We start from the raw sequence: 547,405 nt of genomic DNA, 5'->3' as shown, positions 1-547,405 counted from the left end.
ACAGTCCAATATTATCATTTCCTTTCATGGGAATATTAACTCCCTGTGAGCGTTACTTAACTTTTAAAATGCTTCCCCCTCTGTTCTCTTGTAAAGAAAGACAGGATATATTTCTTCAGAAAAGCATATCAGACTGTTTGAAAATAGAGATATAACTATTTTATCATTTACCTTACAACACTGACAACATTAATTTTATATCAGGTTCCTTTTTTTAGGGAAACCAACTGTTAATGAGTAACAAATAATTCTGAATTAAAATTAGAAATTAGGCAAGAAACATCCAGGTAGTCTTGCTAATAGTTTTCCTGTCTGAATTTGTGCTCATCAATGGCTTAACTGAGTTTTACTTGATAAACACATTATTTTGTTAAGCTTGTCTAATGTTATTAAACTTATATGCAGCTGTGAGCTTAAGACTTTTTTTTTGTTTGATTCTTAAAGTAATATGCTATTAGAGAGAACTAGCAAACAGATATGTGTTCTCTTTTGTATGAAGGCCTGTTTGATAGTAAATCTATTTTTAAGTAACTAATTTTACAAAGCTGGCAGTTTTGCAGCTCATAGAATTCTCCTGTAACTAAAACTTGGAAAAATCCCCAAAAGATTTGGTAGTTTTCCTATTGTAACTGTGAAAGAAAATATGTTGACAATGCAGCTGATACATAGTTATAAATGTAAGACTGTTAGTGCAGTTAAACTTGCTCAGGGAGTTTTTTAATGTCACAACTCAGGTTAGGCCTGGGTTATTGGGATGTGTGCACTGTTCAGGCCATACTCAGCAAATGACAAGAGTTTTATCTGTTCACTGGCAATTCCTGGGAAAATGACCAAACTTCTACGTGTCTCCCTGCAGAGATTCCTAATTTCAGCAAAGCAATAAAGCATAGGCTTAAATCCTATAGGATTGCAGTTTTCATTGAATTTTAACTAATGCTGTGGTGCCTTGACATGTCAGAGCCAAAATAAAGTTAAAGTTAGTTTGTGTAAAACAATGAGTGAAAATAAGGAAAATATAATCCCTGCTCAGTTTCATCTAAAGTACAGTGAAACAAACCTGTGTGAAGAATAGAACAGTATGAGTATTCTGATTATTTTAAAATATAGGGAGACGATTATTGCTAGGATATTTTGATTGATTACCCCAAATGTAGATTAAAACAACAGTTAGATAATAAATGTAAATACCAAAAGAAGTGTCTCCAGGAAGGGTGTGTTTACTAAGTAGTTGCAGTCAAAATGACTGAATGGAATACACTTAAGGATGTTTTGGTCTGGGTCACTGACAGCCTTCAATCCAAGTTTAGATTAAAAGAAGTGCTGCGGACATGGCAATAGACAGTGGAGCCACCTGCTCTCTGTAGATTATTCTGTGTGTGCACCTTTGTATCCATCAATTTACAGATGTGTGTGAGTGCTGAAACTGCAGGCATTTGCTGTGTGCGAACACACACTGAACTCACAATTCATGCGTATATTAATAGTTTAATCTTCTTATAATGTTAGTGAATGGAAAATATTATTGATTGTAGCTGAAATTTGCTATAATTTCACAAGAAAATATACCTAAATCTAGTAATAACCTCATGAGAAGGGTGCTCTATCTTCCTATGCTACATGAACACTGGTGCTTTGCTGAACGCAGCTCAGAATTCTTGAAGCCTTGTAGTAAAATGGAAAAAGTGGCCTAAAATCAACTGGGAACTGTGCAGCTCATAAGGAAATGGAGAGGATTTGGAAAACTGAAGAAAGAAAGTACAAGTCTTTGCTGCCACATGGGATACCAAAACATTGAAAGGTCTTTAGTATTAACTACAGTGCGGGGAACATCTGACTTAAACAAAGGGGGTTTTTGAAGCAGTAGGCAGAATTCCAACAACCTCTGTGTTTACCAAGAATGTCTTTAAATGTTCATGTTTTTCTTGCTGTCACCTACACCTGTGATGATACTTAGCACTTATTTTTGCAATTTGTAAATGAATCCCTGCTTTTTCCTTGTCCTCAGTGGGAACAAAATTTAATTAAAATTAATGTTTTATTAGTTGAGAGCGTCTACTCTTTAATTCTAAAAAGGTTTCAAAAATCTCTTATTTGGAATGAACTAGAAGGAAATTAATTATCTGTAAAACAATTCACAGTTCTGTATATCAAGAACATATCATTTCATGATTATGCTTAATAGATTTCAAAGGTACAAGTTTTATGCATACTATTTATACAGTTAACTGTCTGATTAGTGTAAATGAATTTCAATGTATAAACCACTGCCTTACGAAAGTCTTTAAGAGCAGTTTGACTGGACATTCACTTTTATGACCTGGACCTCAGGTTTTGCACCAGCACTGATGTGCAGCAGGTGAAGAAATGTTCCTAATCCAAGTTCCTTCCATAGAGGAATTTTTCAAGGCATTTACTTTTGCCATACTCCAAAAGAAGTTATGAAAAAGCTTGTCTGAGGCTAAATTCCTCTCCAGAACTCCCAAGTCACAGACTCAACACTAGTGGTTTCCAGGAAAGTGGTGCTGCTACATTCCAGGCTTCCAGGTGTGTGAAAAAAGCACCAGCCAGGTCTTCAAAAAGCACTTGTGGTACAGCCACCAGTGCTGTGCTCTGGAAGATGGACAATCCCTCTCTGATTCAGAACTTCCCAACTACCACCAAAATCTTGGTGAGGATTTCCTCCCTCTCAGCATCTCACAGCCAGCTCTTCCCCAGGGAAAGCCTTTCCTCTGTCACTGTGGGCCAAGGTGCATATGTTTTCAATATGTACCTCTCTAGAAACACAAACTAAAAACACAAATATATGTTTCTTTCTAAATGTGCCAGGAGGAAATGAAGATGAGGGAGCCAGGCTCTTCTCCAGAGTGCCCACTGAGAGCAGCAGAGGCAACAGGCACAAACTGTAAGACAGAGTAAAACAGAGAGAGAGAAAAGCCCCTTTTATTTTGGTGGACATTGGGTGCAGGAGCCCGAGGGTCCCAGAGCTTCAGCCAGGGACAGGAGATCAGTACCTGCAACAGCAGAGCCAGAGGGCACTGATAAACCTCCAGAGGCAGGAATAGGCATGCCTTGGTTCCCCTTGCTCTGGGAAACATGCTTGACAGGGAATCTTTTACAGCCCAGAAGAGAGAGTTAGTGCTGACATTGGTGACAGGCTGTCTCCAGCACCTCATCCCTTTGGGAAGTAATGTCCTTAGGAATCCATGCTTGTGCAGAGATGCACAGTGCCCCAGAGCCAAGGCACAGGACTCAATGGAGCCCCTGGGGAGCTGCCACGGACTTCTTCCCAAACCCAGTGCAACACCATCCAGGGATGCTGTTGTCCTGGCTGTCCCTTGCCAGCAAGCTGAACAGACTCAGAGTAGGGCTGAGAGCTGGGAAAAATGGGCAGCAGAGCCTGGCACTCAACTGGGTCCCTTCCTCTTCTGGACCTTTATGCCTAATTTCAGTCTCCTCTTTTTCCTTGCTGGATGCCATTCCCTCTCTGCCCAGGGTTCACTTCTCCTCCTTTTTCTTGGCTTTTTGCTTTCTTGTGAGGAACGTACAAAACTTTCTACCCCAGAGCGGGATGAGATAGGGACAGGTAGGATCAACTGCAGTCAGCTCTTGGTTTAACCAAAGCTGCCTCCCTTTACCTTCTTTCCTCTGACAGGCTCCCTAGTTCTCCTGCACATACCAGACAGCCTAACCCGGTCTCTGGGCTGGCTGGAGACAAAGGAATGGGTGCCTAAAGCAGAGGTGTTGGAGTCTGCAGGTGACAAGGGACAGCCTGGAGCAGGAAGAGACTCCGTCCCACTTTTGTCTCTGCTCTGCAGAGGAGATCCCTTGGGCTGGTTTGCATCAGACCTTTCTTCAAGGGCCTGCCTTGGGAACACAGTGTTCACTCACTTGGAGTGTGACCCTTGGCTCATTGGGGACCTGCATGGGTTGGGGAGCCTGCAATCACTCTCCAGCTGAGAAAAGGTTTGTCTGCTTTATTCCACTGGGATTTCCTCTGCTCTTGTGAGACAGAGAGCCCTTCAGTGCCATACCACCTTCTGTGGAAGACTCTGCTTTGGGAAGCTGTCTCTGGAGGGATTTTGCAGGTGTTGAGGCCAGAATGCTGAAAGAAGGCCAGCAGCTGCCTCAGGAGGAGGTTGGCTGCTGGTGGCTTCTGAGCCATGCTGAGCAGGGTTCACCATCAGCACAAGGTTCACCGAGCTGATCCCAGAGCTGGCCTGGGGCAGGAGGCAGCCAGCAGCTGTGCTGCACAGCTGTGCTCTGAGCCAGCTATCAGGGCTCCTGTGATTGAGCAGGGAAGGGAGCCCAGCATTGCTCCCCAGCATTGATTCCAGCCAAGACCACGCTATGGAAGGCTGGCTGTCCACGCTTTTCCCCCCAATACACAAGTGCACCTCAGCAAAGGTGAGCTACCAGAAACATCAGCTTCTGAAGGAGGCAGTCCCTGGGCAGGCAAGCGCAGGTCCCCTCCCAGTGCCTGCTCATCTGGCAGGCTGCAATCCCTGCTCATGCTTGCAGTTCCTCCAGCTGTGCCCACTCCTCTGCGTGGCTGCCATGCACTCCTTGCAGAGCTCTGTCATGAGAAGCTCTGCCAGGAATGCTCTGCAGTGTGGGAACTCAACACATCACTCCTGATGTCCAGAGTTGCCAAGATAACCCTTGAGGGGCTCGGAAATCCTGGAATGTTGCCAGAACTGCTTGGTGGTTGGATTTTGACCCTGCACGGGATGTGCCACCTGTATGAGGACAAGAGGATCACTTGGGGATAAGTGGTGAAGGAATTAATTATTCACAGGGTGAAAATACAAGTTTTGGGATTTTGGTACAGGGGGGTTTTTAGGAGACAAGATGGAGGAATTAGGGCATGTCTTGTCCTTCTTCTCTCTTCTTGTCATCCATCTTTGGTGGTGATGTTGGCACTTTGGGATTGGTTCACATTAAATGTGCACTTGTTAATAAGGTTAAAAGGTATTGGAAGGTAAAGGTAAATATCTTATACGTAGTTTTTAGTATAAAAATAGATGACCGCCCAGTGGGAGGTCAGTGTGCCCATGGCTGTCTTGCTGGTCAGACCTCTGTCAGGCTGGGAGACGACTTTGTAGATAAGAAATAATAAACAATATTGAAGACTGAAAAATCTGAAGAGTGCACTTGTCCTTTGGACTGTGGGTTGTCCCAAGGCCATTCTACACCTAACCAGGCAGAGACGACAGGCCGAGAACGGAGACTGCAGGAAGTCCTTCAAGGGCTCCCAGTGAGCCTTTGGAGACTCCAGGCCAGAAAGGAGCTCTTCCAGTGTCAGGTCAGAAGGGCTCACCTTGAGGTCAGCCAGCAGCAGCACAGCCTGTCTTTGCCAGCACCCAGGATCTCCATCAGCTCACGATGGGCTATTCTGCTGGCAGCTCTGTGGAAGATCCCCTCTCTCACAGGCTCCTCTTGCTTGCAGGATGCCCAGGAGCTGGATGGGCCAGGGCACCGTGCCATTCTCCTCACAGGGGGTGCTAGGGGCTGTCCAAAGAGCGCCCTGCTGCAGCTGGAGCACATCTGGCCTGCGCCCTAGGCTCCATCACAAAGGGCCAGCACAGCCCCTTCCTGCGGTGCTGCTGCTGCTGATCCCTCCTGCTGTGAGGCAGCACTCACCCTTATCCAAAAGGAATGTTACCTGCTGAAGGAGCCTTCAGAGGTCACGGGATAATAATTTTTAATATTTGCAAATAATAGTGAATTAGAATCGGAATCTGTTGATGAGAAATGAAAGACAACAGAAGACAATGAGTGGAGGCTTACACACACCCTTAGCTTGTGATTCATTATATCAACATGAGGCCTTCCATGTCCAGGCTTGAGATGATGTTGCAGCCTAGTTTCTTTTCCTGCTGCTCAGAGGGATGTCTTGACTTTAATAAAACCAGTGGTCATGAAGCAGGCACATGTATGTGTAGAAGGATTCTCTTTTTTTCATTTCCTAGTGAATTGAAAGGAAGGTGGTTTGCATGGGATCTTTTTGTGAGCTCTACTGCTCACAGAACATTTTGAGATGTAGAAGCCTCTAATACAGCTTGAAACTAAAAACCTGGCAGGGTATTTTTTGATGTACAAAATGAGAAACTGTAAATATTGAAGATTAATGTGAATTCCTCATAGCTAATATGAAAAAAAGTTTGCATGAACCTTTGTTCATGCAAATACTTCATGACCCAGTAACTATTGGCCATGGCAGGAGATTTCAGTTCAACTACATTTAAGGAAATCAAGCGAAGGTTTTATAAAGAAAACAGAAGATGTCTAGGACTATTAAAATAGCGATATTTGTATTTTAAAGGAAGGGTTTGCATAACAGTTGTGTAAAGGCAAATCATAGAGCAGTTAGGTTTTTGATAATAAAATTCCTTTACAACTCCAGTTTACTGGGAACCATTGGTGTTTTCAGTATAACTCTTCTTACCTATGTCAAATGAAAACTGAACATGAAAATAATTTACTATAGAGAGACTTTTCAGCTTCTTTAAGTCATAATTCACTGGCAGCAGGTTTTTATTTAATATCATCCCACTCTTCACAGGGCGGGTCCCTTAGATTTTGTTCTCTGCTACCATCTAGAGGAGAAACACTACAGCACAGAGAAAAATAAATTAACTTTTCCAGCAAGTTAGATGAATAATTTAAATGTTTTCTTCTTTAGAAATCCTTTTTTCAGTAATTATAATAGGTGGGTAAAAATAGCTGTTGAGACCAGTCAAGACTTAGAGTTAGCAGAAAGATATTTCAGAGTTTTTAAAGCTGTAGGTATAACACTACAGTTTTATAGCAGGAGAAAAGAAACTGGTATATTCAAACAAGCCCTTTCAACTGTAGTTAAAAGTCTTATGGCAAAGATTCAATTACATTGCAGGAATCATTCAGTACTGGTGCATAGATTCAGACAGCCAAGATCTACAAAGTTTTTTGTCCACTAATGCTATGGGACAGCAGTGCTCAGCAGCATGAATAGCCTGAATAAGATATATTAGAATCATATTAGTGATAGCTGAACACTTTGTCCCTCAGTACATGGTTAAAGAGGTTTAATTGTGTGCATTATTTTTCTAGTTGTGGACAGTCATTACTTTTCCAAATAACATCTGAAGGAAAAAAAGAAATTAGAGATAAGCATAGTTTGAAGCTGATTAGTGTTATTTAGGATTACCAATATATTAATTATGTAATTACAATAAATTCTGAGTTTTGCCTTTTTCATCTTTAATTGGTACTTCATGACCCTGCTTGAGTGAATACCTGTGGAGATCTGGTTAACACCTGCTCAGCTAAAATCTCATGCACCCTATCACTGTTTCTTCTTGTGATTACTGGAACTTTTTTCCTCCAGCGTTGGCAAATCAGACATTGTCCTATCAGAAAGCTGCTGCAAAGTGTATTTTCCAAATTCACTTCTTAGAACACGTCACTCTTATTTTTGCACATTCTGTTTCACTCCTTCTCATGCCATTCTTCCTTTTCTGGGTTCCCATTGTCTATTCATCCACTCTAAGACAAGCGTTAGCCCTTATGTTAGATTTTCAAATGAGCACTCTTGGCTTTTCTTCTAAACTTGCCATTTTACAATTAGGAGTTGACCCCAATAACCATTCAAGATTAAAAAACTATCCTCTTTTTAATTACTTCTTAAAACTTTTCTTTTTCTTATTGTTTCAAGGGGGAGGGGGAAATGCTTTTCTACTGAAAGCTTGTCAACAGAAACTTGTTATGCTGAGATCACAGCATATTCACTGATTAGTGCTGTCTTATTGTTTCCTTGGCCTTCTATGCCAGCTGGTCTATATCCAGCTTTGAGTCCTGCCTCCTACTTAGATCATCAGCCCCTTCAGCCAGAGCTGCCTGCTTTATTCTGAGCTTGTGTAACATCCAGCAAAACAGGGTCTTCCTCCATGAATGCAGCTGCTTGGCACGGTGATAAAAACATAATAAACATACTACTGCCAGGATTATCATTATGCATGTAATATTTTTATGTGTGGGGAAAGTCTGGGTTGAACACTTAGTAAACTCCTACCAGGAAGAACATGACCCAGTTAACAATGAGATCTTTAGGTGCATTTTCATTACTGGCAAAAGCAGGACCCCTGCTGATTGATCTGTAAAACATTGATGATGTTTGTTTTAAAGGCAGCCGCTTACTAGATGCTCCTGGATGGATCAGTCTTTTCTGCTGCCTCAAGCCAGGATAATCAAAGAAAAATTGTGGATACTTTTAAGAAAGAGAAACTGAGATGCTCACATTCAAAGTCTCATGTCAATCACATCTGTGAGCAGATATCTTACAAAGTTATCATGGATGTTGGCACACCTTTTGGTTGTCTCATAAATGAGAGGCTACTTCTATTTAAAAAAGGAAGTGTAGTTAAGGAGAACAATTTAGATTAAGTTGGCCACTGTCTGCTTCCGCAGTCACTCAGAGAGAGCACCATGTCTACAGTATTAAGGGAACAAATTCCAGGTTTCTTAGCAGTGCAATAAAATAAAAAGTAATCATCCATCCTGCTATAAAATTGGGCATCCAAATTACAGTTTAGCTTTATTAGTGATCCAGCTAGACCAATCTCATGGCATAGCATGCATTTCCCACAAGGATAAGATGGTGCATAGAAATATGGGCCTCCAAGTGTCGTGAGAATGGTGCAACAGAAAATTACACAAAGATCCTTCAAATCTAGAGGGGCTGGATATTTATGTATAACAAGACTGCATCTATTGGAAAGATGTTTGAGTATTTATCTCTGCCTCAGTCCTACTATTTAGCCCCTCTTTCAGAAGTCACTCCCTTACTGCTAGCAAGAAGCCTTTTACATAAACTGGCAGAAATGTGATGAGCTTGTCTTTGCTGAATGTTCTTCACTGCATATTTTACAGCTCATCTAAGAAACGGGTTGTTTGGCAGTGGTGCACTCTTCTAGGTTAAGTCAAACATTACTGATTTTCAGTAACCATTGTCTTGTTCAAATGATGACTCTCTTAAGTACTTTGGGGGATTTAAAATGTGTGAAATAAGTAATGGAAATGGTTAATGTATCTGAAAGCTTCACTCCTCACATACTGCTGGTAGAGATTCACTGGCTATAGGGCCATGAAGATGGTCATGAAGTCCAAACAAGCTTGATTTTAACTTGATTAAGCTTTCTTTTTGCCTTCCTTCTGTAGTTTTCTTTACACTAAATCAGCTTTAGACTTCATTTGGAAAATATGTACTATATGTAGATATTAAGCACCAAAAATAGCCATAAGTTGCTTCCCTTACATTTGAAGAGAAGTTTTGGTAATTTTTTCAGTTCTCTTTGCATATGTTCCCTACGTCTGCATTAGTGAGAAACTGTTGAGCTTCACTACAAAAAGTTTGTACTGTGGAAGTGGCCAAGGCATCATGGACATCTGAACTCAGAAATTCATTCTGCACACATGGTAATGAAGCTTGTCTCAGAAAATAGGGTTAAAGACTGGGGAGAGAAACCAACTCATGCAGTAAAATCAGCTTTTTGTAACAGGTAATTCTTGTTCAGACCAGAGCCTAACTTTAGACAGGCAGATTCTCTAACTTTTAAAATTGCTAGGGATAGAAAAAAGTTATAGTCCTATTGAAGTTGTTTTAATGGATAATTGGCCTGAGAGACAGACAGAGAGGTGAAAAATGAATACTTGGTGTAGAGGAAGGACTGATTCTCCTGTCATGAACAGATAAAATAGAAGCTACAACTTTGTGATATTTGTAACCACAATCCAGATTATCTTTAAATCAGAAACCAACTCTGTTATTAACTCTTATTAAATAGGAAATTCCAAAACAAGGATGCCAACCTACAAATTAAAAATGCCTTCCAATTCCTTCCCAGTACCATTTTTTCACAGGGACAGCATCAGGTGTTAACAGAAAGGTGCTGAGGTTGGTGATCTGTGGTGCTGGACAAGAAGACAGCCAGTCCTGGCACCCTTCTCTTTGGCAGGGTGCAGTCCCCTTGGCAGTGATAACTCTCAGAACCTTTTTCTGTGCTTTCCTTCAGCATAATTTCTGAGGAGCAATTAGACCTGCTCCAGAACCTCAGCTGAACAGGTGCCAAATGGGGCTCTGCCATTTCCAGCTGGTTCCATAGGAATACTTTCTTTCCTCTATCCCATTGTTAGGATCCTTGGTCCAGTGCAGGCTTTCTTCATAGGAGGTCATTGCTGCTGTCACTCCACGGGCAAAACAGCTTCTTCTGAAGGGGTGACCCAATTACTGAGGTAACAGATGGGCCAGTGTACAATGCACTTGCCAGCTGACTGCTTGCAAACGTGCTCTTAAACAGATATCATCGTCATTCTCTGTGCAGGAGCTGACAAATGGCATCCTGTGTGACAGGGTATGACACGGATCTGCTGTGGTGCCAGCCTCCTATACAGTTAATGAAAGGTCTCCTTTCCCATGCCATGCATAGGCAAGGCTGACAATGAGGGGGATCATCATTACATAGTTATTGTACTCCTGTAGTTTCCATTGGTGCCTGCAGCTTGCCTGAGTTATCCCTAGAAGGAAGCATTTAGCCTTGTGATCTAACCTGAATTTATCTTCTCCAGCTAGACTGCAGATAATGTCCTATAGATTGCTGCACAGTGCCACTATGGGCAACATTTTTCCAGCTATGTGGGTTTTTCAAATGTCACTACTGATTTTAGGGGATTAGAGAGAGCTTCCTGACCTCTTGAAACCAAGCAATGTAATGATTTTGGTAGAGGATTGCAGCTTACATCTGCCATGTAAACAGAGGGATGCAGCTACTTGTTTGTCTTGAAGAAGACAAAGAATGGTTTCAGCTCCACTGTTCTACTGTGCCTACCAGTGGGAAGCATCTTCTCCACACCCATGCTGTGGGACCAGAGAAAGGAAGAGGCACTGGGACAGTATCTGAAGCACAGCAATGCTCAGGACATCCATCTTGAGCTCCCATGTCTGCAGGCAAAGCCCTCTCCTCAGCCACCTTGGAGGAGCTCCCCCTGTGCTTTGATGGCCTGACTCTCCCCAAAGGCACTCTGACTCCTGAGATGTCCAGGAGAAGACAATGGAGTGCAACAGAGAGCTAACACTGATGAAGGTATATTGACTCTGAGCACTCTCTGATTCCTCTTTCCATTGGGTTTGCCAACTTTTCCATGTATCCCTACACTGTAGGTTTGACTCTAGGGGAGGGAAGAAAAAGCAGAGTTGTTTGTCCTCTTTGCAAACCTTCCTCCTGCAAGATTTTTCTGGTCACAGGAGTGGCAAGACAGGTTGGTTGGTAAAAACATCCCAGAGTTTTACATTAGCCTTCTGGAAGGTTAAAACTAGCCTGTGCTAGTGTTTACAGTATGGTAAATTATGACCTCATGTTGCAACTCCCATTCTAATTTGCCTCTGCCTAATTCAGCTCAGGTTGGGTGTGCAGATAATTAAGTGCTGACTGCTTGCTCGAACTGTTTCTTTGGTTTCTCACACATGATGGTTCCATGAAATAAAAAAAAAATAACACATTACAAAGTCCAAATTTTGTTGTTTCAAGATCCCTGCAGATGTAGCATTCATCTTCACTTTTGGATGCAGCAAAGAGTGCAAAACACACAGGTAATTCTAATATTCCCAAGGGACATAACAGAAAGAAAACAAAATTAAAACCACTAAGTTATTAAAATGTTTTTGTAATGTCAAGATATTATGTCTTGCTAAGAATTATGAAACAAGCTATGGATCCAAAAACCACACAGTTCTGAAAAGTGTGGTCTTTTCAGTAGGTGCTAACTCTCTGTTGTATAACTTCTGCAAATTGCAGTAGTTTTACTAGCAAGGATGTTCCCTGTGGATAAACAAACCATCCTGCGTCTCTGCAACACATGTCTGAGGCTGTCCCATGCATCACTGAATAACTTTCTAGTTTCTGGCATCATCTTTGGGGTTCCTCAGGCTGAGAAGCCTGAGTATAACAAAAACCCAGCTACTGCTTCATAGCTATAAGGAAAGACCAGAAATTATTTCCTAAGTCTGTGACTGTGCTTGAAGATTGTTTTGCTTGCAGCTTATCCAGTGTGAATTTCTGTAACTTAGGAGATAGCCCTAGTTACTAGGGGCTGAGAAGTAAAACTGAACTTCTAGCACTTGAAGTTCATGTTGGAATTCGAGACTGTGAACAGGAAAAGCTAGAAAATATAGTCTGGAAAGTACTTATTACTCCAAGCAAATATTTCAAGGGCCCATTTAACAGCTGAAGTGTAAAGTCTCTTGTAAATAGTCCGTGCTGAATGTTGTATATTATCCATAGTCAGGGGCATAATAGGGGGAACTTCTGGATGGTTAGCAGGCTTCTCAGCACATTATTGACCTGCTGGGCTAATAACACATGGAAACACATTAGCCATCTTTAAAAAGTTGTACTAATTGTTTATTTTGACTCTATAAACTATGTATATATCTTTGGCCTAGGGAAACTTAAGAACCTTGAACTTCGTGGAGGGCTCTGCTCTGTGTTTGGTATATCAGAACATGTGAGGAAAAATTTTTAACCTCTACTCTAGATTTACAACCAGTCACAATCATCAGCTGTTCCTTAGATTAAATCATGAGGGTTTTGCTTTCTAATACATTGCTTTTTAGAATTAGATATACTTTATAAAAGGCAAAAATTTCTCCACAATATTGCCTGCATTTTCAAATACTATTTTCATTGCCTGATAGCTCCATTTTGACATTTTTCCCTTATAGTTTGCAATGAAACTGGCTCAGGACTTTCCCTTACTAAAGCTTTTTTATTCTTAAGAAACCATCCATACCCACAGAAATCTGCACCAAAAAATAGAATACTGAAGCTTGAATGCCATCACTGAGCATCTGATTTGTAGTAGCTATTAAAACATATGCTGAATGAAGGTTGGACTTGATGATCTTGGAGGTCTTTTACAAATTAATGATTCTATGATTTTGTTAATAGTGTTTTTTTAAAAAAAATCTCATATTAATAAAAAAATGGACAGTATTCAAATAAATGTTTAATAAATGGAAAAGGGATGAAGATATAGCAACCCAATGTAGAATGAAAATTAAATAATTTTTTTTAAATGGAAATAAAGATCAATGAATTGCTGTGGCAGAAAGATTTTTTTTTAGGGCCTTGTTAGTCAGACATTTTTATTATATTTGTGGATGCTATTAAATGAAGAAAGAAAAATGGTTTCAAGGCTGTAAAATGGTTTCAAGGCCACTTCCCATTTGATCTGTGGACAGCAAAGCTTTGCCTGGTCACAGTTACTTGAAGGGACAGGCACTCACAGAGTGGTGTGAGTCGTTCTGGGATAACCTGGCCCTTTTCAAACAAGGTGCAGTAAAGGTGCAGTTTCACAGGGAGCAGAGGCTCTGCCTGCAGCCTGGGCAGCGGTGGCTCTGGGAGGAGCTGCAGGAAACTGCAGCTGGACAAAGCCTCCAGTGAGTGCAATGCTGAGGTTTGGAATGGCTTGGAAAATACTGCAGGGAGAAATGGTGGGAAGGAGAGAGAGTGGAGAAGGAAGAGCACCAGAAATCTGCACAACTGCAGACCTTATGGCAGCCCTCAGTACCATGGAGGAGCCTGCAAGAGGGAGGGGGCTTTTTACAAGGGTTAGGGCAGACATGGGACAGAAATTCTTTACTGTGAGGATGGAGAGGCACTGGCACAGGTTGCCCAGATAAGCTGTGAGTGTCCCATCCCTGGAAGTGTTCAAGGCCAGGATGGATGGGGCTCTCAGCAACCTGGGCTAGTAGAAGGTGTCCCTGCCCATGGCAGGGGGGTTGAATTCAAATAAGCTTTAAAATCTCTCCCAACCCAAACTATTCTAGGATTCTGTGAAAACCTCATTAGCCATCATTATTTAAAAGGATATTAAAAATGGGTATTGATATGGAAGAGAGCAGCAGTATTTATTACAGAGCTATAGAAACTGCCTTATGGACAAAGACCTGAAAACCACAATCTGTTATAAAAATCATATTACAGTGATTACAGTATATAAGTATACATATATGTATTACAGTGTAATATATATATATATACAGTATACATATATATATTGCATATGTATTACAGTGATTATAGCGTATAAGTATATTCTGATAAAAGAAGTACCGAAAAGAAAATCAAAATTACAATCAGTGACTGGAAATTGGAGCCACGTACTTCGAAACAGATTGTAAGCCCAAATGATTTAGAGTAATAAGTTGTCCAAAAAATGGGGAATGTTTAATCTATTTTGATACTAAAATATGATTTAAATTTATTTCCAGAAACTGAAGTGTAGTATTCTAATGAAATATGACTTATTGAATGAAATAGTGGGAGATATCAGTCAGAAGTAAGAATCCATAATATCCTCCGAAACAGAATGACTACATCAAGTGGTTTACTAAGAATGGTCCCAGGCCTGCAACAATTCCTGAACTATGTCCAGAAATGATGTGGGATAATGGTTAGTCAGGACCATAATCATGCCAGCAATTATTCTATATAATTTAAAAATAATAATAAAAAAAATCAAGGTCCAGACGCTTTTTAATTTCTTAGTAACACATAAGTCTCTAGACAGACAACCTCACTTAAGACTTTTGCATCTATTCTTAGTTTATTTCTCTCTTTCTTGCAGAAAAGGCACAAATTAGGCCATTTTATTAATTCAGGCCTAAGATGCAACATCACGTGCTTCAGGAGCACACAAAAATTAAGCTCTTCCTCAGCAAAATTGTAAACTGGACAAAACCCAGGGGGAAAATGATGCAACAGAACAGTTTATGAGTACAGAACATTGAATTGACACACCCACTCATCTCATCCTACCTTCTTCAGGCCCATCTCCAGCCAGCTGGGGAAGGGGAAGAAGGAAAAACATTTCTTTTCCCAACACCCTCCAACCCTTGTTTTCTAAATGCACCCTGCCCAGACAGTTAACACTGCACACTTGGTGCCAAAAGATCTCAAGATATGCATCATCTGAATGTAAATGGGTCCTGTTGAAACAAAAGATGAGGAAATATCAACACCCAGAAACAGCTGATTTTTGTGATTTTGGTTCCTTAGCCTGCACCCCATTCCATATCTCCTAACAGCAGGGTTATTTCTGCTCTTCCTCTCATTTACATCCCAATTGAAGCCATTAATGCGTGTGTGTCAGTTTGATGTCACCAGTTAGCTCTGTAGGAAGGGTCACTTCATTTTCACATTGTCTTCAGAGCCTAGGAGTGAGCAGGTGCAGTAACAGTTTTAACTTGTTATAATGTCAATGAGCCCAAGAAGATGCACTCGAAACTGGTTTAGACAAAGAGCCCCAACAGCAGGCAGGAGCAGGCTGTATTGCTCAGCATTCACGTTATTAACATACTCTGCTGTCATTCCTGTGAAATCAGTATTCACAGAATTATTCACTCACCTCATACTTGTACTAGCACAGCCGATTTTGCTTAAGTGACAGTCAGCCTCAATAGGCACCACCAAGGAAACTCAGTCCCTAAAAAAGCTAAGTTAGCACTTAGTTTTTAAGTTTCTAAGTACTTTCTCAATAGCAATCCTAGCTTCCTTAAGTACACAACAATTTAAAATTATATTCAGCTGGCAGTGGGTGGAAAGGGATTCTGAGAAACAGCTGAGAAATCTTGGATATGTATATTTTTCCTTCTTTGTTCTTATTTTGCAAGGAGGTGTTTTGGTCAGTGAGTACAGCTTTATAAATTGGAAGGGAACAGACAGCTGTAAGTGAACTGAGGAAGTGTGTGTGGGTAAAGTTCTGACCAGTGCCTGTGAAAGAAAAACAAAATCTACAATTAGTTATTGGGGACTTAATAACCAGGGGATTGTTCCTTCTGTCTCTAACAACGCTTCCATTTCAAGGTCACATCTGGCTTGACCTAGTCAGGCAATATTTCAGCTCCAGGGAGGAGGCTGACCTGCACAACCACCACATGTCCTGGCAGCCCTCTCTGCTTCCACAGCTCTCTGCTAAATTAATGCCAGCACCTTCTATCACCAGCATGTGAACTTGTGAAGCACCTCTACTCAATGCTTGGCTCATTGTGCAGCAGCATGGCTCCCCTTCAGAGGCTTCTGGCAGTCCTGGGATCAAGGAAGCAATATTAAGACAGCACATTTTGTAAAGTTCCTCAGGCTTTTTGTGTTTCAGTAGTGCTGCCCCATTGGGTGAATCAAGAGTATGTAATTATCCTGTTGTTTTTTGCTGCTCTTTACCTCAAAAATGAGATTTCTTGTATCTCTGAGAGATTATGCATTTATCCATGGTGATTCCTGGAATGCAGAGACATTTAACATTTGATACAACATTGATGAAGTGGTTGACTAGTTCATGAGGATCTCACTAATCTCAGTGCAACAGCCTCCAAAGTTTCCAGGCTCCCAAGGTTTCCCATCTGTCTCACAAGCTTAGAAATGGCATTCTGCAAAATCAGAAGAATGTGAGATCTGAAGAAATCTGTTCCTTTCCCAACTGATTTGCTGCCATCTCTTTCCCAGAAAGACAAGATCTTCCCAGATGAGTCAGACATGAAAGTGAATTAAGGACCAAAACAAGAACTCATTTATACTCAGCACAGCTAACTTAACCTCCTGCATCATACAATTTTCTGAAACTGAAATGATAAATTATGAAAAACAGAGCATAAGCCTCTATTTTCTATTCTGCTAAGTTCAGAGTTTAAATCTGAGACACAAATTATCTTTGTTCTCATTTAAAAGAAAAAGGATACTTTAAAAAAAAACCATAAAAGAATAAAAGAGCTAGAATCAGAGAAACATTTCCCATTTGTAAACATTTATAAATAATAATATGCTTTGCAACTATATGCTTCTTCCAACAGCTACTCTCTCTAGTCTCAGAATATTGATGTCTGGCTAATGAGATTCTCATGGACTTGAATCTCATTGGGTTTTTTTAAAGATGCATAGCAGGATTGATCATTTTGAGAATTGAATCCTAAAATCTTTATGCATGACCAGATTGTGCTGAACCATGGGGACACAAAGGGAGCAGAAAACCTGACAAGAGGTTTTCCTTGTGGGGAAGGAACACGTCCCAAGAGACACTGTTTCCTTCTAGAAGTAAAGAACAATTTGCATTAGTGTCTTATCTCATAACTGTCCATTCTACGAGCTTCATCTTTTTATAAGACTTTGACAGCCACATCATTGCACCTCCACTTATGCTTATGGGGTTCTCCAAAGAAAGGGAGTAAGATTTGTCCACCTCTGTGATATTACTCAAGAGTCTTTCCCAGCTCACCATGATCAATCACAACCTCAACAGCCAACTATAAAATATTTATGATCCTTGTTCTTACAATGGTAACCATGGAGTGCAATGATAGGTGGTTATAAAAAGATCATTTTTATTTTAAAAAGCCAAAGACTGGTGAGTTCAAAGCAAAGTCAAGTGCAATGAATTGGTGGCAGGAAATGGCCTGGTTTGGTGGGAGGAGGTTTGGTGGGAGGAGGTTCTGAGAAAAGCCAACCTAAGTAAATAATAAGAAAAGTAGGCTGACAGGGCCTTGCCAGTGATAGGTGTGTATTAAAACTGAGAGTAAGAGACCCACCAACAGCTGCTCCTGGAGCTGGTTCTTCCAGCTGCATCTGCAGCTGGATCTTCCCTCGAGTTTGAGGGCAGATGGTGTCACCCCTACGTGCATTTTATGCGGAAGAGTCCTGGAGGGTGGGACAATGCAAGCTGCTCTCTATTAGGTCAGCTTTTACTGCCAGGTCTGAGGAAACGATTTTGCAGCTGCACTCAAGCAAACCAAACACAGCCCAGGGCCACAAACCGGAATGCATCTGCTCTGCTAAGATCCCTTGTAGAGAGAGCCGAGGCTGCTGCAGGGCAGAGCTGAGCAGCTCGTCCAGCTGTGGCTCAGGCAGGAGGAAAGCGGTGTGTGGCTGTGCGCAGGGCAGCAGGAGCTGAGCCCTGGGGGACAGTGAGCTCTCCTCGGCTGCAGTTTCCTCTCTGGCCGCCAGACTCCACTCTCCTGCCTGGGATGCGGGCGGCTGGGACACGCAGGATCCACCGAGCTTGGGGGCTCCCAAAGTCCCATCTGGGAAAGCAGGAATGGCAGGCAAGCTAAGGGCACAGGAATGGAAGTTGTGTGAGTCGCCTGTTGTACAGAAATGGATGAGGACATTCCTCACCTTGCTGGCAAGACGGCAAAAATTCAACACGTTGGCCTCATTAACTGAACTCCTGTTAAGCACAGTTGATAAAAAGTCTGGAGTTTCATTAACTCTTTTAGCTGCTGTCATTCAGCCCCCTTTTTTCCAGGCACCTGGACCATTCCTGTCTGCATGTTGTTTCTGTTCTTGTGTTGGCCTGAGAAAAATTCTCTTCAGCTCTACAGTGAAACGGATCAGGAACTGATACAAGAGTAACCCAGCCCAAGTAAAAGTTGGCTCTAACTCAGATCAGTTCCCCAGCCACAAGCAAAAGGGAGGGGTAGCACAGGAACAGGAACAATTGATAAGTGAATGGCAGGACTGCTTCTGCTGTTGGCAGTGACAACTTCTGCCTGCTCAAGTTGTGCCTGTACCCACAGCCCCAGAGCAGAGGCCCTTGGCCTCAGTGCTGAAGCCTGAATTGTTGGAGCAACGTTGGATTGCTCTGCCTGTACCCCCTGCTCATATTTCCCCAAAAGGTACCTAATTTGAACAGCTCTAGACAAAGCAAGAGGCCAGAAGTCAGAAAACAGGAATTCCCAAATGTCTTCATAAGTACCATGGCATGTTGACAGCAGGGAAGACAGAAGAGAGTCCCGTAGGTGTAGTTCTGACCACATGTGGAAACCTGGGGCTCTTGCTAACTTGGTTTCCACTGCAGGCTAAATAGAATGAGTTTCTGAAGCCCTTATGTGCTGAAATAATATTGAAGATTATTTGAAAGTATTAGTATTTGTTGTAAATAATTCTGACGCCTCCAAAGTGTATTTCTTGCAGCTACACCCCTGTGATGATGGAGTCTGAGATTTTGGACAAGCTGCAGGTATTGGAGAAGTGAGGCCATATTCCTGCTAAAGCCATATTGGCAAATCAATTCAAACCAAAGAAAAGTACTAACTGATACTGTACACAGGCATATGAAAGAGGAAGATAATGACAAGAATACCTTTACTTACAGAAACACACTGTGAGGGGAAAAGTGAATTTATTTTAGGAAGAAAATTAATAACACAATAAAGAAATGCCTTTTCACAAGGCCCAGAAAAATCTGTGATCTTAAAGCAAACTTGACAAATATTCTGATGCAAAAAGAGTTCCTGAAGTGTTAGAGAAATTTGAAAGCAAAAGAGAAGGAAGGGCAGGATTTCCTTCTCCAAAAATGGTAATTTCTACTTCTATCAAACCATAGATAATACAAATGTTGAAAAAATCCAGAACAAAACTAAGTTTTATAGCACAGTATGCCGCATGCAACTCTGCACCTTTCTAAGATAAATGGTTGTTGGTTTTCTGGTTAATAAATAATAAATCTAGCCATTTTGCCAAAGCCTGTAAATAAAGAGTTCATTCCAAAAGTCAGCACATTATGAGAAACAGCCTCAGTGCCTGAACATTTTAGGCAACTACTCCAAAAAGTAAATACAGCATGCAATTTATCTGATCTGGACGAATGTGGAAAAGAGACTTAACAAACCTGGATTGAATTAAGGCATTCCACCAGTATAATTCTCCTACAATAAGCCCACTTATAAGTTAAAGAAGGATAAAGGAGACCTTGTGTACACAGAGATGAAAGTCTTCTAGTTACAGAAGAGACAGCGCCCTAGTAAAGTAGTTCTGCTCATGTATCCTCTAATTGGAGGTAATTTCGAGCTGGATTGAGGGAGGGGATATAAATTGGGTATTGTGGTGTCTGTGTTTTAGGCCCTGACTGTGGCAAGAAAACAGTCTCCCAGACAGACACTTGGCCATTGGTACTCTGCCTCATCCTCTGCCTGCAGCCTAGGCTCATGCCCAGGCCAGGCTCCCACCATGCAGCCGTGTGCTTGGCCAACATTCCTGGCCTCCTGGTGAAGCCTATGGGTCTGAAACAAGCACTCAAGCTCTTCCTATCCACTGAGTGGAGAGAAACAGGCACTCAAAGTTAAGAACTGAAGAACTGGCCTTACACACTCAAAAAAAAAACCCAAAAAACCAACAAAATGAGCAGGAAGCTTAGTGAGGATCTTACTCCAGTTCTTCACAGCAAGTTACTGAGCAGAAAGTGCAGTTTTTTCTGATTGTTTGCCCACAACAAAAGGTATCAGAGGCCTGGGTCCAAATTTGTGTTCTGCTTACTTCGGAACATGGGTTTGAGCATGTGTCTCTGCTCTAGGAAAGTGCACGGGCTGTGGGCACCCTCCGAGGGAGTTGTTCCCCTGCCAGCCAGACCACTGTCACAGCAAACCCTCAACAAATGATTCCAAGTAACTGAACCAAAAACCTGGATTGAAGCCTTGGTCTAGTGTGGAAAACTGAAGAAAACTCCAGAAGTTTGAAACAGATGCCTAATCAGAATACCCTGAAACTGTATTTCCCCCAAAAAGTCACTAAAAATCTTGTTCTTTAATAAAAAACATTTAATACAAAATACACAAAAATTAATGAATCATATATTGTCAATATTATATACCTGATCTCAAAAACTTTTGAAAACCCATTGTTCCCATGAAGTTCAGAGCATGAGAGGTTCAGTGCCTGCATGAACAGCTGTCCCACAGACACCTACATACTCTGGAGGCCAAGGAGCTGAGGTGAAGCAATCCCCTCTGGGTGCAGAGTCTCTTTACAAACAATTGCTTAGCCTTGATTATTGCAAGGAGATTGTTTGTTCTGCTGGGAGGCAAACGGTTTTCAGTTAGACAAAGGCTGAAACAACCAAAAGATTGAAGGACTGAGGAGCAGACTTAAGAGGTTAGGTGGCTTGAGAGCAGCTTTACATTAAATTGCTTTGTGTTTTAAGTAACACTTGATCAAGGGGAACAAGGTTTCAATTGATTACTGTGTCAGGACAGGGTGCAGAAGGCCACTGTGGACATTAACTCTTTATGCAGAGTTGGACTGAATTGACAAAAGGGAGTGGAACTGCACAGAGAGGAACAGACCCAATGTCTCTTCTCATTCCCAGTGAAACCCCCTGCCACAGTCCTCAGAGGGCAAGAACTTTGAGATGTGCAGTAATCTCGCAAAGGGAAAGGCAGAAAGTTGCAACAGAAGGACCAGCAGTCTAGCAAGCAGCCAATCCCCTAATCCTGCAACACACAGACACTTAAAGTCACCTTGTGATAACCAGCCTGCATAAGGTCAAGTGTATGTTCTGTCTCTCCATGATAGGGGCACAGCACCCTTCCCTCTCATCAAGCAGATGGTCAGGCTTGACATTCCTCACTAAAACCCTCCCCAAAGCAGAACTGTGCTGACATACAGAATTTATAATGCATGCATGATTTTTGTTTTATTTTCATAAGCAGCATTTGCTGCAAATCAAAACTACATATTTGCCAATGTATGTAGGTAATGAAGTATAGAAAAGGAAGACATTGATAAGTTTATAGATGCAGACAGGATTTTTTAAAACATAAATACATGGCTACCTGCAAAGAATTGAAATTCTTTTGGAACATCAACAGATTGTAACCTTGTCTAGAGTTAAAAAAAAATCATTAACCCTGAAAAGTAAACTCATCTGAACCAGGTACTCATTTCTCACCATACGGTTCTTTTGATATTTAGGTTTAATGGATGCTACACAGGAATAATGAGAAGATGCTACCAAATGATGCTCTGTAACTGTACGTCCTTGCTCCAGTTAGGTGGTCACCTCCTTTCTCTGAAACCACTGAAATAGGAGAGACGTCTCATTAATTAAAAAAAAAAAATTGTGTTCATGTACAAATAATTTTATGGCAAAGTGACATTTCAAGGTTGATGCCTTTGGCAAATTAGGGGAAAATAATCCTTTCATTTTTTCCAGAAACTATTAGGTAAACCCATGCAGTAACTAGATCACATGCTGCTCGTAACAGTCATTTCATTTCTAAATTCTCAGATCACATTCTTAGAAGAATTTACAGACTAAGGAAGTCAATTTAGTTTTAGTTTCATTCCTCTGGTTTTTTGGTTTTGTTTTTTTTTTTTTTTTTTAATATATATATATAATATAAAATATAATAATAATCCCTGTAAATTTTAGAAGTGTAGATGTGATGCATGAAATTGCTCAGATTTTTATTTGTGTTTATTCTCAAAAGGCTTCCTAGAAGAGATGCCTGTATCTTACTCTCTGGGAGGGTAGACATGCCTATACTTAAGGTTATTCAGCCTTTCTTATTCTGGGACACCTTGCTTTCAACCTTCTGTCACCTTCTAAAAGCTAAATAATTTGGTCTGAAATTTCACACAGAAATCACTTGAGAATCAAGGCAAAGGAAAACGAGCTGTCTTTAAAAAATCTGACAGACTTTTCTTTGTAGTAAAGCCTTGAAATCTGGTCAAGAATAAATCTAATACAATTTTTCTGAATTTTTCTTTTTCTGAAAGTAAAACATACAGAACATCTCAGCTCACAATTGTTTAGCAGAGATTCAGAAGATGTTATCCTAGGATGGCAATCATCAGTGGAGGGAGCGAAAAATAGCATCACAATCCAGACAGAAAGAGAACAGACTTTGGCTTTTCCAGTTATCTGACTGCAAGAGTCCCATGGGAGATTGTCCTGGAGAGGAGACCAGAAGATCAGTTGTTTTTCATGGATGACCTCCTCCAGCTTTAAGATGGTCCCACCCTAATGAGCCAGAAATCAAGCAAAGGCAACAAGAGGCTGGTATAGATGAACAAGGAGCTCCTGACAAAACTCAAAGGAAAAATGTAAGAGATGGAAGCAGTGACAAGTGGTCCAACAATAATATGGAGATGTTGATAAGGAATTCATGGAGGGGCTTAGGAAAGTGAAAGCCCTTGTGAAACTGAATCTGGAGAGGAATGTGGAAGGCAAGAAGAAAAGTTCTTCTAAGTACCTCAACAGCAAAAGAAAGATGGAAGAAAATATGGGCCCAGCGCTCAAAGGAGAAAGGAACTTGGTAGCAAAGGACAAGGAGCAATCTGAGGTACAGAATTACTTCCTTGCCTCAGTCTTTACTGGCAAGATTTGCCTTCAGGAATCTCAGTTTTCTGAGATACTAGTTTGAAGGTCTAGAGAAAAGAGGAGGACCAAGTTGTGGAACATCTAAACAAACCCAATATATACAGGTTCATGGGATCTGACAGGATATACCAACTAGTGCAGAGGGAGCTGGCCAATGTCACTGTGAGGCCACTGTTGATAATCTGTGAAAGGTCACCGAGACTGGGAGAGGTTCCCGACAACGAGAAAAAAGTAATTATCAATTCTGTCTTTCATAAGGGCAAGGACGATTGGGGAACTAAGGTCTGTCAGCCTCACCTCAGTCCCTAAAAAGAAGGTAATGGAACTAACTATCCCAGAAACCATTTCCAAACACAGAAAGATGATTTGGAGTAGTCAGTTTGGACTTATGAAGACAAGGATAGGCTTGACCGACATGATAGCCCTTTGCAGTAACACTAGTTCAGTGGATGAGGATGAAGCACTGGATGATATTTATCCATCATTAAGGCTTTTGACAGAGTCTCCAGTAATACCTCATGAAAAAATGGATGAAGCATTGGGTAAGTTAAGGGCAGTGAAGTGGAGTGAAAACTGACTGAACTGTGAGGCCCAGAGGGTTCTCATCCAGAGCACAATGTCCAGCTGGAGGCCAGCCATTAGTGGTGTCTGGTACAGGTAATGCTGGGGTTGACAGTGTTTAACATCTTCTTTAATGACCTGGATTATGGGATGTCACACTTTCAGTGACAGCAGGAAACACACATCCCATCAGTCTCAGTATTCCCTCCAGATGTCCCTTTGCTGTCACACAGGTTGTGTTCCAGATGTGCAGTTTGAGCACAATCTCATCCTTCCCTTCTCAACTCTTCCTTGCATGCTTGTGAAATCAAGCTCCAAAATGCAGGAAATTAATTACTTGAAGGTTAATAATTAGCAAGCTGGGGGGGTTTGTACAATGCCAGTTCTACCCCTCACATGTATGCATAATGACATGGTCTTTTATTATGTGGACATTTTTCCTGCACAGTTCTCATTCAGTATGAAGGATGGGAAAGTTTCATGGAGTAGGTAGCTTTTCAGTATTTACTGCCCTCATAATTATTCCATATGCAGGGCTATCCATTGATTATTACTATCTATTCCTATTACAAACTTTCTTAGAGAGAGTTTTCACTTAGGAATGTTTTGCAGTCTCCATTGTAACATTGTCCAGAATCTTCTTCATGGGAGAAGTCTGATTGGAATCCAGGTCTTCAAGTCGGATTCAACCATTTTAACATCTAGGCAAAGATTTTGTTATTGCTTCCACTACCTGCAACAAGTAAGAATCTCAAAAAAAGCAATTCTCATTACACATTATTTTCAGGACAAATGCAGCCTTTTCCCTAAATGACTGCAAATTGCTTATCATCACACAGATAAAGACCATATTGGCAAGGATAGCAGGACACTACCATAGAACCATACTCACAAGGAAAGATAAATCACAGCTGCACACCAGCCTTAATTATAGCATCTCCTAAGCCTTTGTGTTCTGCCGGGTACTTTCTCTGCAACAGATACCTGGATGATGACATCCCTTTAGGCAGAAATTTGTTTTTTATAGACCAACAGAAGTCCTTGGGCCTGCAATTAGCTTCCTTTATGTAGCTCTCTGTATACTTCTTATGTATGTTATAATTTCCACTTTCTTTAGATTTCTTCCACTAGCTCCAGCAAGTGAAATGCACATTTAACAGGTCCCACTGCAAACTGAAATACCTGCCACAGAACTGTGTTTCAAGAAAAGAACAACACATCTCTTCTCCCGCAGTATTTTCTGCAGATTTCAGTTTTTGGACAGCAAAGTTGCTGTTCAGATGAACCCCATGCTTTTTATTTAAAGATCTTCCACCAGGCACCCACAGTCACAGCACAACTCCACTTGCAGAAGACAGGAACATAGGACCCTCCCATTCAGATGATATGGGCCCTGTGACCTGGCCATCCCATTTGGCTGTTGTACAACTCTGGGACTAGCTTTTAACACGATATGTCTGGTTACAGACATAAATCTGCAGTAAGGATTTATTTTCCATTCTTTTGTAAAAATAGCTGGTTTTTTTTCTGGGTTTATTGCACTTCAGTTAAAGTGTCCTTCTGAGAGTAACACTGTTTTCCTTGCTTCTTGAAAACTTCCAACCTTTCTTATGCATTAAGCCAGACCCTTTCCTTCAAAAAGTAAAGCAACACACAAAGAAGTAAGATAGGATTTAACTGTTAATAGTTTAGCTTTACTTTATTTCAACTACTTGACTTACACCCTTGACAGAGCAATGAGCTCCTAGAAACTTAGATGATGAACCAATACATGAAAGTGAATTCTGAAGTGTACCATGCATTAGCCCATGCACTGTCTGTTTTACTCCCTCAATTTAACTGTGCTTTGTTTCTGCTCCTGGGATCCTGGCTAGTCACATCTACATGGCTCTTTTTATACTCTAATTTTTGCTGTTCTTTCTGTTTAAAGGTTTGCTCTAAGGCTCTCTAATTTTGCCATCCTCATTCTGCTGTGTTTTTTTTTTATTTATTGCTTTCTTTCCTTATGCTGAAATATCAAGGCTCACATTTCTTCTTTCCATCTTGCAGGATCCTTGAAACCAATGTAGTGCTACTATTTTGATACATATAAAAAAAATTAAATCTTTACTTTGAGCACATTGCCTGCCTGCCTGCACTTTTCTTTCTGTCTGGACTTTCTCTTCACCCTTTGCCTGCTGTTCTTGTTTCTCAGCCTCTTCCCTGCTTTGGCCCTTGGATGTGCCTCAGTTCTGCACGAGGCAGCGACTCCAGCCATGGGACACTCTTGCAGGATGGGGAATTAGCTAAAGATGGCAGGGACCATGGCAGAGAGAAACCATAAAAGGTGGTTCAGAAGGAAACTGGAGATGAACTCTGCAGTAGGGAAAGGTTTGTGTCTCTGCCTGCTTCTCCTTGAGGAGCCTCACCCAGCCAGCAAGGTGCTGCTCCACGTGCTGTGGCCTGGGCATGTTAAGCACAACTTTTACCTGCTTCACTTTGTGCATGGGCACAGAGTTGGACATTGCTGGCTGACCCCTTAACAGCAATCCACAGTAGCAGAACTGATAATTTGGGTGAAATTTTAAAGACTGCTAAAGTTCTGCAGAAGAACATGACATTTTCCAGGCAATCCCTGCTCCCACCTGGGCTGGAAGGACCATAATGAAGGCTTTTAGGTCTTGGATGCTGAGCACAAATGCAGACTTGCTAAAAGACGTAGAAAACACTTGCTAAAATAAGTCTTTCTCATCTATTAAAAAGACTTCATGGTGAGCTACTGTAGGATTTCCTTACCACAAAGTTCATTGATCCCCGATTGTCTAGATTAAATTTAATATTTCCTAAAAAGTTCATTACCCGCTCCACAGAGGAAGAGCCATCTTCTGTCACCTTTTGTGTATCAGGTTACCACTATCATCCCCTCTTCCCCTACTTTTGCCTGTGACAAAACAAAAGCCAGAAACAAAGGTTTCTTCTTTTACAAAGAAGGACACATTTTTCTGACCAGGTTTTCTTGCCCATTTTTCTATGGATTCTCTCCATGTGGTATCTTTCCTAAGGTGCAGTGCCCAAAATTGCATCCAGTAGGGTAATCAAGGCTTTTTCAGTGCCAAACAGAGCAGAATTTATTCCTTTGATGGAAAACATGCCCAGAATAGAAGATGCCCTTATTTAATATCAACAGTATTGCACCTTAGTCCTCAAACTCTGATTAACCTGGGGTCAGACCAGGAGAACCTTTAGGCAGGGCTGAGGATTTGATAGAGCAAACTCACTTGGTCATGCCCCTGCTAGCGATGGAAACACGGAAGGTTCCCAAGGAAAAGGATCCTTATCTGCCTGACTCAGCAGCGGCAGCCTGGACACGCTGTCTGCTGGGAGCACTGGTTGAGGGAAAGGTGTGTCTGGAAATAAAACGTGAGAAAATGGGGCATGGCCGGTGGGCGCTGGGCAGGGTGGGGCATTTAATAAATTAAAGGGGCCTGTTGGCAACACAGCTTAAATTCAGGGAGTAGGGCGGTGTTTGGCCGAATGTTGGACCGAATTATCTTGGAGATCTTTTCCATTCCTTAACGATTCTATGATCCTAAGTGGGCATTTAGTAAGTGAAGGGAACTGGGCAGAGCTAGTGAGCATACTTCCACTGTTTCACCTCTTGGAGGTAATACAGACCATGATAGGAGGGGGTATTTTGCTAATCGCTCACTTTTTGGGGGAAAAAATTAAGTTAAGCGCCTCGGGTGAGCTGATTTGAAAATCTGTGGATGGAGGCGCACGGAGAAAGCGGAAAAGCCATTCCCCAGCTACCGGAGGTGACATCCCGCTCCGGGACGCTTTTAAAAGGCTCCCTGGAACATCCCCGCTGGCGCAGGCCGGTGCCTCTCCGAGCAAGCCGGGGGGAGAACTCAGGTGACCCCTCCCGAGGCGCAGAGCCGCCGCGCGGGAACGGGCACCTCCGGGCAGCTCCGCAGCGGGGCAGCGGCAGCGATCGCGCCCACCGGGCGGGCGGGCGAGCCGGAGCCTTCCGAGTGCTGCGGAGCGGCGCTCGCCGCACGCCCCCGCGCCGAGGGGAGCGCGGCGGTGTCGGATCAGGGTCGGTGTCGGTGCCGGATCGGTGTGGGTCTCGGATCGGGGTGGGTTACGGTGCCGGGGCGGGCCCGGGGCGGGGCCCGGGGCGGGCCGGGCGCTCCGTGCGGGAGCAGCTGTCACTGTCAGCGAGCCGGCGAACCGGGATCCCGGCCGCGCGCAGGGGGAATCCCCCATCCTCGCCCCCGCAGCCAATCGCCGCGCCGGATGCAAATCGCGGCCGCGCCCGGGCCAATGGGAAGGCGGAGGGGCGGGGAGGCGGCCCCCCCGTTGGACAGCGCGGAGGTCGGCGGGGGCCAATGAGGCGGTGAGGCGGGCGGGGCGCGCCCCGGGGGCGGGGACATGCAAATTTGATTTGAAAAGAGGGCGGGAAATCCGAGTTTCGCGGGAGGCCCTTGGCGCGTAACCCGTCTCCTTTCCCTTCATTCATTGTCAGCAGCCGCCGCTTCCTGGAGCCATTTTCCAGCCGGCCCCACACAGCGGGAGCGGCCCCGCTCCATCCGCCGCATCTGCCCGCCCCGCCGCCTCCGTCCCCCCCCGGCGCCCCGCATCCTGCAGCCGGGGCCCCCCCGGCACCCGCAGCCCCCAGTATTTTGTGCGGGGCCTCGGCATCGAGGAGGAAAGGAGCTGGGAAGGCCGGGGGGGGAGGAGGGACGGGGGGGAGGAGGAGACGCGGCTGCGGGGACAGACCCGGAGGGAAGGATGAGAAGGGGACTCCAGCCTTCGGCCCCGGCAGCAGCGCCGCCGCCCGCGCCGTCCACGGACTCCAGAGCAGCCCTCGCCGGCTTCCCGGCCCGCTTTGCCGCCGGCACCTTCATCCAGATCCGCAGCACCGGCGCCGTGGCGGGGGCGCCCTGTGTTGTCTCCTCCTCCTCCGCCGCCGCCGCTTCCCAGGCTCCCGGTGCCTTTGCCCCGGTGGCGGATGGGGGCCAGCCCGCTGGCAGCTCGCTGTACTGCACCCCCCACGGACCCGCCGGCAGGACGGCGCTGCTGCAGCCCGCTCTCGCCGCGGGCGGAGGCCGCCCCCCGGTAATTTTGTGTTTTCCCCCCGTCCCCGAGGGGAGGGTGAAGGGGACGGGGGGGGATCCCGCCGCCGGCCGGACCCGGGGGGCGGGCGGGGTGCGGGGGGAGGGCAGGAAAGGCGGATGCAGCGCTTTGTTGCAATAAACTTTCCTGCCTCCTTCCCAACCCCCGCTGCCGGGTCTTATTGAAAAGGAGAGGGGGAAAAAAAAGGAAAAAAAAAAGGGAGGGGGGAAAAATAATAATCCCCCGCCACGTCCCGCCGCACGGGTGCAAAGAGCGAGCAGCCGGCGGCGGGGAAGGGCCCCGGGGCGGGGGGCCGGGCCGGGCCGTGCCCCGCCGGTGTCTCCGCTTCACCCCCGGAGCCGCCGGTGACGTCTGGCACACGTGCGCGGAGGCCGCGGCTGTGACTGGGAGCCGGGGCGGGCGGGGAGGGGGACGCCGCTTCCTCCTCCTCCTCCTCCTCCTCCTCCCTCTGGCCTGGGACAGCCCGACCGCCGGCCGGCTGCCCCCGGCCCCCGCCGCTCTCCGAAATGCCCCTGCAGCAGGTCAGTGACTCGTGGGGCGGCGGCGAGCACCGAGCCTCCTCTCCCCCCGCTTTACAATTTATACCCCCTCCTTAACATTTACGCCCCCCCCCCCTTAAAAAAAAAAAAAAAAAAATCCGCCTCCCCCACTCGTGGGGTTTTCTTTGTCCTCGCCGATTTCGGGTGCGCGCTTGGCCCTCGTGGGCTCCGCCGAGTTGGAGCGCGGGGGCGGGCGCGGGGCATCCCCGCCGCCGGGGGCCGTGGGCGGCGGGAGGGGCTCACCTGCCCCCCCGGGCTCCGGACCCCCGCCCGCCCCGCGGCGTGGGATGGCTCCGCTCCTCCCCACTCCCGCCCCGCTGCGCCCCTGCCGGGGCAAAAGGGGCTTTAGCGCCCCTTCCCCCGCCCCCTTTTCCCTGCCTGTGCTCGGTGGTGGTCCAGGTATGGGATGGTGCTGTAATTGTGAAATACTTCTGGAGGAGCTTTGGGGGCAGCTGGGAGCCCCGTGAGGATGGCGTGAGCTGCCTCGTGTGTGGGTTTCTGCAGGTGTTGGTTGCTGATTTAGTGGTGAAAGTTTCACGGCTCATCAAATTCCATCCCAAGCTTTTTTAAAAATTATTATTATTATTTTTTTACATTTAAAAATAAGCATCTTTGCTGTAAAAGAGAATAGATTTTTTTTTTATGCTCTTGGTCTTCAGCATATCCTAATAGCACTCAGTGTCAAGCAGGCTACTTCAGGCCACTTTGTAAATATTTGGCTGTCCTATGTGAAGGTTGATTCCTAGAAGGTGGTGGTAAGTGAATATAAAGAGGAGCATATGTTACATGATGATTCTGGGAAAAAAATTATACAGGCTTTTTTAGCTTTGTGGGAGGGATGTTGATGTCATAGGAACTCCTAAATTTTCTCATTAATGGGTCCTGTAAGACCTTCATGTATGATTTGAGTGCTTTATTTTTTATTTTTTTTTTATTTTTTTTTTTTTGTATGCTGCTCACCTCTGGGAGGAACTCCTGGCCTTACAAACCTGGGAAGGCTAGTTTCTACCTTAAAGGTTTGGAATTGGGGAAAGTGATTTTGGCCTCTGCCTGCAAAGAAGTCCCCACACAAGTGACGAGTTTGTTGTGTACCCTCTGCCCCCATATTAACTTTGGGGAGAGATGTGGGATGGAGGAGGAAGAGTGTGGTCAGGCCAGCAGTATCTACAGCTGCTGGCTGGCACCCTCGCAGGGCGATAAGCCATGCATGGCACACACCAGGAAAGGGGCTGTGCATCCTGAGAGCTGTGCTCGTGCAAGTGCCCTTCTTGGAGCTGGGCTGGTTTGCTGCAGACCCATCTTTTGGGAAGTCAGGCTGAAGCACCCTAGTGCTCTGCCTGGACTTTCTGTACCTCAAACTGCTTGGCAGGGACACTGTCCGGCCCTTTCTGGTCTGTGGCTCCCAGGCAGCTTTCCTCAAAAGTCATGGAGGATTTTCTGGGATTGGGAAGTGAGGATGTGCTGCCCTTTGTTCCTAGCTGATTATTTTTGACAAACTAGCATTGGGGACTGGTGAAAGGAATGAGAAAACACTGGGTAGCTGAGGCAGTGAGCTTAGGCAAGTAGCACCAATATAAATTTAGCTCTTGATTATTGAGTTGGAAGTAGTGGGTGGAGTCTGAGACCCCCAGCTGAAAACAAGGCTCTGCTATGCAAAAGACTGTAGAGGTAAGTCTAAAACTTGGCCAGCACACCTGCACTGGTTAGGATTATGAAAATACTCTTGCCTTGCAGATGTAACTGCACTGGCAACCCACCCATCACTTCCAAATATAAACTATGGTATGACTGAAAAAGAGTCAGTACAGCAGAATAGTTTAGGCTGTGCAGGGAGGTGTTCAACTACACGAGCAAATGAAAAAGGTTCTTTGGCCCAAATAAGCTGCTTCCCCTTGGGAATTTGGTAGTTCTTTTATCTGTGCTTGTGTATGTGTAACACTACTGGAAAGGCCTTGAGAAGTGGCCTAGTCCATAACAACAGGCCTCTCCAGCCCCACACTGAGGAGAATTTGCACACTGTGCCATGTCCCCAGCAAGCGTCTCCATAGTGTCCAAAGCCAGTTCCTTGCCCTGTGGCAGCTCCTGTGCCTGAGGGTTGGTAACTGAGCCCTGGTGCCCTGGAGAGCCCTGGCTCTGGGAGGCTGTGGCCAAGCCTGCCTGCCCTTTCAACCTGAGGGGCTTGTGCAGGATTCCTGGGGAGTTAATGGAAAGTGTTACCAGGTGGATCTGAACCCCTGCTATGGCTTAAACACCAGCACTAATGAAGAATTTAACCCTTGCAAAACAGCCATCAGCTTGCTCTCTTGGGAGAGCCTGAGCCTCTGGAGACAGGGTCAGTGCTGTGGCAAGGGACCATTGGTCCTGCATCCTCCCGTGCTCTCCTGCTGGGGGCTGGTGCCTTTTCCCTTCTGGAATCTCAGGCTTCCCAGGATGGAAAATTAACCCTGACCTAAATAAATAAAGGTTTTCTGCTGGGCAAGCAGGTTGAACCAGCTAATGGCAGGTCTGGGAAGTGCCAGGGACCATCAAGAGAAAGTAGTGGCCAGGGATATGGCATAGGAGTTGTGACACCACGCTCTTTTAGTGTCGGTGAGTTTGTGAATTGACTTGGATCCTCATGAGAATGCAGGAGAAATTAATGGATGAGATACCTCAAAAGCATTCTCACTGGGGTTGCCTTCTCACTTGGTGTGAGAAAGTCACTACCATTTGCACTACCCTGTACTGAGAAATGGGCTTGCTATAAAAGCAAGCTGCTCAAAATGTTTCTAATTCAAATAGTGGAGAATTTCTTACTGTCTTTGGGCTATAAAGATAAGCCTTTAAGAAGAGGGCCATTTTCTTAGCCATGAGAAAATGCTTAAATGGAGACACCACCCACATGTTAAGTCCTTTTTAAAAGGGGCTAAATCCTCTTAACAACAATATCTTTAGAGAACTCCTGTGGCCTTTAGATGACATGAGCTGTGGAGAGGCTAGTTCGGCATACTTCAGAAGGGGGCAGGAGGATTTACATTTCCAAGCTGAATACTTAGTACCTCTCTCATTTTTCTGGTGGTTTAGAAAGTACCTCTTCCTTCCTCCCTCCTTCTCAGCAAGATGCAGCTGGAAGGGGAGAAAAATGGGGTAACACAGTTGTTCTCCTAGGTGTTATGTAAAGGAGCAAGCCAAATAAGACATAAATAGTGAACAAGGATTTAAGTTATGGAAGAATAACATGTAAGTCACATAAAGAAGCAGGCAGTTAACTTAGTAGCTTTTCTTTATTTTACAGCAATGAAAAATTTTGTGCGTGAAGACACTGGTGTTTTCATATTCAGATCTGTTTTCTTTGCCTGATATGTTGTGTTAGCAAAAATGAATGTTAGTATGAGTCTGGAACCTTTGCTTTTTGACCAGCATTTCAGGGATTTTCTTTGTTCAAATCCCTCTTCTCCAGCAACACAGTGTTTCTGAGCCCCAGGAGGTACCAAATGGTCCTTTGGGTGCAGCTGTCTGAGGCAGGTTCGAAGAAGTACAAATCATGATGGCCCTAACCACGCTGACCAACATCTTGTGAAAAGTGGGCATCCTACTAAAACCCCACAGGAAGAGGCTGTAGCTTGCTGATGGCTTTGCTATCCTCATGCAGAGTCCAGCTGTGCTGGTGTGGCTCCATCTGCACCAGAGCTCCTGAGTATGGTAGCCCCACGATGATGATAAGGGCTTTTGGCAGGGTTCCATGAGCAGCTGAGCTGCTCAAAGGCTTTAGTGTTGCTGGGAGGAGTAGTCTTGCTTGTCCCTCACTGTCTCCTCTAGGTCATCTCCTTTGCTCTGCCTATGGCCAGACAGGGTTCTTCCCCTCCTACTGTGCCTGGGGAGCATCTGGCTGTGCTGACAGGTTGGGTTTTATTCTGTTTTAACAAGGAAGAAGAGCTGGGTCTGAGCACTAGGTCTGGCAGGCATCTTGGGCCCAAGATGGAGTGAATGAGAAGGAAGGAGACAGGAACTTGCCCATGCAGTGGTGCAGAGGTGTTAAATTGTCCCAGCAAGCCTCCATTTTATCATGTTGGTCTTACTGTTCTTTCTGTGAGTGTATTTTTCTTGCACCACCAGTCTGCTTACCAAAAATCTGGGTAGGGGTCACTTTATGTCCTGTTTATTCTTCTGTAGAGGATGCTCTACCTGGTTGAGCCAATACAGGCATTTTGTTTTCCCCCATTTTATTCCAGGTGTGTTGGTGCTGTTCTTTAATTTTTACTGTGTGCTTATCTGTGAGTATGTGCAAGCATTTACAAGAAGAATAATCTTTGAATTCAGGAACAGCTGCATATTTTGCAAGATGAAGGGTTTCCCCACTACTTCTCTGACTATGACTGTGGCAAGTGTTTCAGGAAAGAACACAGGGAAGGAGGCTTGCACAGGAAAGCCCTTCATGCTTCAAGAGAGCACTTTCTTGGTCAGGGGTTACAGTGGGTTTTATAGCTTCCAGTGGCTGGTGGTTTTTGTGATCCCTGTTTGAATCTAGCTGTATTTCTAACCTTAGGTAGCAACAAGTTCTAGCCATGATTTAACTATTTTGTATGAAAGGAACGAACTATTTTCTTTGTTTCTTGCCTTGCTTCTTGGTTTTTTGGGTTTTTTTTCCAGTTTGAACTTGCTGTCTATAGTGTTCTTGGATGATCCTAGATATTGTGGTAGGGAAAAATGATTTTCTGATATGTTTCTCTGCACAGTTTATGATAAATTATCTTACGTCCTCAGATGTCTTCTCCATTCTGAAGAGTGTCAGACAATTAATTTCTCCTGAAATGAAAGCCATTAATGTGAAGCTAAAGGTGTCCTTTTGTAAAGGAGCCACATGGGTGTGAAACCAAGTGTGTCTTCTGTAATTGTGAGTTTTTACTTGTGAAACTGATGTGGACTGGCAGCTTTGAAAGATGTTTGGAACACATGTTAAACTCACTTTGCAGAGACCCTTTCAGACCCAGCTAGTTTCGTGATGTCTTAACCTGGCCCTGGGGAGGGGAGTGGGAGGTATGAGACAGAGGGGATGAGTAGGCATGGCTGCTGTGGGAATAGCTCATTGAGAGATGCAAAAAGGAAAGTGAAGTAGCGCCATTCCTCTTTGAAGCCCAGTCCTGTGCAGGCCAGTAGGCCTGGTGTGGTTGTGGGAGGGAAATTCATCCCATCCCTCCTGTTCAGAGCACCAAGAATGAGACTGGTGAAGTGAAGAGGAGCTTTTCTTGGTAGCTTCAAGTATGGTACCTTTCAGGCCTCACTTCTGAAGGTGTCTGCCTGGCTGATGGCCATGGCTCTGGTGGCAGGGCTGGTCCTGCTGCTGGTGTGTGTGCAGGGGTGGGAACGTGGCTCGGGCTTCAGTCCTGGTTTGTGGGGGAACTGCCTGACAAGGATGAGTTGGAGACTCTGACTTCAGTTCCAATGGGCTTCTTGGTGGTAACAAAGATCCAGCCCAGCCCAGTGTGGAGCTTCAGCAGATGGAAAGCTCTTAGAGTGACTAAATCTCCCGGTTTTAGAGTCTCTGCAATAATCCCATTTACAGCTGGCAGCCCTGACTGTGTATATGTGGAGGTAACTCTCATCCTTACAAATGACTAAGTTGGACTTCAGGCTTTTGTTTTGGCTGACAGGGTTGATCACTTCCTGCATTATTTTTCAAGACCAGGGTTGTGCACAAATCAGTAATTCTGGGGAGCAGAAACCCCCATCATGTTCTGTGGTGGAAGTGGTGTGCAGTGGGAGGGAGGCTGCCCGTGCCTCTGGGATGGGACTGCTGCAGTGCTGGAGGGGCTGCTGGTGAGGTATTTGGATTCTGTTTCAATTTCAGTTCTGTTTGAAGATGGGCTTGGCAAAATTGCCCAATACATCACATCTTTAAAAAGGAACTATTTAACTTCTGTTTTCCTCAAGAAAGTTGGTCCAAAACCACACTTGGAAGTGCTATGCCTGGCATGGGTGTCTCTTGAAGTACTGTGCTGTCTGCTTGGATGCTGCTGCTATTTGCTGGATCTAGTGGCATTCATGGAGTTCTTAATGCCTTGTGAGCTCAACGTAGCCTATGGTAAATATTTGCATCTGCAAGCCCTGTAAAGGGAGAAGGCAGAAGCCTGACTAGGTGTTGATTAAGCCAGAGCTTAATGAAAATGGCCTCTTGTGTGGTTAGAGAGTACTACTTCATGGGTTTTAGCATCCCTTTTATACATACATGAATGCATGGCAAATGTGCTGTTGGCAAGCTGAGCTTGCCTAAGGTTAATGGTGTGTGTCACGAGTCTCCTGTCCCACTTTATGAACGTGGGCAGTTGTTGACCTGACCCGTGACAGTGTGAAAACTAACATGCTAACTCTGGCACTGCTGCACATGCATGCCCTGCAGCTCTCAGCTCTTTGGCCTAGGACTAGCTAGGAAGGCAGAGTGGAGCATTAAGGATCACCTTCTCAGAATCAGCTGGCATCTCTTCTGTGAATGTGCTTAGTTATGTGGGCAAATACGGCTTTTCTTTATTCCTGGCTCTAAAAGTAAAACCAGTATTCCGTTTCATTGCTTTCTTTGAGTAGGAGACTTAATTTGATCACCTTCAGCTACTTTCAAGATTCTTCCAACTTGTATGTGGCTGCATTTAGGCCCAGAAGTATCCACTCTGTAAGGCTGGTACCATATTCAGGTGCCTCACTTGAAGGGTCTAGAACCTGATTTTTCAGATGTGGGGTGTTTCCTGTGATGCACGCTTGCAGTATTGCAGATGTTGAGTCCTTGGAGCTTTAAATGGACAAATCACTGTTAAAGCAGAGGCTGCTATTATTTTGGCCTTCATTTCTTTATTTTTACAATGAAATTTTACAATCCTGTCATATAGACCTTGCGAGCCGCTAAATGTTTTGCAAACATCTGTGAAAACTTTTAGAAAACATGTAAAGAACTATTTTTGGTAAAAATAAGTTGTATTGGGCATCTAGACAAGAGATGTTTGCTTAGCCTTCGTTGCTTCAGCTCCAGCATTCCTGCCCTGAGTTGTGGTATGTCTGCTGGTTATGTATGCATAGATTCTAAAAGTAATTTTCATTAATGAACTTCTTGAAAGACATTCTCGTCTTAACCATGCTATTCTGGTTTGGGTTTTTTTGCTTGTTGTGCAGCTGTTGGTTCAAAGGTTGTTGCATATTGCATAACTAAGTGCTAGAAGAGGGGGGTGGGTGAAGGAGCTCATTGGCAAACTTCCTTCCTTGTTAATTAAGGTGACATTAAAGGTCTCTGGTTTAGGACTCAGTGGTGCACACCATGCACTGCAAGAGTCTAATTTTTATATGTCATGTCAGGCTCATTGGTCCACTCTGCTAGTTCTCTCTGAATATAACTTCGTCTTAATTTTGGTTCTACCCGTTAGTTATAAAATCATACTAAAATTAGAGTGCAGTAACAGATACTTTTTTTTTTTGCAAGCCACTGAATATGCACTGTAGGATTTTATATTTTTTACACATTTTAAAGTACAGATGTAATTTTAGAGTGAAATACTTCTCCATGGGGTGAGTGTACTATGCTGTCTAAAAACTTAGCTTTCAAGTTTGCCTTTAAAATGTTTTTCAGAAACAAACTGACATGTAGACTTGCTTGCTTTCCTCCTTCCTAGACCTTCAAATTAGGAGGTGTCATCTGGCAAATTTTAGGTCTGGAAGTAAAAACCTTATCTCTTGGCCCAGCAATTATATTGCTGCAGTCCACTGAGGTGAACAATAGGCTTCTGCCTCTTCAGGTGCTACGCAAGTGTAAGCAGATAAGTATGTAAAAAGTACAAAATGGTGCACGGAGAAGGTTTCGTCTTGTACCGTAGGTGCAAGGGTGGTTTGTGTGTCCCAGGTTGTCTCCCATGGCTTAGGCTGGGTATTAGGAAGATGGTCTTCACCCAGAGGCAGTTTGGGCACTGGAACAGGCTTCCCAGGGCAGTGGTCACAGCCCCACGCCTGACAGAGTTCAAGAAGCCTTTGGACAATGCATAGTGTGATTATCAGGGCTGTCCTCTGCAGGGCCAAGAGCTGGACTTAGTGATCCTATGGGTCTGTTCCTGCTTGGGTTATTCTATGATTATTAATGGGTAATGGTTTTAAACTAAAAGAGTGTGGATTTAGGCTTGATAGAAGATGGCTTTTACAGCAAGGCTAATGAAACATTGGAACACATTGCTCAGACAGGTGATAGGTACCCATTCCTGGAAACATTCAAGGCTGGGTTAGATGGGGCTCTGAGCAACCTGATCCAGTTAGATGTCAGTGCTCATTGCAGGGGGGTTGGACTAGATGACCTTTAAAGATCTCTTTCACCCCAAGCTATTCCATGATTCTGTAGGAAAATGCATGCTCTAAGGAGCAGATCTGAAGGGTTTGCTGCATTCTCTGAGTGCTTCTGTAATGGAAACTGGGCTTTCTTTCACCTTATGCTTGGGTGTTTTTTAACATCTGCTGTCTCTAAAGTCATTTACCTACCAGGGACACTAGAAATGGAATTATATGGAATTATAATGTCTTGAGTGATGCTAGTAACCTAATAGTGCCTTCAGTACTTGTTTTCTTGTGCTGTTAATTCTGGAATTAAATGGCAATTACCATGTATATATGCTGGTGCTATTTTGCCTTGCCAGCGCTGTGTTTTTAGACAGCGTTGGTCCCACACATTGACAGTCAGTTTTTTGTCCCCATACAGTAAGCTAGTTCACACTTTGTCTAATGTCTTCGCATAGCGGGAATTGATGTTGGTTACAGCTCTCACAGAAGGCTTTTGTGTGGTGATATCTGAAAGCTGTCTTGTAGGAGTTTTTATCAAGGCTTTTGCAATGAGGCCATTATCTCAGCTCGTGGAAAACATGGATATTAGCAGAAATTTTTATAGCAGTGCTTGGTAAGTGTCATGCTGGGACAGAGTGACAATGCTGGAGCAGGACAGAAATAATACCCGAGGTGGCAGCCATGCCGTGGCGGGGCGTTATCTGTCCTTGCAGGCTTGGGGACAGAGTGGGAAGGGAACCCCACACGGGGCAGACGGAGGGTGGTGATCAGGGCTATCGCCAGCACGAATAATCCTGGCCGTCGGCTCAGCAGAATAGTTTCACTTTTCATGGTAAGAATTTTATTGAGTGGCTCTAAGTAACCCAGCTCTCAATTGCTGTATAATGCTTCTGCACCTCTTCTGCACTGTATTTTTTTGGGTGGGTTGGTTTTTTTTTGTTTTTTTTTTGCTTTCAGCTGCGTGGTATCTGTGACCAAAAAGTGTCTCTGGGAAGTTATGTAAAGCTGCAAGTCGGGTGAGAGGAAGCTGAAACTTCACAACCCGGCTGTAGTACCCTTAAGCACAAAATTCTTTCAGCCAGTAAAAAAGACAGCTTACTACTTGAGGTGGGTACAGGGAGGACTTTAAAAATTGTAATAGCATTTTCACTGGCTTCTTTGTCTCAACCGTGGGTATTTCACTGGGTTTATTCTTTCTTTCCCTCAGGAATTATGGGTTAGAAAAAGCTTTTTTTTTTTTTGGTAAAATACACTGTCCTGAAAGCATAAGCAAGTTGCTCATTTTCTTTCTCTGATTCTTAATCATAAGAGCTGCCTTGATGATTTTTCCCACCTCAAATTAGCAGTTTATTTATAACATGCTAATGTTCTGCATGCCCGTTGGTATTGCTGTTCTGTCGTGCTGAGCTGAGAATTGTTCTCTCGAAAACTGACACTGCAAAGATGACATAAAAGAACATGAGAAATTGCCTATGATAGAGAAACATTCAGGTGGCTTTTGGTATGACTTTGATTCACGCTTTCTATAAAATCATTTACATTTCCTTCCTGATTTCTATTGCTAGTCACATTGGTGCTGCTTGGTTTTATTTTTGCTTACCAAAAATAAAGAAAAATGCAGACCGTTGGCTTTTGGCATCCTCGTTACCCTTTCGTTCCTACTGGCAAAACTTCTCTGTGATTGTCTTCCACGCAGTGTCACCAGCTGCCTTCTTGGATTGCAGGCAGGGGAATGAGGAACTTTAGAAGGTGTTTCCCCCTTCCTGTAGGGTCCTTGTAGAAGGACTTTTCCAGATCTAGGAGTTAGCATCATCCTTCCCATTGGTCCTCCACTTCAGCTGCCCTGCAGAAAGACAGGGGAGCATCCAAAGCCCACACCGTGCAATATGGGGTGTCTTGTGCATGGAAAAGCAAAGGGCAAAATAAAAACACATCCCATGAGTTTCTGTACTTGGAGCCATGTGTTTTGTAGGTGTTTACAAGAGAGATGGCAAAGAAATGTGCAAGATCATTTGGCAGCCTCCAGCGTTGTTATGACCTGTTCATCTGTAAAGATGCCCTTCGTGTTGCTGCTGGTCTCGGCGCACTGAAGTCCTTCACTATTCTTGTCTTGGTGGCATCGTGTTTGCTGAATGTGTGGGAAGTGAACGCAACAGTAGTGAACAGGTTGTGTGCAGTTGGCCAGATATTACACTTAGGTACAGCCTTCTGTGGGCAGAATTAAGTTAGTAGTTACAAAGGAATTTCTTTGGTGGTGTTTGTATTTTAGGGGGACAGAAACCCCTTTTGCTGTGAAATGGAATGTGTAGGGAATTCCAGAGACTGGCATATTTAATTTAGAGGTGGAAAAAAAAAAAGAGAAAAGGAGGCAAATCCCTCTTATTCAGAGCCATATGTTCAAGATACTATGCTTAGTGTGATTTATTTGCTTCAGAATTAGGGAAGAGGGTTGCTAGGAAAAGTAAGATGCATTCACTTCCTTCACCTAAAAGAATTTTATTAGGGTGATTACAATCTGCCTCCTTTCTCCCTCTTTCCTAGTCCTGGAGAATAATCAATGTAGCAATAAGTCAGAGCAAGCAAAAATGTGATTGTTCTCCTCTGCAATGCAGAGACTAAGATGGACTCCTTTCTCTAAGGCCAAAATCAGGTCTTTCTCTTTTGAAGTGAATCAAGAGTTACCATTGTGTTTTCAGTAAGAAATGATCAGAATTTCAGTCTTTTTCTTTCCCCTTTAAGATTTGTGCAGTTTGGGGGCTTTTTTGACTACCCTTTCACTCTTTTGATGGCCTCAATGCCAGTTTCAAACCACTTCCTTACTTCCTCCAAGGTGAGGCAGCTGCCCCAGTTGTACTGGACTGGGATTATATCTGTGGTTCATTTCAAGCAGATAAATGTGGCTTTCCCAGCTGTTTAAAAAGCTCAGTTGACTTAGCATGTGGAGAGCAGTTCCCAAACTCTGTTCAACCAGCAGCAGAGAAGGGGGGAATTGCCTTCAAGACCTTGCAGGGAGAAATCTTGAGGCATCTGTGAGGTGCTATAGTATATCTAGCTAAAAATATCAGATACTTGAGCTTGCCTTATTGACTTGTTGGATGGCAACACCTTGTTGAAGTGGAAAAAGCCAACAGATTTGGAACTTTGTGTAATAGTGCAGTGGTGTAAGAGGGGTGGCATAAAGATCCCAGCAAATGTGCTTGCTCACCAGAGCTACCCCAGCTTTCCTGCTGAAAGTGCAAGGGTGCCATGCCTAGAAGATTAGGAATTGCCTGCCTGCCTGTAATGGTCCTGGAAGGTTTGCTTTCCTCCTGAAAAGCTGATGTCAGATTCTTTGTCCAGATTTAGCCCAGATTCTTTCGTTAGTGTTGATCAAATCATATGAAAATGTATTGTTCCTTCTGCTGCAGAGTGATGCCCAACGCCTTCTACAAGTACTTCACCTCTCCCTGAGAGATGATGCTTTTTGTCCTCATTGTCTCTCTGCCTCGTCTTTGAGTGCCTCTCCATGACTGCGTGGGCATGAGCCGCAGCATGGATCAGGTGCAGTGATCTTCCCAGCCAGAACCCTGAATTAGAAGTGTTGTCTCAATGGGAAGGTACATTTTAACTGGCTGCGTGCATCGCCTGTAGCGTGATGAAATTGCATCGGTATTTTCACTAAGCATTTTTATCCAGAAGATCAATTTCAACAAAGTGTTTTCTTAAGCTCACTATTAAGGTCTTTAATCTTAGAAGACAGGCCAGCGAGGTGGTTCAGGTAAAGAAACTTTTAGAATCACAATATAGAATTTTTTCACCTTACTAAGGGAAGGTGGCGGTTTGAGCACGTGCCAGTTTGCCTTTCCAGAGCTGTGATACAGCTGAACCACAGTGGAAATCTGGAACCATAACAACACTGCTTATAGGAAGTTTGACTCCCTGCATTTAACCACAAATGTGGTCAATGTTAGCAGAAGCAATAGCAGAGGGGAAGAAAGGTGGTAGTATTTGATTAGCTTTTTTCTCCTTGTTTTCTGTTGTGAGGGAAGAGCGATAATATTACTAACTGATAGTTCCAGTTTCCTTGTTACACTTTGAGGATACTCTTTTAGGGTAGATATGATAAGAATTGCTTTCAGCATTTTAAATAGTCACATGCTGTTAAGCAGTTGTGCTGCTTGGTAAACTGCTGGGTATTTCTGAAGACAGTAACATGGAGAAGAGGATTAAATGCCATGTCAAGATCCTTCAGGTGGTCACTAGCTTCATGCAGGAATTGAAATGCAAAGCGATTCAGTCATGATGGGTTTCTGCAGGAGGTTATTGAGGGATAGAGGTCTTCCCACTGGTCCTCACCATTGTGCCCTAGACCAAAATGCTGTATTTATTCAGTTCAGCAGCACAAGAATGGTTCTGTCTTGGACACTGAAATATCCTGCTGTTTCTATCTGCACATTCTTGGACATGAAATGTAATCCTCTCATAGGCAGAGTAGACTTAATTGCCTCATGGGATAGGAAGGGAAAGGATGATTTAGGAACCAGGTCTGTGCTACTGTTCTTCCCATGACAGAGGGGATTTCCTGGAACCATTCTGGGAGACCCTTTGGGGAGGTGGTTTCAGAGTCAACTGGCAGCCACGATCCAAATTGGTGCCATGACACAAATAGGGTCACGCTGCCCTCCCTCCCTCCCTGCTTTGGCGCCTGCCCTCGTACCTCTGTGTTTGTCAGGCCGGGGACTGCTCCAGCTGAAAACTAACACTGGCTGGGTGATTAGTTTTCAGCACAGGGAGCTCCCTGGCCCAGCTGGCCGCGGGTTAGGGTGGAGGTGGCCGGCAGAGGTTGCCCCCGGCCGTGCCCTCTCCCCACACACGGGACGCTTGCTTGGAGTGGCAGCAGACCAAGAGCCTCGCTGAGTGTGTGACCTCAGCATCTCCTAGAAGCCGGTGGAGCTGTGCAGAATGAAAGCCTAGCAGATGATTGTGCAAAGAAATAGGCAGCTTTTGTGCCACTGCACTCTGCTTGGGTTACTGAGGGTGTGCAGCTGCCCCAGCCTGCCAGCAGTGCCCAAGGGCTGGAGGGAGCTCACACGCTCTCCCCATCTCCAGCTTTGAAGGGCTTGGTGGCAGTATAGTGGGTTTGTGAGCACATGGAGGAGTAACTATGGCAGAAAACATCCTCAGTTCATGGAGGAAAGCCATATTTGCTTAAACTGGGAATCTGCTCAGTGCTGTTTGCAAAATGCTTCATACAGTTGTCTTCCCATCCCTGACCGAGGCTCCCAGGCTACCTGTAATTTAATTACAGTCTGATGGCTGGCACTGAAGTAGGTGAAGATAAAAATGTAATTTGTGCCTAGAAATTATGTACATAGTGAGCTTGCAGTACTGGAGGCCTTCTCAGCAATTGCTGCTGTCAGGGTACACCTCCAGAGGAAAGACTGGCTGTGCTGCTCTGGCAAGTACAGTCTGACAGGTACAGCTCTAAACAGGGCTTTAATGTGACTGATTGTTAATAGGTGAAAGTAAAGGAGTTGTGGTCTTCCATGAAAGATCACAGAACCCTTGGAGATAGCAACTGGGGTGGCTTTTACAGTCAATAGCCGCTGCAGCCAAGGGTCTTGTGTAGCTTATGAAGGTGGGAAGGCTCATAGGGCTTCTGGTCAGAGGGGTGGTAATGAATACCAGTCACATGCAAAGTTGGCCAAGGAAGGTTGAGTTTCGTGACTGCTCTCATAGCAAAGTCTCCTTTCTGCCCCTCGAATGGCAATGTGGAGCCAGCCTGCATGGCAGCGAGTGCATCCAGGGCCCTGCTTATTCCATGCTATGGCAGAATTCTGCCTTTGTGACCAGAACATACTGCTGAATTTCAGCTTTGGCTTAAAAGAAGGTGTGTCATTGTTATTGTAAGTAAACCTCCACCAAAAACTCAGCTAGTGCAGAACTAACTCTGGAGACAGCCTGTAACTCACAGGGCTGTGAAATAAGAGTTTCACTTTAATCTGTTGTCTGTTTTCAAACATAACTATTTTGTTATTGATTACTTGTGAAAAAGGTCTGATGTGTTTATCTCTCGATCCTTACACATGCTGCCCACTGCCAGTAGCCTCAGTTCTCCCCTCAGCAGCTGCCAGGATTTCCATCTTTCTCCCGATTTCTTTAGCACCATTGTGCATTGAAACGCTTGCAGGATAGCAGTAGGCGAAAGCTGTGCAGCATTCCTGTTTATCTTGGAAGTCAGTGTTTTACACAAGGAGCGCTGTAACTCTGCCATATTTACTTTCTTGCATTTAATTCAATAAAATGTATTTACCTGAAGTGGACACAAAATTTCCAGTTTGCGGTGGAAGGCGTAGGAGCGGGCTGCAGAACTCGCTCCAAGTGGGGACAGAGTGCGTGAGGGCTCCTTGCCAGTGCACAGCATGGGAGGAAATTCGGGAGTAAGACGACTCTTGCTGCTATCATCAGCAGGCGCCTGTTGAAAGGGTAGGAGTTATGGATGTCAAGGCAAGACAACAGGTTTTTGTGTTTTCTTGAATTTTAGACTTCCAAGACAAACTGATGACTGGGAAAGCGGGCTTTGTCCAAGACTGTCTTTGCTTTAGCTTGGATAAGAACTTGCAGTCCCAGATAGTGAGATGTAGTCAAGTTTTCTGGGGTAATCTTAGCTTTGCAGTTTGATTATAGTTTGGAATTAGGATTGGGAAAACAATTAGTGTAGGAAATGAGGGTTTCTATGGGAATCTATCATGCTTAGGGATTTTTAGCAATCTAGCAAGCCTACAGGCTGTGGGAGCTTCCCACGGCTGCCTCAAGTTACTTTTCCTCCTGCTTCTAAGAGAACAAGGCTGTCCTCCTTCCTATCCATATATTGTTGAGAGAGGGCATCGTCCACAGGCTATTTTTATTCTTATTCCTTTCCATAATTATATGTAGCTTTTATAAATCTGTCTGGAAGAAAAGCTCTCGTGTACTTTTGAAGGGCTTATTTGATCTAAATTTAAGGATGTCTCATGTCCAGTTGTGCAACTTGCTATTTTAGTTCACCCTACCTACAGCTTTTACTAAAACAAGAGGAAAAGGATGAAGAGGAGAGACTGAAAAGTGTGCATGAGAGGAGGGAAAGATGACTCATAAGTGGGACTGCATTTGAAAATGAAAAGGATCAAGGTGTAGTGATCATAAGAGAGAAAGTTATGGCTTCTGTGAAGAAGGCACAATTCAACTGTATGGTCATTTATCTTCTGAACAGATTAAGGTATGTTTGGGAAGGAATCCATGGGCCTGAATTGAGTAGATAGATTTCTTCTCTCTTCAAAGTTATTTAAAGAAAGGAATTTTTAGTGCAGCCTTTATAAGGTGATATTTTAGTACTAGATTCCACTGGAAGACTTCCCCAGGCTTCTGGAAAATCCCATTTAGCCTACAGGATAGTTCTATTAGCTGCATGGTTATACAGCAGGACAGGTAGCAGAAAGGGAAAGAGGAGGAAGGCCACAGTACAAGAAGCCAAATGGACTTTCTCACGACTTTAGGCTACAATCAATGGAAATTAAAGCTCATGAATAGATCCACAAATTTCTGCTTTCAATCCAGGTGTTGTCTCTTTGTCCCTCTGCTAACGTTCTGCTCTTCCAGCCTTGTGCTTGTGCCTGTAAAACTTTCAGAATACTTGGGATGGTCAGTAGTCTTGAAATAAATCTCTCTGTAGGGTTTAAATAGTAGTGTGCAGTTATGAGGATGGAGTTCTTCTGTCTACAGCACTGCAAAGAGTGCCTGTGGTGTTTCCAAAAGTGTTTACCAGCAGTATCCCACTGCCAGCTCTTCCTACCTTCACCCTTCTTCTCCTGCCGAAAGCTGGAAGTTAACAAAGCTACAGCAGTCCGGCATGTCAGTGAGGCTGATAGAAAATACATTTAATTTTGTAAAGCATTTTGATTAACAAAAGTAACTCTCAATGTGAAATTGGTTTAAAAAATTGGCTGAGTGGCAGGAAAAGGGTCCTTTTGATTGATTCCAGTGAGTATTTTCCCTAATCCCAATACTACGGAGTGCTTTCATCGTTGTCGTTGTCGCAGAAGTAAACAAAAAAACTGTTACTGATACTAATTGCCAGCAGAATGGGCGATGATAATGGAGCCCTCACAACTTGCTCTGTAGGCACATTCAGACACACTGTGTCTTTAGCACGGCCAAAGGCAAAGTTGTATGCCAGAGCACAGGGAATGCAAGCCATGCCTTATGAAAGGGGGCCTGTATCCTGGAAAGCAGCGCTTCTCAGAAGCCTGTAGTGGGCAAGCAACTGCACACCAGCTTCCAGCGCAAGGCTGAGAGGCAATGGCACTGAGGCTTGCATCCTGGCATGTACAAAAAAATGAACAAGAGTGCGGATACTTTTGCCTCAGTCAACAGTTTTGGTGTGACTGATACCTGAAATGACACAATGTGATTCCGTGCTAGGATTTGTAAAGGAAAGATCTTGAAATCAGAAGATGCTGTTAAACAGGACAGCATGAATTATTTGAGGTCTGAAGAAAATGCCCTTCAGTGCATTTACTTAAGCAATGTTTTCCTTATGAAATTAATATTAAGGAGTGACTTGACTGATAAGGAGATACGGAATTGGGGGGGTAGTTGATACAGGTGATGGCTGCACTGCTGTCCAGAGGGACTTAGACAGGCTTGAGGAAAGGGCTGACAGGAACCTCATGAAGTTCAGCAAAAGGAAGGGCAAAGTTCTGCCTCTGCAGAAGAATAATTCCAGGTACCAGCATGGGCTGGGACAAACCTGCTGTAAAGCAGCTCTGCAGAGTGAGAAGATCCTTTCCCTCTGCTCAGCCCTGGTGAGACACAGCTGACATGCTGGGTCTGGTTCTGGGCTCCCCATTGTGAGGGGACATGGACATACTGCAGCAGGTCCAGTGAGGGGCTATGAATGTGGTTAAAGCCTCAGAGCATCTCATGTAGAAGAAGAGGCTGAGAGAGATGGGACTGTTGAGCCTGGAACACATGATGGGAAAGAGTGAGGAAAATGGAGACGGGCTATACTCGCTGGTGGCCAGTGACAGGATAAAAGGCAATGGGCAAAAGTTGTAATGAAGAAAGTCCATTTAAACAGAAGATGATACAGCAGAGGTGTGCTGGAACAGCTCCCTTAGGCTGTGGAGTTGCATTCACTGGCCATATTAAAAATCCAACTGAATACAGCTCTGAGCATTCTGTTCTAGTTGCATTCTCTTTGAGCAGTGGCAGGTGGACTAGATGATCTCCAGAGGTGCTTTCCCACCTCAGCCAGTCCCTGAGATGATTCTGGTGTTAAAGGACTTCTTAAGTTGTTGAACTTGAGCACACGGATGAATTAATATTGAAAGCTTAAACAATGCAAATTCACATTGGAAATTAGATTTTTTAAGTGAGGGGAAAATAATGAGTTTATGCCTTCCAGTTTTGACACAGTGACTGTTTTGCTGTAATTTCTCTGTAGAGTTATGCTCTGTAATTTCAACTCTGAAAAGCCTTGAGGTTAGCAAATCCTTCTACTTGCTTTTTGGTGGGAGCAACTGTGTTTATGGTACTTCCTGACAGGTGCTTGTTCATTTCATTTTCATAACAAAGATTCTAAAATTGCATTCTTATCCTTGGCTACAATAGCACAGCAGCTAGGGTCTGTGATACGTAGGAGGTGATATTAGAAAGTCAGATTCTTTTCTTTCATCAAAGTGTAGATTAGAGAGAAAAATGCAAATTCACTTCATTTTAAAATTTGAGACTTCAGAGTGCTACTAATTTTTCTGGAGAAGTCATCTCAAGGTGTTTAGTTTAGAAATACACTGTAAAGAAGACAAAGTAGAAGGGACAGATTGTCTCTGGTGTGGGTCAGTTTTTGCATAGGTTAAAGTTCTTTTTTGACTGTATGACTGAAGATGTTCTGCTTCACCAAAGCCAAAAGGGATACTTTTTGAAAATATCCAATGTAATCTTTAGTGTCTTTTCCCCTATAAATTCATTACCTGTTACTCCCAGGAAAATCATCTGTTTTGGTTGTTGTCTTGTAAATTAGGCTGTTGCATCAGTTGTTTTAGATTGTCCTGCACATGACAGAATTTTCCTAAATGTGAAAAAGAAAATTATTTAGTCTACCAACACTCATTCACTTCATTTAAGGCCTGCTGCCATCTTGTCTTCTTTTTATTCCCTCTCTGTCAATGGGAATAAGCAAAGCTTCCTATTTGAAATCAGTTTGTTGTCATTTTGCCAGCACGCTCAGGTTGTTCTGCTCCATGGTGTTGCTGATGGATTGATAAAAGACTGCCAAGGTAGAATGTGCATCACAGTGAAAGCTCAGTGAATTAGTTGTTCTTTGTGACATTACACAGCATTTAAAGCATCAGGAACTTGCCTATCTCTGTGCCATTTCAGCCATGTGAACTGTGGCCAAACTGACCTGTGCAATAAAACTAAATGGAGCTGCTGTCTACCTTGATGTGGGGAGGGAGGAAGTCATCAGTTTCTAGAGTTTAGCAACCCAGGCTAGGAGAAAACCAAGTTCAGTTTGCAGTCAAAGAAATGTGTTGTGAAGAGAAGCCTTGTGATGGCAGTACCAGCTCTGGATCTAGGGTGGAGGAGGCTGTCAGTCATCACTGGGGTCTTTAGGGCCCAGCTATCTGTGATTATCACCCTTGCTCTCTTGTAATCTTTTATCTATTTCTGTGACTTTCTGCTAATCTGGAGCCTCCTTTCTGACTGCTTTTGGGAATAGCTGCTTTTGGATATGTAAACCATGTTTTCCTGTTTCTTAGGCACTTGTTATTTATTTTTGTTACTCTGAGGTTTGGTATGTGGAAGTGGTTATTGTGTTAACTTCATGAAGGTTATGTAAGGATTTTTTTTTATACAATGCTGGTAATTTAATTTTTGAAACGATACTTAATTAAGTTGAGAATGATAAATCGATCTTTTGGGCAAAGTCAGCATTATGGTTACTTGTAGGTGCAGGGATAACTTATCAGGGTTAACCTGTTTGAACAATGTTGAGACTCCTTAAAGTGAACCAAGATTCACAATTTACATAATGTACAGAACTGTCCTGTGCTACAGTGTATCCAATGCTTAGGACCCCACATTATTTCTCATTGTCTGATTCTGTAAATGCAAATCATTGCATGTTGCCTGGATCTTCTGAATGTTTTTTGTCAACTTTCACAGTGACCTTTGGAAACTAGATAATATTTTTATCACCCTAAATGGATTCAAAGTCCATTTATTACTTTTGGAGAATCCTGCTGTATGCTTTTATACTTGGGTGGAACTGGTTTAAGAAAGTACTTCAGAATAAAAAGTTTTGCTGCTTAAGATCTGACTTCTCATTACTAGTTAAATTAATTGAAAAAGTTGATAGATGTAAGAGCCATTGTACCTCTGGCAGTGAATTAAAAATAATGGAGTCAGGATTGGTGTTGACCTTTTTTAACGAAGGATTCATCTGCTTTGGTGATGTGAATACCCAGCACTAATGCTCATGTGCGCCTGAGTTTTCAAAACTTGTTACCTTCTAGTTTGTAGCTCTCTGTAGTTTCTGAAGTGTTTACATACGTATCCTTAGCATCGTTAATTTTTGAAAGAATGTACAAGTTTGTTGGTTCCCAGTGAATCACCTCTCAGTGAGTCAAGTGATGCAGTCCCATGGCACTGCTGTGATGTAACTTGGTACGGGTGTTTTGTGTGGAGCACAGAAAGGTTTGGGGTGCCAGGGTGGGACATCACGAACTGCAGACACGTGTAGACACGAAAACTTGCACTCCAGAGATTTCATTTGTGAAATTCCACAGTTGTCCTCTCTTGTAGGTATCCTGTATCCAAGGAAAACAAAGCTTAAGATGCTGTAGCTTAAGCAGGCAGTTTAGTGAGCGAACTTTGTAAAGCAAGTTCAATCTTGCACCATTACAGAGCACCTACACTGCAGTAGCACTGGTGTGGCTTTGTAAGTGCTCCTCTTTCTCCTCACTTTTCACTTTGTATGTATGCAGTCTTATTATTTAAATCCTCATAGGGAGGTTTATCGCTGTCTTCTGTACATTTTGTAAGTGTGGAATAACACTTTTCCTCATTCCTATGTCAATATATGAGCTTGGAATGCTGCTATTAGTTTTTAGCCTGTTTATCTAATGCTCCATGGCATTTACTGGAATTTCCTACCAGGAAGTTCATCCTATTATATTCTCCAGCTCTCAGTGTCCTTCCTCCCCCAGTCTCAGGGCCTGTTTGTTTAATAGACAATTTGGCAGACAACAGACAGTGTTCGAAAGTTTTTCTTTTCTAAGTAGCTGTGCTAATTTCTACACATAGAGTGGAAGCCACTCAGTGAAACAAATCCAATTGCAATCTTATTTTGAAGTTAATGACATTTAAAATAAAAAATAATCCTTAGATACAAAAGAAGAAATATCTCTAGGATGTATTTTGAGACTGATTTGCTTTGCAATGGTTTTTCTTTGGGATCAGCTGTAAAATGATAGGAAAGATTTCCTTCCCTTGGTCCTGTTCAACTTTAGCTTTGCTATTCGGGAGGCTGAAAGTCTCCTGAAGGGCTGAAACACTGCAAGCAGCTCTGAAGCCACACTGAGATGTTGTGCCCTATCATACACCATGTGAATTGAACTATCACTTCCTTATTTGGCTTACCTTGATCTCAATGGGTAGCATCAAAAGTGGACTCGTGTAGGTGGAACTGTTACATATAAATGCAATACAAAGAAATTAGACCAAGAAGTCTCTTACACGGCTGGACTGCTGTCTCATCCTGTCCCCTTTGTGTTTGTGTCCCATCATGTTCCCCCCTCCACCTGCCCAGCTGCTTGCCATGAGTTTGCAAGTTCAGCACCAGCCTGTTCTGTGACAATCTTGTTTTCTTCAAAGGATGTGCATAGTGAGAAATCACTGATGTGAACCACAACTGAAAATCCCCAAGCTCTGCTCTGGAGGCAGCAGCCTTGCTGAGGTGGCATCTTTGGGGGAATGGGGTGGGCAAAAGGGCTGGGAGCTTTGACACCAGTTTGTAGGATGGCATCAGGGCCTGCTAGTGACAGATCCAGCCTTACCACCAAGGCCCAGGCCATGCCTCCCAGGGAATGGGAGGGAAACAATCCCACTGCATCCAGCCACACCCCCAAAAATCTGTGGCCAGGATTCCACATCCCAGATGCTGGTTAGTCTGGCCGCACTCCTGTGTGTGAGCGTTGGGTGTTTGTCATTGGATTTTTCTGGAACTTTTGTCTCCACAGCTTCCACCTTAACCAGGCCAGGTGCAGCTCAGCCCCTGGCAGCTGTTGGGATCAGGGGCTTGCATGGAGGTGTTTCAGACTGTCCAGAGACACAGGTGCTCCTCACCTTGGGCAGTTCAGCAGTTGAGATGAAAATTGGGTGCAGTTTCCTGAAAACAACTATTCATATTTCAACATGAAGTGGTAACTGGAGCTTTCAACCTTAGTGCAGTGCAAAGCCATTGCTTCCAGTAAGAAGTAATTGTTTCGTATTTGGTGGAAAAATTGCAATAAGAAAGATCTCAGATGATTCATTTCCTATGCAGCATAGGTGTAATTCTCTTGGTTTGAGGCCAGAAACGTGGCTTGTGCTTTGGTTTATGTCTTGCACAACCGTTGTAATGTCCTTCCTCTTTTAGTGCAAAGAAAATATGAAGTACTGCAGCAGAGTAGGAAAACAAGATAAGCTGCACGTTTTGCCACTGGCTACTGTACTGTACTGAGGGCAGGTCTGGTGGGCTGTGGGGCTGATCCCATGGCATTCCAGTAGACCTATGAGCCTAAAATTCAGGGATGTCAAACAGGGCTGGCCACTTACTTTGGTGTCAGAATGATATTAGCATTGGTGACTATGAGATAATGTGACCAGAGGGCAGGCCAGGTCACATGAGATATCAGGATGAAAATCAAAGGTAATTAGTACATTAAGATTATAATCCTGTTTCAGTGATGACTTGCTGTGCAGGTGTAGGAAGAAACCATTTTTCATTGCTACATTTCAGTACTTTCTTGATTTGGTTGGGGCCATTGTGTTTCATTTAAAAGCAGCTGAAGATGTTCAGTTCAGCCAGGCTGGGGATGAGAGCGTGAAGGGCCCCGTTGGGGCGGCACTGATGCGCAGCGCCGCTAGCGCGGGAGCGCTGAGCGTGCCTGGAAGCTGATGGATTCCTTTCTGTGGGTGTTAGAAATGGCTTTGTGGGATGCTCTGCAGCAACAACTGGGAGGCTCTCATGGCACTTGCATTGCTTCTTCCTGCACATTCATCCTGAGAAGGGAGAGCCGCCGCTCGGTTCCTCTGGCCTCTGGCTTGGGTCCCACTTTCAAACAAGAATTTGCCACTGAAAGTTGGCCACCCACATTTTAACTTTTTGGAGCTAAATAAAAGTTGTGTGGTTTCATCTATAAGTGCTTACAGTTCATGGCTTCCTTGGCTCTTGGATACTTCTGAGGGAATAATGAAAATGGGAAATTGATAGAAATTGGATGGTTTAATTAGGCCTTGAAAGAAACTTCACCAGAGTAACATCAGCCTCCAGCCTGTCAAATACCTAATGGGGGAGGGCTGCGTGTGATCAGAGTGTCACTTTATTTGGTGATTGTGATGTGATTCTTATTGAATTATAAACCAAATTAAGACATATGAAAGGGATTTTCTTTTAATAATTATCTACAGTAAAAAAAAATGACTGTAGCTTAATTAATAACTTCAATATAAGATCTAGAGAAGAATTTCCCTCAATCAAAACTATAATAAGCTGGAAAAGGGGATAGCTCAGGTAACAGAAATTGCTATAGTAGAAAGTACTTTTTGGTCCTTTTTTATATACAATTGCTGTTTTATAAGGAGACCATTTCAGGCTTTTTTGTTGGATTAGAATGATCAGGATGATTTCTGTAAACTGTTTTCATTTGCTTTAGAAAGATTTTTTTAAATTTTACTTTAAATACAAGCTGCTTATTCTGATGAATAAGTAGCTATTATATCAGATTCCTGAAATTATTTATTTCTGCTTTATGTTGATTATACAATATATTCAGTTTTCAAGGCACTATTTTTATATATCTTTTTGTGTTCTTTTACTTCAGTCTTATGAATGGCCATGAGTAAAACAGAATTTTGAGGTCATGTTTTCATTAAAAGTGCCATTCCTGGTCTTGTTCCTCTTGTTCCTCTGTATGGGACTGCCTGCTTTCCATAGGGAAAAAATACTTTGGGAAGACTTGAGAGGACTTACAGAACTTTCCTTTTAAGGACATGCTTTGTTGTCTTTTATGTGCAAATAGTTTCATTCCCAGTTATTTCTTTATTTTCTTATTCCTTCCTGAAACCTCTTAAATGTTTTACCCTGTGAGAGTAAACTACTGAAGCTGGGGTTAGTATGGTACAAATTACTGCTATCTGTGTGTAGACCACTGAGGTAAATATTTCTTCATGGAAAATGGAAATCCCTCTCCCTTCCAGGAGTTTGAACTGCAAGTTTATTTCTGCTGAGAAGTGAGGCAGGGGGTCTGAAATGAGTTGTCAGTAGGAGTTTGAAGGCAGGAACTCTGAAGCTTCTCTTGCATCTTTTTGCTGACCTGGGGTGTTTCTTTGCTTGTGAGCTGACCAGCAGAGCTGAGCCCCTTCCCTACTGAGAGCTCCTCTGCTTTCCTCTCTGTGCCTCTCCCTATTTTCCAGTCTTCCCAAATGTTTGCCGTGCCCTCAGCTGGGTGCAGCCCTCTGGCAGACACTCACAGCTCTCCACATACCTGGGTTTGTTCATGTGAGTGTGTTCTGAATGCTCAGCCTGTATCCCTTCATTCATTGGGGACGTTTCCTTAGTGTATGAATATTTCTCTGCATTCACCCCAAGGTGTCTTTTTTCCTTTACTTCCTCTCCTGTATTCCTTCCTCATCAAGCTCTAGTCTAATTTACCCTTTCATGTAATATATTTGCTTTCTTCTCTGCAGCTCCTGACCTCTGGAACAGCTTTCTAGAGTTCATGCCTCCAGAACCTCAGCTTTTAAATTGTATTTTTTAGGGACTGCTTAATTTAGAAAATGTAGAAGAAAGCCTGTGCAAAGTGTGTGGGGATTGGTAGAGAACCAATGCTATGGCTTCCTTGCTGCGGTCAAAATTTATCTGTGCTTGCTGGAAAGGCTTGCATCCCCTCCCCAGTAATATCAGCCTTGTGGTAAAATACAGAAAAGCTGCCATTTTATCTGCCCCTAGCAATTGTAATATCTTCTAGAGACTACGCCAGGCTTAGTCATTGTCCCTTGCTCAACTTGCCCATCTTACTGCTAGCTCTGAGACACCCACAGCTGAGGCCTAAGACACATTTCTCTGCTTGCTGCTTAATTCACTGTCAGCTATCACTTAATGCAAACAATTTATTCCTTACCATGCTTGGTTGTTTCCAGTCTTCCTGTTTTTCCACCCCAGTCGACCATAAAGTAGAGTTTCTTTTCAGCTCCTCATCCCATGGTTTTTTTGGAATAAGTTTTTATCTTCTGTCCCCATCTCAGCAGGCTTTGTCCCAGGTTACTTTTGTTCTCATTCTGAGATCAACTTTTGTCCTTTTGTATTTAAATCAGACTGCTGCTCCTCAAACACACCTTGAATGCTTGATAGGGGAGCAGGGGATGTTGGTAGGTCTCAGCATCTCCGTGAAGATGGGATGTGCAGAGCCTGGGAGGTCCAAGAGCTGTGACGGGAGTTTGAAGTGGAATTTGGTGCTTCACACTTGTAATGAAAATGTACTGACTGCACTTCGCCAAAGGACTTTGAATTTAGAGTTTTGGGGTAGTAGAATATGCCCAGCTCATTCCATTATGTTCTTGCTGAAGCCTAATGGGTGCAGCAATATTTCAGACAAAAGATTTTCAGAAGGTAGCACAGGTAATGTAATTTTTCTTGGGTCTGTCTCTTGCAAACAGTGCAACTAACTTGCATCCAGTAAACAAGCTGAGACACACATCTAGCAGGACCAATTCTAGTGTGCATACTTTGGCAAAGTTATTCTCTGTGATTTTATCACTGGAAAGAATTAAAAAGTGTTTTACTGCTTCGTCCCTCAAACTTACAAATATAATTCTCAGTGTAACTGAGGCTTTGGTTGGATATGATGCAGTCCTCAAAAACTGATGTCTGCCCCACCTGGGCACTTGCTCTGCTATCGTGACAAAACCCTGTGCTGGCTCTTACCTGATGCTTAGCCTTTACTTGTTTGTTACAAGATACACTCTGAAATTTTTTCTTTTTATCTAATTGCTGCCAGTTTCTTTCCCCAAGAACTGAAGTTGATTGCTGTGTGACATGACAGTGAAGCTGCTCAAATGTCAGTCTGATGCTCCAAGGGGCATGGGTGGGTGTCACACTGCTTCTCCTCAGCAGCCCTCAGTGCAGGCTCATCACCCACCCAGCAGAAAAATCATTTCTGTTTTGGAGTAGGACTAAGTTACTGCTAGTGGGGACCTCTTGAACCAGCTTTCTGGGGGGGCTGATGAGGACATATCAATCAGGTGCTGCCTGCACCAGGAGAGCAGGGATGGAGGGAGGATGCAGAAGAGGTGGTGTCAGCAACCTGATAGACTCAAGTAGCCATGAACTCAAACCAGCCCATTAAAGGGATTGGGCTATAATTTCCCATTTGCACCTTTTCCACCCCTTTTGTCAATTAATTAATACTACCCTTGCTCCTTTTCTTCTCTTCTATAAGCATAACCAGCCTCCGAGCTCCTCTTGAAAGTTAATCCATGAGACTGAGTACTGTAAAGTGAATTGCATCAGGTCCTGTGTGCTTGAAAATACTTAGCTTATCCTGGGAGTTTGTAAGCTATTTTCCTCTAGAGACAAGTGTTCTTAGGAAAGACATTCTTGTGGGTTTGCCTCTGATGTGGATTGTGGTAGCTATCTAGTTTTCTTTAAAAAAAAAAAAAAAAAGGATTGAAGCTAAAAGGGCAAACCTACAGGACTCAAGGTGCCACCAGTTTTTAGTGGTCTGCACTGAACAGTGGGTCTGTAGTTGTATCTGTGTCAGGGATTGCTCATAGTGTTGAAAGAGAAACTTGAGTTAAAGCAGTTGATGCCACAATTTTTACATCTGGACCAAGGGGTTGGGTAGGTATCTGGTTTAGCTTAATGGGATGCTTGCTTTCCTGTTACTTTTGTGTCTCTTGTTGGAAAGTATCAGTTTGTGGCTTACCTGTCTCATAGTTCCTTTTATTTTAGGCTCCTTTTGCTGTCTCCCTGAAGAATCTGACTTCCCATTTCTTGCACTCAGGTTTCATGTCACTGAGAAATTTTTGGTCCCTTTGCTTCCTATCTGTCATTTGGGAAGCTTTGTGCTGGTGTCCTTTGGCCAGTTATGTCTTAGCAGGTCCCTCTTACCGTGTCAGATGGTTGTGGATTGATCAAGTAATGCAATAAGGACAAATAATATTAATTTGTATAAATAGTCTAAATAGTGAATATAGTCCTGTAGGAAAAATAAGTGACTCAAATGAAGATTTTTTTTAAGAGGCTCAGTGATTCTGCTGATCACAGATCTTGAGATTTCTGAAGAGAAGCCAGATATCGGAAGGCACTATGAATAATTTTGGAGATGGGAGAGAAACTGTGAGTCACCAAGGATCTCTAGTGCAAACAAAATAGCACTAGGAAATCTTCAGTCTGTAATTCATGAAAGAAGAAATTGAGAGAATACACCACTTCAGTCCTGCATCTTATCAGTTATGAAGTTTGTAAAACAGGAAGGGGAAGCGAGGACTTGCTGAGTGACGTGTAACATCTGGCCAGAAATTAAACATTCCTCAGTGTTTCCTAAAATTAACTGTCAGTAATCAGGATCTTTTAGACTCCACTAAAATATTTTGCTCTATATATCTCTCAGGTTTGCTGTATGCTTTGTAAAGCATCTGTCTTGTAGATAGCTGTCATGTGGTATTTTTTTCACTAGCCCTACAGTGTCTGTAGGTGCACTGAGCCTGACAAGAGTGTGGTGTTTGTGCCAGCCCCAGCAGATGCAGGCAGGCTTTTGCTGCTCTGCAACCAAAGGATGCTGTCTGCATTCTCTCAGATTATTTGAAGTTCACGGGAAAATACTTATATAAGTATTTAACCACAAAAGTAGAGGCAAAATACTGTTGTTTTTGTCTTGCAGACAAGTTGAGACAAAAAGTTTTGATGTATAATCCAAACCTAAGTTTCTCTTCTGATGGAGAGAGCTGCAAATCTCTGGATTTTATGTTTTAAGCATTGCCCCTCCTTCTCACACCTGGTTTTGAGATTCTCTTTTATCTTTAATTGTATCCCTTTGGCCTAGTCTTCCCACGCCCTGAATTGTTCCCATTTTACCCCTCCTTCCTTTGCTGTTACAGTTCTCAGGGTGGAAAAACACTTGCATAAAAAGTGTGAAATGTATTTCTCTCTGTGGAATAGCTGTAATCTTAATTTAATCCAATTACATTGGCTAAACATATTAGCTGGATGCTTTTGTTAACACTTGACCTTTTGGGAATCTGTGTCCTTGGATTACAGAGCTGAGCAGAGCAGAGGTGTTTCATGCTATTGGAAGGTGCCACCAGTGGTCTGCTGGGAGTGTGGTGCCTGTGTTGGTTAGAAGGATGCAGTTCAGATTTGCCCTGTTGCCCCAGTGAATTTTATGCCCCTTCACACAAAATGTGGAGAAGAGTGGCTTGAGTGCTGTGCATGTGCTGTTACACCATGGGCTTGTGTGAGTTTCATGTGCTTTAACTTGCCTTTTAATAAGTCTGAGGTTTGCAAGCAGAGTCCAACAGAAAGATATTATTTAGCTATCCATAAATAAATGCATATAAATGACTTTATTTAGAGCCTTCTGTTGGTCACAGATGCAAAGTAAAGTGCATAAGTCAAATCCACAAAACAGAAATACCTGTCTACAACTCCATAGCAGAATGTATTGTTTTGTCTTGGTTCAGTGAGGAGCAAGACATTATCCAGCCCCGTAGGGTGAATCTTAAAAAACAAACAAATAATGTACTCTGAATTGCTCTACCTAACTGAATAAACAACATTCTTCAGGAACAGTTATTTGTCTAAACTTGATTAGACATAAAAGTTCTTTTTCCTGTGTCTTCCAGGTAATGTGCTTTCTATTGTTAGGATAACGAGTATCCCCAGATTTAATTTCAGTAACCTGAGTGGCAGGGAAGGGTATAGAATTGTTTCCAAAGATAGTATATTGTGTTTCTGTCTAGGAACAGAATTCATATTGGTGGTGGTTTTCACTGCAGTTTGTCTGTGTGCTGCAAAGTTTAATGGTTTCATTCACTATTTTTGTTATTCAAGATGTGTTTCCTTTGAGCTGAATGCAACATTTAGCAGATTTTCAGGCCTTGTCTAATACTACTTTTGCTCCACCTTACTTTAATTTAGGCAGCACATGTGCTAGTTAATGTGAAATAAATGTAGTGGTTGTGCTTTCAATGAGGACAAGTTTTTGAGAGGCAGAGGAGAAGACTTGTCCAATGCTGCTCTTGGTGTCGTGTCATGTAGGAAGTTCATAGTAGTGGAAATTATTGGTCCCCTCAAAGCCATCTTTTCAGACAGTGAAGGGAAAAATATAACTTGCACTAGCACTACTTTTGCAGAAACTTAGATGGATATAACAAGTTTTTCAAAGGAAATGTAGCTTTATGGATTCATACATATGGATGCTTGAGAGGCTGTCTTTGTTTTTCTTAAATGAAATGTTCACAGCTCAAGTGAGGGCTGAAATCTTTCATACCTATTCAAGAAAGTCCAGACTAGAGTGAAATATACTGTGAAACGGTCACTCAGCTTTTCAAATCTAAAACAATTGCTGAATTTTCAAATAAAAACCTCATCGACCTGCTTTTGAGGGATATATTTAAGTCTGCCTTAAGATTCCAGTAAATATTTGGATTCCATTGTGATGCATATGGGCTATGAACCTGTACTGATACCTTGGTGTGAAAAGTTCACCTCTCTCTGCCTTTCCTGTAGTCCCAATAGTGTTTGATAAAATGAAATATACTTCTTAACAATGCATTAATTGTTTTTTTTTTTTTTTTTTTTTTTTTTTTTTAACAGGCAAAACGAAGGCTGGAGCTAGGAGAAAGTGGCCACCAATATCTTGCAGAAGGACTAAAGACTCCAAAGGGGAAAGGAAGAGCTGCAACAAGAAGTCCAGATAGTCCAAAAAGTAAGGGAGCTGGTAACATGCTGTCATCAGTCTGCCTTACCTAGCTTGGGGTGTTTTTATTGCTCTCCTCACTTAGAGGTGCATGCAACAAACTCAGCCCCGCAGCTGGGCAGTGGAGAGCAGGTTTGCAGCATGGAGGGGTTGCTGCAGAGCTGCTAAGAGGCTGCAGAGGCTCCTGGCTGCCACGTGCTGGGCAGCCTGCATTCTCTCTGCCCAGGGCCTCCCCTTCAGCCAAGGCTGTGATGCTGGGGTGCCTGGAGAGGTGGATGCTGAGGAATGAAGGTGGCTGATGGGATGGATTGCACAGTTGTTAGGCAAGGCTCATCAGGCCTGCCTCCTCCTTGGCTGCTGGAGTTACAGCAGCTGCCTGCCAGGGCTTCTTTCCCTGGGCAGGGATTTGCAAAGAATGCGAGCTGTGCCTCAGCAGCACTGCATGAAAAATGCTCTTTGTGGCATCTGAGCTGCCTTCTGTCCCTGCATGGCACTCTGGATACTGCCACTGCCTAGTTGCTCTGAGTACTGATTTTTGCACATCTGCATTGCCTTGGGCAGTGGGCTTCTTGCAACAGAAGCTGGGGGCTGTGGCCCTGCTGTCCTGTATGGGGGTTTCAGCAGGAGAGTTAGGGAGCCAGATGAGGCAAGGAGGGGACTGGGGCAGCAGTTGTAGTGATGTCAGAGCAAGAGATGCCAAAGGGCCTTCCTCACCAGTCTGTTGGTTTCTATTGAGGCAGATAGGAAAAGTAAAAGTAGTTAAAGATAGAAACTTAAAGCATAGGAGTTAAACAACCACAGTTGATTTAATTAAACTAAATTTCATTAAGCTATATGAAGCCTATTTTAAATTGAAGTGGATTCTTGCAGAAATTCAGTACTGTTTGGTGCACAGGATGCTGCTGCAGCATTGATAAACCTGTACAAAGAATTTGGTGTGGGATGAAGAGCACAAGCCATTTTAGGTGGGACTCCTGCCACTTCTTGCCATTATTGCTGTGATCCTCTTACACTTTTCTAAGCCCCAAACAAAACCCAGACAAACCAACCACCCTTGCTCTAAATCCACAAGGTCGTGTAAGTGATGAGAATGAGATTTAGATGAGATGTTGGGAAGAAGTTCTTTCCTCACAGGGTGGTGAGGCACTGGCACAGGTTGCCCAGAGAAGCTGTGGGTGCCTCATCCCTGGCAGTGTTTTAAGGCCAGGCTGGATGGGGCTCTGAGCAATCTGGTCTAGTGGGAGGTGTCCCTATCCATGGCAGGGAGGGTAGAACTAGATGATCTCTAAGTTCTGCTTCCAACCCAAGCCTTTCTATGAATATTCTTCCATTTCCTAGAGCAGACAAGCCCTGGGTCTACCCAAAGACGTACAGCTAGCTGGTTCTCTTTGCAAAGATGCAATGTCTTGATTTTCACTAAAAAGCCATTGTATTCTTCAAAATATTTCAGGGTAATCTAAAGGTTCACTCTTCAGTGGGATTTTCAGTTTTGACTGACTTCTGCAGTTTAATGTATGGCATGACTCTTGAAAACATGAAAAAGACCGCCAAAATCAGCCCAAGTTCCACCCTGCATTATAGTGGAAGCAAATGAAGGGTTTGAGATGTACCAGCCCAGCAGACTTGTAATAATGGCTGGCTCATTTCCCTTGACAGAGAGGCCTTGAACATTTAGAATTAGGCATCATTCTGATCCAAGTATTTAAACTCTTAAAAGCCCATCTGTGAAGTATATAGATGCAGCATTTGTGCATGGAAACCATGAATTGGTCCAAGCCATTTGCTGACTTCTAATTTAGAAGCTGTGGATACTCTGTCCCAGTTTGAGCATTGCTTGGTTATGAAGCAATGATGATTATAAATTGTTATTTTATATCAATCTCCTCTAATTCACTTGAGTTTTCTCAAGCTGTGGAGTCTGACACTGATGGAATCTGTCATTGTGTTCACCCACTGAAGTACACCTAAGTCCTGCTTAATTGCATATGAAGCACTTATCTCACATGAGGGGAAAATCAAACCCTGATGAAAGCTGGCTATCAGACTGATGAAGGAGAGTCACAGGGGATTTTTTGGGTTTGCTGCCAGGATAAATAGATACTAAAAATACTATTATGAATTCACATAGTAAAAGCCTCAGCAGAATATTTCCATATGTATCTATCAGACTGCTGGAAATATTTGCATTTTAAAAAAATGTATATATTTGCTCATGTACCTGTGACTTTTGGAAAAGTACATCTTGAAATGCAAATACATAGTGGTAAGTTGTGTCTTAATGCGAGGTATGAGAGATTTCTCCAGTAAAAATGAAAGAAGTAACTGTAATATATGTAATACATGTAATTTCATTTTTGGTTGCTGCTTTCGGAACCAAAATGAGAAAAAACCTGATTTAACTTTCTTTTTCCTTTTCCTTCCAAGCTCCAAAATCTCCTTCAGAAAAGACTCGGTATGATACATCCCTTGGCCTTCTTACAAAGAAGTTCATTCAGTTGCTGAGCCAGTCTCCTGATGGGGTCCTAGATTTGAACAGAGCAGCAGAGGTCCTCAAGGTGCAAAAAAGGAGGATTTACGATATCACCAATGTACTGGAAGGCATCCATCTCATTAAGAAAAAATCCAAAAACAACATTCAGTGGATGTAAGTATTCATTATCCTTCTCCATCCCTGCTGGCTGATTTCACTATCACAGGGCCGCAGTGTTTTCATTCTCCCACCTTTCATTCTAACACTTTGCTCCAAGCAATTATCCAAAATGCCTTCCAACAGCATAAAGTCCTATTTTTCTGTTAAGAAAAGTTCATAAAAAGCATTTGTCAGGGAAATTAGAAACCAGCACTTTGTTTGAAAACTGGCTTAATTAATTCACTTGTGCCTGTGGAGTAGGTTTTAGGTATGTATCTCTACCTACTGCCTTCTATGGTAAAAAGTAAAAAAATAAAAAGTAAAGCAAGTAAAAAAGTTAGGCTGTGGTTAGAAACAAGATTTTGGAAGTAGCTGGAAATATTCAACACTTTCATCTTGGTGGCATTTCCAGAATGTGTTGTTGTGATAAAAAGATGCTTTTTCTGGAAAGCATCGTTTATGTTGACTCGCTAGGGATGGGTTTAGGGAGAAAGGACGAAGAACTTCATCTGCAGTGTAAAACTCTGTCTCTCCCCTTTACCATGGTGTAGGGTCAGCTTTTACAGAATTCTTCCTTCCTTCTGTATGTTGCAGGGGCTGCAGCCTGTCCGAGGACGGTGGGATGCTGGCGCAGCGCCAGGGCCTCACCAAGGAGGTGACGGAACTGACTCAGGAAGAGAAGAAACTGGATGAGCTAATCCAAAGCTGCACCCTGGACCTCAAGCTGCTAACAGAGGACTCAGAGAATCAGAGATATCCTTTTTCCCAAAACCTCAAAGGTGCTCAGCCTCCTTGCTGTGCCCTGTAATACTAGGAGACTTCCTCTGTGTGATGTCATTGAAAGAAAGCATCAGAATCTTCTAGAAGTTGAAAAGGTTTTAATGTGGTTTGATGTAAAAGCTGCTTAAGCAGCTTGAACCTGCAGTGCTTCTGGAATGTGAAAAGGAAAAACCAGAAAAGGTGATACATGAAGGAGACTGTTAACATTTGTGTTCACCTACGGTAGAACCAAGAACCTTTACTGATTAATGAGTGAGGATATCCGATAGCCCTGTGTTTTTTTCAAGCCTAGAGCAAACCACAGTTTTATGTGTTTAGAAATTATAAAGGCATAAAGAGAGAGTCTGATCAGGTAACAGTCTTGTTTAGTCATTACTTTTTAAAATTTATTTCACTTTAAACTTTAAATATAAATTAAAGGCACAGAGAGGAAAATAAAGTTGGGATTTGGTTTAGTATGAAACTTGCAACAAAGTTTCAGATTCTTCTCGTTGGAGAATCTATAATAAAATATAGATAAAACTTCTATGAGCTCTCAGAATACCTTAGGCTGAATTATTTAATGTAATAATTGCAAAAGGTTCATATGACTTACTTTGGCTGTTAATGCTCTTCATAATTAACCAGTTGTCATTTTCCTTGGATTTCCCAACTATTAGCAACACAAGAAAGCATTTTATCAAATGCTGATGTGAAAACTTATTACTATATATAATAAGTAGTGTTCAAATAGCATCTAATAAAGTGGATTTATTCTCTGTTCTGAAGGACAGGAAGTAACTATGGGAGTACCAGTAAAAAGAACTTGACCTATGTGAGCGTTGACTTTTGACTGGATTTCACAGACATTTTGATGTAACCAAAGATCACCAAGTGGAATGGGGAGTAGGATCAGTACTGTCTTTAGCTAAGAGACATAAGCATGACATATCCATGAAGAGACATAAGCAAGACAAAGCTGAACATGACAGTTCTGAATTTTTGTAGCACTGAATCCTGTGGGGATGAACTCTGCCTTTGCAAACCTTACTTAACGAGTGGCAAAAGCCTTGATAAAGGCCATTTGGGTGAAAGAGGATGGCCTGTCACTTTGCCTCTTGACTTGTTTGATCCAAGATAGATGCAGTGTGTACTGGAGCTTGGGCAGTCTGTCTTGCTATACTGCTCTGTAACAGCACACACTCACACCACCCAAAAGTATATATAATAAGTCAGGCTTTTTATTCCCCTGGCATAAATGTCATGCCAGGTAACAGATGACAAAACTAAAGAGCTGGAGCTGTATGCATGTGATCATGGCCATTTCACAGTTCTTTTCAGAGCCAAAAGCACTTAAACATCTCAGTTACATGGATCAGTATGTGAGGCTTCCCCATGTAGTAACACCCAAAACGCTGACATTTTGACAAATACTTGTTGAACGGCAAAAGATTCATATTTATGCTGTGCTTATGCAGAAATTGACATTCTGCACTCTAGAGGTTTAATGTAGCTGCTTAAACAGGCTTTAAAAATAATTTTGTATTATATAAATTAATGTATAAATATTGAATGTTCCATAAATGTTTGTATATTTATATAAATATTATATAGGTTCTATGTATTATATATTTATGTTTGCAAAGCCCCTCAAATTTAAACTGAAATTAGGATTTTTGTCATCCTGGAGAAGAGAAGACTCCAGGGAGGCCCTATAGCACTTTCTGGTATCTAAAAAGAGCCTATTGGAGATCTGGAAATGGATTTTTTAATAAAGACATTGTTGTGAAATGGCTTTAAACTAAAAGAAGGTGGGTTTGGATGAAATATTAGACAGAAATTCTTTACTGTGAGGTTGGTGGGACATTGGCGCGGATTGCCAAGGGTAGCTGTGGATGCCCCATCCCTGGAATTGCTCCAGGCCTGGCTGGATGGGGGTCTGAGCAACCTGGTTTATTGAAAGGTGTCTCTGCCCATGACAGAGGGATTGGAAACAAATGATCTTTTGAGGTCCTTTCCAGCCCAAACCATTCTATGATTCTATGACGCTGTGTATGCACTTCTATAGCATGCATCTATAAATTTCCTATACACTTTTCCAGTGATTTTCAGCTCTCTGCATGTTGATAGCAAGTGCATAAAAATTTTTGCTTCATGGAGTCTGTGAGTAGTTTCAGGTTGTTGAACTTGAGCTTCTGTAGTTTCCCCCATATAGAGGAGGAGAGGAGCACTCAGCACAGAGAATCCCTTTTGTTCCCTGAGTGGTGGCCCCAGCTGTGACATCAAAGGGAAGTTCTCACAGGGCTACACAATGGCAATCACAGTGCAGAGAACAGAAAACCTTGGGTTAAGAGCTTTGTTGAAAATTGAGAAAATGGAAAAATAATTGAAAGACTTATGCCTTTTCTAATAGTGTGAGTGTGTTGTAACCTGGGATGGAAAATTCCTTAACACTGATTACATTAGCTTACGTGACGTACCAAGATATTAGAAAAATCAGTGGCCTTAAAGACCAAACTGTTATAGTTGTGAAAGCTCCTCCAGAAACAAGACTTGAAGTGCCTGACCCAGTGGAGGTAAGGAGAATCTGGCATTTCCTGCCTGGTTATATATAATTTTTCTGCAGATACAGTGTCTCCTGAGTCTTACTGTGATATGTGCCCAGGTACACAGTCCTAAATTCTTATACATTTTAGGGATGTTTCTGTAGAAAAGGAAGGGGAAACTTTAAACATCAATTCACACAGAACAATTGTTATTTGTTCCTTTTCACTCACTTTCAGATTTCTTCAGAGTAATCCACACTATTTACAGACATTTTCTTTTGCTATGCTTTACATAAAGGGAAACTCTCCCTTGACAATTGAAATTTCCTTAGTTTGTAACAATGTCAAGTCTTTCACAAGAAATTCAGCTTTCTTATCTTAGTTAAAAAGTTAATGGATAACTGAATGCCTTAAGCATCTTGACAACGCATATAACTGGTATCCTAATTTATTGAAACATGTTTTCATGTAGGAATTTATTTTCTCAAGTATTACAGGTATTGTAGAATTTTGTGTTTTACTCCTAGAACACATTCTTGCCTTTCCTTCTATCATCATCATCATCTTTGCTTCATTGGCACTTATTTATTTTAATTCTCACTTAGGAAGACAGACCCAAGTATGTTGGGCAAATGAGAAGAATTGGCAGGAATGGCTTGGTTAGAGATTCAAAAAATGTACCTAATTTCTTCACTCAAGGAGCAAGTAGAGATGGGGCTAACCCCACAAACACTGCAAATGTTTTGTTCATAGCTGTGCATTAATCTTTCATCCCTGCACCAGGCCAAGTGAGCTCAGCCATACCTGCTGCCCTGTGGGCAGGATCAGACTCTGGATTCCCTGTCACTTTTTTTCCTAAGATTATTCTGTACTTGCTTAGACCCATTTTGGTTTCCATCCTTCTTTTTTTCTTTTCTTTGCCTTTGTCCTTACTTTCCTCTTTGAACCTTGTTGCAGGTTCTGGCAGGAAGAATAAATCATTTTGTTGCAATGAGAAAAGGATATCTTTTATCAGTATTCATAAATATATACTGTTATTTTGTTTGCTTTCCTGTTTCTTTCCCCTGGGCATTTTGCTTTGATTTTTAATTCAGTGAAATCAGGCAGGCAGAGAGATGCACACGATCATTAAAATTAGTGCTTAGTCCTCCCTTATCCTCTATGCCCACCTTATTTAATTTTCAGCTTCAGGCAGTAAAGTCCTATTTCTTTCTGTCACATGCTATTACATTCCAGTGTTCATTTTTTTGTATACCTCAGTCACTCAATAGTACCTTCCTTCTTCAGCTCCTGCTCTTTACATCTCCTTTTTCTCCAGTTATCTGCAGCACTGCCCTGAGTACTCCTAACTGTTTTCTCTTCCCTGGCAAACCCCCATTCATTTGCTGTTCTCTGTGTTTGTAAATGCTGTTATGTTACATAACTGTCAGAACCCAAATAATAAGAGGAACATTTTGTCAAAGGGCACAAAAGGAAATATTTTAAACAAGTCTGCAAAGAGGTACCTAATGCCTATATTTATGCTTTTTAGAAAACTATTGATGCAATTCAGCAGCAGCAGGTTTATTTATAACCAGAGTAATTTATGGTTTTCCATCATAACACAAAGAGCAGCTTTGCAGGTTTTCTGTGCCTGGATCATGTTGGTTTATTGCATCAGTGTGTGAAAGTTAAGAAAAGTGTAACTTTTTGCCACAAATTAGCAGTTCCTATTCAGAACCACCATCAAAATCACTGCCTTGCGGGGGAAGAAGAACTTAAATAAATAGTTTGGGTGAAGAAAACAGCATCGGGCTTGGAGTTCTTTTGTTATTTGGAAATACTGCCTGATAAATAGGTGAACTTGCATACAGGTATCTGAGTTCAGTTGAGTAGGTGCTGAAGGCCCTTGGGAAAGTGGGAAAGATGTTTTGGCATCTTTTTAAAGCAGAAACATTTATACAAATACATCCAATATTATTGTTATGAATAATTATAAATCCTGTGACTGGCATCCCACAGTTCCCTTCCATCAGAATGCTCCAGGCTATTGTGGTTATAAGAAAATGTTTGGAGTTTAATCCTTTATGCCTTCCTTCTTATGATATGACACACAAAAATGGTGGGATTTTGACATTTGTACATGACAGTGGAAAAAGTTTTTATGTTCTTGTCTGCAAGATACATCAGCCAAACCTTTCACATCTTGGAAAAAAAAAAAAGCTTGGTGTTCTTTTCAAGTTTTTTTGATTAGTAAAACTGTACTCAAACACTCACAACCCAGTATTTACTCAGAATCATCAATATTCTGTTGTGTTCATTGGTGTGACACAATTCTGATGTTTGTTTTTTTAGCAGAGTGCATTGATACATTTATCTAGTACTCAAGGACCTATTGAAGTTTATCTGTGCCCAGAGGAAAATGATGCCCTCAGTCCAATGAAAACCTATAGTCAGGACCACAATGGAAATATTTCCAAAACCATTTCCAAAGGTAAAATTATTTCTTTGCACTACTAATGGCCTTTTTTCAAGCTCACATTAAAAGTTTCAGTTTGAACTTTGGATTTCCAGCTCTTGTTCTTTGGCTTTATTTTTCTAAGAAGTGGAAAGCTAAGGTATTGATTTTTCACTATGTATTTCTGGTTGATGTAGTCAGAAATAAGTTTTCCTTTGCATCATTTGTTTAAAGTAAGTTTTCTGTTTGCATATCGTATGTAACCAAGGTATATGTAATACTGAAGAAAGAGACAATGTTGTTCCTTTTAACTTTTCAAATAAGACAGTAGGAGTAAAGATCCATCTCAACACAAGAGGCAGAAATCTCTGTGTATGGGTGTATGTGAAGCTACATTGCTTCACTGATTACATCTGGTACCTAGAAAATTCTCGGTTTTGACTATTAACTCCATGAAAAAATGGGTGTCTTCACTGTGTTTGATTTATTTCCCCCTGCAGATGTTTAAATCTTGTAAGATAATTTTTAATAGAAAAGTCAGAGATGATAGCAACATGATCATTTTTGAGAAGCCCATCAAAAACAAGCTAGAAATTATATGGAGGCCATTTTTTTATTGTTGGAATTATGCTTTTTGAAAGGCCCTTTATGCTGTGGTTACTTTGTTTGAGCCTTGTCTGATATTTCTACTGATATTAAATGTGGCAACTTCTATTTTTTTCTCTCCCTCCTGTCACAGAAGTGGCTTCTGCTAACTCAGGACAAGGTGACTGCTCAGTAAATATGGCAACAATCTCTCCATTGGCTTCTCCAGCCAACCTTCTACAGCAGACCGAGGACCAAATTCCCTCAAACTTTGAAGGACCATTTGTGAATTTGCTGCCTCCTCTGCTTCAGGAAGATTATTTGCTGAGCCTTGGGGATGAAGAAGGCATCAGTGACCTCTTTGATGCTTATGATTTAGAGAAACTTCCTTCACTGATGGATGAATTTATATACAGCTGATTGTCTTAAGTGCTGTCCATATCTAAACTATGTTTTTAATGGAATCAAAAAAACCTGCCGTCATTCAGAGTTGTCCTCTACTTACCATAAAAATAGCATTATTAAATAAACTAGGCTCCTGAACAGTGCTGATATTTTAATTGAATCCTCCCTGTAACACCATAAGAAACAAGGGAAGGCTTTTACAGCAGAGCCTTCTCCCTGCCCCCGAGCTCCAGTGCCTTGCGAGTCAGCGGGTGCAAGCAGGTGACCGTGGATGTTTTGTCCTCACACTCCCCCAGTCTCTGCTTCCCGTGACAAGTGGGCTTACGGAGAAGGGCTCCGTGAACTGGTTTAGTCCTAAATCACCATTTTGTAATAGTATTTCAGGTCGTGCCTTCTGCAGAGAATGCATGTCTTTGGAGTGTCACAACGTGGATTGTGCACGCAGTGAACGTAAATATGAAGTAATGCAAAAGAGTGGAATGGGATTCTTGAGCTACTTGTGGGAATGTTTAAATTGCTGTCATAATGCTCATTTTGAGCTATGTATATGTCTCATTATGAGGTCAAATACTTATGTCCTTAAAAGCTTTTAATGAAAAGAAAATACACTGTAAATGTAGTGTATATTGCAGATATTTCAAAGTATAAAGTTCTGCCACTTCTCGTAGTAATCGCAGATTTTTAAAAACGCTTGTGTGTGTGCGTGTGAAAGTAGTTTTTGTTGGTTGTTTTTTTTAAACTAGAACGAAGATGCACAGTTCAATTTTACTGCCCCCAGTGTGCATTAGAACTGGTACAAGGATTTTTGTGGTACTAAGTGGGGCTTCATGTTAAGTGCCTACTAGAGATGCACTGTGGGTTTTTCCCTCTATGGAAAACACTTATGCCAAGCTTTGTTTGTTCAATATATCATATTTATCTCAGTGGGTTAGCTTCCTCTGCTTACAGCTTTTTATAATTCTCTTCGCCAGCAAAATGGAACTAATTTTTTTCCAAAGTACATAACTGTAAGTACCACATCAACTGAATTGCATTTATTTTTTGAAGATCTTTGCTAGTATAGTATAGTACCAATATTTATTTTTTGAACGTCAGAGGAATTCTAAGAAGTCTTAAATAATTTTTTTTTTCTTGAGTGTAAAATATTTTGCCATGTTCTGGGCTAAATTAATGTAATGTTGATTAGATGATGCCCATATAATCTTTTTGTTTGCATTACTGTTGTGCTTATCTGACATACTCAGAAAATTAGTACTATTTGTACTGTAGTAGAATATTATGTATGCAGGTTTTCTGGTACCATTGAGTTGCTGCTATGAAAGCTCACACACGAAAAGGCAAGAAGTCACAGTACTAATAAGGAAACTGTATGACTGTGTGGGTTTTGGAATATAACAAATGTATAAAGGGCAACACATAAAGAACTGTTAAACAGTGTTAAGTGTGTGTTTATATGTACAAATGTTTGCATAGATCATTCAGCAGTTGTATTTAATTTGATATATGTTCTCAACTCACACTTTAGTTATCTAGCAGTTTTGTACAATAGAATTAATTTGTAAACACTGCCAGAATATTTTCTAGCTGGTTTGTAATTTTTTAAGAGTTTTTTTAGATGTGGATCTGTAAATAAAATTGTAGTATTTAAAGTTTTTGTCTTGTGGAAGAGGAAAGTAAAAGTTGTGTGAGCATGAAGATTTGCGAGACAAAGGGGCACTTTTGTGAGGGAAGAGAAAATGAAGACTAACGCAGACCATCTTTTTTTTGTACAAATTAAACACTTGTCCCAATGTGTGTGGGCAAAATACTAATCTAATTTAGCTTTGCATTGTATGCTAGTTTAAAAAAAAAAAACAAACCTCTGTAAAATACTGTAAAAAAAAAGGAAAAACCAACAAAAAAAGCTTTTATGGTGAGTTTTGTAAATAGATTTACTAAAGGGTGACATGTTCTCTAGCTGTGATCTTACCACTTCAAATGGATGTAATTTGAATAAATTTTGTATGGTAATGAATCAATAAAAATGAAATTTTTTAAAGACTTTAGATTTGTATACAACTATTTAAATTTTTCTTAGTCTTGGTGCCTGTCATACTGTTTTTTGAAACCTGTTACTGTTTTCGTTATTAGTGCAAACACTCATTTGAGAGATAGTTTCAATCCCTTTTTTTTTATGATGCCAGCAATTTCAGTGGGTTTTTTTAAGCCAGACTGAAACAAAAATAAAAGACACAGCAGGTGATCCAGAGGTTGGGATTATACAAATTTATTTTTATTTATTCCCTCTCCTCTCATATGAATTATGAACAGACTTCTTGCGCACTTGATAGACATGGTGTTATTGTAAGATTAAATAACATTAAAATACTTGTTGAGAATCTGCTTAACCTGTCCCAATAATTGTCCAGAAGTTTCCTAAAGTGGCTTTGAAAAGAAGTGTTTTCTTGAGTCACTTCCAACAGTCCCTTGCACCAGACCTATATTTATGAACTTGTACTTTTCTAGTATTAGTGCTGCACCTTTTTAGATACATGGCCATCCATCAACTGCAAAAAAAGAAAAAAGAAGATAATAAAATCACAGTAATATGGTTGATTGCTTAAATGTTGTACCTTTGAGCAAGTCACTTGTGTCATGTTGGCTTCCTGCACACCAGGAGAAGGCTATTGCTTTTTCTGTGCACCTGTATATATTCAAACATCTGCACACAGCAGTACTGAAAGGAAGATTACTGAAAGGTCCCCTGTATATTCTTAATAAATAGTAAAGGAGGGCCAGAAGTCTGAGTTCTGTGATCTCCTTTTGAAGCAGAGGTGGCAATAAATATCTGTTGTACCTCCCTGGCCTGTTCTCAGTTTCTCTGTGCTGCAGTTGCCATAAGCACTTTTTTATTTGCATCTAGAATCTGCTTCTGATTACTAGTTTTCATGTTACTTTCCCCTCTCCTTCCTTCTGCTTTCTGTATCTGCTTTGCAAACTTGGGATGTGCTGAGGTGCAGGATAAAAAAATGAGCCAGTTAAAATACTTATTCCTGCTCCTCCAGGCTAGCACGGTGTACCTCAACATTATTCAGTATACAAGTATTAGTTCCAGGGAGGTTTTACTGGGGCCTGTATGTGCTGCATTCCTTGGCTGCCAGCAGATGGAAAAGGTTTTGGAAAAATCTGTCAACATAGCCTGAATGATAGGCAACTATTTATTCCTTTACACACAGGAAAGGAGTTTGGAAAAAAAAAGGGAGGTTCATGCTCATGTACAGTAAGAACTCATCCACCTACTAATGACCAGAAACAGTAACTATATTCCTTTTTACTTATACCTGAAAGAATAAATTGCACCTTGATCTTGATGCTGACATGAACATTTCTGTTGTAGAAAGAATGCAAGGTATGTGAGGTAGCAGGAAAGAGCTATATGTTTAAAAGCAAAAAATTTAATATATGTCTTTTTTTCCCCCCGTGTGAAACACAATTAATGCACAATGCCATTAGTGTTCCTGCAGCCAACAGTTGTCAACACTGAGTGAACCATGAGCCTGAATAGCAAAGTCAGTGAAGTGATATTAACCAAAGCACAAAAAAAGCAGAATTCATCTCCCCATTCTGCTTTTCATGCTGAAGATCTGCCTGGATATTACTCTACAACTAAGAAATTATCAGAAGAATGCTTACTTGGCTTTTATTAAGTCTGGGAGTTTCTTTACCCACTATTTTCTTTCTAAATGTTGACAGGAAGAAAGTGTCATAAATAACAGGAGAAAATGGGCTGTTACCAGTTCTGAGTGGTGCTGAATGTTGCTCGCAAATGGCAAACCAAATTCTCTTAAATTTCAAGAGTAGAGGAAAAAAGGATCTAATTTCTTGTGTCTTTTTTAGGACTTCTCATTTTTTTCTGGATATCTTCCCACCCATTTCCACTCAGAACTGATGTTAGTTATCAGAGAATTAGGTTGCCATATAAAAATTGAGCCCTCACCTCCCTGGCCACTTTCCTTCCCTAAGGACGTTTGTTGAGATGCTCTAAACCCACTAAGGATGTATCTTCTACTAACCAGGACCTGAGGCTGAGATTTGGATTTAATTTTGCCAGCAGTTTTTGTGTTTTTCCAACCACCTGTGACTTCAGTGGGCAACTCAGGTAACTGAGTAACTGAGGCTGATGTCTTTGAGTCTAGCAGTCCTGAAGAGTAGGAAGTGAGGTCTGCAGGCAACTTGGAAAGGATGAAATCTAAAGCTCTTCTTTGGGCACTCAAGGAACTGGAGCATGTATGCTCCAGCATCTCCAGCCTAGAGAAGGCCAGCACTGGAAGTTGTACTCCCAGCCACTGTCACATAAAAAGCAGTTTTTCCAGGCAGGTATGGATAAACTTTCTTCCTGCAGTCAGGACGTAGTGGGGTATTATCTGCTCCCTTCTCTCCCTGCTGTGCTACCTGCTAGGAATGTGCTACAAAGCAACTTAGGTTTGTGAGCTTCCATGGCACTGGGAGAGTGCCTTCCAATTTGTGGCTCTATCCTGGGGCTCACCAGGACCTTGCTGGCACAAGGGCTGCTTGCTGCTGTGAATTCTTGGCAGCAGGACAAGGTAAAGGCTCTGCCAGATCATGCTGGAGCTGATCAGTGTGGCCTATTTCTGTCACTAGGTATGGGACTCATGGGTTATCCCTGCCTGGGAGCTGCTCTTGGAGATCACTGCCTCCCCTTAAGGAGTAGTGCTTGTCAGTGCTGGCCATTTGGAGACTTTTGGTTATGTCTTGCAGGCTGTGCTCTGCTCTCTTAGCCAGCTGTAAGCCAGCACTGGTGTGTGCCCAGCTGGGTTTTTAAGCAGAGCAGGAGCACTTGGCTGCTGGGGACAGCTGTGAGGGAGGGCAGGGCAGGGCTCCCTGAGCAGAGAAGATGAATCCAAGGACTGCATGTGAAACACTCTGAACTGAAAAGAAGGAAAGGAATCGCTACCCTGACGAGGCAGCAGTTCAAATGCTGACTGGGGATACAGACACCATTGCTACTGACCTGGCAGGGACTTCTTACTCCAAAGGAGGTGGTCTGAAATAGATCAGCGTGGCTGCCCATTTTGAAATATTTCCCTCCATTCTCTCCTGGCTAAAAATGCCGCAAAAGTAACAAACTACATATCAGACAGTGTCTCACTTGAGAGCATCTTTGTGCCTAAGCAAAGACCAAATAGGAAGGCAAATATATCTTCAACTGTAACAATGACTCTGTCATGAGACCAGGGTGGTATTAACAGTGCTCAGTCCTGCTCAGGATGATTTGTTTTTAAAGACTGATTTAAGCGAAGTGCTTATTTCGTTCTGTCCCAGTTCTCTTCTTTAAATCTCACCAGTTCCTTTGTCCACACTTTCTTTTCCCCTTTTCTTTTTCTTCTTCCTGTGAGCATTGTCAGATAAGTATTATATAAAGTAAGCACGAGTTTGTAAGAAAAAGGAGAGGGAGATGATATTCTTAATTACAAGTTGCCACATTTTATCTGTGAGTCAACCGACAGACCTATTATGGAGTACACCCAGGGTTTTCATGCATTTCCCTCCAGTTCCATGGAGGCTACAATCTGCTTTTTTAAGAATAAACTGATTCCAAAGGCTCCTTCTAAAGAGAGAAACCTAACGTTTGAAATGCAACTACAGGAAATGGTGACTTTTACATTCCAAAGCTGACTACCTCAAAATAGAATATACTAAAGATACAATATAAAAAATTATTTTAGGTTAACAGTGTATATTAAAGCCAAAGCAATAATAATATGTTCATTCTTGACAACACTTAGATCAGCAGGGACACTGCACGCTTGATCTGCTCAGAGCTTTACCTTCAGCCATCCAACAACCATAAACATCAAACAGAAAAGTTTGGAGAAAAACAGTGCCAGAAACTTCAGCCATCTGATACTAAATATTTTGTCCAATATTTTTTATTGGTAGAAACCTGCCACTAACATTGTATTTTGAGGAAATAAACACTGAAAAATAAAAATAAGAATAAAAAAAAGGGCGTTGTGGCCAGAAAAGGATGGAATAGCTCATCACCCATTTGGATCAGACACATCAGCATCGCAGATAGGTATTGCTGGGATTGCTGTTTTCCGATGAAAACGAAGATGAAATTCCGAGGCTCTGGGAGACCGCGCTCTCAGCGGCGAAGCGGCGGCGCCGCGCTCTCCGCGCTGTTGTGGCCCCCGCCGGCCGCCGTCCTGGCGCCGCTGCGCGCGCGAGGCCTCGGGGCGGGGCGCGATGGCGGAGCCCGGGTGAGGCGCGGGTGAGTGTCGGGCTCGGGCCGGGCCCCGGCCCCCTTGCCCTCCGTCCCTCCCCGCTTCCCCCGTCCTGTCCCGTCCTTCCCTCCCCTGCCTGGCTGTGGCGGCCTGGCCGAGCCGCCCTTCTCCTGCCCGCGCCATGCTCCCGTCCCCTGTGCGGCCCTCCCGGGCTGCGCGTTAAATTCGGGGGGAGGAGACGAACGTCCGGGCGGGAATCTGCGGAGGGGCCGGGATGCAGCTCGGGGATGGTGGGGTACCCTCGGCGGGCTGGGGGAGCCGAGCCCAGCCGGGCTCCGGGAAGTGCGTGGGCCAGGCTGCCCCTCGCCCGTGGGCCGCTCTTGTGTGTGTGTTTATATATATATATATATGTGTGTGTGTGTGTGTGTGTACACATATTTATGTGTATGAGGAGAGACTGCGGGAACCAGGTCTGTTTAGTCTGGAGAACAGAATGCTGAGCGGGGATCTCATGAATGCGTGTAAATATCTCAGAGGCGGACTCTTCAGGTGCCCAGTGACAGGACGAGGAGCAGCGGCCATGAACTAAAAGGCAGGAAGTTTCGCTTTAGCAGGAAGAAGAACTTTACATTGAGGGTGGCCGGGCACTGGAACAGGCTGCCCAGGGAGCTTGTGGCGTCTCCCTCTCTGGACACGTTCAAAACCCGCGTGGGGACATTCCCTTGTAACCTGCTCCAGGTGGCCCGGCCGTGGCAGGGCTGGGTGATCTCTGGAGCTCCCTTCCAACGCCAGCAATTCCATCGTTCTGTGATGTGCACATATATATGGACACACACACATAAAACATATGTATATGCTCTAAACTCGGTCTCTGTGTATTAACGCTGCAGTTTTCTTCTGCTCTGTGTGGGGCCGGGAATAAAATCGCGGGGCTTCACCGGAGACACGTGTTGGTAAATAGCTGAAAGGAGCAGCCCTCTTCCACCTGCGTGGGAGTTCCCCGTTTGAATGTGCGAGGAGGTTGAGCAGGGGTGGCCAAACCAGATTGGCACACTGGAAGTTTTGGTTGTGACAAGATGTTGAAACAACTCTAGGTTTTTATTTGCTCACTAATGTTTTTGATAGAAAAATGTAGAGTTCCGTAGGTGCAGCTGGGCTGTATGAGAAGAACACATTAACTTCTAATTTTGTTATCACTTCTTATTTCAGTCCCTCTGCCGGAATAGCTGCAGGAATTCATCTTTATTTTTATTTTTTCCTTGTGAAGGAGATCTCATGCATGCATATGGAACTAGTGCAGATGTCAAGTAATCTGTTTAAACATAAGTTCCAAAATGTTTTAATTAAAAAAAAATGTGAATGACTTGAACTAAAATTTGCTGTTAATTTTTCTCCCTTCTTTTGTTCAAAATTTTAAACTGATTGAAGAGAAAATCTGGAGGAAGTCTGAGATAACTTAAGTACATCTGACTTAGACAACAAAAAAGACTATAGAAGAAGGATAAAAAGAACAGTGCCACTGCTCAGGAGACAGGGAAAACGTGGGAACTCTTCCACCTTGCCAGCCAGCCAGCCAGTGTGTACCAGCTCCACATGAGGTCAAACTGAGCAAGGAATGTATTTCTGCAAAGGGAGGATGAGTTCTTGTTGGACAATAACATGAATTCATGACTTTCTGTCTGCTAGTTCTGCTTTTTCATGCCATATCTTTTTTCCTTTTCCTCTTCCTTATTCCCCCACCCCTCAGGTTTACTGTCCAAGAGGATTTATACCTTGCTTAAAAAGGTAGGAATTTTAGTTTGGCTGTGTTCTTTGTTCCATGGGTCACTGAAATAAGCTAAGCTGATTTGTTTTTCCAGCTGTGCTCCATTATATTGGGTATTTTTCTGTAAGAGAGGAAAAAATGACAACTCAAAACTTTTTATTCCCTTCCAGACAGTGATTTGAACTTTACTTATTTGTACATATTCTCAGTGGTATAAGTTAGACATAAGAGATGCCACTTTTCTCTCATATTCTTTATTGCTAGACTTTTCACAAATGTTTATTTTCATCTTTTGCTGCACTATTGTATAGATCCTGTTTTTTTTTTTTTTTATCTAGAAGAATGCTAAGTGCCTAAGTAGCTTGGGCAGATGCATCCTCTTTGTGACATCATTCTGTTCCTTTTGAAGTTAAATGCAGATGTGTGATGGTTCAGCTTACATGAAGTTTTATTTTGAAGTATATTTTGCAAGATTGATTGGAAAGTGCACGGGTGTTCAACTTTTTATGTTCTTCAATAATTCATTTGCAACATCTGGAAGTGTTTTTATGCCAGTAGCAAATCTTCAGTTACTGAAGTATAAGTTTAAAGACATTAAAGCCTTGGTTTTTTGTTCTTCATGGTCACTTAGGAAAGCGTTGTATTTTCCCTGTAAACTGTGAAATACCCTTGTATGATTTCCTTAGTAGGCTGTTGGCTTATGTAAAACACCTGAGTTTCCAATGGCACTTCAGACTTTATTCTAACTGGGAGTTACAGCACAGTGTGCTGTGTAATTAATGCACTGGCTTTTTTTATAGACTTTTCTAGCAAATGGCTTTTTTTTGATTCCTGAAAACTGATCTGGATTTTTGCATCTGCTGGGAGATACATATATCTTTAGTTTCTCGTGAAAAATATAATTAGATATTAGCAATCTTTTAATGTATATTTCTATTAGTAGATTAGTAGATTTAATATGTATTTCTATTACAGATTATAGTATATATATATTTTATTAGTTAGGTATAGTTATTTAACATTCTGTACCTGAAAACAGAAATTTTTATTTTACAGTCCCAGTGAATGAGCTAATTCAGATGAAAGCCATGTGGGATCAGGAATTCTAGGAATAGTTTGGTTTGTTTTCAGAAGCACTGTGAAAACATGCTTTGTTAGTGTCCACACACAGATAAGAGAGCCAGAAGGGGCTCTGGAGCAGTCACTTGGGTTCTGTGTTTTTTGTTCTTTTTCTGTGATGTGAGTGGAAGTACATCCATCATATGACAGGAGCTCACTATTTTATCATGATGCTGACATGATGAAAAAGACCTGTATCTTGAATGTGTCGTGTCAGAGGAGGTGAAGGGGGTTTGAGTTAGGAGATGACAAGGAACAGATGATTTATATAATTAAATTATTATTAGATTATCATTATATCATTAAATTATTATAATATTATGTTAAATAAGCTCTGAAGAATGTGTATGGTTTGTGACTTTCTCCCTGCCTGTGTTTGAGGTACTGGGGGAAGAGGGCATTCAGGAAATTTCTCTGGTAGTGAATTGTTTCTGTGTACTCAGTATCCCTCATGTGCGTGATACATCGCACATATCCTTAGGGATGCATCTGACTTTTCCTTATGGGAAATGTGCAGTAGGTACAAGGCCTCGGTTTGGTATTCAGATGCTTTCCTAATGCCAATCTTCTCCCAACACTTCCTGAAGATGCCTGCTGCCTGTGAGTCAGTGCTTGAGGATATTGAAGACATTGTGTCAGCAGAGGATTTGAAGCCGCACGATCGGCAGTTTGTGAGAAGGAATGTTTTTCCCAAAGTGCGGAAACGCAACTCCCAGAAGAATGCTCAGACAGATGATGAGCCCCCCAGTGACAGGTAAAGTCTTACACTGACCCTGAGTTGGTGCTTTTCTTGTGTCTCCTATTGCACTTTTCAGATTTTAAAAATAAGGTGGAAGTTTGTGTTATATCTTAAAGTGAAATCTGTGTACAAGATAAAAATGAGTAAAATAGTCTGCATAGAATGTAGAGAGAATAAATAATAAATCTTAAGCAAATTCCTTTTCCTAGACAGATTTTCTGTGGAAATCAATTATTGCTGAGATGTTGATGAATGGAATTATCAGACTGGAAAAATGGTTCTGTTATGCTTTTATGTGTAAAGGATTTCTGAAAAATTGTCTGTTTAATCTTAATTACCTAAATATAATCTGAGCTTTTCAAAATACAGTTCTGGAGTAGCCTTTTGACTTGTGAAATGAGCAATAGGAACAAAATCCTGAGAGGTGCAAAAAGGTTGGGGTTGGAAGGTTATCTTTTCCAAACCCACTGCTTGAGCACTGCCATAAAAAAGCAGTTGGCAGGACTCTGACCAGGTAGTTTTTGAGTATCTCAAGGAGATGGAGATTCTGCAGTCTCCCCGAGTAACCTGTGCCAGTTCTTGGTCATTCTTAGAGTAAAAAGGTGCTAAGAGGGAACCTCCCATGTTTCAGTTTGTGCCTGTTGCCTCTGGTCCTGTCACTGGGCACCACTGAAAAAAATCCTGGCTGTGCCTTCTTTGCACTCTCCCTTCAGGTATTTATGTACTTTGATGAGATCATCCTGAGCCTTCTCCAGGCAGAGCAGTCCCAGCACTCTGAGCTGTTTCTGTTATGAGCCGTGTTCCAGTCCCTTCATGGTCTTTATGGCCCTTTGCTGGACTGTCTCCAGTATGTCCCTGTCTCTGTTGTGGGTGCATCCTGCCAGGGCCCAGGGACTTGTGTATGCTCAGTGTGCTGAACTGTGTATTCTCTGTCCCAGTCTCCTTTCATGAAGGGTACATCAGCCTTGCTTCAGTCTTTAAACCCGTTTCCTGCATCCTGGGATGTGGAGAGGCTGTACTTGTGTGTACATCCTGCAAGTGACATAGTGAAATTTCTTTTGAACTTGCTGTTTTATTTCAGTGGAAATAGTATGCAGTAAGCACGAAATGGATCTTTGTGTTTTTCCTACTTGTGATTTTCATAAGAACAGAATCAACTTTTTGCTGCAGTGGAATTGATTAGAGTATAGGTCAGCTCAGTTATTGATTTTAGTTTCTACTGCAGATCCAAGATCTATGTTTTTTTTCTTTTTTTTTTTTTTTTTTCAAACATTAGTTTCAAGTTGGTGCATAAAATTTCCCTAGATGATAAAAATGAAAATAAATTGTGTATGAAAATTTAATTTCCTGTGGAGAAATAAAATTCTGGGTTTTCACTGATGTTGAAAAGAGATTTTTATAAGCATAACAACGCATTTTTATCTGCATACCCCTAAAGGTGCATTGGCCCCAGTCTGCCAGGAGTGTAGGGAAACTGAGCTGGTGCTCTGTAGATACTTCACACAAGTAGTTCATGCCCAAAGTGTTCAGGTACTATATATTCGCTAGCAGGCTTCAGTGTTCCAGTGTTTTGTACTCAAGAAAGCACATTGAACATGTGTTGTTTAGACAGCAGGAAGTCTAAATACCCTGTGTTTGCCGTTAATGATCATTAATGTTCCATCAACAAATTTCTATTTTTAGCTAGGGGAAGTGTCTGTTAAAAAAGAAGCGTGGAGGGGGAGGGGGAGGAAAAAAAAAGCTGTAGGCAGGGCACAGTATTGTGTTCCAGGATGTGTGGTGTTCTTGTACTGGCATCTTTAGCTCATTGGCAGTTATCCCAGGAATTTCAATGAGAGCTTCTTACAGAACTTTTTGTTGGTTTTTGGAGCCTTGTATATGCTAGCTGCCCACTGCCTGTCTGCCATGCTGCTTCTGTAGCCCGGAAAGGTTGGGATGGGGGCTTTCTGCTGTTCGTGTGGCTGGTGGCCATCAGGTTAATTTATAGAGCTGGCTTGTGTGGAGGGAACTGTATGCATGTTGTAATATCAAAAGGTTGCAGTTTGTTTGCTGGTGGCCTAATTTCAGTGCTGTCACTTGAAGGTTACTTGTTACATGGTACGATAATTTTGAGAACTTTGGGGAGTTTAAATTTGGGATTTTTTTTGTGTTTGTGTTTTGTTGGGGTTTTTGTTATTGCTTTAACATAACTGCGATGCACTGATTCTGTTGTTACCCTACAGCTCCTGCACCTTCTCCATGCTGAAACTCTTTTCTATCTCTTTTCTTGCTAGTTGTGGTGGATTGACTCTACCACAAGGGAGAGAACTGGAAGAGTGAAAGTGAGAAAACTTGTGGGTTGAGATGAAGACAGATAAAGTGAAAGAAGGAAGGAGCAGGGAAAAACCCCAAGTGATGCAAAAGCAGCCATTCGCCACCTCCCACAAGCAGACTGGTACCCAACCAGTCTCAGAACAGTGGTTATTTTGGAAAGACCAAAGGCACAGCTTTTATTGCTGAACATGATGTCATCTGAAATGAACTATCCTGTGTGTCAGCTATTCTGCCCATGTTCCTCCCAACCTGTTGTCCATCTGCAGCCTGCTTGTGGCGGGATGGAGCACAGTGGGAAACAAGCAAGCACTGTTCAATGACAGCTGAAACCACCGGTGTGTTAACACTGTTCCAGTCACAAACACAGAACACAGCCCTACAGTGGTTTCTGTTACTCTATCCCAGCAAGGCCTAATACCCATTACACTAAAATCACATCATTACTGTTTTTCCTCAGCTGTTTTGGAGTCCTTACTGTTTGCATTGCTTATTTCATGTTTGAAGAATTACAATTCATTCAGTCAGTTCAGTGGGCTTAACAGGGAAGCTTGTTCATCATTTAACTTGCATTTCTTATTTGTTTTTACTTGACAGCATTATTCCTGGTGTTCAGAAAATCTGGATTCGTACATGGGGATGTTCTCACAATAATTCGGATGGTGAATACATGGCTGGACAGCTGGCTGCATATGGATACAAAATTACAGGTAACAGTATGAGTGAGCCCTGGGTGAACATCCATTCTGGGGTGAATGTTCAGAGCTGCCAAGCTGTCATCAAATGTTTTCAGTCTTAATTATGCTTTTAAAAATCCCTTTCTGATCCCTTTCTGATCTGAAGGTGAGGAGGTAAAGTGTTTTCCTGGCATTAAGCAGAATGATTACAGAATAAGTACTTTCAGAATGGTTATATTTTCTTGACAGGGCAGACATCAGATAGATGCAATTCAGTGCCTTTTTTTCACATTTTACTTGCTAAACTGAATTGAAACATTTTCGTAATAGTGGATGGAAAATATGTTAATTCTTGGTTTTTATTTGTAATTGCTGGAACCCAAGGGAAAGAGGGAGAGAGGCAGTGTTTTCACTTGGTGATGTGTGTGTTTGCATTGGAGCAGAGGTGCTCTACTCCAGGTAAATGTTCTTTCAGGAGGGATGATCAGTGTGATAGAGGTGGGGTGATAACAGGATTGTACCTCATAGGTTCCAAAGAGCTGAGAATGCTATTTCTCTTTCCCTTCCAAGTATTTTAAAATATCTCTCCATCATCTTGTTCTGCTTTCCCAAGCCTAAAAATACCTCCAAACTTTTGCTTATGCTGACCACATTTCATCTACTTAATGCAAAATATGCTGACAGAAAAGTTGAAAGTTGGATTAATACCATGTTTCAATATACAAGTATTATCTGAATATTTTTGTATAACTTTTGACTAGTTAAAATAGAAACTTAAATTTTATTAATTAATTCAAGTTCAGGTGTGTCTTGTACCTACACTTGTATAGTGAAAGACTACAAAGTTGTCTGTCCTGACATTTTTCTAAGAACAATACTGATTTCACAGAATGATTTCCTGATTTTCACATGAATCATGATGGTCATGATACCATTAAACAGTTGCATCTAATTTTCCTTTATTGCTGCTGATCTTTCTTATGTAGAAATAAGACACTAAGCTATTAAAGTGCTGAACTACTTTAGGGAACCCAGGTGATTATTTAATTAGCAGTACAACTCTGGAGTAGGTATGCTCTTTCCACAGAGTGGAAGTGGAGTGCTGGTCCAAAACCCCTTATTTGTGGCAGCTGTTTGTATAAGATTGCAAATATGTTCTCTTTATGGCTTTTAAAAATTTAATTCCTCTTTACCTTTGTCATTCTAATGCATATTATTCCAGAAGCTGCTTTTGGCTTGTCAAAATTCAGATGACTGTGCTGTGCTTTTGGAATTTTACTAGGAGAGATGCAGGGAGGATGGGAGTGCAGTGAAGGAACGAACTATGTTAAATTTTTGATACCTTATATTTTTAGAAAATTAACTGTTAATAACTTTGGAATAGAAATAAGTCTACATCTGGAATCTGAAACTGAGAACTAAAAACCTAATAAAAGTTGCAGTTGCTGAGAGAGTAATTTTGGTAGTTTTATGTGAAACTGACCACTACTTTCTAGTGTAATTAAATCTAAGTCTTGATTTAGTTCATGTTCATGTGTGTACATGCATTAAATGGAACAAACAAAAAAGCCTCAATGCTAGGCGATAGGCAGAAATTACACAGTGGAGTTTCTTCTTTTGAAATTAAGTAATTCTTGTCAATCTGTTCTTAAGAAGGCATGTTTGGCTTTTTTTATATTTAGTCATCTGGGAAGTTCAGATAGGATGTTAAATAGGGATTTAATATTTTTGTCCTGTACAGTAAAGCAGCTACTCAGTAACTGTTGCTTAAATGATCCAAATGTCAAACATTTCTTGAAATTAAACTTAATATTGTTTACGGTATGCAAAATTAAGAAGAAAATATTTTGTAAGAGGTATTTTGTAAATCAATCCCTGTGTTGCCAGAATTTGTTAGTTTTACATAAACTGTTATAATCTTGGGGAAAAGATAGAAATACTCACTAAGATGAAAGATTGGCTGTTGTCACAGTGTCTTGGACAGCTATGAATTGAAAGTGTTTGGATTAACCTATTCCCTACATGTTCCTAAGCTTATGAGACAACATTTCCTGAAAAGATGCTGGAATAAAGTTCTGGCTTTAGAAAACAAGATATGAGCTTTTCTTGCAGTTTTTACTCCGTTATAAAGGAGTCAAGCACTGAAGTGTCTTCTGTCTAATTGCAAGATTGGAAAAAAATATAGAGGGAAGAAAAGCAGCATCAGACAGATTCCTGTTGCTGACTGGCAGTTGTAACAATGCAACCTGCCTTACAGGTTGACTTATCTGAAACTGAACATGGATATAATGTCCTCCTTGCTTTTCATGTGTTTCAAAAATGTTCTTTCTGTACAAGCCCCCTTTGTTGCTTCCAGGAGTGTCTATATCCAAAGGTGAAAACTGAGGGCTGTACTTTTCACAGCAAAGATTGCCTCTGTCTGGGGAGAGACCAGAGTGTGAATCAGCAGTATACATATACTGCAATAACAGCAACGATGATTAAAGTCAGGGACTGCATCAGCTTAAAAATAGGCAAAGGGAAACCAGCAGAAGAGCTGAACCTATTTTTGTATCTGCTTTTACAGTGTGAAGGTGGGCAGCATTCTGAACAAATCTTGCATACCATCCTATGGGAACACAAAGCTCTTTTATAAGCCTGAGCCACACAGAAATGTGTGGACCAGTTGCTGTCAATGTAGGGCTGTACCATGGGTAGTTGTTCATATTCTGAAAACAGTGTAGCTGATGGTGGCTTTACTGGTTCTAAAACTGGTTTTGGTTTCTTGGCAGCATGACTTGCTGTATAGTTTAGACATGCCTGCAGACCTGCTGGAGTGCTCCCTGTGAGATACGCCCTGGAGGAAGAAACTCTCATGGTGCAGACTGCCTGTAATGCCTGCTGTGAAAAACAGGAAGTGGGCGAGCTGGGAGCTTTCAAATATTGTGAGCAAGATTTTTGTTTGGAAGGGACTTGTTTGCCATGTAGCTCACTTTCTCTCTGAAAAATGGAACTGCACATGTGTAGTCAGACATAGAATGCTTTGACTTCTCAAGTGGGCAGTTCTGTTCACTTACGTTGACATCTCTGTGTTTCTAGTTCTGTGGAATTAATGGGTTTTGGCCCAGCTTTGAATGCATGTTGGTGGACCAAGACATTAAGTATTCTTGTTATTTCCTACAGGTTGCTTCTGACTCAGGCCTGTTCAGGTCCAAAGCATTCCCTCCTCAGCCATTGTAAGACATGCTGGGGGTAAGAAAAGCATTGCTAGTAACTTAGAAATACCAGAAAAATAAACACTAACTTTTTCCTTGATGGAGACGAAGTAAAAACTGCTATTAAACATTCAGTGAGGCTAAACCAGTCACAGTTTATCTGCACTACATTTTCATGGATTTTAGAAATAAATGCTAGCACAGAACATACTCCTCACCTAGCATGGGATTCAGCAAACAAGAATTGTTTCTGCTAAGTCAGTGGGCTAAGCTTTGATGAAGCACTTAGAAAGTGGGTTATGTTACAGACCTTTAGCTTTACTTGTGCAGTTTTAAATTAATCTGAAATTAGTTCAGGCATCCTATTCACTGTCTCAGAGATTTCTTCTCCAAGTGTGTTGGATGCAAAGTTGCTGGCTGTGTAGAGTTCACTCCATTATTGTGTTTAGTTGGCAGGACTTGGATCAGTGAGACTTGGCAATTCTTACTGTTCATAGTCCAAGTTATATGTCTTACACCTCTGTAACTCCCTATGCAGAGAATTTAAGTATTTCTCTAAAGCAAGTACTGAATAATATTTTGAAATCCTGTTAAAGAAATTATCTGGGGTTTTTTGCCTCTTCTACTTGTTAATTTTCTAAACACGTGTCAGTTTTGCTTACCAGTGGATATAACTGAGGTATCATTAAGACTCTCCATCTGCTTAAACAGCACATTTGAGTAGAAGAAAGAAGGAAGAAGACAAGGAAGAAGGAATGATCTCCTTAAGACCTCATGTTAAAAGAAGACAGGTGTAAAAGGAAAGAGTCTGCTGTTGAAAAGCAGATGAGGTGCTGCAATCTAAAATGGACTTCAGCATTTAATGGCATTGTCTCATGTTCATTGTGTTGCATAAGCCATGCTTGTCTAGACTTTGGCCATCCCCATGCAGATGCAGCAAAGCATGCTGCAGCATGAATTTTATTTTATTCATCCAAGTGCAAAATAAAGAAAATTACTAAGACTGTACAGGTATTGATTCCTGGCTTGTGAATCACTTCAGTATCTGGTCCTTTGTTTCAAGTGTTGTCTTAAAAGTACTTTTGTACTACACAATAAAATTTTAATACTAGATTTTGATTTATTTTATTGTTTTAAAGTAGAGATCTCTTTAATAGGTTACTGTATCATTAAAATAAGCTCTCTGCAGCCTGCATTGTGGTTGATGAAGTATTTTGACTAAGATCTCTGCTGGTTTCCAGTATATGCTTTTAGTTGCTCAGAATCAGCAGTTGGGCTTTCCATTTTTTGCTCTCCACCCTGCTGATAATGCTCATCTGTTCCTTCATAAGTATCATGTAAAATTGTAGTGACTACTGTGTAATTTTTGGGGTGAGCCATCCTCATTGTGAGGTATTTTTAGTATTCTTTATTAAGCTAAAAGACAAATCTTTATTAGCTGCTCATGAAGTGCCTTATTAGTCAGAGAATTCAAGCTTAGTCCTTGTGTTTGGATTTGTACTTTTCAAATGGTTTTGAGTGCCGTTCCAATTTAGAAAGAAAAGATAATTTGCAATCCTTTCTTGAGGGGTAGGATATGCATGATGTGTCCTTAAATAAGCAAAATACCCCCCACACAGGGGACAACAGCTCATTTTCTGTTGATGAGAAGTGTTTCTGTTTTCTCTACAACACTGCAGTCATGAAATTGTCTCTGAAGCAGCTGAGTAATGGAGAGAAGTGAACAGAGATGTAAATTCTGGTGTTTTGTACCCTCACTGAAGAATTTTCCCATTGTCTGTAACTCGTAGAGTCACAGCCCTGTATGATTTTTGCATTGCTTGATAACGTTACAAGCATACCTGTTCTGGCACAGATTTTTCTTTCAGATTCAAGCTGACTCCTTTTTCTGGATGTGAAAGCTTTTGGATGTTGATACTGAGCGAGGCAGTGAAGTAACATTTCTGTACCTGTTGTCTTGAGATAATTGCTTTACAGTTGCAGCGTTACATATTCCTGCTGTTAGAAGATCAGAGTTGCTGTTTGCCATAAGTTTGTTCTGTGTGCTGATTCTTGGTGCTCAGGCTTGAAAGGTGTGCTCTGACATGCAGTTAGTATGGGGATACTTGGCATGTGGGTGTGAAGGTTTTCTTCTTTTTAAAATTTGAAACTTTTATGGTGAGATGGTTAGGAGGATGAGGAGAGAGGGTGAAATGGGACATAGTGGGGAAGAAAACAGGTGAGGCTCATGGGATGTAGCAGGTGGAGTTGCACAACTGTAGGTGATCAAGATTTCACAGTTCTTTAGAAGGACTAGATATTCCCAGAGAATCTAGAGTGTCTTACAAGCCAGTGAGGGGGACCATGAATCTGGATATTGTTGGGATGGTTTCTTGCAGTATGGAGTTCATACAGCATCATGCTGTGACTCATCTGCAGCACTGCATGTTCCCTAAGTCTCTGTAAACTAACGTATAATTGTGGTTTTGGCAACTGTGTATTACTGCTCCAGTGTTCCCTGTAAAACTTCCTAACCCATGTGTGGCTAGACTTCTGTTACTTATCACTTGTGACTTGTAGCACAGTGCAAGATATATGACCTCTTTGCGGTGGGTTTTTCCTACCTCAGCTTCCTCAGGATCAACTTCTTATTCCTGTTGGGCAACTTTCTGTTAAGTGGGGAGTCCAGCTTTGAGGATGTTGTCTCTGTTACAGGATAGAACTCTGAGTTCTCAAACTGGGTAATGTGTCCCCTGTTTATGGGGGAACTAGATAAGAACTAGAGTGTTTTCTTCTCATAGTGGCATCACTGCCATTAGTGCTTAATGTGTCAAGTGCGTACTGTCTTTATCCTCTTTAAAATTGTGTATTCATCTGTGAGTGGCTTTTTTGTTTGTTCTTTTTGTCTTTCAGTGTTTTTATTTCACAATCAGGGCAGGCAACTGAAAGTTGGGAGCACGCTGAAGAACCTCATAAATCCTATGTGCACATTATCTTCAGAGACACTTGTAGAGAGCTCAGATAGGCAAATTTAACCATGCAGGACATGTCTAGGGTTACTTCTAGTGACAGGCATTGGCTTCATGCTCTGGTGGTTGTGCAATGGAGTTTAGTTCTGGCGCAATGCTGAATTTAATGTTATCCAGAAGAATGAATTTGAAAAGGATTGAACCATGAAAGGTAAATTTCAACTCCTGGAAGCATCCATCCTCCTATGTGGAACATGTCCCCGTAATAGGTAGTTAAGCAATTAGCAAATGAAGCATAAATAGCAGTGATGAAGTGAGTTCAGCATACATACCCAGATGATGAGGAGCTTTATAGGGTGTTCTACAGAGACATTAGTTTCACATGTCTCACGGTTCTTCATGCTTAAGGAAAATTTATAGTAGATTTATAAAAGCTAATGGGAGAACAGACCATTTTTTTTATAACCTGAAGAGATGTTTTGACTATGTACCCTCAGAGGTAGGAGCAGGATTTTATTTTGATCAGGAACATTTGTAGGAGCATTTGAAAAAGATGTGCTTGTTACTCTGGAGGACTGGGGAATAGTGGTGGAGGGTTAATGTTCAGTGCAGGCTCTTGCTTCAGTTTGACTACAGTTCATTTGCTGGAAAGGATGAAGTTTAGCTGCCAATGAGGACAGAGTTCTCTGAACTTGCCAGGGTTGCAGCTTTGCATTAAGATGCTTTTAATATATTTTGGGAATGGTTTTTTGTCAGTTGCAATGTGGATGCCTCCGTATGACAATTGCTGTAAGTTACTCTTGGGGGCAAGGCAAGCCTGGCTGAGTTGCTTTCTAGCTTGTTACTTTTAAGAATGTTGAATGTAGCACAACTCAAACTGTTGTGTGTCTCCAAATACAGAACGTTAATCTGTGTTCTGCCTGTTTTAGGCCTGAGGGCATACTGAGAGAAAAGACTGCTGTGTGATTATGGAGGCTGGCTGGGGACAGTAAAAATGCACTAAAACAGATAGTAGACACAAATTGGTTTTGGTGCTTTTCCTCGTTGATATGAGCAAATAAAGAAAGGGGAATAAAAAAGAGAGAGAGAAAGAAAAGGACTTTCAGACTGGGTGTAATTTTTTTTCCTTCTTCATGGCCAGCTTTGGTTATGTTCATGTAAGCCTGGTAGGTAATTCCGTGGCTCTCAGGTGTTAAAACAGGTCCTGTCGCTGAGTGAACAAGTAATGAAATGTAGCATTTTTTATCTCTCGATTCCCATCCCATCCCATCCCTGGAGTGTGTCTGCTGCTGTCTTAGCTCATCTGTATTTTAATTTATGCCTTTTATTTTTTTAATAAGTGATACAGCTCTGTGTCTCCCCAGGCCCGCTTGGCTGTATGAGTGAGTTTGGGCTCTACCTTTCTGGTTTCCTTCTAAAAGAATATTTATACAGTGGTCAGGCACACACACACTGTTGGGATAAGGTAATGTATGAATTAGATGAGGCTTTTTTCAGCTGGAGAAGGTTTGAGAGGTGGGGCTGGGCCGGAGCTTGGCGGGAGCAGCCGAGAGGGGGCAGCAGCGCTCCAGGAGTGCCGCGCTGCGCTGTGCCGGCCGGGAGGGCTCCGGGCCCGGCCTGCCCTGCTGGGATCGGAACGTGGAATGGATGGAGCGCCTGGGAAACACAGCCATGTGCACGGGAATAAACCTGCTCCGGGCCCGGCCTGCCCTGCTGGGATCGGAACATGGAATGGATGGAGCGCCTGGGAAATACAGCCGTGTGCACGGGAATAAACCTGCTCCGGGCCCGGCCTGCCCTGCTGGGATCGGAACATGGAATGGATGGAAGCACCTGGAGCCTTAGGCTCCTGGGAAATACAGCCATGTGCATTGGGATAAACCTGCTTTACGTTACTTGCTGCCCTTCCAATCTTATGCCCATTTAGTTGGCAACTTTGCTGTTGATTGTGAAGGTCTGATTTGTACTTCTGATTTGTCTTGAGAGTTACCACTTTTTAGCTTCAGTTATGTTTTGGGCTGGACTCAGTTTCCCTTCTGGAGAGTCTCTTTTAAGGAGATGAGATTGATAAGGTGTAATTGTTTAAATGCACCTTCTTGAAGACTATTCTGTTTGGAAGCACTTTCTGCTTTATGTTTGCTGGTCTGGGTAGGCTGAGTTACTTTTATCTTTGAAGCATTAGTTGAGAGTTTGCTTATAATGGTCAACATACTATTTTCTTTGAGGAATGATTAAAAATGTTTTAATTTTAATATCCTTATGTACTCTGTCTCAGTGTGTGTATTTCACCAAGACACTAAAAACTGTAAGGACTACTGAACAAACATTACTTGTTGAAATGCATAACTACAGCATAAATAAAACTGTGAGTGTAAAGGCAGATGATTGTCAGGTTGGACATCAGTATTTAATTGTTTGGGTGCCTAACAGCTTGTTAGGGCTAGTATTTGGTAACTGTTGTCACGACTGTGGTGCTATCCTAAGTTTCCAAAGGTAGCTTTTTCAATTGTTCACGCAAATTCTAAACAGTCTACAGGATATGATTTAATGTGTTTTTTGAGGGAAAATGCTACCTGCTGTGAATTAACATCCTAAGTTGTCTCTGGGTAGGACCTAGCTGTGTACTTAGCTTATGTATTTTTTGTCCTTAACTTAAGATTTGTGGAAGTACTTATTTTTTTTTTAGTTCATTAATGTTGACTGCATATAATTTTCTTGAGCTTATCTTCAGAAACCTCTGAGTTGTATAATTTCATTACTTTTGCCATCTAAATATTTTAAATTTAGTTTTGTAAAATCTTTTATTGTGAATGATGTTTGAATTAGAGGAGACAAACAAGTTGTCAAAGGGCAGTCTGTCCCTGGTACCTCTGGGGGCAGTAGAACTGTGCCCCAGGAGGCCCTTAAGTCAGCAGGGTGGGAGCTCTGTGATAGTGAAATGATGTTGTGCTACTGTCTGAAGCAAAGCTGGAGCAGGCTCCCATGTGACCTGTATCCTCCTTATGGTGCTCATGGAATAACCATTCAGTCCTGCTCTTTTCTGGCATTGCTGTACTCCAAAGCCTGATTTGAAACCAAATGAGTTATGCGCAGGCTCATAATGTTTCACAGACACTGAGTAATTATTTGGTCTCAGCAATACTAGATAGGTAGCAAGCCCTCTCACCTTGAGAGAAGTGGTAAGGCTGCTCTGCATCTCAGGATGTGCAAAGAAAAGACTTCATTGCATCATAAAACTGTGTGTTAGAATATTTTATGTTGTCATAACCTATTTCTGCTGTTCATACGCAACTTCAGCCTCGTCCTGTCCAGTTTTTGATTTTTGTGCTATTTTCAAGCACTTGGTGAAAGTGGGATAGCTGTTGTGGCCAAACAGCACCCATGGGGACTTTAAGCTGACTGAGCTGGTGCAGTCTTTCCAACACTCATGCTTAGCCAGGGCATGATGGGCCTACAGAAATGCACATCTATCAATCTTGAATTCACTGCTGTGAATCCTGTAGCTTTTGTGTGCTACCAGTTGGAGTTAGCAGATTAAGTGTTGGGCTGAGGAACAGACTTAAAAGCAGAAGACATTAGCTTTTGTCTCGTCTCAAATCCCTGGCTTTGGAATTTGCTTACAGAAAGAAGTTAAGCAGGAACTTTGTCTTGGATAACTATAAATAGACTTGGAGTTAATTGTGCCAAAACTGAATTGCTGTTGATTGGTACGAGACACTAGTGTATAGAGAAGTGATTTTTTTGGCTTGAGATTTAATAGAAGACAGAAGACTTGAACTGCAGATTTTATTAGACATTTTGGACCTTCAGCTTTTGTTGGCTGGGTTTTAAGGGTAAAAGTGTGCTTGTTGACTTTTGAGATTCTCTTGTTTATTCATGGGTCGCCACTTTTCTGCTTGTCTTTATCATGCTTTGAAAAATTAACTTCCCAATGGAAATGTGACTGTAAAGATGTAGACCATCAGATGATGGTAAATTTGAGCATCCAGTAGTTATTTAACTAGAAGCTTGACTCTCAGAATTGGTAGTGATGGAAAGAGAATATCAAGTGAATATGGTTTGGAAGTGTTACTAAAAAAAAAAATTAACACATTCAGTTGTAAGACAGTCACCTTTATATATTGCTCATGGTTCCAGATATTCTTTGTAACACTAGAGTAGAATAAGAAAAGCACTACCAGAATTTTCTTTACAGGAGAAAAATCTGATTGTTAAAGGTTTTTTTTACCTTGATTTTTCGTAAAACTCCAAACTCCAGGAAAGTAATGAAAGGAAGGAAATTTTCTTCACAAACTCTTGCCACAACACTTGTGTGTTTTTGTTAAAAATGGCTTGTTGGAAAACTTGCATATTCAGAATTGTCTGTGAGTCTGTTCATGATTTTCCAGATAAAAACACAGCAGAGCAAGAAAGAGAGTGTCTTCTTCTGTAGGTGACTGCCAGTTCTTTTACAGGTGCAGCTTTTCAGTGTTGTCAGTGGTTCCTCTCTTTACTGAGGCAGAATTACATTTAAATGGAGGGGGCTGTGAACTTTGCCTCTGCTCTTCGGTGGCTTGAGAAGGAATCACATAGTTTTGATCAACACCTCAGTCTGATGCTGCTCACCTGCTGCAGGCAGCCCAGCTGCCAGGTGCAGGAAGAGGGGTTTAGTTCTGGGGTGTAAACTGATGCAGAGGAGGACTGAGAGAGGAATTTTAAGTGGAACTGTTTTCCCTCACCACCTGCAGGATGTAAGTTTGTGTTCATGGCTGACAGAGCCTCCTCTTAGACCGCTGCATTCTGTTGAAGATCATAGGCCAAAAGGCACCTGGCGTGGTGAGCTCTCCTTCCCAGGGCTGGGCCATTCAGCACCTTTTGTTTTAGCTGGGTGTTGTAAACCTGCACTGATGGAGAATTCATAACCCCTTTTGGATGATTAACTGTCTTTCTGGTTGAAAAGTGTTTCTGGGTGTGTGACCTATACCTTTTAGCACATTAAGCCTTTAGCTGCCTGTATGTTTCTTAGTGGGTATGGAGAACATCTGATTCTTTTCTTCTACATAGCAGCCTTTCAAATATTTGAATGCTGTTATGGATTCTCTCTATAGGCATCGTGTGTTTAGGCTAAGTAGACCTAATTCCTAAAAGCTTCTCTCAGAGGTCATCTTCTCTAGAACTCTGACCTTTCTTGTTCCATTCCTCTGGACATTATTCAGTTTATTTATTTGCATCAATCTTCAAGTACATTAGTGTGTTTATTTAGCATTAGTGTGTTTATTTAGTACAATTTTGATAAATGTGGAAGAGGGAGGTTTTTTGTTGCCTTATTCAAAATACAGTTTATGAAACCTTCCAATTTAGGTCCCAGGACAGCGGAAACCTTGATCAGACTCTGTTAGAGAATAACTCTGTCATAATTGACTTAATGTTTTTTTAATCTAAGATGAGAAATACTGAAATACACTTCCATAGAAAAATACTTACAAGAAATAGTTTTTGAATAAGACTGTTGAAGATGAGGAAGTTGATGTCTTGGTGCTAGCTTGTCCACTATCCTAGTCAGAATGGCTTGCTTCTCTGCTTCAGTTTTTTTACTGTGTCTGAAGTGAATGCTGCTAATTTACAGAGATTCACAGTGGGGTTTTTTTAAGGATTTGCTTTCACAGCTCGTTTAGGGCCACCACTGTTGTTCATAATAACTGTTCTTAGTAATACTAACTCTGAATTGCTAAGCGAAGGATTGTCATCACACTTCTGTTATTTGCTTTTACTTCTGTTATTTGCTTTTACTTTTTCCCCACTGTGGTTTCAAAAATACTCTGTCACCTTTTGGTGGTTTTTTTTGGGCCATTTTAGTGTAAAATCATATTAGTTGCTTGGTTTGATTCATTGCAAATCTTCGTGTTTATGCATATGCATTGAGAGGTTGAGGCAGAAAGGAGGCAGAGCATTACCTGGACTGAGTGGGCAAGAGATGGCTTACAAGAGATGGCTTGTCTTTCATTTAGCACTAAGGCTTCCTTGTGCTGAGTTAAATTATGTGCTTGTGAAACCAGAGCTTTAGACTTGGAATGCTTTGTTTTAGTGTTTTGTGCTGCGATAGATTTCTGCAAGTATTTTGTGCAACTTGATCTGGTAAAGAATCCATCTTGATGCCATTCGTTGGGGCCTGAAAAGATCCTCCCCCCACCCAGTACGTTAGAAACCCTGAATTTATTGGCGTGTGTAACTTGAGATGTTTCAACAGTTTTAGTCATGACAAGCAGAGAAATCTTGGCCACTTAAAATAGGTGAAGGTAACACGTTGGAGAAACATTAGATCAGAGTCTGATGTCAGACTTGCAATAAGAACTATGCAGGACCACATTACAGCAAGAATTCTACTAATGCTTACTTAGCTTTTCCAGATCGTTTGTAGAAAGATTTCTGCAGAAGTAATAAGCTATCAAGGATGTTTTTAACACCTTCTCCCTTTTGTGAGGCCAGAGTTTGGTCAATGGGAAGAGAATTGCAGTGATTCGTGTAGATTCGGTCTGTAAAGCTTCAGCTTTAGGCCTGTTTATAGCAATTGTACGGCTCACTTCCCTGGACTCTTTGAATTTCTTTAAATGAGTGAGGATTTTACAAAGTTTGATTTGTGGAAGTGTCAAGCTGGGTGTCACAGTACCCGCCGTACTGTGAGTCACTGCTAGATGGCGCTGTGTGACCGCGCTGGCGCCGAAGTGGGCGCTGGAACCTCTTCTGGAGAACCGTTCAAATTAACATTTAGGTTAAAAATGCCATTTTGTTGAATTTTACTTTCAATTTAGTCACTTAATTGATCCCACTACAAATGATCTCCTGGCTCAGGGCCTTGCTTTGCATTGCTTGAAAGGACTCAAAAGTTCAGAGGAAACCCTAGCAAGTGAGGTAAAATTTTCACTCGTTTCCCACAGAAATTATTAATAATGCAGGAGCACTGCATACATTAGGCTTGTGTAAATATCCTAGAAGATTATTCGGAAAAAATGAGATCCACTGTCATTTCCAATATGGTCGCAAAGGAAATGAAGCAGTGATTAGTGTAAAAGTCTTTTGAGATTAGAGGGATTTGTATGATTTTTATTAATTGATCATCATCCATGTATGTTCATGCTGGTTTATTAACTCTTTATTTTTTTTTTTAGCTGAGAAAGTTTAAAATCGTTTAAACTTTTTTCTGTCCTAAAATTCGACTTTTGGTTTCCGAGTGTGCTATATAATAGTAAACAAGTAGTTGTTCATTCATGGAAAAGATCATATCCAAATAAAGCTTTTTGGGTGTGGTACTAAGTCACTTGCAACGTGATGCAGCCAGGGTTTTGTGTGTCCAATCAGGATGGGGTGAGGTTTTTTCATAATGCTCAGCGTTAGCAAGAGGTTTTCACTGTGCGGGAGGTACAATGTGCTAAGCAGTCCGTTTCCTTTACTGTCATGCTTAAAAACATTTTACAAATTTTGGCAAGGCAGATTTTCATGGGGCTCAGGTACGTACACCAGGAAAGTTTGCATCCCTTAAAGATGTGGATTCTTCCAGCAAAAGAAGAAAGTTTGCTTCAGCTGCAGCTTGTTATATGTATCATTAAAAAACCCCCAACCAAACTCCAAAGGGTCTGTGAAGTGCAAAAGTGGCATTTTTGTTACCAGACTGCATGTTTTCTGTGTGCATGTATGAATTTTTTTTTTTCCATTTTTAAGTGTATTTTACTTGTTTTTTTTGGGAAGGGGGGGGAACAGATAAGGTTGGTGAATGCTGTAGTTGTTTCTTACATAATGATTACATTGATTTATTTGTTAAAGTATATTCTTCATTTACTTCCTGAGATCTTGCTGATGGCTGTCTTGGATCTCACCTCTACAGGTGTATCAGTGATTATTTGCATTGTGTGTATACAGCGTTTCTAGTTTGACTCACCTTTGTGGCACTAATTGAAATCAGTTGATAAATTTGTACTTGAAGTGCCAGGTGTGCTACCTAGCACATACTAAAAGGCAAATGTGATATTTGGCATAACACTTAAGTTAAAAAAAAAAAAACCCAAGAAAAATATTAGCAGAACAACTTCTCTTATAGGAAGATTCTAAGGAAATATTGAGCAGCAAAAAGTAGTTTGCTTTTCTTTAGCAGCAAAAGCTTTATTAGAACAATTTTTTTCACAGTTTTTGGGGAGAATAGCTCATTTGTATTGAAGAAGTGGACTTAGGAATACTGTACACCACAATGAAATGAAAAGTTGTTTCTAGCCATATATAAGTCAAGACATTGAAGTCATGGTGATCTGGATTGGTTTGCAGTGTGTGGTTGGATGGCAAAAGTTAGATGTTTGTATCTTTAAATCATGGGACACCAAAGATCTGTTGTCTTAGGTGAAAGTTTCCTCAGTTGAGAAACCAATGCATAACTCCAGGAAATACATCCATAGCTGCTGATCCCTGATCATGATGCAGTGCTTCTGAGGTAGTTCAGTCTAAAATGTGTAAGAATTAGTTTAACATGATTCTCTTTCTTATTTTGCAGGTTTTCACAGCTTTTGGTTTGAAGCAGTAAGGCAGCTTCTAGGATGAATTAATAACATGTAGTTGATTCAAGTTGAGATCTTTCCTCCTGTATCTCAGTTAATTTGGTTCTGCAGGAAAATGATTTTATAAGGAAAAGAATGTTTTTGTGTGAACTGATTTATAGGTTCTTACTTCTTTGCGAGAGCCACCTGTTGAAGGACTATTATTTATTTTTCTTTCTAGAGATCAGTGCTCAAATTGTAATTCAAGAAGGTAATTGAAGGAGGTCTGCATTTTTCAAACTTACTGTTAGTGGACACACAAAAAGAAAAATTAATGCAAACTGTAAACATTTTTCTAAATTTTGGTATATATACAAAGGAAAATGATTTGAAAATCCCTCTGGACTAGGGTTGGATTTGTTGTTTTTGTGAGACCTGGGACACAGAAATGCCTGCTAATCAGCCTCTTGCCCTTGCAAACCCTTGTTTTAAGCTTCCATAGCTGTATTTTTTTCATTTTCATTAATACAGTCCAGCTTTTTGTAAAAGCAATTCTACTCCCCGTCACATGTTCTTCAGGTACCAGGAACTAAATAAAAAATAACTTTGATGTGTGGAAAGTGTGGAACCAGTTAATGTCTTGCTAACATCAATGAGTGTGTGACTTGTGAAACAAACTGTGTGGTACTTGATACTGAGTTGTACCCAGTTACTTTAGACACATTCCAGGATTGAAAACACATGTGCCATCTATGTTGCAAACCATATCCTCAAGAAACAGATTCCTAAAATGAAGGATTTAAAGCCTGATGAATGAGGTGGATTTAAGATGTGTTTTAAATGGAACTGTGCTCGTATGACTTTCTGTATGCTAAAACATGAATTTTTAACCTCTACAGAGTCTGCTGATTTTCAGCATCAATTTCTGTGGCATTGTTTCACAAATGTTTTAATAGTTACACCTTGAAAATAGAGTAGTGTCTTCGAAAATGTCAGTCTGGAATAAACAATGAAAAGGCTTCTTTGTCAAAAGCCCCCAAGCAAAAAATTGTTGAAATAGGACTTTCTGTCCTTGTTTAAATGTTCATTTTAGTTGCTGCATTAAAGTGATGATAAACAAAGGACTATCTTAGGAATGCTCAAATATCTATCAAAATAGATGTTCAAAAATTGTTTTTACCATACATCCCATAATTAAGTTTCTAAGTTAGGTCTGCTTAGCTAAGTGAAAATATACTTGCTTTCCTGAAGCACCCCCTGGAGGTAAGGAATTCAAGTGTGTTGTTTTTTTGCCTTTCATTGTATGGGGAGTTCTGGTCCTAACTCAGGCAAGACACTTAGGGGAGATACATAGCTTGAAATGCTATGAATACCCAGTTATTAATACAGTAGGACCAAATGTTTTGTTTTAACCTTGTATTCTCTTAAATTGCATAAATCCTTTCAATGTTTAGTCAACCTTACAGTTCTGCAGAGTTTTTGTGTGTACAGGTAAGCATGTCAAGTGTGTTAATAAGTTACCATGAAAGTAATGTGGTCAGGCTGACAATACAATTTCAAGTTCAGTTCAACTTTCATGTTTTTTATTTCTTGTTAGTTGATATTTTATTATTTGGGTGGGCTCAAGGTTTTGTGTTTTAAGTTCAGAGCTACTACAACATACTTAGTTAGTCATGAATAAGTTGACAAAAACGATCCTTGTTCCAGTTCTGCTTTGGCAAGTGTAATTGCTACGCCTTTCTGATGTGCCTCGTGTGATAATTTTGTTTGTGGATTCATACATCACCATTAAAGCAGAGAAGCAGGTACACAGTTCCTTGACACATCCTGTAAACAGCTGCAGATCTGTCTGTGCATCTGACAGTGCACAGGATCTGCTTATTGGACTGTCTTGCCACCTCCTCTTAAATTGCTATTTCTGTCTGAAAAGAAACAGATTCAGTCCAGTTCTGTATACATACCTTGTGTTTATATACGGAGCAGTATCCTATAAGCTAAAAGAGACAAAACAGAAGGTGGAGGAACCACTTGCTGCAATGACACCAGTCTAACATTCTGTGATGGAGCTCTGAACATGTTTGTCTGGTAAACCAGCGCTGTGTTCTGCTGAATTCTATCTATGATGTCAAAATTCTCACATGATTTCTTTTTGTGTCTGTGAAAAGAATAAGACTATTAAAGTTTTTCCTTAATACGATATGTTAAATATTCTTAGTATATCCTTGTATGCTAGGGGTTACATGATGGTTTTGTTTTGTAAATAAATAGTCGAACTGAAATGTGCTGATTTGTAACCAAAGGTCAATGCAACATTAGTCAGTAACTATTATATATAGACTTTCTTGCTGTTTGGCAATGGATGCTTCTCGCTAGGAACCAAAATTATTTTAAATAGAAGGGTATGATAAGATTCTGTTTACTAGGAGAGAGAAGCAGGTCAAATATACTTTTATATGTTTTTAGCTTTGCACTAGACAGACTAACATTCTAAGTATCTGGGCTGGTTGGGTTAAAAGGAAGTATAATGGATAGTTCAACACATGAGAAAAACAAGATACTATACCCAGGGAAGGAAAATGCTCCTTTATTACTGCTTACTCTGGCAAAGACCATTCCTCTGAGTGCTGAAAACTTCACAGGCATCTAATGATGAACAACTGTTGGAGAAGAAGCTTAAGCTTGTGTCACTGTTGTTTGTAATATTTGAATTTATGGATCTAAAGTGGCACCTGTTATGCAGGTGCCATCCAATATTGTTTGACTGGCACATGCAATTCAAATTTGAATCACTTCCACACAGGAGTGTCATTAAATACAGTAAATTGTGTGGAATACAACATTATTTGAATTTGTCCTTGGCTACAATTTGCATCAGTTTGATCTTATTGCCAGTAAAAAGATGGAGGTGTAAGGATGTATGCTATGGGTGGTTTTCAAGAGAACAGGGATTAGGCCACACTTTAAGTTACACTTCATGGGGCATCAGTATGACTGCAGAGAAACAAGTAGTTTCTGAAAGAAAGAGAGAGTATTTTTGGAATTGTCATCATCTTGATGCTCCCTGTGGAAGGTTTAGTCGGTCTATGGGAATGGTAATTAAAGAGTCTGGTTTTGCTGTCAGTAATAGAATAGTTCCTTATCCTTAGCTGCTTTCAAATCTGAATAAGAGAAAGGACCTATTTGTCTTCTGAGTTAGAAGACTGATATCACTCTTTTCCTGGAAGGTATTTAATGCAATTACCAGTTACACTGGAGGAACAAACTTTGGTTTACATGTTCCATTTCAGGGTTTTTGGGTATCTCCCTACCCAGTTCATTTGCTGTGGTTGCCATAAAATTCTGAATACTTCCATTCAGCCTGGTGGTCATACCATCACCTCATTCAGCAGCAGCAATGAGGTACAAGGAGTGAGTGGTCTGTGGGTGTTGTGTGGAGTTAGTGCTCTCTATTGTTTATATGAAGAAAGGTAACTGAAGAATTTGGTGCACTGTCAAATGTCAGAATATTTCTGGCCTTCAGTATAGCATACGTTGATTACAAACCAAAAACCTCACCCTGAAAGTGTAATGTAAAAATGTTAAGTTAGAAAAAAACAAGCCCCAAACAGATAGATATTTACCCAAAAACTGTGACTAAATAATTGTTTTTACCAGGCTGAGGTTGCCTTGACTTTGTTTACACTGTTCTCAGATGTATCACTTATGAAAGGCAATAATTAAGTGATTGACCAGAGACAAATATCTAATAGGGAATGAGCTTTGTTTATCACTTTTTCATTGCTTTGATATCTAAATGTGAGATTATTTTGAAGAACTGTTTTGGTACCTTTCTTAATATCTTAAATGGGTGCTGAAATCTTTATTGGGCTGCCTTAAAAAATCTACTGGTAGGTTGAAAGAGTAGAAATGGTTAGAAAGGTGGTTTATGTGAGGGGCCATTCCTGTGTTTTGAGGGAAGGTGCTCAAAGTCTTTCAGCTGCACTGATGTTTCTGTATGGAAGCTATTGAGAGTAGATAGGCCATTGTGAACTTTTTAATATAGATTTTAATTAGAGTGCTGTTCCTACCACCTGCTGAAGTAGAGTTGGAATGTCTGCTGACCTGAAATGAATGCACGTGTTCAGTATTAATACTGCATGTCTGGATCCAGACAGCAATCTTTCATTTTGACATGCACATAGTCAAAGTAAATTAATGTTTAAAATCTGAATACTTGAAGTTCAGCCAGAGTGCATTCGTAATTATCTTCAGGCAAGTTTAAATGGAAATGCTTATGCTATTTTTATTCTTTATTTACAGTATGTACAGGTAAAATTTGTGATAATGCTATATAAGTTAATTATGTTAACTTGTTTTTTTCCTCTTTGTGAAAGTATTTATTAACAGATTTTAAAACATTTCAGTTACAGCATTGAGGTTCTGCATGGTTCAGTGTGTGCTATGTGGGTTTTTGTTATGTATCTTGAAAAATTGATCCCATTTGTTTTCTAGTTGTGTATATACATGCAATTAGTCTTAGAAATTGTTATTTTGTTTCAGGAAGGTCTAAATTGTTGCAGATTTTCTGGTCAGACAGCAAAATTCTATCTTAGAAGAAACATTCTCCAGTAAACAGCATTGTGGCCTTTCAGAGATTTGATTGTGGTCACAGCATCCCCTTCCTTAACATGTGTATTCTTAAACCTCCCAGAAGAAGATAAATAGTCTAAATGTTGCTATTCATTCTATCCCTGATCACACTACAGCAAAATTATTTTAACTCATATATTTAAAAGAGAGCTGCAGCTCTGACAACACATTGTCACGCTAATTTTTGTTTGATTGTAAGTAAAGTTCAGGCACTTAAGTACTTCTCAGTCAGCACAAAACTTTACAATGTTGCAAAAGTGAGGTTCATGCCTGTGTCTGCAGGAATGACAATTATTGGCAAGAAAGTTGATCAATGTGCTGGTGCATCAATTGCTTTTTACAGTAACATGACAGCAGGAAATCTTTCCACTAGTTATTTTCATTTGTTAAAAATTAATAAATAACCCTTATGATTACTGGAGGTCACGTTCAAAGATTTGAAGAGTGAAAGCCTTATTGGTACATTATTTATTTTACTTCTGTTGAGACTATAATGAACATAGGTCCAAAGCTGTTACCTGTGAAGTGTTCAGCTCTAAGTAGTTCAGAGAAACAAACAGTGCTTTAAAATCTGAAACCTATAAACAACATAAATTTGTGAAAATCAGTCAAACAAAATAGACTATTCCATCCCCCAAACCACGCCAATTTATTTTGAATTGTTAACAAATATAAAAATGTTTGTGTTAGTGTAGCTGCATCTGCACATGGATTGTGTTTGAATCTGAAAGAGATGTTATCCTATACTGGTTTTTGCTGGTAAATGTCATTTCCATAGATTCACAGGAGAAATGTAAACACTGATAACCTGTAATAAGTGAGCTCTGAATGGGAAGTTTTGCTGCTGGCCAATGAAGAATCTTTCTTCTTCTTTTGAACTCAGGATTGATGACTGCTAGCTGAACAAAGAATGAGCAATCAGATTAATTTTTGCTTCATTAAATAACTTTCTACCTTGAATTCAAGTTTTAGTGTCTAATTACAGAATCTCTTGAGTGTGGAGATTAATTGGTTAAATTTTATGTTCCAGTCTTTTATGTATCCTATTTACAGTGTTTATGGGTTCACCTGATGCCTTGCTTCCAGAAAGATTCATCTGCGGTGAATCTTAAAGCATTCTTTCTTGTTTCCTAGTTGACTGTGAATCTGTTTTTAAGCAAGAAGAGATTCCTCACTTCTTGTCTTACTGGCCTCTAGAAAGAAATAAATACTGTTTTGTGTCCTTGATTTTACAGCAGGAGATGCATATGTGTGATTGCAGGGCCATGTGTTTTTGAGTAATGTTGGTTTCACTGTATTATGCCTTGAAATACTAATTCTTTAGCTGTGTAATTTTTTTGATCTTCAGGTGAAAAGTAACTGCATTTCTAATCTGTTGTTTCTCTTAGTTGCCAGGAATTTTTCTTAAATTCTTATTTTTTTTTCTTTGTTACTTGTTTAATGAAAAAAGCCAACAAAACTCAGCCATGCATCAGGCTGTCAGTACATGTACTTCCATTATCTTGTGTTCCTATATCTGTCTCCACATCTTAACTTATTATACAGTCTTCTTCTATGGGATTCTGTTCTAACAAAATACAAGGTACCAGAATCAAGTACTGAAAACATCAATCAGGGAAAGAGAGCACTGCAGATATCAAGAGTAATAATTTTCAAGGTTTTAACTATGTCATTTCAGTAATTAGGTAATTTAAGTCTTGATCTTAATATGACGTAAACCACCAAAAATTACTTTTTCGAAACCACCTTTTGGCCTACTTCTTTGCTGGTCTCCCAATCCGTGGTGTAAAACAAACATTGGATTTCAACAGAAATTTTTCTTCTGTGTTACCACTTTATGAAGAGAGAAGCATGTAAAGTGTGAAATGTTATAAGGAATGCTTTATGACTCTTAAATTCAATACAGCTGTTGAATTTATGCAGATTGAATTTATGCAGATTTTCCTTCTTGTTCCTCTTAAACATCAGATAGTGATCATTGCAAATATGTAACTAATAATGTCTGCCTACAAAGTAGTGTAATAATAACTCGGGGTTCTCTTCAACAAATGTTACTATGTCTTTTGCTATGGTCTGACAGGCATGACCTACATTTAAGAAAGCCCTCTGGGTCTGTCTGGTTCATTACTGTCTACTTGCAGATGCTTCTTCATAGATGGTTAGTTGAGATGCTCTTGCAGACCTCTAGGTTTTTTTTTTTTGCAATGTTTTGCTGCAGTGGTTTTGCAAATTTATGTTCTCCAGTAGTAAGAGCTTGGCTTGTTTAATAGAATTTATGTGGAGCTTAGTTTTAAGCATCTTTCTGTCTTTCTAATAGCAATATTGAGAGCATTTTCATTTTTATGTCACTGAGCTTCAGGTTGTTCTGAGTTGTTAGATAAAAGTAAATACAGATGAAATGTCTCTATTCTAAATTCTGCTTGAGAGCCTGTTTTCAGTAGACTGTTGGCAATGGTTTTGCACATAATTTCCAGGCATTTCCAAACCAGTGGATTTTAATAGTAAAGGAAACTGCCTCGTATTTTCTCCTTTACTAATAGTTAAGGCTGCTTGTTGAAACTGGCATAACTTTTAAAGTTATGTAGTAATGATTTTTAAATTCGTCAATACTGCTTGTGTTTGAAATGCTAATCCAGCAGACTGTATGGTTTGTACAATTATTAATACTCTTTGTCTGTGTTGCTTAGTACTTAAGAGGTTAAACAGTTCATGGGGGGTGGTGAGGTGAACAAAAGCAGTTTGCATTTTGTCAATTTTCAACTTCAGATATCAGTAAATCATTGCAGCAGCCTTCCTTATCAGTTGTTTGCACAAAAAAATAAGTGGAATGGGGGAGTGGAGAAAACCTGTTAGAGTTGTGTCTGAGGGGACCATCTGCTGTGGTTCCCAGTGTTGGCAGTGTGATAAGGGATAAGCTGTGTAAACAGAGGTACCACAAAAAAAGGCAGGTCCGGTTCAGGGAGGCATATGTATGATTTGGATTTGGGTTGATAAGAGCCTTAGAAAGTCAGGGATCTTAGAGTAAAAGTCTGTTAAGCAGAGGAGTGATGTATTTAATCTAAAACTCCAGATGTAGCTTATTAGCATGAGTTTGCCTTTGGACTAACTTCTGTAGCTTTCTTCTGATTTATTGGTACTTCTACAAACAGAAAATATGGATGAGTTGCATGATTAATCCAAATATTAGTACAAAATGCTGACATTTCTGTGTTTTGGAAATGTTCACTAGTGGTTTGTATTAGTGCTTAATCAGCAGAGATAGATAAAGATTTGAAGAATGACCAGCAGTGTCAATAAATGTTTGATTTTTGGGAAGGAAATAGCCAGGTGGCAGAATAAGCATGCCCATATGAACAGTCAGAGGATAAGGTGGTTGGTGACTGCTCACCTGGCCACAGGTGTCTCTCGTGTATCTCAATTTGATGCCTCTATCTTAGACCTTTGGAAAGATGTGAAATAGAAAGAGGCTCCTCTGGAAGTAGGGAGGGGATTTCCTGAGCCTCTTGTTAGTCACACAGTGGTTGCTCATTACAGCAGGGTGGGGTGCAGGGGGCTGCCAGTCCACCTGCAGTGTGGACAAGGCTGCGTGGATCAAAGAGCCTTAGCTCTGTTTGGACTAAGTCAGGCATCTGTTACTAAGGCCTCTCTGAGTAGCTAGTTCCAGTTTGAATTTCTGTATTGGGGTCACTCATGTGTCTGGTTTTATGGTGACTGAAATACTGGAAAAGGGGGAGTGGTTTTGCTTTAAAAATGAAGTTAAACTTTCCAGCTATCAGTTTCTGTCTACTTACCACAGTGTTTAGGGGAAACATATGCACAATTTGGAATTTTTTTTTGTTAATATGAGGCTTTTGCTACTAAGATTTGTTCACTCATGTGCAAGACCTAGTAGGAATGAACTCTTTGGGAAAACCACAGATAGAATAATGTTCTGAGGAAAGGAGAATATGATGAGCTGCTTACTACTTGTCCAGGAGTGTCTCCCTTTCCATCACACAAACTCTCCTCTCCAGTAGCTACATTGAGAAGGTAATGATTTCTTTCAGTTGGTGATGATGTGTGAAAACTGAAAAGGTGCCAATGCCTTTGCCTTGCTAACTGCTGGAATGGGATCTGCCATTTGGGGAGACTTAGCCTGGGTGGATGTTGGCCAGCAGGTATGTGGTATTACTCCTTTGGGGTGGAGTAGCTGCTGTGAACTATTACCCTCTGAGAGGAGCTGAAGCCTGGAAGTTGAGGTGCAGAGGTTTGAAACAGGCTGGAACCTGGAATCTGTCTCAAACCTTTATAAGAAAGAAGGACATTTTCAAATCTAAGAGAAGTTTGAGCAGGGCTGACCTGCAGGTCCATTTACTTTCTGGTGACTGTATAAGATCAGAAGATATCTCTTGCCTGTTATTGAGGCAGTAACAGTATAAATGTATTCTTTTCCTAACTTTGGAATCTGGCAGCAGGTTTATAATAGCCCTGTTTAAAATACATCAGCTGCTTTCTCTGATGAAGGCTCCCAGACCTTTCTGTGCAGGGCTTGACTGATGTCCCTGCTGCCCATGCCAGTAAATGATGCCTGTCTGTGCTGAGATTTGCCTCTGTGGTGTCCAGTGATGGGACAAGGCAATGTGCATGAACTGAAATACAAGAAATTCCATGTAAACATCAAAAAAGGCTTCTTTTTTTTTTAATAGTGATTTTGATCAAATGCTGTAACATGTTTCTTGAGGTGTAGAGTCTCCATCTATAGAGACATTTAAACTCCAACTGACCAGAGCCCTGAGCAACCTGCTCCAGTTGCTCCTGTGGCTGAGGATGGAGGTTGGACTGGAGGATCTCCACAGGTCCCTTTCCACCTCAGCTGCTCTGTGACTCTACAAAATACTGTAAGCTTCAGAAACTTCTAGATAAGGAGGAAGATGCTGGGGAGGGGAAAAGACTTTTTTTCCTTTTTATATGAAGTCTTCTGAGTTGTGGGTCCTTGGTGTTTATATTTTCAGTCTGTGGGTCTGCACTTGGGTTACTAGGATACCATGAGGTGTCTTTGTCTCTCTTGCAGAGGAGGGAGACTGGCTTTCTTGCACTTATGGGAAGTAAGGGAAGACAGAGAAGAATTTTACATAATTTTCCTTTATCTCATGGAAAGTGTTTTCTAACTCATCTTCAGTTTTTATGAAGTTGAATTCTGTACTAACGTAGGTGCAACTGGCTTTAACACTTTTTAAATGAAACTGCCCAAGTCTCAGTAAGGAGAAATGTGATTCTACTACCATTTCCTTTGATCAAACTATGATCAAAACTTTAGAATTGATGTACTGTTTGGAAGAGTGACTTCATTTTTTTCCCCACTCAGTTCAGGCTCAGTTATTGATTATGTGTGAAATACTATTGAGGGACGAGAAAGAACAAAGTGAGCAGAGAGTACTTCTTAAAAATGAATTTTCAAGGCAGAATGCAGCACTTTGTCTTTATTAAACCAATTGATGTTTCTTTTATACTCTCTTCAGTTTGTGAAGGGTTTCTTCTTTACCTGACAGCCTTTTACCTTCATGTTTCGGAGACCTTCACCTTTTATTGCTAGGGCTTAGTTATACTTTCATTGATTCTTATCTTGGTAGAATATTATACTTCTTAGAAAGAGTTTCATATGTAAGGCTCTCCACAGAGAACTTTGACTGAAATTAATGGTACCCTTGCTAGGTAGTAGAATTTGCTGGTTTTTCTTGGATCTCGCAAGAAGAAGATATTAAGAGCTTCTCTTTGTTGTAGGAAATAGCTCGCTGCTGGTGTATCCCTGTAGAAAGAGTAAAGTTTTATCAGAGGCAGAAAATGTGACCCAGAGAATTTAATTGGGTACCTGTTTATCATCTGAACAAGATAAATTATATGGGTATATTTCTACATGTTGCTTAAAATGCTGATTTAGTGTATTTTCTTTCTTGTCAGCAAACATCTGGTATGCTACAAATAACCTACTCTCCTTAGGATATTAAAAAAAATTCTAAGTGCTTTAAATTATTGAGATTCTGCTTAACTACATGTACATAATTATGAATTAATTGGTGGTTTAATTAATGACACTTTAATAATTCTTTTACAATTAGATTGAGTGATAGAAAGCAACTGCAAGCTGAACTATCTGTGAAGTTATTTTGCACATTGTTGCTGTGTCATCTGCAGGATATGTTTATTAATAATTTCTTTTGCTATAATTTCATCTTGGCTTACTGCAAACTCTATGCATTATGAAACAAAAGATTGTGTTTCATATAACCATGAGAACAATACTTCAGATCTGTCCTTATCTCTGGTTTCCTTCATTAAAAAAATTACCAGAGGGAGAACATTGTGGGTCAGATGCAGGGTTTTATCTTTCTTTATTCTGATCTGCTATGGACTTTTAAGTTCTTGTAGTGGTTTTGAAAGTCTGTCTTACCTGCAACAGCTTGTTTCTTTGTAAACACATCTGTCCTAATTATGTTGTATTCTTTTTCATGTTTTGAAGTGAAATATTGGAAGCTATGTAGCCAAAACCTGCACTCAGGCTCTTGTCTGCTTTTTCTCACTTGAAGAAATAAAGTTAACAGGCATTATTTAATGTGCTGGAGACCTTTAAATGGTTTCAACATTGAGTTCAGCTTTCTGTTTGCTCTTTTCCAGTTTCTGCAGTTGTTCTGAGATTTGCTGCTTCAACTAATAAAACTAATTAGAACTTGAAGAGTGTGGGTTTTGCTTTTACAACAGCGTAATTTATTTTCCATTGAAAGTATTTGCCAAGTGAGGAGTCTGTCAACCTGCTGTATACCTGCAATATTCTGACAATATAAGCTGTCTAAAAGATGAATTGTGTGCGGGGAAAGACTACCACATGTCCTCCCCTGGCTTGTGCACTGGAGAGGTGGACTAATAGAAGGGAATGCAGACTGATGGAGAAATAATATTTTGGATAGCTTTTTTTTTTTCATATTCTTTTCTCTTTCAAGTAATCTTTTATTTGTGCTGACTTTAAAAATCAATGTACGAAAGATATCACAAAAACATAATTCACTGGTTTCTTCAATAAAACTAAAGAAGCCTTTATAGGTGGAAAAAATTTAAAAGAAGTAATCATCATCAAAATGAAAAGTTCTCTTGTGTTGAATTGTGATCAGTTTCAAAATTGGTTTAGGTTGCTCCATTACTGTATGCTGACATAAGTAGTGTATTGAGAGCTTTGGTAGGAAAGGCAAGGTGATCAAATAGTGATGATCAATAGATGATCAAAAGATGATCAAAAAATGAAAACATGCAGTCAGACACCTTCCTTCGCTGCTGTTCCAAATTGTGGCCACCTGATTTCTGCTGCTGGAGGCTGGGAAGCAGGAGGTGGTGGGCAGGCAGATCTCTCTGCTGTGGTAGCACATCTCGGTGTCCTGTGCAAATGGGAAGGGGGTGTGAGCAGCAGGCAGCTCACAGCCACTGCCCAGTGCTGGGGCTGGGCATCAGCTATGGGATGTTGCTCCCAGCTGGTGCTGCACTTAACTGCTCTGCCTCCTTACAGCATCCTCACACTGCATCCTCACACCCATTTGTGTGTCAGATCCGGGGCAGCTAGGAAGGGTTGCTTTTTTTTACACGCTGGTCCTGTATCTTCAGCCTTGTTGGAATACAAAGAAAATACCTTGCAATTGTATTTTTGTTCTAAAATATAGGTCTCTGCTTCTGTGTTCTCTGAGACAGACAGATCAACAGGCACATAAGGTCTTGTGGGCTTCATAAAAACTCATGGAAGCAGTTTTGCTGTTTGTTTTAAGGTGCAAAGCAGCTTTTACCATTTGCTTGTATTTAACTTGGGAATTATGGAAAAGCTGTGGAACATATTGCAGGTAATCTGCAAAACATTTATCTTAGTGCGTGTGTGTATGTGTGTTTTTTGGTGCATCTTAATTAAATAGCAGTATGGATAACACAATTAATCCTTTATCCACAGTCTACCACAGTGGGCAGTTCCCTAAAATAAAATTTAGCAATGTTTGACTGGAAGTTTTATGCATGCAAGAAAAATTCCTTCTGCAGGATCAGAAGGGTGAGTTTGGTAGCTGCTGTTCAGAGCTGAAAATGGGGGGCAGCTCTGTGCTGGGGGTCAGTTTGTTGGTAGACTGTTTAGGGGGGGTGTCTGGGGGGAAGGAAGGCTACCACCACGTAGGAGGAGAGGCAGGAGAGGCAGGCAGGCCCTGTATGTGGGCAGTGCATGTGTCTCAATTACAGAACAGGAAGAAGCAGTGGGAATGGGAGTGGCTGTCATTAGGCAGTTGGGAGAGCAGGACCTGATACCTGGTTTGTGTAGTTCAGAGTGCTCCAGTGCTCAGCCTCACCAGCTCTTGCAGCAGCACAGTTCTGCCAGAGTACAAGAACCTTAAACTGTGAGCTGCATGATGCCAAAAGCTGTAGCTTTGATACTGCTGTTTCAGAATGTACCAATTCTGAAAAAGTGTGGCATAACTGATTTGTTCACATTTTGAATGATACAGGATTTTAACAGCAGTGACAGCATTGTGGTCTGGTTCCTTCATTTCATGCCATATGTCACACTTGTAATTTAATTCTGAAAAGTGCTTGCATAATGATTTAAAAGTGCTTTAAGTACTTGACAGTACATCATCAGTGGGGGAGAAGTCAGTTTGATTCTGTGTGAATTCCCTTCTAGTCCTTTTGACTAGATTATTCAGCACCTTGTTTTAAAGACAGATGACATGCAAGTGTCTTTTGAAAGTCAATTGTATAACTTGAAATTAGAAAGTAGTGCAGAAGTGTTAATGATAGCACCAGACAGAACATTGTGATGCACGACTCAGCATGACAGACAGACTTGTGCCTCCCACGCGCTCACCTTGCCACGGGGCCTTCGCGGTGTCACAGCTCCATGGTTTAATACCCATCAGACATCCAGCCTCACAACCTGTACCCCTGGAGCCTCTGCTGAGCTCCTGAGGGAGGCCAACACATTCCAAGCTGAATGAATTTTTGGGTATTGGCATGGACTCTCCTAAGCTCACCAGCCATGCTGGCAAGGCAGAGATGGTAGTGGGTGTAATTAAATGTGGTCATCTTTTCACTGACTCCCTGAATGCTGAATAAAGGGCAGGAAAACTCCCGATATTTTAGCAAGCTAATGAGTGTTTTTCTTTTAATCACAAAGCTGTAGATTGCAGAGAGCTAAGCTTGCAGGGACCAATGCAACTTTTTTTTTTTTGAAAAACAGGGTATATACACATCTTGCACACTTTTATTTCTAGCTCTTGAAGACATCTGCTTCAGTTTTTCCTTTTGTAGAGTATGAGCTCAGATTTAAAACAAACAAACAAAAACCTACCCAAACCTGCTGTTAGTGGAATCTGTGCTGATAGGTTGGGATTTGAAATCTTCCTAGGACTGGTAGGTTTTTTGAGGGCTGAGTACTGGTTAAGTGAGGAAATGCCAGTTTTAGAGTGGTTACTTGTATATTTATGTAGAATATATGGCAAGTGTCTTTTGAAATGGCACATTTTTTTGTTATTTATGCACCAAACCTTATATTATGCCACAAGATTTGTTTCTTTCCAGTTAATGAGGCAGCTTAGTGGGGTGTCTGTCTTTAGGAGTGCCATGCAAAGAATTAAATGTATTTTTTATAAATGTATAATGAATTAACTTCCTTATTGGAAAAATGTGATTGCTTAAATGACAAAGCAGCATGGGGGCAGTTTGCTGTTTTGGAGAGTTTATTTTTAGCACATGTTGTCTGAAATTTGTTTTTTGAATAGCTAAATAATGAATGGCTCGAAAATCAGATGATGATTGTTGTTATGAAAATTCCATTCTTGTAGTTTCCAGTTCTGAAAGCATTTGCTATTTATTTTGAGTTTTGAACACATTTTCTAACGTTTAATCAAATAAATCTTAATAAATTACTGAAAATCTGCTTGCTAATGGACTAATGGTTTTGGTTTTCATGTGAAGTAAAGGGACAGAGGCTTTCATTGCTAAGTAGGTAATAGTTTCAGAAATTTTGAACAGTAGCTTTGACAGGTGGAATTTTGCTGTGAGATGCTCTCTGTCCAGAGATTGGCACAAAGCAGTTTTATATTTCTATACTATATAATTGAAATTCTAAAATAATATTTTGTGTATCTTTAAAAAACTCACTTTTTATTCTGTTTTAAAGAGAGGCTCTTTGTTTGCTATTAGTCACCAGTTCTTTTGTTATTAGACAGAACTGTTATTTTAAATCTGCAGGATTTCTCCTGAAAGTTCTCCTAAGCGCAACTGAGTTTCACTTGATGTTTTTTCTTTTGGATTGATAAGCCCTGAGGTAACAGAGTAAAATATGTCTTCTCTTCATAGTTAAGGCATCCAAATGCAAAGTATTAACAACAAGAGGCTAGTTGGCCCCCCTGCCTGCCATCTGTGATGGCCAGCTGCTGGATTGCACTGCGTTGTGTTGGAGGAGAGGCACACGCCGGAGTGGCTGCGAGATGAAAAGCTGGCATTGGGAATGCTGCTCCCCAGGAACAGGCAGCCTGCCCTGGGCTACTTCTGGGGGCAGGTATCTCTTAATCCCTCACACTCTTAATGCACAGAACACTTGTGTAATCTCAGTTACAGACGTGGTGTGCAGCACAGAGGGAGGGGGTAGGCTGCCCCCAGAGAGGGCTGTAGGGAAACAGCACTTCCCACTTGTATTCCCTTGGCTCTGTGCTCAGAGCAGGTAAGTGCCTGGCACTCTGCACGTGTTAAGGCTTTCCCGTGTGTGTTGGACCAGCTTGGATTCTCCCTTCTTTGGGTAAGGTGGCCTTCAGGACCGTCCACCTCAGCTGCTGCCTTGCCCAAGCAGCGTGATGGTGTTCTCAGGGGTCCCAGGATGAGGGAAGAGATGAGAATCTTGACTCCATGTTTCAGAAGGCTGATTTATTTTATGATATATATTATGTTAAAAGAAAATGATGTAGTAAAACTATACGAAAAGAAGAAAGGATTTCATCAGAAGGCTAGCAACGAATGAAAAGGAACGATCATAAAATATTGTGACCGCTCATAGCCTCCACACAGGTGGCTGTCATTGGTCATCAAATAAAATCAGTTTCACATACTGGGTAAACAGTTCTTCAGATCACATTCTAAAGCAGAAAAATATGGAGAAGCTGAAGCTTTCCAGCTTCTCAGGAGAAAAGATCCTGGCAAAAGTATTTTTCATAAAATATGTCTGTGGCACAAGCAGAGCCTCTCTGTCCCTGCTAGGGCACTGAAATACTCGTCCACCAAATGCAGCTTCGATGTCATTACTTCCCAGGGTGTGGAGAAAAAAGGAAAGAAGAGAGGGGAAAAATAAATAATCACATGTGATCCATTGGCTTTCTGTGAACATTGAGATTTGCTGCAGAGATTCAGGAAAGAGTAGTAGTATGCAGTACTGTTAATAAATTTATTCTAGATAAATTCTCAGGAGATTGAAGTTCTGGTTTTGGTTTGGTTTTTTGTTTGGGTTTTTTTTTTTTAAACTACTCTTTGTCTCAGTGGATAATTTCTTTAACTTACTTAGACAGAAGTTGCATCTGCAACACGTTAGGGCTTGCTTCGAAGAAACTTACAGAGAGGCATAGAAAGTTGTTGGTGAGACACAGAGGGAAGAGACAGGAGGAGCAAGTTGAAGCTTGAAGATCAAGAGTCTGAAAATGCTTGGTTTTGTGTTGAAAGTGTCTGATTTGAAAGATGGTAAAAAAAAAGAGCAAAACTGTCTTGAAAGTTGGAGGTTATTTTTCCTACTAGTGTCAAAATGAGCAGGATTCCTAAAGCTAACAAGCTAGTTTTTCCTTTTCTTTAAAAGGATAATAGTAAGAAAAAAAATCAGATCTGTCATTTGTATCAGGTATGGTGATTTGTATGTAGTCATTTTAATTTACAGTTTGATTGCACTTTGTTTTTCTCTGTTACAGCAGGTGATTCACTCTTGGTGAGAAATGACCAATTCTTTTGTGTTGCTTTTGTGGTTCTGTGAATGCTTTTTTCCTTGATTTAAAGTGGTGCCTATGATTAAAGTGGTATGAGCAGTGATTTCTGAGTTACTGGACAGACACAGATAATTAAAGGAGCTGTGAAAATGAGGTTTGGTGTAGAGAATGATCAGTGAGAAAATGCTCAAAACTGAGAGTTTCAGCTCATACTAGGTGAGAAACATTGGAAGGGATATGACTTGTTACATTACTGTGTTGTTACTGTTGTGACAGGCAGCTAAGCTAAAACCACAAAAAGCTAAATTTTAAAATACTGTGCTTTTGGATGTGCTGTAAGCTTAGCTCCTGAAATTCATTACTGGAAGTATCTTCAGGGCCAAACACTGAGGAATGAATTCATACCTCATATGTTAGGTGAGGTGTCATTACCTATGGGCCTACAAGCAGCTTCTTTCGTAACTCACTTGCTCTTATGTTTTTGACACCTTCTTGTGAAAGAGCCTGTGTGCCCTTCTGCCAGAGTGTTAGACAAAGAGAGACTGGTCAGCGTGTCAGCAGTGAGGAAATTGCTAAGCAAAAGGCACTTATCCTGTGCTACTGTTATTTTGCACCAGCTAACTGTCCAAAGAGTGTGTGGAAGAAGTTGTAAGGATTATTTGTTATTCAGATAATATTCTTGTAATTTGTGCAACTTTCAGTGCAGAGAACAAAAATGTGCCTATTTTATGAAATCACTGGGTTTTAACAAACACAAAAATATTAAGTAAGTGTGAAAATTCTTAAGAAAATTTATTTTCTTCATGAAGAGTTAGTACTTCTTGCACAGTGTCAGAAGGATTCTTTTCAACTTTTTATAAATGTAGCTGGCATTTTTCTGTCAGGAAGATGTTAAAGCTCTTCATAATATTTAACATTTATAACCTGTACACAAAGCTTTGTTTCATACTGTACTGCTTTTTCTGTCTTCATTCATCACATGAGTGTTGGACTAAACTTCTTGGCTTTTGTATTCCTAAAACATAGAAATTCCTAAAACAGTATGAAATAGAAATGTATATTGCCACTGCCTGATCCCAAAGCCTGCCAGAGAAAGGGATTTACATTTCTCTCTCATGGTATCCTTTGTATCTGTGCCTAAACCTCTTTGAATGAAAATATTACAGAATAAAATTTTAAGCACTGTTCTCCTAAGTGCAGTCTCCATTTGGTATGAAATGATTTCAAAATGACATGTAGTCTCGTGCAGAGAAATGGGATGGTGCTGTCTTGCACAAAACCCCTCATGTTCTGTAGAGTTTCTAAATGTTTTATAGGTAAGTTCTTAACAGTGGGCCAAAAGCTTAAGGAGTAAAATACAGTGATACCACCTGAGCATATTTTTCTCCTAGAACTGTACAGGTGAAGGGATGAGGAAGTGGAGGCTTTTCCATGCATGCTACTGAGGTTTTGAGTCCTTTGATTTCCATCCAAACTACAGATTTACATAAATGACAAAGGAAAAGTTAACCATTAATTAGTTGGTAAAGAAAAATACTTAGTGATTATTCTTAACATGTGAAAATGTGAAGTTTTCGAATCTGCAAAAGTCTGTCTTGAAGTTGCACAACTTCTTAAGTATAGAAAGAAGTGTATTTTGTGGTTAGCAAAGAAGGGTTTTGGTAGAAGTTATAACTTACTTAGAGACTGGAATTCAGAGCAGGCTATTATTTTATGACATGAGTTGAAGTTAAAGTTGTGCTTCTTGACTACAGTAAAATAGAAAGCAAGTAGCATTACATAACTATGCTTAACCTTGAAGCCTTGCTGTCTTACTTTTCAAACCGAGCTGATATTCAAAGCTGCTTCAAAGCAGCAAAGTCATCCTAAAGATAACGTTTAATCTTTGCAAGTGTTGAAGTGGTGACATGTTTTGTGGCTAGCGTTGTTGAAAGACTGGAATGGTTAAGAATTTGCTACTATCCATGTGTTGGCATAAACTTCAGCATGTTACTTTATATTACTTTGTCAGAAGCTACTGTTAATGATTAAAGTTGTTTAAAGAAAAACCGATTTAATTTTTAGCATTTTTTGTTCTGACTCAAATGTTCCATTGTGTCAAATGTTACAATTTGGTTGGAAGAAAAAGGCAGGCTTTTGACAGAGGAGGGAAATATCTGTTCTTCTTCAATGAAGTGTTAATTTAAGTTTTTAATGTGTTTTGGGCCATTTTTTAGCTTCAACAAGCTGCTAGTCTAAATGACAAGAAAACTAAGATTGAAATGAGAGATAGTGAGCTTCATAGTTCCAGTTAAGAATGATGCAGAAAAATTATATTTTTCTCCAAAATAATAATAACTTGAAACATTTTCACCGACATTTAATGAGAATTTTCTAAACATTTAATATTGATTCATATATAAAAGGGGAAAAAAAGTTGTATTAGAAAACCATTAACCATTAAAAGTATAGTTTGTAACAGTGTAAGGATCTTTTCCACTTTTTTTGTGAATTGATATTTAATGAAATTTTAAGTGTTTCACTTCCTGTATTTTTTCAAATGGAAGATAGGTTTTCTGTTGAACTTCAATATTGTTGTGTTTGACATACATTACCACTGATTTTGAAAGTCAAATAATTTGAAACCTAAATAGATTTTTTTTTGTTTTTTAAGTAGAGGAGAAATTAAACTTACAGTGCCATGAGGTAAACAATTTGCTGGTACACACTTGATTGAAATTAATTTGAGTGACTTATCCTGCCAGCCCATCGACAAGGTAGTTCTTGTGCTAGAAAGTCTGCTGGAGTTACCAGGAATTGGCAAAGGGGCAGTGAGAGCTGATTACAGAAACGTGCCTGCAGATTTTCCTGCAGCAAACATTTAAAACACTGTCTTGAACTGTAATGGCTCACTGGCTGGGGAATCTGTCTGTGCTGCCTGATCATGTACAGCTTTCCTGCCAATCATCTACTTCTGTATATAAGTTCTTCTTTGTAAATAGCATTGGGGGTGAGATGGCACCTTCAGTAAATGAGTTATCATGGGAGAGGGTGTGCAGTAAGTTTGAAAAGTTTCAAGTGCAGGTTTGAGATTGCCTTTTGACGTTAAGTTACAACAGATGTTGGATTTACTCCAAATCCTTAATAAGAGATGCGGGTTATAGTTTCCACTTGGCAAGTTACCAGCCTAAAGAAAAAGGCTTCTATTCATGCTGTTATAATGGAAGCTATTCTCTTTACCTTAGTCTTCCACAAATGCAGCTCATTTACTGGATAAAAATATCTCCTCATATTCATAGATTTCAGTCTCCTGGTTATTCAGAGCTAGGCTGGTTTGTTGCTGTTTCAGAGGTCTTGGGCAGTACAGGCAGATTTGTACAATAGTGTGAAAGCCTCCTTTGAGGCTTGACTGATACCTTCTTTAAAGTGAAAGGAGCTGAAGAGAAGTCTGGTAGTGGGCTTAGTGACTCATTTGTCCTTCAAGGAGGAGTACTGGCTTAATCTTGTGGCATCACCTGCTGTACTTGGCCAGCAGGAATGGCTTTTGTGCTGGTGTTTGGCTTCTGGCTGCTCAGTTTATGCAAGGAGGCCAGGTTACTGGAATGCTAAGAAGAGCAAGACATACTGTTCTTTTAAGCAAAAAAAGAATTATGGACCAAAAAAATTTTTAATTCTGTATGTCTGTTTTTCAGAGGGAAGCCCTCTGAGGGCTTGGTTCATCACCTCTTGAAGCTTGCTTGATGCATCACCTCAGTGCGTTGCAGTGTTGATGGAGATGCAGATCTGTGGCTACGATGTGAATAGCAGGCAGAGATGTAGATGTTCTTCAAAATTGTTCTGCTTTATACATCTCATGTCTGTTCCCCAGTCAAAAAAGCATTCAGATACAGCCTTCTAACAATAGCACTTTAGCAAAATTCAGAGAAGACTGGCACAGAAAGCAGGAGAGTTTTGAGCCACTAGTTACAGGACAGATAAATAGCAGCTTTTATCTCAAACCTTACAGTCCAGTGCACTTTTGCAGGGCTGATATTATCCTGAGTACTGAAACTTCACAGTGCTATAGCTGACCCTGGCTTTCATGATCTTTACACCAGTGACTAAAAGAAGGTCATGGTTTTAAGAGCAATGATACACTTGCAGCCCACATTATCACTGTGTCATATTGCCTGCATAGCACATTGTGGCAAAACAGAAGTCACCAATGGCAGGCATGTAATGGAAGAAACCAAATGTGAAGGGGATATGAAATGTGTAAGAAACACTTAATAGAAATGCATGACTTCAGTATTAATCTGTAAAATCTGGTCTAAATGATTCATATGTAAACTGTTTTGATTTTGAAGTTTTCATCACTTCACACATTTTAAGCTTTATTCAGTCTGTTTGGTTTGTTCTATTAGATGTTAAACGTGCATTTGCTGTCTGACTCTTTATTAAGACTGGTAGCCAATTATTCCTCTAAAGTAGAGGATGAAAATGGGAACAGCCAGTCTATGGAAAAAATAGTAAAATCCAAGTCTGTAATTCTAATTCCTTTTTTTCTTTTATTGAAAGCTGGTTAATAGAAGTCTATAATTTTTAAAGTCCACCACTTTCTTAGTCTTATGGTGATTATTTTTGGTTTTGTTAGACTATGTTACTGTGTGTTGAGGTTCATGAAACACTTCTGCTTCAGTATCATTCCAGACTTCTTTTTCAGTATTTGCTGAAGAAGTCTCAGTTAGAAATTTGTAATTGCCTAAAAGATAAACATTTTTTTCACATTTGTTAACATATGGGGACTCTGATGCTACTGCCTGATAAAAAAAAACCCCTATAAATAGCATTAATTTACCTAAAAAATCATGGCATTTGAGAAAATTAGTCATTATGGTATCTCAGTAAATCTGCAGTGCTACCTAAAGTGTCCTAATTTGAGGTTTGCATGGCATTTCAGGAATATTTTTATTCTTGCACTGTTTTGTACTGATTTATTTCTTACTGCACTGTGTACCCAAATTGCATTGTTTAAGAGGAGTTTAGGAGGCTGTGCTACATGTGCTTCATTTGGGCAAAAATTGTGTTCATTGAAAACAATCTATCAAACCTCTCTTAATGCAGCATTAGTATGTCCTCATGGAGGAAGCATCCTTTCTGAATGTTTCAGTTTGACCCAACCTGTGTGCAAACTTGTGTTCATATGCAAACAGTCTGTGTGTTATATAAATATGACCTCCTTTATAGTTTGATGTTTCTCAAAGTGGTTTATTTTGGAATTTGCCTAATCACTTGACTTGGTATTTTGTATTATCAGGAGTGCAGATGTTATAGTTATGAAAAATATTACAATGTGCACAAAACACAGAAAGGTAGTGTGGCAGGCAGTGTTCCCAGGTTAAAATCTTTCATAGGTATTTGCATGCATTTTGAATATTGAATATTCCCAGGTTAAAAACTTTTGCAGGTATTTGCATGGATTTTGCATAGTGAAGCATTCATGTGCTTATTAGCCCCACACTATACTTGCAGTTAAAAAATTTGCATATGATTTGCTTTCTGTTGAGTGAAATAAGCTTTACACAGAATTCAGGGCATTAACTCTTTTTATGCATGACCTGTTGCTGGGTGGAAGGCACTTGAAAAAAAAATCTGCTTAGCATTTTGTAACAAACACAAGATTTAAAAGGGCAACCTGAGTATGAAGTGTTTCTATCAGTAATACCTTTCAGGAGCACATGTGTGTGCTGGGTGGCATGTTTCCAAATTTAAGTGCATTTGTACCTTACCAAGGACTCAAATTTGAAGCTTGTTCTTCATCAAAGATGGAGAAAAATAGATATAGGTGATAGTTTGTGTTGGTGTGTGTGAGTTTTGTTGTAGTTTTCTTTTTTTCTCCCTGGGTTCTTCCATTCATTTGCTGCAGAAGCACTGATTCATTGCCATGTTCATGACTGATAGCGTGAGCTGTCGATTTGTTGTGTTCTTGACAGTAAATTGCCATTTGTGTTCAGAATATTTCCTAGTTAATTTTGGCTTCCTTTTGAAGCATAATCAATATTCATTGTTCTTCCAAATCTACAGGCTTGAATTGATATTAGTCAAATCTTTGAAAACTTACTAAAATCCTACACTTTTTCAAAGACTGGTGGAAAATAATTGCAGTTGAAGCCTGACTGTCAAGTCACTAACAAATTTCACTGTGTGGTGCTCTGTAGTTCCACAACATGTGTGTAAAAATCCTATCTCTGCATGCCAAAATAATCCAGCCACTTGCATGTGACTAGTTCTTTTTGAGCTTGATTTGCTTTCAGTAAATTCTAAATTATGGTAAATTTATTACTTTGGTAATGTACTTGTGTACCTCCTAAACAGTAACTAATTTGCCTACTAGCATATTAATGTTGGACAGTCAACTTTTAAAAACATTATTGTAGTTTCCAGTCCCTGTCCCAGCATCTTCATGGCGTTGGAAAGTGATTGCCCCTGCTTTGGCTGCACATCTGTTGCTGCAGGCAGCAATGCCAGTGTGAGCAGCTGCTGTTGTGCTCCCCTGCCTGCCCAGCTGGGCCAGTGCAGATGTGCTGCACCAACAGAGGCAGTCCTTTGGCCTGGTGATTTTTTTTTTATCCCAGGACAAATATCTGGCTAATCTTTATAGTGCTATCATTCCCGTGAAAGGGTGGTACGAGAAAGAGGGAAGCTGCTACTTGAGGGAAGCGTTGTAAAGCTGTGCCCCAAGTCTGTTCAGTGTGTAAATAAAATGTAAATTGTGTGTGTGGGCCAGAACTGGCCTGTGAGTAGGAGAGAGGACCAAGGAATTTCTGTAAGGAATGAAGTGGTTGGTTTTACACAATGATTTACTGCTGTTGCTGATGGCTGCATGTTTCTTTAGCTTTACACACTGCACTAGGCAGAACAATAAGCTCTGTTTGAAAGCCTGAACTTTGCCTGTGGTTTGCATATTTTGTCTTTGAATACATACTTGGAGTTCATATGACTAAGTTCAAAGAAAGTAACTTTCCTTTTTTCACATGCTCATGCTGATCTTGAAATATTAATTTATTTTCCCTGTTTAAGTGATTAACAGGAAAAAATAACTTTTTCATTACATTGGTTGGTGTCAACACTGTATGAACATCAGAAATTCAAAGTAGATCTGATTATACAGGAGAAAGAATATTATGTAGTCTATTGGTGTACCTTGAAGGGGAAATGTGTTTTGAAACTTATTACAAAACAGATAAATATGCATTTTCTCCAAGAGATGTTCTTTAACTTCTGTATATGAAAGTCATTGTTAGTGATTCCAGAAATAATTTTCATATCTGTAGTAAAAAATGCTGGTTTTACTACTGAGATTTTAGAATCACTCTTGTACAGATTGATAGTCTTTTTTAGTGATCAGGTAGCAGTGTTTCTGGGCACATGAGCACAGTATGTGTAAAAGATGTTATTAAAAAGGGAGTTTAAAAATGTTTCATTATCTTGGTTGTACTAAAAATAATAGCAGCAGTGAATGAGAAAGTTGACCAAAAATCATCAGAGCCTTATTTTGTTCTGTTTCTGCTGATTTTCTCAACTGACTCCTTTTACTAACTGTGACCAGGCTCCTTGGCTTGCCATTCTGTGTGCATGGGAGAAGTGTCACAACCAAAAGTGCTGGATTCCAGGCACTTCATTGAATTATTTGTGTCATTTGTGCCAGTTACATTTGCACAGTATATTTAAATGGAGACATATAGATAGGTGTCATAGTAGGCAAAATTTGTTAACAGTAGGATTAGGGTAAGCACAAAACTCTGGTTTTTATAGGGAGGCTATTCTTTGGGATAGACCTTGGTTTAAATTCCTTCTCCTCAGATGCCTAAGCACTTTGTGTTTAAAGCCTGTGGGCATCACACCTGTAGTCAGGCAATGTTTTGGGAGCTGGTTTGTGCTTCCTTACATGTATTGTCTCCTTGGTGTTTTTGAACTCATTCTCCAGTGGTGCAAAGTGTCCACAGAAGGTCACAAGGATAAAGACCCTGTTCTAGTCTGCCTCATATTCTTTCTTGTCTGAATACTGTTCTACAAATTAAAAATCATTATCTGGCCTTTTAAAAGGTGTTACTGCTTGCCTTTATCCTCTGCACTGTGTAAAATTTTAAATCTTCTGGAAGAGAAGCTGAGCAGGGCTTTTGAATTTATCACCATATAGACCAAACCTGTATTGTGGATTTTAGCTCTATAGCTTATCTCTCCTGGAGAGTGAGAAAGGTAAAAATAATAATCTCCCATTGCCTGCTGAAAGTGGCTTTGTGAGCATTGCAAGCACCTTGGTCCACTTCAGAGTATCTGGTTTTTCGCTGGGGACTCTGGTGCCAGAGGTGGGACAATTTACATTGCATTTTGTTTAGCTTGTGACTAGTTTCTTTTAAAACATTGGGCTGCCTGGGATCTGTTTTACAAGCAACTTGGATATCCAGACTGTAGGAAGAGAGTAACAGTAGCTTTGAAAGCTGTCTCAGTAGAAGTCACCTCTTTCAGTCAGAACACCGTAATGGAGATTATTTTTTCTGTGGTGTTTAGCATCTGCTTCTTGATGCTAAGTAGCAGTTCCACTTTTCATTATAGGTATATGATTGAAACTGCATTTTAATTATTGTTATAGCTTTTAAGGCTTTTTTTTACACTGTAGATATGTAATTAAAAGAATTGTGTAGGTAATGAACCTGATTTCAAAATGTGTAGGTTCTTAAGTGGATCCTCTGCCCTCCCCAGCACTGGTGAGGGCGCACCTGGAGGGCTGTGTCCAGTTTGGGCTGCCCAGCAGAGTGACATGGACATAATGGCGACACTCCAATGAAGGACCATGAAGACAATTAAGGGACTGGGTTGTCTCTCCTATGAGGAGAAGCTGAGAAAGCTGGGATTATTCAACATGGCAAAGAGAAGGTTCAGAGGAATCTCATCAATGTGTATTAAATACCTTAAGGAAGGGTGCAATGGGACTGGAGCCAGACTCTCTTCAGTGATGCCCAGTGACAGGCCAGGAGCCCATGGGCCCACAGTGACACAGCAGGTTCCTTCTGAGCACCAGAAGCCACTTCTTTTACTGTGAAGGTGCACAGGTTGCCCAGGGTGGTGGTGGTGTCTCCATGCCTGCAGATATTTAAAAGCCATTTGGACATGGTCCTGGGCAGTTGGCTGTGGGTGGTCCTTCTGGATCAAAGGATTTGGACCAGATGACCTCCAGAGGTCCTTTTCATACCCAACTTTCTGTTGATTTTTAGCTATGGGAGAAACTCTTGTGCTGTGTCTTCCATGCATTGTTTTCTTTATATAGAAGTCAGATTGGAAGATGTGTTTCTGCTGCATCAAGGTAACAACCTTTACCCAGCAAAAGTATTGTGTGTATTTTTGTACTTTTCCCACAAAAAAAAGACCCCAACAAAAACAAACAGTCAGCAAGGAGGCTCTTAACTACCTACTATGTTTTGATGTATTTTTAGTGTAATAAGTCTATCCTGTTTTGTTTTTTTGTAAGGGTCTAAAGCAGGAATGCACTATGTGTGTATTTTTAGTATGGGAGAGAAAGAAAGAAAACTGATTAATATTTACCTGGTGAAAGGCAACTTGAATTTTAGTATTCAATATATTTTTGCTCCAAATCAATTTTTGTCATTTACTGTAGAGTTGGTGTGCATTTACATGACAGTCAGTATATGTGGCTTAGAATCTTTCCACTTAAACCCAAAAATACATTCATTGTCTTATGTCCATCAGCTCTTGAGTTTGTTGGGGGCAGAATGGGATTGTTTTAGCATTCAAGAATCAATTTACATTGTCAGAAGCAATATCCTGTTGAATTGTAATGTGTTTCACAGCTTGACTTGTGACATAATATTCCACGATGTGTTTTAAACTGATGTAATGTCAGATCTTTGGAAGGCAGGAGACAGATTATCTGGAGCAAATACCAACCTGTTCTTGACATTTGTGAACTGCTTCATTAATTATGAGAACTACATACCCAAAGCTCAGCAACATTCTGGGATCTTATAATACTAATTTCATATGACAGAAAAGCCATAGGAGAATAGGAGTATGGTTTTAAGATTGGGTCTAAGAGAATTTGCTGTTTTCATGTAATAGTAGCTAAACACTGGTTTTAATCTAATAATATTTCGTAAATTTTTAAAGACCACTGTATCTTTCTGGGATGCTGTATGATTTGGTGAGTGCCCCACCAGATTGGACCACATCTTTTGTGAGGAGTCTTGGTGGCTGTTGCTGTTTTTATTTTCATTCCAAGGTGGTTAATTACCTTTGAAAGTGCTAACACAAGATTTGGAACATACACCCCAGAAAAGACTATAAACTGTACAACATTTATGGGTAAGGCTGATTCTGTTTTATTGCATAAGAATTGAAGTAGCAGATGTGCTTTTGCATACACAGACATAAGGTCTGAAATAAAACCAGCTGACTTCAAAGGTAAATAAAGGTTGAGAATGGCTGCTTAGTCACATATCCCTGAAAAAAAGGACAGTGGAATTTATGGTGGGGCCAATGATAAGGGATGATAAAAGGGTTCTCTTTGGGGGAAGAAGAGAGTTTAGCTTATTTCTCATAAATGCAGATTTGAACTTCTCTTGTGGAGGGGCACAAGAGGCTTGCTTTTCCATGGCATGTGTGGTAGCTGATGTGGCTTCCAAAGCTGATGAACTGTCTCACTTGGGTGATTGCAGGGCGTGGCATGGTGGCTGTTTTGGCTTTTGTCAGGTAGGCATTGCTGGTCAGTGCCTCTCTGTTAAAATTCTGCAAATACTGCTGTATGCTGGGTAGCTCAGGGTGCTGATGAAATAGAGTTGTAGGCATTATTGGACAAGTCTTCTAGTCCTTTGGGTTGCTAAGAGTCCTCAGTTCTCAAAGATTGGTCAGAAACCTGCTTTCTTCCTGACGGAAGTAATTCATACTATGTCATTGCTCTATGAAATCTTCCCCCTAGTAAGGTGGTACTTATATATCTGAAAGCTATATGCTTTATATTAGTTTGTGTTAATTCAATTTCCTGAGAAGTCTGGTAGGCAAAAAATCAGTTTCCCATTTGCTTATGGACCTTACTATACCCTGAATGGCATGACCATTTTTGCAAATAAACATTTATTTATCTTTCAGGTTAAATTCACTATACCAGTCTGGTATAATTAAAATTCTACCAGTTTCAGTTTTTCATCATTAGTTCTTAATCACAGTGAGAATACATTTCTTGCAAGGCTACTTTAGTTGCCCATATAGTTGTAGAGTAGCTTTACAAAGTATTTCTGGTAGTGCTTTGTGTTGTGAGGCTGAGGACACTGACCATGACATGGCATGTTTGTATACACTTTGAACAAAACCAGTGTATTGAAAAAACAGAAGATACATGTGTATTCAGACTTTATTTAAGCCATCAGAAAATAATACAAAATGCACTGAAGATAATATTCTGGCTAATGACTGTCTCTTGTGGTAATAAATGTGTAAAAATAAAGGATTTAAGGGTCATATAGAATTTTTCTTTCAAATGCAGTGGCAGTTTCTTTGAAGGGATTAAAAAAACCAAGCAACCTTATAGCTCATATTGTACTTTATCTCTAGACTGGCATATGTTGATTATTTGTACATATATTGAGATTTTTTTATATGTGTGGGAAACAAATATAATTACCAGCTAGGATTACTTCTGCTTGTAAGATTCCTTTAATATTTTCATGCATGGTAAAAAGGACACTAGATGTACAATTAGCAAATAAGGAAACAAAAGCAACTTGAAAACTTCATTACCTATGATTTGCAGTGTACTATTAAAATTAAGTCAAAAACATCTATGAATAGTGACTTTTTAAAGGAATATTGCCCACTTTTTCAGACGTACTGGTGTTTAATATACATCTGCTTGAAACAGATGTGATAAGTTTCCCTCTTTGAGGCAGTCATTCTAATAGTGTATATCAAATTTGCTTCTGTAGTACAATGGAGACCCCCTTAAATGCCTATGTTGAAACTGAAATCTTCCTGTGAAATCAAGGGTGGAATATGTAGAATATCTGCATTTGACAGAGATTTTACAAGTTTATTTTCTAGTAAATACTCCATTCTTCATACTTCTCAGAATACTTCTGTGTGCCAGTGGAATGGGATGTTACGTGTGGCTTTTACTGCTTTTGTAAATGGTTTTAAGCAATTAAATTCTACCACTTAATTGTTTTTTTCACTAACCATTTGTTTCAAATGGATGGGTCAGTAAACATACCTGTTTATATATGCTATTGGCACTTGTTTCCAGTTGTTAATTTTGTATGGGTTTTGTTGTGGATCTGTTGAAAAAATGTACCCTTCTGTGATTTTACTGTGTGCTTCCTAAACATGGTCTTAACCTGAGTCTGCTTCCTCCCTAATCTCAGAGACCTTGTGAAAATTCAGGAGCTGTTGGTGTCATCTTTCATGTATTTGTGATGGACATTTTTTGCCCCTACTTAATTTAAATCTTCAGCCTGAGCTTAATGATGACTGATCTGTACCTTTTTAGTGTGTGCCTTAACCTTTTGAATAGTTTAAGCCTTGCAAGAATTTCTTGAAGTTACACCCTGTTTGAAAGAATAGAGATCTTCATTAAATGTCCTTAGCTAGGACTTCAACAAATCAGAAAGTGTAAGAAAAGTGAAGCAGCTGTTTCTTTTCTGACACTAAAGTAAGGCTTTACCTTTAATATTAACTTCTATTTTTAAGGAAAGAAGATAACTGTATATTGATTCTGTGAAAAGATAGTAGGGGACAGAAAGATAAGAAATCATTCAAAGTTTTGAAAAGGGGCTAATAATCTATTTGCCATAAGTGCTGAATATTGCTTTTGAAAGTAAATGTAATGCTGGATCTCAAGTAACCTCAGCAAAAAATGAGGTATTAGGAGCTTCAAACATTTAAGTTTAGGTTTTTTTAAACAGTGTTCAAAAAATAGTTTCTTCAATCCATCTGCTGTAGATTGAACTTGTTTCTACTTAATAACACCGGCTAAGTTGTGAATAATTAATGTCCTTTTGTGCAGGACATTTTTGAAGAAATTACACCTGTTATCTTGAGTGTTTGCTTTGATCTGAGGATGTAATTGTGCTCTGTGTTTAAGAGTTCACATTTCTTGGGGAGTTTGGACTGGTGCAGTTTAAAATCAAGTACAGCAATTGTAATATTGATTTTTGATGATCCCATATCAATTGTCATTTTAAGGATTGCACAAAATGGGACAAAAATGCATTACTTAGCATCAGGAATACCAGGCTGTGCAGGGCTTCTGGATTTGAGTGTAGCTGGAGGTTTTACCTGCTGCCTGGGGGTACAGGCAGGGCAGGGTGCAGTGGGCTGGAGAGTCCAGGAGAAGTGAAGTCACCCTCTGTGGGGCAGTCTGAGAGCTACAAAGGTTTGGGGCTTATCTCAGGGCTCTTGTGGAGCTTGGACAAAAGTTGACAAAGTCTGCTGATGTTCTTGGAGCTGAAAGTTGGTTTTGTACTGAGAGATGATGGGAGTCCTGGCATGGATGGGTTGTTGGGGGTGTGGACACTGAAAACACCTGGGCTGCAGGTGGGGGGCCTGATAAAGGAGCTTCAGGTGTGGCAAGTGCAAGAAACTCTGCAATGAAGTACATGCTTTGTTGGTATTACAACTTAGAAGTATTGGCAAAATGTATTGGTTCAAAGCCACTTGCAACATTGTGTATTAAGTGCCAGATGATTAATGGAAAATACACTGTGTGTGCTTGCAGGACCCAGTGATGATTAACAGCTCCTAAAAGCTTGTAACAAATAAAGCCTGTAAACAAATAAAGGGTGAGGAGAAGGCTGAGGTCCTTAATGCTTTCTTTGCTTAGTCTTTAACAGTCAGATCAGTTAAGCTCAGTGTACCCAGCCTCCTGAGAGAGAAAACAGGGACAGAGAGCAGAATGAAGCTCCCATAATCCAAGGGGAAATGGTCAGTAGCCTGCTGTGCCATGTGGACATAAGTCTGTTGGGTTGGGTGGGATCCGTCTGAGGGTGCTGAAGGAGCTGTCAGAGGCACTCACCTTCTCTGAGCAAGTGACCCCTTTAGAGGGTGAGGGATAGGCTGTGGATGTTGTCTGTCTAGGCTGCAGTAAAGACTCCCATAGCATTCTCCTAGAGAAGCTGCCTGCTCATGCTTTAGATGAACGCACTCTTGTGCTGGATTAGGAACTCTCTGCCCAGAGAGTTGGTAACTAAGGGAGTTTGGTCCTGCTGATGGCTGATCACAAGCGCTGTTCCCCAGGGATGGATTGGGGCCAGTCCTGATAAAAACCTTTATCAATGATCTGAACAAGAGGATCAAGTGCATCCTCAGTCAGTTCGAGGGCCAAGCTGTGTGGGAGTGTCAATCTGCTGGAGGGTAGGAAGGCTCTGGTGAGGCATCTGGACAGGCTGGATGGATGGGCTGAGGCAAGTTGTATGAAGTTGAACTTAACTTCAGCCACAGCAACCCCAGGCAGTGCTCCAGGCTGGGGGCAGAATGGCTGGAAAGCTGCCCAGGAAAAGAGGACCTGGGGGTGCTGGTCAACACCAGTAGCCAAACAGGAGCAGCAGTGCCCCAGTGGCCAAAAGGCCAATGGCATCCTGGCCTGTGTCAGCAATGGTGTGGCCAGCAGGAGCAGGACAATGATTGTCCCCTGTACTCAGCACTGGTGAGGCTGTGCTTCAAGTCCTTTATCCAGGTTTGGGTCCCTCACCACAACAAAGACATTGAGGGGCTGGAGCGTGTCCAGAGAAGGGCAGCAAGGCTGAGGAAGGGTCTGGAGCACAAGCCTGATGAGGAGCAGCTGAGGGAGCTGGGGGTGTTCAGCCTGGAGAAAGGGAGGATCAGAAGGGACCTTGTCCCTCACTATGACTGCCTGAAAGGAGGCTGTAGCCAGGTGGGGGCCGGTCTCTTCTTCCAGGCAAGCAGCAACAGGACAAGACAGAATGGTCTCAAGTTTTACCGGGGGAGGATTAGATTAGATATTAGGAAAAGTTTCTTCACAGAAAGGGCTGTCAAGGACCAGACCAGGCAACCCAGGGAAGTGATTGAGTCACCATCCCTGGAGGCATTTAAAAGGCTCATAGGTGTGGCACTAAAGTGACATGGTTTAGTGATGGATTTGGCAGTACTAAGACCTCTTAAGATTTTAGAGGCCTTTTCCAACCTGAATGACTCTATGAAAGTGCTGTGATGTTTGTTTTCTGAATATATTATTGTAAATTTGAGTATAGATATTTTATTTTTATTTTTTTCCCTTATTAAATCCAGACTTGGTGGAAACAACAAACAAACTTTTCTTTTGATTTATTTCCTTTTTTTGGTGATAAAGTGTCTGCCATTTTTAAGAAGCAAATTGGCAGTTTGTATCTAGGATGTAACAAATACTTTGCTTTCAAATGTGAAAAAATACAGTTGGAAATTGTCCTGGACTGGTAGTGCTTTTAGTGTTTTTATTTCCTGATTTTTTTCTGTCAGTCTGTATACTGCCTTTGTTCCCTCTCCATTACAGTTGCCTCTTCACCACTACCATTACATGTATAAACCCTCTCTCCCTGCCATGGCTGTTTGGTTTGTGAACTAAATTATTAAAAATTACTGTAAAGATCTTTTGATGGAAGACTGTGGTTAGCAATATCTAGCTACTATTAGACCACTTCTTTTTATGTGGGTATTAGTCAATTGTCCATGCACTGCATGTAGCTCATTCTGGCCCCTGTGATTCCTCATCCAGGAGAGGAGAAATGTTCTCTTAACGAGTTCTCTGGATCTGTTGGAAAGCATCACAGAGTTTCCTGGAGTCAGATGGAATGTGACAGTAACTGTAAAGGATTTTCACATGACAGAATTCTTAGGAATCTGATTTAAATCCAACTAAAGGATGTTGTATTCTCTTCTCCTGCATTTGGAAGACTTTTAATTTTTATTTACATCAAGACCACACATTTTGTTCTCTACACTTAACCTTTGAAAGAATGTAATAGCTTTTCTCTTCCACAGTTACAAGTAGGTGCTGTAAAGTACTTGTTACTTTGTGGTGATAACTGATTTTTAGTAAGGGAAGGGCCACTGGAGCAGTAGGCATGGTGCTGTATATTGTCTTATGTGCTAAACATTAAACTTAGCTTTATAGAGCTTAAATTCAATCTAAATTGCAGCCTTGCTGGCTAAATATCTGTGTTGACAGAATTTTAAAGGGATGCTAGCAGAGACAGAGCTGGTGAGACTGAGGAAGAGGACAACATGAAAATGTGAACCTAACATGGTAGTCTCAGGCTATCTTTATTTTCCTGGTTTTAGAACAGTTGTAAATACTTTTATCTGAGTTCAATTTTAGTATTTTAGTTGGAAGACCTTAGAGTGGCATCTTTAGTAAAGGGTTAGGCACTTTGTGGCAGCTAACTTCTGTACATTATAAAGGTTAAATGTGTGGATGAACCTGAAATGGAGATGAAGTGATTTCAAAGACAGGAAGCCATCTGCTCTACCTGCACTTTGGGAGACCTTGGTGATTCCAGGTTGTCTTTTGCTGGGTGAGCCATGCTGTGTTCATAGCTTGGATTACCAGCTGTATTTCAATTTAGATCCTGCCCAGCTGTGCTGATGACCCTAAAGCTGAATTAAAACTTGTGTTCCTCTATCTGGCTGGATGCATCCAGACAGGATGGCACTCAGAGATGACTTTTTTAAACTTTCCTTACCTAAAGGGGTCTGTTAATGTACTTAGAGCTAGTACTGTTTTTCAGGGTCATGGTTTCAAGGCCAGTTGAAATAAATAAAGACTAATTACAAACCAATGCCCTTGGTTACAAATCTGTAACTTTATGGACTGAAGGTAGGTAGTCTAGGCTTTCCATGTAGACATGGGCCTCCTGGTATCCTCTGTCTGCCACCCTTCCCCTTGTATCTAGCAACTTCTTATTAATTGCTGTTGGATTTTTCTCTTCTAAAATGTTTAAAATACTAAAGGTAATAATGTCTTTCCCTACTGGAAGTGACCATAACCCTTTAGCCAAGGGAGTTTACAGTCATAAGCATTTTTACTTCTGCAAAGTGTATATTAAATAAAAAAGTAGTTTGCTTTTGATTTTTGACTTTTTTTTTAAAGATTTACCACTAGAGTTCACCAAAAGCTTTCTAAAAAAATAATGTCAGTATCAAACACTTGGGCAGATAATGTGCCAGAGTGGGATGGGCTATGTGACTTGTAGGAACTTGATATGCTATTTTTAAAAATTCATCTTTGAAAGCAAGAAAAAGGTGAAATCATAAGATATAAATATACAAAGAAAGGCTAGTGATCATGGGAGACACCAGATTAAACTCCTGTCACTGACAAACAAAAAAGAGAAATTTGTATAAAGATCCCTCTCACATCAGAAAACATAAATTAAATTGTGGATAACTACGGGCCTTGAAGTCTTAAAAGTAAGGAAGTGAAGTATCTTCAATTTTCAGAAAGGAGAAAGGTCAAAATGGTTTTTTCAATACCTTGAGGTGTGTAATGAAATGTAGGTTTTGTGTGGTTGCTCTTTACCTTGCCTTCAAAGTAGGAAAGACAAAGCTAAGTCCAGCCAAAGGAAGATACTCCCAGTGTGGAGCCTGGGGTAGGAAGAAGATAACATCCCAAAAAGATTTGACTCCTTCTGACCTATGGAGCTCTTCCAGCAAATCCTCTGCCTTTTCCTTGAAGGAAATTGAGAACTGCTAGACAGTACTGTGCACATTTAAAGTGCGGCTCTGCCTGCTGTAATACACCAGCATCACTCCTTGTGACAGTCCTTGAAATCCTGAGATGTGGCTGCCAAATAAGATGAGAAAATGGATCCTCACCCACCTTCTCTTGTTTGTCAAAATGTTCCTTTTATTTTTGGGAGCTGCTGTTACATCAAATAATACATGTCTCAAACTAATGTTCAAACTGGTTTGTGCTTGATGAAACTGAACCACTCTGAGGCCATAAAGTTAAATTTTCCTATGCAAAACTGGCACGTTTTAACTTCAGCACTTGTAAGTGCTGCTGAAAGTTTCAAAATAGGCTTCTCTTATTGCGTGCAATACTGTACTGGAAGAATATTTTCTGGTGCTTTTTTTTGTGCAAATGATGGTAATTTAACAAAACTGCCTCTAACAAGGGTATCAAACCTGCACTCAGGATTGACAGGAGACACTGTACAGAAATAACGTGTGAGGCTGTAATGGGTATCTCAGCGTTGGTACAGAACTATTCAGCCTCTCTAGGCATTCCTCTGTAGCAGCTGCATGGGCTGGTGTGTCTGCTCTGCATGAGTCAGGGCATGGAGAAAGGGGCTGGGATACAACCTTTGCACACCTGACTATGCTTTCTTTGCCTTTCTTTCCCAGCTCATCTTTACTCCTCTGCCATGAACAGGCTTCCTTACTCTGCTGGGCATATAAGTAGATCTGCTACTTTGTCCTAAATGTTTCCAGATGAAGCTTTTTCCTAACTTGTTGGTGGGATTTTGTGAAGAAGCTTGTGCTGCTGATTGCTGTGCTGCATTTACTGGTTGTGTGTGTAAAGAGTGAGCTTTAATTTCTGCTGTGCTTAGTCTGGAGTTTTCACAAGCACTACATTTTGCTGATAGTCTGAACTGGGGATGATGGTTGGGAATTAACACAGCAGAGGCTTATCTGGCTGCTGGGTATGATACCTTAAGCCCATATCTCCTTCTTTTCAGAAAACTGATAAAGTAGAAAATAGATGAGGTGTGAAGGTAGTTCTGAAAAAGTCAATAAGTAGCCGGAAGCTACAATTTAATAAGTGTTTAGACATATCTGGCTCAAATAGCTTATAATTTTAACTCTTTTAAAAGTGATAGCTAAAACCTGAATCCATATTCCCTGTGGCATTAGGTACCAGGAGAAATAAGTGGAAGCAAGGCATTTGAAATCAATAAATGGCTTCTAGGTACAACTTAATGCAGATGGAACTTGGAGGAAAAAGATTGTGAAACAAATACAGGAATAAAATTTAGGTTTCTTTTGCAGACTATAGCAAAGTTCTAATCCTGGCTGTTGTGAAAATGAATGGAGATTAGAAAGTTGTGGAAATGTGGAAGTTCACTGCCATGGGTCAACTTGTACAGAATTAGATGTACTGAAAAAGTAAGAAATCTGTGGAGTAGAGATGCTCACTTTATGCCTTAAATAATAAATGAAATAATGTTAATTACCCAAGATCCATTTTATATTATACTGGAAATAAAGCAAAGATATTTCTTCCCCATTTGCTTGGGGATTGTGTTGTGCTTGAGAATCTTCTACTTCTCTGCTTTGAGTTTCATGTTGCTGGATTTAGTTGTGGTTTACAGCGCCTAGAAGTGCAAGAGGCTCCTCTGGGTAGGTAATTCAAGTGATGCAACTGCATTTTATGAGTGCCCTTGGTTTCTCTTTTCTGTTCCTTAGCCCAACAGGTTGAACTTGTGTATATGATGGGACTGAATAAGCATCAATTCATATTTTCTCTGTTCTCTCCCATAGACATGGTGAGGAAGAGCCATTTACATTCTATTAGCTCTGTAGATAGAAGCATTTATATACGTGAGATTTGTCATAATGTAGCACCTCAAAGAGGTTAAAATTACATTCCTGGGGCAGGTTCCAGTCAATCTTTCTTGATTCTGAACTACTTATTGCTGTTTACAGCAAATTCATATGATGTATAGTGGAAAACATAGATTTTTCATTTTTCATTTACCAATGCCTTTGCTATCATCATATGAAATACCTGCTTATGCTTGACTGCAGTAGCTTTTTACCTGAAGCATGTGTTTTTTGCTTCACAGTATGTGATATTTTCAAATCAATAGTTTAGATGACTTTTCTGACTTGCAGTTTGTGTCTTGCCCATCTCAACATCAGCAGTTTGACTTACATTTCAGCCATTTTTTAGAAACTCTGATCTGCAGAACAACTGAATCCTCTTTAATCAATTTTACCAGGTCAGGCTAATTCTGAGACTACAGATAAAGCAAGTGGAGATTTCTGAAGTGTTGTATCAAAATGAGAATGCAGTTGTTTTTGTTTTTCAGTGAGTCCTGTGAAATCTGGAGATTCTCTTGGAGCTCACCCATCAGCTGTCATCCTTCTAAGGCCGTAGTTAGACTTCAATAGATGTTCTGAGACAGCTGGTAGCACATCTGCAAGAGCTGTGTTTGAGCACACATGGGGAGTTAGAGCTATTATATCTATTTGGGTTAGTTTTTTTTTTTGGGGGGGGGTGGGGAGGAAGGATTTTTAATTTTTTTTTAACCTTGTCCCATAGAAAGGAGTTAATTTGTTCTGCTGTTCAGTCTTTTCATTTGCTGTGCTACCCAAATTACTGAAAAGTTGTGTTTTGTGATTGCCTTTAAACTTGTCAAAAGTTTATATCACCTACCTGGCCTCTAAAGGATGTAGACTGAAATAGTGCATATGCATATGAATCTAGGCAATGGCTTTGTGTTCAGGGACAGGCCTGAAGGCAGGGACAGCTTGGCTAGGATCTTGGCTTGTTTGCATAGGCATCCTGTGTGGCTTGATCGAGTTATGGAAATTCTGAAACTACTTGTCTACATTTATAAGATGAAAAGGAATTGGTGTAGGGAAGGGTGCATATTTAATATGTGGCTGCTGAAGGTAAATCAGTTAATATTTGCAGCATGCTTTGAAACTTCAGTTGCATGGTGTTGTGCAAGATGTTTTGTTCATGGTTGGCTTTGGATTTTGAGTGACTAAGACAGAAGCAATCAGTCTGTGTTTGCTCATTTGAATAACTCGTGTTTTGCGTATGAAGCTGTATGTAGGGACAGAAAAGCACTGAGTCGTACTGTGCCTGCTATTTCTGGAATATCAAGCAGGCTTAAGACTCAAAGGAGGAGGAGTTTCTGGGATTTTTCCAAATTCTGTCAACAAAACAAATTCTATCCACATTAATCATCAGAATGAGTTGGAGTTATTTGTGTGTTGTTGTAGCATAGCCTGGCTGAAACAGGCTACTTGACCTTGTTCCTAATGTAATGGGACTTTTCCCAAAAGACTGATAAATCACTCATCACTACTTTGCATATTGAAATTATTCACACTGATCATTAAGTCTTCAGTGAAGTGAAGGGAGCAGCTGACCCTTGGAACGCCTCGAAAATTTGTCTGTGCTCAAGAGCAGGGTGAAATGCCCCCCTTAGAGCACCATGCTATAGCACCTGCATCTGCTGCTGCCCAGGGTAATTTGGGTTCCTTAACATCAGGTGTTATTGTGCTGAACAGCCCTTGGCAAGGTTTAGGCTTCCTGCCAACACACCTCTTAGCTAGCTGTGAGATTTATCTTCTCGTGTTTTAAGGTCTTGTTTTGTTCTAGAAATAGTTGTGTGATCCACTTTTCTCACAGTAGTGAAGTCTTTATTTTAAAGGAATGAGCTAAAAATGCAGCCTATATTTTCCACCTTTGGTACATAATACCATGTGCAGAGTGAGCTTTGACTATTTTATATCAAAAAAGAGCCATGAGAAAAGAGTAGCTCATTAAGGTCATGTCATGTTGGAATAAGCTTCCTTTGGAACATGGCCATGGTCATTTACTTGTAAGAGGGGTGCCTTTCCTTTAAAGTGTCTTTCTGGGAGCTGTTTGACAAGACAAGTGTGGAATGTAGACTAAAATGCAGCAGATTATGGCTCAGGAAGCTAAACTGTACCCAGAGCTGGACTGAAGTATACAATTTTTTTCCATGATCAACAAAGACAGCAAGCAGGTAAGATGTGGAAATGATCAGTCCCTTTCTTGATTGGAACAAGCATGAGTTCAATGGCTATGGGCTTGGGAAAGTTCTCATTCATGTGGGGGAATTATTGAAATGTCTTACAAGTACTGCAATTTTAGAGTGTTGAAGTTCCAAAAGGAAACCTGCTGTTTTTCAAAAACATTTCTAGGTTTAGCATTTTTAAACATAAATCATTTTGCAACTTCAAGTTACCCTCAGGTGCCTTAATGCATGGAAAATCTAGTGAATTAAAGTAAAATGAACAAAAATACCAAAGTAATTTGTCAATTCATGTTGTCTGTGCTGTGTGCAAAGGCAGAAAAATCAGCAGGACATCGCAGAAGGAATGAAAACACAAGTTATAACCTAATTGTTTTTTTTTACATTGCTAAAAGGTAAACCTTTCTAGTAGGTTTAACTCTCCTGTTCTTTACTTTGTGGAGCTGAGATGTTGCTGAGGGTGGACGGGCTGAAGCCTCCTTACACAGCTCTTGTGTCTGGGTGCTGCATTGCAGACCCTGGGCTGCAGCAAGCAGTGTAGCTGGAATATCCTGCTGGTGTGACACAAGTCTGAAGTGTAGACACAAGTCACAAGTGTACAAAGTGGGAGAAAAAGGCAGCTCACAAGGATCACCTCAGACCCAGACTGCAGCCTGTGCTGTGTCTGGAGCAGAGATGAAAAGGACTTAGAGAACAGATTACTCAATTCAAAATCCCAATATAAATTGGGATTACTCTTGTAAATGCTACTGATGATTGCAGAGTGGAATGGGAAGTAAACTTTATCATTGTCAATATTTTGAAGCTAAATTTATTCTTTCATGTACTTTTTCTTCTGTGTTGTCTAGTGTTCAATACCCCCATGCCAAGCTTGAAGTGTTCTTTAATGGTCATGCTCTGAAATACAGATTCGTTTGTCTGCACTATTTATAAATATATTAATGTTAGCTCACATGTTCACCTGTTGTAATTTTTCAAGTTCCAGTTTCATCTCAGTGATCTCACAGTCATCCTTTAGTTTTAGTGATAGTGGCAGAAGCCATAAACTGTTCTGCTGGCCTTGGTAAACTTTAGCAAACTAAATATATTTTGAAAGAATTTGGTTTTGGGAAAGAGTGGTAAGGCAAAGTTCCAGGTCATGAACAGATTGAATGGACATCAACTGATAGCTTAGTAGTTTGTCCCAGTAACTGCATGATACCCCATAAACAGCTGAAAAGAGAGGTGTATGTGCTTCTTTTTTCAAAATGGGTTTTCAAAGGTGACTGGAAATAAACCAGTATTTTTTTAGAAAACTTTCAGTCCTAAAAGTAGGCATGAGTACATAAAATTAAATTATTTGTCTGTTGTACTGAAATGAGGAAAGGCAAAGATTTAACATTCATATTTTGAATCCAGTAGTGTCTTACTCGATTGTAATCTGCTACATCTTGCATGTTTAAATGTGCTCAGTTCCTACTTATTTGATGTATTCAGTGGACAAGTCCCTGTGCGCCTCTGTTTTGGCGCTGGACAGTGAGAAATATCCTTTGATAACAGGCACAGCATCTTGATCTGGAAGCTTTATAAAATCTGTTTATAGTCCAGCAGTAGCTGCCGTTAAGATATCTGCCTGCTCAAGAAAATTTCCAAAAAATACTCAGAAATATACCAGAAAAAATACCAGAAAACCCAAGAAAGGCTACTTATGCTATTAGCTCAGTAATGAAAATGTTAATGGAGAATAAAAATGGCAAATTTGCATATTTGTAGTTTAAATCATGGCAAGAGGCATGATGGGAGAATTACTTTTTTCATGAAGGCTTGTCTGCATTACTGATTTGATAAGCAGCCTGGCCTTCCTTTTGGAACTTTAAATAACATATATGCAGGGTGAACCAAATAGTTGTGTTTCATTAATTGTGAATGAAGTAATTTGTTATGTCCAGAGTATCTCAGAAGTTTAATGAGAAAACAGAAGTCATGTTGCAACCAAGCCGATCCTTTTACATTTTACATCCTGATAGTGTTGATAAGGCATGAGTGGGATTGTTTTGAAAGACATTTGCAATCTGCAAAGTTGGTATTTTCAGCATGCCTTTGAGTGTTTTGTATCATTGGCAAATGCAGGGTACGTCTTCAGAGGTGGGAACTGATAATGTGTCCCTGAGATTCCAAACAAGTACCATCTGGAAACTCATGATAACTTGTGGTTTTGATTTGTAGTTGCTGTCAGGGGTGCAGACACACGGAAAGAGCTTGTTTGCTTGGAATCTGTAGGACAAGTTACATCAAAGTTGATAGCTAACTATATCTGATACAATATTGGGAACTAGCAAATGGTAGCCAAGGATTTTGTGTGCCGAGGAAAGGCACACAAATAAAACACCAAACTTTTTCTTGTCACTCTCAACTTTTTTGAGCTTTTTTCTTCTTCCAAGCAAAGCCTATTGTCTGCAAACAAATAACTAAACTCCCTGTCCCCAGAGGAAGATGTACCTTCCTCCTGCACTGATGATTCACAGCATTTCTGAAGTTGTATTTATGAGGAGATTCTTTCCCAATACTCGTTGAGGTCTCTCAATGCCCAGTGGTCCAAGAAATCATTAAATTAACCAGCGCCTAATTTCAGGAACCTAATTTGAGTGACAGTGGGTTTCTGTGACACAGGGATGTCGAAAGAAAAGAATTAGTTTGGCAACTTTGTTCCAGTCAGGATGCTCCATGACTTCAGTAACTGGCTGTGAGGTGTCCTCATGCTTAGATATTTGTGTCTTTTGGGGGCAGATGATTCCCATGGGGTACAGTTGCAGGCACACATTCCAGATACCTTGGATGTTACTGGATCTACTACGTTTTATGCTATTCCAGAGCATGAAGTGGCAACCAGGGTATCAAGGGAGGGAGCAGAGCTGTTTTGGAAGGAAGAACACACAGGACAAAGCTTTAATGGAGAGGTCCATAAATGGGAAGAGATGCTAGAATACAGCACCTGGAAGCAGAGAAACTGGAGGTATATTTGTTGTGTAAGAGAGTTAGAAGTAACAAAATCAGAAAAGGTGAGAAGGAAGACTCGCAGAGTGGTTAGGAACAGGATAAGGACAGCTGGAGGGAAACACCCTGGAAGAGCCTTCAGTGATTACAGAGAAAGATCTGCTTTCAGATTGGACTTCTCAGATTGATGTACAGTATTTAAAAGTATGTCATAATAGTTATGAGTCATGTTTTTTTAGCAAACTATGCTGAGCAAATCTGGTAGTGGTTTCAGTGCAGAGAGAGATGTGCTGAAGAAAGTAAAGAAAGGCTTTTCTTTTAGGGCTTCACTAGCTATGTTTCTTCTAATTTTTTGCTTTGTGAGTGTTTTGATTTTCAAGGAGATGTGTTTGGGGGGGGGGCTTGGAAGAAAACAAAGTTTTGGAAAAAATTGAAAGAAGAAAGACTAAAAGTTAAGAGACCAGGCAAAAAACCCAAGTCAGTTGTTTATTTTCAGCTGATAGTATTACTACAGTCTTAAGAAATTCTGCTGATTTATGATTTCTGAAATGATAAGAAAAGTGACACTGCTAGTTAGAAAAGAATTGTAAATATTATTTTCCTGTGTAGGTATACTGATGCTACAGACTCTCACCATTTTATCATCTTAGTATTGCATAATGCAGCCAATTCATGTTTTCCAGAGTTTCCCAATTAACTTAAGTGCTCAGAAGTTTCCATGACCTTTAGGTTCCTTTGTACTCTATGTTGTTTTTCAGAGAGTATGATAGACTTTGTGGTTTACTTCCAGTGTAGCCTTTTTTTATGGAAAAGATGTCACAATGCAAGAAGTCCATGGTTTTGAGTTGTGTTTTTGAGCATTTAATACAAAGCTGATTTGACATATCTTCCTTTTTTCTTTCTAAAAATGCCTTATCAAAGAGGAAACTGTTTAAGTAGCTCATAAAAAGAAATGTTGGCAGCAAAATACCGTAATGAAAAAAAGTATCATTAGGCTAAATATATGGCAAAAATAGAGAAGATTGTTGCAGGATATATGCACCTATATCATATTCACTGCTGTAACTGATGTTCACTGTACTTATGGTTCTTGCTTCAGTTTTGCCTTTTGGTCTATATGACTTGCTGGAAAACCTTCTGTCAAGTTCAGATTGTCCTGTTCACTCAGATCTATGTGAGCTCCCAAACACAGGCCTCTGTTCTTCACTGAAATGCTGGAGGTTTCCCAAAAACCTTACCTATGGAGTTGGAGAAGGTGGCAGGTGGAGAGCTTCCAAGGAAGGGTGCATGGATGCCTCAGTGGGTGCAGCACTACATTCATGTAGGGCTTCCCATCCAGACCTAAACTCTTTTATCTGTCTGCCTAGAGGATAAACAGGGAATCCTCAGGGCTGTCTGCCCCTGCCCCTCTAGGCATGTCTTGAGAAGCCTGAGCTTATTTGACTGTCAGAGCTGTTTGACTCTTTATTTGAGCACAGTGCTGAACAGTAGCACCTACTCATGTCAGAACACTTATAGGTGTATATACACATATATATACACACATATACACATGCATATACTTATACATACATATATATATATATATATATATATATAGGTAGCCAGTTGCTCCAGTTTTCATGTCCTGAATAAAGGATTATTACCCCTGTGTTGCTTAATATTTAGTAATTATGAAGCCAGAAGATGTTGTTTATACATGCCAAGCCCAGTCTGCTCTTTTGGTCCATGTTTGTTTCCACACATCCATCAAGGCCTTGCAAAGCAAAATGTGACCGCTGACAAGTTATTCCCACAATGTTGCAAATGTTCACATCTCCCTGCAACCTGATACAAAAAGGCCCCGTTGGCAAGTTTTTTTCTTTTTAACTGAAATTTTATTGAAAAAATGCAGTAGACTGTGGTGAGTTTACACCAGTGCATGCAATTATGTTAAGTATGAAAAGGGCAGTAAAGTACTAAGAAAATTCAGCTGTCATTTTGAAGAGTTGTCATATGGACACTTAATAAATGAATATAACTCATGAGTGTGTGTCTATATGTTTATATATATGCATAATCAAAACTTGTATGTACATATATTCATTTGAGAGATCATGAGAATTAATTAAAAAAAATATTTAAAAATAAAGGCAGAAATAGAACAACTGAATATAATAAAACATTACTGTTGCTGTAAGAGGAGGACAAACCTCAGCTGCACTTTTATGTTCCATAAATGAGTTTTAGATGTGTACATGAATGAGACTCCTTTTCCCGAAACTGCTCAGGAGATTTTATTCTGTAAAAGCCTTTGCTTTTTATCTTCTGTTCTGCAGAGGATAAAACCTGTTAAGGAATGAATTTATGTGTATTTGGGAGATTTTCTAATATGTGTGATATATATAAAGTGTTGCAGTTGTCCCTCAGTGAAGGAGTCAATGTATTAATAGCCTGGAAACCAACTGCTGTATGAAATGAGTCCTGTTGGCTTACTATGTAAGGGCTTTCTAAACTTAAATGTGTTACTTTTTCCAAGGCTGTTTTGAAGAGAGGGTTTGATTTTGGCTTTAGGGGAGAAGCATTGCCATGGGGTTGTCTCTTCCTGCACACCTGCAAACCATGGCACAAGGAGGAACTGAGACCAAGCCCAGAACTCTCTCCTCTGAATAAAGGCATCTCTCGAAAATGGTTGTGCTTTACAGTGGTGGATGAGTGCTACTGCAGCTGTTGTCTGTTAAATGTAATGTCTCACTTAAATGTTGGCCTCTTGCTATTTAGTGTGTGTGTGTCCCACTCCTAATTCTCAGGTGGGTGTGTTATGGGTGTGGGGCTGAATTTATAAACATTTTATGCTGCTGAAAAGAATAAGAAATACAAGGGTTTGGCTGTGTGATTGGAAAACTACTTTTAAAATGAGTTTGTTTTCATACTTGGTACATCTGACTAGGCCAAGAAATCACTCTTTTTCTGACATTGAAACTGTTTCTTTCCTTGTCTCTACATAATTCCTGAACAATTATTTTAACCTCTGATTATATTTGTAATAGTATATGGGTCTGCTCATTAGTCTAAAAATGTAGTTTTCATGCAGGAGAGGTTCTTTGTTTTGTTCCATTTTTATTTTGACTTCTATGTAGGCTGAAAAACTGAGTGCCCTTTCCCAACCTGACAGGGTCAGATATTTGTTTTGTTTAAAGTAGCTAAAGGTCTGAATGTTGTTCAGGTCTGAATGTTGCTTAGGTGACTGTTTTGTGGTCTTTCCCTGTTGTGAAAGGAAGTTGTGTTTTAGCCAAATTAATAGTGTAATATTGGTCAACAATGATTAGAACTCCCCCTGAATGTTTTCTCTTATTTAGCATTAGTTGCCTTTTATGTATTATTTTCAATTTACCTGCTTCCTAGGTTAAGTGACTGATAATTAATTGTAAACAATGATTTCTTTGAAGAAAATGGCATGAGACAGAAAGCTTTTTCAATTTTAGCATTTTGTCATAAGTGTGTGTGCATGGAGAAAAAGGATATTCATGCCTGTATGGATACATGCATGATGGGTGCATGTGTAAATATGCCTAAGTCATGGTAGGCTTCCTCCTGCTTTAGCAGGACATCAGTTCAAGTAAGGCATCCTAAAAATTATGTTTTACCTGTATTCATTGCTCACTGGCTTATGTTATTTAAAGATACATCAGTCAATACTTTACTGCTCCTTGTACTGAATAGTAGCGAGTGACACGAATTTTCTTATCCAAACTGATACAAGCTATTCTGATGAATGCTAAAGCACTAAACTATTTGAGATAGATTATCTTTATTCTTTTGTTCAAAAAAAGAAGCTCTAACTTCACAAGGATAATGACTATGCTAGTAATTGTGTAGTATAGGCCATGTTTTACAGGATTACAGGTTATATATGTGCTTCTGCAGATAATTCTGGGATTCAGTTCAGTTAATGAATTTAGATATCAATAGGCTTTGAACATACAGAAAGGTTTGGATCCTGAAAAAAAAAGTATTCTTATCTAAATGGAAACAGATATTGGTTGCTTGAATATCTTTTGTCTGAAAATTGCTGAGCTATAATTGTACTATAACTAAGATATAACCAAAACTAGAAATATGTCTGTTTCTTTCCAAACCCGCTACATTGACTTTTCTCTTTGGTAGAGCTTTACATGTTATGAATTATGATTTGTTCTTTTGTAGTATTAATTCACAGTGGAGCTGAAGCAGGGATTTTGTTTTCTTAGTGAAACCTGCTTTTGTTGACCACCTAATTTTGCCTTTGTCTAGGCAAGACTTTTCTGGGAGTTGTGAACATTTTTTTTTTAATTTTCTTTTCCATGATGTGCAATCTAGTGGCATCTCAGGTGGTAAATGAGATAACACCTCATTCCCCATTGGCAAAAAATGAAAATGGAATTACAATGGAAATGCTCATGTGTCTCTTTTTATTCTAAAACACAAAACAAAGAAAAACAAAAAACCTCTTCCAAGAATGTAATTGAATATAAAGTAATCTTGCAAATAGCCAACTTATTATTAATGGCTCAGTTTGGGGTTTTTTAAAAATATTATATAAGTTAGGAGTTGACAGGTTAAATAATTCTTAACGCAAGTTTGTTTTTTCCTGTTTTGTAGATAACTCTGATGAAGCAGATTTATGGTTGCTGAACAGTTGTACAGTAAAAAATCCTGCTGAGGACCACTTCAGAAACTCAATCAAGTAAGTTGTTTCCTTACATAGATTTTTATTTTTAACTATCAGTGAGTATTGCATGTCTTAAAGCTCTGTGTTTTCAATCTAGAAGTAATTTTGTGTTTTAAAGCAATAAATGTGCTGAGTTTGTGTTACAATGGTGAAGTCTCTAGAATGAATTTGTAAGGTACAGTGTATTTTTAAAAAATAGCAATAACTTGCAAGTGATTATCACTACACTTATTTAGGAGAACTTTTGACTCATTTAGATAGGGACTTTTATATCACTTTTCAAGACAATGTTGTTGTAGTCTTCTGAAGAGTTGACTGTGCTTTTGGTTTTGTTTTTTTGCTTTTTAATATATAAAATGTTAGGTTGTTTCATTTTTCATCCACCTAAATATGGCCTTTTCAGTTGCGTGCAGCAATGGCCATAAATTAAATGCCAAGAAGCACCTTAACGTGAGAAAGAAGTTCTTCATGTTGAGGGTGTCAGAGCACTGGAGCAGGCTGCCCAAGGGGGTCATGGACTCTCCCTCTCTGGAGACATTCCAAACCCACCTGGATGTGTCCCTGTGTCACCTGCTCTGGATTACCCTGCCTTGGCAGGGGCTTGGACAAGGGGATGGTCCAGAAACCACTTCCAACCAGTTCTGGGATTCTTTGTAAAGGGTATCTGGTACATACTAAAAACCAGCTATTTCACTGTGCATTTTCTTGAAAGATTAGCTCATTAGCTTATAATAGAAGCCTTGTGAAGAATATTTTATTACTCAGTACCATTCCATTGATGTCAAACAAAATGACATGGTATTGAGTTTTGCCTCCAATTTCTGGAGAGGTGTAGTTATGGTGAGAATAACTAGAAAACCTGTACCCATACAGCTGTCACTGCCCAGTATAAAGAAATATTGTGGTGTGTGTCGTGTACATTTTACCTTTAGTAAACAATTTTGGCTATTTGTGCAGCCATTTATTTAGTGTGGTGCTCTGGGTATGGACTGGCTCTTGAAATCCATTTTGGTTAGAAACACATGGTTCTTGGGGGTGGAAAGAGAAGAGAGAGAAGCTGGATATAAGCTACCTGCTTGCAATGCTGGAGTTAGTAACAGGCTCTCAGGGCTGTAACCTGGAACAGAAACCACTTGCCTGCTGTAGGTGTAGGTGGCACAGCAGAAATTTCCTCCACCCCTGAGAGTGCTTTACTTTCTTGGCTGCTGGTGTTGCACTTGGTGACCAGAATGGCTTAGGGCTTTTCTCCTCTGTTGTCAAAAAAAACCAAAAACCAAAAGAACCCAAAAAACCCCAAAAAAACCAAAAAACCAAAAGGAAAAAAAAAAAGGCAAACTATTCCCAGAATACTTCCAGCAGTTAGTGTGTGTTGGCCAACAGAACTGATGACAAGATACTTTCCAGCTCAGTTGTGGCCATCCTCCTATTTTACTAATCCTGTGCCAGAAATGATGTGGTACGGTGTGTGTCCCAGCCAGGAGAATAGAGTTGGTTAAGAAAGAGGGCCTAACTGAAAGCAAATGACCAAAAATATTTCTTTGAAGAACATGTTTCTGTTGCTGCTCTGTTCATGAGCCTGATGTTACTTGTAGCCTGGATTTATTCTTTTTTATCCTTACATCTCCCTACACTTGTTCTTTTCCTGTAGCATTCGTGCTCTAGTCTCAGATCCTGGCAGTTCCCAGCCATGGAGAATGACATCTTCTGTAGTTGTTTCTGATTTTTCATAAGCATTTTTAATTTCTCATTAAACACAAGGGAAGCACATTGTCTCTGTAAAGAACACAGCTTCTCCCAAATAGTTCCTAATTTGTTACAGCAAAAATGCAATGCATGAAGTTTGGGTGAAGGAAAATGAACTGCCATTATATCCTGTCACAGCAGCTTGTTGGTAACTATGGAAAGCTTTGTTTTTCTCAACTGACTAACAAACATGTCGTGTGCTTGTGTGTTGTCAAAGCAAACATGCTTGGAGCAGAAAAATTAATATCCAGCCCTGTAAAATTCTTCTAAAAAAAACAGTCTGAAAGTGTTACATTATATTATGCCTGTTATTGAGAAAAGTATTTATTTATTCTGTGCCCACTGCAACAGTTCCTACATTGCTTGAATGTATGACTTTTAAATGCATTGATTCAAACCAGTGGTAGTGTGTTCCCACTGGTGGTCAAAGAATGACTGTAAAAAGCTCATCACTCACTAGTAACATGGGCCAGAGAATGTGCCAGAACCCAACAAGTCCTGTAGGTACAACTTTTTTCTGATCTGATTTTCTTCTAAAAAAGGAGCAAAACCACTCCCAGACACTCTGAACTTTGCAGATGTGTATACAGCTGATAAAAGATGACTGACAGTATAATCTTTGTGTTTGTTTTTTTTTTCTTGTTGCTCTTAGGAGTAGTCTCCTGTTCTTCAGTATCAATAAAGTTGAACTTGCTGAGACAGAGTAGTGGTATGGAGGGCATTGGAGCTTATGGATGGGAATTGAGAGAGTTTCCTGGGCAGATTTTATTCTCACTTGGTTAATTTTAAGATTAAAGTAGAGTTAGGCAATAACAATAAAGAATTCCCACTATAATTAAGTGGGTGGAGTTAAAAAAAAAATAAAATTAAGGCTTATGTTTTGATTAGTGATGGATCTACCTCTTGTTCTTTAATAGAGTAGTTGCTGGGCATTGCAGGAAATTAGCAGCTTTTGGAAAGTTCTGTTTTTTGAAGTTGACTTTATTTTGCCTTAAAATGAAATAATACTTAAAATTTGTCTGTTTATTTAAAAGTCAGTCACATTTTTTTTGCTGATAATGTTTCAGTATGATATCTTTGTTTTGATCATCTGTCAGTGGGACCAACTTGGATAAGTTAAATGTATATGTATATATTGTTTTAAAAACACATATATAAATAACAAATTAAGAACATATTATAAATATGTAACATATGTAACATATTATAAATAAGTATAAATAACAAAAAGTAAGTAAAATATCATTAAATTTCTTCCAGAGAGATGTCACTATTTATTTGTATTGGCTAGGTTTTTTGTGGTTCATTTATGTGCTTCTGCTTATTGTGTTTGTGGTTGGTTTGTTTGTTTGTTTGTTTGGTTTTTTTCTCATTTGCAGGAGGTTATCAGGTAACATTTTCTGCTACCATTGATTTTAGTCAAAATAAATAAAAGTAGTTTTCTTAAAACTTAGCTGTTGGTAATAGCAAGAATAAACATTCAGGAAGTAAGTTACTAACCTTAACTTGTGTAAACCACAGTAAATCTGGTAAGATTGATGAAGAGAATTAAGCCCAAGAGCGTGTGCTAGAGGAGCTTGCTTCCTTTAAAATAAAGTTACTTTGCTCTTCAGTTTCATGCTCCATTAATTTCTATGTGCTCTGATACTCTTTTCTTGACTGTTACATCTCAGTTATGTAACCCAGTTTTCCTGATGCTCTCTGAAGATTCAGAAGCTCTTGAGTGTTTCTAGCCTAGCTGTCTTTTCCCTTGCTTAATCCTTTCCTAAATGCTGGTATAAGTTACTCATGTGTTTGGGGACTTTGGCTTGTCCTTAAGGAGTTCTCCTGCTGGTTGAAGTATTATGGAGAGGAATTTGGTGACTTGCTTAGCAAAACAGCCAGAATGATGTCTGGGAGGAAGGATGTGGCTATGCTGTTGAGGTGTCTATGGCTTGTCTCATGCTATGGAATAAGCCTGACCACTATAAATAATCATCTTTGTTACTATATACAATGACCATGTAGCATTAACACAGATTCTCTGATATATCTGTTGCTGCATTCACTTTAAGGCACGCTCCAGTGTGTGTTCAGCCTTTTCTTTCTGAGAGCTATGAGTTGTGACAGAGATGCAAGGGCTTTTAGCACTGAAGTAGTACCATGTGGCTTCCAGTTCTGTCCTTGCTACAGTTTTCACCAATTCATGAATAAACACTGCGTGGGGGATCTCACTTTCATGCTAGAAGGAGCATCAAAACCCGTAGAATTTGTGGAAATGTTTGTTTAAGAGGACTGTGATTGTAGACATTGCAAGTTGTTTAAAGCTCAGTGGATTAAACTGAAGAGCAAAAGGCATGACTGCCTTTGGATGCTACAGGGTTTCTGTTAACCAAATGCAACTGTGTTGGTGTTAAGTACAGAAGGAGGTTATTTAAGAAATACAAAAACTTGTTCAGAGATAAGAATAATTTTCTGCTGCTTGAAATCTTTGCAAATGAAAATAACCCTGGAGGAATGTTTGTTGTTGTTTTTTGTTTTCTTTTTTTCCCAACATTTATGAATGTAATTTATATGATGCATTTTGAAATGGAGCAAAATGAAAAATTGCACACTATGCAGGGTTGTCACTTTCTTCAATTCAGCGTTAGTCCTTTTGCTGTTACTAATACATTTCCAGTGTAGAAGCAGACTGTGATTTAGAGTTGTTTATACTGTTCATGCAATACAATCTAAGCTGTGATGTACTTCCAGGAGAGGAAACATAAGTATTTCAAAGCTCTTTATTTTATACAGCCTGTTAGCATGAGAAGATCACTTCCCCCAGGTGGAAGTTTCTGAGCTGAGTGTCAGAGCCTGGCTGTTTGTTGCATTTTACAGAAATAGGGTGTTGCCATGATTTGGGGTGTTTGTGTTGGAATACCTAAGGTACCAGGGCAGTACTGAGAATTGTAGGTAGGGGTACTGCTGTTCCCCACTTGTACTGAAGAAATCTGAGGAAGGCCTGGATTCTCTGAAGTAAAAATGCCTGTAAAACAAACTTCATTGGGTGGGAGGAAGTTGGACACTGGATTTCTTTTCCCCTAAGACTGTTGTCAATAATACTCCTTGCTCAGACTCTCTAAACTAGTCCACATCATGTTGGTGAAAACCTTGCTTTTTGCCAGGATGACAGGCTCACACACCTACAGATTGGCAAAGTGATTGTATTCAAGATTCATGCCATGTTGACAGTGAGAGGAACTCCTTCCCCAGCCAACAGGAGTTACTTGGTTTTGAGTGGAGGCTGTAAATCAGTTAGCTAGAATTGAAAGTCACATTTCTTTTCTGAGAACAACCTGAGGAGCTCATGTGACTGCTTAAGTTTCTTCATAAAAACCTTGATTGGACTAGATTTAGGCACAATATTATGTTTACAGATGTAAGAGATCTATTAAGATCTCAGCAATCGCATACCATTAACCAAAATTAAGTTTTAAATTAGTTTTGGACCTCATTCTGTTTTGTAAAGAAATAATTTTTTAGGAAGTGCTCTAATCTTTGACGTAATGTGTACAAATTAATTATTTGAAAACACTGAAAATTTCTCTTATGTTCACCCGATTTTTTTTTTATTTAGCTTCTGGGTTTTCGTGGCAAAAATTTCAAGATGGATTTTCTACTTTCTACTTTAGCATTTGAGAGGGTTTTTTTGTACAGTGGTGCCCATCCATATTACACAACAATGATTTTTTAAATTGTTCATTGTACTAGTTAACCTTTCTCAGTTTAAGCAATGCCAGTTTCACATTTGTATATTTGATTAAGCTTTACCAAGGAACATAGCTGACTCCAAATCTGCTCTGTGGCTTCCAAATGCTGCAGAAGGATTTGATAGGCTTAGAACAAAAATATTGTTAAACTGAAGTCTTTATTTAAAACCTTACCAATCTAGTATTTTTTTCTTCTTTTTACACTTACTGAATATTGTAAAGCATGCTTTTATTGCCTTAAGCTGATGGAAGACATAGCTGTTGGTGAAGAATTCTGTGATTTGAATGATGTTTGTTAGTGGATGATTTTTAGCTGCATTTGAGTGTGTTCTTTTTCTTGCACTCATGTCTGCCCTAAAAAAGAATGTTAAAAGCTGTTTGACATGATGCTATAAAACACAGAAAAAAAAGCACACCATATAGAACTGAGTGCTTTCCATTGCATAGTATTTAGAAGATAAAAGGATTATGGACTGCTTGTGAATGCATGTGTTACATGGCCACATTTTGCAGAGATTTGCAAAAGCCTGGCTTATAAACTTGCGTGCACTTTAGTTTAATATTTTAAAAGGTTTTTAAAAAAGTACAGGAACAGAACCTGTTAAAATCAGCTTCTAAATGTGATTCTAGAAATCTTTTCTATTCTGATAGGAACACATTTGGGACTCCTTTAAGTATGACATGATATTGATGCTTTGAGGTGTTACTGCAGTGCTGATTAAGCCTCAGATGCTTCAGTGGGCTGATTAGCTTTAGATACTCTTTATGTCTTGAGGCAGATCACTGGGGACAAATGTATGTTTGATTGCAATTTTATAGAAGAAAATATGGCCAGGACATGAGACCTGGCCAGGACAATAGAGTTGAAACTCTATTTCCTGACTTCATGTATCTGTATTTGAACTTTTTGTTGAGGCTGTAGTTACAGGTCCCCAGCTGTTTAGGCTCCAGGAGCACTGGTGCTTCACACACAGTGTTTACAGACATTGAAAATCAGTTAAGTTCATTGTTAAACATACAAGATACACTTCCCTTTGCAAACAAATGCAATCAACCATTACACTTCAGTGATGTGGGTAAACAAGGAAGACTTCTGATTTAAAAAGTATAGCTCTCCTGATAGTTCATGGACTAATGCTTTCACCTTTCTCCTTGTCAACCAAAAATGAGGACACAGGTGTCATAGAACTGTAGAATATCCAGAGCTGGAATGGACCCATAAGGATCATCGAGTCCTGGCCCTGCACAGGCCACACCAAGAGTCACACCATGTGTCTGAGAGCTTTGTCCAAAGGCTTCTTGAACTCTGCCAGGCTTGGTGCTGTGACCACTGCCCTGGGGAGCCTGTTCCAGTGCCCAACCACCCTGAGTGAAGAACCTTTTACTAATATCCATCTCTAGTTAAAAACCAGAACAGTCCTTCCCTCTTCTCTCAGACTTGGTCAAAATGTATAATTTTAGGAAACCTCTCCAGACAGAGTTAATGAAATTAGCAAAAGGAAGAATTGGGCTTTCTTAGTGTTTCTCATGCTGTTCTGCCCTATGCTTGCCTTGGGGATGGGGTGTTCCCTTGGGCTCTTAGTGCTGGTGACCCCCTCTTTGCCCAGACCAGGCACAGATACAGCAGAAACCGTCAGGCACTGTTTTGGGTCAGGAGTTTCGGGTCTGTTTTGTTGCTTAATCAAGGGCTTGAAAGAAGAAGCTTTTTGAGGGATTGGAGACATTTGAGCAAAACTATGCTTAGTTTCCTATTATGAGCAGGTACATAAAAAACATATTGAAATCTGTTTTAAATGTCTTGCCTGTTTTAAAAGGATGGGGACCATGATTTCTTGTGACCAAGTTCCTTCCTTAATTTAACTCACACTTCAGATTAGCACTTTAACCTCTAGTTAATCCTTGCTGGATTGGAGGGTTTTCTGTTCACTGTTCAAAAAATAGGCTACAAAATAAACACTTCAAAAGTCTCGTTTGGGTTGTGGTGTGCGAAAGAATAAAATCCACCACTGTGTGTGTGAATTTGAGGAATGTGAATGGAATCAGAACGTTAACAGTTTGTAAGTCAGCATGCCTTCAGGTGGAAAATGCCCCTGTGGAGTTTGCCAAAGCAGAGAGCTGGTGACAACTCCTGAGGAGCTTGTGATTCAAGCAGTGGTGAGATAGCGGGCAACTGCTGGAAACAGCAGCAGTCTGAGACATTGTAGTGTGCTCTTTTATTACCTCAAACAGTAGGCTGTGTGTATTTTCTTGTCCTTCGAACAATATTTATGACTTATCCAAGCAGACTGTGCCCAGTAGTGGACTACTGAAGCTGAACTTTGTGTTGCAATTAATTTGGGGATCCTTGCTGCTTCTGCCCTGTGACATTCACCTCCCATCTGTTGGGGAATTTCTTGTCTCTTTCTCTTATTGAGAGGTAACCAAATTACTTTCTCCAGCACTAAAAAGTGCAGGAGATACTAAGAGATTTTAGATTTGCCTCAAATAAGCGATAGCATTACTGAGAGAGGATGTAGTATTAATTGATGTCCATTGGAATAACGTGGGACAGGATGAGGACAGAGCTCTGCTTGGGTTGGTTTGCCTTCATACAGAAAGTACAGTCATAAGAGGTGAAAAAGAACGGAATATTTCATTGGCGTTGTTTGTTTTCCTTTTTCCCCTTGCTCGTTTGAACTTTTAACTAGTAGACCAGAATATGTGAAATACAGCAGAATGATGAAAGGGTGATTCAGCAATACTAATTGTTAGCTGTTTTTTAAATGGGTTATATGAGCTTTGCAGAATTAGTGTTTGGTATATTATGTGTCCCCCTATCTTAACAGGTGTTTTGTTTTACCATTTCAGATAGATGAATTGAGCAGAAAAGGTTAATGATTTGAGTGCTGGAAGCCGGTGGTTGGTAGCTTTGACTGTTTATCTAATTAGCTGCAGGTTGGCTGTTGTCCTAGCAGGCCTGACTTTTCCTAGGGAGGGAATATAGGAAAACATGCAGAAACTTGCTGTAGCAGGACTAATGCAAAAATCAACGTGATCTAAACTTGTCCTTACTGACAAGTATGTTTTTATTTGTTTTTGATTCAAAAGATTATCTACTAATGCTTTATGGGTGTTTGTCCTAAAACAGAGAATGCTTGCTTGTTCAGGTAAGCTTGAGAATCAAAACCATTTTATCTCATACTTCTGAAAGCATTTTTCTCATGGTTGTTAGATGCTAACCCACAAAGAGCAAAAATAATGTTGGTGATTTTATTTGTTTGTCTGTATTCAACAAAGCTCTTGTTTTTTACTCTGAGTTCCATTGTAATTCCTATGTCTATTAAGGTTTTATTGTGGCATATTTAGTCAAGGCAGTTTGGGATACTACCAATGCAGCACAGCAGTTCATGTTTGGCATTGTACACCTCAGCTGCTGACTTGACCCTTGGTGCACCACTCTTGGGAGGGACATGAGCAGACAACTGTTCCTCTTGAATTTAATGTTTATCCAAATTTTTTCCTTACTTGTAAAGTTTTCTTTTTAGCTTTCAATGAAATAAAAGGCAGAAACACGGGCTAACACCAAGACACAGTTGACCACAGAATTGTTTCATTCCAAGTATGTGCTTGAATTTGAAACTTTGCTAAGAGATAATATCTCGTAACTACTTTTAACAGGATAAATAGTCAACTTTTTTCATGTATTGGTTTTACAGCTCCAAGCACAATGGAAACTGATGTTTGTTAGCGGCTCCAGCTACCAACATAACACAAATACTCACCAAGAAATTTTATATGTGTTTACTCCAAGTAGGAAAAAACCTATTGTTTTGCTTGGGTCTGTTATATTTTATTAGCATAACCTCAAGGGAAACTCAGTAGTGAAGAGGCAGAGGCTCTTTTTTTACAAAAGTACAGTGTTAAATAAAATTAACCTAAAATACTGCAAAACTCACTGTAGAAGCAATCTGTGATTACCTCAATCCAATCGGGTAGCATGGATTTTTTTTTCCTAAATACTTCATATGTCTCCAGTTTTTATTTTGTCTCTCCCTGTGCTTTTTTAATGTAGCCCATTTCCATAATAGATGTCTAGTTTGTATGCTTTTCCTTGTACTAGTCATTAAATAGGAACATTTACTTTGTGGAGCTGTCAAATTGATACCTACAACTCCAAAAAATGAAGATGAGTGAAAAATGTTCTTTAGAGACAGAAAATGTGTAATGTGTATCCTAAATACAATGAAGAATTTTATTTCACATTCTTTCAGAAAGGAAAATCATGTTTAATTAGAATCCTGAATCCAGATTGTAAAACTTCCTATCCAAGGAAAGCTGCAGGAAATGGGATTTTTACTTCAAATTGCTCTTAGCTTTAAATACTGCCTTTAAAATACATAATATCTAAACTTGAAATTATTCTTTCAGGTATTTCTTTTTTTCATATTAGCAAAATATTGTTTTTCTTGCTATTAGTAGGAGCTCTCTTGTTTAGCCAGTGTTGGCCACATTTGCTAGCTTGGTAATGTGAACTGTGCTGGACTGAACCAGCAAAAAGATTTAAGCTGTTCAAAGGAAAAGACCAAAAATAGAAGGATTTTTGAAATGGATGAACTTTTACACAAGAAGTGGAAGTTGTGGTTCTTTTGCTTTTACACATATGAAATTTATGTGGCCTCTTTTGGTCCTATAGCTTGTAATTGCATTTATAACCTGTAAATTTGACTGTTTATGTACACATGGATGTAACACATATATACTCAAGCATTATAGAAAACAGATCAAATGTGGTTTTGCACAGGCTTTGTTTTGACCTTCCCTCTATGGCTCAGCAGAGTTGCTTTTAATTTAGTCCTGAACTAATATAAATTCAATGCATGGTAAACTTGGAGCTTCAGGATGTGGTAACTGTAGGATTCACTATCACAGAGTCACAGAATGGTCTGGGTTGGAAAGGACCTTTAAAGGTCACCTTGTGTGACCTTCTGCAATGAACGGGAACATCTTAATCTAGGTCAGAGTCCTGTCCAGCCTAGCCTTGAGTGTTTCCAAGGATGGATCATCCACCACATCTCTCGACAACCTCTTTAGTTTAAAACCATTACCCTGTGTCCTGTTGCAACAGGTCCTGTTACAGAGTCTGTCTCCATCTTTCATTTAAGCCCTCATTACATATTGAAAGTGCTCCCTAGAGCCTTCTTCTCTCCAGGCTGAACAGGCCCAACTCTGTCAGCCTTTCCTCATAGGAGAGGTGTTCCAGACCTCTGATCGTCTTTGTTGCCTTCTCTGAACTTGCTCCAAAAGGTCAGGGACGTTCCTGTGCTGGAACCCTGGAGTTGGATGCAGCACTGCAGTGGGGTCTCACCAGAGCAGAGCAGAGGGGCAGAATCCCCTCCCTCACCCTGCTGCCCACACTGCTTTGGATGCAGCCCAGGACACAATTGGCTTTCTGGGCTGCAAGAGCACATTGATGGCTGAAATTCAGTATTTCATCCCACAGCACCCCCAAGTCCCTCTTGGCTTCCTCTCATGAGGCAAGGGATTATTTGCTTCACATTTGAAATACACTGGTTTTCAGTGTTAATGGCATAATGCAGTGTTAAAATATCTCTTGAGCAACATGTTTTTTAAATCAACAGTTCACAGTTTTTACATCAAGCAGTGCATGCTCTTGGTTTTGTGGTTTCCATTTGTATTTCACAAAAGACACCAGTTTAGCATGCTTGTTGCAAAATTTTTAAGTTAAGCTATTGTGAAATGCTGCTTAACATATTACAATTATTGCAGGAAGGACATTTAATGAGAACAAGCCAGGTATTGTGCACTCTGTTGTTATGACTCTTTACTGATGCTGTGGTTGAGATGCAGTGAGCTGATCTTGAATTTCTTGTGACTATTGCTCAGAAGCCACATGCTCAGATGACATTGTCATATTCTAAGAAAATGATCAGGGAGTATGTTTGGATTGAGGAGAATGGGCTCTAACTGACTTCCTCTAATGTCCTAAATGATATTGCTTATATAACGAGGTTTCCAGCTGGGAATCACTGCTTGGTGCAGTATTTCCACGTGAAGAGAACACAGAGTTGCCCTATTTCTTTCTCTTTCCCCTGCTCCCTGCTGGAGCTGTTGTGGTGACACAGCTGCTACCAGCTTCACCCCTTGCCAAAGATGTGGCTTTGCTTTGTGGCCTCGTGGACAGATGGCAGGTAGCAGGATGGAGAGAGGGAGCAGCTTTATTTTGTCTTCTCAAAATATGCTTCAAGTAACTCAGTGATGGTGATGCTACATTTTCCTTTCCCACCTTTGTCCTTCCTGACAGGGACACGCAACTGTTCACACCCTGGGTGCTCTTTTGTTAATCTTCACCTACTATCCTGAGGATTTGAGTTTGAAATAGAGTTAGAAAATCATTACATCACTGCTTGAGGGGTTTTTTTACTTCCCTGTGCTGATTTAAAATGCTCTTTTTCTTGGTTATTAATTTTGATATGTCTGTAATAGAAAGGGGTAAACCTTTTCAATAAGAATATTATTTCTTACTTTGACTTGAGTGATAATGAGATGCTTGCAGTATGTATTCCCAGGGTTACCTTTTTCTCAGCATTGAGATCTGAAGCTGTGTAATTAGAGGTTTTGTTACTCACCCACAGTAAATTTGGAATGTGTTGTTGTTGTTTTTCCTTTGGTTAGCTTAATTTTTTTATAAGGACACTTATCTATAGCAGTGATGTGGGCACACTGAACCATTACCCCAACCATCATTTATTCAACTGCACAGGGATTCATTTTGCATTTCTGAGGAAAAGTATATATTGCTATGTGAATGCATGCAAGAAGTGAGCATGGCTAGTAGCTATTACAAGCTGATTTGTTAAGAGTTGAGCATGTGTTTCTTGGTGTTTGCTTTTAAGAGACAGGGAAGACTCTGAATTGGAGCCTGAAATCGAAGTTTATTTGCAGAACCTTTTATTAGATAAGTGATTTCACTTTATCTATTTATACATTGGATCCCACATAGGAATAAATGGCACAGTGCTGTAATAATAGTGCAACAAAACCTGATGAAAGATCTGGGGAGAGTGATTCTATTTTGGCAAAACTCATACTGTTTCATAGCTGCATACTCACAAGTAGGGTTATTTTCCAGATATCCCTGCAGGTGAGGGGGGAAAAGATATATTATTAGCTGGGGTTGGTGAATTTGAGTTACACCAGCAGTAAAAATTATTTTGCTTGTATTTATGTATCTCAGTTAACTATACGAGAACTCTGAGACAGGTGTGGAAATAAAGCAGCCATCTCCAGTTAGAACACCTCTCCATGCCCAGAGATGAGCCGCTCTGCTTCTGGACCTCTCTTACTGAGCTGTTCTACAGGGCTATTGCTCTCTGTCATACTCTATAACCTGTCCTTAGGATGGAAAGGAGAGCTGAGAACATGGGTAGTTCAAAGGCAGCTATGCCTTATTCCATACCTTAGCATTGTTTCTGGTACTTTGTCTCCTAGGAATCCAAGGCTTTACAAGATGAACCCAGGTAGAAGGAAGGCTTATGTTAAATCTGGATTGTAAGGAGTTTGTATCATAGATGGAGAGCAAGAAAATACTCAAAAATAGCATAGGACCATTGCTTTCTCTACTATGTGTAAACAAACTGCTTTAATTAAATTCCTGAAACTGTTTAAATATTTCTTTTAAATTAACTTAAGCCAAAAATGTTTATACTTTTTGATATCTGATATAATTATGTTGAATTATTTTGTGCAGGGATATCAGCATCCATGCAGGTTGAGAAGTTAACTAAGTACAACTGGAACTTATAAGTATGGATCAGTAATTCCTAAGGTCTCTTGTCTGTTTTCCTTATCAGTTGGTTGTGTTCAGAGCAGTCCCCCACTGCCAAGCAGTGACTAACACAAATAGTCCCTCTTCACTGCTGCAGGTTATCCAACTTCCCTGTTGCTATTGTGTGTGCAAGAAATAATAGTTCCTCATGTAATTTAAGTAGACTTTGTTTGTTGCTTTACTCTCTCTGCACATAAGCAAGTCTGATCTGTGCATTCATAATGTCCATTATTATTTCTCTGCTGTCTGCAGAGAAATACAGCGTTTGGCAGTTGTGGGGTGGAGAACCCAAAAAATCCCAAACCCAAACAAACCAGGACCAACAAACGCACACAACAAACAAACCACCCCCTTCTTAGAATGAATCACGAATGGCCTGGGTAGGAAGGGACCTTCAAGATCACCTAGTTCCAATCTCCAAGTTCTTCTGTACTTGTAATACTCAATTAGAATAAACACTGCTACATCAAGCACTGCAGGCTTGTATATTACTTAAACATGTTTTTATATGTAATATAAAAAAAAAGTATGTCTCTGTGTGTTTATATATATCTCAATAAAGGTTCCTGGTTATGTGCTAGCTTTATATCAACTAAGGATATTGTTATGCATCTCTTTGAGAGCAAAATTTTACTTTTTTAATAAAAAGTGCTATTGTTGGGAAGGATTAAGGCATTGCATTCTTAAGCAGAGTGTGGTTGTGTCTGGCTTCCACTTCCTTATGGAGGTAGAGCAGTCTTTATTCTGTGGAAGTTATGTGACTAACTGACTCTAAGGAGTTACTACTGAAGAAACCAAGAACCTTCCCACCACTCCTTCCAGACTTCCCTGGTGGCCTTGCAAAAGGAGATACTGGGGTGATAAGAGCCACAGCAGTAGGAAACATGGGTAGCTGTGTCAGCAGTTGCAATTAGCACTTTGTTATGGCAATTTCCAGGGAAGTCATGTGTGAAATATAAATTGCAGGTCAAATTCATACTCAAAATATTTTCCCATAAACAGATGCATGATTTTTTGTTGTTAGGGGTTACTGCTTGGGAGTCATTATGAAATTTGCATCCTTGTTTAACTCTCAATTGAAAATATATTCAGAATATGGAGGGGAAGGAATACTAATAAGGTGTTTACAAAGTCCACTAGGAAGTACTACACCTATGCCCTAATGTTGAATTGAAGTTGTTACTCTGTGTTGATCTAATGTTTGATGTTAATACTTAAAAACTGCTAATGAAGCTTCCTGGCACTGAGCTGTTCCATCCTGTTTGCTCACTTATGCAAAGGAATCCCAGATAGCTTACAGATGTTCCTTAGTAAAGACTGGAAGCAAGACACTGAAAAATCCCCAGTCAGTCACTTCTAGAGAGGCCTGGCATGTTTGATACAACCTTATTTTGTGACATAAAGTGATCTCAGGGTAAATTGCTGATGTACTTAACAACTCCATTGCTGGTCTCAAGGTAAAATTTCCTCAAAAGATGCAGACTTAACAAACCTTCTGCTCCTTAATTTCTAAGTTCCCGTGACTGTTAGTAATTCAGAAACACGGGCAAAATTAGCCTTAAACTGTCAAATTAAAAGCAGAATTTTTTTATTGGTTTGTGGAAGGTGAAGCAGGCACCCTGGTTCATCAGTGTTTATCTCATGCCAAGGTGATGGATGTCAGGTGATTCCAGGATTTATGTGAAAAATGTCAGGTCTCCATTGTCTGCGATGTTCATTACTGACACTGAATTATTTTTTGTAAATGACAACCGTGAAACATGTGTTTTACCAGAAATACTAAGGAAATTGTGTTAGTTTCTTCTATGGTACCAATTATTTAGGAAAGTTTTAGATTTTCTTAGAAATCTCATGTTGTTTGCTCTGTCTTGTTAGTAATTCCACAATTTTCTTAAATTTTTTGTGTATGGTGGGCTTAGAGAAGGATGGCTTTTGCTTTACATGGAAAATGGTAAATCTGTAAACTTCTATGCATTCTTTGAGGCTAAGTTTCTTCAAACATGACGGATGTCAGAATAATAACTGGTTTTTACTTTTGATGTATTGGTAAAAGATGTTTTATTTGGGTGTGTGCTTCTAGTTGGAAGTAGGTGATTTTCCTTGCAACTCTTCCCATAAAATGCATTGAGACAGCTTTTTACTAGATCTCTAATATATAATTTATCTAGTATCTAAATATCTAACGGTTTTAGAAAATCAGTCACGGACAAACTTTTTAATAAAAGTGTTTCTTTTCTCTTTGTATTTCATGCTTTCTGTTACATCACAGGGGAGATAAGCTAACATAAAACTCAGCATGTAAAAATACAGAAAAACAAGGGAGTAAATTTGAAATAGGAATGTGTATGGCTGCTTTGTTAGACACAGATTGACTTAGGTCAACCGAACCAAAGTCATTGTGTTTTACTCTTGAAGTGTTTTACTGTGGCACCACCCTTTTGCCTGGAGTCTGCTGAGCTGAAAACTACCCTGCCCCTGGCTCAACAAAAACATTTCTGGTGGTTTAAGACCTGTTACTGCACCTACATCAGACTTAGCAGAGGAAAAATCTGTAGTCAGTTTTCTTCCATTCTCTCAAGCAGTTCTTTAGACTTCTGTAAAGCCCAATGAAGGGAATGAAAGTGTGTAAAGTGAAGGACTGAGGTCACTCTGTAGGTGTCATAACTAGAAATCTGTTTTATAATTTCAGACCCAAAGCTTTGGTCAGTAGCTATCTCTGCAGCCTTCAGTCTGTATTGGTGACAATTCTTTTTTCTGATAGCAGCAGATGTACAGCTATAAGGTGTATTACTCCTTTTCCAGAATCAAGCAGGCAGAAATGAAGATCAGGATGAAGAACAGCTATGCAGCCTTGTTGTACCCTGTGACAATTCTTACTTGGGGATTACTTGCTGGTGTTTGTTAAAGGTTACCTCCAGTTTCAGTGCTGTGATCCAGCTTCCATGGCACATTCTCAGGTGCTATTTACTGGTATCTAATTCTTCTTAAAACTTGAAAACTCTTGCAGAGGGCATGACTTTTAACGTTCTTAAGTTTTTTCCTTACTTTCCATCCCTGTAATATGCAAGTGCTTTACACAAATGGTTTAATTTGTTTTCACACTATTCTCTGTGGTCAGAGCTTCACGGTATTCCTTGTTTCTTAGTGTTTGGAAACTCAGCAAGTGGGAATAGGGTCAAATGTATCCCCAGGCTTAGTCATCTGATATGTGACTCCCACAGGTTTCATGCTTCTGAGCCTTAAGCTGTAGCTGTGACTTTCCATGCCTGGTGCCTCTTAGTGAAAGCTGCTTGTGCAAGTCAGACAGGCTCCACCCAGGGCAGTGTGTTCTAAAAGGAATATAGGTACAATCTGCAAGTACAAATGAATTCTGGAGCAGGAGCACCCTTCAGAACTGGGTTGTGACTGGGTTTCTGCTTTTGGTATTGTTTGATTGTTGTTGTTTTTGGGGGGAAGGGGTTTTTTTGAGGATAATAAGGACATTATGCTTTCTCCTTCTAGAGACTACTAAATAATGTTTTCTATGACTATTAGAAAGTTCATAGAATATACAGTTGCCCTTGTAAATTTATGAGCCTGTGTAAATAATTGTGTTACAAGTGCACCAGGAGGAAGTACTAATGCCTGGGAGCAGCCTCACTTCTGACACTTTTGCATTTTAAGTCTTTGACTTTGCAACCTAAATAGTGTGTTTTGCCCACAGTTTCGTGTGCATTGTTTCCTAAGTCAGGAAAAACCCCAACAGCAATTTGTTACATAATGCTGTGCTCCATGCATCCCTGGAATGTCTTTTCCAGGCTGCCAAGTTGGTCACTGTTCCGCCCAGTAGCACTCTCTGGTTCACCTCTGTCCTGAATTTGTGCTGTGCAGTTGAGCTGTTGCTTGAACAGACCTGAGTCCCTGAAAGCAGAGGCAGCAGAGGCTCCCTGCTTGCTGATGGGTGGCTGGGGTGCAGCCTGCTGGATCCTGGAGCTGTGTTTGGAGGGAAAGCTGTCCTACTTGGCTGTGCTCAGGGCAGTCAGATCCCCCTCTGCTGGGTCTTCAGTCTTACTCTTGAAAGACAGCTGTGATTTCACAGTTCTGAGAGTTAGGATTTTCTGCTGGAGTTTCCAGAACTAATTAGATACTTTAGAAATTACAGTCTGCTGGAGGGGAGGGGTTTTGAGCTGAAAAATAAGGTATTGGCCAACTGTTTGTAAGCAATCTGAAGAACACAGCAGCTGAGTAGTGCTTGATTTGAGTTTGGTAATCCTAAAATTGTTTTTAAATGACCTCTAATAGAATAATTATATTTTTACAAGGAAGAAGGCCAAGAGGTGCAGTGATGTCAGAGCCTCTCTGGCCTCTCCTGCTTTGCATCCACACCCCAGTGACCTGTGAACCCAAAGGTTTGACAGGTGGTGGAGGGAGATAGTGGGGGTGGTACGTGTTCTTGCAGATGGAGGTGTAGTTAACAGGTACACTTTGTTTACCAAATGGTAATGGTTTCTTGAGGAAATAACTCTGTGCCTTCTGGGGCAGTTTCATAACTGAGTGGAATAGTTAAAGCTCTACAAATGGCATTTTAAAATGGTGTTTCATTATAACTAATGAATTGGCTGGCCAACTGATATTGCTCAGGAGCAGCTATAGCCACAGTGGCTTGAAGTGTGTCTGTAAAGCTAGTTTTTTTTTTGGTCCTTGAAGATTTTAAAATAATTAAAGAGAGTGCAATGGATTCTGGGTGTTCCTTGAACTTTGAAAACAGTCACACTATTTTTAAGGATGAAATTGAGAAACACCCCCAGTCATTCATCACTGCCACTTAGCAAATGGAGAGGATAGTAATGGCCTAGCTTTAATCAGAAAAATAGCTACTAGTTGGTACACTTACCTCAGTAGTTGTAAGGACAACATTTAATATGTTTTGGGCTTTTTCTGCTTCAGTTGCATGTTGGTGTTGGAAGGCTCACTGAGCTTGAACAATGAAAGAAAAATCTGTCTCACCTTTCATGAGTTAAAGTTTAAACAGTGGGGGCTAACTATCTACAGAGCAGGTGAAACAAAGGCCTTTTTTTAGCTTTGCACCTGTCAAATGCTGGAAATAATTGCTGTTCTGAAGCAAAAAACCCTAAACACAAGCTGCACAGCAGCTGCCAAGCCCAGAGTGTGGGTACATGCAGGTACCTGGGCTAAGCAGGTTGAGGAAGCAGAGCTTTTGGTGCACGCAGTTGAGATGTGTTTTGTTGTGTGGAAACCATGGGTACAGGTGTGGTGTTTGCACAGGAGAGAAGAGCCTGAGTAGTCAGGAAGGGAGTTTGCACTCAGGTGGGAGACAGGGAAAGCCTGGCTGTAACTTGAGTTCAGTATGGCTCCAAGCGTTTTTCCAAGCGTCTCGAAACAGGCAGGAAACCTCTCCCCTCGTGGAGCCTCCTTTGGCTGTGTCTTCAGGTCAGAGCTGTAGCCACTCTCCACACTTGGGAGTCACAAAAGGAAAGGTTTTCTCCACTGCCATGTAACAGGAAAGAGAGAATTACGCCCCAACACTTCTTTGTAGGCTTCCATTGGTACCCTTGTTTTGCTGAAATTAATGAGCCACGTGGCTCTTCTATTACTGGAAATCCATTATTGAGCACTTCAAAATCTGGAGGGGATAAAAAAGGTGCAGATACTGGAATTTGAATGCTGCCCATGGTTTAACTCAGCCCTAATTGATGAGTTTTTTAAAGATAGAAAGTTGTCGTTTTTTTTTTTTTGGTTTTTTTTTTTTTTTTTTGTGGTTTCCAGACTTTTCTTTGTCAGTTGGAATGACCTATTAGTACCAAGAGAAAATGTAAAACTTAAAATGGTGGGACTGGTAATAATTTACAGGTGAGGGAATGAAAGTTGAATTACCTCCAGGATTCCTTAGTTAAGGCATGTGTTTGCAGCAGCTTTAGCTTTATCCTAATTGATTTTTATATTAAGCTTCTTGCGTAACTAATTTCCTTGGTAAGGAGGTAATTGAAGGATGCTTGTAGTTTTCATTGTTTAAGGAAACAAAAAAGGGAAATTGTCTGATAAATCTGTTGTACTTGCTTATGCTAAACAAGGCAGTAGTAACCTGCATCAAGGTTTAGCATGGAAATAAACTGTTGGTCCTCCTTTCTTCACAGGGCTTTTATTTCTTTCCTTCCTTTGTAAAATTACAGTACTTCGGTAAGCATTGAAACATGAGTTATTTATGCAGTCTGAGAACACCTGGATCCCTAAAGCAAAATGACCCAATAAATATTGGCTCTCCATGACAAGTTTCTTGCTGTATCTTGTAAAGCTTAACTTCTGGGATGGACAAGAAAAAGGAAACTGGGTTTCAGCTTTTGTGTCAGGAGGTGAGAAAAAGAGCAGCTATAATTCTAAAGGGTTTTTAGCTGTAACTGACCCAACTATAGGTTATTTGGGAACAAGGGAAATGTTCAAGACTGTGATATTACAAGTATTCTGATGCCTGTCTATAGCTTTGCTTGATAGGCATCTTGGAGCATCTTCAATGGAGTAGATGAAACTAGTGTGAGTTTTAGGAATGAGGACACTGAGAGAACTACATGAGATCTCAAGAAAGAAAACTGTTATGTACTAATTATGTTCTTAGTTGCATTTTGTATAATCAGCATCTAACAAATATTAATGAAATTAATCTGCTATGTGAGGAAAGAAAGTATAATCAGTTTTGTTTTAAGAGAATGAAGGCGTTAGAAGAGCTGATAAGGTTCTCATAGGACGCTGGTAGCAGAGGTAGAAAACCAAACTGATTTACTAGAATCCCACTGCAATTCCAGTAACATCAAGGTTTTTCTGTTCTTTGTATGCCAGAGCTTACAGCCAAATCCAGTCATGTTTTTAAGACTGAATTGTATTGTTTATTCTCATTTTAAAAGGAAAACAGAAACACATGAGAAATTTCTTTGTCCCTGCTAACTTATATTGAAAGATCTTGAATTTGCTTCATGCTAACAAAAAGCCAGTGTCTTTTTACCACAGGTAAAAAAAAGGCTTGCTTGCCTAGTGTTTGTTTTTGTGCTAATCTTGTTAAACTGGGAGCTGAAGAGATACAAAAAGCTCTGTGTACACTTAGAGAGGAGCACAGAAGCTTGTGCTCCTGCTGTTCTGTGCAGCCACGGGCCTCTGTGGCTGCTGGCACTTATATCCTCTGTTTCTTCTTGCTGTTTTAAGTCAGATTAAGTCTTTTCGTTACATGTAGGATGAGGATGCTGTGTTTCAGTATGTTCATGCAATTCAAGGATGCTGCAGTGCTGCTCTGCATTGCTGCTGTTGCTCAGTGCTTCCATGCAATGAAGTGAGGTGTAAAGCCCATCCCTCCTAATCTCAGCATTCTTGGTTGACTTCTACAATTGTTGTGTTAAAGAACTCAAAGGTGGGCCAAAATTGTGCCCCTTTTCCAAAGCTTTGGTATTTCAGTGACAAGTTTATCTGGATCTAGCACCATACTTTCATTAGTTATGGGTGATGCTTTTGTCTCTCCTCATTCCTTGTCTTAGGACTGTGTGGCCTGTGTGTTATAGTTTATATATATATGTTATAGTTATATATATTACTATAGGCAGCCTTGCTTGTACACTGGCAATTTCAGTGCACCAACTCACAAGTTTTGGTTATACAGATAAAAAATAGCATTTGGTTATTAATTTTGAATGTATAATATTGAGCACTTCATGTTTGGCTGTTTTCTACTTGTTTTACACACAGAAAATTTACCATAATAGTCAACTGGTCTTAATGTTTCATACCTTTAAACTGTAGGACCTTTCAACTGTGTGTACTGAAACAAAGATATACCATGTGTTAAAGTGTATTCTGTTTGCTCATTTTTTACTTAATAGTGACAGCCTGGGCCCTCTAGGTGACTCCTTGCAGATGCATGGCAACAATGCATGTATGACTGGGGCTTGTTGGGTGCTCATCTCACTAAGGGCTCTTTTCATTGATGTGGATGATGGGATGAAGCTCATCCATACCAGGTCTGTGGATGACATGAAAGGGACATCAAACACAGAGTGTTTGATGGCACAGCAGCCTGTGATTGGGTGGGACCTCAGCAAGCAGGAGGAATGGGCAAACAGAACCTCCTGAGGTTCAGAGAAGTGTGCCTTGATTAGAGCAGCCTCTACATAGCAGTGTGGGCTGGGAGCAGCTTCACGTGTGGGTGGTGTTTGTGCCTGATTTGGTTTTTTTGAGGTGGGTGGTTTGTGTGTGTTTTGGTTTTTTAAAGAAAAGTAAACATGTGGACGCTAGGCTGAGTCAACTCTGTGCCCTTGTGATGCTAAAGGCCAAGGTCTTGGCTGCATCAGCAAGAATGTAGCCAGCAAACTGGTGAAAAGGATTGCTCTTGTTTACTACTTGGGAGAATGGGGCTGGAAAACTGCCCAGCGCAGGACTTCTGAAGATAAAATGGGTATCAATGACCTGGAGATAAGATATCATTGCTGTTTTCAACTGCTTGATTCATAGCTACAGAGAAAGTAGAATCTGAATTTTCTCAGAGGAGGCCAGTGATAGGACTGGAAGCAGTGCTCTTAGCAGCAAGACCTTGGTGTAGTAATGGGAACAACAGGAGTAATGATTTTATTTTAATTCTGGCTGGTTACAAAGCAAAAAATGTTCATGGCAAGAGGGAATAAAGTAGAAGGAACAGGTTTCCTGGAGAGGCCTTTGGGAGTCTCCATCCTGAGACCAGAGAATGGGACCATCTCTATCAGGCAGGTTGTCCTGTTTGACAGGCACACAGCTTCAGGAGGGACTACGTGGAGCTGTTGATCTGTGGCATCAATCTGCTCAAAGCTCAACTGGACAATTTTGGGTTTCATTATTGAACTCTGGAATTAGCCCAGTTTTAAGCAGGTGTTGGAACTAGATGGGAAGTTAAAGGAGACTCTAGAGGTCCCACCTAACCATAGTTTTCCTATGGTCCTATACAGCTCTCTTGCTGATGAAGGTTTTCAAAGACAACTTGCTATATCATTATATTAACCAAGGCACATGTAACACAACCTTGGTTTTTGAGGCCCGGAGACTGGGCCAGTTTAGCTCTGGAGTGTGTGTATGTATATGTCATTTCAAGTGATTTTTTTGTTTTGTTTTGTTTTGTTTTGTTTGGAAAGAGCTTAGTTGACTGGGAGTGGGGGTGTTTTCTTTTGGCATCTTCAGAAAACAACATTAGTGTCAAAGAGCAGAGCCAAAAAGAGCTGCAAAACAATATTCTTACAAATAAAAATTCTCTCAGTGACAAACTAGTTGTTTGCTTACACAGCTAGTCTGGAACACTGCTGTTCCCTTGTTTTGTTCAAAAGTCCAGATATTTGTAAATATAGTCTTTATAATTTTCCTAAGAAAGGAGGGTAGCAAGATAGGGGCATATACACTTTCAAATGGCCTCATTATTGAGTAAGGGCAGAGTACCATGCCTGTAATGTTGGCTAGGAGTCACAATGGAAAAATGTAGAAGAGTAAACAAGATAATTGTTAACTGTTTACAGGCATTTTCTTTCTAAAAGTACAGTTTCTAAACTTAAAGCAGGAATTTCAGAGAATAATTTTTCAATTTACTGATTTAGGATTTTTGCACCTTGAATGTGTACTTCTTGCCATCTTGATTTTGGTAAGAGGTTAACAATAAGGTCCAGAGGAGGGCAGTTGGACTAGATGACAAGCTGGACATTGCAGGTCCCTTCCAACTGAACTGTTCTAAAATACTCAATACATCTTTAACTTTTTATAAGCTTGTTTCTGCCTCTGTGGCTAGTGAATTTGTTTCCTGAAATGATAGCAGAAATGAATCCTCATAGTCCATGAAGTTGGTGCATTTTATGATAGCCATTTGCTTCTCTTTTCTGAGTCAAGGACTGTGGCATCCTCTCATTTGTCTCAAGGGAAGCTCCCATGTGCCTGGACTATAGTCAGAAACTGATCTTGAATCCTTTATTATGGATTGATGTCTGAGTAGGGACTTAAGAACAGCTTAGATTTTTGTCTGTTCCTTTGCCATTTTTTGGTGCTTAAAAATATGTCTCAAACAGAAAAAAGTTGGAGTGTATTTGTGTATCCAGCCCACAAGGACAGGTGGCTGATCTGATCTGACATGCATTTAATGATTTAAAAATCCTGTGAGTCTTGACCTGTGGCTCAAAACTAAAAGCTGGGCTCCCACCTCCATTTCCTTGTAAGCACCATCAGCCTGCAGCTGTGCCCCAGGCCCACTTTGGAGTGAGCAGGTATTTAATTAGCTACATGGACGCCTCTCTGAGAGGTGCAGGGATATGAGTCACTTGATAAGAGTAGAGAGCATATAAGAGAGGCTCTTGCTTTTTCTGTCTGGACTAATACTATTAAAGGCAGGACCATAATTCTCACTTTTCTCCCCTCCATATCTTCACACATGACAATGCTTTGGTATAGAGTCCCTGGGCCTTTGTACCACTTACTAAAATACAGCTGCAGTGTACAGTTAAAAGGGACTCTGAAGTCTCAAAGAAGGATATTGGCATGCACCTCAAAGTACAATCTAGACGAGCAGTTTTAAGCCCTGTGTCTCGTAAGCAAGTGTCCTCCTGCTTTTTGTGGAACCAGTGCCTGACTGCCCCAACAGCTGCAGGTGATAAAAGGCAACGTTGGGCTGAAGCTGCCCAGGTGTGCAAACACAATGTTTGCTTACTCTGTTTGCTGCAATCTGAATCCTTCACTACTCCAAGTATTTGTTTTCCTTGGAAAACTCCATTGTAGTGTAGCATGTATAACACCACATTAAATACCATACAATAGGTGGGCTGGCTGGTCACTGGGAGCAAAAGGACTGATTTTTTTAGTGAGGGAGACGATCTAGCTAAGGAACTGCAAAACCACCCCACCTCAAGATGGGACTGAAAAAACCTACATGGAATAAACACTAATGCATATGCAGTTTCCACTAGAATTTTGTCTTGCTTTCAATACTTTGACTAGGGGCCCTGGGGAAGAATGACTCCTGCTGTGGCTTAAGAAGGGCAAGAATTGCATCACTGGCCTGCTGCAGCTAAGGTTTGATAAATGCTGTGTACTGTCCCTGGCCAGCGTGTAAATACATCGCAGCTGAGTGCTAGTGTTGGCTTCACAGGGGTGGTACCTTTCTGGTTTTTGTCAAGTTTGTGAAAGCAGTGAAGCTGGCATGAGCTAGTTATTACTGGAAGGTGTGAGCATATGATTGTTTCCTCCCTCCTACCACCTCAGCATTTATTTAATGGTGGGCCCTAAAAGTTCAGGAAGGCAATGTGCCCTCAGAGCATCTTCCTTTCATTGGTGTTAGGTCCTCCTTGCTTTACCCAGACTGGGGGTTGTGGAGGTTGGACTAGGACTTCTGTAGGATGCATAGTTAGGGCTGCAGAAATATGATCATTTAGTACCCACAATCCTATTACAACCCTAGTTTCATAGGCTATTTTATACAATTTCTCCTGTTTGCCAGGGAGTTACTGGATAACCTGGATGTACTCATGCAACGTGGAGATAATTATTTCTTTACAAGAAGAAACAAGTGGGTATTTTCTGGGCTTGGGGTTTTTTCTTGAAGAAAGAGGAGTGCTATTTGAATTGAATGGTCTTATTTGGACTCGGCTTGTGTATCAGATCAGAGTAGTGTGGTAGTGTCTTAATGTAACAAACATTTTATAATATTCCGTTTTATTGTACTGCAGTGTTAAAAATCCAGGCTGTGGGCCTGGATACCAGAGCTGGGGTCCAAATTTCTTATTTTAATAACAGTTGAAACATCAATAAATATTTTATCTTGAACCAGCAAGGAATAGAAGAATATAATCTGGTTAGGAGGCTGATTCATTATTCCAACAGTATTTATGTATTATACACTAATGTTTGTTAAATATCAAGTAGATTATTCAACTGTTCTTAATTCTCCTTTTGAGCTGATGCCTCCTCGACTGAGAAGGGGTAACTACTGCAGTAAGCAGAATGGAATTTAACACTATTGCAAGAGGAAAGCCACAGACTGAAGACATCAAAACTAACACAAAATTTGGGTAGCAATGTTCTTTTTCACATGGCATGTAGTTCTATGTAATTTTAGTGCTTCTGCATGCAACATAAGTTTTGTTCAGTCTCAGCTTACTAAATTTATTTTAGGAAAAGAAGCACCAACAAACCCTTAATGTGTTTTTAGGGGTGTAAAAAGTCTTTAGGCTTCTGCCTCTGATTTTCTATCCTTTAGCCCCTTCTCCTAGGCTATAAACTTTTTAGTTCATAGCCTTTTCACTTCTGCAAGTAGTGATGTCCTTTATTTAAAATTAAATAAGTAAATAAATAAATGCATTCAAGAAAACAAAATCCCAGAGCAGACAGTACTGGGTGTTGAGATTATTTTTAGGCATATCTTACTTCTGTCACATCAGTTTAGCAATGTTATATCACTAAAAATATTACAAGCATACTATTAACCTTTGCCAAATAAATGCAAATGGTATTTCAGATTTTGAGATAATGCCAGCATGAGACTGGCAGATGTTTTTCCCATGTCCCTGTCTGAGCCATCCTGGAGGGAGAAGGGGCATGTGAAGTGCAGTAGTGCCTAGAGGGGTAGCTTCTGTGCTGTCCCCATCCTCCTTGAATGACTAGAGAGGGAGCATTGCAGTATGCATTTCAGGTACAAAGCTATTGGAATTAAATTACCAGTGAGAAATGAATTGAATTAGTGGAGTATTCAGTGCTGCTTTTTATGGTCTGTTCTCTCCTTCTGTTTATTCAGACCAGCACGGTTGTAATGACAGAATGTTTTTCTTCACTTCAGGTGACCTAAGTAACCTTCCTTTACGGTGCACAGCAAAGTGTGGAAGGCAGTAAATTCCTTTCCTGTTTAAGGCTGAAAGTAGCTGCTTGCAATTTCTTTGGGCACGGGCAGATAAGACAATGAGCAAGTAAAAATTATTGAGAAATAATACATTTAGCATGAGAGTCACAGGCTGCTCTTCGTGGCTTTTCTCTAGGACCAGCGTTGTGCAGGTTTGTTGTCTGAGATGGCAAGCACAGGGTTCTCTGCCTTGCCCAGTGTCACCTGAGCAGCAGGCAGGGAGCAGCAGGAGGCTCCCACATTCCTGGCTGCTTCCAGGGGCCCTGGTGCAGGTGAGCAGCTGCTGGAGCTCCCTGCCCGAGTCGCTGCTGTTACATAAAGGAGCAACTGAAAGATGGGCTGGCCAGCAATAGTCCCGTGCCCGTTTGTCATAAAATGTTTGAGCCATCTGTTGCGAGGAAAACTACCCCAGCCTACCACCTGGTGTTTCACTGAGCCTGGGGATTTAGCCCAGATAAGCACTGGTTTACTTAATAAATACTGAAAGGGGAAAAAAAAATGGAGAATAGAGGGAGGAAAGATGGCATAGTTGTTCTCTGTTTTATTGAGTGCTGAATGAGACCGTTTGGATCATTGTCTCCTGCCATGGTTCGTGTGTCACTAAACCCCATTTTCTTTTAATTTTAAAAATTGAGGATGAAGAATAACATTAAACAAATACAACACTACACAGGGATTGGTATAAAGTTCTGAGCAGCATGTGATTTAATTTGGAGTTGTGGATGGCCACCTGCTGTACTTCTGTTCTTGTGGCAATCTGGCAAGTGGCTGCACTATTTTGGTGCTTTTATTTGTCGGGGATGTTAGGATTCATCCAGGGGAGCTGCAGACTGCCTGGGCTGGCACAGCCTTGGAGCTGCTTGGCCAATGGCCCCTTGAACACAAACAGAACCCCAAACTGCTAAGGTTTCTTTAAGTGATCACAAAATGCAGAAACTGTGTTTCTGTCACATACAGGTGAATTATAAATTCATCATAGGGTAACTTGTTTCCTTCTGGTAATCATTAAAATAAAAAAATAAAAAGGAATGCACTACTCTCAGGTAATAGAATTCCCAGTGCTGTTGCAACACCTGCTGCTTATGCCCTCATGGAACCAGGGAGGTGCTGGAGGAGTTGGCTTCTTTTGGGAGTGGGCTCAGCTCAAAGCAAGACACAGCTCTTGCCATGAGGCTTGTTTTTTATTAGTCAAGGCTTTTTTTGTTTCTTTGGTTTAGTTTGTTTTTGGTTTTGTTTTTTTTTTTTTTCAGCTTGAATATTTATGATCTGTCCTTCAGAGAAAGCACATAACACTGTTCACCATCAAACCATTTGGATAAAAACCCCCAGCCCAGATTTGGCAGCTGTGGTCTGCTGGTATAGCCCTCAGCTTCCTCTCATTGGATTCTTTCACAGGGATGCTTTGGTGCTCCCAGCAATGTGGGAAATGAATGTGGGAATTATTTAAACACTAATAGGTGTGTATTTTTCATATCATTACATTCTGATGACTTTTTGAGTTTAGATACTAATTAGGAAGCTATAGGGCTAGAAACACCTGTTTCTAATTTGCTGTTTGTAATTTTTTGTTTGTAATTTGCTGAAAACTGTACCACAAAGCACCACATGTATATTAGGAGGTTTTTACTGTGTTGCATTTAAATTTATATAAGAATGGAGAAAATATTTACTCTAAAATAAGCTCTAAAGGAAAAGCATAGACACCTGAAATATTTTCAATGCAATAAATAACACTATTGTTTTTGTTTTGAAATAAATTGGCAGTATTTTGTAGCCTGTACTTAGATCCTGATAATTTTAAATGAGTTGTCTTCATGTATTTGTGTCTTTAGGCTACAGAAAAATGTGATTTTTGATTATGAAGGCTAATATTCTTTTCGTAGGAAGTGCAGTCTAGAACAAGGAAGACACTACAACACATACTCCTGTTGCTGTTTGAAAACTTATTTGCACTTGCCTGTTGTGATTTTTAAAGGAGCATTATTTGCAGATGTTTGTAATTTTAATATCAGCAGAAAGCTAGTGTAGTGTGCTTTTTGGTGCAGTTTGTTTGGGGTTTTTTTCCTCTTGTTTTGGGGTTTTGGTTTGGGTTTTTGTGGGTTTTTTCTTGTTTTTTTCAAAGTTCTTGCTTACAGAGACCCAAATTAGATGCTTACAAAAAAACAAATTAAACAATCATGGGTTGAGTAACTATCACAAATGCATTCCTATGTCAGCTTGCTAACTGACAAATGCTGGCCTCTTGTATTCTTGTTTCCAACATTATTTGACACATCCTGGAAGCTGCTTAACTTGAGTCAGTTCTGTCTGCACCAAACTGGTAGGCATTTAAATAGCTCTCAGCTCTCATGTGGATATGGATTATATAAACAAACAATGTTTTAGGCTTGGATGGGATGTCAAGGCATTTCATAAATTGTCTTGTTTAGAAGTTAGAAGTTTAAAACTATCACATTTGCTAGTTAGATCAGATTTTGTCCCTTTCCTGTGTTCCTGATTTTGTCCCTTTCCTGTGTGCCTGCTGTGAACCCCACTTCCTAGCTTTGGGAAGCTTCAGTGCTGGCAGTGTTACAGCTATTTCTCTGGTAGAAATACTGTACCTTGAATCATAACAGCTTATCACCTGCTAACTCTGTCACTCTGTGGGGCCATTTTTTGGAGCATGAGGTATCTCAGCTTGTTTCAAAGGGAATTGACTGGCAAACTGGGAGCTGTCAGCTGCAGCAAAGTCCTGCTTCAATTATCCTCAAAATAATTCATCATATGTGGAGTGCATTGATGAGGTGGCTGCGGGGCTGCTTCCAGTACCTGCTGCAGCCCCTTCACAGCCACATCACCTTGCTTTTTCCAGCCAGTCAGACAGCATGGCCTCTGCAGCCTCTGGGCTTTGAAGGTCGAGGAGTTTCACAACAGGAACTTGAGTTCCAAAGGCAGCTCAAGATTGTTGTGGAAATAAATACCAGCTGAACTTCCTTTCTCATAGCCTGAGCACATCAGGTTTCCTTCAAGAGAAAACTGAGAAAATGTTCAAACAAGAGAAAAAAATTGTTTGATAGTAGCTTTGTTTTGTTTTTATAAACCATGAGTATGGTTGGTTACAGTAGAAGCATAGTAGGGGTAAGATACTGACATTTTAAGATGTGGGCAGCTTACATTTCTGTTGGCAGAAAAATTGATAATTTTCTTAAATTACTTGTTGAAAAAGAACCCCTGTGTGCCAACCATTATTTTGTTGGAGAAATCTGTCCAAATGAACTTGAAGTACATTGGGATGGATGTGGAAAATGGTGCTTTACCTTCACTGCAAGTGAAATACCAATTTTTGGTAACACAAAAATTGCTAACAATTTGATAACAAAAAGGCCCATACCATGGTTCTCTAGTGCTGAACTGTTATCTCTAGTTTAAAAATGTCATGCTGATTATTTTGAGGAAAAAGAAACAATATTGAAAACTCTTCCTTTTGATTGATGTTGACATTGTGGAAATGCTCGTGTGCTGTTAAATCCGGAGTCTTCACTGGAAAAGTGTATGTAGGAAGCCTGGATGCTTGATGTGTGCTCATTGTCTCTCAGGACAATTTCCCACTGAGAGCCCATTGTCAATTTATCTAAAATACATGGAAGAGCACAGAAAATGTGACTCAGCTAAACTGGGCTCAGCTAAACTGTTTTGGTGTGTAAACATGGTGAATAAGCTCCATGGAGTTGTTGCCAAGCATGGGCTTGGGAAGGGGAGTGTGTGCCTGTGTTTTTTGGGTGCATCCCTGAGTTATTTCTCAGGTGGCTGTGAATTCTTCATCTCAGACCCAATGAGTTGAGCCTGAGGTCTGGCCTTGGGGTTACAAGTTTACCAGGTGCCTGAAGCCAGACAAGTAACAACTCCTCATTTGGCCTCTTATGCATTTTTTGGTACTTTTTCTGGAAAAGAGAATGCCCCTGACACTGTCTTATTTCCTAAAAGGTTTCTTTGAGTTAACCTTGTAGAGTTAAATCAGCCATGGGAGGTAGGTAAACTGAAGTGTGAGTTACTCAAACCCCAACTCACTCCCTCGTGAGCACAAAGGGTTTTGTTTGTCCCTCACGCCATATCAGAAGTGGCACATTGAAGGAGATAGGTTTACTCATCACTCTGAACATGTGCCAGTCGTCTTTCTGAGATGGAGCCTTTGTGCAGCACTTGGGCAGTGAAAGTCTGAATGTGGTTCATTTTGTGTTAGGCAGTTTTTTGGCTCCGCTGGCTCCGATGTTGTAATGCACTTAAAGGGAAAGCTTTGTCCACTGAAGTGGAAAAAGTAGCAGCCAGTCTGTCTCTTGTTTCGCACCAACCCAGGCTGGCTTAATTTTGACAACAGGATGATGATCTGGATTTTGGAAAATGGTTTTGGTTTTACTGCTTGAGTGACTTTGAACAAGTCACTCTTTACTTTTCAGGGTTGTAAAATTGTGATAAAGAAAGGATATCCACCTTATGGATATGAGGCTGGAAAAATGGTTCTTGGACAAAGAAAGGATTTATGATCCTCGGATGAAAGCTGAGACATAAAATGCAAAGCAGCACCGTTCTGAGCTGTTGGTTTGGTTTTTTTTAAAAAACAAGATTATTCTAGTATGCAATGGGATAGTCAGCTCTAGCATATCATGACATGCTGAAATATCTGTCTGCTGTGTATGGTTACCAAGCAAGCTTCCATGTATTCATAGTGGTGTTCAAGTTGAGCCTTTTGGTAGGGGTCTTAGTGAGCCAGAGGGCTACCAGGTTATTTCTAGACATTACAACTTTTTAAGGGATATTTCAAGAGATGGTTATTTATTTATAACAGAGAATGTATTAACTGTTACTGTGATGCAGTTAACTCTTTTTGCAAACAGTGAAATTCATTAAACTTAACAGCCCGCTGTAGGTATTTGAGAAGATAATTACAGTCTTTTGCTTGGGAACAGAGCAAATTGTCTTCAGAAGGTGGGTTTTAGAAGCACTGATTTGATTATATTTCCACTTGCCTCTGGCATGGTTTCTAGCAGATTTATCTTTTTTTATTATCATGCCAGAAAACAGCCTTTGAAATATGCAATTTTATGTAAGCTTAGCAGTTTCCCCATCTGTCCCACTGTTCAAATTTGAATTTTTTAACTTCCAAAATAAAAAGTTCATAGCTTCCATTAGTATGGCTGTATTCTCTAATGCTGAACTATCAAACAGGGCAGAGAAAGTGAGGATTTTTGTATCAAAATTAGCTATGTGTGTTCTGTGTGTGTGGGTAGATCTGGTGAAAACTGCAGCTCCCAGAAGGGAGCCCACAACAAAGATGGAGTGAGACTACTTGCAAGAACATGTAGTGACAGGACATGGGGAAAAATGGCTTCAAACAGAGACAGAGTAGATTTGGATTACACTTCAGGAAGAAATTCTTCACTGTGAGGGAGATGAAGCACCAGCACAGGTTGCCCAGAAAAGCTGTGGATGCCCCATCCTTGCAAGTGTTCCAGGCCAGGTTGGATGGGGCCCTGAGCAACCTGGTCTAGTGGAAGGTGTCCCTTGCCCATGACAGAGGAGTTGGGATCATTAAGATCACTTCCAAACCATTCTGTGGTTCTCTGATTTACATTGCAAACAATTTTATTAATTTTAAATTATTATGGGTACTGTGCTTTTTTTCTTCACTAGTACTTCTAGCACTTTGCAGGACCTCCAGCTAGAGCTTCAGACAAACTTCCAGATAAGAAGAGCAGCTTCTTTTTGAACTGATTTTAAGGTTTTTGCTTGGCTGTTTCTGCTTTGTGTACATGCAAATGCATCCAGAAATGACCCATCCCTGCACAGCTGGACATGTGAGCTGGCCATTGATCTGTTGGCCATCCTTCCATTTTGCAAGCCAGAATTGCTTTTGGTCAAGAAATGCATTCCTTCCTGTTCCACCTATGTCCTCTCTTCATCTCATCTGTGTTGCTTGGTGGGTCTTACTGTAATAACTCATTCAGCTGACCATTGGGAAGGAAAGACAAAGACCATGCTTTATGGAAGTAATCTGAAAGATCTTTTCTTTTGTCACCTGCCTTCTCTGTAATGATAGCCTACAAACTGTAGAAATACAATTCTCTAGAGGCCAGATTTTCAAATCTTAAGACCAAATTTAGGCACTTGAAATTTCCCTTTAGGCACAGGTTTTCACTGTGATCAGATGGTGAATAATTATGCTCTTCACCTGATTTTTTCTTCATGAATTTGTTTTCAAGCAACACAAATAATGAACATGATCCATTTGAAAATGGTCACTGGGTAGAATACTTAATACAACAGGGATCCTAGATTCTCTTGTGGTCAATTGCTTACCTACAAATACTATAATGAGAAATTTTGTCCATTTCTGAGTGGGAATGAAGAGAAGGTAGAAGGTAAATGTCTGACAGAGCGATGTTGCCAAATAGATAAAGATGCTGCATTTCTATGTTAAAACAAAGAAAAACCTGCCTGCTGATGAGGTCTAAAGGAAATGATTCCGGCCACCCTTTTTGTGTTTTGACAACTTACTCTTCTCCTTTCAGTAGACTTCCTCATTGGCCATCTGTTCACATCCTCTTCTTGTTTGTGTTTCACTCTGAGTCTCATGGTTTTCTGGGACTGTGGCAGAGTGTAGCACAGGTAGAGAAAGTCAAATAGCTGGAGTGAAGGAAAATAAGCAGTAAGGTGGGATAACTGGACTTTTAGGCAGTGTGCTCTCTGGGAATGAATTGCAGGAATGAAGTAGGCACTGCTTTTGTTTGCCTTATTGAACATGCAGCTTTAGAATAGGAGTATCTGGACAGTACTGGGCAGTCCCTTTATTCTGGAGTTCCAGGAAAAATGCGTTTTGAGAGGTTCATAACCCTCACAGTGTGTTTTTGCTTTGAGATAAATATATATTGATTTGTAAAATATTCTTTACAATTATTGCAGGGCATAATGTTCTCCTAGCAGCGCTGCTTTTATGTAGCAAACAAAATTTTTAGAAAATGTTAGTGCCTTATTAGATACATGAAAAGTCATACTTCATTGACTTTAGTTTATGAGAATTGTCCCTTGTCACACATTTTGTTCTTTTTCTTACTCTGATATGTAACTTGGTAGGATACTGTCTTTTGTTTGATATTTCTTGCGGTACTAAGCCAGTGACAAGTAACTGCTGACAGATACAGACCAGATAACCACTCAGTGAAAACACAAACATCCTGAATCAAGTTTTAAATCAAGCTGAGTCTGAAGTAACATGGATGGGGTCTTAAAAGTCTTGTCGATGATAATTGCAGTTCTGCATACCTCAGTCTTAGGAAAATGTTAAGTCTTTTGTACTGGTTGAGCTGTGAAATGTAGAGCCCTTGTTATTCTGAGAACTCTGCCCACTTTGGGGGCTCTGTTAGGTGCAGGTGTTAAACAGCAGCCTGAATGAATGCATGGGATGCAGTCTGGTTTGGTGTAGAGGGTGACTGCCCTGGTCTCCAGGAAATAATGTTACATTACTTGTTGCATTTTTCACTTATTTTACACATTACTAAATGTCACAGTGGTGGTAAATCAACAATAATCCATTACTTACCTGTAGTGTTTTAATATGTCTGTAGGTGATTTTGTGTACTACTGTTGAAATATGTTGTTTCCCCAAATATTTTACTTCAGATGAAGATTTGTGGTATTTCTGCCTTTTTTGTTTTGGTTTGGTTTTGTTTTTTATTTGTTTTGTTTTGGGTTTTTTTTGTTGTTTTGTTTTGTTTAACAGTGTAACAACTGCTTGTTTTGAGTTTTGGCATTAGGCTAAAAGCTTATGATGGTGCTCTGTAAGGGTGGAAAGCATCTTCAAGCACTTTTGAGAGAGCATTTAGGAACTCAGGCTGTACAGCATTGTAATTCAGTTGCCTTGAGTCATTCTAGATTGTCATCCTGGAGGGAATGGATCCCAGTAGCACTTGTGAAACTTGAAAGCAGGGTGACAGATCTCATTAGGCATTGGTAAATCACTAAACATTTCCTGTAATACACTTAATCCCTCATCTCTTACCTTCTTGGCCATCCTTCTTTGCACCCTGCTGCTCTACCCATCCCTGTATCACCTGCTCGTTGCACCTGGCACACTGACAGCAGGGTGAGTTTGATGAGCATTCTAGCTATGTCAAGCAGTTCACAAGTGAGAGTGAAATGGGGAGCTTCCAGCAGAAGTATCTGAACTAATCTTCAAAGTGTTCTTTGGAAATGCTGATGCAATCTCTTCTGTTGGTAATGGGGAACGTAGAGGGAAGACAACCCAGAAGACATAAATGCTCATGTCTTTTTGAATATGGAGATTTTATGAAAAATGGTTGAATGAGAGGTCCCCTCTGAGTTTAAGCTTTCATTTAATCTAGTAGACTCTTACTTTTTACTCAGTAGTTATCTCATCTTTATTGAAATCAGCATAACAAGTAACTTTGAATATAAATTGGGATGCCTGAGATGGTGTTTCACGCAACTGCCACGAGATGTTTTTGTGTGCTGAAATGATGTGTTTTGTATTCTATCAGTAATCCTTGATTAATTTAGAGCAATGACTTAATTGGATAGAAGTTTGAGGTTTCTTTCCCCCACTCTTCCTTCATTGTAAAAATGGATGAAAAGTTTCAAGAGCTGGAAGGGAGATCAGGTGTGTTAAGAGAGAATGCTGTTGACTTAGGTTATAGGATTCACCATAAAGACTTAAGGCCATTCTTCTTTCACTGTCCCTTCACCCCCTTCAGTCCTTGTACAGATATGGGCCACCATAAGAAGTGGATAATAACTAACCAGATAGGTATGAGAAGATTCAGTATTTAAAAGAACACTTGAAGATTTAAGTGAAAGATATTGTGTATTACCTAGACACACTGTATTACCACTGGAAAAGGAGTATTTTAATGGTCCTGGTGTTTGTCCACTCTTCCATGTTTTTTAGGATGTAGAGGTTATAAGATACACTGTTGCAGAAGGTGCTTGGTACTGTGCTACCAGATGGTTTCTGTACAGAATTACAAAGCTCTTCATTTGTATTTGCTTGCTCACCGAGGCTTTTTTGTTTGTCAGTTCCAAGACCGTATTTTTTCATGGGAAGGAACTCATGTGAAAAGCAACACAAGTCAAATAAAGTAGGTGCCCTCCGTTAGTGCAAGAGGAATTCAAGGTCTCTTACATTTGTCTAATAAACTTAAGATAATAAATCTTAAGTATGTTTAACAACATACTAAACATGCAAATACAAACTGACATGACCTCTTATTTTGTTTTACCAGTTGAGGCTGATCTCAGAATTTTTCCCCTGAGGCTAGCTCTTGTATCCAGTATTGTTGAGAGGCTGTCTGAGGGATGGTGGTTTTGTTTTCATGTAAGATTTCACAAATTACTCTCCTGCTCCATATTGTAGCTTTACTCTGGGTTTATCTGTAATCTGATAAAAGGGTTCCTAATTCACTGTGAGTTTTAAATGTAATCACTGCCAGGTCTGAGCTGGAGAGCAACATTCCAGAAGCTGTCCACCCTTGCATCTTGCTACTTTAAATTGCCAAACTTGTTAACAGATCCACCTTGCTGTGAGACAGGGAATTCTGACCTGAGTTAGGTGAACTCCATCAGTCAGAGACCAGAGATGGCTTCACCTTTTGAGAGAGACCTCAGTTCTAAACCAAATTGACATAAAATAGTTTCTACAAGAGTACAATCCTAATGCATCCTAGGTCTTAGGGAAAAAAAAATAAGAACACAAATGTTGAGCTTTTGCATTAGAATAACAAAAATATTGATTGCTGGTTGTTTACAAAATCTTTCTGGCAAACCAGAAATTCTTAATTCAGCTTCTGCATTTGTCTTAGGGTACTTGGCATACTTTTTTTTTTTTTTTTTTTTTTTTTTTTTTTTTTTTTTTAAGAATTGGATAATAATGGTTATGTGAAGAAGTTACTTTCCCCCCTCACTTTTTCACAGTTTACATTTGCAGAAGTATGTGTGCACATAATAAATACTGCAAAAGGAAAATTTCTTTTATCTGGTATGTTTTGTACAAGGAAGATGCAGAGACACCATCTACAAGGGCATTCCTACAAGACAAGGGAGAATGGCTTCAAACTGAGCCTGGGTTTAGATTGGATATTAGGATGAAATTCTTGACTGTGAGGGTGGTGAGGCACTGGAACAAGTTGCTAAGAAAAGCTGTGGGTGCTCCATCCCTGCAAGTGTTCAAGGCCAGGTTGGATGGGCCTCTGAGCAACCTGGTCTTATGAAAGGTGTCTCTGCACATGGCAGGAGGATTGGAACTAGGTAATCTTCAAGGACCCTTCCAACCCAAACCATTCCATAACTAAAATTTTATTTATGCCAAGAATTTTTCTTTAGTGTGGTAATACCTTCATGTTTCACTAGAATTTTCAGAGCTCAGTTTAATTCCTATTTTAGTGAGCAATACTTGTGAGTGAATGTCAGTTGTTTTGGTACTTGGGAGCTTTTGTTTTGCTAATGATGTCTTCTAGTGGCATAGTTCAAGATAAGATGCTGACCCTTCATAATCATAGTTCAAAATCATCTCATATCTGTCACGAGTCTTCATCCTATTCAGCACTTTCATTTCATAGTAAATACTGCTTTGCTAGAAATAAAGCCAGATTTCCAGAGGCTGTCATGTGCAAGAGTTAGATTTCTGTGTTTTGCATCAACTGGATTTGTAGTTTTTACTTCTTCTGGTTGAGAAAAGTTCCCTCTACCCAAAAACATTGTGACAGTAATGGTGTGTGAGATCCTGCATCAACAACCACAGGCTTCTGAGAGGAACAGAATGAACTTAAAATGTTCAGACAGCTGATGGTTGGTAATTGCCCTCCTTTAGAAGAGGTTGTTGATTATGTAGAATATGGAGTAATAAATGTCTTAACCATTCAAGTATGTTAAAGTATTAATCAGAACTGGTTTGGGATAACAGATGTAACAAAAAGATGAACTTTTTCTATTAGAGCTTACTTACCCATGATAATTTCAAGTGCTGTGTGGTTTTTGTTACAGCAGGTAATTAGAAACTTTGCTGGTCTGCTGCCTCCCTTTGCTGCAGGTGGTGCTCAAAAATCCTTGATACCATACGGTGGTGTTTCTTCTCAAAACATTTACTGTCTCTGGAATATTTTCTAAACAGCATTTCTTACATGTGTATTGGAAGAGGATGGGAGGATTTAACCAGTCAACTTCTCAGGCGCATAATTTTTAAGGAAAAAATCAGATTTTTCTTGAAAGCAAATGCATTGTTATATAGTGGGAAAAGCCACTTAACTATCAGTCTATAGGTCCACTAGTTTTTTTATTTACCAAGAGTACTTTCCCTTATTTTTAACCTTGGACAAACAGTAGTTTCCTCAGCTTCCTAAGGAGAGAAGCTGTACCGAGGTAAAACCATGATCTGTAATGATGTTATGAGAATTTCTGAAATTCATACTATAAACCCATACAATTTTACTTTGAGGTTGTTATTTTACTGAATTTCCTAAGACCTTCCCTGATTTTACCCTGTTATCACAGCTAGCCACGTGATTTTCAGTGAAACTGGGAAGCTCTCCTTCCCTCCAGCTACCTCCTGTGAGGAGTGCTTGTCAGTATTAACTTCTCCATCACCCTTCCAGGAAGGCTGTTTGTAAGCAAAGATGTGTCTTGCTCCCCCATGCTGATTAGCTTTTACTGGGAATGCAAACAAACTGGTTTTGCTATTTTTATACACAACAGATGGGCAACTTCTGCTGGAGTGAGGTTTGCTTGACAAATAGAAGTTCAGTGTTACAAGGTGCCTTCCAACACAACTATTTGTCCCTTTGACCTGTTTGGACTGTTCATCTGGTTTCTGAACTGAACGGTGCTTTTCAGTAACCTTAAACCATCACATTTAATTATGTCTATATTTTTACCCTAAACCTTTTTCTCTACCTAGAAGAAGGTGATAGCTATTTTTGAACTGTGTCAGATGAAGATGAAATCATAAATTGATTTCAAACTGATAGATTGGGAAGGATTAGGGATTTTATGAAGCTGATTATCTTCAGTGGGGATTATCTCACTTCAGGGAGTAATGTGTTTGTCATTTGGAAAGAAATAAAAAAGCCAGTAAAATTGTCAGAGAAGAAAAATTTAAGCTACATTGAGATTTATGTGAGAACAGTTCCTTAGCTAGTCCACAATTCTGTAATCAAGAAGAGTGAGGAATGTGGAATAAAGGTCTAATTGGGTGATGGTAAGGCAGCTTTTTTTAGATATCCACAGGAAAGTGGAAAAAGTTACAAGATGAAGGTTAGAAAACATAGAATTTTGACAAAGAGACACTAATGTTATTTAGAGAATATATATGGTGGAGAGCTGTAAGAATAAGTGAAAGGCTATGTGCATTAGAACTAAGAAGAGAGCCTACCAATTTTGAAGTGGTGTTAAAAGATATAGGTTTATTGTATATCTTTAGTGTTTTCTGTACAAATTTATACAAAGCATGTAAGTGCTACCTTTTTAAAATGCCATTGGTTGTGGTGATAATTGATGGATGTTAAATCAAACAAGTGTCACAATGCTGAGAAAGTTCCATTCGACCAGAGCAATGCTAATATTGCAATAATAATAAAAGAAACAATAACAACAGAAAGCAAGATGCTGCAGATTGTTGGTGTACTCATAAGCTCTCTTTGTCCTAGAGAGATCTGTAAGCTAAGCAAAAGATAGGAGAGCACTGTGTATAGTCCATAGAGAAAACTATTGTTGATAACCATGGGAAAAGCATCCAAAATTGTTGCTTGGGCTTGCACAGGATTGCCAGTGCCTGTGTGTTATTTGTGCTCTTTCTGGGATGTTGGCTGATGACCATGTGGCAAATGGAGTGCTGCATTTATTGAAGGAGGGTGTGTACAGCTGAGGAGTCTGAGAAGAACAGGAGAGAAAAGACAGGTTTTCCAACAGCTCCCAAGCACTTTCTGTGGTACAAATAGGGATTGAAGTGTGTGTTTTATGGATTGGATAAATTCTGGAAGATGATAGCTGGATAGGCACTGACTGTGGACCATAGCCTCATCAGTAGTTTCTCTCAATTAGCATTTGGTGACTTCTTTTTGTAGTAACAGTCAGCAAATACTGTTTTCAGGAAAACCTTGGCATCTTGAACTGTTCCTTTCAATTTATGCATCCATTTTATTCTAACCAGTTTTGCAAAAAGAAAAAGCATAATAAAAATAAAAATATTTTGTATTGTATTGGGCAGTATTAAATGAAGTAAATGTGTTGCAGATTCTCTAATACCAGGATGTGGAATACCAAGAGTGAGAATGGTTGGTAACATTTTAATTAAACTGGATGTAAATTGAAAATATATAGAGAATCATTGCCCATTCTGATGTCAAGGTCAAGTGAACATATTTTAGAATACAGAACATGAAATTAAGGAGTTGGCTTGTTAAAATTTATAACTTTTGAGAGTTATGTGCAAACTCTCAAATTATTCATGTACTTTCAGAGCTTGAGCAGTCCTGTTGAACATTGTAGCTCATTGTGAACACCACATGTACTCCAGTTTTGTGCTTTAAAATTGATAATGTGAATGTATGAATATTTTAAAATATTTATCTGTGTTTTCTCCTGGGTTACTTTTTAAAGCATAAGTTTTTAGAGGCATGGTTTGGCAGAAGTTTGCTGCAGCAAATAATTCTTGGTGTCTGTGTTTTCTAATTTGGTATCTCTGTTATTGACAATGTGATTTTCTGATAATGATGGCATGTCAAACTGGATGGATACAGAGTTTATCCATCTCAGTGTTATTTTAAATACAACTATTTCCACAGAGCAGGATGAATATAGTCATACAGTGTCCCTTTCAGCTAACCTTGCTTTACTTGTAGGGTCTTGTCTGGATCTGCCTAATTCCCATCAGAGGGAAGACACTCTTGCATGGAACATCTGATAGCTCTTTCAGAAAGTGGCAAATACTGGCAGAAATAAATTGATATACATTGTGAATGGAGGTGGAAAGTAAGAGCAATTTTTGGCACGCTCATGGGAGTAGGGAGGGAGAATGTAGCTGTAACAACACTTTAAGGAGAGTGCATGGGGAATGAAGGCTCTCAAGTCTTCTGAAGGTCATCAGAGTGGATCTGGCCTTCACTTGACCCATGATCAGGGCACAAAACAGGGTAAAAGCTTTAATTTGAAGAAAAGAACAAAACAAAAGACAAGTGAGCAGTTCAGCACTGTTTAGCTCTATGTAAAGGGTATTATTAAAACCAGGTTAAGAGTATAAGATGTTTGCTCCTTGCTGTTTTGTAATGTTCAATTGAAGAAACCTTAAAAAAATCAGGTTGAGCTGCTAAAATAGCAGCTGTTATAATAACAATGTAGCACTTACACTACAGCATTACAGAATTAAAAAGGTATTTTGAAGCACAAATGCATGTAAGCTCATGTGCCCTGTCCCTTATGAAGAATTAAACTGCCTTCTGCTGATACAGGTAGGCCTGTATCTTACACATATGGCATTTTGTATCATCCTAAGTAAGGTTAACGCACACTTTGCTCCTCTGAGTTCTAGGGAAACCTGGAGTGTGTTGTCTGATGCAAGAGATGTGAAAAGTTGATGAATGGGGCACAGATTTTGAAAGGTGTTTCAGGGAGCGCAGTGCTCAATTTCCCAATCTGGGTCTTATTCAAAAGAAAAGCTCTGCCTTGCTCTGGCACCTGTTTTAAAGTTAAGCTTCTGCTTGCTCACAGGGGAAGATCTTCCTGTGTACAGACTATTCAGAAAAAAAAGGCTCAATTGCCTATTTAATACTTGGAATCTTTGTATAGAGGCTATGGTAGAAAAATAAATCAGGATGTTTATTAATGAAGTAGTATTTGAAAGAAAAAATATGTTTAGTGCAATCAGAGTCTAAAAGAAGTACTTGAGTTGCTAGAAAAATTTGGAAGAAAGACATGAGAAATCTTTTGGAGCAAATTTCAAAGGCATAAGTTGTGCAGTTAGTGCTTCTCCCACCCTCTCAAATTCTGCAGTGTTTGGGAGGCATAGAACAGAGTTTCTTTGAAATTGCTGGTGGGAGCAGAGGGGTTTCTTTTCTGGAGTTTCATAACAGGATGACAATTTCCAGTGAGATTCAGTAGAATTTTGAGTTAAGTGAGCTTGATGCAGAGCCTTGCATTATTTAGTATAGTTTCCTGGTGTGAGGTGTCTTGAAGTCTGCAGAGATGCATATTGTATAAAAAATAGAAATGAATTAAAAATATGAAGTGGTTGCATAGGAAATGCTCTCTCAGCAATTCATAGTTCTTAGAGGTATTTAAAGGTTGAGATCACTCTTTATATGTTACAGAAAAACCTGAATGTTACAACTTTGGGGTGAATTTACTATGTGTCTCAAGTCCAGGGAAGGAGCTTGAATGAGGAGGGCCTTTTTCATTAGAATTTCAATACAAACACAGATCCATTGCACAAGGAAAGTCTGGGAGCCCCAGAAACATGGAGCTGGAGTCTGCCTCCATTTCCTGTACTCACCTGTGGGTGATCATGCTTCAGGAACAAGACTGAGAAAAAGGTTAGAGATAGTTACAGAAACTTTATCTGTAAAGCACCAAGCTAATTTTACCTTGCAAAGTAACCTTTAAAAATGATTAATTATTCTTCTGGTTGATAATTATCAATTATTATCTCTAAAGAGGTCAGTAACATATCTCACTGAGGCCTTTGTTCTGACCTTCCTGGGATGGGTGACAAAGCTGTGAAATCCTGGTGAAGTGTTACATGTGGTTTACTGTGCCCAGAGAGTTACTGCTGCTGGCTATGTAGTGCATATGTAGTGTTGTGCATTGTTGGAGCCTGCTTATTCTTCAAAATTAGGTTATTCCATCTATGTGCAGGTGAAGGAGCACTGTAAATATGGTGGTATGAATCTGATGGAATTAAATTTTATGGAAAATTTGGAAGAGAAAAAAGGAAATAGAGCTTTAGGAGTGAAGTAGCTGTTGTCACATGCAAATATTTATGTTCACTACACACAGAGAATGACACTGATCATGCTGAGTTGGAAGGGACCCATAAGGATCATCAAATCCAACTCCCAGCCCTGCACAGCACCATCCCCAAGAATCACACCATGTGCCCAAGAATATTGTCCAAATGCTCCTTGAGCTCTGTCTGGCATGGTGCTGTATTCAATCCACATTGGATTGCTCTCTATTAGAAATTAAAAGTTTTGTTGCTAGAATCCTTTAAATTTTTCTGACTTTTCAGATGTGACCTAAAACTTATACGAACCCCTACATTTATTATTATCCCTATAAACTGCCTGGCAGTGTATTAAACTTGTAGGAGATCATCTATTGTGAAAACTACTAGAATGATATCTTGGTTATTTTAGGAAACATTCTTAGGCAAGCTAATATGCTTAGAGAAATTACCCCTTCAGCTCTGACAGAAGTTACAATTTTCAGCTCTCTAAATAATACATTTTGAACTAGATTTAGGTGTCTGAACTGGTATTTCCTCAGAGCTACTTCTAGGACTTGTCTTTTTCTCTTCTTCTCAGCAACCACCCAGTAAATGTTTTTCCAACCACAGACATCAAAAACCCTAAATCAGAATGGAGGGAAGCGTGCTGCATAAATTGTAAGCAAGGAGCAGATGTAGCTCCTCTGATCAGTCCCACCTCACAGTGGGAGAGCACTAAAGCCATCTTATGCTGCTTGATGCACTTCTGGGCTTCCACCTTTCTAACAGCATCTTCCTCCCTTCCCCTGCGTAAGCGTCAGTGACAACAGCTGAGTGGAGAATTTTTTCCAGCTCTACAAGCAGAAGTGAAGTGCAGTTGTCGTTCAAGTCACCCTTGATACTGTAGTTAAAATAGAAAAGACAAAATCTTTTTTTTTTCAGAAGCAAGATTACACTTTTGAATCTATATATGTAACCATAGACTGAAAGCTTCAGTCTCTGAAGGAATTGTAATTTCTCTTCCATTTGTATTGTAGTGTGTGGTGCAAAGCCCTCCTAAGGCATAAAGTTAAAGCAGTGTAGGAGTCTGTTGCTTTCAGGGATTGAGATGAATTTGTGTGAGCACAGAAACCACTAAGATGTTCTAGCAATACAAAAACCATGCAAATAAATTTTATGTCAAAATGCAGTCCATGGAGAATTATTTTCATCTTTACCATTCTTTCAGGTGTGGTGTAAAACAATGAGAAATTAAAGGTATCAATGAAGAGTTAGTTGACATCTCTTGATAATTTACTGAGATAAGGCTGGTGGCAAAGTGGCCTGTTACAAAGAATGTGGGATGTATGGTGATGGGGATGCATGGAGAAGACCCAGACACATGAACCAGCTCTCATGAGTCATTCTCAGCTGTAAATAACTAAAACATGAACAGATATTGAGAGGAGGCATTTATTGCTCTTTACTTGGTGGGAATTCCTGTGGATTGCTGTGCCTTGAGTGTAGCAGAGGCAGTTGAGAGATAGAAGAAGACTGGAGCCAAGTTCATTGGAGACCTGCTAAAGTGGTCAGGCATGTAGAGGCTAGTGGACAATTTCTGTTGCTCTTCAGGTCCTGCGATCAGTTCTAATCTCTTTCGAGTAGGAAGAGCTTGCTGGGCTTTACTGGAAGAATTTAAAGCAAACAAAAACCCTAAAAGTTAATAAAAATGTGGTACAGTGAAATTTGGACAGAATGAAGGTTCCAGTGTTAAGGAGTGACATATGTTTTTTTCTCCTTAATTTTCTACTCTGTTCTTTGTTGCTTTTTCCTCTGTTTTAACACACTATGTTATAGTCTTTTTCTATTTCATAATTCCTTACAAAAACTAGCCACAGTGGGGCTGCTTGTATAGCAGTTCCATAAGGAAAAAAGAACATGCAGCTTACTGTTCTGAAAAATTACTTCATTGAGTTTTATTTCCTTTTCTTTGTTGGACAACTTCTGACAGTCTTCTGTGCACATAAGATGAAAACTATATTTAGTGGCTCTCAAGAAGTTATTTTTGTTTCTTTCATGTAGTAGCTGTAGCCACCTGATTTTGAGCAAAAAAAAAAAAAAAAAAAAGCCTGGATGTTCAGAATTTTGGCTGCCTTTCAGGTCTGTGGTTTTCTTCCTCAGCTGCCCTGGAGGAGTCTGAGAAAAAATGAGTTGGCTGTTAGTTCTTTTGTTATGTTCAGTCTTTTTATCAGGATGTTCCATGTTAGACATGCCATGGAATTGTGCAGGGGTTTTGTTCTGATGACTTGGTAAAACACTGTTGGTGTCATGTACTGCCCTGTCTGTTTAGTCCATGTAAATTCTGCTTTATTTTCTGGATTTTCACCATTCTTACCCTATGGAAAAAGATTCCTGATGTATTATACTTAGCAAAAAACTGGAGAAATACTAATAACCTCTTCTACAACAAATCCTTTTAAAATTTTGTAGGTAGCTTGTTAGTGAAAAGCATGCTGTACCTCTGGGGGGCAGGGGAGAATGGATTATTTAATTTTCATTCAACACTAATTTCATTTTTTAGTCATTGTATCAGCAGGGTTTTCTATTACAACCACTGGCCATGCATACATATAACTTGAAGCCTGCCTGTACTTTGAACCTGAGAGGCAGTGTAGTATTTCACACATTAATTACAATCGTTATTCTGTGCCCTAAACTGCACTCCTTTTTTTTTAAAGAGATGAATAGAACTAAAAGGGGGGGTAAGATTGGGAAGGTGAAGTAGAATAAATTGTCAGTTAACTAAATATAAAGGAAAGATATGCTATAAATACTGTGATAGAATATTTTCATTCCTGCAGGAATATATGTTGAAAGAACAGAGAAATAGCGTAAGACTTGTGTTGTTGATATAAAAGTTCACTGTTATGATCTTGACTTCCATTTTTTTAATCTGTCAGAAGTTTAGTGTCACTTTGCAAGTGAATTTATATGAGATTTCCTTTCACTGTTTTTCAGACAAGGTTACCTTTTGACAGTCCATCTAGGTATGCAAAAATAAATTCAGAACAGGAATAAGTTTTCCAGTTTGAAGGGGGAGCATGATGTCTTGCTTTTTGACATAGGAGAAAGAAGTGAAAATGCTTGCTCTTAAAGAAGGAGAATAGTGCCAGGAGGCAAAGAGAAAAGACAAAATTGCTGCTAGAGCTTTGGAGCTATTTCTGCTTCTGAGAACTCTCCCACCATTGTCACTCCTTAGATTCTTCTGAAGAAAGGCTTGCATGAAACTGGAGATTTAGAAAGACAGTGAAGTATTTTTACAACTCTACTACAACTTGTCATCTCTGTGCTAAAGGACATAAAGATTCAAGGTTGTTCAGAAACTGCAATTTTTTTTAAAGGGCAATTCCAGTTTCTGCCACCTGCATCAGCTCCCTGGTGGTTTGGCTTCCAGCAGCCTCTGCTTTTCAAGATTCAGTGGGCAGAGCTGCAGTGTATCTGGTACTCTGTGCCCCAGAGAAGTTGAGGATACTCGTGCTGTCAGCAGAGGGATGAAGAAGAGCACTGAAGGGAGGGAGGAGGAAAAGGAGCTGAGGAACATAGCAGTGTCCCCTACCAACAATGTGCTTGAAACAAAACTCATAAAGCCCAGATTTGTAGAGCAGCAAAGGCAAATACTTGATTGTTTCATCTGAGGAATGGTGGGAGCCTAAACACTTGCAAACTACTGCAGAAAGACATTTTCTCTCAACATTCTAGTGAGCACCTTCTGCAAACCACGGATGTCACCTGTGTTAGGCAGTGAGGGTTTGTCAGTGCTCAACAAGTCCTGGCAGACTGTGCTGTTCACTTGACAAGAGCTGGGGGAGGTTTGAACCAGTGAGTGGGTGTCTTGAGCAGATTGCCAGGTCCCAGTCTGCTCAACAGTCTTGGGAGGACAAATTCTATTTCTAGTATTTTCTGTTACATGACAAGGTCCCTCAGCCTTCTCAATAAACAGAAAAAGGGGAAAAAAACCCAAACCAACAACTTTGTAATTACAAGGAAAAAAAATTAAAATTTAAAATATATATGCTTTTTAGCCAACAAGTGAAAATCTGTCTGCCAGCAGCCAAGATGAAATTTTTTAAGGAGCAGATTGTCATTAATTACATTTTCCTTTTAAGAACAGTTGTAAGGCTGGTAACTTCTAATTATGGGTTTTGCAGATTTGCTTTAAAGCTACGGTAAATTGATTTTTAAAAATCTGTTTTCTTAATCATCTGTAGGGACAGGAACTGGCATGTAACCATTTTTGCCTAGCCTGACCAAAAGACATCCTGGAAGTTTCTCACTCATGTTGATAATTCAACTTTGCTTGGGGCTACAAAAATTACTAGCCAGGGCCAAGGTGAGATTGGGAATCTGTTCCTTCATCCAAACCTCTTCCTGAAAGCATTCTGGTCTGATTTTTCAGTTTGATAAAGTCTTTGAACTATTAATTTGAAAGCCTTTGCAGGAAGAAAATACCACCATTACCACTAACATGCTCTGTTTGTGTGAGTAATGACTGCCCCGGAAAAGCTGTTGCATCTTTAATTGCTACCTATAAAGTTGCATTTACAGAAAATTTGAGTGAAATTCAGGCACCAGTTTGAGTGTTCAGAGTTTCAATTCAGATTTCCTCTTGCAGACAAAGCTGCAGTCACTTCACTTGCATGCCAGGTAGTTGGGTGAAAATAAGTTTCCATTGAATTCAGAAACGTGGGGAGTAATTTGGTATATGTAGCATGTTAGTCTTGGGGTTATTCTCAGAGCTGACATTTCACCTCCTATAAAAAATTCTCTTAGGGAAGGATATTTTTATGCTTTTATTTATTAATTATTGCTTGGAGCATGTCTTTACAGCCTCAGTTTGGAGTTTGGCGGAACAAGCATTTTTATCTTTTTGAAGCATTTTCAGAGAAGACAAGCTTGCCTTTGTCAGAAGGGCATGAAACTTATTATTGCTGGAATATTTGCATGTTACCTGATGGTATTTGCCACAGGAAATGCTATCTGACAAGTTTGGTGGGTGCAGCTTGGCAGGGGGACGGCCCTTTACTAGAGACTGGTCCTTCAAGAGCAGTTCAGTAAACTCCAATAATCAGCATAGGCATCCTCAAGTGAACTTTGCATCTTCACATGCCTCACAGATAAACTACAGTAATTTTTGGGGGCTGTGGAAGTGCACAAGGAAGCTGACATGCCTAAGCACTCTTGAGTGGTTCTGCTCTGATTAATAATGTTGACAAGCTTTCATCAGGTTTTCCACAATCCTTTGTCTATGAGGCTGTCTGTAACTTTGAAAGCAGAGCATTTATGAGTTTCTAATGTCCTTTTTGCTTCTTACTCACCCACTCTGCTCAGCATATTGTGACCTCAGAGGTTTCATAAGACTTGTTAAGCTCATCAGAGATAAAACAAGGAGTTCCCATATCCTCTTTTTCTGTTTCCTTCCCAACACCTTTTGTTTTCCCTCAGTTTTGGTGGTTCTGCTGCCTCCCTTCTCCCATGAGCTAACTTAATGAAACAAAATGGTTAAACCCCCCAGTCTTGGCTCAGTAAATGTCTCCTATATCAGTGAGTTAAATGGGGCTGTGGAAGGGCCCAGTGAGCTGCAGAGCTTGGAGCAGAGGAGGAGTGATACCAGATGGCCAGAAGTGAGAAAGAGGGGGCGTTGAAGTTGGAGAAAGGTAAGAGCAACAACAGCAGACAGAGAGGATGGGAAGTGAGCTTTTGGGTACTAATGAGACATTAGAAGCCTGTAAAGCCACAGTTTAACTTACCATTTGTAATTTTTCAAACAGAAGATTGCTGTGTGATTTTATGGATTTTCAGGAGTGCATTCCAAATGCTGTGGAATCTTTTAATTCCATGGATGTTGCGCTCTCTTTAAGACTTGTAGCTTTCTGCTGATTAATTCAGCAGATGAGAGAGTTGGAAGATCTTTCACATATTTGCATCTTCAGCCAAATAGCATTTCTTTTCCCCCAGAGATATCACAACACCATTTCTGCAGCCTGGGAAGTAGTATCTCCTGAATTTTACTTTTTATAACCATTGGCAGCTTGATCTCATCATATACCCAGCTAATACTGTACTTAGCTAGAGCTGCTGTAGCAGAACTTTTTCATGTATACTGACATTTCTTTGGGCACTTCTAGACACAAAGCTCCCCTTTGTTTATGGCTTCACACCTTTCTAAAACACCTGACAAGGACTGTTGTGGATTTTGTGTAATAGGAGGCCACAAGGAGAATGGTATGAATAGACTACAATGATGCATTGCACAATTCAATTTAAGTATACACATCTTACAGGGAAGTTGTCAGGTTTGTGCAGGTACAACAATGAGGAGGGGTGTGCTGCATTTGGTGGCAATAGCTCATGGATGGTCCCTTATCATCTGCCTAGTAGGATTCAGGTTGAAATAATTACTTTTTCATTTCAGATAACAAAGTTACTTCCAGTTGTCCTTCAGCATTAGAAATACTTCTTATTTTATGAACATTTCCCAGGTGCTATCCATACAAAGATGAAGAAGCTCACTATAAAGCACTTTCCCCCTTAATTTCTTGTGTTTGTTTAAAAATTCTGCTCTTGGTTCTTCTCTTACTTGTATTTGACTGTTACTTAGTCCTGCTGCAGGCAACCTTCTGCTCATTGTTTATACACTTCTTCATTATTTAATTCCACCAACAATGGGTTTTGGAAGAAAAAATGTGGGGTTTGCAGGCGAAATACTTGGTTTCACATATCTGGTACTGGAGCAGCACTTTACAAATTACATGTTTCATGCTGACAAGTCTGTAGTTTATCAGCCTTCCTCCCTGCAGACCAGAGTGCTTTTTATTTCAGAGGCCTGTTAAGCCTTCCTGTGCAGCTGGGACCCCTTGGTGGGGTGTAGTGGTGGCTCCCTGAAAGCTGTGAGTTACTTAGGAGTTCACAGCTTACAGAACTCCAGTGGGCAGCTCTGCCTATGGAGAGGGAAATGAGCAGGCAAGCAGTGGTGGTCTGGCTCCTCTTGTCCCTAGCAAAGAGCAAGTCAGCAATAACTTTCACTATCACAGATGGTCTTCTGTTGGACTTGGCCCATCTTCTCTGCTTTCACTTTTTTATTGCCTTCCTTGGATTTGAACCTCAGGGAAATGTCCCTAGCTTTTTTCTTTTGGTGGTTCCACCCGAGTATCTGTGTGAGTCATGAGAAAGTGGAGCAGCTTCCTGCCCTGGCTGCCATGGTATCCAACAGTGTTGCTGTACACACAGTGCTGATGTAGCAAATGCTTATGGGCAGCTTTTTTGGAGACTGGGAGGTATTTCTTTGTCTTTGTTTTATTACTGACTAAATTTTCTTGAAGTTTAAAAAAGAAAAATTAGGGGAACCATGCCACAAACTACATAGAATTGTGAGAAAAATATTCCAGTTTAGGAAGGCTCCTAACATAAATACAAGTGCTCATGAGCAAAGCAGAAATTCTCCAGTTACATTCTTAAATTTGCTGTTTCAAGGCAGAATACATGGAACAAATGTCATTATCTCTGCAATGGAGTGTCCTCTGCTGTATGCAGCACCTCATGCTCCTGTTGTTTCCCACTTGTTTTTTGTTTCCCACCCATTACTTAGGAAGTACCTTTCTTAAAAAAAATAATAATTGCTCTAATTAAATTTCTATTCAAATGTATATCATGCAAGTAGCTTTTAGAAATGAATACTTCTAGAAGATGTTTCATGAGTCAAATTGAAAGTTCAAGGTAAAGTTCATGTAACTTAAAAATAAAAAGGGTTCTAAAAGAGAAGATGTATTTATTCATGCCACCTACTAGATTCCATGAGGTATTATTCTCCTTACTATTCATGTTGTTGAAGACTAAAGGCTCTTCTAATACAGTTCTCGTGCTAACTAGATTTCTGAAGGATAATTTTTGCAGGCTTTTGTTAATATGAGTAGGGCTCATTAAACAATATTAAAAGGAGGTGACAATATAGCACTGGAATGCATATTTTGAGAAGTGGTTCTTGAAATTGAGGCAAAAAAATCATAATTACAATGGCTTTTCATTTGTGATGGGTTTTATGTATTGTGTGGTATATTATGAAGGTAATGAAAATTTGCTATGATTGAAAATTTAGTTCTGGCATTTCCACTTAATTGCATTAAAAAAAAAAAAAAAAGAATCTCAGTGTACAAAATTCTTTGCTCTGCAGAGACCTGTACAACTTTTAAAAAGTTAAGTGAAGGCAATGCTTATTATGAAGAATATTCATTTTAACTTTTTCCCCCCTAGCTCTAGTTATAGTCCCAGAAGATACAGCAAAATGTTAAAGCTGTGAAATAACATTAAAATGCCATTTAATGTGTCAAGGGAAACTTTGTTTATTTTTTTTTTCTCAGATAAAAAGACATGAATAAAAGCTTTTTCTTCTGTGGTGCTCACAGGTTTTCAAGTAGATGGAGCGGGCTGTTGCTTGCAGCAGATTATACCAGATGCCAAGTTGCCTGGGGATGTGTGCTTTGTTTGCTGGAGACAGGGCTTATTGTCTTGCCTCCAGGCATTAGGTTGAGTCTGTTAGACTATATAAGTAGTGATTTTTATCCTTTGAGTTAGTGGAGTGTCACATGGTGCTATGTGACATTTTTAGGTAAAGCATGAAGTATGAGTTTTATTTTCTTTTTTTTTCTTGGATATGTAGTAGGTGACCTCCACTGAAGTTTTGAAAAACCCTTAAATGTTTACCACTGAAAGAAAAGAGGGATTACAGGTTTTGGAGACATGTTTCTATGTTCTGTGCTGAAGAAATATATTAAATTAGCTTCTTATCATAGTTCTTTACCCACAGAAATATTATCAAGGAAGAGATGAAAAGGTGTGCATTTATATTATACACTCAGTGTGCAAGTAGAGGACCAACAAGGTTCTGTATGATGAATGTCTGAATATTTCCTGAAAGTCCCACTAAAACAAAATCAAATATCTTATAGATATTTGCTGCATTTATATCGGATATGAGGTAACAGTCATAATCTATTTACTTGTTATTTCTCACTTGTGTTTGTTTCTTTCCATTAAAGTAACTTATTTTAGTGCAGCAGCCAACACAAGGTATTTAGCAAAATGGCCTGTGATCTCCTTTATTATTGCAATCTGTGTGTTATTTTGAGCTTTCATTTGAGCTCTGAATTGTAAACGGATTTGCCAATATAATAAGTGTGGAGTGAAATTCTGAGCAGGGAAACTCTCTGTGGTACCACTCTGGGTTGGTTTGGGTTTTTTTTTGTTAAAATTGCCTTTGCTGGAGATGGACAGATACTAATTTAGTCTTCATGTGCTTGTTGAACATCACTTTAGTGCATTCATCTTGCAGACAGCTCAAGCAAGCTGAAGAGTATGAAATTGTCTACATACCTGTGTATTGTGGATATTTTTTCTGAAAATTGTGGTGATGTGAATTAGCCTATTCCAACATAACAGTAAACACTTCATGAATTCATACATTGCTGGAGAAAAGATTCCAGGTTCCAGTTTGACAGAAGCCATGATGCAACATGCAACCATGAAAGATTGTTCTTGGAGCAACCCATAAAGTGCTAGACCTAGCAAATCTCCTAATATTATTCAGCACTTCCCTTCTTTTGTGTTTTGCACTTTGTTAATGCAGTTGTTGTGTTGGTTAATGTGGTGATGGATGATGTTCAAAGTTGAATGGACATGGGCAGGTTTTGCATCTCACTGTTTTGTGTGTGGCTGCTAGTTCTGTGCAGAACTTCCATCAGTTTTGAGACTCAGTCCTGCCTTGATACTCACTGCTGAATTCACAGTGAGTAAAAATGTTACTAATGAGATGAACAGTGTTAACCATTTCATCTTAGTGTTTTCATTTCCTGCCTGATGCTAAGGTAGTGTAAAAGTTAAGGAATAAAATAAGGTATCCAGACAAAGTGCTCAATATGCTTAAATACTGAAACATTTTAAAGTAACTCCATATTTCAAAGTAAATAAATGTTTTAAGTAGACATCAGAAGACTGATGTAACTGGTCAGTTCTGCCTGGTGCTACATCAATGTGTCTGTTCTCAGCTAGGGGCTCCTGCCTGCATCCTGTGCTCTGTCCCTTGCATTCTGTGTAACTTCTTGAATCGATGTTAATTACTCTGTCCCATCTTTCTTGGCCAGTTTCTCTTCTACCATTTTGGCAAATAAAGTGAACTTGATTACAGCTTTCAAGTTGTGTTTTTGTCCAACATATGCAATGGTCATGGTCTCTGTAGATACTCCCCAAACTGAACCAGGTGTGCTGTAGCTTCACATGGGGCTCTTTTGGTGTGTTGGTTTGTTTGGTTTCTGAGGCTCAGACATGCTCAAGTTGCTTCTGATTTTGTGAGGTCTTCATTGGGATTGTTTTCTGTTTTCACAGGCATAATGTGAGTACTGAAGTTGAAAATGATAATTTAAAAAATATTGACCCACTGTTTGTCTTTCTTTAGGAAAGCCCAAGAAGGGAAGAAGAAAGTTGTGCTAGCAGGCTGTGTACCACAAGCTCAACCTCGCCAGGAGTACCTGAAAGGCTTAAGTATTATAGGGGTATGTATCTTCAGAAATCAAAGGTTTTCATTAATGTTTTCAATAGGTCAGTGTCAATATCTAGACTCTATTGCCTTTCTCTGGGAAAAATCAGCAGAGAAGCTTCCTGCCATGTGCCCCTCCTGTTCATCTTTTTGCATTATACAACATTTAAACCTTCCTTCAGTCGAGGGTGATTTGATTTGGCTGTGGCAAAAGAGGAGAGAAAGAAAAGCATGCTGTTGTTGGAGCCGACTTCCAGTACCTTTTGAAGCATGGAAATTTCCAGGCTTGATCCAGGATGAAGATATCAGTTACCATATTCTTAAGAATATCACAGTTTATTTGCTCCAAGATAAACCTTAAGACCTGTGTTAAAATCAGTGGAAGAAGCATAGGGGACTAGAGCATATGAATTACACAGACACAGATGAGGATTTCGTGGTTGTTTCTTTACTTCACACTATTAAGCAGAATGGAAAATAGCAATTATTATTTTGTTTAAATTTGAGGCAGTTTGAAGAGTTAAATCCACTGGTGACTGACTTGTTAAACAGTTACCAAGCTTTACCTCGAAAATGAAACCACAGAGCTTTGACTTAAGTAATAAAGTGTTTTCAGTGTTCTGTGGGATGTGGTACTAGTGTATCATTGAATTGCCTTTGGAAAAGAAAAAAGTAAAATGGGTGAATGGATTTCCTCTTTGCTCAGAGGCCACAAAGTTATTGATCCATGATTGGTTATATTATACTGGTTATAGCCTGTATAATAATACCTACACATATGTAGACAGAGGGGACAAAAATGAGCCAAGTCACTTTGACCAAGACTGTAATGCAATGTTTCAGTTTTGATGAATTTTAGCCTATTAAAATTGGGAAGTTAACATTTTTTTAAACATTTTTCCCCTCTTTTTAAAAATTCTCTTTTAGGTAGCATGTAATTTCTGAAAATTAACCTCTTCTCATCATCTTCATTTGAGTACCTAGAACCAGTGTTTCATGAAAAGTATTAGTAGTTTAGTATTTTTTACAGAAATATTTCTGTTAGGAGATGAATTAGGTGTTAATGCAGTGTTCCCAAGTGCTTTGCAACTAGACCTGAAAATACTGAAATTTGGTCTTTGCAATAAGGACACTGTCCTCTGGCTGTCATTGCTGTGGTAAAATTTACTGTGCTTTGAATAAGAGATCCCTAAGCTCAGAAAGGTCTCAACCTTGAGGCAAAACTATTAACAAAAACAAAGCTAAGAGCATATTATTGTCTATGTTTTCAGTTTGTACATTTAAGATTTTCTTCCCATTTTATAAAGAATGTGTGTGAAAGGGTGACTGTTTAAAGGACAAGACTTGTTATCTTACTATTGCAAAATATTTTTGAAAGGCAGTTTTTGCAGAATTGAGAAATAGAAAATGTTCTGTTGGCAATAGGATGTTGATTCTACTTTAAAATTTTGAGCATTAAGGGTACAGTTTTGAAAATCTTTCTTTTATATGAGGTTGGTCTTCAACTTAGCTGAGAGACATAGTTGATTTATTGTTGCTTATATAAGTCCTGCTATTTTCTCCCCCCACACTTTTTTTTTCTCTTTTTCAATATTTATTTTAAAGGACCACGTTGTCTGAGAATGTGTTTATTTACCAGCAATTAGAACTCCCTCAGGGTGGCTTTCTAAAGGCAGTGTGTCAGAGGCTCTTCTGCTCCTCTTGTTAGGATGGAGGAGGAAGTTGTGTTGTAACTACCAGAGAAATTCTAGTAGACCAGAGCTTGTTTTGATCTGTATTTGAAAAATACAGGACTGAACTTCCACTGTTCTTTTTTTTTTATTGCCTGATTATTCCTTGGGCAGAAGGAAAGGAAGGGCAACTTCATATCCTTCTTACCATTTGTGATGTTACTGTGCTTCTGTGTTTCTTTAAAATAATTGCTACTTTATAAACATAATATGGGTTGAGGCCTTGCCATAGGCTGTGTGTAAGGCAAACCACAATGTGACATGACAAGGTGAAGAAGCTCTTTTGTGCAATGGGAAAATTCTAGGCAGTAATAAACCTGCCAAGGGTGTAAAGTACCTGAAGCACACAATAATGCATTACAGAGGTTCACAGCCAGTTCCCCTCTGGTGGTTTCCAGAGCTTACTCCTTTGAGTTTGTGGTGTACTTACTTCAAACTCAAGTGCTTGTGCAGTGCACAAAGAGACATCAGCTCTCCTATGTAGTTATCACTCACTTTTCATTTTTAGTTGCTAGGAAGTAACTAAAAAAAAGTTAGACCTAAAGTAAACACCCTAAGTACACCTAAGTTACACATCCTAAAGTAGGATGTGTAACTGTGCAGATTGTTTTGAGGGGATCATAGGGGAAGGGAAGGGAGAGACAAGGGGGAATGAAAGATTTAGCTGACAGGTTATGTTTTGGGACCCCTGAATGGATGCAGCTAATGGTAGTGCTTCTTCACTTCCTGAGCTCCATACAAGAACATGCAAAACCCTGGTTCCCAGTGACAGTTGAGCCGTTGGAATGGGATATTTTATTTCATTGACATTTTCTGGAGTTTTAAGGTGCTTGATCTCCAAATGATGCTGTGTGTGGGAACCCCTGGTCAGGTTGCTGGGAGTTTATAGGTCTTAAGGGGCTTCACAAGGCCCGTGTATCCATGCTTTGAAGTCATCAAACTTGCTGTGCAGACTGAAAGCATGGGGCCTAATCCACATATGTATTCCATTAAAAGCATACAATAGCTCCACAGGTGAGTGAATCCTGAATGAGAACTCCAATTCTCCTTCCTTCTCTATTTTTCCCAGTGTAACATCTAGCATCAAAGACCTATCACCTCCTGCCATACACCCATCATCCAAGGGAAGTGTCTCACTCCTATTCTTTCATCTGCACAAACCCACACAAGCAATCCAGTGTTGCTGCTCTGGAAGGCTGTAACCCCCCCTTTGCTGCTGCTCTCTGGGTCAGAAGGTGCAGGTCCTGTGCATGGTAGGGCACTGCAGGCTCTTTGGCCAAGATGAGCCTGAGGCCGCTGCTTCCAGGAGAAATACATAGCCATGAAAGTCTTCTGCCAAGGCTCCTTGCATTCTCCTGACCTCCAACTAACCCTTTCCCCTGGCTATTCTACTGTATACGGCAAGCCTTAAGTAATTTTCTTTTCATATCCAGTTTGAAACTCTGGAATGTGATTAGTGGGAGTGCTGAACAGTCCCAGCAGCAGCACATAACACTAGGAGCACTGCTATAAAGTGATGATGCAGCGTAAAAAATGCTAAGTGCATTACAAAAAGCAAGCACTTTATTTCTCAAGCTGTACATCTGTAATTGGTATACACTTTTAAGTTTAATGTACCTTATTCCTTCATTTGTAAAATGCTCCGGCGAGCAAAGCTTTAGCAGTGCCATTGTGAAAGGAAATCACTGGAACTGTACCAAGATGCCAAGTGTCTGTACATCCCTACTGCTTTGGCCTCATAAACCAGGAAGATACATTGTATGGTATTTCTGTGGTTCAGTTCATAAAAGTTTTGATGATGTTTGCAAAACAGAGATAGTGATACTTGCCTACCTTGCAGTGTTTATAAGGCCAGACTGCATTCAAGATTTGGAGCCTGTCTGCTGCCCTTAAAACAGAGCCTTGCATGAAATGTAAATATCCAATATGTACATCGTGAAAGCCAAATTTGATGGAATTTTAGTCTGAATTATTTGAATTAGCAGAACTTATTGGAAAACATGCTGAAAACCTGGGAACAGGTGGACACTCTTATTCTGTAACTTATGGCTAAGAATGGCTTCATACAAATGTCAGCTGGTTTGCTTTGGCTTTTGAATTCCCAGGTTGATATTCATATAGGACACTTGAACTGGGAAAGCCAGAAAAGAGTGTCAGTTAAGCACCTGCTTTTAAACTGAAAATTGGATGTGCAAATAGAAAATGTTCATTTCTACAGTAGCTATGTACTATCCTATCAATCAAAGGGTGTAGCAATTAATTTAGATAAGAATTATCCTTCAGCCGTGTCAGTGTTTAGCAGTGAAAATCAGTTGTTTATGTGCATCTCTGGGGTAGTCCCCTTCCCTTTAAAGTTTGTGTAGATCCTCCTCTCAGGATACATTCCTAACCCAGAGTAATGCCCATTTGATCAGTATTGTCAGCAAAGGTTTTAAACACAGATGTTATCCCTCTGAAGCCAGGGTGGCTATAGTCACATGCCTTTTGAAGTTATGTATTAAGCCCGAGATTTATCTTGCCTAAGTGCTGTAATTTGAGAGTCTGTTTTGCTCAGCTCTCTTTATGGTCAATGAAGATAATTATCTCTAAAATAATTTAGATTTTTAGAAGACCTGATGTGCCTTTTGAAGCCATGTATTTCCCTTTTACTGGCTTTAGAGAGGGGATAGGCTGAGTAGTCTTTTAATATCCAGTGTTTGGCAGAGATCCCTAAACAAGGTGAGATGAAACAGAGAGTTGGTGAACTGGAGTTAAAATCTTTAGGATTATAAATAGCATGTTGTAATTACCTAAGACAGACTGTTTTATCTATGTAGTGACCATTTTGTTTCTTAACTATGTCAATGAAAATCAATATATGGGCTTTTTTCAAGATGAGAAAAAAAGATTGTTTTACTTCAAGTAGCTCTGTTTAGATATTATGGTCACTCCTAGGGTGTTCACATTGTATCTTGGGAAACATTTCTTCATGTAAAGGGTGATCATGCATTGGACCAGATTACTCAGGGAAATGGTTGAGTCACAATCCTTGGAGGTATTTAAAAGTCATGCAGATGTGGTGCTTAGGGATATGGTTTAGTGGGGGCTTGACAGTGCTGGGTTATTATGAATACAAATGATTGCTGAGCTGCACTTAGGCCTAGTTCTGATCCCACCAGGAAGGGTCAAAGATTTTTCCTGGCCTTTGTTTCAACTCAGCCTTCATGCTTTGTTAAACTCTCTTTTTCCTTGCTTTTTCACCAGACAGTTCCCTGCTTTGGCTACTTCTCCAGCCTTGCCTGTGCTCTCGGCCCATATCAATCTCAGCCCAGATTTCTGCACCAGCCCTGATTTGTGCTGGTTGAGTGTTTTATTTCTTGTTTTTCTTTTTGCACAGTTCCCCTCAGCTGTCAACTCTGTTCTGTCTGTAGCTCTTGTTCTGTTCACCTCCCAGTGGAGAACCATTTGAAGTGGACATTAAGTCAGAAATGTACCTAACTATGCTGGAACCAAGGAGCCACAAGATCTGTGGAACAAGTGGGGTGCACTAACACACCCAGGAGTGGTGTCCTGCTGTCAGTCCTGGGGTTTGGTTTTTTGAGGCACTCTGCAAAGAAATGTTGAGGAATGGTGTCATTTCCCTTCATACACCACCAGGATGTCTCTGTGCTTCATGGACTTCCTGATGCCGAGAGACATTATTGGAGCTGTGCTCTGAAGGTTTATCTTTGATGCCAGTCTAGAGCAGAATTATTCATAAGGTTAGTGAGATGTGAGGAAAAGCATCCACCAGACCTTTATATATTCAAGAAAATTTCACTACTATGACTTTATAATTTTTTTTTTTCCTTTTTCATTTCTCCCCATCCCTTTTTTTCCCCCAATAAGAATTTTCTAAGCCTTTCACTCTTTTCACTTCATGTTCACCTCACATTTTCTAAGATACTTTTATCTTCATAAATGCAGACTGGAAGCATTCCACATTTTCTTCCTGAGCACTTGGGGCTTTAGCCAAAAAATTTCCAATAATTTCAAATGAAAAATATTTAATGTGGGAAATAACATGTAAGGCAGAACAAACATCCATTTCTAGGTGAAGATCTCATCTCTCAGACCTATAATTTTAATTACTTACATGAGCCATCTTTTTGACAGACATATTGAGAATAATTTAATTTATCCAATAAAATGAAGATGCAATATAATGGTTGGTGGTTTTTTTTCTATCTTTATTCAGCAGGGGATTTGGAGCAATGCAAAAATTCCTCAGATGCACAATGATGAAAGTAATTGGTAGCTCAGGTTATGAACCACCCAGATTTCTCATATTTTAAATTATTAAAATGGTTATGAACCTGAACAGTCTAGTACTGAGACATATAGCAGTAATACTTTAGGTAATATAACACAGACTTTGCTCCCTGTCTGTAGTGCAGTTTTAAGTATGCACACTTCTATTTCCAAATGGAATTTTTCTATTTGTTTTTTAAACATTTAGTAGAAAGTATGTATGTTAAATATCTTGAGTCATAATTTTTAAAACTATATCCAAAATGGATGTTTACACAAGTATGTAAATATGCATGTGTTCCATATGACTGCTTATGTGTGCTTCCTTTATAAGCTGATTGCTAGGTATGTATGTCTGTAATGTGAATGCTTGTGATTCAGAAAATTATTTAGATACATTTATTTTTCAATAAAATTATTAAACTGGAAATATTAGGAATACTATAACTAAATTTCTAGAATTTGTAACTAATGTACTGTATTAAAAAATCTGAAATGGTGGACATGCCTATTTTAAAATCTGTATTTCAAAAGAAATACAGATTAAAAAAAAAGAAAAGAAAAAGAAAAATACTTTTACATGAACTTGATCCAACACTCAGACAAGGAAGGAATTGACTCCCACTGACTTCAGCTGGGAATTTAAAATCAGACTCCAGCTATAGGTGAGCTTTTTTTTAACTTCTACTAGACAGATTGGGAAAATGAATGTGAAGCAGACAAGATTGTGCAGTCTTCTATTTACAGGAGATGACAAGCTCAGTGGTTTAGGGCAGAGAGACTTAATGGCTTTGATATGAGGGACCCATGTTCCAGGCTCCTTGTTGCAGACCAGGTTATTCTCTTGAAGCCTCTGCAACTTGTGCTTTTCTGCTTGTTTTGGAAACAAGCTGGAAAACAAACTCCAAGGAAAAGACTGCTAAATTCATGCTACATCTAGTTAATGTAATGTACAGCTTAGAGAAGCAGTGTTTGGAAAGGAATATTGTGGAAAAAATGCATACAAACTTAAGCGTGACAAGTTGGCTTTCATGCATTGTATGTAAATATCTGAAGTAGAATTATACAGAATAGGTGGCTTGGATGAAAGCTGTGGAAAGAACCTCAGCTTCAAGAATTCCTGAGTGTTTAATTTTGCGGTGTTAATGTTGATTCCTTTTAGTTTATATGCCAAAATCTCTACAGTGTGTTGGCCATTGACTTTAAATAAAGACTGATATACCTATTAAGAAATAATTGAACTATTTATCCCATTATTGGTGAATTTTGGCAAATATAACACTAAAACATAAATTTGTTATCTTTATTGCAGACGTTATATTAAGGTCATTAAAGATTATTTTGTGTTGTGAAAAGCATGAGGGCTTTTCTCTCCATTTCCAAACACAGGCTTTTCTCTCCATTTCCAAACACAACCTGCATCAAGTTCAGAAGACTGTCTTGTTCTTTTAAATTTCACAACAGTATTTTTAATTTCTTCCTATGTTCCACTGTCTTCCTCCTCCAGTACCTCATTCATTTTCTCTCCTATATTCTGCCCTGACATCCTCAGCTTTTTGTTGTGTTCTGGTGAGGGAGCACTTTGTCTGTTTGAGCCACCCAGGTGCTGAGTGCCTGGTTCACCATTGCCTGTCACAGACTATGAACAGCTTAAGGCCTGAAGTCTTTTCTAGCAGTTTGGTGATTTTTGCCAAACTTATGGGAGCTTGCCATTTTTGAGGACAAAATTTGGTTTAAATTGGGTGGTAAATGTTAAAGTTACTTTTGGCAGATTGACCAAGATCCACAGAAAGTAAAAACTGGCTAAAAACACAGCCCAAAATTCTTTACTCTCCCTTAATCCACAAGAAGACACTCTTGAAAGACTAGTTAATATGAAAGTATGTTTAGTTGTTGACTACTTAGGTATTTACCTTCTGACTTTTTTTAGGTTCAGCAGATAGATCGTGTAGTAGAAGTTGTGGAGGAAACTATTAAAGGTAAGCATCACACTTGAACTAATTGCAGCTAGTTGGAAATGTGTAAGCATTACCAGAAGTGCTGCTGGTGTGTTCTTTTTCACCCTAACTCTTGCTTTGTGCTCCAGCTGAATGTTTGGGCAGTGCTATACTTTGTCATGTATGCTTTGTATAAGTGATAATTTCAGAGATGTTTTCTGTCAGCAGCTCTGAGGGCTGTTGGTTTTGTAGGTAAATGATCAAGAGGAGACATCAAGAAATCATTTAATCAGTGTAGGTTGGTGTAGAGTATTGTATAAAGTCCTACACTATCTTAATTGAGTGTTACACTTCTACTTTCTTTTGTTTAGTTCTCTGGTATTTTCTTCTTTTCCAATGTTTTGGCTTACCTCCCTGAGCTCTTCTCAGCAGGGCAGATAAATTATCTTCTGATTTAATGTTCTTTTGTAACTCTGTTCCCTGTTCTTTCTGGCTTTGTTCATGTGTGTACTCTTAGTACTTTGCAGCAAAGGAGGGAAAAAACCCAGTATTGTTTGTGAGCCTGACCAGTAAACATTTGCTGTTAAATAATATATTTGTCTGGGCCTTTCTGGGTTACCTAAGTTTGTCTCCATTACTTATCAGGCCATAAAAATTACTGTTCCATGAAGCTTTAAATTACAAGTTCTAGTTTAATTGGCTGTACTTTCAATATAAACAAGTGTCTAGTCCACAAGACATTGTCAGTAACTTTATTGCTGGAATACAATTTTTTTGAACTACAGCATGGAAGTTTAAAGCAGTGCAAATTTTTAAAAGGAAAAAAAGTTTCTATCATGAAATTGTGTAGTGTGGTGTAAGGCTTCTAGGGCTTGTGGTTTGAGGGCCTTAAGATTTCATGTTGCTTTGAATGCTTTCAGGAATGAAACCTGTATTTAATGTACTCCCAACCAGATTTTTTTCCCAGATTATCCTTAACCTATGGCATGTATTTTTGGGGGGTAGAATCTACTTTTCCATACAAGCAAAGAAGAAATATATTCAGTACATATTTTTTATTTAATAAGGCAAACTGTTTGCCCAGAAACATCATGGTGTTCATGACAATATGTTTGAAATTATGATGCTTCATGATTTTTACAAGGGTATTTTAGATCCCTATCTGCTTTTTCCCAAATTTTATTAGTTCTTGAAGGAGTAAGATGATAACCTGGGTCAGCATGCCCTCCCTTGACAAAAATGGGGTTTTTAATATTTATACTGACTCCAGATATTACTGCTTTTTTGATAACTTAATTACTCAGGTTATGGTGACTGAATGTTTAAGAGTACAAATAATCTAGTAGCAGCTGTTAAAATAATGATTTTCACTGAATGGATTTTTAGATTGCATTTTAAACATTGATATAATGCTGGAAAATAATGTTCATAGGAATGTTAGTGAACATTTTAACTTTAAAAGTGTGAATTTTTGGAAAGATTTTTGTTCCTTTCTAGCTTACTAAAAGTGATTTGAATTAGAAGGAGAAAGTGAGCTGCTGAATTCCATACATAGTACCAATTTGATCAGGGATTTCCCGAAAGGTAATGGAACTCAGGATTTCTGGAGTTTCATTGGAAAAAGATGAATGCAAACCAGCTCTCTGAGAGAGACACTGACATACTGGAGAGAGTCAAACAGAGATGGTTGAGGGGCTGAGACTGGATAATTCCTCCTCATAGGAGAGCCTGGGAAGGCTCAGGGAGGAGGAATCACATCAAAGTATATAAATACCTGAAGAGAGTGTGCAGAGAGAAGTGAGAGAGACTCTTTTCAGTGGTGCCCACAGACAGGACAAGAGGCACAGGCACAAAAAAGCAGAGGAGGTTCCCTCTAAACACCAGGAAACACATTTTGACTGTGAGGACGACCAAGCCTTGGCTCAGGTTACTGAGGGAGGTGGTAGAGACTCCATCCCTGTATTCAAATACTGTGCACATGGTCTTGGGGAGCTGGCTCTCAGTGGCTCTCCTTGGGTGAGGGGGCTGGATACAGTGGTCTCCAGAGGTCCTTTCCAACTGTAACCCATCTGTGGCAATCAGATTGCAACTGGAAGGAGAATCAAGTTGGCAGGGATCATAGCATAGGGTAATGGTTTACTTTGGTTAAAGCCACCCATAAATTAGGAGCTTTTACTTATATTTATTTAATTTACTTCAATAAGCTGCATTATTTTATGTATTTTGGAATCATCTACTAATGGAGAAGAATGTGAAGCTCTTTTTCAGTGTGTTTTATGAAGAGTGTAACTGTGAACTCCCATTATCCAACTGAATTAAAATACTGTAGATAACAGGACTGTTGATTAGAATATTTTATTATATGAAACAGATACATGGTAGAAGATTAAATTAATTTTAGATCAAATGAAATGTAACCCTTTGTTTTCATGAGTCTACATTGTTGGCAACAGCTTCTGAAGCTGCTAATGCTTTCAGGAGATTGAGGTGGTGTGGGACAAGGGGGTTAAATTAAGTATGAATTCTGAATTCAGAGCCAGCTTACACCTGTGACTTTTAAGCTAGGTATCTCTCATAGCTGTATGATACAATTGTTTCACCTTTTTTTTTTTTTTTAAAGAAAATCTAAAGGTTGCATGGGTGATATACTCTTGTAATGGGAATATGTATATATTGAAAGCTTCAAAAATACTATATATTGAATGTTTATAAAAAAATTTGACTGAATAAGTGGAACTTCATAGTGTCTCTGCTCTGTACGACAGCTCTGTAGATTGGTCAGCCTCAATGAGTTGTCTGGATTTTCTGTCCAAATACCAAGGTGGAAATAGGTTATCTTGATGCTAGTTTTAAGTCTAAAAGTCTGGCTTTCCCTGGCTTCCCATTTCTTTCTTAAGTGGTACCTTAATTTTTTCTTGGATGCTTGAACTTTGTAGTACACAGTTTACAAAAAGGGGAAGTTTGCAGAAAGAATTTTTTTCCTTATTTTTTTTTTTTTTTTTTCCCTAATAGTCATCTTTTCAGTTTTTCATGAAAATGGCTTCCCTGTTGGATTTGGTTGAAAGCTTGCTGCACTCCCAAAGAAAATTGATTTCTTGGAATTATTTAGAACTCTTTGTATGAAATATCAAAGGGTTTCTTCTAGCTTTATTTCTCAGTCTTAAGGGCATTGTCAGGAAGACCTTTTCAGAGCAATTCCATTCTGCTGCGTCAAGAGATCGTAGTTTCAAGAAATATATCTTTGTAGTGGTCTTTACCACATATGTGTGAAGTCAGTGTAATTGTTAGTTCCCAACTCTCCATCAGATAATTCTGATAAACACTTTTTATGTGACTTTATCTTTTTATCCTGTTTCATCAGAAAATGGAAAAGAAGGATGTGCACATTTGTTGTTGCACTGACAGCTAAAAGAGAGAGAGAGAGACTTTTAAGATGCTTAGTGATTTCTCATTTTTATGCCATCCTAACTTTTATCACAAGTGTTGAATTGAATCTTTGAAATTTCCTAATTAGCAGGTAAATTAGAGGTAAATTGTCACTTCCAGAAGCAATCTTCAATAGCAGTACAGTATTTGTATGCAGGTCATGTCTAATTAATATTTATACTGTGTCCCAAGATATATCTTAACTAGAGGCATCTTCATGTACTTTTCATATGATATGGTAATTTATAATCTGAAACCTCTATACTGCCTGTGAGGAACTAGACAAAATAATTCATTGACAGTCTCAGAACTGAGTTTCTCAAAGTGACATCCACAATTGTGTAGCCAGTGTGTCTCTCATTCTTCCTGATAGAACAGAATGGTTTTGTCATGCAGGGTTCTGATTTAACAGTTCAGTAAACCTTGCTTCATCTGCATGTTCCCAAATTTTAAGTCTGGCTTACAGCAATTTTTACATTAGGGCAACATACCCACTCCATGTGCTTAGTTTTCCAGTAAGGTGGTATGATGACATAGAATGTTAGGAAAATATTGCTAAGGAGTTGTGGTGTCTGTGAGCTAGGTGATAACAGGCCTATAATTTATGTGTGCTGCATCGCTTAGTAAAATTTCTGTATAGAATATAAAATTTATTTGGGATGACCAGTTTCTATGGTATGCTCCAATAAGCTGAAGATTTGTCTTTGCAACTGCAGAATGTGGTTATGGTGACTGCTCAAGTCAGCTTTTTATGAATCACTCTAAAATCTGTCTTTAAAAAAAGCCTGTGTGTGTATACAAGCTTGGCTATAAACAGTTTACAGTAGGCAAGAGAATACATTTCTTCTGTATTTTAAAGGAGAAATGTTAACTGCTTAATAGAGAAATTCTTCTTTTCTGGCTTTGAATTTAGGTCGTCAGATATTTAGATCTTTCCCCCTTCCTTTCTAGACATGCTCTCAAATCTCATGTTATTAAGGGTTTGTGGGGGTGGGAGGCATGGGACCAGAGTGTTTGTGTACAGTTTGCTTTTAGCTTTGGCCTTAGGGAGATGAGGGACATAGGCTGAATTGAGTGTAGTCCATATTGTGTCTGTCTAATGCTTTCACAAAACACAGTTTTACAATGGGTCATTAGACCTGATTATAAAAAACAACCGAAGGAAATTACTTCAGGGTTGAGCCCTTTATACTTAACATAACCTTTCCCAGTTTCAGTCACGTTGACCTGTCTGGTGAAGTTGTCCATCCCTTCCCAGTTTAAACATTGACCATTATTTGCTCAACTGTTTAATTGTGCTCATGTGGTTAGCAGGATTCATGATAATTGCAGTGTTTGTATGAAAAAGAGATAAAAGGTACCTATATTATATATAGGCTAAAGTGTAGAATTTATACTGGATTGTCCACCTGACAGTGAGTGTGTGTGTATATGTATTTATCTGTATGTATATGAATGCTGGAATGTCAAACAGTGTTTGTATGTGCTGCTTGATTTCACTAGAATCTGCTGGTAACAGTAGATAAAATAGACTATTTTCAATTTCTATGACTGTGGGAAGAGTAGCCTTGACTTAAGAAGCTGATGACAGGCCAAATTGAAGAATAAAAATTGGAGGAGTCGGGAGTTCTTATTTGAGGAAAAGTATCATTTGGCTCCCAGTCAGGAAAGTGACTGTTTGTGCCAAAATGCAGCTTTAGGAGGGTCAGAGGGAGGGTAGTGGCCTCATCAAGTCTCTGTTTCTGTTTCTATCTCCTTTGAAAGGACATAGAAAGGAGGGGTGAGGGGGGCAGTTTTGGGTGGGTTGTTTTATTTATTTCACTGTGTGGTGGGTTGACTTTGGCTGCCAGGCCCCCACCCAGCTGCTTTCTTGTTCCCACTCCTCACGAGGGCAGTGGAGAAAATAAAATGGGATAACTCTCAGGTCATGATAAGGACAGGAAGATCACTTATCGAGGCAAACAGACTCGACTTGGGGAAAATTAATTCAATTTATTGCCAATTAAGAATAGAGTGGTGAGAAACTATAGCTACCTTCCCCCACTCCTCTTCTTCCCATGCTCAGCTTCATTCTCTCATCCCAGACTCCTCCATCTCCTCCCGAGTGGTGCAGAGAGATAGGGAGTGTGCGGTCAGCCCAGTGCAGCCCCGCTCTGCTGATTCTGCTTCCGACATTGTCCCTGCTCCAGCCTGGGGCATTCTTGTGGGCTCTGGGGATCCAGGAACTGTTCCAGCGCGGGTCCTCTGCGGGGAGTGCAGTCCTTCAGGAGCAGGCTGCTCCGGTGGGGATCCCCGCAGGCTTCGTGCCCTTAATGCAGGAGCCCTGCTCCCCGCTCCTGCCCCCCGCTCCGCCGCGGGCTGCGGGGCATGATCGGCTTCGCTCTGCTCTCCTCCTCTCCAGCAGAGAGCACCCGCAGCACCTCCTCCTTCTCCTCTTTCCTCCTCCTCTTCTCTCCTTGCTGCTCATAGGGCTTTCCCTCACGCTTCTTTCCTGGCTGCCAGGCAGTGTTTGTCCCTTTCTTACCCCTGTGGCAGCTGCAGAGCTCCGCGGTGCCCTGTGGCAGGGCTTTTGGAGCCGGCTGGAGCCGCCGGTGTCTGGCCCTTGGCAGCCCCGGCCTCTCCTTGCAGCGGCCCCTGCAGCCACCTCCACACATCCCGGGAGACTACCATGTCCCTAATGCGATTTCTAGGAGGTGGAATTGCCTTTTAAACGGAGATTGTGGAAAAGTAAGGGCACTAACTGGGAAAGCTGTGTTCGAGGCAGCTTGGATAAGGCCTTGAGCAACCTGGTCTAGTGGGAGATGTGCCCATGGCACAAGGGTTTGGATCAGATGGCCTTTAAGGTCCTTTCCAACTCCTTAACTAAGAATTCTGTGATTCTATGAACTCATGCCAGGGACTGTGTTTAAAATACTTAAGAAAGTTGGATGGGATTGAAATAATGTTTTCAGTGGGAATACGCAGAGCTACAGTGAGTCAGTAACTTGGGGCCGAGACTGTGATTAAAGGATTCACCCATCACTCATTTGTATGTATCAATCACTGAGGTTAATGGCATAATGTGGTACGTGTCACCTGCCTCTGTTTTGTGTGCCCTGGATTGGAAATTTTGGAGATACTCCTATTTAAACAAAATTATATTTTTGTTGTCATCAGAGCATTATGGGTAGAAAGAGCGTCATTGCTTAAACAAGTAGCTTTTTCCCCCCCATTTGTTATTTAAGAGCTACTTTGACAACAAGCATTGGCTTATAAAAGACCTGGCTGGAAGGTGTCCCACTGTATGGTTTTTAAACAAAGGTTTTTTCATGTGGCCAGAGGCTTCAGTGAGAGCACCACGTGACATTTTGATTGCCCCTTTCTGACTGCTTACTAAAAGTGTGATGTACGGAAGGGTACTGATGAGTTCCAAATAGTAATACCATGATCTGTGCCATTATCAGTTCAGAGAGTTCAGCTTTGTAGACTGTAAGTTAAATAAAAATGTAGAGCATGATGAGGAATATACAGTAATTGTGGAGAAACTGTTTCTGCAAAGGCAGATTTTAATTGCTTTTGTAAAACATCAATAATAATGTGGCTCAACATTAAAATTGTCCCTGCTGGGGCAAGAAATTTCTGTTACTATCAACTGATTTTTGCTCTTACAGGAAAGTTTATTGCTGTTTTTTCTGTGTCTGTTCCAATGCTTTTGGGCATGCAGGGACTGTTAGGTATGTGAGATGATCCAGGACTTTAGCTAGGTTTAGTAATTATTTTTCTCAGTGTAGGTGTTTCACTGATTTAATTTATAAATCCGATAGAACTGACTGTCCTTATTATGACTGTCACTGTTATGACTTTATTTTGTAAGTAACTCACAGAAACTGAATGGGAGATAAATAGTGCCACAGAAGACAAAAACAAGCAATTGGGGGAAACAGACTGAAAATCTCAGTAGCACAACTGTGATTGCTCATTGCTAAATGAGCCTGTGATGTGCATGGAAAAGGTGCCTTTTCTTCCAAACCCTTATGTGCTCTTTTCCACATTTTGAGTGAATCTTATATGACCCCCATTTTTCTGTCCTATTCACATTGGTTAGACTCACCTGAATTTAGCTCTGTTAGAGAATCCTTGTGGCTGGTAAATGTAAAGACCACCTCATGATTTTGGATACAGTGACAAGTTCAGCTCAGCGTTTCACTCTGAGGCTAAATTTGTTCTGTTCATCCTGCACACCCCAAAACATTAGGCAAGTTACTTGTGCTGCTGCTGCTGGCTCTGACAATCCTGCTTTCAGCACTTCCCTTCCTCATAATGCAGCCTGTTTTATCTGATTCAAAATGTCTTTTCCCTTGGAAGTTTCTCTCCAGGATCTCCTGAGGTTTTGAGCAGAATCTTTGATCCTAATCAAATGCATTTCTTCACAGAGAGGTGAGGACAGAGGGTCAGGGGAACTCTTCCTGTAGTCGATTCTAAGTATTGTCCTTCTGAGCTGTGGAATTGTGGCTGGCATTTTGAACTCACAGGAGATTCAACGTTCAAGCACTTTTCCAGAAAGACAATAACATCACATGATCTCAGAATAAGTAGGATGGAGCTAGTGAATCCTAAAAATAAAAAAGCAGTAGTGCTTTAATAGTGCCTATTAAGCATTTCAAATGCTTTTGCTGTGATAGAGGAAAATACTATGGATGTGTCAAAAATGTTCCTGAATACTTATATTCTTAATTTAACTTGGTGAAATTTTTACATGGACAGTAATTTCTTGTTAATAGTTATCTCTTTTTCTGTATGACTTCTTGTACAGTAGGGTTTTAGTGCTTACAGATATTGTTGTGATTGAGTCATACACTGGAGACATGCCAAGAATAAAGAGGCATTGCATGTTTAATGAAGAGAAAGTAGTGTATTAATTTTAGCAATATGGGACACCTGTGGACCTTTTCTACTGAATATCTTGTTTTTGAGATTACATTAAGTGAATTTTAAAAAGCTCCTGTCTTCACCATTGTGACACTCACATTCCAGAGTCTTCCAAAGCAGTATTATTGTTGGATGCTAATTCCAAGTGCAACACTTAGTAGTTCTCTGTATTTCAAGTTAGTTGCAAATGTGCTGTATGCTTAGTAATTCCTGCACATTTCTAGGAAGCTTTTTGATTTGATATAGGGTGGAAAGCAATATTTTCATGAAAGAGTTTTGAATGCAGAGACTGGATCAAACATAGCATTGGCTATCAGCATCCTAATGGGACTGGATGCCTGGCCCAAGCACAAGGAAAAATCAGTAACTCTGACACTATTAGTGTGAGTTAATCCCTGTTCCTACCTACACCAGATGAAGGAGTTTGACTGTTACAGAACATTCCCATCTTCACTGATCTAGAAGAGGAATAATTTTTATTAGTTGCTTGGTCAGGAGCAGGGCATAAACCTCTCAGTTAGGTTTGGCTTTTCTTTGCTCTCTGAATTTACTTGGGACATGCCAAGTCCCAAGGAAATGCCACTGATGACATTCAGGGATGCCAATGGGGTTGGTTTGGATGGGAGCATCCAAACAGCAGAGTTCTAAACCAGTTAGTGTCCTTGTTTTTACACTTGTGTGTGTCTGACAGCATGTGATTGCTCTGAGGAGCTTGGGAATTCCTTTGAAATCAGTCATGTCTGCTGTGGGAGAGCATGTTTGTGCTGCAGGGCAGGGAGAAAAGCTGGGAGAGGAGCTTACGGTCTGCCCTTGCTTGATGCTTCGTTCAGTCTTTATTACTGCTTTTGGTTCTCCTTTACCCTTCTTCCTTTAATTTTTCTTTGAAGAAATGTTTTCCCTTCATATGCTTTTACCTTCCTTTCCTTAGCTACACTGCTCCTATGTGCTATTTTTTCCAGTGCTAACCTTGAGGAAAGGAAGCTCTCTATTCATTGAGAGCCAAACAGTGGTGGAAGGAAACATGTGCAAGACTACATGAAATAGTGCTTAATCCTGTTCCTGAAAGATGCTGGAGAAAATCATGTTGGTGAGAGACATCTGAGAGGTGCAGAACAGCGCGTTGGCAGCCGTGCTCTGAGGAAAAAAGCGTCTTTCAGGAAATGGTGAATAACCTCTAAGCACAGTGATGTAACTAACTGGGAAAGGGAAAGAGTGTGTAACAGAACAAGCAGAAAACAATAGAAGTTGTTGCTGCCAAGGCTGGGGTTTCCTGCATCTTTGAGGATTTTCTGTAAAATCATGGTTTTGAGCTGCTTGAGATATCTGCACTGAACTTGGAAGCTAAGAAATCTGTGTCTGGCTGGGAGTTGTGTTTCAGAATCACACTGTATAGCTCCAGTGGGGTGTGCAGGGATGGGGAGGGACCCTCAGTGGGTGCCCTCCTCCATCTTTCAAGCAGATATAATTTCCCAGCAGTTCTTGAGGAGTGTAAGCCTATGGACACAGTGAAACTGACAATTTTTAAAACCATAATATAGATCTCCTAGTATCTGATATGATGTTGATAGCCAGGTAAAGTTTGCTAAAATTTATTAAGCCAGGCTACTTCCCCCTGATTTATACTTGTAATAAACTAGGAAGGTACCAGTCCCATTTGAATCTGTTTGCTCTAACATCATTAGCATGCTTCTGTGATTCTAGGTCTCAGGGATGTGATGGTAACCTGAGGTTCACAGGACATTTACTGCTATAATCTTATGACAAAGAAATTCCATTACCTGTTCCCTTCATATATTTATATTTTCAGATTGGGCCTTTTCCATCAATCCTGAAGCACATACATTTATGATTAGAGGTATATGTACACGCCATTAAAACTCTTTGTGTCCTTTTTAACAAGTGAATATAAATACCTTGAAAATATTTTCATTTTGCATACTGAATGATCAAACTAGACACATTTAAATGCCTTCTTTTAGACTAACACTAGGATTTAATATACTGGTTAATTTATTCCATCTACTGACTTCTATGTAAAGATGAATTTAATATTAAACAATTCTGAAAACTAGAGAGCTCTGATTCATTTTAAATTGTTCCTAGCTTGATTTCATTTGCATTTGATGTGAGTGATTCTGCTCTGCAAGTGTCCTTGCTGGACTTGGTTAGTACTTCTGTTATTTGTAATCTGTATTAATTATCTACTAATTAGTGAAAAACTGCTCTGACACATGACCTAAACCACTAATTAACTTTTTCAGGTTTTGTTTTGTTTTTTCTTAATGGAATTTTATCTGCTGCTAGACTGTGTGGAAGAAGAAATGTTATTTTTATAGCAGAAGCAATTAATAGGCCTAGATCGTTTAGGCTTTCCTATCTAACCTGACTAGATCTGTTTGTCTTTAAGCTGTGTTTCAAAGCTTGCATTGCAGAGTGAGCCCTCAAAAAAGGAGTGATGTTTGTTTGATATCTGAGATGGAGCACTCATCATTATGGTAATAGACTTGTGATTAACTCAGTTTTCAAAAATGTTGTACAAAACTTTAAAAAAAAAAGGAAAGAAAACAAACATGAAAAGAAAGGCTCCTTTTAAGTTTGGGACACCTGCTTTGCTTAGGTAAGTTATGCAACCTGTAAAGTCAGAGAGAAGGTAATTTAATCAGATAAAATGCTTTAGAAGTAAAGCTTAATTGCAGTGTTTTGTCCCATTCTAAGCTTTGAAAGGAGGTCATGAATGAGATTTAAAGTTACTGCTTTTTCTGTTAAACTTGATGTTGATCTGGGCTTAATAGTGCTGGTTAGGCAATCTAAAAATAAAAAGGGTATTTAGCCTTTTCCTAGTTGAAGATGGCAAAATACTTATTTTTAAGTTTTTTTGAAATAAGTATGAGGGAAAAAGGATTTACAGCATGTGAAAAAGTATGATTCAGTGTTTATCAAGTTATGTTTTATTAATAGAAACAATTCTGTAAACAGATGTTTTAGTGCTTACTTAAAATGAAAGAGAATAGTCCTTGTATGGAGTAGGGGAAAAAGGATTGAAGGTCACAAATACTGTAATTGAGGGGGTTTTCTTATTAGGAAAAATAATTAAGTGTGCCTGCCACACAAGTCACAGTAGTTGGATGTGCATGTGCTGCTTGCCTTCTGGAAGCATTAAACTCTCTGCTAAAAATCATCTCCTACTAGAGGCATTTCTTCAGCCTCTGGTGTCTGGACTGAAAAGTACAGGAATATTGTTATTCTTGAGTACCCCACAGGTCTTACAAGTCTGTTTTAATTCAGACTTCAGTGTCCTTCAGGAGGAAATATGGGAAGTGTATTTTATGTGAGAGTAAGGTGCCGCATTTGATTGCCAGGCCATGGATTTCCTGAGCTCAGGCTCAGGTTTGGGGTGGGTGCTAACTTTCAGTGGATCACGTGGGGGATGGTCACAGAGCTGGGGTATCTTTCCTGAATAAAGGAAGTCTCTGACAATACTAGCTGCTCAGTCTTATTCTCCCAATAAACTCCATTCTGTCTGTAGAATGCCTCATCTTGTCAGGTGTTTTTGGGGGTGGTTGCCTGTTTGAGGACTGCTGTCAGTCTGAGAAAGGGCGAGCGTGAGCTAAATTCCTGTTAGAGAGCAGTAACTGGCATGGCTTCTGCTTGTGAGGGTCTGTGTTGTGAGGAGATGAGGCCTCCCCGATTCTGCACAATGAGATACTACTTGGGGAGGGGAGCAGGTTGGTTTTGTGGTTTGTTGCTTTCATCTTGTTTTTTAAACTTAAGAATGGTGGTTTGACCCCAATTCTAAGTGTGTTGATTTTAAATTTTGGGTAACTTGTTAAACTTGATTGTTTTAAGACTACAGTGAATTGTTCTACTGTATTTTCAACCATAACTCCAAATACACCTTTAATATGGCAATGTAGCTGAATTTTTAAAAAATGGATAAACTGGTTTATTCCAAATAAACCACAGTATTAAGAAATAAGAAAGGAATGTTTTCTGTTTCTGGTTTAAGGCACTCACTTTTGTTATACAAGTAAATAAAATGGTGCCATCCTTGCAGCTCTTCAATGAAGCATTAGATTAGAAAATAAGTGATGGTACTGTGAGACAAGGATATTGCTGTTATTCTCAGGAAATGGTAGAAGTGAGTAATTTAGCAAATGCTAGTAGCACAAGCACCATATTACTGAATTCACCACAGGGTATAATGAAATTTTTGTCAAATGCAACTGCAGAAGTAATGCCTTTTGTTTCCTTTTGACATGATGATATCTTCTATCAGTGTTAACCATTATGTCTCCTATTGGTATTAACCTTTATGCTGTCAGGTCAGTCCTGCTCTCCTGTTCATTAGATCACATTTTTTGGTTTAAACTTTTTATGTACCTTTAAAAAACTTGAGGAAGATGTTATTCTAGAAGTAGTTGGGTTTTTTCTAGGCTGTTGTTGCTATACCAAGGAAATAAATTAAGAGAATGAATGCCACATTATTCAAAAATTAATTTATGACTCAAAACAGGCAGTGAAGAAAGGCTTTGACTGATGAAGGAATTAATTTAAATTCTTATTAAAGTAAATAGCTGTTGGTAACATAAGTTAGGAGCTTTGATGTAACACAGTTTTTAATTGATTTGAAGTGGTCAGAGGCTTTGCTGTGCTGGATGTAGCTCAGCTTGTACTTCATAGTTTAATGCATTCCTCTCACCCCCCTCCTACTTTAGGGTTAGCTTTTTCTTTGCTGAAATATGTGGTGGATTGGAGCTATAGGGTTTGCTATCAGGGAGTTTTCCAAGTTCAGAAGACACATGCTTTATTTTCCTACCAGTTTGGCTTATTGTCTTCCAACTCTCTTCAGGCATCTAGCGTTAGCTTTCCCTTGCTGTCTCTCACCTGCCTGTTCTAGGCTTTGTGGAGTAAATGATACAAGTCTTACACTTATAACTTGGAAACACTTTAGACTGCCTTATGCAATAATACACGCAATTGTTTTGATTCTTCATTGTTAGTTCTTGCTTCAAAATATCAGTGAACCCTCTCATTTGTGCTCTTTAAATGTCGTGGCATGACTGATGTTGCAGGCAGTTGGTGAAATTATTTGTATTTTACTCCCTGAACATTAATGGCTTCAGGAAAGTAGTTGTGAGGCAGTTTTCTGACCTGCAGTTGTCCTGGAGTGGGAGGAATATGTGCAAATCTTGGTAGTCAGCTTAGCCATGGACATGTGAGGATATGCTTCACAGCACTTCCAGATTTACACAGTCAGGTAACCTTGAAATGTGTTGGTTCTCCATGTAATAAGCTAAAAAAGTATTTAGTTGTTTATTACCTCCTAATTTAGGTTTGAATTAAATTTTTCAGGAAGAATCATCTGATCCTGCCATGCAACTCATTTAAATATTATTGCTATGTTGCTATTTGCTAGAGAATCTGAAAATGAGACTGCTTAGATAATTTTAATCATATAAAACAGAAAATGTAAGTGTGAAGGGATAATTGGATGAAATAATTTTCTCATTTTAAGATGATTTATTTTACCTGTCAGTGTCTCTTTATAAATGCTCCAGATGGTGGAAATATATTATTACATCTCATTCTCATTTTCAGTCTTTGAAATATAAACACTACTTCTGAAGAAGAGCAAATCAAAACAACTGTGATGAGACTTCTTTGTAATGACTGCATTTTTTTTTGTTTTATTTGAAGGTCATTCTGTGAGGCTGCTGGGTCAGAAAAAGGATAATGGAAAACGTTTGGGGGGAGCACGACTGGATTTGCCAAAGATTAGGAAGAATCCACTGATAGAAATAATTTCCATCAATACAGGGTAAGAATTTTCCAAATTTACAAGACATTCAGTACTGCAGAAGAATTCCTTTTATGTCTTTCTGCAAGTCTAATGTACTACTCCTAAGCTACACAGAAGGAGGCAGGATGACCCCTTTTAAATAGTTTAAGATGTTAAATTATATTCATTTTAGAAAATAAATCTCTGCTTCTTTGGATATGAAAAGAAAAGAGTATTTATAGGGTTTTTTCCCCTCTGTGATTTTTTGATTTCTAAGATGGTAGTTCCAGAATATTTTTAGCAACTCATTGTGATCTGTAAACATCTTTAAGATCTGTCTGATGTGATTGTCAGCCCAGATTTATTAATGGCTAAATTAGATATAGTTACTTCTGTCTTGCTCCTCTAACCTGTTTGTAAAGAGTCATCATGTATATATTTCATTCTTATATTCATTTGAACAAGCTACTCTCTCCTTTCAATCAACTCTGGATGCCCATTTCCCAGGAAGGCCACAAGCATTTTCTGTTCTGCACTCCTACTTTGAGGAATTTTATTTTAATCTTCCTTCCCTTGTTGCTTTCAAAGGCGTTTATCAATGCCAATTGGTATCCTTCCATTTTGTCAATTTATTAAAAAAAAAGAAACAAAGCAGCAACAACAAAAATCACGCAAGTCCTCTTCTGATTTTCCCATCTTCTCCAGCTTATATAGTAATTTCCCTGGTGGCTGAATTTAAAATGCATTGCTCTGGGCATCCCAGGTAGGTGTGAACTTACTGCCTAGAATGAAAAAAAAAAGTGGTGTATCTCAGGTCTGAGTTTGGATTAGCACGTTCATAAACATTTCATAGAGGAGTTCTGATACTGTCTTTATTCTTACTTCCTTGTCTTTTAGTAATGTGGCCTTCATAGTTGCTGTGAAACCTAGTATGCTGTTTAGGTCAGAATATCAGTCCAAGGTTTAGTGTGGTTACTTTTTCTTCCTGTGACTTCTGGTAAATATATGGGTGATATTTTGTTGTGTTGCTGAATTGTAATACCTTTTTAAACTGCATTTTTGTTCACAGATTGGTTTTGAAGTCTGGATATAAGCTCTTCAGTGTAGTTACTTCAAGTCTTCTAAATTCTTTACCTTATTTTCTTTCCAGCGAACATCTTGGTTTTGCCCATCAAAATCTCTTCATGATTAAAACAATTTTTTTTACATTTGCTGTGTCTGACTTTCACATGGTAAAAATTTTCCTTTTCCATTAATATTTATCACAGTATAATGTTATAATATCTTTCTGGTTGTAAATGTTGTCTTGGTTGTAAGCTAATTGAGCTATGGTCTTGTTCCTGTCTTTTGATGTACAGTAATGGATTTAAGATAGGAAAATTAGAAATACTGTTATTTCGAATATCAGATAATTAGTAGTTTAATTACAGAGGTTAATACAAGGGTACTGTATGGTATGTACACTTAGCATTAGCTGACTGATGAGGGTATCAACCATTTGAAACTTCTAAAAATATATTTTGAACAGATGTATTTTTTTGAAATAATTTTTTGACTGTTTGAAAAAACCATTACTTCCCAAATTGGTCAAAAGGCAGACTGTTAACATCTCCTAAGAAGTTACTCTCAGAAACCCTTTCCTTTCGAACCTGATAGTTTACAAACAAAAATTACATTGCGTAGTAGTTCTTGCTGTTCTCAGGTCAATTAAATACCTGCTTACTACCATAAGACAATATAAAAAATATTGGAAGCCACAAAAAGCATATTTGTTTCATTGAGAAAAAAGTAAAATATAACTTGATAAGGCAAAAGCATTCTTAAAGCCTCAAACAAACAAGTTAGTTGTATAAGACACCTAAATTAACTACTATGTCACTCTGTGTTATATTGCCTGCATTCCTCTCCTGAAATACAGGTGTTTGGGTTTTCCTGTCTTTTTCTTCCCCTTTCCTAGTCTCCACAGCTGTGTATCATAGGTGGCTTTTTTGCCCGTTGGTCTGGGTTTGAAAAACAAAGTATAGCTTTAAAAGGCAGCAGTGTGCAGCAGTTTCTGAAAATATAAAAATGTAATGAACAAAGAACAAGACACAGACTGTGGAAGTCACTGTGATTTGACTGTGCTAATTTTATCAGCTTTGCCTTAGTAGTCTGGTTATGCTAATTTTAATACCAACACCACATTGGACCTGAGTTTTCTCTGTGTAGAGACTTGAGGAAACTTTGAAGGCTATTTTTTGGTACGGTGATCTTTATTAAGAGGTGAGTTTGGATTTGACTAGGTGGTTTTAAAATAGTCAAAAATACTTTGTTAAAAAGAGCGGTTTCCTCTTTGGAAATATTTTTGTCTGATGCTGTTAAATGTTGGGAGCAGCATGAGCAGAGCTTCTCCGTGAGGGAGGCCAAGAAGGGAGGCAAGGGTGCCACCAGCACAGGCAGAGCCCACTCCAGGAGGACACCTGGTGCCATGGGGCCTGAGCTGTGTGACAAAGCTGGGGCTGGTAGTAGGAGCCATGAGCAGTCCCAGACATGGAAAATTCCATAAACACAGACTGTGCTGCATTGGAGGGGACCCACAGGGATCATAGAGTCCAAGTCTTCAACCTGCACAGGACAGCCCTAAGAGTCACACCATGTGCCTGGGTGATGAAATGATCACCCACAGCCTGGGTCTGAAGAGTACAGATAACACAGGTCTGAGGAGATGTGTGCAGGACCAGAGGCAGGCATGGTATTTAAACTCAGTCCAGGTCTGGGAACAGAGCCTGAGCTTCACTGGGGCTCCTGGTGCAGAATGGGCTGTGGAGGCAGCAGCTGAGGCTGGGCAGGTCAGCGAGGGCCTGGGGGTGCCCACGGGGCTGTGACAGGTGGTGCTGAATTACCATTTCCAGCTGGGGTTTTAATGAAACCTTGGCCTCTTCTGTAATTCTGTGGGGGAAGAAAAGGCTTATTGGAGCATGTATATTCCCTCCTCCCCAAAGCACCGGAGTCTTCCATGGCTCACATTAACCCCTTTCCTTCTCCAGTAGGATGAATTCCTTTATGTGCATGGACATCTGCCAGCTGGAACTATTCTTCTGAGGGTTCAGAAAGACCACTTAATTTTTGGGAGTCTCCAGAAATGCTGATTGTTAAGACATCTCTCATCTGTGTCTTTGTTTCTTAACTGAAGATGATGTCAAATTTGATAATTTTGACTTGAGATTTCTTTTATTGAGTCCTTCTTCTCTCTGAAATAGAGGAAGAAAAATTTCCTGGCCCAAAGATTTCTGTCCTTGTGTAGTGGCTGTGAACTTCTCCTGTACTTGTCCAAGCACAAATGCATGCCTGCATATGCACATGTCCCTCTGTGTTTGTATTGCCCAGACTGCTGCTGTACATGAGTGTCCTCAGCTGTTTGCATAAATCATATCTGTCCTGTCAAGGGACAGACATACTGTCCACTGCACTGTGCAGTCTGTAATAGTTATAATTAAAAATAAACCAAAACAAAACCCCGCTAGGTATGGAGTATCTGTGAAGATCAGGTACTCTTCTGTCAGTTGTGAGCCAGCTCAGAGGTTTTACACAGTGGCATTTTTGTCCCTAAAAAGGTGTTGCTCTGCCTTTACAGGGACCTGTGTCTTTTTCAGTGTTTGGCACATTTTTATTTATTTCTTTTTTTTAAAGTAAAAGACAGTTTTTTTCCTGCTGTTAATTTTGATTGTCCTGAGGGTTGTTGTTTTCTTATTGAGAAATCCAAGCTATTTGTTTAATTTACCATGACAGTTGGTGGTTTCTGTCAACAGACTGTGACTCTAGAGAAAAGCTCCAATCCCAGGAGTGACATGTTTCAGAGTTTCCAAGTATGTTTGCAGAGACTAATGGTGAGTTACTGGAATAGAGGCACAGGAGATTTACCAGACTTCTCTGACATGCAAAGATATGTTAGTGACTCTTCATTTTTCCATCTGCAGATGTGTAAGAAGGCCTTACCATCCCAGTATCCCATGCAAGCTGTAGATTGGCCTCTGTAATTTCTCCCTAAGAAATAAGGGACCTTTTCTTCCTGTATGGTTTGCCTTCTCTGTTATTGTTTAGAAAACACTTTGCAATATTTTTCAAATCATTTTTTTTCCTATAAAATAGGCAGTCAAAAACCAGGGATTGTCACAGTGCCCAGATAGCTTTCTTAATCTTAGTATGTCCCACAGTGATATTAGTAGATCTGAACCTAGAAACAGAGAATTGTTCCTGTACTCCAAAATAATTCTCTGCTTTGGATTAAGGCATTTGGTTAAATCTCTTCCACTTTTATTTATGTCATAAGCATGTATTGCACAGGTCATTATCTTACTGGAACAAGCCAGGTAATAGTAGTAGAAAAGCATGTTAAATGCTGTTTGGAGAAAAGGCATACATTTTTAAACTAATGCTAATGTGATGATTCTGTTACTTTGAAGTAAGAAAGAGAAATGTTCTCAAGTTCATTGTGTATTACAGCTTCATTTAGGTTTATGGGAAAATCTTTTTCTCCTTGGGTCTCCTCTTCATTAGTGCCAGTTTCAGAACCCATGTAGCCACCTAGACAGCTCTCTTTAATGGGATCAGGACTTGGTTTTCCACATATTACTTAATTCTGTATCTGCTTTGTAGCTTGGACCATTACTCATGTATCTTTGTTGTTGGTATTACTTGAACTTCCTTATTAACACTCATGTACATTCAAATATGACTTTATTTGTGCTTTCTCTGGGTGCCCTGGGAAGCATGAGAAGAGTGTAATAATCACCTGAAAATGAGCCCACACTAGAATTTACCGATGGGTGGATTTGCACATGGTCTGCTTTCCGTATTTTTTTTGAAGTTTCTACCTCTCCTAATGGAACAGGGAAGTAACTACACTGCTCATATGACTGGCTAGAGAAGAATTAAAATATACTGAACAGGTAATTTAGAACCAAAAGGAGCATAGCAATGTACATGCATCTGTTGGACTAGATTATTCCTGCAGTGCAGGAGCATTTTAGAAAAGACCAACATGTTACTTCATCTCAGAAAGATTTTCAGATCTGCTTTTATGTCTTAAATGCTAATTAAAGTGTAACACTTCAAGCTTAGTACTCTATGTTGATGAACTGCAGACCTTTTTGCTCATGGCACAGCCCTTGCTAGCAATGTTTATGTTGAGAGTGAGCATACATAGTATTGCTTAGAAGCTTGATGTGTCCTGCTAGTTCTTTATGGGTATTTTAAGTCACGTTATCTAGTGGTGGTCATTCAAAGTGTTTCTGAGCTGCCAAAGGATCTGAATCTAGCAGAATAAAAAAAAAAAAGTAGTTTTACATACAGAACTGAGTTTGTCTTGTCGATCAAGTTGTAGGCACACAGTTTGTGGTGACTGGGAGGGGGGCTGGGTGAGCCTTGTCCCCAGTGGGCTACAGCTGTGCAGGACCGGTGAGCAGCATTGGCAGCAATGGCACATGGAGGGCCCAGGGGCACTGATCAGTCACAGAAAGGTAGAGAGGATACACAGGTAATATGCATGAATGTGAGGGGTATAAAAGATTGGGCTAAAGAGCAAGAATGGTAGCTGCTTGGAGCCTTCTGATGTGGCATAGTGAGTCCGTGTATTGTGGCAGTCTGGACTGTGGCATGTGCTGTGACATATGCTGCAGCATCAGGTGACCAAAAATTTAGCATTAAAAAGAAGCTAAAGAGTTACTATTGTCAATCCTGATTTTCCCAAGCAGGAATATTTCCCTGGTTATGTATTGTGAAAGGTCAAAATTCTATTTCTTCATCATTTTGTGTTGTAAACAGTTTTTTCAGTTTTATAAATTGGGGGGGTATGAGAATTTAATTTTCTCCAAGAGGTGCATTTTAATTTATATGAAGTCACATAATAATTTTTCAATAGATTTCATTTCAGCATTTGTTTAGGTTTGAATATATAAAATACTTGGAGTTGTATGTCCATGAAAGTGTAGGTAATTTGGGTTTTGGTATTTTTGGTTTTGTCTTTTTTAAATTGTGCCAAAAAAAAGAGGTCATAAACTTAAATGAAATGCTTTCAACTCTATTTTTTAAGGTGGTTATCTGAAATAATTGATTCAGGTAACTTTTGTCACATTTAAACTTCACAGCATTAGCTTGTTTTCTCTTTGAAAAAAAGGTACAATAATGCTGGTAAGAGGTCTGGGAAGTTTTTGGTGGCATGCATAGGTTCATTTTGCTACAGGTAGTCTTCATTGAATCAAAACCTATTTCAGGCTGCCTTTGGCATTAAAAAGAGAACATATTCCATCTCTTTGCTGCAGTTGGGTGAGATATCTGAAGAACATGAAATACCAGTAGGCCATCCCAGCTAGCAGAATGTAAGGAGGGCAGTGACAGAATGTCAAAAGAGAGGTCAAAAAGAGAAGCACAGTGTTCTATTTTCCTGCTCTGATGGAGGGGAAGTTTTTGGTTCCTATTTGATGCCAGTACTCTGACAGATGTGTAGAGTCCAGTTAGAACAGTATTTATTCTTTGCCAGCATAAGATACCCCCCTGAGGGATACTGAAGTCCTTGGGAACAATTCAGGATGCTTCTGTGGGTTTGTGTCCAATTATCTAATTATCTAATATAGATATATATGTAATTATACCTGAATGTGGTCTAGCCAGTCTAAAGAGTGATTTAAAATTAATATTTAGCAAAGTAATAAAGAGATCTACTAGCATCCACTAGATTTTTTTCTATTGCTGTTTATTAAATAAAAAGAGTCCTTAACTGTGACTGGTAAATCCCTGAGCTTTTGCAGTGATGTGTGTTGCCTGGCCAGATTTTTGACTGGTTGAACTGTCTGAGTGAGATTTCTACCTTTTTGTGGCATTCAGCAAACATCACCTACACCTGTGAGTCCACCTTTGAAAATGCTTTGTTTGTTCACATCCCCTTTGATTTCTTTGTAACAGGGATGAATTTTCTGGAGTCACCATCTTAAATGCATAGCAAAATACCTTTGATTTCTGAGATAAGGATGTTGTGGCTGAAGTGTGAGAGCATGTGTAGCCAGTGCCTTTCTGTGCTGATATTCGTGGGTTATTTCACTAATAGTCTCATCAGTTCAGCAGAACAGCCATTTCTTTGGCTTTCTGTGTTTACTCTTGTGAATTGAAATCTATTCCTTGGTAAAAAGTTATCTCTAGATAAACATAAATAGAAAGATGGAAAGTGAAAATCTTTCTGGTATGTGAAAAATTGGATCACCTACTGTTTGACAATTTTTTTTGGCAAATGCTTGTATATTTTTTGTCTATCCAGCTATGACACAATGTGTTCAAATTTCCCTCCAAATATTGCTGTCCCCATTTTGAATGAATAGTGAGTCTGAATTACAAATCTGCTCATATTTTGCAAAAATCTTTGAGTACTTACAAGGATGAATTCCACACCTTCAATTTACCTGATTTAGTTTGTTTATTAACAAACTAATAACACACACCTTTTCCATATTTTAATATTTTACTTTTGAAGGTACTCATGTAAGTGACTCTGAAGTCAAAAGAAGATTTTGAGAATACAAGATGAAAATATGTTTTGATTTGCATTCATTATTATACTTGGAGAGGAAAAATAGTATTTCTTTAGATTACAATAATACAGTTAGTATATAATTACATATTACATGCACACATGTTGTATTTAATTCTACTTGAGTTCAAGGTAAATGCTTAGAGTGAACTCCCCAGGACCTATGAAGCTATGTGTAATTACTTTGGCCCTACTTACCTTGTAATATTTAAGTAGGCACTTTTCATAACTATTTAGCTCAAACATTGATGGCATGCTAGAGCCAATCATGTCAGTTACCCTCAGAAACAGGGAAGGTAGAAAGTCTAGAAAGGTAGTGTATGTGTTTTTGAAAGGAAACCTCTGCATCAGGCTTTTTGTTTATATTTCAATTGGTATTTGCATGTTCATATATTTAGATTTTGGCTATACTGTCTATCAAGTATGTATTTCAAATGTGCATGTAACAGATATTAATCTGTTCTGTTTTGGCACAATTCACAGAACAATTTACATAATTAAAATTATGGGTGACATAGTTGTGTGTATCTAGGCATTTGAATTTTCGTAATAAAGTCTGAAAAGCTGGTAGTCCAAAACTTGCAGAAACCACATGGCTGGAACTGAGGCAAAAGGAAAATCAGTTGTTTACAACACTAAGTCCTAACAATCTACTTTCTTGCCTAAGGTCTCTTTCCAATGCAACTTACTGTAACTCACAGCTAAGGTAATTATTTCTTAATTAGATATTTAAATAGCATATTGATGACACTCTCTGAAAGATTTTTATCATTTTCAGTTGTTAGTAATTTCTTACAATTATTACAGTTGCATTTGTACAATGACTATAAAATGATATGTAATATTCTGTTTAAAAAAGTGCAGCAAAGTCTCTAGGTGCTTCATGGTAGCAATTTCGCTGAAATCTTGGGAAAATTGTATTGTTTATTATAAAGAGGTGGTCTATCAGTGTGGCTTACATTCTGATCTTACCAGCTTGTTGTGCTTGTAGTCATTTCTGTTCTGTGTGTCTGTCCTGCTTCTGTGTCCCCATTGCTGAGAATGTCCCTGCCCACTGTGCTTCCTCATGCAGAAAAGTGGCATGTTTTACAAGGTGGTTTCCTTCAGCAGCTTATGCAGGCAGGTCATTTTAGAAAGCAGGAAGGAAAGTAAGTGGATTGGACCAGGAAAGGACCTCCTGAGCAGCTTGATTTCTGTCTTCTGCAGCTCATTTTGTACCTCCTTCAGTGCCAGAGCCTCTGTCTGCTGATGCAGCTTGCAGGGGTTAATTGCTCATGGAAATCAACAGCTGAGGGCAGGAGGAGGTGGAGGAGGTAACCCTTTCTTTCTCTTGGAGGAGGTAGTTGTGGTTCTCCTCATCCCACAGAAGTATCAGGCCTGATTATCTTCATGGGACTGGAGTTTAGTGTGATAAATTCCCTTCTGCTGCTGGGAAGGGGGAAGGTGTTGCTATCTTCAGTTCCTTCTCCTGTTGCCCACAGTATTTCTGCCATTTGTGTTGAGCTGTATTACACAAAATTGCTATGGTGAATAGTGAATGTGATGTAGATGTTTTGCAGATCCCTTAGAGTAAATGTCTGCCACCATGCTAACCTTGAAAGGAGGATGATCTTGAATTCAAGACGATCCTCACAAAAAGGAAGATGGTTATACACAAAAAGTTTATTGCATACCTGTATTGAATATATAATAAGGATAGAAGTTTTTCACTAAGTATTTGTCTGTAAGAAACAATTTTTTCTGTTATGCTTTTAGACTGTCGTTTCTCAGCTTTGTACATACCTTCATGATTTCTGCCACCATTGCTCTCTTTACAATGCTACTTCTTTCTCAGTTTTAGAGTTTTCTCTGCTTGAACTCACTTCTTTGAATTTCAGTTCTGTCCCTGGGATTTCAAGTATGTAACTTGTGAAACCCCTTAGCTATGGATCTGAATTTCTCAGATGTCATGCTGTCTTTTTCAATGACAAAGTAATCCTGAACTGGACTTCTTTATTTTCCCTGTACAGATTAGAGCATGATCCTCTGCCAAGAGAAATTTTGAGAGGGGGGAAAAAAAAAAAGTGTTCAAAGAGTCTTTAAAGGACTTTTCTCATTAGTACATCGAATACCTGCAGTCATGACATCATTTGTGGTATGACTCGGAAACTCATACTCCGTTCTCAGGTTGTATTTTTCATTGCTGTTGTTCAATGCTGTTAGAATGGCTCTAGGAGAAGCACGTGTTCAATGAACAGCATGCATCTTGTCCTTTCCAAGAAATGCTTGGCCAGTCCCTCATTAAGTTTGCTGGCACATGACACCTAAGAATTATTCCTGTAAATAGGTGTTTATTCTGCTATTCAGAATGCTGTACTCTGGCAATTTCATACTAGATTGTAATACTGCTTGTATTATAATGTAATAGAACAATTATATTTGATTTCTCTGTTGTTATGATGATGGATTTTGTGCCTGTTGCTTCAATGGTGCTATTTGATGATGTCAAAGTAAACTGACATCTAAATCTGCACTGTCCACTTAGCTCTTTGCAGTTTTCATGCAGTGAGGATTTTCAGTGGAGTCAGAAGGTACATGCTGGTGAAGTTCTTTGCCATAGGCAAAAATCATTATGACATTGTTTGTACACACTGAGCACTACTGGCCTGGAAATCTTTCTGTTCAGTGTTTTGTCTTCATGCTACTTTGTGAGCTCTCAGTTTTTGAAAAATGTTGGTTAAGTACATGTAATACAGCTATTTTTTCTGGGTCATGAAAACTTCCTCTTTCAAGTCTACTGAATTACTTCTGCATCGAGTTAGAAGAAAATAGTTTGTTTTGATTGTTTCCATTTTTGCACATTTGCTTCCCCTGGGCTATTTCCTTCCAGCCTCACAAATATGAACTTTTTCTGCATAGTGCCACCATGAGTTTAAAATTTGCATCAGATCTTCTCCTTATACGTTTTGATATAATTCTTTTTGCTCTTGTACATCTCGAGAAAATTTGCTATTTCACAGTTCATTTACAAGACTTAGTAAGACTTATAAAACTTGCCAGGAATCACTGTGCAATTCTCTAAACTGTAGTATACCACACAACTTGTAAGTCAGTGAGAAAAACAGAGGTCATCACATGCTCCAACTGCGTCATCTCGTTAAAACTTTGGGCAGCTCCAGGCATTTTTGTGCTTCTCCGTCACTAGGTGGCTTCCCACACTGCGCAGTTTTGTGACTCTCTTAACCCAAAAGGAAGATCACCAGAATTTGAACAGCATCCTCAGTTTCCAACTTAAATTATGTGGGGGAAAGGCTAAGAGTTGGGAGGGGGCACCAAGCTTTATTTTGCTTTGTGTAACTATGATCTGCCAGTTTCATGCACTTTCAGCTCAATCCTTTCAATGCCACATTCCCGATTCTTTTGAAGGCTGATTCAGAAGATGAGACAGCTTTAACATCCTGGAACATGATTGCAGGTTAGCATGGAGCATTGTAAGGCAACTTCCTGCCTGCCTCTTTGGCAAATGCTTCCTTGCAGAAGTGGTTTTGGATCACACAACAAGCTGCATTTTGCAGTCTGTCTGAGAAGAGATTGTTCTGAAGTTGTTTGCAGTTTCATATAGCCGTAATTCTGACATCATTTGCTCTCTGAGGTTGGAGATAAATTCCTCCCTGTTGAGCAGAGCATTCATCTGTGTCCCTTCTCTTATGCCCATATTCGTATGTCCTAAGGGAAATCTGGACAAAATACTGAGAACCACTTTATTCATTTCTCAGATTACAGTAAAGACTGAGAAATAAGCTCCTATGTCAAACTTACAATTGATATTGTGTTGTCTTTAGTCACAAATTTTCACATAAAAAAACCCCCAAACTTGAAAAACAAGACAAGCACTAGAAAATCCATTGTTTTTCAAAAATACTGTCTTGCTGAATGTCAGTATGAGAAATGCCTGGGCTTTTATGTACTCATAGTTCTGGGTGGTTTAGTGGTCTTTTCTTTAAAGTGTTGTACAACCTGAGTGTTTAAAGCTAAATGCTCATGTCTTTGCCTTTACTGCTCATCAGCAGAAGCAGGTAACTTTTACTTGCCTAATAATAAAACCAATTTATTTTGCTGGCATCAGTATGACATCTTAAATGTCACCAAAAATGAAAACATTTTGTCAAAGTGTCTGACTGAAGTGTCTCTTGTGCCCTTTCAGGTCAAGGTTGAATTTTTTTTTGGAGACCTGAAAGGGAAATGTGTTAAAGGAGGTGTAAAAATAAGAATCAGATTTGGGAAATATCTTGAATTTGTTCTTAGACTTGACCTAGAGAGAAATTTAGCGGAAAAAGCGTTTTCCATGAACAAGATTTATGAACTTAAAAATAAAAGAAAAAATAATTATTTTGCATTACCTATCAAGTACACAAAAGCATGTGTTGATGATAATCTCATTGACATGTATGAATTTATAAGATTTGAAAAATGGGGAGGAATAGGGCATTGAAGCTGTGGTTATCAGTATGGAACATAAGAGCAAAATCACTGAAGGAAAGGTGCTTTTAAAAAAATCCAAGCAAACAATAAATAAAAAGTTAAGGATTGAGATTGTGCTTGGAAGATAATAGGTGGCATAAAATCCAATGTAACATGTTCCAAGATTATTGATATTATATCAAATGTTTTGTGTGGAATAGTATCTTTATATGACTTACTTATATGGGAAAGAGAAAAAATTAACACCCTTTAATTCTGATATTTATGCTAAAGTTCAAATAAGCTGTGAATTTTAGATTACATGACCCTTTTTACATAATTTACATTATCTCTCTTATTTCTTGATCTGTTAATTTTATTGAAGAGTCTCAAAATCTGTGTATTTTCTGTATTATTGTTCTTGACTGTCATTCTTGAAAAAATCAAATTCCTGATTGCAAAAACAAGTTACACTGAATTTAGTAATAGTTTTATTTGTGCTTCAGTTACCAAAAAAATGTAAGATGCTTAGTGCAGATTTCTGGGTTTCTTCTCCTTTTGCTTTTACTGCAAGATGCATGTTAGGAGACTTAGTGTTTACACCAAGTTTAAAGGAGGCACTTGAAGGGTCCTCATCTCCATTTGTGCAATTTAGGCAATAAATGGTAAATTTTTGTGGATGCACAATTTTTTTTTCCAACAAGGAGTCTTAACAAAAACCCGTTGAAATATTTGTTTTAAATTTTCTTTTGACTAGTTCTAATTTTTTTTTCTACAGAACCAAGATGAATAATATCTAATAAATCACATGTGTTTTTTCACTAACCATCTAGTAGTACAAATGAGATTGATTTCCTGAGTTTGAGGTCCCCTCTGGATCATCTCTTTCTGGGCAAGTTGCTGCTTTAGAAACTCAGGGTACTCAGCAGATGATGGAAAATGCTGAGATATTTCTGGACTCCTTTGCTGCCGAGCTCTGTGCAACAGTACTGTGCTAATTCAGGGGGACTGAAAATGTCACGGCCCACAAAAGGTAATTTCTTTCTCTGTCAACTGGATACTAATTATGGGAGGGTGTCGAAAACCATGTCTGTTTGGGGTTTTTTACTGAGAAGATGTTTGGGCTTTTTTTCAAATAGAGAAATACAAATGCAGAAGTGAAGTTTTGAGAAGTGCCTGGAGTTGGTTCCACCCCAGCTATCAATAGTTGTGTTTGGGATTAACTGAACTGGATAATTCCCTGACTAGAGAACGTCTTTGACACGCTCCTTCTCTCTTGACAGAGATCACCCATTAGTTCCCTTGTTCAAGTTGTCATCCTTGTTTTCCTTAAGACCAGACTCAATTGAGAGGAAAAAAAAGGCAGTAAAAAGAGATCTTGGATTCCTATTTAGACTATGGTACAAGGTAGTTGTATAACTTCTTTCAGCATGCTAGTTCTGCTGAGGAGTGTGGAGTGAGGCTTGTACAAGTGTTCTGTATTCCCTTCCGCTCTGATGTATAGCAAGATGTACAGAAAGCTTCAGTCAAGTGCTCCCCAACTACTGTGTCCAGAAAATGAGGATCAGATGTTTCTCTCTATCCCTATGAAGTGTACTGGTAGATGAAGCTCCCCAAAGTAAAAGTTTACATCAGTATGTCAGGTGTTTGATGGAGCTCCTGACTTGTGTTTGCATAAACCATCTTTCCAGACATGAAAGGTCCATATGGAATGAGCCTAAATTTGACAGTTATAGTTAGCAGTGTAGCATTAAGTCATGTATATCATCATGTGAAGGAGACAGCTCTTTGGACCTCTGTTTAATCTGTTCTTTTTTCCTTTGTCTTATTTACATCTTCAGGGACTCATCTTGTCCTGTATAGTAAGAATGTGAATCTAAAAGAAATTGTCCTGGCATGATGAAAGTGGAACTTTGTGTGTGATTCTCGTTAATGTCCTTTCTTGCAGACACAACTGCAAGTCTGAAAGTTGGTGCTTTCCTGTTTGCACATCATTCCCAAGGAGTCAAGAAACCAGAGTGCCTGTTGGCGGGATTGTGTCAGTGTTACTTCAAACAGGCTTTATCCTTACAAATGGGGTTTAGTTGTCTGGCTTGTTTGAAGCAGTGAGAAAATTTCTCTGATGTTGCCATATTTGGTTTTGGCTTCAGGATAAAGAACGGTTACTCTTGGAGGGGTGGTGGTAAATGAAAATGCATTTTTAAAATTTTTTACCTCTTGATGATTATTTGTAATGATTAATTCCTCTCTTCAGAATTACTGTTAGTTGCCCATTTTTAGGGAGATTCTTGGTCTACATCAGGAGTGGTTGGGGACACTCTAAGTCTTTACTCTGTATCTTGAATACACTAGATGAAAGTGAAGAAAGAAGCCTAAAAGAATGTGTTGTGCTGCTGGGAGTGTGGTTAACAGCTTTGCTTCTGAAACTGAATATCACCACTGACAGCATCACATATATTTAAGTAAAACACAAAACTAACTGTGAGGTTAGGCCTAAAATATGAAACTCTGTGCCATACATCGCCTTACCTTCAGTTTAAATGGCCAAACCACATTTTTAAGGCTGTTCTTAGTACTCTCCAGGGAGAGAACAAGAGGTAGGGGGCACAAACTGAAATACAAGAAATTTTTGTTTAAATGTAAGGAAAAACTTCTTTTACAGTGGAGGTGATTGAGCTCTGGCAGAGGTTGCCCAGAGGTTGTGGAGTTTCTATCCTTAGGGATAATCAAAAGCCATCTGGACCTGCTCTGGTAGCTGCTGCTTTGTGCAGTGAGGGCTTGCACCAGATGATCTCCAGAGATCCCTTCCCACCTCAACCACTCTGTGAATCTGGGAGATTTTAAATAAATATAAACAGCAACAGAAAAACACATGAGGATTTAGATACAAACACCGTGCATAATAATGAGCTTGCTTTATGCTGGTGGAGACCCTTACTCCGGAGGTAAATTTTGTGGTTTCACACTTTAGAAAGTAATACCCTAAAGTAAGGGTTTCTTGTCCCATGCAAAATGCATCCTCATTTCCTGACTTAAAAGAATTTCCTGTGCAATCCTGTAGGCCTGGTCAGCCTTGGGAAAGAGGAACTTTTATTTCTAAATTCCTTGCCTGCTAGGCAGAATGAAATATTCCCACTGGAAATATACACCCCAAGCTTCTGTCTTTGTAACTTTACATGTTGAATTTCATCAGCTTGATTTACAACAAGACCTCAATGCTTTTTAAAGAAAAAAACGTTTTTTTCTGAATTTGTCTTTCAAATATATGGGGTTTTTTTAAATTTTTCTATGTAGAATTTTGATTTTAAGGACTGTTTTCAAAACACTGGATGAGATGTAAGGTTTTAGCTCTTTTTTTTTAGGAGTTTGGTTGATGTCTGTGTGGACTTTTTGAAAAGGAGCTATTAAAGCAAAGGTCAAGTACAAAATTGTCACTCATCACATGCTTATCTAGCTTATTTTTAAACTAATACACAAGTGCCTAAGTATCACATGCTCTTTCTTGCATTGCAGACTGGTGCCAGTCCTGGTGTCTTTTTTGTTTTTAAGAGATAAATGTCTAGTGGTTTTTGTTTGCAGTGACTATGGTTTGTGAGTCATTTATGTCACATAATGTTGCTTTGTTTCTGAAGTTCAGTCGTTTTGCAGAAGGTAGATGGAGTCTCCACATTTTAACTTGGTATTGGGCTGAAAACTGCAGCTGGGGAATGTTTACTGAAGGGTTTGTTTAGTCATTCACATTCCTCTTTTCTAACAGTTTGGTTTAGATCATTTGTTAAAGAGCTTAAAGAAGAACTCCCTTTATTATTGGCGCAGAGAGGACGGGGGTTTTTTTCTGCAAGTTATGGTTTTTAGCTGATTTTCTAAAATTTATTTTTCCTTTACAAAACTATCTATCAGTTACTTTTTAAAAGTTTTAAGCATGGGTAAAATAGTGTATTGATTTATAACTAGTCAAATACATATTGAAACTTTTGTCTTTTGCTCTAGGTATATTATAATTCTTCAGTAAAATGAAATGTAATAACTTTGAGATACTGTTTTTAATTTACCATTTAGGACTAGTCTAAAGGACAGTTTTGTGCAATAGGGAAAAAATATTAATAGAAGTTAAACTATTTATGGAAGTATCAACACCTTTAGGACAGCTCAGCTTGGGTGTTCACCAAGCACACTGTAACCATGTAAATAACCTTTGATCCTGACTCAAGAGTTGGAAGTGATGTCTTCTCTAGGCTTGGCCATTTTGCTTGAACAGGAGGACTATGATAATGTTGTGCTTGTTGGCTTGTGGCTGCAGTTGGTAGGTTTGCAGGGTGTCTTCCTATATCTGCAGCTGATCTCAGAACTGTTTTCTAGACATGTTAAAATCCTAATCCAGTTTTTTTTTTTTTTTTTTTTTTTTTTTTTTTTTTTTTTTTTATGTGGGAACAGGGAATGTACTCCAAGTTTAGAGGTGTGTATGGGAAAGCACCGTACAAGCTTGTTTGTTGTAGGTTCCTTTCTCCGGTAAATGTTTCATTAACACACTCAATATACAACCCCTGCAACTGTGCTGCAAGTCAGGCTGCTGCAGACACTTTTTAAGCTGCTGGTATGTAACACAATCATTCTTTGTGGTTCACACAGCTGCTGAACTTACTGCAGAGACTATAATAGGAGTTTTCATCATTAAGCTTAAACTAGGCCTTGCTTGTTCATTCCAGCAGCTTATGTATTTTTGAGTGTTGTTTCCTTGAGTGTAGTGTTAAAGTCAAATATAGGAGCGAAGCCATACCTCTTAATAAAACAAAAGTCAGTTAAACAAAACAGAGTTACAATCACAGAATGGTTTGGGTTGGAAGGACCTTAAGGATCGCCTCGATCCAACCCCCCTGCCATCCCCAGGGACACCTTCCCCTGGACAAGGTTGCTCAAAGGCCCATCCAACCTGGCCTTAAACACTTCAGGGTATGGAGCATCCAAAACTTCCCTGTTCCAGTGCACCACCACCCTCACAGTGAAGAATTTCATCCTTATATCTAATTTATAACTTACTTTCTTTCAGTTTGATTTATGGATATTCTTTTAAATGGCACTTACTGCCAGCTAGTTCTCAAAGGTAATATTGCTCTACCTATATCCACTTTAAACTCCGGTCTCTGCTGTCCTCCTACTCTTCTTTAGGAGTTTAGGATTTATGAAATCTTATATACATGTGGAATAATTTATGAATGTTGTTGAATACTGTATGCTCAATTATTTTCTTATGCAAAAAATATGTGGGGAAAAGTAAAGTTCTCTTTTGAAGTAAAATTATGAGAGTAATACATAGATACTCAGTGAATAAAATGGCTTTTTAATTTTAGTCTAGAGGAGCCGAATGCTTTATTTTCCAAAGGGATGAATGCTGCTCTGTGAAGCAAAGCTTAGAGACCTATCTCCGTCAAGTCTTGTGAGACTGGAAAGTTTGATTCTATAGTTTGCATAAACTGCCTTAGACATGAGCACACACAACAGCTTACTGCACATATGCTCACTGGGGGCTTTTCTATTTTGTTTATACAATTTACAATCAGTTTAATAGAATCAGGTCCATTCCCAACTCCCCATTCTTTTCTTTTACATGTGGTAAAGGTGTGTTTGCATAATAGAGTTTAGGATTTTAGGGTGAATTCAGAAGTTAAAATATGGCCAAACGTAACTCACAACAAAACTGATAAATTTAACCTTTTGTTTTTGGTAAGATTTGTTTACATTTTGGGTTGATATGAACATTTCAAAGGAATGTGGAGAGGCACAAATGTACTCCTCAATTCAGGGAACTAAATTATGGCACACATCTCCTCACACTCATACGTGTGGACACAAACCTAAACCTGGAGCAGCAGAAGTCCTTGGTCTCTAGGAAGGAGTTGTGTTCTTGTTGGGTTCCAGGGTCTCAAAGAGATCAGCTGTGGTGCAGCTGTTCCAGTACTTGGTGGCTGTCATGGCACAGTACTTCCTTCGGTCTGATAGTATTTTCCTGGGTTTTTTCCCCACAACTTGCATCCATTGCTTCTATTTCTGAGACCTTGAACCTCCAACAACAGCCTGGCTGTGCCTTCACTGTATGCTCCCATCATCCCTTTGTAGACAGCAGTAACAGCTCCTCATTCCAACAAGGAACAAGCCAGTTTTCTTCATGAGGTTCCTGTTAGACCCTTTTCTCCAGGCTATTGATGTCCCTTTGAATAGCAAACCCACCTTCCAGCATGTGAAGTAATCCCCCCAACTCCACTTTCAGATTTGCTGCAGATATATTACATCCCTTCACCTCTATTGCTAATAAAGTTGGGAGATTGGAGTGTCCCCAGCATCTGTCAGTCCCTGGAGAACATGTCACCAGTTAGACTTCACACTGCTCACCACATCCCAACAGTCCAGCCCATTTTTAACCCCCTCTGCTGAACACCTATTCAATCCATATCACAGCAGTTTGACTTTGCAGTTTCTAGAGGAGCCTTGCAAGTTAAAAATCATAAAAAAAATCAGGTCTCACTACATCCCCAGGCTTCCCTATCCCACAGGGTTAGTCACCACCTCTTTGTAGAAGGCAAGGTCAGTTCATGTCTTCATACAGCTCAGCCTTTGAGAAAAATGTCTATTTAACCCATGTCTAGAAAAGCCCATAAGCATCTTGTAGTATGTCATCAACCATATTTGTGAAAGCATTCTTGCAGGGAAGTAACTGGTCTGTGTTCTGTGGGAATCCATCAGCTTGTTGGGTCTTGTTCAGCAGCCCATAGGCACATCCTGCAAAACTCCCAATCGTCTAAAAGACTGGGTCTTTTAAAGAACTTGGTTGAAGCTGAAAAAAATAGTTCAAGTCAGCCATTGCAAAGATGACGTTGTAGCAAGATGGAGATGTGGAAATACGAGAAAAAGCTGCCATTTGAGTATTGACTAAGGCCTGTAAACAACTGAATTGCTGAGCTACTTAGTGTTCTGTCTGTCCATTCCTTTTTATTGTTAAGTCTTGCTTTGGATGACTAGGGCTGCCTCTTGTGTATTTTCCAGCCTGTAATGTCTAGAAGGCTGTTTAGACCCTGAATCCCCAAGAGGTTCTGTGGCCTGTTTTTAATGCTCTGATTTATGCATTAAGTGCTTTAGTAATGGTCTTTCTGATTTTCTTTTAAATGACTGACCGTAACTATCCGAGTTGCAATGGAAGTGACAAGGCAAAAAAAAAAGTCATCTTAAGTCTAAAGCTTGTTGTCCATCTTAGTGCTTTACAAAAAAAAAAAAAAATGCAAATTATGGTTTCTGTCAGAGCTGGCAGCAATTGAACTGGAAAAATTTCAGGCTCACCACAGACTTGAGTAGTTAAAGAGGAAATCAAAGCATACAAACACTGGCCAACTAGCTTGGAAGAATGTCAGACCATTCCAGTCACTGGGACATGAGGACACTGCAGGAGAGTTACAAGCACACAGGTCACCAAATGCAAGACGAGATGAACAACTTGAGAAAATAACAGGGAAAAAACCACCAGAAAGTAGAATAAAAGATCTGAGGAATTATTAGAATGGGAGAAGTCTAGAGAAGTAAAGCAGATGGAGAAGTTGATGATCATTAGTAATGGAAAACTACAGTTTTCCTGTTTTTTCTGTACTGTCACTAGTTTTAAATTCTGCAAAACATACTTAAATACATTCAAAGAATAACATTAGAAAAAATGAAAATAAAGTAATTCATAACTGTTTAAGTAAGAAGGTTATGTCGATGGTCTGACTGACTCAACTCTGTAACTGTGCAAAAAGGGGATTAATTTGCTTCTAAAAATCCCTTTGGAGATTCTTAAAGGCAAACATAAGGGCCCTGGTTTAAATTTCTGTTTTTAAAAGAAATCGGTCCATGCATCTTATAAGAAAAATCTGTTTAAATCAGTCCATTAAATTGCTTGGGAAATCTGCAATTTAGGATTGGGCAATTAGTGTTGAAATGTGTGGTCTTCTTTCATTTTACATTGACAAAGTAATACATAGGGAGGAGTATGTATTTGAAGCATGTATGTATCTATTGCTGCACAGATGCCTTCATTTCCCAGCAGGACTAACAATTTTATTACAAGACAGAGATGACATTTAGGAGCAACAGCATAATATTAATTACTTAGATCCTTGTCCACATTGTAGTTTCTAACAGTCCTACTGCTACCACAACCAGGAGGACATTTTGGGGCAGAAAGCTTTGTGTGCATGCAGTCATTGGGAAGGGTTTCTTTCTAGTGATGCCTGAAAGATAGGCTGGAAATAAATCCCCATAGAGTATGTCTGCAGAGCAGGTATTTGTTTACTGCAGTGCTGGTGGTGAGGGGGATATCTCCTCCTAACTCACCCACCTTTGTCAAGTACTCTGGTATGTTTGTACAGTAGGTATTGTTTAGGGTCACCATGTCACTACACCATCATCATGGAGGCTCCAGAACTGATTTACATTGCATGATCTCATGGTTATTAGTTCTTTCACACTGCACTTGCATCTCCCCAATTTGGGGGTTGTCAGGGGTCTTTGATGAAGGCTTCCAAGGTCGTCTTAGCAGCTGAACTTTTCAACTTTGTCTTTGGAGCAGGTGCAGTTACAGTGTTCCTTGGTCTGTCTGGTCTTAGCTGGTCTAAATTCTTAATTTTCTGTCTAATTGGCTTTGCACTTGCAATTTTTCATTAGTACTATACTTATCTATATCTAAAGCTATCCGCCTGGTGAGATTTTTTCCTATTTTTTGTCTATTCAGCATTAAGCAACTAGTTAACTGTATACTAGTCACTATATTGTATAAAAAGGTATTTATATCAGGTTGTATAGGTATAAAAGGCTATGATTCAGGTAATATTGATATCAGGTTCCATAGATATATAAGAGATCATGATTCAGGTTATATTGATATCTTATAACTCAAGCTATATAAGCACCTTTTAACTTTGACTTAAGTTACAATTGGTGAGTTTGTTTTTATTATGCAGTTACTTCCATTATTTTACCCAAACAATTCAGATCCAGTTTCCCACAGACATTTTACAAATGCTTTTTTGGAAATTGGTCTGATGGCAATCTCAGATAAAGTCTAAATTAAGCCTGGTAGTTTTAGTGCTGCTGAAATGTGACTTTTTTCCCCCCCCTCAGGATGTTTTGACCACTACAAAAACAATACCTTTTATCCCAAGAATCTGTGCGGTACCTGCTGTATGTTACAGAATTAACTGCAGCCTAATGTTTCCTGTGAGATTTCACCCCTCTAAAAGGGTCTGTCCCAAAAGCCATTCAGGAAGTAAAAACAATAGCTCTTGTCACAGGCAGTGGTCTACTTTTCAACCATGTTTTCTGTGGGGTTGATTCAGAAGCTGCTAATATTGTGAAGATGCATGGTAAGTGAAGTGGATTGATTATAGAAGGACACTTGACTCCCTTTAGCCTTCTTCCAGTCATAGAGATCTGCTGAAATGCTTCAATCCTGAAACAGAACTTTAAATGTACTCATTATACACACCCACGCCCCTAAAATTCACAATTTTAATTGAAATAGGAGTATGTCATTAAAATCTTTGAAAGCTTGATTTTTTAAAGCTTTTGAAATTGTTCATTACTAACCCAATTATGTTTTGCAGTACATTCTGTGTAAGTTTTGCAAAGTCATCTGCCCCCCAGTAGAGTATTTTAAATACAAATATACTATTTGTTGCTTAAAATACTAAGGCAGTTGTCAAATCACAGCCCTCTGCAACTTTATAAATTAAAGCAAGTCTCCAAGAATCCTGTTCTCAGGGGTCATTTTCCAGCCACTGCTGCTCATTAGGAGGGATCTGAGAGTTACAGTTCCTCATGCGTGGTGATAAAGTGATGTTGGGCTGTTCTGCCGCTGGGTCTCTGGGATTAGCTGTGAGCAGATTTCTAAGAAAGTATCTTTTTTTTCTGAGATTCTTCTGCCATAGCTCTTCATTTCTACTCCCTTCATTACTGCTGTTTGACTGAGACCAGGCGTCATCATCTTCTAAATATTATTGCTGTTTATGAAGTGCTGAAAGAATTGATGACTTGTAGTTACAATGCCATGGCATTTTCTGCTCCACACAACCACAGAACCTCATTTATCTACCTGTGCTGTTTTAGCTGAGTTGCTTTCTTAATATTAATGCCTGTCTTGATCTGTCCCCAAAGCTGATTTCTACATAGCCACACAGCTATTTGGAAATACTTATTTTAAAATAAGTTATGTCTCTGTGAATCATAGGGCTTTAGTTTGAATTGTATAGGAAAAAAACCCCAGCATTGCAGTTTCCAGTAAGCATCATGGTCTGCACTCTTTTGGGTCAGGATGGGCAGCACAGATGTGTGCACCTTAGCAGAGGGACATTTTATCTTGTAATATCAATTTAGAATGCCTTAATATATTAATTCAGTTGCAAAACTGTGTGGCCAGAGTAACTAATCAAGAAGTTCATTAGACAAGCACTGAAAAGTGCCATTGATGCACTTGATTTTAAATCATTGACCTTGAAGTGAGCAAGGTGAATGTAGATGATATAACTACACAGCTGTGACCTTTGAATCACCTACACTTGACTGTAGGAATTCAGTTTCAGAAAATGCAAATATTTAAAGTACGAAATTGAATCATGTTATGGCTTATCAGACTAATGGCGCTCCTTCTCTCCAAATTCCTTTTGATTAGTAACTAGTGAGACATTACCAAATAAAACATGGGCTTCCAAGATCTTTAGAAGAACAAAATTTAAAGCATTTCCTTGCCATTTTACTGAGCATGGCATGAGTAGCAGAATTAAAAGATAGCATCTCATGGTGGCATCCTACTTTGAGAAAAATGTGTGCAGTCCCATGTGTTGTATAGTATTGCTTGAAAGGTCACACTATTTTCTGCTAAACCTCTTTTCAGAGACTTTTCAGGCTGGCATTGCACTTTCAGAGAACTTTTATCACAGCATATCTCTAAAATACTTGGCTACAAGGATAAGTCCAGACAAGTCCTGTTCTTATCATATCGAAAATGTTGTAACCTCAAGTGCGTGTGTGTGCCTGTGGTCGGTGTCCAAGCTCAGTCTGAACAAGCTGGGATACCAGCAACAGTATTTCTGTAATAATGTGGTTTGCTGCTTAGACTAATTAGCCTTTATGAGAAATTGCTTGCCACTGTTTCAGAAGTATTTTAAATCTTGAATATTTTTAAAGTGAAAACAACCTCCCATACCCCAAATACTTGTCAGGAAGTTATATTCCCTGCCATTGTGAGTTGAAAAGCTTTATTGTGAAATGTGCAAACTTCAAGCAAAAGAACAGTTTCCTGAAAACAAGTCAGGCAGATTGGGCATGCCCTTTTTTTTTTTTTTTTTTTTTTTTTTTTTTTTTTTTTTTTTTTTTTAATTTCTTGTGAAGGACTTTTTTCCCCCTGATCCATTACTGTTATGCTTGAGGGAATTTAGATATTTTGGAAGTAAAAGTAGACTTCATAGAGGTAGAATGTGAAGAAGTATTACCGGCATTTAATTCTACAAATATAGTATGATATTTAACCATAAGTATAGTGTCAGTGTTACTAAGTTTTCAAAACTTGGTATTCTAAGCAGAAAAACATTTGTAGAATTCTACTAGCTTTTGATGAATAATTTGTGACTAGTATCCATCTTTTCACCTGCTGGCAGTAGGTATTTTGTGTATTTCTTTTGCTCAGTCAAGCCCGCAAAGGGAGTTTTCTCTGTATTCACACTACAGAACATTTTTGTCAAAATTACATTTGATAGAAACTGTAAAAATATCTTTTAACAGCATAAAACTCTTCTCTAACCTGTATTTTGAAGCAAGCAAGTGATGTTCTCCTTTCAGGAAAACCATAGTTTTAATACAAAATATTCTTGGCCTGGAGCTATTGAGACCACCTGAGGAAGTCTGGTGGTAGGTGCAGAGAAATGGTGTGGGAGACAGTGATGAGCAATCTTTTCATGTTTGTACTGATATAATGTGCCAGGGGGGTCAGTGGCACTGCAATACTGGCACAATTTTTTCCTTTATTTTTTTTTAAATAGGACAAACTTCATAAAATTTTGAATATGTAAAGTTAGTCAGATCTCATAATGGCAAATATTAGTGTTTAGTCTGAATTGTGATTAATGATTTTATGCAAATTGCCAATTTGGTACACCACCTCAGAAGCAAGCAGGATTTTACCAGATTATTCCAGAAATTGAGGGAGCACTTCCCCAAGACTAACCACCTGCAGAGTAGCAGAGATTTTCTATCACATTTTATATATATTATATATATTTTATGTATGAGCATTCAACTCTCCCATCTTGCTCACAGATGTGTGGTCTTGATCAGTCACTTTCAATTTGAATGACACACACACTAATGGCTCGTCACACGCTGTAATTGAGCTGTTTTCTGATCCTTGAATGAAAGATGTTTTATATTTTTCCTATCTGAGCGTGGAATCTTGTCTTCACTAAACTTAGTGGCATAAGTCCCACTAAGAGGAACCAGCATATTTTACCTCGTGTCTGCACTCTCATGCTTGTCTGCTGCTGAAATCCACTGATTAGTCCCACTGAAGGAAAGTCTTTATTTGTCTGCTGTGTCATAAGCATTCCTGCTCATAATTAGTTCCATGTGTAAGGGGGAGCCTTTCATGTTAAGTGTGTGTTTTATGAGGAATATTACTGTTTTGAAAATGAAGAGTGGGGTTAGTATAATGCAAAACATGAGCACATACTAGATAAACATTGTAAAGACCACTGTTACCTATGTCTACAAGAAAATTTTAGGCACTTTACCAAAATGTTGATGATGCTCAGTTTGGTAATGTGTTTGAAAAGTGTTTTAATTAGCCACATGGTGGTGATTTATCTGTGGATAATATTTTATCTTGCTGTGAATAGTTCTGTGTATTGGGCACATAGCTGATTAAAGGTTAATAATTCAAAGCAAAAGGTTAATAATTCAAAGTACCTTAATCAGTTTAGTATGTTGGAAAACCAGGGCTCGGTGTTTTTTGTTCTGGAATCACTCTAAAATTTAGCCAAAACAAATTGGCAATTACAAACACAAAGATCATTAATTATTTTCTATAAATGTCTGTGATCTCTTTGTGCAAAAAAAAAAAAAAAGCTTTGACCTGCATCAATACAAACTAACATTTGCAAACCAGCTATAAATGCTTCAAGAATGCTCCCAGTTTAACACAAAGCAAATACTCTCTTGCAAGTACTGGCTTCTTGGCTGTGCAGTCCTATGTATGTGAGCTGGAGCTGTGGTAAAGGCTGGTTTTTAAGGAGGTGTCGGTTTTAGGCGAACCACTTGGTGGTGGATGCCACTTAGTGAGAGGCAGTGCTCAGATTCTCAGAGTTCTCAAAAGCCTTTTTCCACTTGATTGTCTGTGGTCTGAGTGTGGGGCAGCATGGACATATGAGTAATTTGTTATGCTGGAAACTTGGAGAGGAGGCTGGCTTACTAGGAAGAAACCACTACAGATCCTTGATTATACTTATGGTTTAGTTTAAATTTCTGTTTTGAAGAATTGGTAATTCTTATATCTGTGAAAAGTGGTTAGTTCAGCATTTTTACAAGTAGTTTAAATCTGCATCCTTTTGTTGATCGGCTGTATCCCAAAAGATTATTTCCTTATCCAAGTTGTTATTAACAAATATAGTACAAACAGGATATAAAAGTTTTGTCTCCTTTAGTTTGCTTTCTAAAACTGATCCTTTTGTATGTTACATCTAAGTCTGTCTCCTTCTGGTTTTGTTTTATCATCTCTTTAAGTACCAAAAAAATGAAAAAACTAAATTATTTAGACGCGTCTTAACTTATTTATAGTGGAATAAGTTAATTACCACAGCAAAACTTGAAAAAAGTCTGCCTCCAAGTTCCAACTTTCAGCTCCTACCCCAAAATAAATCAACAAACCCTCTGAAGTTGTACTTAAAGACCATAGTAATAAATGTCTCGAAGCAATACCACATACTGCAGTGAATATTTGGAAAATATAATATTGTGAAAATGTTGGCAAATATAATAATAATACTGTGAATATTTGGAAAATATCTTCTTCTTTATTCATGCTTGTTTCTCCACATTTCCATGCTATCTTTGTGACAGAGTTTACTGAAATACCACAGAAGAGCTGCTGTTGCTGCATGTTTTCAGGTAGTGCAGTCTTGTAGGACAGGAGCATTGATTGAAGATGTGAGAATTATGCTCAAGGTTTGGAGATTAATAATTTCAGTATTTAGCACTGTTGCATAGTACTTAACACTTCTAGTGTTTACTATTTTTGCTGTAAAGCTTTTCAAATACTGCTACCCAAATGCAGTGCAAAATACATAGTAAGGAATGGATATGATTTATGCATAAATTCTAAGGAGAAGAGAGAAAGAGGTGGCATGGTGTATTTTATAGATGCACCATACATGATAAGGGAACAGGAAAATTCTATGTATACAGCATAAATTATCCTTTTTACTGCACCTCAATACCAGTTTAGATTTTAGCCCTACTACAAAAGAGTAAGTTTAGAAGTTTTTTAAAGTAACTTACTAATATTACAGTTTTTAACAATCTTAGGATGACTTGACACACCTGAATGTTGACAAAAAGCATTGTTTTCATTCAAAGTTACAGTTCAAGGCAACAAAAAATTTGTGATAAAATTTTTGTTGGAACTCTTAAGGCAGAATTTGCAAATTTAAGGAAATTATAAAAGTTGTTGTTGCATTTTTCTCATTTGTTGTTGTTTTTTTTCCAAAGCTGAGCTTCAATTTGAGCCAAATAAATTTACTTTATCCCAAGAGAAAAAATCTTGGTGCATCCCTTTGTTACTGATGGCAGACAGAATTCTCTTCTGTGATTGAAAAAGCCAGTGTTAAAGTAACCTGCTGTTCAAGGGGCAGGATATTTGTAGTAAAATTTCTTCTTGACCCGAGAAGTTTGACAAAATAGCAGGTAATTTTATTTTCTTGGAGAAAACAAAAGTTAGTGTAGTACAAAGGTTAGTACATAATATCACACCTTTTGTGTTTTGCTTCCAAAAGGGCAGACATATTTGTTCTGAAACTGATTTTATGTTTCCTTAACTGATCTGTAATGTTTTTTCTCTGTGTAGCTGTGTGGAAAGAGGCTGGTTTGCTGAATGAATGATGTGGAGGGAGAGGAGTGTGACAGTGGTATGTTGGGATGGGAGCATGCTTAGAAATGAAGTGTTGGCTTGAATGGAGAGTTGTGCTTTAAAAACAAACTAACAAAAAAGAAAATCAAGAAAAGAAACAAAAAAGGAAGGAGACATGCTTTGTGTAAGGGGAGCATGGAGGGGAAGAAATACCCATGGGCTTTGAGGGAAAGCCATTCATGGCAAACTTTAGATGACAGTAACCTAGAAGAAAAACATTTTCATTTGCTACATAGGTTACACAGACAAAGTATAAACCAATTTTCTGCTTACACTTTCTTGATTTCAAGTGCTGCCTTTTACACATGCTTCAGATCCTGTGCAATGGAAAGCTTTTGATTTGCAGGAGAAAGGGGAGATCTGATGAATAAGTTTCCTTTGGGTGGCAATGAGTCACTTATTTGGAACAGGTTGTAAATATTCAGATTTAGGGATTTTTTCTATTTTTAATACCCTGTTGGATATTCTACTGGCAACCTTTTTCATATACATTTTTAGTTAATAGAACAGCCTGATTGCTGCTGTTAAGCAGTATCTTTTAGTTTTCTGATCTGGAGTGAATGCTAAAATCTGATGTTTTGATCTGGTAAGCACAACAAATAATTTACATATCCAGAGAGAATCACAAACTACCTAAATGTTCTCCTAGAACTTAGTATTCTGTTGAATGGAGAAGGTCTCGGGGCTGAGGGGATGTGCAGTGTCAGGAGGGAAGCTGAACAAATTCCGGGCAGTGTTCTGCCCTTCCTGAACCCCTGCTTATGCAAAAGCAGCAGAACTAACATGTGAGTGGAGTCTTTGTGAAGAAAAACCTTTTGAGTTTGCAAAGCACTAATCAGCTAGTCATGGAGATGCCAGATATCCTAATAGAAGACAAGATACATCCAAGTAATAAACACAGTCTTGGAGCTGGTGACTTCATCAAAACCTGCCCTGTGCTATCTTTGCCTTTTTGATATTGTTTTGAAAGTTCTCTGGTATTAGTTCCAACTATGCTGTAGTTGGAACATTTGCCTTTTCTGGTACCTAAATGTTTTCTTGTTCTGTTTAATATCTCTGTTGATGAGGGGATCAAGTGCATCCTCAGTAAGTCTGCAGATGACACTAAAGTTGGGCTGGGGTGTGGATCTGCTGGAGGGTAGGAATGGTCTGCAGAGGGAGCTGAACAGGCTGGGTTGATGTGTCAAGGCCATCCTTAGGAATTTCAAAAAGGCCCAATGCTGGGTCCTGCACTTGGATTGCAAGAACCCCTTGCAGTGCTACAGGCTGGGGGAAGAGTGGACAGAACACTGTCCTGTGGAAAAGCACCTGGGGATGCTGGTTCACAGTGGCTGAACAGGAGCCAGCAGTGCCCAGGTGGCCAAGAAGGCCCATGGCATCCTGGCCTGTGCCAGCAATAGCATGGCCAGCAGGAGCAGAGCAGGGATTGTCCCCTGTACTCAGCACTGGTGAGGCCGCACCTCCAATCCTGTGCTCAGTTGTGGACCTCTCACTGCAAGGAGGAGATTGAGGGGCTGGTCTGTGTCCAGAGAAGGGGATCAGAGCTGGGGAAGGATCAGGAGCACAAGCCTGGTGAGGAGCAGCTGAGGGAGCTGGGGGTTTTAGCCTGGAGAAAAGGAGGCTCTGGGAAGACCTCATCACCCTCTAGGGATGCCTGAGAGTGTAGCCAAGTGGGGGTCACTTGCCAGGAAACCAGTGACAGGGCAAGAGGAAATGGCCTCAAGCTGTGCCAGGGGAGGTTGAAGATGGACATCAGGAGGAGCATCTTCACTGAAAGTGTGGCCAGGCAGTGAAACAGGTTGCCCTGGGAAGTGGTAGAGTCACCATTCTTGGAAGTGTTCAAGAGATGAATGTAGCACTTAGTGCTGTGGTTTATTTGAGGCAGTGGTGATCAGTCAAATGTTGGACTTGATGATCTTGGAGGTCTCTTCCAGCCTTAAAGATTGTATGATCTTATGAAGCTGTGGCCTGGACAGAATCTATGGTCTTCTAGTAAGCATGAACAATAGAAATATTTAAAGAGTTTTTTGGGGTCTGTGAGGTTTTTAGGGCTTAGATTTAAATGCTTTAACCTGAAAAACCTAGAGCAATATCAGCTCTAAAAAGGGGAGAAGGGAAGAAAAGCATAACAGGCTTACAATGAGAGGTAGTTTTTGTTTGTTTTGGTCTTTCCATCCTTGTACTCTGAATAAGTCTGCCTTTAGTATATTGTCAGGTAAATTAAAAGCAATCACATTATTTCTTCATTTTCTTGTAGGAGTTTTCATTAGTTTTGCAGTCTTTTGTGCCAAACTCTCTTTTCTAGTTGGTGATTCTGTCTTCATTACATTGTTTGTTCTATTTATACTAGCCAAAGGAAAGATATAAAAAATTATTGAAGTGTCTTTTCAAGTATATGCACTTTTAAAAATCTACTTGCAGCCTTTTGGGACTTGTTTCATTTACTTTCTTGTTCAGGTTGGATTTTTTATGTAATAGAGGGATCGGAAACCTAGAGATTACCTTCAGTAATAAAAAATTATTAACCTGATTATACCTTTCTAAAAAATATTTAAATTTCCACTCTCAGTTTTGTATGTGGTTCCCACTGATTGTTTTTCAAACTTTCATATAGATGTGAAAGATGCTTTAAAAAGTTAGGACAGCAAAACAGTTTTCAAACTATTCCATTGATTTAAAAACAAAATATTACTATTTTCTGGTCATAGATATAAAAACTAATTTTTCCAGAGATACTTAATAAATACAGCTGTGCCTATAAAGGCTTTCCTGGCTAGAAACTGAGAATTTTCATTTTCTGAACAGGTGTCTCAATGCATGTACCTACTGTAAAACTAAGCATGCCAGAGGAGATCTAGCAAGTTATTCTATTGAAGAACTGGTGGACAGAGCCAAGCAATCTTTTCAAGGTAAGAAATTTCATCCCTACAATAAAAGTCAGCCACTGAAGTGTATCTGGGCTTACCTTCACACATAATAATTGGGGTACAATATGACTCTGTTCTTATTAGTAGTCATAGCTGTGTCTCGTGGTGTCTTTGTGGTAGAAAGCCATGCTTGTGTTATGGTGTACACATCTATTTGCAAAATGTGGTCTTTTAAGGAGTATTTTCTTTTGGTTTTGTATTGTTCAAGTGAAGTTCTGTGCGTGGATCTTTTGGAGGTGATGTGGAAATGGTAAAATTTGTTCATTTTACTTTATCTCTAATTTCTTAAAGAAGGTGATGGAAACCTTTTTCATTCAGCTATGAAAATTTAATGAGCCTCCCGAGGATTCTTAAATCCTATTCAGCAATACATTGATTTTGCTGGTAGTTGATTTAGTGGAGACACTCTGGGGTGTTTCTGAGACCCATTCAAAGCTTATCAGCTTTTAACTTCAGTAGGATATTTGTAGTGTCACATGGATTCAATCAAATACTAAGTTTTACATGCAGTACACTATCTGGGGCCAGTATCTGCCTAAAGCTCTTGCATGTATGTTAGTTATGATAGCTTTATTGTATCTTAGTATTTATTCTTTATATCTAAATTTTACCTGTGTTTCAAAAATACAGATTTCAAATTATGTCAGTATTCATTGTGAAGGCACAGGTGATGTTTGTTCTGTTTGTGTACCATTTTGAAGGACTGAAATGTACATTAAAAACACTCAGGTAATTCTGGTGTAGCAGCTACTTTGTCTTTGTATGGAATACTTTGAATCAAAAGGAGTAAATGCAACATTTGATGTCACATGCTCTGGGCTTCACTTATGGCTCTGAGAGTTGCAAATGTTCTAGTAAGAAGTCTCCAATGATTGAAAGTTTTTTTGAATCTATCCTTCTTTAGGGATCCATAATGAATCTTACTTAGGCCAGTGATAAACTTTTGTCTATTCCTATCAGTTGTATGCAAGGAAACCCTTTTTCCTAATCAAAGCCCATATTCACAAATTCTAAGTTCTACATTATGCACACAGAAGGTTCTTACTTAAAATTGAAAATGCCCTTTCCTTTCACTTGTGTGAAAAGCCAGGTACCTCTCTTTTCTTCTGTGAAGCTCATCTGTGATTTCCACTAATTTTTTCTTATTGTTTAGGTTTGTAGAATTAATGCTCTCATTGTTGTGCATTGGATTGGCTGCTGGGATTGTCTGACAGAAATCCTGTCATGTCAGATTTCTTGGTTTAGTAGGATAAGTTTCTACAACCTATATACATATTGTGAAATAATCAATAACTGAAATAGAGAATACCTAAATGTGCTTGTTATTTTGTTGGAGAAGCAGCTAAGGAAACATTTTTCAGAAAGCTAGGAGTTTTCAGTAATATAAAACAGATGATTTTGAAATTGGCAAGTAGTTACTGAGCAGGAGAGAAGCTGCCATTTATAAGTAGCATAAGAATTGTTACTCAGCACTGTATAGCTGTTCTAAAGAAACTTTGGACTATTCTTCAAGAAAGTATGACAGAGATAAGATGTGTAATAAGTCAGGCTTATGACCTTGTTTAAGTTAACTATCTAAATTTTATTGCGATTTATGGCATGTGTGGAAAGAAAAAAACCCAGACTTGTCTATCCTGTTACAATTGTACTTATATACCATAAATTCCACATTGTATTAGCATAAAGATCTATTTACTTGGCATAACAACAAAGAAAACTCAAGTTTTGTTTGTCTTTGCAGACAATGAATGTGAGATTTTGGAAAGTATTTTCAACTTGAGTATTGTACATTTGGATTGAAGAATGAGTAATTCAGTTCATGTGTTGTACTGTGGCCTTTATTATAAATATTGACTCTTTCAAAATAATTTGATTTCTAATGGAAAAAGTTGCCCTTAAGCTATTGTTTTGAAATTTCTTGGAGAAATGCTATGACGTTCCTCACAGCAGGCTTCTCCAGGGAGTTCTATTCTTGTTTGGCCTTACACTGCTACCTCTGTTAGAGGCCATAAGGAAAGAAGCAAGTATTTATTCAGTTGTAAAATGGCTTTGCCTCCAGCTTTCACATACTTAGAAATGGATGAAATAGTTAGATCCTTAGTTTGCAGTGCATGGAGAATTTATTACTGCCAGCTTGCTGCAGCTGTGGGCTGCAGAATCTTCATCCATCCTGTGAAAGACTTTAGCAATTCAAAGCCATTATTCAATTTTTTGCTGAGTTATTGAGCCACAATCTCTTCAACAATCACTTCTGTTTTCACAGAAGATGTATTGCTGAAGCTCTAGTTTAAAACAGGGAGGTACAGATGTGCCATGAAAAGTTTTTCCACTTCGAAAACTGATTGAAAAGAGATTGCTGAAATCACCATGATTCAACAAATATTAGCCTATTTCTTGTACTTTTTCAGCCTCTGAAATAAGCTGTTTTTCTTTTTGTATATTATTTTAATATCTTGAATTCAATGTAATGTGCAAAAAACTGTTGTAGATTTCTAGCACAGGCTGCATACTTTCATAATGCCTTGGACTAAGTGTTCAGTGTACACTAAGGTGTACTGAAATTGAGGGGGTTTTGCATACTTTTGCATGGTTAATGTTTCCTCTCCACTCCATAATAGTTTTGAAGTTACAAGTCACATGAACTTGAATATTTCACAAAATTTCATTAAGAAAATAACCTATCTTAAGTTGAAAGTGGTTTGTTGAGTATTTCATTTTTTAACTTTAATGGTGTTTTCTGTGAACTTCAACTGTTAGTAAGTAGTAGTTTAATTTTTTTTACATGAGCAGCGATGTCAAATCAGAATATATAGCAGAGTTCTGTAAGGAAAGCTAGTAAAAGAAAAAGTATTGTGAAATACAGTAGAGTGGTCTTTGAGTGGAGAACAAATGTCTACTGTTAGGTTGTTTATGCAGAGTTTTTCTACAGCTGATTATACAGCGCTTTCTTTGTGTCTTCAATTTATTAGTAAGTTTTTTTCAAAATGTGCTGTGTCATGTTCAGTGCTGTATTTTAGGGGATTGCATTTACAGTTATGAGAGGGCTCTTTCTTTCCTGGGCAAAGCAACTTTATGTATAACAATGTGGTTTTGCTTAGTATATAAAGTGGAAGGCTAGGGGAGCTGCCATTGGTGAACAGTATTCCAAGGAGACACAAAAGTAAAACAAGCCTGAACTTTGAATATTGTGTGGAGTGGGGTCCTGGGATGGCTTTGGCTAAATTGCAGGACTCGAAATCTATTTTTTCCTTAAGTGGGGCTTTCATAATTATAAAAAGCCTACATATTGTGAGAGGCTTTCTGGGCAAAGACAATACTTTATATTGCAAACAGTTTTGGCTCATTCAGCAAACTAAGTTAAAAATATAAATATTTTTTATGGAAGTAGTTGTTATTAATTCTAGTTTAGAATGAAAATCTTTTGCACTACAAAACTATACTTAAGCATTGCATCCCTGTTGCAGATGGCAGGGAATATACTGCTGTTAATTATAAACTTTATAATTAACTACTACATTAGCTTACTTTATGGTAGCAGTCGAGGTGCTCAGATGAAAGTCAGTCTTGTCAGGAAATACTCTTCCTCAACCTATGTGGAACAATTTCTTCTGGATGGATAATTGCAGTGGCAAAATATCACTTCTTTTTATTCCATTATTATCATGATGGTTCCCTGGCATGCATGGTGTTGAGTTCTGAATAGCACTTCTGTTAGGAAATCTTGAACAACATGTAGCATTGCAAAGCAGGGAATAGCAAAACTAAAATTCTGAGTCTTGAGTTTCATTAGTTGTCTTCAGCAATTATCCCTAATCTGGTACACCTAGGAGTGTTGAGAGTTTAAAAGAGATTAGTGTGAAATATTTTTCTTTCTACAAGTTTGCCATAAACAGGTATTTATGGGTGATGATAAGGATTGATTTTATATGAAATGATTGGTTTCTGGAGCTTTTCAGATGACTGTGAGCTTTGCTGAGGATCTCTGGTTTCAGCAGTTCTGATGAGGTACTGTCAAGACATTGTGCTTTATTCCTAGTAGCTGTTTTGCCCCTGCACAACTATCAGTGAATCCTCTGTATGGTTTCAGGGCAGCTGGCAGTCATGAAAGGACAAATATGAAGTATTGGCCCTGTTTTAGTTTCCCATTGGTTAGCAGAAGCAGTACCAAAGCAGGATGCTTGGGCCATCTCTTGGTAGTGGGTTTTGTCTCTGGACACACTGAGAGAGAATGGGTGTCCAGTTATCCAGGTGGAAGCTGGGCTGTGCACTCAGGGTCTTTCCAGAGTGGAAACTAACACTATACAGAGAGCACTTGTGTCTGCAATCTGCCCTAGAGAGAGAGAGGAGGGAGGAGAATGGCCACTGTTTATCTACAACCAATCTTTTCTGTCAGCCTTTCTTACTGACTTCCAGGGAATGTAGACTTTAATATTGCTCCTGAATTATTTTCAAAATTTGAAATTGTGTTCCAGAGAGCTTGGGCTGCTGTATTTAAGACACTTTGATTAAAAAACTGTCTTTGTTTTGCTGTGCTTTTTGGGTATGGCTATAGAACTAGGGTTTTTTTCATTGTTGTTCTAGGGTTTAATAAAGTTCTTTCTGTATCATTTTTTGTGTCTTATGAATGTTTCAAGTTTTTTCACTGCTGACTTTGCTAATGCACAGAATACTTAGGCCAAGATAAATATTTTTGTACCAGCCTGTCATTTCATACTTAGATGGGATAGCATTATTAATTAGTTTTCCTTGTCCACATGTATTTTTTTATTTTTATTTTTTTAAATGTTATAATCCATCAGTAGTGAGTAGAAGCAGCATCTCCAAGTATGTGAGAACTACTGTATAACATATACAAACACATATAACTAATGTCATATAGCAAAGAGATATTTTAAGGGATAAAAATAACTTTTCAGTAGTAAATTGCAATAATTATTTTCCAGCTACTTTGAGTGAGCACTTCACAAGAAGAAAATTTAGTCAACTTTCTTCTTGGCTCTGAAGGAAATTCCCTGTTATTTTCTTGGTATATTTTTTTCACACAGTCACCTTGACTACTATATTACTGTTATTTCTGTTGTCTTCTGCATTTCCTGTTGTGTAAAAGGTTCCTTTGTATTATTTTAAATTTTACTTCAGAAATGTAGTGGCAATTACATTAAATTATTGGTGTCTAGGTTTTTTCCTCATTGCTCTCTCAGCTTTTTGAGAAGGAAAGAGAGAGACAACAGTGCTGATCCCTTTCCATGGCATCCAATATCAGGACCCATGAGAATGGCTCAAAGCTGCGTCCTCAGGGGAGGTTTGGACTTCACATAAGGAAATATTTCTTTACCAAAAAGGCACTCAAACCCTGGAACAGGATTCCTGCAGTGGTGGTCAATGCCCCGAGCTGGTCAGTGCTGAAGAAGCATTTGGACAACACCCTTATTAACATGCTTTAAATAAATTCCTCCATTCATTTTATTATGACAATTAAGTACTGTGAAAATTTATCTGTGTGGATTTTATATTAATCTTTTATTTTATTAAAAGTTGTTGAATTTAAAAATATGATTTTTCTCTGCACGTTTTCCCTTTGTTTTGCATGTTTTTACTTGGCCTTTTGCAGTCAGCATTGAAGCCTCCCTCTGAGATGGCCAGATGTGAGCTGACTTTGAGCCAAAAGCCATGTAGCCATTCTTGTGCATTTGTAGTGTGTTGTGTGTGCAGTCAGTCCACTGCTGTCAGAATGCTTCAAACCCATTGCACATGCTGGGTGATAGACTCATGCAGAATAAATTCGGTGTTTTCAAGATCTGTTGCCAAAGGCTGATCACTCTGCAGTGCACTTGCAGTATGTTTGATGTTGTCATCAAAATATTAAACATACCGATCATCTCTGTGCCCTCTGGCCACAAAGGATTCTGGGATTCACAACATGCCACTGTTTTTCACAGAAATACTAAGAATCAGCAGAAGGCTCAGATTTAGTTTAATATGTTGTTAATATTTTCATTAAGGGTGTAGAACGTGGCATCTTCTAATTTCATGGTTGCCAAGTACTTTCACTAATATAATCTTGCTTCCATTTCCTTATAACTCTGTCAAACTTTAATTGATACTTCTAGTTAAGATCATCAAAGGATTTGCAAGAATTACATTTGGGAAAACGTGTTATTCCTGACAAGTTTAGAAACTAGAAAAACTTACTAAAAAGTTATAGAGCCCTTTGTGCCTTAGTGTGGCAGATCAGATACTTTGTCCCAGGTCACCTTTTTTTAATTTTTTTTTTAATTAATTTAATTTTATTTTTTTCTTGGTTCAAAGGGGTTTTGTGGAGGCTCACTCGATTTTGCCTGTTAGATTTTGTAGGCATGCTCTGTACCTCAGTTTGGTTTTATGCATTATGTTTTTTCCCATTGCTGCCAAGTCTACTGTGATACTAGGCATCAGCAATGGGGAAGGGAAACCTCTTTCCATTTTGCTCCATGCATCACTTCTTCCACAGTTCATACAGGATTTAGTCCTGTCAAACAGCCTTGTGGAGCAATCATGCCGTAAGAGTTAATTTGCCAAGAAATCATGCCCATGCCTCAATTAAGACACAAAAATTAATCACAATAGCTTTTGCAAGTATGCAGCATAACATGCAGAGCTGTAATTGGTCTGTTCACTTTAAAGGAAAACCACTTTGTCACTCATTGCTATTTGTATAATTGGGATTTTATTGTGCAAGTATTGTGTACCTGATAGAAAAAAATGTGGCCCCAAGGAGCTTGTAATGTAGCAGTGTAAACAACTGAAGTAGAGTAACACACGGCTGCATCCAGGATAATAGGGGGTTGGTCATTGTATTTGCTGCCATGGTGTTGTCTCGGGTCTTGTATGGGATGACAGAGGAAAGTTTGTGGTTTAGTGAAGACTGGAGAGAAGATAATGCAGTAACAAGGAGTGGTCATTCATTTAATGAGGAGCTGTCACCCTAGAATTTGCAAAAAATCATGTTTCCATAAAGATTTTAATCAGGAGTCAAAGTCTCCATGGGCTGCCTTATGTTTCTGAAAGTAGTATTTTCTCCTCTGTGGGGATTATTATAAGCTTGAGTAGCTTTAAATAGATTATTTGGATGCCTTGAAATGTTTATCATATCATGGTTATCTGTTCCAAAACATAAAGCATATTAATGCTGTAACGTGAAATAAAAGGCATATTTTTTGAAGATCTGGACAATTGCTGCTTTAGGATGCTGTTCTCTCTCTAAGTGTTGCCAGAAATACATAGGTATTGTCCAGAAGCTAACTTGCCAGATAAATTGAAACTGTTTCCAAAATGTCTGATAGCATGACCAGATAACCTTTCTGTCTCTATCAAATCTATTCTAGTAATGCTCCATTTTTAAAAAAGTCTTTTGACTGTGCATAGGTTGTTGTACCTTCCAGTGTTGGAAATCAGGATTATAAATTGAATACAGGAATGCTTACTTTGCATGCCTGACTAGGAATTCTAGAGACAATAAGACTCCACTAATCTCTTAGCTTTGGTAGTTTCAAGAACCAGAAAAGTCTGTCTAATGAAGGTTGTATTTTTTTATTCAGCAGAAAGAAAACCCCAATTTTTGGTCACATTTGCTATACGTAAATCAGTCTTCTCATTCCATTTTATTTTCCTACTCAAATATTTACATTTGTGTGTTAAAATCCTTGAATGACAGCCAGCCTGTTTAATTTTGTAATGTTATGAAAAAAGGTGCATTTTATTTTTGTGTGAAATAAAAGTGTAATCAAAAAGAGCCAAAGCAGAGATGTATACAATTCAAAATATTACTTGATCTTTAGCCTTAGGTTATAGTTTCAGCTGTACTTTCAGCAACCAGTGCAAGCAGAAGGAGCATTTCTTGGCCATCTCTTCCCCTGCCTTTCCTCCTCCATCCATCCATCCTCACAGTTGCCCCCTTTTTTTTTTTATAATCCTTTCCTCAGGATACAAGCTGAATCTTCCCAGATGCTGACAGTGTGGAAGTGCCACAATTCTGCAGTGTCCTAATGGAGCTAGCCTTTGGAGCAAAGGACTGGAGGGATGTCTGGGAAACCAGATGTAGTAATCTGCCCAAGCTTCTCTCTCTCATCACACAGCTGCTCTTTCCTAGGCCAGTTTAGCTGGCTTTTGGGGTGAGAAATGGTCCTACAAAGCTTCCTGTAATATTGGACACTTTGGGGTGTCTTCTCTCGTCTTCCAAGGACAGGAGGTACCTGTTCCAGCTTAGCTGGGGAAGGGGGAAAGAGAGGGTTGAGACACACTCTAGTCTTCATGCTTTTTAACAGAATGTTTGGCTCATTTGTGGTTTCTTCAGAAGAGCTCATCAATCTGATGTTTGCTTGAAATTATTTTTTCTCTTTTTTTTTGAAAATTTGTTTATGTTATACAAGAGTAGTGTATGTTATATTCTTTCCATGTATGTTATATTCTTTCCATGCTTATTTAATGGAACAGCAGCATAAAAAAGCTGGGTAGCATTACTTGCTTGTTAATTTTATTTATAAATTAATTTTTGCTAAGTTTGCGTTATTTGAAATGGAGCGTAAACCACAGAATTCAGTAATGTCAAAGCCAGTTGTTAACTCTTTACCAGGCAGATTAAGTTGGTTTTGTGTGTATTTAGTCTTGAATTTAAAAAGACTTGGAATTAAAGTATGATGTATCTTTTAAATAAATGTGATTTTCAGAGGGGGAAGGTTTTATCTTTAAATTTGTTTAAAAGTGGAAGTTTGGTTTTATGTGGCTTCTTAACCATAGAGGTACTGGAATTTTTCCACTCCTTGCAAATATTTCTTTTGCTATAGGAACTTGTATTTCTTTGATACTTCACTCATGTATTTACTGCTGTTTTTGTTAAACCTGGATTAGAAATCCTTCCAAAACATTATAAGAGTATTCTCGGGGTCAGCTTTGCATATTATGCTGCAATCAGCTGCCTGAAGCTTTCTATGGCTCCTGTGAAAATATCATGAGCAGTTTCTACTGTCAAACAGATTTGGTAACTAGAATCCAAATCATTAATTTAACAAATCTGATGCACTGTGTTGCACCATGCACCTACCCAGTTAAGGTCATCATCAATGTCATGTTAATGTCATACATCCAAAGGTAATTGATCAGAATGCAGCAATGATTCCTTTTATCATCTGGTAAGTAGTCTGCTGCTGGATAGCTTGTGTAGGAGCAAGCCTTAGCTGTTCTGTGCCACTGAAACCTCCTGCTCATAAGATTACTCAAGATCTTCTGCTAACTTCTTTTTCTTTTTTTGCTATGGCGGTGTGAAGGAAAGATATTTTTTTTAGGAATTGGGGTTGTGACAGAACTAGGACCTCTCAGCATAAATTTTGCCTACCTCCTTTCTGTGTTTTTGTTCATGGGCTAAATGAGTCATGTGTGCCCCACTAGCCCTTCTGCTGCAAGGTGACCAATGTGCTGATTACTTAAAATGAACAGCAATGCTGGATGTCTCAACCCATACCAGGTTCCAAGGCATTATATGAAGCTAGCAAAGGCCAGGTTCAGAAGAAATTGTTGTTGGATTCTTAATCTCATAGTGTGGTTAAAGCTGAGAAAGCCCCTAGCGTGGGACCTTATTGTATTTGAAGGGAAGCCCTGACAAAGGCAGTAATGGTGCATCTGACTCCATGTTCTCAGAAGGCTAATTTTTTACTTTATGATGCTATATTTTATTAAAGAATACTATACTATACTAAAGAATACAGAAAAGATACTTACCGAATGCTAAAAAGCTAATAATGAAAACTCGTGACTCTTTCCAGAGTCTCGACACAGCTTGGCCCTGGTTGGCCAATGAGTCAAAACAACTCACACCAGAATCCAATGAAACAATCTCCAAACACATTCCATACAGGAGAAGCAAATGAGATAAGAATTGTTTTCCTTTTCTCTGAGGCTTCTCAGCTTCCCAAGAGAAAAATCCTGGACGAAGGGATTTTTTCAGAGAATGTGAGTGCCAGAGGACGTAGTGGAAGTTTGAGCATTTGGAAGAAATAGGACAGAGGCATGGAAGAAGAATCTATTTTTTAAAATCTTAACAAATCTTCTGTCAAGTGTTGCAATTTTCTGAGTATTCAGCAAATAATTTATTCATTTATACTCTCCACTAAGCATTCTGTGGGAGAAGGCTCTAGGCTAAGCTGACTAATGGTCTTACTTTTGGCTATTCTTAAGCTGTATCTCAGCAAGTCATTCATTTCCCCCAGTGTACTTTGTATAAAATGTGCCTTATGCTTTTAATATTGCTCTCAATCACCTTTTGTAATGGGGGGGGGTTGGGTTTTATGGTGATCCTCTTGACATGTTGTGCAATACCAATGTGACTCAAGGCCATGCCATCTCTGTATCTAGTGTTAATATAAGATGGTAACTTTTGATATTAATTTAACAGGAAGCTAAGAGCTGTTTTCATCTGAGATAACTTTCTTTCAAAGACCTTTAAGAGTGTTATGTGATTAAATGATAAAGGTGCAGTTTACAGAAGCAAGAGACTGCAACATCAAGCAACTCAACTCACAGCATTTCTCAGGTGTAAAGTGTAAGTTATTAAAAAAATTTGTCTAATCTTTCATGCTGTAGTCAGTGAGGTCATGGTGAGAGTAAAACTCTGGGTGGTGATGAGCCCAGATGTGACAGGGAGAGAATGTTGAGAGACTACTAAAAGTAACTTATAAAAACAAATTTGTAGGATTGGGCCCAGAGATTAGATGTATCTCTCTCATGGTTAACTATTGTCCCTTCTTTCTTTTAACCTTCCCTTGAGTACCTCCTACTAGTTAAGGAAAAAGTCAGTATGTGCTAAAATATTTTGATGCCAGCTTTAGACATAATGCTACAGTGATTGTGATTGTTCATGAAATAATAGGACAGGAATAAGTAGAAGAAAACATTACTTGCATGCTGCTCTGTCATCATTCATACCATGCAATACAAAGACCAATCGAGCAACACTTCTTTTAAACAAAATGTGTTCTGCAGCTTTAGCAGCCTTCTGAAGGCTGTTATATTTATTGTATTGGATGCATTAGGGGCTTTTTTCATTAGACAAGACATGGCTGCAGTTTTTCTTATCTTAAAACTCTCTCACATGTGCAAGTGTCTGCATTCAAATATTTGATGTTCTTATTACATGCTGCAGAAGTGACAATTTAGGTGCTTTTCACGCTGGTACATTTTAGGGAGCTCTTTGGCCTCTCTAGTCTAAATCCAAAGAAAATAAACCTTAAAATGCACTTAAGACCCACTTTGTACAATTTGGCAAGCTCAGATATTAGGGAGATGGCTCTTATGCACAGTTTGGTTGTATGTGGAAATAGATTAGGAGCAATCATGATGAATGGCACAATTTTTTTTTCTGCAATATCACTCTATGAAAATAAAAGCTATGATTTGTACAGATGTGTGGGACTCCTGATGTGCACACCAGGGTGTCTTGATGGCTTTAATAGATGCCTTTTTAATGCTGTGTACGTTGTGCAAAAGTACTGAAATCTGAAATTCAAATATTGCACATAAGCTAGGTGTAAGAGCTGTCAGTGAAAATACTTGAGAACCTCTAGGAAGGCACCTGTGAGAACAAGTTGTTTCTGAACAAGTTGCTTCTGCTTTAATTTAGGATAGCTGTATTTGTGACCTGTTCATGGTTTGTTTTCATATATGGGCCCATGCCCTAAAGAAAAAAAAGGAAAAAATAATGCTCTTGTTCCTAGTTTATTTGTAAACCAGGTCAGATACCCTTGATTAGCTCTCAGCTGGAGCATAATTTAAATCCTGACAGATTGAACCTAAACAGCAGGCTTTTTTCAGATCAGCCAGAAGATGGGGGGGGGGGGGGGGGGGAGAGAAGAAGAAAAGCTATTTTCAGTCCACAAGCAGTACAACAGTGCTGAATAAATCTGCAACTGTTAATGAATAGCTATTTCAAATATTTACAGGAGGCTAAAGAAAAGAAGATTGGCATCCAAGGCAGCTGTGCCCAGGGAGAGCTATTAAAAATAAACGTGATAAATGATGTTCAAGTGCTTGTAGAGCTGTCAAATATCAGAGGTACTCAAAGTGGAAAGTGTTTATACTCTATGGCCATGCTGCTAGGCATTCTGGACAGGGATATTTTTTCCAAAATTTTTTGCAAAATTGACTTAGCAGATCAAAAGGGGAGAGAAGATCTAATGCAAAACTTTCCAGAACCTTTAACTTTTTTCTGCATTAAAATACACAAGTGCTTATTTGCTGTGTAGATGAGAAATTAATTTCTTTTATACATTTAATTATTTCTACAAGAACCCATTTCTTTAGTCCCGATTTGTAATGTAAAAATGCTATGAGAGTTTATGCTTGTAACAAAACCCATTATTTAATTTAATGATTCTTTCAGTCTTCTGTATCAGTAGATGATAATGATGAGAGTCTGTGACTGTTGCACTGATTTTGAGCACAACTTGAAAAATTGTATATACATAATAAACTATGAACTTCATGTGCTTTGGTACACAGAGACTTATTCTCTGGTAGTCTAGAAGGTATTTTTATATCAATTTTTAGTTCTGAGTTTAATATATGTCTGTTGACTGGAAACTTTTTAGCAGAGACATTTTATTTTTTTACTTTGCTGTGAAAATAGTTTATCAGAAGTTGTCAGGTTGGTGACAAAAACTTGATGCCTTCTATGCTCGAGATATACCAAGTGCAAAGGGCATGGAAAGCATGTCATTACTTACAGGATGCTCTAGTACAAATCATGTTTTTTGTGTATGGATATTGCTTTCTTTCCTCTTGTATTTTATTTTTCCCTTTTCAAAAATGAATTAGAGAAAGTGATGGTAAAATTAGATTCCAGCTTGTCTTAGAAACAAGTTCTGGTCCTGTGTTTTAGGGGTAAGCAAACATGGAGTACATGTAACTCATGTATTTGTAGTGGAACAGTGCAGCAGGCCCATGTGTTACAGTGACATGGATTGCTGACTTGCACATGCATAAATGCCTGTCCTTTAGAGCCAAAATTCCCTGTGGAATGAATGTTGGCTCACCTGTTTTAACCCATTGTGGAGAACAGGCTAAATGGTGTCAGTTTTATATTTGGAGTCTTGAGCTTTGGAAGAGTTTCTTAGATTAAGTGTCTGCTGTTGTCACAATGAAGAGGAAGAAGAAATTTGAATGCGTCCCACTCCTTAACCTGAAGACATCTTCAATGTTATGAAAATGCCTTCACAGTTTCCTCAGAAAGTAAGTTGTAGCAAAATCTGCCAAATCTACTTCTTATCAAATTGTGGTAAGCAACCACAGTGTGTGATGGTGGAAAAAATGGGACCTACCTAAGCCTGAAATTTTCCTCTTTTTTCAGGTTTTATCTTTCCATGCAAAAGCAGATGTAATATATACCACTTTAATGTACCCCTGCATAACAGCAAAGTTTCCTAAAATGATCAAAGGAGACAGCAAACTCTGGATCAGTTTCCTTCATATGGAGGCACTGTAGGTCACTGGGCATTGGTGTGAAAGCTAACACAGTGTTAGATATTGAAATGATTGTGGCTGTCATCGCCCAACTTCCCTTCAGTCACCTGTAGTTAAGCATGCCTGATCTCCTAAATGGATCTCCTGCTAGTTAAACTACTTTTATTTCTTCAGGACTGTAATGCTGTGCTGTATGGAGTGCAACCCCTGAGTCACTTTAGGACACTAATGTGTAAATATCTCAAGTGAAATTCTGTGGTTGTACCATGTAAACCAGACCTCAGAAATCTGTGAGACATTTTTTGTGAATTTTGAAGGAGAAATCTCAGTTGTCTTTGTCGCCTTTGAAAAGTCTGTGTGGTTTGAGTAAGCAGTTCTCATCTACCTAAATATTACTGCCATGCTAGGAGCAAGAAGTGGCATTTTAGAGTAGAACAAGATGTTCTCCCTTAACTACATTTTTTGAAGGTTTGCTTTGCAGTTAGCTCATCAGAATCTAGACTTTAACCTTCTGTATGTGGTAAAACCTCAAAAATTTCCACATTACTTAAGGGAAGGAATAGGTAATGGTTAGGGAAATGAAGCTGTTTGAAGGCTTCGATAGACATGTATGTCAAAATAAAAATTTTTGTATATAGGTGAAACATATGTGATTTTTAATCTGTATGAATACTCTGCAGGGCAGGAAAATCCAGTTTATCCAGCTGCCTTTTTTCCCCCCCAATTCCTTTTTGGCTGCACAGTAGGAATCCTACTCGTTACAGAGTAGGCCTTTTCATTGCCTTTGGATAAACAGTAAGCTGACATTTTTCAAACAAGAGTTGAACATTAGTAGTAGGACTTCTTAAAAAAATTTAATTTTTAACCTGCTGAGTCTTACTGAAAGAAAGTGACAGATACTCTTAGCAGTCATTTAACAGAGGTCTACCTTATGCAAGTAGTACATAATACTCTTCAAATAGTAAAGCTTACCTTTATGTATTTAAAGTAAAATTTGTATGGGCTGCATTACTGTTACGAGCTAGTGTTTTATTAGTATGTGATTCTCCTTCAGCTGTGCTCAGTGTTATTATTTAAACACAGATGACATGAACAGAATTTTGTTAGAACACATTTTGTCATAGCAAGCTTAATAAATAGGGTTTCTAATTGAAGAATGTGAAAGAGGATGGGTTAATGAAGAGTTCAAGCAAGTTTGGTTTCATTACCAGTAGCAAAGACATTTTTGCTCAGAAACTATGGGGTTTTTAAAGGCCTTGTGGTTAATCCATGAAGATATATTTCATAGATTTCACTGGACATACATGTACTTGCAGACTGCTGCAAAAATTCCTAACAATAAATGTAGATGTAAATATCAAGTGCATTCAAACACTGGAAGGGTGTAGGAGAGTTATCTTTTATCCTTTAGTACTTTCCAGTTTCTGCAAATAGAGTAGATTATTCTGTCTTCCATACAAGAAGCTTCTTATCATTCTTGGGTGTAGAAAGGAGAGATTCAAATGGCATGTCTGGACAAAATTTACAGCATCATGGGAGTGATTTCTTTGGACATGTTTGCTACAGTTCCCCCACCATACCCCCTACTGAAAGCAGCAAACATTATCTAGGATATTGTGTCACATCTGCCACGGGCAGATCCAGCTAAGCTGACTTCAGTAAAACTACCCAGAGCACTTGTCTAAAAGTAATTAATGTTGCCCTGCACCAGATTTTCTGCTGCGAAGAGCACTCTATTATTTTTACCATTCCATTTCTTTTTCCTTCTTTGTGAATATGCTAGTAGCTGCATCTGGCTATATTTTTCCCAGGCTGCAGCAGTGAGACAGAACAGCAGTGTTGCAGAAAACCCTTAGTATCCTGAGCAGAGGCAGAGAAGGAAATAAAACTAGCATTAATTTCTCTGTTGCTGTCCTTTCCAAAATCTGAGGAGTGGTAGCTGGTTGGCTTTGAAGATGCAGGGAGGTGAAACTTCAGCTACTCAACTTCCTCTGTTAGGTGGAAAATTTTTTGCAATCACAGGGATAGAAATTTTCTCAGGGGTTTAATCAGATACTATGAGAGTTTGAATACGGAAGCATAAGCTAGTGGTTTTTCTTTTTAATGCTTTGTTACAGCACAATATGAAGTTCTTTCTGAAGAAGGAGAAATAAATCATCTTTTGTTAAGTATGTTTGGTCCTTTAAGTATTCCAATCAGTAAGGTGTCGTAAAACAAATAGCATTTAAAAATTTCTAGTCCACTGTGGCAAAATATTTCTTCACAGCAAATAATAAAATGAAGCTTCTCTAAGGGTATTAAAGTCCTCTTCATGCTTGGTTATCATAAACAGTATCTTTCACTGTAACTTCATTTTTAAAGTACCTAAGTCAGTATTACTGTGTTAAGAAATGGATAATTTTAAAGGTTACAGGAATTTTATTTATATGTAAGTTAGAGCTGTGAAGATTTTATTTTTTTCCCCAGTCCCATCCCCACTGAAATCTTGCTTTATAAAGCACTTATAAAGCATTCTTACATGTATTTTAATGCATTTAAAAATATTTAATTATTTTAATTTGCATATTGGGCTTGCATAGTCTCCTTAAGTTAATTGTTTCATTTCTTCAGCTGTTCCTAAATAGCCATTGTGCTGATCAAGCACTTACTTCAGTATGTCCTTGATAAAATTAATGAAAGCATCTGCAGAAGCAGCGACAGCAGCTGCAGTGCCTTATGGAAGCCAACTTCTGCTTAACATTCTGATAAAATAAATAGTTTTGTACTTGTGCTGGAAGCTAATGCTGGGTGGCTTATTTACAGCATAAAAAAAGTTGCACCTGCCACAGCTAGACCAAGCACTGAGGCTTGCTGATTACATGTTCTTGTTAGTGTCATTGTTATTGGTAAAATGGGAGTGATGTCATCCTTATCAAACCCTACTGGCACCCTACAGAGTGACAAATAATTTGCCCACTGCTGTTTATCAGCATGGGCCTTGTTTTAGAAGTGACGAGAGTGCCGAATTTTCACAGTTGAATGCTGTACAACCGCAGAGGTGTATGAAAATGAAATGGATTGATACTTGTAATCAGTGTGCATAGTGATGGTTAAGGTGTAATGAAACATAAGTGCACATTTAGGGTAATTATATGTCTGCCAGGTGGGGCCCCGGGGCTTTGCCTGTATAGAAGGCGCTCGAGGTGGCAGATACGCAGGAAGAAATACTGCAGCACCATCTGCTTTTTTCTCATTTCCTCATTAATTCTTCTGCCCCCCAAGCCTGGACTGCACAGCTTAAGCAGCCCTTGGTCTGTTCAGTATCACGTCTCCTTCTAGTTGGGTATAGCCCCAAACACTGGAGTGGATGTGATGCAAAACAGCAGCTCTTGTGAGTAGAATGGATTAATGCACCCTTCTGGAGCTCACTGAGACATATGTTGCATTCTTCTTAAACCTCCTCTCAAAATGGCTTGTAGGAAAATGTGCTCTTGTTATATTTTAAGGCAGTATCTCATACTCAAAGGCATTGTGCATTTTTGGATTGTTTACACTGATATGTCTGTGTCTTAAATGGGTGATGAAAAATACTAAAAATTCCTGTAGACAGGCATCTGCTTTTTCTGTTCATTGGAGTGGAAGTCTGTAAGCCTTATATTACTTGCATTTATCTTAAGTAATTAATGGGAATAAATGGTTGTTAGTTGAAAACAGTACAAGTGTCTTTTGCTCCTTGGAATCACAGACTAAGAAATGAGAACTGCCATTCATTTGTGGTAATTACTAGTGTAAAGGGGGATCTGTGTTTTCAAATTTAAAAAGGGAAAAGGAGCTTGGTGCCTCCAAAGACACTGTTCACACAAGAACACCAAATGTTCCAAATGTGGTAGATCTGCCACGCGTGCAGTTTGGCTGCAGTCTCGTGTAGAGAAGGTTTAATGTATCTCAGATGCCCTGCATTCATTTGTATTTGGTAACTGATCTGTGCTTGTGCATTTACTTGCCTGAGAGTGTGTAGTGTTTTCAAAGCAGTGACGGGACTGAGGGCCATAGTCTGATTGTATTACTGTGAAATGTTTTGTACTTGATATAGCTTTTCTATTTTAATGCATCTTTTATACATCTTTGACATTTTGATTGATCTCGCTTTTCCCTTGCTGAATATAGGTCATTATATAGTTTTGCGCTGTTTGTTCCCTAATAAAAGAAAGAACATTGCTGAATTTGACTTTTAAAAAATTTTAATAGTGTACCCTAGGGTCAGGCTCATACTTGATGTAGCTGCAGGGAAGTCAGTGGAGTAATACCTTGGATGAGTTTCACCCAGCTTTTAACTGGAGCCTGACAGTATTTAAAAAAAATAAAAGAAAATTACCTGTCTAGGTATGAAAGCAATTCTATATGTCTGAGGTAGCTCCTGGTAGCTGTTTACCTTAAGTAACCAAACAAACCCAGATTTTGGAAGTTAATGCTGATTTATGAGTTAAATACAAAAAAAGAAAACTCACATCTTAAACCGATTGCTTTAGTGAGAGAAACTATGGAAATTTTAAATATAGATATGTGTACAAGTAGAAAGATAATCTATGCTGCACGTACAGAGAACATAAAAGTTTAATCACTGTAAACTTTGAATGAAAAAAAGTATCTATGGATGGCAAAGATATTCAAATTTATCAGCTTGACAAAAACCAGTCAGTTCTGAACATTATTAAGCCCTTCATTTCACTTCTGGTAACCCCTGCAGAATGAAAGCATGAGCAATCCATTTTTTAGAATTAACTTGGTGGCAGTCCTTTATCAGAGGAATGCATCAACATCTCATGGCCTGGTGGATAAATTACTCTGCAGCCTGTGACCTGAGAGGCTGTACAACTCTTGGATGTGCTGCTCTTAGTATACTTAAAATAGTTCTGATTAGAGTACTGGAGTATTGTGTTTATCCCATTGATCTTACTAAGGCAGAACATTTTGTAACACTCAAGGGAAACAAGGAAGACTCAGGGGTTTTTATGTTCTGCTACCACATATATTATTTTTTCTCTCTCTTCAGGGTGTGGGGTCCAAGATGATTCTTTTGATCCTCTCTTTCTCCAACAGCAACCACAAGACAGAAAGCATGTTTGCATGAATTAGACTTTTTAAATGGTTATTGGTGTTGGTGATACTTTAATGTACAGGTGTCCACCTCATATGCTTGCAGGAACTCTGGGACTTGATTTACCCCCTTACTTGTCTACATTGTTTTGCTGTTGGTGATCTTAACTTCAGAGACCAAGAACAGTGTTGGCTTTTAAACTGCTCCCATGAGCTACCCTTAGAATTTAATTTTAATGCCTGATCTGGACTTGGTGTTCAGTTAACTTTTCCTCCTTCTTTCTGCCTTGTTTCATACCTGGTGAGAAAGGCATAAGTACATTCTGTTTGGGAACTTAAACCAAGAAGTATTTTGATTTGGGAGTTGGGGGTGAGATTTTGTTTTTTAATCAGCTTTTGAAATATAAAAGGTTTTGATTTGTATTGTTTTGGGGGCTGAGTGTTTGTTTTTGGGTTTCTTAAGAAAGGTTTGCCAGTGAAGTGCTTAACACTGGGCAAGAAATATTTAAAGTGTTTCTGTCCTAAATTATGGTAAGTTCAGTTTTGCATGGGGGGCAGGGAGGGGAATAGCAGCCTGGTTTTTTTCAGACAAGACCTTAGTTTGTAAGATTTTAGTATACATCTTGTTTGTCTTTTAAATGCAGTTTCTACCTCAGTCCTGTCTGTCATTCTTGCATAGGCAGACACATCTCTCTCTCTTGTGAAAAAGAGCTTATTTTGTCCTTGCATAAGTCTCTGGAACTGTTTCTGTTGGCCTTGGTTTGTGATATGAGGTGGCAACTGTCAGTAGCAATGGCATTTCCAAGTTAAATGGAAGCAGCAGCTCTTGAACTCCAGGGATCTCTCTTGTCCTTCTCCATCCTCCAAAGTATACATGCTGTGTTTTTAAAGATCAAGATGAAGCCTTTAATTCTATAGCAGCTGATGAAAGAGCCAACAAAAACAAGCAAACAAACAAACCAAATCAAAGCGTAGCTTCAAAACATAGTTGATTCTGGCAAACATCTAGATTGAACTATAGTGGCTTTCACTCATATTATTTGTATTCTCAGGACAAAAATAGCTGTTACTTTGAAAACTTTCAGTTTAAGAAACTTCTATACAGCAAGAGAAAGGAGATTTATTCTTGCCTAGAATCTGTAGGGTCATCATGAGTAAAATATCCATTACTGTGCAGCTTCTCTGTGTGACTAACAGCTCAATTGTTATAAATACTTGGTGCCATTAGGGAAAAACTTGCAATAAATTTATTTATATTTGTTTGACAATATATTTAAAATTGTCTGTCTTCAGTAGAGTAATTATATGAGTAGTGCAGATAAAGCTCATGAAATGATCTGACCATAAGAAGTGAAACCATTTCCATCCTCTAATGCAGAGAAAAAGGAACTGCAAAGGTGATTTTAAATGTGAAACATGGGGCCCTCTTGCTTTTGAGTTGGACATGAAACCCTGATGAGCTGCTGGGGTATGCTGTTCTTTAAGCCTGCTCTGAGCAGCAGCAAAAGGTGAGAGAAGTTATGATGCCAAGTTAGTGGGAGGAAAGGTATGTATGGGAACAAGAAGGGGAATGGACAATGCCACAGGCATCACAAAGATTATGATGAGTTTGTCCAGCCCCTGAGCAATGCATAAACTTGTACTCACTGGTTTTATTCTGGAATCCTGTACTGAGATGTTTGATATTTTGGCAAGAAGGAAGGATGGATGTTATTTATGCCTGCCTGCTTTTCTGGATCTTGGCAATATGACAAGTGCTTAGTTCACAATAAAACACACAATAAACTCCTTTAATTATGAATTACTGGTTTTATATTGAATTGCATTTGCTGGATATATTTCTGTAATGGAACAAGTAAAAGCTCAGTTCCTGAATAGATACAAAATGTGATTCTGTCTTCTCCTTATACTTCTTTTGAATAAGCATTTTCAAATTCTTCTGTTGGTTTTCTGTTTTCCTGATAACCTTAACTTGACACCTGTCATGATGTCAAAACTGACTCCTGTACTTTAGAGTAACAGTTAATTTAAAAAAAAAATACTAGCAATCAATTTTAATAATAGGTTTTAATTCATAACTCTCAAATTATAATATTTAAAGGTGTGTGGGACTCTTAGCATGCCAGAATTGCTTATGTGTTAGATGAAATTAATTGAATTCTGAACATATTCCATATGAATGTAATGTAATTAGTTGAGATGGATTAGTCAGTACATGAAGTATGGAGAATGAGCAATTTTAAACCAGAAGAGGGCAGCAATGATATAAAAAAATAATTTTTGGCTCCATTACCTTCCTTTTTCTTTTTTGCCAGTAAGTCACATGTATGTGCTCTGCTAATTTCTTGGACAGACTGTAAGATTAAAGCAGCTTGAAAAAAAGTCTGTTAATACCATTGCAGTGGTTATTATTTCAGTTTTATTTCTTTGAACAGCTTCATCCTGCCAAAAGGTATTAACTTGAAGAGTACATGTAGAGGACCTGCTGACTCCTTTTCTCTAAGAGATATTTCTAATATGGAATTTTGTATTATGATGTTTCTGTGGTGATTTCTGATTTTTCTATGTTGGTCCTTAGATGATTTAGAATAAAATCCTTCATTTTCTACTCATCACAATCATATTCATTTTAGGGAATTAAGTGTCAAGCTGCATACTTTTTGATTTAGATGTTGTAAGCAGTAAGCTATGCTGGCCAAATACATAGTGTGGTACTTTCACAACTTTTCTGTAATCAGAATGTCACTGAATTGCAGAAATGTATCAGAGTATATAAAACAGTATTAGGTACCTGTGTGTAGAGTGGGGCCATATTGAATGTGAGATAGTTCCTAGGTAGGCAGGACTAAATTTTACTTGATTCTTTCTGATGATGCATTGGTCGTAGAAAAAAATTGTCTTCTTTTAGGAGTATGATCTAAGGGGAGAGGAATAGTTTCAATTTCCATACATACAGGAAAGTAGGTCTGTTGAGGAAGGTGATGTCCTACATATTCTTATTATAGAGCAGAGCTCCTCCTCAACACTCAAAAGTGCTGATACAGTTTTGTGACTGAGGGTTAAGAGGAGATAGACAAACAAGTCTGCGTTGCTTATTTTGGTGCTGAGAGAACATCTAAAGAATAACTGGAGCTATTTTTGTGGCATTAGCAATGTGTGGGTACTAAGGGTAATGGAAATGCACATCTTGTGTACAATTAACAGATTGTGTGGAAATGTAGGGTTTGAACCTTCTTTTTTCCCAGTGCTCCAGTGCTGATCCAGATGGGAAAGAAATAGGAAAAAAACTCTTCAAGGGTCCACACTGTAGTCTGAGAGAATAAACTCAAATGTTCACAGGCTACAAAGGAACTGGAATACACAGAGAGTGTTGCTTCACTGTCTGGGGAAAAATTAGCATTTCATTTGTATTAGCTGCTTCTGTTCTGGTTTTAGAAGCTGACTCATTGTCTGAACACACTAGAGGACTTCTCCTAATATGTTAATTTTAAAACTAGTCTATGTGGTGATTAGTATCCTTAATAGTTTCCTGAATCTGGTACACATTGCATGCTAACATGCCATCATTAAATAGCACCATGCATCCAGGTTGCTCTTGGGTTTCCCACTGGAAACAGAAGTACGAACTTACTCCTCCATTGTTTTTGTACATGTAATTATCTAAGCTGCTTCCTGGCTAGACTGTCTTAGTCCTGTGTCAATCTTGACTAAGACATGACTAAGAGGAAATGTAGAAATCAAGAAATCTTTGAAGATGTTACAATGACAGCATTGTTTAAGAATCCTGACCTGTGTTACTTGTCACAATCGTGCTTGTGATTGCTTCTGGGGAATTTCTGGTTCCAGGTTTCTTAGGCAGACAAAACTGTATAAGGCAGAAATATGGGCTAGTATGGCACAAGAACTCCTCCCAGTGGGCAGTCCCCCCTCCCCCCAGCTATATGCTAAAGATGAAATAATTTAATATTAACCATAATGTATGCACAGTGAGACAAACTGGGCACTAATACAAGGAACTATTGAGTGGCTGAAGTCTTATGTATTACTGCGTGCCAAAGGCATGAATTCTTTTAAAACAACCTATCCGTAAGTATGTCTTGCAGCTTTTTAATTAAATCCTGCAAAATTGCTGCAAGTCTTAAACGTTTCTACTGTTCTTTGAATCTTGCTCTTCCACTTTAAGTAGTGGTTTGATTTTTTTTAAATTTTCAGCAGAGATGCAAGTTGGATTTTTTTGCCATTAAATGAATGTGTAAAGGAAAGAAAATGTTGGTAGACATCATCTGATGCTGTGGATTTCAATCTTAAAGATGCATTTGACTTTAGTGTGTAATTGAGCTTGTTTTGGCTTGATGTGCATAAGCCTGTATCTTGCAGAGTTCTTCAAGCTTTTTGTCAAACTGACAGAAAATGGCACAAGAAAGCAGGATTTCAAACACAGTGAAAGTTATTTACCATGGTTTCATTTTTTAAAATGACATCGTTTGTTCCAAGAGAATTGCTTCCTGGCTTCTCTAAGTATGCTATGCACTTAGGTTACCTACCCAAGATGTGTAGGAATTAAGAACTAAAGCCCAGTTTTCATTGACTATAAAGGTAAATAATAATCTTATTTAGACACCTAAATGAGATACTTGGAATCAATGTAAACCCATCTGTTTTCCCCAAAGTATTCAGAAAATTCCCTTGCAGAATTTATAGATGAAAATAAGCATGACACTACCTTCATACCATCTTGCCAGACTTCAAATAACACCCGAGGTGATGTCATGTTTTCCTATGTGGAAGCTGGGAGAATTTTATTTCCTAGAATCATTTCAGGTTGAGGCTGAAGGCACCTCTATATATTCTCTGCTCCCAAACTCCTGCTCTGGAAGGGACAGATTTTTGAATGTCTTTCTTATGAAGGGATCTTTTCATTGTCAGCTGGTTTAATCTAAGAGATGTCATAGCTCTTCACCTGCAGTGCAGGTTGCAAAGCATGTTACCTTGTTCAGTCAGAAAAGGTACCTGGCAAGAGATACCTCCCCACACTCCTGACCAGTTTACCACTGGAATGTATAAATTACAGATAATTTGGTATTATAAAGTGAGAGGAGTTTCTTTAATTGTATTATGACATACTGTTAAGGAAAGAACATATGTTACTACCATGTAAATGCATAAAAGTAAACCAAATTTACATAATCTGATTTTTGGAAACTTCCTTTTTCTATTTGGATTACTGATTGCAATAATTCAGGTTTAATTGCAAGATTATTTTTGGATTTCTTTTCAAGTATTGTATTTCTTGTTTTCATGGTTTCCATATGAAATATTGCTAGACACTTGGAGCATCTTTTCCTGTTCCTGCTGCAGTACTGGATAAACTTCAGTTTATAATTTAGAGTACTCTGTGACAAATATATTCTGCTCCTATCAGCTGCTTTTGGTTACTTAGCCATTCAGAATTGTTCCTGTAGTTGTTGGAACTATGCTGCAAATAATATACATAATATAGGAGCTGAATCTTATATTAAATGCTTCAAAAAATTGGCTTGCTGATTTTGTATTATTGATTACACTGTTTGGACTAAGGTATGTACTTGAACAAGGTAAATTGCATATCTTTAACACTATGATGTAAAAGCTGTCTCTCCTTGGAATCTTAGTGTTTTTATATAAAGTTTAAGTCTTCTAATAGTAAAAGCCTTTCCATATGCTTAAGTGAGGTTTATTTACTTTTCAGTGTTCTTGTGCTTCCACATGTTTATTCTTTTTTCTTTTAATAGCAGCTGGAGTTTTTTGGTTTGTTTTTTTTTTTTTTTGTCTCTCTGGATGTATCAGTTGTGGAATGATGTACTTGTGTAATTTGTGCTAGGGACTAGTTGAAATGGGTGCATTTTATGTCTGGGAATTTGGTCAAATGCACTGCAGTGTGGTCTGGATTTACCATCTCTCCTTACCACTTGGAACAAATGTTTTTCAGACAATGTGTGCCGCTTAGCCTCTGGGTATAAGCAGTTACTGCTCCCTCTTCTTTGTAGATCTCACAGTGTTAAGGGTGAAGCCTGACTTTTTTGTTTTAAAACCATCAGCCTTTCCCTCTGGTGATGGAAGTGAGAGATACTAGATCAAAGGACCTTGGGGTCTCTTTCTTAATCTGGAGATACTTGCTCTGGGATACTTCTGTAGACAAGCAGAGGGCTTTGTTCAGTTACCTGCCCAAGAAAAAAACTCATGGACTTTCAGGCAAACAAAATTGGTCAGAGCTGTATGTGGAATACTTTTAGTTTATTAAATGACATTCATGAAAACAACATCCCATGGAGCTGTATAAAAGTAGCACCTGTGGCCATCGTGTCTGGTTTGGACTTTTGTTGTTGGTTTTGGTTTTATTTTCTTTTCCCCTCTGCTTTCCATGTTGCCTTAGTCCTGCACCTTTGCAGTGTTTAGGCCTGGTCATTATTTTCTCAGCTTTGACACGTCCTCCACATTTCTGGTTTACCTGTGAAGGAGGAAGACAATCTTTCAGCTCTGTTGAACGAGGACTCTTGACTGTGGCTGGCAGGAAAATGCTTGTGTTGGCTCTAACATACCATTGCCAGTAATACTTCATGTAGCAAGAACTGCATGTGACAGACAGAGCATTAGAGGGGCACCAAAATGAGCACAACACAGTGATGATTAAACAGCTGGCTTGGAACGGGGAGTGGTGACATCTCCAGCCCTCTGTCTATTGCACCTAAATTATTATTATTTTTACTTGAGAACTTGTTCCAAAAATTGTGCTCACTGTGCAATTTGGGCATAGCAAAGCGAAAAACCTTCTGTGGTTTTTAAGATCGAGCCAAAGGAAATGTTTGAGCACCAGCAGCTGGCTTTTCCTCCCCACGGCCAGAGCGACGATTCCCTGAGTGCGTTTTGGAGGAGGCACCGAGAGGGCCGCGATGGAGCCGCGAAGGAGCAGCCTCCCTCAGCCGGGTGGGCCAGGCTGCTCCCCATGAGCCAAGGGCAGGGTGCTGGGCCACGCTCCAGCAGCTGCTGCCAGGCGGTGCCCGGGCAGGGCTGGGGCGGCAGGTGCTGCAGGGCTCTGTGCCCCTTTGTCCCGCACCTGCCGCACGCCAGGTGAGTGTAAACAGCTGTCGGACGTAAAGCGGGATTAGCCGGTAGGTGGGCCTGGCCCTGACCCAAATAGCTGCTTTTTTTTTTGCCCCGCCCGCCCCCTCTGTGTGCATCTTGGTCTTACCGGGTGCTGCGAGCCGCAGGTCGCAGAGCACGCAGGCCGTGGGGGACAGGGGGCTGGCGGTGCCCACTGGGCCGGGAATGTTCCCTCTGAGGGCTGGGAGGGGTTGCCAGGCACCGTGCTCACCCACGGGGAGCCGCAAGTTGCACCAGCACGTTCAGGTTTTCAGATAAGCAGCCAGCCAGTTGTTTGACTTAGAAAACATTAACTTCTTTGTGTGGCTCGTGGCAGTGTAGCAATAGGTGGAAGGGGAAAGAGAATAGAATAAAAAGCAATTCTGCTTTGTTGTTTCTATAAAGGACTGTGATTGCTTTGTTATCAGTTCTGAATGAGGAAAAGAGACTTTCTTGCTGTTACCTTATGAAACAGAAGTACGTTCATGATAAACAGTTACAGTGGGAAAATATATCACTGCAGTATGTGTCTAAGCATAGAAAATACCACTGTAGGTCAGTAGCATGGCATAGTAAATGTTTACTTTTAAAAGGCATCCACATTCTACAACTTCTTTCTTAATGCATAGTTGTCTAAATATTGTTTGTATATCAATAGTACTGTTTAGGGAAGAGTCAAATGTAGGCAGCCAGTAAACCACAGGAGAATTCATTATGCTTCAGTTAATGAACTTCATAATTTTAATTTCTTCATCATTGGGACTTTGTAGGGTTTTGCACATCATTCATGGAGCTATAGCTGTAACTAATTACTATGAGAATAAATTTAGGTCAAAGCAAACTGAGTCCTTCTTGTCTTCTGCAAGCAGAAAATTTTTAAAAAGTGGGCAGTGAATGACCTAGATGATTAAACCTATTTGGTGTGTTTGTCACTGTCTCCTTCAGAATATGAATAACATATGAGCAAGACTATGATTCTGGATAGAGTAAATGCTACTGGCAGAATGATGCAAGAACATAGAACAGTAATCTGGAAAACTAGTTATCAACAGTTATCCTGAATGTTGAAACAAAAATTCTTGAAAAAAAGAATATGGACCTATTAAAATGCTGACACTGCTGAAATATGGTTGAAACTTAGTGAAAATTCCATTTGATAGCACAATATCTATTTGATAGCTCAACAGGTTGGAAAAGAGTGCTGTAATTACTCTCAAAGTTGATAGTGTTATTTGTAGGCCTATTAGAAATAGATCTGAAAAATCAGTATAGAGGACAAATGGTTTAGGATATTGGAGGAATTCAAATAGATAAAAGAAGCAGCTGTTCTTACATTGAATTTTACTCTAGGGGATAGTCATGGTGGAGAGAGTCCTAGAGGAGTTTTTGGGAAAAAAAAAAAAAAACAAAAACAAAACAGAAAGGGAGGAATAAGGAAGTTAAACTTCCCATTTGGGGTTATGTTGTCAATCTAAGTGAAAAAGGAAGGAGGAAGTGGTTCAGCTTAAATTTGATTTTTATTAGCATAAAGGCAGGTGCATGTCTTGATAGAGTGTACTATCTGAGAGAAATAAAAAAGAGGGAGTTTTTAATGCCAAGAAGCTACATATATGCAGGCACAGAAAATGCTTAATTTAGAAAGTGTAAAATAATAAACAGATTCTAGGGTAGTTAACAATTGCTGCTTAGGAAAGTCATTAAACGTTTTTAAAAAGCAAAACAAAGCAAAAGCCAATGATTGGCTATTCACAAGAACCATCAGAATAGCAGCTGCAGACTGATGTTTCTCCCTAAGTGGGAATTCAGTATGACATGAGGCAGACTATTTCTGGCACAATCATACCTTTCTCTCTTTACCTGCAAGGGCCACCTGGAAATAGCCAGGATAGTTCAGTCTCCTGACCTGTTCACTTCTTAGTGCATTGACTGGAACAACTGGCCCAGTGCTAGATCATTTAATCATAAATCAACACTTTTTAGATGCCCTTTAGATGCCTTTAGCACTAATTGAGGCTTTGGTCACAGGTTCTAAGTGCCTTATTTAGAAGTCCTCGAGTTCTGGTATTCAGAAGAAAGTGCAGCTTTATTAAAAGGCAATACTCATGCATAGTGCTGTCCTGTAACCCTTTGGTCTGTTTCTGTGTAAAAGAAAAGTGCACTGATAAGTGCAGCTAGTGAGAAAATAACTTAGATTTTTGTTTCAGAGTTTCTGCTTAAGGGATAGCTAGTTTACTCAACACAGTTGAATGATCCAGTTTTTGTTGGGTTTACATTTGCAAGGAAAGACCTTAATTTTCCTGACATTTATTTATGAAGAAATGCACTTTGTCTCTGTGGGTTTATTGCTTCCTCAAAATTAATTGAACCAAAATGTTCTCTAACAGTGTATGTTTCACATATTCAGAGTATAAAAACAAGCAGTTGTCTGGCAACATCTAAAATGAAGGTAATGGTATTTTGTTACACCTCCTTCTGTATACATTATTGGCAGTGAAGTTTGAAAATTAAAATTCATTTTAGGCAACTCCCTGTGCCATGTAAATTGAGAGGGTTTATTGTGACCAGGCTTGTGACTTGTTCATAATTTTTTGTGATCTGTTGTGTCCTGTTGCTTTAAAAGAACTGTACATTGAAATGTAGAAATGTAATATATTCAAGCACTTGCAGCTGCAATAAATACATGTGATGCCAAAAGCAAGTAACTTGGATATTGAGAGGAAGACAGTTGCTTTCAAATACAGTAGTAAGACTGATTATGGTGCCATGTGCTTACTTGAATTGTTTCTTTTCAAGCATCTGCTCCCTTACTGAAAATGTATTTTTGAACACCTGCAGAGCACAACCATTTCCCACTTCCTTCCCACATAATGGAGTTGTATTTGCTAATGGTTCAGAATCCAGCACACCCCCAGGGAGAAGGGGAAGGCACGTTTTGTTTTTTATCACAGTGAGCTCTGCTGTGTCAAGGAGCCCACTGTGATAATCTCCCTGTGCAAATGCTAAAACTCATTGCGAGGTGTTTGTTAGGGGTAGCTGCAGGGCTTAGCATCTAAAACAATCCATTTCGAGGTGCAAATTTATTTTATCCAAACTTTAAAATTTATTAAAGCGACCCAAGGATCATGCACACTGTCTATCATAAACCATAGGGAATTGTTTGAATGTATGCTGGAGTATCCTTGTGTCCTAAAACCTGAAGAAGTAAATAAGCTCTGTGGTAGAAAGCATAGCTGACTCTGTGGTTGAATTTTGTGACTACTGGAAGATACATGGGAAAGCAACTCTTTCCCTATTTGTCCTAGACAGCAGACATGTGGATAGGTTTTACTGCTCACAGAGTAGTATGAGTAACTGGTGTAGGTCAGGTGGCAGAAAATTTACTTGTTTGGTTTGTAGCATGCTGGCGTTTAAATTGTTGGTGGTTCAGAGTGCTACAGAGCTATTAGCATATTTTTTTAAGGTTTGTTGCTTTTTTGTTTTGTTTTCCTTGTTTACTATCCTTGAACCTTAAATTTAAGAATGTGGTTTCATTGGAAGTTGTTTGGGCTTGTTTTCTGCTGGTCTTGACAGGCTTTCCAGTCATTATGTCCTCAGGTTGTCATATGACAGGGTGTTTATTAATACTGTTTACTGGCAACTAATGGTTTTGAGCAAGAGAATATAGAAGCAAGTGTGTAGGACTTAGGTTGATCTTCAATTTTGAATCATAGAGTAGGCTTTGTAATGGCTAATAGTTTTTCAGTGTACTATTTTGAATCTCCAGAGACAGTCTGTCCTTGCCTGCCTTCTAGTCTTAAAGGTTTCTTTGTCTCCTTTGGACTGATGTTACAAGTCCTTGTCAGGCCCATACTCGCATGGTTAAAAGCAAACAAAAAACCTTACGTATCTTTAGCTGCACTAAAACCCCCAAACCTGTCCATGCAAACATACAAATGTAATTTTAGTATAAGCAGCAATAAAAAGCTTCAGTAGAAACCACTCAGTTCAGCATGATCTTCTTAGGAGTGTCTGACTCTAGTGTAGTTATTAGAGTAAATCATAATTGTATCATTGTTACCTTGAAATATTTAATTGTAGCTAACATAAGACCTAATAAGAAAAGCACGGTGTATTTAATATATAGCTCTTTCCATTTTCCAGGATTTTAAGCTTCATAAAATTCATATTAGGCTTTAATATTAAATGTATTGATTTAATATTTCTGTTTCCATAAGAAGGGGTTTTTGCATCTATAACCGAGGTGTTCATCTACATATCACTATCTCTTTGTTGGTTCTTCATAGATATTTTGGCTTTGCATGTGTGAGAACTGCTGGAACTTCACTGTAGCATAGGCAGATGCAGGATTCAGACTGTCCTGTTTAGGTTAGATGAACCTAAATTGAATTAACTTGAGTCTGCCTTGCACTGACTTCTCACAGATGAAAATTACAGCTTGTGAGGTAACTGATATTTATCTGAGTCCTGGCAGAACACATAGACTTTTGACTGCATGTACTGTCGACGGAAGGGAACCAGGACATCATTTTGATCATCACAGGCTCGATTTTATTGATCAGTACGGCGGGTTAAATACAGTTAATAATGAGCTTCATACATATTGCAAAAGTTGAGCTCAGGATTGGTCAGCTTGCATATCAGCACCTACGCCTACTTCTACATTCCTATGGTTCTACTTTTGATACTTTCTACATATTCTTAGGATGTATTCAGGGCTAATCTCAACTCCCTATCCTCATGTTGCAGCAAGGTCGCTGCTGACTCTTCCTTTCAGCTTGCTGACTGCTGACTTTTCTCCTTCAGCTTAACCAGCGGCATTATATCAGTGTGGCCTTTCTCAGCTAACCAATTATTAATAATGCTCTCCACATTTCCCCCGTTTTCTTCTTGTGCAAGGAGATTAGTTTGCCATGTTTTTGCTATTGTACGGCTGACCATGTTTTGGATACAGTTAAAGATACAAGGCAAAATAAGCAAAAACAGTAAAATTACACCCAGCAATCCTATAGCATAGATCACAAGGTTCCTCAGCCACGGTCCGAGTCCCAGGCCTTTAAGCCATTCGTCAATTCCTAAACCGTCTTCTTCCTTAAGTTTGTGAAGTCCCTGTTGTAACTCTTTTATCTTAGTGTGAATGGACACTGAATGATCAGACAGATTCATGCAACACATTCCCTCGAACTCTTCACATCCATGCCCTTGTGCTAAGAGCAAAAAATCTACAGCAGCTCTATTTTGCAAAACAGCATGGTTAACACTTTGCACATCTGCAGTTAGCATGTCTAGAATTTGTGATGTCTTGTTCAGCTCATTCTTTGCCCAGCATCCTAATTGTTTTGCTAAATTCATGGCTTTATTGGCAGATCCTCCTGGTAAGATAGTTGAAACTACCACCTGCTTGAATGTGCCCCAAAATCGTGGATCTCCTATCTTGCTGCAGTCTAAGTCATGTATGCTACGTTTTTTCCTGTTTGAATTTTGACTCAGCTGCATTAGCAAGGACACATTAGGATGAAACAATGACAATTTTCCCAAAAAACAGGGTCCACCCTGTGGTTTAGCTGGTATACCATTCCATGCCCTGTCTCCACAAATCAAAAATATTCCTGTGGGTAATTTCATTGGTGCTGTGATATTTGTGCCGTTACATTGACTGTAATGCTGTGGAGAGAATTCACTCACATTCAGGGATGAATCTAGGGTGGCCCATGTTTCTTTAGGTTGGTTTAAATTCTGAGCACCCGAAAGTTTGAAGCTAAACCATCCACCAGCTGTAGTGTTAGATATGCTGGCATTTGTACTTCCAAAAAGATCCAATTCCTCAGGAGGAGAGTGCAAAGAGGTGTTAAGTGATTGGATTAGTAAGCATTGACGATAGCCATCACTCTGACCTGCAGTATACCCTTGTTGCACTGGCAATGTGATGTTTGACATGTTAGACATACATAAGGTTTGATTGTTTATCAAACTACAAAATTCTCCAGGAGACCACACCGGAAGTCCCACCAGGCATGTTCGAAATGGGTTAGTGACTCCTCCAAGACTAAGACAAAGTGATGATTGGTTAGTTTGATTAGCAAGCGTTACCCATAAATTTTCCCTTGGTTGACTAAAGTGTGTTACTCCTACTGCCTCACTTGCTACAGCATTGAGCAGTATAACAAAAACAAACCTCATTTTTCTTTCTGCTTACTTTGTTTTTTCTTTCTTCGCTGTCTTTTCCCTGGTTTGCTAGATTGTCTATTGTAAGGCTGAGTCAATTCTTGGATATACTGATCTAATTCTAAATCAGCATCCTTGCTCACAGGTATAGCACGAGGTAAGTTTGAAGGCAAATCAGCTTTGCAGCGAGCTGCTATGATGCGTGAGGCTTTAGTAATTTCAAATATTCTAAGGTTTTCCTGTAACTTCCACCTAAGATATGCTATAACCACTTGTTCTGCACTCTCAAAGAGCTGTAATCCTGTCCGTCCTGGCAGGCCAGTACTTTGTTCAAGAGCTCTAACCCAGATATGATTTCGAATCCACTTTCCAAAACAAGATGTACACCATAAATATCCCAATGACTTCTGTGGATACCAATAAATCTGATTACAATCTGCACAATGCAAAGCTACCCATGCATAGCATTTATCTTTATCCTTTTTGCAAACATAACAAGGAAGCGAATGTAAGTAAGGACCAGTATAAAATTGTGTATCTTCAACCCAAAGCAACCAATTCAATGGTGGTGATCGCAAAGCCTCTTCAGCCTTTTTACTATATGAGGCTAACAGCTCAAGGTCTTTCTTTAACACAAGGTGTATCTTATTTCGTAATCGTAGTTCTTGTTCGTTATCCTCCTCAACAACTATATCCTCCCGAGGGTCCCACAACAGTAAAATTGTTCTAATCATAGAAAATTAATTAGCAATCACTGATACCCCTATTCAAATGAGACCGTTCCCTTTTTTGCCTTCTTTTTCTTATCTGTCTTCAATCTTGCTGCTCCTAATTTCACTGGTCCTGCCACTTTCAAACTTAATTTTTTCAACTTATCAATGCAGCAATCTAATGCTCTATCAGGATCCCCTTGGAAGGGTCCTACAACTGAATGCTGTGTTAAAGGCACTAATTTCCTACACCTTATAGAAACTATACGTGATTTACTTTGAACCTTAATTCTATTTACAATACATTGTATTTCCCATCGATAATAAGCAAGAACCTTCTGTTCAGGAGACTCATAAAGATTTAAAGCTATATATGCGTTTTGCCCCGTTTGTCTCCTTAATTCATCTTGCCAGCTTTTACCCCACGTGTGCTCGTGTTCACAAGTATGACACCACAAATCCCGTAATAATGATTGTTCTATCCAAAAAGTTCTTTTACAACCCCCACAACGTAGAGCTATCCAGGCAGCACAATGTGGATTGTGACAGTCAAGGCAATGTAGTTTCGCTGGATCTGTTAAGTGAAAAGTTGATAATGAGTCAATGAAACCAATCAACTCCTGGGCCGTCCGGTAGTGACGTGTCAGTGCTCTGTCCACCGCTTCCGAGTACCCCTTCAATTGTAACAGTAGTGGTTGTAGGACTAGAAGCAGTTTCTTCCCCAGTCGTTCCTTGTCCTCCTCCGTAAGGCGATCCACCAGAGGCTGCATCAAAAACAGGTTTAGTCCACTTAGCAGGCACCCACAAAGGCCCTGTAGGTGAGGAAACACAAAGATACCCCCGACCCCAATATAATACCTTTGCAGGTTTTTCCCATAATCCTGAACTTGGGTTCTTATACTTAACCCAGACCTCTGTTTCCTTAGTATTTTCCTGACCTGACCTTGGATGATGTTTCATTGCAGGGGGGGTATCATCTTCCCCAAAAATGCATAAATGATTAATCACATACAAAACCTTAGCCAAACATGCTTGTGGATCTGTCAAATCTTGATGTTTTTCAATATACTGCTTAAGGGTACCGTTTGCTCTTTCCCGTAAAGCTTTCCTTAACTGTATCAGTAACTCATACAATCGTTTATTATTCACTTCCTTAATTGTTGCTTCCTCTATTCGTTTGACTACTCCTGCAACATACATAGAGTCTGTGACCACATTTAAAGGCTCCTGTAAGTTGGACACCGCCCATATTACTGCTAACAATTCCAAAGTTTGTAAGCTATCTGCAGGGTCTGCTGTGAGGAGTTGATGCTTCCATTGTCCTTTTTCTTGCCAGGTAACAGCAGCACGCCTTGATTTCTTTCCTGCATCTGTAAAAACTGTAATAGCTCCTTCTATGGGGTTTTCTTCTCTTAAAGGTCGAGTAATCCAGTTCCATTCTGTCATCCATTGCAAAACTCTAGGCACTAATTTACTAGTCTCTACTTTAGCAGGTGACATCAATAATGCTTCTTGTAAATTCTTTGAATTTATCAAATACCAGTCCAAGGTTTCTTTTTCCATAGGCAATCTAATAGTAGCAGGTTCTCTACCATCCACTTCAAGAATTCTGAGACACCCCTTTTTGATTAATGCAGCCAATTGTTCAATTTTTGAAGATATTGTTTTCTTATGCTGTAGTGGTGGTGACAACCATTCCAACACCGGTATCTCCCCCGTTTTCTTTTGTAACTGAGAGAGAGCACTAAGCAAGTGGCAAGGGCTATTCCAAATAGTAAGGTCAATGGGGTGGTCGAGTTGTCGACGAGACACATACCCTTGCTGTACACAGTTACTAATTTGCTGCAAGGCAAGATGATGCTCCTTTGTCGGGTGTACAGGAGTAGTAGGGTCCACACCCTTTAACAAAGGCCGTAGGGCTTCTAATAAATGATTTGGTATTCCCACAATAGGCTTCAGCCACTGTAAGTCTCCCAGCAAATTCTGTGCATCATGTAGAGTTTTAATGTCCAATTGTAATTCCAATTTTTGTGGTATCACTATTTGATCTGTCAAAGTCTATCCCAAATATTTCCAGGGCTTTGTAGTCTGAATTTTCTCTGCAGCAATAACAAGTGAATATGCAGCAAGAGTATTTTTAATGGTATTAATCTGTAAAGAGGAGAATGGCTGTTGCTGTGCAAACAAAATATCGTCCATGTAATGATATATTATAGTTGCTGGCCATTTACGACGTAGTGGCTGTAATGCTGCATCAACATAAAGCTGACATAGGAGAGTTGCACATGCCCTGAGGAAGAGATGTCCATTCAAATCTTTTATCTGGTTCCCCACGATTTATTGCTGGTAAAGTAAAAGCAAATCTCTTCATGTCATCAGGATGCAGGCCAATAGTGAAAAAACAATCCTTTAGGTCAATAATTAAAAGTGGCCAGTGTTCTGGAATCATAGCTGGATTTGGAAGACCAGGCTGTAAGGCCCCCATTGGTTCCATTTGGTCATTTACAGCCCTCAAATCATGTATCAAACGATATTTCCCTGATTTCTTTTTGATTACAAAAATAGGTGTATTCCAAGGGCTTGTGGACAGTCTTAGGTGCCCTTTTGTATATTGTTCCTGTACCAATTCATGGGCATGCATAATCAGGGTGCTGATTAGTTAACACCACTCCCAATTGTGTTAAAATGTCCCTTCCAATTAAACAGGAAACTGTAGGAGGCAGTTGAACAATTGAAAACACAGCAGATATTTGTTGATTCTCAATGCACACAGACAAAGACGGCGACCTGCTTGCCAATGTAAATCCTCCTACTCCTGTGAACATGTTTGATGAGGGAAATAGAGGCCAATGTTGTGGCCATGCTTCTGGAGAAATGATGCTAGTATCTGCTCCTGTATCCAATAATCCATAAAGGGTTATGCTTTGATGCCCATAGGTAATTTCAACTTTTTGTTTTGGTCTATTTTGTAAATCCACAGTTAAAAGTGTAACACCAGTAGAGCCAAAACCTTTTTCATCCCGTGCTTGCCCAGTAAATGATTGTATTCCCGATGTCATTTGTGACAGTGGTACCAATTGTGCAATGCGTTGTCCTTTTGTAATTTTAATCGGAGGATAAAGGGTGTAAGCCATAATTTGTATTTCCCCTGTAAAGTCCGCATCGATAACACCAGGCAAAACAAATAATCCCAACATAGTTATAGAGGAACGTCCCAGCAATAATGCTCCACATGTTTGTCCATTTAATATAAGAGGACCCTTTACTCCAGTGGGTATCCTCTCAGGCCGGTTCGTCATTAGTGTGACGTCTACTGCTGCTGATAAGTCCAAGCCGAGGCTCTCGGTTGTTGCGGGTTGCAGACAGGAGGTAGCAGCGATGTCACGGCAGCAGCTGGTGTCTCCGATGTCACTGAGGCAACTTGTGTCTGTCCCTCATTGCCGCATCGGTAACACTTGATGAATGGTCTCGAGCCTCTTTACGTGACTGCCAGTGAGCCGCTTTGGAGAGGAGCAAGAGCAGCTAACACTTGATTTTGAGTAGACTATGCTTTTGCAACCCTAATCCTAATTCCTTTAAGGCTTCTGCTATAAATGCCTGTGAAGCTGTTGGCATTAATGCCATTCACTCTAATGCTTCCTCAATAGTCCAATTTGCCCCTAAAGTAGCTAACACTCTTTGGGTTGCTGGATTGCTATTTTGCAAAGCACACCTGCTTCAATAGCACCCTGCAACACCAGCCCGATCTATAGCAGTAGCTGTTCTATCGATAAAATTTCCAAATGATTCTTCCCTTCCTTGCTTAATACCCATATAAGCCGGTAACCCTCCTGGCTCTTTAACCATATCTATTGCAGCACGCACTAACCACATAGACTCTGTAAGTTTATCTGCTCCCGATATCATCTGTGCCTCTGTACGTAAATATGCCCCTAAGCCCATCAGCTCCTCTACTGTCACCCCATGTAATGGGTCTCCCTGGGCTCGTTGTACAGCAACCGATTCATTTACCAACGCGTGCCAATGGGCATTAAATAATAACTGCTGATGCTGAGTAAATATCAACCGAACTATTCCTCTTAAATCATTAGGACATAAAACCTGAGTATTAAAAAGATAATCTAACATTTGCTTAACAGGTTCACTTTTTACTCCAAACTGACTAACCGTAGAAGGTAGCTGAGTTAACAGCTTCCAATCTAAGGGAGTATATTCTGCTATATTATGCGTAAGGTTCCCCTGTGCATCATACTGTGGTGTGTATGTAACTGGACATGCAAGACTAGAAGCTATTTCCACCGCCTCACCATCCCCCATTTGCATTACTTCTTTCGCCAAAGCAGCCCAAGCTTCCCTCCTCTGTTTAGCCATCTCCCCCCATGGATCACGGTGTGCCCCTGGGATAGGATCTGGCCCTTTAAGGGTGCTATGCTGCTGGCGCTTCGGTGCAGACACCGAGGTTTCGCGCGGGGGGGGCAGTGAAGCAGGGGCTGGCTCGCGCGGGGGAAGCCGCGCTGGAGCTGACAGTGAAACCGGAGCCGGCTCAAGCGGAGCCAGCCTGCGGGGGGCAATCAGCCCCCCCGCTGGAGCCGGCTCGGGCGGGGAAGATGACCCCCCCACCGAAGCTGTAACCGGAGCCGGCTCACTGAGGGGTAGCGGCGGAGGCAAGGCTGGCGGCGGAGGCGAAGCTGGCTTGCCCCTACTCCCACCATCCGACCCGCCTGAAGCTGGTGGCGGAGGCAAAGCTGGCTTGCTCCTACCCCCACCATCCGACTCGCCCTCCCCCTCTGACAGGAAAGGTGCAGACGGTTCCACTGCGCCTATAGGAAAATCTTCCACACCACTTTGCTGGGGACTCTTAGGCATAAGTACCTTAGTTACAGAAGGTGCCAGGGGATCATCTTCACGACCATACCCTATATTCCTCTTATGAGCTTCTGTCGCCCTTTCTGCTGCCTTTCTCTCAGAGACCTGCTGAAGCAACGTGTTATACACCACCCGCCATAACTTCCCGAATTTCTTTGCTGTCTTATCATCGTCTAGTACTGTATCCCACAATATTTCCCCAAACTTTCTCCACTCTGATAACTCATGAACTGTATGAGGATTAGAAAAGATACCCTTAGCATGGCCATAAGCTAATAACCCTGGTAACTCCTTTTTTAAATCTATCCCTTTTATCCCACGCCGCTCTAAATAGGCGGTAAATAAATCATATGCCGCTTGCCTATCCATACCTATTAATCAGCGCGCGCTGTTGCAGCTCTCCAGGCTCCTGCGACACGTATTGGCTTAAGTCACCGTTGTGAACCTTAAGGGTGCTTCAAATTCCGGCACCGTCCCGGCTGCTGGGACCCAAACCCAACTTCCGGACCGTGGCGTAATCCCTTTTTCTTTTAATCCGAGAAAAAGGGCAGAGATTCGGTTATGCCCGCATTCTCCACCATTTGTCGACGGAAGGGAACCAGGACATCATTTTGATCATCACAGGCTCGATTTTATTGATCAGTACGGCGGGTTAAATACAGTTAATAATGAGCTTCATACATATTGCAAAAGTTGAGCTCAGGATTGGTCAGCTTGCATATCAGCACCTACGCCTACTTCTACATTCCTATGGTTCTACTTTTGATACTTTCTACATATTCTTAGGATGTATTCAGGGCTAATCTCAACTCCCTATCCTCATGTTGCAGCAAGGTCGCTGCTGACTCTTCCTTTCAGCTTGCTGACTGCTGACTTTTCTCCTTCAGCTTAACCAGCGGCATTATATCAGTGTGGCCTTTCTCAGCTAACCAATTATTAATAATGCTCTCCACAATGTACATTTATACTGCGTAGACAGATGAGTTTCTTTGGGTTTTATTGTTGTTGTTTTTCTGCACTTTAATTAGTGGTATTTCTAGAGAAGGTGTATATTGATAATTGTGAACTCTTAGAATTGGAAATACTGTAGCATTTAGTACTGCCAGTGCTCCCTCCAGGTTCAAAGTAATAAAGTCTTGTTTTTTGGGAAGTAACTAGTATTTTGGTAAGAACAGAGGGAACTTGTAACATTGTATCTGTTGCTATTTTATGGCAGTAAACTGCTCAAACTGGTCTCTGAGAGATTGCAGGAATGTTTTTTTCATGTGTTTCAGATTCTCCTTAGTAGGCAAGAATTTCATAAGCCCACCTCTTTCTTTCCATTTTCCTGTTCAGTTTTCTAGGATTTTTGGAGCTGTACATAATGCATGGTAGTTGTACTGCTGTCCAGCTTGTTGTTATTGCACTTTTAATTTGCTCTTTTCTCAAGCATTTTTCATTCTAAATTTTTCTTTTCAGGCAAATTTTCTGAGTAGCAAAAGGAGGGATTCTGCTGGGGTCCTGTGAGTCTGCTGAGGATTCTTTCACTCAGGAGTGCATCTCCTGCCCCTTCCTACAGGGTTTTTTTTTTTAAAGTTAGAAGAACTTAATCAAGAGCTTATGCGATTGTGCTGCTTGCTGTAGAGCTCCCTGAGTAATTTTGTGGGCTTCTCATTCAAGCATAAAGGACTTCCTAAAATTTTTCTGTATGGTTTTTCTTTTCTGTACTTTTCTCTTTCGATCTAGGTAAAATGTCTTATGTGGAGCTGATAATTACTTCCCCAACTAGAATTGAAAATACTTGAAGGATAGGTATAAAAGGTTTCTTCACACAGATCTGCTGAGCTGTTAGATTTTCTGAAACAAGTTTTTCTATAGTCCTTCCATATTTGCATTTGTAAACCGTATCAGACTTTTATCTCATTCAGTAACAACTTTCATTAACACTAGATACTGCCATGCTACTTTTAATATGGTTTCTGCCATTTATGTTGGTCATAACTCCTCTAATCAGTTGGGCTGTTGAACAATATAAGCTTGGTTTGTTGGGTCAGCAGTTTCAAAAAGACCCTGGTGAAGCCAATATATTGATGATGTAGAGGATTCCTTTCTCCCTGCTGAACCTGAACATTTGCCCTCAGCCTTGTGGGCCTGTGTTTCCTCTGTCAGAATGGAAGGGGGGGGAAATCAATAAAATAGGATGTTCTTGTCCATATTCACCCCTGAGCTTTGAGCAGTTTTTATCCTAGTTTGGATAGGCAAGGAAAAAAAAGTGTCATTGGATTTGTAAATAGACCATTATTCGTAACATTATTCGTTACCTTTCAGGCCTCCGTTATTTACTTACACCATTTATGCACCCTCAGTGAAATCAGCCAAGCTGTGTGTCTAGTAACAAGCAAATATTTAAGTATGTGACCTGTAAAGGCGTTCAGATTGCTATTTATGTCTGATTGCTTTTTAATTTCATTGAAGATTATATGATTGAATACATTTATAGATCAGTTATTACACAGGAATGACAGGCTTTTTTAATAGTCACACAATAAAAGTCTTTTCCATATAGAAGAAAAATATTTATGCTAAGATTAATTCTTGTCAAAATATGTTTAATACCAGTATTAATACCAGTTTTCAAAATGTGTTTAATACCAGCATATTGGGACTTCAATGGCCATGTATTTCAAATAGTGCAATTTTATTTTATATTGAGTCATTAGCCATTTCTTGGTTTACTTAACTTGGATTTTTATTTGCCAAAGCTTGGGACAGGAAAGAAACTTTTATGATAAAACAGTTTCATTTGCCTTTTTATATAAAAAAATGCTTGTGTATATCTGCCTGAATTCCAATATTAGAAAAATGAACTTTTGTAAATTCAAGAGTTATTTTAATTCTAGATTTGTTTTTCTGAGAGGGAGAGTGTCTTATGAGGTGCTGTAAATACTTGACAGGCAATAGTAGAGCTAACAGATTTTGAAAAGTGGCTTCTACATTAACTCAGTTTTTACTCTCCCAGTCTGTTACCCATTTACTTCAATACCTTCAATATGATACAGATATAGTAATAATAATTGGATTTCTAGCTATTTCTTAACATTCATAGGCTTACATACTGAGGTTTGGTCTCCCAGTTCACTCTAGGCATACAAAGATTCAGAACCAGTTTTTTAGACTTGACTTCTTACTCTAAAATTCTGCTGATTACCTAATTTGTGTAAAAACCTTCAGGGAAAGTCTTGACTTTTGTCAAGAGTCAAAATTTGCCCATCACTGGCAGGCCCTGTGCATCTGACTTGTATTTCTGATCAGTTGTTTTTAAAGGTCAGTTGTGCCTTCCAGAGATGGGTGCTGACATTCCAGGTGTCTCCTCAACAGAGTGGTCTCTCTTTAGAAGACTGTGGCCAGTTTCTTACTAAAATGTAGCAGTTGTATTCTCATGCTGCTAAGAAGTTGCTGTGTTATATTCTGCTTTTCAGCTTAAAAACTTTCAGGAAAAGTCTGTTTTCTCTGTAGAGCATATAGACTTATTTGAATTATATATAGAGTGTGTGTGTGTTGTTTTTTTTCTGAGTGAAATGGTCACTTAATCCCAGAAGATTTTTTTTTCCCTGGGACATGATTAATTACTGAAGGCAAAACTCGTACAATAGAAGCTATTTTGAAATCTTAATTATAGTGTTGATTATATTCAGTTTACAGGCTTCTGGACATGACAAAATGAAGTCTGTAGGTTTTTTAGACACTGAAAATTAGATGTATAATTAGTCTGTTAGTGTCATTATTAAGATATTATTTCCTTTTTCTTATTGATCAATGATAAAAGCAGAAATTTCTTCTTTCAAATGAAATAATGATTATGGTATTTGTGATCCAGCATTTTTAATGTTAATTTGTCATTTGATGTCACTGGAAAGAAACGATTTTCATTGGAGGTTATTTTCTGGATGGGACTGGAAAGTGTGGCTTGGTGCTTTATTATTTTTATAGGGTGGAGAAGTTTTCCTGGTCTGTTTCTGAAAGAGAAAAAAAAAAAAAATCAAAGTGAAATGCTCTGACATTTTTCCTGAGAAAAGACCAGCCTACTGTTTGATAGGCTTTATGTTTTTCTCTTGCGTGATGATTGATGTTTCTCTGGTACACTGACGTGTGTCTCGAGAGCATAAAAGTGAGGGGAGGATGGTGCTAACATTAGACATCATTTGAAATGACTTTGTGTGATCATGTCAATGTGTTTTATTTTTCTGTCCATTGTTTGTCATATTTTTCTGAAGCCAGCAGAGCTCTTGCGTTCCCCTTGGTGAATATTTTTCTGGAATGTTTCTCATTGAGTTGAAACAATTTGTGTAGTTAGTAACTGATCTATCACTCTAAAGATTTTCTTTTTTTCTGCTCTCTACTGTCATGTTTTCATGAGGAATCATTTTTTCTTAAGCGACTCTTCACTGTAAGAAACTATTTGTATTTGTTAGGAACAGTACATTATTTTAATATAACCAAGTTAAGGAAAATGAGATATTGGGGTTAAAGTTTCAGAACCATCTGTAATGACTTAACAGCTTAAATCAGTAGTAGTTAAAAGGTGGTAAGTACTCAAAGGCCTATCAGAATGTTACTTTGTGTCCTTGGACACTTTGACTTAAAAAGAATTAAGTTCAAAAAGCATCAGACATTGTTGGCAATAATCACCGTATAAAAATACTGGTAAAAAAAGCAACTTCTACAAGGACAAAATCCCAAAGCAGTCCAGATAAAGAAACATGAAAAGTAGCAAATTTGATATGCACTCTTTGCTGGTGTTATTTTTGGTAGGAGCAGGTTTTCAGTGCTCGTTGAGAATTACATTTTGCATTTCTCCTCCTGTGCGTGTGCCTTTATCTTCTGTCAGCAAACAGGTTGACATCCTTTAGAAATCTGAGAGCTGATGTTGGCTCATTCACATCTCTACTTTGAACTGTGTCAGTAAAACCTTCACATTCTGTTGTTGATCTGCAACGTGGGAGCACTGGCAATTGGAGTTTGTAAATCCCAGTGATGCAAATTCATCAGCAGGCAGCTGTAGTAATGCTGATGTGTGTAAGGAAATACTTCAGAGAGCATTAATGTCTGCAGTGTGGACGGTCTGGTTTTATATCCCTGCTAGCTCCCTCTCAGAAAACTGATTGCTTTTCATGAGTATGGCTGTGGGAATGGCCAGAGAAACAAGAAAATGCTTGGCAGGGACTGTGGGGGAAGGAAAGTTGAGTTGGACAACTTCAGTTTAATTGTGTTAGTTTAGCTCGAGTGAAAGGAGAAGGAGATGAAAATAGTTGAAACTTAAACCTCTGTTTTGCTTTAGAGCAAGACAAGAAAAATCTCCTTACAATTGCATTTAAATAGACAGAAAAGGAAACCACCAGAGGGAGATGCAGGGTAAAAGTAAGGTCACTTTTCCAAGTGAGTAGTAAATTGAAAACAAGAATTAAAAAGGGTGGGGGAGGGGACACTGTTTGCCAGGAACTAGTTTAAAATGTTTCAGGGAGAAAGTAACTAAAGTTTTTCATTACAGCAGCTTACATTAATACAGTATTTCGTTATTTTTCTGAAGTTAGTTTGTTTCAATTGCTTTTATTTTGATTATTACCAAGTCTCTTGGGAAATTTATATTATTATCATCACTTTCTTTTATGAAATGCATAATTTTAAGGTACTAAGTATTGTGAATATATAGGTCTGATGAGGATCTCTATTGTTCCACAAATCAGATAAAATACTTCTGTCCTGGATATTGACCTGGTGGGAAAAGATTGACTTTGATTCATAAATCAGCAAAATTTCATACACACCTGATATTATTCAGGCAAGAATAGTTTTAAGAATATATGTTTTTCCAGTTCCTCTGACATAAATGTTCTCAACATTTTGGATGTTGAGAATACCAACAAATGCCTTTGTCTTTGGTATTCATTGTATTGGACTCTCTTAGTCTTCAGCACCACTTTTAATTTTCATCAATATTCATGTTTTCATATAAACAAGCATTTATTTGAGATTTGTTGACTTTTTTGTGTTCTTGGCTTCTTGAAAGACAGCTGCACCATCTTCAGCTTAGCACTACCCAGCCTGGTGTTCTTTGTTCACTGATTCAGCACTGATTCTGCTCTTTCTAATTTCTTATAACTGGGAGAATTGACACTTTACATGATGTTTGTAAATTCCTTTACACTGGCAGAATCATATAAGGGTGCAGTCATGATATCTGCTCAATTATGTGTCTGTGTCACTTTGACAGAAATAGTGTCCAGCTAGTTTATTCTAATTTGGCATGAAAGTAACTGCAACTTACCACTTTTAAGCATTTCTTTTTCCTGTAAGTTGCTGTCTACAGGCACTGCTTATTTAAAACAGCAATTCTTGAGCACTCCTTCTTAAGTGGCCTGTGCTGCCAGCCGTGACGGTGCCAAAATTTGTGGCTCTGCTGTCACTCTTCATCTCCCTCAAGGCAAAGACTTCTATTAGCGCAAGAAGAAACCTAGTTTTCAGATTGTACATTTGGGAGCTTTGTTTGGGGTTTCTGATAGTTTTTTCAAGTGATAAAATGGCTTAATTCTCAAAAATTATGTTTTTACATTTCACTTGCGAGGAAGGAAAAGCTAATAAGCATTTTTGGGAATTTAACATTATAAAAAAAACCCATAGTTTGATTGCTTCTGACACTTAGAGTTATGAACTATTTGACAAATACCTCAAAAAGGAAATAACATATAAGTGATATTCGTTGACATTAAAGTTGTGTGTTTTTTGAGTGTCAGTGCATTGGTAGTTGTAGCTAGATTCTAACTTACTACAGCTTGCAGGAAGCCCATTCCAAAGGAAAGTAGCTAAATGGTTTTGTTGGACCAGATCATTAGGTTTAAATGAGAGAGAAGCAAGGCTTTTCTTCCAAAAAGCAGAAAAAAAACCGTTAACAAGGTAATGAAATAAGGAGTTGTATCTGTTGTAAAATTAATGAGTTTTCTGGATTTTCTTGTCAGCAATGCAAATTAAGCCACTGCTATCTAATGTTGTAATCTCTTCTTGAAAGCGGTAATTTCCTAGTTCATGGACTTCTTTAAATATTTTGAATTAATTGTAGTGAAGATGATAAAGAGCAGTTGCCCTTATAAGCAGGAGCATCTCTATAGATCTTAATTTTTATGATCTGCTTGATGGGTCTGAACAACTGGAGAACATTTTTACTCTCTGGGGTCAACAGTAAATTCAGATTTAGTGCTCTGAGCACTCAGAAACACCAGATTCATGACCTCTGTTATTCTGTGACTTTTGCATTCCTCCTACTCTGCTTCCTCTCAGATTTTCTGCGTGGTCAGGGTTACTTGTTTTTATTCCCCTTCTTCCAAAGATTACTGTGTTCCCTCCCTCCCTCTCTTCCTTCCTTTTCAGTTTTTTCATTTTTGTTTTGTTTTGGTTTTTTTTGGTTTTTTTTTTTACCGCCAACCCATCAATATATGCTTGTGCGTAAAACTGGGAAAACCAGACGTTTCCCATCATTTCATATTGCTCTGTATTTTATTAGAATCTAATGCTGCTTCAGGCTGAACCGAAACTTGTTAAGGGATTTGAAGATATCAAGTGATATCTTGATTATCATCTTGGGCCCTGTCACATGTTCTTCTGTCTACCAGAAACTGCTCTCTGTTAGAGATAAGTGTCACCACACATATGTGTGCGTGCTTGTATGTTGTATATAGCAATGGCTGGTAAGAAAATCAGGAATCATTTTCAAAGGATGTATAATAGGATTTTTTGGTTTGGTTTTGTGTCCTTGAGTGAAGAATGATTAGAAACCTTATTTAGTGGATGATCCACCTAGATTCCAAGACTGTAGTTTGCATATGGTACAGAAAATATATTTGGTATGATAATCTCAGTAAATTAGCTTTTTTAGATGTAAGTGTATCCAGAGAGAGAGTGAGTAAGGGACAGCAAACGTTTGTGAATTGTTGTGATTTTTTTTTTTTAGAAAAATAATTGTACTGAGATCTAGAATTATATAAAGCGTAGATTTTATCATTAATTGCAGTTTAAAGGATTTAGATAGTGGCAGTTGGATTGGGAAGGCTTGACTTGGGCAATGGGTGGGTATAAATTTGATCTGTAATTTCTCTTTTAATAAAATTTTGTTAAAGAGTCTTGAGTTCTTAAAATGAGGAAAGGAGCCTGTATGTAGGCAGGAATAATAGAAAATGGAAAGAGAATAGAAAAATACATCTGATAATACAATTTGTTTGCCTAAAATCCATGTGCTTTAAAATTATTTTGATTTATTTCAAAAGGTATAAAAGGTTACTATAAAAATTAGGTCTGTAACTACAGTGGTTTACTACCATATGTATATTTCTATTGGTGCTTTCATAGAATTATGAGGTCCTGGCTTTGAGAAATCTGCAAAAAAACTAATGTATATGCATGTCATATAAACACATTTATATGTGTGTGTGTATGTGTGTATACACAGAAGTAATGTTAGGATTGGTTTCTTCAGTGAATTCCTCTAACACACAAATAATGCTAGGGTTGCCTTCTTCAGTGAATTCCTGTATTTGTGTCATGTTTACATCTTCACATGGAGTTAAGTGTTATCTAGATATACATTGCCATGCAAGATTAAGCATTGTTTTCATACTTGTCCTGTATTGTTTTGGTTTATTTTTTTTTTCTTTCTGTTTTCTAACAAGGGCATGATATTTTCTAGAAAAGAACTGGTTTTTGTACAGAAACAATACTCACTTTTTATTTACTCATAAAGCAACACTGTAGGTTGGAGTAAAAAAGTACATTCTGATGTTATGTACCACAGATGTATTTCAAAATATTTAAGAGGTGTAATTTTGGATTGCAAACATACAAATATTCTTAGTATTTATTTCAGCTATTATAAGGAGTGAATGTGGTATGGTAAAAATAAATTTGTATCTTTTCCTGTATATATCTGTGTATATGTATCTGTATGTAAATATCAAATGCAGACAGGCAGAGCAGGCAGCATACATTGCTAAGCTCCTTCTGAAAGTTTAAATTTGGGAATTTTGTAAATTACATACAACTGCTTTTCCAGAAAGTGCAAATGTGTGAAAAAATTGCCAGGATGTGCTTTGTTGACAGATTTGCTAATGCAGTTGTCTCAGTGATTTGGTTGAGGCTGTATGTCAGGCAGCCTGCAAAGCATTTGCTGTGGGTTTAGTGTCATATGATGTCTAGTGTTTTTCAAAATTGGGTCATTTAATTATTCACCCTTTTAAGCCCCAACTTAAAATCTTGGACAGAGCTTTGTCTTCTCAGCTTTGTCATTGTAGGGCTTTGAAGAGGATGAGGAGGAAGGCTTTTGCTGCCTTGCAAAGAAGCCATTCAGAGAAAAAAAAAAAAAGAGATTCTGTATATGTCTTCTCTCCAGCTGACAGGCAAGTGTCTGTTTTGTGCCCGTGCACACGTGAGATTAGGGACATGCTCTGCATTAAGGCTGTTGTACAAGGCTTGCTATATCTTTAATAAGAGTGTCATGAAATTTGCCTTCACGTTCCTTTCTGATTCATTTAGTTGAAGAACAGAAGGAAAGTGTGTGGCTCTGCCTATGGTTTCTCTACCATTGTTTACTGTGTATTATATTGTGTAATCCGTCAGCCAATTTTAATTTCAAAAGCTACTCATTGTGTTTAAACAGTGCGTTTCTTATATTAAATATTTATGGAAGTCTTTGGGAAGAATACATTAAAATGGCAGATGGAGGTCGTTTCAAGCATTCTCTTGATTGAAGGCTGGGGACCCCTGTGAATTTGAAGTCTGCTTTCAAGGAAAGTTCACAATGTCTGATTATAACCCAGGCAGGCAAGAATTCCACCAATTCCCTGCACTGTGATTTCAAAAAGCAATGGCTGCCTATAATCTTCATGCTTCAGCACCTTTCGTTTTGAAATCATTTGCAAGTGCACTGAAGAATGGTGAACAAAAGCATTTACAGTTGTATTGCTTATTAATAATTCAACAGACCTGCAACTTTTGCACATTAAGATTACTTTACTCATTGATTTTTAACTACTAACGCTACGAGGGAAATCTGGCTTTTGATGACAGAACTGAGACGTGCATTTTCAGACTCACACTGATAATGGGGACTTTTGTGGGCCAGGTGTGAAAGGAGCCCAGCAGAGGGGGTGATGTTGTGTCAGGCAGGTGAGCTGTCCCATGTCCTCAAAGGCTGCAGCTGAGCTTTGCTGCTGCTCAGCCTCAGCCAGCTGCCCTTGCTGCTTCACGTTGCTGCTTCTCCAAAAGATGCCATCAGCATCCCTGCTGATGTGCAAGCACTGATTTTGCTTTTTCTCTTGCTAGCAGGTTTTGCTCCAACACCTTTTCCTTTGCTCTAGTGGAAATATTTTCAATACCTATATGCATGACAAAATCAATCTCAGCTGGTGTGTTTTCTAGAAATAAAAAGATAGTATAGGAGTTGCAGCCTTTTATGCAGACTCGAACAAATAGGACCAAAGGCATGTCCTGGAATTGCCCTTTTTTGATAACTGTACATTAAAAAAAATTATAGAGAAACATTTAGGAAAGCATGCAGTAAGATAGCGACTCATTAACAATTTTTAGTATTTTTATTCTTCCTTAATTTATAAGCAAATGGGAGTGTGATATGAAATTGATGGTGTCTCAAAGATGAGATTACAGAACTGCTGGCATAAAAAGAAAGAAAAGGTCCACTAGGATATATTAATCATATTTTTTAAAAATGTAAAAAAGCAGCCCCAAAACCGAACCAAACCGAAACAAACCCTTATTAGAGAAGGCATAATTTTGATGAAGCTTTAGGATAATAGCCATTTAGGAAAGTTTCTTTAAGAAAAATGTAATAACTAATGTATACCAGCTAGAGGAACCTACCTTTTGCTCTTGCTATTTGCTAGAATAGCTCCAGTGTTTTCTCAATGTAAATTATATTTATTTTTGTTATTTGGACTTTTTGACATTTGCCACTTAAACCATATTTATGCTTTTGCTAATCATAAATTCTGTAAAGTTCAATTGTGAAAAAGCCAGTTTTGTCATTGCACATTACCTTATAGAAATGTATGCAATGTGTAGTAGTTATTTATTTCATATTGGGAATATTGTGCTCGTCAATTTGATTGAAAGACAAAGTTCTTGCTACAAAGAGTCTGTTTTCAGAGCAACCAGCAGGTAAACATAGCAGGAGTCACTATACCCAAAATGCAGGCAAATGAATTGACCCTTCTGGGTTCTGTGTAGACAAAGGAGACATTCTTATTAATTCTGCAACTACAAATTTGGTTTCATTTTTTGTAATTATTCTCTGTCCATGTGAGTCATTGTGGCAGATGTGTACTCTGTGGAGGTTGGGTGACTTAATCATATCTCTTGACCTTAACTAATACTGACACCAAGGAGGCTGTGCTGATGATGGAGGATGTTACCAATAACAGGGCAGTTTTGGAGTCAATTTTACACCCTCAGAAGTTCTTACATCTTAAGATTTGATTCAAATTTAGAAATAGCATACATTTCTCTGAGAAGTTGTGTATCTATCAGGTTTACAATTTTGCTTGTCAACCATTTTTTCATTTATGTGAGTATAATGTATTTTTGTTCTTTTTACTTAAGAACTTTGTAAGTCTTCTTTGAATTTCTTTTTGATTATACATTGGATGTTTTCAAGCTTCCTGAACACATAGATAATAAAGTTAGGTCTGAATTCACATATAAGAAAATAATTTCCATAGAAAATTGAGGGAGAAATTTCTTATGCATGAAATTTAAACTGTAATTCTAGCATTGTTTGGCCATGTTGCTGTAATATATTCACTGTAAAAACTAGAAGCTGTGTAAATAAGTGAGTGGCAGTTGCCCCAGGCAGAAATTTTTACTGATTCAATGAGATAAAAGTAATTAAGAAACATGTAGACTGATGGGTAATTAAATCCATGGGAAGCGTTTTGTAACTAATTACTACGTTCTAATCACAGATTGCTTTCTATTTGTCAAGGTAAGTGTATATAATTACACAGTTCCCATTTTCTTTCATCTAAAATCATCTCAGTTGGATGAGTATCTTTTAAGCAAGCCCAGACCTCTTAGTTTTTGGCAGTTCTTTTTCCTTGGAATAAAACAAAGTGATGGTCATCTTGTTGCCTGGATCCAGGTGGCACAGTGTGTGCACTTAGCAGTGATGCTCTCTGCCATGCCTGCCTCACATCCTGCTCTGTGACACGTCATTCTCATTGCTCTTGGTTGTTCCTGCTCTCTTTAGATGCCTAATGACATTCTGGTACACACCACTGGAGTGAATTGAAACTCCAGCATTCAGGCATCTGAATTTCATGTCTTTGTCTCAGCTTTTCAAGTGAAGATATTTTAATACTTTAAATAAAAAGGTTTCCTTCTATAAAGAAGTGTGATATTGTTTAGATAAAGCTTTCTACGTAAGTGCTTAGGCAGAGCTGAGCTGCCTATTTTCCTAATGTGACATTTCAGTTTCTCTTTCAGATGGTTTATGTTTTCAGCCTGACAAGGTGTTTGAGGAAAATATAACTCCATATATCTATACTTGCTTTTGCCTTAGAAAATGTGATTCCCCAGCATGTCTCACCAAAAACCACATTTCCCTTGAATTCCAAAGCCTGGAACAGAGAGGATATGAAAATCATATCAATCTTTGGAATTGCTGTTCAGTACACTGTCTTTTATTATAAAATAATGGATTCATCTATAATCAGTGTAACTTGCCATTTTCTCTTGCCTTGTTCACACCTTGACAGGTGACTGGAGTAGGTATCATGAAGAAGTGTTGCTCTGTTGTGTCAGGGAACTGCCAAGAATACTCAGTAAGCTTGTTCAGCTTTTCTCCAGGGGTGGTCAGTACTGGATGCTTCGGCAACAGTGAAAGAAGTGAGGCAGCTCGAGGTGAGGCTCAGCTTAAACCTTGCATGGCCCCCAGCTTCACGGGCCCTCCCATGTCAGAGATTGCAGTCTGAAAATCATATTTAATAGAAAAGTCGTAAATGTTCTTGTAGACTTACAGTTCCAGTCTCTGCAGCAGCCCGTAGCAATGAGTTTTTTACTTTCTGTTTGCAACATCAATTTTTTTTACCTAAAACTTTTGCCCAAGACACTTATTGGTTCTATAAAGTTATGGAATCTGAAATATTGAGAATAGGTGCATCATCATTTTCCTGATGATCTTCTTGGCAAGCTCAAGATTCTGTATGTCTTTGTTGTATTCTCCTTCACCTCTGTCATTCTCAAACTGAATTCTGGATTACCTGGTCTGTTTTCTTGTATCTGCTTTATTACAGTCTTCTTTATGATAACTTTTAGGAAGAAATGCCATGATAGAATTGAGAGTTTTAAAATACCAAGGGTATGTGAAAAGACATAGCATTAGCTTTCCCTTGGGTTTGTATTCTCTTTTTATTCAGTGTTAACATTCTGCCAAGTTTTTTTTTTTTTTTGATTGGTGTTAATTAGTTAGATAATGCTTTCAAAAATTATCTAGAGAAAAAGTTATCTTCCTTATTCAGGCAGTACTACATAATTTTGAGCCCTTCTTTTTCAGGATTTCATTTTTTCTTCTTTTTTGTGGTGTGTTATTTTGTATTTATCTGCACAGACTTTCATTGGCTGTGTTGTTATTATTATTACCTCTTAGTTCATTATCATCTCTGTAAGTTGTTACAACTAATTTAGTTTTGACTTCCTGTGCATAATTTTGTCATCACAAATTTTTCTTGTGTTCCTGTTTCACAATCTTTTCAGATTGCTTGTGTCTTGAACACACCAATGCACATACAAATGTGGTAATTTCTGTTTATTGTAAAAGCTGGCAAGTTATTCCTAACAGTTGCTTCCTGTCTGTAGTAAGGCCATCCACAAGAGGCATCAGTCTTACTATCCCATGACATATTACCTTCTCTGCAAGTTACTGGTGAAGGACATTTGAGAGCTCTTTGGAAATCCATGTGCACTGTTTTGTCTATATGTTAACTGAATTATGGAAAAGTATAATAAACATAGGAATTCACATAAGCATAAGGATTAACATTGACACAAATACAAGTTGCCCTTACTGTGACAGAGAGTTCTATTAAGAATTTAGATAGAATGATACCAGAATAAAATGTAACACTCACCTTCATATAACATGCAATTCGGGGCTCAAAGGTATTTAATATCTTATGCTTTAAATTCTTCATAGTATTTTTAATACTTAATTTTAAATACTTATTTTTAAATACTTAATAGATGCATTCTTTATGCAGAATGATTTTGCAGCATATAAATTTTTAAAACAAGCCGCTGAAACTTGGTAGGGCTTGCACTCTTGCATCAGGAGTGGAGAAGTTAAATATCACTCATGTCCTTTTGTATAGTGCAGGTCGGATTTGATTTGCACCATCCTAGGCTTGAACTTGGAATTTTAGCTATTGCAGAGCTTTTTCTAGATGCACTTTATCAAATTTGTATATGTAATTAAAACCACTTTGCAGCACCTGTGACAGCTGAAATTTTGGAGCCTGTAAGTTCTACAGGCTCCAAAATTTGTAAGTAGCTACTTCTGTAGTAGCTGAAAAGCTACTGAGCTGATATTGAGAAATGAGAAGTTGATTTAAGGAGAAGGAGGCCCTAAAATGAGCAGGCAAAAGGTGAAGTTTTACTCTCAAAGCTAACAGAACCCTGCAGTGATCTCCCAGAGATAGCTTCAGTCTCCTCCCACTCTTGGCCCTTTGTACTGACTCCTATACTGCCCTCTCCACTAGGATGACACACTGAATGGCTGTTCTGTGAACATCTGGAGAGCTGGATTTGAAATAGCCTTTTGAGGATGCAGACAGATTAGGTTTGGTCATTGTTAGTCCATTAATTTCTTTATCCTTCTCACTGCAGGATGGAAGAGAAATAGGTGGCTGGAGAAAAGTTGTGACTATTTAAGATGCCGTGCCATTCTTCTTTGCTTTGTTTTCATCATCTTTTACCCCATGATACATCTTCTCATTCTTTCTAAACAGCAATTTACATTGGTCAGTGTCAGGACTGTCCACTATCAAATGTTCTTCCTTCCAACTACTTTTTCTGATTACATTGCTTCATTACTGAGGGGCCAAATAGGAGACCATGCAAGGAAGCTGTTTCCCAGCAGAAAACAGCAATTAAGAAAGAAGGGGAAGAAGAACTAAGGGGAAAAAGAAAGAGTTTGTCTCCTCAGCTTACTGTTTGATTTTGTACAAAGATAAGTCAGGGACATAAACCCACAACATACAGGAGTGAGATCACTGTAGATCCAATAGATATCATTTTAATATTCTTGTAGGATGAGACCCTTAGAAGAAAAACGAGAGCTTGGAAGAAGCAGAACAGGTTTGGCAAGGCAAGTAGACTTGATTGTCAGGCTTTGTCTGCAAAGAAGTGCTCATGTTTGATGAAGACATGTCTTCCTTTAGGCTGCAGTGCTGAAACTGATGTGTCATAATTTCAGTCTAAAGAAGTGGCTTAGAGGGAGAAGTGAAGGAAAAATAATCTCCTAAAATAACTGCTCCAAACAGACTTGACTTCTGAGAACTATTGTTTGTATGCTTTTTACTTCCAGTATCCAACTGGTGATACAAGAGTGTGATTTCTAGAAAAGATGCATTGGGTTGATGTTTATACAGTACCTGGCACTGGTTAGAGTCATGTGAATTCCTACCATATTAGAACTCCTTATGGTAAGAAGAAAACTTACCTACTAACTTTTTAGAAGAGAAAGAGAAATGAGATGAAGGGCAGTTCTTTCAAAAAGCACTTTATTTTCTTATTCCTAACATGCATTAATTATTTGAAATAAAAATCGCATCTCCATTGGGTGACATAGCCATGAAGTGTTTTCAGTTTAAAAGAGAGCTACTTAAGCACTCTTTGTAGGATAAGATGAATGCTATTTATTTACTGAAATCATTCAGGCAAAAAATAATGCTAACATTACAGAGTGTGATATGATTCTTCTTAAAGAACCATTTTTAAAGAAATTAAATATAACCAGACTACAGGCACGCACAGCTGCAGCAAAAGCACACAATCTAGCTTGAAATAAGCCACCTTCATTTTTTTTTTCCTAGTACTTTAGCTTCAGCCCATAATTTTATTTTTCAAGGTTCTCTAGTAGATTTGTTTTCCTTTAAATAAATGTCTGGGATAGCTGCTGCAAGCCAGGTCACTTGGACGTGTCCAAACAAAAACAAAATGGACGTGTCCATTACAAAAAGTAATGCAGGATGTATGCACAGGTTTGTATTATTCCTTTAAATTAGCGCTTTGTTTAGAACTTCATACAAACAGCAAATTGGTGATATATAAGCCATCAAAAACCTTTCAGGTTTCTAGTCTCCTTTAAATTGGATTGTATTCAAGTTAATCTGAGATGAAATGCATTATTGCCTTTACATGGAGTCATTCAGTCCCTCACATTTCATAAATCTGTGGACAAGATATTAATCCAGTAGTTGCAGCTATAGTGAGGTTTTCTCTCACTGGCTTAAACAATGCTCATTTTCTCATCTTGAATCCTGTGAACTTGTGGAGAAATAATAGTGTTTTAATTTATGTTATGGAATTTGAACATATATTTTATGTAATAACATTGGAATGCTTTGGATGAAAAACTAGTGAGTGGCCCTGAAGATTAGATGATTAAGTAAACTACCTTTTTTCCTATGGAATAGAGAGGCAGATACTGCTAATTTGAGATGAGCTCCACAGAATGTCAGTAAAATTCCTTTAGTGTAGAAATAATTTCAGCCTTTCTTTCAATGTATTTATTCCCTGGATAGATGAGTTCAATCCTTATAAGCCATGTAAATTTACCATTCTGTAATAAGGTTTCTTTGGAAACTTTATGCTTTATTTTTACGATGCTGGTGTGTTGAATTGTGAATGCACTTGTGGTTTTTTAGAATATATCTTTATAAGGAAACACAGCTTTGGAACGAAAGCATGTGTCCTTTTGTTTCTCTTTGCCGTTCAAGGTGGGCTAAATAACAAGACGCTTGTGTTAGCTCTTTTTCTGACAGATATTTAGGTGGTCCTGTATCTTCCTATTAAATAATTGGAACTGCAGAAAATTCTTTACTGGCAGTCTGCACCTTGGCTAATTGGTGCTGAGGATGTCACTAGTCAGATCCAAGGACTTCCTGCTGCTGGTTTCCCAAGTTACAAATCAGAATTAGCTGCTGACAGCCAGCCAAATAACTTCAGCAAATACTTAGGACAATGGGCACTGAAAGGCACCAAGTCTGTGAAGTAAGTCAGTGGTTTACAGACACTGAAGCATTCCTGAGGATCTCTTAAGCTGAGCCACATGGTGCTCAGCTAGGAAGTTGATTGATGGTTTTACAAAGAAAAAAAATGTTTATGAAAGAATGCTTTTCTTACAGATTATCCTGCATTAATATATATCTGATGTGCCTGGCAATGTTTCAGCAATTGGACGTTTGCCAAGCCTTGACACTTCTCCAAGACACAATGGAGTTTGTCTAGCAGCACAGAGCTTTTTGTTTTATGATCCTGTTTTTAATGAGGCAGACACTTTCATGAGTATTATCCTCCTCTAAATCAGTAACACTTGTACATTGTGATCCTTACATGTTAAATTGCTTATCCAGGCTAAAGTGGAGTCCATTTTTGCAAATTTTTGCTTCTTATCCAGAATTTCTGTCTTACTATATCATTCTGTTTCAGTGGTTGGATTAACCAAAAAAAGATAGCAGAAGGTCTCATGTGAAGCTGAAGAAGAATTATGGACCACATACAAAATGTTCTAGTGAGGTTCACTATTCATATATCCCAAAAATACTCTCAGAGGTGTTTAAATACCTTTGTAAAGACCAGTGCTCAAGACTATCAGTGGGAGCTGGGAGACTGAATGCATTTGTAGATCTGTCTGTAGTAATTTCACAGAACTAGACAAAAGTTTGATATTAAATGTCTTTATTGGACTTATTTGCAAGTGAATTTCTTTTGTGCATTTTGTGCTGTTGAATATTTGTATTTTGTATGTTTTTTTTTATAGAGGGGAAAAAGGCATTAATGTGCAGTGGAGAGAATTATGAAATCGTTCCTCTCAATGTGGGAAGGCAGCCGAACTTAGTAATTCTGAAACTGCAGCACAGAAACTGGTCAGGCTATGGTTTCCTTATGTTACACTTATAATTAATGCCTGTAACAAATAAATTGTTTTACTTTGAAATTTGACTTACGTCTATCCTCCCTAACGTCACCAGTGAATGATTTTTTTAAGCCAAAATGTATTCGTAAGATTCAAAATTATTGAAATGAAAAGGTATGTGTGCTTTCTTTTATGAGAGAAGCCTTTAACAAACCATCATTGAGGCTGAATTATTTCTCATTACTAGCAGAGAGTGGTTCATTTAAATTGCATTTAAGGTCATCGACAGGGCAGGTTGAAGGGGAGGAAAGAGAGGAGACACGCATTGTGGTTAAATGTGTTGGAACAGACCTGCAAAATAAAATAGAGACTGTCAGATAGTCTCAATATTTGTTCTGTCATGCATAGAAACATACACACAGAGAATATGCAGAAAAACTATTGCTCCAGTGGCTTGCATTCAAGCATATGGTTTGATGAATTGCTTGGAGCCCTGGTGATAAAGAATATTAACAACCTGAAGATGGCAAATCATTTAACTGCCCCATGCTATTGATTACTGTCACATACTATTCTTTAGGTTTAAGTAGAAGTAAACTAAAGTATTTGCACAAATAATTATAATTACAAGTTGCAAATTCTCATGAATCTGTACTTTTATTTATGCAATGCTTGAGATATTTTTTGAAGACCAGCTTTTTTTGTGGTGCGATACAGCCTGCTTTCTAAAGTTTGGTGCCCTATGATGATGACAGACTTCTCCACCAGTATGAACCTCCCTTTTTTCTATGTGTGATATTCCAGGCTGGTGGCTATACCCAAACAAACTGAGAGTCAGTCCTGCCTGCTTTCACTTGAAGTGGGGCAAATGCTTGGGGAATGCTTCTCTGGCTGGTTACAGTTCATTAAACTTGTGGAAACTTACTGTTGTTCAGAATTCTATGTTTCTGCCCAATTTCATAGAAATTGGTCAATGAATTCAGAAGTCACTGGAATAGAATGATACATGCACAACATGATCTTAGGTATTGTGATTAAAGCTGTATTTCTTAAATACGAGCTTAAGAAATCTGAGTCCACATTGGAGACTTGAGTAGGGAGATTCACTTAACAGTATTGGCATCTACTAACTCAATTCACTGTAAAAGAAAAAGAGAAGTTGTTTTTTAAAAAAAATAGAAACTGAATGTTGTCCATTCTTCTTTATTCCTAAAATCCACTCTGATCGCTTCAAACTAATATTTCATAGGTAAGAGTGGCATCAAAACTCCTGTTTGAATAGTAACTCTAAACCTAAACAAATGAGGGAAAACTTCATAGTAATCCCAAGATGACTGGATATTTTGTTCAGCTGGAGGAAAGGAATGCATTTCTTTTGAACATTTTCTTTTAAGGGGTTTTAGTTTATTTTTCTGTGCCAATCTGTAGTTAAGTCTCTGGTGTTATTGAATACAGTTTTGCTCATTTCTCCAATTTGTGTTTGCGTTCATGTGTTCACACTCAGTCTTCAAAGGCTTCCTTCCCATGGCTGAGTCTCAAACAGTATCTGAGCTGAGATACTACATGTGTGTCTAGAGCTTCTCTGTAGGTTTCATGGAAGTGTTTTCATCCTGTGCATCACTTCAGGGTTTATGCTTATATGTTTCACTGTATTCTGTGATCTGTATTTAGGATTTGTGGCATCCTCTTAATTTTTGTTTGAGATAAGTAGTTAAAAAAGGTGATTCCTCTCATTATTTTCAGAGGATGGAGAGACAGGTGAGAGGGAATATTAGAAGGAATCTTTCTGAAAATATGGTAAACTCACAAAGCCACTTTATTCCCATGTCTCTTAAGCAATTGTTTCTGTTCATTAAAAAACGGCTAAAGGTATATAACACAATGTAAGTTGAAGCCAAACTGTTGTTAGTGTTGCTCGGGGACAAAAAGATGTCTTATGCTACAAATTCAGAGTTACTATAAGTTCCTTATTAGATTATTTGGAAATTGCAGCACGTGACCCAAGGCTAAAGTTCATGTTCTTAAAAAGAAATTATTAACAATCAAGATATGCTATTTAAGAAATTACATTTTTCCCATTTCTGAAACAGACTAAAACCAGACCTTTCATTAGGTTTCTTCTTTTTTCTGGCATTGCTAAAGCCTATGGCATATGTAGAAGTGACAAATGGTGTATGAGCATGCAGCAAGTTTCTTCTGCCGCAGGGCAGAGTATTTTATAGTATGCATTTTAATTTTTTGGTTGTACTTTGGGTTGGATATTTGATGACTTTATAGGGTGTTGTCTGTATTTTATTCCTTTATGCAACTTAGTGATATGCATTTCACATTTTTAGTAAAACTGCTCTGCAAAATATCCCATCTATCATTACTGGAAAACATAAACATATGCAAAAAAGCGCTCCTTTATCTCTTGGATCATATTTCTTTCAGAAAAAATGAGAAACATTTTGGAATGGCATTTGTGTTTGATTTGTAATTCCTCTAGAAAGTTTGGGCTGGAATTATTTTCAAGGCTCATAGGGTTCTGAAAGAAAATTATTCTTTAAGTTTCTCTAAAAATAATGTAGTTGTGGAATTCTGAAGCTTGATTGCAATCCAACGATTACATGGATTAATCATCAATATGCTGTAGTAATGTTGCTCATAGTGCTGAAAGGCTGAATGTTTTACATTTTAATACAACTTCTTAGCATGTCTGTACTAATTGGCAGAACTGGTGCTGCCTGGAAGAGTTTTTCCTCAACCTAATTTTCCCCTGCCCATAGAGACTTCTGGTACGCAGTGGCCAAGGCCAGGGGCACCATCCCAGACAAACTGCAGAACTTGTCCTATAACCCCTGGGATGTTCTGCATGTTCCTCTCCCAGGGATGTGTCCCTGTAGCTGTGTGAGCCCCTCAGCCAGGCTTTGGAACCTGGCCTTTGCTCCCTGCTCCTCTCCTTTCTCAATCAAATACACATTCATTTCTAACACTTAATGCAGCTGAACAGCAGTTCTAAGATTTGCAAGTTTGATGCCTTTATAATTTTTCTCCTCGAGTTTCATTGCTGGGTTGTGTCTTTTAGAGGTGAATATAGGCTCTAAAGATGTTAGAATCAAGTCTGAGGAACACATTTCAGAAAATTTTAATGAAGACAAAAGTAAACTTGTGGAACACTTGTAGACTTGTGTTACCAAGTGTTTAATGAAAACGTATTTAACAAATGGATGTTCTTAGATTATTTCAGTAATATTTTTTAAGGGGCTCTTTCCTAGTGTCATCTGTTTGGTGGGGTTTTCTATAGATGGAATAATAAACCTTTTCTGAATGACTAGGACTTTGTTTGAATTCTAGTCTTTAAAAGACTAAGTAATTTCACTCTCAATATTTTTTGTTAAAGGTTCATGGGTAGAAGCTCATCTCTTTTTATTTAGATTTAATTCATGTTCCTATGTTGACATATAATAAGTTCATCAAAAGGTAAATTATTGTTTAGATTGAGTCCTTTATGAGCATTAATCTGTTTGAGAAAAATACATTAATATCCTTCAAAGCCCTTGAAAGATTTCTATTTGACCTCTCTGTGGACATCTCCAACACATTTTAATTGCATTCTCCCGATGATGTATTTTGGTGGTCTATCATTGAATACTTAGAATAAATTTAGTTTAAGGTGGCTACACACCAAAAAAGCTTTGAGTGCTCTGTGGTAATTCAGTGGATATAATTAAAGAACTTCATGATTTAGAATGGGGGAAGGTGTGTTACTAGTGCAATGCATGCATTCTCCTTTTTTGGTTAAACTGACTCATTTAGAGTTGCAGAGACAATACCCTTCATTTGAGAAAATATTTTAAGTAACAGTGAACATTAAAAGAGGTGTTTGACAGAAATCAGGGGATTATGATGTTATTTCTGTCTGTAGACTTCCTAATTTGTAATGCCTATTTTCCTGGCAATTATTTTTCTCGTTTAAAGAAACAGAGCAAACCCATGAAAAACAAAACAACCCCAGAAAAGCAGAAGAGGACACATGCACCAGGTGCAGCAAGCTTGGCTTACCTGTAGATACAGGCTGTAATGAATGGATGGTATTATCTGTGCTGTTGAGAGAAGGTAACTTTAGATAAGGATTATCTACCCCAGAAATTGTATTTACCCCTCTGTATTGCTGGCTTATGGAACTGGAATCCCCTAAGTGCATTCCATGTTTAGCTGACCACCTTGCCCTTGAAAATGCTGACCCTTTTCCCAGCTTTCTTGTCTTTTAGGATACATCAGTTTGACAGATTCTTCAGCTATTTTCACACTTTATACAAAGAATGCTTGTAATTAAAATCAGTCTTCTCCCTCAGATTGAGTATTTCCACATAAAATTACTGTGATATATTGAGGAATTGATGAAAAACAAAGTAAAACAAGCCTGTATTTATTAAAGTATTTCTGTATTCTGTATTGCCATTCAAAGTTTACAGTATTATGTCTTGGCTCATAACTTAGTGTGAAACAAAGCATTTAACACCTTTTTATTTGTCCCTTATGAGAGCACTCTATTCTGAATTCTAGGGTTCTTTTGTAATTAGAACATGAAAGGTTTTAAAAGATGTCTCGCCTAATCCTGGTATATGTCACAAAATAAGGACTATTTATTCATTTTTGTTAGCTTTTCAGTCAAAGAAAGACATAAACTATCTCCTTTCTTTGGTTACATTTTTGAAATGTTGACATTTTACTGTAACCCAACTTATTTCAACTAATTTTCAGCTAATTTTTAAAATATCATCTCTAAATACCTAAAATGTGTTTTCTTTCTCCTCTTGCTGTTTCTATTTAAAAAAGTAAAAGTAAAAAAAAAAATTGAATTAAATAGGACTATAGGATTCAGCTCTTTAAAATGCAAGAAATTTGAGCAGAAGAATGCTCTGTGGAGGATGAAGCTCCATGTCAAATACTTCCAACACACCCTGGCAGCTTGTGTACAAGCTCCTCTTGTAGAAGTTTTAAGCCATTCTCCTTCTGTAGACATTTATATAATGATAAACTCACATTCAGAGAGTTATTTAACTTGGCTACAAACATTTTTAATGACTGAAACTTGGTATGCCATGCTATTTCCCAAGAATTAATCAGTTTCCACGAAAACATGTTGTTTAAATTAATCCAAACTCATTAGCACTACAGAGATGGATACTCAGTAAAAAGCCTCCATTAATTAGCACTGCATCCTGTAATATGCCTACAGCTCGTGACCATTTCCTTGAATTTGTGCAGTGTGTGACCCTTTGCATCTGATATTCATCTCCAGCAGAACGATAGCCCATGTTTGGGGTTTAAAACAGCGAGCGTATGTTATAATGAGTGGCATGTTACTCTCTTTTTCCCAATGAATTCCAAAGTCATAAACAGGATTTCTCATATACCTCATTTTGAATTCAGAGCTCAGTGCAGGTTTTTCATTTGTGTTTTGATAATAGGCATAGCAATAATAGGTATTGTTTCTTCAGTTTTTAAGTTTATGGAAATTTTGCTCTTTGTCTTTCAGTAACTGAAGAGTATTTGTGCAGGGTGCTGGACTGACACTTCTGGTGGAGGGTCAAATATTCTCTGCCTGTTTGTAGTACCAGGACAACACGAGCATATCAATATTTCACGAAGTGTGTTTGTGAGGTATAGAGTAGAGAGCAATAATTCCATGCTTCAGGAACCTGTATTTCTATATGCTGTGTACAGGGGTGCAGAACAATTCTAAACTCATGCCTTGTCTATGGTTTCTGAAATTGCTTTCCTTTGTGTTTAAGTCTCTTCTTGCAAATTTCTTCCCTATAGTCACCAAGTCCTTTATGCTTTATTGTCTTCCTGTAGGTACCCATTGCTTATCACTGAACCCCCTCTTTGAATAATTTTATTGGTTCAGCAGAGAACTAATTAACACCAGGCAGTTATGTCCCTGATCATTAATACACAAGACTTTTACTTTGTTAACTCAGGTAGTAGATGTCCACTCTCTCTGAAAACCAAAGGAATTCCTGTAGGATGTCTGTATTTGGAACAGCAAATTTAAGTTTTATCTCTTTTCAGCTGGCAAGTATAATGATTAAGTGGATTTATTTTTTTCATTCTTTCGTTTATGCAAAAGCTAACCTTCAAAACAGGCCGTTGTGTACATAACACACATGCCTGGAAATAGGAGGGTCACAGGCAGGTGACCAATAGAAAAAGCACTGACCTCTCTGTTAAAGAATGATTTCCTCAGCCGGAAAAATAGGACCAACGCATGAAATTCAACTATGCACTTTTCCCTCCATTTAAAAAAAATCTTTTCTTCCCCTTTCTCTTCAAACTGGCTGCAAACCCCAATTTATCATCATGATGTATGGTATCATTAATCCTCCTTGAAAGCAAGATGCATAATGCTGCAGTGTTGGCACTGAGCAAACTTCAGCGGCCTGACTGTCTTCACGCCCCTTTGAGTCTCCCTTGTTGTAGCAGAATGGAACTGGACTCATAATCAAATTAGCTATCATGCTGTTTGCAGCAGCAAGTGACCTATTATCCTGTTCCCTTTGCCTCCCCTCCTTCCTCTCCCCTCTGCTCTCGCGCCGCAGCTACAAAACGAGCGAGACAGGGCTGCTGGTTTGTGCTCTAGCAGCGAGCTGTTAGGAACAGAGGGCCCTATAGGGATAGAATGACCTCTTTTGTAAGCAAGGACAAGAGTTTGCTTTGTGGGAGAGAAAAACCTTTTATGCTTTCTTTGGTATTTAATGATTAGTTGGCTCTATCTGCTGCATGCTTTTTATCGGGAACTCTCAAACTTTTATTTTTAATGCCATAGGAAAGAGGAGTAATTTAAATGAAACTTTTAGTACTGTTATGAGCTTTCTTATTCCTTGTTTCAAAAAACTCCTCCTATAAAAATACTTTGCTTATCAATATAGCAGAAGTGAGTAAAATAAACTATGATGCAAATTGTAGAACTGCTAATCCCTACAACAGTCACAGGTAGTGAACTTCCTTTGTAAATGCCTTGATAGCAAAGCAGAAGGAGCAGTTCTGGTTTTGAGACTTTTATGTGATGGATTTAGATAAATAAGCAAATTCAGTGAACTCATATTCTAAATGGTTTCCTCAGTTTCATTTCTCAGATGTGTGACTTTGGAAAAGTAAAATTTGGAATAAATGTATTTACAACTTCCACTTTGTTAACCACAGAAGATAAAATGGAAAGCTGCTGTAAGTCATGAGGTTATTAGGTTCTTCTATCAGACTTCACATCTAAATAGAAAGCAGATGGTAGAGGATCATTACCTGAAAATTACTTTGGTGTTACTTAGATGGGTAGTTTCAGTGTGCAGTTGTTCTTGTAAAATCTCCAAAGTAACCCTAAAAATTGGTGTGGAGGGTGGTAGCAGAAGTATATGCATATGTTATGGTATTGGAGAGGATGGGGATAGTTTTTAATGTTTGCAAAACCACAGTGTTTTGTTATTCTAACTTAAAAGTAATTAGAAAAAGATCTTGTTCCTAATGCTTATTGTTTTGGGTTTTTTCCCCTGTGGTTCAGTTCTGATTAGATTTTGTAAATTACATAAAATTTAAAAAAATGAATGCACTTTGAGGGGAAAAATGTGTGAAATGTACATTTAAAAAATTTATTAGCACATTTTTATTGAAGTAGAACCAAGCTGTTTCCTGAACTAATTTGTACTGTGCTTGATAAGGTATTTCTTCAGCTCTTTTCCATCAAAGTTCATTTAAGCTCTGGTTGCAACTTAGTATGTGAGAGACAGTGCATTTTACTTATTGAAAATGTAACTTAATCTAACCAAAATCCAAAATATATTTCATAGTTTTGAAAAAGCAATAACTGGAAGAGTTAAGAGGGGCCAAGGTGCAATTAATTTTTCTATTTTGCAGTTCGTGAATATAGTCCAAACTTTTTTGCATTAGTTTGCAGGATCAGGAATTTGTTGTAAGTATCTATGTCATGTCTGTAGTAAATGATCCTTTAAATCAAGTTCCTGTTATGGCTTCAGTGGGTCTGAGAATTTCATACCATGGATATATACTAATGTATAGCATTTTTATATAAATACATGAGAACTTTAATAATTTGTTAGAGTAAATATTTACTGAAGTGTGTTGGCAAGGAGAAAGAAAAAATGTCTTTAATTTTATTACTAAGTATGGTAGACAACACAGCCAAGCAGAATCTTCCAAAGTGATACTGTTCAGTGTTCTACTTTTAAAATAACATGTTATTCCTACATAGGTGGAATGATCTCAGTCAGTATAACTTGGTCTCTATGCCACTTTGTATTAGTTTCCAAACATTTGTTCTCAAAAATATGTAGACCATAAAAGTTACTATGTTCATTTCCTAAGCACTCTAATATATGTGTCATCCTGTGGGTAGTAGAAACCACAACTGCTTTAAAGGCTTGTACTGAGCTTGGCACTTGCAAAGCACAGCTCTAGTTCTTGTACCTGCAGACTGACATGCAGAAGTAATAGAAATAATCCTGCCGTGAGAGGCATCCAAGTGTGCTGAGAGTGCTGGCTGAAGCCATGATGAGGCTGTTCCCTCTCATCCCTCAAAGGACATGACAACCAGGGGAGGTTCCTGATGGCTGGAGGAGGGGGCAACGTCACCCTGCCCTCCACAAAGAGCAAGACAGGAGGACTGGGCGACTACAGGGCAGTTGCACCTTACCCTGTATGGGGTAGACACTCCTACAAGCCACGTCCTGGCACAGGAGGGGCCAGAGTGTGCTTGGGAACACTTGGCGTAGGATTACCAACAGCAACCCATGTGACAGGCCTGAGTGACTTTTCAGACGGGATGTGTGGCTTTGTGGAGGATAGGAAAGCAGTGGAGTTGAGGTGTTTTGGGGTGGATTGGTTTGGGGTTTTTGGCGGGGATAGAATGTTGGGGGGTTTTTTTGGTTTGTTTTGGGGTTTTGGAGTGAAGTTGAATTTTTTGTTGTCTTTTGGGGTTTTATTTTTTTGTTTCGGTGTAGTTTGGGTTTTTTAACTTTAATTCATCTATAATTTCATCATAGTTCTTAATGTTCTTAGAGTGGTAAAGTATAGATTGAAATATTGGATGGTGAGAAGGTAAAGGAATTTATTGGACTGCCAGGTAAAGGAATTTATTGGACTGCCAGGTTCCCAAAGTGGCAATCCATAGTATAAGGTCTAGATAGCAGGTACTAAGGATATTTTGTAGCCAATATTTCATGTCTTTCATAACAAGGTGGAATCTGGGAGATGATATTCAAATTAGGGGAATACTTGACTCGCTGGAGGGTACAGCTAATATTGCAAGAAACCTCAACTGCCTGGAGAAATGGACTTAGTGTAACTTAATGAATTTTAACAAAGGCAGGTAAAATGTCCCAAATCTAGGATGGATGCTACCAAATGCTGCACTATGGATGTGGAGAGCTGACTGTCTGGGAAGCAGCTTTGCAGCCTTTGGAGTTGCAGTGGGAAAGCTGGTGCGCACGAGTCAGCAGTGGAACCCCTCTGCAATTGCAGCTGTGCCCAGCGGCTGTTGGAGAGTGCAGCCACAGGCCCCAGGGAGTGACTGGTGCCTTGGATTTGGCAACTGTGAGACGTCACAGAGAGAGTGCTCTGTCCACTTTTGGGTGTCTCAGGACAAGGCTGACACACTGCAGCAATTCAGCAGAGGGACATTGCAATGGTCACATAATAGACAAGAAATGGATTTGTGAAAAGAAAGCTAAGAGGAGTTATTGCTGTTTGCAATGGCCAAATGGAACGGTTGAGAGAAGACAGAGCCAGACTGTCTTGAAGTCAGACAGGTCTTGCAGAGAAAGGATGATAGTTAACAAGTTGGACAAGTTGGAATGCAGCAAATTGCAATTAGGTGAAAATAAAAATTTTTTACTCTTAGGCTGATCAAATATTGGAACAGATAACCCACAGTGGCTGTGGTATTGCTGTCCTTGGAAATATTCAGAACACAACTGCAATTGTAGTAGGTCAGCCCACATTCATGATGTTGTCCAGATCTTGTTCTCCTGTTTGTGGCAAGCATTAAGAAAATTGGGACATTAGGGACATCTTGCATGTCCTTAAGACTGTCCAGAAGGGTAAAAAAATAGGTCTTTTAAAAAGAGGAAATACTTTTGAGCATTAATAAAGATCCTCTAGAAATTCAGGCTGTGAGACAGTTTGTACACAGTGCAATGCAGTCACGAGCACTGCATTTATCTGTACAATATGGTGCTGAACCTGCACTTCACAAAATACAGAAAAAGCATTGATCCTTTAGGTCATAGCCTGACAGCTTGCCTCTTTCAGCAGCCATGAACTTAGACCTGTCTTTTTTACTTCAGTCTACTTGCATCATCTGCTTGCCAGAATGCAAGAATCTTGTATTCTCAAATTATGACAGTTTGGCGTGAGTTACTGAATAAGTAGGGTTTGTATAGGATTGTGTCCAGCTCCATTCTTTCTGTCTTCCAGAAGCCCTGTATACATTCAGATGAAATAAGAGTAAGGGTTTCTTGGTGAACTGGAAGTAAATCCTTCCAAATCCCCCTTAGCATCAGTGAGTTGTTCCCAGTTTGATTTTCTCTTTCAGCGAAGTCCCTGCAATGGGACGCTTCAGTGCTGATCCATGTGGTTGAACTGTCTTAAGAGGACACTTGGATGATGCTGAATCAATCCTTGCAGAGTACTTCAGAATTACAGGAGGAAAATGAATCCTCCAAATCTCAGTTTCTGTTTAAACTTGCATTATATCCAGATTGGTACAGTGATCTGCTATTTGCATAGTTCTTCACAATTTCCCAGTTAAGGCTTTGATTCAGCAAAGTAATCTAGCACAATGCACTGCATCAAGTATGTAAATGGTTCCTGTAAAATCCATGCTGAATAAATAAGGAAAAACTCAAATAATTGAAGAGAAAATAAAGTAGGCTAAGCTCATTCTGAAGAATGAATTTGGTGTTTTCTAAGCCTTCATCTTTGGCCATGATGTTTTTGTTTTTAAAATGTTTCTAAGGTGGTCATCAGGAATGGTCAGATTGACTGTCCTCAGATTGACTGTCCTCAAGTCTGCAAGACACAAACATTTATGTAAGGCCTCCCTTTGGCAGATGGTCTTTCAGGTTTCTGTGGTGCACTGGGAGAGGTATTTCTGTGGTCTGTGCAGCCCTGCAGGCTGCCATAAGAATTCAGTGTTGGAGAAGGAATCACAAGGAGGTCAGGCAGTTGTTGATAAGCATATGTGGGCTACTGAGAAGGTCAGTCAGGGGCCTCCCACTGAAGCAGCCTGCAGAGATTTGTGCTGTTGGAAAAGCCACTGTGGTTCACAATAAAAAATCTGCCAGGAAAGAGAAGAACAAGGAAGGAAGGAGAAGAAAAATCATGAGGATTTGGAGATTGGATTTCATTTGTACAGTCAGCTATCAAATGTGAGAATTTCACTGGGATTGGTGTCTAGTATTTTAACATCTTCAGATCTTTTTGTAGATTGAAATAAATTCATTTTTCTGATGGAGTACACTTCTCTTCAGTTTAAAGGATGTTTGGTATTGCCAAAAACAGTGTTTACAATAGTGACATGAAGATAAAGCAAAATAAAAATGCTAGAAGTGTTTTAAAAAAAGAAATTAATAATTTCAAGTGATTTCTAAACCAGGAATGCACATATTTTGTAAAAGTGATAGATGTCGGATTTCTTATCTCCTTCATGATAAGGATTGCTTACTCCACAGAAATGAAATTAAAACCTGTATCAGATAATCTGCAGTGAGTATTCTTTATAGTGAGACACGTGGGAAGGAATAGCCTCAGAACTTTCTTCATTTGCTTGGAACCTATTCTTTTTCCAACATTTTTCATTCTCAGTAATCTCTAGTTACAGCAGATCAGAGGCCAATTGTTAAGGTTTCTCTTTTGTGCTGGATAGTGATGGCAGAGTGAGAAAAAACCATGAGCTGTGACCAAAGGCAGAATTGTAATTACTTGGATATAGCGATAATTGGCCTTAATACTGTAACAAATGCTCTGAGTTTGCACATCTGAAGGCTCCTGTTTGGATCAATTTTCTTGTTTACAAAATCATCTTGCCTTTATTAGCACCAAAATTGCCCAGTAACAGAGTGGTGAATGATTGAATGAAGTTCACTGCAAAAGAAAGGAAAAATAATATGTATGTGATTAGACAGTGGATTTGAACGGGTTCCTGTGGAGGGCTGGAGTTTGGAGGGGTGGACTGAAAATGAGAGGTGTTGACTGACTTCATTAGTACTGTTTGAGAGGTCTACTGTTTTCTCTTCTTATCTGGTGTAACTGGGGATACAAAGGACTAAAAAAAAAAAAAAATGGCCTAAAATCAGTCCACTCAAAACCTCTTTCACACAGTTATGTACAGAGTTGATTTATCCTAATGATCCTCCTTGTAAATATTTATCACTCACAGTAGCTTTCAGTATTTGAAGATCCATTTTGTCAACCTGAAATTGTACAGGTTGACAAAATGGATCTTCATGAACTTTTTCCTAAAATACAGGTGTTCTTCCCCCTCCCTGCGCCCCCCTGCCCCCGGTAATAGGACTGCATCCTTGGATCTCTCAGCATGCATTATTCCCTTTGCTTGTTGTTCAACACCCTGATCGGAGAGCAGATGAGACAGTTATTCCTGCTGTTGCTGATTTACTATTACAGCTGCTTCCTCTTCTTGTGATTTAATTTGAAGTTTCAGCCCACCAGGGGGCTAATGGTCCCCACCTATGCAGCTTTAAAAGCTCGTTGTTGTTTTCCACTGGAATGTTATTTCCATTCCTAGCCAGTGATTTATTTTTTTTTCCTTAGTGTTCATCTGGTAACTGTGAGGCAGTATTCCATTAGCCATTTTCATTAAAAAAAAAGAAAAAGGAAATCCAACCCAAGCCCCATGCAACTTTTTAGATTGAAAGCTTGCAAATGAGAATTACTCTGTTACAGTAGAAACTCAGCCAGTCAATAAGTTTTTTAGTGCTCTTATGGCTGTTGGAGACTCATATAGAGAAACCCAAACTAAGCAAAACAGGACCTTATCAATCATTTAGATTCCTTACATTTCTGTTCTTTTTTAACATACAGCATATAAAATTCACTTCTTTCTTCATGTGTTTCAGGAAAATGTAGGGCAGGCAGCAAACCCAAGAGTATGTTTCATGGTGGGTACTGCCTGTGGTGAGATGAATTCCAAAAACATTAGCAAGTGCACTGAAATCCACAGTGTAATTGTGTCCTGCAGGCAGATTCTGCACAGGGAGCTCAGTTTGAGTGTGACTACAAACTTGTGACTGCAAATGGTCGACCAAAGAGCACTTCAGGAATGCTTTACACCAGACTTCTCTCAAGATACAAATTGTACATCTCCCTCACTAACCTATTCTTGAAGCAAAACTTAAAAAGTAAGAAGTTTTCCAGTTAACCTTAAATTGTAAAGCATTTTTCATTCTAAGTAATAAATTACCTTGAAAACGTTTCTGTGCCAACAGGATTAACTTTGCTGCTCAGCATGGCTTGCTCTCTGCCATTATTGTTGCAGTGTGAATTTAGGAGTAGCAGTCTTGGATTTACATTTTGTAAAACATTTGGTTTCTAGGTTTATTGCTTTTTATGTGATTAAAGTTGGTGTATGTGCTTAAGTTTTCCTCATTTGAGTATAAATTTGTAACATAAACATTTACATTTTCCGATACATTCTCTGCTGGCCTGAAGTGTGCTTTGATGAATTATGCACCTTCTAGTGTTTGATAATTTCTTTTACCAGTTCATGATTGGTTTTAGAAGTTTAGCTCTTCACTGAGGTAATGGTATCTTATCTTGCTGTAAATCACAGGTGTTTTCTTCACAAACACCCTGGTTTTGATGGCTTATTTCTTGCTTTGGTGTGGTAAGGAAGTATAGAGGGATTGTATTGCAAAAAAGGATGAAAGCTGGGCAGGCTGGCAGAAGTGGCTGCATGAAACCTCACTGCTTTCAACTGTTGTTAAAGGGTGGTACAATCTCTCTCTTTGGGTATGAGGATATTATTACCAAATACCAGTGTTCGAAGTTGCTATTTACAATAAAAATCAAATGCACTACTTCCTAAGGCTCTGATTGATGGAAAATGAAGCATTAACTGCCAGGAAACAGGTTTTCCCATATTATCACTCAGTCATGCAGTGGTCACTAACCTTTCAATGCAACCTTAATATTGCATTGCTAATTGTATAATTTAAAGAATACAAGATTTTAATAGTTACTTCAGGAGGAATGTCAGTCACAGTGCTTTACAGCTGGTTTTGCTCACTGGAAGCTTACCAGTTAATAAGCTAACTACTGTAATAACCATTAGTGCAAACTCTGCTTGGGTGATGTCTCTTGCGGTGTTTAATGAATTAGACTCAAAAAATAAAACAGAGTATTAAACTTGTCTGACTTGCTGTAGAGGCAGCACAGAATTAGTCATTGGCTGTGAATGTTAATCACTCCACAGCAATGATAATTTACAGCATTGTTGTAGCACTCTTGTGCTCATAAAATGAACTTAATAACCCACTGCTACCCATGGGATAAGCCTTCCTTCTCCTTCCCTCCCCTTTGCAATTGAATACCCAGTCTGGCTGCATAATAGCCATGTGAAATACTGCATTTAAAAGAGTGAGCAGCTGTATGATAAAATAAACAGCTCTAAAACAGATTTGTTAATTATCTCTTTCTTTTATTCACAGAGGGTGTTTGTGAGATATGGCTGACCAGTGAAGACACAGGGGCTTATGGCAGAGACATTGGCACAGACCTCCCCACGCTTCTGTGGAAGCTGGTTGAAGTTATTCCTGAGGGAGCTATGCTGAGGCTTGGCATGACAAACCCTCCCTATATTTTAGAGCATCTGGAGGTAAGGGAAGAAAAGGAATCATTTATATGCCAACATGGACATTCATTGAGTGAGTCAGCATGGAACCTTATGTGAAGTGTCTTTCATTTTAAGCAGTAGCTTAAAAACACCATAGACTTTAAAATGCGTTTACAACATTAGACTAACAGTGTAAAGCCATTTGCCTGACACAGCAAGTTATTGAGATAATAAAATCCTCAAGTAATTTTGGAATTATAATATTAGTGAGATCTCTGGCATGTAGGACTTCATTGTAGTAATGTTCATTTGTGTGTGTATCTAGTGTTTCCAAGAACTAAAGGAAATGTCATTTGCAAGTGATGGACTATGGGATTGAATTTTTCTTCCTGCTGCACCTCAGACAAATATTTCCAGAAACACTATATAGTGGTCTCACTCAATTGATGCATTCATTATCCTATTTTTAGCATGTTTATGACTTCCTTGATAAGAAATAGAAATGTAAGTGTATATCTGTGTTTAAAATAAATGTAACAAAGCAGTTCAATGAAATTGGAAGTATATAACAGTGTGAATTTGAAAGTGTAGCTTATTCATGCAGAGGAGGAAGTGAGTTTCTTCTGAAAGGTAGGTTGGTTTTGATGGATTCTGTCACCAAATGAATTTATTGAAATTTCTAGAAACTGTCCACAGAATAAACATAACTGTAAAGAGGAGGAAAAAAGGAGGGAAGGATGTAGTTGAAAGTAAATTTTGTAACCATGTGCATGTTTATTACCCGGATAAGTAGCTGGAATCCATGCTGCTTTTCCAAATATAATGTAACATTAATAGTTGCCCTTGTATTTTCTTAAGATGTCCAGGACAGTATTTTCTCATCAGAGTGCTATAACTGCACCTTTGCCTATTGTGGAAGCATGTGGGCCGGGGAATCTCATCTTGGTAGGAATAAGCAGGTTTTCACCAGCTAAAGAATTTGACCTGCAGAAAGTTGCAAGAAACTTGCGAGGTTATTATTTAATTCTTTGGTTTAGCATATACTTCACTGAGAGGCTTTTAACTCAGCACTCTGAATAGGAGCCTTTAGGAAGCAGTGTAGTACTGTTTTTGAGAATTTGCATTGTGTCTGGGACTCTCATAACTGCTACAAGCTTTTCTTCTTTTCTTTTTGTATTTTAATATTTTTCAGCATCTTGTACAAAAGCAAATCAAGCTTTTAGCAATTTTCACAGTTAGTTCCTTTGCTTTCATTTTTCATTCACATTATTAAAAGTGTTTTGGCATAGACTGCTGCTTTTGTCACTGCTGGTCATTGTGTGAGTGCTCTCAAAGCTTAAAAAAATAGAAAAAACAGTTGCTGTAAATAACAAACTGCTCTGCTGAGATAAGGGGCACCCTTGATATAATCCATGAAAGTGGAAAGAATGTTGCTTTCCTTCAATCATAGTAAGTGTGAGCATGTCACAAATCTGTAAATTTATGATATCTAGTCTTTCTGTTTCTAAATTTTCCAGAAGGTGCTGTAAGTAGGACTTATTTTTCTACCTGACTCATTTAGGAAAAGTACTCTTATCTCTTTGAAAATGCTTCTTTAGGTGTCATGGCACAGGCAGAGGAATTCATGGAAGCCTGTTGAAAATGGGTGTCTTGAATGTTGCTGTGCAGATCATGTGTTTGTGTGCAGCAGCCTTTTTGTGCAGTAGCAACATCTTCTGTTGCTCATCCTCTTCAGTGTTCCATACAGTTTCCAATTTATATGATTTTTCTAAAGATTATTCAATCACATTTCTGTGTTTCACATGTGACCAAGATTTTCTGGTCTTGAACTTTTATGACATAATTTTGCTGATTTGTCAAACTAAATTAGCGATAATGTTTGGGGTTTTTTTTTTTTTTTTGCTTTCTGCATTTCTATTTAATCTCCTCTTCCAAGCTTACCAGACTTTTCTCTGAAGGATCACTAGGGAATGTAAGCAGTCTCCTGTATACGTTTTCACCAAAAAAAACAAACTTTTTATGGGCAAAATGCTTTTAACTTTCCAGCTGAGGAAAGGGTAAAACTGTATTTTGTTTAAAAAACCAAAATCAAGTGAGAAGCTGATTAACCCTCATGTCAGTTGATGAGGATAAAATCCAGATGTAGATCTGTTACCTCCTAAGATATGAAGATGTGTTATTTGTTGCAGACACCTTTCATTAATTGTTTTAAAAGTTGCTGCATTTTATTAATTGAAATTCCTGATTTTTTTAGAAGTCATATTTCTAATTATGATGTTGTTTAGCTTTCTGTGAAAAAAATTACCTGGGAAAATGTATTAATCTTGTGTCACTTTTTGTATGCAATACAAAGACAAAGTCATTCCAATCATGTATCTATTTTAGAAACCAGACATTTTTGGCATACAATTGTACACATGCAACTGCTTGGCAGGGGTTTGTTTCACTTTCGAAATGATATGTGGCATAGAGCAACAGTAGTCCTCTAAATGTAGAAATTAATTTTGAGATCTGGACAGAGCTTCCCTAGAGACTCAGCCTAAAAGCAAAAATTTTGATTCATTCACTTTTCTTCCATATTTACTGGAGTTTACCTGCAGGTGAGAGTGTTTCATCTGCCTCAGTGTCTGGGAATCACTTTCATAGTCTCCACTAAAGGGTAGCCAACAGCTCTGCTGTTCCACTGATGGAGGCCAGCACAAGGAGAGGAAGAAGACAACTTCCCTTGGGCCAGGAGTGGTGGGAATAGAGCAGAGCAGGGGGCAAAGAAAAGCTGTGAGTGCTTGCAATGGGCATTGAGGCTCTTATGCTGCAAGGCTTGGTAGATTTGGGGGTCTGGGCCAGTGGCCAATCAAACTCAAGTTTGAGTCAGTTTAAGTTTTCATATGATTTAAAATAGCATAACCAGTGCCTTCTGGTACTGCTGTCAGATAAATGCCATTCTGTACTTGGAGATATTTGTCATTTCAGAGGATACTGTTAATCTCATGAAAATCCTTACTATACTTGTGTTTGTTTGTTGGTCTGTGAATTTAGTACTTCAGTTTTTTATTCAGTAAATATGGTGGTAGTCGTGCCTTGTGTAGCATGAATAGTCGTGGGATGAGAAGCAGACATGTTTTCAAATTAGAAATTCTGCATTCACTTGGGCCTTCTTGTCTAAAAAGAAAGATATATTTGGAACCATGCAATGTTTTATAGTCATGCAAAATATTAGATGTTTTTTGGCATGCTATGTCATTACAAAAAGCCTTTGTCATAATTATTCAGGGTATAATCTTAAGTCCTAGGTTTTTTATCTACTATTTTCTTTAGCCACAGATGATGTCTGTGCTTACATTGGTGCATAGTATGAAGTATTAAGAGGAGATGAGGAAAACACAGAATTTGGTAGTAAAGCCACTACCAAATATCTAAATTTATCTGCATTTTGGACTCTTTACTTCAAAATAAATGTAATTCTCTTAATCAAACTTTCCCACTACTCATGATCCAAAGCTGTTTCAAAGACATACCATTAGTTTGAATCCTGCTGTTTCCACCCATGTGGATGGAGCATATTCATGGTGAACCTGGATTATGGCTACTGCTCTGATTTCCTTGGAAGCTAATTTAGTTTGTCTACTACAAAGTTCACCCCAGACTGAATGAACCAATGGCTGTGAAGGGAGCATGGGGAGCTGCATTTCAAAATTTCGCTGCTGCTTTCAGTGGGCACGTCAAAGTGAACACAGCAAATCCTGGCAGGAATTCTCCAGCTTGATGTTTGCTATTATGACAGAGAGGATTATCTGGGGTGTTCAAAGAAACTGAAGCACCAGAGACTCAAACTCTTGGTCATGTCACTAAGACTGAGGAAGAAGTTGGAGTTTGGTTTACCTGCAGGAGGCATCCTCAGTTTTCCTCTCAGAGAAAACCTGGCCAAGCAATGGAGTACTGCATTTTCCAGAATGCTCTCACAGTCTTAGCAGTCTGTTTGAATGGATACAGCATGAAGCATATAACTTGCTTGTTTCAAGGTTGGTCTCAAACTGAGATTTTTGTGACACGCCCTTGCCCAGTGTCTGTCCCATCTTAAAATGTTAATGCAACATGATATTGAGGAAAGCTTGGGATTTTATCTACATGGAAGAAAATTTTAATAAACAGATATAGAGTATGGCCAGGGAAAAATAATTTGCCCCAGGATTTTTTTTTATTTTATATAATGTGAAGGAGAAGATTAGTGTTAGAATCCATTATATAGTCCTAGAAAAACCTGCAAGGAGTGTATTTGTGTGTGGTTTCCCCGTGTGTTCTTGCCCATATGTCTTTGCACAGAGCTACTGCTCTAGTTACACACACTGCCAGATGTCAAAGATTTTATCACCCCATGGTATCAACATGTAGTAAAAGTGCATAAGGAATACACCCTGCTTTAGAGGTAACCTCCAGACATTTTTTCCCCAGTCATATTATGAAGCTACTCGCTAGTGCTCTGATGAGAGTGTTTAGTATCCACTTCCAGTGACTGATGGAAAGGGAGGGTCGGGAAAAATCCATTAAAGCAACGGTAGTAGATAAATGATGAATGGGAATTAGTCTGAAAAGTAAAAAATAAGGCAAAATGTATAGCAGCTTGAAATTAATGTTCGTGGCATAGTGTTAGATACTGATTTTGCCTTGACTATATTTCACTTTTCCTTGGGTTGAAACTTAATTTTCTTTTTAAAGTATCCAGGGCTCTGTCCAAATCACAAGGGACTCTAGATCATCCAGACTGTAAAAGGGCAGGGACTCACATCTCAGCCTTAGCTTGCCTCCTTTGTGGATTTAACATAATCCCAGAATTGTCTGGGATTTTAGTACGGCACTTTCTGTGAGTGATGGGATGCTTCCAAATCTGTATAAAGGAGGCAGTTCACACCTGCCATTCCCGTAAGTGCTTAATTTCACATGACTAGATGAGTAGTCGTCTTTGTCACCTGTCAAAATGAGTCTGTCTCAAACCATACTATATGCCATCTGTGGGCTGTATCTCCGTTATTAATTCAGGACATTTGAGTGATACACCAGCCATTGAGATGGAGTCTGCATGGCAGCAGAGCCTTTAAATGCAGAAGGTGTGCCAAGTGTACCACGAGTTGCAGTAGTATTTCTTTGCTCTTTTGCTTTGATTTTTTGTGTCAGCTCGGTGTTTGTGTTTCTTAACCTCATTGAAGCTGATACCCTACAGATGGCTCCCTCAAACGTGCCCTGACACAGCACATAGGAAATTGTTACAGTATTACAGTAAAATTACTAATTCACTTTTTTCTTTTTTCTCTGTTGTCCTTTTTTTCCTCTGAGTGCACCAAGCGTTTTTGAGCGTTATGCATAAACTCAAGTTTTGAATAACCTCGAGTGTAAGCTGATTTGAAATGCATTTAAAAAGGGAATAATACGCACATTCCTCAATGGCAAATAAAAGGGCAGCATAATTTCAAGAATTAAAAGGACTTTAGGCCATGTATTTGCTTTGTTTCTAGTATTATTTTTTGTCATTTTCATAGACTGCTGCTTTTGAAAGTGCCAATTAAAATCTGTTGATTTGACCAGAAAAAATGAAAACTGCAGCATACATTTAAATAAATGAATAGTTAAGCCCCTGACTTTTTATTACTGTGAGTTTTGTAGTGTTTTGTACTCGGTGGACCATGCAACTTTTTCTTGCTGTAATTACAAAGTTGTCTCTATGCAAACTGTGTCTGTTTTGCTAGCAGTATAATTGAAAGGAACCTCAGATACTAAAGGGAGGTGGATGGGGCAATTGCCCCTGTCCTCCTGAAAAAAATAAAAGGTGAGGTATGAAGGGATGTTTACTATTTCCTTTGGTATTATGTTAAATGCTTGTTTGTCCTATGGAAGCTGTATATGCATCTTTGCTAACTCTCTATATTCCTGCTTTTTATTTTTTAGTACTAAAATGGTCTGTCTCTCCTCTGCTCCTCTCAAAGCATTCTTTGTCTTTGGGGTTTTCAAATATAGCACATTTCCTTTCAATTACTTCTTAAGACGTAGTGTCATGGGAACATGAGCTCACCCCAGAGTCAATGTACTTTTTTATATTATGGAGCTGGGAAATGGATGAATCTCTGCTGTGCTTTGGGATACATTTTGTCATGCCATTTTCTCTAATCTAGAATTCTAACATCACATACACAGCAGATCCTAACGTCTGTAAATGCTTGGTGACATGTTCGTTTCCAGCTGGTAGAATATGATTTGGCTTAATAAATGTCAAAATAAGAAGCCATTTTACTCTTCCTGAAGGTTTTATGCTGTATTTGTGAATATCGGGTTCTCTCAAAAACCTTAGCAAATTGTGAACTTTGGACAATAAACACTTCCTTCCAGACAACATGGAAGGGAATTTTTGTGTTGTTGAGAATGGAGCTCATGTTCTTTATAACACTAGTAGAAAAAATGCTTTGAGATACATAAAAAACTGGCTTTATTTATGCAAAATTCAGTTTTCTATCACAACAGAATATTTTATGCATGCATCTAGTGCTCTTCTATATTTAATAATCTGTGAATAAAAGCTGGTATTGCAAAAAGGGGTTAACATTAAGTAGCGCACACTGCTTGACCAGTTAAATCTGTGCATATTAGTTGTACCTTAATTATGATTTGCTCATATGAATGTTGCTCTTGCTTGTTAGACTGCCTGAGAATGAAGAGTATTTAAATGCAGACAGATCCACACTCAATCTTGTGCTGAGTGTCAGGCTGTCAATTACTTACAATACTGTCTCATCCCAGCAGTCCTTTGGAGCTGGAGCTTCTGGTGAATTGCTAGCAGAAAATAAAAATCACCAGTAATTGAGCAATATGTTAAAAGAATGGGAAATGCATATATGGGATAGTACATTTGTGCTAAATAAAAGCAGGATTTTTATCAGTTGCCATGCACTTCAGGGCATTGAGGTAGAAGAAGCTATTGTCAAACTTAGGGCTTGCATAAAAAACTGTGCCATCTTCTTTTAATATTTCTGCATTCATTGTTAAACAAATAGCATCTCACTTTCCTAGTTATTTGTATTATAATAAGAAAAGTTCTACCAACTACTCTCCATGCTGTTTCAAAAGCTTCTATTTAGTTTAGATGCATAAACCCTTTTGTTTTCTTTGATAGATGAGCTGTCACATTTCCTGTGCTTTGCAGCATCATCTACATAATCTTCAGTAAGACTGCTTGCTTCGTTAGGCTTTGGCATTTGTTAAAAAAAAAAAAGGTTGATTTTCTTGAGGTGAAGATTTTCTTTAAAAATGAGAAAAATAAAATAAATTGTGTTCTAGAAACTTCAATAAAACTGCACAGTAATATTGCTTTGTGTTGCTGTACCACTGTTAATCAAGGAAAAGATGTAAAATCTCTTCTCATTCTTGGATTCAATTGGTTTAGCTCTGTTAAATGGCAAGGGTTATTGAAAAATGTGAATTCTATGATATAAATCTCATCATTATGGTTTGCAATATTTTTATTCTGTTTTACTGTGAAATTTAGGTCAGCTCACAAAAGAAAGTGATAGTATTTGCCTAAAGGTTTAAGCTTTGATTAAAAGCTTCCAGTGTTTTCCTTGCACTGGAACCTGCTAAAGCAGTTGCTATTTTAGATCTCGTACTTGCTTGTTTGAAATGAAGGGAAACAATAGAGAGGCTCCCTGGCACTGCCCCATCTAGGTACAGATTAACTCTGGAGGGGTGTGCAGTTCATTCTATGTCCTCCTTCTGAGCAGAAACCATCGATTCCTTTCTATCCTATGGGATTCTCATTTTTGAGCTGGAGAACAAATTCATAGTATGGATGAAACTAGCAATTCATTTCACTCATTCAGCTTTCTGAAGACAAAAAGGTAGTGTGACAATCCTACTTGCCTATTGTGTGTGCCTCTCTATGCTTTAATTAGTTTTCAAGGGTTTATTAGCATAAAGTATGATTGAGACAGAGAGTTATTTGAAGTAGCAGTGTGCTATTGCAATAAATCACCTTTTTAGGGACCTTCCCAGTAAGTGTTTCTAATACATATTGAAAAAAGGAGTATTAATTTACTTCTGGAAAAAAATATTTCATTTTGGGCATGCTTAATGATGAGAAATTAGGGAGAACCATAGAGAAAATTTTTTAAAAAGGGTATTTTCTTGCATGTCAGAATTAATAATTTCACAAGTAATTCGTATTAACACTCTGGTTGGCTGGTTTGAAGTCATTAAACCATCGCTCTAACCATTAATGAAATATACACTTAACTTTGAAATGAATCACTTTTTGGAACTGGACAAACAGCACTCTGAAGCTCCACAAAGGCTCTTTAGGATTGTAACGATGGCTGCAGCAGCAGTAACAATAACAGTTCTCATCTTTGAAAGCACTGAACCATTTTCCTGCATGGTGCACAGAAATTAGTGTGGTATAATGCTGAAGGTGTCACTGAATCCGCTCTGTTTTGGTGAGGTGGAGACTCAGATGTGCTTGGGCTTGTGGCTCATCACAGGCTGAGTAATAAGCAATCCACCCAATGGAGATGGATAACATTTTACCCAGTGTAAAGTCAGTCTGCTTTAATATTGGAAGCAAATTGTGATAGGGAAGCCAGCTTGCTTATTGCGAAGAATTTCAGGAACCAAGGTTTAAGATGTCTGTACTGGGAGTTACTGGTTTTGTCAGAAAATATGAATAAATGGTACTGTGCAAGAAATTTATTTCTATTCTTGGATATAACATGCGTAAGCTTACAAAGAACCATATCGACCTGTTAACGGAATAGGAGAATTCTTGATATTTTTGTGTTTAGGAAGATAAGTACCTAGGTTAACAAAATTAGGTACCTAGCGTGGTGGTGTGTGTTTCCTTTGTGCACTGACTCATGGGAAAAGATGTGAAAAATTTCAGCTGAAGCTGTGGACTGTGAAATGCAGTTACTGTATTGTGGTATTATCTGAATATCACTTCTTGTGCAGGAACTTGAGTTAGCTTGTGCTCTTGTTTAATAAAGGAAGATGTGGCAAGCTCTTCAGTGCATATTAGGTGATTTTGGTATGGCATGGTTTGCCTTCTTTTTTTTTAAGCGATTAGGCTTAACACATATGAAGCTGTGAGGGAGGAAAAAGTAAAAAGTTGCTTAGCTAGCCATGCTTTGTCTGTTTTCTGAGGCTGGGAGCAGCAGAGAGATCCCACACCTAGGAGAACAGCTGGGAGCAGCTAGGGCTGAGCATATGACTCTCACGGCTAGTTTTCCTATCAGCGAATCACAGCTTGCAGTCTGGTTTATATCCACTTCCAAGGGTGGCCTGAGCTAATACCAGTTTTCTGTTTGGTAATGTAGAAGGCATTTTTCCCATATGGCAAAACAGATTTTTGCCCTCCATCTGGCAACTCAAAGATTTGATTTGAAGGTTCAAATTACATTGGCTAGAATTGCATGGGCTTTTAACTGCTCCAGCATGACCTGCCTTTATCCTAATAACAGGATAAAGACCTGAGCATGTCATGTCATGTTACATGAGGTAGGGGTTGCCTCTAAGCTTGCCCATTGTGTGGCTTCAGCGCATCTCCCCTGGTTCATACACAGATGGGGGAGAGGCACTGCCTTCTAACCAGTGTCCCCAGGGACATCCCACATGTTCTTAGTTTTTTAAAGCCCCATTGCTCACAGGGGGTGGGAAGTGGGGGAGAGTTCTCTGTTCATTCGTTTTAGCAAAACTGCTATGGATTTTCCAGACTGGATCATAACTGTGTCATCATTCCCGTGCCTGCATCACAATATCACATCTGTTCCTGAGCTGCACTGCAGCAGAGGAATTTATAAAATGGGCCACAGCCACTTGACTTTCATCCAGACTGTGCTGGTGGTAGCACGGCTCAGCTTCTGAAAGACAACAGTCAGCAGACACCCCTCGTGACATATCCCAAAGTAATATCTGCCACAAAGGGATGAAGTTTTGAGAGAGTGCCATTTTGTCATGTTTCCATATGGACGAGGATTTCTTTGGGCTTCACTGCTGGCAGAGGACAAAATCCTTTTGCTAGCAAGCAAGCTATTCACATTATCGTGACTCAAACACAAGACAGAATTCAAATACTTGGATTTTTGCCTGCTTTAGGTAAGGGGAAAGAATTGCTGTCTGAACAGCTTGCTGGTACTGCCGTAAAGATGCACAGATATTGATGTTTATTGTCTCCGCAATTTTCTGTGGTTGCACATGGTGTCACTGCAAACAGGAGGTGTGATTTTCTGGTTAGGTGGTTAAATTTGTGTATTGTAATTGCTAGGATAAAATACACTGACTAGATAGAAATCTTTCTAGTAATGTGCTTTGTGTTCTAATGTACTCCAGCTGCTAAGGACTGGAAAAAAATATTTCATATGTGATCAGTATCCTGAAGGATGCTTCACATACATTGTTATTTTCCAAATGGAGATGATGCCTATTTTCATAGAGTCAGGTTAAAACAAATTGTGCTACTTTTTGACCTTTTAGTTCCTACATGATATTTCATTTTTGTGTAGTGCATCCCTTCATTCATAGACACATTATCAGATTCCAGGGAATAGCAAGAAAAGGCAATCAGCCGTTTCAGTCATGTTGAAAGACAGAAAGTTTCTTTCACAGTGATATAGTTTCAAAACGTTGCTCATTTATTGTTTCCAGATGGAAATAAAATTCTTGTTTTTTTTTTTTCTAACTGAAACATGTAATTATACCTAGTAATGCAGAGCACTTCAGAAAAAAAATAAATGTAAATAATTATAGAAAATCAACAGGAAATAGATGTTAAGCTTAGAATGTTGAGACATGATGAAGTAAAAATATGCATTAGCCCGTGATGTCCTTCAAATACTCTTTGGGATATTAACTAATAGTTTTATTCAGTGATGAAATCTGATATTCTATGTGCAATCTGTAGTATGGGAAAATCTGTCAGCATTGACTAAGTATGACTGTTAAGTGCAGAGTAGTTGTAATTTAATCAAACCTATGAGGCAAAGAACTTCAGTGTTATTTTTGTGGTAGGGAGGATGAAAGATAAGACTGGAACAGTCTTACCTTAAAGCTACAGGTCAGAATGTGATATTTCTATCTGAACAGTGCAAAGTTTGGAAGATTGATTTATCCAGATTTCTGATGCAATCAAGCAAACCTTTTGTTTAATTCATTATTCGGTTTCCTTCTGAATGGCTCATTCAGAATTTCTGGTTATAAAAGGTAAATTTGAGACCACCAGCAGTACTTAGAAGTGAGTGACAATGAAAGAGTGGGTCATCAGGTGTTTCAGTCTTGTGTTTGGTTTGTGTGAATAATTTGTGTTGTGCTAAATTCACAAAGTTAATCATTACAATCCTCAAGTACCTGCTGGGGAATCAGTTTATCATTAGGATCTTTGATTCAAAGCACATGCAGTGCATTTTGTGTAACTTTAGATACAGAAATCAAGTAAAGAAAGAAGTTCACAGTATAAAGAGCTGTTTGCAACCTCCTCATCTCTAGAAGGAGCTTTGAGTGTCCATAAGATCCCTGAAACCCATGACCACAGCAGCTAGGCTGTGTTAGTGTTCCCAGACAGACCATGTGTGTATTGCATGTGAATTTCTGCTACACATGGCAAGCTATTTACTCTCTAAAGAATGCCAGTTCTTTTGATATGGAGTATCTTTCTGAACCAAAGTGATGCAGTGGAATAATCAATAATGGTTTTGAGCAGTAAAAGCTACAGCTGTAGCTTTTACTGTATGCAGGGATCTGTAGGGATAGTTGAAAAGTTCAGATAATTAATGCCAGGCATTTTACATCCCACTGGTACAGAACCAAGGGTAATTACTTTAAATGACAACAGTTGTGTTCTTAATCCTGAAAGTTATCGACAACAGTGATCGCAGAAAACATGTGTTTTCTTTCTTTTACATGGGGGATAACTGCAAGAAGCAATTCTGATTAGTCTTGTTTAACACTGGCTGGTGGACACCATTGGTTTGGTTCCTCTTACAGGAAGTGCAGTCAAAAGCTCCCTCTTGGCCCCCTGAAAGAGATCAACTGTGAGACCAGAAGGATTCTCCATGTTACTGTCAGACCAGCAGCTAGTGGCTTTGGGGTTGGTTGGGTGCTTTGGTTTTTTTGAATTCTCTGAGTAGGAAAATTGAGATTTTAGAATTTGCTTTTCATTCTTCACCATAACATTTTCATTGTTTAAGGTGAATATGAGAAATAAAACCAACATTTTCATGTAACTAGAGAATTTCCACATTTGTGACTTTAAAAATCAAAACTTCATGGTAAAACAAGGTAGGGTTTTTTAAGATCGAATATTTCTATCACAAACAAACAGACACAGTGAATCTGTTTGGGTTTTTGTTCTATCAGATGTTTCTCAGCCTTACAAAAGCTGGAATAAAATAACACTTCCATATCTGGAAATTCTAATGATTTATTACTCTCAAAAAGAATTCACAAACTGATCTCATATTAAAGAGTCTGTTATTCAGAAGATGCAAAATTTGAGAGGAATGACAAAGAATTTTTTTTCCTATGTCATAGGGTGAGTTATTTTAAGAACTTGGCAGATTTAGAAGCACGTTATGAAACATGACTTTCGTTCATTCCTTATATCATAAATCTGTCTTTGAAAACTGAATAAAGTACTTGGAACCAAGAGATAAGCACAATAATAGGCTTGTGGTCCATAGCCTAATTTTCAGCTCATATTTTCTGTATTTTAGAAACATATTTGATTACTGATAAACAGAAAAGTCACAGATGACTACAAGGATGCTTCATATAAATTACATTCACAAGATTTTCTAAAGCTTAAAAAAAGAAAGTTTCCCACTTTTAGGTACTTGTTCTGTACAATTTCATTTTTGAAAATATGTTCTAGCTGAACATCTACAATTATTAAGGGCAGAGATAAGTATAGTTCCATTTGAATTGGACACAAAATCTGTGTGGATGCATGGTGGCCTTTTCTTCACTCCTTTTTCCTGAAACCAGCTACCTCCAGCTTCCACTTAGAGCCAGGTTCACTGCACCCAGCCTTTCTGTGTATCAAATTGTGTGCAATTCTGTGTATGAAATTGAGTTTACATACCTGAGATGGAGTAGCTGTTGCCTTGAATAATGTAACCACTTCTCTGAGACATTTATGTAATAGGATCTTAGACAGAAACTTTCAAAACTGCTTCCAGAAGTGATTTGATAGAGTTTCAGGTTTTGTACACATCTGTTTGTCAGATGAAAAGTGAGTATTGAGAGAGCGTTTTTTTCTTCTTGTTCTAAAAATCACTACTTTTAAAAGCTGAGCTCCTGCAAATGAAAAGTCTTGAGAATGTCTGCCTTTGCTTTGAACAATCTAGGGCAGCCTTTTAGAAATACAGAGAGAAAATCTAGATGTGTAACTAATATTGCTGATTAATGGTCTGGAAGAATTTGTAAATAGTTGCAGCTTAAAAAGTAAATATGGCAGCAGTATGTGTTGTCAGCCAGAGTATCTGTGCCATCAGAGAAAACAGCAGAAATGGCCTGAGTGAGCCTGACTGGAGCACACAGAATGCACTGGCAGAAGAGCAGTGCTCAGTCCCAGGCCATTTCCTGAATGCCCACAGCTCAGGGAGAAAGGGAAAATCAAAAACCATATGTGAAGACCTGCTTGTTCATGGTATATTGTTCTTTGCCCAAGTTCACTTATTTGTTGCAGGACAAAGATTTACAAGCAGTATGGTACCATATTGCACACAGTCTCAATGCTGGTTGGTTTCAACTTTAAAAAATATTTAAACTTTTTTGCTTTACTGTATGTCCTTAATTGGTTAAATAATTAAAATGAGAGAAACCGGACCACCATATTCTATTCTGTCTCACATTCCTTCTCCTTGCCAAGCCTCTGTTGGGAGGTTGGTTTGGCTTTCATTAGGTTTGGTTTTGCATTTTGCTCTTACCTTTACTTTTTTTTTTCCCCCCTGACCTTTTGCGTTTGTACAAAGTGTATCACATCCTGTGTCTCTTTCCAACTGTCACTCCAGTTTTAAGCTGCCCCCTGATTAATTCTATTCATATTATAGCCAAGCACTTTTAATTTCAATCCTTTTCTCTGAAGTAACACAGGCAACATTTCAGACCAGTATTGGTGCATGTTTGCAAGTGGTGAGGTGTACCTTAATTAGCAACTGGCTGACTTTAGGGATGCTCCAATTACAGACATTCTCATTTTGGTATCTAAGAAATTACTTCATTCCAACAAGAAAGCAACTAACGCTTGCCATCTTCTGAAAACAGCCACTGTCTGAAATCACCAATATTCATAATACTTTGCCTCTGAAATTTTCTTTTAATTGTGTAATCAATACTACATAGGGAATGTGATCCCTTTGTGATCGCTATCTCAAAGGAAATTTGATTTCATCACTTTCTTCTTATTTTCTCCTAAAAAAAAATTGCTTTCAGATATTTTCACCTGTCCCTACTGTTTCAAACTGGGCTGGGGCAACTTAGTATTGTTTGGGTTTTAGAAGTATTACTGCTGATACTTACCCCATATATTAATCTGAGTTTTCCGTATTATTTTCATAATGCTTTAAAGCTTCTTTTTCTTTTAATAACTCTCAGGAAATGGCCAAGATTCTCAATCATCCAAGAGTGTATGCTTTTCTGCACATACCAGTCCAGTCAGCCTCTGACAGTGTGCTCATGGACATGAAAAGAGAATACTGTGTGGCAGACTTCAAACAAGTAGTGGATTTCCTTAAAGAAAAGTAAGTCTACTAATAATTGAGAAAATGACAGTGTTGGGTTTGTTGCAATGTCAAGAACATGTGGCTGAAAACACAATTATTTGCAACTTCATAATTAAGGTATGAAAAAAATGAGGTCCTTTAAGCTTTCAAAGTCTTTGAGTTTTCTGTAAGCCCCTTGATGTGGTTGGCCCCTATGCTCAAGCTTTTATAAGCATCTTAAATCTCTGCGTGACATGCTTTTAATTTGTCAATATATTCCTAATCTTTTCCAAAAAACGCATTCTTAAATGATTTTTTAGACATAAACTACTATATATAGATTGCTTGAAGTTGGAGTTACTGAAGTTGTCTTTAATGTGGCTTTAGAGCATTGCACACTTTGTGTACAGGAGATGATCCAGCTCCAGCAAATGTAAATGGCTTGGTTTTGTGTTTGTTCTAATAAGTATTTTATGTCCTATATCTTATGTAAATTTGCATCAATATAGTAACACTCTAATCTTGCTTAGGGGACTGATCAGTTCTAGATTAATTTCAAAATTATTTCCCTTAACAACAGAGCTAATTGTGAGAAATGAAAAAATGTATTATTAATGTATTTGCTTATGCTGAAACCAAGATGAGAGTTGCATCTACCTGCAAAGCTTTTGTAACTACAAGTAATAATTTCATATCCAAGGAAGTATTTTCTTAGCCTTTAAAAAGTAAATAGTGGCATATTTTGATGGATATTTCTGCACTGATTGTCAAAAAACCATGTGTCTGGAGAATAATTTCTGACACCTTGTTTGGCTACTTTCTCTCTTTCTGCTTTATTTGTTTGTGTGGTTGTTCAATGACTTAAGGCAGTGGCGTTTTACCTTTGACTCTTATCTTATATTAAAATACTGGTACATCAAACCAATCAAACTTTCATAATCAGTTTTTTTGTGATAATTGAAAAATTGAGAAGTCTTGCTATGTAAAACATGTCATCTAATAGCTGCATGGGAATTACAATATGTAACAAAGAAAGCCAACTGGGACACAATAGAATCTGTTTTGCAAACTGAATGTGTAATTTATAGGACATTCCAATGCATCTAGGACAACTGATGGAAATGGAGCTGCTTGTCTTCATACAGGTTGATTTGCATTAATTTTCCACCACAAACAATGCCCATGAATTCTTGGCACTAAATTTCATGTGACTATGGATCAGTGTTAGTTTTTAATTAACAGATGTATTGTATTCCCACGTATCTTAAGTGGAACTGTGTCAGTTCATGTCTTAGTTGACTTGAAGTTGATTCATTATTCTCTTCAGTAGTTTTAGCATTGGAAGCTATTATCATAACAGCAGCTGGATTTTCGATAACCAAGTATAGCTGGCACATGTTGGGGCATATGGGGATTTATTAAATCATTCAGCTCTTGCACACAGCAAAGAGTGAATTACTTAATACCCAAATTTAAAACAGCTGGTCACTGAGCATACAGTAATGTAAGTCATACGTCTTTTTCCAGGGCTTTTTTGTAGTGAACTTAACAAGGAAGAAAACTGGTTTGATGTCTTGATTTTAAAAAATAATAAACTTTATTTATCCTGCTTATTAAGAAAATACCAAACTATCTAGTAGTTCCTGTTAGAAAATAGTCTCCAGATATTAAGATGGAAAAATCTTTGAACTATATGGCAGCAGGATAAAGAAGCCATGCAAGGTAGAGAAAATGTTTTGGATCTTTGAACATGTGCTCATCTGTAAAATGAAAGGTTGTTTTCTTTGCCCTTAAGAGCATAGAGTCTTTGTTGGTAGACTTTACTCTCGTGACAGCAGCCAGCTATTACATTCTCATGTAGATATTCCTATAAAGATCTCAGCACAAAATTTACCAGAACTTAACATGGCTGCAGACAAGTCCAGAGGCTAGATCCAGAATAGCTAAAAATAAATATGTGTTTAAACTACTTTAATAGCCAAAAGGGATTATTTCTATCTCCCATTTATCAAAAAGGTAAAATAAGCTAAAAGTAGAATACCCTAGAGCTCCTTTCTCTATTGCTGGGGCCATAAAATTATCTAGAAGCTTCCTACACAAAATGTACAAGGACTTATCAGTAGATTCCAAATGTCACCTTTGTCTCTAGAATGTAACATCTGCTCTAATAGTAACTTCACAAAAAGTTTTATTAAAGCAATAATTATATAGGTGAAGAAGTAGAGCCATGCATCAAAGAATGCTAATGGTCATCAGTTAAGTGTTTAATAACTTGTATTCAAGTATCTAAACACATAACATTTAGTCCAGCAAGTAAAAATGAAAGGAAAAAGGAGAAGAAACAGCTATGTCATAATTTTTGTTTTGGAACCCCAAAGACATACCAGCTGATTTCTGAATCTTTTTCTCCATCAGGCCAACAAAATACTCTGGGGCTTTTTTTCTCCAAGAAGGAAAAAAAATGCTTTTCCTTCCTGTAGAGAGCCTTCCTCTGAGTGACTGCAGAGGTATCTTCTTCGGAGTGAGGATTTATTCATATCCTGCTGAGCGCAGAATATCTTATAGAGAAGTTAGAGTTCTCCAAGAGTACTCCAGACAGAGTACTCTCTATACTGAAACTCTCTTTTTAAAAAGAATGGAGCATTCTTGACACTCTGTGTCTGTGAAGTTAGAAATGTCACATTTTTTCTCTTTTTGAGGAAAAACTCTCTGCAGGCATGAGCAATAGAAATGAATTTTTAAAATTAGTATTGATGTTCTAGTGCTGGCTTTTGATATGCAACTCTTTGTATTTCTGAGCCACTCTCCCCAACCATGTGCCAACACTTTTAGTTTACTATTAAGATCAATAGCAAAATGCATAGAATATAAAGCAAGAAAGGCAAATCTGTTAGACTGTGAAAAACTGAGATACAGAAGGCTTCTTTTACACTTCTTTTTTAGAAATTCCTTCTATCATATTTTGTACTTTTTTGCACTAAAATTTCAGTAAGCTTGACTAATCAGGAAAATACTGTTGAGCAGTGGATTCGCCAATCTGCATATATCTGGAAATCTAATATACAGATAGAGATATATAGATATATAGATATATAGATATATAGATATATAGATATATAGATATATAGATATATAGATATATAGATATATTTCCTGAGTATTTATTTTTAAACTGTTCTAGAGAGCAACTGCATAAAGTGAGGATGTACTGATTAATGTAGAGGGTGTGCAGAGTCTGTCAGGACTAAGTAAGAACTAGTGCCCTGGTCTGTGGTCTCTGGGGACTAATAGAGTAGTCTGCAGGCACTATTCACAAGACTGATTCCTGCATGAGTTTGCAACTAAATAGAAGACTTCTTGAAATTACTGCTAAGTGAATTTAATCCAGAGACAAATTTAGTCTTTTATCAAAATGTCTTCTTTTTGGTGCCATTGTATCAAAATGTGAGTTGTTTTTCAAGTGATCTCAATTTTCAAGATTCAGCATACATTATATTTCTGAAAGGTGATGTTTGTAGTTGCAAAAAGAGCAAGACAGCTTTAATTATTTTGAATTTCTGAAACTTAATCCCCTGAAATTTACTTTTGATGGTAAAAGCAAACAACTGGAATATATTTGAGTTAAAGAAACCTGAGATCTGAATGTCATATTTTGTAATTGCTTGAATTATCAGCAATGTGAATATATACCCATTAAAAAGTCTTTAGACTGGTAATGTGTTTTCCAAATTTGCTTTTGTTGCCCAGACTATATTCTCTCACCTTTTTTGGTTTGTGAAGTGATTCTGATGTTCATCAAAGTTTATATTTATGTGTCCTATTACTGCTGCTTGATAAGAGACTTGTAAACCCAAAATCTAGACAAATAGAAAAGTAGGGAAATTTAGAGCTAGACTGAAAGACTGTACCTTTCTGTTTTGGAGAACAGAGTAATTCTGAAGAAAAGCCTCCCAGTTTGTTTTTGTTTGTGTCCTGAGATAGGAGCATAACATTAATTGTGGGTGGCTGCTGCTGTTCATTTGAGACTGTCTCATAACTCAGACTGAAACACTGGAGCTTTCCAATATCATCAGAAGGCCAGCAAACTTGGTCTGCCAGCAGAGAAGCCACAGCTCTGTCAGGCAGACAGTTCTGGGGTTTCTTTTCACTGCGTCTCCCTTTTCCATTAAAATCAGACCTACTCAAAAGGCTCTCTGAGCCTCCATTACTTTTTTCTGTAATCAAACCTTGATTTTTCAGCACAGGTAGATACATAATTACTGAGGTTGGAAGAAGGCAGCAAAGGACCTAAAGTAGTGAATGTGTGCAGGGGAAAATAAATCACAAACTTGGAAGGAAATTCACTCAAGTGCAATCTGAAGACCTAATTGCCCAGCATTGCAGACAACTGCCTGATGTCCCAGGAAACTAGAGATATTGTGCAAATTGAGAGGTGTTACACAGTCCTTTTGGGACTACTGGCTTCAGCAAGGCTCCCTACTTCCCTGACATTCACTGAAAGTAGAATCTGAGGGCCATGAAAAGAGTCATTTTAAAATAACCATTTACTATTTTTATATACCTTTATCTACTCACTTTCAAAATGCAGGTAATTATGAAGTAGACTATATCAACTCCCTCACTTTTTTATAATGTGAATGTGTTTCATTTTCTTTCTCAAAATGCACTTCTGTTTCTCAGAGAGAGACGTTGTTGAGCTCATTTTGCAGACGTGCAAATCATGTCCCTAACAAACCTTGACAAGGCTTTCAGATTGGGGCTTTTTTTAATGGGTTTTAGCACATCTGTTCTGTCAGTCTGACTACTGCAAATGCAAATGTCATCTGTTTAAAATCCTTATTACGTTCTCTGCTAAGAAACTGCTGAGTGTATTTGGTACTTATCTGTAATTTTATACCTCAGTCTCTAGACTCTTCTCTCTACTCTGTCTTTTGTCTGCTCTTGGAGTCTGAACTAATCACTTTACCAAACGTGTCTCTTTTTTTTCTTATGTTTTAAATTAATTGAGTGTCTTTAAAAGGTATTGAATTAGCACCAAAAGCTAGAACATGGGTGTTTTTTATCACGTAGTACAGAGGTATATTCAAGTTGGTGTCTAGACTTGACCCTATTGCTTCATGGTGTAGCTTTTGATGGACAAACTCCTTTTTATCACAGGATTAGTTGCCTATAATTGTCTTGAAATTTAAATTTGGACTTAGGTAGGTTTATAACCCTTCCTGCCCTGCATTTGATTGACAAGGTATTGGAAAGAGGTGTAAGTAGGAAAGAAGTTTCAAAGGTGCTGAACCCTTCCAGGTCCATTTATTTCATTAGGATATTTTGAACATCAGCATTCATCAACCTACAGTTCAAAAGTATGTTTTTCTTTAGAACTGACTGTGGAGAGACAAGTATTAGGTATTTCAGGATAGCCTTTTTTTTTTTTTTTTTTACTAACTAATTGTAAGATGACTTCAACCTAGCTAAATGCTGTTTTAGGAGGGCCGTGTCTCCATTTTGGCCTATACAGCACTTTGCCCTTTTCTCAGCTAATGCTACTGCACCCTTACTTTTTAGCAAGGACATACGTTTTTCCTAGAGAGGAAATAGAAGGCAAGAGAGCAATATCTGCAACTTCTTAATCTTTGTCTTTGCTGTTCTGCAGATTGTAATTCAGGTTTCAGTTAGTTCATTGAGAGATCTTTTTACTGCCATAGTTTACAGGATTGAATCTTTTGCCACTTTGTGAAATACTAGTCACTGTTTGGTAGCCATAGTCTTTCATGCCAGATGCATGAAGAATGTTGGAGTTTTCTGCACTGTCAACTCTCAGTTATCCTGTTGTTTGTGCATCTTGTCAGTTCATGTGTGAGGATGTACACATAAAAATATGGAAGTCCCAAGCAAATCATGTGATGTGATGTTAACATAAAATAATTCCAAATTTACAGACTACTTTGAAGATTAGTTGACACGAAATGTAAGTTCAACCTGTTTATTTTGAGGAAAATACTGTATAGGAAACTATGATTTCAAAATTTCCATGCTCTGTAATTTTTTTACATTAAGTCTCTTTGGATTCTGGATCACTTTGGGTCTGCATACTGATCTGTTTAAGCAGGATGTGCATGCTTATGGGTACTCCCATTTTACAGCATTTTTCTCTAAATAATACACAGTTTTTTTCTGGAGATAAGAGAACTATTATAAGAGGGTTGGTTTGGGGTTTTTTTCTCCTGGTTCTCAGATTACTATTCAACTCCCTTAGTAAGAGCTGGAGGGTGAAGCCTGGGAAATAAAGTGCCCAGGATGAGCCCAACTTGCTGAGTACAGACTTAATGGGCACACAGGGCATTTGCTGTTCAAATCCTTTGAGGTCATAACACTGTGATGCTCTGCTTTGAAGGAATAATTTTTTGAATGGTTGCTGGAAAGAAAAGATATGTGCCCTGATGAAATGTAAAAGCAATTTCATCTGATTATTATACTTGGTTTACAATCTGGCTTACTCTTTTTGCTAAATATAAGTAGTGAAGTTGCTTAGAGGGATACTCTCTGTATGCAGTTATGATTAGGCTCTCCTTTTTCTGGGCAGCCTCATCTGCAGTTTTCTTCTGTAAAATCCTAATGTGGGAGTATTGTTGGGTGATAGAGTAGAAATTAGTAAAGTACATCCAATTCAGTTTCTTCAGTGTAGCAAGATGGTATCTTTTTTTCCTTTTTTTCTTTTTCCCCTGAAGGCATGTGAATGTGTTCTTTGGAAGTAATGATACAAAATCTGTAGTAAGGATATAAGGAAGGAATGCAGAAGTGGAAGTAAGTTTTAAAGCATTTAATATTTATGAGTTTAAATTCTTGTTTGTACTTATTGGGACATTTCTTTAGTGTTTTAAAGCAAAATAGCTAAAATTACTTTGGCTTTTTCCTGAGTACTTATTTTGATTGTGATCCACTTTCTTGAAACACAACCTGGGGAGGGAAGTCTAATTAGTTTTTAAAACAATAACTGTAATTAATATCAATTTGCTTAATAGCAGATTAACTTGGCATGTAATTCTCAGTTTTAATTTGCTCCTGAGCTTTTAAGCATATCCAAACATATATTAAGATGTATAAGTATTTGTGATAGCAGATTAGTACAGATATAAATATGTTTACACCTTATAGTGCTCAGAATTGCATCAGAAAATTCTGATGATGGCATTAAATTTTCATATTTTACATGTTTCAGAAAAGTATTTGTTCATTTCAGTGTGTATTTTTTTCACATTTTTGCCATAGTACCAAGTAATGAATTCATTTTGTAAGCCATCTTATTCTGATCACATAGGACAATGTGACACAAAGGAGTTTTTGATGACGGTGGTAGCTGGCTAGCTGATAAGTGCTGATTGAATCTACATTTGTCGAACTTTCAGGGAAAATCAGTTGAAAAGAATGAAGAAATGAAAAAGGCAATATTTCTGTAACTGTTCGGTACTTCTAGTGGTTATTTTTTTAAACACAAACTGCTTAAATGAAGAAAACTAGGAAACAGAAATATACAAAGTCTTTTAAACCTCTTTAAACGTGTAGCTATTCAATTAAAACTGTTGCATTCAAGAAGCATGATAATTCTGGTACCCAGAGGTTTTGTCTGTATATTTATTTGGGGGCAGTGGTACAGATTACTTTGGCTTAGCTCAAATTTTGTTCATACGCATCTTATGCTGGTCTGTGTCAAGTATTCAGAAATTGATGATACTCCTCTTTTTTAGTGAGAATGTAGTTTATAGTTGTAAACTTAATATAACATGGAAAAATAGTCACAGACCTGAAACCTTAAAAGATTTTTGCATAAGACAAATATCTGACTATAACAGATGAATGTTTATTTTCCACAGCTGAACCACTTATCTCATGCACTTATAATTATTTTGTCTTTCTATTTTTCTCCTCATCATTATGTTGAGCTGTCATTTTGTTTAGTTGGAGTAATTGACAAAGTACAGCTGTTGAATTGCTTCATAACAGGACAGTATTGCAAGTATGGTTATATGTAAAGGCACAAGAGGCAGTGTAAATTCCTCTCAATCCACCTACTGGAAAATTGTAATTCAGATGCTAGTTCAAGCTGGAAAATGTTAGTATGTCCAAACACCTTTCCCATAGGAGAAGAGAAAGTTAGAGTGGCTGATTGTCAGCCATTTTGTCTTGAATCTGGAGAAAATATTTATTAGCAAAACCCAGAGGCCATAGAAATGAATTATCCTATGGTTTGCTGGGTCAGATGCCTCCATGGTTGGCCTCTGGAGGAGCCATGGCCCTCAGCAGGAGAGGCAACTCTGAGATCAGAACCCAGCTCCAGACAGACTTGCAGTCAGCTCTGGGGTAGTACCTTTTGAACATCTCAAACCCCAACAAACTTGGATCAGTCTTCTACAAAAAGCTTTGTATTACAGAAAAATACTGATCTCTCTGAGCTTTTATCTGCCTTCAAGGATTTTTGTTGAGACAAACTTCTCAACAAAACATAAGCCTCCAACTTACTACACAATGGTACACACATCTGAAAAATGGGTAGGGTGATCATAGAGCTGCTGCTGAATTTCTATGTGTATGTGTGTGTGTGTCTGTGTCCCACAGTTGATGTTTGGCCACTGTGCTTGGTCAAGGGAAATCTACTGTCCCAGACTCTGCAGAGTGAGGGAGGCAGACAGACGGACAGACAGACTGTAGTGTTCAGGTTTGAACAACAGACTGGCACAATTTTTCCACTGCTGTGAGACAGCTGCTCCCACATTACTGACTTCAGGTTTGGGGAGTACCTGACTCACATGCTCGTTCCTAGAAATGACCAAGGCAGCCAGCTGGATTCCCAGATGTGACTAAGGAAGTATTTTTCCACGTAGCATACTCTACCCCTGCAGGCTCCCTCACTACCACAACCTTACCACACAAACTGTAGCCATGATATTTTCTGAAAAATCCTTTCCTTAGGATTTTTCCTCCTGAGAAGCTGAGAAGCCTCAGGAACAAAATGTAAACATTGATTATCTGCTGCTGTGGAATGCAGCAGGTGGATCTGTGATTGGTCTCATGTGGTTATTTCTGATTAATGGCCAATCACTGTCAGCTGGCTCGGACTCTCTGAGACAGAAGCTTTTGTTATCATTCTTCTTTTTCTAGTCTAACTAGCCTTCTGATGAAATCCTTTCTTCTATTTTTTTAGTATAGTTTTAATATAATATATATCGTAAGATAATAAATCAAGCCTTCTGAAACATGGAGTCAGATCCTCGTCTCTTCCCTCATCCTCGGACCTCTGCAAACACCATCACACACAAACCAATACACCTTTCTGTGGGGAGTCCTTAGTTCCATTTATCATAACATAGTCAACAGAACAGTTAGTGCTTCACCGGAATATTTCAGAGTGTTGTACAGAAAGAATGTCCTAGTTGTCTGGATTTTGTTTTCAAAAATGTTAAAATTTTCTATAAAAGATCAGACGTGATTTTGTTAAGATTTACAGTCCTGCGTTGTTTATGTCTTAAATATCATATAGAGTTAATGGCAGTAAGTCATAACATGCTTTGCTGCTGCTGGTTACCTTAGATAATTTAGCTATATTTTCTACAGAATGCAAATTTGTGAGGTATTTTGAGAGTTTTCATCATTACAAGAATAGAAGAAGCTGAAGTCTGTCTCTTAACGTATGTTTTCACAAAATACAGCTTTTACTTGACAGCATTTAAGTGAAGTACAGTAATTATGACATTAAGTGATGGGATAATATTTCTGTGTTTTCATTAATAATGCAAATAAACATATTTTTTTCTTAAGGCAAATGTTCAAATAATTCTTAAGAACAAAAAATTGTTTTGTTGATTGAACTAAATGTGCATTGAAACAGTGATTATGTTAGTACAATGACAGTGGCAGGGGATTTTTAATTCTCTTTTTGCAATAAACATCTCTATGGGATATGTTCCCATCCCCTGCATAGACTTTGCACAGAAATTACTTGTTCCTTCCATTAGGCTTCTGGAGCATCCAGAATTTAACTTTGAGCATTATTCTTTCACTTTTTAACTCTGTCACAAAAGCCTGTTTCACATCCAGTTTAAATAATCTTTTAATACTCTTGATGAATTCTTGGTATGAATTTATCCTTTCTTTTTCAACTTCTATCCTTTGATTTTTCCTCTGATCTGCTAGGTTTTTTTCCCCTTGAAACAAGAATGTATTTAATAACCTGGTATAAATGTGACTTTTCCTATTTCCCAGAATGTTAGTTTTGGTTTTTCTAAATTTTCTGATTGACTTCCTTCACAAATAAATAAAATGCCTTTATTACATTTACTTTTATTGTATTACTTTTTTATGAGGGGAAAAACACATTGCATCTAAATACCTTATCTTTCTGATAATTGAGCCCTGAGCCAGAAACTCCCAATGGCATCTTCCACGTATTTACTTCCTAAATTCAGTTTTGTCAAGGAAATCACAGTGCAAGTTCTCAGTTACTCCAGTAGCATCTGCATTGCCTCCACAGAAAGGCAATGAAGGCAATGGTGAGGCACAGTCTCAAGGTGTGTGCTCTCCTTGTGCAGCTTTCTGCCAAGTTCTGAAACCCACAGCAGGCCCAAAGAAGTGCTTTTGCTGTGGGAAGTGGTGCCTTTGCAAGTTTGGTAAGTGCTCATAGCCCAGGGTTATACTGAGATGCCATTGTTGCACCCTGTAGGCTGCCACAGTTAATGCAAATTTACCTTTATCACCAAAACAAGTTTGTTCTGGAATTATTAGCTGTGATTCTGGAGCACAGGATTTTAAAGTCCTGCATCTTTCTATTTACTTTTGCACACATACAATGCATTTTAGGCCTTGCATTATCTTTTGGGAGTTCACTACCATCCTTGTCTGTGAAGGTAGTGTGTGTTTTAGCTGGAGGAAAAAAAGGGATTTGAGCTCTCATCACTGATTCTCCTTTTGTTCCTGTTTTCCATAAACGCAAGGGTAGCCCATGTAGTACTTCTGAAGTCCTTCTCCAAGGAGACATCCAACATTCAGCTATTTTAGGAAAGTCAATGTGCCTTACTTTTCTCCTTAAACCTCCTGCTTTCCTTTGCAGATACTTATTTTGTATCCTGCCTGCATTTCACCTTCTGTATGTTAGGGAAGAGCCCTAAAGAGCTATCCATGAAGATCTTGTATCTGGTGATGAAGAGTTCAGGCAGGTTAACAGATACCTCAGGCTCTCACAGTAGATGAGAGGAATGTTACAAAGTCATGAATAGGGTTCATCTGCTGCTTCTTTAATAGCTCCTTCAGTTAAATCTCACACAACTACACTCTGCATCATACCTTTGTATTTTTTATACGTGAAGTGGACATTTGAAACCACTGACATGTTTGCTAAGTGCTCCTGTGCCTAGCAAAAAGCTGCATTTGCCATAGCTCTCCTTCAGTCTTGGTTCATTTAGAGACACAATGTGCCCATCTTCAGATTTTCCATACTCTTGGAATGTTTGGAGTGACTGCAGGAGTCCCTCTGAGGAAGAGAGGTTATTTACTTGCCCGTAACAGATTTTACTTTGAGATATGCTGTCTGCACATTTAGCCCTTCCATTTAGCTGTGTTCCTTGCTTAGATCAAATCAGGGGACTCTGAGGAGGTCTGGGCTGCTCCTGTTACTACATGAACTACTGGCTGACAGATGTGGGCATGAAAGATGTTTCTTTGGATACTGCTGACATAAAACATCATAGTTCAGTGCTTGCTTACACCACCTTGTGATGACATGTAGGTGACTCATCTTCTCTGGTCTATAGGTGGATAACTGGTCTTTGCCTTCTCCATAGAATATTTCTTCTCTGTTATTTTTTGTTAACAGCAAGCTAGATGCCAAAGAAATTTTTTTATTGTTACTGTTTTCAGGGTTCAGTTTTTCCCTAAAGGGAGAAATACTAACATTTAAACCTATTAGGCTGAAAAATGGGGTATGTTCTAGAAGAAAAATGCAAGAAAATGAGAACTGTAAAATGTAATAAATATTTTCAAATTTTTTTTTCCTGGTAAGGCAAAACCCTATAAAAACCTTTAGAGAAATGCTAACTACTATGGCTTCTACTCAGCTGATAAGAAAGCCCAACCTACTGAAATTCCTGGAACTTCAACGCTGGCACTGACAAAGAAGGAAAGGAGGTGTTGTGAATTACAAAGACTTGCAATAGATCACAGAGGATGAAATATTTTTCATTAATGGACTCAAAGGTTAAATCAATAAATAATTTCTGAAGTTATTCCATGTTTTTCTACCTGCTTCAAACATGTCTGAAATTCCCACCCACATGAAATAAGGATTTTAAGAATGCTGTTACATAGATGGTAGTTTTGTATCAGTTGCTCAATATTCTCTCCATAATGAATGAGTTTAAATTGTTTGAGATACAGCCTGTTTCATCCTTAATGATCCTAATTTGCTACTTCAGAGTTCCTTTTATACCATGCCTTCTGTTTTTCTCAAGGTTGAAAAGCCAGTGTCTGTGTTAGGCCCAACACGTTACACCCAGACACTGGATTTCAGCTTGGGAATTTAGTTTTTGCACCAGCCTTGTGGATCTTGCTGCCTAAGAACTCTTCATATTTTGTGCTGGTATTGCAGAGCCAAAAGGGCACTGTTGTGCCTGGCAGGCATTTGACAGGTTTTCCAGGTTCTTTAACTGATGCCCAAAGGCTATTGTGGAACATTGTGTGATTTGATAAAATTGGTTTCAGTGATACAGTCTGAATGCACGCACTGCTGTTTCCACTGAATTGATTCGATTCCATTTTTATATTCTACTCCCTCTGTATCATACTTCGAGTATTTTATAAAATTATTCATTACATTTAAGTGGGCTTTAGCAGAAGGAGTTCATGGTAGTGATTACATTCAAACTTGTGTTCAGCTTGCAAAATTGAGTAGTTATAACCACCTTATTTTATTCATTTGAGACATTTTTTCAGTTCCCTCTGTATTGATTTGATTTAATTCTGCAATTTTAGCTTGCTCCAGAAATTTGTTGGCTTTTGGGGAGGTCTCTTCCCCGGCAAATTGTAATATGATTTTCTGATTAGAATGTTGGGAACCTCAGGAAAAACATTTTTTTTTTCATGGCTGTCTGTCTTGCTATCAAGATCTCTCTCTTTGTTTCTATACTCATCTCTTTAGTGACAAAAGTTTTCAATTTTTTCCTTTTTCAGAACTATTAGATTTAATATTCCCATCTGATGACATCACCAATGTTCTTTCATAATGATGCTTTTGAAGGCTTTCAATTCTCTTCCATTTCCTTCTTAAGTATTGCTTTTTTAACTTTTACCAACTCTCTGGGGACTGATGCTAGTTCCTGAGCAGTTGCCTTGCTCCATCCTGATTCTTATTTAGTTTTCAATGGTAAGTGTCCTGCCTAATTTACTAATTGTGGGATCTTCATAGACACTGGGTTCTGGGACTTCATGTGCCAGGCCTTTCTGTCTTACCATGTCAAGACAGAAAAAAAAATAATTTTCCCTTAATCTTTAGATATTACTCCTGTGCTTTGAGTCACATTGCTAAACCCAATTGGTACTGATCCTGTCTGTTATCTAATTACATGTATTCATATGTGAGACAGAAGTTACTCATCTCAGTTACATCTTTATTCATCTTCTACTGCTATTAAATTTACTGAAACCTTATTCCCTAAATACAATTTTCATACATTACCTATCCAATGTTAATGGTTCAATGATGCCAAAGATCTTTAGTTGCCATAATTGGTATGCTGTCATATCTTTGAATTCTTCATAAAACATACTTTTAATTTTGTCTTTGATTCTTCAGTGATAACAGCATATTTTAGTTTTGTGCTAATTCTCTTTTAACTTTCAGTCACGGGCAGGTCAAATCAGGTAACTGCTCACAACATCAAATTTCCTTAATTATTTCTCCACAGTATGAGTTTTTTTAACTCTGAGAACTTCATTTTCTGGTTATGTTACTACTTTACAATGTAAAAGCACATTTACATGGTGTGTGTTTCTCAGCATAACAGAGGACATCTGACAAATGGAAGGCCAAAATATTTCAGGTGACCACCTTCCAGCCTTTTGTTTGAATAGTTGCGGTTTCATTATCTTTTCCAAAGTTCTGGATTTTATTTGGACTTCATTAATAGTTATTGTTATATATATAATTCATTGTTATTATTACTTAGTAATACCTCTTCTCGTATTGACATGCAGTATTCCTTTTATGTTTTTCTGAAATTTTTTAAAATTTACCACTTAGTAACCTTACCCTTAGGCAGCAAAGTGAATGAATTGCTTGAATGGATTAAGATTTGTGGCTGTGTACAGCCTGTCAGAGTGCTCAAAAAGAAAGGCACCTAAACTTCTACACATTTAGCAGTCCTTTATTTTATTTAAAGCTTTTTACTGTGACAATAAACACTAATAATGTTATGGTAAGCTATCCTAATTGTCAGTATTAAGGTATCTGCAACTTGGTGACACACTGAAAGTGAAGTAGTTCACTGAACTGAACAGAGAGAAATGGATAAGAGCTTCCCTGAGGCAACAGTGTCCATTGATTTAGTATTGTTTTAACTTTGTCATTGTCAAGCTAACAGTCTACATTTAAAATACCATCTTTTCTTCTCCTGACTTTGCCTCTGATGTCCCCTATGTGTTGCTTGGCTGCATATATGAATCTGAATGTCCTTCAAAACTTTTGAAGGAATGCATGCATTAATTACTTCAGTTAACCCCAATATTCTAAACTGATTCTGTCTTTTACAAAGAAATGTTCTTAAATTACTGGCAATTCTAGGCAAAGGAAGCTGCTGCCAAAACATTACAAACATGAAGTGTGTAAGAACCTGGCTGGTTGAGGCCATTCTTCTGAGAGGTAAACTAGGTACTGTTAGAAAACTGTTCAGGAACTGTTAACTGAGAGGTTAACTGGGAACTGGTAACTGTTTTAGTGCTGATTTCCTGGTGATTTTGCTTTTTCTGCCTAGTGTTCCTCAAGCAACATAGCAGATTAAGCCCATTTCTCCACTTGGAAGAGAAGCCATAATATTTAGCTTTAAATTGTGTCTTAGTAACTGACACATAAAATAATATTTTATTTTTATGGACCAATCCCGTATAATCTCTTGTATTCTGAACTCACCTGCTCTTTGGGTATACCTGAGAACAAAACAGACCCTTCTCACAGCCATTCTGCTACCTTCCAGTTAGCCAAGTGAATTGTCCTGGTTCATAAAAATGGATATTATTTCTGGTGTGATTTCTTTAAATTCAGATTGTTATCAGAGAATGTCATGAATGGGATGAGACATTGATCTGCAGATGGTGTTTGTTGTGTACTATCACTCCAGTGATGCCCATTACCTAAACAGTCAAGCCCAGTTCTTTCTGAATATTGTTTTGATTATATTTTTTAATGAATGAATGAACAATTCTTTATACATGCCCTTTGAAATATTTACTTCATAATTTCTTTAAATTTATTCTTGCAAGGTAAATTCTCTGTTTCCCAGTGATCCAAGTTATATTGCATTATGCTGATTGAAGTATGATTATATTGAAATATAATTAACTTTATCTTATCACACTTTAATTAGTAAAGCACACTGGATTTCTTTGAAGTTAAGCTCATGGGTTTTGGCTTAATAAGGAAATAGCATTGCTTGTGAGTGTGAAGTGTTACCTCTGAAAATATAATTCTGAAGCTATATAGGTGGTGTGTTCTGAGTACATCCCAATCATCGTGTCACACTTTGGTCTGAAGTGTTAAGACCATATAGTCACATTTGCCAATGGATCATGAAATAAAAATGAAAAACTTTGAAGTTACATGATAGCAGCTTTCAATCTTTGTGGAGTAGGGAGGATGTTATTGGAACTTTGAGCTAAATACTACACTTTGAGAAATATTTTATCATTATTCAAATTTGCTTTTTGTGCTGCTGATAGGAGTAGTAGTTCCCTGTGCCACTCCTTTTCTGTATATACATTGCTTTCTAAGAGGAAAAAAGAAAGTTTTAGAGAGGTGACAGTAAAGGGTTATGACCTGCCAGATACTTGATACTTGGGAGATGCTGGCTCTGAAAAATTCACATTTAAGAATGTATAGGAATGTACATCAAAAACTGTCTGGTGTAAAATTGTATCATTGTTTATTTAGAGTACATGAACTGTGATTCTAGCCTCTAGCTAATATTCAGGAAAACTGCTTATGGCGGCTAAAGCTTTGCCCCAGACAACCTGCCTGCTGCTCTGTTAAAACTGTGACTCTCAGGTTTAATTATAACAACATATTCTGCAAGTACTGTGTTGATAAGGGTGTAGCAAATAAGCTGCTGTGTTTTGGGTGATCAGCTGGTGTGGGAAAAGTTCTGTTTTGTTAGGTACTTTGAAAATGGAATGGAGGTTATATTGAATTTAATGCACATCATGCCTATGTTTTTAACTGCTGTTTCCTTCAGTGTTGATCCTTTCCATGTTGATGTTTGCAACTGGAGAACTTTTTGTGTGATGATTTCTCACAAAGTTGTAAGACAGAAAAAAGATCCAATCAATTTGTTTGTATAGGTTGTGATGTGAAAGAATTGTGTCTCTTTTAAATCTATCAGCTGTTTGAGGGGAACTCTTTCAAACTGTGCATGTCTTTTTCAAAATCTTCTTCGTATGTCTTGCCATTCTCTGCTCTTTCCCTGTGCTAAAAAAATTATTAATGTAAATGATCTTGAACCAATACCTTGGAATAAAACATCTGTCCTGTTGGCAATTTTATTTCCTCATTTTTTTTACCTTGATTGGTTCTTGGTTTTGCTTCAGACAGAAATCTTATATTCTCTGTTAAAGTCTTGCAACTTGTCATACTACTACTCCTCCTTTGACATCTTCAGTTCCCCTTTACCACCACAATCCTGACTTTGTCCTGTCTTTGAAACGTGCTTGACCTTTTTGTTTTCACTTTTATTTTATTTATTTTTCTAAAACTTATTTCTGTCTTGTCCCTTACCTTGTGCGAGGTCCATTACTTTTTGCTACCTGCTTACTAGAAAACAAATTAACCATACCTGAAAGAAAACTATTAAAAGCAGAACATTTATCTAAATTCTAGAACTATTTTAAGAGATTTTTATCTTGCTATGCTTGTATTGTTACATACTGTCAGTGCCCCTCTTAAAAAGGATAGGTTACAATGAGCAATGTTACTGTAAAGACTAACAGAGTTTATCAGAGGTATGGCAGATCTTCACACAAAGGAAATGAAGGACTCTTCAGTCTGGAAAATGCTAATTAAGAGGGACTAGAACAGAAGTCAGTAAAATCATGAAGAGCACTGGGAAGGTGAACAGAGTTGTTACTGGTCTCTCCCAGCATAACAATTAGGGGACGTCAGATGGAATTAGCACATGGAAGGCTCACTGGATATTTTTTTGTTTCAAATGGTTTTGCTATGGAGGGGTTTAGATTCAAGGAGAGACTTGTTGACAAGTTAATAGAAAAGAAATCCATCAGAAGCTGTTAGTTACAGAAATATCTTTCTGATAAAACCCAGTTGGAAGGACAAAGGGATACTGAGGGGGGCTCAACATCCCAAATGCTTCCCTGGGCTACTTCTGATGCCCATTGCTAGGACTAGATTGCTGGCTTAGATGGACCTCTGGACCAGTATATCTTATCTTCAAGATCCCTGAAACATTGCAGGACTGTAGATTATAGACTGGTGAAAAGACACGTTCAGAAATATTTTTTTTTAAATTAGCATTTGTTAATGGAGCCCTGCTTGCAATTTTTTAATTTAGTTTCATCATGCCAAAAAGGCATGCTAATCATTTTGTTTTATATGCCTGATTTCTGTGTCAGAGTGAAGAGCTAAATGACTGTCACTGAAACAGACGTGGATGGGTCCTCAGAGCCCAAGACGTTTAGTATTGGTGATAAGCATTGTGTCAGACTGAGAAAAAGTATATCATATTCTCTGCTACTCATGGCTGAGATCCTATTATTTCTGACCATGCCTGACAGCTCTAATGTTAAAATGTGAAGGGTCATAGAAAATTAGTGTAATTTTCAATGGCTGCTTTAGAGCAGCAAACATTAAGTCAGTTCCCAAGAACAGTTCCCTGGTGCAACCCTTAATAAATTCAAACTTTATTTTTAGGGATGACCTTTAGTAATGTGAGCCTTGATCCATTGAGATGCTGTTCACTTTTGATGCATCTCCAAATCCCTTTTTTATGCATTTTAAATCAACACATGCTTATTCTGAATTTATGTGTGTGGATAGACGGAGAGATGTAATTTAAACACATCTGTTCAAATATGCATTTCAGATCAACTTGGTGCCGGTTCTCATAATACGGCTGAGTTTTTGACGGGTATTATATCCCTAAAGTACACAGCAGATGGTATTTATTAGAGATTGAATGGAAATGAAGTTTAAGGATGTTGAGCTTTTTGTCTTAAGTCGCTCATTTTTTAATCATAAAACAATAATGATCTGAAGTTATAAATCTGTAATGAAGTTCTATAAAATGTTTATTGTTTATGGGGAGAGTAGAACACCTTATAGTTGAATTAAGTTGGTCCAAGCCTTAACTGTTTGGTTTTTGGTTTGGGTTTTTTGGGGTTGGTTTTTTTTAAGGAAAATTGATAATGGGAAGTATGATAATGCTTCTCCTTAACCATTTGGGCTGCATCTAGTAGGAACACTGGCAACCTTCATGATAATTGTTTGAAGAGAGTAAAACCATGTGTACCCTTTCATCCTCAGGCAGTGAGCCATGCTAATTATGAGATATGCTTTTTATCTAGGTCACTATTCCCTGGTAACGAGGACAGCCCAGTGCCTACTTGCACAGAGTCCTCCACACCTATATCTTCTCAAGCTGAGTTGTGGAAATCAGGTCTGCTTGCTGCCTCCAGGTGTCATTCACCCCAGTTTCTGAAAGAGCTCTTCTGGGGGCAGGAGGTGGGTTGGGAAAAGAGCAGTCATTAAAAAAATACCTGTTCTCACTCTCAGTTAAACTCTGAGAGCTGTTGGGTTGTGCTTCTTAATCACAGATAGAATTCTACAGCCTGTTTAAGGTGACTTACATCAAAACCACAAACTACCCCAAATTCAAGCCCAACATATTAAGCTGCACTTGTAAATCTGTTGGACGCTGCTGCAGATCCCAAAGCTCAGGTGTAAGGTGTTCCCTATGGAATCACCGAAGGGAGCGGCTTTGAGTGCTCTGTAAGGTGTGGAATGCAGAAAGCAGGATACATCCCCTGACTCTGTAGCTGTAAGGCTGGACTTACTGTGAAGTTTCTGCTACCTGTGAAGTTTGAAGTGTTTCACTATGAACCACCTCCAAATTAACTGGTAGGATTTAATGGCCTTGCCAGCTCTTCTCCCAGGTGTACATACCTTCCTTCAGGGAAATTTGCAAGAATACTCTGAAAAATATGCTGAGGTTTTCTCTGTGGTCCTGTCTGGCTTTCATTTTTCTGTTTTATTGTTTTTTATTCAAAGCAAGCATATAAACAATATGGCATTACATTTTTTTTTTCTGGTTTGTTGTGTCTTGGGCATCAATTTCAGGCAGATATTATCCAAGCTGTAAAAATAGGTTTAAAAAAAAGTATTAAAATTATGCTTTATACACATATAAACAGAATAGATTTACTTAAATATCTGATAGTATTTGTTGTCTCAATAGTTGAGTAAAAAGTGTGTTGGCTTATAAATGAAGCCACTTAAATACTTTCATATGCAGTATCAACCTAGTTACCTTTTTTGCTTTAATTTAGCCAAACTGAGGTGAAGCAGAACTGATTTGTGAGACAAACTGGAATTGTCTTACACGGTAATAGAGAACATATCGACATTTGAAATAAGATAATTTCTTATATAATTCCTATATAAATTCTCCTGAATAATAATGTTCATGATATATATATAGCTGCATTTTAATAAGGTGTCTTCCCAAAGAATAGTTTATATGTGGCCATAAGGCCCAGTATGTTATCATTTAAGAGACTTTACACAGAAGTGTTTATGACATACCTGTTGTCATTAAACCAAGGTACTTTCCAGTTTTACTCCATGTGTAAAACAGTTCAGCAGTTGACATGATGATTCAAAAGAACTTGTTTTTCTGACACAGAGGTTCTGAACTCACACATCCTGGACTACTTTTAAACACATGTGGAAAAGATTACTAAGAAAAACATTTTCAGTGGATATCCATTTATTAGATGCCTGTTCATCCATTGTGCAATTTAGGGTAAATCATAAATGGGAGAGGATGAAGAAATGCATAAATTATGTTCTGGTTTAGTCCCCCAACTCCAGACACTTAACTTAGGGGTATATTGTCCTGTGCTGCATTCATAGTCCATGGAGAGAGAGAGAGAGAGAGAGAGAGAGAGGCACTGGGGGATTTCAGAACAGAAACAGGCTGAATTCCTTTCTCAAAGTGTGGGGATTTTTCCATGGCTTAATCCTCAGGTTAATCTCCATCTAGCCAAGAGAGAAGCGGGGTGAAGTTTCCTGTTGTTCCTAGACGGTGCTTCCAGCTGAGCAGTCTGTTTCTCTTGTGCTAGCTCCAGTTGGTGTGACTCCTCAGTGTGCCATTAAAGTTGAAGTCAGAAATCCCACAAGACTAGGCCTGATGGAGAAAAGGGAAAGAGGGGGTGAAAAGGGCTTCTGGAAGACTGTGTGTGGTCACTGGGAAGATGCAAACACATCCTTCAGCTCCAACACAAAATGGCACATTGAGATGCCTGTTAGGCTCTGTAAATACACTTGAAATACCAACTCAGATACCTTCAAATTATTTCATCCATTAACCCCATTTCACGTTCTCTGAATAGGCTTGTACTGCAGAAGCACTCTAAAATATAAAATAATGTATGATGCTGAAATAACATTTCAGAGTAGACTAGTTTTATTTTCATAAAAATTAAGGTTTTTTCCTAACATTTTTTTCAATGCAAATTTCTAATTGATGAATCAAGAAGTTGCTATGTCATCACACTTTTTGTTTTACTTTAATTACTATAGATTACTCAGGGTGTTCTCATACCCTTCTGTAAGACTACAGTGTTTTCTTTTTATTCATATTGCTATTTATTCTAATCCATTATTTTTTAATCTAAAATCCACTATTTTGTTAAACTGTAAGGGGTAGAGGTAGCTGGTCTTGCTTAAGAGCAAGTTGGTGGCTTTAAGTAACTTCTGGATTTAAGTGTTAATTGCTGAAATGGAAGTGGGAAGAAAATGTGATCATGCAAAAGAATTTCAAGTGGTCATGTGAGTAGCTGAAGGTGACAATTCTAGCTGCTTTACATAATTTCTTCCCGGAACGTGGATTTGGTTTGTAATGGTTATTGCTAAAGAAAATATTTTCTGTAGCTAAAACCACATGAAATAGTCCATGTAACAAGTAAATCCTAGACATTTTCACAATTTTGCTGCTGCTTTTCTGAGAAGTATTGCTCTGTGGGGGTGGTAGGGAGAGGGAGGGAGTGGTCTTACTGTTTTATTTTTGTCAGCTTTTATCCCTTTTATCATCTTTCTAAGTCACTTGCCCATGACTTGACTTCAGTGAATTCCTTGGGTCTCATTTTTTTCTCTGACCCCAGAGGCTGACTTGGTTCCTCTTCAGGTAGAGGGCAAGATGTTGCTTTTCTTCTGTATTCTTTCAAACACATCTTGTTCTTCCTTTCTGTGAGGTTTGGATACCTGGGCTGTCAGCACTTGCTCATGGGTGTGTTGGCCCTTACAGCATCACACTAAAACAGATGTGTCTTCCCTGTAAGGTGAAGTATTTCCTTCTTTTTTGGGTATTCAGAATTGCCCAGGATGATGAGGTTTGCATTGCTGGTCTACTTCAGAATGGCAAAACATCAGTCTGCTTGAGTAGAGGGAAGGGATTTATATATATATAGAGGGACATAGGGAAGAAAATAAGTATTAGGGCTGTTTTATCTTATACATGGCTTTAATAATTCCTCTAATTCATCTTGTTCTGAAATTCCACAGTTTAATTGTAAAGCATATCGAGAGTCAATATATTGTAGAGATTCTATCCTACACCCTAAAACCCATTTGTGGAAATTGAATAGTTAGGCTAACTGTAAATGAGTTAATGTAATAAATGTTACAGGGGATGTTCAGCAGTGTTTTCTTTGTTTGCTTCAGAATAGATAAGCAGCATTTGATGTAAAACAATAATAGTATTGGCTGATGCACAAGAACTTGTTTTTATGTGATTTTGGATCATATTGCATAGATGGAGGAATTTTTAAGCATCATCTGAATCAAAGTAATAAAGAGTTTTGTGCTGCTTTCTTTCAGGCTGTCAGAGAAAAGGTCACTTTAATTTTCAAGTGTGTATGTGTTTTATATTCTTCCATAATGATATCTTTTTCCCCACTTTTTTCATTAAGAAATTATGTTTCACATGTGGAACTAATTGTACATATTTTTGTTCATCACTGCTTTGAGAAGTCTTTAAGAGCTTGATTTTTGTCATTTTGGACTTTGAGTGAAATCTCATGCTTTTCTCCCCTTTTTAAACTGCTTGTTAAACAATATAATCAGCAGTGATATAAAAATGCACTATGCAATGTCATATTTTAGGCAGTTACACTGGATTGAACTGTAATTAATTGCTGTTGCTGAATACACCATGGTCCTTATTCTCTTTTTGTATCCAGGCTTTTCTTTGTGTGTAATAATTCCATCCAGGAAGAAATCTAATTACTAAGATAATTAACACCTTATCAGCAAATGGAGTTCAGACATTTGTAGAGTTTATGAATTTTTAAAATATGTAATTTCCTTTTAACTGAATGACAACTGGTGTTATGGAGAAAAAGAGCATATTTTATTGTATCTAGCTTGATTGGACCTTATAATTCATGTTGCTATAGAAACAACCAGGCCTTTATAAAGGATGGTATTACTACTACCATTGGTAATAAATGCTTTGACTGTTGCCAATAGTGTCATTAAAATGGATAAAATAACTTCATTATGATGGTTTTTTCAAATGTAATGAATGTTCTGATCGTGTTCTGAAAAATGGCAGCTGATGTTAGGTGGCATTGGTTTATAAAGTAATGTATAAAAAGAAAGCACTTTCTTCCATGAGCTTACTACTGCTACACAAGATATTTGTGGTATGAATAAAATCACGTTGCAGGGTGTGGTGCTGCTGCTCTCTTCACTCAGTCCTTACAGATAAGGGATTTTATTGTTACTTGATATCAAGCAGAAGTTCATGTCTTGATGTTTGTCAGTCTTGGGAAAGCAGCGGTGACTGAGGGTGCTGAGCCATCAGCTCTGGGGATTTCTGCTCTTCTGCACAACATCCAGACTGCGCTTCCCACTCGGGGTTGTTGGATCAGGTGCTTGAAAATGTTCAGTTTTATAGTGGTTTTGATTTGTTGTTCAAACGCCATCTTTTAACTCAGCTCAGATGATGGAGTCTGAATTTGTGAATTGAAAAAGGAATTGATAGAATTTGGTTTCTTTGCTGGGGATTTTTCATAAGGAAAAGGTGAAAGAAAATTCTAATAATAGATGATAAATTCCTGTGCTGCTACCTATATGTCCAGACACATGCTAAAAGGAGGGCAAGGCATTAATATAAGCTCGTTGCCAATACTTGCAGGAAAAAAAAATTAAGTTTGGAGGGAAAAAAATCACAAAATATATTTACTACCATGTACAATTTGTCTGATGGCTGGTCTGGTAGATATAAGCTATTGTCTAATATTGCACCTAATAAAATTAATAAGAACAGTATTCTCTGCTTCCCTTTTTTGTTGTCTTTTGCCAACAGGTTTTCCTTTTTCAGTACAACTCATTGTTTCAAGAAGTTTTTCTTTCAGGAATTTTTTCTTTCAGTTATTCAAAATCAAGTTTCTTCACTCACTATAGTCACAGCACTATTTTTTTTTTTCAATTATAGTTTTCTTTGGCTGTTTGAATGCTTTATAAATGTAATTTGGAATACATGCACTGACATTCACAGTTCTGCATTGTCTTAACCGGATAAGGGGAAGGGAAACCTTCCATCCATTTCTTTAGGTTAGAGACAGTCTTGGAGACCCCTTCTTAACCTCAAGTGTGAACTTTGCTTGTGACAGTTGTCTTTATGCCATTCACCCCTAAAACAATCTCTTTCAGCTGTTCTGTTCCCTTGCCTGTGGCCTATATAAGAGCTGTAATATTATTTAGATTGGAAGGGACCTCTGGAAGACATCTCATCTACTCACCCTCCTTGAAACAGGGCCAATTCCAAGTTAGATACCACCAATATTTGTATGGAATTCTTCATTTTCTCCAATATTTTCTGCAGTTTATCATTGTTATTGGTGATGTGGAGTGAACTCTGCATTGTGGAAGCAGTCTCATCTGTGTCAAGAGGTAGCACTGAGCACTATGTGTTTCTGCCTCTCTCCAGAGGATGCTTATCATTATTCCCACTGTACACAAAGCTCAGTCTGGGTGCAGGCCTTGATGGCTACTCCAGTGTCTACTGGGGAAAGTGTTCATGGCATGTTCCCACCATGTCCAGGATGGTGGTAGTGGCACAATTTCAACTGGAGCCCCCTAACTTCACCCTCTCCTGTGCACCCTTCTGTGCCTGTGGGCTGTCCCTGTCAGCTGTGCTGCCTTAACCTGGTGTGTGTGAGGGATCTGCATGTTCAGTCCAAGGGGAACGGTTAGGAAATGTTGGCATTGCTTAAATAACAAGAGAACTGAGTGCCTGTGCATGTGAACTTAAGTATTTTGTTTTCCTTTTAAAGCAAGGCATAGGCTGATGTTTTAGAATACTGAGTTAATTTTTAAGTTGTGACTAAATATGTATTTTTGGCTCCTGAGCCAATTTTGTTAAATTTTCTAGGTGATATGGCATTCCAGCCCCTCTTTCAGATGCCCTGTTCTACTTTGATAGCAGCCTTATAAAACATTTAATAGTTGACATTTTCTAGTGACTGAGTCCCAAAAGGTTTGCATTTTATGGATTAAGCAATCAGAATTCAAGAAGTAACAAGGTGTGCTGATTACCTCTAATTTTGATTGAAGGAAGAGTTGATCCAGATGTTTTCACTCTTCTGTCACAATCCTAATCCAGTATTTGTTGCAGTATCTTCTATTACTGTGCTCTCAGCTGAGCAACAGATGCATTTCTCATTACCAAACAATGGGGTTAAAATGTTTCTTTTTCCCCCAAGATCCTTGTAGGTCTCAATTTCTGAAGATAAAGTTGAAGGTTATATGTCTATGTACACTAGCTTTTAAGGAGCAAGAGTTCTACTTGTCCTCAGTTAAGTGTTTCTTTCTATTTCCTTTTCAGAGTGCCTGGAATAACAATTGCTACAGACATCATCTGTGGATTTCCAGGAGAGACAGATGAAGATTTTCAAGAAACTATGAAACTTGTAGAACTGTACAGGTTTCCAAGCTTGTTTATTAATCAATTCTACCCACGTCCAGGAACCCCAGCTGCAAAAATGCCTCAAGTTCCAGCTGCAGTGGTAAGATGCATTTTCAGATGGCTTTAATACATAAAGCATGTTCATAAAAATGTACATTTTCTGCAGAACTGTGCCACATTCAAGTGAAGGATTTTTTCAGCCTGGTAAGGGAAATGATGCTAGTTTAGACCACTGAATGTGTTTTCATATATAAATGACCGCTCAGATTGTGAGGAAGGGTAATACTGTGGTTATACTGAAGATCTTGTCTGCTTTCTATCAAGTTTGGAGTGAATGACTATCAAGAGTAGTAGCTAGTTTTTTACACATAGTAATATTTTCCATTTTAAGACTTCTGTGACTCCAGCATTCTCAAGCTTATCATGAATAATTATACAAAGAATTAATAACAGTGGTAGTCTCTGATTTAGTTGTCAAATATTAAATTCACAGTCCACTTTCTTGAGACTGTCCTTATGCACTGCTCATTTACTTCCTTCAGCCTGCAGGTTAAAGGCCATTAGTTAAATTCCTTCCTTCCTTCCTTCCTTCCTTCCTTCCTTCCTTCCTTCCTTCCTTCCTTCCTTCCTTCCTTCCTTCCTTCCTTCCTTCCTTCCTTCCTTCCTTCCTTCCTTCCTTCCTTCCTTCCTTCCTTCCTTCCTTCCTTCCTTCCTTCCTTCCTTCCTTCCTTCCTTCCTTCCTTCCTTCCTTCCTTCCTTCCTTCCTTCCTTCCTTCCTTCCTTCCTTCCTTCCTTCCTTCCTTCCTTCCTTCCTTCCTTCCTTCCTTCCTTCCTTCCTTCCTTCCTTCCTTCCTTCCTTCCTTCCTTCCTTCCTTCCTTCCTTCCTTCCTTCCTTCCTTCCTTCCTTCCTTCCTTCCTTCCTTCCTTCCTTCCTTCCTTCCTTCCTTCCTTCCTTCCTTCCTTCCTTCCTTCCTTCCTTCCTTCCTTCCTTCCTTCCTTCCTTCCTTCCTTCCTTCCTTCCTTCCTTCCTTCCTTCCTTCCTTCCTTCCTTCCTTCCTTCCTTCCTTCCTTCCTTCCTTCCTTCCTTCCTTCCTTCCTTCCTTCCTTCCTTCCTTCCTTCCTTCCTCCCTCCCTCCCTCCCTCCCTCCCTCCCTCCCTCCCTCCCTCCCTCCCTCCCTCCCCTCCCTCCCCTCCCTCCCCTCCCTCCCCTCCCTCCCTCCCTCCCAACAGTCTGATCTTAAGTTCCAAACTGTTTTTATAAAGAAGCTACATGGCTATTGATTGTATTTTGCTAGATATAAATAGCTATTTATAAGCAATAATGATAGCAATCATATCAGAAGGCATGGTTTGATTTATTTCAAAAAAATTGAATTTGTTATTGTTGTAATCTGAATCTCAAAACAGGAGAGTATACAAGATGGATGCCTGTAGTAATTCAACTCATTACTGTATCATTTTTGTGGGCATAAATAACATTTATATTTCCTTTCAGTGTAAGAATGAAAGTCAGCCAGCAATATAAATCAATTTAAATGAAAAACCTATTTCTTTCAATTTATGTATCCTGGTCCACCAACACAAAGTCAAAGCAATATATTGGAACTTGTATTCCTTTGCTTATGTGTCTGAAAGCAAAACAAAGTATCTCTGTTTACTCCCAGTATGTACCGTGAATTCCATAGGATGTGTCAGCTGCTGGAGACATAAAATAATATTATATCTGGCTTCTTCAGTTTGCTGTTTAGTGTGGTGCAGCTTGAGCAATTTATTCATTTATTATAGACTATCTCATAATGGGAAATTGTAAGTTTTCAAATGTAAATGCTTGCTGTTGAGGTAGTCTCCTTAGTGTAAGCAACTCACATGGTTGAATTATTTGTCTTAGTCTTGAAGGCTTTTTAGATATTTTGATACATGAAAAAAGGTTCAGAAATGTAATTTTTGGAGGGTAGGAAGTTTAAAAATCAAAACATTGGTTTGTGTTTCAGGTTTGTATTCCTATGCACAAGTTCTTAAGCACGCCATTTTCACAGGAGATGCAGAGAGCTTAAGTTAATTTACTCACTTCTGTTAAACTGGGTACTTATGGGAAGACAATCTGTGAAGAGATAAATTATTAAAAGAACATTAGCTGTTCTGTAGTTAGAAGTATTACTTGGAAAATGGTAATTGTCAATTTAACCCAGTTTTACATTCTTTCTTCTTATTTGTAGCACTAGTACTTATTGCTTTCAGTGAAATAGAACCTTCAAAGAAGATGGGGCCTCTAATCCAGGGCTGATGAAAATCTGTAATTAATAGATTTTGTTTCTCTTTTTTCTTTTTTTTTCTCCCTGTAGTCCTTCAAAAATCCTGTGTTATGAGATCCTTTGTTCTTTTATCTCTTAGTAGAAATGGAGAGCAACTAGTCAAACAGAGCAGGAAGAGCTTGTGCTAATCTCCTGTGTTTTATATTCACATTACTTCTAGACAGCAGCTGATAGTCTTTCCTGCATTACCAGAAATGAACAGGCATTTTATTTGTTATTTCTTGCTTAGAGTAACTTATGTTTCTCTGCTAGGAAAAGGAAAGTAGCACACAACCATCCACGTTATGCACTCTGACCCTTTCATCTTTTAATGAAATATTATCCACATTAATGAATGGATTTTATTGCATTTGCATTGGGTAAGAAATAGCACATGCACTGGACACAGCTGGTCTGTGCAAGAGCCTCAGTGTGCACTGGATCACCAGGCTGCACTTGGGGGCTTGGTGCTTCCACGAGTGTTCATGACAGTATCCACTGCAGTGGATCTGTTGGTAGCATTTCTATATGGGAAAAGAATTTTGTCTGTACAGATGTTTTTTAAACATCTGTTTAAGAACAGATGCCAAATCAGTGAGCAAGTTATTTGACAACTCTTATTCTTCTTTTCTTCTTTTTTATGTTTTTCTGAAGGCTGACTATATTTGCGATGTTATTTCAGTTTTTATATAGTTCTGCAGTGGACAAATCCATTGCTAGTTGCAGTCTGCTCCACTTTAGTGAATTCCTCTTCAGCAACTCTGACTCAAGATGGCTTTGGTGATTCTGCCCAAGTATCACAGCTGCAATAATAACATACTTGTCATGTCAGTTCCTTTTAGATTAGCTTTTTTTGGAAGACTTTACCACTTCTAGAGACAATCTGTAGAGTATGAAGCATAGTAATATTTAGTACTTCTATAGTTTTAGTGGATGGTTTTGATGATGATCTTAAATATAATTGCCTTTTGGGAGAAAATCCTCATTTGAGATTATCTGAATAGAAAAAACAATCAGTAGGTCAACATGGAATCATCCCTTCACATAGATAATTTATCACTGAAAGCCTTACAGGCACCAATATTTTGCTGGAAGGGCAGATGACACTAATCCAGATGGACATTTCTGCCACCATAAATTCAGAAAAGACAGCTAAGGCTGCAGGCCTTTCTTATTTCTCCTGGAGAAAAAATGTCCATGGAGAATCAGACATCTGTCTGAATGGTCTCATCATTTAATAACCATCAATTAGATTATGCTTACCACAAACACTCTTTCCAGTTTAGAGAAAAGTCAAAACAGACCTAGGCATGATTGTTTTTTTTTTAAGAAGCAATTATGGTAATGCTGAGTCATGTGCATGGTAAATGAGCCAAGATGTTGTCCAGAACTTTAATGCTACCCAATTGTTTTTTCTTTCCTTTGCCCCCATTTTTTCCATGCGCTATTTCAGATATGAGTCTGGATGCTCCTTATGTCCAGTGGGTTGAAAATTCTCACTCTGAAATGTGTTAATGATAAAATGCTATTTTTGCTGCTATTATTGTTATTATGTATCTGAATTTCTCTATTTCCTTGCTGTGTTTGCTTGTAAAAGTGATAATGCTGATAACTGCATTACTCAAATTACAGATTCTAGTTAAACTAGAACATGACTCAGATATGTCTGGGACGGAACTCATATTTAGCTGCATTGCAAAGGATCAGAATAATTCTAAGTGTGAAAGTTACTTTTTTTCTCTAAAATGAAGAGCATGTAATACCTTACATTTTTGATAACTTCTCTGATCTTTATTTTTTCAAGGCAATTTTTACTCATGTGGGGACTTTTCTCTGTCCTTGTGATTTGGTCCATCACAATTTCTGAAACATTAGGGGAGATTATGATCTCAGGATCAACTTGACTTCTGTCACTTGGAAAATACATTAGAAAATAGCCATTTTGAAAATAAGTATCTTAGCAAGGTAGAATTACCTGAGAATAGGAGATAGTAGCTGTTTTGAGAGCAGTACTGTTACTGCAGCTTCATGATTACACTGCTATCAACTGCAGTGTGGATTCTAATTTTTCTGTACATATCTTTAATAGTGTAAGAAATTCAGTTTCAATTATATATTCACTTTCTCTTTCCTTTTCTCTTTCTTTATATCACCAGATAATTATATTGCTTCAAGCTAGAAAATTGTGTCAGTCAACTATTGAAAGTTTCCTTTAATTCCTCTCAAGTGTCTTATTAATTTTTTCTCTCTGTATTAGTTGTATTAAGCACTATGCCTATTGCACTGAGGTGAATAACAAATTCACTTCCTAACTGTCCTGGTTTTGGCTGGAATAGAGTTAATTGTCTTCCTAGTAGCTGCTACGGTGCTGTGTTTTGGATTTAATATAGAATCATGTTGATACCACTACATGATATTTCTGGTTGTTGTTAAATAGTGTTTACAGCAAGTCAAGGACCTCTCAGCTCCTCATGCCCTGGCAGCAAGAAGGCTGGAGGGGCACAAGAAGCTGGGAGGCTGCACAGCTGGGGCAGTTGCCCCAAGCTGGCCAAAGGAGTATTCCATACCATGTGGTGTTATGCTGAGTACACAGAGCTGGCCAGAGGCAGCTGCTGCAGCTGCTCAGTCACCCTGAAGAGTTAGAAATCTAACTCTCTGTTAGTACACTCACCATTATTAGGAGAAATAAATATCAGTGATCAGGCCTTGCATCCCTCTCCATTTAATCAAACCATCACTTAGATCTGTTCTCGTACACATAATGCACTAAGAGATTTTTTCCATAAGGATAGCATAATACAATATATACCTCACTGCTGTCTGCCAGACAAGTTGTATTTGATCATATCTGTGGGAGCAGAAATTTTGTGGCCTTTATTCTATAATGGTTTCCTATGTTTCTTAGGCTCCTTTACTTCCCTCTAGGACATCTCCAAGAAGTTTCGTGGCACCCTTTCATAACTGGGTAGCTGCAGATCCACCATATATCTCTTCGATTAGAATTCTGCAAGGCACTAGAAAGAGGGATTCTTGAGTGCCAGTGTGATAGAATGTGATGTTTACCTCCTTTGCTGGATGGATGGATATAGGTTTGTAGTTCTGAATCTCTGTGCACAAGCAGCGGAATCTTCTGTGGAAACTCCTGTGCTCTTACCTATTCAAAAGGCATGATTTCCTAAATGTTGCCAAACTGTCCCAGCCTCACTGAAAAATAACCACTCACTCCTGTGTCAGGCAATATTAGCTGTCCTCGGCTTCAGCATGTTTTAACTTCAGGTGTCTGGGTAGCAAATGGAATAGCATTGCTTGTGCAAGGGGCACCTTTAGCAGTGTTCAGAGCTCCAAAGGAAAGGAGCACAAGTGGGCCTTGTAGATGTCCCATCAAAGAAGAGGCTGGTAAGGTACCAGTGAGGAAGGATGACAACTGAGGACCACTCTTGCCTTTGAGCAAATGTTTCAGGCTTTAGGGGGCGCAAGGTGCTTGGGGAGGCCAGCGTTGGAGCTAAAGCAAGGAAAGAATTCATCTGCTGTCCAATATGGATTTAGAAATAACTTGATAAGGTTTCATGTGATACATGTTAAAAGCAATGGCACGGTTAAGCACTTGAAGGTTGAGAGAGTGCAGCCTCAGGTGGACTTGATTAGTTAATGTGATTTAAATGCCCAGACAGGAAGGTACCATTTCCTTTCTAATTGTCACAGACATAGCAGAATCAGTAATACTTCTTGCATCAGAGTAATGGTGGCCAATCCAAAGATCATGCAATGGGATTATGTAGGGATATTCTTCTAAAGTTAAAGAGGAATGCTGTGGAGATCATAAGGTGGGAGAAATGAAAAGTAAGTTAAAAAAAAGAAACAATGCCACTTATTCAGCGGTACTGTTACTCCAGTGTATCATCACTGTGAGCTCCCCTGCTAAGGGCTGTGACTAACTGGAATTACATGCCCCAGGAATTGGATGCAGCTGTGATAACTGCTCCTGGTGTATCAAAGGTTCTTGGCCCCTGACACACATCTCTCCTCCCCAGCACATGCAATAATGCATGGTGTAACATGCAGAATGTTCTTCATGTGTAAGAGAAGCCAAGACTGATTAATGTCTGAGTTTGCTGAACCTCTGTACTACAATTTGTTCTTCAGCAGTGCACTTTTATTTGCTGTTCTGCTAGAACAAAAACCTGAGTGAATATTTTCATGACAACTTTGTGACCAGGGAGTTAAAATGTGAAGGCTGGAGGGAAATGTGGAGCAAGAAGAAAAAAACAATACATAGTTCTTCATATTTATCACTGAACTGCAGTAGTATTCCAAGCTAACATTTTCCATCAAGTTACTTTCTAGTAGTTTTATTTACATCCATGTTCCCTTGTGATTTTTATGAGAACAACATGTGAGGTACTGCAGAAAGCCCTACAAACCATTGATAGCTATGAATTCTCTCATCTGCAAACCCAGTTATTCTTTGATGGGTTTTATTTTGATTGGTGTGTCTGTTGGTTAGTGCCATATCAATGTTAGTTCCTTTTGTTACCTTCTAGATGCTTAGAAATAGTTTTGGATTATTTCTTCCCTGTGTTTTTTTTCTAGTAACTCTATAAACTGGTTGACCTATGAAAGCCTGGTTCTTCCTTTCCTCTGTTTAGAAGATGGCCAAAACATTTCATTGCTTTTATGCTGTATCTTTAAATCTACTCCAGCATGTAGCCAGAACTTCAGTTTTTTGCAATGAATTCAAAGGAGCATAATTACCTGTGAATAGGCGTTTTGTGGTTAGACAAAACTACTAAACAGAATTTTATAAGTGTTTAAAGCCATTTTGTTTTAGAGCTAGAATCAGCTCAAGCTCAAACCACCTTCAGTTATATGACCAGGCACTGAAACTAAAATATGTTTTTGTTGTGGGAGACAGTTGAGTTGGTATGTTTTAAAATAGGTTGAACCCTTTTTGAGAGCTATAAATGGTCTGCCTATGGAGCTGCTGAAAATTGAGTTCATAGCTGAATCTGGGGAATGAGTTAAATTGCACAGTAACAGCTGGGCAGTGCAGAGTCAGACCCCTGAGAAAGGACGAAGGTATTTTTACTCTAGCTTGGAGCTGTGGCTCTTAAATCTTACACCAGTGTAAAATAGAAGTCTTGTGCTTTCAAGGAGCACAACTGTGTTGCTTGAGAAAACAAGTCAAAATTCAAAGCAGGATTGGAAATGCACTTAGGAAACCAGCTTAGTTGATGTTCTACTTTTTTTTTTTTTTTTTTTTTTTTTTTTTTTTTTTCAGCAGAAACTGGTTGGAATGAAAATTACCAACAGCTTCCTCACAAACTTTATACAAATCCAAGTTGAAAATTAGACCCTCTTAAAGTAAAGCACAACTCTGAGTTCAGTGTAGGCCATGTTGTTAAGAAAAGTAATTGGAAAATAAAATATGGAGAATATACATAAGGAGAAAGAAGGGGAGTTCTTGCTGAACTTCACTGTCAGGCCAGAAATAGTTACAGAATTTGCAAGAATAATGAAACTGCTATTAACATCATGCAACTTTGTGGACTGGTGCTTGCAGCCATGTGCAGAACATATGTTGTATGAAAAAATAGTTTTGGAAAGTGCAAGATTTGTAGTGGCCATGAGCATTCATTGCCCATCCTCCTTCCCCTGTGAGTCTGAAAACCTTGATGGAATTGTGAGATTTTTAGTTGCAAGGAAGCTGAAATAGCACCAGGGGTTTTGAAGCTGAAATAGAACCACATACTCCTGAGCTGAATAGAAGGAAAGGAAGATACTCTCAGAGATAAGGTAGAATAGCCTTTGATTTTATTAGAGAAAACATTTTTATCTCCAATCTACTCTTTATTCTACTGTCCTGTTCATTGGCTCATAATGAAGTGGAAGAATCATGGAAGAAGTTTTAACTGTGCCTTTTTGTAATTTTTGTAATTTTTGCTTGAATTACATTTATGTAACTTATGTAAAACTGAAACAAAATGCTCTTTTTCAGTTTGGAATTTTAATTCACTTTAAAATCCAGACTGCTCAGAACTAAAAACAGTGCCAGCAGCTGTAGTAATTAGTAACAACTTATTCCCTGAAACTGGATATAGGCATCAGAACAGAAAATTTTCAAAATTCCAGACTTCTTCAAATGAGAATGTGCTTTAGGTGTAATTTGTTATAACTTAACACAGACAGCAAATTAATTTGTTTCATTGAGGCAACTAAGCTTGTCCATCCTTTGCAAATAATGTAACATTTATGCTGGCCCATACAACATACTTTGGAATGAAAGGACACTGAAATATCCTGAGGTGGGTTCTTGGTGACCCTTGAACTTCATCTTGTCTTTGATAATCCAAGTGAACTCCCTCAAAGCCATCACAGTCAGTCTGGACAGTGAGTGCTCTGGAACTTTTATCTTCCGCTGTTTTCATTGCTGTACCTGCACCGCTGGTCATTGGGCTAAAACTCTTGGAACCTGGAATTCCTGAAAACCTGGAAGTAGAGTGGAGGACTGAAAAATAGATGAAGATAAAAAAGTGAGAGCACTTTTTGTGTGTCTAGTGAATTCGTGTGTTGTAGGTGGTCTCTCTCACACAGCAAGCACCTGAGCCCTGCTCCTTGCAGTTTGTACCACACTGTACCTTCTTCAGCACTTCTCTTTTTGTTTTTTCTTATAAGGCTGGAAAACTTGGTGCTTTCAAGGCTGGTAGTGTGTGGTACAGCACACAGATAACCTCACCAGATCATAAAAAGGAAGAGTGCCCTGTTGACAGGTTTGTCCTGGGCTTATGTATGTCCTGGGCTTAACATATCTGTAGATACAGATACACAGATATTTTAAAATAACACTTTGTTACTAAGCTGTAGTTTGCAGTTCATTCTGGTTTATATTATTGTGTAACTGGCTGCCATAACTATATTCAAAACCAGTCTATCCCTCATGACCAATCACTTTATTTCTGATTTAGCGTCAATCTGATTTGAAATATGGCTGATACCACAGGCCAAGATTCAGCTAGATATTTTGGTCTACAAATTGTTTCGACCTAAGCAGTCTTCCTAATCAGTTATAGGAAGTACCCACCTCATATAGACTGTGAAATTTCTATGTGAATTTCAGATATAAAAAACTATCAGAAGTGAGACAGAGCATTTAACAAACTATACCAAATTTGTGGACCCTCAAAATGAGCAGTGCTGCAAGGCTTTTCCTGAAATTAATAATTGTTTTGTAAAAGTCTTCAGAATAAATTTTGCATAATTTATAGAACCATAGAATTGTAGAATATCCTGAGTTGGAAGGTTATTGAGTCCAACTTCTGGCCTTGTGCAGGACATCACAAGGATCACACCCAGTACCTGCGAGCATTGTCCAAATGTGTCTTGAGCTCTGTCAGGCTTGGTGCTGGACCTCTTCCCTGGGGAGCCTGTTCCAGTGCCCAGCCACTCTCTGGGTGAAGAACCTTTTCCTGATATCCAACCAAAACCTCTCCTGACTCAGTGTCATTTCCTCACGTGCTGTCACTGGTCACCAGAGAGGGAGATCAGTGCCTGCCCCTCCTCTTCCCCTCACAAGGAAGCTGTGACTGCAATGAGGGCTCCCCTCAGTCTCCTCCAGGCTGGACAGACCAAGTGCCCTCAGCTGCTCCTCACACAGCTTCCCCTCAAGGCCCTTCTCCATCTCCATGGCTCTCCTTTGGACACTCTCTAACAGTTTAATGTCCTTTTTACATTGTGGCACCAAAACTGCCCCCAGCACTGGAGGTGAGGCTGCCCCAGCCCAGAGCAGAGGGGACAATCCCCTCCCTTGCCCAGCTGTGATGCTGTGCCTGATGGCCCCAGGACAGGGCTGGCCCTCCTGGCTGCCAGGGCACTGCTGGCTCAGATTGTCACCTTGACATTGACCGGGACCTCCTCATCCCTTTCCACAGTGCTTCTCTCCATTCTTCAGTCCCTACATCCAGGTGTGCCTCATCCCAGGTGCAGAATTCAGCACTTTGCCCTTGTTAAATTTCATGTGATTGGTGATTGCCTATCTCTCTAATAAAAAGTGACAGGAATAGCAAACTTTAATCATAAGATAAATTAAAATGTCTCAAATTTACCAGAAGTAATAAAATTCAGCAACATTTGTGAAATATATGGGTTTGAAGTGTCTGTATTACATAGCTAATATATGGGAGGTAAGAAGGAGGAAATTGCAATGCACATGATTTAATTGAAAATGTATCCTTCAACAAATTATTTTCACATAGGTTGACAGATGTTCTTATGAAGATCCTAGCTGTTTTTTGAAAATCTCTGTAATTTTCCATAAATCAGAATCTCTACATAAAATGTAAAATAGACGAAACCATAATAATTTGTGCTGCTATAATCCTGAAGACAGTATTCCTGTAATGTTTGCAATCATTTTATAGTATTAATGATCAGTAAAACTGTGTGAAGTTTTATATATTTTGCTCTTTTAGACAATAAACTAAATTTATTTTATTTTATTAAAATAAAATAAATAGAAAAATATTGCATGGAGGCATAGAACCATGCTATATATATTTTTAAAGAATCATTTTGTATAAAAAAATATATAGAATATGAATTATCTACAGTTCTGTTGTTAATTGGAGCTGGGAAAAAAGTCCACTATCCTGTAACATTGAGGTGAACTGCTGAATAACACACTATACACTAAATGATATTTTCTATGCATGGTTCAAAAATTATTAGAAAATTATTTCTTAAAGCAAGCTGAATATATGTGTTGGTCAGTAGCTGAAGTAGAACAGGGAGTAAACATATTAATACATAGTAATAACATAGTAATTCAGGTAGGTTAGGTCAAAAAACCCCAAATTATCTTCTGTGCTTTATTATAGATGGGATCAGAAAGACAGGAATAATGTCAGTAGAGGTGAGGTAGTGATAGGAAGCAGAGAAGTTGTCAGGCCTGTATTGTCACTTCTGTTCTTTCAGAGCTTACAGGACATGGATGCAAGCACAGAAAGAACACCAGGTATGATTTTATCAAGAAATCTGGCTGGGGCACAATGTTTTTTTCAGGATCATTTTTAAGAGGGTGATGCATTGAATAACAGAGGTCAAAGAGAATGGTTCAGTGGTTTCTGATCACTTTTTTAAAAGCTGTTTTGCAGACCAAAAAGCAATCTGTAAACTTTGATAACATGGTGGTTCCAGTGGCTTGTCTCATATCTCTGTTGTGGTTATAGGTACACAGATTTAATACTTTATGGATTGAATCTCCAGGCAAGGCTTTTAAATGTACCTTGGTTGGAGTAGTTGCTATCTCCCTCTCTGGTGTTTTGCCAAGTAATTCTGTGGAGATTAAAGTTAGTCCAGGGGATGTCTTTGGGTAGGGTGCTACCTGCTTCCTTCTAATTTATAAAAGTTCTGAGTTTGGAACTACCCCAGGCCTTTGTAGTTTTGATCACAGATGTAACATAAGGGAAAAGAAAGACACAGCTCTTTTACTGATCGGAAAATGGATGTTACTGAAGTCAGAGAATGCCATAACACAAAACGTGTTAGAAAGTGCTGGTTCAGAAAAGAAAGATCCAATCTCATGGTTTGGTGGGTGTCTGCGTTTCTGGAGCCTCTGTGCTTTCAATTATACTGGGGAGGGAAACTGTGAAAATACTTGAAAAGCTGCTTCATTTTTCTCCCAAAGTGTATCAAAATTGTAGTTATATTTTTCCCTGATTCACTAAGTTTAATATGACTTTAAATTAGGTAATTCATTAGATACTACAGAAGGAGGTAAAGTGGTTTTCCAGACTTGTTTGAAAGAAAAACTGAACATAGTTATTGGTTTTTAGCATGCTCAAGGATAGGGGTGGGATGCTTTATAAACTCTAAATTAAATAAAGTTCCTGTGGTAAAATAAAATTGTTTTTTAATTCTGATCAGCAGTATGTAAAAGAGAAATGGGGGAGATGATTGGTTATTGAGGGAACAGAACTGAAATAAAGACATTAATCTGATTGCCTTGACACATGTTATTATTCACTGTACTCATGAAGAGTATTTGAACAGAAACAGATACATGTTCTTGTTACTGAAGGCAGCCCTGTGGATTGGAATGATTTTAAATCATGTGAGCAAGAAAACAAAGACAAGAGAACTTTGCTGGCCATATATTGATGCTGAGACTTTCTGTGGAAATGCTGGAATCTGCAGATCTGCCACAGTATAAAGCTGGAATTATTAAGAACTTTGAAGCTGAAAATAGGCTTTATAAAATGAAAGTTGAGTCTAAAGAAAAGCAGTAATACCTTCATATTGGGAGTAATTTTGTCCCTGTTATTCCTAGATGAAAACCTGAGAATATTCAATTTAAGTAGCTTCCAAGTAATCTATAAAATAAATACCTCAGTGATATTGTAGTTCTCCTTCACAATAAACATTGCAGACCTATGACACCATGCTTGAAAAGAAAACAAACAAGTTTTGGGCTACATTAAAGTCATCTGAAAGACGGGTAATTATCACCTGAATATGAAAAGACGATCACAAGATAAGTGCAATATACATGTGTGAGCCTACAGTGTTTAGCATTTGTTATAACTATTCAATTTGTAAGATTATTTTTCTAAAGTATATTCTGATTATAAAACTTTATTATTAGGATAGCCCTACTTTTACCCTATTTTCACACCATTATTTGCAAAAAAAAAAAAAAGAAAAATTCTATGATAGTCAGCACAAAATTCTATGCCGGCTTACTTGTGCAGAAAATATTTTAAATGGTTTTAAATTCCTTCTGTACTACAGGGTTTGTTGGGGTTTTTTTTGTGTTGGTTGGTTGATTTTTTTACATTCTCTTGTTCTTTAAGTGATATTTCATCACTTCTACATTATTCTGCAAAAGAAGAATAATAATCCACAGTATAGTCCATGTAAGACATTAGAAAAATTTTTATTATTGCTAAAAAGCAGTGCACTAGAAAAAGAGTAAAAACACCAAGGTCACTAACTCAGCTTTATTGATGTATAGTCCTAGATTGTTGTCAAAGGAACCTTTATTGTTACTATACCTTAAACATATAATATGCATATTGGATGACCAGCATCCCCTTAATAAATTCCAGTAATCAAAAATTTGAGGCCCAGCAAAATGAGAGAGAGAAAGGAAATAAACAGAGCAAAGTGTGTGTTACTTGCATTGCATATCTGCTTGCAGGATGGGGGAAATAATGAAATTGTGGTAATGTGTTGTTTCCTCTCTACTAACATTGTCTGTGTGTTCTGTCCTCAGAAATGTCATTAGTTGATGTTGGTTTCTGGTTCTTATTTGTATAAATATCTTAGACACTACCTGTCTTTTCAGAAGAAGTTAATTACTTAGGTACATTTTAGTAACAAGCTTGAAATAACTCACTTAGAAAAAATATTGATTTATTTAAGGAAAACCTTCCATCCTGGCATACTTATGTGTACAAGCATATATGGTTTTACAGTATTTAACTCAGTCCTGCAGCAGCATTTTAATTCATTCTTCATCAGATGTTCACATAATTTTCCTGATAAAGATATAAAAAGTGTCTCCTTTGCATCTCCTATATAATGTGGTATTTTTACAACTTTTTAACACAGAAAACTGAAAATTTGTTTTTACAGTCATATGCATATATATTTTTAAAGTGTCTCACATCAGTATAGGATCTGAATTTCTCTGTCTCCTCTCCCTGGACTTGTTCCTTTAAATGCTGCAAACCAAGGACTATCTATCACTGTATGGCAAGCCTGAGAGGAGTGCAGGAATAAGCTATGAGCCTGATGTTGCTATGAGACTCCTGGAAGGTCTTTTCATGCTAATTTGGAAAGAAAATATCATTTTTTTGAGAAATAATTAACATATATCCTCTGTATGTGTTTGAAAGCAATAGTGCTGCTGCACGTGGAGCAAGATAAGATAGTACAGTTGCCTAAGTTCAGAGAGAGGTTTTGAATGGCTTTTTATGATGTGCTTTTGGCAACATTATTGGTACAGAACAAAGGACTGGAGAATCAGAACACTGAAGAAAAAGAGCAGGGAAATAGGATTTTTTTTATTGGTCAAAGGGTACTTTAAAGGGATGTTGGATTAGGCTGAGGGAACATAAATAGGGATATGAAGCTGTGTTAAGGGAAGAAATTCTGAATAAATGCTTACAAATAGGTAATTTAAGGACTGAAATAGTCCACTGGAGGTGATGAAGGAGAAGGAGCTTTTGGACTCCTTACTTTCCACTGCAGCCTCTAGCCATGGAGAAGCCTGCTTTACCTTCTGCTCTGTACTGCAGAGGTGAGCTGTGAACCATGCTGCTTCTTTATTTCAAAAACTTATTATTCAGGCCATGTGACCATGCCAGCTGTAGGAGTTGAAGGGATTGCCATTGGAGCAGCATGAATTTCTTGTCCTGTGTGTGTTTTGAAATACAACATATTTTCCTATTTTTGGGTTTTAGAGATCTGAGCTAAAGTTCACTTTTTGCTGTAGAAAGACAGAAGTTATTACTAAGCAACCTTAACTCTGTCCTTATGACATTTTTATCTGTATGTATTCAGATTCCATACAAAACAATAAAATGCTGTTTAGATTTAGTTCACCTAAACCTATGGGGTACCCTGGGAATTTTGGGGCATTTCTTCATCTGCATCTTGAGAAGTTTCATTGCACATTTTTTCTGTTACAAATTTCCAGCATTTTCCCAGTCACGGGAGTTTTGGTTTTGTACAAAAAAATAAAAATTTTGTGGAAAGGTAGGAAAGAAACCATAATTTTCTATAATACCAAAAAGATGAAGACTGTCAGTGTGTTGTGTAAGGAAAGCCTCGTCTTCAGTCTTCATCTAGCTGAATGTGTAACCAGCATTTTGGTGAGAGTCTGAGGGTTAAAGATGGGTGGTTCTCCATCATATTGTTTTACTGAGTGTTATTAAAGTAATTGCAGTTAGAATGAGTACAATAGAAATAGTCTTCAATAACAATGGACTTGGACTTTTTCTGGATTTTGTAGGGTTTTCTTCCTAGAAGGATTAGTGGGGTTTCCATGACCCAAACTCAGGTGCTTTTGTCTTCTTCTTGCATGATGCTACTTTAAATTAGGTTGTTTCAAGCAATCTTTTTAGTAATCATTTTCATATCTCTTTTTAATTTTTATCACAGTTCTCCAAATAATTTTTATAGTGTTTGACTTTGACTGTCTACAGCTGTACTACCAGAAAATAAGTAATTGTAAGTTGCTTAACATTCAGTGAAAATAAAAACTATGTAAAGAAAGAAAAGACATAGTTTATGTTGCATGATCAAAAGTTACTAAATTGCCCTATAGTTCCCAGAAGTTAAAATAAATTCTGCAGTCATGCAGCTGTCTATGTAGCTCCCAGCATGCTGGAAACATAAACAGATCTTTCCAGCTTAGCTGTAAAACTGCTTTCACAGAAACAATGGCTAAATAGGACACTGGTACAGACTGCAAGCAAGGAGTTCTTGCAGTTGTCGCCCCTTTACACATTTTCCAACATGCAATGATTTGCCTTCCCCAGCTATGAGATAAGTAAACACTGATTTTGACACAATAAAACTTTGAACTGATTTGTGACTCATACCTGCATTAAAGACAAAGAGTGTTTTTCTCCTCTTCCTGTCCACCTTCCATAGGATACATCTGAGAAATTCTATTTAACATCAACTGAAATTACTGAAAGCTCTTTGGCTAAATTCAGGAGTTGGATCAAGCAGGTTTTGTCTTTGAACTATGCTCTGAACCGAAGAAGTTTTTTTGTCCTTTGCCTTGGCTTTAAATGAGATATCACCTATTAATTTTCCACAATCAAAGCAGTAAGAGTATTAGCATCAAAAGAAATCGACAAATAATAAATGATTCTTCTTCAAACTTATTTCCTTTACACCTGATCTTCTATAAGGCAATACTGCATGTACATGCTAGAATAGTAGACAAGTCTTTACAAGATTGCAGCCTGATCTCTCAGTTTTGTTATCTGTATTCTAAAATTTTATTTATGATATATTGTGAATTGTTTACACATTCCACTGAGGTTCCACAGATTAGTGTTTATTATTTATTAAGGATATTTTCCTTAATATTGTTAATATATATGTTAATTATTTCCTATAATATTTAATATCCTTAATCTGCATACACTGCTCTTTATAACTACAGTTTCATTAACAGAGTGGGGAGAGAATGTGTTTGTACCTGCATACAGCTTTTTAATGAGTAGCTTCTCTCTTTCTCCTTTAACTTTTCTAATATGGCTTATTTATTAATAATCCTTTACAGAAAAAACAGAGAACGAAGGATCTGTCCCAGCTGTTTCATTCATACAACCCATATGATCATAAGGTAAGGAAAAAATGTACTATCTCAGTTTGTTGTTAAGCTTGAAAAGGTGCATTTTCTGATTTGTGAAAACAATTACTCACATTAACCTCGTAGAAATATAATTTATAGACTGGCATTACATCCTGCAAAGTGACCACATGTGGTATTGGATTCCCCTCCTTTTTTTCCTCTGTGTTTGGGAACTGTGTTACCCTAGAGTATGTTGCTTAGCCTGTTGTGTCAATTAGGCCCTGAGATACATGATACTAATGAATTATCTATTGATCACAAAAGCATTGTTTAAAGAGGCTGCTGTGTGAACAGCCTGGTGGTTGTCTGGGGGAAGAAGTAGAAACACACATCATTATAACTTGTTTGTAACATCTGGGGGGAAAAAAGAGGGTCCTTTCTCATTGCAATGTGAAATTAAAAAAAAAAAAAAAAAGTTGTTACAAGAAGATTTTGGAGAACCAAGAGACAGAGATCACAGTATTTCTGTGCTATAGCTATGTCATGGGGTTCTTCTGGATGTTATGCAGAAGAGAGCATTAAGCAGCAGACTGAAGGAATGTTGAGTAGGTTGGTTTTGAATATTTTCATGGTGTTCCTCCTATCTCTGATGCCTATGTGGGCATATTCTTTTAACAAGTGCGCAAAACTCTTTAAAAATTTGTCAGCAGTATGAGATGTCTGTCTTTGCTGCTTCTGTTTTGAAAAGTGTGAGTGATTTTGCAAGTATCCATTAAAACAAAGAAAGATTTGAAACATTTCTGTTGTTGCTGTTGTTGTTGTTCAGACATTGCAAAGGAAAGTTCTGAACTCTATCTCTTCTTTTCCTGGCCATTTACCAAATGCATTGGAAAAACCAGCTAGGTTTTATATTTGGGAGAAGGTGGCAGAAGTATGTATCTCTTTGTAGGAACACATACACATATGTGCAATATATGGGTAACTGCACATATGTCAATGAGAAGCACAGTGTGTAAATGAATGGATGAAATTTATCAGGCAGGTTGTTGCTGGGAGGGTTCTGTAGTTACCGGCCACTCGAAAATTTAGTTTAAAAATACATTGTAAAACAGCATTTATATTCTATAGCTTTAATAATTGTACCTAATTTCAAGTTAAATTCACCTCTGCTTAGTACTTCTTTTATAAATAGTCTCACATTATTTACAAAGATTGGTGAAGCTGATATTAATGGCCTGTGAAAATGGCCTTAATGGAGAAACATGAAGAATAAAGGAAACTTGTGTGATAAGATTTTGAATGGAATTGTTGCTCCTTTGAATTGAAGCATTTTAAGGTAAATGTAATAGTAAGTCAATTAAGATCTAATAAGGAGATGCAACTGTTGAACAAGAAACTTTGATATTCCTGTCCATGTCTTAATTCTCCTGTACAAAACACTTTTTATTCATAGTACAAGGAAATTCCATTATTCTTTTATTAGCACTTTTAATGGAACTTGGTCATTTGTAACTCCTGCTGTCTTCCTGCTCATATCCTTTGTGGCATTATATCAAAGTATTCTCAAATGATTTTGGCTGCAGTTGTGAGGACTTCTGCACTCTTTACAAATTAGTCATCACACAATGTGGAATTGAATATAAATGCTTAAATATATTTGCTTTTGATCTTTGTTTTGGGACCTTTAATATATTATTAAAGTGTACAATTGTTTGATGGAGAATTTTTGTACCTCCACTCTTTTGTTGCTTCCCAGCATACCCTGTATATATATCTGCAAATACAAGTGCAGGGGAAAGGACAAGTGAAAGTTTGTAATAAAGTTATGGTCTTTCCATATTTTCCATTTGACAGTGAAGGTTTTCCTTCTCCCAACTACTTCCTATTTGTAGGCTGCAATAAATTTCTTGCTCTGTGCTTTTAATTTCCACCTCAGCTTCCTATTTCACAAGCACTGTGGTCTAGGGGAGGGCTTTAATTTTTGTATTAAATCTAACATTAGTTGGGAATACAGTTATTTCTACTGGAAGTGTGTATTAGCTTTGCTCTAGTTCTGTTTTGTTTGATTTACATGGCCAAAGGATTTGAGGGCAGGGCAGGGGCACATGTTGTTTGCTGTTTTGTAGATTATTTTCAGGAAGTGTAAAAAGGAGATTTCACAATGGCTTTGTGAAAGCGTTGGTGATGCAGGATCATGGTATGAGTGATTGGAATTAGTGGCTTCCAAGATTATTTCTTTGTTGATTAAACGATTTTTCTCTGAGAACCTATCTAAAGTAGAAGAAAAAACTTAAGGGTAAGTTGGTGCTTAGTAGTAGTAGTTAAAACAGATGTGAAAATCTCATTGACTACAGTGGCTGAAACAGGACTTGCTACAAAGATTTGACAGTACTTCATCTTTTTGGGATGGGATATCTCATAGTAAGGAGAAAAATTAATCAGAAAATCAGAAAGTGATCATTCTGCCATGCTCGCATTTCACTCACTAAAGCAGAAAGTGATGTTTGGATGAAGTAGCTATAGTAACCTTAAAACCAGTAACTGTTGCCCTGAAAATGTTACCTCAATATATATTTGCCAATCTAGTGTAATTTAGAGCATCCTAGAAGACATTTAAATGCTTGTGGTTCTTCATTCCCAGATGAAAACGTAGCACTTTTATAGAGGTGGAAACAAGGATTTACTTTCTCTTCCACTTCCAGGTGTTGAGTTTTATCTTTTATTCAATGAGGCCTTAATTCAGCAGCAGAGGAGGCAGAGCTTTCAAATTCCTCCTGCAGAAGGAATGGAAAAGCAGGAGATACTCTGCTGATATCAGGGGAGAATTAGCTGAGCTCCTGTGTTCTTTAATTCCCAAACAAGTATGAATTACCATCTAGTTGCGCTTGTCATTGTTCAGATGAAACCATTCAACAGCAGATTTCAAAAACTGCCCATTATATACTTCTCCTATCCAGGCAGATTTGATCCTGCTCTCTTTAACCTAGTGTTACTGAAATGCTTTACAGAGCCTCTGACTACAGAACCTGCAGGTCTTTCAGATACTGTGCCACAGACAAAGCTCATTTTAGCATCAGTCTTTAATGCCTAGCAAATATCTTGAATTCTTCATGTCAGTCACATACAAAGAACTGCCTTTTCTCAGTTTTTTCTTTTGTTGTTCTTAAAATAAGTATCTTCTAAAATTCATTCTATTCAGAACAAAATAATAACTTAGGAAATGCTGAGCAATATCTCGTTCCAGGTGAGTGATTGCCATTTATTCAAACTTACTTCAGTTAGCATGTGTAAAAATACATAGCACTCTTTGTAGATTAAGCCATTCCTTGTTCTAAAATACTTGCTTTTTCATGTTTATGTAGAGTAAAAATATGTATGGTCTGGCTTTCTTGAGAGTCGAGTTCTGATTGCTGTGTAACTTTTCTCTGTTATATACAGTTAATCTTTTTCTAGGACCATCAGAAAAAGATGATAAAATTGACATCCTCAATAAAGCTTTACCAGCAACAGCTTTAGTGTTTTAAAATGTAAAAGTAGATAATTGAGAAGCTATATTCTTGCTAGTTTCCTGCAAGCTAATTTAATGAAAGATTATGTTTGCACACAAGTAATTTCTGCTGAATGTTTTTTGTGTGTACACTGTGAGGTTTCACTTTTCACACAGTAAGAATTTTATTCTGTCTGAAGTAGATGTTTAACTCAGAAATAACGGAATTGGATCTCTCTCTGAAATTACCCTTGCTCTTTATAAAATTTGTGAGCCAGTTTTTTTTAAAGCTGCTAAAGTAGTTGTTAAAATAGTTTACCTGGTCAAAACGACATGTTTTATAAGCTTAATAATGGCCAAATTCAGAAGTGCAGAGCCCTTATTCCTTTTCTTTTTGTCAGATGAGTTTAAGCATTCAGTCTAGCCCTGGAGTGGTTGTTTAAAACTATAATCCTCAATTTTTGCTCTGCAGAAGAACACTTTTACATATTGTAAGCACAGTATATCAGAACTACCACACATTTGGCTGCTTTGGTTTCTTGGGACGATACCCAGGGATACCTTCGGGCATGTCCATACACGCCTCTGGCAGCACGGGCTGTTACACTGAGAAATCCCCTGATAGTTGTGCTTAAAACTCATCTCCCTCTTTGCTTCTGCCTTTTGCAGCCTGAATCTGTTGCTGTGCAACATATATGAATAAATATATGAAGAAATAAGGTCATGTCTTATAGCTTTAGAGATTTATTTTAGCATATACTGTGTCCAGCCCAGTAAGAAATATAGTCAACACTCATATGATTTGAAGAGTTTTTTGAGAGATTTCCTCCCAAACTGAAGGTGTGCTCAGGATTAAAAAAATTAGTTGCTATTTCAAAATGTGCTGTAATTGATGCAGTTCTGCTAAAATAATTGTAATATCTTTAAACCTCATGCTTCTAATGTTCTTTATTAATGTGTTCTGGAAATGCTAAAACACTCAAAAGAGCAAAACCTCCTAGACAATGCCTGTGTGTTTGGCAAGTTATATGGATCATTGTATTGTGATACGCAATTAAGTGACAAAAAAGATTTTCTTGATTTTTGGGGTTTTTTTTTAGCCTCATAAGCAATTTTGGGAAGCAGGGAGTTATGTCCTGTTGTCTTTGATAAGGGTTGATATGTGCATAACTCACTCAAGGAACATTATTAACAAGATTATAACAAGGCTATGCTTAAGGTGCTAATGGCTGCTGCCACTTAGAGACCTATGGTGTTTTCAAGCAATTATTTCAATAACACACAGACCCTATGCTTAATGGAAAATAAAGAGTCTAATATCAGTTTCCTTAAACTGAGTTTCTTCTGCTGAATTCTTCAGCTCTTCTGGACAGTTGACATTTTATGTCAGAAATTTTTTGAAAATTCACACTGAAAGAGCCTGTAAGTAATGAGGGGATGAAACTATTTTAACAATTAAGCAGGCAGGGGCCACTATGACACAAGTGGGATGTCTTTTGGCACTGCCTTAGGAGGCATATTTGTATGCTCCAAGTGGTTTCCGTTGACAATAACACAGCATATTAAATCATAGCAATGCCCAAGGCTGTGGCATTGTTTAGGGATCATCATGGGCACCTGTGTGAAACATAAAATATTGGAAAGCAAGTGTCAAATGCCAGGTGAAGGGTGAGGGTTAGAGTCAGCTGGCTTCTGATAAAAAAAAAACCTGTTAAGTCCTGCATTCCTTCCACCTCTGTTCTATTCTGGTGGCCTCTGGGAACAATAGGCTGTGGCAGGAGAATGGAGGGTGTGGTGGTGGCACTGAGTACCAGCAAAACTGTCTCCACCAAGATGAGGACTCTTTAGCTCAACAGCAAAAACAGGAGAGGGGAGATGGGAAGTCAATCACTTAAACTGGGACCAGTTTTCCTACTGATAAGCTGCTTTCTTTCATTTTTCTCCCATGTACCAGGACTCCTTCACAAATAAGCCAATTTGAACAAAAGAAATTCTGATGTCTATTGAATGAAGCCACTCTAACTAAAATGCCTGATGTTGGCTAACTTTCTAATGACAGGCATCACCACACTACTCTTGTTAATTAGACACTAAAGGTATTTTTTTGAAGATGTGTCTGCACTGTGGGACAATGTGTTTCATAAGAAGACATGTAAATTGACATGTTGGACACCTGTAGAGTTGGAAGCATTGCTATGAGAGTAGCTGATGTAGGACTAAAATGTAGTTACAACACTAAACATGTGGCAGGTGAGATTAACATCCTTCTGTGTTCATAGTTCCAGATCTCTCAGACTTGGACATCTTATGTGTTTGCTGCTGTCATCTTCAAAAATACTGGCATTAGGAAGTGGTTTGTTTTACATGTGAAGCATGGCAGCTAGCGTGTTTATGTAAACCAAATTTGGATGATTTTTGGAGGCTGGAAATGGGAAATTACAGAACTGCTGAAACCACAAGCAATTCTTATTGTTTTTCATAAGGGCAGTAATGCTTCTCAGTTATTAACTGTGTTTTGTAAGATGTGTGGTGGAACTACTGTGAATGTGTAGGTTTTACTTTTGTGTCAGAAAAAAAGAAAGCAGTTTTGTGGTACTCTGTCAGCCTTCAGATTTTTTTGGTAATTACTTGGATATATGATGCTGGAAAATAACAAAAATCCTTTTAACCTGCTTTTCATTTATTCCAGGAACAGCATTGTACTAAATTGTAAGGCAACTGTGAGGTTGCAATGCCTGTGATATAAGCCATGATCTGAATTTTCTAAAGGAGGTGCTCTGAATTGTTGTTTTGTAAGATGAAAAGGTTTTTTAGGTTATTGCTGAAAAGGGCCAGAGCCTTTTGCTATCTCCCGCCTTGAAATAGATTTTGGGTTTAATTTAAAATCTCAGATGTCAGATATGACCGCTTTTTATGGAAATACTCTTATTGTAACCTACATCCATTCTTCTCTATTCTCTTCTCCTCTCTCGTGTTCAGAGCTGCTGTTTGGAGGAGGTTACATAAAGCTGTTTTGTGCCCTTGATATGATGTGCGGCTTCAAAGAAGACTACTGAAAGAGAAAAGCAATTTCTACTTGGAAGAGCAATGCAGTAGCCTTGTGCTAATGGCACACTTGAACATTACTTGATGATAGTGAAGAAAATCTAATTGCCTCAAAAGCTTCTGATTATTCTTGACTTAACTCTAAGCTACATTGAAGTTTGTGCCATCTGTAACACAGAGTGAGCTAATACAGAGATAGTTTAGAAAGGGCTGTTCATACACCGGGAATTGTTTCAGGGTTTGTAGAGAATAGGCAAAGAAACAAGGCAAGCACTGCAACAAAAGGGCTTACTTCTCCATTGTATATGCTGTAGAAAAATACATATTTGCTCTATCTTAATTCTGTAGCTGAAGTGTTGTGATTAAAGAATTGCAGTCTTATTGAAGTGCATATTACATCCGGAAAATCATGAAGCAAAGAACCCAATTCCTGAATTTGTTGCTCTAAAACCAATGCTTTCTTGGTTGGTTTTGTTTTAGACAAAACCTAGACTATATACAGATAAGTATATACATTATTAGTAGATATGATTAATATTTAGGTTAAGTCCATATTTAATGCTAGTAACTTTTGTTGTAGTTGGACATTTAAAGCATCTAACCTTGTCTGATGCTAACTGAATTGTTTGGGATTGTTGCCTCTATTTCAGAACAGAGGCTTTTCCTGTTTTAGGATAGAGAGGATATCTTTTTTAAATGGCCTTTCAAAAAATTGTCTAACAGCAGTCTGTCAAATCATGTTTGTATCTATACACAAAGGTGTACCTGTGCTATATGTTGATGTATGTGCTTAGGTGTTGAACAAGGTTTTACAGGTACCAATGTATTACTGACATATTTTCATTAGTGATCTTGACAACAGTTTTAATAAATGAACTCATGAAATCCACATAAATCCCTCATCCCATGTAAAACCACTTTTCCAGTTAAACAGTTGTGAAAATAGTGGTTATTTACTTCACAGTTTTTCTCCTTGGTACAGCTTGTAAATGCTACCTGGTATAGTAGATTGCCTGAAATAAAGATATTCTACTCCAAAAAAGTATTGAAACATAAAATGAGACAAGTTTTACAGTGACATTAAATACATGCCATATCAGCTTAAGGGAAACAAATTCTTTGATGCCCATTAATCCTCTTGTTATTTTCTGGAGAAAGACATTGCCCTTTGCTCCATGTCTTGTATCATTTATATGCCTTGTCCATCATTGATTGATCTGATACTGAGACAAAAAATATGAAAAAGAAAGGTTTTAGGGTTTTTCAAATTAGTTGCTGGAAAACCTTGGCATCACAAAAAATAAACAGACTTGACCCTGCTACAGTTTTTTAAAGCTCCCTTCAATCTTGTGTTAGCATCAAAATCACATCAAAATGTGATGGAGTGTATAACTAGCTTGGGCATTTCAAGTTCAGGTATCTTTCCTTCTCTATTCCTTAAGACCACATTTGACCTTTTCCTCTCTGGCTTTGCAGTTTGTAGTGGATTGGATTTCCTAGTTATCTCCCACCTTTTCCCATTTCCAACCCCTCCCTTTTTCTTTATTCTATTGCCCTTTCTCCCCTCAAAAAAATAAAAGGGTTTTTCCTTTATGTAGTCTACCTTCTTTCTTTTGCTTGCCTTCTTTCTAACTATTCTTTCTCTAATATCTTCTTCAGGTACTAACATTTTATTCTCGCTCTTTTTTGTTCACCTGCCCTTCTGTTTTTCTTGATTATTTTCCTCTTTATGGAGCCACTTAGCTGTACTTTGCCATGGCATTAAAGTGGTTGTGGGAGGGGAAGGCATCAGTGCATCAAGTGCAGTAGTGCATGAGCACAGTGTTGTGGAAACCCATCCACAGAGGTGGTGGTACAGCTCCCCATTATGCAAACTTTGCTATTGATGTAAGTATTCATATCACCAAGCTCTTGGACTTGCCTGCTTTTATTTAAGCACTAACCAAGAGACCGAAGTTTTGGGAACTTCACTGGTAGATTTGATAACTGTTTTTATGTTTTGATCCCCATCTTCTCACTGGAAATCTGTGTACTGTAATTAATTTGACATAGTATTTAAAATTTTAGATGTTAATCAAGTAGGCATCAGTACTTCTATTACTGGAATATTTTGAGTAGTCTTCTGGTACCTGAAATCTTGGGTAAGATTTTTACTTTCTTCCATGGAGTGAGGATATTCCATTTCTTTTTCTTCTTAATTATTCCTGTGTAAAATCATGTTTTATTGACCCTTTGACATAAAGATGTGAAGGAGGTGTGGATTTTTTGGTTTTTTGTCTGATAATAAGGTATAATTTTCATATATGCACATACACACATCTACGAAACCCCATAATTAACCAAACCTTTGATTTGAGATTGATTCCAAGTATCATCCAGAAACAATCTGGTATATTTTGCATAAATCATACAAGGATAGAATCACATTTTTCCCCATTTGGAATAAGTCAGTGCTGGCTACTTATTCCATCTTCTGCTGTCATTTAAACTCTTGGAACTAGAGATGCTCCATTAGTTTTTATTTTGTTGTAATTTCCTCTCTGCACTATATTCCACTTAAAAGCATGAAGAGAGGTTAGTTATACAGTTGAAAAGAGAAGTTTCAGTAAAGTGGCTGTGTAAAACAATAGATATAATTTGGGCATTAGGTTGCTCTACACAGGGAACTAATTCTCCTGCTGTCTCTCCATGCAGTGCAGTTTGGCCACTGTCGGTGTGAGCTCAAGAGCTCAGCTTTGAGGGGCAGCTGGAGGAGGAGTCTCAGAATCTGCCAGCAAACCACATGGATTTTCCATGCATAATCTAGGTGATTGTCCTAGCTGTGTGTGAAATTCAGAGCCCTCCTAAACATGCTGTCAGTGATTTTGCACTCAGTGTGCCTGTGTTGGAGGGAAACTCTCGTGATGTTGGGGGACAGAGAGTGGTTGTATTTAGATGTAATTAGACAAGCATCCTGTGGCTTCTACCAATTGCTCATCCTTGGTGAGAATTGTGGGATGAGTGCTGGATGATGTCAATTTTCTGACATATATACACTCTATACATGTTTACAGCAAAATTGGCAACATTAGGTTAAATGTCCCAGATACTAACATTTACTACTTGTGTGAATTACAGTAGGCTTGAAAGGCTTTCAAACCTTGGGCAAGGATGGAGACTCTGAGTCAGCAGACTTTGAGTTCAGCCTGCAGTGTGAACATGCCAGGGAGGTTTGGCTTCCAGTTTGGGGTGAAAGAAGCATCTTAAACACACAATTCAGTTTCAGCTGTACTTGAGCTTTAGTGCATCAGGAGGAAGGAGTGGTGCTGGTCAGTAGGAAGAGAGGTACAAACCTGGATTTTATTATAAGTGTACCTTACCAAAGCCTTTTGCATTCTTTTAATATGAAATCTTAATTTCCTTTATATAATTTTTCTTAGTTTATTTTAAGAGCATAGGAGACTTCATCCAAAAAACTGTACCCATCCATAGAGGGATGAAAGAAACTATACATCCTTCAATGCATTTTTTGAGGGAAAGGCTCCAGTATGAGAGGCTTGTATGGCACCATCTTCTCTAGAATTTTCTTATAAGTTCAAATTTTGATGAGATTCCAGCATCCAAAAAAGCCATCTTTCCAAGACACTGTAGATTCTTCCTGTGATTCTAGAAACTGCCTCTCTTTGATTTGCATTATGTGAAGTATGCAATGGTTGTATAAGGGGCTAATGATGAATTTAAGGTTTGATATCTCATGATCAGAATAAAAATGGTGGAGTGGGGGGCTATATTTCCTTAAAGGAACAAAGGCATTACAGTTTCTTCTTGATATGCGTAATACTGTGTATACTGAAAGCAAGTAAGCAAATTTTGTAATACTACTGAAAACAAGTAAGAAGTTGATCTTGAAGGATGACATTTAGTTTATATAAATGCTGCTCTAGGTCATGTTTAATTTTTCTTCCACCCATTTCTCATGCAATCATGACAGTCATACCTAGTCTCCAAGCCTTATAGAAAAAGAGATGGACATGTAGGTAGTTTATGCAGGTCTTTAAAACAGAATGTGATATTTGTTTTTTTACAAAATGTATTTCCATAAAATTTGATATATTCTCTAACATAACACACGTGAGAGAAGTGTTGTGATAAAAAAACCTTCATGCTGCAAATACAAGCAGTCATGCTAACAAGTCCTTTATTTCATACTGCCTTGCTAGTTCCAGGTAAAAACACCTATATGCTATTACTGCTGTTAATTTCTGCATCTCCTTTAATATTGATAGCATCATTTATGAAGTTTGTGTATGGTATGGTGAATTATGCTTCTTCATGCCTTTTATTTTTACAGGCTGATTTTTTAAGTACTAGGCCTGCTTGGTACAAAACCTCACAAGATGTAAGCCATCACTGTTTCCCATTGCAAACCCCAACCTTGTTTTCTGTATAACATTTGCAGAAAATGTGTAATAGAAAGCTAAAAACATGAACCATTTGTAAGTCCTCTGTGGGAACAGATATTAAATACCAATTCACGTGTCAGACAGACAGTGGCAGCTGCTTTGTTTATGTATGGCACGATCCCATATTAAATCAAATGGCAAGTGCACAATTTGACAGGTACTGTCATCAGTGCAAACATTAAACTCATTAAAGGCATTGCTTTTAATTTTTTATTTAAAGTACATATATTTGGCTTGCAGAGCCTTTCCCAGTCAGAGTCTACAGCAGCAAGTAGTAATTCTACTTTCTTTTTTTTTTGCCTAACAAAGCCTGCTGTGTTTGTGGCTGTTCCTTAGGGGCAGTGCCATGATGTTTATGGCACTGCACATCGTGCATTAGGATCTGTGACCAGAAATTCCATTTGAGAGCACATCGCTCGGGATAGCACACAGTGGTCTTTTCATTTTGATTGATGGCTCTGGTTTTGCACCATCTGGCTTCTGATAGGCTGCATTAATCATATTCTGAATGATGAAAATTTAGACAGGATTTTTTTAATGATGTATGTTGAAAAGTGCATGATTGTATGTGCTTGTGTATTTAATTCTTGTAAGTTCCACTCATGCAAAAGAGTGCAATAAGCCTCTCATGCAGATTGAGTTGCATAGGTCTCTAAATAAATCTCTGTTTATAAATGCCCATATTTTGATTTTACTCTTAATTTTAACTTTATTTCATTTTACTTTCTATAATCTGTTTACAGTCACTGACTCACTGCCTCATGGGGGTTTTTTTTGCTATTATATTTGGTTAAGAACAATGGACTTGTCCAAAGTATTTGAATTGCATCTCAGGTATTTTAAGTAAATCTTAAAATTTTTTCTGCTGCTTTTTTGATACACTGAAGTTCTTTATATCTCTATAAACATAGCATGAGCTCCAAGAATCACGGAATATCCTGAGTTGATAGGGACCCACAAGGACCATAGAGTCCAACTCTTAAGCGAAGGGCCCGTACGGGGATTGAACCTGCACTCCTGGTGTTATTAGCACCATGCTCTGGAGCAGAATATCAGGTTTTAAATTCTGTATGTATAGAACATCTTAAAATGGTTATATTTAAATTCACATCCTAAGGAAAAAAATAGTAATCTGAATTATAAATGCAATATATAAAAGCTGGTAATTGGCCATATTTGAAAACTTCTGAGAGAGTTTGACAATAGTGGATTTAGGGTATTGTGTCAGTGCAGTAGCAAAATTAGATCTCCCAATATAGAACTAAGCAGCCAACATGCAGTTGTTCGGTGTTGAAGATTTTATTCGGTATTCTAATTTACAAGTAAAGCATTATCTCTGCACCTTTTCATTAGGCTGCTTTTATTCTGTCTTAGTTTACAATTTAACTTAATGGGAAGATTTGGCCTGTGTTATATAATCTATGACATTGAAGCAATGAGCTAGTTGTAAGCTTTCAGAATGTGCTTAATCTTTACCATTTAAAGTTTCAAAGACCTCAGGATGAGAACCTGCCCTGAATTTCCTTGCACCTGTGGATCTAACACTCCATGAAATGGTGGATGGACTGCAGGGCTTTATACTCTCAATAAGAAATCAAGTGAGCACGATCGCTCTTTCCCCAAATCTAACATTTGCTGGTCCCACTGGGGTGGCTTTCTGAGGTGTATCTCTCTTCCTCTCCAGTCACATGCTGTTTAAGTATTGCAGCCCACAATTTTTCATTCACAGCCATGAATTGAATTATTGTGGAGGGTTTTGTTTCATGGTTTAGTTTTTTGGTCCTGTTTTCTCTCATTTTTCCTCTTGTAGTCTCGCAGAGCTTGCAGGTACTCTGGTATCTTGTCTATATATATACACACGCACACATTTTTCCCTTTGCTTTCCATGTGAAAATAATATCTTAAGGTATGGAAGAAGAATTCCATATGTAACTTAGCAGGAAGGTGGAGCAACATTCATCCATAGCACCAACTAAAGCAAAATTTCCTGTTCTAATTTTATTTCTGCCAGGCTTGATGATGTGTCTCTGTAGAGCAGACAAGGTTTCTTTTGAGATATCTGGCATGAATTCTTTTAATTTAAAACTGTTCTTAGGGTTCAAGCTAACAGCATGTTAGAATGTTGTTTAACATGCTATAGTAAGAAACAGTTTTTGAGAAAGATTTTAGAAAATTCAATCACTGTATTTAATAAAGATATAAAGCTTTCTAAGGTCTAGCACTATGCAGATGCTGACAGCACCCTGTCTCACATTTGCTCATTTCCATTTTTCTGCAAAACTCTACTTTTTCTGTTGTCTCCCTCTAACGCGTTCATGTATTCGTGTACATTTATTTTAAAAACAAGTCCTGTCTGGTTTTTTACAGTCTCACAGCTTTTTAGAATACACATATGGGGTTGAGAGAACCATAATTCAAAAATCAGGATAAAGAAAACCTGCTTAATCGTTATTACAAAAGCACCATCTTCATTTGCTTGACAAGGAGGATGTTAAAAAAATCTTCATGGCCACACTTCTGACCAAGCTGTGCCCAGTGTTGAATTACAGTTCTCTAATAAATCAGCAAGTGATCTTGAGTAATTTTGCTGTGGCCGCCCAGATACAGAACTTACAGAACCTTATTTTGCCTGAATCATTGTAATTAAAGTTCACCTCAGAGACATTATGGAAGTAAAAAGTTAAAGTATTGCCAACAGGTATAGTCAGTATCTTCTCCTAAGCTGTTCATAAAAGCCTGGATCCTCAAGCTCAGAAGAAGCCTTCACTATGTATACAGCTCCCTGGTGATCTCATTACCCATCTTCCAGCTTGGAATACTGTGTATGTTCAGTGAATTCCATCACTAAACGTACACAGCACACACACGCAGAGCACATCACCACGCACACACAGCACAGCAGCACACCATACTTGTGGAAGCTGGAGCCACCCAACACACTCTTGATAACAAAGGTCTGCAAAAGGACAGTTGCTCATAGCAGCATCCTGAAAAGGCTCCTCTGAGCTTTGTCAGATACGAGCAAGATATTGTGTGTTACAGAATACGAGATGTTCTGCATTATACTTCAAAACATGGAGGGAAAGGTAAAATTTATATGCTGATGTCTTCCTGAGAATGGAAAAAAACATTGCTATTGTCATTCAAACACTGGGGTGTAGTGTCAAAGATCAGGGCCTGCAAGATGCTTGATAGAAATCCCTAACAAGTAAAACATTTTTATGGTAAATCTCCTTTCATCTCCTTCCAAGTTTGTATATGCCACCTTAGGAAAGCAGCCCACAACAACTTGTCATACAGATTACTGGTGTTTTCAACTGCAAGTAAGCAGCTCAATATGCAGAAACATTGTATTACCATATTTTCTGAACTGCAAGGCCTGCCTTTTCAGCTGAACAGCTCCAGTCAATCTTATCTTAGTCCATGCAGGTTTAATGAATTAGCTTCCTGATGTCAGTGCAGTCAATTAACTCTGTAGAAATAGGACTTGTGTTGCTGTAGTAATTCTGCCTGTGCTCTTATGGCCACTGTGGTTTTTGAAACAAAAAATTTTCAATAGGGAGGATGGAGGAATTTGAATTTTGGGTTTTAGTTTTGGGTTGAATTTTTGTTACGTTCTTTCTTAACTTTATTGTCACTCCCTGTGTTGAAAGAAATATAAGGAGTAAATAAATACTCTAAAATCTGTTCAGTTTTATCTGCTTCTGTACACATGTTCCATTCTTTATAAAGCTTTCCAGTAACAAATCAGCAAATGGGATGACTTTTAATGAACTCCTTTCCAGGAATATTTAATATACTATATCTGGTTTTGCTCTTGCTCTGGTTATTAACAAATTTGTATCAGAAGCTAATGTAAATTTATTTTAGGATGTTTGGATTTGGAAAACAGATACCATTGGTACTTATTTTTAAAATTTCTGTATTTTTGTATTTAAAGATCTACAGCATTTGAATTAACTTGATATAATAATATGGGAAAGTATACCTGTGAAGATTTTCTAATTTATTACAAAGGATTCTCTCTCCCTTGAAACTACATACAGGCTTTGGTGCTTTTAAACCAACTCTTTTATAAGTACTGTCTTTGAGTACTTCCTTTTCTTGGGATGTGCATAGTTTTAAGGAGGGGGAAGCTCTGTATGGGTTGGATTCTGAGGGTGTGTAGCATAGGAGAAATGGTTGGCAACTGTGCACGCTGTGCAAGCTCAGTGTGTCTGGTAAGAAATTGGGTCTGTGCATCAAAACACTTTGGGGAAGTATGGAAAGCAAAACTACTTACTGTAAAACCCTTGTAGTGCCTCACATCTAAATCAAACTAATGCAGTTATTCATATTGAAATAGGATAATGTAATTGCCAAGAAAGCTATTTTGTCTTCTGTGGTAGATAATATGCCGTGTATCACATACATATGCGTCATTTCTGTGGAGAATGCTCTCCAAACTATCTTTAGAAAGAGCTCTGCTGGGCCTTGGTTTTGGTTTTTTTTCTTTACCTGATTCTTAGAACATAATTTCACAAAAAGAAAAACTCAGAGCCAATGGGAGGAGAAAGTTAATTGCCAGTATCTGTGTGTGTATTGTTGTGGCAGTTGGGATTTTTGAAGAACGGTCTCCTCTTTCACAGTCTTTCAAAATCCCAGTTCCGCAGATATACTTGAAATGAGGTATCAGCATATTTTATTCTGGAAAGTAAGATAGCTTTTGATTCTAAGCTAAAGCCTATAAATCATCCAGAATCAAAAATTGCTAGCAGCTTATTTGTGGGAGGCAAAAGGAATTTGCATCTCATAGGAAAAGTAACAGGCATGTGAGGATGTATGAGTGTATGGAGAAAAATTGGCTGACATGTATTTATGTGTCTAAGTCAAATACCAGTCCAAAGTCATTGTTCTGCTGTATTTCCTCAGCAGTGAACAACAAAGTGACAACTGCTGTAGTACTCAGGCACCATCTGTCTTGTGAACCCTGCCATTCTGTTCTTGCCTGAATATGATAAATTTTACCTTATTTTCCCAAGAAAATAAAAATAGTATTTAATCTACAGTTCAAAAGCTGGATCAGTTCCAAGTGAGGCCCTGTTAGGAGTGATATCCCTTGTCTCTGGGGGTGTAAATTTGGGCTTACACCTAACTGTGTGTATATAAATATTGCAGATTTATTGCTGCTTGTGCTGTGCTATGCCACAAATGCAAGTCTGTATACAAACATGCTATATAACAACAGATCTTTTTAACAATCATAGTAATTTGTATCCACAATCAAGTAATTATTTTACATCTACATTTTAAAGGTATTCTAATGTTCAGGGAGCAGGGGGAGGGATTAAGGTGGATTTCTGTTTGATTTTGTGTTTTAAACACTTTGCTGGTGGTATGTTGTGAGCAGTGTCTTTTAGGTATTTTTTTAATTTTAATTTCAGCATGGTGCAATTTGAAATTAGATTTAAAATTTAAATTTTAATTTTAATTTCAGCATGGTGAGATTATCTATTACTGGATAATTTTTCAAACGCAAAATTTGCAAAATTCCCATTTTCTTCCATATAAATGAGATTCATTAAGGGAGGATTTTTTTCCAGAATTCCTAGTGAAATAGTACTTATGTGACTGTCTTACTGCTGCTTTTTCCACTGCCAAACATTTTCATCATCTTCAGTTGTGTTAAGGTGTAACTGTACTCGTGATTTCAGCCTGTGAATTATTATGCTGCACCACTTGCACAGTTAAATTGGACAGCAGCAGAAGTACCTGAAAGCCAGCTGGCTCCATGCACAGCTTTGTCCTATGAGGAGCCTAATGAATAGGCACTTAAAAATTGCAACCAAAGATCTGCACATGTCTCTGCAGAAACTTGAAGCACCTGCTTCATTTTTTAATTTAAGTGTTTTTATAAAGTCTTCATAATCATAATCTTTCAGAGATACAGGATCTCCAGCATTAATTAAAAATTATACTGTGCCTTGAGAAAAGGTGACCTCATGTAAAAGACTAAATTATTTTCAAACACTCTATTTTAAGAAAGTGATATCCACACTGCAAGCATTTGCAGTGAGCACGCATAATGAGAGCGGTGTGTGAAGCCGTGAATCCCAATTGCTTGGATTTATGGACCAAATGACAGCAAACTGTATCTTAAAAACTGAGCCTAAGCTGTCTTATGAAATTAGAAAATGCAGCATAATTGTCTGTGTGACTTTTATCAGTTACTTAGAATTTTTTTTCTGGGAATTTTGTGAGTATATTTTCATCTTGAAAATGTCTGTTTGGTATCATTGTTTTTCTTACACAAGTGAAAGAAATCCTTTATTTTTTCTGTAAATATAAAAATATTGTAAGAATTTAATACAGGAAATGGTGAGGGAGCAGATTGTTTGGAAGGATAAAAGGATGTCTTCTCAGAGGTGTTTTCTTGCTCTGCATGCTCAGTTGTGTATCTACAATAGGTGCTGTTCCCAATGGAGCAGGAAGGGGGAGAGAGAGGTGGAGATGGTGCAGGGCTCTTTCTGGATAACCAAAAGAAGGCCTGACAGTGATCAGCTGGGAAAAATAGCTACTTTTACAAAACAGAATTAAAAGAGGGATGGAAATAATGAGTACATCTTTTGGCCCTTCAGTGATGAGAACCCCACATTCATGCACCATGGGGCAGAGCTCAGCTGTGTTTTCACAGCATGCTGCACACATCTTGACCATGGAGAAGTTTCCCTCTGGGGTCCAGAAAAAATTGCTCCTTGAATTCAATTGGATCTCCTGTTCTAAAAAACCACAAAAGGGTATTGCTTTCTTTTACTTTAAAGTTTTTCTTTTAAAGTATTCTACAGAGTAGAACTTGTAGAACTTGTGCCTATGTATGTTATATGCTTTCTCTGCTCTCACTGAAATGTTCCAGGTACAGGAAACCTAGAAAAAAATTCTAATGATAAAAGGAGTAATGCAGTTAGTTAAAACGTTTAAATTAAAAAAAAATTAGTCAATGGCCCCTCTCCTCAAAAAGTGATGGGAATGAGGAAATGCCCTTGTAAATGGTGTGCCTCATATAAACACTGTTTATGAATACCAAGGTGAATGTGCCTTCAGATATACCTCAGGAGATTTTTATATGAGAAAAACAGCAAGTGAAGAAACAAATGCTTAAGGAAAGAAAAAACAGTCCTACCAGACTCACTGTCTGCTTCATTTGGAGGAAAGACATAAATTTTGTTTACCATGTAACAGTGAAAAATGTGTGATGAATGTAGCAACTGTAAAATCTTCATTGTTCCCTCAGCTAAAACAAACAGAATGTGTAATTAGTTGGCTGCTTCTGCCTAATCCTAAATCCCAAGAAGGTTTGAATCATCATCTACCTGTTTTTTACAGTCATATTTCAGTTGTTTCAAATCATCTCCATGTTTGCGTGCACCAAACCTCTCAAGGCAGAAGAGAACAGCTGACACTGCCCTGGCATGCTGCTCTTAGATAGATAAAGGAGAGCTTCCTTCTTGTATTTCATTGACTTAAAGCCATACCAGTGATTTTCAAATGTTTATAGTATTTTTTTCACAGCCTTCAACTTTGTACATTTGGTTTTATAGATGAATCTTAGTCCTAATTTTATTTTTGGGGTTTTTTTTATTATTTATTCTTGCTTGATGAGGCAATTAATCTATTTAAATTTGCATCTTCTGAAGTAAAATTTACTTCCAATTAGCTGTAGTACACAAGGTTAAAATGTTTCGATTTTATATTTGCAAGGTCAAATTAAATATAAAGCTGTTTATGAATGCACAGTAAATTATTGATTTTATTTCTGCATCAGTATGAGAGAAAGTTTGGATGAGAATGAATATAAACTAAAGTCTTGCTTTATCTGGAAAGACTCTTGAATGAGATAGTACATTTATAGATATTGCTTGGGTTTTTTGTCTTTTTACATTAAACTTCATGAAAGTCTATTTTCCTCTTCTGTACCTTTTTGTCCAAGTTTAACTGTTGTATGTTTTAATGAGTAGCTGGACATCTGCTGCTTCAGAAAAGCCCAAGGTAGTTCACTGGCCTTTCATAAACCTCATGCAGAGAATGTTAGAACACATTGTTTTCCCAAACGCAGTGTCATGGAAGAGGAAGTTCATTGAAGTCATCTATCAAATGTCAAATATGCAGGTCAAAGCAATAGTTCTCAGTTTGGTCACAGATGTCTGAAAACCTCAGCTAAATGCCACTGTGGAGTTGCCGATCACACATAGAAAATGCATGCAGTAGTCCCACAATTTCCCTTCATTTCTACAGGAAGAGAATCTCAGATGCAGAATGGGGAAAGTCAATCAAAGCCAGTGAACTTCATGTCTGTAGCACTGATGTTAAGTAAGCCTCATCCTGGTCAGGCCATGTGCCTTGTGCCATTTTGAAAGACTCTCTGGGAAAAGATGACTTCAGAGTTTGTAGAGACATTCTGTATGCAGAGGTAATGTCCTTTATTAAACAAATTGCTACTGTTAAACAAATTTCTAAGGCTGTTGGAAGCTCTTCTGTTGCTCCCAGTTGTATCAGCTGATATTAATTTATTTTTAAAAAGATAGTTCGCCCTATGAAGTTTGCTGGTTTTGTATCCTCAGTCATTAAGGCTATACTACCACTATTTTAAAATCAACGAAAGGATAGGTTATTACCACCCCCTTTTTCCCCTCTAACTTTATTTTCTGAGTCATCTTGGATTTCCTGAGCTGCCTCATAACTTAAGATGGCAGAACTGAATTTTTGGGGAACAGGGAGGGTTTTCTCATTCCTATATTGCTACCTCCTTATGAAATACCAAATTGCAACAAACACAATCAAATTCAGAATGTTTCAGCTTTATTTCTTCTTTCAATTGCTTTTTGTAGTAGTGCAAGGAAGAACTACTGCATTTGTGCCTGGCAAAGTGGAAGAGAGGCTTGCTAGGCTGAGGTTGGGCAGTGGGTCAGGCAGTTCAGAAGGTGGCATGAGACGAGGGAAACATTTAGAAGCAAGTGGAAACAGAAGCACTAACCAAAGGAAGCATGTTAATTTGATATTTTCTCAAAGGGATATTTGGATTATGTTTATTTGATTAGTACTGTGATTTATAGATGTAACTGGCACTTTTTTCCTGACTGGAAGCAACTCTATCTCTTGTCATACACAGCATCTCCTATAATCAAGTACAATTAAGCTGGGCTCAGATTTGCATATTTGAAGTTGTATGAGCTTATTCAAGCCAACAAAAAGAGGTCTGTCTTGCTAGGCTAGACCATTATTTGAGCTAATCTGCCTGCTTGTGTACAGTAATGTTTTGCATACGCCTCTAAGAGATATGTGCAGCTGGGTGGCATAGTTCTGAATTATTGGAATGATTCATGGCACTGGTTTCCTTGCAGTCACCTTTTTCCTTTTTCAACAAATGAATACAGCTTCAACTCAGTAGAAATCCAGGCTTTCTTTGCACTGCAGCAGAAGTATTGTTTGTTCTTTATAGCAAAGATCAAAGGATTTTTTCTTTTGTAAATAGCTGCAGGAACCACAGATCATAATTCATTGAAATTGCTTCCCCCCTTTTTTAATCCTAGAACTATACGGTTGTGGAGTATTTCTTGTTTTACTATGGAATCTAGATGTCACTGGCTGCAGTTATGTTGACTCAGTATGGCCTTTTGTATATGTTTTTCCTGAGCTACAAATGATTGCATTTAATTAAAACGCACACATTAGACCAGATGCTCCTTTAAATGGAAAAAAACCCTCATAATATGGGCAAGGAAGCCTCCCCATGTTTCTGTGCAGGGCACTTTCCTCGCAGGAAAATGCTTGAAATGGGAAATGGTGGTATAAATACACAGGTGGCATTCTAAAACCTAAGAGGTACTGAAAATGCTTCCTTTGGTTTTAGCAGCCTCCTTCCAGACTTGTGTAAAAATGTCTGCTTCCCCCTGGAGTGGGGTCTGTCTGTGCCAAGGAAGAATCCCAACACTGTTGTGCTGACAGCAGCCTTGTCATGGTGTCTATTGAAGTAATAGATGCAGATAGTTGGAATATAATGTAAATAATCCTTCTTTATCATTCCTGGATGCCTCCTGCAGCCAGACATTTCTCTCCCCTTCACCATGCACATACAGCACGTGTTCTGTAAATCCTTGTGGTCCTTCTAATTTCTCTGTTGCAGGTAAGGAAAGAAAAATTAGGTTTTCCTTAGGATAAACTTCTTGCTTTGAATTCAGTTTCCAAGTAATCTCTTGTCAGCTCCTCTTCTATTTTATTTCTCATCTAACCTCTTTATCTTTTCCTTTTTGTGCTAAAACACACATTTCTTCTATCCAAACTCCCCCTATTTTATTTGCAGAAGTTATGCTTAAGGAAGGAATAAGAGAAATGCTTTTCCTCCCGCAGGTTATTCCCATGCTTTAGTGCCAATAATGCACTCCTACACTCCCGTTTTATGTGGAATTATCGTGTTGGCATTGGGTCAAGGAAGAAAGAAACTCTCAAATTGGGGGTGGGTGGTAGCGAATGCAGTTTTTGAATAGTCTTCCCCCAGTTTGGAAATGGTACTATAATGTGCATTGGAGGATACGTACCAGCCTAGAAAACAGGTCTGTTATTTAAATCATATTGAAAAATATGGAAACAGCTTGGCTTGATTATCTTTTCTCTTTCTTTGGAGTGGAAACCACATGTTTTATCTTAGGTGTGTTCTCTTACACTTGCCAACTTCTGAAACTGTAAAGGTGAAAGTTTAGGGTGATTATTTAGGACAATCAGTGCTTTACTTGGGTTTCAAAAGATACTTTTTAGCAGATCACATGCTAAATATTTAAAAGGGGTTGGAAGGGCGACCTGTCCTTGAATATATATTACATGCTTTCGCCCTTGTTTCCACAAATAATACACAGAAGTGTGATAATCCTAACATAGCTCAATCTTTTGGTGACCTGCACTCCTTGTAGGAGAGCAGTGAGAGTGAGAATCCCACAATTCTGTCTGCTGGAGGCTTCCCTTACTATTTCCATCTCTTTCATCTACCTCACCTTACAAACTTCCTCTTACCCTGCTGGAGTAGAGGACAAGAGAGAAGAGGAAGAAAGAAGTGAGGCAATGGAAACAAAATCCTGTACCAGAACATGGCTTTCAAAGATGTACTGCTGGGCTTCAAGGAGCCTGCAATTTCACTTGCGTCTCTCCAGCATTGATCTCTCTAAAAAACTCGAGCAAATTTGTTGCCATCCTTGCTGCTTTGCTTCCTGTATTAACAGTCTGTATTTGTTGCTGTCTGCATCCATCTAAAAAAGAAAGAGGCGTTACTTTTTTTTATCCATCCAGTTCTTGCAAAGCCCAAGAATTAAGCAAATTCATCAGCTATTCTTCGCTGTTGACTTGGTCAGGGCTTTTTCTACTGAAGGTAAAACAATGAAGTGAATTCTGTAGAACTATTGGGACTTCACTCCAGGTGTATCTAGGGCATTGTGTGTTTGTTTAAAATGATAGCAGTAATACCCTACAGAGGGGGATTTTGAATGAAGGTGGTGTTTGATGGTATTAATGTCCTTCCAATCCTGTTTCTTACAACTTATATTTGCTTAGAGTTCAGACAGCCATTAGTTACTCCGTGCTGTTCTGCTGCCCAAGATGACTTGAACCATGAGAACTGAGTCCGACTTACATGTTCTTTACCTTAAGGTCTTGCCCTGACTATAAAAAGTTATCATCCAAAGGTCTGAACTCAGTTCTTCCATGTTCTTTGTCAGTAGATGTCGGCATGCAGAACACTACAGTGGTAGATTCATCAAGTGCAAGGGACTTAAACAATCATATCATAAAATAATTTTTCTAAATAAAAAGGATTGATTGAATTGGTAAGAGAGCTGGTGCTGGAAGAGTCAAAGTCAGGCTTCCACACTGCAGTTAGGTTCAGGAAAAGTGAATTTATTAAAATAGTCACATGTCATTTTTATTGTATACTTTCAGGAATTATTTTGATAGTCAGCAGAAGTGAACTGCTGTAAAACAAGCCAAGAAACTGTTGAAGCTCTTCTTTTGTAACCTTTGGGCAAGTGCTGTAGAACTCTTATGCCTGGTACAGCTGCGTTTGCAGATTCATGAAATCATGATTTTTTTCTGAGGTGAAGAATGCTATTGTTTTTTTACTTGCAACATCAACAGGGGCAGTTGTTTAATAGGTGAAATTTGCAAGTCAGGATAACATGCCTTTTTACCATTGTTGTCTTTTGGTTGTTATTTCTGTTGCCTGTGTAATATGAGGCTGACAGTACAGACAGCAGAAACTCTCAATTAGCCTTGAGGTCAAGCATCTAGATTAAAAATCTTGACACACTCCTGTATTGTTTCACCCCAATCTTAAAAGGGTGTTCCTTTCTCATCTGTGTTTTGTACCTTGCTTCTTCTAGGGGACATGTAAAGATAATTTTATTTTAAAGCCCTATCAAATCTGATTCATGATGCCCCTAGAAGACTTCTTCCTTTGGGGTGCAAAGTATCATTTTATTATTTAGCTGTGTGCTTGGAAGTTAATTTTGTTGCTGTTTTAAACCAGTGAGAGCTAGCCTTTCTACTGCTGTGTGAAGTCACCCCAGGACAATGGTGGACAAAGCTTCGTTCTAAGCAGATGTTAAAATGGTTGAGGTCGCTAATGGACATCTGAAGGCCTGTGTGTAAAATATTTTCCTCACATCTCAGTTCTGATATGTCTCAGTAAGTTTGAGTCTCCTGAGGTAGGATTCTGCATCTAAGATTCTGCTTGCCCACCTGCTGAGTAAAGTAGCTTTGGGCTTTGTTTAGGATGTCCATGCTTTTTTCTTCTCCCCACTGCCACCATCCTCATAGCATAAGTGGGAATATGATTCTATGTTTTTGACAGTGTATTTTCATTGTTTTTTGGCAAACCTAGAATATAACAAAACTGTGTGGGTTTGGGTTGTTTGTGGTTTTTTTAAGATCTGAGAAATTATGACCTCTTTCTTTAAAAAATACTGATTTTTTTAAACCTGGATACTAAAGTTTAAACAGGGCATTTCAGCTGCTAGTTGAGTGAATTAATTGTGGGGTGAGTGAATACTGCAGAGCAGATTACTATTGTGGCTTGTCTGCCCTTTGAAAAAGAAGTGTGTCTGGAATGCATCAGAAAGCAGCAGGTATCTGTGAACATCTCTGTACAGCTTTGTAGCTCTCTCTAGTCCATTATTGCCATATTCACACATGGAGAAAGTGCAGCACAGAACTTGAAATGACTTTCTGAAGGAAAAAACACTAAGGGAATTGCTCTGACACATGAAGGCTTTTCTTGGGCAAAACCCCCCACAATCCAACAGGATTCAAGCAGGATTTAAAGGAACTACACTGAGGGGATGAGTCCTTGTTTTGTATGTAGAAATGTGTTCTAATCACATCTTCTTGAGGGTTTTTTCCCATTATTCTAATTCTTTGCAATGTAGTGTTAATGATTGAAGTACTACATGATTTACCCATGTGTGCTCTCTCACTTGTTGGCGCCTTTTTGATGGGTTTGTTGTTTGTTTTTTGTTTTTTTTGTAAAGGGTAAAAAGAATTAATCTACTCTCAGGAAATACCTGAATAACCAGTGTTCCAAAATACTCATTTTATGAGAGTTACAGGAGGAATTTAAGATGTTATATATGGGATTGATATGATATGATTCAAAGTCTGGAAGGATCAGAACATTGCTAGTACCATTATTTTCATAAAATGATTCTCATATTTTTAAGAAAATCTGTTCAATTAATTTATTCTTCTTGTGTAAGGTCATCTAGACAGGTCTGTTAAATTTAATAGCTGTTTCATGATTAAGGGAGAGTAGGAAGTTCTTAATTGATGAACAGATAAAAAGCAAACTAATTAACTCCAAATGCATTTCTTTAGCAGTATGCAAACAGCCATTTCCAAGATGAACTTGGGTTAGTCATCTTTTGAGCTTTTAATCATATTTTTAGATTGCATTTTTACACCATCTCTACTACAAAAATGACTGTAATTTCTGTCACAGTTGGAAGCATCAGTTAATAAATGTTTTTGATTTTGATCTAGGGAGGTGTTTGAATTGAGGGGGAAAATATTCTTAAACTAATTGGGTTAATTTGCAGCAGATTGAGAGTGAGTGCAGTGGAAATGGTTCACTCCTATTTCTACCTGGTTTTCTTCCAAATAAAAGCTTGTTCTTTATTTAAATACCATCCAAAATAAAGCCCTTGCCCTAGCCCTCTGTTCTTCTGTAAATTGCCCCTTATTGGGAAACCACTGGTAGTGTATCCATGCTCTCTCACTATATTTGTGAAATACTTAGCCATAAAATCACAGAATGATTTGGCTTTCTGGGCTGCAAGTGCACATTGCTGGATCATGTTGAGCTTCCTATCCAGCAGCACCCCCAAATCCTTCTCAGCAGGGCTGCTCTTGGTATCCTCATCCCCCAGCTTGTGCTGATACCACGGTCTGTACCAACTCGGGTGCATTGCACTTGATTTTCTTAAACCTCATGAGATTCTCATGGGCCCACTTCTCAGGCTTGTCCAGTTCCCAGTGGTTTTTACAGTAGATCTAGGCTTTGTAGAAAAAAAGGAAAATGAGAAAAAACTCATCTTCATAAGTTCTTTGCAATGGAAAATTTTAATCTCAGGGCTTGTCTTTATGTTGCTGGTCAAATGACTCTTTCATGTAACAGTAATTATTGTAAAATATGGATATGTTGGAAGGTTATGAGGTATACCTATTATATTCTTAATGTATATGTGTAAATATTTTACTCTTGCTTGAATGTCAGACTGCTCTGTTCTTTATCGTTGAAGCAATAAAGTTTGATTAATGAAGAAAAACTGGCCAACGTCATTATGCCAAAGCCTATTTTTTGTGTTCATAAATAAAATAATTTGGTGACCATTATGCAACTCAGCTAGTGTGAAGCCACTGAATTATGTTTCACAATGATAGCTTTAGTCATATGTTTCTCATAATAGTATTTCTCTTTTCTTTTTCAATCCTGCAGAACATTTAAGTGTCATCTTAAACCTGTGTGAAACAGTGTACAAAGCCCACTCTAAGGCTTCCTGATAAGAATCAGACCTTAAGGAAAAAAATATTTTTTCATACTTGGGTCTCCTTTGTACTGCATGCAGAGAGACTTGACTCTTAAATACTTCTGTTCCCATGGCTGCTAAGTGATGCCTTGTGGGTCCTTGGTAGTCCATAGGCACCACTTGGAAGTGTTGAATTAAACTGAAAATAAAGGAGGAGAATTCTAATATCTGTAACATGTATTTTAAGACCCTGAAAAGTGTTTTCATTCATTCCTCCTTTCTGATCTCTGGCAAAGATGAGCCTTTAGGAAGCAGTTAAGCATGTGAAGATCCTTGGGCATAAGTTCTGTGTTTTAGTGTTCCTAAAGCTTTAGTTGAGGAGGAAGTTGGTATTTGATGAATGAAAGATGCATACTCATATTCAACTTCTGTAACAGCTCTTCATTTTTAAGACTACTTCTTGGTTCTTAAAGTAACTGTGTAGTTGGCTGTTTAGCTGGCAAGCTGAGCTCCCTGGCTCTGTCTGATGAAGCAGCTGGCTGGCTCCAGGAGTGCAGTATTTCTTGTGCCTACATCTACAGCCTCACAAGATCACAGTTACCAGGTTTCCATTTACTGCGTTTACCATTAGAGTTGTTTTGCTTTGATGGCAGTGGCATATTTCATTGCCTCAGCCATAAGCCTGCTTTTTATGTCCTGTTTCCTCTTGTTCTGCAGGAACGTTGTGTCATGTCAGAGCACTGGGGTGGAATTTGGAGTATTTGCCAGTGGTTTTCCAGGATGGCCAGCATGGCTGCTGTGTTGCAGAGAGTCTACTGGCTTAACGACATTGGTTTTAATTGCATAAAAGTGAGAGGTGTTAATTAATGCAGTGTTAATGGTGAGAAACCAAGTCTGCAAAAGAAGACATTACAGAAGTATAGATTTTCTTATCATAAAAAAGAGATTATATTATCTATATTTTAACACTGTTCAAGATGTAAATCACGTAAACAAGAATTTAGAAATATTTGAAATGAAAAACAACTGTGTTTATTTTTCCTGTATATGTGTGTGTACATTCCCTGGGAACATCAGAGCTTCATAGACAACAGTGACCATAGCAATATTTTTGCAGATTTGTATGCTGGACAAAATAGGATTATAATTCCAGTTGTGTCTCTGAAGCTTCTCAGTATTCTCAAATGATGATTTGCATTCTTTTCAATCTTTATTTTTTGTTTCACTTGTATACGTTATGAAAAGGAATCTCAGTTGTGTGAGGGTAGTTGAAAAAACTTATCCACACATTGAGGTGCTTTTACATTCATTAACATGCTCAATTTTAAAATAAACCAGCAAGCCAAAATCTGTACAATGCCAGTTGATGTAAAACTATGACTGTGTGAGGGGGCAGAGAGGTAACTTTTGGTTCCTGAGTTACTCACTTCCCAGTAGGTGCATGATTCCCCAAAACTGCTTAAATGTGAGTGTTTCTCTAATGAAAAAATGAAGTAGGTTATGCTGGCCAGCTAGTGCTTTCAGGAATTCTTCAGGAATCTTGCAAGTTCTCCTTATGTGTCACCAGATTTATGTCGTTTGGAGAGATACAAGGTAATCTTTTAGGGGCCATATTCAACAGTAAATCTGCAAGTTTGGAATAAGTATGATGAGTTAAATCTTTTCAGGAATATCACAGATATTAAATAGGGACATTAATCACAAGCTTACAGATTAGTAACAGCACTTACAAACTTGTTAACTCCACTTTTCTGAAGATTAGAAAAAAAAAAAGACAAACCAAACCCAGCACTTTAAAACTCTGCTGTTGACAGCATAAATTTCTATTGAAGGAATGCACTGACATTTGTTAGTGTCACATACTCCATCCATCAAAGTCCTAAAAAAAAGAGCTGTATCCCCATATCCACGCATCTCGGTTATTGATTTGTCAGTGACACAATGAGCACAGTGATGTCTTGTCACCTTTACTCCCCTCCATTTTTTATATGGCCATTTTAAAAATTATTTTTTAAATAGTATTGAATGCCTTGCAAGTATGAGTTTAAGGGAAAAATTTCTAAATTTTACTGTGATGGCTCTTTGTTTGTTTGTGTTAGAGTGGATTTTTTTTCCAAGCATGTTTCAGGCCAGTGCTTCCGTCGCTTAAAGAATGAGCATGTGACTGACAGGATACTATTTGGGAAGTGATGTGCAGTCTCAGAGTAATATGACATTTTATGAGCAGCTTGACTGTTTTCATTACCTGGATTTATACTTTTATTTCTGTGCACTAAGGAATAAGTGAGCAAGGCAGCTGTGGGAAATAGAAAAGCTGTCAGGATGAAGTTGATAGGACAGCCTTGAAATCATGCCATTGTGTTTAATAGGACATTATGAGTGTTATCTTTAATCCTTTAAATATAAAAACCTAATCAAGCAGTTTGATCATTAGAATGGTATTAGGTGGCTACAACTTTGAAAACCTTGTGTGATTTCAGCAAGGAGGCAAATGGTGATATAAATTAAATTAAACACATGGATAAGCAATTAAAACATAGTAAGTAGTTCATGGTGATTTATTTTACTGTTAATGGGGAAAAACACACTACTGCATTAACATAGCATTAAAGAGCTAGGACAAGAAAAGCTGCCTGTGGAAGAAATATAATGTTTGAGACACCAAGTGCTTGTTTGGTGGGTTTTTTAAATTAGAATTTACTATAACATTGGTATAAGTTGCAATGTTTTATCAGCAGCAAGTATCTTCTGAGGAGTAAGAACTAAATTTAATATAAGTATTATCATTTCAATTGCAGCAGGGCCGATCAGTGGTCACAGGATGTCCTTATTAACACAGAGAGTATAAAAATCTCCTTCAGCACATTGAAAACCCTGGTAACATTTTTGATTAAAGTATGCATAGAGCAATGTTTTAGTGGTACATTACTGGAAGTTAAAAAGGAAAGCCTGTGCTTACCAAAAAGCAGCATTTTCTGTACTTTTAACTACAAACAAAACCAACTAAAAGGCAGTATTCTGTGGTGGAAGTGAACATTATTTGTTTACAACTTATGGAGAAAGGCGTCTTATGAAGAAAGTTGTTTCCATCTCCCTATGCTATTGTGGCAAAAAAACAGGTGCAGAAAAGAGGGTAAGCAGGCAAAAAGTTTTTTTGCATAATGGTGCTGACAGTAGATCTGCCTCTAGCAGGTAACTATGGGAGGAAATTTTTGTTTGCTTTGCTGTGCTTAAGTCTCCCATCTTATCATACAGCTGTACCAGGTGCTTATAGTACAGAAATTAGGTGAATATTCCCTCTCAGTGAAAGTGAAATAAAATTAAATTTTAATTGCTCATGAGCTGTTTTTATCGCGGGGTTACAGCCATTACAGATTTATTCAGAGACATCAAAGAGCAGTGCAAACCTCTGAGCAAGATATGTCTTCCATTCTCATTTAAGTCTATTGTGGAACACTTCAGGTGCCAGCATAGCTAATGTCTCACTGGATGTGGGAAAAAAAGCATCATGATCCTAGGAAAAATGATTTATGTAAAGCTGGCAGGTTAATCAAAGAAGAGCAGTAAGTTATTACAAAAACAGTTACAAAACAGGCAATTACAATAACTAGCAACCAATCTAGTTAAAAAAAAAAGGTTAAAGTAAGGGTCTTACCTGTGTGTGTGTGATATTGATAGGGGTCATAGCTGGGCAAGCATGTATGTGTGATGTGATGACATTTCTCTGCTCAGACCTTTGTATATCACAAACAAATTTTGAATGTGGTATCTGATCATTTTAAGGGATTTCTTATGCTTTGGAGGACAGAACTTTGTTATTTCAGTCAGCATTGAAAGGGAAAAGGTAGAACATATTGAAGTGCTGATACCTAATTAGCAGATAAACATCTCACCTCTGTAGCTGCCTGTAGAGGAAAGACCTGATTGATAGCAGTTATTAACACCTTCCTGACTTGAAGATGAGTGCTTGGAGGAGAGCTTGTGTTTTTCCCCGATGTGTCATTTGGTCCACTTTCACCCAGATTGTGCCTTGTTTACATCTCCCACACTCAGCTCTGTTCATTACTTCAGTATTTTTTTAATGATGGTTCCTTAGAAGAGAAGAAACAAAACAATGATTTTTGGAAGAAGGAAGAAAACAGATAATATGTTTTTGGAGTGTCAGAGCTTTAAGCAGAGAATAGATGCAAAAATATTAGCAAGAGAAGGTAAAAGCAGATTACATGTGATTTCTAGTAAGAAAGAATAATAGAAATAATATTCTTAGATGGAAGTCTGGAATTGTACAAGGAGAGTTTATACAAAAAAATGCCAAATACAAGGAATTTTTCTTATGTACAATGAATTTGGCCAAGAGAAACATACCTTTTCTCTTTTGCTTCCCCAGTACATCTATACAGACATCATATATAAACACAAACATACATTTCTTACTGAAACTATGTTCCATGTGTCATCATGCATTAAATTACTTGCTCAGAAACACTCAGGTTGCACAACTTTGTGGCTGCTTCTTATTAAAACTTGTTTCTTCAGGGCTGGTCAATCTTTTAATCTAATGAGCACATGGACATTGTAAAGGTTCCAAATGCCAGACTCTTTATGTAAGTAGTATACAAGCCTAGGCAAAGTAGTAAATGGCTGTCTCTATTTCACAGCTTCATTTCCTCTACCAGTCTTGGGTGAAGAATCACATTATTGAACTCAGAGTTTCTTCCCCATGTATTCATTGTTCTTCCTGTCATGGAGCATGTCCTTATCTTGTCCAATTTTTACCTGTTGATTTTATCTGTGTTTGATCTGATCCTACAGATGTACCTTTGCCAAGAAAGTATGACCCATTCTTCCTCTTCCTTGCATAAACCTCATTTGTTCCTTTTAGTTCACGTGCATTCTTTCCGAGTCTTTTGAGTGCCTTGAGGTAGAAGATCCAGCTGTAGCACATAGGCTTTTTTCTCCTTTTAAGTGTAGTCCAATACCCCAGACTTCTTCCTCTTCAGGCAAGCTTGGCTGGCCAGTTTTTCCAACTTCCCACTGTTTCACCAGGCTTCCACTTGAATGAGTAGCCTTCAAGGTTTAGTGAATCTCCATTTTATGAGAGATGTGTAAAAAGAGCCCTGACACCACACGCCTGACTCTGGTGTTCACTGGTGCAGCAGGTTCATTGCTTCTACTGGGTTTTGTACATTGTACAAGGTCTGATTTCCTGAATCAGCAACACCAAGTTCATGGTTGTCTGACAGCTTTTACTCCTACTCCCTTGTACATTTGAATTACATTTACATGATCTCATGTTATCATATGTGCTGCAAAGCATGCTCAGTACTCACTGAACTATTAATTATTTCCATTAAGTTTTTATCATCCTCCTTCTGCATATGGCATCCTACCTATTTCTAATTGGCATCAGCCATCTCTGCATTCACAAGTTTTTCACAAGAGCTTGTGAAGTACTGAAAAAGCATTGCTCTAACATCAGGGATCTGAAGTATGGGGAAATGATAACCAAACCTTACAGAAGTGCCTTAGCTCACTGCCTCAGAGCAGAAACCTCTCTTAGAGGTGTCTAAAGCCTGCTTTTTGCAGAATTTATTTGTGTATGTATGAAGAAGTATTTTATAAATTAAAGAGAATGTAAAGTTCAGTCACAAATGAATTCTTTAAAAGTAAGTTCATAAATGGTACTTATTACAAAAATAAAAGTGAGTCACAAGGGCATTTGACAGGGAATCAGTCATTCAGAAGGAAGAAAATGTTTGCTGAGTTGGCAGAGAATGAGATGATGTTTCTATTCATCTGTGAAACTTCAGTGATATCTAAATAAGGTCTTTAATGCTTAGCAAATAAAAATCTTAATAGCACTCAGCACCATTTATCTCTGCTGCTGTTTTGACCTAGGGAAGAGAAAATTCTCAGCAGAAAATCCTAAATGACTCTGTCATTCTAATTCAACCCTAAAGTAGTATTCATAGTGTGAATTAAGTAACTTTTGAGTATTTGATTTTGGCTTCCTAGTACAATTAAGCAGTTCTAGGTAACCAAGCAGTCTCTGAGAACCATGTGTTTTATGAAGTGGTAAAAGTAACATTTCCTTCAATCTGTTTATTTCCTGCTGTTCTTGGTATTAAAAAATAATTTAAGCAGCTGTTTAAGAATATTTGTCTCTTAAGAAAGCTCTAAAATATTTCTCAATACCTTAGTTTGAATATACTATATAAATTTTGAAGGTTGGCATTGGACCACTCCAGTAAAATATTAAGTCTCTGAGGGGGGTGCTGTAGCCATGTTTCTTATCTCTTTATCTATTTTATATATATATACTGCCTGTAGTATATATGAAGGTTTTTGTTTATTTTTCGACTATTTATAAAAAGTACAGGGAATACATTAAAAAAATTTAAATGGTTGACCATTTTGCAGAATCACACTAAAACTTTATTTGCAAGCAGTTACTAAAAGGGAAATGTGGCAATGTATATGTTCCATATAGAAAGCAGACCCTGTTCTTCTCCTTCAGTGATAAGTAGGAAGGGACATAGCCTTAGCTAGAATATTAATCTTATGAGTAATTTCTCCATCCCTGGAAATTTGGAACTAAGGTGATGAAAGAAATATCTCTAGAAAATTATTCTTCTTGTGTTGACAACACCTCAAGATGTTCCTGACAAATGAAGTGTAAAATTTATTTTCAAATACCATTTTTCTCAGAGTGCTCTGAAATATTTTATTTCCCTTAGGATACTGGCTTTGACCTTAAAGCAAGTGCTGAAATTTGAAAATTCTGGCAAGCTTCTTCGGCAAAGAGTGAATAACAAGGGGGTCTTTCTTCACGGAGAATTGGGACTAGGAGTTGTGGGTTATTAATAATTATAAATATATACTGAAAAACATATTGCCAATTAATTTATTATATTGTCATGTCAATTAAGTTTAATGTTTATTGCCAAATATTTAATAATCAGAAAGGTAGGAGTATTCAAGTTGCAGTTGTGAATTTTTATTTTACCCATTTCCAACTTTCTAAACATAGGCAAGAGTTTAGCTAGTATGGCCTCTAATGAAAGCCAGTATACTAAAGGCAATGTTCTGCAGACAGAGCTGTTTCTTGTGACTGTGCTGCTAGGTGTTTATAATGTGGAAGGGAGATTTAGATTGTCATTTACGTGGTCCTGCAAAACTTCCTGCAAGGAATTTATGTTCCAAGTCTGGCCACTTAGGCAACAGCTGGTGTCAGTTGTATTTTGCTGAATTCATTAAAATGAGTGGGATTTGTCTCCTTTTTTGTGTTGCTTTATGACAATATAAGTTTAAACATTTTATATGCCTCTTTAGAGGATAGGTGTGATAACATTGGTTTGCACTGCATGATTTTAATTTTCTCTTAGTATATCTTTGAGATTAAATGCACACTATGGTATAAGCGGTATCATTAAAATCAGTAGGTTGAACAAGAAGGAAATTGTCTTTAACTTTCTGTATCACAAGACAAAATTCAAACATCACTAAACATTCTAGATGTCAAGTGCAGTACACAAAGGCCAGTCCAAATATTCAATAGCTGATCCTTGCCTATTGGGTATTTATTTGCAGGAGCGTATACAATCCCATTAGACTTGCAAAAAAAATCTTTTTTCAGCTCTAAAATTACCCGTGGTGCTCATTATTTTTTCAAGTGTGATGTAAATCTGGGGCTCACAATTCTTCTGTCATTTGGATTGCAGAGAGACAGTTTCCGTGCATGTTTACCCACAGCTCCCCTACATGTGGAATATCATTAAATAACTACTTAGAAAGGATGGACTGGACCCAACAGGCGTGGGTTAACAACTTGTTATTTATGGAAAGTACTCCAGCAGTGTGGTTCTCTTGCGAGTCTGCCTATGTGCCAATAATAGGGGCCAATTTCCAGAGAAACATACCGCTGCTCATATATTCTTTCGTGAGCACAGAGATGCTGAACTGCCACAATGATGTATGAAACTGGGGCTTTACACAGATTTAAAAACATATGCAGCAGTTAGAAAGCTACTTTTGTAAATCTGATTGCTGAAGGATGGAGGATGAAAAGATGGTTTTGTGTAGGCTTGCTGCTTTTTATTGGGCTTTAACTTTTTTGTTTTGTTTTACAGTGGCAATGCAACAATGGTAAAATAAAATTACTAAAAATTGATTAGAAACATTGTTTGTTTCAGTCTGCAGAGTATATGACCTGTACACGAATCCTCTTAAAAGCTGATTGCTGAAAAAAGGGCTTTAAAAAAAATAAAAGAGAGCATGTGGATTATTTCTTCTGCATTCAGGGAAAGGTTCCTTTTTCTTGGTTTCACACAACCACACTCTATTCAGTGAAGTAATTGCGGTCCCTTATCTCACATCCCAAGCGAAGTTCAGCGTCTGGAAAAGCTTAAGAACTCAATGCATCAAATTATCCTGCTCAAACTGTTGTTTATTGCAGGCCATTTTGTCCTGTCATCTCCATGACAGAACGTCAAAGCTTTTCTTTCTGTTGCCTTCAGCTCCCAGCATCTGCAGTGATCCGATATGCTAGCCCTGCATGGCATGGGAGCTGGGGGGGACCATCAAACAGGCGACATTCAGCAGCAAAGCCGGGGAGCTGCGGGGCTGGGGAGCTCTGGGGCTGCCTGGCAGCACTGCCTCCCCGTCTCAGGCATCGCACACTGACTGGCTTTCTCAAACCTGCTGGCTTCTCACGTGGTGGGTGGCTCTTGCCCATCTTCTCTCCTTTACTAAAATGTTCCGAAGTGTAATGGCATGAAACTTCATGGCATTGCTAGGTGTGGGCCATTATTATTTCCTCTCTCTCGACAGGTTTACACAGTGGTTTCCCCTGAATGATAAAAACTTTTTTACACATGTGCACAAAGCTACAGAGAACCTTGGCAAATGTATGTGAGATGTGGAGGTGGGGAATCCAGTCACAGGATCCTCAGTTCTAAAGTGTTCAGTTTTACTCTATTGCCTGTTCTACCTGTTTTCTTTTTCCTGGTGATATTAATTACTGTCATACAGTCCTACTTCAAGCTGAGACTCAGCAGTGAGAATCCAGTACTGCAGTTTTCTACTGTTGTAGCTTTATAATGTGATGAATGTTTTTGTTGTAGCTTTATAATGTGATGAAAAATACTTTGGGTACTTTAAAAAAAAATACTGTAATTTACATTTGTGCAGAATTTGTCTGTAGGCACATGCCCATATTTAACAGTATAATCCTCTCAGTTTTAAGGTCTTCTACTATAAAAATGTCCTGAAACATAAAGACATAAATACATTCAAGCATCTTCTAAGATCATAACTTGTCACTAAACCATCTTCTTCAGTCATTTTGACTCATTCAGAGTCCAACTTATCTTCCTTCCACTGGCCCTTCAGGAAGCTTGCATCCTGAATGCTGGCTCTTCAAAGCACTGCTGTGCCTCAGTAAGTATTAAACTGCTCTACATCCCCCCACCAACAGCATGTCTGTGTTTTTTGCATGTGAAATACTGTGGTATGTTGAGTCTCAGACAGTCCATAATAGGTGACTCCTTGTAGTGGATGGATCTTGCCCACTCCCAGCTCCTTGATGTGGAGGGAATCTTAGAGAGGCAGTGCTGATGCTGTGCCAGCCCTGCCCAGAAGAGGCCAAAACACAGGAGTGTTATCAGCACCTTTCCAGCTACCAATGCAAAGCACAACTCTGTGAGGGCTGCTGATGGACAATGAACTCCAGCTCAGCCAGACCCAATACACTTCTCTAGATTTCAATTACCTGTGGCTTCAGGGATTTACCAGGATATTCTTGGCTTGGCAAACGGCGACAGCATGGCTGAATTTGAAGTTTCAAAATACACTGTTCAGACTATTACAACCATGTTGTTTGTTGACCATTGTTTTGTGATTTTTGTCATAAAATTTTTGTTGTAAAAGTTTTGTCCTAAAAATAACTAAGAGCTGAATGAGTTTATTCTTCAGCATAGATTGATTTAGAAATGTGTAGTGTTGATCTTACTAACATTGATAAAGGGAGTCTTCCTAAGAGTGATATCTGTAACACGCCCTGCTGTACAGTAGTTATCTGCTTAATATAGAAGATTAACATTTTATTTAAGAAAAAGAATCAAAAGTACCTTAAAATTTGTCTGACAGCGTACAGTATGACTGTAGAGTTTGATTTGCAAAGATATTGAGCTTATGTGTTCAACAAATCAAAAAAAAGTTTATGTTTCAATTTGCCTCTTCATTTGCTGCATGATGAAGTTGGACTTCAAGTCGGAGATCCAAGTTCAGAGTTTAACCTTGGAGGTTCTCTTATCACAACTTGACTGGATATTCCATTAGTATAGCAGTTTCAGAGCTTCCAAAGATTTGTTTCCTTCTGTTTGCCATTTGGACAACTTAGACATCATCAGTACGGGATGATGCACATGGTAGAGAATTATTCAGCAGATGTAATGTTTTGTTCATTAATTCTAGGACTCTGTAACCTTAAATAAATGGAGGTGAGAACACTGAGGAAGAGTGCATTACAGTTAAATATGTATCACTCTAAAAAGTAGCTAAGTAAATTTGACATATACTAATAATTCCTTTTTTCTACCTTCATTAAAATTAAACTTTGCACTCTTATACTGTGAAAATTTGAAAAGTATCAAATAATGCCAGACCAAAAAAAAGTACAGGTGATAACTTTTAGTATTCAGAATTATCTGATATTCTGAATGAGGATTTCATTGATTTGTGTTTGAGTGGAGAATCCAGAGCTCTAAATTGTTTGCTGACAAGGTGAGATTTGCTTTTGCTGCTTTTTATCTATTAAGGATCCTTAGTAAGGAAGCCAGTTGAAAAAGTTAGTCAAAACATAGCTTGCTAGCAGCACAAAAAATAAATCAGCAATAAACCAAGCAGAGGTAAACAATATAATTAATGAGATATCATGTAAAGGATACCAGGACCTGATGTCCCACAGCACATGCTCTATTTCTTTAACTGAAAAAGTTAAATTTCTACCTAAATCCACTATATGGCTGATTGTTGCCTGATCTGTGAGCAGCACAGCCAACACATCAGGCGCTGTGTTTATGAATGATGAGTGTTTTTGCAGATGTTCAACTTCCTGGCTCTAACTTGTTAGTTGTGTTTGTTGCATGGAGGAGAAATATCTGGGGCCCGAGAAGTCCTGGGTTGGAAGAAGGAACTTGTGTTTCACACAGGCTGTTGAGTCTGATGTAGCAGCTCCATTCCTGTATTAAGGTGACTGAATTTGCACAGCATGCAGGAGGGGGAGAAGGACCCTGAGTAAAGCTCACACAAAAATCCTGATGCAGTTATTCTCCTTTCTTGCAGCTTTTTATCCTTAAAGGATAATGTGCTTTTACTGCCTTTTTGTTTGTTTTCTTAGGGTGGTTTTTGGTTTTTTTCTATCACTGGAGATTGCATTTGGCATGTGAATTATCTTGAAGAGAGTTTGATCTTACAGGACTATATGATAAATAAATGGTGATGATGGAAGAATTACACATTCAGGGTGGCATTTAGGGTGCATGTCTGTGTGTGCATTTGTGTGTGTGTATATATATATGGCAGAGCAAATTCAAATTATGAGTGATCAGTGGCACACACACACATACATATCAGTTCAGAGAACAATGTAGCTGAAAAGAAAAATATTTCGCATTTGTAACAATGGCTGTTTAAAAAACTAGCATTTCAAAAATGCAATTCTGACATTGCTTTCTATGTATCTTAATTAGGAAGTGTAATAGATCACCTAGGACCTCAGTAAATCGATAAGAACTGCATTTATTGTCATCATACAGCAAAAGGTGGAGGGAGAAAATTTATGAACTTTGGGGGTATCTTTTCATTTAAAAGCAAAAACAAGTATGAAATACCTTCTTTGCTAGTTGAACACAAAAATGTAGATGTCTACCCTGACTTCAAAGCATCCAGTAGGAAAAATGGGAATTTGCAGTGTTAGATTTATGATTTTTTTTCTTGAAATAATGTTGTTGAGGTATCTTGCTTCACTCTTTATTTCTTCAGACTTCTTCAGGCCCTGGCCAGTCATGCTTTTTGCTTAGGTAGGTTGCAATCAAAACAGGTAGTAGGTGTTTCCTATAGGATGATGAAGGGCAACCTAATAATTATTAATAAAACTCTGGGGTATATTGAGCACTGCTGAAAGGGAGCATGATAAATAGCATCTGGCTGACAAGAGAAATCCCAGATTATTGCATGTGGTTTATGCCAGTATGTCAGTTTTCCACATACTGAGTGGTAGTTTGGAAAGGGAAAAGAGCAATTCACATATATATGTAAAATCTGAATGTAATCCAGGATATCACATTATTCTGCACAGCCACATGCTCTGTATATTAACTATTAGTAGTGAGCAATTTCCATCAGTATTATCTTTGGAGGATCCAGTTGCCTTGCAAACTCTAGCAAATTAATTTGTTGTGAGGATGCCTGTAAAGCTTTGTTGAAAGTATCTATTTGCTTTAATTGAAAATACCTATTCCAGCAGTGTGAATGCTTGGCATGTTTCTCTAATAAACAACTTCTCTTCATTTCACTTGCCGTATTTCTGGAATCTGAGCCTGAGGAGGTACATACATTCTTCACAGATCTTAATTCTTTGGGAGAATGACAGGGGTTCATCAAACTTTGATCTCCAAGGTTTCAAGCAGTTTGAAACCAGCTGCTGCTGAGTTCTATTAAAGGCAAAGGGGTTGGATCAATCCAACAAAATACATGTTGACTTGAAAGAGAGGTTATCAGCTCTGCTTAGATTTAAGGTTAAAGATGAGGGTGAACTGTGAACATAAACTGACAGGGACATGTCTTGTTTAGACACAAGTTGAACTGAAATGCGAGGGTATGAATAAAGAAATATAAAAGATTTCTTTTTGGTTCATTGCTGAGGATAAATGATTTTTGCTTTCAGATAGACTCCCCGAAGTTATATGTTGGTTTGATCACTCAGAAATGTAATTAAGAGAGAAATCAAGCACTGCTAAGATTTGGGGGTATTTTTGTTACCATGTCTCTTTCTACTTCAAAGTGGGATTTTTTTTCCAGTGCCTTCAAAGTAAGTGGATTTTTTAGAACAATTTACATATTCTAAAAATATTTCTAGTCACTGTGGTTTGAGATTAAATAGTCTAAAAGGACTATGTAAAAAGGCAGAAAATAACTTCATTGTTTACCTCAAGACAGGTTTGTTGGGACACAGGTTTTGCATAGTGAGACACAGAAATTGTTCAATTGTACAATTGAACATTGTACAATTTGTTGGGCACATTCACTGCAGAGCAAGTGTCCCTGGATGCAGAGATTGCCGGTGCTTAGCACACCTATGGTGTCAAAAGCCTAGGAAGCTGTATCTGGACTTTCTTAAAATTTAGGTATTTATTCTCAGCTTAGTCACAGTCTCACCATCTGTAAAATGACATGAATGGCAATGTAGTATTGGTGCTAGTGCTAATGTTTTTTTAGATATTTGAGTTGCAAGCCAGGCTCAAGTTCCAAAATATTCCTTTATTTATTTGTCATCTGGGCTAGAGGACAGTTTGTGAGTGCCGAGTTGGCAAGAGTAAACACAGGCAATTGTAGCTTAAGTAGCTTTCCAAGAGTGGCTGCAGCCTTTTGCCAACTAAAGATTACTGTTAGTTACTCCCTAAAGTATACAGATATGTATCAGATGTATATCTCAGGGATACAGCTGGGTTGTCAGCTGGGACAGAGGATTTGTGCTGAAGGTGACTCTTGCAAATATTTCCAATAAGGTTTCAGTGGATCCAAACTGAATTCTAGCTGTTAGACAGCTTAAACCTCTTGTTGTCTGAGAGCTGGCTGATGTCAGAGAGGAAAATAATATTAGACTGGATCTTCACTTTGCCCCCAAAATCTAGAAGGTTGACTTTTGCAGCTGCCAATGAGCAAATTAGCATTAGAAATACCAGAGTATGTACTTCCTTTGTTACTTCTCATTATGATCTGAGCAGCTGAATGAATATACGATCAAAAAGTTGGAGTAGTTTGGTTGATGGACATCTTATAAAGCTCCTGTCATCCAACAGTAGGTTCATAAGACCTCAGAGAATATGAACCAGTACTGCCTGAAAAACTGCATGTGTAATGCAAACACAGAGCTGGCCTCATTTGTGCTGGGTTCTGTGAGGATGCAGTTAAAAGAGAAGCACTGGTGTTAAAGGCTCGGTCAGTAAAGATGAGAACATGCTGACTTCCCATCTCATTGCTGCTTTATCCTTGCCAAAGTTCTTCCTATATTTAAGGTGAAAAAGGTATCACTTATTATTTTTATATAATTAGCGTGGGGGTGGTTTTGACAGTTCCTACTCCACATAAATTGTGAACTTGATCAAGGGAGGTCAAAATGTGTTGGGATTAAGCATCCATTTCTCACCTAAGTGGATTTCTGAGAAATGTACTCAGTTTATTTGATTCTTTTTATAATAAAACCCTGCAGTCAAGGAGATAAAAACTAGTGCTAGGTAAAACAGTCTTGTCCAGTTTTCTTACAGACAGAATTCTGAGGCCTTTACCTGATCACTTGTGCTTAAGTGGTGCTACAGAGATTAGATAACAAACTGCAAAATTCACTCCACTATTACACAAACTGAAATGGGGATGAAACAATTGCATCTAGGATTCCTTAATTGTGAAAAAGTTACTTTGATTAAAAAAAAAGAAAAGAAAACAAGCCAAGCAAACTACTAATACACATGAAAATAATGGTAGACAGGCTTCAGCTGCTGAGCAACATCTGAACTTGATGGGACAGAGGAGAGAAAATAAAAATATTTTCCTTTAAAATATGACAATCCAATTTCAAGGTAAAACTCTGTATTCTTTCTGAAGGGCATTGATGCTGCCTGACATTCAAAGGCAATGCATGTTGCAGCAGGAACATACTTCAAAGGATAACCAAAGCAGTAGAAATTTTAAGAAAAATTTCAAATGCATGCTGAGAAATATTTACGTTTTTAAAATGTCATTCATATTCAAACTAAACAAGGCTAAGAAAAGCTACATATTGAAAAGAATTCTATTTATGTGATGAATAATAAAGGTTCATGTGGCACAGGACTTTTTTCCTAATATTTTGATTGTTGTGGTTTTAACTTACCCATACACTGAGGTTCCTTGTCAAGTGGTTTTACCTGACCATATCTTCCAGAGGTGCTGCACTGCCTCAGTACTTCTTGTTACTCTTTTCTCCTTGTCTTTGTCAGCCTTGTCATCTCACCTCTTTACTTGCCAGCTCCAGATTTCCAATGTGAATTTTTTTTCTCAGAATTCCCAAATCTTTCTCTAACTCAACTTCTGGAAGGGAAGTTAGCTCAGGTCCAGTGACCACAAAGCAGAACATTGCTCACATCTGATTGACCATTTGTCTGTGCATTTTGCTCTCTTCAATATTGGCAAAACCAGCCTTAGAAAATTGCAGGGATTTCTAGTTTAGTTTAGGTTTAATTTAGTAAAACATTCAAAAACAAAGGAAGGGGAGTGACATAGTACTTACAGTTTTCAGAGTAAAAAATAAACTCTTTATTTCCAAGGCCCTGAAGGAATGCTCAAGCTCAATGGCTTAGTGCCACACTCATGATATAAATACTATGTCTATTTATTGTAATACAATATAGGTCTGTGTTATTTTCCATTACTGTGTCATTTTACAAATTCATGTCCAGTGTTCTGTCCTCCCAACAATCTTTTTCAGCATTGTTGCTTTCCAAGTTTCCCAGAGAGCATCTGTGTTTCAGATTATGTATTTCCAAATGGATCAGTTGACATTTTCAGAATGAGAATCTTGTTTTTCTATACATAGTTCAATTTGTTTTCTCTTACCAGTGTTCCCATATCCTCTCCATTTTAATCTCCTCTATGGATTTCAAGTCTGTATTACTTACTCTCTTTTTGAGATCGCGTATGAATATATTAAATAAAGATGGATGTGTAACTGATAGCTGAAGTTTTCCATCTGATGCTTCCAACAAATTGACATAGTGCAGTTTGTCTCTTAGAAACAATTCCCTTTTCATTACCAGGATGTGATAATATTTTTGTCCCAAATATACATATATGCAAAATGTTATTCAATGGTAATTTATGCTATACTGTATAAAGTGCATCACCAAGGAGTATTTATTGTACTTATGACTCTTCTCTTGTCCCCTAAATTTTGACAGATTTTTAAAAAAGCAAACAGCAAAACAACAGCAAATAAATCCATCATACCCCTCCTTCCCACATCCCAGTCTTTAATCAAAAAAAACCAATTGCCTGTTAAGCTTTCTTTTTAAAATTGTGCATGGTCGTTTTTGTAAGGCATGAGTTCTGATAGCCTGAATTCCACCAGGTCTGGGTGGTCAGTGTTATCTCTTAAGTAGCTGCTTACTATGATCCACACCCATCTGAAGGTCCACCAAGGGATAGACAATCCCTTGAGGACTGCTGAACTGGATTTTCAATGACCTTTGGGTCTTTTTCAGCTAAGCACTCCATGATTGTGACTGGATATTTACACTTGGTAAGTTGTCTTAGTTTTAAAAATTCTAGCTGAGGAGGCATTAAAGACATCACCTGGGCATTGAGATGCTAAGAAAATATTCATCTGTTTTTTGATCCCAGTACTCCAGAGGTAATATTTATTAACAGCAAGCAATGGACAAATCCTTACAGTGAATTTATTTTGCTATTCTTTAGACAGAGGAGAACTTGCAAACAAATGTCTTCTCAATTCCTTCTTGTCTCACACTGTCACTTTCTAGTAGAAGAGATTTTTCAATTTTTTCCCCCCAGCAGTTAATATCCTCTTTGAGTGTGCAGTGCAGGTTGGCCAAGGAAAGTGCATTTATGTTGCATTATCTGTGGAGATTGTACTTTCTCTGCAGGCTCAGTGGTCTCATGACTTTGGAATACTTGCTTCAGGAAGACTGCCTCTTCTGATACTGGCCTGTTCTTGTGTGCAGCTGTGAAGGGTATCTGAAACAGCATGTATTCTGTTTTCAATTGTATGAATTTCATTTAACTAGGACTTTTCTAAGCACTGCTACAAGGATATAAATAGCAAACATCAGACTGAGGCAAAGTCAGTGAGGGATTCCTTGTTGTCAGTCTCTCCAGGCAAATCCAGAGATAATTCCTGAGTTCTGAAGTCCTTGGCCAATGACTCATTTTTCTTCTATTACTCTGAAGAGTCAAATTTACAACCCAAATGAGTACACCTACAGATATTATTATCTTTAAAAATCTGTGGAAGGCTTGCTGACTACAGCTTAAGTCTCTTCAGAGTGAATAGTTATGCATAATCTTTTTAAATTACCAAAATTATTAATTACTTTGAAAGATTTCTTCTAGCAAAAAGCAGATAGCTTCTATGCCATATGACTGTACTTGCAATAATCAGCTCCCACAGGTCAATTAAATGCTTCAGGCTTTAGTCAGCAAGCAGACACCCATCACTGCTGCATGTACTTAGATGGAATGGAAGTTATTGCTTAATTACTCCATTTAAGACTGGATGGAAAAGGGGTCATTACGGGTTTAAAGCTTTACTTTCGATTTATATGGCTTAGAATTATACTTACAAAGACAAGAGCTTTTCTCTTTGCATAAATTAATTTAAAATCATAGACTTTTGAGTGCTCTTCAGAAAGTAAATGGGATTCTGATTAATTTTAGTTCTGCAATTGCAGGACTTAGTAATGAACTAAATGTAGACTGAAATCATGAGGAAGTTGAAGAGATTTTCTAAAATAAGTGTGAAAATGTCAGATGGATCTGCTGTGCATGTGCTTCCTTTATATGATGCAACCAAATGTTTAGGTTTGCAGCCTATATAGTGAACTCTATGAAGTGCCTCCCTCAGCCTTCTGTGGCATGTGTTCACAGGGTGAAATCCATTACTCTAAAAGCTTAAAGTTGTCAGTGGAATTCTAGGAAAGCAGGGAAATATGTGGCATTACATTTTGTAAAGAAGCAGCCTGTCTACTTTCAAGAGTTACTTTTTGTGTCTGATTTATTGCATTGCATCCATATGTAGGGCTTATGTGCAGCTCTGCTGCACTGGTACTGAGGAATCCCTACATTATTAAAAAAATTAAATAATTGTATCCAAGGTCCTTCTGTTTTTAAATAGATTCCTTTTGATTAAACTGATGAGTATTTTTTACATAATCTAAATATTAGGTGTATGCAATGCAAAGTATTGACAGACACAACAGTCTTCCTACTCTAATTTTAGTATTTCCTAGGGAGAATTTTGTCCTCACTATCCATTTTCCCTTGTGTGCCATATGTCTTTACAACAATTATGGTCTTTAAAGAAAATAATTCTCAGAAGGGCTGCATCAGTCTGTTATAAAATTAACATTTATTTAAAATATGGGGTTTTGCTGTGCATTCACTGAAATTCTCTTTGGAATACATTGAAATTCTGAATAGAGTTCACCTCTCTATTTGTTTTTCTTTTTAAATTGTTTGTTTAAACTGATCATTTATTTTTAACTGACTCAAGCAAATGCACAAGAAATAGAAATCAGTTTCAGACCAGAAGTGCATTGGAAACAAGTAGGTGCTGCTTTGATCTTGATTCAGACTGGTTTTGTGAAAACATTGACTGTTGTTATTTGAGATATCTTAACCTAAACAACAAAAATGTTATTCAAACCTAAGTGGCTAATGTAAAATCAGTTTTACTATGTGGTTTGGTATTTCAGTAACAGACACATGATAGAGTATTTTCAGAATTTCATGTGAGAATGGTGACTTCCAGCCTGTGAATGTTCAGCTGGAGCAATCAGAAATGCAAATCACTGTCCCTTGTAATGAGGAGCTGTTGAAGGCCACGTAGTGTCTCCCTGCCAGCTACATACTTCAGGTCTCCAGATTGCACTCTAGACTGGCTTTGTTTGTCTGTAATTTACACTGTTGCTTTTGGATATAAAATTGCACTGTCCTAATGTGCTGCGGCAGCATTCAGAGTGCTTTGTCCAAGTGCAGTTTGTGTAAAGACCGACCTGAGGAAAAATGGGGACTAAATCAACTAAATGGAAGTTTACAAAGATCAGAGACATGTTTTCTTTAAAAATATAATGCTATGGGATTAAAAACAGAAAGTACCTTGTATTCAACAAAAATAAAAGGGTTATCTGTTAAGGGCAAAACAAAACAATAAAAATAGACAGCTCCATGATATGACTCAACTTGATTTGCTTAAATCAGACCACCCAACCACAGCATTCTCCTGGAATAGTATCTTGTATACAAAGCATACATACTTACTGTTAACCTCTCAGTGACTTCAGATAACATTTCTGGACACATGCATGGTATATTGTAACCCAGTTGCCAATATGAACACCTCAAGATATTTTCTCAAAAAATATTGTTGTGGCCACCCAGTGAGCAGCCAGCTCTTATCTGTAAAGCCAGTTTGAAGAGTAATGGCAGCTCTGTGGTAGATATTAGCTGACACCTTTAAACCAAATCTTTTGCTTCACTGATCATCAGTCTCTGTGTTAAACAAGCCAAAAAACAAGCAGATAAAGGAGAGATTTGAGATTACTGTAAAAACTGCAATGATAAAAGGATTTGCCAGTTCAGAGTCATTTGCCATTTGCCGAGGATTCAATGTAACCACAAACTGGTGTTTGCTTTACCATCATTTCTCTTTATTTTCAGCCAATGTCCTGTGCACCATTCCGTGCATAGCAGAAAAATAATTCTCTTTCTAATGCCCAAGGCAGCTGGTGTGTCTTCAGTAAGAAGATTATATTTGCAATGGCAAGACAAATATCTAAACACATTAAATTAATCTCCCAGTCCTCCTATAATTGAAGAACCTGGTTGTTGAAATTTTGCTGTCTGCTAGAGAATTTCAAAACCATGGCAGGGCTGGAGTCAGATTTTGATGGCCTCACAGTTATATGCTTATCCTTCATGCAAGTCACGGTGTAACAGAGGGCTCAGGTGGCAGGGACAGAAAAAAATCCTTGTTGCTGTATCTGCCAATCACGTTTGCACTGGCCTCCCTCCTCCTAAGAGGAGACTGCAGCATTTCATACTGAAACAGAAACTGTATTTTAAAACATTTTCTTAGTTGTTTTCTTGCCACTTAATAAGTTGAATGTATTATTACCTCGACTGGCAAAAGGGTAAATTTCCTAGTTGAGGCAAAAGCATTGTATAGATATAAGCCCTCCTGACAGTTATTCATAAATAATTAGATCTCTGTGCTTCTGAACTACTTTGCTTTTTTTTCTATTCTTCAGCCCATTTTTAAGCAATGTGGAATAGTATAAAAATGAAGGCAACTGTGACTGGTGAATTTTAAATCTATCTGTAGGAATAGAAAGGCTACCAATGCCCTGGACTGAGTTTCCTTTTCCAATCTAAAACCTCAGCAAGGTATTTATTTAGATTTTCATTCTGAATGGTGAATTTCTTACTCTGTGCATACCAGAGAACAAACAAAGAAAATTTATGAAACAAAAAGCCCAAGGACAACCATGTCATTTTTTTTTTTAAGATGCCTGAAGATTATACTGTATTTTGTCAATTATTTTTTCTATGCAGTTTTTTTAAAAGAATTACTAAATGTTGAAGTGCTGAAGTGCTGCAGAACTGTTAAACAATTTAAAGTGAAAATAAATAGAAGTTTCCCACATTTGCCTGACTTCCTTATCTTTGGATTTTCCATTCATGCCACCATGAGATTTCTTTAATAGTTTCCTGAGGGATGTGTGTTCTAGGAAAAGTAGGTGTTCCCTTCACATTGTATGGCATATTTTTGATCTTGCTGCTAAAATTATAGGATGAATTTATATAAATCCAAAACAGTTACAATGAAGCAAGAACAGGTATACTCTAATGCTAGAATAAAAACACATCCACATTAGACCAATACATAAAAATTAACAAAATAACAAATACCCAAACACAAGAAGGAAGGCTGTAAAATGGAAAAGCACTCTCCTTGAATAACAGCTTGCCCCTATTTTACAGATGGGAAAACTGGGGCGCGTAGAGAGCTTAATTGATTTCCCTAGTGTCACCCTATAAATCATTGATGTGACAAGGCCTAAAGCTGATTCTTTCTGAGAGCTGTGCAGCAAACTCTTTGCCTGACTCTTTTCAATAAACAGATTCTGAAAGCATGTTCTCTTCCATGCAATAATTTATACTTGATGCATGCGAAGCCTGAAGTATGAGCAGATAATGCTATTTGATCTGTGTTTTGCAAAGAGCCCTTCCAGACACTCTGTTCTACTTGATCTGCTTCCTTCATAAACAGATTTTCTGTTGCCGACTTCTTTCCTCATTCAATCTCTTTTCTCTTTGTGTAAATGGAATGGCATATCCTCTCTCCCAGGTTCTGCATTTATTTCATGCTCTCTTGAGTTTGGATCATATAACTCATCTCAACCTCTCTGAGAGGCTAACCTCTTCTTCACTGAAGCTGGGTCATGAATAATTTCCTAGAAAGTGAGGCATTACCTCTTCTTGAACCCTGGAGCAGAGGGAATATCAGCTGTGTGCAATTATAACCAATAAAGGTAAACCTGTGAGTTAGGCCCTTTCTCAGCAATGGACTCTTTATATGAAAGAAAAATTATTGCCTGACTTACCAAGACCCCTCATCTTGCTTGCCTCTGTATGAAGTCCTTGTTTTCTTTTAGTCAATCCCATTTGTTAATGTCATTCATAAATGCTGGGCTTCACCAGCATCAGGCTTCTGTTGTGTGAGGATTGCTGGGTGCTAGCAGTCATGAGCCTTCCTATTTCCTGCCTTGCCATCTGGCCTTCATAAAAGGAAATTACCTGGGACAAACCTAGAATGAATTCTGGTTTTAGGAGCCTCCTTTTTTTGCCTTTAGAAGGACCATCAGGTCACCTGTGGCACACACTCTGGCTTATCTCACTGCATTGCAGCGTAAAGACATTTATTTGGAAAAACATTTGGCAAATTTATTACATGGTCAGAATTTTTATGACAGAAGTTGAAAGATGTATTTTCAAAGTTCTTCAAATACAAATGTGACCAGTTATCTCATACTACCTGAAGAAATTCTATCCTTGATTATACAGAACAAATGAAAGGGCAAATATTTCCTTTATCAAAAGCATTCTTCAGAGTTTAACAGTATTCCTTAAAAAATATAGCAAAGGCTCTATTCTCTCTACTGGCTTCCAAACACGATGGAATAGCAAAATCCACCAAGTAAAATGGCAGTGGTTTTTGGCAGACATATCTGTAAGTTGTTTTAATTTATGATATTGAAAATTAAAAAGTAATATAAGGGCATGCCCAACATCATGTTAATAATGAAGCTGCTGATACTCTCAGTTAAAATGTAGATTTGAAGGTTGAGTGGAGTTTCTCTTTGGACAAAAATTGCCCTTTCATTCTGCAAAACCAGTGCAATGCCTCTGAGTTCTGTTGCCACCATTTTCCAGCAGTTTCCACCAGTTTTCATTCACTAATCCCCATCTTTACTGGAATCCCTGTCAAGATTCTAGAGCTTGAGAAACCTGTGTGACCCTGAGGTGTTTGTATAGTCTTTGACTTATTAGCTAGGAGAAATAGTAGGATGAAAGTGCAAATGTGTGGAGAGTCACTTGGATGCAGGAGATACTGGCAAAAGATGTTATGGTAGCTAGAACTGATCAAAGTGATCAGTTTATGTGAAGTTATGTCATTTTTTAGTGTGATGAATTGTGCTGCCATTTTTACCAATATTCTTAGGAGAAAGGAACAATGCTGTTTTTTATTTTTTTTTAATCAGGAGCCTTTTTATTTTTGGACAGCTAGCTTCATTCTCATTTCTTTCTTATTATAGTGTGCTATAATAATACTCCAGACACCATGCTGGCACTCTTGATAATATCTTTTTGATTGTGCAATATGAGACTTCCATCAGCACAGACCTCTTCACCAGAGGAACCCAGCTACAGTTGCCAGGCAACTTTGTCTTCATAATTTCATGAAACAGTGTAAAATGTAAATATCATTCTTTTCTTTTGTCTTAAATACCTTTTCTATGTGATCACCTGATGGAAAGTAGCTTGTACTCTTCTTGCTGCTTCTCACATAGAAGTAAGATACAGGTGATGCAAGGCTGATTCTGATACAGAAGTAATTTTGGAGAATTCAGTAGCTGGCTGTTAAAGTGTAAGAGGGACTAAAAAGACCTAGGCCTGGTTCATTTTGTGCCCCATCTCAGTTGTTTAAAAGGCAATTTCAAGTTAATTACTAGCCTTTTGCCTTTGGAATCTGGCAGCTTATGGTTTTGTTGCCTTTACTAGTGTACAGTAGAGGGAGAGGTGTAAGAGGTGAAAGGGGAGTAGATCTTAAAAGCGGAAAACAGTAAGCTTCATTTTTTTCATGGGGGTGTCTGTTTTCTTTCTCCATGTTTGGAGCATCTGGACATGGAGGAAATGGAAACAATGGTTTGCATTTCTTCTTGCATGCATGAGACAGGTTCATAGAGCCCCTTCAGGAGCAGAACAAATTTCAGGGAAAATAAAAAGGACAATTGTTTTAGGCCAGACATGGTAGAAAAGCCTAATAAAACTATGTGTTGGGCAAATCAGTAAGATATAGGCAGGAGGGAAGAAGCCAGGAGAAATCTTGCTGCTCTTGAGTTCTTAGTCTGCACTTCTTCTGAGGAGTGGTAACATTGTTTAGTCTTACTTAGTTTTTTCATTCCAGTCAATCATGGGTAAAATAATACTCTGAAAGGTGGAAACACAGAAGAAGAACAAGGGCAGGACAGGACAATAAAATGCTGCATGCTACTGTCCTTCTGATGTGATCCAAGGTTGAGCGAAGGTAACAGCAAAAACAACTGTGTGAACTTTTCTTACAAGTATTTCTGCATAATTTCGATACCCTCATAAGTTAGGCTTTCAGAACATTAGACTATAGCATTTACAGTAATTGTGGGAATACAACAGTGATTTTTGCCTAGTGTGTCGCATTCATTAATACATTTCTTTTAATGAATGGTGATTTGTTTCCTGTGCCTCTGATTTTCTGCTGCGTTTTGACTCTGATTAATGGGAGATTACTTACAAAAGGGAAGGAGCATAAATAGAAATTCAAAATATTTTTTTCCTTGGAGAATTGTTATATTTACATGGCACATTTCTATTTGTATTTGCAGGCTTTTTTCACAGAGGCATAAGAAGATCCTCTATTCTTGAGGCCCTGTTTCACAGCTGTCAACCTCCTTTTTGGATGGTCTGCAAAAATCCTAAAGATAGGCAGGGCCACTCCTTCGCTGAGTTTTCAAGACTGCTGAACAATGTGTAAATCTCCCTCTGAATCCCCATTTTCATGTATACTTAAACCACCCATCTTGTCATACCCACACAGAGGGTTAAAAAGATGTGTCACACAATTGCTGATCATTCTTTTTCCTAGTTCTCTCCTGTTAGCAAAGACTTTATATATATATATGTATATATATATATTTAAAAGAATTTTCAGGCCTGTCTAGGTATTGTATTGTTTAATGTGTATGTCCAAACCACCATTTTGTTGGCTTAATTGATGAAATAGCCAGTACACTTGGTGTGGAATTGGAAACCTGCTAGGTGAGAGCACAATACTCTGATTAGTGATGTGATGTGCACAGAGCTACAGACAAAATATTTAACATCAGCTGTGATGTTTTTTATTTTAAAAGTTTATAATGTGATCATAACAGCTGGGTTTAAAAATTCTAGTATGTTTCTTGTTGACCTATGGCAATAATTGATTTTTCTTGCTATTAAATTGTACAGCTGGTTCCTCTTTCTGATGTATTAAAATCCAAATACAGCAAAGGGTGTTGCTGCTTAATTTGAAGTAGAAACTTGTAGTGTTTTCCAATTTTTAAGTACTTCTTACTGTCTGAGCTATGTAAGGGCTTTTTTAAAGAGAAGGTGACACACAGTGGAGTAGATGTTTAAGAGAATTTACTCAGGAGTCAAGCCTTTAATGGAAAATATTTGTTCTGGTATAACGCAAAAGGTAATGAGTGTACACAACAGCACCCAGATGAGGTTCTGTGCTAACTTTATGCTTAGCCTTGAGAACTGAGTAAGTTATGGAGAAAACATTAGAAAGATATTTAGTCCATAGTAGTAATTTCTCTCTTTTTGTTTTAGAACAGAAGTGATTTATCTTACAATTTTCTTGAACTGATTTATTTTCATTTCCTTGAATGGATAATTAAGAATTGGTCAGAATTATCATTCTAGTTTGCTAATGAAGAGTTGTTTCTTTTGCCTACCTTTTTTAGATGCAAATAATTGGCATACAGTTTAAAAATAGTAAAACGCATCCCATCTAGTTTGAGAGTAGTTGCTATTAAATTCTAAACAATGTAAAGTCACACTACATTTATCATTATTTAATGACTCATTCACTTTGGTCCCTCTGTGAGCCCTTGATGTTATTTGTCATTCAGCATTATGCTGCTAGAAGTGTCAGCAGTTCTAGGGTCTTACCTTGCCTTAGACTGAAGAAACCCCCTGAAGTGTGTAATTTTTGATCATATAGTATCTACCTTCAAAACAAAAGAAAATAATATCATTATCCTATCCTCATTAACATTAGCAGGTTCTGATGATGTTCAGATGCTTTTTTTAGAAGCCTGTGATTCGTGTAGGCAGGAGGAGTTTTTATATTCTTTTGAAAAGAAGGCTGATACATATTTATGCCCTTTTCTAACTCTCAGCGAGTGCCACCATTTTGTATTCTAAGTTAATTAACCCACAATGGTACTTTACGTATTTTGTGTGCTGTTAAATGTATTAAGAGAGGTTTTAGTAGATTTTGGGGGAGATTTTGCGTTTGGCTTTGCAAACAGGGTCATTTTGAACCTTTGTTTTTTTCTATTTCATCCCATCTGCTCTCCCTTTCTTCTCAGATGAGATGAACAGAGAACATTGGCCTCAGTTGTAGGATGAGCAGAAAAATTGTGGTAATGTTTTGGAGAGAAGTCAGACCTTTTTTTTTCAATCTTTTTTGGTGTATTTGATTAAAAAATATCAGACTACACTTTTAGTGTATTTGACTAAAAAATACCAGATGAATTCTAGGAGCCCCCAATCTTACTGGAGGGATCCCAGCATCATGTCAGGGGAGACAAAACTGAGTGTTGATTTGTATCAGTGCTGTGTTCACTTTGTCATCTGTGTTCTCAAATCCAGTATTTTCATCTGTTCCTAAATTTTGCCTTCTTTGTTTTGTCTGTGAGGAAGCGACCTGTGGTTCGGCCTGCGATTTACTGAAGTGGAGCTTACATTGGGGCCTTTTATTATTCCTGGCAATTATTATTCCTTATTATTCCTGGCAATTCTCTTCCACAGCTGCTGGTGCTGAACACAGCCCTGCATCAGCACCCTCCTGACAGAGCCACTGCTGAGCGCTTCTGTTTCCGTAGTGTAGACAAGACTTTGGTCTGAGTAAACAGTTTGGTATTGTGAGTTCCTAAAGCAGTTCCTGGAGAAGTTATTTGATAGGGTATTTACCGAGCTGATTTATAAATTCTCATATGACTGATACTTGCCTGGGCTTATGCAGCTGTTAAGAGAGATCACCGAAACAGGAATTGCACATTGTTGCCTTAGCAACTACCACTTCATATTGTGCTTAAATCACTTGGAAATGCACAGTATGTCTTAAGGAACTGCTTCCAGCAAAAACACCCAATCTAAATAATTCTAAATAATTTCACAGAAGAAGCATAAGGATGGCCTTTCCTAACAAAGACCATCATTCTTTTAAGCTTGGTTGCCTTGCTTCACTACAGGCTTAGCTTGTTATTAGAAAAAAAGCACAATAAAATTTAAAGAACCCATATATTTGTTTACTCATGCCACCATAATCCATCTGATTGCCAAATTGGCTGGAAGTTGAAAATGAAAAGATTCTCCTAAAGGCCATCTTCTATTCTATAAAATCAGCATTGACAGTGCTTTCCCATACTTTTATTTTTAATGTCAAGTTTTCTTAAGGGTAGATTCATTGTCTAGATTTTTTGTTTTATTTCTGAAATGTTAGGGATATGTAAGGAAGACCTTAAACATATTTTACCTTCTTAGATGTTTGTTGTTCCTATTTTGAGATGATATTTTATTTAGAATTTTTCTGTAGATATTTGCAACAGTTTTATCAGGTTTGTTAGATCATTTGAAAAAGAGAAGGAGGGAGAGGCTTTTGCCAGTATTACATTAAGGCAGTTTAAGTGCTGATGCTACCTGATAGTCTCAAATACCAGTTTTGCATGATTTTATATTGCTGTAGCAACTTCCCCAGCTCTGTGGTCACTCCTCTGTGTAACAGTCAGAATTGGATTTTGCACGTGTGGAAACAGTGTTTCAGAGAACCCAACAAAACAGCGTCTTAGCAACGAGGAAAGCCAGAAAAAAGCCCATTTCTGACATCTCATCCTTTTTCTGCTGAAGCTGAGGTTATAACAGAAAGATCCATTGAGAGAGACTGCTTTCAGGGGCAATATGTATCTCCCATTTCAAAAAACTTATTTTCCTTTTGTAATATTGTACACAGGCAATGAAATTTGGAAATGTAATATGACAGAGTTGTCAACATTCTACTTCTATTACCTCTTTTCGAGGCAATGAAAAGGAGAGACAAGCAAAATGCAAGCTTACAGAATTTAAAAGGAATCAGATATTTTGAGGACCAGTTGTCATTTTTAGGTCACCGCTCACATCTCTGAATATAATTTTCATCTAAGCTGCATGGCAGGGTTTGTATGTGCTGGGAGAAGCTACATTTTCCCAGCAGGAGACCAAATCAAAATGAAGCAGTCAGATGCAGGTGCACAGTAATAGAAAGGATCTATTTACCCTGAAGCGTGAGCAGTGGGCCAAGAAAGCAGAAGCAGTCTACTTCTATCTCTCACCTCCTTCTCTCCCCACCTTTTCCCTCCCCCATAACTATGCCAACAAATTCATAAGGGGACCAAAGAGAAGGTGTTCACTTGCTGTTAATGAGCTGCAGTGCCTGCTGCCGAAGGTCTAAAGCACTTTTTTGTTATGCTGATTGTGTACTATTAGAGCTGGCTGTCTTTTAATTTATACCTAATCCTTCCTTCCAGCTTGCACTGCCTCAAGCCAGCCTGGAAAATGGTTGAAAGAGTTTTTTCTGTGGGCATCTGTTGCCTGTGTCCATTCTGAATTTTGAATGATGTTGTGGAAAGAACTGTGTGGCTGAAGAAGTGTGCCTAAAACAAAATTTTAAAAAGCCATTTTCCTAGATATTATTTCATAAATTATACTTTTTATGCAATCTTTAAAAAAATAAATTCTGCAGCTTTGTTTAAAGAAGGGCAGTTCAATAATGATGATTTAACAAAGTCAGCTGTATTGGTTGACGGTGAAACGAGACACCTTGCTGAGCATTCTCTGCTTTTCACTTGGGTTTTCAGAGTTCATTAGTTAAGAGCTGAATACTTTCCTGTATATGAAAACAAGCACCCAGTGCTGTTTCCAAAGCTGAAAAAAACCTGAGCAATATAAGTACAGGAAAAACACAGAGAATTTTGCTTTTGTTGCAGATTAGAGGCATTGTAGGACTGAGACAGCATTGTCTAGGTTTGGGAGGAAGAGGTAGGGATACATGAAATCCGTGTATTCAGCTGCTTACTCTGCAGCACTGAAGTGCTCAGGTTCTGTGTTTCTGTCCCCAGGTAAGACATGAGCCAGACATATGCTGTAAAGATTAATCTGACTGATTTTTGTATGATGCAAAAGATATGGAACTCTAAATATTTATGTCACTCTGTTGCTGTAGTTCTGTGCAGGGCTATGCACTGAACATAACATCATAAAAAGGAGGCTTGTACCCATCTGGAATTGGACAGCCGTTGTAACATGAGCCTTAGTGAAGTGGCAGCTGTCTGTGCTGTGTGCTAGAAAAGTATATTTATCCCAGCATAAAAATTGTCATGCTCAGGAGCTGAACTATTTTCATGTTACTGCTTTCCAATATCCACATTTAAATCCTAAACAAATTTGTCTAAAAGCTCTGAGACAAGTCCATCCTTTGTCTCCAATATTATGTTCAGAAGGGGAAAGATGTATACATTCTATATTTTTGAGGAGCAGTGCTGCATAGCAGAACAAAGCAGTACAGAAGAGATTTTGAAAACAGATGTGTTTTGATATCATCAAAACAGGACTATGTCATAAGTTTCTACAAACTTTATTGCTTTTACTGGGAGGTAGTGGCACACTGACTTCTTTATCAGCCATACAATATGTAAACAGAAGACCTAGAGAATGCTTGATTATAATTTTCAACAAATTTGGCTTTTATTTACAGACGGATTCACATGATTTTTAAAAAAATAGGTCCATTTCTGCTTTATAGTGAAGAATACATAGTCTGCATAATTACTAAAATTAATTCAAAATAATTAGACCGCAACTGAAAAATCAGGAGAGAACTAAACCAAAACTGATGTAGAAGAAACTATCTACATTGCTTTTCCCTAAAATTTGTTATACTTAATAAAGGTCAAATATGTTTACTAGAAATATTCTATACATCAGAATAATCTTCTAGAATATGCACACACATAAATTGTGATGGTGTGTATTTTTTATTGCTTGCTTTGTGGCATATTTAAATAACAAATACAGGAAAACAGATTTTTATGTGGCTTCCAAGCCTTATACTGAGTATGTTCCATGATGATTTGGGTCAGAATCCAAGGCAGCCTCCTTCAAGAGAAATGGAGACATGCTTATCAATTTTACTTGAATTGAACTTAGTCTGAGGAAGGGTTTGGCCACTGTCTCTAAATCAGTGGAGTTGCTGCATGGGCAGTGTGCTTCTATGGGAGAATTATAGAAGTACAGTGGTTATTAATTTATATATTTTTAGCCAATCAGCGGCTCTTAAAAAACAAAGCTGATAAAATACAGGTAAAAGAACAATAAGGAAACATTGAGAAATATCATGTTCCACATGCTCTGGCTGTAGTAAGTAACAAATCCAAACTGTGCAGTCATAGTCTTCATTGATGGGAAAAAAAAAAAAATTACCTGATTGTGATCACAGCAGGCACCACTGCTGACATTACGTAGCAATATTCTATCAAAGCATGTAAAAAGGGACAGTCCTTGGCACCCAGACTGTTGCAGAGTTTAAAAATCGGTCCTGTGTTTTATGTGATTCAGTCAGTTTTGGTTTAAAAGAGAAACTTAATTTGACTGCAGCCAAGAAGGATTTTGGACATTTCTTGCTGTTCATTCATTCTATAAAATCAGCCAGCTGGAAAACCTGCTTTTCATGGTTTCCAGTGAAGGAAAAACCGAGTTAAAGAATTATCATGTCAGAATTTCCTGTAGGATAAATGAAAATGAAATAAAAGTTCCTAAATGATTTGATTATTAACTCTGAGATTTACAAACTTCCTGGTAACTGTTGCAGTGCAGGAAGTGATCAGACCAGCAGCAATTGTTGCATGGTTTTTGGTGAAAGCAAATTGCCCTTGAGGAAATTATGTGACCAGTCCAATTTGGCATGGGGGAGATTGCTGGACAAGGGTTTCTTTTGCTATCATTCATAAATATTTTCATAATGTCAGCCATAAAGTAAAAAATAATGCTTCTGTAGGAAACCTTTCCAAATTGAGATGCCAGGGCTGAGTTGCCTCAGTTCCAGATGCTTTGGCAGAATTGTAGTTCCCTGAGAGCTGGAACTCATGTGTACCTATGGAAGCAGATGAAAGAATAGGAATAAAAATAAGATACTGAACTACTTCTGCTGCTACATGCCTGAAAAAAAAATCATCAAAGTTATTATAATTATGACTGTTATTAGATATCATGTCTGGTTTCTGCATATTTAAATTCTGTGAGAGGTGAAACTTAGGCACTTAGAGATCCCAGGGGAATAATTGCAGAAATGATGACATATTCCACTTTTTGAACAAATTTCAATACCAAAGCTGCGTTTTGCGTACTTACATTTCTTCTTAATTATACTTGGATGCAGGATAGATAGTAATTTTCTGTCTTACAAATGCATGTAGCCAATTACTCTTGTAGATCATGAATACGCAATGGCCTAACTCATTAAATGGAATTTTCCTCCTCTGTTGTTATGGCAAAGGAGTCTGCAAATAGCTCAGTATTGGATCTCTCTTGGAGCTCAGCCTTGGCCAAGGCTACAGATCCATAACTTCAGCAAGTGGACAATTACTGGGTTTACTTTTCATTCCTTACAGTGCACCACGCTAGTTTTCTGTGTGTCTGTCTGTCTATCTGTATGCATGTACTGTAAATTGTTATAGGCTGTTTTGCTCCTCTGAGCTTCTGGTCTTCAATTTAAATGCCACCGTTCTGATCCTATATGATGAATTTAGGATCAGAAATCCTCCCTGATTTCTTCCCATTCCCAAGAAATTCTGAGCCCAGAATCTCTCCCTCTGGCCCACTGAGACATGGAGACCTGACCTCTTTTGGCTCCTGGAAACAAAGCTGAGAAAAACTGGCAACATCTCTCTGAAGAAACCACAGCTTATATCAAATGATCTAACACAGGTGTTCTTTTCTTCTTCCCTCTGATTTTTTAAATTTTTTTTTTCTGCATAATATGCTTACCATTCTGTCATCTCAGAGTATGAAGATAACACATGTAGCCTAGTCTGCCTCACAGGCAGGGTTCATAGCCACGATGAAGGCAGACTGTTGTGACCAGAGAGAGCCAGGGAACCACAAGACAAGTGAGAAATGAGTTACAGACCCAATATTTCTCTGAGCCAGTTTTGCTAAGTTTTGGTGTCGGTAAATAATAAACAGGATGTGAGGACATGACTTGGTGATTGGCCTTCATGCTTTTCAGTGGTAGCATGTTTGCCCAAGGGTGAATGCTGCTTATCTAACATTCTGTCCTCCTCTTTTTCATAATATTGCAGGACATCTGAGACTTGAGCACTTCAGTGCTACAGCAGATGTTGAGCTGTGATTTTTAAAAGCTGTAGTCTCAAATATTATGGAAGTAACAAAACCTCTTAGTTTAGGGGAAATGTTTTCTGTAATCTTATTACTGGAGTAGTTATCTCAAGTGCCTTATTGACATATTTTGCAAAACTCCTCTGGGGATTTAAGTTAAATGACTGCTTTCTTGAAAACAATAATAAAATAAACCACCAGTGGTTACACTGGATTTTTACTAAAATTTGAGTATGTTATATCAGTTGTTATTTGTAGTTTCAGACTTCCCAGAGAATGGAAATTCTAAATGTGTTATAAACAAATCTTAAACACCTCTTAAAAGTATGCAAAAGTATACATACTTTCTACTATTAGAGGTCAGTCACTGGGTTTGGACTTAAGGGATTTGTCCCCTTCTGCTGTGTACCCCACAACTTGTGGCTCTGGGGAGTAAAGTCTATCTGCCTTTGGGGAAATGAGCTGGGTGCTTGCTGTTTCCTTTGCTTTCCAGGGTTTACTTTGGAAATGTTCCAGATGAATGCACAAGGAAGGGAAGGCAAGAGTTATTCTGTGAAATCTTTCTTTTCAGCAAGTGGAGAATTATATACATATCTCGTGTGTATACATATGTGTGTACACGTATATACTGTAATGCAGATGTGACATTGCTGCTCCTATTTCTTAAAGTTCTGTTTTCTACAATTAACTGTAAGAGAAAATCCTAATCTTATCTTTTACTGCTTGTACCTTAAAGAATCAAAGCATTATTATCCTCTCTGAATCTTGCAGAGTTCACATGGAACTTATGATGGAGATCTTAAAACTTGTGTGTAACAGCTGCCACTGGGATGTGGTGGGAATCTTTCAGGGAGAGGGGAGGGGAATGTGACTTTGCTCATGGATATTAAAACTGTGGAGTAAAATGTGAAACCTTCTTGAGTCTCAGAATAGTAATAAAAGCAGTGGGTAAATTTAACTTGCTAGACAGTTGAAATTTGCAGAATGCATTTGTTAAATAGTTTGGAAATAATCTAGAGCACATTTAGATGGAAAAAGTAGAGATGGGCTCAGACTAAAAATGTGAGCTAAATGTCCTTCCAGGTTTGCAGAAATTAGGCTATACACTTCATCATAGACTCAGTAATGGACAGGACCAGAGGGACATTTTGAACTTTGGGAAAGTCAGATTTTGTTCCATATCTGTTTGGTCCTTAAATGCAACTAATTTGTCTTTGAGTCTTCAATTTAATTTTAAAATTGCGGCTTCCCTTGAACAGTGTAAGTGTATTTGGAAGTTGAGAAGTATAATTGAAACACTTTTCTTTCCAGACCAGTGTTTATTTTGCCTTTAGTATGTTGGGTGTGTGAGTTGTTATAAACTCTTCTTCTTGAGTCTTTGTAATATGCAGTGTTGGCTCCACTGCCATGGAAATCGGTGTGATCTCATGAGTACAGTGAAATGAGCTCACCAAGAGGGAATAAGGAGAGACCCCAGAATTGTAAATTACAAGTGTGACTTTTAAAGAAAAGACACCCTTTTGGTGATTGATTGCAGATTTTTTTCATTAGGTGGATGAAAAGGTAATGGACTTTGTTCACATCTTACATTTTTATTTGCTATCACATTAATAAATAAAAACCAGTTTATATTTCTGAACTGGATTTTCCTGTTGGCCCCTCATTTTTTTCATTACAGCCCCTCAGTTCTATCCCTCCATTCTTTTAACCCTGTCAGTTTTAGACTCTTGTAAGTAGGGTTTTCTCCACTCCACTTTCTTGCTGATACAGAGGTTCCTCAGAGAATTTGATTATTTCTGCTAAGGGCATTTGTTTGTAGCTGAAGTTCTCAGTATAATTCATTGGTTTTGCTTTCTGAGACATCTCTCGTCTTCTATTTTCCAGGTTGGTGAGAGGCAGAGAGTTTTGGTAACAGAAGAATCCTTTGACTCCAAATACTACGTTGCTCACAATCCTTTCTATGAGCAGGTACAGTTAAATAAACCAAATAACATATTTTTCTTTTATCTTTGCTTTCTGATAATCTCAGCAACACAGTGTGTCAGGAGAAAAAAAATCTAATAAAGAAATAAGAAGCATTTTCCAGGAAACATGTGACCATCAAGACTTTTCTATGAGATATTTTGTTTTATTATTGTGTTTTAAATATAATTTACCTGAAATTATGTTAAGAAATATACAGTGGATGTTTGAGTGTACAGCATGATTTAAGAAGCTGTTAATTATTGCAGCAATTTTAATTTCAGTGTCCCCAAAGCACTGATTTGTGAATAATTGAGTCATGACAGTTTGCATACATCTTTCTGAAAAGTATTTCAGGCAATGCAATTTGAAAAAAAAGAATTCCTAACAATAGAAGGGTCAGAAACTTTTTTAGATAAACACTTCAACATGATATATTGTGTTTCATAGCATCATATAATGGTTTGGGCTGGATGGGGCCCTACTGGCCACCCCTCTTTGGATGCAGCACAGGATACAATTGGCTTTCTGGTCTGCAAGTGCACATTTCTGGCTCATGCCCTGCCTCTCATCTGCCAGCACCCCCAAGTCCTTCCCAGCAGGAAAGTTCCCACTCTCCATGAGTTCTTTTCCCAGTCTGTACTTATGTCTAGGATTGCCCCAGCCTGGCTGCAGCACCTTGCACTTGGACTTGTTCAACCTCATTTTGCTTTTGTGAGTTCACTTCTCAGGCTTCTGTGGGTCCCCCTAAATGGCATGCCTTCCTTCTAGTTTTTGTCATTTCCTTCTGTGTACTTCATGTATATAAATTCTTGCCACACAAAAACATTATCTTTGAGCTGGGAAGGAAACACACACATCCATTTTACGAAGTTGCTATTTTTGCTCAAAAGCCAATGACTTGCTTTAGACCAATAAAATTAGCTTTCCTGAATCATCATGATTTTAATCTCCATTTTCTTGGACTAAGCTGTCTACAATTTACTTTTGCTACCAATAGTTGTTTTTTTTCTCTGAACCTGGGGAGAATATAGGTGATGGCTGTACTTTCTTCTGGTTTTGGGTTATGTTACAGAATTTATTTATTTGTTTTTCCTAGTAGTAAGTAGTAAGTAACATGGCTATTCTTGAACTCTCTGTTTCTGTTAGACATATGGGTTGCTAATTATTTTTTCCTCACTTTCTTTTTTTTTTTTTATTGCATATCCAGTTTCTGTCTAAGTCTTATGTATTGATGCTCCTTGATTTTGTAGCTTATCAATCAGAGTTGAGTAACATGGAGATTAAAAAGAGATTTCTTGGGACTTTTTTGTTCAATGTTGTTTTATGGAAGCTTAATTAACTAAATGAAAAGCAATACATACAGGAAACAAAGTGTTGATTTTTTGTGTTGTGTTTGTACAGCACCTAATGCAGCTCATGATTGGGACTGGTAAAGAATTCACAAAATACAAATAGTCACGTAGGGACTCATTTTAAATTCTATTAGAGAAGAAATGCTTTTCATTAACAAAATGCAGTTCCTTTCCCTAAAATGTTATGTGTGGTATGTTTCATAAGGATGGTATCTTACTGCTCACCCAGGTAAGCACAAGAATCCATGCTAGTAACTAAGATTATTAGCAGTAAATTGAAAACCAGTCTAAAGTCTAAATATCATATTATATATTATTTAAGCTGAAGCTCAGAATCTTGGTGTAGTGTTCTGTTAACTCAAATAGTTATCAAATGTATTCTTTCTTCACTGAGCTCATCTGTACTAAAAAGAATTTGCTATTAAACCCACATCAATACAGCTGCACAGACAGACTTAGTGGTGGAGCTGCAGCTGACATTTGTGAAGGCTTAGTAAAGGCTTAGATGATACAGTTTACATTGAACAGAATAGTCTAAAGTGACCAAAGCGTGCTTTGCCAGATCCATAGCCAAGGTGAGTTTCTGCTGTCTTAACTTAGTTTCTTAGAAATACCATTGAGGGTTTTGTCTTAACAAATACTTCAAAAAATATCTGAGTGTGTGCCAAGCCTGGATGCTTGGTTGTTTACGCTATCTCCCAGTTATTTTCACTTAACCTGTTTCTTTTTCTGAAGTTTGGTTTATATTTAGTTCCTTATTCATGAGGAGATGGAAGATTTACAGAGGGCATGAGCCCAGTATATACTCAGCTACCTAGTTTCCCTTTGATTTAAATTTGCCCAAGATGAGTTACTTGGGAAGAACTGTGATCCAGTCACATTGTAACACTCTCTGAGCATTGCGATCCTGACTTTTTGTTTGCTGAGTCTCAGCTTGCCTGTCTCTGAAAGGCAAAGATTTCTACCTTTCTTGGAAGATGCCTAGGAAGCTCAGCAAGATCCTACGATCTTGAAGTGCTTACAGTCATGAACACTTTGAGCCTTCAGGGAAGAAGGGCAACCACTGGTGGTGATTTCCTCCAAGTGAAACAATCAACAGTAGTGACAGGTGAAAATGGAGAGGCAGTGTTTGGCAAAAAAAATGGTCTCCAAATGTAGGTGGCACAGATTTTTTTTCTCTGAAAATCCTCTGCACATGTAGTCCTAAAAATTAAGCCATTTTAAGGCATTTCCATTTCAGCATCAAAGAATCAAGACAAAAAGATAAGGTCTTTTCCTTTGAAAAGCTCTCCTTAGCCCTGGTAGGGCCACACCTGGAGTGCTGGGTCCAGTTCTGGGCTCCTCAGTACAAGAGAGACACAGGGCTGCTGGAATGGCTCCAGTGGAGGACAGCAAAGATGATCAGGGGACTGAAACACCTCTCTCATGAGGAAAGGCTGAGGAAGCTGGGCCTGTTCAGCCTCAAGGAGAGGGGATCTCCTGAATGTCCCGAAGCATCTGAAGGGAGGGTGTCAGAGGGTGTTTCCAGGCTATTCCTCAGTGGTGCCAGTGGTAGGACAAGAGGCAATGGAACTGATGCTCGGGAAATTCCCCCTGAACATGAGTATTGAATTTGCAGGCAACCCCAACGAGGGGAGAGAGAATGATGATGCATTGACTCCATCTTATCAGAAGGCTGATTAATTATTTTATTACACTAATACTATCCTATATTACATTACATCTAAACTGTATCTGCCAAGCACTCAACTCTGCACACAACTGCACAGAATTCTCCTGACTATCAGCTGACAGTCCCGACACACACACACACACACACACACTCTTGGCCCTGATAGGCCAAGGAAACAAAACACCATCACTTTGGATAAACAGTCTCCGTATTGCATTCTACTTTAGCACAAACAGAGGCACAGCAAATAAGATCAGAATTGTGTTTTCTTTCTCTGATATTCAGAGAATGTGAAACCCAGAAATATTCTTGGGAAGAATTGTGCATTGCTTTTCTCTGTGAAGAGAAATGTGGAGCTGCACATGAGGAAGAGCTTCTTTACTGTGTGGGTCACCATGCACTGGGACAGATTGCCCAGAGAGGGTGTGGAGTCTCCCTCACTGGAGAAATTCCAGAACTGCCTGGGTACAGTCCTGTGCCATGTGCTCTACAATAACCCTGCTTGAACATGGAGATTGGATCAGATGACTCCTCTGAGGTCCCTTCCAACCTGATCCACTCTAGGTATTCTTCCATTCCAAAAAATGTTGCTCCTGTGTTTTGGGCTCTTTCTTTTTTTAAATGCATGACCTAGGAACATCTGTTTAGTGCTTTTATGTGAAGTGGGACGGTCTGATATCATGGTTGTGCAAATTCAGGAAAGAGTGGCATTAGTTGCTGGCCCAAGAGGCAGTCATCTATTTTTACAGGCATTCATTGTCAATCATGCATCTCAGCTGCAAAGGATCTGCACAATCAAAATAAAGGCTTGTGCAAAGAGAAAAGGGTATACTTTCTGTCCTGAAGCCTTTACAGACTCAGAATTATTTTTTTTAAAGTGTCATGGGACAGAGATGAAAATGGGAAGCTTTGCAGCAGTCTGTTAGAATTGTGTAGTACAAATGTCCTTGGGAACTGTTTGGGTCTGGATTCAAAAGCTGCAGTTCAGGCCCAACTTTCTCATCAATCAAAAAGCATGACTTTAGGAATCAGTTGGAGTTGAAAAGAGCTGAGCTAACACTGCAAAGCTCTTGTAGAATGCAGGCTGGAGATCTTACTGGTCAAGTGTGCCAGGGCTGTAGTGTACACTGGTGACTAAAATGTTTAAGTTTTAGGATTTTCTCTGATGTTTATCAAAAATCTGTTTTCTGAATGGATACTAGAGACTCTAATGTTCCTTGCAGTATTTAGTAACTATGTCTTTATTTTATTTGAAAGGTTCTTGTGCCAAAGGATCCTCTGTTAATGGGTAAGATGGTAGAAGTGAATATTTATGAAGCTGGGAAACATTTTATGAAGGGGCAGCCAGTATCAGATGCCAGAGTTCACACTGCATCCGTCAGCAGACCGTTAGCAAAAGGAGAAGTTTCTGGTTTAACAGAGGTGAGTAAAAGACATTTTCTGCTTTACTACACTGGCAAATCCACAGCTGTTCAAGCAAAATGATTCCATGCTATGTATCTGTTATCATTTTATAGTTCCCATTTATATATGCATGAAGCTTTAATCTTTTCTGACAGATTGAAATCTGAATTCAAAATATATTTTTGCTGATGATCGTAGCTTTACTTTGCTGACTATAGAGGCAATAATACATTTGTTTCTTGTTTCTAGATGCAAGATGGGTAAAGAACATACTAGAATTGAAAAGATTAAACACCAGTAATTATATAATTCAATATATTTCAGTTTAATGGATTGAGGAATTAGTTTAATTTTTTTTACAAAGCTGTTCTAAAAAAAATATGTATTGATTACATATCTGTTAAAACAGGTCTAAACACTATTCAGAGATTCAAAATTAATTGATGGGTAGAGGTACAGAATATATTTACAATATATTTTGGAAAAAGGTCAACATCTGATTTAGTCATGTAAAAAAAATGAAACTCTTTTAAAAAGAGATCTGATTCTTATTTTACAGCTCAGTAGATATGGCTGTTAGCCAAGTATTCTCATACATTTCATGGAGCTCTAGTTGTAAAAACTGATGGAGTGTGAAATGAAAATGTGTATCACATTTCTAAGCATCATTTGACGTCCTTTCTCCAGCACTGTTGTTAAGATCTCCAACAAATATGTAGCACATGGGAGAAGGATAATTGGCAGTTTATCAGCCACCTTACTGCTTTTACAGTAAATTGCTGATAAGTATTAAAGTATATACATGTCCTTGCTTATGTTCTAAGTAGTCACATTTAAAATACATCATCAAGGCATACCTGGGGTGACCAGTATTAAGCTAAGCTCCTTGGTCTCTTGAATGAATAAGCCTGGCTGTGGAAACACAGAGCAGCAATAATGCACTCCCTGTAATGCACCTACTGTAATGTGTTCAGCAGATCATGACACTCAGGCACAAACACATTACTAAGCTCCCCATTAATATTGTCTGTGTGTATGTGTATATTGGCCTGATAAGGGTCTGTAAGAGATAAAAAACAGCCAAAACCTTTGAATTGTCTGGTTGGACTATGTGGCTATTTAAGCACAGCTGATTTTTTCATCTGAATAGTTTTTTTTAAATAATCTGCTGGAACAGAACCAAGACTGTCATTAAACTGACTATGTGCTGCCAGAAGCTTGTAGATGGGGACAAGCAGGCAGACTTGACTGAATTTTTTAATGTTGAAATGAGAGGTAAAAATATTACAATCAAGGATACTGATAATTTCCATAGGGACTCATTGAGATATGTACCTGGAACACGTACCTGGAATCCCACCATAAATGGCTGCAGCAAGCAAATGATAAGGCAAATTGCTTTTCATGACATTTGTGGTTACCAGTGCTCCTTCAATGGAGTATTTTATGTATGATTGGGCCACTGGAAATGTTGGGAACTTTTGTGTAATGGAAGAAAATAGAATCTCAGTATTTCAGTAGATGGAACAGCTTCAGTACATAGAGGTGCAGCTGAAAGCTTTTAATCACGCTTGGCCAATGTATAATATATAGAACATGAACTGAAATTCTTAGTGGGAAGTCCATTCTGGAAAGTCATACATATAAATAGAAGCTCAGGAACTTTCTTTAGGTTTTCAGAAAAAAGAAAAGTCAGTTTGCCACCAAAGTTACCTTCTGACTGGCTGCAAGATGCAATTTGGGTTACTCTGTTTGGTTGGGCTGCTGGGAAACACTTCCTGCTGCGTGTGCTCAAGACACATAGTTCCAATGAAAGATGCTCTGAGTAAGATAAAAGGGGCTCATGTGAGGCTCCTGTGAGCCTTTTGTAGCTTGTTACATGCACGGATGGCAGGTTGGGGAAAGATGAAGGAGGCAACTCAGAACTGATTAATTCAGATTTCCCAAAAGTAACAAAATATCTTGGATCTTTAACAAGGTCCCAAGTGTCTCCAGTAGGTTTTCTGCAGCTTGCAGAACTAAAATCTTGGATGAATTTTCCACTGTGCGCACATGTGATCAAGAATTAAGGTCTGCTCATTATTAATAGTGTTTTCATTAACTTACATAGGACACAGTAAAAGGTGTTTCAAAATCCATCACAACTCTACTTCTCTCTAATGAGGAATGCTCACAGAAAGAGTGAAAGCTTTTGAAACTGTAGTTTTTAAGGAAATTAATCAGTTGAGAGTATCATCATGTGAGGATGTCAAAGCAAGTCATAAACTCACCCTAAGCCAAGAAGGTACTTCTAGAGATGCTGTGAGGAAAAGTACCTCCAAAGAATCAAAGCTTATCTGCAGTTGTGTGCTCTCTTTCTCATCTGATACATTACCCTCAATATTTTTTTTCTGACAAATTCAGAGTGAGCACCACAAGCAACATGTGTGTCTGAAGGAACAGTTGTAGACCTTTTTTTTTACCTTTTTGGCTGCATGACTCTGGCAGGAAATTGGTCCAAAGAAGTAAAAGAAGTAGGTCGCCAACTGGAGTCAACAGATTTGACTGCAAAATGCAAAACCACAAAGGACAATTTAGAGTGTCCATAAAATATTCACACATTGTATGTCTGTGACAAGTAAGGAGGGAAATGTATATAGAATTAATTCAGAGTGTTTCTAGCATTTCATGCTTTTTCAGCATATGAAGAACACAGCTGATACGTATATCCATTAATGTACTAATGATGTAGAATGTCTTACATTTATTAGACTCTTTAAGGAAAAAACTGTAACCAAGTAGATGGTGGAAGATCTTGACATTCAATAATGTTAGGCTCTGTGGCAGAATTTGGGATGGGAAAGACAAAAGAGTCTTGGAGTCAGCAGATGGGGTTAAAAAGCTGTCAAAGCAATCAGACTTAGTGATTGTTGTGGACATACTAAGTAGTAAAATGCACAAGATTTGCCAGGATTTTTTTTTAAACTTCAGCATGAATTTTCTTATCAAAGCCACTCAAAAAGGAGTGATTTCTTCAAGTGGCACAGTTTTACAGGGTGGCTATTTGGGAGGGCAAGCACATTTGGAAATTTTGGTTGACAGATCTACTGTAGACTTACTTGGGTTTAAAATGGACAGTTGCTGATTCAGTAAGAGAACCGTGTTTAGAAGGCATACATTGCAGAGGAGATATAGGTGAAAGTTGAAGTCAATAAATCATGAACACATGTAGAGGCAGTTTTGAATTTGGTTCTAGTAAATCTAAGATAGGATATATGTCAGCTGGACATTAAAAAGTAGTGACAATAACCTTAAAATGAACATTCAGACAAAACAAACCTGTCACGAGTTACTAACTGCAATTACAAATATCAGTGAATAAGTATTTCAAAGCTCTGATCATGATTTAGTTCTCTTAAGTTTCACAAGAACGAAAAGAAGAAGCAAATGCTGTAGATGTTACATCCTTTCATTGAGGTAGGCTTGAAGCATTAGGAGTGCACTTCAGCATTTTGAGGTTCAGAAAGCAATTTAGCATGTTTTCTATGTTCCTAAGCACTCTGGTAAACTTGTCTTTTAGGATTTGGAGGTAGGTTTGCAGTGCATATAGTGTTGAGTATATTATCTTTGGATAATATTTTTGAAAAGTCAGCAGTGTGTGTCAACAGTCTAAATGTAATCTAATTTAGAAAAAAAAACAATTTTAATTTTGTATTAGTTTTATTTGGCCATATTTAGGGATCTTGACTGTTTCTCAGCAGCATAAAGTACCTAATAAATGTATCCTGTTTACAGACAAATGTTTGCCCTAAACTAATCATTGAAAAAAAGTAAGAATCTGCAAGAATATGATCTCTTGTTAGAACTAGAAATAGAGTATGTTATGCTTCTGTACTCCAAAAATAATTCTGGTTGTTTACATATGTTCTGTGGCTAAAGGAAAAAAAATACTGCAAGATGAGAAATATATGAAGAAAAGACCAAAGGGCTGAGGGATAAAAATAAAAGGCTGGCTACCTGCCAGAGTTGCAATGCATTGCCAGAATCAAAGCCCCATAAGTCTGAGGGCCTTTGGTGGGAAGTTTTAATCAGATGGCAAATTAAGGCAAGAGAAAAAAAAAGTAATTTTAACAGGCTGTTTAATCCCCAGCCATGATTATTTTATGTTCATAGTTCATGTTTCTATAATGCCTGACTTTTTTTTTCAAACAAATACAGGCACATCTTTCAGTTTTCTGTTTTCCATTGGTTTCTCTGATTGTATTCTCCATGTCTAACACTTCCTCTGTGAACGGCATCTGCTGGGAGCCACCATTTCCAATGTCTTCTTTTGTGAGTCTGGGATCTTGGTGCACAACTCTGTGGTTCCTAGGCCTTGGAAACACCCACAGTTGTGCTTTTAAGCTAATAGCTATTCAAGTCATTGGGCTCTTTGGAGGAAATGAGGAGTGAGCCACTGATTTTCAGTTAGCAGCTAATTATTTTGGTCATTCTGCTTTTTTCTGTTCTCTCTCCCATCCTCCCTGCATTTTTAGCTGCAGTGGGTTATTGTGGCATTGTGTTTCTGGATACTAATGAAGATTTATGTTACTGGTCTTACAGTTAGCCACAAATATTTTCTAGTTACATGAGCAAAAACATCACCCAGCCTTTTTTTATGATGTTAAGAAACAGGAAAGATGCATATATCAAACACTTCTTTATAGCCTGCCAGCAAGAAAATTCAACAAAGCTTAGCTTAAAGGAAACTCTCTGATCTCAGGTGGAAAGGGTGCTTCACTTGCAGGCAAAATAAAATGGAGAAGGGGGAAGAAAGTATCTTCTGCTGGAACAGAAATGAAAGAAATCATGTCAGAATTAAGATCTCTCTATTGGAAACTTCCTTCAAGGACTTGGAAGGAAATGTGGAAGATGTGTGTTAATTAATAAGCATAGTTTTTACATGTGCTGGAGTTTCAAAGTGCTGGAAAATTTGGTTCCTGAACAGGAACTGGCGATTAGAGATTTAGGGCAAAAAGAGAATGAGGAAGCAAATCTTAGATCAAAAAATGGCATTTAGGTGTGAGTAGAGGAATCTTTCCTAAAATTTCAGAAACTGTAGAAAGTATGAGAAATGCTAATGAAAGACTGGAATTTCCAAAGAAGAAAAATAAACTAATATAGAACATAGAACCTTTTACCTCTCTCAGAAAATTACTTTGCAAAGGGATCTTTTTATCACAAAGTCCAAGAAAGGGCAATATGAGAAATGTAAGAGAAACATACTGGCAAAAAGAGGAACATTTTCTGTGTAAAATAATTTTCAGATAATTCTTTATGAAAATACAATGCATTACTTGGTGCTCTTGCATTCTTAGGAGCATCCCTTTGTTAGCTCAGTTGAACTCTCTCCCACTTTCTGATACCTTTTTTGTGACACTAAGCTGAGTGGTGCAGTTGTCTCACCTGAAGGATGGAATGCCAAGCTCATGATGTTTAGCAAGACCAAGTGCAAGGAGCTGCAGGGCAATCCCTGCTATGAACACAGGCTGAGGAATGAACAGATGAAGAGCAACCCTGCCAAGAAGGACTTGGGATTGCTGGTGGGTGAGAGGCTGGACATGACCTGGTAATGTGCAGCCCAGAAGGCCAACCTCATCCTGGACTGCATCAAAAGCAGAGTGGCCAGCAGGGAGAGGGAGGGGATTCTGTCCCTCTCTTCTGGTGGGACCCCACCTGCAGTGCTGCATCCAGCTCTGGGGTCCCCAGCACAGGAAGGACATGGACCTCTTGGAGAAAAAGTGCAGAGGAAGCCACCAAGATTATCAGAGGGATGGAGCACCTCTCCTATGAGGAAGGACTGGGAGAATTGGGTTTGTTTAGCCTGGAAAGGAGGAAATTTTGGGTTAACCTAATTGTGGCCTTTCAGTGTCTGAAGGAAATCTTCAACAAAGATGGAGAGGGACTTTTTACATGAGCAGATAGTGAGAGGACAAGTGGGAATGCATTCAAACGGAAAGGGAGTAGGTTTAGATTACATATTCAGAAAAAAATCTGTGCTGTGAGGGAATGAGGCACTGGAACACGTTGCCCAGAGAAGCTGTGGATGTCCCAACTCTAAAAGTGTTCAAGGTCAGGTCAGATGGAGCTTTGAGCAACCTGGTTTAGTGGAAGGTGTCCCTGCCCATGGCAGGGGAATTGGAAACAGATGATCTTTAAGGTCCCTTCCAACATAAACCATTCTATGATTCTATGATTCTCTGAAAGAACTGATTGTAGGGCTAAGTACACAAGTACTTAGTGCTTTTGCATGTATTAATCTGTTTTCTTTAATGTATTTCTTGTATTCCCTGCTGGTTGTAAATAGAGGTCATAAAAGATGGTGTAAAATCCTTCTTAATTAATCTTTTTTTCTTACATTTTCTTCAGTTCTTTCATGAAGGTTACTGTCAAGTTAGTCTAATAAGAGCTATATTTCCTTTTGAAGAGCAGAGCTCAATGCCACCTATGGATGTTTTATAAAAGGACCTTTAAAAGTCTCATTTTTTCCTGAAAATTGTCATGTGCTCTTTCTTAGATGCTGATTTTCATGATCCACACATTATCTGCATGCTGTGTTGGCTTTGTTCATTTGGGGAATTGAGTTGACTTGAATTTTTCTTCTGCTTGGAAGCCCAAGCCATTTCTTGGCTTAAAATTTGAAACTTGCAGTCAAGTCTTTTGTATGGGCAGAATAATTTTTTCTTGCTGGGTTTAGATAAGCACTGGCTTGAATCGCATGTGGTGTTGGGGAATTTTAATCAATGCTGATCACTAGGAGCATACTTAGCCAATGGCTGTGACAAACACTGGAGATGTAAGTCAGCCCCCTTGGGTCATGGGTATGGGCTAGGTGACTTCTTTGTTTCCAGCCTTATCTGCTGTAATTCAGTGAATGTTCTAATTCAGCCATTTGATGACTCCCAAACTGGAACAGAAGGGAGTGCAAGTGTGTTGATCCAACACATTTCTCTGCCCTGCTTAAAGGGCTAAAATACACAGAGGTGATTTAAGGCAGCAAGCTCAAGAGCCAGCCTAAGTCCTTCACCTAGTAGTTTTGTCCTGGTGTCTTTAATTTAATGGGCATGTTGTCTTTCTGCCCCTCCCTCTGGCAGGGCTGAATTTCAACTACAGTGATCAAAGCTCAGCTGAAACAACACATATTACATAGCCCCTTTACAAACAAATGCTCACCACAGTCCGTTTCAGGTGAAAAAAACTGAGCATTAATTTATGTACTTTTCATTTCCTCAGCAGACAGTGTTATTTTGCTGAATGTCACTGTTTAATCACTTAAAATACATAATTATGTTAATCCTGTGCACTTCATGCAATAAATGGAAATAGTAATGGCTGGGAGGATTCAACTCAAAGTCATTTTCTGGAGAATAAGCAAAGGTTAAACAGAGATGTTCTACCCCCACTGCCTCCAGAAGTAGAACTCTAAGTGCTAAAATTGTTCTATCATTTTTGTGTATTATTTCTAGTCCTCAACCTGCTGATGCTGCACTACAAGATCAGTGAGTAGGTTCTGCTCTCTGTTGGCATAGGGAAATGTGTAGCCATGGTAATTTTAACTACTTGACACTCCCTGTAATATTTAGGATATCCTTTTAAAATATTTTTTCTTTTTCATCAGATCTCTAACAAACAGACTCTTCAGGAAAAGTTAAATAGCATTTCGTTTTGGTAATCCTTTATTATTTAATATACCAATGTTCAGTAAGTTTTAATTGGCTTTCAGGAGAAAAGTATAGCAGCCACAACTTTTCTCAGTTTTTATGTTGTTTTGGAAGTCGTCTACATCCAGTCCACAGAAATCATTATAGGTCTGAATTTCATACCTCTCCAGCAAAGATAGGTGGAGGATATTCAGCCCATGTGTACATTTTATCTCTGTTTGCAGTACTTAGTCATCCCTTTTCTTTTATTAGTACTCCTTAGATCACCAAAAAAGCACACTCAGGCAGTATTTCTCTCTCCATTCCTTCCCTATCTCTCCTTTCCCTGTGAGAATACAGAGGTATCAGATATTTATGTCTTGAGTGGATGGTATTTCTCCGTTCCTCCTTTATTGAAGCTGTAATTAAAATAGTCTTTCTACATCAGTACTTGAAAGGGACAGCACAAAAAAAGGCACATGTAGCTCATGATACAGCTTTCCCCATCACCAAATGAGAAGTCAGTAGGTTTGAAGTTACACATACAAAGTTCTGGAATGTTGAACATCCGCCTCTTAGAAATGTATTTATTGCCAAAACCATTGAAGTGAGATGATTCATTACCTTTGAGATTGTTTTGAAGGGCAATAAAAATTACAGTCATGACATTAAGCTATTTTTTAAACTAAAAACTGTTTTAAAAGTGTAGCTCATTTTAAAAAAATTACCAAATCATGTTAAAGGTGAACTGCCATGTTCTGTATCCTTTAATATTATTACATGTTCAAAATCTTTATTAGATTCTGAGTAGATTAATGGGTTTCTAATAGTCTAATAATCATCCTTTGTGTTCTTGCTTATTCCCTTTATGATAATGAGAATTGCTAAGGTATACATATCTTTTGAAAGTAACTTTTTTATTTTATTCTGCCAAATCTATTGAAAAAGCTTTGAACTGCTCTGCAATATTAGGATTAATTGTGAGTTATAGTAGGATATCCAGATACCTTTATAATCATAATTTTCCAGTCAGACTTTTATAATACTCGGACATAGTGATTTATGTTTGTACTTTTAATATACTTACTAGAGATTTATTAGAGATTGGAGATGTTTGTTTTTAATTTTGTGGTGTCGATGGTAATAAGATAAGGAGAAAGCATAAGAAAAACAGGAGAAGGCTTTTCAGTAAGAGAAAGAAACAAATTTTGTATGGTTTTGACACTATTAAATTATATTTGGGGAAGATGTCTGCATATAAAAATTCAAAGGCATTTTTTCAGGGGCTATGTCTTTGACTGAAATGAAATTGCAGTTGAGTAATAAGTTCTATTTGATGGCTACCTTGGAGAAAAGGTATCTTAAAATATTCAAACACCATCCTTCAGTAAATTGAATGTGAACTTCACAGCCTTAAATTTAGTCCACTGAGGATATGCTCCTAACTGGCGTAGAATATCCAAAGAACTTACTGTGACTGTTGAACACATTAGAATGACTGTGTGCTCAGAGACAGAGAATGTTATAGCATCTAAGCAAGAATGTTATAGCATCTAAGTCCACAGAATGTTATAGCATCTAAGCAAGCTTAGAGGCTGCTTCTTATTCCGAGGTCACACACAGTAACTTTGTGTTTGTGCAGGCTGTATTCCATATCAAGTTTAACTTTCCCTCCAGATCTTTTATCATGCCATAAGCTATTGAAGTGTGTTGTTGCAGTTTTATTGGACCAAACAACAAGAGAAATAAACCCTTGCCCTCCTACTGCAATCTCTCCCACTAAGATATTTTTCAAGGGGTCTTCTCAAACTACAAGGGTGATAATCACTGTAAAAAATTGCATTTTCCCTTTAAGGAACTTAGCTCAGGGCCTATGAGTTTTAGGACCTGACTCCTAAACTGAGCTTTAGGATCAGTTCTTATTTTTAGCAAGTTCCAAAGTTGTTCCTGTGGGCTTTATCAAAGACCATTAAATAAAAGAAACATAAAAATTACTGATTATTTAAGTACTTTGTTAAAGACAGCTTTACTAGTGGTTAGTGCACAGTACACCAATCTTTGATAACCTTTCTCTGACTGCTTCCCATTGTGTATTTAAATTACTTGTAGAATTCCCTCACCTACAATTTATTATTTCAGATCTTAGAACTCTTCTTAAAAATGCAAAAAGATTTTCTACTGATTTATTATAATGCCAGCTGTTCTAGCCAGAAGTTACAAATGGATCTGTTGTAATGGTCTGATCCAGCAGTGACATGAGGGGATTCTGGATTGAAAGATCTAGTGAGGTTAGCATGAAAGTTTATGGTGGTGGTGTGGTAGGGTTAGTGTAGATATCCCATATATGTTCTCACTAAGGTAAAATTGGTAAAATCCCATATATGTTCCCACTAAGGTAAAATTGGTGCTACATCTGTTTGTAGGGTCCTTTAGGTGTTAAACCTTTCTTTTTCATCACAACATATTCCAAAGCTTGTTCATCTTTTTCACAGGGAGTTGACTCAAAGCACATTCACAGGTTGGCATCAGAAACAGTTCATGTTTTGAGGTTCCAAAAAAGTCAGAAGGCTTCAAGCATAGCTTTTCTGTGCTTGAAACTCAAGCCCATGGGATGCTAAAATTCCAGCATATTTACTTCCATTTCTTTTCCTCAAGTCAGGACCATAACTCAGACTTGGGTAATAATAAAATCATGATCTAGGACATGTTTCTTCCATTCTAGATATTATAAAAAACTGGAATTATGATGAGGAAAATATATCTACTGCAGTGGTGCTTCAGCTTTTAATCACTAAGGTAACAAGCACTGGCATGAAGTAATTTTTAATTAGGATACATTAGTATAAAACCAAACCCAGAGTTATTCTACACATTGATTAATGCCACCATGGTATGAAAGAAATAATATGGATTTTTCTCATTCTTTATTGTGGAAAAGCGCTAACAAGTCATTTATAAATTAAAGAATACATGTAAAAATGTTTATAAATATTTTTCTAGAAGAAATGTAGATTTTTAGTTGTTCTTGGTGATGGCAATCACACAGAATAATTAAGGACCGAAGACAGACCATTTTTGATGTAGATAGCTCATCAGCCCATAAGAAAATAGTTAATCCCAAATTTCTGGCTCAACTTAATCCCACAAATGAGTGTTGATTTTACTGTTCTATCAATATCTTCTTTATAGCAGTTTGGGGGGTTTTTTGCCTTTTTACCTGGTTTTACCAGTAGAAACACTGTTTTGTGGGACTTGGCCTGTAAAGTGTAAAGAAGCCCACACATGTATGAACATGTTGTCTTTATTCCAGAAATGGCCAGCCCCTGGTGTGGGACAACCCAAAGAGTTGACCTGGCCCATTTGGTGTTATCCAATACCCTCTTTTCCAGGGGCTGCCAGGTCAGTGTCATGTATGTGTGACATGTGGAGCAGGAGAGCTCGTGGCTATTAATTACATGATGCATTTCTGTCTGGCCAGGAGATTGGCAAGGCGTGGCAGTCCAGGCTCTTGGTAGACCCAGGTGACCTCTCAGAAAGGTTTGACCACCCAAGTGCTACAACCTGAGATGGATGTGTGATTGATAAATAGTGTAAGGAATGAAACCTGACTGGCTTAGAGAGCCAGATGTCAAATGCAAAACAAAAAGAAAAAGCCCCATGGAAATTACTGTTATTTTTCTTTAGTCTGAGTATGATCAGGGGGTCCTTGGCACAGTTTTGTCTGAGAAAATGATTAAATGATTCACTAAATGTCTTGGCTTTCAAATTGATAGATTCTTCTTCATACCTATATATATATATCTGTACTGTGGCAGAATTTGCACAAATGCTCCATTTTGGATTGGAGTGGCTTGGAAATGTTTGTGAAAGTACTTTTGATGGAACAAAAATGTGTAGGCAGTACACTCAAGCTCTTTTTGTAAAAAAAAAAGTCACATTGCTACAAAAACTACCTATGCATAATATCGACCAGATGGATTTCTGGTCCTGAGGAAAGGGTCCTGTTATCAGGACTAGAGGATTTTTTTTTTTAACTCTCATCCTTGTTTTGACATGACTTCACATGTGATTGTTAAGTGATTTCAGTCAGTGTGACTGTGATTTATCTTATCCGTATGGAAACTATTTTGCAATTCTCACATACAAAATCTCTGATAAGTGCAGATAACATAATTATCATACAAAAAGGACAGCTGTGAATATCCATTTCTAACACAGATAGTTTTTTAAAATACAAGAACTTTAATTTGGTGAAATGATGGAAGTAGTGCTTAGAATGACAGGAATTCTTTTCCTTTTTCAGCTCATGTGTCTCTTGTCCAAAGAAATGTTAGTTCATTATTTTTTTCAGTGAGGAGCGCTTAAGATTCTGTAGCATAATCAGATTTTGTCACAGAACCACAGGGGAAAGCCAGATGTGCAGCTCTTAAGAGCTGGAAAGGAATGAATTATACTTGGGGGAGTATCTTGTGTGATAAAAGAAAACTGTTGTAGTGCTGTTGTGCTTTAGTATGGAGACATGAAAGATCTTAAAATCCAAACCCATTAATTTGTTAAAGACTACATTAAGCCCCACAGTTGTCATCCTGTGGGCTTGTATTTCTCACCCCTGTAGACACCTGGTATATGTTTGCAACTTTCATGTCATCCTCATGACATGATGAGTTTCATTTGTTTTTATCTCACTTTTTTGTAACAACTTCTCCTGGTTTGTGTAAGTACTGCATGTGATTTTGGAGTTTCAGGAGTACAGGCTGGTCAGCAGCATGGTGGCATAAAATACATTATTGAGGCTGTGGTCTGGCCTTTCCCTCAGCAGAAGCAGTGATTTAATTTGGGTGAGGGTTTTTTTACCAGCCCTTGGTGATCTACCACTGTTGAAGTGAGTAGGTTCAAAAGTTACTAGGACAGGCAGAGATATTGAAATGATGTGGAGGACACCACCCGGAGTCAATTGCTGTCAATAGTTGTATTCACCTAGAGACAAAAGCAACAGCAAAGCACAAGAGAAAGCTGTATTAAAATATTATGGGCTGTATTCTCACAGACTAGTAGCCTTTTCTAAACAAAGGAAAGTTTAACAATCCTCATTTCTGTGTAAATGCCAGCTGTACTGTGTTTCAGTCTTATGTTCATGAAGTATTTACACATGTCCATGTGCAATTTTTTTGTGCACAGAGCTGAGACTATTCCTTTAGTATCAGAATCTTTTAGGTTGGAAAATACCTTACAGATCATCAAGTGCAGTCACTAACCCAGCACTGCCAAGCTCGCCACTAAACCGTGGCCCCATGTGCCACATCCACACATCTTCTAAATACCTTCTGGGACAGTGACTCAGCCACTTCCCTGGGCAACCTGTTGCAATGCTTGACAACCTTTTGGGTAAAAAAAAATTTCCTAGTGTCCAGTTAATTAAGCTACTGTTAGATATTTTTCCTCCGCTTTGTTTGTCATGTAATATTAGTGTTGTTACATGCCTTTTAAACCTCTCTTTCAAGGGAGTTACTTATTTCTTTCTAACCTTTCCTGTGACCCCCATAACTACATTTCTGAGTGCTTAAGAAACAGTTATAAGTTTATTTTTACATTATCCTCCTGAAATGTAGCTTTTGTCTTCCCATTACACTGATAAAGGTGAAGCAGATGTTTAAAGTGTCTGCTGGAAGGTTAGTCTGGAGAACAGTTAAAGATGCTTGGAAATAGATACTTAAAATTATTAAAATTTTGTATCATGAATTCAAGCAAGCTGCAGTGTTGACTTTTCAGCATTTAAGACAATTCCAGGGGATGATATTTCAGAGAAAAAGAAGAAATTAGTATTTTTTATTTCATGGTTAATTCCAGAAGAACCAAATTTCTCCTCATGAGCTAATCCTCAGAATTATCAGATACCTGATAGAGCACACTGTGTAACCCCCATGTGGGATAAGACTGAGGTCCAGTGGTACAAATGGTCAGTATTTGAACATGACAGGGTGCAAGTCCCTGCTCAGGCACTCCAGTCCTGTACCTCGGCAGAAGTTTGGTCAGACCACCCTCTGAATGATACGAAGTCTCTCCCGAGAGTAGATATTTGTTCCAGCCTGCAGATTGGATACTTAAGGCTCTTTGATGTCTTAGACAGAGTGCCAAGGTGCTATCATGATTATCTAGCATAAAATACACTGCAAGCCAAGAAAGGTTTTTCTCATGTAATCTTTCTTGTGGGGAAGGGCTGACGAATCATTTGTGGTGACTGGGGATAGAGAGATTGTGTTAGAGCAGTTAGGCTTGCTAATCACAGAAAGTAACCATTGTTTGATGTTTCCATGAGAGAGCCCTCCATTAACTGCCGCTGAACTTGACTGAGTGTGAAATTAAAAAGGAGACACGGATTTTCAGACACTCCCTCAGGTGCTCAAAAGTATGCTAACTGGCACTGTGGGAGACCTCCTAAAACAGCAAAGGATACTTAAAGGAAAGGGGCCACAGACAAAGTGAAAAGAAAACCTTTGTATTATCACTGAACCCACAAAGTTGATCAAGATCAGTCACACTGTATTAACTGTTAAATTTTAGGCTTACATGAAATGCTTCTTTCTGCCAAGGTCTGGTTCCAGCTGTGCTTGGTGAGCATCTGCACTCCCAGGAACTGGAGGTATTTAATCCTAGGCAGAAAAGTCTGTGAAAATAAACGTAAGAGAAATTGTCAGGAGCCTGCATATTAAGGCATTGCCTAGCTTTAAGAAAATTATTTTAAAACTTCAACTTGACAGACTTAAAAGATTTTACAGATTTTTATGTTGGCTTCTGCTGGCAGCTGGAATCTGAATTGTAGAGACCCAATTCCTGATTTGCATTGTGGCACTGGAGGCACTTCAATCTTCTTTATTTTTTTTTCTCTCCCTGTAAAATGAGAGAGGCATATAGATCCCACAGATACCTACTGGAATGAAATTTGAAACTCTGGAACCTAGTATCATTGCAGAGTATTTAAAATGCTCTTTTTAAACTATGTTTATTACCCACGACATTGAAGTGTAAGAAGGGCCATATCCTTTGTCTCTCAGGTTGTTGTATTATGTAAGTCTCTGTGGAACATTCCATTTTAATGCTTGGTTCTGTGGGAAGAAATGAAAACACCATAAATTCAGGACTATGACATATTCTAGGATTGAGGGGGAAGCTTTAGCCAAGAATATGTACATATATCAGTTTATTCTACTCTGCTGTATGTGAAAGATCTTTGAAACCTCCTGATTTTGAGAGACAATGTCCCTTGAGTAAAACCAGTATTACTCATTTCACTGTTGATATGTGAATATCATTCAGTTATATTGGTGGTTCTTGTGACATAAATATACATTTTCAGATCTAGCTATTCATTTTCTGGGATACTCTTTCTGATGGAAACCTTTTGTGTCTTTGCCTGTAGCTACCATTGACCTCCACATAATTGTCACTGTTGTTTCAAGATTTAAAAGGGGAGCAAAGAGGTGACGGTCTCTGAAATATTGTGCTGTAAAAAAAAAAAAAAAAATCATATTTCATTTAATATTCTCACTTGTAGAGCAGAATTTGAACATTCACATGTTGTCTTTCTTTCATTATCCAACAAAATAAACTGGGAAAATTGTTGTATTATAAGCACAACTTTAAAATTCTTATTTTAAAAAACATCACCCCCCCCCAAAAAAAAAAAATCTTACTTAGTGATCCTTTGAAGAAGGAGCAAGCTGGAATCCTATGGAATGGTATCTAATAATACAGGCTGTGGTAAAAAATGATATCTAGTGTTACTACAAGTTAATGTACATCCTGTAATTCACTGTAATGCATTTTCAAAGCCATGAAGCCTGTGCTAGTGATCTCTAGGAAACAGATTTGTCTGTTAGCCAGCTAATTACCAGATAAGTGCCCAGAGCAAGTACCTGCCATTTCCTTCATAAAACTGTCCTGGGCACAGGGAGATAAATAGTGACAGAACCCCATCCTGAATTTGTCCACATTGTGCTGCTATGTTCATTCTTCATTTCAAGTCATTGCTTGGATGATTTTTGAAATGCAAACATTTTCTGTTTAGAAGATCTCTCAGTCCTGTTGTGGTTGCAGGTGCTGGCTGGAATGCTGACTGTCATGTCCTTTGATTCTGTCATAGTGATTGACACCCCACACACCTCATTGCAAAAAAAATAAAGCTCAGAACCCGGGCATCACATATTTTTAAAGATGTTGTGTCTGACCTTGAATGACGGGTTATTTTGACAGTGCATTGTTTGTGTGGTGGAACGATACTGAGTCACTAAGTTTAATAGCAGTACAAAATACAAATATGTAAAAAGAGATTCAAGTCCTGGCTGGAAGCATTTATAGGTAAATATGAAGAAACAGGGTAAAACAAGTGGGTATAATGAAAAACAGCTCAAGATTGTGTTTTAAACATTTTGGAGGTGTTTTTTGGCTTGTGTTTTCTCAATTGTTTGTTTCTCTTGTTTTTGTTTCTTTTATTAGTTGAGCTTTTTAGTTGTTTTATTCCTGCTCAAAGTGTACATCACAAAGGAAGTTATTTAATAAGCCCCAGTTGCTCAGCCTTCTGTCTAGCATCTAAGTGCTTTTTGAATTTTGAGAGCTGATTGAGGGAATAATATGAAAGACTGAGGGAGGAAAAAGAAGTAGGTAGGCAAGGGCCTAGCCTTAGGTAAGAACATGGAAGAGAGCAGGGAGATGTCTGCCAAGAAAAACACCAATGCAGCCATACAGTAATGGTGGGAATTTACAGAGAGAAAATTAATTCATTTTATACTCTTAAATAGGAATATTAAAATTTGAATTTAATGTAGGAGGAGGAAGTTCCAGATGTGTTTCTATATGACATGACATTACAAATTTATGTTCCTTGTGGCATCTCTGCCTTTGTTTATTTGAGAGGCTGAGTGGTCAAATGATGCAAGAGAGAAATGAGGAGAAGTAGAAGGAAAAGAGAATGGACAGGAGGAATTATTGTAGTAGTAATCAAGGTAAAAGTTGACTAGTGAGCAAAATGTTTTTTCCATGCTGATCAAAGGAACCAGACGGATCATGCAGGTGTTACTGGAAAGAACACAGACTTTGCTGACTTGCTGTGCAGGTCAGGGAAGGCCCTGGTTAAAGATTGTGTCCATAAAGGATGACAGCTGGAAGGAACTGTCAGATTTAATGCAGATGAGCTTGAGGTCAATCAGTCTCTACAGCCTCCCATTATTACCTGTATAGTTGCATTGGACCATGGTGCAGCCTCTGGGAGTATTGCTGCCCTGCCTGGACTGGGTCATTCGCAGGGATCCTGCTGTAAATGAGGAGCTGGGAGCTGTAAGGAGTTCAGATGTGCATCATGGAGTTGGGCAGGGGCTGGAGCAGCTGGGCTGTGAGGAGAGGCTGAGCCTGAGCCTTGGCCAGGGCTGGAGCAGGGGTGGCTTCAGGGGACCGCAGCAGAGGCCCCCAGTGCCTGCACAGGGGGAGGTTCCTGACAAGAACAAGCCAAGTGCCTCCAACTGGGACATGGTGGGGTGAGACACTGGGCTAGGTTGGAATGAGAGGTTCAGAAGGATGTAAAGGGAAGCATTTCCCAATTAATGGGCTCCAGCAGGGGAACAAAGGCACAGAGAGGTTGTGGTGTCCATAACTGGATGTTTTCAGAGCCCAAAAAGAAGAAATAACATGAAATTCCTTTGCAAAAGCACCTGGGTGCTTTATTTTTTTCCCTCAAAGTTTCTCATTTTTTAAAATGGGTAATGTATTGGGAATCAGTGAATTCCTAGGAATGGTGTACAGCTGGTAGCATCTGACACACGCTTGTAGACAGCATTTTCTTTTAACAGCATCATACTGTGCATTCATTGGAATACATGGTGGCAGGGATGCTTCTTAGAGGAATTACCATGTTAATTCCATTAGGAAAAAAATATTTTCTGTGCCATTTATTTTGTAATTTAAGATCAGCATTCCACATTTGCAGAAGGCTGATGGAATTTTTAAAGTAATAAATCAAAGGAGTTCTCTTAATACCTACAGAACTAAATGGAGGGACATTTCCAGAACTATTCAATGAAACTCAATTTACATATTTTTTGGATATGTAATCTATGTGACCTTCAGTAACTGTTTGTTTTTTTAAATCTGAAAAATGCCTTTAAAGAGTAATAGCCCAGAGTTTCAAATAGTGCAGCAGGAGATGTAATGCATATTTTAACATGTTTTCTTTAAATTTGTCACACAGACTTGTTGTGCATGATTATGTAAACGTCTGTGATTTTAAAGCCAGTAGTACAAGTGTGTGATGTACTTGGTTGGGCTAAAAAATTCAGAAGTCTAATTTATCTTGAGATATGCTCAGTCAAGAAGTTTTTCACAGCAGTTAGCTAACACTTCAAGCTCTAACAGTGCCCCTGAGCCATAAAAGAAATTTGCATGTAAGAAATGTTTTGAATCTATTAAAACCTCAGCTCAGAGCTAAAGACTTTCTCTTATGTCTTTGTTGACTAACATGAAGTGAGATCTTACAAAAAGCTGGGCTGTGATCGACAGATGCCAAATCTCAGGTTTTGATGTGATTATATATTTCTTTTATGCACAGTGGTTTGCTCTGGGACTGGAGTTTCAGAAAGACAGCAATCAATGGGTCTGTGCAAGACTACACAAAATATATTACTCCTGGCAGTCGTCAAGGCAGAATTATTCAAAAAATAATCTGAAATGCATTTGATCATACACTAGAAGTTTTAATAATTTATATTATACCTTATTAGCAAAGTCTTGTGTTTACTTTGTGACTGCCAAAACAAGATGAAAGGCTGCCTCCGTGGAAATACAAGACGCTTAGCTCAAAGTCTCTGTCTGTGCATTTCAGTTTGGTAATTTCCCTTCCTTCCCTCATTTTGATTAATAGTATATATAATTTTGAATCTTGGAGTATCTTTTCCTTCATTGTGGTCCTATTTAGTGAGAGCAATGCTTAACAAGTCTACCAAAGAGTTTGTGGCCTATCAGGACTGAAACTAGTACAAACACGCATTTTTGAAACTTCTTTACCTTCGGGCTTCCTCCCAGCAATTTTGGTTGAAAGAGACTTTGAATTTTGTTCTAAATTCCACTGAAATGAATCATTATGGTAATCTTTCTAACTCTTGCAGCTACAAAAGTGTGATGTCTGAGCTCAGCTTAAGGAACTGTTGCACTCTGACTAGTGATTGTATGTGGTAAATATCACAGCTATATCAGGTCAGAATATTGCAGAAATTACCTAAATATTTCCTTGGAAAGATAATGCACTGTGAATATTGTATCTAGAGTCAGAGATACAAATAAAGACTGTTCAGAATTAATCCTTCTATTAAGTGAGAGCATAGTGAGTGGACAGTGTAAATGCTAGTTCAAAAAATTAGTTTTTTACCTCCACCGAGGTTTTTTACACCAAAAGTGCATAGAGTCATACATACAGTGTTTTTCACTAACACAGCTGTTTATGGGATACTTGTGTGCCAGGAAGAACTGCTTATATTCTTGGCAGGCCAGGCTGTGGCAAGGGCCACTCAGCCCTTAGGAGGGAGAGGGTGCAGTGACACGGTCCCTTTAGCAGGGCTTCTCTTCCCCCTGGGGAATTTGTGCCCAACAGACTCTGAGCAAGAGGCACCCACCTGCAGGTGTCTCTGAGTGATTATCCTGGCTTTAAAAGCTCTCTATGAATCTCAGGATGGGGACAAAAAGACTGTTATTTTCTACAGGAGCCTTTCAGTCTCCGGGAGCCAGTTGTATCTTTTTTTTTTTTTTTTTTTTTTTTTCACAGATGCACATTCTGTGATGATAATGAGGGAAAATTTCATGGAAGCCTGTGGTATTACTCATGTATCAGGCAGAATTTTGGGCCAAACTAGAGAAGAGTGCTTAGAAAGCATGAATCAGATGAATACATCTTTTCTTTCCTTGGAAGGGAATATTTGGCAGGATCACCTGAAGAGGTGTACATTATCAAACAGAAACACAGCATGGTTAAGTGGTAAGCTGTGATGTCTTTAAGCAAAGGGTCACTTCGGTTTGCAATTTGAGGTATTTTTGTTTTTCTACCAAAAAAAATCCAAAACACCCAAACCAAAAAAAAACCACCCAAAAAATGGGTTTACTGTATCAGCATGATCATCTCATTTATTGGAATATGATGAAGTAAGGAAAAAACAGATTTCACAGCTCTACAGGCTGACTTAGATGAAATGCTACTTGGACAACTCACCAGCAGTGTTCACCACCACTGGAACTTTGTAAACCTTGCCAAAATCTCTTGTGCCATTCTGTCCTACCAGCAGTATGCAGCACTGCCTAATGCATATGCAGTGCATGTTGCAGTAGAGCTGTAAGAAAACAGTATGGTAAAAAAAAAAAAAAAGGCAATATAGGCATGATGAAAATTATAGCAGCAAGATGAGACTCTTTGGTTTTGTGTTGGAAAACAGAAAAACTGTATAACATAAATGAAATGCCAGTGAAACCACTACTGTAAACTATGTTACAGAAACATGATTGAATGCATGAAACACTGATGTGCTTAACTGTTAATGAAGGAGAAAATTTAAAAGAAGTGTCTCAAAACATTTTGAAACTTACAATTTGTTTTTGGGGCATTTTGCTGGCTGTCCCTAGTCTTCCTGAGAAATATAGATAGGAAATGAAGCATTGAGGAGAAGGTCCAGCATTATTTATGAGGTGCTGGCCCTTTTTATCTGTTTGCCAAGGGATAGCGTCTAGTCTTCTATGAGTGAATAACTATGATTTTATCATGTAGTGTGGAAATATTTAATTAGGAGTCCAATAGGCTGATTGTAGTCAGCCAAATTTTAAGTCATGCTTCAGTGAAAAATAAATATCAGAAAAAATAAGACTTTAGTTGTACTGATATTTTTACAGACTTATCCTTTCCTTTAAATCACTTTAGCCTTAGTGTTAATGTACCAACAATACATGTAAAAACAGGTCATTTCCATAAATTAAGCACCTTACATTAGAGGTTTGTGAGACCTTCAAAGAAAAGAAATGCTTTATAAATGTCTAGAAAGAATAAATTGCTAAAGAATTTTGACTCATTTGTAAAAAGTCCTTAATACTGTACGTTTTCCTTAATACTGTACAGTTCAATCAGCTTTGATTTGGGAGGACAAAATAGCTGTGCCATGTGCTAAAATTTCAAACACCTTAGAAATTGATTGTAATTAATAACTTAACAATAATTTTTGATTAAGTAAACATGCTCTGCCCAATATAGATTCAAGTTCTGAAGTGGTGCTGTTCCTGTGCCTCACTCTGTGGAGAATTCCACCCCAGTGTGCTTACCTGTTTCCTTTCCTCTGTTTACCCAGTTGACGTTCTTCTAGGTGCTTATGTGTGAGAAGTCACCCTCATTTCATAGTTCACTTGAACAGTAACCCTTTGCCTGTGTGAATTGGGACCCAAGTCAGCAATAACTCAGTTGTTAGAATAGCACTTACTCCAGGCTGTCATTTGCCCCTTTGATGCTTACTTACCTAACCAGTAGTAATCATTATTTTCCATTCTACAATTACTATAATGGAGCTGATTGCTGAAATGGAAAACAGGAGGCAGTTACAGAAGGTTTGAATTTTTTTTTTGTGCTGTCACACTTTCATGGGCAGGCACCTTTCTTGGAGCTTTGATATTTCTTTGAGTTTGCCCAGAAATATGTTTGGTAAAAGACAGAGTGGGCATCTGGTCTGTATTTTCATGTGGCCCTGTTTCAGCTTCTTGGAAATACAAGATTATCCAGATAGGGACTTTCTGGGTCCCTGATTTATTTTATACAAAATGTGAAAGAGAAAAAAAAATAAAATTGTTTAATCAAAAACCTTTTTTTTTTAACTGGAAAATTTTAAACCAATTAAAAATCCAGCTGAACTCAATTGAATTCCCAAGAGATTATTCAAATAGAGGGAGGAAAACAGAAATGATCAACAGAAATGTTGCATCCTATGATGCAGCATTGTTACACCTTTGTTTAATTACACCTTTACCACTTACATCTCTTGCAAATGTCATCAGAGTTTCACTGGATGATGTTTTTCCTTTTGAGTATCTACAATACTGAACTGAATAAGGAGAAAAGAGAGAAAGGAGCCTTTTACTCTTTTCACTTGGATTTTCTGCTGAAATAGTGATGCAATATCTGTAACTTGTGCTGCAGTTAAAAGACATCATATTCTTGGGGACCTTGGTGCTTACAGTCAGGTTGGGAATGGTAATGGCAGGCACAGCAGGGAGCTGGGATTCAATATGCTGAATGAGAAGGTGAGTGTTTTAGCACAGCTGCCTCCTGAGGGTCAGGGGAAAGGAAAAGCCCTTTGGGAGGATTTTCAAGCACCACTGAGCTAGCGCACCAGGAGTCAATGATTGACTTTAGAAGATCCCTGCTGTGCAAAGGATTGAGTGTTGTGGTGCCCTTTATCACTGGTTAGACATTTCTTTTGGAGAAGCTAAAAATCAGAAAGTAGTGAGATAGCAGCAAAATAAATTAAAAAATAACCATCAAACAGCTGTCTCTGGTGGCAGTGAGGTCTGGAGATTTGTTTCTGTTGCTAACAGCTGCATTGACTTGGCAGTTAATTTCATTGGAAATACTGGTTTTGTATGGCATTTATAAGATTCCTGTACAAAAAACTGATGACTTGGTGACCATGCAGTGCAGGTTGAATTGTTGGTCTTGACAAGGACATTAATGTGAACCTCAGTACAAACAGGAGAGTGTATTTGGTATGTACAGTCAGAAGGACAGAGCACAGTTTCAATCCTAATGTGTGCATTTCTTCACAGGAGTTCCGACGTTCAGCGCAGAATGGCACAAAGTGGAAAGCACAGCCTAATGCTGAGATCCCAGTGAAAACACGGCTCAGCTCCTGGATGGCTTTGCAGCTGCCATGGCAACAAGAGGGAGGTGGACTGAAGATCCTGTCTGTCAGCCTGGCTCTACTGGCAGTTCTTGTTATGTTTTACTACGGAGGAATGAAAACAGAACTGTGAACTGAATGGGGCTTTTATCTAAACAATGAAACTGCTGTTCAAAATCTTCAAAGGAAACACTTTTACCAGCAAATATTTTTTTTTTATTTTCGAAAGAAAAAAGCTAATATAAATTGGGCAATAATTTGTACTCACTCTATGCCTTTCCTGTCATTCAAAGGAGAGAACATTAATAAGCTGTGGGAAGGCCTATCTTGCCAAATCCTGAGATCCTTGGTTGGTTGAACAGGTTGTTACATCTTCTCTTTTCTTTTTTTTTCCTAAAATGATGCAGTGTTTGCATTACATGCTCTTTTCATATTTGCTGTATCAGATAAAATTGCATTAATTTTTTAAGGAATCTTTCCATTGAGTGATATTGTTCATCTTTTATGGGTAGATTATTTAAAGCTTTCCTAAAGATTTTGCTTGATGCAGTGTGATTGTTTGGTATCTGTCTTTTTACATTAGAATGAACACTGCAAGGCCATTAAAGTTTGTTATTTGTTGCTATTTATTTTGCTGTCATATTTGAAAGAATTTTTGCCTGCTGTCTTGCATCTCTTAACTTCCCAATGAGTTATTAGGCTTTTTTAATGCAAGAAGAATTATTTTTTACATAGAAATAGTCCTAAAGGTGTTGGGTTTTTATAATTGAATGGGAGGAGGTTGTTCTGGTGATAAAGTTCTGTGAAAAGATGGATTTAATACAGTCTGTAGATTTTATCCAATCTTTAGAGAACTACCTGGGAATCTCTTAGCTTTGTGCTGTCTCAGTAAAACAATTATTACTCTGTTAGTGGGGAGGTTGCATTTTACACAATGAAAATTTCTAATTACATTTTTCAAGCCATTTTGTCATGACAGGATCTCCACACATCCTGTGAGTGTGCTGGTGAGTCAGGGACTGGACTGTGTGCCCAGTTCTTCCAGCACCTGACCTCGTCATATTGTTGGTTTGTTCATGCCTTGTCACCTTTCTGAGTCTTCATCCAAATTTCCACTTGCAGAGACTGTTTAAAATCATAACACAGGCACTGTTGAGGTTTTTTTTTTTTGATGTTTGTGTCACATCCAGATGGAGCTGAGCTGTCTTACATGGCTGTTGTGGTTTAACCCCAGCAGGCAGCTGAGACACTCACCCCCCTGCAGTGGGGTGGGAGCAAGAATCAGAAGGGTGAAAGTGATAAAACTTAGGGGTTGAGGTAAAGACACTTAGATAGGTGAAGTAAAAGCTGCACATGCAGGCAAGGCAAACCAAGGAAATAAATCATTCATTACTTTGACAGGCAGGTGCTCAGCCATTCCCAGAAATGCAGAAGAGGCCTTGACTCTGTGTGAGCCCTCCACAGCAGCAGAAAATCCAAAACATAGCCCCATACCTTGCAGTGAAGAAAATTAACTCTGTCCCAGCCAAAACCAGTACATTGTCTCTACAGTGCAGAGGAATAATCCCCTGGTAAGAGTGCTTTGTACTTTATAAATTGGGGATTCATAATAGTTACAGACAATTAACCAGGAGGCTCCACCATGATGCTTTCAGCACAGCCTGTAAATTATAGCAGCAGATGTTACTGTCTTCAGGAAATCAGGTGTGTGATCAATCAAATATAAAACTTTTAATAGCAACCACTGAAGGTCATAAGCCAAGACTCAAAATCCACGCGTTTGAAAGGAAAAAAGTAAACAAAAACATACCCTTAATTTTCTTCTGTTTGTTGGCATGCTTTATTTTTGTCAGGTTTTTCTGTACAAAAAGGAAAATATAACAATCAGTAATTAACGTTTTTAACAAATCTGAACAATTCTTAAAAAAAAAAACCACCAGCAGGACTCTGGGAGTTGAAATTTTCAGGAAAGTACCACAGATTGCAAGATTCTCAGGAAAACTGTGGATTGGCAAAATCATTATATCTGAGCCAAATTTTCGCATGTGATGGGAATAATCTATGCAGATATGTTGTGTGCCTCTAGCATTATCTCTGTCAGCCACTCTAGCTTATCTAATCGTGGCAATTACAGACTCATTGCATCAGCTATTACAGAGATTTACCAAGCTTGTGATTTAGATTCTGTGCATCGTTGGCTTTAATGGGACCAGCTTATTTTCTTAGAAATAGTGCAATACACTGAAAGAGGCCAAAGAAGACTTTGTAAATGACATTGCCTGCAGTATGTTCTTAAACTGAGCTTTAATCTGATAAGTAGGAAGTGTTGTTTATCATGTGTTTTGTTGCCTTCCTTTAGATTTTGAGAGAGGCTTTTGACACTTTGTGTTGTAGAGCAGCATTGTGTTTGTCACTGCATTCTGGTTATGTACAAATAAAGCTTCCAAAGCCACTGAGCTGAGCAAAACAGTTCTGGTCAAACAGCTCACCTGGACCAAGCCTGGACTGCCTGGGGTTACTGGTGCAGCTTGGGAAACCTCAGGAGTAAGTGTACAAGTACATCCTCCTCATGGAATGAGTTGACCTGAACATCTGATCTGTGATTTTTGGCTCCCTGAATGCCCTAAGTACCCTGCCAGGCAGCATTTTTAATTTTTACATCAACATTATGTTTGAGACCTGCTTCCAGTATTCCCTCTTTGCAAGCCATCAGGGTGGGTGAGAAATCTGCTGCACTCCAGCTTAACAAGGTCATTGCAGGAAAAGTTACCTCATAGTCAATTGATCCCACTTTCACACATGCTGAACACACTCATCACTAGAGAATGTGTCTGCTAATAAGCAATCTACATTCAATGACCTTTTGTCAGAGCAAAAAAAAGAATATAATTTCCATTTGATACCAGGAAAGCCTCAACTATTTTTCTTAAGTGTTTGTGGTAGCTCTGAGTTCTCTTTAGCTGTTTGCAATGAGGAATCTTGCAAACCACAGAACCCTGAGTAGCAAAGACATCTTTAATCTATTGTGAACAGCATTAAGTTCACACATTTTATTTTCTACTTGAGCATTGTATTCTGGAGGACTTTGTCATTTAGTCTTTTCATTGGAGCTTTCTAGTAATAGCATACTTGTTTAGAAAAAGAGTATGACATAGAAGTGTTTTATGAAAAGCTTGTTCTATAAAGCAAGAGAAAGAAGAAAAGGTGTTTTTTGAGGAGACTGACCTCTGTTACATCATTCCTTGCACATCTCTGAACATCTGACAGCTACTGTTAATCTAGTTTCACTTCCAGGTTCAACTTCCCATATGGAAAGCAGGAGTGAATTTTGAATAACAGCAAATAATATCAGAAGTGGCAGCAACTGGCAACTCTGACACTGAGCTTGGCTGTGGCCATTACCCAGAATCCTCCTGCTCTTCTTGAGAAGCAATTACAATTTCACAGGTTGGAATTAAAATTCCCTGCAGTATGCAGGAGAGTAACTGAAACTGTCAAAGTGATTTCAAGCTGCTAATCTCTCCCTGCTCCAAGAGTGAAAATAGAGCCCCTCTTACCCAGGCACAGATCTGACAACTTAAAAACTCCAGCCTTCCACTTCACTTAAATACATATGGAGAGTGGCTTGATCTGCTCACAGAGGATATCTGTAAAGATGTTACGTCTATGAACATTTGTGTGTTATTAACAAGTCTATCTTTTTTAACTTTAAGACGTGTGTAACTTCAGGGACTAAGACGAATATAAAAGAAGTCTTATGCAAGAGCTCTGACAGTTTGGAGGAATGAGTAGGCATGTGCCTGTTTGTGAGAGGCTTATTAAAATCTTTATTTATGTCTTCTCAAACATGTATTTTTTTTGCTAGAAAATTTGCTTGCAACTTTCCAAGCTTTTATTTTCACAGTTTTATGTCCCACGTTATATTTTGTGTGCACTGTGGTTGATTGTATAGATAGAAATAGAGAGCACTTAGAAACTAAAAGGCAGAGGAAAAAATTGAGAGGCTGTAAAACTAGGGTGCAAAATGAAAAATATTTGTGCAAAAGCTGCAAAGCAAATTTGGTCTAGGAGACATGGACCACAGAGTTAGGAATTGGCTGCAAAATACCATTGGACTTGTTCACAGGCAGGGTTCATCCACTGGATAATTAAAATCAGAGTCATGGCTGGAAAATGTTTGTGCAAATATCATTAGATGTCTTTTAGTTCCATATTTGATTTATGCATGCTCTTAACATTCAAGTGAATGCTTTTTTCCCTTAAATGAAAGTTCTTCAATTGATAGAAGGGAGATGAATTATGAATAGTCTATTTTCATTTTAAAGAAGCCCAATACTATAAAAAAAAAAAAATCATGTCACTGCAACTACTGATATCCAGGAGTGCCCATTTGGGAAGTTGTGGTTATGGATTTGGATCATTAATGCTGTTAAGTCGTGTCCCATGAATGGTGAAAGAGTAATATCTGAGTATCCTTTCAACAATATTTTGTTGGAAAATATTTAGCAATTATAGCCATTCTTCTTAAAAAGTGGTCTTAACATGATTTTTTAGAGGACAATCTGCCCTGCATGGTTTGCTTAATGCTGGTTGTAGGTAATGGGGTGAATTTCCATGTTGGTGACCAGAGTGTGATGCAGATTTGTGCCTACAACTCGCATGCTTTAAATGCCTCATCTGTCTTTGAGTGTGAAAACAGGATAGTTGTGCTTAATGAGCATAAAATATTGTGTCTACTCTCTTCCTGGGTAGTGTTCGTGGGGAGTGGTGTACAAATGTTAGTTGCCAGTGGGTTACAGATTACAGGAGAAGCTGGGAGATGATAAAACACACCACAAAAGGGCCGTGATTGCTTGGCACATAGTATTGAGTTGCGGGTCTGAGAGAAATTAATGTGATGCAATCATGACATGATGGGAAATTTGACTTCTCATGCTTAGGATATCGTTACAATATAATCTGAAAAAAAAAAAAAAAGCTAATGGTGCTAGGAAGGCTTTGCTGCACAGACACCCTTCCCAACTGCTCATCACTTGTGTTCCTGTGCTGTGTTGGAGCAGTCTGTTCCACCACACTGGTGCCACAGCCAGAGAAACACCACCCAGCTTACCTGGCCCCTGGCTGTGAGCTGGGCACACTTTCCTGGAGGAGGGCATCCCAACTCTGTCCCCTCTCACCCTGCTTGTCAGTGCATTGCCTTTCTTGCTGCTTGGTAGGGCAGGTGGGTTAACTGTGGCCAGCCAAGAGACTTGCTCAGTCCAGTGGCATGCAGTAAATAATGCTTACTCTTTAGTGGTTGAAAGCTTCAGCTTTTTGTTCAGGTTTCGAGCACCTCCATTCCATTGTGAGCCTTCATTCTCTCTTACCCTTTGTCCCAGCTGCCTCAAGGAAGCTATCAGCACCTCATTTTGTTTTGTGGAAGATGACATGTATTCAGAAGGGTAAGTGTTAGTGTGAGTAAGGTGGCTTCTTCCCTGAAAACAAGAATGCTGCTTCTCCAGAGGAGCTCATTTGCCAGAGGTGTCAGTGCTTGGAATCCATTGTGTTGCAGTGTCTGTTCTTCAGCTGTGTGGTGTCTGTCTGCCAGAGCCTTTGGGTTATGTCAGAAAGTCCCATTTGCTAATAAGCAGGATTAAAAGGCCTCTTCTGCTGTGCTGTATTAGTTTTGAACTTGCAAATCCCAGAAATGCTGTAATTCAGAGCGAGAGATAAAACACATCATTGATGTCAGCTGAACATATTAAATTTGATATCCACCAGTGGCTTTATGAGCTATAAAAGCCAATATCTAGAAATCACCAACTACAAGAAGTCTACACAAGAGATTACAAAGGGCTGTGTGTGACATGGCCTGCAGAGTGTTAGTATGAGACTGCAGGAGGAAACAAGAGAGCATGTCACCAAGTCAGCTGTACAGATAACTAGTGGCAGAGAGAAAGATGTTCACACTCAAGGGACAGCTTAATCTCCAAGTATTATGGTAATATTAAGGAAATTTAGAAAAGACAGATAGCAGCTTGGACATGCTGCAGCAGCATTATTTTGCTTCTGTCCTGCTCGGATTTAGTAGGTGAAAAGGGCAGTCTGAATAGCATTCTCCAGCAGAAGGATAAAACAGAGCCTAACAGCAGATAGCAGCTTTGGATCTGTGAGAAGGAAATTATTTAGAACAATTTTGAACCTCCTGCACTTCCATATCTCCTCCCTGTGCTGCTCTGAAGGGACACCTTGTTTTGATTTGGTTTTATTTGGCATTTTTTTCTGAAAACATAAATTCAGGTTCTCAAACCTTTTTTATTTTATCTGACTGAAATAATACTGAAAAAAGAATCATTCACTTATGCTTCTGGTTTTAAGATCCGACTTTGCATTATTTTGCATGCCCTGTGAGCCTGCATCAACCAGCATCTTACTTGTAGAATGGATTAATCTTTGTATTGATTTGAACTTAAACTGGAAGTTTTTAGTTGGTTTGTGAAGTACTACCAGGGGTATCAAGAAAATTAAGCCTAGCTGGCGACCAATTTAATATATTTACTCTCTCGATCTACAGATTTGCTAGTATTGCATACTAAAATTTGTTGACATTAACTAATATAAATCCACTGATAAATTCTCTGTTTCTACCAGTTTATAGTGTCATTAAAGTCAGACACACAGCTGATTTGATAGCCTTGCCCCAGCATATATCTGCTGTAAGAATTACTGCTGCAGGACAGCATTATACATGGCTTTCACCACGTCCTCCACAACATCTGCAGTGCAAGAAGAAAAACAAATTATAATCAGCACACAAGAGGCAGTTCCTAAACTTTGTAAAGAAGTGGCTGTCTTGAGCCTCCACACAAATACTCATGAAAGGATGTGGTAAATTGTAGGTTCTGTGTGGTGGTGTTTGCAGGGGTCCCAGGATGAGGAAAGAGATGAGAATCTTGACTCCATGTTTCAGAAGGCCGGTTTGTTATTTTATGATGATATTAAAAGAAAATTATATATTGGAACTACACTAAAAGAATAGAGAAAGGATTTCATCAGAAGACTAGCAAGGAAAGGAATGGAATGATAATAAAATCTTGTGTCTGCTCACAGCCTCGACACAGGTGGCTGTCATTGGTCGTCAAGCAAAAAAAATTTTATATGCTGGGTAAACAATTATCTAAATCGCATTCTAAAGCAGCAAAACATGGAGAAGATGAAGCTTTTTTCTATTGATTTGAACTTTCAGCTTCTCAGGAGAAAAGATCCTAACGAAAGGATTTTTCAAAAAATATGTCTGTGACAGTTCTGAGTTCAGAAAATTCCAATATAAGAAGTTCTCCTGCCATGACAGAAGGACAGAGGACATCGTCTCATCTGCAACTGTGTAGCAGCAGTCACCCACCACTGCAGAGGTGGATGAGCCTTATATATTATAATATACACATTTTATGTAAAACAGCAGCAGAGCTTCCAGGGCCAGCCCTTTGTCATTGTGCTCCTTTCCAAAGTCTTTGAAAGCCATTTACTCACCATGTGTCCTGCAGGACCCTGGTGTTTCTGATGTCCTGTAATGAGCTTGGAAGCTCCTGTGAGTGCATTCTGCAGAGATCCAGGATTGCAGCTCCAGCTTTCTGAATCCCAGCAAGCAGAATGAGCTATTCCAGCCTTTCACATCAAAGTCATTGTTGCAAGAGGGTTCAACAGTATATTTCCTGTTCTTGCTGGAGACACTGCTGCAAAAGTTGAGTCATAAGCATATAAATACTGTCTTGGCCTCAGAATATCTGATTTTTTGTGTGTGTGTTGATTGGCTGCCCATTTAATTTCTCTTTCCACACTTACTGACTCATCTAAGAATAATGAAATTGGGTTGCTGCCAATCATACTTCATATTGCTTCAAATGTAGGAATGCTGAAGCAACTCATAAATACTATCTTATCTGCCAGGAAATCCATGAAACCAAATTTCAAGTCATTCCCATTCACAGCAGTAGCTTGAGCAAAAGACCTGGAATAGTGTTGGTAATAAAGTCTGGTCCTGTGGACAGTCTTGTGCTGTGCTCTCTTTTCATGTACTTGTAAGCAAAGAAATTAAATTAAAGTCTGCTTCATGGAGAGAACAGGTTTTATTCTGTTTTCTTGAAATGTTTATCGATCTGTCGAAAATCACTTGACAGGTAGAATTGACAAGGTCTCCTTGCTTTAAAAAAATGACAGTTCACTAACTAGTCTGATTTTTTAATTGTCAGAGTTCAGTTATCTAGACATGCTATTCATCTTTCAGGCAGTAAGAACAAGCTGGTGTGATGGCCAAAGAAAGCATAAAACTTCTCTTTTCTTAGACACTTCATAGTTGATTGGAAAGCAAAAGTTTTGGCCTTATGGAAGAGGAATGCTATAGACAGTTCTTTCCATACCTTGTAATTGTCAATATGGGACAAGTTTTAAATAATACAAAGACCTAAGCAAAGGAAAAATTTTAAATAAATTACTCTATTCTGGTGTGCCATATGGTTTTAAATTAAACTACAGTTTAACAGTTATATCCATGAAAAGTCCAATTATGGTATTTTGCTCACTTTTTTCTCTCTTTTTATTTTTTAATGTTATGTTTCCTCATAGTTCTTGGCAGATTAAACATTTTCATTTCAAAACGGAACGGCTGTAACTCACATGGTGCTCTTACAAAAACAAATTTTGAGTGTCAATAGTTTCTATAGGCTGAAACTAATTTCCCAGAAAGGAAGATCAATGTTGCAGCCTCGGGAAGTGAGTACAGTGGCCCACAGAGATTTAAAACTAAGGATGCTGCCTTTCTGTCCTACATCCTTCTATTGACAGCTCTTGCTTGCACCAGCAGTGCTGCCACGAGACTGCCTGCAGGGAAGTGTGGGGGGCTCATCTGACTGCAACAGTGTTTTGGTGGGGCTCATTTTGGGATGGCTCATATTGCTGTGAGCATCTTGGCAAGGCAAGGGCTGATTTACATTGCCTTGAACTGCCAGAGAGGATTGTGTGGGTCTTACAAGCTGAAGTGTCTCTTGCTGAGCGCACTGCAGCAGTAGAGCTGTGGAAAGGTCCTTACTCCACCACTTTATTTCCACTCCCGGGTTGCAGAGGCCACTGACACGCAATACGTGACTGGGAGCACATCACTGTTGGGCAAGCACTGGGGAGCAGAGCCATAAACTTGTGGTTTGAAGACCTCCACACGGCTCTGAAGCTGTAAGGTGAGGTGTGCTCAGGAATTGCAGAGCCCGGCTCATGGCCCATAGGGCAGGCAGGATGTTGCTAAATGATAGGGTTTACTGCAGTGATGTTCCTGATCAGCTCAGGATTTGTGCATCATAAAGGACATACAAAGTTGCTGTCAACCTGTCCTCTCCCTTAGGCTAGTAATTGTCACTTTTTCATACACAGAGGAGCATACCTAATACAACCTTTCCTTTCCTTTCCTTTCCTTTCCTTTCCTTTCCTTTCCTTTCCTTTCCTTTCCTTTCCTTTCCTTTCCTTTCCTTTCCTTTCCTTTCCTTTCCTTTCCTTTCCTTTCCTTTCCTTTCCTTTCCTTTCCTTTCCTTTCCTTTCCTTTCCTTTCCTTCCCTTCCCTTCCCTTCCCTTCCCTTCCCTTCCCTTCCCTTCCCTTCCCTTCCCTTCCCTTCCCTTCCCTTCCCTTCCCTTCCCTTCCCTTCCCTTCCCTTCCCTTCCCTTCCCTTCCCTTCCCTTCCCTTCCCTTCCCTTCCCTTCCCTTCCCTCTTTTTCTTTTTTCCTTTTAATGGGAGTTCAATTTGCTGGTGGCCTCCAGGAAGTGCTGTTGATGTGGGTAGAACATGCTTCATCTTTCATGACTCCCAATCTGTCTCCTTTGTTAACTGTAGAAATCAGTTTTAAAAACAGCTGCCATGAGAGTGGGTGGTTTTGGTTGTTTATGGTTTTGGGGATTCTTTTCTCTTGTTGCTTACTTTCCTGATGCACAGGCTGCTAAATTTCTATTTGTTAAGGAAGTTCAAAGGAGGAAGAAGTAAGTTCTGCGTCATTTCAGTTTGCCTTTGTGCTTAGATCTGGTCAGAGCCAGCCAAACTCTAGGCAGTCAGCAATGTGAGCAAACATAAAGCAGATATCTAGAAAAGGACTGGGAGCTTTAAAGTCACATTAGGAGTTTGTTATAAACTTCTGCTTTGAAGACTTGCAGTATGACACATGAAAAAAATGCCAACTTCCATTAAAGGCTCTCATGAGATTTGTTACCAAATGTTAGCAAAAATTCAGCAGAACATTTCAAAGGGTACAATCCAGAAGTTCTTATCATGCATTTGATGAAAACACCTTTAAATAGCCTAATTAGTGTAAAGGAGAAAACTGTACTTGGACCAGATTGATATTAAATGCAAATTTGTTTTGTGCGAGCATGTAGGAAAACAATGACTTTTAGTGAAAGCTTCATGGAAATACTGAGAACAGAAATGGTCTTTGCTTGACAGTCTGTCCAGTGCTCCCAAAGCATGTAGAAAGCAAATGGTTAGCTGTTTACATTGTGAAACACCAGGGGAAAAATAGCAGTTTATGATCAGTATTAACGGAGTACTGTGGGCATCCTGCTATTTCTAAGAATTCTTATTTTTTGCAACTCTTTCCCCTGAATTGGCTTTCATTCACTAAAGAGTATATGCACTGCTTGTATATGTACTCTTATATAATTTTGTCTTTCTCCTGTTCATTCTGTAGCCAGTGGCTTCAGAATGTGTGAGTTTAGAAAGAGGAAAATAAGGTTTAGGCAGCAGCAGCAGCACCGTGTCTTTTTCTAAAGGCTCTGAAATTCAGTCGTTTGAAACAAATGCCCTGTTTGGGGCCAGCTATGGGAGAGAGCTGCCTCCCCTGCCCGGGCCTGCTTGCAAGACAAATGGCTCCATTGTTTCTGTGGTGTGCAAATATCACCGGGCCTGGGAGGTCAGGATTGCACACACACTGAGTGAGTGCTTAAAGGACTTGGATGAAATACACAGAGAAGATTTCCAAGATAAGGAGTCAGTAAAGGTAATACTTGTGTACTCTCTAACTGTGTTTTGGTGGTGCAGTAAAAACACAAAGCGCTGAGCTTGTGTAAACTTACTCATTCTGCTGGATCAAAATATGTCAAGCTGCTTTCTACCAGTAGGCTTGGTGCCAGATAAGGTATCATTTTCCCCTCCACAGCCAGCCTAAAAAGCAGAGGCTGCCACAAGCCTTCTATCTGTTGCAGAAATGCAGTTGTGTCCTTGTGCCTGATGCTCTCTGTATGTGCTGGTGTTCCTGGTGACCTGGGTGTGGGGGCACATGGGGGCTGGGGACATGGGGGCACAGGCTGGAGCTGGGCTGGGGAGGCTTCCCAGAGGACTGTACAGCTCTGCAGGAGTCTGGGCCTAGGGTGATGCTGCAGGTAAGCCATGGAGGAGTGTATGGATTTTTAATTTGAGTGCTATAAAGATGATTTTTATTTCCACTTTAAAAGCAGGAGATGTCATAGGCATAAGGGCTTATCTAGCAGCCAGCAGGCTGATCAGATATTACAAAAAGACACAGCGGTGCTGGTGAGCTGGTGATCTTTGCTTTGGCTGCTGCTGCTGGTGTTCTGCATTAGGCTGAAACAGCTCCTCACAGAAGATCAATGGTTATGGAATTTTGGCAGAGTTCTGAGTTACTTATGTTCCAAATAGAAAATGAGAAATCTTCCTGATGTATTTTACATCGCTGCCTGTTGCTCTGACCACGTACTTTGTGGTACAGCTTTGTGCTGTCCTTGAATTACACAGATGGCTGCTGCTGTGCAGTGTCCTTCATCATTAGCTGCCCTAGGACTGGAGCAAAACCATGCTAAGGAGTTTGGCATCTTAAAATGCCATATAACCACCTAAGATTTTGGAAGGACAGTCTCCACCACTCACCCCCCCCCCCCCCCCCCCTTAGCCTTAGGAGGAGAAATACTTCTCTCTGTTGTCCTGCATCTTTTGCAGTGGGAATTCCCCCTCAGTTGTGTCTGCTAGAAATGGCACTTTGCCAATATCTGGGACCATTTTTTGACTTTTATATTGCAGACAATGAAAAATCACTCACAAACAGACTGCATTGTTATGATGGTTGTTTGGTATCTGTGTAAAAACACAGTTGGATGAGTTCTAGTGACATGTCAGTGTCTGCACTCAGCCTGAGACTCTATAGAAAGTGGTTGTGGTGGGGGATCCTTGTCAGAATGAGACAATCCTGATGACAGGACTGAGTGAGCTCTTTTAATTTCACTGCAGAAAAGTGGTTTGGAGGACCTGCTTCTCCCTTATTTGGAAATAGAATTTATTTCACTCAAGGATTCCTACCTTGACTGCAACCCTGGAGTAGAGAAGGAGCACCAGAACTGTATGCAGAGTTAAATTTTTTGAAATCCTAATATATCTATATTTTCAGGTACCTCTGCTCATCTCATATTTCTTTAGCCCAGAAAGGGCATATTTTCATAATTCTTTGCAGATATGCATTGGAGTATAGAATTCTTTCCAATGCCTGTTTTGAGTGAAAGATTAAATCCTTCTCTCCCTATAATTTTATTGCTCCTGTTGTTTTAATTTTAATTTATAAGGTCACTGAAGAGATTTTTTTTTCTAAGGTGGCTTTTCTGGCCTTTTCTTAAGGGCTTGGAGGAAGGGGAAAAACAATTGATGTAAGAGAATGATTTTCATTCCAGTAATGTTGATTCACTTGGCTAATAAGAAGAGGTTATTTTTTTGTTTGCTTGGAAAGAATGAATATCAACACATAAATAATCAGCTGGGAACTAGATTTTCAGGAGGAAGAATTTTCCTAGTCACTTTTCTGTTAATTCAAAGCAGTATCTTTTAAAATTGATGTAACTCACAGCCTTATGGTGATCACATTACTTTCCCCTAGGAGTAAACACAGACGAAAGTACCTGCTTAGTTTCCAAACTAGAGGAGTGTTGTTGCCTCAGGTACTCATATTCCTATAGAAAAAAGCTTTCCATAGCTCTTGTAGCTGTGCATACTGAATGTTTCAGTGTACCTGGGGAGTTTCATGCCAACTTTGTGAAGTACCACAAACTCTTCTTCAGAAAGACATGGAAAAACAATTTACTGAACAAGCCTCCCAAAAGTCCTTTTTTTTCAGACTGTCTTTCACCTAGCTAAAGTACACAGGCTTGATGTGCTATAGCTGGAAGAAACTAACCACAACATATGATTTCTGAACTAGTTTTGCCCTTCTTTTCACTCTTGGAAAGATATGTAGCCTAACCGAACAACAGGGTTGACCCTTTCTGCAAACCCCATCGCAGTGCAATACTGAAACCTCCTTCTGGAAAACCCTTGTGGGCTAATACTGCAATCCCACTTTTCAGAATTTGCAAAACCTAACGTATTTGTATTTGTTAATAACATCCCAGAGAATCTGAGGTCCCAGGGACAGTCACTGTCCTTCACAGCTCAGGGATTTTGTAATACTCAACAGCAGTAAGAGATTTGTCCAGTCGGAAGGCCAGGGCCACTGGTCATGGACATCATGCAGCATGATCTCTTTCAGCAATATAACTTTGTTTTTAATGTTATATTGAGAAGTGTATTGCTTTCATTATGCATAAGTCCTCAAATGCTTTTATCAAGTACCTCAGATGTTCCAGATTGCAAGCATATTTTTGGGCTATGTACTTCTATTGGCTTGTTTCTTCATCATGGTTTCATAACACTGGAAATAGAGAAGCAGATTCATCTTCCTCAAACTGCTTGATATGAGAAAATTACGCTTCTAGATGATGCTGTTATAAAAGGTTGCTGTGACCCAGAGATGTATTACTTAGCTTATCATTTTCCAAGTTTAAAAGAATTAGCTGCCAGCAACAGAAACTTACTTTCTGCTTGCTTTTAAAGCATTTTGCAGAATGCAGTGCTGCTGGGTGTCAACAGACTTTGGATGCTACACAGGAACACTTAAATAAATACAAGTAACCAGTCATCACACTGGCTTCCAGATATTTACAGTAATAGTGCCAAAATCCCTTCTTCAGACATTGGACTTCTATAACCTAATGAGGCAGGAGGTGCCAAGAATTTAATAACTTAGAGCATAAGAAGTTGGAGACAGAAGCTGCAAAGGAACAAAGCCTTGCAAGTGTACCTAGAATGCACTTGAGGCATTTGGAGGTGAGGTAGAGTTATTGTTTGTGCAGAATAGCTGAGCAGAATTTCTAAGTTTTGAGTCAGCAGAGTCCTACTGGCTTTAGAGCTGAGGAATGTATTTTCTACCCAGACTGAGTCAAATGGAAAACCAACTTTGGTTTTGTAATAAGAATTGCATGTGATTATTAAAAAAAAAAAAAAAAAAAAGAAAAGAAAGAAAAAATAGATCCTCTTGAGTTGCGTTTTCATAATAGGAAAGTATTGGTCATTTTTAGTGGTACTTGAAATTGGCCAGAGTCTCCTGTTCAGCTGTTTCTGGACATAGATCAGGACAGATATCCTTGGGGATGGTTAAGCTAAAGAGAATTTTTGTAAGGTATACAGTTGTCTGAGTTGCCAGCAAATCTACTGTTCAATGCTAGCAGGAAATCTCACTGCCAGAACTGTGCTGGAGCATTTTAATTATTATTCAATTATAATTTTAGAAGAAAAATCTGGCCCTTGACTTCAGCTTGCTCAGTGTGGCAGCAAAGGTTGAGCCTGTGCAGGGAGAATTGGTGTGATACTTTCCCCCATTGTTTTGAACTTTGTGTTCATTTGCTTGTGAAATTACAAAGAATGAACATAAAATACTGCCAAGTCATGACTGTGACAAATCTGCACCTACTTGCCCATAAGGTGGTCAGAAGTCAAGCTCAGGAATTCCCTGCACCCTGTCAGTCATCTGGCAAAAATACGAGTACACACCCTTATCCAGAATAATGCTAGGGCCTCATTCATGTTTAGCTGAACCTACTTTGGAAAGGGAAATACCTTGTGACATTCTTCAGTGGCCTCTGTGGACAAATAAATAAAAGATTTAATGGAGCCTTCACAGTAGGGTATTGGCAACCGAGAAGGACCCTGAGGACTGGCTTGTATAAATTAGGCAGAATTGGGATATTTTCAGAGCTCTGTAAGGGATGAGGAAGAGGTCTTTCATCCACCCAAGTTCCTGGGGCTCTGAGGGAAAAACCCTGCACTGTGTTTAGCACAGGGAACAACCCTTTCTCAGGAGTGTTCTGGGTCTGTGTGTGTGCATGTTATAGTCTGGCCTTGTTCCATCAGATCCTTCCCTCTGAAGTGGACATGGATGGTAACAGCTTTTATTGTGCCAGCAGGTAATTAATTATTATAAACGTGCAAATTGTCTATTGTCTCAATAGGCTCTGTAGAGCCAAAAGGGTGCATGTGACTAAAAATATTCTGATTCAAGGTCTGCAGTAGTAATGAGCAGTGCAGCACTGTTCCACACTGAGTCACTGAGAGCTGCGCTGTCAATTACCTGTGGATTAAGGACCAATGCGATTTGAACCAGATCCCTTATGACCTAAGTGGAAAGTCCCAAAGGGTTTTGTGGCACTGCCTCTTACAAATGCTCCATGACAGATCTGTTTTCAATTTTTATTCTTTCTCTCTTTTTTCTTTTCTTTATTTTATTTTACAATTTTTGAAAGAAAGTCAGACTTCAAAGTAACAGCCTGACTTGTTATTAATATGCCTTACAGTAGATATCCTATGACTTTTTTCCTTGTCCCATCCATTAGCCTTCACTGTAGTTTCTGCACCTGGATGCTGGAGGGAAGGAGGTGGGGCAGGATGAGGGGAAAACAGATGATGTATGCCAGAAGAAAAAGTAATTGTGCTGGTAAGAAGTTTTAGCAATTTGGAGAAATATCCTTTCCCTCACAATTTTCCAACCTCTTTTGGCTTTCTTGTTAGCCTTTCAGTGTTATTTTTGTGTGGGCATTGTTGTGTGTGTGTGTGTGCGTGTGTGTGCACATATTAAACCCATCATTACATGTAAAGAGGATGGTTCTTCACTTCAGCCCATGAAGCAGAACTCAGAACCACTTTGTCAACATAAATAAACTATTAGACTATCCACAACTGACATCTTTGAGGTCATCTTCCCTAGCCAGAATAAATTTCTCTTTAACAGTACAGATGGATAGTAGGAAAGCCAGCAGATGCATTGTAGCTAATCAGAAGGAGACTCAGCAGGGTAACTAAAATCTCTGCTAGAATTCATATCCCTTCATGGAGTTTAATTAAAGAGCTTTGTGTGCATCCTTTTGTTTTATCTGTTGCCAGTGTTTTGTCTCCTATTGTGGCAGTTCCTTCAAATAACCATCAATTTGCTGTGATAATCTACTGAGGAGAATGAGCAGCACTGTTTAATTATATAAAAATGATAATGAGCTTTGGCTGTCAAAGAGTTAAGGAGCTGCTGCTGGCCACTGGAATACAAAAGAGCTGGTGCCAAAGGGGCCCCTGGAAGTGTGTGGCACTTCAGATTTCATTGCTGAGCAGCAGAAACTGGCTTGAGCAAGCAGCAGGCCAGCAGAGCTTCCTTTGGGGAGAGATAACTGAATTATTGAGCAGCCTCCTAACAGCAGGAAGCTGAACAGGCATGGACAGATTTCTGTTTCACACCCCAGCAAAAATACAAGGCAAGCCAAAGGAAGATCTCTTGTCCTACATAAGTACAATGCCTTTGGCACTTCTGCCTCATCCTCATGGCAGAATTTGGAGTTTGGGCATAGCCAGGTGTCCTTTGGTGACACTTTGCTGCAGGAGGTGGCAGGAGAACTTGGGGGAATGGGGTTCTGGCTGTTGAGGAAACATGAGCCAAGGTGCAGATAACTGTGCAGATACCACGAGTGCTTGTGCTCTACCCAAGAGTAGTGTGGATCCAAGTTTATCAAGAAGTAACTCCGCTAAGAGGTAAACACTTTCTGTTCTCAGACCTTTTTTCCAATTCTCTCTTTTTTCTTTTTTTTTCCCACCAAGAGGTGAATAAAATCTTGTGCAACCTCCATATTTGGCATCCAAACTATTTACTCAGAGAAGCTGCTGTTTTCCCCTTTCTGTTTTCTCTAGCTGGGATCATGCTGAAGTAAGCATGGGGTGGGGAACTTTGTAAAACAGGAGCAGAACTGGATCTGATGAGGAGAAATTGCTGGAAGCCCTATTTCTTAAAGCAGAGAAGCAAGAATTCAGCTTAATATTATGTGACTGGCTTACCATGTGCTTGGCATCCAGATTAATCACAGCATTAATGAACTCCTGAGGTACAGAGTGCCTGCAGGGGCTTCCAAGCCAGGTCTCCAGGCATGGAGCTACTTGGGTGGAACACGTGTGGTGGAGCTGGCAAAAACACACCCAGTAGCAGGGATGTCTCTGAAGGCAGAGATGGGACAGGGCCTGCCTCCCCCCTCTCAGCGCATGGCCTGGCCACCCTGCTGTGGGAAGCCAAGGACTCCAGCACAGTGGAGGCAAGCAGGGACATGGCCTGTGGCAGAGCAATGTTGGTTCAAGTGTGACATGGACAGGGCTGTGATGATGCCACTTTGGACTGACACTCCTGTGCCACTAAACCATGGAAAGGGGAAAACACTTTGAGGAGCACTCTGGTCTAGTTGGTTCTGTGTAAGGAACACTGTCAAGGGAAGTGTCAGTGCTGAATTGGTAAGAGATGCAGATTTGCTTTTAATGCAGCGTTCATTCTACAGGATACTGTCCTGTGTGTTGGAATGTCTGTAGCAGAAAAGGAGTGATGGGAGAAAATTTTAAACAGCAGGGTTAAGGTAAGTTTACATTAGGAGCATTTTACAGGTGTGGGACTACAATTGCCTTGTACAAATAAAGCATTTTTATTGTTGCTGACAGCCTTTTAGACACTGGCTCCTCAGACCAGGTCCTCTGTGTGTGATTCTGCAAATTTGTCACAAGACCAAGTCAGCACTGGTGCCATCTTCCTTCCTTCCATCCTTTGCCTACCTTCCCCACCTCTCCTCTGCAGCTCTGTATCCATTCTGTCCATAACAGGGTCATTGACCCACTTTCCTTTGTGGGTCCTTCAGGTGCCACTATCTCTGCTCTTAGATTTCATGATCCTCTCCAGCATTATCCTTCTTTGATCCCTGTGGACACCGACCCCAGACAATGCTGCTCAGCCCCAGAGCCACAGAACTCCTTTGGCTCTCTTGTGTTCCAGTGGCAAGCCACAGCAAAGCCTGTATGACCAAGGCACACTGTCTTTTTTTGCATGAGGAGAGCCATGCATCTTCCTCATTAGGAAAGATGTGAATCTGAATCACCTTCTTCTCTTTTAAGCTCACTCTTTTTGACATCCCTTTCATTTATAACTGAGTCTCCTAACTTCATTCTGCATGCCATCTATGCAGTACATCCTTTTCTCTCTACCCAGACAACTGCAACTTCGCTGTTACAACTTCAGCTCTTGTTATCTTATGGATCAATCACTGTACTCATCCTGTCAGAAATGTGACAGATGTACCATACCAATCCCCAGTGCTCCTGCAAAGATAACTTTCCCAACGCTTAAGTTCAACCATGTTGTCTGTTCTCTGTGCTTTCCCACTGCCTTGCTCTTGAAACTTAAGCTACTTGTTATTACTTCAAGGCTTATCATGACCTCTCTTCTCCCTACCTATAATCACCTCCTTAGTATTGGAGAAGTTAGCTTCCACCTTTATTTACACACAGTCTTGGTCTTCTTTGAGCACTCATTCCATTTATAAATGTTTTTCATACTCAGAAGGAGCATCCTGTGGAGCCCTCCAAAGCAGCTTTTTTTGGCTCTTAGCATCCATTCATATGGCCCTGTTGCCTTCTTTCCCTGTTGCCTTCTTTCCCTGTTGCCTCTTAAAAGACTTTCTAGCTGGCTGACATTTTCTTATTTTGCTCCTTTCCCTGGTCACTCTGTCCTACCATTTTATGCACAGGCAATGAATGCTTTTTGGAATTGGGACTGTCACACTGTCCTGCCCAGGTACAGCACTTGGCTGAAGGGGAACGTGGTCTGCGGAAAGGGCTCCTACAACACTTTGGTCACAAATCCTTATGCAGCAGGAGTGCAGCTGTAAAAGCAAAGTGCTACAAGTGTAATAACACAGTAAAGTTGTCACCCTGCCCCTGGCGAAATAAGCAATCCAGAAGAAAAGCAGATTTGCTGGTATCTTTATGCCCACGCTTGGTTCGACCACAGCCAGAAGAGGTTCCATCCCCTTCTGCTCTTACCTGGCTGATGGAAAGGAAGACACAAGCACACGCCTTCATCTCCTGCAGCCCTGATTGCCCAGCTTATCTCAAACTGATTTATTGGCAGCTCAGGCTGGCAGGGCTGGGTGTGCCCCTGGGGCAGTGAATCCAGCAGTGGGGTGGTGGCAACAGCCGGGCTGGGGGAGAGGAGGAGCAGCTGCAATGTCCTCAGCCCTGGCAGCTGTGTGCAGAGTAAGTGTGTCACAGAAACCTGTCCTTTCCTTTTGCAGAGACTCAGGAAAACATTGCTGTCTTTCCATAGGAACGGAAATCCTTCATTTTATGTGCAGTTTGACTGGTGTCGCATTGAAAAGAACTTCAAAGCAAATTCACATCGAAACTGCTAGAGACTTCATGTTTGCTTGGTTTTGATACAAAACATGAAAATCACCTCAGGCTAGCTGGCAATGCTTGTGACGAGCAAATCTTTTGGTGAAACGAGAGAGGGCTTCCAGTTACTAATGAAATCCTCCCATCCCCACCCCCAATCCAGTGGGCATTTACATGGTTTTCTTGTGAACATTTCATGCAGCTTTGAAAATCAAATGCTTCCTTACAGGAAATGTTTTTTCTCTGTTGTGCATCTCTTGTGGCCAGCTGCCAAGAGATCCTGATCCGACACCCAGCTGTGCTTCTATGACTGGCTTTTGTGACCGTGGAAAATCTTTTTTTTTTTCACTTCTGCCTTCTCCATTTTCTTCTCTGTTAAATATGTATAAACAAGCTGGAAATCAGAGCCTGTGTGCTCTTGGCAGCCATACTGGACAGAAATGGGATAGCAAAAGGTTAGGGTCGTGCAACCTTAAAAAGCCTCCAAGCTTTTTGTTAGTCTGAAAAAAAATTGGTTTTTATTCCCATGGTAAGAACCATGCCATATTTCAATGTAAGTTAAAAGTAAGTGACAAAAGGCTCATCCCATATTAAGTTTTGTTACATGGGGGAGGAGATAAAGCTCATGCAAGGAATACACAAAAAAATCAGTTTCCTTTTCTGGAAAACACATTTTACTGATATGTACCCATCTATACTGTTTTTAGGCTTTCTGAAGCATAAAAGATTTTTTGCAATCTTTTGAGATTGCAAAAGCAATCCATGTTAGCCTCATTTTGACTTTAATAATGAGGTGATTACTAATGAGGTGATTTCACACGGGCAGATGTGTGAAAATCCAGGAGGACACCCTGCTTTACACTTATGCAGCTGTAAAATGTTGCAGTTATAAATACCAAAAAACAGAAAGGAACAGGGGAACAGGAGCAGGCCTGACAAAAAAAAAAAAAAAAAAAAAAAAAAAACGCCAGCCAAACAGCCCCTCATTTACTTTCTCAAAGCAAGACCAAATCAAATTAACAAATAGAAGGACATTATGAGATAGGGTCCAACAGGAACACTTCATGTTGAAGAGGTTGTAGAGCCTGTCCTTGGCCACACTTGTGTGCACCTGGTGTCCCAAGTGGGGCATCACTGCACTGAGGACACCAGGGCTCAGCAGTGGAGGCTTTGGGTGGTGTTCAGGTACACACCAGGAGGAATCCATCTGGCCCTCATGGAGGGCACCTTACAAAGCAGGAATTTAGCTAATATGTAGAACAAAAGCCTGTTTTTGTCTGGGAAACAGATGCAGTCCTGAATATACAAGGAACACAATGCTCTGTGTTCAAAAATAACTTGGATATGATGGTATCTTTCTTAAGATAATCACAAAAATATAACATTAAAAAGAAATATTTTTCCTTTTGATTTGTCATTATCATGATTTGGAATATTTAAGATTTATGCTTCCCGTTTCTCCTCATCTCTGGCAGTAGATTTGATGTATGTTTCTTTTCTTGTTAGTGAAAGTTGAGGTTTTCTCTGTGAAACTGGGTTAAGTATTTCCTGCTTTCCCAATCTATCTCTCCAGTCTGTCAGCAGGCCTGGAACAGTAGTTTGTGGTTCAATTTCAGATTTCTGAAAATAATGTTTAAAAAAATTTCCTTCTGTTTTTCATGAAGATTTACTTGTTTTATTTTTTCATACCCATTCTTCACTGTAGTCAGTAAAATGTTCCAAATGGCACTGTGAGTATGGCTTCCCCCTGCTCCAATAATGCCCTTTTATGATCATAAGGGAAATAAAAGATGGTTCTTAATAGGCTGATGATATTGGAGTCTTCAAAATGTATTCACACAGCCTGCCTCTTTGTGCCCAGGAGCACTACTGAATAGCCCTTCTCAAAAGGCACAGCATCTGCCACAGGTGTGGAACAATTCTGCACCAACATCCAGTCATTGTGTGCACTGTGGAACAAATTTGTGCAGGGGGAAGTCCTGCTTGCAACTGTGAAATTTTCAAAATCAAGAAAAAACCTGTATTAACTTCAGAACAGTGTGTTCATTGACCTCTAATTCAATCAGGATCACAGCTGAAGGACCTACCAACTACTATTGCTCCTTTTTATTAGGAGCTAATTTTTCCCTTTATCATGTCTTCTCAACTACTGGAACTTGGTTAAAATAAACAGAAGTAGAAAAAATATTAGTGTTTCAGAAAGGGCTCTATAGAAAATTCAGAAAGACTTTAAAAGATAAAAAGGAGGAGGTACTCTGTGCACCGAGAAGTTGCACTTTCCATTTGGGAAGGCTGCTATGGCAACCTCAACAAGCAGTTTAGAGATGTCATTGACGTCTGGTGGTGAGTGGTCATTTGTAATGCACTGCAGTGTCCTCACCTGTGGCCTTCAGGGCACATCAGCTGCAAGACTGGCACAGTCTTCACTTGCTCTGTTCAGTCTGCATGGTTGGGTAGTAAATCTGTGCAACTCCCATCATTTTGGTCAATAAAAATGTTGTGGTACTTCATGGTGGTGAGGGGAGCTTGGGCTGGCATTGCCACTCCACTTCTGCTGGGTTTATGCTGGGGCTCCTGTAGTTTTATCCCTAATTTCCAGAAAACTCTACAACATTTGTTTTAGCAAAGTGAGTGAGCTTTCTAAACAGCAAATCCCCATGTCCTTGAATCTCAGCACTGTGGGTGTTTTTATGGGGACAGAAGTACGTCAGCCTGTGGAAAGAGTTTGGGAATTTGCTTAGTTGGGAGAAGAGAAGTAAGCGAATTCTTTGACAGTCGAGGAGGACTTAAAACCGTGTTAGAAGAGCTCAGTTTTGTAGTTGTTCCCTTCTGCATCATATTTCCTTGTGAGCTTGGATCACTTAAGAATCTTCTTCACCAAACCCCAGCACCTATCACCTCAATTTATGAGGATCTCAGCTTGCATTTTCTTGAAGCACATTTCTGTGCCTTATGGTTGCCAAGAAAGAGTTGGAAACACTGCTGAAATGTCTGCACAGGAGTTCTTTCCTTTCTTTCAAAGTGAATTAACAAAAAAAAAAAACAAAAAACAAAAAACAAAACGAACAAAAAAAAAAAGCTAAAACACAATATAATTATTTTCTTACATTTAATGAAATCTTACAATTTCAGAGAGACTGACCCATGATGTTTGAATGCAAGGAGTTGGTAATCCTGCTAAAAGAAGTGATAAATCCCTTAAAGATCTGCCCTGCTCATCAGCTTTATTTCACAAAGAACAATGGGGCAGGCAATATGCTTATAACCAAAAAATTAAGCTCATGCAAATGTGTCATTAGATGCTCAAGGGATCTCAGGGAGATCCTCTCCCTGAAAGAATTTTGACCTGAGAGTGATTATGTTAATAGCCACTCATGTGGTACTTTCCAAGATCCAGGAAAAAAATATATTTGAGCATCTCTCTGAAGATGAAACTGTATTGGAATGAACTATTGGAATATCTTCCCTTACCTTGTGCTGCAGCATATTAATTGGAAGAGTGATAGCATTTAAACTGTGTTGTTCAAATGACACAGCCCATGCTCACCTGGTTTGGATATTGTTCCTCCCTTCCAAAAATCTGAAGGAAATGCAGAAATATTTTATACTAAATATTGGTCCCCTAAGTATGTCTTACTGCTTGCACTCTCCCCCTTCCTACCAAGCACAAAAAAATCTTTTATCTTTGTTGTTTATGTATGGTGTTGTGGTATTTTTTTCTTGCTATTTGCCTAGTTCTACCTTTATGAGGTACACTTATGGCTCTGGGGCAAGTAGTGGAGGAGAATGTTTAAAATTAGGTGCAAAATTATAAAATGCTGATGAATATTTATGTAATGTGTATTTAAAATCAGTCAGAATCAAGAAAATACGTTACCAAATCACAAGCCACCAGTGCTTTTTCATGCTACCAGAGCCCCATTGGAAAAAAACATTCTGGATTTGGATTTTCTGTCAAAATCTTAATTTTTCTAGATCCCACTACCACTTGGACAGAACATAAAATGACCATTTTTATGGCAAGGTAAACTAAACACAGTTGGATGATTTTGGGATATTTCCAGCTATGTCTGTTTTGCCAGTGGGAGAGGTTTATCATGAGATACAGAGAAGCTGGGATGTGTAGGATATTACCTGTGTTGTACAAAGCAGGGGCTTCCTGCTGTGGAAGCTGTATTGTGCCTTAAAGGCTTGTAGAGTGCCCTCAGCTAATAAACTGAAGGTTACTTCTAAAAGAGCACTAGTCAGCATAAATGGGTAAAAAAGTGTATAAATTGCAAATATGCATCAATTTATATTAATAAAAAAATTAAATTATATAGAAGCTGGGTCACTGGTTAATCCAAAATGCCATGGAAACTTTAGTTTTAGTAGAAATGATGAGATCATAGGCAAGGTCTTTAAAAACAACATTGACTGGTTCTGTGAATTTCTTGACTTCTGCACTTAATATTTTTAATTTGAAATTACCAATAAAAATATCTGCTGCCCTGGCAGATATAAGGCACAGGCTCCCAACACGGTGGGTAAAGCAAATGTCCTAGTATCTGCTGCAAAGACAAAGCTGTGCCATATTTTTTCATAGGTATTTAAAGCCAAGAGGGACCATTACAGACATGCAGTTTGACCTTCTACATAACACAGACCAGAGAATTTAACTCAGTCATTGCTACCCTCCAGCTATATTTCAAAAGTGGAGAGAGATTTATTCCTTTTTTTTTTCCCTTTTGATCCCTCAGTGTGCTCAACTGCCTGAATCAGGTTCTTTTTTAAAACTAAGAGACTGTAATTTTTATTTATGGGGTTTTTTTTCGGAATATGTGCATAAATACATTCAGATATACATATATAGATATAGATATGGGTATATAGATATAAAATACACACGTGTGTATGCAGATGCACATTTCAAATGCTTTGCATATGTAATAGCAGTTGGCACCACCATAGAGATGACCTCAGATTTAAAAGGTCCATAGAGCCATAGGAAACTCAGGAAAGGATGGCAGAAGGTAGCATGACCTTCACATGCAGCTCATCGTGGGCCTCTCTGGTGGAGCGTTTATCCTTTGCTGTCAAGTCAGCACAGGGAGGGATTAGAGGCCTGCAGAGAGAAACAACTTGCCTCGCCCTAGAGAAATTGCCAAAAATGTGATGCAGGACAGAGACTTCTCAGCTGGGGCCTGCTGTAAGAAGGCAGGGAGAGGCCCGGAGCTCAGCTGTTGGCAGGGATGTTGAGAGCCCCTTCCCTGTGCCCGCTGTGGGAAGAGGCCGGGTAGGACCACGCACGCTGAGGGAGGAGCAAGCGTGGAGCCCGCTCTGCTACCCACTGGACTGGAGCAGCGAGGCTTTTTTCTTTCACTTCACAAAGTTTTCAGTGAAAGCTCTGGTGATACTGCAGTTACTTTACCTTATGTGGGCTAAAAATATTTTCTGGAAGAGCCTGAAATCACTTCACACAGTCTAAGGAGGGTGGTGCACATGATGGGACACTGTCAGTTTCTGTTAAGTAGCCTCTTAAGTGCTGTGGTCTGATTAACGAGGCAGACTTATTTATTGTCACTGGAACTTGACCTGGAAGGTTATTTTAGAGGAAAACTACAATGGAAAGTTATCACACTTTGAATAGTGTGATACTAAAGAAATAAGGCCATATAAAAACGAATTTTTATTACTATAGCTACCCTCTCTTTCACAATTCCCATAATAACCATGACCAGTCTGAATGACCTCCCAGTGGGTCCTTTTATTGATACTTCCCAGCAGGAGTTTCAGTCTGATAAGTAGGTCAGGATTCAATTGGTCTGATTCCCATTTGAATGCATGACAAAACAGGAGGATTTCAGCTTCACTGTCAAAAAGGTTCTTCTCTTTCATGTTCAGGTTATCTAATATCTAGAGGGCAGGTGCAGGGGTAAAAAAAAAAATCACAGTGGGGAGAAGGATATTAAAGAAAAGAAAGTAGCAAAATTTAATCCCCTTAGTGATAGCATGACTAATGACTCCATAATCTGTACTCTGCCATTTCCTATCTACCACAAACTTGTCCTGCTGCAGATAGTTCCTAATGTCCGAAAATATTTTGTAACCACCTTGAATTTCTGAAGTGATTTCCCACTTATCAAGCTAGCGCTATCTTTTTGGAGTGGAAGAGAGGGTGTGTTGATGCATTCTGCCCTCCTCCACAAAAATGCAGAAGGTCCAGGGGGCAAAACTGAACTTGCTCTGACAATTCCTGCTTCTCCCTTTTCTCCACGTGCCTTGTCCTGGGAAGGGAGCTCATGCAAATTTCCCAGTGCCCCTCCGGCACTGGGAAAGGAAATTTAATCTAATTTACTAATTCACCCATAGGCTTATGATGAATAGAAAATGAAGAGGTGTGTCATCTTGTCCAGAGAAGTTGGGGATGATGAGCTGAAACCAACAAATATATTACAGAAAAGATATCAAACTGGACTAAAACCAAATTCTCATTGGTGAAATATTAGTCCACTGTTCATTAATGATGTCTAGTTTCAATCCAATGAGGTGGAACTCGATGAGATAATTACTTTGAACTACAGGATTCTGTTTGCCCACAGCAAAAGCTTATAATATGGTGTCATCTCATCAAGCCTTTCCCTTTTTCACAAAAGTTGCTAGTTTTCTTTGGATGGGATGTTTGTCTTTTCTCATTTAATGAAAGTAGCATCTTGACTGCAGATATCTGGTACCTATCAGGATTTATCTGAGTGTAACCACCATCTGCAGACGGTTTCTACTTAGTTTGGTAGAGAAGAATCTCAGAAAAGGAATGTTGAAAGGGTATTTCACAGAGGAAATCTGGTGCAAACTTAGTACTGTTTGTATATTTACTGTCTGGTACAAAAGAAATGAATTGGTGCTATTGGAACAATTTTTGAGTCAGATGTTTCACACAGCATGGATCTATATTATATAATTTGCACAAAGCATGTTGAAGCCCATGGAGGTTGCAGGTTCAGCTAACTGGCCACATCACTGGTGTGTGGGCACCTCAGGTCTCTCTTGCTTCCCACCCTTGCTGACAATTTGTTTCAGCCTAGGTAGAATCTAGGATCATTTGTGAACCTATGGGTGAAAGAGTTTCTGCTTTCCATTGCTTTGTCCCATGGTGTTGGGGTGTGTTTCTTCCACTGAGCAGTTACTCATAGTTATAGGGGGGTTTAAATCCTTTTTTCAAAAAGGAGGTGATGTACAGGTTGAGCCTCGTCACTTTGTTCAGGAACCTAGAATTGCTGGATTTTCCATCATTTGGTAAGGAAAGGGGATGGAGGAAGCAGTCTTCAGACTAATTATAACAGAATGATTTTTATGTGGGTTCTAGTCTCAAGGATGCAGCAATATGTTATAGATAAGGAGAGGACAAGTAGTTTGGTACCTGCTTATCTTCTTTTCCACAAATATCACAGACTCTGGATGAGACATTAATTTTCATTTGACCACAGCTTCTTATTCAAAAATCAAATTGATACAATACAAATCTTTGGGGATGTGGGGATGTCAAAGGGCCAAATATATGCTTATTTTCAGAGAGTCTAAGATTAAGGGAGTTCCAGAAGAGCTGAGTTTATAGCAATCAAGTGTGATTCATTGAAGGAATGGGAGGGTGTGTTGAAATGTCATAGAACTAAGGAAAAATGAGAAAACTAAGCTAATTGGATTAGTAGTTAGGATGGAAACAAAAGGAACTATCAAGCACTATATTACAATCTTGTGTGCTTCAAAATGTGGAGGAAAAGATGAAGGCACATATATTTTCCACTCATTAGTATCTCACACCAGTAATGGCACTATTACAGAACAGCGGCTTTGGACTTTGAAATCCTTGATCTTCTCCACAGAGACACAGACAGGGAATGGACCAACTCCATAGTGAGGCCATAGGAGCTGCCATTCCGGATCAGACTTTCTAGCTTGCTTTCACATCACATCTTGGCCTTGTAGGCAAAATCTACTGTAATATTCATTCTTGTCAACTTAATGCCAGACCTATCTCCACTTTGAGGTCTCAATATCACATGGGTGTGAGTAGCAGAAGGTCAGCCTGGAACTTTCTCTGTGCTTGGACACAGCAATGCAGTGCCCCCAGGAATAAGGGGTTGGGAATAGTGAATGCAGAGACAAAAGGGTGCAAGCAAGGGTGAGTATGCAGCAATATTTCTCAACAGTATTTTCCCAGGCTCCAGTGACTCATAGTTCAAGGGCTATCTGGGCCAAAGCAAGACTTTGTGTAAAGTCTTTTCCAGGAGATTCAGACTTTGCTGAGCCAGGTAAATTTTAACATTCTGCAGCAAGGAGAGTGCAGTAACAGTCTCAACACAGTGTGTAAAGAAGAATCCTTTTCTCTTGGCTTTGAACCCCCTACTTGCCTTTCTCATTTATGCTCCTCTAGCTCTTTTTTTTTTTTTTTGGAGACATGGAATAACCCTTCTCTCATTCACCCTCTTTGTGGGCCACTTACGGTTTAGAAGGACTTTGTCATGTCTCTTTAAAAACTTGTAAATTATGGTTACAATATGAACACAGTTAACTTAGTTTAATGGCAGGCTGTGTAAGAAAAAAGCTAGCAGGAAGTTAAAACAATGATACATCCTTCAACAGATATTTCAGTGTGATTAAGAGACAATACAGGAGCTATTAACTGTCACGCTGCAATGAAGTTAAACAGCTTGTTTTGTTTTTACTGGAAAGCAGAAGGACTATAAAGAATTTAAAATGTCGTTCAGATCGGGGCAGAGGAGCTGCTAAGAAGCTATTTCCTCATGTAAGAACCTTACTGAAAGGTCTGAGGAGCTTGAAGCTCCTAAATTCTTTTCATAGGGAATATGTAGGAGAGTTGTGTAGAGAGACCATTTATAGCTCTTAAACTCCTTCTCTTTTGAAGTTTGTCCACTTGCAATTCAGACAGACAATACTGTGGTACTTGCTCTTTGTTAGAAGAACAGAGGGAAGAAACAGAAGTAGTGAACCCTGTCAGACCCGCATGGATGAGCCCTGTTGACGTCTTGGGCATTGAAACCCATGCCAGAGCCTAAGCAGAGAAGAACTTGAAAGTTCCCTGGAGAACTGGTGAAAAATCAGGTTTTGTCAGTTAAGGAGATGCAGTGAGGACACTGTGGAGGGCATGGGTGTTTGGGAAGCCCTCCAGGCATTGTTTTCATTTTAATGTATTTTTAATGGTTTCAGGTTTTTGCCTCCAGGATAGATATGGTTTAGGGAACTCGTAGAAGTGTGCAGCATCTTTCAGAACTCCCAGCCTATATTTCTTTAGACTTTAATACCTTTGTTGGCATTGATTTTTTTATGAAGTGAATTTTTGGGAGTTCTTTGTCTGAATATTTTGGCACTGGCTGTTTTGAATAAACTTATGCTTCCATAATCCTGACGTTTTATGAATAAATGCTCTTTTCTCTTTTAGCCACAGGTGTTAAAGCAAAATGTGCTGACTAGCTGCAGGTACTTTTCAAAACTAGTTGTCTCCTAACATCATCTCCTGAATAATCTTCAGGCTGGCTCAGTGTTGAATATGCAGATGTTTAACCATGAACCCCAAAGGTTGTGTTCCTGGCTGTAGAAATGTCCTGTATCTATTAGAGCAGGAAATTCAAGCTCCACTTCCAGGGTTTCCTACTGATTTGCCTGGAGTTCTTCTGCTGAGAACACTGAAACCATTGGGGTACTTTAGCCTCTGTGGAACAAGTGTATGAATTTCTTACAACCATCGTGCTGTTTGGGAACTCAGTATGAATCATCAGTGAAAGAAATTTGTGAATGACACCTCCATGGTGCTTGAAAATTTCTCAGAAAAATACCAGTTGTTGCTATCATTGTCATTTTATCTAGGTTGTTAGCCACTAAAGGAATTGAATCCATGAACTATTTCTTCACATGCAGCAAATATTACTGCTGTGGAGAAGTCATCATCTGTGGAGAAATAAATGTCCAGCTCTTGCTGTGCTCTGAAGTGCAGTACCAATGGTTCTTGTTTCCCCTTCCCTTGCTTTGAGCCTTGTGAAGAAATTACAGAGAGAGTTGTGGAAACATCTAGCTTTGGAAATTCAGGCCTGGAGTTCCCAATCTTAATATCTTCAGGGCCAAATGTACCCACAGCATCCATAGATGGCAGAAGCCACAGATACCTGGTGGGGTGACTGGCCCAGGGACTCCTTCCCTTGCTGCGTGTGCATGACAAGCTGCCCATCACCCTTTTTGTGTTACACAGCCTCATCCCTTCAAACTTGGAACCCAGCCAGAGTATTTGCTCCACACAAATAAGGGGACCATAACCACAAATTCCCATCTACCTCTTACATCCCTGCAATCTGTCATGGTAACAGCCCTTTGCTAATGTTTTTATTTGTACAAAACCACAGATTAAGACCATGTTCCCTTTGTGTCAAAATGTACTTGCAGATGCTTGATAAAAGTAGCCATGATACTGCTCTCTCTATTTTGTAACTACTTACATGTAAAATAACTGTGTGTGATCATTGTACAACATTTGGATTAGAGATTTTGGGGATTGTTAGCCAATGCTCCTGGCAGCAGCTGAGGAAGACAGGCTTGGGAGCCTTGGCTGAGCACTTGTCACTAAACCTGCACTTCCTTCCTCATCCAGCTTCCTGTTCAGCTCCCAAGAGTATTTCTGATCTGGGCAAGGGGCTCTTGACTCAAATGTTTGCCTTTTACTCTTGGTTGAATCTCCGAGTGTTTCCAAGCTGTGGTATGCTGGCTGCTCACGGAGCCCAAGTGCGTTCAAAATGCTGCCCAGCTGGGCAAGAGATCAGTGCTCCCTTCCCACTGGTGGTCCCTGCGCTGCAGGAACTGTCACGGGGAAAAAGTGCCTGGGTCTGTGGCTTTTGTCTCTTATGGCCAGAGCCATCTCTTGTAAAGCCTTGTTCTGGCCATTTTCCAACTGGGAGAGGTTAGAAAACAGTCTGGCAGCAGCTTCCATGGGTCTTTCATGTCTGACAGACTGGACCAGGTGGACCGTTTCACTCAGGAGTTTGTGTGTTTTGCCAGCCAACTTCTTTTCTGTGCTTAATGACTTTTACAGCACATTCTGGGCAGCTCCAGTTAATCTCATACTTTCATCCTCCTGTGATCTCACTCAGTTTCCTGGAGAATGAAGTGTGAAGGTGCAGTTGGCTTTTCCTGTACACTAAACCCTCAGGCTGCCAGTGCTGGAAAGGGGTAGTGCTCCAGCTCATGCCTGATTTTGGAGGTGACTGGAAAGGTACCTGCCCTTGCAAAGATCAGTCCTCCATTGGAGAAATCCTGATAGCACTGATATTTCAATGCAAATCAGTTGGAAATTATAAGATCTGTATATATGAAAACACTCAGTTACATGCTGAATTTATGCAGGATTTTTTTTAGAAAAGAATGTTAAAAATGGTGCAAATATTCCTAGAGAATAAACTGGCGATTACTATATTTATGTAAAGAGGGTATAGAATACACAGATGGCTGGTTTAGTGCCTACCAATGTACTGACATATGCAGAGAGCTGCTTCAAGTACATCTGTATAGCAGTAACTGAATATTAAAATTGAACAGTCATGTAGCACACTCCATGTTTTCCCTCATTTTAAAAAATCTGGTCTGCTTTATTTAGGCTATGTATTTCTATTCCTTTTGGAATGTCTGCACAATATTTACTGAATTCATGAGTCAAAATATTAAGTCAGTTTTCATAAATTGAAGAACACTTACCATTTCTGTAGTCTCATTTTGTTTGCATTTAATAGAAAATTCACAAGTCAAATAATAAATTTTGAAAGTGAAAAGCATTTCACAAAAGAAGTTCATAAAGATGTCTAGTTCAGAGAGGATGCATCAGATGCAAAAATCCCCAATATGCTGTAATAATTGCAAACTCCTTTTAATAAAATTTATTAATGGGATTTTCATTCATAGGATGATCACATGGAGCATTTAATATACTAAAGACTATAAACTCTCTACAGGTTAAACTCATCTAGGGACTGGAATCATCATTTGGACCATCTTTAAAAGTTCTGCTGTTCATTCAATAGTCTAAAATGGGCTTTATGAGCTGTAGGATTACATTATGCAAATACCTATTTAAGATTTGTATGGACCACAATTAAAAACATAGCTGGAGAAAATATGCTATTTCTACATGCCTGGTAGACATGCTCCAAAGAGAAGTATCTCCACTAAATCAAATTATATTAGCTCCAAACTAACTGAAGAAAATTACATTAACACTATGGTTCCTTACTTTCTCTCTCTGGTTTTGTTTCCAAGGCCAAGAGTAAAGGTCAAGCACTGAATGAGGACAGAGAATGAGACCTGCTCTCACTATTGCCTGTCAGGACATGTCAGGGCATGCTCTGATGAGAGCTTTGCTTGCCAGAATCCTCAGCAGGGTTATGTCTTCCAATGCACCTCTTTCTGTAAACTTAAAATAGCTAAATTTCATAAGAGATTATGAAAAGAGATTTTTAAGAGTGATTTGCCAAGCATGAAGTGTCAGTCAATTATCTCCTTGAATCCTTAGCTTGCAGCAAGGGTTAACTCTGCAAATGTTAATAAATACTTGCCTTCCCTCTGCCTTTTGTCCCCAACTGCAGATGTTTTGTTTACCTGGAATATGATCTAATCAAAGGAGTGCTGCCCCTTCCACTGTTTTTTATGGAAGCTCTGTGTACAGAGTCTCCTCTGGCACTGACCATAAAAGACTTTAGGCAGAAACATTTTCTGATATATGTGAGATGCAAATAAAGTTTACAAGAGTCTCTTCAGGACACTAATATATAAAATCTTCACCCCACAGAATTATCATTCTGATGTTAAGTTGCAAATGAAGTGGAAAATCTTCTGTGATAACAAGACATAATAGTGAAGCTTTGTGCATTATTTTTGTGACTTACAGGAAATCATTACTAGTATGAAATGGAGAATATTTTCTTCTCTTCCATGGCAGTGGCACGAGTTTTGTTTTATAGACATTATGGTTGTTGCATTAAACTTGCTTGCATTCTCACCTACGAGCGCTAGCAGTAATATTGCAGGTGATGTGTTGTTTTGTGCTCTTTATCTGAAGATCCCACAACAATATAAGATGAAATTACCCTGTGCTGGAAGCTAATCACATATTTTCTATCTCCTCCCCTAATCTTGCCAATTGTATTAATCATAAATGTCAATGAAGTCTCCAGATGACTTCCTGACTTTCGACAAAAGGCCTTCATCTCAGCCTCTTAAATTCCAAGGTCATGGGGAACGTAACATTCAGAATAATTATTAGCATTATTTTACCTTGACATTTCAGCCCTGCTTGCAGTTTAGCATTCCAAACAGGCATAGAAGACGAATGTTGTCTTTCAATTCACTGGAGGGAATTGCCTCAATTAAACCTGACTTTAAGGATATCTAAAGCCCTGTATTAATGTGCTGTCCTGGTTTTTTAGCAAAAAATACTTCATGAAGGAGAGAAACTTTCATTAAAAACAGTTAAGATTTACTGTCAGAAGAACTAGCAATTTTTGAATTGTGCTTTTTTCCCCTAGGCTAGGATAATAATCAGAGCTTCTCACTTTCAGAGGAGTAAGTGGTTGTATTGCCCTAAAGATTCTTTAGCCTTTTGTTTCAGCTAAAAGGTTAAAGTTATAATTTCATCTTATTGTAAAATATAAGTGGTACCTTGTCAAAACCTTGTTACTTGTCCATCCTTGATCTTGCACCCATACTTTGTTTACATACCTGCATTTGCTTTATTTTTTAACATCCTGTCGGTTAACAGGGACAGAATGCATTTTTTGTGGATTTTTTTCCCAACAAGGAAAAATGTTTTCACCAAAGCACAGATGAAAAGAAGACACAAACCACTGCACCACACACAACCCTGCAGCTATTTGACCTTGTTTGGGTGGAGAGCTGGCAGTCTGGTTCAGTCAAACAATTTTACTTACTCACTTCCTGCAAACTTTTGATGACCCTTGAGATTCTGGAAGTCTGTGTCGATAATGAGGTAAATAAGTGTATAAACATTGTTCACTGTAATTTGGTCAGAGAGCAGGTGCATGCAGACAAACCACAGACACTGGTTAGTCTTCAGACCATGGGCTTTTTTTGGTACAGTACAGAGAATAAATTTAGTTCCTATGATCAGCACAATTTCTCTTGATACTGATGTGCCCATTCAGTTCCTGGCAAAGTTTTCCTGTAGAGAAAAAATGGAGCCACACTGCAAAAGCATATACAGGATTGTTGCATAATTTCAGCACCCTGTTCTTTTTAGCTGCTTTTCCTACTTTTCTATGCCTTTCTGTGAAACCTTGAAGATAAAATTGTTTTGCATGTTTTGGGCTGTAATTCATGGCTACTCTCCAGCTGATAACAAATTGCTGTTTGCATCTGTTATGGTTGTGTGCCCAGTGTGTGATTTTACACAACTGCTGTGGCCCGTACTGTTTCACTGGAAGGAATTTTATTGACTTTTACTAAAATTTGACTTTGGGACTTCACTTAACTGGAAAGTAAATTGATTGATGCTGACACTCCTTTTCTTCTAATTTCTAGCTCCATGCAGATTCATACTAGAAATGTTTTTGTCTCCAGCACAAACACACTCTTTCTTTTATTCTTTCTTGATTTTAAATTAGAAATTTAAAGTATAAGTATCAGATGAATGTATAGTTCACCACATAAACATAGAACAATCTGCAATGTTTATTCTCCCAGACTTTTCAGGCAAATCTGACATTGCCTTCTTACTTAAATGCTGTCAATTTTGACAAGGCTTCTTAGTTAAACGTCAAATTGTACACAAATATCAGAAGGCTTTCTGTGAAAAGCTGGTTAAGAAATGCACCTCTGTAATGCACCAAGGAAGTCCACAGGAGTCTTGAGCCCATTTCCATTCTCCATTTCCTTCCCTGTTTCCTCCTATTAGATATTCACTAAGAATAGATGACTAATCTTCAGTGGGTTTATGGCCAGCAGTTCCTGACCTGTTCCTAGTTAGCTTTCAGTGGCTTAAGCAGTGCTGTGATTAATTGTGCTGATAAGACAAGTGGAAGCTTCTTTCCTTCTATCTGCTGAGCTTAAAAAAAAGAGTGAAACCAAAGGACATGGCAGGAGTAAAGAGTTTATATTAAACCCTGTGGAAATGATCCTTTGCTGCCTCAGCTAAGGATCTGGCTCATTTTGTGAAACAGAATTAAGTAAGGATATAAAAGAAGCTGTTGCTAGTCTTTTATATCATAATTTTTACTTGTACATTGTGGTGTTGAATGAGGGTGTGAAAAGCATTCCATTGAACATTCATATTTTCCCTTCTTTGTGTCCCCTTTCCCTACATGTCTAATGTACTTTTTCATTTTGTGACAAGGTTTTCCCAGATATCTGAATGTCTCATCAGAGCTAATTTACCACATGGGACCCTGCAGAGTGGGAAAGAGAGATTCAGATGATCTAGCTGTAACCCAGTAAAGAAAGTTTTTCTAGATCCCCTATTACCCAACTACTTTGTATTCCCTTTTGGGGGGCTGCCTGCTGGAGTTTCCTTTGTATTCCATTAGGATTAACTGACCCCATAAAATCACTGTTGCTTATACTAGCATCTACTTCTGTGTCTCCAGCAAGCATGAGATTGGTGGGGTTTGGGGCTGAGAATGCAAAAGAATCACTTTCTAGAGAGCTCTTTTATTTTTGCACAAGCAGTACAAAAATTCTTTCCTCACAATGCACTGCAGCCCACAAATTCACCTTTTCAGGAGACCACACTCTGGTGCCATTTCTAACTTAATTAGTCCTTTGTACAGTCCTGCTTCTAAGCCCTTGGAACCTGAAGCCTGGGAGATAATTATTTTCATTCCTGAAGAGAGGTCTTTCAAAATCCCTTTGCATCTTGTGGGTTAAGTGTTTAATGTTTCAGCTGGAGATTGGTAAGCACAGGAACAGAAACTGAATGGAATGCATTGTGTTTTGTGCCCATCCATTTTAAATAATTTTCCTTTTGGCTCTAAAGTTCCTTTTCTTAATATATAAAAAATGTATTTGGAGTTTGCAGTGAAGAGGAACTTTCAACTGGAATAAGCACTGATAATGGATCTGCAGCAGCACAACTCCAAGGCCTTTATTGTCTGTGTTTTTCATTAAGTGATGTATGTCTTCCCAGTAATATAGAATTGCTAACAAAGGAGTGTTGTCAAGTGTGGAGGAGCAAATTGATTCAAATCTATTTTTGGAATCAAATAAATTTCCTTGAAACATTAAAAATAAAAAATTACTCCATGCTGACAAGAAGTCCTGAAAAATTGGTCTGTTGAGGTAATTTATATCTGTGTACACACACAGACAGGTATTCTGGTCTGGCTTTTTAGTTTGAGACAGTTATAAAAGTGATTGAAAACAAAGGGAGCTGTTTGGGAGCACTGCTTCAGTGAATCAAAACTATTAGGGATTTTACTGTTGTGAAAACAGGATTTATTTAATAGGCCCCTCCAAAGTGTTTTCCCCCTCTGCCTCGGAGCCAGAGTGGACACTGGCATGTGAGATGATTGCAGGCTGTGAATTTTCAAAGAGGTTTAAAGTAACAAGACCACCCCAGTTGCTGAGCTAATGCTGCTGCCCTTCGAAAGAATTCTGTAAGTGTTTGAATTGCAGCGGCAGCGCGGTAATTGAGGAGACTTGTTCAGGAAGCAACTTATGAATGTTTCCTTACCCAAGAGCTCTTTGGTCAAGAACATGAAAGCAAATGTAGCTCAGAGAAACCTAGTAAAAACCTTAATGTAACAGCATTGACTTTCTGATTCGTGCTTCCCCCCCACCCCTTTTCTTCTATTTTAATGTATTTTCTAACAAATTACAGTATTCTAAGTATACTGAGAAGTTAAAAAAAAAACCCAATTGAGCAATTAAACAGGTTTCCAACAGCTTCAGTTACAAAGCCATTAGGCTGCATGGAGAATATGCTGGCAACAAACAACTGATATAATTTAACGAGGTGTAACTGAGGAATTTGGGGCATCCAGCAGGTTTTTTGCTATAAAGGGCTACATCAGAAGGCTTCTTTAATAAGTATCCTGTGATTGGCTTTTGGAGTTGTCCTCACAGAGCAGTTTTGAAATGCATTGTGGTGATGCTGATCTATGGGCCCTGAACTCCCTCTTTTCACTCGTTTAATTAATTAGAGAAAAACAGAGCCAGAGGATAAGTGACTCTAAGGTCTCATATTTTCTTTTCACATTGTAGTACTTACAAAAAACTTGAACAGGGAGAAGGTGACCTTGCTTGCAATTGTAACATTCCTTATTTTTTAATATGAAGAAAAATCTTTTGTCCTTTACATTCATATGCCCTTAAGTTATGGGCAGTGAGTTGCTTTAGATTTGGATTCTTCTGTTAGGAAGGTTGTGTACATCTTCTGTTGCAGAGGTGGTTGTAAGTTTCCTGAGCTAGTGTGCCATTTCAGTAATAGCACTATTTTGAGAGCACTGAGTGCTGCACACTTCGTGACACTGCTTATGTACTCTGTAGGTCTGAAAACATCTGTGGTGTGGTTATTAAAAGGGACACTAATGGCCAGTAAACCGAAAACTACTACAAAAAGAGATCATTTTTGCCCTTTTATTTTTCAAATACTAAATTGAAATGCATTGATCCATGTAATAGCCATTTCTCTGGTGTGAACTGCCACCAGGCCCATTTTTTCTTGTCAGTGCGATGGGAGTCCATAATGCCCTGGCTTTGATCAAGCCCTCCCTGCTTTTGGAGGGCCAGATGTCTGGAAGAGTCTGTCCTGGAAAGCAGGTCCCTTTGATCAAATGCACTCACTTCTTCCCCAGAAAGAGAGAGAGACCTCTCCCAGAAAAATGCCCACATCCACAGCCCTCCCAGACCAGCTGCTGGACTCGCCAGCTTTCCTCATCCACTGAGCAAGAGCGAGGCAGCAAGTAGGCAATTTCTGCCTTAGGGAAGTGTGAAATACAGATTTAGATGTATGGTGCCTAGTGCTGGCTGTTCATATATAGTATTTGTGTGTGTGTGTGTGTGTGTGTGTGTGTGAGGATGGGTAAGGAGTGTACTGGAAGCTTACTGTGTCTCATATTTTTAACCCTTGCCAGAGGATGTCGTTGAAATCACTGCAGTGAGCAAAGACGGCACTCCCAAAACATCAGAAGCTTTTGAAACACACATCATGCCAAATAGCAAGTAGTCAATGGGAGGGGTCTCCACGAAATGCTAATTTTTACTTCTGGTCTGTTTGATCAGTTTGCTGCCAAAACATGTTCCGCTTCCAAAATGTGCCCAGTAGTTTGAATCAGTATGGTACTTTGGTACCATCATTTTATCACTAATATTTGAGATGTTTGTTTCTAAAATTGACACTTTGGACAATTTCCTTTTGATGATTTATTTTTTTTTACTTCTGCTTTTTAACTTCATTGCCTTCCAAGCTCCAACTATTTTGTAAATGATTATTACTAGTACTTTATAGAGAAGGTCCATGGGTAACATTTCTCATCATATTTATGAATAATTACAAAAATAAATCTGTTTCTTTACCTTAACCTTGAGGACTGAATCTTAAAAGAAATACGTTAATCAACACCCAGTTACTTCAATATTTATACTGAAACAGTACCTTGTGACTGGAACTCTTTTTAGAAAAGTGTGGTTTATAATCCAATAACTTGAAGTGTTGCAGGATGAAAGGAGATCTGGTATTTTTGACAGTGTACTCAAAACACCACCCAGTATAAACCAAGCCTGAATGAGGGTTTAGGTGGCTGCGTCTCTTTACCTGTGAGCAGTTGCTTTTGAAAAGCATTGTATAAAGCATAGTAAAACAATAAAGATCTACATCTGCTTGTGTGCACAGGCCATTATGGAAACTGTGCTGGAAAAGCTGCTTGGAGGTTAGCTTGATGATGTCTGCTTCCTTGTTTGATTTTGAGAGTTTTTTCAGGTGTAGATGCTCAAGTTATGTAGACATACAAATGCAGTTAGAAGTACTGCACTCAGGCTGTTGAAATTATATACACAAAGAATAGCTAGGAAATATGTTTTGCATGGGCAGCTACTTGAAATGTTTTGCCAGTGCTTCTCAGGCACCTATGGAAAAAAAAAAAGCTGACAGGAAAACAAAAGTCTGGCATTGCTCGCTCTAATAGTTGAAAGCCTGGGGTTGGAGCCAAAGGTCTGAAATAGAAACAGGCAACATAACAGTCTTTTACAGTGAGCAATATAAAGCCTCTGTTAGAGTTCCTAAATCAGTCCTAAATAAAATAGCAGGTGAACTAGCAAGCACTGGTGAGAAACTTGTGAAAGAAGAAGAAAATGAGTCACATTTTTGTTGGTAAGCTCTATCAGAGAACTGACTCATTGACTAAAACTGGTTCAACCAGGATGCTTGAGCCTTCAGGAATTAGATGCCTTTACAGGCATCTGTTTAAGGGAAACCCACACCTTTCATTTTAAAAAATTGCCAATCTACTTTAATAGGCCAAGTTTTCTTATCCAGAAAACTTTGATCAAAAACTTTGGTGGTTCTTCAAAGCTGATCGTAACCACTATGGGTAGAAAGCCAAAGTGAAAAGTATGTGAAAGTTTTTCATAACTCCTGCTTTCCTTTTAGTTGGAAATGCCAGAGGAGGGACTTTTGCATTTCCCATGTGGTTGTTTCCCCCATTTCTCATCACATTTGAAGTCCTTGGTGAAAAGGGGGTTGTGGTTCATGATTGTGAAACCTTTTTCTTGTTCAGAGAGCAATGTGACCTAAGCAAAAGACTGATCTGTGCTGAGAAATAGGTGATGCTATCATTCCTTCTGTGTTTTTCCACCACCAGCACAAACTTGGGCTTAACAGTGAGAAGTACTGAGGCTGTAGTCTGCTACAAATGCCCTCATCACATCTGTGCTTAATGGAAGTAAATGATGCTTAGCACCTCACAGGACTTGCCTTCATACCCTGGCTTAAAAGGGGAATTAAGTAGGTTACAGGAGGTCTTTCTGCTGCCTTTTTCATAAAGGTCATATTTTTTCAACCTCTGCTTCAGAAACAAATTAATTTGGGAAAATTCATGAGTGGTAACAGAGAGGGACAAAACTTTACTCCACCAAGCCTCCCTCCTGTAAAGTCAAGGAAAGCACTGCTGGTATGTGAAATCAGCCAGTTCAAGGGGGAGTTTAAGTGCTCTCCAATCATCCGAAACTGTCTCAGGAAGGTTTATGAAACTCCAGAAAGCCAGTTGTAAGATTGTAGTGGGTGGGAAGACCCAAGAAACTGGGTGGAGTGGTGAGAAAATTTTAAGAATAGCTGGCAATTAATCTTAGCTCCTGGGACTTAGGGACTTTCCAATGCTGGCAGGTCTCAGTATGTGTGTTGTTATTCAGGCTGCGTGCCAAGAATATTTAATGCTGACTGCCGAGTGTGCTGGAGAAAAGTCATTGTGCAGACACTGTCACTCAAAGGAAATGTGCCACACCATAATCATTGGTTCAGCAGTCATTTTGCAGACAATAAATGCTGACATTTGGATACCAAATGGAACAAATAGCAAAAAAGGTGGGTGGGTGGGGAAACCTTTGACTTTTTGCTAGTTAAAACCATTAAATCTGTTAGTATATATTTTCTGTGTGTGGGTCCTGAAATGCTGTTGCAGTTTTGATAATGACAACACTGTGAGAGGGTGTTAGGGCACACAGGGAAAAGCTGATAGTTGAAATAACAATGGTCCTTTGTTGTGAAAAAACCCCCCATGAGTCACTTTTCTGAAAAAAAAATGTATAACATAAAGTAGTAAAACCAGAGAAGAATTAATAAAAAAGAAGAAAAGACAGAAAAGAAGAAAACTGAGTCTGGATATAATGTAAATATGTGAGTTGCCCTGCAGATTTCAACCGAGCCTGGACTCAGACCTTATTTTGTGTAATATGCTACCTGTCAGTTGTGACAGGCTGGGATGTGCCCTTCCCACTGCAATATCAGTGAGTGCTTATGGAATGAATTTATTTAGAGAGCTGGGCCATGTGGGGCAACTGGGTGAGCAAATGAAGGTATGGGGGTCTCTTGCTGGACTGAGCCAAGCAAAGACACAGGGCTATGGGAAAGGTGGGAACATGGCCATGCCGCTGCCCTACATATGTCCATGTGAGGAGCTTCCAAGGCACCTCCTCACCCCAGGGATACCTGGCGCACTGCGTGGGGTGCCCAGGACATTAAGCAGCGATGCTGGCACTCCTGGGAACCTTGCCTGCACCCACCACACCCCGCCTGTCACCCTCCAGCCTGCCAGCGTGCTGAGGAAGCTCCAGGAGAAGGGGAGAAGCAGGAGGCAGGCAGAAAGGCAAACACACTGCAGCGAGCAGCAGCCTCTCAGTGGTTGCTGCAGGGCCAGTTGGCTGCCTTATCTTTGAGGCTTGACTTGATAACCCCGGCGCCAGCGCCGGTCTCTTGCAGATTATCAGCCAGCCACTGCCTCAGATGTGCAGGACAGGATCACTGCCACACTTTGTCATGGTCCTTGAGGGAATACATGTAGTGCTCCAGGGCACTTTGAGAATAACCTCAATTATTAATAACCATTATGATTTTTTTTTCTGTCAGACTCTGAAGTCTTGCTGATCATCATGGATTATTTATTCCCCGTAGTGCTGATTGCACCAGCTCTGTATCATCAGCCCTCTAGCACCTGCCTTTCTGGCTGGCATCTTTTTTGCTATGCAACACCCACAGTTAGACCACAGTGTAGTGATCTCTCTGATCAACAGATCTGTTCTCTGTTCCCCACACTGTAGAGATGCAGCCACAGCCTTGTGACTTCAGAAAGTTCAATCATGTCCTTGGTTTATTCAGCATGTGTTTGTGGTAAAGGACAGGTAAAGGATTCACAGGGACCAACTTAGCTCATGCCTCAATGTTGTGTCCTATGGAGGTTGTAGTGGTATTTTTCACACAATCCTTTTGGATGTTCAAGATGTCCTTCTCCTCATCCAACTGGTGGTGATGTGTTTCCCCTCCTGCCGCTTTTCAGGGATAGCTTGATGCATGTCCATCATCATCATGGCTTCCTTCCCAAAGACCATGTGAAACAGTTTGTTCTGGAGGCACTATCACCTCTAGCTTGGAGAATTACTATTCCTGGTCTTGTGAAAGCTATCTTTTTTTAATCCATCACTGGAATACAGCCTGTGTGTATTCTTTTGACAGCCTTTGCCTCACAAAGAGATCTTACTTCTGCCTGAAAAGTACTGCCTGACTAGAACTGGTAGGGTGTTTTTCAGACAGACAGGTAGCTGTGCCCATTGCAGGATGTCCCTCTTCCACGGCAGGCCTGTGCACACTGCATGGCATTTCTCAGTCTCCAGCATCCACCACACAGAGCTGGCTGACAGCAGGGTCTGTGGGAGGCAGTCTCAAATGTGATTTGTCTGGTATACCGGTTATATGGAGCTTCTGTGAAGGTCCCACAGGGCCTGGGATACTCTTAAGGTTTATTGATGGAGCAATGAAGGCCCCTTCACATCTTTGTCACTGCAGGCAGATGGCATTGTGTCTCCTGGATGCCAGCAGAGCACTCTGCAGAAGCAGCTGAGGAAACCAGTTCTAGTAAGAAAAATTACACAGGAAAACCTTAGGCTAAATAAAGGAGCAAGAAACAGATTAAGAAGAGATTGGAACAAATGGTCAATGTACAAAACCTCCAGAATGAGATCTAGATACTGAACTGAGCAGATAAAGGGAATGAGCAACAAGGACATGTTCACAGGCACTGAGAGCAATAAGCATCCAAGTAAGTTTGTTGCCCACCCTTCCCTTTATTAATTGTCTTTTCTTCTGCCTACATATGAAGAAAAAATGTATTCCCTATTTTACTTCATAAAGTTACACTGCAGAGAAAGCCAAGCGTAACAATCCTGGGCTGGGGAGAAAACTCCTGGCCTAGAGACCTTGACTGAGGGAAGTGAGTCCACAAGGGGTTGAGAGTGCACTTAATGGGTAATGTTAAACCAGTCTAAAGGCTTAGTGCCTGCAAAAAGGCTATTCCCTTCTGTATTCCTTTGCTTCTGCAGTGAGCAGGGAGTTACACTAGCAGGAGGGGTCCCAGCATTTGGAGGTCTTTGTATCTTCAGAAGTTGTTTTAGCCCCAGGAGCAGCAAATTGGAGTTCAGGGCTGGGGAAGCAGGACCCCTGCTTTAGGTGGTGGGCTGCTACAGGAAGAGCCAAACCTGCTGTGCAGAACTGAACTGTCCCTTCAGCATCACTAAAAGTCTCAGAGCAGGTTCCCATAGGAGCAGTGGAGGTGTAGGCACCCCCAGGTGCCCAGAGCTCTGAGGTTTAGGTTTACTCCTAGAGGGGTGGAGGCTTGTCTTTTAAGCCAACACTTGAAGCGGGTCACGTGAGTTGGAGAGAAGAAGAGCTCCATAAGAAAACTGAACACCAGGAGTTGCATTTTTAATGTTGAACTCCTATTGTGGGTTTCACTGTGTTTACACGCAACTAATTTCTAACAGCGCTTTCTCTGCTTGTGAGATATAGATAGCCCCAACACTGTCATAAAAGCAGATAAAATAATTTATAGAGAATGTGTGTGCATATTGCATTCAAAAAATAACCTATGGGCTTTGTGGTATATAAAATGCTAACTGAATGCTTGTATAAAATTGGCATTTGGTGTCATCAGCAAGACAAGATTATAGACAGTGATGAGACAGTGATGTTACTAATGCCACTGACATGTGAGAAGAAGCAGCAGGAATTCTTCCCTTTCGTGTCATCAAAGTCTAAGCACATGGTTAAAGCCAGAGAAGAGTGTGTCTGACAGGGAAGAGCACAAGAGAATGCTGATTTTCTGTAATATTTTGTTGTTGTGTTTTTTCCATTTATTTTCCTACAAAGATGTTGGTTTGTTTAGCCTTGAGGCTGAAATTTGCCATAATTTCCAAGGACAGTAAATTTTGTGTGTGCCATACAAGCAATAGTATTTTCAAAAAAAATATCCTTTCCAAGCTTGTGAGCATAAAAATTCATAGGTGTTAATTTCTGGGATGCACAGGGATAGGGTAAGTGGAATCCATATTCAAAATTCAGTTAGACTAAATATGGCATTACCTTGCAACCCTTATGAGAAAACCCCAGCATTTTGTACAAATAAGTACAGGCAGCTGTGCTATCAGAAGAGATCCCTCAGGTGCAGGCAGAGAGTAGGACTCAGTCTGAGCTGGGGATGTATTTTAAATGAACCCTTGTTTCTGAGTGTGTCACACTCCTCCCCCCAGGATGTCTTCTGCTTTAAGGGCTTTGCTGCCTCAAAGCAGTGAAGGAGGAGGGAGTAGCATTGCTGAGGACAGGAGGTTAAGGAGTAACCTGATTGGGGAAGAAGCCAAACTAAACAAAGGTTTAGAAATATCGCTGAAAATAGCATAACTTACCATTTTCCTCTGCCAGTGGCTGACACACCACATTTTTTGTGCTTTTTAAAACCACAATGAACCATTCCCAAAAAAGGAAGTGTAACCTCTGTCTTCTACACTTCTGTCCTTCCCCTCATCTAGGGAAAACCTTTCCTTGCTGTATTTCTCATGACACATTTGACTGGAGGGTTTCTTCACAGAGTTTCTGCTGGGGGCTGTTTGTTTTATCTCGCATTTTGCAGCAGATAACAGACCTGTATGCTGCAGAGATTAGACTTGGCAAATTTTGCCACTGACTTCTTCAGGCACAGATAAAATGCCTTAGTCTCCCACTCATATCTATACTTAAAACAAAATTTTAAAATGTCTGTTAATGGGAGCCCCGAGTGATCGCTGCGTTTCCTTTGCTTCTCGGCTGGCCACGCGTGCTGGCTAATGAGACTCACGAATATTAAAAGTGGAATCTGGAGCAGAGCAGAGGCCAGCCTAATAAATCTGCTGCTGGTTCAGGCTCTGTGGTGATGTGGCTGCACCCGGGGGGAGGAAGGGCAGAAGCTGGGCGTCGGGCCCCAGGGACAGAAAAGGAAGTCGGCCGTGGGCAGGCAGAGAGGCACATCTCCGTTGCTGAGGGCTGGAGGCAAAAAGCAGCTTCTGAAGGAGTGCTAGGGGCAGGGGAGTGTGCAAAAAACAAGCTGTAGCCATTCCATCTCAGGTGGCTGTACTGCAATGAGAGGATGAGTGGTTTTGGCATAAAGGTTCTCTATATCTAAGAGTAGAAACTGAGAATATTTTTGTAAATAGATATATGTAAAATTATAAAAAGCTAATGCCTTAATTTGGAAGCCTCTTCCAGGAAGAAAAAGCAACCCATTTTTGACCTTCTAGTACAGACAAGATTTTATGCTGTCCAAGCTCTGACTTCAAAGCTGACCTTTCTCTGAGCCGGGGCCTGGGCCTGCTGATCTGAGAGGTCCCCTCCAAACCTGAATATTCTCTAATTCAATTATTCTGAGAACTGAAGGTGAAATCTCTGCTCCATTACCCCTGATACCAACAAATCTGGAATCTTACCCTAAGAGAGTGTTGATTGCAGTAAGTCATGGCCAACAGAGGAAAAGCAATTTAGATGTGAAAGGCTCTGGGTGTTCCAGGTTTGAATTTGATGGATGTCAGCTACAGTAGCTTGCTTGCCATGTTAGAGGCACTGACTCCTGTGAAACAGACAAAGGATACCCACTTCCCACTGAACAAAGGTTCAAGCACCACCCACTTAGAAATTGGTTGGTCTCTCAGCATCAGAGGCGAGGATTTGAGCTGTAATAGTGGCCTCACTACTTGCTCCTGTTTCTCTCCCATGCGCAAGCACAAAGAATGTTTTAAGGAGTGGGATTGTGGCTGTTAGGAGTTTCATGTGCCTCCAGGCCAGGCAGGGAGAAGGCTGGAGCTGTGTCTGTTTGGCACATGAAGAGGGAGGTTTGGTCTCAGGAACTGGGAGTCTGGTGCTGTTGGAGCAGTGAGGGACAATCCCCTCCCTCACCACTGGCTGGGCTGCTTTGCATGCAGCTGGCTTTCTGGACTGCAAGAGCACATTGCCAGCTCATGTCCAGCCTTTCACCAGCAATCCCAAGTTCTCCTCCTCAGGAATGTTCTCAATCCATTCTCCACCAAACCTAGTTTATGCCTGGGACTGCCCCAGCTCAGGTGCAGGACCTTGTACTTGGCCTTGTTTAACCACAGGAGCTTCTTCTCTTGTTGAATGGCAACACCTCCAGCTATTCCCATCCTCCTTGTCCTTTTGTGCTCCCGTTGTTAGGAATGTGTGCTTGAGCCATGATCACCTCACTGCATGCTGGCTATTATGAAGCTGCTGTTGACTGAATTTCTAAGAAATGCCATCAGAGGTATCTCTCCCTATCTTATTTTTCATTTTTACAAGCAGTACACATTGAACAGGAAAATAAAGTGTGTTCTTTATACCATTCAAATTGCTGCTTGGAAACAATACATGTCAGCTCCAGGCTTAATGTACTAAATAACCTTGTTTCATAAACACACAGCTATTTTGCTGAACAAACTGCTTCATCAAAATGCTGGAAAATGTACTGTACCACTGGGACAGTTCTGCCATAGACAGCTTTATTCCCCTCTCTTCTGTTATTTGTGCTTTAGGAAAATAAAAAAAAAGGAGCAATATAAACACTATTGTTTTTATTACTCAGATATTTGCTCTGGAGCCTGGAGAACAGAAATAATTATTATATATTAGGTAAATGATATCTTTAAAGGAAGCAGTCTTAAAACAGTGCTACATTAACCCTTCTGCAGCACCTAGCACCTCATTCTTCTTTGGCTGTTGACAAACAAGGCCAATTAACATCAGCAAGATAATTAACTACAGCTCCAGGTAGTATTTTCATCCAGTCTATTGCTGTTTGGAAGCTGTCTCTTCTCCACACCTCCCTGCAGCTTGAAGGTGCTAATTTTAACACCTACAAAGTATGAAGTTTAGATTTGGTTGAAAGAAGAGCAAGAGCGTTTTTGGAGTATTTTGTTATTATTATTAAAATATTAGGTGAATAATTATAATAGTGAAGTGATTTTAACCTTCTGCTAGACTTTTTTATGTTTCCCCCAAATCATTTGCACATTCTGAGATGCCTTTTAAAATTTTCTTATATTCCATATGGCAAATAATTATTTTTCAATGTCATGTTCTTAGAGTGAGAACGCTTTGTGGATTGACTCAAGTGGTGGTCCAAAACCAGGGTAATCATGTTTGTTGCCAAGGAAGGAAGAATCTTTTTCCTGGAGGCACAACAGTCATTTTATTAAATGACTGTACCAGCTGGAAAGAAATTATTGCCTTTATTTTAAACTGTCATTCAGAAGTCTAAGGCTTTATTTCAACAGGAAACAAATTTTTAGGAAGACTACAGCTCACCTGTTCTTGTAGTTTTTACTGGGGTGTGCTAAATTAATATAATTATCCATTATATTGTTATTTGCCTTGGTTTTGATGAGCCTGTTCTTAACCTGCAAATCAATAGTTGATCCTACTGTTATTTCCCTTCTGTCTGATACCTCCATTCATTTTGGAGTAAAGAAGAACATATGCAGCAGGTGGGCTGTGTTTCTAAAACCACAGTTTTTAGTTTTCTTAAACATGTTATAAAGAGCCTTGCCAAGAAAATATCACTGTAGTGTTTTGAGCCCAGCTGGCTATGTATTGGAGCCTGGGGAGGGGAGGATAGAACAGCAAACCGAACCATGTTCATCTTTGGAGTTTCTCAGCCAAACTCACCTTGGGTGAATTTGGCTCTCCCTGTGCTCTAGAAAATGTTTTTCCCTGAGATTCTACGGAAGGAAACTGAGGCATGTCTTGTGGGCACCTGGCAAGATGAATGTGCGCATTTATTTTTTTTTTCTTAATGAAATTCTTATAAAATAGAGTTCCAGTTTAGAAAGGAACTCCTGAGGTTGAGAGGAACTGCACAGCTCAGTTCTCTGGCTCAATTTCTTGTGTGTGTGGGCACCCAGAACAAGAACGGGCTGATGGACACAGAAGTTTGAACAAAATCTCCCTAGGCCTTCCTTTCCCAGCTTTCCAAGCCAGAAATAGATAAGATATGTCTAAGAGCAATAGCAGTAGGGGTGCAGTATGGGGCTGTGTTTTGGCAGCAAGTCGGATTTCACGGTCTCTAGATCAAAACTGCCTCAGCCACGTAATGCAGAGTGCTGACACAACATGAACTCACACTAGCATTTCAAATCTCTTCCAAAATGTTGAGGGATTAGGATTTTGACCACTTATCTTACTATCAACTCAAGTCGTTATCTCTCTAACTGTAGCAAGCATAAAATCCATATGCCTTGGCTAATCAAATGGAAATATGAGCTTGGGCCCGTTCCTGAACTGAGTTAAATTTGTATTGCTGAATTATATCTGTCAGGCACTGCACTGGCTGTGCAGTACCAGCGTGGCTGCTCCCCTCCCTTCTCCCAGAAGGGAATGCAGCAAGGCTGGAGTGGTATTCCTTAGCACTTTTCCAAAGGTTACTGAACTGTTTTGGCTGGACCACTCAAATAAATTCAGGTTTATGAAACATGGAAAAGTGCAGTATGATTACATGCATTTGAAAAGTGCCAGGTAATCCTGTCAGCTCTGGGTCTTCTACAGCAAGTCAGACCCAGAATTTATATTGCTTTTCAGGTAACCATGATTAGCAGATGGGTGGTATGGCACTCAGCTTTTTTAAAAATTTCATGTCAAGTAAAATCTGTCATATATATGAGCTTCTTTTCTCCAAATTAATATGGTAGGAAATAATCTGTTTTTTTAAGGTGTTTAGACTTGGATTTTTTGGGGAAGAAATCCAGTCAAGGACCTCTTCCACTGCTTTGTGACATTGCCTTGATGGAAGCTTGCTGTAGAGAATGCTAATGTCCCCAGTAAAAGCTTAGCTTTTATGTCTGCTCTGCTGTATGTGTAAGATAATTTCTGTAGCATTATGCTATAGTCTCCTGACAGCCTCTGAAAAACGAGTGGATGTTGCCCTTTTCCTACCAGTAGGGTAATTCTGAAAATGTTGCGAGGATGCAGCCACCTACCTCAAACTATTGCCAGAGGCACCTTAGCAGCAGTGCCCATTTGTGCAGTAAAAGCTCTGTGATTAATTTAATACACATGAAGTTCTGCCTTCCCCAGGGAAAGCAAGAATAGGATCAGAGAAGATAACCAGAGAGTTTGAAGGATTCAGGAGAACAAACAGGTGTTGTCTGTGCCATGCTGCCTCCCACTTTGCATCTCAGTCTGGAGGATACATTATTTTCTTCTTTGAAATCCAGATCTTTTGCTTCAGGAAGGTTTTTTTCTTAGTCAAATCTGAGTCCTGATGCATGAGCTAAAAGCCATCTGTGTGTTTTTTTTCCTTTTTTCCTTTTTTCCTTTTTGTCCTTTTTGGGTGTTACTGTTGCAACTGACTCTGCAGTCCATGGACATGGAAAGGTTCAACAAGAAAGTAAAAAAGCACAAAATACCCTTTGGGGAAAGGAACATACAGTCAATCACCTCAAGGTCATATAAAGTACAATGGGCTTGTGCACTGGTGCAGGTTGAACAGATTTGATTCATTAATCAGAACTCATACAGTGTTTGCAAAAAATAATTGACATTAGCAGAGCTATGCTACTTATGATTTTGATAGTAACCCCTCTGTTTAATTATATTGAGTTTTAGAGTCAGAAAATAAGACTTTGCTTGTTCAGTAACAGTCTCTTTTATTAGCAGAGCAAACCTTTTGTCATATTATGTAGAAAAAATATTTTATTTTTAGCAATTAAGTAAATATCAAATTATTGTGCTGTGGTTTGGTGGAGAACAATGCCAGATTCTGAAAGGTGCTGCACTCTGAGGGAGTTCTCATGCACGTTAGTGGGGGGAACCAAAAAGAAAATTTCAAACATTAGTACAATATATTTTTAAAAGGTATATTTTTGTCAGGGGGAGGTGAGGAGGAGTGGGAAAAGAGAAGGGTTAGGATAGGGAGGATATGTTGGGGAGAGGAATTTATTGAGTGGCTGGCTGAAAATGGAAAAGTGAAGGCAAGAAAGAGTGGTATTGGTATGAATTTAAAGGAAATTAAAGTGGATTACATTTTTCTCTTGTAAGATAAATTCAAAAATATTTCATTGTGATCTAATAATTGCATGTTGTGGGTGCTGCTTATCCTGCAAATCATAGAATGGACTAGGTTGGAAAATATCTTTAAGGTGATCAAGTCCAACTGTTAACCCAGCACTCCAAAGCTCACCACTAATCTTGATCCCTGAGCACAACATCCACACCTGTTTTAAATACCTGCAGGGATGGTGACTCAACCATTTCCCTGGGCAGCCTGGTCCAGTGCCTGACAACCCTTTATCTGAAGAAATTTTCATAAACCCTCCCTTCCCAACACTTTTTGTTTTGTTGGACCGTGCCACCCTGCTGCACCCTCTGGCTGGGACAGCCTGGGTGTATTGCTCTAAAAAGGCAGCAGCAGTCCCCTAATGGGCTGGTGGGCCTGGAAGAGGACACTCAGTGCTGCAAACCTGCTGCTCCCAATGCTCCACCCAGGCACCTGCATTTCCCAGGGCTCCTGCACACATGCAAGTAGCAGCTCACTGGGTGAGATTTGTGCTTTGTTAGCTCAGTGCCTGCCAGAATGTGGCTTTGATCTGTGAAGCATCCATAAATATTGCTACAACCTGCATGGCTGGTCCGCTCCTTCTGATGCTAACTATCTGTCCTCTGGGGAAATCCTGGTGAAATCAATGGCTCAACAAAGCTATTGCTCACTTTAACAAAGATGGCAAAAGTGTCTCCTCCTACACTTCATTCTTAATTGAAGACATGTTCCACAGCTGGTTTGTGTCCAGTGTGATCACTCCTCCCCTTTTACCATATTTGGATTAAAAATATAGATTGTTTAGAATAGACAAATTCAAATAGAGAATAGAGAAACTTCTCAATAGAGAAATTCAAATTTTTTTTTTTCAGTGAAAGTGAGCACCTCTCTATAAGCACTGTGCTCCTCCTGGGGCCTCCTTTCTTCACCATTTGAGGGACATTCAGCCAGTCATGCTGGAGGGAGGTGAGCTTGGGGAAACTCTCAGCTGAAAGGAGACAATCCATGTCTCCCAGGTAGGTCTCATGAGGAGCTGCAAAGGTGGTGGCTAAGAGAAAGAGCATGAATTGCTCTTTGCTTGCAGAAGATGAGTCCTTCCCCTTGTTCTTGGGAAATTTTTGGGTAAGAAATTATCTGCTCCACAGTTTCCACGTACAGGTGCTAGGCTGAGCTCTCTGACCAGGGCTGAGTCCTGCTGGCTGTTCTGAAAAGCCACAGCACAGAGGTGCAAGTGGGTTATCATGGCATGGGAAAAGGGCAGTGGCACTGTCCTTCTCCATGTTCTCAGTGGAAGGAAGGGACCTGCCTAGAACTGAACTGCTTGGTTCTGCCATCGCACAGGGATGACAGTTGCTTTGGCACTGTCTTTGGCCTCAGGAATTATGTTGCTGAAAGAACCTTCTAGCAAGAGAGCTGGTCCAAAATGGGTGGGACAGCAGTGTCCCTTCTGCAGAGTATGTAAAACAGAGCTGCACACAGCCACTGACACACCTTGCTGTCTGTTTAGTCAAGGGGTCCCACAATAAAACAAGGACTTGCTCCCCTCTAACTCTGCTAATTTCTGTTGCTTCTATTCCCCATTTTCATCTGTCCATCTTGTCACTGTCCTCCAGTTTTTTATTTCCCTAAATAAATGCATTCTTTCAAATGGGGATAGACTGACTGCTCTTTGACCCAGCTGGTTTTCAGTAAGTTTTGTAGCTAAAAATTCTTACCTCCTTACTTAGTATTTCTGGGTTCACCTCTTCACAGAAGGTATCAGCCAGAAAAAGCAACACTTCCTTTTTCTATCTGTTGCCCTGGCAGGACCCATTTTTACTGAAAGGACTAATAATACCTTGCTTTTCCTGCTACTGCTCTGCATTTTTCCATCACTACAGACAATTTCACTGAAAGCTTAACCAACATGCCCTCCTCTGTTTGTTGTGTCAGGTCAGAGTGCCACCAGTAATTTCAATGTAGCTTTGGCATTTTTCCAGCATTAGCTGCCTCTTCACTTCAGGATTCAGCCCATGCACCTCTGAATTGTTGACCTCTGGAGCTATTGATTTCTGTAGCTGGAACACATTCAAGTTGCTGAGTGAAGAATCTGCTTTACCTTATCACTGAAAAAAATGTTTTGTCCTTCTGTAAACTGCATTTTTTATTTTGGGGCTTACTTCCAGAAAATGTTGTAAACAATGCTTGTTTCTTAATAACATCTTGCTTATTATTTTCTACCCATATACTTAATAAAAAGTAAACACCAAAATATTTTGTTTAGAAATTACAAACTTAAGCACAAATCTGTACATCCAGTGGCAGAGTTCAGTGAGATTTTTTACAGACCTTCTGATTTTCATCATTTTCCACATCAGAAAGATGTTTTCCTCACATCTGGGGGGATAATTAGGGGCATCTGGAAAAGTTTGTGCAAAAGGGCATTCACCCTTCCACCCACCCTACTCTAAATGGAAGGGGAGATACTTCTCCAGGCAGTACTGACTACATAGAAATGTGCTTCTTTCTTTGGGAACACTGGAGTCCTTTGCTGCCAAACTTCAGTTGTTCTTGTGTTCTAATCTTTTCTTACTTATTTTATTTGCCAATGACTGCTGTTTCTCATGCCTGGAAAATGTAATTAAAGACACCTGTACATCACAGACGGTATAGAATCATTTCCATCATCCTTAACATATTATGGATTGTTGATGAATTCTCAGCAGTGACTTGGCTCAGGAGAAGCAAAGTGTGTCTGATTTCACTGGCCTTCTCATTTGCACCAAGTCTGCCTCACAGTGTTCTGCTGAAAGGGGCCTTGAATCAAGAACAACATTTGTTTACTGCCACTCCTGCCTTCTGGCATGTCCTAAGGGGCTCTAACATTGACATATTTGTTAACTGCGTTCGGACTGACTGCATTTGGGACACTTTGTACACTTAGGCCACCATATAATGGGGGAAAAATTAATCTGTGTCTGGATCTTTCTCTGGGGCAGTTTTGTTTTCCTTGGTTGTCTGGGTTTGTGGGTTTTTTAAGAGTATTTGATTATGTGGTTCTGTGGGGCAGCCTCAATGACTGTGGTTACAGAAGTCTGAGAAAAATGGGCAGCTGCTGATCTTGCAGTTGTGTGTTTGTCTGTGTACCTGTAGGTTGAAGGGCACTATTATTTCTTGAAATATTCCCATCAGCTGAAACACAGAGATTGCTTTTATGAGAACTGCAAAATTGGAATGTAAATGTTTATTTTAGTCTTTAAAAAAAATACTGATGGCTGCCAAACAAAGCTATAAATTTTATTTTGTCTAAACCAAAAGAAAGGTTCAATCTTCCCAACATGAGACATTATGCTTTTTAATTCTCTTCTGAGACTTGAAGGCTCATTCAACTTGTTTAATTCCTCCCTCTGGAGCTTGTTATCCATCAGTTTAATAGGTTGATACAAACTGCTGTTTCCTGGTCCTGGTCTTTACTAGTTTTCTTTTTTAATTAATTAAATATGGTTTTTTCTCTTATTTATTTTTTGTCACACTCTACCCATCTTTCCCATAGTAATGAACCTTATTTTGAACAAGAAATTGTCTTCATAAATTTGACTTAAATAAAGTCTGATTACTGTCACAAATATTACGCAAAGCATGTTTGTGTGGAGTGAGGAGTGAGAGAGTCTTTTGTTTCCTAATAAGTACCTCATGTCTTGCACACAGGTTTTTTCATCTCCTTTATCATCAGGTGCGTCTTGCAGGTTCAGATGGACAGACTGTGCCTATTGTAGCCGTGCCAGCTTCCCTGCTAAATGTTTGGCAGAGAAAGGTGTAAAACCCTACTCATGAACAGTCAAAAATGAGACCTGAAAGCAAATTCCCCTAGTGACCAGACCTTACATTTCCTCCCCATCCCACTGCTTCTATCTCATCATGAAACCTCAGTTCCCAAGCAAAATTAATTGTAACTGTAGAATTAGATTTTCATTTTAGAGGAAATGGTATTTTTTAAAGTTATTCTGCCTTGTAATTTGCTTGGTTTACGAGAGTGCTCGTTCTAATTTGATGTTGTCAAGCCCTGAATGTGTAACTTGAAAATCAGAAAAAAAGAAGTCAGGCTTTAGTCTCTACACAGTCACCTCAGGTCTGTGTACCTGCCCTGTCTGGTGCAGCTCTATCTTTGCTTTGTTGCTGGAAAAACAGAACCCTGCCTTGTAAAAGCTGATATGTTTTTTTAATGTATTTTTTAATTGAGATGACAGAACATTTACAAACATCCACACAGACACACCAAATTTAAACTTTTCTCCCCATGAATCTCTGCTCACTCTCCACCAACTGCTGCTCTTCTCCTTGCTCTTAATCCACATCTAAGTATCTGACTTCCAGGTGTTATCCCTTTTCTTGGTTTTGGCAATACAGGTTTACTTTTAGAATCTCTACTTACAAAAGATTGACACCAGGTTTTTGTTCCAGTGGCATAAAAAGTCCTTCCATCTGCATTGAAAATCATGTTACACATTCAGGGCTTTTCAAGAGTTCCACATTCATCCAAGTAAAAAGGTGAGGACTGCATACAACATGTACCTTTCAAAATTCAACAATATAAGCTATTAAAATCAGTCCCAACACCCTGAGCTTTGAGAAATCATTTCCTACTGGACTGATTGGGAATCTGGAGAGAATAACTTTGGTGTCCCACACAGTTCTGCAGACAGAGCCCTTACAGAAATGTGCTACACTTGTTGGGGAGTTCAGCAGGGCAGTGGGCACCCCAGACACAGGGGAATTGTTTGTGCTGCACGTGCCCAGGTACTCACAGAAGGGCGTTCAGCTCAGTAAATGTTCTGTTTTCATTTTCACTGTGAGCTTTGTCACGGGGAAGGTCACGTTTCAGCAAGGAGACTGGCAGTGATGAGCCACTGACATCAGTGTTGTCTGGCACTGGGGGAGGCTGAGAGTGACTCCTGCCATGTACAGCCCTTTGTGGAATAAATATCTCAGTGGCACTGCTTCAGACTTCAGATCCTGGGTCTCTGATATGTATTTTTGTACAGGTGCTGATCTTTTTCTGGTTAATTTGGTTTCTAAAATAAATTTTCAGGTATGTGGAAATAGAATACAATATGCATTCAATATTTTTGGCCCAAATTAGCTGGAATTGTTTTGTGATACTTCTGGCTACACAAACACCAAAACCCAAAACCACAAACAAACAAACAAATAAAACCAACAACAAGAAAAAGGTAGTGCTTTTGCAAAATCCAGCCTTTTTCTTTTCTCTTTTAAATAAAGTCTAGCCCGCTAATAAAATCCAAGCTGTATGACTATGCAAATCTACTCAAAAAAGTATGTCTCCCTTTATTTCTAAAATCAGATGTTTATGGGAGCTTCTTTTTCTAGGATTGATTTTAAAAATAAATGGGATTGTCTTTAAAAAATATTTTGGATTTGTTGCAATGCTGGCATTCCCTAATTTTTGTGAACAGCCTATAAGCAAATTATATGAAATGGACCACTTAAATGAATTGGGAATATTTCTATAATCTCTACAGCTTTATATGAAGCCTGGTGAGAAACAGTATTACCAAAATCTAACAGAAATATATTTAGACAAGTTGCATCACACTGACTATCGTAGGATACAAGGCTGTTGGATTCCTGATATCTAAAAGGACTGTTTACTCTTGGCTTCTCCACATGCTGTACAAGAAAAATGGAACTATAAGTCATACCTTGCAAAACTTGGTCAGGCTTCAATGCCTCAGACTTGGCAAGTTAATCTTATTATGAAGCAGCTGTTTCATACACTAAAGTAAATATTAAATTTTTGAAAATAAAAGGAGGGAAAGAGGGTAAAAAGAGAGACTGACAATGGAGGTTGTTCCAGTGCATGTAGCTCTGAAAGGGCATCTGATTCCCTGGTGTGTGATAATAAGAACTGCCTGTTTTATTCAACAGGCTGCATATGATCACTGTTTGAATCATACCAACTTGATGAGGAGAAGCACAGGCTCCCCTCGTTTAGGGAGACTGTGGTGTACATGTTGTGCTCTATACACCTTGTCTTTGGCTTGTATGGTTTCAGGGCAGCAGGGCACACTAGCTCATATTTGTTTGATTTGGAAGTGAGAATGCTTCAGCAACTCACAGGGAAATAACCAATGGGCCCAGATGTAACAAAGGTCTGGTACTTGCCAGCTCTGCTCTCCCCAGATCATGGCCTCAGATCTCACATGGCCAATTCCTTCAATGGAAATAACTTAAGCCTTCTTTGAATCCAGTGTTTTCTTCCTGCAGTTGTTTACTTCCAAAAATGCTGCTTATGAGATGTGTAAACTGGAGAGAATCACATTAGCATGATTGGAAATCCATAGAGTTAGCAGGGCTGTGGTTGACTGGTTTGTCTTCTTGACTTACAGCATAGTGGTATTCAAACTGTCAGCCACATTTAAGTTGCATTTAAATGGAAGTGACTCCAAACTGGCATATAAAATTCAATTAAAACACCGTGACAGCTCCTCTGTTTGCATTCTGAGGATTGTGAGCAAAACAGCCGTTAATGCTATGTCTTAATATGGAATAATGAAATTTCTGGGGTCAGTTTCCTGGTGAATGATAAACAACAAAAATACAGAAGTAATGAAGCCTCATTTTAAAATGCAGCTGCTGTATTCAGCAGAAAATTAAGTTAATCAATAAACTCATTTGACAATTTAAATTCTGAGTAGAGGCTATGCATTGGGCAGATTTAATGCAGTTTGAAAGACAGATTAAATTATTAATAACATAACCAAGCTGAATATCTCTATCCATTCATTCATACTGAAGGAATGGGGTGACTTACTCCTAAATACGTAACAATAGCTGTAATAAGTGGCTTATGTAGGAAGAATAAGTTAGTTCATTTTTGTCAGTTTTGTGTAGAGAAACTTGTTTGAGGGAATCTAAACAGGAGAAACACCTGTAAATTGGTGTTGTGGCTGCAGCTTGGTGTCGGTCATAGTGCCCTTAGATAACCCAAGGAAAGCACAGAGTCTGTGCTGGCTCTGCCTTACATGTCTTACATTTGGCGGTGAGGTTGTTTTTATGGTGGCATACAGGTGTGGGAGACCATGGCCACAGAGTGATGGTCCTTCGTATAGAAATTGCACAAAATATCAGTGTAGAAAACCTGGAGTGGTGGGGAGCAGAGAGATGGGAGATCCTAAGATCCTAAGGTGAATGGATGTGATTCCTTCAGGTATTTAGCTTCACATGAGCCAGATCCTAAGCAGAGGACAGCATATTTAGAACAGCCTTGAAGAGAAAATGTGGTCCCATTTTCTTCCTTGTGCTTTTTTCTTTGTTCTTTTCTTCTAATCAATTAGTCTTACCTACCTGTGTAGTCTTTCACTTGGACAATAATTCTGTATATTTATTATATTGCAGATAATGAATCTCTCTGTCTGTTCACCTTGCTCACTTTTTTTTTTTCTGCAGCATTGGGATTGTCATTCAGCTGCTGTCCTCCACTTGAGTTTCCTTCCTCAGCCTCTCCTTTCTCCTTCTTGCATGCCTGTATCTTGTTCTTTATAAACTATCCTGACTGCTGTGGTATTTTGGAGTCTAGTATCTTGGAAACATACACAGATTGATGGTTGAAAAAAAATTATGTCAGTAGGCCAAAGAATCTGGTAAGAGACAAGAGACAAAATTAAATTGAAAAGACATCCTGATGGCTCAGTATACAGTGCTGAATCTTTGCTGTTATGTCTAAATACAACTGTATTTTCTTCCTCCATCACTGATCTTTATATAATCCCACTTTTCTGACCTTCAGACTATATGAAGAGGATCTTTCAAGTTTATAGACTTCAAGAAAGTACAAGTCCAGTTTTCCCAGGCTTCTCAGGGTCTTACACCATCCTGCAGGAAGCTGCATCAGTCATAAGGACCCTGCAAAGCTGAAGTCATTGTATGTCATTGCAGCACTATGAAAACAGGTCCATCTTGTTGGGTTTTGCCAGGTAAAAACTGTACAAAGCTTGGCCTTGGCTCTTACAGTGCTTTTAGCCCGTCAGTGACCATATTACTTTCCTTCCATGCACAAATAGGTGCAGAGGTCATTTTGCACACTGGGTGTAGCTCCTAAAATGAGCCAGAGAGGAGGGGATATGAGCATGGGGGAACAGCTTCAGGAACTGTAAGGGAACCACTCCCAGCTAGTTAAAAAATTATTTCCATGTGAGCTAATACAGTTCCTAAATCTCTTAGTGGAAACAGAGTTCAGTATTATCTAGCTACATCTGGAAAGGCTCTTAGAGTAAAATTTTTATAACATGGCTATTCTAGAAGCAAAGTGGAAGATCTGTTAACTTTCAGTTTAGTTCTCTGAATTCTCTCACAACTCTCAGGGTTCTTTCCCTGCTCGACTAGCACCTGAATTATAAGAACAAAGATTTAGATCCAGTTGAACACACCTTGTAGTTTTTAATGAGTTTTCTGAGTAGCCATAGTGAGCATGTTTCCTGCATGGACAGTTTGTGTCTACGTGAGTGTACTAAATGTGTTGTGCTAAGTGTGTATTACAGAGAGCACCAGAGTACTGAATGCCCGCACTCCTAATATAAAGCCTTTCTCAGGTTGCTTATGATTTCACAGCAATACAGCTTGAAAGTTTATGAACACCTGATGAGCAGGGCAAAGAAGCTGCTGGATCTTTGTCAAAGTGGGGGTGTGTGCATGTGTGTACACATCCTGCTCAGCACAGCCACTGTTTAGTGGAGGGAGCTGAGCACAATCAGCTTTCACTGACATCACTGACCATCATGAAAATGGTTTAAGACCATGCCACTTCCCCATTCTCAAACTTGATTTTCTTATATAGCAATGTCTGAAAGGAGATGTCAGGTGGAGAAGCGTGGGAGGGTGTTTTAGTCGTTAGAAATACTACTAATTTTAGAAATATCACAGAAATTAGAATCTGTATTTTTTTTTTAATATACTTTCCTGAAGGAACTTCAGAAGGTTCTAAGTGAGATTCATTCTGAGCATAATTATCCTTATTCAATCTAGTTCAGACATGTACCTTTTTCTCCAAGTCCCTTCATTCAGTCTCTCTGTAGGTCTCCACATACTGTGGAATTTTCCAGTGCAGACAAGGCTGTTGTTTTGAATGTAAAACAGTCTGGGAAAAACACACCCCATTTTCAGTGGCTTCTCTCCATGATGAATAAATCTCTAGAGGGGAACAGGTTTGTGCTTTTCCTTCCCTTGCTTTTCTGAACCATTAAATACAACCTTCAGTGCCAACAGGCAGCCCCTGTACTCTGGGTAAGTGGGATGCTTAGAAAAACAGGTTTTAGACGTAATCCTGTAGTAAAGATCTGCCATTTTTATTATCTAAATAAAAGAAGATAATTTGTATTGCTCTTCTTTTACAACTCTAGCCAATGAATCTCCCTGAGCATAGTTTATGTTCTAAACAGCATATTTGCATATCTAGATACTATTAGAGCAGACAACTACCAAACTTGGTGCTTTCAAAAACCTTTTTAGGTTGCTCTGTAGAAATAACAAAGCAAATACAATCTCAAGCAGAAGTGAGATGGATCATTTTGACCACATGTTAGGCTGAAGTACTGGATGATTGAGCTATAAAATGAGGCAAAGCCACAACTGCATCTGAAGTTGTGCCTTTGTGCACTTCTGTCTAAAGTAATTTCAAGCCTTCAAATTGACCCAGTGTATGTAAAACACAGAGGGGAATTTATTCTGTGACAAGTGCATACTTTCCAAACATATCAGTAAACCTTCCACCATTAATAAACCTGCTTTAGTGGAATGATTGGCTAGAAAATACAAGCTGTATTTGGAAAGCACAGGGAAGAGAGAAACATGTTGCAAGTATTTGTTATTTTCCCTTCTCTGTGTAATTTGAAGGAATTTGTAGAAAAAAAAAATTGCAGCATATTGTCCTGCCTCCCTCCTCAAAATTAGAGCAGAAGATTGGGTTTTGCTAACCAGTAGGCAGCTGTGATTCTGTAATTTTCCCTAATGCTCTGCCATGGCTGGTGCAGGGCTGGCTAGCAGCAGGAGGCCATCATCTCCCAGGTGCTCCTAGCAGAGAATTACATGTATCATGAAGCTAAAAAATGTGGGGACAAAATCACTCTGCTAGCATTTTCTGGCATTTTTACCAGATTTCTGAATAGGTCAAGCTGACAGGAGTCTATAAAAGCAAACAAACAAGAAAAGAAACCTAAACACAACCAAAAATAACAAAAGGCACCAAACAAACTCCTCACAAATGTTATGAGAGGAGGGAGTCCATGTGCTGTGATAGACAGGAAGGCACCACAGCCTATATGAGCAATGAAAATACAAAAAAAAAAGCAACAATAAAACCTTAGTATGTACCAAGACACATTTTTTCACAGCTCTGTCAACCATCTTTGTTGTGATCTGCAAATGCAGGTAATGATGTAGTGTAAATATATCTTCACATTATTTCCACTCCTTGTGGATCATTTATCTAAAGTGCCTGTGGAGTGGATGCTCTGCAGGCTTCTGGGCTTGCTTTTGGGTAATGGTTTTGGAGTTTACTTTGGTTTGCATGGATTTGAAAGAGAAGAGATTACATTAAGAAAACAGCATACACACACAGACACACAGACACACAGACACACACACACACACATATTTGGGGGAAATGGATGAGCTTGTATCTGTGTGAGAGCAGACTCTATACTGGAACTGAAGTAGCCCCATCTACACAAGCAGGTCGTTCCCTAGAAGGTGTGAGCAATAGTGAGGACAGAGGTTTTTCAGGCTGGTGATGGCAGGTTCAACACATCCAGTGTTCCTGTCAATGTCGGTATTTTTCAGCCTGAGGGAAAACGCAGCCTGATGCAAACTGCATTAGGGTTGGGGCACTCAAATGGGAAGCATTTTTATAATCAGTCTATTTCCTGAAATGAAAGGAGAAGACCCACTGTGACATGCTGAGATATATGTTGTTAATTGCTCGTCATAACAATTCTGTTTCTTCAGTAAGATCTCTCTTTTCCCTTACCTCCTCTCCCTATTAAATGATCTTGTCAATATGGAAAAAGAAACCCCGAGGAATCTATAATTTAATGAAAAATTGCTGTTGCCATGGCATAGAGTTCATATGTTTATATTGAAATAATTTCTCAGTCTTCATTTGCATCCCCTGACTCTCTAAACAGCTATATCAGCTGTTAAGATTCAAACAATTAAAAATGCTCAATTATTAAGGAGAAATTAAAAGAAGTAATCAGCTTAACACAATTTCAGCTCAAAAAAGCCTTCCCTGGCAGCTCACAGGAAAAGCATATTTGGATGCTGTTAACATCCCAAATTGGCTTAAGTTAAAATACACCGGGGCAAGATTAAACCAATGCAAAGACAGTGGAAAAAGAACCAGTGTTTTCTTTTCACTGTGAACAATATGAAATTTCATCAGCTTTTGTTGTTAGGATGTCATATGAAAATACTGTGCTGAAGCCTGCTGTGCAGGCTGTTACAGTTTCCTAAATGAGTCTCTACTATAGATTTCCTGGCATCTACTGAATTCCTGTGTTTATTTGACTGAAATATTTGTGCCAAGGCTGTTCTTGTTCCACCTTCAGTGACTGAACATAAGAGATTTTTTGCTCTTCTTGTTATTATTTTTTAATTCCTTGGTTTTGCTGTGGGGTATAATAAAGTTTTTCAATCCAGATGAATTGATAGTAAGTGGATTGAACTTAACAGAAAGAGAGGCAGATGGCACCTACACCTCCTTTGCTATTCCTAAGACACCTATTGCCATGGTTAGAAGCCTCTGCTGTTATCATCTTGGATGTCTGCAGGATAGATGCTGCAAATCACACTGCAGCTCACCAGATGATTTTGTGGCACATGGGGTGGTGCAATCTGTTGTACAATCGCCAAGAGCATTGGCCAGCTTGTATGCCCCAGGTTAAAAAGCCTAAAACCATAAAAGTTTGGCTCTGCCCCTTTAGATATCCTGAGCCAAACTTTGGGAATGTACAGCTGAGAAGCAAGAGTTTGTGTTTCCATTTTATCTCTGTCACTGAAGATTTTAACTCAGATTACCAGACACAGGCAAGAGAGCCAGGCCTTCCTGGGATAATCAGCTTCAAAGCTCAAACTCATGGTGCCTCTCTGCCCTGTCTTGTGTTTTCCCTTGGTGCCCTGCTCTCCAGTATGCCAGTATTTTCTTTTCCTCACTCTTCCCTTCCCTTTTGAGAATATCCACTTCACTGTACATTTGACCCTCAATCATTTTCACATCTGTGGTTGAAATTCACCTCTAGAAGAAAGTTCAAACAGCACCTGAGGCACTTCCAGACACTCCTAGACTTTGAGAAGTGAGTCATGCTTGTGCTCTGTGGTCTGGGACTGTCCCGAATGACATCACTGACCTCGGTTTGATGATTTCACTCCTGCGTGGGCGAACCTCAAACCTCTGCTTTGAAAATGAAACTTACTTTGCCTAGAAGGAGGCACGTCACCTTTGTGGCATTCCACACAGTGTCCAAACACCAGGATTAACATGGAAGTCCTAATGGTTTTTCACTTGGTGAGTTAAAAGGCAATGATGGTCCAAGAATTGCTTGCTTTTTTCAGACTTCCCATTCATATTCCCCAGTTTGCCTCCAGGCCAGCTGATAGACAGATGGTTCTTTTATCAGCTATTTAAGGGTTAGCTTTATGGTGCAAGGTATGGTCTCTTTCCCAGGCCAGGATGATTCCTTTCAGAAGGACTGTCTGCTTACTTGATATAGGGTTATTTTTCTAGCCTACAGCAGTCAGGAAGGCTGAGGTTGTTTGCCTGGAGGATTGGTTATCATTTGCTTTTTTTCCCTAGCCTACTGCATGTGTGGGGCAGAGCAGGAGGAAAAGGTGCAGGTGAAAGCCTTCTAATCTCTAGTGCTTGATGAATAGTTAGTTTTGTTATTCTAACCTCATATATCCATCTTAGGGTTGATGAAGGGATAGAAAATAATTGAGGACAAGTAATTTCTTAAACTTATCTAGCCAGTCTATCTCTGAAATTCAAGACTCATGTACTTGTTCCCAAAGTGTCAAAAAACTTACTATTTTTATTTTGTATTCCCAAGTGACTGAGTCACTGAATATTAATAATCAAATTACTAGTGATTGATGTGGTCAAGAAAAAATGAAGCTCCCAATAAATTCACACCACCCACCTGGAGATACTCAGTTTCATTTCTTTATGGAACACATCCCAAACTTTTAACTCACCTTGTAAATCAACTGTAACTTCTTGGGCACATCAGTGCCCAGTGGTAGCTGATGCTGTTTCTGTTTTGCCAGGCTGGCTCAGTATCATGCTGTGACCAAAACAGGTTCTTCATCTGTCACTTAAGAAAAATATTTTTACTGCTTAGAGCTTCAAAGCAGAGGTAGTTGAATAAAATATTTATTAGGGCCTGGTGAGGTACTGTCAAAATGTGTAATGAACTCTCAAGACATGGATGATGTTTAATGAAGAATCTTCTCAACATTTTGCTTTCATAAGAAATTTGTTCATTAAACATGCTCATGTTTAAGTGTTGAAGCTTATATAATATTCTAGGCAGGGTCTAAAGGCTGACCAATATTGGTTGTATGACACAGATTTTTCTTAGAGTCCTTGATTTCCTGTTTAGTCCAATAGAAACATAAATGCGTCTTGGACTGGCATACATGGACAGCTGCAATTAATAAGTGCATGCATGTTTCATATACATATTTTATAGAAACATATCAGAGATGAGCATGAGCTTGGATGGTGCTAATTAAAGGAATGAGACTTTGCTAGTGAATCAATTCCTTGGTGAAAGGAGCCTTTCTGTAGAAAGACTTCATTTTAAGGGGGATTATTGCTATCCTTTGAAACCCTGATGAAATCTTCACAGGAATTAGGTGACAATGTTTGTCAGTAAGAACACCCAAGTTGTGTCTAAGAGCTAAACGGACTTTTGATCCCTCAGAATTATCTCCTGAGAACCCTTCTTGATTGCTTCTGCAAAACCAGATTTAACTTCATATGTTTTGTCTCCAAAGTCCTTCCTACCCTCTTCTCAATGAATAAATAAAATGCTCTTAGGTAGGTAAATATTACCCTTTCATAAGAACAAGAAAAAGATATGCTGTTGTGAGCATCTGACCTTTCTTTAGTCTTTGTTCCATTTCTCAGTGAAGCAAACAAAACCGTGTAAATCTCAAGTACTCATGGGAAGGAAGAAAGAGGGACAGGCCGTCACTTCTCTTTTTTTGGACCAAGGAGCAGCACCCAGAGACACTGAACAGAAGGAAACTCCCATTGTGCACAGGTCACACAGACATGTGAAAGAAGCAGCCTGTTGTTTCAATATCACTGCCATAAACGTGTGCATGTATTTGATAACCCACAGTGTGCTGCTGCAAAGTTGTTTGCCTCCCAGCAGCCTCCCAGGAAATGTGTGAGCCTGTTTGCATCGTTTGTTCACAGAGCTGAAACTTGGAGCTGCTGCCTCACCAAGCAGAGGAACATGAGGGTGAGTTTAGATTTGTTTGGGAAGCTGGCTCCGATGTGGTTTCCTCCTGTTTGCCAGGTATCAGCTCTTGCTGACAGAATTCTGCAAGGGAATTTCCCCTAGGAAGAAAGGTTTTTATTGGACAAATGCTGCTCTGAAGGATGTATAAAGGAAAATAGCACTGGTAATGTCAGGCATGAAAAAATAACTGTAAGAGCTCCAGCAGGCCTCCCTAAATATTAGCACATGTTCTATGATACAGGGAATAAGAAAAATAAGTAGTGACTATAGAAAACCACATTTATATATGTTTTTGTTATCCACAAAGTCAGTATTGTATTTTAACAAAAGGACCTCTCATAAAATGTCAATTTTATATTTGTACCTTTTGTAAGAGAGCATGAAATTTCATAGTTCTATAATTCAGAAATATGATCATTAGCTGCTTCAATATTTAAATAACAAAAAGCTGTTAATAACATGATCAGCCATGTCCAAATACTATATGAAAAGTAGCAGAAAATATGCAGGAACTGTGTAAGTACACAATTTGTTAAGTGCAAATATATATACACATATATATATATATAGATAGATATATGTATATATATACACATATATGTATGTTTGCAAATGAAATCAAACTTTCATACTGCTAATTGTAATGTGGGATCCAATACAGCAATAAGCATCTACAGTAAACAGAAACTAACTGTAGCTCAAGAGTAAGCTTTTCCCATATCTGAATCTCAGTTCTAAGTGGACATAATCCCATTTTTCCTTATTCTCTCCACAGAGTTGTTTTTCTTCCATGTTACAAACAGTTCCAGCAGCCAACCCAGCAGTCATTCTTAACTCGTATAGTTTAGGTCTGAAAAGGAGGGCCATATTCTATCACAGCTATTGAGCCATGAAGGAAAGGTACATCAGATCTCCTGCTTCAGATTTTGACTGGTAGGGACAAGGAATAAGAGAAATCTCTCTCTCATCTTCTATCTCTGCTCAAAACCTTTGGATCCCACCTATCTCCCTGAGCTCTCTCTTGCCTTTTTTCTGTGCTTGCTCTGAGGAGCTGTTCCCTCTGCTGTCCTTAATGATATGTTTGACTCCCTGGATTTAGGAAGGCCAGTAACCCAGATTGTTGTTCTTTCTGTTAGCAGGGATGAAAAGAGAAAAAGGAAATATTAAAATTTTTTTCCTTTCACATATATCCTTAAAAGTCTATTTAAAATTCTGTTTGTAATATGGGAGTGCTGCACCTTTCTTCTCCTTTTCTCAAGTTGTCTCTCATTTCCTTGCTGACCTTTTAATGTAACGAGCCTGGAGATTTTTCTACTCATTTTCAGTGGGAAAGCTCCAGTACTCCTGAAAATAGAGATACCTGTGTTAATCAGTGAGTGACTGAGCAATTATCAGCACATCCACATTACTGGACTGCTGTGGAGGATTTAGACCAACTTGTACCCTTATAAGCAAAAATACATTTGCTTCAACTGAACAATCCAATGGAGAAAAAAGGAAGACTAGAGTGTACTCTCTATTTTATTAACATTTCTCAGTTCAGGTCCTCAGGAAACCTCTGGCCAGTATTTATTTGATGATGCCTCTGTCCAGGATAATATTATGATTAGAATCAAAGGAAGCGGAAAAAGAAAAAAGTTTTCTTACTGAAATAAAGTGAAAGACAGTTTTTTTATTTCCCCAGCTTAAAGAACCTCTGGAAGAGTAACCCAAGATAGGACTTGGCAACTGCTTATTATGTTCTCTGCCAAATAATGTGTAGAGATCTAGCAAATCTAGTTATTAAATGAGCTAAGCAGGAAGAGCCTGTTTGAAACTGCATAGAAATATGAGCACTCTGCTCAGCAGAGGACCAAAGTTGCAAGGATTATGAACTGCAGTCACTGAGGCCTTGTGTTAACTAAGATCACAGTCACGAACAGGAGAGAAGCAGGAGAGGGAAAATGAGTGCTGTTGAGGCTTGTGTGCTGCTCTTGGCACTCCACCTACTCTTGTTATTGTTACTTTGCTTGGCTTTTAGCTGATAAATAAAATATGGAGTAGTGTCTAGAAACACAGCCAGAAGACAGTTCATCTAGTGCTGCTTAATTGCTGGGTGCTGCAGTTGCTGAATAAGAGCTATCTTTTTGGGATTCAAATGGGAACCAGTGGCATTTTATGGACTGGGACCAGCCATAATGGTTTACAGTAAGAGACCATGAAGAGGGTGGTTGAGAGAAGTATAAAGGCTTTATTCCTAGGCAAATCCTGGGAATGGCATTTAAACACACTGGCCAGAGAGTCTGGTCTGTAGCTGAACTGAACTGGCACCAGTTGCTAGAGCAGATTGCATAAGTGCCCCAAAAGGGATGGCAGAGAATAGCTTTCCAACTCCCAAGAGCAGAGGGATCCTATTCAGGGAAGTTGTCTCAGCTGTCAGGGCAGTTTTTCTTCCATGTCAGTGGTCTGAAAAATATCTCTATTTTCCTTTTGCAATCAAAAGCAAAAGCTGGCTTTTGAAAGACTATTTTAAAAGTAGCAGAGCTTAAGGCTTGATCTTCCAAAATTTTAAAGGTGGCTCACAAGAGCTAGTATTCTGCAAAGAGACACTGTGCAATTTCTGCATTACATCTCCCAAAAAGATGACTGCTGACTCAATATGAAGGACAATTCCCTTACTATTTTGAAGCTGGGGAAGGTGCAACTTAATTTAATTCTGTAGCTGTATGGTGTCTTTTTTTCAGTATAGGGGAGGAAGTGCTGCTTCTTCCTACTGAAATCCTGCATAGGTGTGATGGAGAGAAATCTTGCCAGGAGCAGTGTGACTGGGGTTCCCTAGGTAACTTCTCTATCTTCTCAAGAGGATATTCATTTTGAGGCAGTGTACTTGGGAAAAGGGGTGAGCCCTGACTGACTGAATTGTGCTGTGCCTTGAAGAAAACAGGGCAGAGCAGCATCTTGCATTCTTCAGGGTTTCTGGGGCAGTAGACCAGGAGAGGTCTCCCGTATCTTTTTTCAGCCTGCTTTGGCTTTCCCTTCTTGCCTGGTGAAGGAGGGCCTCCATGTGCTTGGAGCTTTACTCTGAGCTCAAGGGCTGGGTTTGGGAATGGCTTTCGAATGTTAGCCAAAAATATTCGTCTGTGCATGTGTGTGTGGAGGCGTGGGGGAGGGAGCGTTGCTCCCTTGTGCAGTCACACAGAACAAGCCACAATCTGGCGTGCTTTTGGTTATTAATAGCTAGAATATGGAAGTAGGGCAAATATCCATCCTGATTTATCCTGACCTGAATAATCCGTATAGTCTCCAGGCCATAGACTAGCGATTCTGTCTCTAGCTGTCACATTCCTGAATTTTAGGAAGCGATATCTGTGACCATTTTGTGTCATGATGATCAATGTCACATTAAAGAGAGGAGCCTGCAGGCAGGCGTGTGAGCTGTGTGAGCAGTGCTTGATTAGGGAGGCGCTGGGGTGGGGATCCTGCTCGCTGTCACTCCTGCTCCCTGTCACTCCGCGCTGTCTGAGACCGTGAGACAAAGGATCCCAAGGGAGAGGTCACCCTGCCCTGGGGCTGCTCCGTGGGGAGGGGGAGCGACAAAGATGCTCTGAGAGGCAGGTCACAGGCGGAGGAGAGGAGTCACAGAGCCATGAAACAGCACTGGAGGAGGCAGGAGATGTTAGATTCAGGAGTGGGAGTGGGGAGCGGAAGAGGCAGAGATATGCAAAACCTTGCATCCCTATGGTTAACCATTCCTAGGCATTATTCAGTTAGAAGGTGGGCTTTTTCCCTCATTCTTGTTTCTTAAAATCATGAAGATATTGAATCCAATATTTTATTCTCCTCTCAGCTTGCAATATCTTCACACCTATTTTTGAAACCACAGCAACTTTTTTGGCCTATTCTGTAGATTTCCCATTGTGGCCTACAAACATTTCAGCACGTGAAGAGAGACAAGCAAAGGGGCATTAGTTGTGACAAATCCAACAAAAAGATGCCTGGGACACAAATCAGAAGTCCTCATTTGGTCAGGTTTCCCACTGACTTCCCCATGAACTGACATGATTCTTGAGTGAAGCAGGCTGGAAGAATAGGGTGCACATTTGCATCCTGTTATTGTTCTAAGCATTATTCTGGCAACAATTTTCTTTTTCTGGATGGGCACACAAAAAAGCAATAAATATTATTGCTGATTACATTTTAGAAACTACACGCGTTGTTGGAACATAGGCTTATTTATTAAGGGTAGAACGAGTATAAAGGGAAACAAGTTCTTGCCCAGAAGTATTTAAAGACATATTAAATCAAGACACGATGTAAGAAACAAGACTAGCATGAAACAAAGATGGTTGTGCTAACAGCGTGCTGTTATTTAAGCCAGCTAATGAACAAACTGATAGCCTGAAATCACCTAACATTTTGAGTGCGTTGTGGTATGTTTCTGTTCTGCTTTAACACAGATAAGCAAATGAATACAAAACTGGTTTCTACCAAGCTAATTTCTGGGGGTGCAGTGTTATACCCAGAGCAAATTAGTCCATTTGTAAGCACTGTGTTTCAGTGCTCGGAGCTCACATGCCAGAAAGAAATCTCCCAGCCCTCCGTGCTGCAGCTCAGCAGCCATGGTTACACAAGGCACAGCTGATGAGGATGCACTAGAGCTCCCCCGGCTCCTCCCTGAGGATTTCACACTCTTCCGCCACCAAATGTGAGCCTCCCTTGCCCTTCCCTCGTGGGAAGCTCGCAGCCAGAGCGGCAGGCAGGGGATGCTGCCGCCTTCCCAGCGCCCAGCCTTTGTCTGGGAGCAAAGGGCACTCCCGGCAGCGATCCCTTTCCTCTCCCAGCCGGGAAAACCGCAGGGCCCCCGTCCTGCCCCAGCCGGGGAGGCTGACATTCCCACAGGCAGGGAAGATAGAGCAGGCCGGGATTTTCCTGTTTGTTTTCGAGAGGCAGGTGCTGCCTGTCCGGGTGTCTGTCTGTGTGTCCCATGGGAGGCCTGAACCGGCGCTGGGGCTCTGCGGCGCGGGCTCGCGTTTGCGAGCCTGGATTGTCGGAGGCGAGCTATTCTTGTTGGATTTCCAAGTAAACATCAGACAGATCCTCACCCCTTTGAGCTGTCACAGTCTGCCAAGAAAACTGTCTGAACTTTGAAATTTCTCCTTTTATTTTCCGCCTTCCTGACCCTGCCTCCACCGCCGACAGCAGGTCCCTCTTGTCAGGGGAATGTCCTCCAGGCACAACACAGGGAAATGGAGGAGGGGAAATTTCACCTCCAGAAATCCTGTTTGGCGAGACAAGGATGTCTGGGCCTGCGAGAGGGCCGGGCAGGCAGCTCGGAGCGCCCGGGCCCATGGATGGGCCTCTCCCAGAGGCTGCCGAGCCGCTTTCCGCGGGCGGCGGGGGCAGGGCAGCCGCGGAGCCCGGTGACAGCGGCCGGGGTGACAGGCGACAGCTCATTAAGCTGTCACGGCGCCATGGCAACAGCGGGCATGGCATCCCGTCTAAAGCAAACACACCGCCTTTGATCGGGCTCGTCTGACTGCACGGCGGTGCTCAGCTGAGCCGGGGCTCCCCGGGAGCTGGGGACGGGGCCGCTGCAAGGATAAGCCCCGTCTCTCCCTCTGCAGGGACGCTTTCTTACCAGGCTGCGTTTTACCCTGCCCAGCTCCTGTCCAGGGCTAGTGTGGAGGGTCAGCTTGGCCATCCTCTGACTGCGTGCAGGCAGCAGCCTTGGCTTGGCTGCCTTCATACCCTCAGTGAGGCTCTGCTCAGCGCCTGAATACACAGTGGAGGGGAGGGGTAGGGTTTGAAGGGCTTCTGTTGCATGATCCATATCTTCCTTGGGCTTCCATGGACCCTGTGACTGACATAATAAAACTTTAAAAATGCTAAACTATCTTATCCTTCTGCTTCTGCTTGTTTTCCCTTTAGGATATGACATACATTTCTTAAACCTAACAGTGTGAATTCTGGAATAGAGAGCATTAGCCATACTCCAGAACAGAACACCTTTTTGCTTTGAAAAATGAGCAGCTCTGGAAATGGTGTTTGAAGACAGTTTTTTACAGTGCTTGAGGTGCTGCATGCAAAGCATTTATTAATTACAAAAGGTAATTTTACAGTTCTGGTCCTTGGAAGTGGTGAGGACTTCTGGCCCTTAGGGATTTCTTTGGTGAACAAATGATCCAGCTCTGCTGAATCAATGGGGTTTCTTCCATTGACATTTTGGCTAATGTCCAATCTGACCTCCTTCAGCTTCTGTCTGTGTGTTTGAACTGTTAGATCATATTTGGCAGCTAGTAATATATTTTTGAATTTTATACCAAAATGAATCTCAGTGTTCAGCAGGTTATCAAAACACAAGCTTGCCTTACTGCAAAGAAAGCATTGCTGTTTGCTTTTCAAAGCCCAGTCTAGTGTTTCTTCTCATGTTGGGGAACAGCACTGTAAACTACACAAGGGAACAGAGGCATGGTTCATATGCATCCTGACAGTGAGCAGGTCTGTAAATACAGATGTTTTAGGAAAGAATCCTTGTGATGGATCTGTTTCACATAGGCTTACCAAATGTTGCAGGAGGTTGCATCTTTTATATGCCGTGCAGGTCAAATCCTTAATAAAAATGTCCTTTTTCTTGTAATTCTTAGGACTTACAACTTCTTCCCTAAACAAACACTTTCCTCTCTTCCAGCAACTCGCTTTGTCCAGGTGTGTCAGGTCTCTGTGCCACAGGATTCTTCTATTCGTGCAGGAATTCCTACTGGTTCCAGCTTCAGTTCTGGCCATGCCCATCTCCTGTCCTTGTCCTTTTCCTTAGAAGATGACCAAGAGCCAAAGGCAGCCTGTGATGGAAGGTCTGTACACAGTTGTTAGAGCTGCAGTTGCCAGCTTCAGTGGTGCTCACCAGAGCAGGGCCCAGCCAGCCTGAAGGGTGTGCTGAGCTGAGCACATCCCAGTTACCTGTCATAACATACAGCGTGTACCATGCTGACAGTCATTTGTTTTTAGCATAGGTAATCACTGGCATGTCCTTTTAAGTGAGATTCATAGATGCTGATTACATTTACTGCATAAATTACTTCATTATTAAAATCAGGTCATTTGAGCCCCAAAACCATTAACATGCAAACTATTACCATAATTTCATAAGCTAATAAATCAAGCACAGGAAAAGAATTAAGCGGTTCCTAGTGATAAGTGTTTCTTCAGAGATTAAGAAACACAATTTTCTTATGCATATATTAACATTTTAAAAGTAAATTCATGCAAAAGCAATTTTTCTGCATATATAAAACTTACATTTAATAATCTCTGTACTCAGCCTCCAGAGTTGATTCAAAATGAATGCTTTTTCTTCTCAAATCACTGTACAGGAATTTGATGTCAAACCAGTCAGCCTGTTTCTGTATACCCTACCTGTAAAACTCTTTATGCCTTTATTAAATAGTCAAAGTTAAGAAATAAAATAAGCCAAGATACAATTTAAAAGAAAAATAACTTGGGTTCATCTTACATAATGATCTGTTCATCAAAGGTAAATTTTGTATTCTTAATATTAAGCAGTACCAATGAAATTGCAATTATCTCCATAATTGCAATCGAGAACTGTGGTTGTAATCTTACTAAAATGGTACATTAAAATTGATTTAACTCTCATTTCTTGCACAGTATGATATAATATTGGCCAGAATAATGCAAAGATAGACTCTTCTACTTACATTACTGACTAGTTTTAAAATAATACAGTAACACAACTGTTGCAGGAAAACAAAGAAAATTCCAATGTAAATGAAACTGTAATAAGCAACAGATGACAATGCCTAAGTATTTTACTATATTGCAAGATGTCCATGATTTATTTATGTTTAGCTGGTTTTGTTTTCCAGGTCCTAACCTGCTGTTTTTGTTTGTTTAGTTTATTTCTTTTTCAGTATGAGGCACCGAATGTATTTGCTCCAGGGAATAAGAAAATATGTTTTCAGCATGGTGCTCACCATCCTGCTTATTTCAGGTCTCCTGGTTGCTGCGGCAATACCACAGCCTCCTACTTTTCTAGCCCACATGTGAAAAGACACTCAGAGAGCTTTTAGCAATGCCTTGTGCTCGCTGCTGTTTAATGGCTCTGTCGACTAAGACAGCACCACACTGAGAAGTGCCCCTCTGGGGAGGGTTGGCCTGGCCTGTCCCTCCCCTGCACCAGGTCACCCAGGGGCCAGATAAGGACCACGGCTGGTGGTGAGGAGGAGGTGACAACAACCGACATGTGGGGACACTCCTTGTCGTGGGAGCTGGCTGCTGCCTCAGATTTGCTGCCATTTGGAGCCACAGCCTCAGCCCCAGGAGAGACAGAGCATTGGGCTGAGCTCACCCACAGGCAGCTGAGGTAGTGGGACAGTCAGCGTTCAGCCTGTGCAGGACAGGAGGCAAAGTAAGGGACATGTTAGGGTCACTCTTGTTACAAAGGTGTAGCTCGCTCGTGTGGTACATGAGTTAGACCTGTGGCTCAGAAAACCAAGTATTTATTCCCTAAATAACAAAACAGCACTGTTAATTTGAAGCTTTCCATGTCTGTTGTCCTTACCCTTCTGGTTCTGTGTCCCACCCTCACCCCTTTGCCTCAGAAAGTACAAGGATGCTGTAAATCTCTCAAATTATTAACATTCTCCTTACCTTCCCTCTGCTGCAGGATTCAGTGCCTCATTCCTCAGTTATGGTCTCTTTTGCATTCTTCATTTCAAACCAGATATTGAACTACTGCTGCTCCTGGCAGGTCTTCAGTTTGTTTGGAGGCTGTGTGTGCCATTGTATATGCATAAATCATTTCTATCTGTTCAGGATTCTACTGGGCTGTGTTTCAGGTATATCTTCAGAGGAGTTTATCAAAACTCCATTCCAGGTCATAAACTCATTTTTCAGTGTTTGTGTAATTAATTGCACAGCAGAGATGATATATCTAGCACAGGGCAGGTGACAACACCCATGTGAAATGAGAATTTTCTAATCAAAAAGTGAGTAACCCCAGTAAAATGGTTATGAAGTATTTGGCAGTGTTGCTTTCCATATTGCTGAAGCTGAATATTAAAAAGGAGATTTGATATCTCGTCTGGACAAATTGGCATGATTTGGGCATTTTTACAACTCAACAGTCCCTCTGAAAGATAAATGGAGGTGACTGCAAATGCAAAACATGATTTGATTGTTTTGTTCATATATGGCAGAATCCCATTGAAGTCAAAGGCAGATTACTCACCTGAATAAAATTTCTGGGTCAGGCTCCACATTTGCATGAATGAATATGTGTAAAAACAAGAATTTGAATTTCCAGGATTCTGTAATAATTATACTCAGGTAACACTGCTATCTTCCCTTTTAAAATGCTAACAAGTCTTTTTTCATGTGGAACACCCAACGTGAAGTACTTCACTTAGCCAGACAGCGTCCTAATTTTCAGCAGCGTGTGAAGGACAAGATTCCTCCAGGCAGTGTTTAGTGCACCTACCCAAACTTCTGCTCTCACTGCCTCTCAGGGGACTATGTTCCTCTCCACAGGCTGGAGGGGAAACCTCAGAAGACATTTAGCTGCCCAGGTTCATTGAATGTTCTCCCAAGAGAACAACAGAGAAAATAATTTCAACCACAGCACTTATGTTTCACTGGTAGGTTTTTTCCACTGTTGTTCATACTGCCATCCTTTCTCTTTCACCCTATTTATCTTTTTCTCTGTAAACTTTTCCCCCCTGACAAAGAGGTGATTTCAGTTTGGATGCAATTTCCAGCATAAACTGTTTTCTGGTGCACCTGTTTATCAAGGCTTACTAAGCACTGGAAAGGATATTTAAAATCAGTCTTTGAATGACAGCTTATTCATTACCTTATAAGCTTATTCATTCACTAATTTGACCACTTCTGGACTACTACTAGCACATCATGTGAACTTTCTGGGTCAAGAAGGAAGAAAATGGAGACAAGTGGGCTATGTTTTCTGTGCCTGGCAATCACGGTGCACATTTGTGGCAGGAGGCTGAACAAAAGTTCAAATCCATCTCTAATGGATTCCTTCAATACAAAAAACTGCTTTCCATGTAATTGTGTGAGGGCTGCACTGTACACACAGAGGTCAGAGCCAGGAATGTCAGGAAGAGTCTGGCTGAGGCGTTTGGTTTCATTGGACTGTTTTCTTACTGTATGTCTGCAGAGGCTGCTGTGCTACCATGTACCTGTGTAACCCATCCCAGGAAACATGGGCATTTCTCAAGCACTACTATCAGAAGGGAAGCAGGCTGTCATCCTACTCCTTACTCCCTGTCATGCCTGCAAGTGTAGAGCAAGGAATATTCTCTGGTGTTTGGGGAAGAGTGCTATGCAGTCAGCATTCCTGCTCTAGGCTGTGAGGACTTTCCTCCTTCTTTCCCAGGAAGCCAAAATATGTATTGAAATCTTGACATTTCTCCCTGAAAATTGAAAAATGTTGAAATCTTCTCAAAAACTTCTTGAGAAGTTTTTCTTCCAGGGAAATGGAACTGTCGCAAAGATCTTTCCCAGAACAAGAATGGCTGCTGTTTGGGGGCTTTTGTTTTAGTGGATCTTCTTTTGTTTGGGTCGGTGGGTTTTTTAAGATCTCTGCCTACAACATAGAATGAATGCTGCTTTATTTTCTTCCCATACACAGAAAATTCTGGTGGGGAGGGATGCTGTGTAAAAACCAGAATACTGCTCCTGTAAGATGTTCAAAAACAGGCTCATTCTTCACAACTAAAGATGCAATTTTCTGCTTTTTAAAATTGTAATTCTCCCAGTTATCCACCACATACAGCGTTTTAGTGAGAAGTAAGTAATTTGGATGGTTAAGGTGGAAATGGGACCATCCATGAGAGGTTCCTACAGGAGGGGAGGCACCAAGTCTATTGGGACCTCAATAAAAACCTCTGTGGCCATTTCAGTAAGTTGCTTTCTTACCAAATCCACTTATTATTAAACTAGTTACCCAGCTGAAACATCACGCAACTTCTGAATTGGCAAATATTTCTTGAAGAACAAAACAGATGTGTATTACCTGCCACTAAAAATAGATAGATCCACAAACACCAAGACACAGGAAAGTGTTTTCTGAGCACCAAAGCTTTTGTGTCAGAAAAGAGTTCAAGAAAACTAGGATACAGATAGTTCTCCTGCTTTCTTGCAGAAACTGTGGAGTTTGTGCAAATGTGTGCTGGAGGTCTCTGATGTGGTATAAATAGCCTTGGATGATCAAAATCTGATCCTCATGCATTGTGTTGACTCCATTTCTGTTTTTGGGAGTACATGAACTGCATGAAATGTTCAAGAATGAGAACCAGTTCACTCAAATTGTTGTCTCTTAATTACACATCAGCAGTCATGCAGTTTCTTCATTTTCACACATAACCTTAAATAAAGTGGGTCAATAAACTTTACATTTTTATGAGTGTATTTGAATTTTTTTGGTGGAGATTTTTTTGGTCTTAAATATAATGATACCTGAAAAATTAATAGACTAAGGACACAGTGAGATTTGTCAAGTTAATTTTATTTAAACAGAATTCAGAGGCTGACTTGATACCTTATGAATTTTGGTAGAATTTTATGCAAAACAATGGGATTGAATATTCTTGAGATATCGTAATAATCTGCTTGTGCTTTATTTACTGTTCTGTGAGCCACTCACTAGAAATGGTGAAAAACCTTTCTTGAATTTATTGCAGATGACCTTTTGTTCTGGGTTCTTCCTCAAGAAAAATAGTAAGTTCTTAATCAAATTGAAAGATTTTAAGGTAAACTGCAAAGGACAAAGAAAACTGCTCCACCAAGGCCAGAAAGTGAGCCCACAGGAATTATCTGAATGGTTGTAATATATCTCCCATGAAAACTGGAGGTGTGGGTTATTCTTCATTTTTATGTGATGCATGTTAGCTCGCCTTTGTTTGTTAATCCATCATGGGCACTGTAGAGGACAATTATGTGTAATAGTATAGAATATACTATTCTGGAATATTCTGGAATTGTGATGTGCTTTCAAAAATGAGCCTCCAGAACTTACATAAAAATCTATCTATGGCCTGTATTTCAAATAAACAGAATCGAATAAACAGATCCTTTGCTCTAACACTCTACCAGTGTTTATAAATTGATGCTTGCAATTAGCTCATTTGGTAGCATGCTGTCCCCTTGTTCCAGCCGGCTCTCTGACACTGGGGACCCATTTTTAAACCAGGACACTTCCTGCTCGCTTTCCCAATCCCCTTGGAATGTTCCAGGAGTGTCATTCAGAGTGCAAAGACAGTCAGCTCTTGACACTGTGGCTTGGCTGGGTGCTGGCTGACCCTGGTCACTGAAGTGTTTCAATGTGCTAAGGCATCAGGAATCTGGCCCAGCAGAGAGAGACCTTGTGGTTTTTTGGTGGGCAGCCATGCAGAAATGTCTCTCGGTGGTGAGTGTCAAAAATGGTGCAAGGATAAAGTGGGGTCAGCTCCGCCAGCAGGAGGAGGCAGCTGGCATGTCACCTGAAGGGGAGGCATGGAATTCCAGCCTGTACAGGTAGCTGCTGTGTGGTTTTCCCCACCCAGACGAGATATGCACTGCTGGTGATATGAACCTCATGCTGGCTGTTGAGAAACCTGTTTATCAGCATGGGGTATCAGCTTTAACAGATTTAATGCCTAAATGAAGATGTAAGATGTCTGTGCATTATCCTAACAGAAAAAAATATCTTGCACAACAGGTAAATATTACTGCCACAGAGGACTGCCTTTTAGGAAACCTGAAGAGAGGACGGAGTGACAAGATTATTACAACTGACATGTGTGTGTAGTTTTACACTTTTGATTACACAGATTTAGCTGAAGTGAGCCAGCACCAGCCAAGTTTGTTTGCTGGTATGACATGTCCTTTCCTTCTCTTCAAGTCTTGTGTATGGAGATCAACAGCACTGAACATGGAACTTTTACTTCCAGGCAATGCTAAATAAAGTCAGCCAAGAAAGTTAAGGTAAATCAAGTGAATTTGGGATATGAATCCAACTTCCATAAATTAAAATGCACTTAAAGGATTCTGTGTGGTTTTGTTCCTTCAGGTGTAGTGCAGCTGAAGGCTTGGTCAGGGATCAAGCTCACTTCTTGTCATTGTTTGCTCTTAAAATTAATGAGCTTTAGAAAAACCCCAGGAGTAAGATAAAAAAAGTTGAAATGTGTGTCATTTCTAATTGAACACTGAAAGGAAATGAAGAAAGTCTTACCAAATTACTTACCTAGGTATAGTTTGAAAGAATACAATGTTGCTTAAATAATCTCCTTCTCCAGTTCATGAAACTCCTACCAACAATGGCACTTGCCTAAAAGATATCTTGGAAGCTGTATTCAGTGTGAAAACCATGGATAAATCAGAGTAGATATTCCTGAAGTGATTCCAAAGTAAACATCTATATTTACATATTTTATTAATGTTTGACTAATATTTATTAATATGTTATCCTTGAGAAGAGATGGCTTAGGTATGATCTTATCCATGTATATAAATACAGGATGATGCAAAGAAGACAGAGCTATTCCCTTCTCACTGGTATCCAGGGAAGGGTAGAAGGCAGTGGGCACAAATTGAAACAGGGAGAATTCCATTCAAGGGAAGAAAGTTTTGTCCTGTGAGAGTAATCAAACACTGAATTAGAGAGAAGTGAAGTCTGTGTTTTTGGAGATAGTTCAAAATGCAACTGGATATGGCCCTGAGCAACCTGATACCTTTTGGACCCTGCTGTGTGAGCAGTTGGACCTGAAGATCTCCAGACGTTCCTTCCCTCCTTGGCCTTCTGTGTTTCTGTGTAGACAAGATGCTGTCAGCAATCTTTTAGTGAAGAAATATGAGAAAAATTTCAGTCTCTAGAATTTCCTCTGACATCACCTTATTTACAGAATTCAATGTCTTAAGATGAGGTTTTAATTATTGAATTGTTCTTTCTGTACTGCAGGGAAAAATATGTTTCAAATGTAAGCGGTCCTTTTGAGTATTAAAGTGAGAAATTAAAATATTATGCCAGCATTTTTTTTTTCTGGTAGAATTCATGTTCAGTTGTCAATGATCTGGACACTGGTTTTATCTCAGGTCTACAAGAAATATTCCCTCAGATCTTCAATGATTTTTCATTTTGGATGATTTATGACATATGCCTTTTGACAATACACACGCTCATCTTCTTTTTCTTCCCCCTTACTAGTTTTAGGATAGTATAATATGATAGAAATAGAGTGGAACCATGAATGACTTAGGAAATTTCAGTAGTCTGAGCATTTTTGCCCAAGATGGCTTTTTTGACATCTCTGTTCCAATGTTCTGACTTTGCTCCCTTGCTAAGCAATTCAGCTGTTCAAACACCAGTTAGAGAGAAGCTGCATCCACTTAATGGAAGCGTGCAAAGGTCTGTAACACTGCAAAGAAGTGGAACTTCCTCTCATTTAGTCTACTGTGTATATTTATCACTGTTCATTTGCCATGTGCCTTCCCTCCCACCCCAGCTGCCACCTCACAGATGGCATTCCCAGCAAAAGAAACAGTTTGGATTCAGCACACTGTCATCTGGAAATGTCAGCAGATGACAGGGTGAGGGGAGGAAGAGGAAGGCTAGCTCCACATTTTTTCAGGACAAAACTTGACCTCAAATTCTACTCAGTCACCACAGAGTTCTTGGGATTACCTGGGTGGGGGGGAAGGAGGGCACAAATGGAGCAACAAAGAGTTGGATACAGTGCATATAATGATCTTTGTTTTGTTCTGAGGCTTGCTGGATAGAAATTGCCATACTGTGCAGTTATTTACTTCTAACTCTATAAAAGCTTTAATTTATTAAAGGACTAAAAAAAAAAAAAAAAAAAAAAAAGGGTTTTGCTTGCCCTAGAAACCAAGTGAAAACAATGAGAAAGAAGAAGGCATCCCTGCAAAGTTGACACTATTAAGCCCAGGCACAAAGTGGAACGTTTACAGTGCCTATGAACAGATGTCTAATGACAACCAAATAAAACAATAATTCTTAAGCAATGACTTGTTTCTGGTTTAGTTTTTCAGTGCCTTTTATTCCTTTTATTCAGCTCTTTCATGTTATCATTTCTATGTGCTTCTGGTGTTGTATGCTGGCTCGAGTGTTACTGACAAAAATATGGTGGGCCTGGAACTTGATACAAGGAAAGAGACAATGCAAGTTTTTAGATATAAGGATAATGTAGCCACAGGTGTCCAATATTTGTCGTCAGACATTTCAGATGTCACAAACCATGCTAAGTTTTCATTCTGAAGGCTGGAGTCTGGAAAACTTGTGTGCCCCAGAGTAAAAAAGTTTCAGAGACTGTTATTTTGTTGAACTAGGCTAAGAGAAAAGGTTGCAGGGTTTGGCATCTTCAAAACATTCTTGCAACTGTTTCTCTGGGGAGCTGTGGCACCTTCCTGTGTTACAACAAGGACTCAATATTCAGTACATTTTAACAGCAGGAGGGGTTTTGGCTGCCTTGTTATTATTCATTCAAAATAGCTCTAAGAGTACAGGCTTCTGAGAAATACCCACTGACAAACACACAGAAGATGCTGCCCAGCTGCAGTGGGGCTGCTGAGGCACCTGGCCTGAGAGCAGAGGCAGATGTCCTTTTCAGTGACTCAAACTAGAGCACTCTAAGCAGGTATTGGCCCATCTGCTCCCATATCTCAGACCTCGTGGCTGATTATCTGAACACTCAAGCTCTGTTGTAGTGAAAATCCAGGCAAGCAGTGCCATTCACTGACAGTGACATCTTAACAGCCCCCAGCTGCTCATTCCCAGCCTATGCCCTCCTTTAGCTCTTGACAAATTGTTTATTCGGCCAAGAACCTGGCTCCTGCCCTGACATACTCCCAAAAAAGATCAGATTATTTTTAGCCTGAACTGACTCTCACTCCTGGTTCAGTGCAGGGATGGCTGTGGTTAGATTTGCTAGAGGACAGCTGTTTGTGCCCTGCCATCAGGGAGATGGTCTTTTCCAGGCCCTGCATTTTCCTCTTGCTTTTTAAGTGCAGATGTCACAGGGAGACCCAAGTGCGTTTGTGCACGTTCTGAGTCAGGAGAGCAAGGGGAGCAGCTGAGGGCTGGCACCCTGCCCTGCCCAGGGCAGGCAGCTGCGCTGGTAATCCCCTGGACTGCCTCTGCAGGCTTGGTAAAGCTGCTCTGGCACAGCACATCAGGCTCTCTGCTTGCTTTCCTACCACCCTAACAAGTAACCAAGCCTTAATAAGGCTTAAGTGTAAAATCAAAGTCTCTGCTGGTGCCATGAGCACTTCATTATCAAGACATGTAGCAAGATTTCTATTTTGCACCACCAGCACAATCCTTCATTGAGCAGGAGGAAAATTTTCTCAAAGTGGCTTGGCAAAATCCCTGGATCTGCAACCAGAAAACACAGGATTATGGGACTATGTAATCAATCAGTTTTCTAATCACAATCCAGAATCTCCCATTGTCACTTGGACAAGTCACTTAGAAACACAGGTCTGTGTTTGTAACCAGAGAATAGCTGAACTTGAAATAAGTGGATTTTTTGAAGGCAGTGTAAAGGTATTTCACAGTCTTTGTGCACTGTGAGGCATTTCTATGTGGAAACAAGTTTGTAGTGCTGGGACTGCTTTCCACGTGTAGTCCATGGATTCAGGGGTTCTGAGAGCTTTTTACAAGAGATCGGTGCAAATTTACCTATGAAGAGTCAGGGAGCTTTGATTTCCTACCTAAAACTGTGCCTTTTTGCTAGGAAAAAAAAAGAAAATGAGAAGTCTGCTGACAGCTATGACTGAAAGACACTGATTTGGTGAAGTATTCATTTGTGGTATAAATGACTGCATGCTAATTTCCCAGGCAGGCTAGCGTGTGTGAGTAAACCCATAATGGATTTACTCATCTCCTGGGTTCTCAAGGTGGATTCTTTGTGACCTGAATTCTTGGGATGCAAATAAAATTCTCAGTGAATTTAGGCAATGCAGGGTACAAACCTTGTGAGCAGGAGAGCAGTCTGTGGATTAGGTGAATATATGGGTTTGAATAAGCATATAAAGTAAAAAAAAAAAAAAAAAAAAAAAAGAAAGAAAAAGATTTAAAAAACAAACAAATAAACATCCCAGGAAACCAAGCTCCAATTCTTTCTCCTGACTAATTAAATTTTCCGAGCTCCCTTTTTAAACAGCATATGGGACACAGATTTCCTAGTCAGCTGGGGATCAGTTAGATACGTGTCTGCGTGTTAGTCAAGTTCCAGCTGATTAAGCCTTTGCGTATACCAGAAGTTTCCTGTGATATTTGTACAGACAGTCATGGACAGCAGAGTTAGCTTGGAGCTCTTTTGACAAAATGAGTTTCATCCAGAAAGGCGTCTATTTGTCTCAGCCAAAACTTTGTCAGAAATAGGTCAAATCAGATTGCAAGGCCATGAAAAATTAGTTTTTATGAAACAAGATTTTGACACATCAAATTAAAGATTTTGGTTTTCTGTAAAATGGCTTTTAGTTATAAGGCATAAGTACTGTTGAAATGCTTCAAAGATCACCTAAATGAAATATTTCTATTGACATTTTTGACATTATTATGACTCTTAGCTAATAAAATTTGTCAAGTTTTTGATTATTTTGTCACAGTTTAAGAAAGACAGCTTTCCACAAGATTGGAAAGAGTCCCAATCCAGTCCTAGTTCAGCCCATTATATGGTAGAGACAGGAATGCAAAACTCAGTGGAAGAGAATGAAGGAGAATACATAAGTGTTCTCAGAAAAAAAAGGAATGAGGTATTCTTGTTCTGCTTGCCCTTCGCATCTGCTCCTCAGCTTTTAATCATTCATTAGCATCTTTAGTTCTGGTACAATTCTTATCAGGTATCTAATCCTACAAGTGAAGCATAATAGTAATGAATAATGGGGATACATTATTTTAGCAACTGTTCCTGATTCTGTTTAATGACTGAATACAAAATGTTTCTCTTCCTTCTAAGGTGGCTATTTAATTTAGATGTACCACAGATAACTGCTTACAGAAGTCATTCCTTAAAGCAACAGGAAACTTTTGCATGTTTACATATCTAAAAGAATAATGAAATACCCTTTGTATTTTTCTCAAGGTTATATAGAAAACAAACTAATATGTTAACTATGGATCATTAGAGAATTGCATTACAATAGAAAAATTCTCTCTCCATATGTCCTGAAAAAAAGATTACTGGTTAACTTCAAGCTGTGGTGTTCACTAAATGACTGAAGTTCTGCTTCACTGGTTAAAAAGGCAAAAAAAAAAAAAAAAAAAAAAAAAAAGAATTATTGCATTTTTGTTCAAAGCAAAGTGTTTTATATGAATTATGTATTATATGAATTACTTGGTGCAGTTATTTGACCTAGAGATTGGAGTGAAAGAAAGTTTAGGCGGAACAACTAGGTGTGAGCTATGTAAGTCTCAGAGATTTCACTGTGAAGTACTGTAGAAGAAGCATATACCATCAGCGATATTTTGGGGAAAAGGGAACAGAATATTTCAGTCAAGTCTTCTAATGAAAACGATCCATGAAAATGAAAGCTGAATGTCCCACAACATCCTGGCTTCACTTCATCACTGTATTATGTAAATCCTAGAAAATCCCCTGAGAGCAGAGGACTGCAGGAAAGGGGGACTGCAGGCTCTGTACCATTGCTTCTCTTTTCTCTTTCCCTTTTGGTAGAGGTTGGTGCCCGGGAATTTCAGTAAATGGTCAGTTGACAGTCTTGTGTGCAATAAGCTCACTGCAAACTGTGCTTTGTGAGCCTGCATTTCCAATTTTGCTGTGTCAGCCAACATGGAGTGTTCTGAGCGGTTTCTCAGCTGCTGTGACTTGTTACAGATCTGCAGAAGTGGGTGAATCCTGAGTAGCTCATACTATGTGAGCATTTCTTTTACAGAACAAATATGAAAGAACATTTTATATTTAATCATTTTCCAGCTCAGGCTGAAAAAGATCCATCTAGCCTAGTATTCTGGCTCCAAAAGCGATGAAAAGTGGTCAAAAACTGAGGGTGATTACTAAAGATCATTATAAAATGACAATCATGTAGTGACAGCTACCCACCTTATATTCTGAACTTCTAGCAATATAACTTCCAAAGTCACAGGTAGCATCTTTCTATTGAACAAGTGACAATGGATGAGCTTGTCCTGGAGATCTTTAACTCACATCAAGTTCTGTAAACCACAGCTCTTTGTGGCAAGGAGGCTAATAAATAAATAATTTTTTCTTTTCTCCAAGTTACCACCATGCTGTAGGAAGAAATACTTTTGGTTTCCTTTGTTTTCAAGCAGATAATGATTTGATGCATCCTTGTTCACTGCTTCCCATGCCACAAAAATCTTCCATTGCTTATTAGACCTTTCTTTGTTACTCTCATGATTTTAGAGAGTTCACTTTCTCTTTTCTTTGCCATGCACACTCTTCCTAGTTTTTGTTATCTTTTGAAATTGTTACAACTTAGTTTTCTATTTCTTCTATTTTCTCTTTCTTAGAAATAAACTGATATATAATTTTCAGTGATCTCTCCAATGTGGGCTATATAAAGGGCTTACAACAAGGGAACTTCCTTGAGTTTAGAGCAAACAGGGGCACAAAGAATTCCTACAGCTTCCTGGTAGGACCTTCTCTCTCCTGTGTGCTCCTTTATATTTTAGTAATCTACTACATTCTTTGACAGGTGTTTTGCTTGCTACAGGAAAGTATTAACTAAAAGTTTTTGATACCTGTCAATGTCTTTTTGGGCATATGATCACTTTATGGTTTATGTCTTATTTTCACCTTAAACTTTGTGAGGGATATAATCTTTGGTAATAAACTACCTCTGTAACCACAGCAGCTTTTTCCATGCTTACTCTGAGACCTCAAGCTGCTGGGAGGTATCTTCCTCTTGGGTTTGTCACTTCTGATACATCTTTTGCAATCTTCCACTTTCTTTTTCTTAACCCCAGGTGCTACCATAGTAGATTTTTTGGGGGGTTTTATTGCTCATGCATGCATAATAAGTCTAATTTCATTACAGTTATTGTTAACATGGTTCTTTGATACAGAAGGATTCAAATGACAGGTCAGATGGCTTTCAGGGTCAGCTTCATGTACTGACTGTGTCTGTGGATTCTTTTTTCCCCAATAACTTTTCCTTTCATTTAAAATGGTGTGACCATCTACCTTTTTCAAGTTGTTGTGAACAAAGTTTAAAAATGGAAGATGTTTCCTTTTCTCTCGGCGCACTACTTTTATTTACTGCCTTAATTGTATTATTTACAATACCTGTCCTAGTAAGGCAGGAGGAAGGTGCTGAAGTTCTTCCACACAAGGAGCAGCTGGTGAGTGCCAGTAACTCAAGCTGTGGGGCTGAGCCTGGCGTGTTTCCTGGTGGTGTCCTGGTGGCTGTCCTGTTGTTGTGCTGCACGGGACGATGCTGCCCGGTGTGCCCAGCCACCCATGGCAGGGTTTGGAGCAGGAGAGTAGGAACACTGCCCTTCCATAGAGGCCAGGGTTTACAGTTTCCCTCTGACCAAGGTCTCTGGGCCAAGTTCCACCCAGAACACCTTTGTGGAGCTGCAGCACACATTAATAATGACATAGAGGCATATGGGGAGCGGGCAGGCTGCTGCATGAGGCATGCTAACTGCAAAAAGCCAAATTCGGGGAAGTAATCTGAGAGAGTGCTACCAAAAAGTATTTGTCATTTTAAAATATGTTTGCCTAGTGCCTTTGCAATTGATTGATGGATTTACCTTACTTGAAGTGTATCCTGAAAGGCTCTGGCAGTTCAGCAAGCAAGAAAACTTCAAATAAGCACTCGTAGCTGTATCTGCAGTGATGAAAGCTAACCTGAAGGAGAGGAAAAACTATTGAATGATTTTATGCTTCTGGAGGAAATTAAAACTTGAAAAATACTTCCTTTTTTTCCCCAAAAATCACAGACTGGAGATGCCAGGGAAAATGTACCTAAATGAAAACTTGCATCCCAGGTATAATTGCACTGTCATTAGTGTGGTTGTTGGGCTGGGCCCTGCTAACAAAATGCACCATCTATTTTGCTATTAAATTTACATCAAGGTGTAACAAAAGCTGTAGGTGGCCAGGACACAGGAACTATCTTCATTTCCTTTGGAATGAGGCCTTCACTGTCAAATACAAGGAGAAGGCTATAAAGGAGCCAGTAAGGTTCAGGGAGGGCTCAGTTCTGTTTCAGATTGTGCAAAGTTGCCCTGTCACAAGCACCATTAATCTGAGAGCATTTAAGATAGTAGCATAATTACAGTAATGCACAAATGAATTAAATTCTTGTTTAAAGAAACTATCTTGTCTTCCCTCATGCTTCAATTTAGTGAAAGAGGCTTTATGTCTAGACAGGCAAAGACTTGAGACCTACTTTTATACCAATCATTTTGCTTGTGCTCATTGAGGACTTCAAGAAATCTTTGAAACCTTCGAGGGATCCAAGCAAATTTTTGCAGGATCATAAATTTTTTTCTCCCCTTACAAGTCTTTAGTGCTGTGCTGTCCTGAAACATGTGCAGAAATAATCCTCTGCCAATGTGTGGGATCCAGTATGCGTGTAACCACCCTGGCTTCAGGTTACCTGTAAACGGAGAAAGACATTCTTAAATGTTCTTAAACATGATGAGAACACCCTTTATGTTCCAGCAGAAATTTAAAATTGCAATCAAAAATGGATCTGGAGAGAAAGAATTCCCTATGTGCATGTTGGTTCAGATATTCTCAGTGTGGGAGGTGTCCCTGTCTAGGCCTAGAGCTTTAGGTGACCACTTTGTATCTCTTTGTTTCTATCTGGCCATCCCTCCTCATTTGCTAGGGACTGGATCTCAGTCACCAGGCTGATCCTTGTCCAGTCTGCTTCAAGAGATGAGGACCAAAGGCATGGGAGTGGGAGCCCAGGCTTTTGAGGTGTTTTGCGCCTTTAGCTCCTGGTGACATTGGACTAAAGTGCACCTTTAAATCTCTCTCAGTGCCTCCTTTAGGCCTTTGGAAGCAGCTCTCCAGCAGCACAGCCCAGAGCACCTGCAAGAGCCCATAGGCAGAGTGGTTTAAGCTGTATGTGGCAGTCTGAAGCAGCTTTATTGCAACACTGCGGTGATCCCATCCCAACTGAGGCCTTTTTATAAAGGGCAGCATTGTTTGCCAGACCGATGTTAGCATGCATGATTTAAATGATGGCACAAGCAGAACCTCGGCTCCAAATGGAGATACTAAAGATACCAAAATATTATCTTTCCCCTTGCCAATAAGAACAGCTGGCAGGATGGGTTTACTGAACAAAAACTTTGGCCAGCAGACAAAGGTTATCGTTTTCACAGACTTTCCTTCTGAAGTACAGTATTAACAAAACATGCTATTTTTTTTTATTTTATTTCAAAATTGGAGGGTTTGTGTCTTTCATCTGGTCAAATTTAGTTTAAAAGTGGAAATAATATCAAAGTAACAAGCACCATAGGGAGACTGTT

At 39.0% G+C, this 547,405-nt stretch overlaps 2 protein-coding genes and 1 long non-coding RNA gene across 3 annotated transcripts; 2 read left to right on the top strand and 1 right to left on the bottom strand.

Moving 5' to 3' along the window:
• The first annotated feature begins 29,262 nt into the window (after nucleotides 1–29,262).
• Nucleotides 29,263–68,377, top strand: E2F3 (E2F transcription factor 3). Its single transcript, XM_063159838.1, has 7 exons — nucleotides 29,263–29,378; nucleotides 58,774–58,885; nucleotides 61,301–61,520; nucleotides 62,100–62,258; nucleotides 64,726–64,840; nucleotides 67,148–67,283; nucleotides 67,987–68,377. Exons 1-7 carry the CDS (start codon nucleotides 29,364–29,366, stop codon nucleotides 68,250–68,252), a joined length of 1,023 nt encoding a protein of 340 aa, XP_063015908.1. The 5' UTR covers nucleotides 29,263–29,363; the 3' UTR covers nucleotides 68,253–68,377.
• Nucleotides 68,378–74,457: 6,080 nt separating this feature from the next.
• Nucleotides 74,458–463,214, top strand: CDKAL1 (CDK5 regulatory subunit associated protein 1 like 1). Its single transcript, XM_063159828.1, has 16 exons — nucleotides 74,458–74,511; nucleotides 76,212–76,249; nucleotides 77,936–78,102; nucleotides 80,995–81,107; nucleotides 141,649–141,733; nucleotides 194,327–194,423; nucleotides 202,337–202,385; nucleotides 216,375–216,495; nucleotides 246,453–246,556; nucleotides 316,888–317,054; nucleotides 331,632–331,777; nucleotides 357,106–357,286; nucleotides 373,774–373,836; nucleotides 433,689–433,772; nucleotides 438,051–438,215; nucleotides 460,685–463,214. Exons 3-16 carry the CDS (start codon nucleotides 77,936–77,938, stop codon nucleotides 460,889–460,891), a joined length of 1,749 nt encoding a protein of 582 aa, XP_063015898.1. The 5' UTR covers nucleotides 74,458–74,511; nucleotides 76,212–76,249; the 3' UTR covers nucleotides 460,892–463,214.
• Nucleotides 271,393–272,462, bottom strand: LOC134429880 (uncharacterized). The gene is made up of 2 exons (XR_010030675.1): nucleotides 272,367–272,462; nucleotides 271,393–271,625 (listed from the first exon to the last, which is right to left on the bottom strand). It is a non-coding gene; the product is annotated as an uncharacterized LOC134429880 (long non-coding RNA).
• Nucleotides 463,215–547,405: the final 84,191 nt, after the last annotated feature.

The sequence above is a fragment of the Melospiza melodia genome, chromosome 1 (genome assembly GCF_035770615.1).
Source record: "Melospiza melodia melodia isolate bMelMel2 chromosome 1, bMelMel2.pri, whole genome shotgun sequence".
Lineage (NCBI taxonomy): Eukaryota > Metazoa > Chordata > Aves > Passeriformes > Passerellidae > Melospiza > Melospiza melodia.
This window is presented reverse-complemented; position numbering and strand designations above follow the sequence as displayed.

What these genes read in the sequence shown, in the direction of transcription:
- E2F3 (XM_063159838.1), top strand. An exon ending in GAGGACTCAGAGAATCAGAG is followed by an intron (nt 62,259 to 64,725) that starts ATATCCTTTTTC and finishes AACACTGATTAC; the next exon opens with ATTAGCTTACGTGACGTACC. An exon ending in TTCCAAAACCATTTCCAAAG is followed by an intron (nt 67,284 to 67,986) that starts GTAAAATTATTT and finishes CTCCTGTCACAG; the next exon opens with AAGTGGCTTCTGCTAACTCA.
- CDKAL1 (XM_063159828.1), top strand. Translation starts at nt 77,936, where the DNA reads ATGCCTGCTGCCTGTGAGTCAGTGCTTGAGGATATTGAAGACATTGTG. An exon ending in ATATGGATACAAAATTACAG is followed by an intron (nt 81,108 to 141,648) that starts GTAACAGTATGA and finishes CCTGTTTTGTAG; the next exon opens with ATAACTCTGATGAAGCAGAT. An exon ending in ATAATTTCCATCAATACAGG is followed by an intron (nt 216,496 to 246,452) that starts GTAAGAATTTTC and finishes TTTTCTGAACAG; the next exon opens with GTGTCTCAATGCATGTACCT.